The sequence below is a fragment of the Pseudopipra pipra genome, chromosome Z (assembly GCF_036250125.1).
Source record: "Pseudopipra pipra isolate bDixPip1 chromosome Z, bDixPip1.hap1, whole genome shotgun sequence".
Taxonomy (NCBI): Eukaryota; Metazoa; Chordata; class Aves; order Passeriformes; family Pipridae; genus Pseudopipra; species Pseudopipra pipra.
In genome coordinates this window covers 32,873,934-33,395,740 of record NC_087581.1, presented here as the reverse complement: position 1 = coordinate 33,395,740, position 521,807 = coordinate 32,873,934, and the positions used below count along the sequence as shown (strand labels likewise).

At 39.5% G+C, this 521,807-nt stretch overlaps 4 protein-coding genes, 2 long non-coding RNA genes, 1 other non-coding gene and 1 pseudogene across 15 annotated transcripts; 6 read left to right on the top strand and 2 right to left on the bottom strand.

Moving 5' to 3' along the window:
• Positions 1 to 22,868: 22,868 nt before the first annotated feature.
• On the top strand, positions 22,869 to 37,234 carry PLIN2 (perilipin 2). 2 transcript variants are annotated; one of them, XM_064641467.1, is made up of 9 exons: positions 22,869 to 22,981; positions 24,994 to 25,050; positions 25,131 to 25,326; positions 25,980 to 26,062; positions 26,583 to 26,868; positions 27,183 to 27,367; positions 28,118 to 28,252; positions 28,937 to 29,227; positions 35,980 to 37,234. In XM_064641467.1, the coding sequence occupies exons 2-9, from the start codon at positions 25,021 to 25,023 to the stop codon at positions 36,112 to 36,114; spliced, it is 1,341 nt and encodes a 446-aa protein (XP_064497537.1). In that variant the 5' UTR covers positions 22,869 to 22,981; positions 24,994 to 25,020; the 3' UTR covers positions 36,115 to 37,234. The 2 variants fall into 2 exon arrangements, with proteins under 2 accessions (XP_064497537.1, XP_064497538.1); XM_064641468.1 differs by lacking the exon at positions 22,869 to 22,981 and adding an exon at positions 23,204 to 23,335.
• Positions 37,235 to 37,431: 197 nt separating this feature from the next.
• HAUS6 (HAUS augmin like complex subunit 6) lies at positions 37,432 to 61,561 on the top strand. The gene is made up of 16 exons (XM_064641466.1): positions 37,432 to 37,600; positions 38,645 to 38,740; positions 39,472 to 39,544; positions 40,533 to 40,665; positions 41,229 to 41,376; positions 44,896 to 44,961; positions 45,081 to 45,132; positions 45,335 to 45,502; positions 46,065 to 46,246; positions 47,581 to 47,710; positions 48,241 to 48,334; positions 50,052 to 50,142; positions 53,513 to 53,576; positions 54,250 to 54,435; positions 54,871 to 55,006; positions 60,956 to 61,561. Exons 1-16 carry the CDS (start codon positions 37,506 to 37,508, stop codon positions 60,967 to 60,969), a joined length of 1,728 nt encoding a protein of 575 aa, XP_064497536.1. The 5' UTR covers positions 37,432 to 37,505; the 3' UTR covers positions 60,970 to 61,561.
• LOC135407904 (small Cajal body-specific RNA 8) lies at positions 52,378 to 52,508 on the top strand. Its single transcript, XR_010427072.1, has one exon. It is a non-coding gene; the product is annotated as a small Cajal body-specific RNA 8 (non-coding RNA).
• Positions 61,562 to 68,504: 6,943 nt separating the features above from the next.
• On the top strand, positions 68,505 to 71,707 carry LOC135406642 (uncharacterized). The gene is made up of 2 exons (XR_010426392.1): positions 68,505 to 69,493; positions 70,208 to 71,707. It is a non-coding gene; the product is annotated as an uncharacterized LOC135406642 (long non-coding RNA).
• A 1,609-nt stretch (positions 71,708 to 73,316) lies between these two features.
• On the top strand, positions 73,317 to 84,513 carry SAXO1 (stabilizer of axonemal microtubules 1; the record flags this gene model as incomplete). The annotated part of the gene is given in 6 exon segments (XM_064643161.1): positions 73,317 to 73,496; positions 79,556 to 79,607; positions 79,610 to 79,780; positions 83,693 to 83,961; positions 83,963 to 84,024; positions 84,026 to 84,513. Coding segments are annotated over 6 exon segments (837 nt in total), but the record flags the coding sequence as incomplete, so codon positions are not given.
• Positions 84,514 to 89,557: 5,044 nt separating this feature from the next.
• Positions 89,558 to 489,046, bottom strand: ADAMTSL1 (ADAMTS like 1). Of its 8 annotated transcripts, none has more exons than XM_064642564.1 (30): positions 488,462 to 488,669; positions 391,296 to 391,415; positions 271,893 to 272,020; positions 262,864 to 262,909; positions 250,925 to 251,161; positions 235,935 to 236,061; positions 230,499 to 230,573; positions 227,372 to 227,529; positions 210,054 to 210,165; positions 209,314 to 209,452; positions 203,651 to 203,701; positions 200,479 to 200,683; positions 199,114 to 199,261; positions 195,082 to 195,166; positions 184,472 to 184,773; positions 177,889 to 178,018; positions 158,840 to 159,050; positions 148,709 to 148,888; positions 147,052 to 147,205; positions 144,677 to 145,817; positions 137,947 to 138,074; positions 132,627 to 132,755; positions 127,543 to 127,722; positions 126,112 to 126,246; positions 111,614 to 111,814; positions 110,394 to 110,574; positions 107,069 to 107,276; positions 103,477 to 103,586; positions 102,410 to 102,630; positions 89,558 to 100,554 (listed from the first exon to the last, which is right to left on the bottom strand). In XM_064642564.1, exons 1-30 carry the CDS (start codon positions 488,540 to 488,542, stop codon positions 100,448 to 100,450), a joined length of 5,430 nt encoding a protein of 1,809 aa, XP_064498634.1. In that variant the 5' UTR covers positions 488,543 to 488,669; the 3' UTR covers positions 89,558 to 100,447. The 8 variants fall into 8 exon arrangements, with proteins under 8 accessions (XP_064498634.1, XP_064498636.1, XP_064498638.1 ...); XM_064642566.1 differs by having other exon boundaries at positions 89,558 to 95,010; XM_064642568.1 differs by lacking the exon at positions 203,651 to 203,701.
• LOC135407257 (sentrin-specific protease 5-like) lies at positions 411,881 to 413,005 on the top strand (annotated as a pseudogene).
• LOC135406783 (uncharacterized) lies at positions 461,264 to 466,057 on the bottom strand. The gene is made up of 3 exons (XR_010426474.1): positions 465,108 to 466,057; positions 464,827 to 464,986; positions 461,264 to 463,258 (listed from the first exon to the last, which is right to left on the bottom strand). It is a non-coding gene; the product is annotated as an uncharacterized LOC135406783 (long non-coding RNA).
• Positions 489,047 to 521,807: the final 32,761 nt, after the last annotated feature.

Genomic DNA, 521,807 nt, shown 5'->3' with positions numbered 1-521,807 from the left:
TTTAATTTATTTTCCAAGAAAACTCATTTCTTAGAAATGGGAAACCTCTTTTTCTTGAGCTACAACTTGCTCAGTTTATCAAAAGACCTGGATTGACTTGATTAAAATAAATAAGTACCTTCACAAACAGTGTGAAGGTACTTCACACAAGGTACTTTTAATTTAGAGAGAAGCAACAAAAAATAATGTCTGGAATATAATGTCATACAAACTGCACCTGGGCTGGGGCAACCCCCAGTATCAATATAGGCTGGGGGATGAAGTGATCAAGAGCAGTCCTGCCAAGGACTTGGGGATGCTGTTGGATGAGAAGCTGGATGTGAGCCAGCAATGTGAGCTCCCAGCCCAGAAAGCCAATTGTATCCTGGGCTTCATCAAAAGCAGCGTGGCCAACACATTGAGGGAGGTGATTCTGCCCCTCTGCACTGATCTAGTGAGACCCCACCTGGAGTGCTGCATCCAGCTCTGGGGTCCCCAGCACAGGAAGGACATTGACCCGTTGGAGCGAGTCCAGAGGATGCCACCAAGAGTATTAAGAGGGATGGAGCACCTCTCCTTTGAGTAAAGGCTGAGATAATTGAGATTGTTCAGCCTTGAAAATAGAAGGCTTTGGGATGACCTAATTATAACCTTTCAGTGCCTGACGGGAGCCTACAAGAAAAAAGGAAGAGACTACTTGCAAGAGCATGTAGTGACAGGACAAAGGGGAATGGCTTCAAACTGAAAGAGAGTAGATTTAGGTGAGATATTAGGGAGAAATGCTTTACTGTGTTCCAGTGAGACACTGGAATAGGTTTCCAGAGAAGCTCTGGATGTCCCATCCCTTGAAGTGTTCAAGGCCAGGTTGGATGGGGCTCTGAGCAACCTGCTCTAGTGGAAGATATCCTTGCCTATGGCAAGGGGCTTGGAACTATGTGATTTTTAAGGACCCTTGCAACCCAAGCCATTCTATGATTCTATGAAACTCAAATGTGAAAGAAGACATAGTTTCTTACTGTTTAACAATAACTGATAGAACCCACTGAAAACCAGTAGATATTTGATTTCTAGATGCTTTTCTGGGCAGCATTGTTTATTTATGTGTACTTTAAAGAAGGCAATATGAGCTAGTGATTTTTCTTGGCTTTAATATCTGTGATTAGCTCCAACTTTTAGCTATTTATTTTAAAAAACAGAGCTTACCCAACTAGCCTTTTCTTGGTCCTCTGAGGACTGACTGGAAATGCATAACGCTAAGCGAAACTAATTTGTTAGTTTATCTTTGCTTAACAGAAAAATAAAATGTAGAGGTGCAAAGCATTGTCAATATCAGTAGGTTGTTCCCTGTTGAATCTTAGAGATACTGCTGAAACTGGACATGCTCCTAAAAAACTGAACACAAGAGAAAAGGAATTGTAGGCAAGTAAACATAAACATTATCACTCTATTGCTATTTTCATTGAAAAATTAGAGAAGCAACAGTTATACTAGGGGAGTGCAAAATGCTTTCTGAGAAGGGAGCAGGGATGTGGCTGGAGACTACAGCTACTGTGAGGGTCTTTGAATATGAACCCAAGTGTCTGAGAGCTGCATGGCATCAGTAACTCTCACTGATGGGAGCATGTGGAAGTGTTTCTTCCTGAGGGTGAACCACAGGTGTCTGTTGCTTGACTGTAGCTTTCTAAATACTTTGTCCTCTGACTTTTCCCCTTCCCTAGGAATTTCTTCTCTGTTACCTCCTGTTGTCTAATCTCAGTGACAGCCACATGTCCTGGAGAAAACTTGCTATCAAGCAGTTCTAATACAAGGGTCCTTGGCTACACACTAGTGAAGGCTAGGTTTCATATATCTGCAGAGATAGATGTCATATATCAATCTGAGACTTGTTAACTCAGGTTGTGATTCCACAAACACTTCAAGCCAATAAGGGAGGCCTCCAACACACCCCAGTGCATAGTTCTTAGTTATCTTCTTAACCTTTTATGCTGACAAGACAGTTCATATTCAGGTGGAATGATTTAAGCCAAGCAATTAACATTTGGGGAGGGAAAAAAAACCCAGAAAATGCAAGTTTAGCTTTCTAGCAAAAGGAGGGCATCAGCAAGAGCAGTCCTTTCCCAAGCCACTCAGTTTGCTTAAGGAGTTCTTCAGAAAGTACCTCTCAAAAAGCGGTTGGATACTCATAGTAGTTTTAGTCACAGTGGAAGCAGATAAGTACTGTTTGAGGTGTGGGACAGCAGGTAGAGCTGCCTCATCCAGAAAGTTCAGGTGTCTATAAAAAAACTATTTACATTTGAAATAAGTGAATTTAGAAGTTAAGTGGACTTAGTACCTAAGTCCACACTTATGATTTTAATCCTAGAAGCACTTACCTGAGACCCACCCCTCAAGGTGAAAAATAATCACTCAGTGTAAATTAAGCAGTTTGGCCACATGTTGCAGAGCATATGTAAATACAACAAATGGGTGTGTATGTGTTTGACTTTGTTTTTTTCCTTTCACGGTTCCTTTTTCATTAATTAACTGCTTTATAAGGAAAATGGTGGGAAGTCAGATGTGAGAGTAGACTATGTGCAGAGTCTGGTTTGTATGTAGAAATAGAATATTTGATCCTGTTCAAGAGTCCTAGAGTACAGACGTGATTCTCTTTCAAGACTTAACGGGTAAACAGCTAGATGAATGCAGCCTAGCTGTTTTATTTTCTGAACTAATAGTGTTTTCATTTGAACACAAAAGACTGCAGCATTCCCAGAGGTCCCTCTGTTCAAGTTTTCTATCTGCTGCTTGAAAAAGCTGAAGGGAATGACTTTGTAACATATTTCTGGCATCAGATGAGTGAGGAATAAGGTAGGATATCTCCCTACCCAAGTTTTATGTCACTGGTTTAGGAGTGATTCAGTCTTTCATCTTTCCTAACTAAATAAACAGAGTTCTCTGCAGTTTGCCATGGGTGGTGGTTTCAGTCATGGCCTTAGAACTTTGTTTTCTCTTTGCTGCATGTATTTCTCTTTGCTCTCTTCAGAAGAGTAACTGCTTATTGTACTTTTTTCCTGAATCTTTGCTACAGTTTCCCACTTCTTTCCTGATTTTGTTACACACCACATAACTAAGAGGAAGCCTAGGTGTATGATGAGATCAGTGTTACTTGGTGGTAAAATGTGCAGATACGTTCCAAATGTGTGCTGTTCTTATTTATCTTTTCAGGAAACAGGAAAATCTAGTAGGCAGAACATATCACAAAGGCACAAGAAATACACATAACCACTCTGTTTCTACTTCTTCCCTTGGGCTTTTAAACTACCTTTAATAAATTCCTTAATCTCTCTATGCTAATCATAATATTGTATAAATAATATTTTCTGTAAAATTGTGAGATATCAGGATAAAAACACATTAAAAGTGCTAACTATATATGTATTTATATTACTATTGACTAACTAGAAAACTTAGTACTCAAATAAAAAATATTTCTCTGCTAAGAACAATGTTTTCAGACTTCATTTAGCTGTTACATAGGTTTATACATGAAACATTGCAAATGTCTCTAAAGATAATCTGAGATAATCCAAACACATACAAACAAGATGTTCCTTGAATTCTCTGAAAGCAAATGTTATTTTACAGACAAAAGAACTAATAGCAAGAATAAATGTATGGTTAGCAATGGATAAAAAACACTTTTATGAATTAGTTCCAAAACAGTTGCCTGATAAAGTAGTCAGCTTGATTATGTATTGCCCAAGCACAACTAGATGAAACTGAGAGCATGGAGTGATGTCACATGCTCTATGGTATTCTATGGATATATAATTTCTAAGGCACTTATTGCAGTACAGTGAAATTCATGTGTTCTTTTTAGAGGTTGTATGTCGAGAGCTCAAACTTTATATAAATCTTTATTTAAGTCTGATATTCTTTGGCACTTAAAAAACATAAAAGATGCATTAATTGTACATTAATTTGGGTCACTATCTGGTCTGTATTTCATCATGTTCCAACCTTGTGAGAGTCTGGATAACACTTCCTGAACATGGAAATGTGGTGGGATTCTTGAGGTGGACCTGTGCAGGGCCAAGAGTTGGACTTTAGGTTCCTTGGGGGTCCCCTCCAGGTCAGGATATTCTATGACTGTATGATTTTTCTAATTTTGAATGTATTTCAAATTATGGAGTGATTAATACTTGATAAAGAGCTTTATAGGCTGATAATTGGATACTCTTGTACAGCAGCAGAAGCTGTTCCTTTGGTGTTTTATATTACAAGCATATATGGAAAGTTTAATACATGTATGCTAATCTTAATCAGCTTCAGAATAGCTCTGTACTGTAGCTTGAAGTCTAAACTTGCTTATTCATATACTACAATACATACATTTCCAAAACAATAAGCTTTCCTATTTGCAAAACTGTAGGAATAGAAGGATTCCTTATAAAAAAGTGAAGGAATTTTACTGTGATTAGAATCTGGATCACTAAGTATTTTAATGAGAAACTAGTATTGTGTATTCCATACTTTCTTATATTTTCATTATGAGTTTACTGGTTTTCTTTTAAGCATGAAATTTTTCAGAACAATCTGTTTTTAAAGTGATGTTAATGACAATGCCTTCTAATAAAAATTTAGTTGGAGTAGCTATGATTTAGGTACAACAAGATTTCTTCTCAATTCTTAGCAAACTAAAAAGTTTTAATGGCTTTTTAAAAATATTTCTATTAGCACATATTAATCTGTCCTTTGGGGTCATCTTGTTCCTCTTATCTATGTAATGCTGATTTTCTGCTTGTCTTTGTTGTTGTTGTGATGGTGGGTTTTTTTGTTGTTTGGGGTTTTTTCCTGCTTTTATATAAATTCCCAAGGAAAGAAAATAGTGTTAGTTGCTGATATAATGAATATTAAGCCATCATCCTATTTAACAGAACAGCATATAAAACACTTTTTGAAGTATCTTTTGGCACGTTGTTTTAAATATTCTCTTATTATATAGCAGAGCAAAAGTGCTATTAATTGCTTTACCTCAAATTATCAGGGAAACATGGAGGGGTTATCTGCTTTAGCATACGTTCTGGGACGGAATTACCCTTACCTGGAGTTAATCACTAAACAAGCTAGATCACATTTCAGCTGCATTCCGGCCCTTCATAGAAAATATGTAACTAAGCCTAAATCTGCACATACTTGGTTACTTTGTATCTATAGCCAGAGGCAAATTAGAAGATGGAAGCTACTGCAGTACTAAAAGGTTTTCCCTACAGGTCTATTACCACTATTGAAGGTATTCTGTATAGGTTAGTAAAGATAAAGATCATTTGGATACTATATGTGTGAGAACAGCATTATTTTTTCAGAAAAAACAAACTATTTCAAACCTTCCTTAGTAATTTATGGTGCTTTGAGAGAATTTTTTTTTTAGCTTACAGATGGCAGTGTTTACAGGAATATTCAAGATGGATTACCTACAATAAAAATCTACTTTATGCAGCCTTAGGTACCTTCACATTGTTTTTCTCAGAATGTAGAAGAAAGGTGGTTTTCATTACATGCACTGGAGTAAATACAGAACTTGTGCATGTCTACAAAAAAAAAAAAAAGATCTGCAGCATGTCACTGACTTGGCCTGATTCTCTCAATGCTCCATGCTAGGCTCATGCTTAGTGAAAAAAGACACCTGCAAGTACCTAATGAATTAGTACATAGAGCTTTGAGTGGCATGGGTAAAGGACTTTGTTTTTATCTGGAAAATGCGTGTTTCACAAGAAACTAGTACAATACGGAACAAAGCTTCAGCAAACTAAGCATAACATAATGACCAGATCTTCACCAATGTAAGTTCATGTAGTTCATTCAAGTGCTGTCAATCTTTATACACTAAGGATCTTTCCCATTATTTAATGTACAAATGCAGCAGCACAGCCTGTTAGCTGTTCTTTGGAAATTACCATGCTAAACATTGATATAGCTCCAAGGATAGGAAAAATTCGTTAGCTGCTGAGTAATGAGGTAAAGTTGCTGGTGTTTCTTGGTTATTGCTACTATAAGTCCTACTTATAATGTTATTTTGATATAATTATGTTTATTACTTTGATACACCCTATTCAGTTCTGTCTTCAAATAGTGCTTGCATAGCAAACAGGTGTACAGGAAAATATTTTCCTTTCTGACCATTAGGTGGAGCTGAAAATCCCTCAAATGGGAAAGTTATTTAATTTCTTTCCATCGAGTTATCCCAGCTTCTATTTGGTTTTGCTATGCTTTCAATTTTCTCTGACAGAATGTGGCATTGTATAATCTACTCTCTGGAAATTTCAGACACTTGAGTCGGTGTTACTTAAAAAGTTGAAAATGTTTTTGAGAGTTCAGCAATCAACTTGTCATAATGAGGTCTTCTGTAATTATGGATGTTGTCAAGCTTTTAAGTTAAATAAATGTTTAAGCACTTTAATGGATTGTATCTTATGTATTCCTTGTATGTCTGAATTGCTGCACTAAAATACCTAGTGAGATAACCATATGGACCTTAATACCTTACTACCTACCTTTCTGATGTAGATTTTTTTAATTGTTAAAACAAGCTAAAACTTGATCTGGGAGGTCCTGATGCTTCAAAGCAGTTTGAATGTGTTGTGTCCCGCTGATGTGGCATTGACTTTGTTTAGGCAGTGTTACTGCACAGAGATACAGTTAAAATAGGAGGCTGTAACTTGAAGTGCAAATGTCTTAATTTTATTTGTAATTCACAGAACATGCAGCTGTCCTGAAGTGAAGGAAGAAGGGGATGACTTGTGGTTTACAGGATTTATTCTTCCATGAGATGAAGGACGAAGCGCAACAGATTCTAAATGTGTTATCAATAGTGTGATTTTTGTAGGAAAAAAAGGGAAAGTATTTCAAATTATAGCTACTCCTTCTGAAAGTTTGTAAATATGTTTGTGGCTATTATACATTGAATAAACTTCTGTTTAAGTTTTTATTTCATTCATATCCACTGAGACAATTTCAAGATTTCCTGAATGTTCCCCCCCACTTCCTTCATAGTATATATAGCCTTTTGTAAATGTTTTATAATTTTTTTTAGTGATGTGCACACTATTCATATGAAGGTATTTAAAATTGTGGTTAATTGTCTAAACTTTAATTTCTGTTGTGACACTTGCTTCTTTCCAAATCTGATGTAAAATGCAGAAGCCAGCATTCTTTTAATGTGTTTTTTCACAGGTTTTGTTTTAAATAGCATATAAACTCTAAGCCATAAAATATTGTTAACTTGGCTAGATGATGCATGCAAGGCAGAAGCATATCCTTCAGCTAGTTTTGTTGAGGTGTGGTGGTGGGAAACAGTTTTCCCCCCCTGAAGTCACAAAATGGTAAAACCCCAGGGGGTGATGACCCTTGAAGTTTTGAGGTTTTATCCAATGAGCACTTCTGCAAAATATAAACATATCACAAGCAAACAGAAGAGAAGGTTAGTTGTAGTTTGGTGGTAGAAGTGGTAGCCATGTTCTGAGGCCACGAGGAAAGGGGCTCGGAGCCCCTTGGGGCCTCTGGGGCCCCCCAGCCCCTGGCTGGGGGGGGGGCTGCAGGGACTTGGAACAGCGTAATGCTGGGCTAAGTACCTGTGGCTCAAAGCTAAAAAAGTTTTCTCCACCGTGAGTGAGCAGAGACAGAGCAGCAGCAGAAGCAGCGTCCAGAGACTGTGGCTAAGAGCCAAAAGATAAGAAAGCAACAGCATGCAGCCAAGGAAGACACCGAGTTGTCTGAGAGAGCAGAGAAAGAGAGAGAGAGAGAGCAGCAGAGAGAGAGGAAGTTGGGGTAAGAACTGAAACTAAAACCCCAAACTCCTTGGAGACCTCCGAGAAAGGAGGGAGATGGACTCCGTCTTGAGAGGAGTCGTGGAGTACAACATGCACCGAAGAGAAGAACTGAAAAGCTCAAGGCGTCCTGACGCTGGACTGGGACGGCCAGACGGAATGCAGAGGGGGTGACCTTGCCCCCCCCGCTGCTGCTGCTGCCAAGCCTAGCAGACTGAGACAGAGCACAGGAGCTCTGGTAGAACTCTTGAGGCAAAGGCTTTCAACTGAATGCTGCCCAAGATGTTCTGACTCAGGGGTGAACCCCCTGAGGAAGGGACTTTCACAAAGATGCCCCTGCACTTCGTGATATACCTGCGGTGAAGTGAGTTTTGTCCCTGCTACGCAGCCCACGGAGGAAGACCCTCGTTTGAAGATGGGTGGCCGAGGGGCTTGGATACCCCTTGTGTGTGCTGGCAGAGATCTGGCTGCTGCATGAGAAGAAGAGCGAAACAGATAAACCTGCTGCCTTAGAGACATTGCTGCTCTGAAGAAGGGATCTTTCCTTCTTCCCTCCTGGACTTTTATTTGGAGGGGAGAAGAGATTTGATCCATTGTAAATACTTTTATGTCATGGTAGAGAGAATTAAGATTGTATATAATGTATTGTAGTATTTATTTGTATAGTCATTGTAATATATTCCCTTTCCCTCATTTTGAGTCTCGTGTGGTTGTCTGGAAAACCCATCTCACATTGGGTTGAGATGTGAGAGGGGGCTTAGACTAGGGAATTGGATTTTGGGGCCCTCAAACCATGACATGAGGAGAAAACATTTTTTTAATGCAAAAAAAAAGTATTTCTGTCAAGTGACTCACTATTCTGTAGTTTTTGAGGGACAGAAATTATAAACCATCATTTGCTGTAGTAGGGCCTAATACTGTTTTCACTAAGAAGATAATTACAACCTCTAATGGTTGTCACTGTTTTGGAAACTGAATCAGAGAATATTTTCTCCCGAGTGAAACTGTCCTGGTTAGTTGTCGCAGCCCATTGAAGTCTCTTATTATCTATTAAAGAGTCTCTTCCTGCCCCTTATCAAGGTGACTAGTGTCCCCTAGTGTGTTTGAGGAGTCTTGAAAAGTCAGGAGGAATTTCATGTGGTTTAGGTTGACATTGCTTGACCTCTAAGAATGGGTTTTCACAATAGCCATGTGACTACAGTTGACCATCCTACAGTATTTCATAGGAATAACAATGGTTCTTAGAAGAAAACAAGTAAATAGGTACTCAGAGAAGGACATTTTTTTTTAGAATTAATATGGTATGTTAATGTTACTACTCAGCACATCTGTATAAATGCAACAGGAGTTAACTTTTCACTTCAACGACTATTTGTGTGCTGAACTGGGCAGCTGAACTTTTGTCATGCTACTATGGTTACAGGTTTCTTATACATCTTATGCACCATGTATGCTTACTTCTGAATAATTTCTTCTTGAGTAATTCCTTCATTACAGATAGTTTTTATGTTGATATATGTGGAATTGCACACCAGAACTCTTACTTTCGTATGAAACGTTGTTCAGACTCATGATAGTGATAGGTTTGATGCTGTGTATCTGTGTTGGGTTTTCATGGCCAGGTTTTGGTAGCAGAGGTCTGCAGGGGTGGCTCCTCTGACAAGCTGCTAGAAGCTTCTCCTGTCTCCAACAGAGCCACTGCAATCTGGCTCCAAGGTGGACCTGCCTCTGGCCAAGGCTGAGCCCATCAGCAGTGGTAGTAATCCCTCTGTGGTAACAAATTTAAGAAGGAAAAAAACCTTATTGTGCAGAAGTAATTGCAGCCAGAGAAGAGAGGAGTGAGAGAAACAGCCCTGCAGACACCACAGTCAGTGAAAAAGGAGAGAGAGGAGGTGCTCTAGGTGCCTGAGCTGAGATTCCCCTGCAGCCTGTTGTGAGGATCATGTGAAGCAGCTTGCAGTTGTTGTGCCTAATGAGTTACAAAAACTGAAGATTGAGAGCTCTGTGAAATTTGCCGCTCAACATAGTAAGGAATCTGAATAATTCAGTGTTCCCAAATATTTTTGCAAATATTTTGTTTTTCTGGGGTTCAGGATATTTGTTTGCATCCAATATTAAGATTAAAAGTTAAATTCTAAATTGCATAATGTCATAGTCATGGAAGTTATGAAAACTGTAACATCTGCTTTAAAACTACATTCCTCAGAGTATAGATTTCTACTTTCTTCCTACTCATTCAGATCACAGAATCACAGAATATGCTGAGTTGGAAGGCCCACAAGCATCATCAAGTCCAACTCCTGGCCCTTCACAGGATCATTTCCAACAGTCACACCATGTGCCTGAGAGTATCATCCAAATACTTGAACTCTGTCAAGCTTGGTGCTGTGACCATTTCCATGGGGAGCCTGTTCTAGTGCCCAACCACCCTGTGGATGAAGAACATCTTTCTAAAAGCCAACCTAAGCCTCCCCTGACACAACTTCAGGCCGTTCCCTCAGGTCCTGTCACTGATCACCACAGAGAAGAGATCAGTGCCTGCCCCTCCATTGCCCCTCATGAAGAAGTTGTTTTATGGCTGGCAATGACATCTCAAGGGTTTGAGAAATTAAAAGGCCACTTACATACAGAAAAGATTATCCGTAACTTGGTGAGACAAAATTTACAACCAACATTTACAGTAATTTGGTATTTTTTCAAAGTAGACATAGAACACTAATGCCGAAGCCTATTTTTATTTTTTAAATATTCAGCATAAGACAATGCTTTCATAAATAATGTGTTCTTTATTCAAGAATAGGGAACCTAAGTGTTTATCTATGAGAGGATACCAAGAATCTTTTTAGCAAAAAAATAAATGGGTTGCTCACATCTTACTGTGAATTTAGTAAATATATGTACAAAACTAAAATTGCTTAGCTGTGGTCAGCCTGAGATTGTGACATCCACTACCTAAACAATTTGGCAAGCAATGGTGGTACTTACAGGAACATTAAATAAGTATTAATGGAGGAAATACAAGTGAAGTTACAACAGTTAGCAGAATTAAGAGGCTATGAGAACCCCAGGCAGCTCTCCAGGCTATAAAGCTGCCTGGTGGAAACGGATCTGGGGGTGCTGGTCTACAGCGGCTGAACATGAGCCAACAGTGTGCCCAGGTGGCCAAGAAGGCCAAGCATCCTGGCTTGTATCAGAAATACTGTGGCCAGCAGGACTAGGGAAGGGATACCCCTGTCCTTAGCACTGGTGAGGCCACACCCTAAATCCTATCAGCTCTGGGCCCCTCACTCATTACAAGAAGGACACTGAGGTGCTGGAGCAGGTCCAGAGAAGGGCAGCAAGGCTGGTAAAGGGTCTGGAGCACAAGTTCTGTGAGGAGCAGCTGAGGGAGCTGGGATGTTTAGTCTGTACGTTGCACTTAGTGTCATGGTTTAGTTGACATGATGGTGTTCAGTCAAAGGTTGGACTCTGTGATCTTGGAGGTCTTTTCCAACCGTAATCATTCTATGATTCCACATCAAAAATCAAGAAAAGAAATTTATTAATTTTGAATTATATATGTGCTTTGATAAAAGTGTGAGAAATGCTAGGAAGATCAGAAAGAAAAATGCTGAAGAGCTGACTAAGCCAGAGTTGTTAAGAAGAAAGATTAGTAGGCTTAGGAATTGTATACTTAATAACAGTCCATAGGTCACATCTATTCATTTTTTATTCAAATACAGAACACACTGGAGTTTTCCTGGAAGCCAACAAACTCAAGCAATTTGTATAAGTTTGTAAGGGTTTTCTTTGAAAGAGGGATGTGAAAGTGAGCATGAAGGTTACATCATTCTACAAAAGCAAACACAAGATTGTGAGGCTATTTCACTTGAGGGAACAGAGTGCATCAAAAGTATTAAATTGTACGTACTTTCAAGGTTTATAATGGTGTCTGAGCTTATGAATACCAGTCATTTTACAGCACAATGTGTTATTTTTATGTTTTGATACAGATCTAAATGAACCATTATATGCCAATGACCTAAGAAACAAGAATCTTTTTCCTCAGAATAACTGACATAGGAGAGAGGCTTCCAAATCCTGAGAAATGAGTGCAATACCTGTTGGAATTTCTGGCTGCTCATTGAGGGATGTTAGACGGATCACTTGGAGTATAATCCAAAACTGAGTGACATTAGTAACAACTATTTAATGTATTCTTTAAATCTGAGAATTAGGACTGTCAGAAGCTTGTTTAATTAAAAAAAAAAAAAAGGTCTTCTGCTTCTAATTGAGTGCTTATATACTTTTCTAACTATTTGTACAAAATCATTCTGAATATCATTATTATTTAGTGTTATTACCATAATTCCCATGAGGAGCACCACATTTGGTGCTTTAACAACAGTATTGTGCTGGTTTTGGCTGGCATGGAGTTAACTTTCTTCACAGTGTCTTGTGTCAGGCTGTGTTTTGGATTTGTGCTGAACACAAGGTTGATAATATAGAGATGTTTTTGTCATTACTGAGCAGGGCTTAAGCAGAGCCAAGGCCTTTTCTGCTTTTCATGCTGCCACACTGGCCAGGGGGCTGGAGGTCCATGGGAGACTGGGAGGAGACGCAGCTGGGACAGGCAACCCAAGTAACCAAAGGGATATTCCAGAGCATATGATATCATGCTCAGTACATAAAATAAGGGGAAGAAGGAGGAAGGGGAGCAAGTTTGGAGTGATAGTGTTTGTCTTCCCAAGTCACCGTTACCTGTGATGGGGCCCTGCTCTCCTGGAGGTGGCTGAACACCTGCCCACCCATGGAAAGCAGTGAATCAATTCCTTGTTTTGCTTTGCTTGTTTCCACAGCTTTTGCTTTCCCTATTAAACTGTAATAATCTCAACCCACGAGTTTTCAAGCTTTTACTCTTCTGATTCTGTCTCCAGTCCACTGGTGGGGGAGTGAGTGAGCAGCTGCATGGGACTTGGTTGCTGCTGGCTGGGGTTAAACCACAGCAAGTGTATAATACATTTTGAGAAGATCCTTTGGCTTTGGAAAGTTAGTATTTTTAATTTAGAATGACATTTTACAGATGTCACTGTTAGTAGTTCCAAAATTTGAAAGTTCTTTTGAAAAAATAGCATGGAGATGTGGGGCTTCTTGCTTTGTTTTCCTTCATTGCAGCTGCTATAAGAAACATTATGTGCCTGTAAAGGAAGCTGTGATGTCCTTTTTCTGGCAGAAGCTCCATAGTTTTGCAGCTTGGTCAGAAAGAGCTTTCTGATAGACAACAGTGAAGGGATTTAGAAAAAAGTGAGGTACTGACATTAGTTATTTAGTGGAATACATTATTGTATTTCTGCTACCTGACTAGTTCTGCCCTTAATATTTGTGTAAATGTAGTTACTGATTGAAGGGCTGATCAAATTAAAAAAGGATCAGGGAGAAGATACCCTAATTTGGGAATCTGTTGTCTTTCCTTATTTTTTTTAATCAAGGGAGTTGATTTTGATACAAAAGACTAGTACAAAATAGAGTACAAAAAAAAAAGGAAAGAAAAAGAAACTAGGGGAAAGGTCAAAGATGAAGTTCTAGTAAATATACATAGCAGTCTGGCAATCTTTGTCTGACACATCCTACCATAATACAGAATAGAGAGGAAATAGGAACTGCTGACTTCACTCAGGAAGCTTGTTGTCTGCTGTCTCTCTCACTCTCTGACTCACTATTGTTCACATCCAGGAAAAGTGTTTCCACATGAGAAGACTTCAGAATTAGCTGAATAGTTCTGAGGAAACTAAAGGAAAAATCATGAGTTTTTAAGTGTAACAGAATAGGTTTTAACTTTACATGATATGTTATTTTTTTTTTATGGAAATTTAGGTAGAACAGAAATGCTGACTGAGAGAAAAACATACGTACAATAAAATCTGATTGTGACAAAAGTAAGAAAAGCTGAAGAAGCATTGACTTTTGTTAGGTGTCAGGAAGAGACTAGTGATATTTTGATAAGTAATGTTTATAGTAGGTTCCACTTGCTTAAGGTACTAAGGGGAGGTGCTTGCCTTATAGGGAGATACTTGCAGAAAACAGGTCTTCAGAAAGTAATCCATCTGGAATACTCATGTTGTTGGAGTAGGAAGGACATAGATATTCAAATGGCTCTGCATAAGCTTCGGACTCTGTGCTTGCTTCCTGGAATTTGGGAGAAAAGTCACTTGCAGAAGTCTCTTGCTATCCATTCCTATGTGATGCTACTAGCAATTTCATTAAATAATTGTTGCTGGATATCTGCCGTAATTGTTATTTGAAAGATCAGTCACAACCTTAATGCTACTTATTTACTAAGCAGCTAAATTGGAGTAAATTTATAAATCTATTGACCTAACCCCTTTAAGGAAGAGGCATACTATTACCTCTTTTCAGCTAGCATATGGTAACTTAGAGCATTCCCTTCTGTTTTCCTTTAGTATCATCCTTCTGCATGTAAGCTTAAGTATAGAAACCTTAAGTATCTGGCAGAAGAAGAAAAAAGCCAAAGAAGGCTGGAAGGAACAAGAAGCAGGTTTGGCAGAACATAAGAAGGGTTCTTAGGTCTTGAGTTACTTTTTTTCTCCTCCCAGCAGCTGTTGGTTACCGGAGGTATGAAATATACTTGTTTAAAGGGCCCTGAGACCACCCCTCCTCCTGGAGGTTTGGTTGGCTGTGCTCAGAGCCAATTCAGTACAGTTGAGGACTGTCCCCTCCCTCTGGTAAGCCTGGAGAGACCCCTTCAAGAGAGATCCAACCCGGACAACACCGCAGGAAGTCCTCAGCCTTCTGTGGGAACTGATCTAAGGTGCTGCTATAGTGCTTAGATGCCATCTGAGCTACAGCTACTATTACATCATGACTCTGCCTATGCCTGGGCATTGGCAATCCGGGCCCAGATCCTGACCCACAGGATGATCTTCCAGCCCTACCTTGGACCTTCCTCATCACTACAGGCCTGTCTGGTGATCAATCATTATCTTTAGAGGGCCTGATCCTACCTCTGAATTGCTGGCTTGTATTCCTGACTTCCTCTGGCCCTGTCTCATCACCTCAAAGTGATGGCCTTGGGCTCTGGGCAAGCTTTTGGGGTCTCCTTCAACTCCCAGCTCCCCTCCCTTAGGAAGTAACCAGCCTCTGACCTTTTAGAGCTCACAGCCCCAGCATCCAAACTTCTGTGAGGAGGGATGCAGTCATAGTACTGCTGTTTGCATACATTAGTGTGTGAGTTGACACAGGCAGGCAGCCAGACAACCACAAACTTGCAGCTATAGAACACAAAGAGTAAATTTATTTCCATTACCCTGTGAACTGGGGGATCACCAAAGTAATACCTGGGCAGAGGTATAACAATTGGAGATATACACATTCTTAAACTCAGTCCCTGCTAGGATCACTGTCCTGTTCTTCACACAGGTTTATAAAGAGTTATTCCCAGCTGCAAGGTCACTTGGGCAATTTACAATCCTCCTCGCTATTCTTTCACCTTTTAATCTATTCCTCCCAACAACTAATATATATACATGTGTAAAAGTTTGACATTTATTTTGGCATTTGAAGCAGTAATACTGAAATGTATCCTGTGAGAAAATTGTGCTTGTGAATGGGCCTGACAGAGTCAGCACAATAAAAAGTGACTATCCAGACCCAGGAAATTGTCTCTTTTCGTAGATCTGAGAGGGCGTTGACACCTCCCCTGGCACAGAGCAGTACATAGCTGGGAGTGTATTAGAGTAGCAATTTCTTCTCAATTTCCTTGTGTGATTTTGTCTTTGCATTTAATCTGCGGAGGCATCAGAGAAATATGAACTTAGTGGTTTCGTTGACTAAAATGCCTTTCAATTCCTCTTCAGTGAACTTTGTACAGGCTTCAGAATACTGTGTCATCATACCCTGAAACAAATGTGGTTTCTCCCCTCCATAACAAATGAGGGATTAATATCCCTTAATTGTGAACCTGATACAAGTGGATACATTTAGATGGGTAATTGCTGAGCTACCCAAGGTAATTCTGATGGTTCATGCCTGATGGACTCTTGCCCTGGTGGGCATATGGGAAAGAAGACTAGATTCTTTAAACCTTTGGAATATACTTAACAAAATATAGTGTAAGTGCTGAACTTCTTTCACTTTCAGAAATTCAACTAAGGCTAATAGTATCTGGAGATACTACTTTTTGTTCTTCTGCAAGTGCTTTTCTTCTCCTTCTGGACTCCATTTCGGTGGCTGTTACAGATTTGGACTACCATGGACTTACTGATGTCTGTACTCCTGTTGTTTTAAGTGGAAACAGGAGCAGGCAAAGAAAAACCTTCAGTGTCTGTCTGTTTTACTAGCTTTCCTTGAACTTGGGAGGATAAAACATTGAGAAACATCCTTCCACATCCTCATGTGAGTTGCTTGTTGTCCACCTTGAACCTGTCTAAACAAGCTGATCTTGCAAGAAGTAAATTAAAAAACTCTCCCAAGAAGTCATTTGCCAGTAAATCTAAGGACAAAGTAACTTCATGCAGCAAAAGGAAGACAAACAGCTTGGGAAAGTAACCTTTTCCACCTGAAATGGTGGAAAGTCTCTTAGCCTGCTCCTAAAAAAAAATATTCTTAAATTAGCCCTCTGAATGTACAATCAGTGGAGGTTTAGGTTTCACACAAGCTTACAGAATAAATACCAGGCTTCCTACACTATCCCACTGATACAAAACCTACGAACACTTTTCCTTCATCAGGATTTTTAGTTAGTTCAGATGAAGAATACTTTCTTACTCAGATTAAGAAAACTTTTCCCCCTCCTGTATTAAGACAAAGCTGTGAGTGCTAGATTAGATACAGATCATAAAGCCACAGAATCAGAGAATGGTTTGGGTTGGAAGGGGCCTTAAAGATCACCTAGTTTGAACCTCCATACCATGGGCAGACATCTTTTACTAGACTAGGTTGCTCAAAGCTCTATCCAACCTGGCCCTGAAGACCTCCAGGGACTGGGCATTCCCACCTTCTCTGGACAACCTGTTCTGGTGCCTCACCACCCTCAGAGTAAAGAATTTCTTCCTAATTTAGGAAGAATTACCGGGTTTCAGTATGAAGCCATTCCCCCTTGTCCTATCACTACATGCCTATGTAAAAAGTCTCCAGCTCTCTTATAGCCCCCTTTAGGTACTGGAAGGTGCTATAGCATCTCTCCAGAGCCTTCTCTTCTCCAGACTGAACAGCTCAAACTCTCCTCAGCCTTTCCTCATAGTAGAAGTGCTCCAGCCATCTGATCATCTTCATGGCCCTCCTCTGGATTAGCTTCAATAAGTCTGTGTTCTTTTTATGTTCAGGACCCCAGAGCTGGACACAGAACTTAAGGTGGAGTCTCACAAGACCAGAGTAGAGGGCCACTAGTCATGCCTCTTTTGATGCAGCCCAGGATGCTGTTTGCTCTCTGGGCAGTTCATGTCAATCTTCTCGTCCACCAACACCCCCAAGTCCTTCTAGGCAGGGTTACCCTCAATCCGTTCTTCTACCAGCCTGTACTTGTATTTGGGATTGCCCTGATCCAGGTGCAGGACCTTGCCCTCAGCCTTGTTGAACGTCATGAGGTTCACACAGGCCCATCTTTCAAGCCTGTCAAAGATGACATACCGTCCCTTCAGTGTGTCTACCACACCACTCAGCTTGGTGTCATCAGCAAACTTGCTGAGGGTGCACTTGATACCACTGCTCATCTTGAATTTGAATGTCTGACTTGGATATGCCTTTCAGATGCACTGAGTATGTGGAAACTCCAGTTAGAGCTGAGGAGAATTTCGCCCTTGTGTAAAGCCACGTTAGCTACCTGCCTGGACTTGCTAATTTGAAAGAAAATGCTACTACATTATAAAGCACAGTAAGATATTAATCTGAAACCAGTTATATTAGCATTATTGGTTTATTAAGTTGAATTTACTGCTGTTTCTGAGAACTGTGGGTGAGTGGCTCTGTTTCTGAACATGGGAAAAGCATTCAGAAGCAAACAAGCAATTAAACCTCACAGCATCCCTGTGAAGTATTTTTAGAAAAACTGTGGAGAAATGACATAAGTAATTCCAAATTCTGTAAGCTAGGGTAGGTCAACACAGATAAACTCCAGTTCCCCAGCCTTATGCTCCAGTCTGACTGGAAGACAAATATATGCAGTCTGGAAGCTGTGCATCATTGTCAATAGAACGGGATGCCTAGACTCTGCCTCTCATTGTAGCTGGTGAATTTGAAAGGAATGGCATGCTAACATAGCAGTAAAAGCTTCTGGATCACCAGTTTTGTGCTTAGCCAGTATGAATTCTAGGGCAGATCCTCTGCTTTATCAGTGGATTTTGAACCTCGATCTGCTGATTTTCATTCCCCTGTATCGCTGACCGGAATACATAATCTTGTGTACACGTGGAATAATTCTGGCATCTTATGCCTGCATTGCTCAGTACAGTTAAGAAATGATCTAATAGCCTGATTTAAAAGTAGTGTTTGATTTAGCAGGTTGGTGAACTCTGCACTGCAATAAAAGATGAGTCATTTTTATACACTGTGGGAAAGCAGCCAAGTGGAGTTTAACCAGAGTTCGTTAACACTTCATGCATTAGTTGCATATCAGTAGTACATATTCAAAGCAAGTATCTTGCCAAGAGGGCAATTTCCAGTGCTATCCATGGACTCTAAAATGCTTCTAAGGGAAAGAAATTTAGCCTTGTTCAAGAAAAAAAGCCACAAAGGTGGGCAACTTTCAGAAAACTCAGAGTATCAAGGAAGGACAAATGTGGAAGAGTAAGAGCAAGGCTGCCATGGAGGCCTTTTTGCATTCCAAAAGAAGAATGTCTTCCACGCTGTCAGACTTGAGGCTTGATTCTGTCTGCAAAGGCTTTTGCAGCAAGATCTTTCACAGCTAAGTCAGCATAGAACCCACGAAGTCAGTGATGTGAAAATGATTTCCAGTAGCTGTCTGTCTGGCCCTCTTCTCTCTTTTTGTATCAAGTAAAAGGAAATGTAAGTAGAGAAAGCTTGGACGTTTTGTAAGGCACACCTCTTAGATTTCTACGTAACATAAAAGAATAAACACACCTCAGGTAAGGAACTTTTTTGAACTTAATAAAGGAAACTCTCAGACTAACATGAAAAAGGAATAGTTAGTTGCTATTAAGTAGCTGGTTGCTAAAACATAAAAAAGAATATTGTTTAGGTGGAGAATTACATGAAGTGTCTTAGATTTTGTGGTGGGAAGGTCTTATATGACAGCTATATTTTACTAGCTATATTAATAGTTCGAGAAGTACTCCCTACTTCTAGAACAGGGCCTAGATATTTTTGTGCCGTGTTTGTGTTGTATCTACTGTAACAAAATCTTCACCCATAGCTGCATCTCCTGGGTGTTAATACAGTACAATTAAACAATTACAGGATCATGTTAGTATCAATACAATACTTGCTGTATAGCTTAACTGATGGTACCTAGATAATTGCCAAATACCTAGGATATTTTTCTTTCTGCTGGTATCTTATTATGAAGTAATTTGTCTTTTAAAATAGACTGTCTTATTGAAAACTTCTGACATGGCCTCATCTAGTGTGTTTGACTATGTAAAAAGTGAAAACTAAAGAGCTATATGTAGGCTGATAGAAGTTACATGTCACATGAGACGTGAAGGCCTGCTGTTATCTTTCTGAAGGTGCAGCATGTTACCATAACAACAAGTTGCTGCCTAGCCTTCTGAGTACATCTGGCAGGGTTATAGACAAACTGTAGCCAAATGAAAAATAATTCCTGTACAGTACATAGATATATGCCCCTTGATAGGGACTCTTTGCCCCATCAAGCATGAGTTGATTCTGTTCCCTCTTCTTCTTTCTTAATTAAACATGTCACATCTGTTGTAGGGGTGGGTTCATATTCATGACCTGGGCTATAGTACCTGACTGCCTCTATCTGATGGTACTGTTGCTTGCCTTTGCCTTTCTTCGTGGAGAACTAGCTTTGACCCAGTCAAAGTCTTTTGAGTCAAAAGTCAGGTTAACTCAGTTACAGTTGAAGAGCTTTGGACAGCTAACTAAAGATAAGTCACATTGCAAGATAACTACATTCCAGAGAAAACAGAGAAAACCTGCAGATCTTGCTGCTCAGAAACAAAGGGTGGGAGTGTTTTACTTTTGGGCAGAGCAGAATAAGGATGCTATTCTTTCTAAGTACAACTAGTGTGGACTTACAAAAGGAGGATCAGGCCTGAAAAATCTGATATCCTCTTCTGGAGAGGGGAAAACAAAGTGAGTCACAGCAGGGACACTATTGACGTGACTAACCAAGACCAATACAGTAGCATACAAAAGGCTTAATCCCAAAACCAAGGAGTGAGGTAAATAGACAGTTTAAGTGGATAAGAAGTTAGTTGCAAATCCAAAGACAAACTGGTGCAAGGTAGAATTACAAAGCCAAGAAATGGATTTCTGTGGGACTGGAAAGAAAAAGGAGCAGTGAGACAGCTAAGGGAAGACTGCCTTTGACGATTGTGTTTTTTCACAGATAACAGTGTCAGGGTGTTCAACACAAGTCTATTGATTCTCAGTTCAAGAGAATCACTTGGATCTCTCATGACAAAGCAATATCTATAAACAAGTAAATTCAATATTAGGTATCTTTAAGGTCAGATGCACTGGTGTAACCAATTGAATTGATTATTTATGTTATGAACCCCAAACCATCTATTCTTCACAGGTGAGAACACATTCTAAGGTTGGGGGTTCGATCCCTGTATGGGCCATTCACTCAAGAGCTGGACTCGATAGTATCTGGAGATACTATTGGTGGGTCCCTTCCAACTCAGGATATTCTGTGATTCTGTGATTCTTTTCCTTTGTGTCCCTGTGGCAATCCTGATTGCTGAGAACTACTTCAGTGGTAGTTTGCTGCTAAGACCTTGAAGCACAGAAGGCATGTCAGAGTTTTCCTGTGCTTCTACTCCCTACAGTCAGACTCGAACTGTGGCTGGAGGCGGTCCTTTAAAGCCTGCCAGCTTCCTAAGGCTGTGTCTAGACATATTTTGTTAGCAACTCCAGGTGGCCACCCTTCTGTGCTCTCTGTTTTGCAGGACAAAGGCATGGATAGTTTCTCATATGAGTTATGAGTTATGTCACCACTTAACTGCTTTGAATATTCATCTTAGAGACTGAGTAAAGACTCTGGTTAGCTATCTTGATGTACAAGCATGACTACTTTTTAGTAAAGTAGCTTTAATCTGTTGTGAGAGCTCTCACTGCCCCATTTTTGAGTTCCCAGGGTATCACTCCATCTACCAGCTGTGAGGCCAAGTGAAGATCCCTGTATCAGATCTGGGTAATACACTAGCACTCTGTCAGTCAGCCCTAGCTCAGCATATTAAACTATATCCATTCCTAAAGGAATAGTAGCAGACTACTCAGCACCCTACAGACTTACCGCTGCATTCCCCTTTGGCCTTTCTGTCACTTGTTGGGGAACAGCTGATAACCTGGTCTCAAGAGGTTCACAGCTGAAGTGAAAATACCTGTCTCCAGCTGGAACTGTTGGTCAGGCCTTGATGGCACTAACAGAGCTTACTGGCCCTGCCCAGCCTTCCCCAGACCCTCCCCCATCCTGCCACATCAGCTCTGCAGGACTGTCAGCCCCAGTGAGGCCACAGCAGAGTCATGCTCTGACTCCCCTCAGCCCTGCTGAGCCCTGGGGTTGTTGTCCCAGCAACTCCTCCATTTGGGTGTACTAAAGTTGTAAGAAAAGCTGAAGGACCCATATTCTATCTATCACTCCTTTGAGACCTCCGAGAAAGGAGGGAGATGGACTCCTGTTAAGGAGAGGAGTGTTGGACATGCAGCACTAGAGAGAGAGAAGAGCTGAAAAGCTCAAAAGCGTCGTGAAGCTGGACTGGGACGGAGAGGAATGCAGAGGAGGGTGAGCTTGGCCTTTCCCCCCCTCCTCGCCACTGCTGCCAAGGTGGCAGCCTGAAACAGAGCACAGGAGCTCTGGTAGAACTCTTGAGGCAAAGGCTTGCAACTGAATGCTTCGCTTGGAGTCAAAGGAGAGCCAAGAGGAGTGAAAGGAGACCCCCTTGTGTCTTGAAAGACCCTTGTTTGGAGACAACGGGCCAAGGGGCTTGGAGATCCCCTTGTGTGTATTGAAAAGAAATCCAGCTATCAGCTGCTGCATTGTGAAGAGGACAGATGACTGCTGCCTTAGAGACTTTGCTGCTCTGAAGAAGGGATCTGTCCTTCTTCCCTCCTGGACTTTTATTTGGAGGGGAGAAGAGATCTGATCCATTGTAAATACTTACGTCATGGTAGAGATAGTTGTGATCGTGTGTATAATGTATTATAATATTTATTTGTACAGTCATTGTAATATATTCCCTTTCCTCCATTCTGAGTCTTGTGTTTTGTCTGGAAAAAACCACACATCTTATACTAGGTTGAGATGGGGGAGGGGGCTTAGACTAGGGAATTAGATTTTGGGAATCTCAAACCATGACAGGGTTAATTTATTTTGTGGTTGTCATGGGTACACTGAGTGGTTTACACTTGAGAAGCCACATGACTGTGACTGAGAAACAAAGGGAGGTCTCAGAAGACAACAATGGAATCAAAGGAGTGGGGTGCCTGTAAATGTTTGGTGTGCATCCTAGCAGAAGTGTAATAAATCAGTTCAGAGAAGTGAAAATTTCTGTTTTATTCCAGTTATTCTGCTCTGCAAGAAGCTGTGCCAGGGAGGGTTTAGGCTGGATATTAGAAAAATGGTTGGGTACTGGAACAAGCTCTCCATGGAAGTGGTCACAGCACCAAGCCTGACAGAGTCCAAGATGCATTTAGACAATGCTGTCATGTTGTGACTCTTGGGGCTGTCTTGCGCAAGGCCAGGAGCTGGACTGGATGACCTTTGCGAGTCCCTTCCAGCTCAGCACATTCTGTGATTCCGTGACGTGTCCTTCTGCAAGCCCAGTCACACAGGACTCTCCTCTCTCGGACCCGGCAGCGCTGCCCTCCCGCTGACCGCCGCGGGGTCACGACGTGCGGGCCCCGCCCCGCGACGGCGGTGACGCGCGACGGCGGTAACGCCCCAGAAATAGCGGGGCGAGCCCGGGGTTCCCCAGTCGGCGGCAGCGGCGCCCGTGACCCTGACCCTGCCCGTGCTCCAGGCGGCGGCGGCTCCTCCTGCTTCCTCCTCCCGGGTGAGTACGGCAGCCCCGGTGCTCCGGCCTGGCTCTCGCCGGCCCCAAGAGCCCTCGGCGCCCGCCCGCCCCGCGGCGCTCACTCCGCAATATGGTGGAGCCTCGGGCGGAGCGGGCGGGGGCTGCGGCTCCGGGTGCGGCGCTCGCCATGGGGCCGCCCCTGCTGCCTCCGCCCTCGCGGGCCCCTCGCCCCGCGTCCCAGTGGGTTTCGGTAGGCTGGCAGAAGTTCTTTCGGGACCAGAAAGTCTCGAGATCCTCGAACGCCCCCGGGAGTGGCGTTGAAAAGCCTCGTCCCGGAAGCGGCCCGTGGTGGCACTTGGGAAACTGGGGCGCCTTCCTGCCTGGGGTAGAGCGGTGAGCCAGGACGGGCGCCGTGGCGGTTCTGCATGGCTGTCGTGCTGCTTGCTGGTCTTTCACTTCTTCCCATAGCGAGGGGAGAAAGTAGAAATTAAACTTGTGACGTAGCTCAGTGTGCTTTCCTGTTTAGAGTCTTTTGCTGTCTCTGAAATATGCTAGGACTTCGACTCCAGGCATCTTACTCACCTGCTCCATAGAAGCGGATCTGACTTTTGCCAGGGCTAAACCTCTTCAAGGGAAGATCCTAGTTATCTTCATCTTCTTTAAGAGCAGGAATAACTTCAGGGGCTAACTGTTATGGTTTAGTGACTAGTGTGTGGATGGATCTTGTGGGACACATTACAGATATTGAGTAATCCTTTAAGTAAGGGCCCTTCCTCATTCCCCATTCCATATTCTGTGCTGCTAGCCTCTTCTGTTATGCAGCATGCTTTGCACTTCATAGTGAAATTCAGTTGTACTCCAGGTAATCTGACTTGTAATGCTATGTGAGAAATAGAACATGTTTTTGGGGTATTTCAGTTCTTGATAAATGGAAGGAAAACTTCTCTGTTACTGCTGTAACCCTTGTCTGTTACCTCCTTGTGTGTTCCATGTACAGTGGTTAATCTCATTACAGGCATTACTGTATGGCACATATATGTTAATATGTGCAAATATGTCTGTAAAATATTAACAGCATGCCTTTGTCCTTGTTCCCCATTATGTAATGGGGAAAAGTTTTACTTTACCTCGGGGAATATTAACACACTCCTTTTGATGCTATCATATGTATGAGACAGAAAACTGCTGTTGGCTCTTTGACAAACCTAGCAGAAGGCCTCGTAAACCACAGTCCTTTTGAGAATGGCCTCTTAGTTTGCCTTTTTGTTGCCTTCATTTATACAGGTTCTTCTGGAACCTAAATGTCATGTGAAATTATCAATGCAAAAAGTGCTTCTTGCACATTTAGTTCACCCTACATGTGTATGATGTACACATGACAATGTGCTTCTGTGTTCTCTCATTATGTAGTACTGCAATACAACTTCTTTTATAGGGTTCATGTGGGGAAAGCTGTTAGTATTTTCTCCATGGGAATACCTGTTGGAATACAGGTTGAGTAATGTAGACTTGCTGAACAACCAATGTTTGCAGCCTATTTCAATGGGGGATGGGTAATATTTTAATCTAAATTAGCATGCTCTGTGTGTTATAGGAATGCTAACTTTTAAGCAAGCTGAACAAGTGTGAGCCCTAGGTGGGCTCCCTACAGAAGATGTAATCCGATTAAAGATGTTGCTGGTGGATTCTTCATCTGACTTGGACATCCTAAACTAGATTTTAGTGTCTTGTGTCCTGGCTCAACAGATAAACCCAGTTGTATCTTAATTCTTCTAGAAAAATAAAGGAATCCACCAGCTCGTAACTCTGGTTATTCAGCAATGAGCTGCTGTATCTCAAAGCCTGTCTTGTGTATGTGCCATGCTTGTGTTGCCTAGACCAAGTTTTGGATTTCTAAATTGTTACAATAAAATCTAATTCCTGTATGCAAGAAGTGAACATTCTGATCCTGTTAAATGGAGTGGATCACAAGAAGGTTGTTGGTTTCAAAGTTTGGTGCTTAGATGAAGTGGATATGAGAACACCATGTCTTGAATATGCTTCTTTCACAGACTGTGTAAGGTTCAAGACCTGAAAAAATGGCATTGGCAGCAATTGATCCACAGCAGGTATGTCTGAGTTATTCCCATATTTTTTTTGTCTAGATCAGAAAAATAGGAGTCAGCTAACCCCTTTCTCTTTTAAACAGAATATTGTATTGAGGGTTGTCAACCTTCCTTTGGTGAGCTCCACCTATGATATGGTCTCTACAGCTTACATCACCACTAAGGATAACCATCCTTATTTGAAGTCAGTATGTGAGGTAGCAGAGAAAGGAGTGAAGACAATTACATCGGTAGCTGTGACAAGTGCTATGCCTATCATCCAGAAGCTGGAACCGCAAAGTAAGGCAAAGATGAAGCTGTTGATAACTTCAGTTCAGCTGATTGTTTTATATATCCAGATGCACTTATAGTTTAACATGGTCATGCAGGTCTGGAGTGCTGTCTCGGGTAGCTGACTAAACCTGTTGCCTGGCCTAAGTAACTGATTATAGATGGGTATGACTTAAAAAAAAATAGTGCAGAGTGAAAGCAGATTCCATCTTTTATAGTACTGAACTGATTGACTCCTTTTGATATGCAGGATGATTAAGTAATCTCTTGCTCAACACCTTTCTTGCCTTTCACCTGGTTTCAAATGCTGCTGTTTCACTTCCTCACACTGAGGACTGGTTACTTTGGAAACTGTGTCACAAGGCTGTCCTAACCCGGAGCCTGGTTTCATGATATGGCAATGGGCAAGGTGTTTCAGCTTTTTCTATAGTTGCTTGTAAATTATCGAATGGATTTTCTCTGCCTACAAGTGATTTTTTTTTTTCCTGGCACTGTAAATCTGCCTTGTTCTTGGGCTTCGTTGCCTCAAATCTCACTGAAGGGGGAAGGAAACTACTTTTAAGAGTGTTGCATGAGTTCTGTTTCAAGAGGAATTTTCAATTTGAATTATTTATACCGGGGGGAAAAACTATTAAAGCCAACTCTTGTAATTTCTTTTATAGTTGTAGTTGCCAACAACTATGCATGTATAGGTCTAGACAAAATTGAAGAGAGGCTGCCTATACTGAATCAACCCACTGATAAGGTAAGTTCTTTCCATGTAAATATGCTAAGGTGAAGAACCATACACCCTTCTTTTTTTTATCGCTGAAAACCAGGGAGACAGATTTCAAAAAGCCATGCCTGAACCACAGCTTTAAAGCAATGAAGAAGTCCCAGGTGTAGCTGTCGAACTGTTTGATGCCTTTGTGAGGCCATTAAGCATTTTTTACTTTAAATTTTTCCATCGTTTGACACCTCTGTCTATAGATGCAGTTCACTGGCGGGTGTAATTTTTTTACACTCAAGTCTTTGTCTCTTTCCTGCTCAGTGTGAATAAAATAGTGATTGGATTACAATCCCTGAAGTGTTTTGAGCTGAAGGCTGCATGACAATCATATCTTGTTGTGTCTTGTACATATGTTTTCAGGACATATGTTTTCAGGGCAGAATTTTTCCTAGATAACCTATACTTTTACAAACTTTAACATAAATTTATTATTTCCTGGATTATGTAGCTCTCACCAATAAATATTTTTAGTGAATCAATGTATTTCCTACGGCAGGTTGTTGCCAATGCCAAGGATGTAGTTGTTGGAGCCAGAGAAGCTGTAACAACCACTGTGACTGGTGCCAAGGAAACTGTTGCTCACACAATCACTGGAGTTGTGGGCAAGACTAAAGAAGCAATGCAAGACAGCTTAGAAATGACTAAGTCAGTTGTCAATGGGAGCATTAACGCTGTCCTGAGAAGTCGTGTGGTGCAAATGGTGAGCAGTGGAGTGGACAGTGCTCTCACTAAATCAGAGACCCTTGTAGACCAGTATTTCCCACTTACAGAAGCAGAACTAGGTAAGACCAATTGAAGCTTTGATTTTGTTGGAATGCTTGTATTAGCGAGAAGGAAGCAATCATCCATTTATTGCTTATTTATAGTGGGGAGGGAGCATGTGCTTCCTAAGCTGCCTTTTGCCTTGCTGGGTGTAATGACATCTTCACAGGGGAAACATAATGAAAGTAAGGATTTCCATGTAAGATGATCTACCTTGTTGCTAAGGGACTACTCAGCAACTTCAGTATTCAGCTGTTACTAGGCAGATAAAATTGTCTCAGACCTCTTTAAGTTTTCCTCCAGTGATCAGTTTGCTTCCTTTCAACATACGTAGAGAAAGAAGCTGCAAACGTTGAAGGTTTTGAAGTTGGAGTTCAAAAGCCAAGCTACTATGTTAGATTAGGATCCCTGTCTTCAAAACTCCGCACACGTGCCTACCAACAAGCCTTAAACAAAGTTAAAGATGCTAAACAGAAAAGCCAGGAGACAATCTCTCAGCTCCACCACACTGTTAGTCTGGTAAGTTTTGAGCTTTCACTTGAGGTATGAAAAGCAAATTTTGGGATAGCTTTAGAGTGAAGAAAACAGCCAAAAGACCAATAGGAAGACTGGAATCACTGCCTCACACTAAATGCATTTTCTAAATACAAAGCATTTGCCATTAAGAGATTTTCATCACCATTCAGGAGATGTCCTAAATCAGGCTGAGCTGCGATTGTGCAGCTGCTTGTAACTGTAAGCTCTGCAGAAATAAAAGTGACATATTTAAAATTGTATTCATGTTTTGTAGTTCTGGGTTTGACACTTGATTCAGTGACAAAAGTGTTTCGCAATTTAGACACACTTCAGTTCTTTAGGTCCTTTATGTTAACAAAATGTCAGATTCCTTTGGGGCTTGCTGCTCTTGCTGGTTCTGTCTCTGGGTATTTCTGGGTACTTCAGTAGTCTTATCCTAACAATGTACCTTTATGTACAGCACAGACTGCGCATAAAGAGTCATGGCCACCTGCACACTTTCAGTTCCTTCTGTAGGATGCCAGTGGGGGACGCAGAAATGGTTGAGGCAGAGGGGAACACTACATAACGTCTCAAAACTGCTCCCAGTGTTCAATTCTTTGAAGACAAGAAACACATTCTTATACTCCGAAAGTCCTTTATACTGAACTTCTGACATATTTAAAAAGAAGATTACAAAACAGTCAAGGTAGGGTAGCCTTAAAGGAACTGCTTGGACTCTTTGCTCTACCTCCTTATTTGGCTGTCTTTCAGATCGAGTATGCCAGAAAGAACGTGAATAGTGCCAATAAGAAACTTCTTGGTGCTCAGGAAAAGCTTTATCAATCCTGGGTAGAATGGAAGAAAAATACAGGCCAAAATGACGGTGGTGAACTGCGTAGTGCTGAGGTAAAGAGATGTAAATGTACACTAGAGATAAATGGATTGTATACTGTGAAGGTAATGGAAAACTAACAGTCCCTGAAGTGTGCATCAGAGAAGCTTATGTGCAAACATGAAATCGGGATGCTGAAGCTCAGGGCAGTTGACTAGTGAAAAGTAGGGGACCCAAGTTCTTAAATGAGCCTACTTCCTGCAAACCTTCGAGGGCTCATTCTCCTCTCATGAGAATGCTCATCCTGTTTGGTATGTGAACCTGTGTTGGGATGTCCATATGTAAATTAGCTAGAACTCACTTATCTGATGTGTCCAGACCAGAAATAACAATTTGTCAGCATAAAGCAGTCTTAGGCACAGGCTCGGGTAGTCCTACATGTAGCTTTAAACAGTGGTTCATTGATTAGAATATACTTACCTGCTGTGACTTGTTATCCGGAGCTGAAACAAGAGTTTGCTTGTCTGTCACTAGGCAGAAGCCATCAGTGTTTCTGTTCACAAAGTACTTGAGTGCTGAAGAGATATCAAGTACTTTTAAGTCTCTGACTCTTCAGACTTAAGGCCCATTTTATTATCTGCTATAGCTTTATTTCACTTATATCCCCTTTACTTTGCTTCTTCATGTATCTTGAGCAACATAAAGTTGCTACAGTCATAAAACGACACTAAATATGCTGTTATACTTTTTCTTTCTAGTACATTGAGTCAAGAACTCTAGCTATTGCACAGAGCCTCACTCAGCAACTTCAGACCACTTGCCTCACACTGGTCTCAAGCCTACAGGGGCTGCCGCAGAATGTGCAGGATCAGGTTTACAGTGTTGGGTCAATGGCAGGTGATGTCTACCAGAGCTTTCGGTCTGCATCCTCCTTCCAAGAATTATCAGACAGCTTTCTTACAGCTAGTAAAGGACAGCTGAAGAAAATGAAGGAGTCTCTGGATGATGTGATGGATTATCTTGTTAACAACACGCCTCTCAACTTGCTGGTAGGTCCCTTTTACCCACAATTGCCTGGCATTCAGCATGCTGAGAGCAAAGGTGAAGGGGAGAAAAATTCCAGCCAGAAAGACAAACAGCCTGAACACACTACTGAATAAACTGCATAGCATGCATGTACTCTGCTGACTGACAAAACGAGTGGCCTTACCAAGTGTAGCTGTCAAAAAAGCCTTGGTGAAAAATCCATAAATATAGGAGGAGGGGAATCTACAGAGACAGGACACACTTACATATAAGCTGTGTGTTGTCCTGTGTAGTTAAGCCACTCTAAAAACTCGAACTATCTCAAGTGCCTAAGTATTGTCAGCTTACAGTTGTCAAGATGCCTTGTTTGTCTGTTGAGAAACCTCACTATGCTTATCTGTGGTATTAATACCAATGAAACCTACCCTAGCTAAAAGCTTTTGTTTTGTTTCTTGATCTCTACCAGAAGGCTATAAAAGCCTTAATACTATGAAATGCATTTAAAAGCCCTGCAGTCTAGGTACGCTTTCAGTCTATGTTTGCTGCAAATCACACTTTTGATAATTATGGATCTGTCTCAGACTCTATATTCCTACACAATTCATGACAAAAGTTCTGTGAGCGCAGGATGCCAAAGCTGAAAGTGGGGTTTCTGAACGGGTCAGCTGGAGTTAAATGCTGTGACAGTGTTAACATTAATATAAACTTACTATTGTTTAACACAGTAACTTGATCACAGAATCATAGAATATGTCAACCTGGAAGGGACCCATAAGCATCATCAAGTCCAACTTCCTGCTTCTCGTAGGATTACCTAAAACTAAACCATATGATTAAGAGTGTCGTCCAGATGCTCCTTGAATGTTTCCTTGGGGACCCTGCTCCAGTGATGGACCAAATAATTATCAATACATTTTTTTTCATATGCAGTATAAAGGTATTCATTCATGCTGTTTGTAACCAGATGCCTGCTGTTGTCTGTGTGTGTTTTTTATAGGCATCCTTTTGTAATTCATGTTGTATGTTAGTAATAAATGCTTTAGTAGCCAATGTCTGTCTCCATTTCAGTGGTGTTTTAAAACAGAGTAACTTGCTCTTCTGTGACTCCTTCAAACCAGGTCTAGCAGAAAGCAAGCTTGATATGCAAATGAGATAGATGTGCATTGAAAATGTGTTTGTGTATCTATAGATAGATAAGATATTGCTGCAGCATTTCCTTCCTTCTTTAGAGTCTGTGTGCATCCCTCCACTGAATCTTAGCTTTACTGCTGCTTTTTTTGGTCCTTGCTGTTGTCCACCTTTAATGATGACCTAAGCTGTGAGCTACTGGATGTTTTAATATGGAAAAAAGAAGGATATGCACAAAAGAACCCTCTCCTCCCTTCACAGTAGGTGTTTGGTGTGCATGAAACTGCTGGCTGTCTGTTGGCTCCCTATAAACAGTGTATACTTCTCAGCTGCAACACCAGTTTCAACTTGTTTAACTTTATCTAACCTCCTTTGAACTTGAGTGACAAATGTACACTCAGCTACTTGGGTACAGTTTTTCCTCAGTAAATACTGTGAATCCCTCCACTGGAAAAGAATTACTGTCACTAGGAAATAAGCTTTCTTGGTTTGGGGCTGTCCAGGTAAGTTGTATCTGTGTTCCTAGTGCATACCTTGTACAACTTTTGAGTTGCAATCATTTAGAGTAGCAATACTGGCCACCATTTTCAAAGAGGTCACCAAATAGTGTGAAGCAAATGGAGTTCAAAGGAAGCTTATCACATAGTGGCACATTGCTTCATGGAACAATACCTCTGTCTGGCACAATGTGGGCACTAAAGCAAATTACCTGTTATCTAGCCATCTACTGTGAGAGGGATTGCTTAGCTGTTAAGTCTGGTTTGGCCTAGAAGTGTGAGGAAGACTTTTTAAGCACAATATTAAACAAATTGTAACAACATAATTAAAGAAGTGTTATCTATAATCCTCCCTGCTTTAAATATTTACTTTATGTAGGGGAGTTGTTTAGCATAAAATTAACATGAGAGGATGAGATAAAGATACTCTTTTCCAATTAGTGCCTGAGTTAAGACTTCTGGAGTGCTTTCACCAATTAACTTCTTTTAAAGTTTACTTTAACTATTGCATGAACCAGCCAGAGACTATCCTTCTTTATCTCCATTTATAATAAAATTTTAGAGTGCATCCACTGATGTAGATGTGTTCAGAAACAGAATGGAACTAATTTGGTCTGGGAGCAGCTGGCTGTTTAAAGAAGGGAATTCCCATTCTTCTATACATTTTAAAATCTAATTGCTCTGGGACTTCATCTTGAGCTGATCAATCAAATAAAATACCAAAACTTTTCACTGTTTTTTTTTAAGGATTGAGAAATAAACAGCATCATCTGCTATTAGTGAATAAGCACTACATCTCTGTTCTGCCTTAAGTTGTGCTACTGGTTCGTACCCTTACATGGCTGTCCAGCTTTACTAAGCCTCAGCAAGCAGATGAAATAGAAAGCAAGGGAAACTGATACCAGCGTAGACCTTCAAAGCACTTCTCCCTCACCGTGTGCTATTGGGTTGCTTCTGTGTAAAGTTCATTGACTTCTGACAGCTGACCTACAACTGGTGGCTGCAAACAGCAGTGCCTGGTTAAATGCTGGGCTTATAGCCTGTTAGTCTAAAATGCTATATGTAGGTTCCTGTGCTATGCTATTGTGATAAGTGGTAGTTTTGTTGGATGCTGCCCAGCCACTGAGTGCTTTATCCGCCCCCCATCCCCCAAATAGAATTAGGAACCCTTTCCTAGTGGAAGAAAGGACTGACTAACAGCAAATAAGTATATTCCTGATTCATTATATAGAATAAAGTTCTCTGGATTGAGATTATTATACTCTGCTAATACAGACAGCACTGAATGTTTAAACTGAATTGCAGCTGGAGCTTGCATGGGTATCTTCTTGTAGATAATTTAGCACAGCATATCCCCACGCTCTAGTCTTACTGCAGCTGTACAGACAGAACTTATTTTTCTCTAGTGCAGCAAGAGAGAGCAACTATTAAAATGCCCACTGGAGGCAAAAATGATGCAGACACCTTCCAAAGTCATCTTTCTCTTTTTGCCACTGTTGTTTTTGACTGAAGCTGAGGTGCTTCCTTTCAAATAAAGGAGGGAAACCAGAGCAGAGTTTGCTCATGAATTTTCCTGCCATCCTACCTGTTTCTCTCTAATTGCATGTATCAAACAATTCAGGTCCACTGCACAGAAACTTGCTTGCTCTTAGTCCAAAATCACTTTTGAGGATATAGCTTGGGCTAGAAAGCTGTGAAGTTTCTCTAAGTTGTGAATTTACCTTCTAAAAAAGGTAAGACCATATGCGTTGAAAATGATAGGAAATAAGTTCAACTCTTTGCAGCAAGGCAGATAAACTAGATGAAATGGAACCATGTCAAAGGCTGATAGCCATACAGAGCCTGGGAAGATAAAGGTTAAAATAGTAACATAATTACCTAGGCTATTTAGTGTTTATTTAGAATTCGGATACTGTTTCTCTTTAAGAGATCAGTCACAAATTGTTCCTGCTAGTTGACACTTCCTCCTTTCAGGTGCAGTCGACAGAGAACTATTATTCTATCGTTGCAAATAGTCCTTTTCTACAAAAGCTCTAAATGTAAGCATTTGTAAATAGCACCATATGGTACGCAGGTTTGGCAAACGTCATATTTATAGCATTGGCCAAAGCCAAATTACAAGATTTGTATAAGAACTGGAGTTGAAGCTGGTTTGCCTCAAACTAAAGAAAGGTGGAAAACTTTTGAAATGTCATCTATTTTTCAAGATTAATTTTTTTGCATTAGTATTTTCCAGAATTCAAGTTAGAATAATATTTTATAGCTAGTAAGATAGGTGAAAGGGTTTGGGAACAACTGGTGAATTATTTTTTGTTATTTAAAAAAAAGCATAACTACCAAGGAAAAACTTATTTAAACCATCTAATTAAAAAGAGGAAACAGAACTAAACATTTTTAAGCATGATCTGTTAGTAATTTGCATGATCAGAAAGTTTTACATGCCACAGCTTGCTGGAGGTATTGCACAGTGTTTTGTTAAATTTATTTGTGTTCATATTAAGGTGGCAATTTCACTTCTTTTGGATAATACAGTCTCTGATGACTAAAAATAGGCGCTTTGTTTTGAAAATGCACAAAATGAGAGCGATCTGTGGCTCAGTTCTGAAAACATATTTAGCAAGAAAAAATTGATCAAAGTTGTTAGTATTGATGTTACTGTTTGTATATGAAGACAGCAAAACACTGAAGTATGTTCTGTACTATTCCATGTAAGGTTTTTGCAAGTTGTTCACTTTTCTGTGTAAATGATTTAACTGCATCTTATGGAGAAATAGCATGAAGAAGGGTTGTGTCTTATGCTTCTTGCAAGAATTGATAGGAAGTTGAAACAAAGCAGTAAGTCAACTGTGAAAAGTGGTATGGAAGTGAAGGTCCTTTACCTAAGTAATCCCGTAATGCCAAGAGCTTTGCATTGATTTAGTTAGACTGGTGCAGATGTTAGAATGTGCAATTCTAATACAATTTAGCATGTTCAAAACTGAGACATCCACTCTGTTTTACTCTGATGCTGACATACACTTCAATATGAAATTCTTTCATAGCTATGAAAATCTTACTCTTACATTAAAGGAGTCAGGTGCTTTTACTGCTTGCATTAAGAAGATGAGGAAAGCACAAACTTAAATTTCAGTGATTGTTCTGTTATCAGTGAGAACAACGTGGATATGAGTAAAAGCCTCTTAAATGTAGGATATAGTAAAAATTTTCACTGGTCAGACACAGTTACTGAACATGGTTATGTGTCCTGCTCAGTGTAAATAAAGAATAAACCAACTCATTTAAACAATTCCTTTGGGCACATTTTTAAATGGTTTTGTGTATGGACTACTTAGCCTTAGTCTTGTTAAGATACCCTGATTTATACTACAGTATGGAATATAGGGTCATGTACTGATAGTGAGAAAACTTGTTGATTTCTCTAAGTTCAGTAATTAGAGTTTTAGGCAAATTGCCGTAAGCAGAAAGATGCAAGATAATTGTTTCTGGTAGAAAGATGTGTTTCCCTCATTCTTAGTGCCTTTTGATTTTGATTTTTTTGAGACAAAAATTACAGATCTCATTTTGATCAAGCTTAGGTTGTCAACAGTAGTGCCTGAAAAGTCACACACTGCTTAAGTTCTTCTAAAACTCAGTTTTAATTAATAATTAATATTTCTAAGTCCCTGGTGCCCTATGACTACCAACTCTGTAAGAAACTGAGTGATTCACATGCAGCAATCCTGTGCTGTGTACAGCCTGGTAGCTGAAACAGTAATCCCCTTATAATTTGATATATTCTCTGCCCTTCTGACATGTCTTCAAAGCAGGCACAGCATAGCTTTTTTCTTGCCTACTGTCTTTCATAAAAGTAAGTCATAAGGTGTTTTGCAGTTAGGGAATGGATTAAAACTGTTTCTCCAGTCAGCACTGAGATTAAGTTACAGAAATGCATAGAAACCTCTGCAAATTGTTGCTGCTTTGAACATGCAGAACCGAAGTCCTTTCAGCATGCAACAGTTGTTATTTGCTGATACTGTATCTGGCTCCAAGTATGTCTCATCACCAACATTAAAACTAACTACTAATCAAACTACAGATGTAAGCATTTTTCACTTGGTGTAAAAAATTTACAGTTATGAGTAAATTGCTTAATTATATCCCATTTTTCAGAAGTGCCTAAGTAATCTAAGTCCTACTAAAGGGACTTAAGGGTTGGGACTTAAGCTCCTAAGTGTCTTAGCCAACATTTTTAGAAGTCTGTAACATCCATGTATCCACTAACGTCTCTAGCAATTCCTGAAACCTGGCGCTGCTTAACAGTACAGAATACTACACATGTAGTTAAAACAGAGACAAAAGTGAGATTGCAGTTCCAGGTATTTGTTTCCTCAGGAAAGGTTTAATTCAGTAGGCAGGCAGGGCAGTACAGAGCAATCCGTATCAATCTCCTCAGGGCAGATTACTTAATATAGTCCATTGCCTTTATGGAAAGAAGAAAGGCAAAGTAATTTTAAAAACCTCCTTTCTTAATTTTCCAGTCACCACTTTTACCAGTTTCACCAAATTCAGTCCACTGAGTTCATTTCTGTTACATCTCTAATGTGAGGGTCAAAACCACACAGGTACCCCCAAAATACCAGGCAGTGGAAGGATTTAGGAGAATTTATTTTCAGAATCAAGAACACTTAACATATCAGCACAAAACTGCACCAGGCCTAGGAAAAGAAGATATGCCTGCTGTTCTCGGGGCTTTTATCGTCCCAGGCCCTCCCGACCTTCAAACATGTCCGTAAGAACTTATCTTTTCTCATGCTAGGGAGAGCTTCTCTGGCATGCAGGAAGAGAAAATATCTAAAACTGTCTCTGGCCAAAGAGGAAAGCTTTCTTAAGTGAAAATCCCTAATCTCCTCACAGTAAAATCTTCCGGAAGGGCCTTCTACACTTATATCTACTATAAAATCCTGTCTTCTAAGCAACTGATCTGTATCTTGCATAGTATTTGGTCTGTCTTAATGCTATGTGTTTCATATGTGACTGAGCATATTTCACTCTGTATTCAGTATGTTGCGTCTGATTTCTAGAGATGCTATGTATCTTTGTGTCATGACTTCAGAGAGGAGTACTGCACAAATTTGTTTAGTTAAATTGATTGAAATTTCATTCTGACACAGGTTCCAGATTTCACTATTACAGACCTGTCTTCAGAGTCAGATGATATCCCAGACATTTTGGATTTGGATGAAGAGGATCAACAAGACTTTTCACGCACAAATGGCCCTTACACTACAGGGCAAAGAGCTGAATAGAGAAGGATAAAAATCTATTTTGATACAATGTACCTTTGCCATGTTTAATTTAGATTTCTCCTTTTTGAAGGTGAACCTGCCTAGTTTAGGGATTATGGGGATATTTTTTTAAAAATCACTGCCGTTTCATTTAGCTGCATCAAAAATCTGGGGTTTTTTCTACATAAGGAATGCACACTACATTAATTCATTAGCATAGGTGTCAAGCTCCCATTCTATAAGCCAGGTATAGCCTAACCAGTGTACCCAACTGATCTGATCTTTGTTAATGATTTGTTCTCCTGCTGATAGCGGCCATGAGAACACCCCAGTGCTTTGCATAAAGGGCTGCCAACAAAAGGAGTTGATGAGGATTTGCCCACAAAATTTCCCCTTTCAGTCTACGTGAAAAGCAGTTCTGTATCTACCTCTTTGCTGCTGGAAGGGGTAAGAGACTTTGTCTATCTCAAATTTTCTCAAGTTCTTTTTGTTAGGCTCTGCACCTACAGAGCTTAGAAGCTTAGAGCTTTCCTTTGGCAAGAGTGCTTTATGCACAGAAGGACTCCCTTTCTTTCCACATACCTTCTGTGTGCAAATATTTTGGCCATTGTGATGCTATCAGTTGTGGCGCCTAAGACTAGAAGAGGGTAAATGCTTAAAAATTAAAGTTTTCCAGGAATAAGGGTAGCAGTTAGAAAAGGTAAGAGACTGTAAGAAGTGAGGGAAAATGGAGGACGAAGAGATACAGATGTTGGACAAAAGAAAATTGAAAAGAAAAAAAGAGGGAATTGAACGTGAGGATACTTCTGGTAACAGTGTGGGGACTTTTTCTGTTTAAATAAAATGTCGGTTATTTTTTGAGGAATGATGAGGCCGCGTTTGCTCGCACACAGTAAGTTCTGTAGGAGTAGGGGAGAGTGAGAACGGGGCTGGAGGCGGGCTTGTTAACATTTGTTTTTAAGGACCAGACCGAGCTGCTCCGGCTGCGATGCAGCCCGTCGGGAGCCGTGTCACGGCGCTGATCCGTCCAGCGCCGCCCGCACCGCGTCGCCCTACTGCGCGGCACCCTGGGAGACTCTGCTTGTGAGCACTTGCAAGTCTGGTCACTGAAATGCCTTGAAATAAAAGTTTGAACCGCTCAGCTCGCTTGCCGGTGTGGTTGTTTTTTTTTTTTTTTTCAGTTTGTTTGTTTGTTCCGTGTTAAATTTCGCCGTCCGATCACAAACCCATTTCAACGGGAAGGGCCCGCTGGCGGTTTCCTCGGCGCCCGGACTGCACCTCCCGTGAGGCAGCGCGGCCGCCCTGCCTCGCTTTGGGAGAGCGGTCTCGCGAGGGCGGGGGTGCGGGGCTGTTTTTGGCGGGCTGCGGCGCGAGGCGCGGGCGCCCGCGCGGTCCGAGCGCCCGGGGCAGCCATGGCCCACGTCTGGGAGAAGGATCACCTCTGGCTCTACTTGCTGGCCCTCGGCTTCGACCCGAACAAATGCCCCGAGGACGTGAACGTGGGACGGTCAGTGCGAGGGAGAGGCGGGGGGGGGCGGTGGCTCTTCCACCCGGGAGCGGTCGGCTGGAGCGGGGCGGGGGCGTTTCGCCCTAGCCACCGAAGGTCCCGATGCCCCTGGCAATATGTAGCGCAGGGTAAAAACCCGTAGTGCCACCGCGGTCCGTGTTACCTCTGTCCGAAAAATGAACCCCAGGAATGACAAGAGCTGCTGCCCCGCACAGTCCCGTAGGGAAGGCGAGGCGAGCGGCTCCCTCCCTAGCGCGTGTTTTCAAAACTGGCCTTGAAAGATAACGCTCTCACCGGAATTATTTCATAGAATAATAGCACGTCAAGGAGTTGGAAGATCACCCCCTCGCTCACGGACAGGGGGACACCTCCCAGTAGACCAGGTTGTTCAAGGCCTTGAACACCGCCGGGGATGGGGCTTCCACAGCCTCCCTGGGCCACCTGCTCTGGTGCCTCACCACCCACACAATAAAGAATTTCTTTTTAATATTGTACCTAAATTTCCTCTCTTTCAAGTTTTACCCGTTACTCCCTGTCCTGCTACTGCAGTTCCTTATGAAGAGTCCCTCTCTGGCTTCCCCGTAGGACCACTCCAGATACTGGAAGGTTGCTGTGAGATCTCCACAGAACCTCCTCTTCTCTAGGCTGAACAGCCCAACTCTCTCTGCCTTCATAGGGGAAGTGCTCCAGTTCCCTTATCAACTTCATGGCCCTAGTCTGGACTTGTTCCAACAGTTCCGTGTCCTTCTTATGTTGGGGGCAGCAAAATTGACTTCAGTACTGCAGGTGGAGTCTCAGAAGAGCAAAGGAGGAGAATCACCTCCTTCGACTTGCTGGCCATGCTTTTGATGCAGCCCTGGGTTTTACCTGTGTTAAATAGGCTGGACGATGTATACTTTTACACACAAATAACAAAGTATTCAATGTATAATTTGTAATGCTTTAATATAACCTAATGTTTTGTAATCCTTAGTGGTCAGTAAAAATGCTCTATTAATTTGTCACCGTAACTACTTCTGATAGGGCTGTTTATTTGTGTATTAGGCACATGTTTGATAAACCAAACCCCAAAGCGTTTGCTGTCGTTGCCCTCTTCTTGTTTACTAAGCTGGATAAGGACCGTGCACAAGAAACTTTTCGGTAAGTGTTTGGCTTGTGAGGTTATTTACTGCTCTGCCCTTAATTAAGAATATGTTTATACACTTGCTGGAGGGAGGGAAGTGGTCACTTGGGGAATACTGTGGAAGAAGAGCATACAGTCAGAATATTTGTTTCCTTTTCATCGCTACTCTGTATCACAACTTCGGAATAATTAAAGTTGTGTCTGATAGTATCTGTAACTTGGTGACAAAGTTTATAACTTTGATATAAACTTAATAGCTGCAAAGTAATCTATCTTTTCCATTCATATTGCTGACCAAACAAAGAGTAACATTTCCCATTTATGGATTGCTGCCAGGATCTTCAGCATGGCAAGAACCCTATGTTTATTAAATGGTTTTCCTCTTATAGCTGAGCTGTTTTAGCTTATGCATCTGAAGACATGGCAGGAGGAAGACTAGTGATATGAAAACGGTCAGTTATGACCCCTTTTTTGTTCTTCCCTTATCCTAAGTTAGAAAGAGCTGCAGACTAATCTGTCTCTGAAAGAGTCTGTAGTTAACTTATGGAAAGAAAACATTGTCATTTAACAAACTTTTAGCTATTCTTGGTCTAGGATATATGTCCCTCATTTGCTGGCTCCTCCAATAGGCATAAAAAGAAATCTTTGTCTTAGTCTTGTTTTTATAATGGTTAATTAAGTATCTGGATATTTGAACATGTTTTGAATTTTTTTTTCTTTTTTTCACTCGTCCTTTTTAAATGGAAAGGAATTATGTGTTGGGAGCGGAAGCCAATCTTCAATTTAGGAAGCAGTGCTGTAACTGGCTAGGAGAAATTTCAGTAAGTATCATGAAGAGTGGAAGTTGATGCTGTGCTGGTTTCTGTGACCTCATTTTTTTTGAGAAAACTCCTTTAAATCAGAGTTTTAAATAAGGATTTTTATCAAAGAATTCAGTTTTACCTTGTGTGTTCTTTCACATAGTTTATTTTGGACTTCTTTGAAGAAAAGACTGTGGCATTGTGGAATTTAGATGACAGGGACCTAATCTTAGGTCTTAAAACTTCTGTGGCTTGCTTCTGGGCAATGGTATTTAATTAAACATAAGTCTAGAGAGTTCCTTAGCTCTGGGTGAGAATGACTTCCTTCAGCTTGAGAGGTGTTTGTTTAAGTTGCCTGGGAATGTGTTTATTGTTGTGAAAGCTGTTTCACATGCATGAAAAACTTCAATATTAGTCTTTCCTTGTATATAAGAAAAGGGACTAAAATTTAAGGCAAGCTTTTTAAAAAGATAAATCAAAACTGATTGCTTCAGGTATCATTGGTTATTATGTTACCTTCTTATGCTGCCTTTGTTTTAATAATTGTTCTAGAAATTACATCTTTATATACTGCAAAACTTGTGATTTTTTAGTACTAATGGACAAAGTGTAAGCCAGCAATGCAGTATCTTTGAATATGGTAAAACTGCATTAATTAATTACTTGAGTGGAAAATATGAAAGAAAACTTTAATGTGTTTTCAAAGATAGGGATTACCAATTAGGAAGGCACCGATTTCTCACATTTATCCAACACTAATTTCAGTCTTTGCATTGAAGCTGTCTTGTGTACAGAATTAGGGGTGGTGGTAGGAATATTGAAAAAGGCTTTGTTCTCTTCTGCTGACTAGAGAAAGTGTCAGCTGTGGTAGCAAAGTCGTTTAGCTTTGCATCAGGCTTGCTAGCAAGTAGTCTGTAGTGTTTTAGTACTCAGCTATGTGTTTGATAGCTGTTGTTTATGCTTTATTTCTTAGATTACATCTGTGTTTAAAACAATTTAACTTTTCTAGCATCCGGGGAAAAGCCGTCTTCCAAAGATTACACCTTCATCACTGCTTTCTCCTACTGGTCCTAAATTTGTTCGCTTAGTCTACTGGTTTGCAAGATATGTAATGATTGAGGACATGAAAAAGTTCTCTGTAGGTAAGTTGTAGTGAAAGAATAAAAATGCTTTGTTTGTTGTGTTTGTACATCTGTCAGTCTTTAATGTGTGACAAGAGCTGTAAGTAGTTCTGAGTTGGCTGCTCAGTTCAGTCTTTCACAGCGTCCTGTGCCCTTGTGTAGAGCTACTGCTGATAGAACAGTGCTGATTGTTTTGCTCTCTGTTGCTTTATGGGTCTTGTTCCAAGGCTCATCTATGCAATGCTCTACACCACTGGCTACACAAGCAATGATTTGGTCCAAAAGTATTGGCTCGCTATACCATATTCTTCCTCAGAACTTGATGAATTCTGAAGCATCAGACCTGTCTATTCTAGGCATCTTGTATTGTTTTGATAACCTAAAGAAAAAAGAAAGAGAATGAAGGAATGAAGATATATACAACAGAAAAAAAAAGGCAAAAAAGGCAGTACATTGCATGCTCTATTTCAGTCCAGGTAAAACGAGCATCTTGATTTGTTCATTTCAGTTCAAACTAGGTAGATTAAGAAGCTATCCATTTGCTAAAAGTGAAAGATGTCATCCAAACATGAACTTCTGTTTAGGCACTTGCATACCTTTTGCTGAAGCTGTAACATTGAGACCTGAGGACATGGACATTGCAAAAGCAAGACATAGAGTTGGATACAATAAACTGCTGCAAATTCTTCAAAAGGAAGACATTGTTATTCAAGAATATGGGAAAAAAGCACAGTAAGTAATGCATTTAAAGAAATTTAGTATTTTCATAAAAGCTGACTTAATGCGTGTGTGTTTTTGAAGGGATTTGAGGAGGCTATATCTGCTTTACCTCATGAGTTCTCCCATATTTTCCCCCTTTACATCTTTTAATTGACAGCTCTACTGTTTGTAGATCTTTTGTGAAGTATAGTAGTCTAAAGAAATTAGTTCTTCATTTAGGAGATAATGTATTTTGGAAGATATGATCAGTAGGGCATTAAAATGATCAGGGAATTCTGCATGTATAGCACACTATGATTTCTTAACTTTTGAAGGGTCATGTCTTTAAAATATAACTATCTCAGGATGAAACATTTGGCTTTGCTTAGTCATTGTGAGACATATTTTGTTTACAGGAACCTTAATTATTTCACCAAAAGTATGCTATTTATTACTCTTTTTTTATGGAAGACCTGGAACTTTCTGTGCAGTCACAGAGTTATGTATCAATGGAATTTAAAGGATCGGTGTGGGATAGTTTGTGACTGGAGCACTGTCATGGACAGTTGTGAGCTGTTCAGTAAATGGCAGCAAAGGACAATGAGTTGCACTATAGGTAAAAGAGCAGTGACAGTGCACGTAGCATAGCTCCACACAAGAGGACTAATCATGTTTCATGGCTTTGGATCAAGATCTGAGGGTTTAGCATCCAGGCAGACCTCATGGTGGGTATCAGCTGGCCTTGATTCTTACAGAGGACTTCAGCTTACCCTGGTATTTGCTGGGAAAGCATTTCAGTGATGCATTAGCAATGTGGGAAGTGGGAGTGCCTAGAGAATGACTTTGGAATGCAATCACAGTGTTCCATATAGGATTGGTGCTCTTTTGAACTCACTGCATATAAGTAAGAGAAACTTCTCTGGAGACATTACAGGACTTTTATGGTCACTGTAGCTAAGACTGTAGAACTTAAGATCCTAAGGAAAGTGAGGAAGTTGAGTGGAAAACTAATAACAATGGATTTATAATTTGAGTGAATTTCCACTAGCCCAGGGAACTGCTAGAAGACATCTTGTGGAAAGCAGAAAGGCTCAAGAGTGATATTTTCAGAGATCCTTGATGAAGCTTATGCGTGGTCCATCACCTTAAGTAGAAAAAGAAGCAGATGTAACAAGGAACCAACCAGATTAGGGCAGTGAGCCTGTGATAGACTTCAGAAACCAGAGTAGCAGGATATGGAATATAGAAAAGGGAACTGACTCCCAGACACGAATACAGAAGTATTTCTCAGGTGTGCAGTGAGGTACCTATGAGAGCCAATGTTCACCTAAAGCTTCAAGAACCTGATAAAAGCCTGAAAAAAGAATCATGTAGGTATGTTATTAGGAAGTGGAAGTATATGGTGGATTTAGATCTGCCTCTGAACGAAATGATAAGTTAAAAGTTTTACAGGCTAAAATACTGTGTGCTTTGCCTCGGTGTGCATGGCTAAAGTCAGTAGCCCAGTCTCTATTCCAAGAAGCAATGGTGAAAGAAGCAACGAAACACTGATAGAAGAAGAGGGTGCAGCGAAGGTTTCACTGCTACCTGATGGAATCATCCAAGCATGCAGGGATACTTACCTGGCATAATTTCAGAACAGCTAAAGGGGTGAGCCCAAAGGGTGATAGTGCCTCAAAGTTGTAACTGGTGTAGCTGTCCATGAGTGGAGTTCTTCTGTGGCTAATACTGTGTCTTCCTAAGGGATATAGATGACAAGATTGAATGCAAACTGGCCAAACTTGCAGAATGTGCCAAACTGTGAGGAAAGGAGATACATTGCAGTGAGGAGGCATTACATAGAGAGACTTTGCTGCGTTTGTAGACCTGCACAACAAAAATTGTGTGAGATTTAACAGAGGCTAGTGTGACCTCCTGCACCTGGGATGAAGTAGTTCCCAACAGCAGCACAGGCTTGTGGATGATTGTCTGGGAAGTAGCTCTGCTAAGAACTGGAGGTGAGAGTAGTGTGGGGCCATAAGCTGAGCATGAGTCAGCAGAGTGCCCTGGTTAGCCAAGGAGATCAGCAGCGTGCTATGCTGTATGGAAAAGAGCACTGGTTACGACGTGGTGAGCAATTGTATTGTGCATCACTTGTTTTTCTTGTTTTATTCCTCTCTCTCTTTCTGCTTTACATCTCTGTTATTACAATATTTTACTTTATTTCAGTTATTAAACTGTTCTTAGCTCACAAGTTTTACCATTTTTCAGATGCTCCCTATCCTGCTGTAACTGGGGAAGTGGGGAGGGAGTGAGCAGCTGTGTGATACTTAGTTGCTGGCTGGGGTTGGCAATTCTATCGCCACACCTGGAATACTATGTTGAGTTTCGATTGCCCGATTGAGGGGAGAGTGAAAGACGGGAGAGATACTAGCAGAGGACCACAGTGTTTAGAGGGTTGGTGAACTTGACACACGAGTAAAAGCTGCAGAAGCTTGGTTTGTTTAGCCTGAAAAAAGCAATGCTCAGGGAGATTAATCACAATTTCAGTATCTAAAAAGTAGTTGTAAAGAAGATGGAGGTACTCTCTTAACAAGGATGTATGGTGACAGGACAAGGCAGCAGGCACAAAGTACATAGGGAAAACTCCATCTGGATTAAAAAAAAGTCTCATATGAGAACAATTAAACACTGAAAAAGGTTGCCCAGAGAAATGGAATCTCCATTCTTGGAAATATTCAAGACTGGGCTTGAAAAGCCCATGAGTAACATAACTAAAGGCTCTGCTTTCAATGGAAGGGTCAGCAATACAATTTCCAGAGGTCAAAGTCTCATGAACTTGTCTGATTTCTATAATTTTGTATCTCCTGCGACCTTGCTTGGGAAACATTACTGCTATTGCATAATGATATCCGTCAAAAATACAGTTCTTTATAGTTTTTTTCATTCTTGACAAGGGATCACAACTCTGAAGATCCTTGCAAATTCGGCATGATTAGGCACCCAGTGTTTCTGAAAATCAGACCACTGTTTTTACATGCTTAAAAAGTCAATAAAAGTGCTTCAGCAAAAGAACTTAAGTGGTCCAGCTGCTTGTACTCCCATATTCTGTTCTCTGGTCTTGAAACTGAGGTATGTGGTACAATTGATGAATATGTTTGGAGGTTTATGTTGATAATGTACATTTCTAGTAACTTCATTATAGTTGTTGGGTCTAATAGAAACCATTCTATTGAGACAGCTTGATTGCTTAATTTATATATATCTTAGTCGCTTTCCTGACACTAATTCTACATGAAGTCATGGTAAGGAAGTTTTATTAACTTTTTTTTTTTTTTTTACATTATTCCACAACTATCTCAGTATGCAGATTTTGAAAGAATGAGCAAGATTAGTGTCATGGTTTGAGTCTGGTGTGTTTTGTCTGGAAAAACCCGTCTCACATTAGGTTGAGATGTGGGAGGGGGATGGAGCTAGGGAATTGGATTTTGGGACTATCTCAAACCATGACAATTAGTTAGTGGCTGCAAGTAATTCTGATAAACCTGTGGTAATTGTTAACTTTTTTCCTAGGGTTTTAGTTAAAGAAATAGAAGAGACAGAGTCTGAATATGCAGTTATGCAGATACAGTCTTTGAGGTAAATGTTTTTCCTTGTAAGTTAGGATATATAAAATTGTTTAGTTGCTCAGTTTTATGAAATAGGAACTGTAATTTCATTATGGTCCACTTGAACTTTTGTTTTGCATGTGCATATAGGATGAAACAAAATGACCAAAACAAAAGTGACACAGTTGAGAGAACTGAAAAGGTGAGGATTTTGTTTCTGCTGTGACAGTGTATTGTATTTCTTCTAATGTTTCTGCAACACCTGCTCTCAGATACTTTTATTTCCCCTTGTCTACCTCTGAGTATGCTGGCCCCTTCATCTGCCTTTACACTGTTTTGATACTCTGTCATTATAGATATTATGGCAAACATTTTAACATAGCCTTTTTGTGTTGCCCATTAAGGTCCGCAGTATGTGGACACTTATAATGGAAATGCTTACATCTCTGAAAAAGGATAAGGAAGTTGTGGATTCTATACTTGAAAATTGTGCGCATCAGTGTATTTTAGATGGAACTGATGTTGTTTTGAGAATTCCAGGGTTGCTGGCTCACAGAATTGAAAATGATGAAGTAAGTAGTTTTTGTTCTTCTTGCTAAATTTCTAGTCCCCAGGGGTGCAATTAGATACCTTAAAAAATAAATACTTCATGGATTATAAGAGATGATTGCTAAAGGATGCGTAAAATATGTAGTCTGTATGCAAAAACTTGTTAGGATTATAATGCTCTTTTGTATTTGTTATGTTTAACCCATTAACTTTTTTGGTTCAGTAGCTACATTGATAAGTAGTACTTGACTTGGTTAGTACTTGACTTTTTTGTTGTTTAGACATTAAAACTAGGTTGACTGGTTTAACTATTGCTTTAACTTTTGCTTTTGTTTCCAGTGTGTAGTTTATGGTATTGTTCAGTTACGTCATTGGTGTTGCTTGTATCACAGCTTTTGGGATAGTGGTTAAACGGAATACCTCATTGGTTGAAGTTTCCTTGGTTCATATTGGTTTAATCTAGAATGCATTATTTGACAAATGAAACAATCAGGAACTGAATCAATCTGCTCTTACTACAGAAGACATAACTTTCTGATATTGGTACTGTTCATTAATTTTTTTTCTTGCTTACTAAACTTCAAGAGTTTTACAGAAAATGTATATGAAGATGGAAAATTGAAGTTCTTAACAGTCATGCACGTGTTAAATGAAACCTTGAGGATGTTGAGAAATGAACACTGTCAGTCTGAATTAAAAGAACTTCACGGGATTGAGAACATGGTTAAATCTTGCAATAAATTATTACAGAATTTGAACACAAAGAGGTAATTGTTGGCAAATTTTTTCTGGTCCCGTGTTCTTAAATCTTAGGATCATGTCTAACTGCCATGGAGACTTTTCTAGAAAAATGTACCGAGTCATTTGATTGAGTCATTTTCCTTTGCCTCTGGGAAATTAACGTTTGTCTTGACTATTTATGTAAGTTTTAATTGAGACTCTTCTCTAAGTAACTTCAGCTTTCTGTCTTGGCTTCATTAATATTCTAGACTTTGTTCCTGGGAACCTCATTTGCTAGCTGATCTGATTTTTACTTTTTTTTTCTTGTTATGTTAATAGGTTCTGAGATTTTTAAAACTTCTACTTAAACCTAGCTTAGGGAAGTTTAAAGAGTATATCTCATTTGTGTATGTATTTAAATATAGTTCTTCTAATTCTGGTGCAAAAACATAAGGATACCTAGCAGCCAGTTTTTTAGTTGTTGTGCTAGTTTAAAGGTAAACTGGCAGTAGAAATGAACTCAACTCAAAAGAGATTATAAGTCAGAGTTACAATTTAATAACAATAATACAATAAATACAATTATACGGACAAACAATTGGTTTTAACCTACAAAACCCAGATGTATAACCCAGCACTCTGGGGCATGAACAGAATAGTGTTTGTTGGCCCCTGTGCTGAGCCCCACCTGGTCGCCCTGAGTCCAAAGTAAGAGGGGAGGAAAACCTGTTGGTGAGAGTGCTGGTTGCAGTCTGGTCAAGGGTGGTGGTTGCAGTCCGGTCGAGGTTCTGATCCTCCTCTGGATCCAATGAGTAGGGCCCAGAAGTCCCACAACCCCAAGATGATATACACTCAGGTTCGAGTGGGAATGCCCAGTACCTCCCCCAGGGCAAGGAGTTCCACAGTGGGTGATTGTGAGTCGTGAGGTATTTTTGGAATCCTTGATGTCCCATTAGCAGACTTGACCCTTCATGCTGGGTGTGGAGGTGCTAATGAGTCCCTGGAGGGGAGTCATTTGTGTGAGGATAGGAATATCCTCCTATCTCACAGGCTTCTTAACACCCAGCTTATAGCCTGAGGGGTCAGGTGTGCTCTGGGCAGCTGCTGCAAATGTTCTATTGTTAACAGTTCCTGGGAAATGACGCAGAGGGTATAGAATACACAGTTTGGGTTACACCTAAACAGTAATGAACTGCTCTTGGCTGCTCTAACTAGGACAGTTGTGAATTTCAGTTAGTTCTTAGTACAGGGACAAATGCATGAATAAGTTCATACATATGACAGGTTTTGCAGAATAAGGAGAACACATAATACATCTTTATGCAGAATTGTTATCTCCACAAACAGATGTGTTACCATTTTCCATGCTTATATGTTACAGGCTAGAAAGAGAGCATCAACATTGTGTGTCAGTGTGTGAATCTATTTTTAGAAAAGAGGAAGACTGGGAAATGAAGTGGAAAACATTTCTTGGCCATCATCCTTTTAATTCAATCTTTAAAGAGGATCTAGTAAGTAGTGTTCAGTTTATCTGATTCTGGGGAAGAGAAGGTGAGGGAGGATGTAGATCTACACTTAAGCTTTATATGTGAGGCTGGGGGCATTACATAGTGCAGAATAGCTGATTATGCTTTATGAAGTCTTTCTAAAAGAGAATACATTTGACTTTATGACAGCTGTGTCTTCACTTGAGATGGGGGAATGGAACCATCTTGTCAAGATAGTAAATCAGTGTAAGAGTGAAGTGATTGGTTTTGGTTTTGTCTCTGTTCATCCCCCTGTGGAAGTTGAGCATTTGTGTGCTCTCAGTCCGAGTTCTGTTTTTCCCTTCTAGAGTGGTGTGCTTGATGAACAAACAAAAATTTCCATTCTGACACTCAAAGGTTATACCATTGCCTGGCTACCCAGCAGAGAGAGAAGCTTCATGTTGAGTCTGAGAGCTGATTTGCATAAAAGCTGTTGTAAATAACTATCTGTTAATTGCTGTTGATAAGCAGATTTTTTCAGCCTCCTTGTGTAACCTTTTCCTTCATTTTGAAAGGAACCTAGTTCAACAGCTTCACCACCCCAGTCTCCTAGTCTTCCAGAAGAAGATAAAGACAGTGACCTTCATCAATATCTAGCATCAATTTCAGGTGAGTGACCAGGAGAAGCTTCTTTTTCTTCTCCCCCACTGCCACAATTGTTAAAAGTTACTTGGACTCAAAAAGGCTCCCTGCCTGTGTTTGCAGATATTCTATAGTAGTCTGTGGTAATCTGGTTCTGAATGACTCTTTGTCACAATTTTTCAGCCTTGTCTTGTCTGGGAGATCCTCTGAAGTTTGGCAAAAACCCAGTGCTGAGCTGTTTGATATTTTGTTGTTCTTGTACTAATGATGTTGAGACAGATTTATGTGTACAAAGGTTCATGGGTTCTAGAAAATACATTCAGTAAAGATATTGGGTTGAAGGAGTAGTAAGAAAGAAAGAAAGAAGATAAAACTTCCCCACTGGTCACATAGGAAAAGAAACAGAAGGTGTCCTTGCAGGTAAGTATCTTTCCCTAGTACGTTCTGAAATAATTCCATAGTAACTGTGCCATTTGATTAGGACCTTATTTGATGCTTCCAGTCTTTAGTTTACCAGTGTTGATCAAAGCTCACTTTGATCATGGTTGTTGTACATGCTAATCAGCTGATAGGCTGATTATATTTTACTGGGTAATGCTTATTGACAAAATGCTGATGTCCCTAGTGGAGTTAGAAGTTACAAAGCAAGGGGGAAGACTGCTTGAGTCGTGTCACTTGCAGTCTCTCTTAGGAAAAATGGCATAGCAGAGGCATATTGGAATTTCAAGATGCAAAACAATAGCAAGAAGATCCTTTTGGTTACAAAGATGAAAGTGCTTCTCCAGCAGTCTGAGGATATGTGGGTAAGGCTAGAAGCTGCAAAGCAAAGGCCACAGATCTGCAAATGGAAGGAAGGTAGTTTGCCTTAAAAATTTTAAAGATTGTGCAATGATGCTGTGAGCTGGTAATATCCAAAAGCTTGAAACAGACTGTGTCTGTGACATTCTCTCTACTCTGTGTTTAAGATGCTCAATTGGAGAATCCAGCCAATTAAGAAAACTTAACTTTCTGCCTGTTGATATAGTAAGCTCTAAAAATTAACCTCACCTAACAACCTGAAGTGAGCTTGGATTTTGGATGTGTTGTTGAGGTGAATGCAACAGGAAATGCCATTTGTCTTTGCAGAAGCTGAAATTTAGGGTTAGTAGAGAACTAGTGAGATTAAGCTTCAGCTTTTCATTAAAGATGTGCCAAAATTAGTATTTATTATTCTAGAAGGTCCTTAGCTGAGGTATGTGTACCTCTGATAATGTGCAAAACATTTACTTATAGTGTGCTTTGCCTTGCTTAAACTGAGACAGCTAAAGGGATGAGAGATATTTATTAATTAATGCAGTTGGGGTAAACATGAGTGGAATTGTGCTTTGTGTAGTTGATGTGCCACACAACTGATGCATTTGTGGAGAGGTGAGGCTAATAATGAAGTGGCTGGGAGTGTAGTTTGGAAGAAGGTGGAATGTGTGATTGATAATGTAGGGCAGCAGATAGTACCATTCTTCTTGAACATGTGTTCAGGAACAACACAAAGAGCTGGCTACTAGTGGCATCTGTGGCTACAGGTGGTACCTGAGCAAAAGGAATGATAACATTGTCCTGCTTACATATTAATTTATTTTTCTTGAAGAGTTTCATAAAGTCCATTCTGTGAGTAGTCTACAGAAGTGGTATGAGTCAGTCATGTCACCTGGAAAGCCTGCACAAAGAAAATGGAAGCAATAATAAAACTTTCTACTTGGTTTTCTAGGTATTTTTGACTCTCTTAATAAAGAACGTTGTGAGAAAGATGAGGGAGCTTTGGAAACTATGATGGATAAGTCATCATCACCACCAAAATGGTATGTTTAATGAGAAAATGATAAAAAAGCAATGGGAAAAAAAAAAGAAATTTATTTGCTGGACTTGAATATTTTGTATGTCTTGAACCTTAGTGGAATATTTCATAGCCCATTTCTTACATGTCACCACGACCTAATTTAGCAAGATAGGCCTAAAGTAACTGCTGCTTTCTCTGGCTGGTGACTGATTGATCAACTAGTTGCTGCTGAATAGGATGCGTAGCAGCCAAGTTGCAAGGTTTTTATCTCACTTTTTAAATATATTGTTCCAAGCTTTAAGAGGTGGGTGGAGAGAACAGAAAATTTCGTTTCTTAGGCTAAACCTCCTCAACAAGACTTTTTTTATGACTCTTCTTGAGAGTTACAATTACGTTGTTCTGTAACTACTCTTACTATATTACCAGTGAAGGATAGAACACAGAACAATGATATTCTAAAATTTTTTGCCCGTTTGTCATTTGCTTAGTCCAGGAATGTTTCATGACCTTTTGAATAATTCTGTATTTCATAATATGAATCCTACAGATACTTGAAAGTTTCCTACTAGGAGAGAAAGGGAGTGTCGTGGGTTGAGGTGGCTGGGTTTTTGGTAGTGTGGGGGGGCTACATAGGGTGGCTTCAGTTAGAAGCTGCTAGAAGTTTTCCCCCCAGTGAAGCCAATGATAGCTGGCTACAGGAGGGACTTCCTGCTGTTGGCCAAGGGAGAGCCAATAATTATGCTTCTGTGATAACATATTTAAGAACAAGTTTGTTGCACAGAAGAATTCCAGCCAGGGGAGAGCTGACTGAAGCTCCTAGGTGGCCCTGCCACCTCCCCCGCTGTGGGGCTGGGGGGGTGGGCAGCGGCAGCCCGGCCTGGGCCTCTCAGCACCTAGCCCAGAGCAAGCAGTGGCACCCCAGCCGAGCCGCCCGTGCTACTCTCGGCAGTGCCGGCCGAGCTGAGCAGCAGCCCCTGTGGAGGGGTGGATGGGGCCGGGGCAGCGCACTGTGGTGCAGCCGAGCCCATGCTGGAGCAGATGGATGCATGGAAGAAGGCTGTTACCCCCCATGGAAGGCCCAGGATGGAGCGGAGTCCTTCAAGAGACTTGTGGCCCTTGAAGAGGAAAATCTACACCACAGCAGGTTATTCCCGGGTAGGACTCATGGTCCTGTGGGGAATCCACATCGGTACAGCTCAGCCTATGAAGGACTGCATCCTATGAAGGACCATTGGGGTGCAGAGGCCCCTGTGCACCCCATGGAGAAGTGACTCTCGGGATGGTAGATATGGAAGAACTACTGCCTGAGGAGTGGACGCACCTTGGAGAGGTCCATCAGAGACTGTTACCCGTGGGAGGAACCCCACGGAGTAGGGGAACAACTCAGTGCTGTGGCCCCCCATGTAACCTGTGATGAGGACCATGGTGAAGCAGGCTGTTCCTCTGCAGCCCATGGAAGAGTTACCTATGAGACAGCAGATTTGGAAGAACTGTTGCCTGAGGGGTGGACTTGTCCCCCTGCACTGTGGTGGGGGGAGGACGGAGAACATGGAAGGAAGGAGGGGTGGGTGGAAAGTGTGTTTAAGACTGTTTTATATCTCGCTCTTTAGATCTTATCCTGTTAGTAATAAATTTAGTATTAACCCCACCTTGAGTCTATTTTGCCTGTGTGGCCTCTCCCAGCTCAGAGCGACTTCAGTGGATGCCTAGAATCTGGCCAAGGTCAACCCACGACAGGAGTTAGCAAAGGAAGGTTGTCCTTTATTGGACATATGATTCTTAGACATGAGCAGAAGTAGTTGCATATAAGTCTCAGAGATTGTCAAAGTAGTTAACAACTAAATTCTGGATTTCTTTCAGTGACTTCATATGGCATAGATTTTTGTCGTCTTCTGATTCTACAGACAGGTAACAGCAAATGTTAAGATTTTAAGGTGTGCTTTTCCTAACAAGTGAGGACTGCATTTTTGAGAGCTATGAAATTAGCACTAAACTCCCTAGAAGTGTTAAGGCTGAAGTCTTTGGTAGCCAGGGGATTGTTGAATATCAACAAGTTTGTATAGGAACAGACCTGTGCATGCTGGAAGTGATTCAGACAAAGAATACAATATCTAGGAGAAAGAATGATGTCAAGTGTGCAGAAGACTTTTCACTTATCTTTGATTGCAGAATGCCGAAAACTTGTTTACAAAAGTATCGCAAAATCCCTCTTTTTCTGTATAGCAATCAAGGGCAAAGTTTATTAATTTATTAATTTTGGGAGGCTGATACACAAGTAGGGCTAAATCTGCCCTAATTGTCACATTGTTCTCCCTATAGTAAAATTGCTTTCTGATGACCGGGACGAATTGAGGGAAATCGTAACGGACAGATACGGAGCATACAATATGTAACAGCCTTTTAAGATGCCAGGCACCCACTGAAGCCGCTCTCTCACTCTCCCCTCTGCAACCAGACAGAGGAGAGAGAAAAAAAAACAGCTAAGGATTCGTAAGTTGAGATAAAAGCTGGGAGAGGTCAGTTACTGATTACCTTCATGGGCAAAACAGACTCAAAGTGAGGATAGTACTTAAAATTAGTACTCACAGTCCTTGATGGATCTCTCCAACGTGAGTCCATCCCTTGGGCAGCACTTCTTCCCAAACTGCTGTCCCATGGATCACGCCTCCCTGGGGTGCAGTGCTTCATGGATGAGCTGTACCAATGTGGGTCCCCCACAGGGGCCACAAGTCCTACCCGTGTAAAACCTGCTCCAGCGTGGGCTTCCCTCTCCACAGACTGCAGGTCTCTGGCAGGACCCTGCTCCATCCTGGGCTTCCCACAGGGTCACAGCCTCCTTCATGCATCCACCTGCTCCAGCATGGGCTTCTCCATGGGCTTCAGGTGGGTCTCTGCACCCCAGTGGCTCTCCATGGGCTGCAGGGGCACAGCTGCTCCACCATGGTCTGCACCATGGGCCACGGGGGCCTCTGCACCATGGGCCACAGGGGCCTCAGCTCTAGTGCCTGGAGCACCTCCTGCCCCTCCTTCTGCACTGACCTTGGTGTCCACCTTGTTATTCCCATGTTCTCACTCTGCTCTTCCCTGTCTGGAATTCCTCCTGTGCAACAATCTTCTGTTCTTAAATATGTTATCACAGAGGCGTTACTATCATTCCTGATTGTCTTGGCCTTGGCCAGCGGCAGGAAGCCCATCCTGGAGGCGTCTGTCATTGGCTCCACCGGACAGGGGAAGGTTCTAGCAGCTTCTAACAGAAGCCACCCCTGTAGCACCCCCTGCTACCAAAACCCAGCAACAGAAACCCACTACAGCATTCCACAAGTTTTATTTGTCTCTAAAATTGCTGGTGTGAGTTTTTTCTTTTTTTACACTCTCTTTCTCTCCCCTTCAAGGATCTCTTCAGTGCTGTTGAAGCTGTTGGAAGCACCTGAAAACGAGGACCTGTTGATCAAAAATGTAATTTTCTATCTGTCAAATAAGTTAAACTTAGGACATGTACTTTTTATATTGATCAAAGCCTAGACTTTGTGGGAGAGGGTTGTGGAATTTTGGGGGTTTTTTTTACTGCGGTTGTGTGTTTGGTTGGCTTGGTTTTGTGTGTTCTTTGGTTTTGTTTTGTTTTTTTTAGCAGTATTCTTAACCATCTGAGTCAGTCCTGTAAAACCGTAAATAGGGCAGGAGGAAAGAGATGCGCTGTACCTGACTTCCAGGGTAACATACAGTGTGTGACTGATTCCCTGCTTGCTGAAACAGTCTTTTTGGTGTGAGCTGTGGTCAGACTTCGTTTCTTTAAGTGTGTGTAAACTTGAGGGTTAAAAAGTGCTGTAAAATCAAGTTGCATGTACAGCTGTCCATTGCACAATTGTTCACTGTACTGTGTTGGAGGTAGTTGCAAATGAGTTGCAAATCGTCTGTGTTGTGTATAACAACCTGTCCTGGTCACTACTTATGTCCTCCCTCAAATACAGTTGTAAAAATATTTTGTCTTTAGTTAGAATTCAAGACTGAAATATTTTTATTGACTGAACATTTGGGCCATTGCTTTTTGGAATTCATACAGCAATTTGTTCATGCTAATATTCTAGTACTTGAGTTTACAACTGCTAATAATTCCTGAATCTTCCTCTAGAATTTGCATACGGAAACTTGTGGGGGAAATAAAAAACCTGTGCCTCCGCAAATCCTAAAAAATGGAAAGGAAGAGTTCCTCATTTCAGAAATGCAAGAGAATTCAGGTCAAGATGTTACCCTGCCAAAGACTTCTGTGGAAAAAGAAGACCTTCTTGAGAAAGCCAGAGATGAACTGGCAGAAGAGGTTAGGAAGTAATTGTTTTGTTTTTAAATAAATGGTCATAAATGGAAAATAAATTGCATTTTTCACTAAAAGTTTTCACTAGTTACATTTCATCTGCTAAAATGTTTTACTTACGTAAATATAGCTCTAGTCTTCATGCTTATGCCGGTCTTGACTAATGTCTTAAATATATTCTGAGCCCACTTTCTTATTTGAAAGACAGATTCATAGATGATGAGAGAACTTAAGAGTTGAATTCTGATTTCAGTCCCCTCTTTTCATTTTGTGGGACACTATGGTCATTATGAACCTAAATAATAAATTATAGAAAAGTTGAGATATTTCAAATTCTCCAGATGATTTGGAGAGTGGGATTTATTTTGAACCATACCTGATAGAAATAAAGAGGTTTCAGTTTTACTTTCTCAGAATTTACCCTTCTCTAACATCCTACAGATTGCAAAGACTGTGATGTCTGAGTCACCTGACAGTGATGAAGAAAAAGGAATGTCATTAGATGATCTCATTAGCTCACTGCGTTTTAACCCATTTATAACAAGGAAAGAAATTCCGCGAACTCCAGAAAATCTGCGTAAGTTTGAAACTGTTTTTATAAGGCTCCTTGATTAGAAACATGATTAGTTTGTTGACATATTGCACAAGAAGAAAAAGTGAATTATTTCAGTAAAGCTGCAAGTTACCTGAATGGTTCACTCTGTAACACAATGTAGTAGGCCTAATAAGATATGAATACTGTGAATTCAATTCAAGAGATTTTGTTTTCCTCTGTAGAATCTTATTTACAGTCAGAAAACAAGTCCCAGGTTAAGTTCTCCGGAATCTAGTCCTCAAGAGCAGGTGAGAATAAGTCATGGTTTTGAATCTTCAGATTCAAATACATCTGGAATACAAGAGACTGAGAGAACTGAAGCACAGGAACTAGATTATACTGCTTCTGTAGAAGATCTGAAGCAGGTTTTGCAAAATGAAGTGAAACTGGCTACATGGGAGTATTGGATGAGACACTTCCAGAATATGATAGCATGGATCTCAGCTTGTCTCCAGGCTTAGAGTCTGATTTTGATATCAGTGCAAATGTAACAAGTAATTCAGAAAATAATGAGGATATTGAAAAATCAGACCTACCCCTACAGTCCCTGTCCAACTCACATAAAGCACTAAAAAGACTGCATCTGAAAGAGAAGAAGATAATGGAGGTGAGTCTGAAAGCGGTAGATCAGTCCTGCACCAGAAGAAAGAAAGAAACATGAATTTTGCAGTCCTGTAGTAGTATTCTCCTTGAATGAAGAATTTATTAAGACACTATTGCCGAAATCTAATGAAAGAAAATACTCCCTGTCATGTTTGCTGATACCCTCTGAACAACTGGAGGAAACGGCATCAATGCCACATGAAAGCCTGCTAATGGTTTTCTGTGGCTAGGTTTGTTTGGTAGCAGTGGAAGGCTACAGGGGTGGCTTCTGTTAGAAGCTGCTAGAACCTTCCCCTGTCCGGTGGAGCCAATGACAGACGCCTCCAGGATGGGCTTCCTGCCGCTGGCCAAGGCCAAGACAATCAGGAATGATAGTAACACCTCTGTGATAACATATTTAAGAACAGAAGATTGTTGCACAGGAGGAATTCCAGACAGGGAAGAGCTGAGTGAGAACATGGGAATAACAAGGTGGACACCAAGGTCAGAGCAGAAGGAGGGGCAGGAGGTGCTCCAGGCACTAGAGCTGAGGCCCCTGTGGCCCATGGTGCAGACCATGGTGGAGCAGCTGTGCCCCTGCAGCCCATGGAGAGCCACTGGGGTGCAGAGACCCACCTGAAGCCCATGGAGAAGCCCATGCTGGAGCAGGTGGATGCATGAAGGAGGCTGTGACCCTGTGGGAAGCCCAGGATGGAGCAGGGTCCTGCCAGAGACCTGCAGTCTGTGGAGAGGGAAGCCCACGCTGGAGCAGGTTTTACACGGGTAGGACTTGTGGCCCCTGTGGGGGACCCACATTGGTACAGCTCATCCATGAAGCACTGCACCCCAGGGAGGCATGATCCATGGGACAGCAGTTTGGGAAGAAGTGCTGCCCAAGGGATGGACTCACGTTGGAGAGATCCATCAAGGACTGTCTCCCATGGGAGGGACACCATGGGAGCAGGGGAAGGACTCCTCTCCCTGAGCAGCGGCAGAAACAGCAACTTAGCGGGAACCCCCATTCCTGTCCTCCTGCACTGCTGGGGGGGAGAAGGGAGAACATGGAAGGAAGGAGGGGTGGGGGGAAAGGTGTTTTTTAAGATTGTTTTATTTCTCACTCTTTTGCTCTTATCCTGTGAGTACTAATTTTAAGTACTATCCTCACTTTGAGTCTGTTTTGCCCATGAAGGTAATCAGTAACTGACCTCTCCCAGCTTTTATCTCAACTTACGAATCCTTAGTTGTTTTTTTTTTCTCTCTCCTCTGTCTGGTTGCAGAGGGGAGAGTGAGAGAGTGGCTTTAGTGGGTACGTTGCAGGGTCAACTCGCTACAACCTACTACATAAATTGAATAGTAAGTGTCCATGTTATCACCAAGATTTCGTCTGTTCTGTCACTAGTTATACTACCATGAATAGTTGAACCCTGCTATGGAAGGAGGTAGATTATTTGTGTGCTTATTCCTCGTGGAAGATGAGACATAAAAGCAAAGTAAACATGCTACCTTTAGTTCTTTCAACATCTTGAACATATGAGGAGAAATGCTCATCAGACTTTATGAGGTAATCTGCAGCTATTGAAGAAAAAGCCTTAGGGTGCATTAGCAATGGAGTAATCTGAAGTTAGATTTTGAGAATTCACAAAGTTAGTTGTAAGTTGTGTATTTACTCTGAACAAATATGGCTGTTTAGAAATGTGTTGTAGGTTGTTGAAACTTTTGTGAATTCATTAAGATGTTAGTAGTCTGAACTATGCTGCATTCCAGCCTACCTCTCTCCTTATCCTATTTCCAACAGAAGTGTCAAGTCTGTTTAACCAGTAGTGCAGTGTTTAGTTACATGTGAGGTCAATTTTTGAAATGCATTAATAAAAATGAAATAGTAATAGTGATACAAAAGACTTCCATGAAAACAGATGGTGTGCAGAAATGTGATAAGAAAGGCCAGGGCCCCCATGGAATTGAGTTTAGCAAGAGATAACAACGGCTACAAGTACCTCAGCAGCAAAAGGAAGATTAAGGGAAATGTGAGGCTGCTGCTCAATCAGATGCGTAACCTCATGGTGGAAGACAAAGAGAAGGTGGAATTACTGACTGCCTTCTTTGCCTCAGTCTTTACTGCTGAGGCCAGCCCTCAGTAAACCCAGATGCTGGAGGTAAGAGAAGGCTGGAGAAGGGAAGACTTCCCCTTGGTTGCAGAGGGCTGGGTTAGAGATTGGTGAGGCAGATTTAACACCATAAATCCACAGGGCCTGATGGGAGGATGCTGAGGGAGCTGGCAGATGTTGTTGCTAAACCACTCTCCATTATCTTTGAAGAATCATGGAGAACAGGAGAGGTGCCTGATGACTGGAGAAAAGCCAACATTACTTCCCATTCAAAAAGGGCAAAAAGGAGGACCCGGGAAACTACTGGCCAGTCAGCCTCACCTCAGTCCCCAGAAAGGTGATGGAACAGATCATTCTGGAGGTCATCACCAAGCAAGTAGAAGAAAAGATAGTCACGGAGAGTAGTCAGGATGGATTCAAGGGAAAATCCTGGTTGACCAATCTGATAGCCTTCTGTGATGGCATGGCAGGACAGGTTGATAATGGGAGAGCAGTGGATGTTGTCTACTGTTAAGGAAACTTCTCGATCTGACCATTCATGCACACTCCCAATGCCAGAGACTTTCACTGTTGGGACTGAAGCCCCTTCACAGCAGGTGGCTCAGTGAGCCCACGGGTGCTGCACTTGACTCCCCCCCCCCCCCCCCCCCTCTCACACAGTCAGACCAGGTTTCCTTACAGGTTTGGCCCTGTGTTTCCCTTAGCAGCATCTCAGATGTCTCATTCCCTAAAGTCATTTATTCCCAGCATAGTAACAGAAACAGCTCAAGCTGGGTACCTCCAAGGAGGACCCCCAATAAAGGAACACCTTGGACTTTTATACCCTCACAGTGTCCCTGCATGTGAGTTTGCACATGAGGATTCGGCTTCTGTCCCTGTGTCCATCCACCTTGCTGTGTCACCAGTCTTCATGTCTTTTATTATCCAAAAGGTCAGCAATTTCCAGCTCCTGCTGTGTCTCTCAGTGTCTGTTCTCCTGGCTGGCTGTCACCTATGCTCATGGCCTTTTTTATCCTGAAGTTCAGCAGTTCATGACCTCTTGTCACAGATTCGCATGCAGAGCTCAATCTGCAGCTCTGCGGTTTGCTAGTCCAGCTACCTGGACCATATGTATTCCTCAGCACTACCTCGACTTCTGCAAGGCTTTTGACATTGTCTCCCATAACATCCTTGTAGGTAAGCTAAGGAAATGTGGATTAGATGAATGGGCAGGGAGATGGATGAATAACTGGCTGAATGGCAAAGCTCAAAGGGTTGTGATCAGCAGAGCAGAATCCAGCTGGAGCCCTATAGCCAGTGGTGTTCCCCAGATACTGGGGAAGTTGATGCTGGGTCCAGTCTTATTCAACTTATTTATCAATGACTTTCATGAAGGGATGGAATGGACCCTCAGCAAGTTTTCAGATGATAGAAAGCTGAGGGGAGTTTTGACCTGCCCCTGAAGGTGAGAGTAACTAAAGTTTGTAGATATATATGTAGGGTTTATTTAGAACAATTCAGTTGCAATGGAAAGCAGGTATGTAGCAGTTCTGGTTATTATCTATAGTAGTAGGGCAATATGAAAGCACTTAGAAAATGTGTAAGAGAAAAGGAAAGGAAGGAAGAGAAAGAAAGGATAAGAGTAGAAAGATTCATAATTACCACTTATGGATCTACGATGAGACTTGATTGTTGCACTGTTGGTCGAAGTCACGGTCTTGATCCATGAAGGGTGGGGGAAAAAGCCCATGAAACACAAAGTCCTATGGGTTAGTATACATTCAGACTAGGTGGGAACGCCTGGTACCTCTTCTGGGGTGGGGGGGTGGTTTCAGTCCTCTGGTGGAGTCTTCAGAAATGAGTCTGGGGGTGCTTTGGGGGTCTTTGATGGTTTATGGCCCCTTCTAAGACATGACAGCTGCCTCTCACATCAGTGTGGTTAAGCCAGTTATGCCCCATCAGACCTTCCCTGAGGGGAGGTGGGAGGGGGAAGTTCTACAGCTGAGCAGAGTTGGGTAAGGTATAATAATTACCATGATAGAAGGCACCATCCAACCTTGCAGGGTTTGCCTCTTACTGGCCTCAAAGCCCGGCTTCAGCATAGCACCTCGGCGCCTCCACAGTTGTTTTAAGTCATTAACCATTAATAGTCCAGTCTCTCACACTTACACCTGAAGGCTGTGCTGCCATTCAGTGAGACCTTGATAGGCTGGAGAGTCAGGCAGAGAGAAACCTAATGAGGTTCGAGGCCAAGTGTACGGTCCTTCACCTGGGGAGGAATAGCCCCAAGTACCAGTGCAGCTGGGGACTGACCAGTCCCAGAGCAGCTCTGCAGAGAAGGACCTGCGAGTCTTTGTGGATGACAAGTTGACTGTGAGCCAGCAGTGAGCCCTTACAGCCAGGAGGGCCAATGGTGTCCTGAGGTGCATTGGGAAGAGTGTGGCCAGCAGGCTGAGGGAGGTGATCCTCCTCCTCTACTCGGCCCTGGTGAGGCCCCATCTGGAGTGCTGTGTCCAGTTCTGGGCTTCTCGGTACCAGAGAGACATGGAGGTACTGTAGAGGGTCCAGTGGAGGGCCACAATGATGATCAGGGGTCTGGAACATCTCTCTGATGAGGAGACACTGTGGGAGCTGGGCCTGTTTAGTCTGGAGAAGAGAAGACTGAGAGGGAATCTCATCAATACGTACAAATCTCTCAAAGGTGGATGTTAAGAAGATGGTGCCAGGCTCATTTCAGTGGTGCCTGGTGACAGGACATGGAGCAGTGGCCATAAACTAAAACACAAGAAGTTCCACAGTAACATGAGGAAGAATTTGTTTACACTGAGGGTGGCAGAGCACTGGAACAGGCTGCCCAGGGAGGCTGTGGAGTCTCCCTCTTTGGAGACATTCAAAACCCACCTGGATGTGTTCCTGTGTCACCTGCTCTAGGTGATCCTGCCTTGGCAATGATGTTGGACTAGATGATCTCTGGAGGTCCCTTCCAACCCTAACAATCATGTGATGATGTGATTTAATGGAGTACTAGAAATTTAACACAAGCTAGTCTCAAGGAGTAGGGTGATTTATACTTTGTGCAAAGGCTTGCTGCAGTTTAGCTGTAACTTAAGATTTGGCTGTATTGATAGCAACTGATTGATAGCAACCAAAATTAAAGTACTGTTTCAAATATGTCTTTTTAATATATCCAGAACACTTTCAGAGCAGTATATCTGTCTAGTAATTAAATATTACAGAGTGCAAACTAATATGCTTTGTCTTTCAGATAAGAAGAGTTGAATAAGAAGCTGGGCACAAAGGAACCATCATCAGGATACAATTTGTAAAGCAGAAGCATAACTATAGTAGCACAATTATGGTTCACTTGACCAAGTATCCTCTCCAGTCATTGCCTGGATGGGGAAGTTGCACTGCTTTCTTTTTTGTGGAGACTGTATTCCAGCCTCCTTGTTTAAGACTGTCAGTTGCCTACTCTGGTTCTGCTAGTTTCATGTCATCCATGGTGACATTGGGTATACCCACACCTTTTTACGGAACTGTTTTTTCTTTTTTAAGCATATTAAAAATAGCAGATACTAAGTGGCAAAATCCTAGAAAATTGAAAAATGAAATCTCAGATGAGAAATAGTGAATTCTGTGGGTTTCTATTTTGCTCCTAATGCACACCCCATAGCCTCCCAGCCCTCAAAACCAACAACTTCAAATTTAACTTGATGCTCTACATTCTATTGCATTCGTTTCTCTTCCTGAGAGTTCTGGTCTATATTGCCACGAATTCTGCCTATTCTCTTCTTCTAAACTTCCACTGGAGTGTTTATTTCTTAAGGTGTATTGCTGAATAAATACTTTACACTAATGTTACAAAAATTTATGACTTGTGGTAATGTTAATGCAATTTTATTTTAACATCATCATGGCCAGGCTTCGTGAACGAAGATTTGGGAAGGGCTTTACCCACATTTGTTACAAGCGCACTGGTGGCTAAAAAGGCCAATACGAGATAGACAAGTCCAGTTGCAAAAGGCACAGCAGAAAGACTCCTTAGGTGGAATATTCTGCAAGACGTGATTCTTTCTGTGTTACTTTAACAACTCACATATATATATATATATATTACATTGTGATGTGAGTAACTGATAATAGAGTAATGAGGTGATGAGGTGAGAATGTAAAAGCAGAGGTTCAAGCAAGTAAACTTCTTATTGTAGAAGTACTGACAATGTTTAGCGCTTGGAAGCATTGTTAAATAAAGTTGTTTTTCTTTTCCAATATGTCTTTCTTCCCAGGCAGTTGCATTAGGTTTTACGAAGAATGTCCACCTGTATTTACCATCTTCCTTATAAGGCAGAAGTTGACAAGCTTTATGAAAAGACATATAGGTGGTTGAGGAAGCTATTATGTGTATAATGTGGCTGTGTACATGTTAACAGATAAGAGGGAAGTGCTGCTTAATAGCCTATTGACATGTTGATCATGGTCAGACAGTGAATTTGCTGGTATGCAGATCTGACAATTGGCAGGTGGGGGTCAGTCTCTTCTCCCAGGTAACAAGTGACAGGATGAGAGGAAATGGCTTCAGGTTGCACCAGGGAAGGTTTAGGTATTAGGAAAAAATTCTTCATGGTAAGGGCTGTAAAGTATTGGGACAGGCTTCCCAGGGAAGTGGTGAGGTCACTATCCCTGAAAGAGTTCAAAAAGTGTAAGAATATGGCACTCGAGTACATGGTTTAATGGTGGACATAGTATTGGTGCGAGGTTGTTTGTTGGACTTGATGCTGTTAAAGGTCTTTTCCAACGTTAATGATTCTGTGATACTATTATGACCTTAGCTGTTGGCTGTCTGGAACAGGCCCAGCTGTGTTTTGTGCAGACCTAGGCTTTAGAGCTTGGTGCTGGTGACTTCACAAATGTTGCCCAGGTGGCTAGATGAGTTAGTAGCATAGCTACATGTAAGGATGTGGATAATACCTTGATTATGGCCTGTCTTATGAAAAATCAAACTGTAATTTGGGTTGCTACTACATTGACAATTCAGGGTTAAAAAGTGACAGCTAAGAATTTGAGTTTCCTGTGGACAACTGACCTTCACATTCCAAGTTTTATGTATGAAAGCAGAATCTTTACTCCTTGCAGCTAAGTGCAACACTCTGGTCTTTGTGTTATAAGTAGTAGCTCACCTGTTCGCTAGTTTGTGTTGGATACTTAGGTAATTTTTGGTTAGGCTTATATCAGAAGGCCATCATAATTGGATTGAAATTCTGGATTAAATTCTCTTGTAGAGCAATGATCTACTGATTAGCAAGGGAGAGTTGAGAACATCAAGGTGTTACTAGCAGCCACAAATACAACTCTGTATGTATTTCTGTGACTTCTTTAAACCTGGGTGTTTGCTGAAGATGAATACAGTGTTCCTAATGTACAGTGTTAAATGTCTTAAGATACTTGTCATGAAATACCATTCAGGAGTTCTTGCCCATTAAGCATTGGGAAGCTAAGTTTCTCATGAACCTCCTAATCAAAAGACTCTTCCATTTAACTTCCTAATAGTATGTAATTTGGGCTTCTGAAGTTAGGTGCACTGAATTATCATTAGCTGAAAGACACAGTGCAAGTACCTTGCTTTCCTCTCCAGAGGACAATATGCCATAATTTTGTGCAGCACTGCAGAGCAATCAGTGTTTCACAGTTCAGGTTTGCCCATCCTTGCCAGGTAAATTCCAAATGGACAGGTTTATGAACTTGTATACTCCTTGGTCTCTTTTTTTACCTTGGAAGATTCTACTAATGTTTTCTTGCCAAAGCTTATAAGCATTGCTCATAAAGGTTTGATGAAGTATCTGGAATATCTTTCCAGATATTTATTATATCATGAGCAACATGATAGGCTGTTGGGCCTGTTCAGCCTCAAGAAGAGAAAACTGAGACAGGACCTCATCAATGTGTTCAAGCTCCTGAAGAGAAGGTGTCAGGAGGGTGGAGCCAGGCTCTTTTCAGTGGTGCTGAGCAACAGAACAATGATGGCAACGGACAGAAACTGGTGCACAGGAAGTTCCACCTGAACAAATGGAAGAACTTTATTGTGTGGGTGATCATGCACTGGAGCAGATGGTCCAGAGATGATATGGAATCTCCCTCACTGGTGATGATTCACGAACCGTCTGAATGTGATTCTGTGCCCTGTGCTCTAGGATGACCCTGCTTGAGCAGGGAGGTTGGACCAGATGTCCCACTGTGGTCCCTTCCAACCTGACTCATTCTGTGATTCTGTGATAGTGTTAAGTACTACGATGTTTGGTAGTACTGTATCCCATAATCTGTAGTTATGAAAAAACATAGATTGTGCTACAATTACATACAATTACAGCACATAACTTTGCAATCTGTGCTGCGTATCTGCTGTCTGTGCTGAACATATATCAGTCTATTTTTATTGAGAAGTAAACCTAAAAGGACATATTTGAAAGTCTCTAGTTCGCTGAGCATTGAAAAATGCAAGTACAGTCCAGTCAGTGGATTTCTGCACGTAATGGGAGAGAATCAGGAGGGTAAATCTAGAAAACTAGTGGGTTGAGGCCCATACTGGCCACTGTGAAGAAAATCAGCTCTACCCCTGGCAAGACCAGCACATCATGAAACCTTTTTTTCTTTTTTTTTAGTGGAGACCGGGAGAAGATGGAATGAGTAGGGACTTGAAGTATGAGTGCTCAGATTGAGTTCAGCCAGAATCCTTTAGCAAGGATTTATATTAATGGCTTGATAGTTCTGGTTCAGTCTTCTGTGCTGCATCATTTGGAAAAACTTTGACAGAAATTACTGTATGGGTAGCTATGGCAGAACATTGCATGAGAGCTCTGTCTTAACCCCTGCAATGCTTAACATGAGCCCCCTTAAGTGGGGCACTATTTGGAGGTAGCTCTGGTAATACTTACCTACACTCCAGTGTGTGTGAAGCTGTTCACCTGTGTCTGATGGATTGTTTATGGGGAATTCTGTGTTTAATTGGCAAAAAGCACAGTTGCAGAGAGTGAGTATCTTTGTCTCTATTCTGGGCATTTTATCACTTCTAAATAATATACCACATTTGATAGTGTTTTTCTGTGGCATCAGTAGTGGTTCCTGATTCATTTACATGTAGGCAATCATCCCAAAAAGTGAATTTAATCCATAATCAGTCTATCTCTTACAACTGCATGCATTTTAATACTTTGCACTTAGAACTACCAGTCAGGAAAAGCTGCAGGAGAGTTTCTCATGTTTATCATAAAGTACTGCAGGAGCCAGGGACATAATAATTTCATTTATGTTTGGACATTATTAGTTGTTTAAAGAGTTCATTTACAGAGTATTTTTTTCTTTTAAAATAGTTGAGTAATGACACAAGTAGAAGCAGTCCTTGTTCCAAGAGGCTTTCAGACTAAACAATATTGAGCCAAGAAGCCTAATTAGAGGCGAGAAAGATGAATGTTTTTAGTCAAATAGGATAGGTGGTGTGTATGATCTAGCTGCTGTAAGAGAATATGTGTATGAAGAGAAATGAAGAATAGGACACAACTAGCACCTGTTGCAAATCCAGAAAATTACAAGTAAGGTAGCCTGTGTGCTGCTAATGTCATTCTTTGGCATACAGGAGAAAATAGGATGTGTATGCAGGAATGGTGCTGCACAGATCACCAAAGACCATGAAATAAATTGTGAGAAATGTCAGATTCTCCTGTGCTTGGAACAGGTTTACTGTAGCTATCCTGTTTTCCTCTTATGCAGTGCTTATGTTGCATTCCATACTGTCCTACAGGGAGGAAGTTGTTTGCCTGTAAGGCAGTTCATAGCAATTGAAAGATCAACAATTCTTGACAGTAATTGTTATGAAAGGTGCTTGATCTGAATTTTGTAGTACATGTCATCTTGGAGAAAGGTTCTTTCAATATGGGATTCACCAGTGTTGTTTGTATTCCTAGCAGACAAGTTTTTGATACCCAGTGGTGTTTTCTTTGAATTTTTGGATGGTTCTTTCATTTCATGTCATTGGGGCTAAAATTTTTGCCAGTGGCTGTTTACCCTTTTAAAAGTTCGGATATTTTATTTTTTTTATATTAAATGGTTGGGAGCATAGACTCTCATGCAAAACTTTGTCGATCACATAAAAAGGGAATTTTCTTAGTGGGAGTGGTGTAAAAAAAAAGTCCGAACAGACTGAATATGTATTTAATTACACAATTCTGCGTAGTTAGACATCTATGGAAAAAATACTGGTGCTTTTAACAAGCCATTTTTAGCAAATTTTTTTCAATGCTAAATTTTTGCACCTAACACTTTGTTATGCCAATTTTAGACACTTGGGTGCATCTTTTCACTGATAAAGATAGTGTTTATGTTACTGAGTCATGTTATGTCCTAGTACAAGGGAAGCTTTGCATTTTACTTATGGCAATTTTTGCTTAGAAAGTGAGTTGGCTACTGGAATGTGACTTTCCAATTTTTATGTTTTAATAAAGTGGATCTGTTTACAGTTTTGTATTCTGCTCCTCTCCATCCTAATATCCTAAAGTCCCTTTCTGAAGATGTTTTAAAATGGTTTTTGCTACTGCCTGTTGTAGTTCTTAGGAATTTTTTTTGGTGATAGAGTGGAATAAAACACTGTTGTGGTTTAAACCCTGCCAGCAACTAAGTACCACACAACTACTTGCTCACACCCCTACACACTTGCTTGGGTGAAGAGGATTGGAAGAGGATTGGAACTGTAAAAGTGAGAAAACTCATGAGTTAAGAACAGAGTAACAATTGAAATTAAATAAAATAGTAATAGTGGATTGTACTGAAAATAACAGAGACATAAAAATAAAATGAAAGACAATTGATGCAAATGAAAGCACTTGCTCACCACTAACTGACTGATGCACTGCCTGCCCCCAAGCAGCAGCCCCTGGCCAACCTTCCCCCAACTCTTCATGCTGAGCATGACACGATATGGTCTGGGATATCTCTTGGGTCAGTTGGTGTCAGCTGTCCTGGCTGTGTTCCCTCCCAACTCCTTGTGAACCCCCACCCCACTCACTGGTGGGGTACTGTGAGAAGAAAAGACCTTGATGCTGTGTTAGCACTGCTGAGCAGTGATGCAAATATCCCTGAGTTATCAACACTATTTCCAGCACAAATTCAAAACATGGCCTCATTTTTTTCGCATTCATCTGGAAAAAATTAACTGTCCAAGTCTCAAGCCTCTATCCCAGCACAGACACTTAGATGTTGAGTGGCTGCAGTGACAACTAGTTTCAGCGAGAGTTACTAAGATGATTTTGCCCCAGAACTGGTTTAAGAACTTGAAAGAATGTCTGTCAGAATGGGACCCATCTTCAAAGTACAGCTGTAAATGAAGTGCATTACTATGGAAAGCACTGAAATGTCAGTACCTTGACTCAGGAGAGTGAAAATAAGATGTCAAACTGTGGAAGTCTCCTGAGATGGGGTGCCCTACACAGCACTTGAGGGATCCCTTTTCTTTTCAGTTTGTGATGTTGTTTTCACTGTGTGGAGTGTTAGTTTTCACAGAGACCTAATGTTGCAAACTCAAGAAAAAGTGAACAAGACCTGAGTCAAATTTTTTCAGTAGATCTCAGTTTCTTTTATTAGTTTTAAGAAATTCTGACTTTAAGTGTAAGCCAGCTTTATATAAACTGGGTGATAATTCTTCTAGCATATTTTAAAGATGCTTAAGTGTTCATAATTTTTGCTGTATTAAAAATACTTTGTTCATGAACTGGCAAATGCATGTCTAAAAAGCGCTCTAGCCAAGGGTAAAGGTCAAAGTTAGATTCAATTCAAGTAAAATGGTTCTCAACCCTAACAGAAAACTTTGTTTATTCAAAAAGAAGGACCAAACTGATTCTACAAATAAATACATAATGCAAAGTCTGTGCTGAAGAACCTAAATCCTTTGATTTTGGTTCTGTCAATCCTGATAGTGACATGCAATTTCCTACCTCTTACTTTCACACTACCTATTACTAGTTCAATCCACCATTATTATGCATGAGTAGTGTAATGTAACATAATTAAATCCCTATTATGGACATTACAGTTTTCTAGCATTGCAAGAACAGAGGTCCTTTGCTTTTTCAAGAAATTTTTTTAACCCTTCCTTTCTGTTCCCTTTCCTTTTCATGCACTATTCATAGAAAATGTGATTTTTTTTTTTATTAAATGCTTTTCGTTGGGAAAATGTAGCATTTGGATTGATCTCACCTCCAAAGTGCAGGAAGATCATGGCATTACTGCATGAGGTCGTTACAATACTGTGTAAGTTGATGTAACTCCACTATGTGATATATCTCCAATGACTGTATGCCATTGACTCCAATATTGAGTCTATATAAACATTTAAATGGTTGTAGAGGGTGAGTGGGGAATCAAAAGCAAAGTTTAGAAGTATTCTCTAGATTTCTGTGGTATTCTTAAATGCAGCAATGTTTAATATATACTTCATATTGTCTACTCTCTTATATGGATCTGAATCATGGGTCATCTACCACCACCACCTGCGTCTCCTAGAACGCTTCCATCAACGCTGCCTCCGTACAATCCTAAACATCCACTGGTCAGATTATGTGACCAATACATCTGTTCTAGAACAAGCAGCAGTCACAAGTATTGAGGCCATGTTACTGAGAACACAGCTGCGTTGGGCAGGGCACGTCTCCAGGATGAAGGACCACCACCTCCCTAAGATCCTGCTCTATGGTGAACTTGCCACCGACTGCCGCCAACAGAGGAGCCCCGAAGAGGAGATACAAGGACTCCCTGAAACAACATCTCAGCCTCGGCCATATTGACCCACGTAACTGGTCTACTCTGGCCTCAAATCGGGAGGTCTGGAGACACACCATCTATAACGCTGCTGATGCTGCACACAGGATCACTCTCGAGGACAAAAGACAACACAGAAAGATTCATGCCCTGCAGAATATTCCACCTAAGGAGTCTTTCTGCTGTGCTTTTTGCAACCGGACGTACCTGTCTCGTATTGGCCTTTTTAGCCACCAGCACGCTTGTAACAAACGTGGGTAGAGCCCTCCTCAAATCTTGTCTTTAGTACAGCATAATTTATTTGGAAAAGGCATAAAACCAGCAAAATCACATGTAAATTCCCTGCTTAACTTCTGTTTTTGTATCAATACAAAAAAAAAGGAGAGTGAAAGGAATCAATATGTAGAATAAAGAAGTCACCATGGAGGATGGATTCTATCTGTACTTTTGTCAGGTTGTGATGTGGGAAGGGTTGTTTTGGATTACTTGTTACCCACATCTGTAGATGTGTAGACCTATCTTGTCACTAGACACTTTTCCCAGTCATAAGGAACCTCTCCTGGTCTTCACAACCTTTTAATGATTAAGAGAATTGCCTCAAAATGACGTGGACAAAATCCCTTGGTGCTTGTGGGTGCTCCGTGGACCTGAGCATGCCATTTATTTAAGCGTTTCCTAGCCTGTTCCTCCTCCACCAAGGGTAATGTTCCTTGACCCAGATTTTCCAACTGACCTCAGGGACCTGGGATTGCTGAAAGCTGGTCATACCAGTAAAGACCAGGGCTGAGACTGAGATTCAGAGGTCACACCCTCACTCTCCAATGTAATTGAAGTGCTTGGGAAGAAGGAACAGCCAGTTCTTGCAAATCAAAGCTGTCGATCTTGAAGAAAGATGCAAACCATTGGTGTGAGCCAAGAATAATTTCCTGGGGCTTGACAGCTGTGTTGGTTTTTATTTTAGGCAGATTTTCTGCAATAGGAGGAACAATCTCTGAAAGGTCAGGTGAGTAATCCTTACACAGCATTTGTCTCTGAGGCCTATCCCTGCTGCTTAGCAGGTTTAGATTTGGAAGTCAGTAATAATCAACAGTTATTATTTCTTGCAACCATTGTTCCGTCAGTGGGGAGTGCTAATGGAACTGACTAAAAATCCTGATTTTATTAAAGTCCTAGAGTTTAATGATCTGGTGGTATTTTCTCACAGTATTGCGTAAGTAAGAGGGTTAAATTAATATATATATATATATTTACACGTCATTTCAAAATAGAAATTTTGAAAAAATTTGCTGAGTAGAAGAATAGAAACATACTAAATTGTAATGCAGGTGGATTGAGAAGGAAGTTTTTGTAGTCTCAGATGTTCTGACGTAGCATAAACATGGTACTGTAGAAGCATAAAATGCCAAAACGTGGAATAGAATATTAAAACCTTAAACTATTAAAAAGTGAAAATTTGAGGATAGACGAACACTTTAAAAGCACACCTGCTTTTAAAGTCAAAGAAAAATAGTCTCATTAAGTTGTCAGAAAAGCAACTTATTTTCAAGGATTATTTCCATCAGTACCTTCTGATAAGCAGCTGTCAAAAATTACTGTTTCTTTCAGTGTTATGATGGTACAGATAGTTGCTCTTGGCAGAGTTTTGAAGATAGGTACTGGTATAGATGTTGTGGTTTCTGAAGTCAGATGTGATCAATCAATTTTTTTTGCTTTTCAGGCAGTGGTGAAGCTTATATTTGAGTGCACCATAAGGTCTGTATTTCCTATTCTCTAAGGAAAGGAGTGGCTGTACTGCATATGAATACTGTATTATTTTTTTCAGCCTTGTAAAGCATTCTGGAAATTATGCATCTGACATTTTTGTTGCTTGGTCTGTCAGAGGAATTTTCAGACCTGCACGTTTTATCCCTAGTAATGTTCAATGCTCTGTTGACTTATGGCAGCACTGCCTTCTGAGTAATCTTACTGCAAGCATGTTCATATAAATGTTTGAAATGGTGGCACTCTAAATAATAGTTTTTCATTTTAGTCAACTTCAGTTCATCAAAAGCTAGTTATGGTTGGATTAAATGGTTTAAGGGACTGCAAATTGCCATCATCTTTCTGCTGGATATTCCAGGCATCAAAACTAAAACCGCAGTGCATTTAAGATAATTTTCTCCTCTGTATTCCTTATCCTTACCTTGGATAAGTTGGCTGAAGAATTTCCTGCTCGTCATAGCAAATACTTGAAGTGGTAACTTGGGCATGTGAATCCTATATCTCCCCTTATAATTATCATGTGCTGGTTTCTCATGTCCCAGGATATATCACTTTATGAGGAACATTTCCCAGCTGCATATGCTTTGGGCAAAGAGTAGGCAAGTGTGAAGAGTAGCTGGTAGGAGAAATGAGTGGAGTGGCATCTGTTTATAACATAACTTGGGTTTGCCTATTCAGTAGCAAATTCTGCCTTTCCTGAGTTTACTGTTGTTTTTGTCTCTCCTATTTACAGTGCATACACATAGATGGCTTCTGAAGTGTATTTTATTGTTGTTGGATTGGTGTATTTTTCCAAGTAAAATAATAATTACTACTTAATGCTGAAGACATTTTATCCTTCTGACAGTCACTGTCCAGATTATTGCACATATGGTGAAGGGTCACTTCAAGAGGATTTATGAAGAGGATCCTTAATCCCTGTGAGATCACTAACCTGCTTGTTTCTCTCTAAGTAATTACTGTAGCAGTAATATCACATTGCCTTCCTGTGGGATAAAATTCAAAGATAAGGGGAACAATTGTATTTGTGATTGTTTAAAGTCCTAACTTTTCACCAGAAGATGGCAGCAGGCTGATGTTAGTCACAAATATTTCAACTGCTTACTGTTGGATAAACGTGGAGGTAGTGGGCTAAACACTTGGAACTGAATTTACCATCGTTTGCGGCGAGAAACCTGGCATTGCAAAGCATTGCATGTCAAGCTGTTTTGTGTGTTTGTATGTCTGGCTGGCTGCTGGCCTGCAAGTCCCCTGCAAGTCCTGGATGTTGTCCTTCAGTGATGTCCTTTCACCTGATATTTTTTCAAGAGCATTTGTTTTGGAAGAAAAATCAAAGCAGGTAGAGCTGTTGCTTAAAGAAGTTTGAATTATTACATATTGCATTTCAGTTCAAGAAAATGTTTTATTCTGTTCCTAGAATTAATTTTCTTGGCAATAAACATCAGTTAAACATGAATGCATGTTTTCTGTGACAGACAGCAAAAGTGGATAATGGACTGGAATTGATACTGGATGGTGCAGAAAGAATTCAAGTTTTCAATGAAAAGCCTATGTAAATATTGACAAAAAATGTGGAATTCAGCAGCTTTTGCAGATGTTTTGTGTTATCTTTAGTGGAAAATGAGCTGTGTTAGCCAGAGAAACAAAGATGTTTTTTACCCTCCAGCCAAAAATTAATCTTCACCATAGTATATGTTTAGCATGGTAAGAAGCCAAAATGTAGAGTTAGATACAATTATGAATTTTCTATTTTCAATACATTCAGATTTTGCAGAATAACTTCACCACTGGTAAAACCCTTCTTTTAAAGAATGTAAGGAGAGGAAAATACAGGTCTTTTTCTTTGATTAGAAGTAAAACACCAAATCCAGCCAGTGTGATCCATTGCACCATGGGTTGATAAAACTTAATGCCAAACTTTCATATTTCCCTGTGTACCTGAAGTTGAGTTCCTTTAATAAGTTTAATATGGACAGACGCATAAGAGGAGGTAATGCAGCCTAAGATCACTTGGTCTTGCCCAGACCCATATGTCAGCTAATAAGTTACAGATTGAGTCCAAGATGCCACAGTCTAAATATTCATGCTGTTGTCATTTATTCCTACATGTTGATTCCTAATCCACAATCAAAGCAGTTATATGGCTGCAGCTGTTTTTAATGACTTCTTTACAGCAGAACATGTTAATGCTGTGGAAAAACCCAAGCAAAAGTGAAAAATCCAATTCTCTGAAACTGTGGCTCTCAAATAAGTCTTCACCTGTGGAAAATCTGGCATTTGAAAATGGAACAATTAAAATTCCCATTAGTAGCGCATGCCAGCAATTTCAAAAGTTTGACAGATGCACATAGAAATAAGAAAGAACATAAAACTGTATGACCATTTTAACACAAAGGGCGGGGATCTTCGCTTCACCTGTGTAGGTACAATTCAGCTGACTCACAAGTTTTATGTAAAAAACACTGGTAATTTCTGGTAAAGGCAGCTGTAGTGGGAGAATTGGATAGGTTGGCTGCCAGTCCAGTCAACTGCTTTCCCAGTCCTCATTCTACTGTCCACCCACTCAAGAGGTATGGGAAGAGAGGTAGACATTGAAGACTGAGGCAAAAAAGTTGTTGAGTATCTCGGCTTTCTCTTCATCCACTGTTATCAGTTTACCAACATTGTTTATCAGTGGGGATACACCTTTTTTGACCTTTCTTTTCTGATTAACATACCTGTAGAAGCCCTTCTTGTGATTCTTTTCTTCCTTTGCCAGGTTTAGTTCCAGCTTCGCCTTGGCCTTCCTCACCCCATCCCTACACAATCAAACTTCATCTCTATACTCTTCTCAGGTTATCTGTCCTCATTTCCACTGTCTGAGCATTTGCTTATTTCCCTTTATTTTGACCAGCAGTTCCCTACTCAGCCATGCTGTCTCTTGCCTTCCTTGCCTGAATTCTTGCTCCTGGGAATTGCTAGCTCTTGCACTCTATGGAAGACTTCCTTAAAGATCTGCTGGCTCTGTTCCACTCTCTTGTCCCTGAGGGCAGTCTCACGAGGGAGAGACAAGATATTGACTATCTTCTAGAAGAGCTGAAAGTTCTTGCAGATGTCATCATTGGCCACACCTACCCACTGGGCTCTATAAAAAGAGTAAGAAGCCCTGCATTCCATTGAAGTATGTGGAGTGATACTCCCTGTATCCCTTCACTGTTCCCAAAGGCTCATTTAAGCCAAAAGAAGTGTACCAGAAGGCACAGATGGCATCTTAACTGCCAAGTATCAAAAATAGAGTAAGGACTTAGATAATGTATGTGTGAGAGTTGGGTAATGGAGAAAAGAAAAAATTATTGGTCTTCACAAGGGGAGCCTGACAAGAACAACAATGCAGTGGTACAGTGATGAGGGCTGTGTGAAGATGGCATGAAGGTCTGTCTGAAGCCACTTAATATAGTGGAGGCAAGCAGCATTTTCTTGCACTTCTAGAGTTTGAGACGTGATATAATCAGAGAATACATGGCCATAGAAGGACAACCAAGGTCTTGGCTTTTACTTACTTTCTGGATTGGAGAGGGTTCTGGGAAACCAGAAGAAATGTTGTCTAGGAGATATTGATGTTACTGGAGGAGTATTCTTTTGTTCTGCACTTGGTATGGTACTTTGTACACAGTAACGTGAGTGCCTGATTTCCAAGGAGGCCTGAATATGGTGATCTTGATGATTGGAAAGGAAGTGTGGACATTTCCTCAGGACAGTTGCTATAGATTGCTGGGCTGTTTCTTTTGTTCAGTTCTGTTGTTTCTTAGTCTTGATGTTTGAAAGTCCTCATATTTACAGTGTGCCCCTTTCCCTGATGAAATTTACTTCCTTGCTGCTGGCAGTGATGTTGCAAGCACTTGTCCACAGTAGGAGCTAATAAAAAATAGAAATCTGATCCTTTAATATGAATCTGACAGCTTCTCTTTCCCAAAACAGTTGCTGCTGCCTGATCTTGTTGTTTACTTCCTATTTTCTTCCTCAGTCTTGAGCAATATCACTTTTGCCTTTGCTGAACTGAATTAGAGATGCCAGGGGCTATTAAAAAAGTCTTAACAGCTAACACCACCCATTTGTCCTCATAGAATAATTTAGGTTGGAAAAGGCCTAAAATTATTAGGTCCAACCATTAACCTAACAAGCCCACCACTACACTAAGTCCCTCAATGCCACATCTACATGTCTTTTAAATATCTCCTGAATGGTGACCATGTCCTTGGGCAGCCTATTCCAATCTTTGATGATCCTTTCTCTGAAGAGATTTTTCCTAATAACCAACCTAAACCTCCCCCAGTGCAACTTGAGGCCATTTCCTCTCATTCTGTTGCTTGTGACTGGGAGATGAGATCAACCCCCCACCTGGCTACATCCTCCTTTCAGGTAGTTGTAGATAGCAATAAGGTCTTTCCAGAGCCCCCATCGTGTGCCTCCAGGCCAAACAACCCCAGCTCTCTCAGCCATTTTCATAGGACTTATGCTTCAGACTCTTCACCAGCTCTGTTTTCCTTCTCTGGATACGCTCCAGCACTTCAACGTCCTTCCTGTCATGAGGGGCCAAAACTGAACACAGGATTCAAGGTGCAACCTCACCAGTGCTGAGTAGATGTATTCATGCTTAATTAGACACTATTACCTGTGGTCTGTGTTTGGCCGAGCCACCTGTGAGAGTCTGTTCTTTTCCTGCCAAGTCATGAGAAAACAAGCACTGATAAAGGGGAACTTCGTCCTTGAAGGAAGCATCTTGAGTAAACTGAAATTAATTGGAGCCTGGCTATTGGCTGATGGCTCTTCAATGACAATTGAAGGAGAAAGTGAAGAGGAGGGTCTTGAAGTAAGCCCCTAGACTCATTAGGAAAGACACTCGATGTGCAGCATGCAGGCACGGGAGGGGTATCACTTACATAATGGAGGGAGGGACTGAAGGCCTCTAACTGGGCGGTGCTGGCCACACTTGCCCAGGTAGACATCACAGACTAACTGTATAAAAAGCAGACAGGTTTTTTTCTCAGGAGAGGCAGCATGCTTGACATTGGAGACCACGTTTTCCTCATAGGGATGCCTGCCAATGTGTTGAGCCTACTGACACCCTGAGAATGCAGAAGCTCATTATATTGAGAATCTTGAACATTCCGGGTTATTCACAAACTTGTGAATAACACCTGAGTGAGTCAGTGGTTGTCTTGGACTTGTTTCCTTTTCCTCTTTCTCGGTTTCTCATTTTGTTTGCTACTTCTTTGTAATAAACGCTGTTTTGTTGAACTTTGAGCAGTGTTGTTTCACCCCGGTAGTCTCCCTGTTACAGTAGAGGAGGTGATCCCTTCCCTAGTCCTGCTGTCCACACAATTTCTGCTGCAAGCCAGGATGCGATTGGCCTTCTTGGCCACGTGGGCACACTGTTGGGTCATGTTCAGCTACTGTCAACCAGCACCCCCAGTTTCTTTTCCTCTGGGCAGCTTTCCAGCCACTCTTCCCCCAGCCTGTAGCACTGCCTGGGGTGTTGTGACCTGTCGGGTCCCTAGAGGGCAGTCCTGGACTGCCTACTCTGAAGTAGCCAATGTTCAGGATACCTTGGGGAAAATTATGCCAAACGATCAATTAAAAAGCTTTATTTCTTGCAGGAATGATTTAAACCTTATGATAGATTGAATGGCCTGTAGCAGGAATGATTTAAACATTTGTAAACAGGTCGGGGGTTAAACTTTTTTGAAAACATGCAGCAACAGAGATCTTTTAACAGCCTGTAGCAGCAGCAATTTAAACTTTTGAGGAGAGAAAGAAAAAGATAGGGAAATAGAGGTAGAGAAGAAAGATCTGGGTTACCACCCAGGGTTCCAGCACTGTCACTAGTCTGGTTCCTCTGGATGGCAGGTAAACAGAGGGTGGGTGCACAGTCCCGCTATTTACAGACTAGTTTTTGCACATACACATTCTGTTATTCTCAAGCTTTTCAGAAGGATATTGGAGGGGCTCGTGGTTTCAACCCCCCTCCCCCCACAATTGTAATGCTGCATCAAACTTGTTTTTAGAGATAATTACCCAAGATAAGGAAGTTGGTCCCAGAAAAGGGCTATACTGCCTCCCAAGATGCTCTTTTCTAACCGCACCTTATCTAGCACCTTATCCAGTCAGCGTGGTAACATTCCTTTTCTCTTCTACTGGATGTCTGAGACCTTAACTCTGTGAGGTTTACGTTAAGGCTTTCAGGTTTTCAGTCTCTCTCATGACCAAAGGGCAGGAACTGGCATTTTGCCTTGTTGAACCTCATACCATGGGCCTGGGCCCATGGATCCAGCCTATCCAGATAACTTTTAGAATCTTCCTGCCCTCCAGCAGACCAATTTAGTGTCATCTGATCAACATTAGATCAACTCCCGTCCAACTTAGTGCCATCTGCAAATGGACAGAGGGTGCACTCGATTCCCTTGTCCAGGTCATCAGTAAAGACGTTAAACAGAACTGGTTCCAGTACTGAGCTCTGGGGATCACCCACTGGTGATGGGTCACCAGCTGGATGTAACTCCATTCACCACAATGCTGTGGGGTTGGCCATCCAGCCAGTTTTTTACCCAGCAAAGAATGCACCTGTCCAGGCCAGGGAGCAGTCAGTTATGCCAGGAGAATGCTGTGAAAGATGGTGTCAAAGGCTTTACTGAAGTCCGAGTAGACAGCATACAGAGCCTTTCTCTCATCCACTAACCAGGTCACCTTGTCATAGAAGGAGATGAGGTAGGTCAAGCAGGACCTGGGACCTGCCTTTCACAAACCCATGCTCGCTGGACTTGATCCTCTGGTTGTCTGCATTTGTGACATGCTGACACTCGAGAAGGTCTGCTCCATGACCTTCTCTGGCACCAAGGCCAGGCTAACAGGCCTAGTTCCCCAGGTCCTCCTTCCAGCCTTTCTTGTAGATGGGCATCACATTTGCTTACATCCGGTTCTACTGGGACTTCCTTAGTTAGCCAGGACCAGTGGTAAATAATGCAGAGTAGCTTGGTGAGGTCTTCTACCAGCTCCTGCAGTACCCATCCTGACATGGAACTCTGCCAACTTCTTTCCCTACCTATGCCTTTTTACTGTTGATTTAATCGCAAATGTGATTGATGAAGTTTGAAATGTCCAACTTACATTTGGGATGTCTCTGTTTCTGTGGAAGTTTTCAGAAACAATAGAAAAGATCAGCAGGTTTTAAAGAGCAGCCTGCACTTCTATAAATGCCTTCTATCTCCAGAATGAACCAAAGCAGCTAGACAGCTTTGTGTCTGCCTGTGACTAAACTGTGGGCTCATTGGTGTCCTCTTAAGGCAGGCAAGGAGGGGCAGTCAGTCACCATGTGGGGTTTGTCAAGGAGTTTAGAAACTTCCTGTTCAATTAGCAAAACTATTCTTGCTCAGACAAGGCTAATGATTTCCACAGTTAACTATTACCCCTGGATTTTGTACAACTTCTGAGAAAAATCTCAGACTTGTAAGAAACTAGAAAGACACTAAGACAGAAACTACTTATATTTACTTCTTCAGACCATGTACTCTACCAAATATATAAAACTTACCTCCCTTTGTAAGAGTTGAAAACACAGAGAATTAACAGTTAGTCATTGGATTGCAAGTTTTTCTGTCCTCTGGGAAACACTGCTAAGAAAACATACCCAGTGTGAAAGTGCTAAGGTGCAGTGGAAAAATGCCACCACCTGTTAGAGCGCTACTAAAAACTCTGGTTCTGTGTGGCTAAACATAGAGAAAATTAATTGACGGAGTGTATGAAAATAACTACAGGGACTGTGAGGCAAGGAAATACTGATTCATCACCAGCCTTCTCTAGTAACATTTCACTGAGTGTTGTGACTGCAAGACCCCTTGATAAGGTCTGGGAGTTGCAGACAGCACCACTTGTCATGGTGTGTTGGATATAGGTTACCATCGGTTTATCAGCAGATCAATCTCTCATCTGTAATCTCTGCTGCAGGTTCTATTGTACTGCAGTAGTCAGAGTGGAAAAAGGTATTCCCACTGTCAGAAAACACTTGATCACACTGCTGAAGAATTGTCTGCCTGTAATCTGTTACTTGCTTCTGGAACAGCCTTGACTGTTTCAAACGTAGGATTGTGCAGTAGTGGCTTGGGAAAGACCTTTTCCATTACTGAAGTTTCCCTGCTACTGAAAATGCTGAATGTCAGTTCTATTCCTGCTTGTCTTTTCTTGACTCCTCTTAAAAAACACAATGGCTTCAAATTACTGACAGAAGTATGCCAAGGGGCTGTAACGTGTGATACTTACATAAGCACCTCTTGATATTCTTGGTTATTTTTTTGCTTCTGCATTTCTGTTTTTACCCCTATACCTCATACATTGTCATGTGAATTCTCTTCCCTTTTGCTGTACACAGACTTTGAGAACCTTGTTTATTTGCTAAAATGCATAAGTAATACAGTATATTCAGAGGCTCAGACTCTTGCCCACTCAGATGCATCATTACTCCAGATGCAAAGTGCAATACTAATATTAGAATAGATCCTGTACTGACTGTTTCTCCTGACTGGCTGCCAGCGGTCTAAACAGATTCTGCACACAGGTGGAGAAGTACTCTGATGTAAGAGACTGAATTTGCTGGTGCCAGGCAGCAGACTCTCTGCCCTGTACCAAAGGATGTGGGCAGTGAAATAGGTTCAAGTTATTAAAGTTGGATGGTAATGCTGTTTTCTTCTCCATCTGTTTCTGCAATGTTTTGTTAGTATTAAGTAACACTACCCCAGTATTTTTAAATAGCTCTTTCAAAGCAGTGCTTGAGAAAAAGCTGACTGTCCGACCATGCTGATGTTGCTTTGCTCAACTGGTGTTTTGCTGTAAAACTGTTTTGATGTTATCTCCCCATCCTGGCCTGAACTGGTGTACAGTGTGTTGTCTGGGAGGCTACTGTTGCCTTCCTTGTATGTTTCCTGTACACACTAGATAGCCTGCTATAATTATTGGCCTTTAAAAGGAGTTATGTCTCGCGGCATAACTCCATGGTAGAACAGAGACAGTGTTATGTAGAGCCATCACCTTCACTAAGTGGAAAGAAGGGGGAATCTGACCTGCCTGGGGTTTTTGAGAACTGCCTCAGCTCCTTTTGCAGTGTGTGTGTTTCCAAATGCAAAAGGTTCATGTGTTTCACTAACTGCTTGTATCATATCCAGACTTTCTTATGTTGTGGAGAGAAGGGGAAGTATTAATTTCTTTGTGTGTCCAGAAAAAGGAACATAGTTTTTTTCCATAGCACAAAAGAAATAACTACATTATTCTTCACAAGAGAGGTTACATAGCTCATGAAGTGTTGCCAGAGAAACCTAAACCATCTGAAAACTTGTCAAGAGACATGAGAGTATGGATTTGACCTCCACTTACAAACATGACTCCTATGTCTTGAGTAGCTTCATGCCTCTCCTGTGTGATAAGACACATCTTCAGTGCCAAGATGCATATAAGAACTACTTAGAAAGGTATGTCTCCTTGCAGCTTCTTTCAGAACTTCACGGTTAAGTTCATTTTTGAAGAAGACAGATTAAAAGAAAGCATTAAGTTTTTATTCCTTCTCTATATGTATGTCAACAAGCTGTGAAGGAACCATACAGACAGACATTGATGGTCATACAGCAGCATTGGGAGCTCTCTGAATTCACTTCCTTTGCATATCTGACAGGCCTACAGGCATCCTATGTAGAGAAGGGCCATGGGAATTCCTGCAACTATATCCAGCAATATCACCTTTAGGATAGTCTGAATGTATTCCAGGGCTGATCCACACATGCAGAGGATCAGACACATCTAAAATATGTAAAATTTGCTAGGTCTGAGCAGTTCATGAAGCATGGGACCCTTTCTGTGTATGCTGCAGTTTTTCCAGGAATGTACAAGAGATGTACTGTGCTGGTTTAAAAGGTAAACCAGCAGGGGAAATGAACCCAACTCAAAAGAGAGAGTATAAGTCATAATAACAATTTAATAAAATAATACAATAAGTATGATTATACAGACAAACAATTGGTTTTAACCCACAGAACCCAAATATATAACCCAGCACCCTGGGGCATGAACAGAGTGGTGTTCTTTGGGCCCCCTGAGTCCAAAGTAAAAGGAGAGGGGAAAACCTATTGGTGAGAGTGCTGTTGCAGTCTGGTCAAGAGTGGTGATTGCAGTATGGTTGAGAGTGGTGGTTGCAGTCTGGTTGAGAGCGGTGATCTGCAGTCTTCCTTTGGATCCCACGAGTGGTTAAAAAAGTCCCAAGACCCCAAGGTTATATATCCTCCAGTTCAGGCAGGAATGCCCAGTACCTCTCTCAGGGTGGGGAGTTCCACAATGGGTGTGAGGAGAGGAGCATCCTCTTATGTCACAGGCCTCTTAACACCTAGTTTATACCCTGAGGAGTCAGGCTGCTCTGGGCAGAGGGTGTAAATGGTCTATTGATAACAGTGTCTGGGAAATGGCATGGAAGGCTATAGAACACAGAGTTTTGGGTTACACCCATCCAGTGATGAACTGGTCCCAGCTGTTCTAACTTGGACATGTACCCAGGAAATATGGACACATAATGCACTCAAGCTCTACTGCTGGTAAAACAGGCAAAGTGTGCATCAACCTATGCCCTTGTTTCTCCTACCTTGGTGTAGGAGGCTTGTCCTTGTGGGAGCTTATTTCCTTCTCCACCAGCAGAAATTCTCTTCTGCATGAGGAAGTTACAACAACCATGCTAGTTTAGGTAGTAAGTCATAAGTAGAAAGTTTAGAGGATTTTCCCTCCCCTCTGCACACCTTTCAGCTAGCTAACATGGGTAGGCAGATAGTTAGAATTTGTGTATTTCTTAAACTATTTTACTTATTTTATTTTATTTTTATAATCCTGTGCAAATGTAATAGCTTATGATTGGTGCTGACATTGAGATTTGTCCCAATGTACAGAGGCAATTTATTTTTTAAAATTCAAAATTATATAGGGAGTTAGGAAGTCAGGAAAGGTATGTGAATGCAGCATTAAAATTACCTGGCTGAAATGAGTCAAAGTCAGACTTTAGTGCAGCTGCATGTTTGCAACACCATAAACTGCAATTTTTACACTAAGCACACAGGAAATGCTCCTTATTTAGAATGACTTGATTTGTGAAGTCTATGACCCACAAGTGCAAAATACCCACATTTACACAATTTTGAACACCTAGTTCTGCATAGGCAATGTCAACAGATGGTATTCATTGGAATAGCTTCAGTGAAACCAATAAAAGAAGGCTGCTTAGTGCAAGTGAAGGATCTTTCTTTCTGTGTTTTGATATCCTTAACTTCTTTGTATCTGAAACAGATATATAACTTCGTCTTTTATAGGTGTTTAGGTCAGCACCTTAGTTGTAGCTCCAGAGGTCTAATAAAATGTATCACAGACACATTTAGTTATAATTTGCGGTATTTTTCAAAACACTGCAAATGGAAATCTTTGCCCAAACCCCCTCAAAAATCAAGCTGCATACTGAATGAATTTTCTTTTAAAGGCCCAGGTTCAACAAAACATACAGGCTTTCACTGTGCTATTCTCTAAGCGTTGGTTGCTAGGTTTTACTGATCCCTACTGTTGTGGTTTAACCTCAGCCATCAACCAAGCTCCATGCAGCCACTCACTCACTGCCCCACCAGTGGGATCATGGGGAGAACTGGAAGGGTAAAAGCTGGAAAACTCGTGGGTTGAGATAAGGACAATTTGATAGGTAAAGCTGAAGCTATGCACACGAGCAAAACAGAACAAGGAATTCGTTCACTGCTTCCTATGGGCAGGCAGACGTTCAGCCATTGCCCAGAAAGCAGAGCTCCATGACATGCAACTGTTACTTGGGAAGGCAAACACGATCAGTCCCGATATCCCCCCCTTCCTCCTTCTTCCTCTCATTTTACATACTGAGTATGATATTATATGGTCTGGAGTATCCCTTTGGTCAGTTTGGGTCACCTGTCCCAGTTGTGTCTCCTCCCAGCCTTCCATGTACCCCCAACTTCTTCGCCAGTGTGGCAGTGTGAAAAGCAGAAAAGGCCTAAAAAATACATCTTTGTATTACCAGTTTTGTGTTCAGCACAAATCTAAAACAGTGCCCCATACAAGACACTGGGAAGAAAATTAACTCTACCCCAGCTGAAACCAGCACACCTACTCAAGTGTGAAACTTTGAAACATTCTATTCAATTAATTATTGTAACTGAAATATTTGAACAGCATATATAATATTGCTGCATTGGTATTAAATTACCTTTCCTACTGTATAGTCATGTTCCTTCCGACTAAACACACCATATCCCAAATGACACTGTAGGTTTAAAATGATGCTATTGTATATCAGAGTTCATGTCAGATGATTTTGCAACTTAAGGTTTCAAAATTCTCATCTCCTCCAGGCTACACACATAGCTGTCTCTGTCTGTCTGCAGATATGTAATCTAATTTTAATTTAGTCTTGCTTGGGTATAGGTCTTGCCTAACCCTCCAACAACATATGGTTCATATCCTCCATTCCCTCCTGTACCCCCTAATGTTTTCAAGATTGTGCTACATGGGAGACTATTAATATCTGTGAGATAAGAATTAGAGTTACGATAAAACTGTAACATATTTTGAAGGAATAGTAGCACTGCTGGCTTACACAAAGTAAAATAAATTCATAATGCCTAAGACAGATGGACTTGCTTATCATATTCTGAATATTTTGCAAGAGCTGAGGTTATATCTAAAATGCGTAGACTGTTTTCCAGCAAAGATGGAACCTAAAAAGCTTTTTGGTAACTCTTGGTTGGCATCTGAAATGTGAGATCTCTGAACAAGCCTTTGCTTAGAGATGGGCTGAACCTCATAGGTTTTTCACTTTTTAATGCTTTATTAATGCTGCTGCTGCAATAACACATCTGTATATGTATATACTCATGGTTCATCCTGTTGGACCATTACTCCAGCAAAATGATGTGCCTGGACATGGGCACAAGGTCAGCATCTCACCGCTGCAGCGGTGTCTGGACATCTCCTTTTGCCCTAGAGAAACAAGAGCACCTGGGGCAAACTCTGTTTGGAATAGAGTGTTCAAATATGCTGATACCTAATTGCATCATTTACTCTATAATACTTCGAAATCTAGACTTCCTTCCTGTGCAAAGTTAGCTGGAAGCTTATTTGCCTCATGACCCTTAGTGTGGTTTGGAAGGAGGGAAAAAAATCCCAAACAACACAACCAACAAAAACCACCTTGGGTTAGCTCCAAGACTATTTAATTTCAACTTCCTACCAGTAACCATAATGCTCTCTAGGGGAAGTTGCTAGGAAGGGTAAAAAGTTGCTAGGAAGGGTAAAAAACCACAGTCTTGTGGCTACAGCACTGGTCAGACAGTTAGGCAGCTTTGTGACAGATTCCTAGTGTGACTGAGAGCAAATCTTTTTAAATTACAGGGCCCTCCTGTATTCACCAGAAAACCTGATGTATATCTTCCTCCTCTGGAAATAATGGACCTTTACACCACTACTCAGATATATTACAAGCACCCAAATGGTAAGCCAGCCAAGATGTGCCAACCTTTGGCCCACGTTAAAAAAATTACTGAGCCATTCATTAGCTCTTCTGTAATGAAAGAAGAATATAAGCCTTGGCTGTGCAAGAAATTAAAACCTATCACTCACGCTCTGGAGCTGACTTTCCTAGCAAAAAAAAATATATTTCTTGACTACTTTTCAGACCCATCATGCACCTCATTCACTCACAGTGATGCATGGCCTATTACAAAGACCCACCTGGTTACATCTTTGAGGGAACTGATGCTGATGGTCACAGTCTCTATATCACTACTCCCAAGAGTGAGTGCCTGTAAAGGAAACTTAAGTAAAAAGAGAGCGGACGCAGCCTTCTTGGAAACGGGTTCAAAGAGCAGGGCCTCAGTGAGCTACAAATGACAGTTTGATTTTTTTTTGTAACCTTCTTTCAAACCAATCACTGGGTTTGCATTTAGAGAGCTCTTAAAATAAACTTAATTCCCTGTCAGTGACTTTTTCTGGATCATTTGCATAAATGAAGAATACAAAATCGAGGGAAAAGACACATCGATCCTTGTTTCTCTGTATTTTTTTTTATTTTCCCCACCTAACATTTGGTCATTGATTGAAGGAGGTGTCCTGAGACACTAGTAGAGAGACTTCGTGGTAATATACATCATTATTGGTGTAATGGGGGTTCAGCCACATCCATAAAAACAGAGGCAGAACAGGTAAATTACATGCTCTGAAGTCACACTTAAAAGTCATTGCTGGATAAGTGTATCAGGGCTTAATTAAACACTGATACTTTTGGTCTGTGTTTGGCCCAGCCACCTGTGAGTTTCTATTTTTCCTGCCAAGTTATGAGAAAACAAGCACTGATAAACAGGAACTTTGTCCTTGAAATAAGTATCTTGCATAAACTCAAATTAATTGCTCTCTTCTGATTGATTAATTGCCTTTCAAGGGCACTTGAAAGGCAAAGCAAAGAAGAGGGAGATGAAGTAAAACCCCTAGACTTACTTAGAAAAGACCCCTGAGGTATAACACACATGTGCAAGGGGAATCCTGAGTTACTCACGCGTGTGCAGAAGAGATCCCACTTGCATAACCAGGGAGTGGGACTGAGGGCCTCTAGCGGGTCGGTGCTGGCCACACCAGCCCAGGTAGATGTCACTCAGTTAATTGTATAAAAGAAGTTAGCTCTTGTTGGAGGTTGGCAGCAAGCTTCACATCAAGGACAACGTTGCCTTTCGTGGGGATGCCTGCTATTTTGTGAGCCTGCTGACTCTCCGGGAATGCAGCTTCTGCTATGGGTAATTCTAGGTGTTCTGAGTCGGTAACATAACTTTATAAGCAACACCTGGGTAACTGGGGGAGTCGTACCAAGGGCTTATTTTCCTCCTCCTTCCTCTCTTTTGGGTTTGTTTGTTTTGTTGGTTACCTCTTGGTAATAAATATCAGTTTTTGCTGAGCTTTCAATGGTGTTATGGTTTCAGCTGCAGTATCCTCTGAACTGTCCCTGTTACAATAAGTCTGAGATTTCAGCCTTTTTCAGTACTCCCATCAAAGACACATACAAAAGCTACAATTGCTGGATAAATATTACTGAATATTGCATCTTCAATAATTGTGTCACTGTGTTGTCCAGAACTAAGCTATCAGATGGGAGGTTTTCCTGCCAAAGATACCACCCTAGGCTGACACCTTGCAAGGGAACCTTTTCAGTAAAAGCTCTTCACTGCAGGATGCTGGACAGTTACCAGAAATGTCAAAGGGTTGAAATTGTCATGTGTTGCTACAGTTCAGCCAGCAGCTAGAGTGATACTATCTTTTGGATAGGGCCAGTATTAAGCTTCTCACCAGAACTCTTAATTTCTCTGTCCAAAGTGCTTTCTGTAGGCTTTCAAGTGTTCCATTAGCTCTATGAAACTTTCCGACTTCTAAGAGCATTCCACTTTCCTAAATCCTCCTCTCCCTTACTCCTGGCAGCTCTCGCTGTTTTCTAAGTATCTAGTTAGAGTCCTAGCTAGAGCTATTGTGTGCTTGATGATTCTTTTGGGTCCCTTCCAACTCTATTTATATATGATTCTATGATTCTGTGAAAGACTTGTGTCTGACCACCAAAGCAGCATTTAAAGAGGAAGTGGAAGACAATTTCTATATAAATGTATTTTAAAACTTTGAAAAAGCCTTGAAACCTGTTGGGATAGAAATTTTCCATAGGTGCTTGCAAGTTAAAGCCAAACATATTCCATCTGAAAAAATGAATGCTTAACCCTGAGGGTGGGAAGCAACCGGAACAATACCCTAAAGGCACAGTGGGTCTGCTTCACTTAAAGTCCTTGAGTCAGCCCTAAAGGCCTTTTCTAAACATAGGCTCTAGTTCAATGAAAAGTTATGTGCTTGCAGCAGGAACAACTAGGCAAACCTCTACAGACTACATTATACAAAAGGACCAAACTGTGCAGTCATTGATGACTCTATACAGCCTTCAGAAATTCATGAATCTGTAAAACAGTCACTCACCCGTAGTAAGTAATTGAGCTAGAGTATGTTTGGCGCTTTTTTCTTTTTCAGCTCCTCCTCTTACCAGCCTTCTTGAACCTTCATTTCTTTAATATTGAACTTCAACAGGAAAATACTTTTTCTTTCCTGTCTCTTTTGATTCAATTACTTTCAGCTCTTTGATGTGACTGGCAGGGAATGCAGAGCAAGGAGAGTCTAGTGTGTAAATCCATCTTCATTACAGGTTTGTGGATCTTTTTTGCTGGGTGAAAATTAGATAGTCTTATCAATCTGGATAGCAATGCAATATTCTACTTAGCATTAGTAATTCTGGATTTTGAACATTAATAATGGGAAGCTTGATTTTCCTAACAGTGGACAGGTCACACCAGCATCAAGCAGACACAACGGTTTTAATCCAGCACTTTCACAGCATAAGACAGAGGCCTGGATTTTTTTTTTTCCTGACCTGTACCTATATGTGTTAAAAACTTAGGAAAACCAATATACGATAACACTAAAAATAAAGAGAGTTCACTTGGGTGATTAAAGGTGTGATTCCACAGAAATTAAAGCTGATTAAAGCTTGGGCTGCTGCAATTTCACTACGTTCTCCCCTCTTTTTGGTAACCTATGTTTCCCCTCTTTTTGGTAACCTTTTTGCTCTCTGACTGCATGATGGGCCAGATCAGAAGGCTTACCTTACTGCCACCTTACTGGCAACACTAAAACTAGTGTTTTAGTAAAGACCCATTTACTTAATTTTCCTGAACCAGTGCACCATACAGTTGAACAATTACAGACTTAGGTGAAGACATCAGTGAAGAGTCACATGGCTCACGTAGCCCAGATGTGACTTGACTGGCTGTGGTTGTTCATCTCCACTTCTCCACTTCCCAAGCATGTTTTTCAATGCCTTTTAACTTGGTGTTACCCTGAAGCAAAGCCTTTGTGTCCTGTCTGATCTCCCTTGGAAGAAGTGTTTGTTTAATCCTGTCTCTGTCAGTTTCCTATCCACATGGATGACAAGAAGGTGATGGATTCACCTTCTTGATGATTCACCAAAGGGAAACCATGCTTGACCAACCTGATTGCCTTCTATGATGAAACAACTACCCGGATGCATGAGGGGAGAGAAGTGGATACTGTCTATCTCAACTTCAGAATGGCATTCAACACTATGTCTCAGAATAACCTCAAAGCTAAACTCAGGAAGTGAGGCCTGGATGAGTGGACAGTGAGGTGGATTGAGAACTGGCTGAATAGCAGATCCCAGAGGGTCATCATAACAGTAGTACAGGGTCTAGCTGGAGGCCTCTCACTAGTGGTGCCCTCAAAGGTTTTACACTGGGCCCTGTATTGTTTAACTTCTTCATCAGTGACCTGGATGAAGGGGCAGATGCCATTTGAGCAAGTTCACTGATGACACAAAGCTCGGGGGAGTGGCCGATACCCCAGAGGGCTGTGCAGCCCTTGACAGGTTGGAGGGATGGGCAGAGACCTGTCTGAAATTCAACAAAGAGAAGTGCAGGGTCCTGAACCTGGGGAGGAATAACCCCAAGTACCGGTACAGGTTCGAGGCTGACATACTGGGAAGCAGCTCTGTGGAGAAGGACCTGGAGGTCCTTGTGAACAACAAGCTCTCCATGAGCCAGTAGTGTGTCCTGGTGGCCAAGGTGGCCAATTGTATCCTGGGATGCATTAGGAAGAGCACTGTCAGCAGGTCAAGGGAGGTGATCCTGCCCCTCTACTCATCCCCAGTGAGGCCACATCTGGAGTGCTGTGTCCAGTTCTGGGCTCCTCAGGACAAGGGAGATGTGGAGCTTCTGGAGCAGGTCCAGTGGAGGGTCCCAAAGGTGATTAAGGGACTGAAGCATTTCTCTTCTAAGGAAAGGTTGAGAGAGCTGGGCCTGTTCAGCCTTGAGAAGATAAGGCTGAGCTTCATCAATGTCTGTAAATATCTGAATGGAACGTGTCAAGAGGATGAAACCAGGCTCTTCTTGGTGATGTCAAGCAATAGAACAAGACACAATGGGAAGAAACTGATGTACAGAAAGTTCTACCTGAATATGAGGAAGAACTAACTTATTGTGGGAGTGACTGTGCACTGGAACAGATTACCCAGAGAGGTTGTGGAGTCTCCCTCACTGGAGATATTCAAGAACCATCTGGGTGTGATCTTCTGCCATGTGCTCTAAGATAACTCTGCTTGAAGAGGGAAGTTGGACAAGAAGACCCACTGTGGTCCCTTCTAACTTTAACCATTCTGTGATTCTGTGACCTTGCACTCATGATGCAGCACAAGAAAACACTTCTCAGTGAACAAATCAGTGGAGAGAGAGAAGTTAGCTGTAGTCAACATCCTACTTTTGAAGAATGGATAATGGCATTGTTGCCTAAAGATCGGGAGCAGAAAAAAATCCAGGCAAATTTAGTAGAGATAAGATACAGAACAGCTCTTTAATGAAGGCCTTCTGGCACAAGGAGTACGAAAAGGCACGTCCACCCCGTGTCCACAGGTTCCACAATTTATGGTCCAATCCGAGAACCACCCACTCCCAGGTCTGCCCCTCAGGCACACCTCCCCTGAAATTGAGTTGGAGGTCCTAAGACCCCTTTCTTCCTCTTCTTCATGGCATGTACTGTCTTTGGAGCTTCTCCAAGGTTCCAGGCTTGAAGGTTGCTTTGACTATGATGGTATCTTGTTGATCAGGCCTGGGGTGAAAATATTCTTAAACAGGAGGTGTTTAGTACAGTCTTTAGCCTAAACAAGCTTAAAGAATTTAGAAAATTTGATATGAAATGGGGGAATAGGGTTTGGTAAGCATTAACTACAATTCTAAAGTGTGACAGACTATACAGCTACATTAAAATCTACAAAAGCTAAAAATCCTAAAAATTCAAAGGCATCAGCATGAATACCTAAATATTGGCTGAAGTACAAAGGCTACAATCAAGAAGTTTCAAAAGCTAAAAGGAAAGGATGAAACAAAGGTGGCTTTGTCCTTGGCAGGGTTGAGAAAGGCATCCAGTGGAGTTGTACCTTGAAGCATGCAAAAAAAGAACAAGGAGGATTGTGCTAGAGCAATAACAGATGAAAAATGTTACTGTCAAAGCCAGTTACTACAGTGGTATTGACTACTGTGATCATTGCTGTGGTGGTTTGAGACCCTCAAAAATCCAATTTCCAAGTCCAAGCCCCCCTCCCACAACCTGTTTCAGTGTGAGAGGGTTTTCCAGATATAACACAACTCAGTAGGGGAGGGAAGGGAATTATATTACAGTTTATTACTTACACAAATAAACACTATAATACATTATATACACAATTCTAACTATCTCTCCTATGGTAAAGCAATATATTTACATTAGGTCAAATCTCTCCTTTCCCTCCAATAAAAGTTCAGAAGGGAAGAAGGAAAGATCCTTTCCACTTTCAGAGCAGCAGTGTCTCTCCTCTTCAAAGCAGCAGTCATAGCTGGAGTTGTTGTAGCTAGAAAATATCTTTTTCTCTCTCTCCATTACAATGCAAGGGGTCTCCTCTCACCCCTTGGCCCTTCAGCTCCAATAGAAGGTCTCGCCCGTGGACTGCCAGCAGGGACAAAACTCGCTTCACCACGGTCATATCACAGAATGAAAGACATCCCATGAAAGTCCCTTCCTCGATGGGTCAAGTTCCCTCAAGTCAGAATGTTTAGGGCAGCTCCCAGTTCAGTCTTTGCCCCAGGCGTTCTACTGGAGCTCCTTTGCTTTGTCTCAGCTGTCAACGTGGCAGCAGGGGGAGGCAAGGCCACTTCCCCCGCGTTCCATCCTGGTCCAGCTCTCAGGACGACTCCGAGTTCTCAGCTCTTCTCTCTCTCTCTCTAGCTGCTGCTGCATTTTGGGACTCCTTAAGAGTTTGGAAGCCCACCCCTCCTTTCTAGGAGGTCTCGGGGTTTTGGGAAAGTATTTCAGTCTTACCCCAAAACAGCTTCTGCTGAGTTTTCTCTGCTCTGTTGCCAGTTCTCCCTCCTTGCAGGACATCTCTGCGTCTCTCAGCTTGGTTCCATGCCATCTCTGCTGCTTGTTATCTCTTTTGGCTCTCAGCCACAGTTCTCTGTTTAGTGCTGCTCTGCTGCTGCTTTCAGTGTCTCTGGCTGCGACTCACAGCAAGGAAACTTCCCCCAGCTCTTAGCTACAGTACTTGGCCCAGTTTAACACTGTTCCAGGCTCCTGCAGCCCCCAGCCGGGGGCTGAGGGGCCTTGGCCCCCAGTGGAGCTCCTGGCCCCTCTCACCTCGTGGTCTCAGACCATAGCTGCCTCTCTTCTAGCTACGTCATCTTCTTCTTTCTTTTCCGGTCTGGTGCGATATGTTTTAATTTTGCAGGGGCGCTGATTGGGTCAACATCAAGAAACGCCACCCCCCTGGAGTTAACCACTTTCCAACTCCAGGGGAAAACCCTTTTTAACCCAGGACAATTGCCAATAAATGTCAGCTGTGCACAGGAACAGTTCCACGTATGTACACTGCACAGACTGTTTGGAGGGATAGCTTCTACCTGCATCCCTGAAAACATAGAAGAGGAGAACTAACCAACACTACTGAACTCCAGGGCAAAGCACAATCTATTTCACAAGTTTTAGGCACAAAAGCTGAATAAAGAAGATGTTTGAACTACATTTTAGAGGAGTAGCAGCTAATAGAAAGTTACAAATGTTTCCTTACCCAGGAGGAAGGCAACACTGCAGGTCCTGACGGTGAAAAGGCTGAGCAAAATTACTGAATTCCCCTATTCTCAGTGGGAAACAAAATGAGACAACTCTGAAAGAAACCAAGTTATCTGGAATAATAGGAGAGATAACTAATCCATTCAGTTTTGACTTGTATGATATCAGCCTTACAACCACCTGTACCTGCAAGGACTGCCAGCCCCAGTACCTTACATCTGCAGAAGGCAATCCATCTGGAGAAGCTTCGCAGTTTGCAATAGGTGAGAGGTCAAAAAAATCAGTATATTATATATTTATGGTCTAGAAATAGGAAAAAGCAGTAAATTTGTGAAAATTATACCACTACAAATTCTAAAAAGGGCTTCATCCAATACTGTAGACTACTAAGGAGAGCAAATTGTCAGCACCTAGAGTGTTTCCGAGCTACGGAGAAAGTGTTGAAAGATAAGCGGTATGCTTCAGCAAGGATTGAGGGTGTCATATCACAGAGGGAAGCAATATAGGTCTTGGGCATGGTATTCAGGAAGCAGAAGGCAGCTGAACTTAATATGTGAAAAACCAAACCTTTTCTTTGCAAGACAAAAAAAAGACCTTTCCTGGGGCACAGGTAGGATGTTCCAAAGGGATCCATATTATCTAAGTTGGAAAGAGGTGTGCAGAGAACTGCGGTCTGGCTTCACTGGGATGGGAAACTTCCATAATGAATTTTCTGAGCAGACTTTGCTTTTGGCTGATCCCACTAAAAATCCCTCTTCCCCCTAGTGTAGTAGTGTCTGTCTCTTTCCCACATTGGAAGCAGTAGTTTGATAAGTTGTGCTTTTGGGAGAAATACTGCTTTGGAGGAACCTGATTTTCCCTTCTCTATCTGACTGCACATCAGTCCCAGGAATGTTTTAGACTGCATTCAGCAGAGTAACTCTAATATTGGCAATGGTGTGTTCAGCTCTATGTTCCCTGTTTCCACCAGCTCACTAGTGCTGTGCTTGTCAATATGAACTGCCTCCAGAACAGTAAAAGGGCTCATGTTCACTTCCAAATGCCATCACACAGGCTCAGGCATACTACTTTGCTGGGCAAGCAGGTCCCTGCTCTGCTTTGCTCTCTGCTAAAAAAAAAAAAAAAAAGTGCCTGTTGGATCCTCCCTGCACAGCTGGATTTGATTTTCTGTGATTTGTATGTAGTGGGCTAACACTGAGATTTTTCTTTTTTGGTAATAAAATCATTAGGTTGTATGCTATTACTTGAAAACTGACTCGAACAGCATTTCAGAAGGCAAAGTGTTTTAACAAGCATCCACTAACCTTATTGGCTATTTATTTAAACCAATAATTTCTGCTTTAAAAAAAAAGCACTATGTTGAAAAGGCTGGAAGGAAGTTCCCATATAGCCCAAAAGCTCCTCAGCCCAAGCATTAAGCTGCCTTAAGAGAAGAATCCATCCTCCCTCCTTACTTGGAGAGCAAGCTGTTCACAGCCTGTCTGGTGTGATCCTTCTGGCTTGTTTTATGATTTTCTGCTTTCCCATTGACCCTTATAGTATTAAAGAGGGTAGCAGTAGTGAGTAGTTTCCCATGTGTATGTCATCCAAAGCGTGTGTGGGTAACTACACACTTACTATGGAATTGTTCGCATCCTGTAACCGCTTAAAGAAAGAGTATTTATATGTAATCAGAGGGCGACTCTCTGGTGTCCCTTTCCCTTTTAGCCACATACAATGGCATTCTTTTCTGTGTATCTATGCAAATATAAAACTTCTCTTTGCAAAGGGCTTATTAAAGGCTTAAACAACATTCCCTTTTTTCACTCCCCCAAGAGGTATGCTGTGTGTTAGCAAGATGGACAGAGAAGTGCAACACAATCAAGCAACAGACCCTTTGCTCATTGTTTTGGCTTAAACCCCCAAGTTATCAGAGTTTCAAAAACCCTATCCCTTTCTCAAGCTAGCGGAGATGTCTCTGTGGTCTTCCCTGGTTGCAGAGCATTTGCTCTGCTTGCAGAGAGGAGTCTCCTGCAAGAGAGGAGGGCCCTGTTAAACTGCAGAGTTTGTTGGTGCCATCCTGCCTGCTGTGCTGCAGCCTTCCTATAATCTCGAGGATTTAGCCAAAATTATCCTGGTATCCTGGGTATTTGAGTTTCTGGGTATTTGACAAGTGTGGAAGCACCCTGTAAGGCACCCTGCCTCTGGCGAAGGATGAGCATTTTGTGATATCAGGGTTGCTTTAGCTGTCTGCGTTTGAAGACGATGCTGCAGTAGCTACACCCACAATTCTGTTCAGAGGAATCTGGCCTTCAGAAACATGATGTCCGTCTTTCTCAAGAGCTGCTGCTCTTGCTGAAAGCAGCAGTCATTTTGAAGGGACTGTGGAAGAAGCATTGTAGGATGAAATCTCTCCTTGGAGAGAAATAATTTTAATATTTAAATTTAGTAATTAAATCAGCAGACATTTTTGAAGCTTTGTAAGCAAGTGAAGGAGCAATGAGTGGATCTAGGCTTTTGTCACTGGGACAGTGAGATGCCAAGGAGAAATGGATGTGACACAGTGCTGTATTGCTCCTTCCCGTCTGCCATAGTTCATGGACAATCAACACGTGCAATTCAGAGCAGCCTGAGGCAGCATAACTGTTATAGACTCAGAGAGGGGCACTGAAGACATTCCCATGCAGTCCTGTTTCTGTGTGCTAGAAGTGTGTTTAGGTCTCCCAACATGTGAACTCACCAGTCACAGTGCCAAAGGCAGGCACCGGTGTAAAGCTGGTATGCACGAAGGGCAAAGCATGTCCAATGGCCTTCCTGCACTACAAACAAAACAAAAAGCACTAGCAACATTCTCGTGAGAATGAATTACATCTGACTGGGGTTATAGCTCATCATATTTGCTGCAAATAGTTCAACTTTCACACTTATTACTTTATATTGTCAGCTACTTACCATGTCATTAACAGGGTATATACTTTGCCATCAGCATCTGTAGCAATAGTACTTACAAGATTGATTGTTTCATGTCTTTTTTTTCCAATTTTTTTATTGTTCAGAAGTAATTTTTTTGCTGCCATAACTTTGTATCTCCCCATGTAAAACCTTCTCTATATGAGCACAAGCTAGTGCCACGGTCCAAGGGGGGATGGGGCCGTGACACAAAATGGACTGGTCCAGAGACCAGGTAGAAGTGCAAATGGAATGCTTTATTGAGATGTGCAGGGGGGTTTGTGAGTTCAGGCGGGGAAAGGGCTAGAACACAGGGTGGAGCATGAGACAGACGAACGGGGGAACAAATCGGGGTAGGGACACAGGCAAAGGGGGAGGAACATGGGAGGAACCGGGGAAGGAAAGGGCGAATGGTAACTGCCTCTTCTCTGCAGCTTCTTCAGCCTGTCAGAGAGGGGAGAGGGGAAGCAGGGAGCAGGCAAACTCCTGGCAAGCCCGGGCATGGCCAGGCTGTGCACTGTGTAGTGTGGATACAATGAAACCATATAATAACAGTAAAGTCCATATAATAAAGTCCTGTCAATTGCTGTATGTCTTTCTCCACGCCCAGAACCGCTCCCATCCTGAATCTTGTTCCTTCACAAGCTAGTGTACAAACTCAGATCACTGAGGAACCACTGTTGTTGATTCTGTTTTAAATACATTTCATGAGATACTTTGTGGTCTGTTTTGTCAGTTCATTTTTATTTGAAAAAACTCTTCCAGACAGACCCTGCCATGACACTCTCTAATGCGAAGGCACTTGCATACTTTCAGCCTTGCTGCTTCAGTCACCCCGAAAGTGCACTGGATGTCTCAGTAGAGGCTGTTCCAGGTTTTGTAATCATTCTGACAAAAAAGAGGGGCTGGAGTCTGTGATTTCATGGACTTTCCAGTCTTGGTCTTCATCAGTGATCACTGAAGGAACGGTGATTTTGAGTACAGTATTTGCTTCTCAGAGGGACAGATGAAGAATAAAATGTATTGTTGTATTCATGTCTTCACATGTGAAGTTGAGAATAGGAACAAGTGAAAAAGCTGGTGAGAATAGAAATAAGTATTTCAATCAAAAGAGGAGGTGTTGATATGTTGCTTTACTGCTTATAAATCTGGACAAATAGCATGTTGGGTTGCATATTATTGAAATGCCTTAGTGAAAATTTTACATAAAAATTTATTAAAATTACTATGTACTTGACCAGATTTTCGATTTGATTTTGATTGACCGGAAGGGAGATGTTGGGTGGAGACAATGAAAAGCAGTGTAGGTGAAACTATGATTAACCAATATGCTTTTGGTGTGAGAAATGTATGAGATCAGTAGAGAAAGGAAGTCTGATTTTCCTCTCCCCCCTCAGTTTTGTGCAAACTCAAGTATTTGACAAGTTCTTCGGTTTAGTTTCCACAGAAGTGGAGAGTTAATGCATGACACTATTGATAAATATATATATACCTTTACAAAAGAGGATGAAGGGAATGGTTAAACTGATGATTCCCAAAATGTGGTCTGCAGCTGATATGCAGAGCCATAGTTAGCATTAGCAGTTTTGAGCTTCTCAACTGTATACACTGGTATGCTGTGACATTCAAAAAACAGTTTGAAAGCATTTGTTAAAAAATACGTAACTGAACAAATGAAGCCAATTCACTCAACTACTAGCTAAAATGATCAGTGAGTTGCTGAAAGTTGCCATTAAAAACTTTTGGTTTTTTACAGTCTTGAAAATCTGGAGAAGAGTAAGCTTTTGGTTCACCTTCTTCTACAGAGGTGTCAGCTTATGCCAATACAGAATAACCAAATTTATTAATGAATCGGTGTTTGAGCACCAAACAGATATCAAGGTGATCTTTAGCCTTTTATTTGATAAGGTAGTTTGCAAGAAGAAGAGTAACTTAAAAGTCAAAAAGCTTCAACTGCAGTCCATATGACTGCAGCCAGATAGCAGGAAGAAAATTTCCAGCTAAAGGTTACTTTGGAAATCTCTGCCTATGGCTTCTATTGTTTTAAGATCATGCATGCAGATGCAGATGCCTGGACTAGTTTAGTTGCCACATAACAGGGGTCAGGAGTAGGTCTTCTGTGGGGAAACTTTCAGTGCTATATTTTTCTGGTTTTTTCCAGAACTGTTTTTCTTTTGTGAGGAAAATTAGTAGGGAAAACAAAACTGGAAGCTTCCTTTGAAGGTTTTGAAGGCTTTTTGACTTGACTAGTAACTAAAGCCATATGCATAAAAGAGAATAATTATTCTATTGGAAACCTAAGCCAGCCTGCTGTTCATTTTACATCAGTGCCAGGTTCTATACTTGTTTTACTCAAAATGAATGATGAAATTCCCATTGCCTTCAGTACTGTTGCTTGGAAGTCTTAGGTCTGATCTTTGACTTGGTTGTCTGTTTGAGTTAGTGTATGTGTGAGGTGTTATTTACCTGCAGTTTAGGTATCTAAAAAAAATATATGCAGGAATATCACACAAGGGAAACTGTCAGTAAATCAGAGCAAAATCACTTTTCCCTTTTAGAAGAGATATATTGTTTGTTTGAAAAGGGCAAGAGCAAGAACCAGCTTAGTTTTCAAAACTCAATTTTGTCTTTGTTAAGAAAAAATGTTTTTGTTTTATCAACTTTTTTTCTTCTTTCCCCTTGTAATTCTGACCATTACTAGGATTTCTTCAATGTATACATCTGATGCTTTAGGCGCATCAGGTAGCTGGCAGCTCCATTACTGAAGGCAGCAGAAACCTGTAAGGAAAAATTGAATTCACAGGTGTTTCTTCAACCTGTGGGTTGCTGAGGAGAGTTATAAGATGTCTTGAAGCACTGCTGTATAGAAAAAAGGAGTATACTTTTATTGATATTCATGATCCTTGGACCAGCAGCAACAATGGCTTTATACTTCTGCAAAAGCAACAGAGGCAAGACATTAGTGAAAAAGAATAAAGCAAGGCAAATGAAGAATTAAAACATATCTCCAAGAAAGGGTGCAGAATCTTAATGGCTGGAGACCTTTAAAAATGAGTTAAGACATGCTCTTTCCCCAAGGCAGGCACTTTATGTGTACTTTGTGTAACAGATGTGTGCTGCTATTATAATATGGAATAAGGACAGAGAACTCCAACAGCTTTGCTAATTTGGCTTTTGTTTTTAAGGTAAAAAACCAACACATCAGACAGTAGTAGTTAAATAAGTAACCTGCATTACTTGTACAGGTTTGCTGTTCTGTTTTCTCTTTAGAGATTCCTAAAATATCCAGCAATCCTTATCTTACTGAAATGTTGCCAAGTCACGATTCAGAAGACAGACATGAAATTAAATCAACACAGTGGCCACTCCAGATCAGATCCTTCATGTTTATCCTGTGCACAGTTACACAGATACTATGGAACATGTGATCGCCTTAACATGTTTTGCTTTTAAACAAAAGAAAATACTTTCCCAAATACTTTGCTTTGTGTTAACTAATGTACCAGAAATTTCCATCACATTGTCATCATCATCATCATTGTTATTATTATGTTATTAAGGAATTGTCCTCCATTCCATGCATAACTACCATTTCACAAGTTAAAAACATCATCCCTTCCTCACGTCATAGTTTATAAAGCACTCTGTGCACAGTGAAGCAGATCCCCAACTATAAATGCAAGTGCTATTAAAACTAAGAGAAATACACTATTACTGTTGATTTTAGAGGAACAAAATTCTGGGGAGATATAAAAAAAATGGCAATATAGTTTTATCTGTACAATTATTACTATTGCACTTTTTATACAAGAAATCCTAATAAATATCAGAAAAGATACACATATATATACATAGAAAAGAATTATTCTTTTTTAAATAAGAAGTTACACTGATGCTTAACAACACTCTTGAAAACCCATTTGTACTAAGAGCATTCACTGCCAGCTGTGTTTTGAAATAAGCCAGTTTGAGACAGCTTAATGTCATGAACCTGGCACTGACCTCAAAAATGGACTCCCAGTTTTGCTGAAAAAGCCACATGTCATTAAAGTTGCAGCATGGCAGAATTTGAACAGCATTTCATTAGCATACCACAACACACTAGCACCACCAGGGGTTACAGGAGAGGCACCACCATTCTCTTTAATTTAGAGGTCTTGAACCAAAACTCAATATCCAGGTAGTTCTTTAAAGCTCCACAATTCTCAACCCACTATTTTGCAGATTTCCTCTAATTTTAGGGCCCTATTCCAAGAAGAGCAGACAATGCACAGGAACTTAAAGCATGGAGCATTATTCACAGCCTGCATGCAAAATCATGCTGTGGGTGTGATGTTTGAGTCCCACTTTTTAGATTGTATCTTCAGGGTGTTATACATGGACTTAAATATCTGTGGCTTTATAACACTTGTTTTGTTGTGAGAGGCAGTTGGAGAAGAGCAAGTTTGTTAAAAATTATTTGCATTACTCCTCTGGGGCTGATGCTAAATCCATTCTGTTTCTACTGACTGGGAACAGCCATGAGAAATCAGAATCAAGCTATTTTCTACTACATGTCCAAAAGGCTTGGCTGTCAGAAGAGGGAAATTTTGTGTGTTAGCAGGTTAGGAAAAACCACTTTTTCAAGTTCCTTTCCAAAAGCCCAGGACTGAAAACATCTGAACTCTGGGAACTGGTACTCCTCTCTTTTCTAAATAAGTCTTAGTAGGATGCAGTATGCAAAGTACCTCCCATTACCACAGACAGTTTCCATCTTTCCTGCCTGTGCTGACTAGGGAACAGTATTTGCAGGTTTGTACTACAGCCTGTCAAGGAGATCATACTTTCTCTCCTTTGTCTGGATAATAATTAACATCATCACCTCACCTCTGTGCTGAGGACAACCCTTCAATCCCCAATTCTCCCTCACAAACTCAAACTGGAAACATTTTCAGGTGTCTTTTAGATCCACTTATATTACAGACCATTGTTCAACTTCCCCAGACACCAGATCCTGGAAGATCACAAGGATGTCCCACTGAAATAATTTCCAGGCCTGATGTGAGAAGGAGAGAGTGGTTTAGAAATTTAAAAGAAGGGTTACAATCTTGGATGTAACAAATAAGTTTATAAAACAGAATCATATGCTTGTGTTCTCAAGGTAGTCTAAGACAGATGAAGTATCCGTATAATGCAGCTTAGTTTAGCCTTTTTTTTTTCTCCACCACACTATGACCTGTCAAACTGAGGGGATTGAGTGCATCCTCAGTCAGTTTGCAGATGACACCAAGTTAGGTGGGAGTGTTGGTCTGCTGGAGGGAAGGAAGACTCTGCAGAGGGGTCTTGACAGACTTGATTGGTGTCTGCATGACAACTGCATGAGGTTCAATAAAGCAAAGTGCTGGGTCCTGCCCTTGAGCCACAACAACCCAATGTAACAATGCTACAGGCTTGGGGAAGAGTGGCTTGAGAGATGTTCAGCAGAAAAGGACTTTGATAGGGCTGATCAGCAGCATGAACATGAGTCAGCAATGCCCAAGTGGCCAAGAAGGCCAATGACATCTTGGCCTGTATCAAGAATAGTGTGGCCAGCAGGACCATGGAAATGATTGTACTGCTGTACTTGCTGCTGGTGAGACTGCACCTTGAATCCTCTGTTCAGTTTTGGGCCCCTCACTACAGAAAAGACACTGAAGTGCTGGAGCGAGTCTACAAAAGGGCTACAAAACCAGTGAAAGGTCTAGAAAACACATCCTATAAGGAGCAGCTGAGGGAGCTGGGGTTGTTCAGCTGGGAGAAGAGGAGGCTTAAGGAGTATGTCATTACTCTCTATAATATTTGAAAGAAGGTTCTGGTGCGGTGGGGATTGGTGTCTTCTGTCATGTTCCAAATGAAAATATGAGAGGAAATGCCCTCAAGCTGTGCCAGGGGAGGTTCAGATTAGATATTAGAAAGAAAAAAAAATCACTGAAAGAGTGGCTAGGCATTAGATTAAGTTGCCCAGGGCGGTCGTGGAGTCACCATCTCTGTAAGTGCTCAAGAGGTGTCTGGATGTGGCACTTGGGGATATGGTTTAGGGATGATTATGGTGGTGTTGGGTTGATGGTTAGACCAGGTGATCCTGAAGGTTTCTACCAACCTTTGTGATTCTGTGATTCTGTAATGTGATGCTAGGTTTTCACTCTCGTCCTCTTCCTCGCCTGTCTCTTGGTGTATCCCCCAGACATGTACATGGATTATGGGGAAGCTCCACTCCTCTCACACCCATTTCTGGTGGCATTGGTCCTCTGACTCTTTATGGTCTACCTTCATGACCATGTTTTGCTGCATTCTGTCTCCCAGATTCATAAAAGAGAAAACTTTTCAAGACCCTTTACAACAATGATTTGGTAAAAGGTGTTCTTTTTTTTTTTTAAAGGGAAATAAATAAAATGAAAAAGATATTTCCATTCCAATTGTATTTTCTGCAAAAGCCCTTGCCTCAGTGAAGCAAAGCTGTGATCCCCTTGTTCCTCCATTTTCATTTTGTCTGTCTTCAAGATTTTCCACAAGTCCCACAGCAACGTGACTTAAACTGGGTGAGCTGGCAGAGTTTGAGCTGCTTCACTTTCTCACAGTACCTTGTAGTGTCTCTGCACTCCACTGCCAAAGGGGAAACAAAAAGAAGAAATGGTGATGAAACAAGGAAAGAAGGATTTCTTACCTGAGGACATTTCCCTGGGTGGCCAAGAGGAGGACCCTTGTGCTGGGAGCTCATGAACATGAGCTTGACTTGCTGCAAAGACGGACTGTGAACTGCAAGTAGCCAAAGGCTCAAAGGGGAATGTGTTGGGCAACCTTTGCTTTTGGAGCTTGGGCAGTGGGCTGCTGAGGCTGCTCCAACCCTGTATTTGTCATCTACCAGCATTTTAGAGAGGCTGTAGGAGTTTCCTAACAGTTGATGAACCAAATATGAAGTAGTAAATAAAACTGGAAACTTACTTTAACAGAGTAGCTCAGAGACACTTTGGCCTACCTCTTACATTTGAAGAGCCAGTGTGTGGAGTGTCACCTCAGCTTACCTGGTGTTGTGTTGTGCTTTTCACCCAGGTGTTGCAGAACACAGCCCAGTATGAAGATGTTAAGACACTTTTTGAACTCCCCTGGGGCTTAGGTCCTGGTAGCAGGACAGTTTTTGAGGCCCACAGCCTCCTGCTTTTTAGCTCCAGGCTGGAAAACTGTCCAATATCCCTGCAAGATGTTGGGTGGGTTGTTGCCTGAGGGAGTCCCACTTCCCATGCCAAGGATGGAAAAGGGAAACATCACAGGGCAGTTGTACGGCTCTCTCCAGTGATGTCTGTGCCAAATAACTTCACTGTTATTTACATGTGGGACATTTCTGTGTAGCAGAAAGAGGCTGGAGTGACAGCAAAGGTCTTGCTTGGTACCTGTAAGCTCCCTCATCCCTTTAACTTCCCTTAGGACCCCCCAAACTCATCATGAGTTTGAACCTATGTAGTCCACTTTGCCTCTACTTAGAGGGAGTGTCAGAGCTGGTGTGGACATAGGCAAGCACATTGATTCTGCTGCTGCATCTGCAATAATTGCACAGCAACTGGCTTGCAATTTAGAGGATGGGAGCATCATTTCCAAACAGATGCATCTGTTCTCTTTAGTTGGTTTGGTTTTTTTTGGTTTTTTTTTTTATATTAGTAACTTGGACTATAGCCATAAGTTTGGTTGTGATTCGTGTTTTTCTTTCTGTCTGTACCATTAACTGAAAGTTAATCATAGAATCACAGAATTGTTTGGGTTGGAAGGGAACTTTGAAGATCATCTAGTTCCAACTCCCCTGCCATAGGCAGGGACACCTTCCACTAGATCAGGTTGTTCAGAGCCCCATCCAACATGGCCTTGAACAATTCCAGGTATGGGGCATTCATAACTTCCCCGGGCAACCTGTACCAGTGCCTCACCACCTTTACAGTAAAGAGTTTCTTCCTAATATCTAATATCTAATCTAAACCTACTCTCTTTCAATTTGAACCCATTCCCTCTTGTCCTGTCACTACATGCTCTTGCAAATAGTCTTGCCCCATCTTTCCTGTAAGTTCCCTTTAGGTACTGGAAGGCTGAAGTTAGGACACCTCGAAACCTTCTCTCTTCCAGGCTGAACAACCCCAATTTTCTCAGCCTTTCCTCAAAGGAGAGGTGCTGCATCTGTCTGAACAACTTGGTGGCCCTCCTGTTGGCTTGCTCCAGAAGACTGTATGAATTATTTCTCACGCTATTAGCAAGGGGACACAATCCCAGCACTAATACCATTTCCAAAAAATCCCACAATGGGCAGCATTCCTCTCTGGGATGCTGAGTTTTGGACACTGGATTTTGCAGATGTTCAGGCTGGAGGATTCCCAGGATGCCCAGCTGCAAGGTCCAGTGCTGCATTTCTGAGAGACAACTCTGCCTTCTTTCCTACCCCTGCACTGCTCTGCATTCCCTCCTCTCAGCAAAGTACCGTTTTCACAGGGTGTGATGTTGCAGCGCTGCCAGTTCGATGGCCTTGGCCTCCAGGAGCAGCGATGCTCCATCACAGGCTTGTTGGTGCGGGTGTGCACACAGTCAACACGCCGGGACTGGAAGCCGTAGTTTCCACACGTAGCCGTGCAGATGGTCCACAGGCTGACCCTCCAGTGCACACCACAGACGTCAGTCCAGCAGTTCTGTGTGTTCAACGGCCTGTGACAGGAGGGAGGGAAGGATGGGACAACAGCAAGCATTGCATATCCCAAAGGTAATTCACTCAGAGCACTGCATGGATTAGGTCTTCAAAGGATTGAAGTGATATAACAGTTTTTAACTGCTCTCAAGGACCAGACCCTCAGTGGATGCACACTGGTATACTAATACTGGGTTAAATGACCATTTGAACTATTTGAGGATTTGGCTGAAATGTCCTCTCCATGAAGGGCCAAACTAGAGGTCTGCTGAAAGGTGCAATGAGTGGTGACCAGTGTGGTCCAGCAGCACTTTGTAACTTTTTATGGCTTTAGAGCCAGTTGAAACACAACCAGTTCTCTGAAACCTCTCTTTTCCTTTCAACACAGTCTCACAGAAGATGCAAAGGCAAACTTGGTTCATATCTACTTGTCACACAGATAATGAAAATGCATGACTAGGAACCAATGAGGCAATTATATTAATTTTCAGTCATGATCAGTCTTGACTGGCATACCTAAGGCTCAGATAAAGTCAATGTCTTTACCATGGTGACAGTGGAGTTTTCCTCAGTTGGAGTCTGTGTTTAAATAAGTGAGAAGAAGACTGGCAGCTTAAGGAGAGAGAGCACAGCCTTTCAGTCAGATTTGGCATGCACAGAACACTTTCCAGACCCACTGGTGTGGATCTCCTAGGAACAAATAAGTAAGCCTGGGCTTAAGCCTGATGAGGTTTGTAACACATAACTGCACAGATTGCAGATGACCTCTTTGTTACATAGGGGAAACCCATAAATTGTTGGTTAAGTTACTAGTCCATTCAATATCTCTGAAAAAGTTGTGGATTCATATATAAGAGATGTCCTACCTTGGTAAGGCACTGCATTGATCAGATGACACAGAAGTCCCATCTTTGGTCTGGCAAAATACCTGTCTGTGCTGTACAGCCAGTCGTGGTCCAATGCAAGGCCCATTACACTGTGAACAGGGAAGAATCACTTCAGGGAGGTAAAAGGCAGGGCCATGTTCCCATTTTATAAGACTACTAGTGAAATAAACTACACACTGCCATGCAGTGACTGTTGAGATTTCAAGCACTTTCTGCACCTCTGCAGGCTTTGAAGGCTGAGTGTGCAGTCATCTTCTGCTCTACGTCACTCTCTTCCAGCAGCACTAAAACTGCATTTCTACATCTGCTCTGTAGAGTCAATAGTTCTTCTCTTCAATAGTTCAATCTTACATACATCTGCTAGGGCAAATTAAATGCTCTTGTGTCATTAGCCGAGAGCCTATGATCTATACAGGAAATCTCAATATACTACTTTTACTGTGCATTTTGCAGCTTGTACTATCACAACTTATGGCCAAAAACCTAAGAATGCATTGAACCAAGAACATATTCCACTCCATTTAATAATTTTAAAGCATTGAAGGACAATAAACAAATGCAGCAAGCATGACAGACACACAGCAAATGTGCAAGCTTGTTCCAATACTGAGGCTATCCTAACCTATTCAAGCTTAACAATCACATGTTTCTGTTCAACTTTTATCCTCTCCTTCAATTAAAATGTAATTAGCTATAGGTATGAAGCATGTATTTGTGCCCTTTTAAAATTATATCAATTGTTAGGAAACTGTTTTTCTAAGTATCTGGAAATCATATTCAAGAACAAACTGAGGGTTGAAGAGTGGGATGTTAGTGTGAGGCAGGAATTTTCGCCAGGGGAGGGCTGCTGACTGATCCCTCTGCCACCTTCACCCCCTCATCAGTAGGAGCCCTGTTTCACATTACCACACACTCCTCAAAAAATACTCTCTTCTTCCTGCTATTTCTTCCCTCCCTGACAACTGGGAAGAGTCTCCAGCTGGTCCCAGTCAATGCTCTTGTTGGAAATACCATTCATTGGAGTGTGTGGAGCACTTCTGCGACATCTGCAGGGGCCAGCGGTCCTCATCACCATCAAGCCTGAGTCACTAGTTTAAAAACCGTATGGGATTACATAGTGGAGACCAAAATGCCAGTAACATTCAGTGAAGGAAAGGAATTAATTCTAGAGGTGAGGGTAGAGTAGGTAGTCTGTTTATTTTCTTTGTGAACTAGGAAAGTTGGTCACTACATCTGGGCAAGAGAGACCTGATACCTCACTAGACTACCAAGCAAGTCACTGAGCCAGTGATATGTTCCTAACTGTGTAACAGTCTTCTGGCTTGGAGACTGAGCAGTATTGAATCATGTGGAACTTGATTTTTTTTTTTTTAAGCTAGGTAGAAGAAATACTGTATGATAATGCACAGAGGTTAGGTCTAAGAAATTAATTCTGAATTACTTGATTGTCTCAGCTGAGTATGATGTCATGGGGAACAATACAGCCCACAATGCTCTACAAATATGGAAGAGGTAATTGTGTTTTTGCAAGGATAATCCAGTCCTTTCCTGGAATTCCACAGGGAGTGAAAATTTGCTGCTTTCACGTAAAATGTTAATTCCAAGCTTTATTTGTAAATGTAATACAATAACTCAATTATGTTTCAAGAGTTAAATGAAGTTGTTTTCAAGTAGTGAACGATAACATGTTCTAGTAACTGAAGACACTTTTTACTACCAACACAGCAAAAAAATTTGATGCAGCACAATCTCCAAAGAGAGAATTTGAAGATCAGCAAAGCCGCATGAAGTATTCTGAAAATGTTTCTCACCCTCCATTCTGCATTTCATCATAAACCAAATCAAAAAATCTCACACTTTTTGGCATTCTCAGGCAACATTAGCAACTTTGTAAAACTGTGTTACTGCAAAATCTTTCTGCCTCAAACCTCACAATCATCAATCCTGACTCCTGTCAGCCAAAGCTGAAACACACTCACTGGCTGGTAAGGGGACTTAAGACTTAGAGAAAGCTATTTCCCAGATATGTCACCTGTCAACTATAACAAGGAACTGCAGACCTTTCCACTGGGGATGATAGGGGCTTTGCAGTAAAAGTCCTGTTCACAAGCAGCATTTCTAGGGATCATGGGAAGTTACAGAAATCCAAGCAGGTAGTGCATCATATACAGAGTTGTAAGAGCTGAGCAAATTAGTTGCCTCCTCAAAAGTCTGCAAATTACAACCTGAAGACACCAGGTTGCAACATCACTTATTTTCTATTTCTTTGTCCTAATCCATACTGATGTCTTAAGCCCCTAATGGTTTTTTATTTTTCTAATACTTGTAAGCCATATAAGTTTTATAAGTAGATTTTAAAAGCAGCATCCCTTACATCCCTTTCCCTGTAGCACCCTTGTTTACACACTCCTTAACCCTCTTACTCCATTCTATGCTTCCTATATCACTCCTACCCCCGAATCCAATAGAAATGTTTAGTCTCTTGTCAAGGCAAGGCCTAGACTGTTTGCAGAACAGCATATCAGGGCCTGAACAACAAAATGAAGTCAAGAACTGGGTGACTATGTACCCTTTGTGCTCTGAAGAAGATGAAGATGGGATGAACAGGTGGTCCCAAAATACACCCCAGACCCATTTCAGGGGGTGGACCCGGGGGGGTCCAGAGTAAAGGCCACAGGGTGGACACATTTGGTATTGGATGGATGGTATTATAAAATGTAACATCTGGGGCACAGCGGGCGTGCCATGTAACATCTTTTGCCTTGGCATAATAAACTCCTTCCTTATCTCACCCCTAATTAACTGCTCCGGAGATTTTTTTGAAGCACCATAAATCCCATGGCAACAACACTATGAAGCTGTCCTTGGATTGCTGCCTAGCTGTCCTAGTTAGAGCAGCCAGGAGCAGTTCATCACTGTGTGGGTGTAACCCAAACTGTGTATTCTACACCCTCTATGTCATTTCCTAGGAACTGTTAACAACAGACCATTTGCAGCAGCTGCCCAGAGCACACCTGACCCCTCAGGCTATAGTTATGGGTGATGTTAACTCCCCTCCAGGGACTCATTAGCACCTCCACACCCAGCATGAAGGGTCATGTCTGCTAACGGGCCACCAAGGATTCCAAAAATATCTCACGACTCACAATCACCCACTGTGGAACTCCCCACGCTGGAGGAGGTACTGGGCATTCCCACTCGAACCTGAGTGTATATAATCTTGGAGTCTTGGGGCTTCTAGTACCACTCATTGGATCCAGAGGAGGATCAAAACCTCGACCGGACTGCAACCACCACTCTCGACCAGACTGCAACCACCACTCTCACCAACAGGTTTTCCTCCCCTTTTACTTTGGACTCAGGGGGACCAGGTGGGGCTCAGCACAGGGGCCAACAAACACTATTCTGTTCATGCCCCAGAGTGCTGGGTTATACATCTGGGTTTTGCGGTTAAAACCAATTGTTTGTCCACATAATTGTATTATTTTTCATTAAATTGTAACTGACTTATAATCTCTTTTGAGTTGAGTTCATTTCTCCTGCTGGTTTACCTTTAAACCAGCACACTTACCTGGCTCCAGGAGGAGGCTACCCACTCAGCACAGGGCTTCCTGTTACAGTTCTGTGTGTCCACAGGGCGCTTGGACACCTGGGCACAAGCCTCATTTGACATTGGGACAGAGCTCCCTTTTGCTGTCAGGCGCTGACAGGTCACTCGCCGCATTTGGATGCCTCCACCACAGCTCCGCGTGCAAAGAGACCATGATGTCACCATCCATCTGTGAGAGAAAGGCGAACAGGTCAGGGAGCAGGTAGGTGCCACCATCTGCAGGATCACTGGCATCATCAGGTCTTTATGTATTGGGCCAAAGACAGGCAACAATAGTTTGGTTCATTTAGGTGGCAATCCTCAAAGGTGCTGAGTGTCTCAGCCTCCCATAGTAGTCACTGAAAACTTCTCGAAAGATGAGAGCTGAGAAGAAATCAGAATTTTCATTAATTTATCTTTCTCAAGGCTCTTTGGGCCTCCAATTCATTTTCTAGCTCTTAAGGCTGTTGCTAGAGGCTTGGCACAGGGGTCAGGCATGGCTGCTCTTACACCACTGTACTGCAGACGCCTCAGTCAAAGGCTACAGCCACAATGCCAGCAAGGACTGGCCCAGTAGCACCCCTTAACAGGGAAAACTACCTCTGTAAAGTTGCTGGAGCAGCTCACAGGGCACTTTGAACTTGCTGCTGAGAGAGTAGCCAAAACCCTGCTGGGTCCTGCTAGTGCTTGCCTGCTCTGTTGTACCCCTGACAGGTAGGATAATCCAGAAAAGCCTAAAGATTGCTCAGGGATGGTCAGCCCAGGGGACAAAAGACACTGTTCTCCTTTCCTCTTTAGCTCAGACCATGCATTCGCCAGCTGAGGCTGAGGTTCTGAACCCTTGCATTTAAAAAAATCTAGTCTAACTAGCTAAAAGGCTGTAACAACAGAAAATAATAGTCCAATACATTTTGTTACTTTAAGGATCATTAAGTGAAACACTCATACAGTCAGGTTTGTGAAAGACTTAGGAACAGGAAGAATGTAACTGATTGCTAGTTTCCTGAACAGTTTTATGGTCAAATCAGAAGTTTGCTTCATTAAGTGTCTGGATCCTAGGCAGGATTTGTGTGGTTTTGGGAGTAAAATACTGCCTATCACATCCCTCACCAGAAGTGTTTATGATTACTTTACTAAATAGGCAATAGGCATTCTCCAGTCCCATGGAGAGGCATCTGTTTCTATTTCTCAGTCCTTTGCAGGTAATTAACACCCATGGTCACAGAAACAAGTATAAACAAACATACTCTCAACAAAAACACTGGTACTTTTTTCAAGCAGTTTGGTGAGGTTGAACCTGCAATTTTTGCACTGGTCATAAAGCTCTGCTCTGCATGTCAATCAACTTCTACTTCCAAGCTTACATCTCAGCAGTTTCTCAGGAGTTGAGGGAGGATTTTGGGTTGTGTTACAATTCGGGGAAGGTATAAAAAGACATAAACCATTCCCATGGAATTTACTGCCATCAAAAACTGCTGCTAATGAATGGGTTTCATATTTCATAAAATCTCTTTTGGTTTCCTTCTTATGACTCAGCTGGCAACTCAGAAAACATTTGCCTGCAAAGAAGGGTAGGAATATATTTTAAAAGGTAATTAAACAGAAATGTGCAATATACCCAAGACACAGAAAGAGTGGTGAATCTGGCCATTTCTCCTTGAGTAGCTTAGTACCTCTCCTTGCCTAAGCTTAGACTCTCTTTGTTTAATACAAGTCTCTAATCACTGTTGAATGAGGGTCTCTAATCACTGTTGAATGAGGGAAGTTGTACATTTCTCTTGAGATCCTGACATCTTGTAAGTGCTTGTATACTGAAACACACCATATCCACACTGGAAATAAGGGAGAGGAGGGAGTGAAAACACAGAAAAATATGGAAAAAAAATGTTTACACATCTCAGCTAAGGAGATACTGAATTGCAGAAGCATGACATTTTTAATAGGCAGGGGCCATAACACTATACCGACTCTTTGGATAGGCACTCAGGATGTATTCTTCTTTGCACCAAAGGTTGTCAAACAAGGAAAGGTTTTGTGTAGGGTAAAATCATTGAATCGTTTAGGTTGGAAATAACCTTAATATCATCAAGTCCAACCATTAAGCCAGCACTGCCAAGTCCACCATTAAACCATGCCCCTAAGCGCCACATTTACACAACTTTTAAATACCTCCAAGGATGATGATTCAACCACTTCCCTGGGCAGACTGTTTGAATGCTTGGCAACCCGCTTCCATGATGAAATTTTCCCTAATAGCCAATCTAAATCTCTCCTGGTGCAACTTGAGGTCTATTACTCTTGTTTTGTCATTTGTTAATTGGAAGAAGAGACCGACCCCCACCTCACTACAACCTCCTTTCAGGTAGTTGTAGAGAGCAATAAGGTCTCCCCTGAGCCTCCTTTTCTCCAGGGTAAACAATCCCATCTCCCTCAGGTGCTTCTCACAGGACTTGTGCTCCAGATGCTTCACTAGCTTCTCTGTCCTTCTTCTTTCTTGTAGTCAGGCGCCCAAAATTGAACACAGGATTTAAGGTGTGGCAGAGGAAGACCTAAGTTTAGCCAGAAGTCTTTAAAGCTGTTCTAGATCCTTTGTGTTTAACAGTAATGAAAAACAAGGGCAGAGAGTTACAATTCCAAGGTAACTACAAGCTACAAAACTCCAAAAAGAGGCAGAACTCACTCTGAGCACCCCTCATGCCAATTAGATCTGATGGGATGTTCCCATTTTACAAAAGGTATTTCCACTCTGCTAAGGAAATTCTATGCAAGTCCTGCCCATATCAATGTTCAGGCAACACAGGAACCAGAATTAAACCACAAAGTAGCTGCTAAACTGAGTTTCTTGTCTTTTACACTGTCTAACTAAACTGCTATGAAGCCATGTGTAACACAAAAAAGAAATGATCCCACAGTTCTTGGGTGACCAAATTCCTACGTGTATAGTGCTCAGAAAAGGCATGATAACTATATCCAACATAGAGTGAGGCTGGAATCACCCAAGACAGCTCAACCTGGAATCACCCAAGACAACTCAACCTGTGAACTTTACTAATAAAAAGTAAGCAATAGCCTCTACTTTATTTTCTAACACAATTACTGAAGGAATGAACTCTCTTTCTACCAGGTACTGTCAATGTTTTCCACAGATTTTGCTACAGACTCCCAGCTGTCTTGGTTAAGCACTCATAAATTCCCTTTTAGCAAAGACTACTCCAAACAGGCACCAGAGAGGCTGGTGGTTCTAAAAAGAACTCCTCAAGCACATCTTAAATGTATGTGTGACATTTCTAATATGAGACATACGAACCGTGAAGGGCAGTCTCTTCTGTTGCATGCAATGGGCTGCAGAGATGGCTTGGGTGTCTCTCTGCAGTACGATGTGTTGACTTCAGCCCCATCCAGCAAGCACCTCAACTGGGGCAGCTGCACCCCTTTGTGGCCACAGGAAGCCGAACAAGCTGTCAGTTTGTCCACTGACCACCAGTATTCTGCCAAAAAGTGTGGGAGAGACACGTTAACACTCAAAAACTGATGGCAGGAGTAAATCAGAAAAGAGAGAGTTGAAGACGTTCTCCAGGATGAAATATACGGACTCAGTGAAGGGAAGTTACTGACACCTACAAGGCACCTGATGTGAACCACTGACTGCCTTTGCTGTAACAAACCCACGTGTTGTTGCTTAGAAGCATTAGGCATAGAAAGTGCATAACATGGTAGACCAGTTAAGTGAAGCCAGATGACAGTGATGCAGCATGTTGCACCTATATTTTTAAAGGTGTGTGATTCAGTGAAGATGTGGTTAACTGCAGTTACTAGCAGTATCTATGAATCTATGATCTTAAAACAGTGTGTTTCTCACCAGATAGATTATACAGATCACCTATCCTGAAGATAAATGGGGGAGCTGCAACATGCTCAAAATTTTATGGCAAAATTGAAAGAAAAGTTAAATTCTTACTACCCATCACTAATAATTGGAGCAACGAAAGCTGCATATTCTGTTCCAATCCACCTGCATCACTTTGTTCTGTGGCTTTATCACCTTCATCTTATTTCTAGGATAACTATAACAATAACTGTTTCAGCATTTTTACAAGTGAAGGGTTTTCAAGAAGAGACTGTGAAACACTGACTTTAGCAGATTAACAGAGGGGCTTCAAGTTTTAGGGCTTTAAATTGTGATACCTCTGTCTTGAAACTTCTGGACAAGAAAATTGTCCAGACTCACCATAAGTATAGCTTAGTAAGGAATCAGTAAGGTGTGTTTTATGCTCAGCAGGCCAGAAATATCTGGTGTTGTTTTGGTGAAGTAAAACCAGTTTAAAAGACACTGTAAGGTACCTGGAAGTCCTGAAATAATAAATTATTATTATAAATAATAAATATATAAATAATAAAGCATCAAACCATCTTTTTCCTGATGTACATGGCAATGGCTTCAGAGAGAAGTTCAGGATAAGAAAGGCAGTGCAGAAAAGCCCATTGAAAGACCTTTCCAGGGTTGCAGGACTGAAACTGTAAAGTTACCTTGTATAGCCAGGGACATTTTTTGTGTGAGTGAGCCAGCTTCATTTTGAGCAAGGCAGCTGAATTCACCATCAGTGAAATCACTGACATTGAGTATCTGAAGAATCCGGCCTGCTGCCAGGAGATGATGTCGCAGACGGAGAGGTTCACTAGAGTAAAGCCAGGTGATATTTGGGGTTGGATGACCATCAACAGCACAACCTAAAAAACGGGGCCATGAAAGAAACCTATTGAGTACCTAATGAATATTGAACTTGCTACAGAATTACATGCTCTGAAGTGGTCAAAGTTAGGGGTAGTAGACAATTCCATCCCATTTTCTCCTCATAATGATATCTCATAGTGATAAATAGTAATTCTGTAATAATGAATACCTCCTCATCTGCTGGAAAAAAAAATAAATCCAAAAGGCAGTGAATCAGCAATATGAAAAATCTCAGATCAATTATTATTTATATTAGGCCTTCTAGGGTTCCCACTATTTTGGATCATCCTCATTTTGGTATTGAAGAAAGTGGGATAGGGAGGTAACACACCTGGCATAAACTCAAGGAGTATGCTTGAACATGCAATACAAACAGAACTTGGTCTCCAAAGTTTCTATTTAAACCACAGAGCCACTTTATTCTTCCTCTTTTTTTTTTTTTTTTTTTTTTTTTTTTTTTTTTATTTTGTTTTGTTTGTTTGTTTTGGTTGGTTGGTTGGTTGTTTCTGGGTTTTTTTGGTTGGTTGGTTGGGTTTTTTGTATTCAAAATCAGAAATTTTTGATACACAAAAGACTTGTTAAAAAACCAAAGAGCCTTTAGAGGTTTGTTGTTGTTTTGTCACAGCAATGGGCAATTCTCCAAGCAACAACCAACCAAAACCAGCAACTGAAAAACCTTGATGTTCTGAAGCATTGTGTAAAGTCCATGCATCATCAGCACAGCTGATGAGGATCAGGTTCACAGTGAGTTCTTTGCCTGTTGACCTGACAGGAGCATATCTACCAGACTATGTGGTCCTCATACCAGCTGCGCACTTTGCCAGCTTCATGACAAACTGCAGAAAATTTATGAGACTGGCATAACTTGGGAAAGGCAGCTAAGTTGCCTTACCTATTTCCTGGGGGGAAAAAAAGAAAAAAAAACTAGGTGATTTCCATGGTGCAACCCATCCACACCAATTGCAGGGGTGGGGAGCCAGAAACACCATGTGTAAAGGACAGCATGTATTACTTGGACTGCTTGTGGCTTAGGCTGGTCCTGCATTCCTGTGCCTGTCACTGACCCATGAAAGTCCTGTCTAAGTTTCTGTGAATGCAATCTATATTGATTGTTAGTTTGTTATACTGAGGCTTTATACTGTTTGCTTACATTAGCATTAGTATGTATGTGAATGAATGACTCTATTGTATACAAAATCCCTTCTGAAAGAAGTGTACTATATAAACGAATATAATATGAACAATCACACCAGCACTGTTCAAAAGGAATGGGATAAAAAAGGGAAGAGTACAAATTTAAAACACTAAGAATGGAAGATTGTTCTAAGAGTAAGGAATTATTCCATCAGCTGATTGTCATCTCCATGTAATTTGATTATTAGTTATCAATCATTGAGACAAATAAGGATGTGAATATGAAGTCTCCGTAACACCATTACACAACAAACAGACACTGCAATGTGCCATTTTTGTTACTGCTCTTCCTTTCATTCTTGTCTATCCACCTGAGGAGAATCTTAACTAACATACACTAAGCAAGTATTATTCCTACAAGAGAGATAAAATGACTTATAGTTGCTGCAATGAAAATTTTATTTAAATATACATTTCTTTCCTTAAGGATTGTCTGTATTTTAGTGAGGTGCCTGTCACTGCAAGAATAAAAATACTATAACCATTAATTTACCCAGGAAGGCTGAAGACTTTGATTTCCAACCATCATCAAGACCAAATCTTTGAGACTTGAGGAACAGGTTAGTTTGTTTAGGAACCCTTGCTATCCTTTCTTTGACTTTGGTCACACCTCTAAACTAACATTAGGGGATCGGGCTACCGTAGTCTTTATTTGTGTGCCTTCTGCATTAATCATACCTCCAATTACACTCTTCCTATGATAGAAGATGCTGCCTTGCCCATTTTTTTTATTTTCTTGCTTATAAAGCAGAAGATTTCACACAAGATGGAAAATCCAAGTGGTGACCCATGGCATGCACCAGCCATTGTCACAGTGAGAGGCAGATCCAGGCACTGGGGAGAAACCATCTGCCACTCAGGATTATAAATATTGGTGCTCTCACTGGTGCAGTGGCTACATGAGTCTTTGCTGTGTCTCCTCTTGCTGTCAAACTCTGCCTGCATCCACAGTGGAGAAGGGTGTGGGCTGGCTACAGCTGCCCTTTGGGGCTTGTTCACTCTGTGAAACCAGTGTTGCAGAGAGCAAGGGCTCCCCAGCAGAAGACTGACACACATAGTAGGCTCTGCAGTTGCAATGACCAAGTTGCACTGGAAAAGATCTAGTTAATGCAGATAAATGTTTAAAAATAAGGAAAAAAAGGAAAGAAGGCGGCCGAATGAGAGAGTGTAAACTGGTTATAGTGGTCTCATCTCTTGCCTTTTTTAATTTTTATTTATAGGGGTGAAGAGTCTGCTATTTGTTTTAATTTCCTTGGCAAGGTCTAATGCAGTTTTATCCTTGACAGTTATCTCTACCCAGTATTCATATCCTGGCTACAAAGACACAGCATTCTTTGCTGCTCAGTCCTTTTTCCTGTTTTTGTAAGCTCTCTATTTATTCCTGCTATGTTTCATTTTTTTTGTGTTTTTCCCACTCTTGTGCTCAAAAAATAACTCATGCAATTTCCAGGATACTCATTCTCAAGTAAATATGACATGAAAGATTTTAGTCTCATAAGTTTAAGGCTAAGTTAAAAACAATGGAAACCAAAGGAATATACAGGAAATGGAGAAACTTAACAATAAGTGACTCTATGGCTTTTGCCTACAGTATTTTAATTTTTTATAGTTACTTGTCTTTTAAGATAATTGTAGTGATTTCCACAGGTCAGCATATAGTCACGACAACTAACAAAGACACACTGTGAGTCAGTTTTACTGTCTGCATTTGCAAACAGCCTGCATAATGTAAATGAAGAAAGCAGAAAGGTCAGTTTGATGTTACACACAGAGGAACTGAAACTGACTTCAGCATGCAAATAGTCCTAGTTCATGCTGTTTTTCTTTTAAAAAATTAGTGTCAGGAAAACCTATACAATCTTCCTAGTACTGACTGTTTTACTTGCCTTATGTGTTATTTCTTTTTCCAAAATGTATATATAAAATGTTAGCTAAAGGAACAGCCAGTAGTTGATAATATGGGGGAAAACCCTCAGAAGCTACTCCTTAGATATGTTCTACATGAGTAATTATTACTTCACAATAAAACTTTACTAACACCTATCAATCACATTTCACAACTGCCATTTCCTATACATTTCCCACAGGTATGGATATATAAGTTGTGGGATAATGTTTTATGCGCAGGAAGGGAGAACTAGAGTACAATAAAGCACCATGTTCCATTAATATCCCCGTCTCATCTTCCAGAAATAATTTTAATACCATTTAATGCAGCTTAATAACAGTTTCTATTTCCCCCATCCCTGTGGACAGTGCTTTATCCTTTCAAAGCTCACTACCTGTCCCTATAATGCCTGAGAAGGAAAAACTGGCTTTGTTTCCAGATGGTACAGCTTTAGGTTATTGAAACTCTTGGGAAGACGAGCAGTGAACAAATTTTTGGGACTTTTTTGAGCAGTGAAAGCTCTAGCATGAGAGGGCCTTTCTCCTTCAGTCCTTCTTAAGCAGAGAAAGAAAATATTGCCTTCAGCCTTCTTTCCAAAGTGTAGTGGGACTCTCAATTCATTCAAAGCCAGGATGAGTCACTGATGTGCAAAAGCTGGGGATACAAACAAAAATCTAATAAAAATAACATCTTCTAGTAGGGAAAATATTAATATTTCAAGGATAACAAGGGGGTATTTGGAAAGGGAAAACCAATGTTTCACAACAGTGCTAACAATTTCTTGACAGGAAAGAATAAATACACACTGCAGATCAAATTCAGCCCCCCATTACAGCTTTGCAGCAGTTTCTGAATGACTGTAGCTGCAGAAAGACTCTGGGCTACCACACTAGTACTAGGAGAACAAAATACAAAGGGTGCATCACTTTTTCAATTGCAGACTTGAATGACAGAAAAAAAAAAAAGTGCAGAGGCTGTTGATTTTTGGATTCCTTTTTTTTGGCAGCCCAATACCTTAAATCAACAGAACTGTATGCAAAGTAATGGTAAAAATGTCAAGCAATTTTTTGCAAGTATTAAATACATTTCATAATGTAAATACAAAAAATACAGCATTGCCTCTAAGAGAGATATCTAATCTTAAAGTATAGATTATTTCTGGGCACTCATATTTATCTAGCAAGTAGCTCTCTAATTTACTATTGACTTGATGATTAGTCCCTGGCAATATTTCTAATCTTTATCTAAGATGGAATCTGAGTGAAGAATTCAGGTCAAGATCAGGTAGTTTCTATGAAATTTCTTTAAAGGAAACTGTCCTGCAGTCTGACCTCAACAAACTATTTAGCTTTCCAACTGCATCCCTGAAGCTGTTGTGCTGTGGGAAGTAAACTTATCTTTCCCATTCTCCCAGCACCTAATCAAGAGAAGTGAAGGTATGTTCAGTCTTAGGCCAAACCACGTGCCAGCAGTGCAGCTGGACATCAAACTCTTGCCTTAGCCTCAGGCCAACACTTTTATATTCGGAAGTTATTTCTTAAATAGGTAGAGGTAGGTCTGGGTAACATGGCCTGGTTGTAAACACACATTGTTGTATACAGTTGGAATCCATTGGTATTAATGTTCAACTATATGTTTGTAGTTCAGTTTTACACCCTTGCTATTCATTGGTGATCACTCTTTGCAAAACAGACAAATGTTTGTGCTGCACTGGTTCAAAATATTTTGAATTACCAAAAATAAGGCTGAATTTGACAAGAAGTAAGCATACTGATTAGTTAGGGACTGCATGTATCAGGACATCACAAAGCAGGACAGAAGTTCACAGAAAACTTCAGCTAGACCTACAAGCCAGAAAGCCTATGTGCCTGCCTCTGCAAGTCACAGACATATACCTATCCAAACATAAAAATGAGAGATGACAGATGATTGCCGACTACTATCTGAAATGCCTGGCAAAGATGGAAAGAAGAGGTTTTGGCAGCAGTATTGTTAATTACATTAAAACTGAAAATAAAGCAAGCTAAAAAAAATGATTCTGGGTTTCTGTGTATATTTTACTGAACTCTGACAGAAAAGTGTTGTAGACCGTAATACATGGTGTTAAAGCAATAACTTTAATGCAGCTACAGGACTCGAAATATGACACTATTTCCACTCTAGCTCTGCATTCAGGGAGGTAAAGTATATCTTCAAAACAGAAACCAGATTAAGAATTAAATGAAGAACAAAATGCTCAGAACAAAATGTAGATAAGCCACAGATCAATCTGAAAAGGTACAAGCTTGGTGCTTGTACTGCTGTGTTGTGACAGACACTGCGCTACTGTGTCCACACTATGCAGGTGAAATCACAGGCAGGGAGAAATACTTCCCCAATTTCCTGTCACACCTGATTTTCTCCTTAGATGACTGAAATGACAAATGCATGTTAAACTTAAGGAAGTTAAATTAAATTCCATCCTGTATCTAACATAAGGATGAAAATTTGACAGGATGTATTCAACTTTTAAAATACAATCAAACCAAATGAAGGTAGCTAAAATCCTGTCTGAAAGTCATGTGTGTAAAACCTGTTTTTGCTGAAGAGGCAAAACTAAGAGACGTCTTGATAAATTTGTCTCATGGGAAAAGACCTTTCAATATACTACAAAGCGCAAATTTAAAGAGACACTTAACTTGGGTTGTTATGCAAATTAGTTCTCAGTGCTTTCACACATTGAATGAAATAAAATTTATAAAAGGTAATGTGACCTGAAGAAAGAATTAATGTTAGCGTAAGTATAACCTTCACTTATAATTTTTTAATGGTGGTCAAATAACATGAATTTATGCTAGACAAGGAAAACAATGTATTTAGGAATCTTTGAAATGGGCCAATTCAGCTGATAACAATAGCATCTTTAAAAAAGAAGGCATTTAAATAACTATTTATGGCACCAAAGATGCAGTTGAAACTCACCATACTAAACATATGCCATAGTTTTTTACAGTTCTTAAAACACCTAAACCAATGCCACACATGTTGTTGTTATTAGATATTACTTACATAGCATTGTAAATATACATGGTATTCAACAAAAACTGAGTCAGGCTTGTTCCCTGCCCCACAGGGGTTGTAAAAAGTGCTCTTAAATACACAGCCACATGGTGGGCTCATTAAAATGCAGGGCAATTTTCAAGCTCTGGTAGTAATACTATTCGCTAAAAGTTTGTCTGGCAACAGAATCCTACACAGCAACAATCAAACTAATAAGGAGTGGGCTGAATACAATCAGCACTGACAAATCACAAAACCAAAGCCTACAGAGATGGATACAGCATGCTCAAATGACCACCAAAGCTAACTCTGATAGGTTTATTCAGTGCATGGTGAAGGCAGAAAAGGAGTAACCTTAACTGTAAACTTCTACTCCACCATTGCTACAGCGCCAGGTTAACGCTACAAGTACATTTATGGGAGAAAAATAACATTCAAACGAGGCACGTGGAGTAAGCAGTGAACAACACTACTATACAAGGACTTCAACAACAGACAGAGCAAGATCTGGCACATAAGACAATTACCAGGTTGCAAAGGTCAAGTGCTGCTCTAGGTTTTCTGTATTTTTTAAACCAATATAAACTTACTACATCCTGAAATAGCATCTCCTGTAACTTCCTGCAGCACTAGGAAAACAACAAATGCAGAGCAGAGGAGGCAGAGAGAAGACAAGTGTGGGAAAGCCAGTGCTGCTTGCTCCAGAGAGGCTGTAAACTTCTGCCCTATTAACAAAGTGCTGTAGTTGTTTGGGAGAGGTTTGAGGACCATTATGGAGGGAGAGGTTGCTTCAAAACTTGTAATGGATAAGTCTTTTAGTCAACAGATCAGAGATTCCACAGTTTGAAACTCCCTTAACACTTACTCTAGAACAAAGCTTAAGTTGTGCAAGAATTCAAAGGATCTTTTATGTGAAGGACCTGGCAGAATGACAGGTTTCCAGACTGGGACACCTCTGGTAAGTTTAATACCCCTTTTTATCCACCAAAATTTTCTTCAGTGGAGCTCTGCATCAGTTATATATATGTTAGAACAGAATCTAGGTCAGTGATCCTGGTAAAGCTTAGTAAATCCTTGGTAAAGTTTGAGGGCCACAACTCTTACAACAAACTCACAGTTCAATAGATATTGCCCCAGAGGCCAGTGATATTGTTTTATATGGAAATAGTTTAGACCACTGCTGCAGATCAGTGGTTTTCAGATCATTCATGGCACCAAGCAGCAGGCAGTAAAAAACCCCAAGGCAGCAGATTGCTTAGAGGATGTCACTCTTTTGACTTTGCTTTCAGAGACTGGCAGTGGCTGGACTAGTGTCTGATTGCCTGAAAAAAACCCCACTGTATCAGTGTAGTCAAAATGTTTGACCAAGTGGAGGCATCATCACCTACTTTTTAAACCAAAATGTACAAGTACACAGGACTTGCAAAAGAAAAGCCACACATTTCAGTGCAATGCTATGGTGTAGTCTGCTGCAGAAGGAAGATGCTGCAACACTGTAGGAACTTTATACAATATTTAGGATGTAATCAATGTGATAGCATCAGACTGGGGAATTAATTGCAATAATAATGGAATACTCTTGATATTAATTTTAATTCTAATGTTTACAGAAATGTCACATACCTACCTGGGAATTCTCATAAATATTGTGACAAGGCAGATTTTTCATAGAGAAAAAAATGGAAGGAAAAGAATAAAAAAATTAGAAGGACAGATGAGCCTATGAATGCACCTCGTACATTACTCTCATTGCACTGGAAGTACTGTTAATATAAAATAAAGTTGATAAAAATATTCTTTAGCATTAGAACTACTTTTCAAACATGATAGCAAATTTATAACAGAAAATAAGGAGAAAAAAAGACATTCTGCAAAATAACTTCTCAGATAGTCATGATTTTATCTGACTCCTACTGCACAGCTTGTGCAGCTGTCTTTTTCCTTAGGGGAGCATAGACATCTGTTTAACCATAATTACTAATGAGTTTTCTCTTTGATGACTCCGTGCAGATTGTAAATTATTTTGCATTTCTGCTTCCAATTTTAATGCAGCATTAATTCCCAAACTTATGAAAATTTAAAGCAGGCTTATGGTAGAGATGGTAAGGCAAAAGGGTGTAAAGGACAACTTCTTACATTTCAAGAAGAAGTACTTTTGTTCTTGAGAATATCAGCACACATTGCAAGAAATTTGTACTGGTGAGATCAGTTGTGTTCATCTGGGTCACTTATTGGTTTTCACACTGATTTTTTAACAAGTTTCAGTCTTATGAGCCAGACGTTATGGCTCAAAAGCAAGATATTTAGCAAGCAATTACAGCATTCTCTGGCTCTGCTGAAAGAGTTTGATCCTGACATCAGCCTACCTATAAATAGAGACTTTCTTCTCCTAAAGTAGTCAGGTGCACATTTGACTCACTATAATGCAACAGAGAACATTAAAAAACTTCTAGGTTAATTTTTCTGTTGAGTGTCACATCTAGATAATTCTTAAATCTAAAGGCAGGCAAATACTACTCACAGGTTTGAAGTGTTTCCCACTGAAATAATTAAAAAAGACTGACCCCTCCCTGAACTTTGGGCCTTGGCTCTAAATGCAGTTGGACTTGTCAGAATAAGTAATTTATTCAAACTCAGAAGGCTGGCCAGGTGGTTCCAAGCAAAGTGGCTACCATAATTATATTTTTCCATTCTGCTTTTGGGGGAATCTTCTGGGCATTCCAGTGTATCTACTAGAAAATGAGTGGGAAATACTACTGCCAGTAAAAGAAAAATGAGAGGGAAATACTGGTTTTGGTATTTCATCTTAGAAACAGCTGCATTGTAAATGTTGATGTCTGCAGAACAAAAATTTGTAGTCAGCTCTTCATTGTCACAGGTTTACTTGTTCTAAAAAACCAAGCAGGGAATTTTTCTTTCCCCTGCATCACTGTAAAAGAAGGATGTTGAACAAGGGAGGGGCAAGAGGTTTGCCTAAGGTAATTGACACACACAAAAGAACTAACTAGCAGGCCTGGATTCCAGACTGACGGCTGTCAGAAGACTGTGTGTGTGTGTGGGGTAAGTTGTTTTCTCCCTCTCCTCAGGAAATGGCAGTCACTTCTCTTCTGCCCTGACACAGGGAGAGGTGTGGGTGGAAAGGCTTTGGTTTTGGCCTGGTCACGTGGCTGTTTTCTGGCTTCATTTTCCTGCGCCCTGTTCTGCCCCCAGCCCAGACTTCATCGGAGAGGCCTGACCCACTTGCAGAGGAACTTCCTGGGGAGGAGGTCGCCCTCTCCCTCCTCCGCTCCTGTGTTGGAGGCAGTTGGTGATCATCGACAAAGGGGGGGAAATCCTGGCCACAGCCAGCTGCAGACAGCATGAGTTTCGTGGGAAGAGCCCCCTTTTCCCCCTTTTCTCCTTCCCCTTCTCGGTGTGGGAGAGGAAATCTCCATTTTCGGCTTCTCCTGCTCCAGGGCCTCACACAGCGACCGCCAGAGCCCAACAGCGCCCCCTGCCGGCCAACGCTGAGCAACTGCAGGCTCTGCTCCTCCAGTGACCCAACAGCGCCCCCTGCCGGCCGTGGTTAGAATCGCGCTAGAGGACAGAGAAGTATCGAACTGCTTCCTTTTCGAAGGGGGTTTTTGGGTACGGGATTATTGTTTGCTTGGTTTTGTGTTCTTTTGTTGTTCTGCCACTACACATCTATCCTTTAATAAAGGGCTGATATTTTTTCTTTCTCCATACTTCCTCAATTGGAGACTCTTAATTTTGCATTTTCAATTGCTTAGAGGGAGGAGTTTGGTCTTCCTCATAACTCATCCTCCTTAACAAAACACTTCAGTCTCATTAAACTGAGACATTCACATTCTGAAGCAGTAGTGAAATTGGCAGCTAGGCTGTTCTAATTCTGTTGTCATTGGCGAAAATGTATAAAACCAGAAAGAAATCTGCTCTCTAGGACTATCTTTGCTGTGCTGACAGTAAAATCATGTTCTGATTTGTGAAGTGAGTAAATCTGATATGGAAGTAATCAGAGAGAACTAGGGAGCAGCAATATTTCCTTTTTTTTACAACTGACTGTACTTTTCTGGTCATAAAAAAGTACACTTTATCATCTAACTTCACAGTAATTTTCAGTATCTCCTACAAATAAGGACTTTTTTCCCCCTAAATACACAAAACTGGATAGATGTAGCATAGCTTGGAAAAGTAAAAATTCAGAGTCCTAAGCTGGGGATGACAGCAGGTTCACAGTGAGCAAACTGGAGAATATGCAGTCCCAAGAAATGAAAGAGATGGGAACTAGACTTCAAATAATGGACTTTTCCCCATGGGTTTACTCACATTTTCAGATTCCTTAGAATGACATTCTCCTTCAACCTTCTTTACTTCACTCCGATATTTATAGGGAGTACTACATTTCTATATTCCTAGAATTATTCATTTCTGAACTTTATTGCCATGTTCCTGCAAGAATCCTCGCTTAAATTTATTTCATATATAGATGTCAAAGTCATTAAAGCTTCAACGTTCACTGTGTAACACAACAGTAACACATTCGGTATTCTTTAGTGCTAAGATAAAGAAACATTTTTATATCATATTTTGTTTCTTTTGCCAAGTCTGATGAAATCTCCAATAAAATCACAATATATTTGAGAACTTGTAGTGAATCCTCACCAGGATTTCTAAGATCCTCAGACTTCCTCACTGAAATGTATTCAAATACAAGAAACAACAAGCTTGAACCCAAACGAAAACAAGTATTCTTGATAGGCCTTTTCTGCAGGAGTGTTAGAAGTCAGGAACACCGGATCCTACAACACTGGTTATGCCAAAATTAACATTTACAAAGCTGAAGACCAATGGAAATGTGTCCAGAGAGCTGTGTAAAAAAAACTCAGTGATATCTGTAGCATAGATAAACTACTGAAAAGAGTAGCGAGCTCAGGATGTTCCTTTAATTCCAAAAGATAACACCACAAAGTAATCAGAATTGACAGAAGTCAAATGGTTGTGAATATCGCTAAAACCCCAGAATTCTTATCTGGTGACAAACAAAAGAATTCCTCTGTGAGGAAAAGAGTAGTGTTTCTTGTAATACTTTTGTTACCAACATTCAGGAAAACAAAACTGAAAAAGTCACAAAGTCAGAAACTTTAATAAGATTAAGATCTAATGTGAAAATCTTCCAAAACATAAATTGGCTTCACTTCAGAAATTTACTGTGTTTTATAGTATGTGTAATGTAAGTTTTATATAATGTGTAATGTAAAGTCTTCTTGTGTGTTTGCCATGAACCAAGAATCAGAAAGTGCACGACAGACCATGGCTCATCACTGATTGTCAGTTTGCGCTACTGTAAATCCCACAAATATTCCCAAGCTCTCCATGGCTATTCTAGCTTCTGCTTTGACAACAGTCCTGTCCTTCAGATGTGTGATCTGCAGATAACGCAGAATTGTCTGCTACTCAACCTGCCAATAAATGTGACGACTAAGGAAGACTGCAGTACTCTGTGCATACTTCTAACATTTGTGAAAGAGCATGGTAAGCAACAATCTGTGTAACCAGTATCTACATCATGCTCTCTAATTGCATGATGAGTTGAGCCTAGAAAGGTCAACCCTTTAGAAGCAAAAGAAGTACACAAGACAAAAATGTTCCAGTAAACTCATGCAAAAAAGGTATATTACATTAGATCTGAATGGGAGGGTTGCTGACTCCATTGGGCAGGGCACAGATATTTTAACAGATATTTTCCTCTACCTCTATAGCGAAGGCACACAAATGACTGCTGAATGACCCTTGACAATGAGAAGGAAGACCTGCAAACCAGATATTTGTGTTATGACCCTTTATCTTCGGCAACTTCCCTGAAATTTAAGTAAAAGAAATCCAGAGGTGATGACTCCAGAGACCAAGTTAATAATTTCAAATGGTTGAAATGATGGTGGAAGCATTGCACAGTTCCACTTTGCAAAAGACAGTGTATAGCATGTATGATAATCTGAAGTTCCAGTTCTCTCCTTTCAACTCAGGTTGTCAATTGTTGTTACATTTTATACAGCACTACTTTCCAAAAAAGTTCTCATTTGCAGCTTTAATCTTCTGTTGCTGTGCTAACGTTTTCTGTTTGCGTTTTTTCCCCCTAAGCATGAAACCAGTGTTTAGTGAACTTTTGATGCCCCTTTTAGTTAAACCCTTGCAAATTATTCATGAATTTATCCAGGTTTCTAACATAATTTTTCACCTTTGTTGTCTTTTAACTCTATTTAAATATAATGTTTATCTAACAAAGCTTACTTATCACTCCTTTTCTTCATGTTTCACTGTTCTTTTGCACATGTCCTGTTTTCCTTCTCAACAAATCCTCATATCTTTTGATTTCTAAATAGCACATCTAATTCAATGCCTTTTGAGTCCCAAGATACCAGTGTCTGTCAGCAGTAGCACAGACAAGGGACCTTATACATAATAATTTATATACCTCAAGTATATGTGGGACATCCAGAAAATGTAGAGCAAATGATGGAAAGAATCAATGGACAGCTTTCTAGTTGACTGGATAGCCCATTCCATGCTGATTTTTCACTAGAAAAAAAAATATCTTGGAAGGTCTTCCCAGGTTTTAATAATAACAGGCCTCAAATTCAGATCAGTAAAAACTCCAGTGATGTTGAAGGAACTGCCTCAAGAATGAAACTGGCTTGCTCTTTTGCTATTATAATTCATGGAGTTTCCTTGACCCTGAAGTGGAACAGCAGGGTACAAGGCAGCATGGCCAAATGAAATTGATCTGGAGGTACTTGTATACAGGCAGTGCAGAACACCCTTTGTGGTTCTATTACTGCTTTCAAACAATAAAAAAAGCTCTACAACTGCTAAAGACCTCTTTTTGGAAATCTGAGAGGAAATGGATGAAACAGGAGTATGACTCAGTCTTGCATCACTGAGTACAATAAAACTGTATTCAAAATGATTTATTTGATGCTAATAAATACCTTCAGATATTTCCTGAAGACTATTTCAGTGCAATTTTTGTACAAGCAGAAATGTAAACCAGAGCTGCACGCTAAAAGCCATTGCATATGTATGCAGAAGTCAGCATTTCGAAAAAGTAAACCATACAAAACTGAAAACATAAACAGAAAATCTCTACTGTGAAAACAAAATCTTAAAATTGCTACTAAATGTAAGGAAAGAATGCTTTGGAAAGTACACAGACCTATAAACACTCAGGACATCTACAGATCCCTTGCTAAAAGTTTCAGATCTCTACCTCTAAAAAGAGATATGATTATTCTGAAACTGTATGGTTTGACAAGTTTTCACCATATGCAGTAACAAGGTCATTAGAGAGGCTGTTTGGCTATGTGAGTGTGACAGTTACAAGAGGCTCAAGATCAGTGTGAGAAATTAAATCATGAAATAAACATACCCTGAACTTTAGAAAAGGATGAGATTCTCTCTGCAAACAAATCACACCCACAGATCTGAAAGGATTTACAGCATATAAGAGAACTTGCAGTGTAAACAGGATAAAACATATGGAAGGCAGAAAACGATGAAAAGAAGAAAAGCATTTCATTGGGAATGATTTCCTTATATGGCTTTGTGCAAACATTGGTTGTGTGATACAATAAAGAGGAATAAAATGACCAGATTGAAACAGAGAGCTTGCAAGATCAAAACATGTCGTGAGGGATAGGCAAAACTCTGGAAAAGGCTCTGAAGAAGAAGGATATACAACATGAGTAGCAGACATATGGAAAGATGACTACCTAAATGCAGAAGAAAAATTAAAACAGAACAACCAGTGTTTCTTCTTTTACATTAACTGGCGCACCAGTTTGCGACATCTTTGCACTGAATGAGATTCCCAGCCCCTCAGAGCAGGGACTGCTTCTTACGGGGTGCTACAATGGTGACCTTATTTAGCACGCAGCTTTGGACTAATACGCTTTGGGCTAATAGAAGGACATCATTTTTTTAAAATGAGTTTCTGAGTTCTAAGAAGTATTTGGCAGTGATTATGACTGAAAATGCACAGTCGGTCTGATGTCTTTTGTCCCAGTGCCCATGTCTGGATAACAGTATCCTTAACTGTAATGGATAACTAGATGCATAACTGTAATAAAAACTCTAAACCCTTTATAAACTAAAATAATCTGAAAGCACTTGACTTACCTATGAGAGCAGAGCTCCCTGGACTGACAGTCAGTTTTGTTCCTGAAGGAGAGGTCAGCACCAAATGAGTGCTGGGCCCAGCACTGGAAAGCACTGCTGTCAACTCTTCTAAATAAGGAAGAGGTCGTGGAGGCTCTGGTAACAGATTGGGAGACTGAAGTGACAAGCAACACTATAGCAGAAAACATCTTGGGGACAAGAAAAAAACCCCACCAACAACTATTGCTGCATTATTTGCTGCACTGCAACACAACCATTTCAGAGGGACAGATTTAGCAACTTTGGGCAACTACTGAAAGTGCTTTGTCTCATGTTAGGTAAGGCACTGGGGAAAGGATTAAAATAACATCTGGGTCAATATAACCACAAACTAAAATAAATTCTCTCTGAAGGCTACCACGACATTCTGGTTGACCCTTTTCATATATGGTATCAGGAGATACAGCAGCTTGGAAGAAAGAGCAAATTTATACAGCACAGAAGCCAAATCTAATGTTCATGGTAATTAGTGAAAAACTTTTCAGTGTCTGCTACAACCTGGATCAAGCCCTGATTAAATATGGTTATAACCCTGCCAAATCCTGTGTTATGCTTAGGCAGAGCTCCAAAGGATTAAGAGTTCAGAGCTCAAGACAACCTGTCTATGCTGAGAACTATAGGATTTAGTTCTTTACTGATCATGATGTTATTTTAAAAATTGACTGTAATGCCTATTATCCCAATTCTGTTTGTCATGAAAATGATGGGATATTTGATTTAAATAAATGGTGGCTTCATCCTCTTTCAATTAGATGATGGCACACGTTAGGCAAATTTTCTACCACTGATAGCATTGAGCACCAGAAGTACAGGTCATGGATGCTTGAACTGTTTTATTTCATCAGGGAGCTAAAAATGTCATTTGCTTACAAACACAGGCAGCTTGCATAACTCACAGTAATTTACCATCTTTAAAAGCTAAGCTGTTTATAATGATCAGAATTTACCAATCATGTGGGAGTTTTTATTTACAGGTTGAAACTCAGCTGGGTTTTTTTTCAGATTTTTTTTTTCTTTTTAGACAGATTCTAGAGTCAGTCTGGATTCGTAGGAGAAATATGTGAACTTTCATTTTAGTATTTTCTGTGAAACTGAGAAATCTCATTTTAAAACATATTCTGGAAGCTCATTCTAGTCCTGAAAGATGAGAACTGTAACAGATGCTCTAATGGTGTTGTACCAATTAGAGAGATTAGGGTTCAAAATTTGAGACTCCACTATCAAATGCACTCAAGTACTTAAAAAGTTGGGTTGGATCAGTCTGATTCTCTTCTTAGGACAGGGCTGCCTGCATGCCATTTCCTCTTTCCACAACGTCTGATTAGTTCTTCTGTCTGGATGTGCCAGTAGCCACATTACTATTGTTGGAAGTGTAAAATACCCTGGACTTACCAAGAACCAACAGCTGGGAGCTTTCAGTTACCTCCCCATGAAGATTGGCTGCCTTGCAGGAGTATAACCCCTGGTCTGACAGAGAAACATTTGGAATTATCAGCAACCCATCGTGCAGGTGGTGAGCAGAGAACAGCTTGATCTTGTTCTTAAACCAAGTAACTTTTGCTTCAGGAACACCTGGAAAAACATTGACAAAATTTAAGACAGGTAAGAATCACAAGGCAAAAAATACTTGCAAGGCAAATAGTGGGAGAACAGGAAGAGATAAGGAGTACTGAGAAGAGTAAAGAAAAGGGGGAAGGGACAATGAAGATTTCATATGGCCACAGTCCTTAAGAGCAGGGACTCAAAAAAAAGGAATTAAATAAATACAGAGACAGAAACAATTAATATGCTTCTTGTAGGCAGCTGCTCAGACAGTCTTAGTCCAGAAAGGCAGATTCCTCTGCACTTCATTAGCAGCAGAAGAGAAAGAGGTTAAAAGTAAGACCTCCTTAATGTTGAGGTATTGCTGTTAAGTTTAGGAAAGAGGTACTGTACCTACAAAATGTCCAGCAACTCTACAAAAACCATTTTTCTGACTTTTAGAAGTGTGTTCTTCCTCTGTCTTTAATATTTCCACACTAACAGGAGACTTGCAGCTAGAGATGCTCCTACAGTTTAGTTTAGGGAAGATAAGCAGTGTGTGTCAGTGGGCAGCAGTTTCATTTTCTTTTGAGCTTCCAACTTCAGTGACACACGGTTTCAAGACAGCAACAGGAGGCAGCCAGCACAGGGATGAACAAGAGCATTTCAATCAGTTTTGTTTGGGTAATGGGGAGGTGATAGAAGATAGAGAGCTGAGTGTTCGCTTTGCAGAAGCATCAAAGAGACTCAAAGTCTGAGAGGTGCTAGCTGGAAACAGAACTCATTTTGCTGCGCAGGCAAGACTTTAGGTAGGGAATAGTTACCCAAGTCTAGTCGTCTTCACCTTTCCCCTCCATCACTGTGCATGTATTCAGCACAAAAAGGCTAACTGGGATTTGTAGCAAGCAGAATTGTGCAAGCAATCAAGACAATTTTGCTAAGCCAGGGGCTTTCAAGGAAAAAAGCACAGCAGTACAAGAATCTAGCAGTGGTGACTAGTTTCCAGTGCCACAATATTCTTGTACTAGTGAACTGAACATCAAAATCTGGTATAGCCGATGAATAACACAGGCCCATAAAGCAAGGTAAGAAATAGAAAAATATAACATCCAGCATGTAAGTGAAATACAGAGGAAAGGAATGTTTAGGAGAGTTAAGGAAGCTTCAAACTGGAACACAGGGGGACAAGGATATAAAGGAAGGATGGTAATATATTTTAAGTCACTCTTCCAAACCTTTTCTGACTTAACCATCACCATGTACATGACATTTTGCAGAATGTCCTAAGAACTAGATTTCTAGTTCCTTCTTTCATTTCAAACTGTATTTTCAGTAATAGTTAGGGCTACACTGCTTGAAGTTCCGGTATTCAAATGAGTATCTGCAAAATTCAAGTGCTGAAATCAACAGAAGGCTTCCTAGTGATACTGATGTGAACCAAATTACTCCCACATCCCATTTGGAAGTGAAACTGCCCACAGTAGTCAAATCATCCACATTAGAAATGCTGCTGCCTTTCTGAAGCTTGGAGGAAATCCCTCAGTGGGAAATCACAGACATCTGCAAGGCTCCTGTGTGACTTTTGGGTGGGTTCCCTTCTGACAGTTTTGAAGAAGTCTGGGATTGACCACAATCACTCAACTATGGTTAAAAAATATAAGCTTTTGCGTCTATAGACAAAGCAGTGAAGTTATGTCAAGTGAAATAACATTAATTTTCAAGCCTGATTAAAACCACAACACTGTCTCTGTGGTATAACCAAAACAGAGTTTCATCTTGACATAATTCACATCACTTAAACTCTAATGGTGCCAATTAAACTCTAATGCATCCAGAACGATTTTGTTTTCCCTTGTCTTACAGTTAATATCTACAGATTTCAGCTCAGAACACAGATTTTGACAGTTCCTATACCTTTCTTAAGAAGTTAAAGGGCAATATGAAATGATTCCGTAGGCTCTGGTAGTGTTCTCTTCCATTACCTCTTGTTTTTAAGAAGCCTTCTCCAGGCTTACCAATACCTGTCAGCAGCAAGTATATATTTATGTTCCTTAACAGAAAAAGCAATTTTAGAACATATCATAACTGATCCTTAATATTTCTCTTATAAGTACTTATTCTACTGTCCTGCTGACTTTCAGTAAAGATATGTCCTCACAGGAGCCAAAATATCAAAATCCAATACACGTACAGTTCTGTACTACAGACTATACAGCACAGTGATAGAAACACCATTTATAATATTGGGATTAACCGTCACTAAATTCTGATTTAGAATAACTCTCATCTGTTGTGCTGGCTCAGGACATCCTGATATGACTAGAGGGAAAGTACTAGAAGGAAAAAGACTATAACTTTACAAGACTGTGAAGGGTTTTTTCATCTAGATAAATCTCCACATAATTTCTGGATATGCTAGTTTGCTTTTTATGTAAACTTTGTTTCCACATTCTGTTATCTTTTTTATTACCAGATGTTATTGCATTAACCATTGCACCTTAACTTACTATGATCTGCTGGCCATTTAATTGTTAATGTTTTCTGGGAAACTTTGGCAAACTACATACCCGTAAAGTTCACCTACTCTAAAGAAGTAGGATACAATACATTTGCTGACTGAAGCAACAGTGCATGTTACTCTTACCCTTAAAACTGATCGTTCTAAGTAGAATGATTAAAAATGTATTAAAAGATTGGATAATCACAATGCTGATGCTAAACCAAAATATTTGTGCTTACATAAGAGGGAAAATTCCTTTTATTGTCCTATTCTTTTACAACTTTTATGAGATGGTGTATTTTCCAGGCATAGGTGAGATAGCTGATAAAAATCAGTGTTCTTGGATCATTTGCTGAGGTAGCTTCTTTTAATTGCTGTTGAATTACTGACACTATTTCTATGAAACTGGGATTCTAGTGGCCATAAAATAGATCTGCCTTCATTACTCACTCTCTTATTCCCTGTGTAACATCACAGTTTGTGGTTTATGATTTTATAATAATTTCAACAGCATTAATCTCTGGGGTCAAACGCAGTTGATACTTTCTGTGGAGGCAGAAGCAGAAGATGGTTTTCTCACCCATGGAGAAAAATAGGATTTAAGCAGATTTCTTCTGCATCACAGAACATTCCAATATACAGCAATGCTACTAGCTGGCAAAAAGCCTTCTCCAAGGAGAGAATACAAATTCTGCTGTGACACTGCTAAAAATTTCCATTGTGGATGTATGTTGCCATAATAGGTAAGTTTCATAAAACTGCTAGAGATGATTTTCCTCTCAGAAAAAGCCTTGAATCTTTGCCCCCGACCATGTTCGGCTCCCCTCCTGTAGTTTTCTGATACTGTAAGTACTGTGGCACTTAGCCACATCCTATTCTTTATATGATACCTTTATACTGAAGGGAAATGGCTGCACTTCTTGAATCATCAATCACTGTCTGCATCTGTGGGTCCTCCCCATCTGCAGCTGAGAGAGCCCAGAAAGAGAAGTCCAGAATAATTTAAGTTCATATAACATTTAATCTCTATCACAAATGTCAGTGCAGGTGACCATGCAGGTGCGTGGGAGTAAAAAGAATGCTACTTTCATCTTCTTCCTTGCAAGTCACTGGCCACCAGTCTGATTGAAGACAGTGTCTAATGTTTATAATTGAGAGGACAAGAGAATAACTGAATTTACTCCTTCATGAACCACTAGGAAAAATGATACCGTACTTTTCTTTCCCTCAGCCCACTGAGAGTAATTAATAAATTGTGATTCCAGATTAGTGTTTTGCTATTGCAAACACAATATGCCCAGCTATGATGTATGTTTTGCTAAAGGACCCATGACCAAACAGTGAAACTTGAGACAAGTACTCTTTTTCAGGTAATAATTTGCATAGAAGTGTGGTTGGCAGCACTTGAAGAAGGAAAACTTACAACCATAAGTACTTAAAGCAAGCACAAAGTGTAAAAAAAGCAGGGTATTTGCATCATTGCAGTGCAGATGCTTACATAGAGTTATCTAAAGTAGCTTTGCTATGGGACAAGAAACTAAAGCAAGAGTCTAAGAGACTTCATACAAGTCTCCACCCCAGCTATTTATGTAACATTCAGCATGGCTTACTTTATGTTTTATAGGCTACTCCCTTCTGTCCCGTGCCTCGTCATAATATGCTTGAAAGTGTAATGAATCAATGGTCTGGCCCTGGGTCTTAAGAGATTTCCCTCTCTCCCTTCCCTCACCCATCCTCGCCATATCAACACCATTCCCACCAACAGCCAGAGGACTGGCACACGCAGGTAAGGTCAATCTATTTTGGTTACTATTGGAAAGAGACAAACTGCCTCTGTAAGGACATTCAGTCTCTGGCTGGAAAACATTTTGAGGGAGAATCCTGTTTCAGCAGAATTCCTCTTAATTCCTGCACTCTCAACATGAAAAAAAAAAAAAAAAAAAAAAGAGAAAAACCAGAAAAAAACAGTGTACTAACCTGTCTTTAATTTAAAATAGAAGTTTGGCAGGAAAAGAAGAAACTAAGTGGTGTGGTCTCTAAAAACCCCATCAGTGAGGAAATGAATCAGTCCAAGGTTGTATATTCTCAGCAAACATCCCCAGCATGTAGGAACGTGTATCAGTTTTCTCGTACCCACATCATACTGTGTATCTCCAACAATGATGCCTGTCATATTTTCTCAGCCCAATCTACTTAAGCCACTACACTCACCTTGTTTGGTACAGATGAAAGGAGGACAAGTTCTATGCTAAGAATTAATGGAAGCAATGAGACCTAGGAAAACCTGTAATTTTACCCAGCTGCAACTGGAGATATCAATTTAGCAAAGAATCCCACAGAAATTTATAGCCAAAGGCTATATTATTATTATTATTATTATTATTATTATTATTATTATTATTATTATTATTATTATTATTATTATATTATTCTGGGAAACATAATAATTTTTTACCTGCAACGTGGCAGTTAATGGTAACATTTGCTTTCTGGATTGTTTTCACCATGCTTCCAATATCAACAGTGACAGCAGGTAATTCAGTGTTGATCACAGTAGCTCTTGATGCCTTTATCAGTGGCTTTCCTGCATAAAAGAAGCACCACAGTTTATAAAACCAAGCACACTGGACTCATGGGACAGATGACCTGGAACACTCTGTGTGGAGGTACACACACCAGACATGTGAATAAGTGAAAACGCTGAATATGAGGTCAGCTGCTTTTTATAATACTTCAGTGTCACCAAATTCCATCTGTAAAGCTGTCTTGAAAAAAGAAAAAGCATACTTGGAGCATACGCAGAATACCATTAAAGCCATATGGACACATGAGAACCAGCTGAATCAATAAACCCCAGTGCAGCTGCAGCTGCAGCAAGATGCTTGCCTACTGCTGCAACCAAATATCACCCTTTACCAAAGACCAGACATAGGAGCCTGAGTGATGGCTACAGGCACATTAATAGTGGAGGAAGTTTAGAGCAACATGCAAGCTGTTTATACACATAGATCGTGGTTTCTTTAACCTACAGTGGAATCACTGGGATGGGGAAGACCAGGTGATCACTAGAAAGTTTTCTCATAATGTCTACTACAAGATGATGAGGGGTATAAACAGTATTAATGTATAACACTGTTATTACAGGCTTTAAGTAAAACAAAACGGGTTCTCTAATGGAAAGGAGTTTATCTCTAATAGTGATACTGCTTTGCCCACAACAAACTTTTCAAATTGTTTTCAGTGTGCTTCCAACATCGGTGGCAGAAAACAGATCAGAGGTACCCAAGTTTAGCTTTTAGAGAGAGAAGTGAATCAGCAAAGCTGACAAGAGCTAAATCAAGGCACTTCTCTGCCTCAGCCAAATCTCAGGATGTTGCAGGAGTGGCAGAACATGACAACATTGCTTTAAATGGTATAGGACCTGGGTGGTTTTGACACAATGTTATATCTTCAAATTTGTCATTTTCGAAAAATCTATAAATCCTTTTTTTCCAGTCCATTTTAAATAAATGGTCAGATACAAAATAGGTTCGGATATCACCATTTGCCTAAAAAAGCTGCAGTTTTAAGCTAGTGTCTATTACTGGCTTCATTTGTATGTTTATCTGGAGGTGACCAAGGAAGAAAAGATGGAAGTGAGAAAAAGAATTTGGTTACATTGACCTCATGGAGAGTCCTGAAAATTCAATTCAGTCCTAAATATAAATAGGTCCTTATAGCTGTATTTCCAGAGCTTTTAAAAGATGCCATTCACCTGGAATTCCTCTTGTGTCAGTTTGGGTATGTTTTTTGTATTCTATATTTTTTTATTTTAGTGATTTTAATGCCTAAGAATAGCTAAGGAAACTATTACATTTTATTTTTGAAGTATCTGCAGAAGTTTTGATACTCTAAGGCAAAGTCTAAAGTAAAGAAAGAAAAATTGCTCAGCTATCCATCAACCTTTTATATTCCTGATTGGTTTCCACAATGTCATCAAAAGATTAAAAATATTTTAGGTGTTCAACCCATAAATGAGTAGGAAACCACTAAAAAAAAAAGGAAGCATATCCCACTGTCTTTTTTTTCCATGCATGTGTAAAATGAATCAGAGAATTCTTCAATGAAATAAGCTTTCAGCCCCACTCCTGATCCCTCTAAAGATGATCTCATCTTTCCAGGTTTTTTTGGAGAAAATACTTCTGTTATGCCAAAAAGATTGTTACTTTGTTCCAAAAACTGTTCAGTATCTCACTTTGATATTTATGGTCTCATTTTATAGACTGTTCAGCTCTTTGCCTTGGATGTGAGATGAAAACATATATCAGTTCCTAAGAGGAGTTCAGCTTGAGTCTGGGATGTATGAATGTTAATTCACCTAAAAGGTTAAACTATGGCCTTGATAATTAATTATAATCAAAAAGCTAATAGCCTTCCTGTGCTACACGTATACCTAATGCTCCATTTATTTCTCATACAATCACACAAAATTGTCTCCACAAACTAAGTTGTACAAAGACTATGGCTTTTAAACTCACTGGAACTACGTGGACAGAATACCAGTTTTAACTGATGATTTTTTTAACCTGATGTTCAGCTTCATGGTGGTGCAACACAAGATATTTAATGTGGAGTTGCTCCTTCTAAAATATGATACTGTCTTAACAGCTGCACCTCCACCCTGCTGCCCAGGATTCAGCAAAGACATTCCTGATCTGCAGTAGTGTAAAAAGGATCAGTCTCTTTGGTTTTGCCTACAGGTAATATGTAGCTCTGATGGAGATCTTCCTTTTTCACTCTGGAACATTCAGCTGTTCTCCTCCTAAGGGACAGACAAGGTCTTTCCAGTTGATTTACTGATCATCTGAGCTCCACTGCTGGCCACTGCTGCATTCTTACATTTTCTTATTGCTTCTCTTAACTGAAATTTTCTCTGTGTTTGGTGTAAAAAAATTAACTTTAAAAATTAAAGCATACCAACAGCTTCCTCTAATTACACGTGGATACACTGGCAGCTGCTTGTGCACTGGAGGCTTCCAAATGTTTTCACATGCTGGAGCAGTGAAATGCAGAGGTCAAAAAATCAATAAGCTTTCTAGCACTCCTAATGTGTTTCCTTTAGCCTTGGTGATAAATAGGATCCTCCTTCTGTAAGACCTCTCTGCCCTGTGTCCTAGTTAGGACAGCTGAGACCAGTTTATCACTGGATGGGTGTAACCCAAAACTGTGTATTCCCTTGGCCTTCCATGCCATTTCCCAGAAACTGTTATCAATGAACCATTTACACCATCTGCACATAGATCCTGACTCGTCAGGTGTCATGGTTTGAGATAGCCCCAAAATCCAATTCCCTAGCTCCATCCCCCCCTCCCACATCTCGACCTAATGTGAGATGGGTTTTTCCAGACAAAACACGCCAGACTCAAAGTGTGGGAAAGGGAATATATTACAATGACTGTACAAATAAATACCATATCACATTATACACACGATCACAAACTATCTCTACCATGACATATAGTATTTACAGTGGATCAGGTCTCCTCTCCCCTCCAAATAAAAGTCCAGGAGGGAAAGAAGGACAGATCCCTTCCAGTCCTTAAGCAGCAGCATCTTCTAAGGCAGCAGGTTCTCCCCATCTCATGCATGCAGCAGCTGTGGCTGGCTTTCTGCCAGCACTCACGAGGGAGATATCCAAGCTTCTCTCTCGGCCCCATCGCCTCCAACCGAGGGGTCTTCCGTGGACTTCGTAACCCCAGACAAGGTCGTATCACCACGTCATATCACGAAGACACAGGGGGGTCTTCGTGACTGTCTGGTATCTCTTGCAGGGCTTCTGTGCCCTGTCTCTCAGGCTGCCACCGCGGCAGCAGTGCAAGGGGGGGAGCCAAGGTCAACTCCCCCCGCATTCCATCTGGCCGTCCCGGTCCAGCTCCGGGACGTCCCTTGAGTTTCTCAGCTCCTCTCTCTCTCTGGTGCTGCTGTACTCCAAGGCTCCTCCCCAGAACTCTGTCTCTCAGCTGTTGGCTCTCCTTTTCCCGGCTCTCCTTCCAGGAGTCCTTTCTCTGGTGCTGCATGTTGCTTCTGCTGCTCCTTCAGGTCCTTATCAGTCCTTATCTCTGCCACCGTTTCTCTGGTCAGTCCTGGCTGCTGCTCTGTGCCCATGGAGAAAAACATCTCCCGGCATAACTACAGGCACCTAGCCCAGCTTTATGCTGTTCCAGGTCCCTGCAGCCCCCCAGCCAGGGGCTGGGAGGTCCCAAAGGGCCCAAGGGGCTTAGAGCCCCTTCCTCGTGGCTCACAACATGGCCACCTCTCCTACAACAACCTAAAACTACAACTCATCTCTTCCGGTGCTTCTGGGATGTTGACATTTTTGCAGGAGCGCCCATTGGATAAAACTTCAAAACTTCTAGGGGTTTCCACCCCTTGGGGTCTACCACTTTTCTTAGCCTCTGGGGGAAAACAAAGTCCAAACCACTACATCAGGCTATAAACTAGGTGTTAAGAGGCCTGCGAGATAGGAGTTGCTCTTGTCCTCACACCCATTAAGGAACCCCCTGCCCAGAGGGAGGTACTGAGCATTCCTGCCTGAACTGGAGGATATATAATCTTGGAGTCTTGGGACCTTTTTAACCAGAGGAAGACTGCAAGCCACCGCTCTCAACCAGACTGCAAATCACTGCTCTCGACTGGACTGCAATCACCACTTTTCAACCAGACTGCAACCACCACTCTTCATCAGACTGCAACAGCACTCTCACCAACAGGTTTTTCCCTCTCCTTTTCCTTTGGACTCAGGGGGCCCAAAGAACACCACTCTGTTCATGCCCCAGGGTGCTGGGTTATACATTTGGGTTTTGTGGGTTAAAACCAATTGTTTGTCTGTAAAATCGTACTTATTGTATTATTTTATTAAATTGTTATTCTGACTTATAATCTCTCTTTTGAGTTGAGTTCATTTCCCCTGCTGGTTTACCTTTAAACCAGCACACCCTGTCACAGTCATTACCTGTTTGTTCTGTTCCTTTATCTTACTGGGCAGCTCTTAATTCATGTTTGCTTCTCCACCCTTCTGCTAGTCCTGGTGTGGTTGTGAGCCTGCTGGCATTGCCTGTCAATGGACCCTGAAGAAGCTGGATTCATGCACTACCACCCATTCCCCTTGGCTTTTATATGGATGAGTTTTCTTTAGAACTGGATTCTAAACTAACACAGGATATTTAGTCTACTTTAGAACACAACTGTTACTAGAAAAATGGAAATATGGAAATTAATTTTTTTGTGAACTTCTATTTGCTAGCAATTGAAATGGTGTCAGCCACGCTTGTGCTCGTATATGATAGAGGGCTTGATCCTGCAAGGAACTAGCTCTTCAGCTCTAGTAGTTTTCCAGATTGCTGAATGTACATCTGAGTAAGTCCTTCAATCAGATTGTTAGACTTGAAGAGATCAGTGGTAGCTTTAAAACGAAGCATATGAATTGGGAGGCTGGGACTGCATTGCCCATATAAGCTGCAAATAACCAGGATAAGCACTGTCTTAAGAGCACATGTCATGTGAGAAAAAGCATTGATTTCTTACAGAAATATATAAGCCTCACAAACTATCTATGAATGCTGGACTATGCCTCAGGGTTTTCCAGAGTTCACACCCTCTGTTTTCCCCAGCGTACCTCTGCTGACTCACGTTACACACTCAGCTTCATCAGCCACCTGTTGCACTACAAACAACTTTGGTCCGGAATCACACAAATAACATGGACCATCCTGCAATCATAAAGGTTGAACTATTACCTGCTAGAGTAACAGCAATGGAGACAGAGTCAGATCCCAAGGCATTGGATGCATTGCAAGCATAGAAACCCACATCAGCTTCCACAGGTGCTAGAATCTGCAAGGAGTCATCAGGCTGAAGGAGTATCCTGCAGTAAAACAGAATGAAAGATGCAACAGTCTCTTAGTTCATGTGAACATGAACACATTTACTGTGAATTTTTCAGTTGTAGGTAATTTTTTTATAGTTCAGGCCTTTAAGTGATATTTAAAAATCTATTAAGAAATTTAAAGTCTTACATTGAGACTGTAAGCTGTGATTACTTAAACTAAATTTTAGTCTCATCCTTGGTTCTTGTACTGCTGATATGCGTATTAGAGAAAGATTGCCAAGCAATTACGACATCTGCCCAGCGTGTGTAAAACTTCCTCCTCTGCTGTGCCACTTCTGTACAATACTGAATGAGTTCCCTAGTCTTGCTGTCTTCTAGTTCTGCAACACAGGAGTAGCAATATTAAAGAAAAACCAAATTATTGCAAGGGAAAAGTCAGGAAACCTGATGAAGCTATGCAGAAAGAAGTGAAGGGAACTACCAACTGTTTCTTCTGCCAGTAAGAGGAGCCTACCATAATCTCAGTGTACTGACTATGGGTAAATGGGATGAACATGGCCTTAGTGCTCCTATGAACTGCTTCTTTTCACAGTCCAGTTTTGCAGTGGTATAACTCATCAGGTCCTGTCTCAGCAAGAATTCAGTCCTCTTGTCAATGCTTACATACCCTTATTTTCAGCACAGTGAATTTCATGATTACTGTTCCTCTCTTAACTTCTTTTTTTTTTTTAGCTGAAACTGTTGATAAAATCTAATTATATTGTTCTCATCAGCACTTTCAGCAGCTGTTGCATGTAAACTCTTAGTTGAGGCTGTGATTGATAATGGCAAGAGTGAAAGTGGGGGTGGGAAATGCATGTAAAACACATGCAATAAAAGTCTGCTCACAGATCCTGGAACTGATGAGTTTTTTTACACTCCCATCCCCACAATGAAAACGGTTTTCTTATGCACCAAAAAGCAGCAGATACCTGATTTTGCACAATGCTGGGGGTGGTAGATCTCTAAAACAAACCATATTAGGGCCACCCATCAAAATCTATTACAGGAAAAATATCCAGAGTTAAAATAATTTTTTTTTCACCCTTTTGTGAGTAATAATAAAAAAAAATTATAAATAAAAGAGCTGCCCATTGTTAATCAAGTTTTGTAAATGCCTAGAAAAATGCATATTTGCAAAACAAACATTAATATTTTTTAAATTGCATCTATGCTTGCACAACCAAAAAACCACCATTGGTTGAAATAATTCCCTTCCCACTTCCATTGCCAAGGATCTTTTTCTTAACCTCTTAGCCATTGTCGTGGTTTGGACCTTGTTTTTCCCCAGAGGCTGAGAAAAGTGGTAGACCCCAAGGGGTGGAAACCCCTAGAAGTTTTGAAGTTTTATCCAATGGGCGCTCCTGCAGAAATGTAAACATATCACAACCAGACTGGAAGAGATGAGTTGTAGTTTTTGATTGTTGTAGGAGAGGTGGCCATGTTGTAGAGCCACGAGGAAGGGGCTCTAAGCCCCTTGGGCCCTCTGGGGCCTCCCAGCCCCTGGCTGGGGGGCTGCAGGGACCTGGAACAGCATAAAGCTGGGCTAGGTGCCTGTAGTTATGCTGGGAGATGTTTTCTCCATGGGCACAGAGCAGCAGCCGGGACTGACCAGAAAAACGGTGGCAGAGAGCCAGAGATAAGGACCTGAACTGAAGGAGCAGCAGAAGCAACATGCAGCACCAGAGAAAAGACTCCTGGAAAAGGAGAGAGAGAGAACCAGCAGCTGAGAGACAGAGTTTGGGGTAAGGCTGTACCAGACCCCCCAAAACTCCTTTGAGACCTCCTGGAAGGAGGAAGATGATGGACTCTTACTTGAAAGAGCCTTGGAGTGCTACAGCACTTACAGAGAGGAGCTGAGAAGCTCAAAGGCATCCTGAAGCTGGACCAGGACAGCCAAAGGAATGTGGAGGAGGGCTTCGCCCCCCCCGCTGCCTGGAGACAGAGCACGGAGCTCTGCAAACGGGAATTTGAATCCCCTGAGGAAGGGACTTTCACGAAGATGCCCCGGCATTTCGTGATATGCCTGTGGTGATGCGAGTCTTGTCCCTGCTGGCAGTCCACAGGTGAGGCCTTCGCTTGGACCAAAGGAGAGCCGAGGGGCTTGGAGACCCCCTTGTGTATGTTGAACAGAGATCCAGCTACCACAACCCAGTTACTGCTGCATGGAGGACAGAAGAGGAGCTGCTGCTTAAGGACTGGAAGGGATCTGTCCTTCTTTCCCTCCTGGACTTTTATTTGGAGGGGAGAAGAGATCTGATCCATTGTAAATACTATATGTCATGGTAGAGATAGTTATGATCGTGTGTATAATGTGATATGGTATTTATTTGTACAGTCGTTGTAATATATTCCCTTTCCCCCACTTTGAGTCTGGTGTGTTTTGTCTGGAAAAGCCCATCTCACATGAGGCTGAGATGTGGGAGGGGGTATGGAGCTAGGGAATTGGATTTCGGGACTATCTCAAACCATGACAGCCATAAACAGGGCTGATTTCTAGTTAGCCACTTCTAACAGTGACAAAAGCTAACAATTTTTCTACTTAGAAAACTAGTGTTAGCATGCATCAGTATCTCACATGTAAATTTTTTAGTTTAACACTGACTGGTTCAATCAGTACATGAAATCCATTAGAGTTGCAGAAGTTGTCCCAAATTATACAACTCTGTAACATTTAAAGGTCATGTACATTCTGCCTGTATGTGTGCAAATACAGTATTTAGGCTGATCTTCTAGTTCTACATCAAACTAATGCCTACAAGCCCCCTAAAAACATTTTAATAAATGTTTCTGTCATCTTCAAGTTGAGGAAAGAGCTTGCCTAACATTACATCTTGTAAAACACAATGTTGCATAACTGTTTGTTGTTATCACCTGTGCTGATGTCAATCTCTCTTTGTCAGCTTAAGTCACCTCAAGATCCAGCACAAATATTTTTAGAAATAGGAATATGCCAGTCAGATACTTGCCTTTTTAAAAAAAATAAATTCCAACACAGCTCCATCCTCCTATCTTTTAAACCTAAGTTTTAATGTACTTCTCCAGAAGCAAACTAATATCCTCTTCTTTTCAATAATTCTTTGTGTTATTTGTGTGTCACAATTTGGCATAGCTACTTTTCTTGGGAGCAGATCTTTTGTTATCCCTCTTTATATAGAATTATTTTGGCTGATTTCCCTATTTGCTCATAGATTGCTATTTTTGTTATGTATTGAGTTGCTTGTCAGTGGTGAAAAAAATACCAGCTGTAGCAATTCTTTCTGTCACCAGCATGTCTTCAGAATCTCATTTATGGACTTAAAATAATACAGCTTAATGTTTAATCAGTTTCATCTCAGTTGCTCCATACTGCATTGTCTCCAAGACAAAAATGTATTTTACAGGAAATGTATCAGTGACTAATTCAGATAGCAACTCACAAACACCTAACTCTGTATCACCTACTATTTACATTCTGCTTCTTGTCCACAGCATACTTGGAAGGCTTACTAAACCATGCATAAATTCTGCAAAGATTTTTCACTTTTAAAACTGATTCCTAAGGAAGTAAATCTGAATATTCTTCAAAGTACAATGTTTTCCATCATATACAGAGTCCATAGACTCTTGGTACATATACTATGAGGCTCTGAAATGGCACTCAGAACCCACGCTATTGCTAACTTGACATTTTAACCCTAGGAGAGCGTACGGACACTCATGTTAAATATGCACTCAGGCTGAATATGCAGACACGAGTCAGGAATCTTTTACTGAAACTGAAGATATTTTCAAGTGCTGCAGCTTTTTGTATCATATGTTTTCATTCCACTGAGTAACTGAAAAACAACATTTTTTGGGGGCCTGTGATAAATTTTTTTTTGATAGTACCGAGACCAAACCTAAAGAAATTAATTTTTGCAAGTGTAGTTACACAGTAGGAGTCGTACTTTTAAATGGATGAAACAGCAGATGGAATGGGGCAGTGGGAACAGAGCCATACCTTGATTATCATTACTGGACATCGCTGATCTAGACAAAATCCATGGCCACAATGCAATAAAGTGTGTGCCTTTATCTCAGTGTTTTGTATGTACAATATAGATACCTATCACCCAACCTAAAACAACCAGCCTACACTCTAAAAAATCACAACACAAACCAAGTACTTCTGGAACTTCAGTATATTTAGTAGGGCATGATCTGAGAAACTTCAGCACTACCCTCTGGCCCTCCTCAACAAAAGTGTCTCTCTTTGACACTGGTATGGGAAAGTCCACATACATTAGTTTTCTTATCCCCATTAAGATAGAGGTGGGCTGGTAAATTGGTTACTCTTCTCCATTCAGTGGCTGACAAAGTACGAAGAAGACAAACTGCAGAGCTGAAAGACAGCTTAGGCACCAAACACCATTGCATGCACATGGCCTTGCAGTTTACAGCAGCACACTGTGAGACTGCTTAAACTGCAGCTTTCATTGACACAGCTGACTGGCTGACAGCAAGAGCAATCTCAGCCAAAATGAGAATACTGCTGTTAAAAAACCCAGCAAAAAATCCACAGCCCAACTTTTTTATGTACCATGATTTCTAAACTTCTGTTACCTCCAAACTTACAGGTGCTGAGTACATCTAAAACTCAGAGCACAGTCATTTCGTCTCCACTCACCAACCTGAGGAACCATAAATGATGAGTACAGAAGGAAGTTCATAAAGTGGAAACTGCCTCAACATTTAAAGAAGAGTTGTCAACGAATAATGCTACTTACTGGCAAAGAAATTATATTTTTCTGAGTCTTTCTGATAGAAATTTTGAGCACACACAAAATGGCCTAACAATTCAGAAACAGAACACAGCATTTAATGCTATTTCAGCCAAACTGAATGGAAAAAAATGGTTGAAAAGGAATTGTAAAACTACATATAAAAAAATTTGAACTAAAACTTGAGAAATAATAAGACTGTTTTATTTCAGCTAAATGAATCTACCTCTTGCAACACGATCACAGTTTATATGGTATGAAATAAACTTGCCATTTTCTCTTCAGTGTAGTGTCCAGCATCAAGCACATGTGGACTTTATGTAACCTGCCTTCCCTTTCATGCATACCACAGAAGTCACAGTCATTTCAAGTAGAGAAAACAAAAATCCCTTAATGTCACAATTCCAATGGGATATAACTACTGGCAGTAAAAATTGAAGCTTTTTTTTCGGGGTGGCATAAAGATATTTTCACAGGAATATGACCATGTGAAGGGATGTTATGGGTTCAAGTCTTGATTATGAGTGCATATGATTTCCACCAGAGATACATTCTTGTTCTTAGTGACCTCTCCCCCTTTCAAAAGTTACCGTTTTTTGGTGTGCAAAATCTAATATACTTACTAGCCTTCAGACAGAGAGGCAAGAATCAGGAAATTCAGATTATTAGAGAAAACAATTATTTTTGGAGTAATTCAGTTGTCATAGTAAAAAAGTGACTACATGCAGATGTCTTAGCTGAGGTCAGTATCTTGTGCAGAAAGAGTGGCTACGAGATCCCTGGACAGCTTCGTTGTACCATGTTGGTCAATATTACTGTCTGTTACACTCTCTGCCTGTTCTTACATATCACTTTCTCACAGAACAGAACCAAAATATAAAATTCCAAGTATACACATAAGAAAAATTTGTTATCAACACAGTTAGGCATATGACAAGCACTGAAAATAATGTCTTATTGTGTGCCCTTGCACACAAATGAATAATGTGGAGTGATAGGAAAGCAAAGGGTACCTGAAAGAAAAACAGTATACTTTCTGTGGTACACAGATAAAAGTGTTCTGTTACTCAAGTTCTCTGGCTACACCTGAGTCCAGAACTCTGGAGTTTAAACAGATGAGGATTCACCCATGCACATCAGAAGATTAAGGCTAAAAGATCAGCGTGTTGAGACGACAGCAGAGCTGGAAACAGCCATGAAGTATGGTTCCACAGTTTGCACACTCCATCAGAACATGCCAGTGGTGATGGTAATGCCCCTTGAGGTCTATCCTGGGGCAGTTTTATGCATGGATGTATGTTTGGAAGCCAGAGGCCTTACTTCCTCTGTCTTCTGCTACCACAACCATGGCAGACAGACCCTGTTGGAGCACTGTGAGAAATGCAATTTTTATCTCCAACACAGGATACTAGTAATAAGCAACAACTAATCTTTGTATCTTTCATATTCAACAAATATCTTTCATATTGGTATTACATATGAATACCAATCTTCATAGCAAAAATCTCTACCTTTAGATGGGAAAATAAAACAAGGCTCCCGGTCTCCAGACACTGCAGGGCTCTGTTCACTGCATGAGGCACTTACCTGTTTTAGTACTTTACAATTCCTTCTCTTTGTTTACTCAGTCAGAAGTTCCTGTTTGTCACACCAGTCTGACCCAGTATCCAAACCTTCCTGAAGAGTTACAGTGCCCTGTTTACCACTTTGCATGCATTTGCCCTTCTTTCTGCTATGAAGTCAGACTACAGCAAAATTTGGTTTTGTCCATGGGACTGACAGGCAGTAAAACATGGAAACCTAACAGTCAAAATATCAATTATTTTCTTAAAAATTAAATAATGGGTTTTGTTTTACCTATCATTGTATTTCACCTCGTCTCCGTTCTTAGCCCAGCTGATGGTGGGCTTTGGATTTCCCACTGCTTCACAGTGAAGCAGCACGCTGAGTGTGCCACTTGCCAGAACCACCGTCTGTCCCAGGTGGGTAACAACCTCTGAAGCAGAAAGCTGTTGTGCTGCTGAAATCTTCCGGAGAATGGCAGGCTTTTGATGAGGTCTGTGCAAGCCATTAGCCAGGTCTACAGAAGTGGGAAGAAACATTTCAGCAGATGATGTCCTCAGGGAACTGGTAAATCCAGAAACTTGTCTGTGGAAAGGGTACTCCACTGAGACTGAGTCAAGTTTTCGCATTGATGCTTTGAGGACAAATTCCTGGTGCTCCAAGTGGCTCTTAAAAACCTCTTGAGCCAGCTGCACAACAAGCTGCTCAGTGTACATATCTTTAAGCTCCTCTGGCTGTTGAGACAAATTCCTTATGATATCATCCAAGCGTTTCTGCTCTGTAATCATAGTAAATGGCAGGCTATGGTCCCGGTTCTGGTCCTCTTCTGAGGATGCATTTCTCTCCATGGACTCCTGGGCTTCCCAGGACTCCAGACTTTCCCCTGGCCAGCCCCTCTGCTGTAGCAGCCTTGAGACAATACTGTCATACCATCTGCTGGGGTTAGCAAGGTGCCCTTGCTTTTCAGCATTGCTACTATTGAAGAAAATCCCATTGAGATGTTTCTCTTCTGTTCTCAAGGCTTCATTTAAACTGGCCTTTCTCATGGCCTCTTCCTCCCTAATACCAGTTGGCTGCCCAGCAATTATCTTCTTGTTGCTTCCAATTAGTTTAATTATGAAATTCTCCCGGGCTGGCCCTGCTGTGCAGGTGTATGTCCCAGAGTCTGAAGGCTTCAAGCGATGGATTTTCATGTACCCATAGGGTGCAACGGTGACGTGAGCTGAGCTGATGAGCCTCTTGTCATCCTTCTCCCAAGTAATCATTGATTTTCTGAACCTCCTTACAGGGCATCGGAGAACAACAGAAGTTTTGGGCAGCAGGTAGGCATACCCACCCACAATAAAATGTAGTTTCTTCTGCTTCCTTGTCTGGATGTAAACTTTCTTTACAGCCATAATATGGGGGCTTTGATTATGAGCTGGCCTGTTGTGCCCTGAAATATCATTAATATTATTAGTATGTGATACCATTAAACAAAACAAGCAGTTTACATTGCTGCTGGCAGCATTTGACCCATTAAACAGCAATGGGAAAAACTGGCCACTAGCTGCTGGACATTAGATTAGAACAATCAAAATAAGAGGAATAACAAGGCACACTTTAGGAACACAAAAGTAGCCCTGCCCAGAGTATATACAGAAATCAAAGAGCCAGGGACAGAAGCTTTATGGGAGAGAGAAAACTTGAGTGGAAATGTAGTTCTTGTTGTTAAAGTACTTAAATGAAGACTGTTGCTTAAAAACTGCACTGAATAGACAAGTGTTTACCATCCAAACCTTCAAAGGCAACATGATCTTACAGCTCACAATGGTAAGGAAGATTGAAAGTCTTGCTGCCTCAAGGAGTAATGGTGAACAGAACAAAACTCTCTGGACCAGGCTTAAAAACATGGTAAATGTTTTTAAAGTGCACTTGTTCAGTGTGTCCTTCCAGGTACCAGATCCCTACATAAGAGATCTTTATTGTGAAGCACTAAATAAATCTGCATAGTATATTTTTAGTAAATACCACGCAACATTTGGTCCAAGCATTGGCTCTAAATGTCTGATCTTCTTTCCTCCCTACATACGTAACATTTAGCAGTTTCAGAGTCAAGATGAAACTAAACTAACTTTCACATATCCAGATGGCTTACTGCAAACTAGGGAAGAGCATACAGGGGGGCTACTGGTCTTGTGAAGGGCAGCAACAAATTCACAAAATACCAACATAAAATACATTCAACTTGTGTTGCATGGTTCGTTAGAAACCCCAGGTCATAGAGGGTTCTTAGTGACATAATGAAATAATATGTTTTTAAATGATCTACAGCAAAATCCCTCACCAGCCACTTTCCTTCCAGCTGTTCTAGCAGAGTTTATTTGCACCTGCCCTCAGAATGCTGTGCTGTATCTCTGAGGCTCTACAGTCCAGCTGTGAGATTTAGATCTAGATTTGGGTCAGAATTTTGAGTCAGTTCTGCCAGAAACTGGTAGTTCCTTTCCAGCACATTTACTCACATCCAGCTCTAATAGAATCTGTAGCTCTCCTCCATTGGTTTGCCTTGTTCATAGACAGAAAAACCCACTCTGGAAGACTAACACTAGTGCAAAAGAAGGTTATAGAGCAGGTAATAGCATGGGTTTCTTAGTGAAGGACTGACACTGCCAAACATCTTTTCTACTTACTTGCACAGGGGCCTAGTGCACAGGGCCTGATCAAGGATGACAATGGCAAAGGCAGGCAGAGTGAGGAATTGATGATAACAAATCCCCCGGATTTCAGTGTCTTTCTGCAAATGGCATTTCGACTCTGTGTGCCTTCTCCACAGCTCACTGAACACTAGGAACAGGATGAGAAACATTAGGAAAAAGGAAAAGAGTGCTCCTTGTCACACACAGCCCCCTCATCTCCCATATCCACATTGCATACTCATACCATAGTACAGAACAGCTACAGTTTTCAAAATGCTGCAGTAGAATAAAACAGAGCAGCACCTGATCATGCAGCTAAAAACAGTGCAGACACAGTAGGGAGATGAAATATCAGCTATTTTCTGTCCTGTAAGGCCTTGAATCTTCACATGCTTCCTTTAGCAATTTTTTCTGTCAGATGATGTCCCTTGTTTTAATGGTACTATGCTACAGATCAAAGCTAGTCTTTGCACTTTGTTTCTACCTGTCTCTGTCTGCTGGCTGGAAAAACATCTTTTTGTACCCAAGTGCAGGCTCACTGAGTTGCAGTTCACAGTTGCATTCTCATCTGCTAAAATCTGGCCTAAGCTTAATCTTTGAGCTTTGCTGTTGCAAATCTGTTAGAAATAATAAAGAGATGAGCGTTTCAGTAACCAATTAATTATCTCGGCCCAGTAGTTACAACGTGGCTTACACAGAGAAGTATAAACCCTCTAATACCAGACCATGGTACTTGATGCACAGGTGGGCATTGTTCAATGGACTTCATCATGGCTATTATATTTCATATTTATGTATACAGCATCAAAGAAAGTGAAAATGCAGCAGTGCCTTTGCACCGAGACCCAGGCAGCAGCCTGTAAAACGGGTTGGAAAATGGGTAGACCCCTGTAATTACCATCTTCACTGTCAGAATGGCTATACCTCTCCTAGCAGAAGACTTTAGGAAAACATTCAGTAATTTGAGTAAAAGGTCAAGAGAGATCACCATAAGAAGAGAGCAGGTGGGACACCTCTATGAGGTGTCTGGCATTTCTCTTACAGTTAGGACAATTTCCACTCTCTTCCATGAAAGAGAACTAGACGAGTGGTGGCAGAGACTGCAAGATGTGGAATGATTTTCGTGCTTGCTGGCATTATAAAGTCAAATTATATTTTTAGTTATACTGTCATAAATATAAAGGGAAATATTTTTAAACCATACAGGGCCTGAAAGGGAGCCTGGGGAAGTGCAAGAGACTTCAGTAAAGCGAGTTTGTTTTGCCATTCTTAAACTGAAGGCTTTGGGAACAAAAAGCATTTAGCCTGGGATAATAAAGATTACTCTTCACTGATGCCTTGGATGAACATAAGCATAGGCATCGACAGAGACAGGGATTTATTGTGTTGAGCATGGCTTTTTTTCCCACCAGAAGGGAGGTCTTAATAGCGTGGTTGGATAGCTAAAGCACATCTAAAGCACATCTGTGGAGGCAATCACCACAGAGGATCATGGAGCTAGTGATTACAACCCCAACAAGGACAGATTACAGGACAAAAATGGGCATAACACGCTTTGTGCCATCTGACCTCATTTGGCTCCTCTATCCCAAATTACTTAGGAACTTCACCTCCAAGAATTGTACAATACTCACGCATATGAATAGCATACCTGTGTCCAGTCAGAGAGCAGCCACTCATTGGGACAATCCTCATTTTTGCAGGCTTGTTGGGTAACTGTCCTTGGCATGGAGCAGAAGGTTTCTGGCAGCATTAATAAGCTCCCATCTGCCAAGCGCTGCTTACAAAGTGTATCTCGCTTCTGGACACCACCGCCGCATGTCTGTGAACACTGCAAGAAAAGAATGAGCCACTTTACATCACACTTGCAGCATGGCAACTTGTAGCAAAAATTACTTTTGAATTTGGGTAAAAATCAACACTTGGTTTTGGCCAAATAGAAAACATAAAACAAAAATCCGAGAGGCATCAAAGTATACTGCTTTAAAAATGTCAAAAATATTTTGGAAAGTGGAAGCAGCTTATTTTACTAATATTTAGAAAAACTGCTTTAGTATTTCTGAAATGTTCTATTCTGTACAAAAGACATGGAAACAATGGGTCAGCATTGCAGTATAGAGGTGGAAAATTTGTCCTTTCCTGTAACCATCAACTGGAAAATGAGACATTTGCATGTGATGTGAGGATCTACACGCTAATATCTCCATCTGAGCTCTGACTGTAATACTCAGAGTGTCAGAGAGTGGAAAAGTCTCACCCAGAAGTAGATGAATAAGCTGGGATGATTAATATCCAGAGAATACACCTCTTCTCTCTCTTTAATATAAATATACCTCTCTGTGTCCATTTTCTACTCAAGCAGGGCAGGAAATTTTTATTAAGTAAATTTAGTAGCTTTCCTGATTGTTTTTTGCAAAGTTTGTTGCTCAGTCCTTTTTCCTGAGGATCTCTTTCCTGAGGCTGTTAACAGGCTCCCAGTTCTGCTCAGTCCAGCCAGCTCAACTTTTTTTCTCCCTTCTCCTAGAAAAAGAAAGGGGGAGCTTGCACTACTGCACTACACTAACATGACTAGGAGTTGCTTATAGCTTGCAATATGGCAATTATGCATGACAAGCAGACAACCACATGAAGAAGTATTAAAACTTAAACAGTTTAAAAGGAGTGTTTTAGAAAATCTTGCAGTCAGAAAGACACTTCTCTCTTATATAGAGAGCTGCATGAACTTCAGTCTAGCCTTAATACCCAGGGGCAGCCAATAGAGGCAGAAAGCCTAAGTCTTACTAGTGTAAGTCTTTTAGCTTCCTCACTTACGGTGTTGACATGCCATAGAGCTCAATGCCCTGTAGCTGCAAGAGTCACTAAATCAGCTGTGTCAGAGCTCTCCTGCCAGCCAGACCTGCTGAGGTAGATGCAGCCCTCCAGGTCACAGGTGCCAGGAGTGCCTGATGCCTCTTCATGAGGCTGGGGCAGACGAACAGTTATTTTGCAGAAGGTGTGCTGTGGTTGAAGAGCTGTGTCACCAGGTGAAGGAGCTACAAGAGAAAGTGAACAGGCTTTGTAGTATTGGAGCAAATGAGCAAGAGAGAGACTGATTACATTCAGAGATGCTACAGCCTCAAGACTCTGGGGAGTCTTGGACCTCATTTGTAGTGGAGAAGCAGATGGACTTAGAACCCTACAGGGTAATTAGTCAACGGAATGTTAGTCATGGGTCTGTTAAAGGTGAAGGCTGGAAGCTGGTCACTGCATGTATCAGGAGGAAGGTTCCTCCTCCTTCCCAAAATTTGAAAGGTAGGATGTGTGCCTTCTAGAACAGGTATGATGTTCTGGCACAAGAAGGCCAGACAACTGATTAGGTGGGCAAAGGTCCTTCTGGGATAGAGGGGCCTCCTAAAGCAACATCACCTGCACCCCACATCACGACCTCCTCTGTTAAGAGGAAAAGAAGGATAGTTGTAATAGCAGACTCCCTACTAAGGGGAACAGAGGGCCTGATATGCAGATCAGACCCAACTCACAGGGAAGTCTACTGTCTCCAAGAGGCTCAGGCAAGGGACATTACTGGAAAACTCTCCAGGTCCAGTAAGGCCCTCTAATTACTGTCAGCTATTGGTTGTTCAAACTGGCAGTGATGAAATAACAAAGAGAAGCCTGAGCGCAGGTCCCTGGGAAAATTGGTAGAGGGATCAGGAGCACTGGCAGTGATTTCTTAGACCCTTCCAATAACAAGGAATAATATTGATAGGAATAGACAGATCCATCAGGTCAACGAGTGCCTCTGAGGTTGATGAGATTGGAAAAATTTTGGATTTGTTGCCCATGGGATGATCTACTCAACACCTGGTCTACTGACACCTGATAGGATGCTCCTATCTCGGAGGGGAAACAGAGTTCTAGCTCAGGAGCCAGAGAGGCTTGTAGACAGAGCTTTAACCTAGCTTGGAGGGGGAAGGGGACAAAACCAGGCTCACCAGAGATGAGCGATGGCATGCTGTGCCAAAACTTCAGAAAAGGAGCACTTAGGGAATCCCTCAATCTGCCTCACAAGGTGTTGGCTACAATGTACCACACCTGAAATGTTTCTCCACTAACACACGCAGAAAAAGGAACAAACAAGAGGAGCTCGAAGCTTTGGCCCAGTCCCAGAAATTTGACATCATTGGCATAAGTGAAACCTGGTGGGATGAGACCTGTGACTAGAGTGCCCTTCTGGATGATTACAGACTCTTCAGGAGGGATAGGCAGGGCAGAAGAGGTGGAGGGGTGGCACTGTATGTAATAGAAGGGTTAGAATGTATGGGAGCTCACAGTTGGGAATGGCACGGTTGAGAGCCTCTGGGTAAGAATCAAGGGGTGTGGTGGAAAAAAAAAAAAAGGTAACGCCCAAGGGGGTGGTGTTTCTTGGTGTTGACCCAATCAGCGCCCCTGCAAAATTAAAACATATCACACCAGACTGGAAAAGAAGGATAATGACCTAGTTGGAGGAGAAGTGGCCATGTTTTAGGCCATGAGGGGAGAAGAGCCAGGAGCCCTGCTGGGGGCTAGGCCCCCCAGCCCCCGGCTGGGGGCTGCAGGAACTTGGAACAGTGTTAAACTGGGCCAAGTACTGTAGCTAAGAGCTGGGGGAAGTTTCCTTGCTGTGAGTGGGCAGCCAGAGATACTGAAAGCTGCGGTGGAGCAGCAGTGAATGGAGAACTGTGGCTGAGAGCCAAAAAGATAATAAGCAGCAAAGACAGCATTGCAGCCAAGCTGAGAGACACTTAGATGTCTGACGGAGAGAGAGAGAGAGAGGACTAAGCTCAACAGAGACAGTTTTGGGGGTAAGACTGAATTAAATCTCCCCAAAACCCCTTTGAGACCCCTCCTGGGAGGAGGGGGTGGACTTCTACCTGATGAGAGTCCTAAAATGCAGCATGCAGCAGAGAGAGAGAAGAGCTGAGAGCTCGGAGACGTCCTGAGAGCTGGACCAGGATGGAATGCAGAGGAGGTGGCTTTGCCCCTCCGCTGCTGCCACATTGGCAGTTGAGACAGAGCAGAGGAGCTCTGGTAGGACGATTGGGGCAAAGACTGAACTGAGAGCTGCCCTAAACGTTCTGACTCAGGAGGAGTTTGAATCCCCTGAGGAAGGGACTTTAATGGGATGTCTTACACCCCATGACATGATTGAGTTTTGTCCCTGCTTTTGCAAGCCCACGGGAGAGAGACCTTCACTTGGAGCTGAAGGGCTGAGAGAGGTGAAAGGAGACCCCTTGTATTGTAATGGAGGGAGAAATCTTCCAGCTATGACAATCCAGCTATGACAATCCAGCTACGACTGCTGGATTGAAGAGGAGAGACACTGCTGCCCTGAAAGTGGAAAGGATCCTTCCTTCTTCCCATCTGGACTTTTATTATAGGGAAAAGAGATTTGATCTAATGTAAATATTGCTTTACCATAGGAGAGATAGTTAGGATTATGTATATAATGTATTATAATATTTATTTATGTAATAACTGTAATATAATTCCCTTCCCCCCATATTGAGTCTTGTGTTGTGTCTGGAAAACCCCTCTCACACTGGGGTGAGTTGTGGGAGGGGGGCTTGGACTTGGAAATTGGATTTTCGAGGGTCTCAAACCACCACAAGGGGCAAACAAATAATGTGGATATCATCATGGAAGTCTGCTGTATACCCAGCCAGGACAGCGATGCCAATGAATTATTATTTGAGAAACTAAGGGAGACTACCAAGTCAATTCCCCCTCCCCTTATGAGGGACTTCAACTTGCCTGAAATCAACTGGGAACATCACACAGCTGGTATAAACCTGGCCAGAAGATTCCTAAAGAACCTGAACGACAACTTTATGGAACAGGTCCTAAGGGAGCCAACATGGAAAGATGCCCTCCTTGATCTGCTGCCTGTCAACAGAGTGGATCTTGTGAGCAAAGTGGAGACTGGCAGCTGTCTTGGTCACAGCAACCACAAAGTGATGGAGTTTAAAATCTCCATTGCCAGGAGGAAAAGTGCCAGCAAAACCTCAGCTCTGGACATGAGGAGAGCAGACTTCGGGCTGCTCAAGGAATTAGTAAGTAAGGTCCCATGGAAAAATGTTTTTGAAGGTGTTAGGGTCCATGAATGCTGGTCACTTTTCAAACCACCTCCTAAGGGCACATGGACAGCAATTCCTAAATGTTAGAAATCAAGCAGGTGAGGCAGAAGGACAGCTTGGCTGAACAGGAATCTTCTCTTGGAGTTAAGGCAAAAAGGGAAGGTGTATGCCCAGTGGAAGCAAGGTCAAGTGACATGGGAAGAATTCAGAGATGCTGCTTGTGGCCAAAGCCCAACTGGAGTTGCAGCTGGCCAGAAATGTAGGGGACAATAAACAGTTTTTTCAAATACATTAAATGTCAAGAGGCAGTATAGAAATATCATCCGCCTGTTACAGGATGAGGATGGTCATCTCACAAACAGGATCAGAGACAAGGCAGAGGTGTTTAATGATTTCTTTGCCTCTGTCTTCAACGTGGATGATGGACAAGGGTGTCTCAGTGCCCTGAACTGGAGGACCACGACTGTGAGAATGATCAACTAGTGCACCCTGAAACTGTGCAGGATCTGCTGCTCCAGCTGGATCCCTAGAAATCTACAGGGCCTGATGGGATTCATCCTAGAACCCTCAAAGAGCTGCTGATGTGTCATAGGTTTTAAAAGAAATGTTGGAATTTTTTCCAAATATTGATCTCCCTCCCCCTCATCTGCTTTTTCTCAAGGGGGGGGGAGGGGGAAGGTGCAGGGCCACGTGCAAAGCAGCACAGGAGTGAGGGGAGGTTGGTCTTTTTTAACCAGCCAGCGCCACTCCTCAGAAGCCCCTTTGTCTGAAGGGCTGGCTGTCCACCAACAGACAGAGCAATAGCCATCCTCGGTTTTTTTGGCTGTCCCCTCCCCCCCCACTTTGCCCGGGGAATTAGGACGTTGTTTTGTTTCTTTTGAAAGTTCTGGTTGCACCATTGTTGTTTATTTGGGCTTGTTAATAAAGAGTTGTTATTTTCCTTTTCTACACCTTTCACCTGAAGCCTCCTAATCTCAAAGTTGTAATAATGTGGAGGGAGGGAGGAGGGTGGCTCTTCTTTTTCTGGCCCCCACACCCTCCTTAACGGACATTTGTGTCTTGCTAAACTAAGACATGTTGTCATCACAGAATCTCTCTCGATGATTTTTGACCGGTCTTGGGAATCTGGAGAGGTCTCAGCTGATTGGAAGCTGGAGAATGTTGTTCAAGATTTTCAAGAAGGGCAGGGAGGAGGACCCCAGAAACTACAGGCCTGTCAGTCTCACTTCAGTGCCTGGTAAAGTCATGGAGAAAATTATTTGGGGAAGTATTGAAAAGCAACTGAAAGACAACACAGTCATTGGTCACAGCCAGCACAGCCTCATGAGAGGAAAGTCCTACTTATCCAATCTGACTTCCTTCTATGACAAGGTAACCCACCTAGCTGATCAAGGGAAGACAGTTGATGTAATCTTTTTGGATTTCAGTAAAGCTTTCTACACTGTCTCTCACAGAATCCTTCTGGACAAAATGTCCAGCAAACAGTTGGATAAACACATCATGCAGTGGGTGAGCAATTGGCTCATGGGTTGAGCACAGAGGGTAATAGTGAATGGGGTGACATCAGCCTGGTGACCTGTCACTAGTGGGGTTCTACAGGGCTCCATCTTGGGCCCTGTGCTCTTCAAACATCTTCATAAATGACTTGGATGCAGAACTGGACATCATCAGCCAGTTTGCAGATGACACAAAACTGGGAGGAGCTGTTGACTCCCTCGAAGGCAGGGAGGCCCTGCAGAGAAACCTCAACAAATCAGAGGAGTGGGCAATCACCAACCATATGAAGTTAAATAAGGGAAAGTGTGGGATCCTGCACCTGGGATGGGGGAACCCCAGATGTTTGTACAGACTGGTTGATGAGATGCTTGAAGGCAGTGCTGTGGAAAGGGATCTGGGGGTCCTGGTTGATGGCAAGTTGAATATGAGTCAGCAGTGCCCTGGCAGCCAGGAGGGCCAACTGTGTCTTGGGGGGCACCAGGCAAAGCATGGCAAGCTGGTCGAGGGAGGGGATTGTCCCGCTCTGCTCTGCACTGGAGTGGCCTCACCTTGAATATTGTGTGCAGTTTTGGGCACCTCAATATAGGAAAGATATTAACTTTTTAGAGAGTGTCCAAAGGAGGACAAGGAAGATATTGAAGGATCTTGAGGGGAAGCCATATGAGGAGTGGCTGAGGTCACTTGGTCTGTTCAGCCCAGAGGAGACTGAGGTGCAACCTCATTGCAGTCACAACTTCCTCCTGAGGGGAAGAGGAAGGGCAGGCACTGATCTCTTCTCTGTGATGACCAGTGACAGGATCCAAGGGAATGGCCTGAAGTTGTGTCAGGGCAGGTTTAGGTTGGATATTAGGAAAAGGTTCTTCACCCAGAGGGTGGTGGGGAATTGAACAGGCTCTCCAGGAAAGTGGTCACAGCACCAAGCCTGACAGAGTTCAAGAAGCATTTGGATGTGGCTCTTGGGGATGGTCCTATGCAGGGCTAAGGGTTGGACTCGATGATCCTTGTGGGTCTCTTCCAACTCAGCATATTCTGTGATTCTGTGATTTAGGATACACATTTTCCTTGAAAGACAGAAGCTCCTTGCTCCAGAAGCACACTACTGAAAATGAGATAAATGTTCTAATGGATTTCATTAAAAAACAGAACTGTTTTAAAACAAATAGTCTGGAATCCGTAAAGAGATGTTTTAAAAATTGTTTGGAATGTTACAACACTGATAATCATCATGTATTTATCTGCCAGGAACACTGGGGCTTCAAATAACATTTAATTCAGACAGTCCTTTCTTACAAGCATAAAAGGCCATAGAAAACACTACTTACAGTTTAAATATTTTGATTCGTTTGTTTGCATGAAACTAGTGTGAGGGAGTGCTCTGAAAAGCACAATGAACTCCACAGATGAAACCAAAGAAATGGCTTGAAAGTAGGCTGCGTGGAGAACAGATGTCACCCTTTCATGTCGATGAAGCTTTAAAGAACCTCCCCTAGGGCAATGAAGGCATCTTGATGCAGGGCCCTTCATCTCCCTGTTAGGGGGTACCCTCATAGGACCCTGGGGAGATGGGATGTTGTGCATTCCTTAATGCAAGGAAAGAAATCCTGCAGGGTTTCTTCTGCTGGAGGGTTGCACAGCAGCTCTGCTGCATGACTGGAGCTCACCTCCAGAAGATGTCTCAGCCACTCACATCCTGTTCGAATGTTTTTTTTCTCTCACACATCTCAGAAGCCAACAGCTGCAATAATCCCTAAGTGCAATGCACAGTCCTGATGGTGCAGGTTTTCACATGGACGTCACCCATGGGAAACCTGCGTGAGACTGAGCTGCAAGGCTTGGCTTTCCTACAGGGTGGGAGTAACTGTACAGATGTTGGTGATGCAAAGAAAGAAAAGAGATGTCCTTAAAAACTGCGAGAATGGAAATTGATTTTGATGGATTTGAGGGGTTTTTTCTTGCTGTACTCACTAAACAGAGGCAGAAGAAAGTAGATAGAGAAGCACATCTTTGTGCTGTTTTCCTCCGTTGAAAGGTAAGCACAAGAAAGATTCAGTGCTGAGGTAGCAAACAGCTATGTTCACAGCTGGCCAGCCTGAAAAGTCTGTGGAAGTAAGGCAGAAGAGCTACAACATGACCTTTGTTATGCTGCAGCAATGAGTTACAGCACAGGTTCTCTCTCAGCCCACAGAAGACAGCTGATTAATATAGTTGTTAAATACTTTATACTTAATCAAGTTTCCCCTCACTAAGATCTGCTACACCTTTCAAAAAGACAGCATTTGAGAGCCCTTGAGCAGTCACAAAAATGACTTTAAACAGGCAAAAATATGCCTGTTTACACTGTTGAGGAAAATATTCAAATCTTGACAAAATCTGTCTGGAGATAGCTCTAGCAGAAACAATTTTGATAATGTTCTAGAGTGGCCTATAGTTAATGGTCACTTAGCAGAAAGTCAATTTTTCAGCATGCTATAACATATATCTCTTCTGACTGTTCAAATAAACTTACAGAGAATTGCCTTCTGTAAGGACTGTGGCAATTACAGGATTTTAACAAGCAGAGTTGCACCTTCTAGCATATCCTAATTTTGAAATGCTTGACTTGATTATGTTATTATGAGATGCACCAGAAGAATACTATTTGCTATTTGCAAATATAGCATTTATGTATGACTATAGCCTAGAACTTTTCAAAAGTACAGGTGTGTGTGAATATCAGTAGACAAATTAAAGCATGAACTATGACTGAATTGCTTTAAACACAGGACTAAAGCCATAGGATAGTTATCTAGCATTGCCAGAACATCAGACTAACATAAATTTTTGTTACTGGCTTGCTTGCCCAAACCCAGAGCTGTTCCAGCTTCATGGACTTACCAGCTTCTTTAGGTGAGTACACTAACATCTCCCTGGTTGTTAAGTGAAGACCAGATTTTACAGACAGACACTGGGTAGGCATATGTCAAGCCTTCATAAGATGGGATAAAGCCTTCCATCTCTCAGAAATGAAGATTCAAACAGGCCTTTTGCTTGCACCTACACCACACTGCTAAGTTTTCCTTTAGCGTTGACAACAGTGCAGCAGTTGTAGAAAGCAGTCCTTTCTTTCTATGCAGCATTATAACCATATAAAAAAGCATCTTTAAGTCTTTTGAATTACACAAGTATTTTCATTTTCAACAAAATGGCAGAAAATTAACTAATTTCAGATTGCTTTCTAAAGACTAAAAGCTTTGTACAGACCCATTGTGTAGACAGCAATTTTCATCATTAGTGTAATAAGGCATCTATCTCCCAAAGAGAAGTGTTTAATACACATTTGTGACTCCAAAGAATGAGGAGTGTTTCTTTTCCTAAACTAAATTAATTATTTGAGAATATACAGAATACTCAAACTGCTTTACAGATTCTTTTATCCTTGATCCTTCTAGTTTAGTATTCCTAGAAACCTTGACATTGCTAACCCAAATCTGCTCACTGCAGCTGACCAACATATTCCAGATATTTTTGTTTGGAATCCATAGCCAGCTGTTAAGATTTTCCAACAACCTTGCATTAAAAATAGCTATAGTCATTATTTACCTCTGAAAACGTTCATGTATTTTTTAAGAGCAAAAAGCATACTTCGCAGTTTCTAATGGCTCACCAGAATGATTTATGATTCCTCTTGACGGGATAAAGCAAAATCATAGAATCATAGAATGGTTTGGGTCAGAAGGGACCTTAATGATCATCTAGTTCAACCCCAGCCCATCCCACACACAACCCCACCACTATGTGCAGGGATAGCTTCCACTAGCTAACCAGGCCAGGTTGGATGTAGCTTTGAGCAACCTGGCCTGGAACACTTCTGGGAAGGGGGCAGCCACATCTCCTCCAGGCAAACTGTTCCAGTGCCTCACCACCTCACACTGAAGAATTTCATCCTAATTTCTAAACTAAATCTACCCTCTTTCAGTTTTATCCATTACCCTTTGTCCTATGACCACATGTCCATGTCAAAAGTCCCTCTTCAGAGCTTTTTTGCAGGCATCCTTCATGTACTGTAAGACTGCTATAACGTCTTCCTGAAGCCTTCCCTACTCCAGGTCTCCAGCCCATCTTCACAGGAGAGATGCTCCAACCCCCTGATCACTGATATGTGTGTAATGACTACTTTTAGCAGTCACAAAACGAGATTATACATACATTCTTACCTCTTGCCATTCTGTAGGATACCAGGAGGGCGGGCAGTCAAAGCGATTACAGCCTTGCACAAGGGATGGCTTAGGTTTAGAGCACAGTTCATCTGCCAAAATCACAGTCTCATTAGTCTCTCTTGATAGGAGATGAGAACAGAAGACATCTCGTGTCTGTAAACCAACCCCACAGGTAAGACTGCAGGTGCTCCATTTCCCAATCTCCCACCTGTGAAGGGGTCAGGAGAGAGAACCTTAAGCACAGAATAAAATCACCTTAATTTTTCTCTTATTACAGTGACAGATGGAGTAAAGAAAGAGTAAAAGAAAGGCAATTTTTCTTCTCTGATCACTGTCACTCTTGTAGCTGGAGGATGAGGCTAAGGTGAATACTCACAGTTCTGCATTTTCAGCTCCTGTCAAAAGCTCTTGGACTCCAGGTCTCTGGGATTCCTGCAATATCACAGGAACAGTGTTGTGTCCTACCTTAAGAGGTTTTAGTGTGCAGGAGCCTAGCCAATTTTTTCAAGACAGAATGGATTAATTAGCAAAAAATAAAAGAAGATATTAACAAAGGTTTAATTAAAGAGATGCAAAAGTGAAATGCTGAGCATGAATTTCTTCCAGAAGACCCAGTTGTGGCATTCCCGATGGACTTTTCCATGCTGTGGAGATAGGACGCACTAAGGCCTTGAGAGATGCAATGGGAGGGCAGGGTATGATCTTCAACCCCTGGATGATCACTCTGTCACTGAACTAGCTCTGCACTAGTTACATAAATTCTGCATCAACAGGATTATTGATAACTGAATTTCAGTGTTCATCGCGCTAAAATCAGATTTCTGCTGTTTGAGCTGTACTCAATACAAGCCCTAATTCTGTCAACCAAACATAGAAAATTGCTAAAATATTAGATCTTCCACTCACGTGCTCTAATAGAAAGCACTTCAGGGATATGCAGAAATGTATACACAAAAACGTCATATATTCAGAAGGAGAATATAAGAAAATAGTCTTCCCATCAGCTTCATGCAAAACTCTACACTGATCTGGACATATTCCCACATTCAAAATGAAAGTATGAAAGCCAGATAGTGCTACTTTTCTAATTCTGAAGAAAGTCTAATTAATTTCTTTCCAGCTTGAACATTATTGAAACTGATTGCTGAGGGAATAAATTAAAAATTCAGGAAAAGGAAGTCTCAGAGAATTAGTCTTTGAAGAAAGCAAATCCAGGCAGGAGGTTAAAGAGAGTGACTGTGAAGGAGGATACCCTCCGGTTCCGCATAGGATGGAGGCAGATAATGAAAGAAAGTTAAGATAGATGTCAGTAGAATGAAGGAGAGGAAAACGAGTCTGATGGTCTGAGATCTGCCATTAATGGAAATAGCTCAGCACATTTAAAACACATCACATTAGCAAACACATCACTTAAATAATCATTCAAGATTGTGCCATCCTACAATCACAGAACAATTCTAACCTCTATTTATTTTATAAAATTATTTTGAGCATTTGTTTCCTCCCTCTCAGTAACAGCCTTAACAAATTGAAATAGCTAGCATGTAAGAAGTACTTTTTCCTCCCTAGATGATATGCTGAGGGATCAAAGGCACATTGCTCCCCTTCCACGCTCCATCTGCTGGTGACATTCTCTGATTTTATAACAGGACAGAATACATCCCGAGCATCATGGTAAACTCTAACGATGCTGTAGTTTGCTTTTATACAACAGTCTTGGTTCTGTTAGTAGCAATGACAAAAATCTGTTTAACCTTTTCTAACAACAAATGCATCTTGCACACTGAGTTAGAAGTTACCATGGTCACTTTCCAGGCCATAATACACTGAAGGACAGTAATCCTGATACCTGTACTGGGAGCTATTTATCAGTGGACTAGGAGTGACATATGGCAGCCAGTTAAGGTCAGCTGGAGTATGTTCTCCACATGAATGATCTGGGGGGAGATGTCTTCCCAGATTTTCCCATGAAATTGTCAGTCAGAATTAATGTGACTATCATCTACCCTTCAGTTTTGGCACAATCTAAAATAAGATATTTGAGTAGGTGCTGAAAAGAAGGCATTTTCTTATTTCACAATTTATTTTTATACATGGTTAGTTGCCAAAGTTTTTTTATTCAAGTGCTGGCAATAGCTGTTGCCTCCAGCAATTCATTGTTTGTTATTGGTATAAGTGCAAAATGTTTTTGTTGGCAGTTCATATCTCAGTGGCTAGCAAGCCACATAAACCCTTTGGACATCTTGGCTTCTGCAGAAGAGGTTATCTGTTTCCTCTTCTAGAAAGAAAAGCCGTGTTTCAGTAAAGAGAAAGGATTTGCCTTTCCAGTGTCTGAAATTTCTGAATGCTTCAGGTTGCATCCGTCGCCCTACCTGTAACATCGGTTTGTTCACAATTCTTTCCAGCTGCTTCAAACAGGACATTCCTTAGAGGTGCTCAAGAACCATGAGGTCAAATTCCCTCTTACCCTTGTACTTTCGTAGTCCCAAGTGACTTTTATGGGCTTTCATAGATACAAAGTAAAGAATGTAGAGCAGCGTAGAGATGTGCTAAGTGGAGTATGGATGCGCAAGTAACCAAACCCATAAATTATACATATGATTGGCAGAATTTCAAAGTCCTAAAAAGCACAGAGAAAATCAGTGATAATTTTACAGAATCACAGGGCTCTAGGATTATTTTGTAACAGCTAAAGGTGCTTGCAACAATTTGAACTAGTATTAGCCTACAAAATTTACCATTTAGTTTCTAGACTACTTGTACTTTTGGAGATAGTACTTTTTTTAAGTACTTCTTTTCTGAGGTAACAGAGTTTTACCTTTACTGTAGAGCGTTGTGATGCTAACTGAAATAATTCCAGTCTTATTTAATGTGGTACTTATCTGTGCATTCCTCTGTCTATTTTTATTTCTGTTTTGGCTATACTGAACTGGCTCTTTCAGTGCATATGGAACACAAAAAGAATACCCTGCACATATGTGTCAATACGAGAATTAAAATTCAAGTAGGAAATAATCCTAAATTTTAAAGGTGAATGCAGTAGTTACAGAATTAAGATAAAGGAACCTTGTGCAAGTGGAACTGGTATTTTTGTAAAGTGACTGTGGCTGTTGTTAAGGTACAGACTTAGGAAAAGTCTGCATACTGCCTAATTTATAGACAAGATGAAAATCATTGGTTTGGTACTTCTTGTATTGCTTCCCAAAGACTGGTGAAATGATTGCATAGTTCTGATTCAAAACACACTTTTTATCCCATCTTCTTTTTCCTTCACTACTGCCCAAGGCTGTACTAAGAAGTAGGAACAGAGAAACAGTGGTTTTTAAATCTTATAGTAGGACTTTGGCTCATCTATACTCATAAATCATTGGCTTGTCCTGACCCTAGGTCTGTCAGTTCTTCAGTTGTCCATCTCTGTCTCCTATGTATCTAAGCAGTGGTTATGTATTTAAGCACCAACCAGATTTTTAAAATATTTCAACTACTGTACTTAATGTAAAAAATATTTCAAAAGCTTTTCATTCTCTGCAGGATATACATATATAACTCTGCTGATATACATAAAATACATGGAATACTTGAACCGATAGAACAAAACCTAAATTAATTCAAAAACACAGAGAATTTAGAGATGGCTAACAAAGAGGAATGTAACGGGAAAGAGGTAATTCATAGGGCTGGATATGTTGAAATTAATATGCGTATATTAGTGATACATGTATTAGAATACACGCATATGCACATTTTCTAAATGATGAAAACAAGTTGCCACTGGAAATATACAGGGACCAGAGGATGGGCCAAAAATACAACTTCTTTCAACTATCATCAAACTTTCAAAATCAAAACTGATCACAGAAACCTTTAACTTTCCAAATGAATGGTTTCCTTCTTCCAGCAGGATGCTTTAGTAGTTTTTTTAGTGTTGGTCAACTATGAAGACCTACAATGCTTATGAAGACAGGCACACTAAGTAGTGTACTTGATCTAACTGCTCAAGGCAATGGTTTTCCTTTAGGTTTTCTTACACACAATGCTAAGGGTGTAGTCTAAAGTAAAGATAAAAATTCATTAGAAAGCCAACCAACTGGAGCACTTGCAAAAATTTCTTACATTTCTAGGAACTAGAAACTAAAAGTGAATTAGTAACGGACAGATTTTATGAACAGAAAAACATGAGTTAGGAAGTTCATCAGTCAGTTCATATTATGAATTAGACTAAAAATCTGTAATATAAAATTACTTTTATGAATTATAAGTCCAATTTCTAAAGGACCAATGAGAAACTGAAATTTTCTGGAACATTCTCATTAAATAAATTAGGCCTATCTAAGTAATGCTTATGCATATGCTAAACTCCAGGTAAACAAGCAGTTTCCACAATCAATCATCATCAGTGTGCTTTAAAAGGTAAATATTTGCAGCTCCCTTGAATAAAAGAAAGAGAACAACTGTGAAGCTCCAATTGCCAAAAAAGGCTCAATAATCTGAAAATCCTGATTACTATCACAGAATAATTATTCCATATTATTAATGTAAGTCTAAAACATTAGAGATTCTCTCAAAAAACAGCTTAATCATGTTATTTCTAATTATCTCGACATAGTTAACAAAAATCTTCCTTGTGATGCCCAAATTAAACTTGCACATTGGTGTTCAGGTTCAGGCTGTTTGAAAGGAAAAGAAAAAAACTTCTAACACATAACTTAAACATGAAATTCTTAAGAGTTCTATAAATTTAATTTTAATCAGAAATAATTTTTCTTCTTTCTTGTAAAAAAAAAATAAATTATCAATATCATACTGTGCACCAGCAGTTCAGGTGAAGAACTGGAGGATGAAGTGAGCAGGACCTTCTTCCTGGCTCTGTGCTGAATGCCAGATGTGAATGAGACCAGAACTGGTGAAACATGGGCTAGCCTGTGACAAATATCTAGTCTAGACTGAGCCACTATGCAGATGACAGCTTTGGATTAGGCCCTATATGCAAAGAATATACATTAAACCCCAAATCATTCTAAGGTGTCAGGTGTTGTAAGAATTTTTTCTAGGGATATACGATTTAATCCTGACAGACTCCCTTCAAGCACTGCCAAGAAAATTGAATACTGCACAGGAAAAGTAAACATCATTCTACAAAAAGACCTTCCAAACTAGTTCTAAAAAAATGAAATTATTGTCATTTTTATGTGGTTAAACCATGTGACAGTGATAGAAAAGAACTCTTCTTATTTCTAAAATAAACACTCATCAATGTGGAGAAAGGTTTGCCTGGAAACATCTTACTTAGCATCTGACAGCTGCCTGCATAAAGACATTTCTCAGTGCACAAGGGCTGTGAGGCAGCTGGGTATATGCACATACAAGAGACTGAGTAAATCACATATTATGTCAATACTGGCTTTCTCTTATCCTCTGCCAATCTGTGTAACCTCCAGTGGACCCTGAAGACTGAGAAGTCTGCTCAGAGCCCATATATCTCCTCCCTTCTTTTCCCATTATAAACCTGGAGCAGTGTTTGTGGTAAAGCTTCCTGTTTCATAGGTCTGAAACTCTTTCTTTAGGCTCATTTTGCAGATATATCTTCTGTTGAGTAAGCATTCTCACTGTCATGTCTTAAATACCCTGTCAAAATGTGATCTTAAACTCTGAACAGCAGAAAGAGTCACTGTCCGTCCTGTTTAGGTAGCACACTTTCTTGGAGTGAAGCTACAGGATTAAGATGAGAACTCCTGAGTCAGTTCTTGACTTTATAATCAAAGAATTCTCAAGAAAGGGACTCAAAAGCTAAGAATTTAAGTACAAGTAATTTTTTCACCCAGATGTTAAAACACTCACAGTAAAATCAGACTGCTCCTTTGAAATGAAGCGTGAGAGCCAACACCTCAACCCTGGTGTTTAAACAGGGATCTGAGTTCTGTAGGAAGTGATCTCCCTACTGTTATGGTTCAGTCTGTATTAGAGAGAACATTACAAATACACATACAGTACACATACAGCTCAGAAGAAAAGTGAAATTTAAGTAAACTCTGAAAAAGTTAATACTCAATTAAAAAAAGAAAAGAAAAGGCAAAGTACTTCTAAATCATCACTGGCAACTACACAAAACCAATTCATGCTTAGTGTTATTTGGTGCCAGCCTGACAAAATCTGTTGTTCAGTATCACCACTGTGACAAGGGAGCTGAACAGGCAGGAAAGGTTTCAGAGGACTGTTGTGCAAAAGGGACAGTGAGGTGCTTTCTCCAAAAAGCATCTTCCTTACAAGTGAAGGAAGTCCATTAAAGATATGCAGACAACACACATAAGCAGATCAAAGGTTTAATCAAAGTGCTCTGGGAGCTGAAAGAACTAGTCTGCATTCATTCTGTAAACCCACCAATATCAACTAATATTGCAGCTCATTACAGTTGAACATGGCAGGCAGCCAGTATTTATATAACAGAGCCAAAGAGATGAACATAGAGAAGGAACTCAGAAGTCAGAGAAGTACAGAGGGTAAATGGAATATGCAGAAACTCTACAAACGACAATTTTGGTTGCTGGAGTAACCTTCTGACAAGCTCCAAGCAACATGCATATTGTTCCACACTTTAAAAAATTCTTGCTGTCCCTTGAGTTGAAGGCGCAGAACATTAATTATTCAAGCAGGACAGAAAAGAGAGTTTATGTTTTTCTGCCAACAAAACAGTGGGAGGTTGTCCAGTGGGTCTTCAGGGAACTACTACAGATACAGAATGCATGAACCACAGAGGAATGTGAAAAGACAGCTTCAGGTAAGTGAACAGGGTTGACAGAGAATTGGTTTGAGGGATTAGCAGACATACTGGCTACTGAAAAATGCTTCACACGACTTCTACTCTGTATGACAACTGCAGCACTGAGATATGTGATAGCAAAGGCTGTCTTTAATATAGCTACACAGATCAGATTACATTTGATAAAATAAATGAGTGTCAGTTTAGATTTGGGCTCATGCTTAAAGCAGAAACTTTTTAAATGGAGGTTCTTAAATATTTTATGTGAGATACAATGAAAATAGGTCCTTTATAGCTTCTTTCAAAAATTGAACAGTTAAGGATCAGAGTAAATTAGTGTAAAGATGGAAAGCTGTAAAGCTGGTTAAGAAACAGAAGAGGGATGTTTCAGGAATAGAACAGAAACTGCACAAGTTGTACTTGTAATAGCAGACAGCAAAAGCTGAATGAGGAATCCATGGAGGAACACCCATCTTGGGAACTACAGCAGGGTGGGTTAATGTTCCTTGCCCTCAATCTACATTGAAGCAATGCAGAAACACAAGAACTGCCAATTTATGAAATAATGTGTGCACCTCAGTCTACATGGTTCTTGTGCAAAGTAGAGGAACAATGTCCCAGTTTCTGCTCAAATAGAGTTAATTTCTTCTCAACTGCTGATTGGATTCAGTGTGAGAATAATGTTAACACATTGATGTTTTGGTTGCTGCTAAATAGTGTTTATCCTAACTTAAGGACTTTTTTCAAATGTCTTGTGCTCTGCCTGTGAGGAGGTTCAGAAAAAATGTGTGAGGAAGCATAGCTGGGACAGGTGACCTGAAATGGCCAAAGGGATATTTGACACCATAAAATGTCATGTCCAGTATATAAAATGGGGAAGTTACCCGGAAGGTGGGCTGACTGGGGTGCAGGGATGGGATCTGGCATCGGTCAGAAGCTGGTGAGCAATTGTATCGTGCATCACTTGTTCTTCCTTGATTTTTTTCCCCTTTTATTCTAATTATTACTATATTCTATTTATGATTTGATATCTGTTCTTATCTCAACCTACAAATTTTACTTTTGATTCTCCTCTCCCTTCCACTGAGGTGTGGGGGGGGGGGGAGTGAGAGGCTTCATGGTGTTTAGCTGCAAGCTGGGTTTAAACCATGACAGACAGTTTAACACCCTGCTGCCCACAACAGCTGCTTTCTTTTGAAGACTCCCTGGCTCTTTTCACACTGGTGCTTTCCATGCTGGGCTGTCTTATAAGCCAACACCTTTTTTTTAGACCTGCCTTTATGCCATATGGAAAATGTAAGAAGAACAGTTATTCCTGAAGGAGAAATCAACAAGCTTACAGACACCAAAAGACAAAAAAAGAAAAAGCTCAGCAGGTGAGAAAGATGTGCAGTCAGCTGATAATTTTTAATTTGAAACTTCTTTTAAAATTAAGCTTTTTAAAAATGAGATAGTTGAAAATGGATGTAGACGGCACAGAAATAAAATACAAAAAGCCTGACTTTACAAGCTGTAAGATCAATATTCATGAACATGAGATTCTGTCCCACAGAGTAACAAGACCCTCTTAAAATCTACAGAAGTCTTTGCTGAAATGACAAGGGTGGGGAAGAAGTAAAGGAGATGTCACCAGATTCAATGGACAAAGCATGCAGGTTCATGAATGAAACTGTGTTCAGAAAACAGTAGGCTTCAGCATTCAGAGTGGGCTTCAGTAGTTCCCTAGCAAGTACAAGTTTTATGAGCAGTACTGCCAGAAAAACAGCAGATAACATGGGCGTCTTGCTTACCTGGCAGGCATCGTATTTTCAATACGATGAACTGTTCCTGAACTATTTCACCAGTGCAGAAGACACAAACACACTTCACTCAAATTCAGGAATATATGGTTTTTCTCTAGTTTTTAAGTGGGGGAGGGCAGAACAGTAGAACTTAGGTATATATCTATATATATGGTACTGTGATTGAACTCAGGAAACTCACCATATCTGCTTATGTTCTCTTACATTCTGCTTTGAATTTCCTTTCAATGCCCTTCTTGCAACATTATTCTGGGTTACATAAAAATTCTGGTATCCAGCTTTTCTTTTCACCAAATATGCCTTTTGGGCTTTTTGGTGTTTTGCCTTCTTTAAAGAGACTGAACTATTAGTAATTAATGACTCAAACATTAGACTACCTGCAGTGACTGCTCCAGTGCTGTAAGAGACTGGACTATTGGTGCTCATGGCTCCATCAGCAGTGTGCTTTGTTGGTGTGTGCTTTGCTAACAATGCGCAGAGTGGCCACCCAGGCCAGGTGCGGAAGGTGTGCACATCTGACACCTCAGGCTACAAGCTGGGTGTTAAACAAGATAAGCAAGAGGCAAATCCTGCAAGGTGGGGCAGTGTTTCTTTTTCCTTACACAGATGACTCAGCTGGGATAACTCCCAGGAACATTCACACCAGTGTGGAAGATATTGCAGAAACCTGGTTGTTAGAGAGAGGACACATTAAAGATTCTATACCGCTGGTCTCACGCTAAAGCAAGAAAACTATTAGAAGGTCACTGATCAGTGTGTTTGTGAAACTGCTTTGTCTAAGAAACTGCAAGGCTGCATTGTCTGCTGTGAAGCTGTATTGTTTAAGAAACTGCATACGTGATAGAAAAATTAGAGCAACAGGATGGGAAAGGTAGAGAAAGTAGCAAATAGTAAATAAAGTAACTATAGCCATGAGAAAGAGGCAGCATTTGCGCAAATATAACTTAGGTAATTAGGAGCCAATGATGAGCTTGTATTTGGAATATTAATGAGCCTAATTATTAACCTTTATAAGCATGGAGCTTACAGCAATAAAGTTGGATTAGTCATGATCAATACTGTGATCGTGTGATACTTTCCCGTCGTCCACAACACACCAGCCTGAAGGTATTCATCTCTTGTTGATGAGCCATAATGGGCCACAATGGACTCAGCCACACTGACCTGAGACACAGCTGCATCATCTTAGCAGGTGTCAAAGACTCCTGAAGCATCCTGTGACTCACAGTATTACATCATCCAGTGTAAAACTCCTCGACCCAGGGGAGGTACCACAGGTGTTCCCACCTGAACCTGAGCATATATAACACTGAGTTTCAGGGCTTCCCTCACCACCAGGGCTTCCACCACCACCTTAATGGATCTGGACTGTGACCACCACTTTGACCAACGCACATCAAAATTGCAGCAACCAAGTGTCATCACTGGATCCAACAGGTGTCTTGCAGGTCCTTCCAGTCACCTGGGGGATCTGCAGCCTCTCTCCGGCTGCCTGTACCAGCACTGCAGCCTCACTCCAGTGCCATGCAAGTGCCTGCCGGTATCAAATCCCAGCTAGCCACTGTTTCCTGCCAACACTGACTCTCCAACTGTTCTTGCCAGCTTTTCCAGGCATGGAGGAGGGAAGCTATATGGAAGGGTGGCCCATTTTGTCTCTGTCCTGTGGCCATGTGTGTTTTTCCCGGGTGGGGGAGAGCAGCCACCATCTCGGTTTGGTCTGGTGAGCCGGACTTGGGAAGTTTCTCCTCATCAGTTGATTTAACCCAGTTCTATCAGTATTGTTATTGGCATTTCTTCTTGGTAACGAGTTATTTTTTCACTTACATTGGGGTGTATTTGTTCTCTCTCTCTGTACTGGAGAAACCAGGGGTATTGAATTCGAGGCAGGAGACTTCTGTCTAAGATCTCCACCCCTCTAAATTGTCTCAAACTGAGACAAACAAACTGTTAAGAAGGCAGTGTTTAACAGTATTTTGTTCTAGGGGCATATCCAGATCCTGTATTTTATACTGAATTTTATATTTATATTTTATATTTATATTAATGGATGGGATGCCATCCAAAGGGAACTGGAAAAGATCAAGAAGTGGGCCCATGAGAATCTCATGTGGTTTAACAAGACCAAGTGCAAGGTGCTGCACCTGGGTCAGGGCAAACCCTGCTATCAATACAGGCTGCGAGATGAACAAATCTAGAGCAGCTCTGCTGAAAAGGACTTGGGGGTGCTGGTGAATGAGAAGCTCGACCTGAGCCAGCAATGTGAGCTCCCAGCCCAGAATGCCAATTACATCCTGGCCTGCATCAAAAGCAACATGGCCAGTGAGTTGATGGAGGTAATTCTGTCCCTCAGCTCTGGTCTGGTGAGACCCCACCTGCAGTGCTGCATCCAGCTCTGGGGTCTCCAGCACAGGAAGGACATTGATCTGTTGGAGCGAGTCCAGAGGAAGCCACCAAGCTGATTAGAGGGACGGAGCACTTCTGCTATGAGGAAGGGCTGAGAGAACTGGGATTGTTCAACCTGCAAAAGAGAAGGCTTCAGGGTGACCTAATTGCAGCCTTCCAGTATCTGAAAGGAGCCAACAACCATTTATAGTTTATTTCGTATGTTAATGCTGCAGTGCAAAAGTTAATCCTGTTCATTATGCTACAAAATATTTGACTTCACATTTGGCACCAGAGGAAAGACATGTTCTATATTGTTGCTGTTGTGAAAGCTTTCTTGGGGGAATGAAACCCTGCTGTTTAGGCAGTAAATTAATAGCCAAGAAAATTGAGAATAAATTTAGAGAAAAAAAATGAGGAGTAGAAGCTAACATATGAAATGCTGAAGTGAGAGAATATTTGTTTTAAGTACTGAAAAATATCAACTGGCAATGAATCTTAAGTTCTGTTTTGCACAGGCATTTGTAAAGAGAAGGGTGGAAATAAGTGGACTGTATTAACATCACTAAACCCAGAAAATTAACTGTGCCAGGAAAAAAAGAAGAGAAATTGTTCTCTGCAGAGGGACTCAGTAAGTTCCCAGTCTTAGTTCAAGCTAATACTAATCACAAACCAAGCTATAAAAAAACTGTGGTATGGCACAGTGAGATTGTTTCAACACAAGGGTGTACTAACTTGGAGCAATCTGTGACCTGGACATCTGTGTAAAGGAAAATAATCTATCTAAGTATACAGTATTCTGAATAAGAAACATGATCTACCACTCGTTGAAGGAAAAAGGAAATACGGTATAAGTTATATTAAAATATTAATTTGCAATTGCACTGTAATATTTTATGAACATAGTAGTTGGTGCAGAATATAACCCAAAACAAAGGAAAATGTCTATTAATGACATCATATCTAACAGAGGAATCATCACATTATTTAAAAAAGAAACATGGCTGGGGAGGACCTCTGAAGTTTTAAACTAGAAGAGCTGGAGGCAGGCTGTGATGGAGACTCCAGAGCTACTCCTCTGATCCTTGCAACTTGCAAGTTACTTTCCTTCACATTTCAATGTGACACACATAGCTGAAAGGTGTCTTCTTGGTGATTTCACTGTAGCTGCTGTTGAGTAAGGGATACTGAGGAGCATGCACCTACTACTCCACCACAGGCAATACAATCAGTGAGAAAGGGGAAGGGTGGGCTGTCAGACACATCTTGGACAATCTCTTAACAACTGAAAAGGGCACAAAGCAGAAGATTATATTAGAGAAAAGGGGAGAGAAGATAAATGGTTTTAGGCCACAGATTAATATGTTTTAAGGCCAGGGTGCTATTACAGTAGTGGAGTGTAGGCAATCAGGTAATGCAGACACAGCACAACACAGCCGCCTAAGGAGGGCAGCCTGTTTAGATGTCCTTGTACAGGCCTGTCTTTAGCATAGTAAACCTAGGCAATAAATGAGATTATGATTTGGTGACTCCTGTTTAAGCTGTTTCTAAACCTAAAGGCTTCAAATAGGGGTGAATCTGCCCTGTCTGGCAGCATATTCTTTCTGATGTCTGATTCTGCAACCTATTCCACCACTGGCTCAAGCTGTGGACTGTGATCCCAGGAGGCTCTGTGGGCTACCTTAAAAGGCTCTCAAATGCACTTCAGTTAAAAACAGACTTAAATGAAACCCACTTAAAAAATATGCCAGTGGTTTGTAAGACTCTGAAAAAAAAAACAAACTGCAACACAACAAGAACTGGTATCCCCTGCCAGTAAGGCTGTACTGCAGTACCTGTAGACATGCAAATCTTTTAACCTTTTTTCTGAATTAGATAGAGATGCTCTAATATTTCACTCCACCAATGCAAACCACATCTGCATCGACACTCTTCCAATAGAGGTCACCTTTAATGGATGAGAGAAAGCTCTGGCCCTTCCACACAGTTTGAATTAATTTCAGATTGTTCATGGAAGCATGTCTTACACTAAGTCTGACCTATCACCAACCTAATGCCTCATGTCTCCAAATGCACTGAAAAACATGTTGATATTTTTCTCCTTTATAGTTTTACTTTATTTGGGAAGTGAAATAGAGCAAAACAGATGGACAATAATGCATTCACCAAATAAATGTTAAAATAATAACAGGTGATTTATCACAAAACCACAAAACAAGCAGACACAGAAAAGATAAAAAAGTAAGAACAGAAAAAGAAGACACTGTCTAATGAGCTAAACCCCAGACTAACTCAGGCTATCTTTAATCTTTGGTCAGGTATCAGGACTGCTTAGATGGTTTTCTATCATTTCTTGCTAACAGCAGAGGCTTGAAGGAGTAAAGGGAGAATGTTGGGGTGAAATTGTGCTATTCCTAGAACCATCTGCTTTTTCTATTTTTTTTTTCCCCTCCTCATTCTGTGGTATTCAGCTGTTCTTTGTTGTAGAGGAACACAAGTTCAGTTTTGAAAGTATTCAAGAACAAAGTTGTAGAAATTGCCTGGAATTTCCTCCACTTTCAGCCATCTGGCTTTCGCTGCTTTGCTTATCTCTCCACTACTCCATACATGTTTCCCAAATCTTTTCAACACACATTGACCAAGCTATTGAGCAGTTATAATGAATGACACAGTTACAACATTCTCTTTCAGCCCTTTGGTAGAGTTTGTTGGCTCACCGTGAGGAGCTCATGCTATTGCTGTTATAACCAAGAGCAATCATATCTGATTAGATGATGACTGCCTCTGTAATTTGGGTTGTGGAGGCTGAGGAAAAAGACACATTTGGGCTGCAAATCACTTTGTTGTTGAAAACAGCAAAGCCAACTTTGAAACAGGGTTCTTCCAATTGTTTGGGGTTTTTTTAATATTTTTTTTAGTAATTTAGAACACAAACACAGCAATTAGCAAAACTGAGTGATCTTCCCTTTTGTTTTTTTTTGCTTAGAGAAGAAACTTCTAGACATTGAACAGCTATTCAGAGTTTACTTCTGAGAAGTAAATACTTGTGCTCTGCTCAAGTATTGCTATGTAATTCTGGAAGTGATACAGCTTGATTTACACAAACTAAGTAACTGAATGACTGAATTACAATGCTCATAGTCTTCAGTCCTCTCTTTCCTGTAGAAAGCAGTTTGGGTCTCCCAGTACATCAAAACAAGCTGTATCCTTTTTATAGAAGAATTAAACAAAAGCATACCAAGTTAATGATAACAAATTTTACTCTGTACCTATTGTGTTGAAAGTCAGTTATCAGCTCCCAATTCAGTGATCAGTTCTGCAGTGCCCTATTTCTCAGTGCAGTGCATACCAGGAAATTTTGTTATACTGTTTTCCAGAAGAAAAGGCACTGGACTCTTTTTCTGCTATTGTTCTTGAAGCAATAAGCAAAAAACTCTCAACAAAATCTGAAACCACAGAAGACTCAGTTGAGATTTGAATATGGATGAAATCTTCCAATTTTTGTGTACAACTCTTCCGAATTCTTATTCTTTCCTCTGTAAAAATTTTTGCTGACTCCATACACCTGTGAATATCTAAAGATAGATTTCTGTGGTTTAGTTTTTCTGTCTCTCTTCCATGTACCCAGAATAGTAATATGGTAAGATATTAAGCCAGAATTTCAATGGAAATTATAAAGTGCTCTCAGCTGCTGTGCAAGCACCATCACCTTTCAGTGTTTTCATAAATCTGAACTATTGCCAGTATATTCCAGCTTTTAGCACATTTTGATCCAAGAGAGACCAGAGCAATTAGGAATTGAAAAGGATGATGATATCACAGACTAATTTCAAGATAAAGTACTAAGTGAGTAATGAAGTCTTCTAGTTTATCCCCAGTAGGGAGCAAAATGAACAGTAACAGTGCAGATCCCTTTAGTATCATTCTTCTAAAGGGTGCAAAGAATGATTAAACAAAACCAGGATGAAGTTACTCTTTGCTGACTATTTCTACAGTATTTGTCTTGGGGTGCATGCCTTCTGATGCCTCCAGAAAGGCTGCTGAGATCCTCTGGTTCAATGCTTTTGTTTATCTGCATTAAAACATTTTTTTTTATCTATATTTGTTTATCTATATTAAAACAATTGTTCATTAATTATTATTCTATATTAAAACAATTGTTTATGGCTTACATGACTAATTTTTTGAGAGGCTACAGAAAATGTCACATATAAACAAAAATGTCTGTAGCAGAAGCAGCATTAAGCTTTGAAGTTCTAATATTTAAATGTTCTCCCTCTTAAGCTAAACAAGATCTTGAACTGTATTAAATTCTAGACATAAGCATTTAATTCTAAGCATGCTGGGCTGTTTATGTTCAAGAAATGCCACTGGAATAATTTCTATAAATATATCAGGACAGAATTATTGGTCTCTTGAGCAAGAATTCTCAGCTTTTTCTTCATGCTGTGGACAACAGTTCCTTGTCTACCAAGACATTCATCACCATGTCAGTTGCCTTTTCCTGAGACTGCCTCCTCTACCCACAACAACTGTATGCTCCAACAGTCACTTACAGATCAAGAACATTCTAAGAAAGTGTTTTTTTTATATTTTTAGTTTCTGCTTATGCACTTTAGCAGCTGGAAAACAGAGAGAAGAGCCAACACTATGAGACTAGCCAGCTCTCCCTATAAGTCATCAGCAAGAGCTCTGGAAAGTATCAATGGTTCGCAGATTTTGGAAACTCCTATAAAGAGATCTAAGTTCACAGTCACAGTGTATCACAATTTTTTAGACTTCATAGTGAGTAGAAACGCCTTCATCAGCATTCATAAGGACAGGATTTTAGTCTAAATTCCCATCAGACACTTGGACCAAGATTTCTTGAACTAGAAAGCCCCAAAGCCTTTTTTTTTTAGGTATTAAGGCTGTGTTAATTAATGATTATAAAGAAAAAATCTGTATACACTCATACTATTGATTTACTAAGGTCATAGGTTTGATCCCTGTATGGGCCAATAATGTAAGAGTTGATCCTTGTCAGTTGCTTCCAACTCAGAATATTCTGTGAAACCTATTTAATATACTGTATTAATACAGTGTTACTAGCAGCCATAGCACTTCAGAAGCTTGCAGAAAATAAGGGAGTTATCCTGTCACAGCATGCCTGGGAGACACATAAAAAATCTTCAGGCCTCCTTGCTCTTAGCAGAGGAGCCATTTTTCAGAATACATGCTGTTAATCCTGTGCCATTTAAATCTCTGCAGACAGGTGATTTCCTCCAGACTGAGGGGGCTTGAGGAGAGGAGTTGTATATACAGGGAATAGAGTCATTTCCCCTTTTCTCAATTGCAGCCCTAGGGATGGTTCTTAGCGAACCTTCGACTAAGGTTCTTAGTCTTCCCCGTCTGCATCAGTCTCCTTTCATCTCTGCTTCACAGGCTGATTCTCACCTACAGCATGATCATCTTGTAATCCATGGAGTGAAATACCTGCCCAAGGTTGCTTTAAATTAGCTCCACTCTGGTAGGAAGGTTACCACAGTGCTATGAATTACCACACAGATGAATTCAAGAAGTATTCACACACTCAGATTACTTTTATAAGTAATTGTCATGGGTTTACTTGTTCTAAAAAACCAAACGGGAATTTTCTTTCCTCTGCTGCAATGTCGGGGAGGGATGTTTAATGTGGAGGACAGTTTTTTTGCCTTGGGTGATTGACCCACACAAAGGAGCTGGCTGGCAGAACTACATTCCAGCCTGACGGCCCTCTCTAAGGCTAGGGTGTGTGTAGGGGGGGCTGGGGGGATGAGTTTTTCTCCCCTCCTCTCCTTGGAAAGGAGTATTTCACTTTTTGCCTTAACAGGGGCAAGGGGTGTGTTGGAAAAGCTCTGAGGCCGTTTTGCTCTCGACCTGGTCATCTGGCTGTTCTCTGGCCTTGGCTTGCCTACGGTCTGCTCTGTCCCCAGCCGGACCTGCTCAGATTCCATCGGAGAGTTTGTGCTCAGCAAGGAAAGGGGGGAGTCCCAACCACAGCCAGCCACAGACATCGTGAGTTTCATGGGAAAGAAACTGCCCTCCTTTCCCCCTTTTCCCCTTCCCCTCCCCGGTGGAGGGGGAAATCTCCATTTTCGGCTTCTCCTGCTCCAGGGCCTCACACAGCGACCGCCAGAGCCCAACAGCGCCCCCTGCCGGCCAACGCTGAGCAACTGCAGGCTCTGCTCCTCCAGTGATCCAACAGCGCCCCCTGCCGGCCGTGGTTAGAATGGCGCTAGAGGACAGAGAAGTATCGAACTGCTTCCTTTTTTTTTGAAGGGGACTTTTGGGTACAGGATTATTGTTTAGTTGTTTTTGTGTTCCTTTGTGCTTCTGCCAATATCCATATGTTCTTTAATAAAGGGTTGTTATTTCTTCCTTTTTCCATACTTCCTTGATTGGAGCCCCTTAATTTCAGATTTACAATTGCTGAGAGAGAGGATTTTGGTCTACCTCATAACTCATCCTCTTTAGCAAAACACTTCAGTCTCTTTAAACTGAAACAGCAACTCACATAAATACTACATAAGTGTGTTTCATTTTTTCTTAACCACCGAGTATTTATTTTCTATGCCAGAATCATTGGCTGATCAATCTTCTACCATTCACTCTCAGCTCCAGTGACACTGCTACCTATCCATTACCACAAGAGTTCCACCTACAAAGTTATTTTTAAACATTTATATAATATTTGTGTGTTATTTCCAGCAATAAAGACAATTTAACAAAGTCAGTGTTGCACTATCCTCATAAGGAATTCATGTAATGCTTTGGTGAAAAGTGTCAGCCTATTTGGCTCTGCTTGTCACAGACTCAAAAACCTGATCATCCAACCAAACTTATTTCTGACCTTGTTCTTCTTTTGTTCTGGACGTATTTGATGCCATCTTTGATTTTTAATGTGAACCTTTTTTGCCTACCAAAAATCCGGTATTGTTCATAAAGACATACCTCTGTGTAGCCTGCTGTATTATAAAGCATACATACACCTACTCATATACACTCCAAACAATATCTACCACCTGGATACCTGAGTGTTTTAAATAGTCCAAAATTATACACCAATGTATTTCAAATCTGCTGCAGCACTACGAGAGTGTAAATACACCTGTGTACAGCTGGGAAAAAAGACAACATGTATACAGTACATCTTGAAGACTTGACAGGCCCCATTTAAACAAACCTCAAGAACCTCATGACACCTATTTTCTATTGTAGAGGACACAGATGTGAACTTCTGCAAACAAAGATCTAGTATTTTTAGGGTCATAATTGTGGAAGCTGCCTGAGGCTAGGGAGGAACAGGTTCTACAAAATCTGTTCTGAGAGAGGAGGTTGGAAAAGTCTCCTTAAACTTGACAAAACTCTGGGTATTAGGCAATCCACAAACTGCTTGAAGAACTCGAATATGCAAGCAAGTCTGAAGTTTGAAGTTACTGCTGCTTTGTACTTCCTGGTCAATATGACTGTAAGCACCCTGCAGTCTAAGAAAGAGCATGCTTGAGGCACTGTGTGCCTCCAGATTGAAAGACCATAGAGTGTGGGGGCACAACTTAAAATTCCTTTTTTTTGTACTGCTAATGTTATTTAAAAGGCTCTGGGCAACATACTAGACTATACGATCATTCCCACATGTGTATTTATTTTGCTTTTGCCATGGATTCCTCAAAATCCATTAAGTGATGTCCAGACCAAAGAACCCTGGCCCTGTGATAATGACAGTGACATGGTTGCATAGATCTGCTAAATCATACAAGCAGCAGAGTTTTACTTACTCACATCACCTCCACTCACTTCATGTCAGCAAAGAGAAGCCCCAGGGCAGCAACACGGATCTGCTGAGCTCAGACAGCTGAGTCTGTGGTAGTGCAACCTGGGGAGCCATCTCAGGCTCTCATCTGCATGTTTTACTCCTGCACTTCAGGAGTCACTTCAGTAAAGCCCAGATCTAAGCATCCCTGTCCCGAGAGGTCTCAGATTCATGGGGAACTTAAAGATCGGTTTCTCAATTTCATCAATGATCACGTCTCTCTTAAATCTGGAAAAAAATCCATGTGCCTGCCGATACCACATAAGAAGCCTACCTTGGGGGGCAGGGGTCCACACTACAGGCTTTCAGCAGCTGTGGAGGACGGCGGCTGGTTACACACAGTGTCTCATCCGCAGTCTCCCTGGTTTGTTTGTTCAGACAGGTCACCACAGCCTCCTGGACACCTGCACACAACAAAGCATGGTCACAGCCAGCTCTCCACACCTGCAGGGGCAGCCGAGGACAGAGGTCGGTCCAATAGGGCCAGCAGGGCTGCAGTGTGTGGGGAAAGTGATCCTCACACCCAGCGTTGGCAGCTCTTGGGCTGCAGCCCCAGCTGTAGACTTGTTACTGCTTTCAGTGTCTCTGAAAGGTTTCTCAATTGCAGTTGAAAATTCCATGAGTTCATTCACTTACCTCCTCTGGACAGAAAATTGTCTAGTGCTCTCTACTGACTCATTTTTTCCCTAAGAGTGCAATGAGGCACTTTATTTGTCAGTACAAGTAGGCTAAAGTGTGAAGATGGCCTTGGCTTCACTATGCTATATTTTAGGCAACAGTATGACTGCTTTAAGTGCAAAAGTAAAGTAAAACATGGCCAGACAATTCAGCAGTTCTCAGTTATTTTTCTTCATCCACGGACCTGCACCTAAACCTAAAGACGCAAACCCGCAGGATGTATCTGAGAGCTAGGAAAGAAAAAAGGTAGCTGTTGGGACTAAGAGAGAAACTGGAAGATTTGGTGATTACATTTTAACTCAGGAATTCCTTGGTAATTCCAAATTCCTTATGTACTCTTCAGCATACTAGTTACTCTGTTTCACTTTTCCTATGAGTAAGAATATTACAGGGTTTCTTTTAATCACAAGGTTAGAAAGCTAGAAAATCAGGGATTGCAACATAGCATGCCATAGGGAAGAGGTCTTGGTGAGAGAGGATCTACTTCCCCCCGGGGAAAGCGGGATCTGTGGGGATCTAATCCAGAGGGGTTCAAACAAAGTGAAGGTATGCTTTTTATATTCATTCCTGTTTCCTGAGTTAGGAAAATATTAGCTGAACTCATAACAATTACTTTATCTTTTCAAACCTAACAATTAGTTTTCCAAAACATCTCACAATTTTTTTAAGACACACAAAAAAAAGAGTGCTGTAAGAGCTTGAACAGCTCCAAGAGCAGTGTCACAGAGCTGACAATACCTTTTGCTGTTTCTAATGCCAGCACACATGTCATTAGGTAAACAATGATATCATATTATTCAACAGAACCAAAGTGCTGCAGCTGGTCATAGTTCCTATGCTCCTGAAATTACTCATGGATTCATTCCCTTAATCTCAGTACAGGCTGAGGTCCACAGAAAAGTGGCACACTAACCAATTTTTTTGGCTCCTGTGTGTGTAAACCTATTCAGCTCATGTCTCTGACAAAGGTTAGGCAGTGTCTCCACTGCATCTGAGGTACTAAAGAAAAGAAAGAAATTTGATATTTTGGACATGGACATCAACATCAAAATTACCAAAGTCCCTGTAGTCAACCAATACTGTTGTGAGTTTTCTTCCTTACAAGGTTACCCCATATTTTCAAGCCATTTTTCTGTTCCAGTCATCACCCAAAAGACTTGAGAAAAATTGTAAAAAGGATAAGCTATTAAAATAACACAGCAAATGGCAGTGATTTATTTGTAGGAAAAGATATAAATGAAATTTATATATATGAACAAGATGTTTGCTACTCTGTCACGTTCATTATCTTTCCATCTCAAACATTTTTCTGTGAGTATGTTATAATATTGTGCAAACAGAGGCATATGGATTCTCCAGAACGGACTTGTCCTGGCTGTAAGAACAGAGGTGATTCTCTACCTGATGGGAAACGGCACCGTGTCCAAATTACTGGTCTCTATTTTGCATGGAATATTTGTGCAGGCCTGACAGCAAGACTAATCTGATGAAACCAGGAGAGAAGGATGTAGCACTAAGTCTGATGAGAAACTTGTTTGAACATGTCTTAGGATGGCTCTTTGTGGTCTCTTTGTAAACACGTGTTTCTTCTTCCCAACACCCCCCACAGCAACTGTTATCTCCCATGCAGGAATGTCCTGAGAAAGGTGTCCTGAGGTGTCCCATTGGTCCTTGTTAACCCTTTCCTGTGATTGGGTGTTCCTGTAAACCCCTTGAGACTTCTAATTGGTTAACCTGTGATTCTCCCTAACCCTATAAATGTGACATCCCCAACAATAAACGCTCTCTCTTGCCTCCTCCCCACGCCCGGTGTGCTGTCTCTGTGCCTGCCATGGGGCCACGTGGGTGGTGGGGGGAGGGGGGAGCACCTCTCCCCTCCAGGCTCGGGGCCTGAAAAACCCTGTCGCTGGAGTCCCCTTTCCCTATCCCTCAAGACGTCGGGATGGTTCTTCAGATGGAAATGGAACTACAACTGGGCTCTCCCACGTCGAGGGTGGGGAAAGGGATCCAGAACTGGTGCCACCGTGTGAAGAAACGAATTTACTGAACTCTTCTATGAAGATAGGTGATTCCTAAGGCGCAGGTGCGACATCTGTGTTCCCCGACGCCCCGAAGTCTTCCCCAATCCCCCTCAATCCACCGTAATTGGTGCCACGTGGTGAAGGCCAAGATTGGTTGAACTCTTCTGTGAAGATATAACCAATCCTAACGCACAAACGGGAGTAGTTTGTGCTCAACGGTGGACCGGAGTCTAAGCGTCAAGGTATTAGCAGACGGCATCACCACAAGAGAGCAGCCTGTTTTGAATACCTCAACCTTCCTGAGGACATTCAGGTAAGGAGCAGACCCGGCATATTCCCTTATAAGCAGACTTCGGCATACTCCCTAAACCTCTCCCCCTGTAAACCTGTAACTACAAGAAGCGTGCATGCCTCTTTAAGAGAGAAAAAGAAAGCTTAAAGAACATATTTAATTCCATCCGCAAGTCATCTAATAAGACTGCTTGCTAACCTGAAAGATAGTTACCACGCCAGTATGGCGAAAAAAGGGTTAAAGCTGCTAGAAACAGCTCCGCAGCAATCCCCCTGCGCGGCTCCCGGCCCCGGGCCGGCCCCGCCGCGCCGCGGCTCTGGGGAAGCCCCGACATCAGCCGGCCCCGCTCCCGCCGCTCCAGCTCCCACCGGCCGAGCCGCCCGGGGCGCACCCCGCCCCGCAACAGACCGGACCGGACACCCGCGGTACCGCCGCCCCGCCGAGACCCCGGCGCTGCTGGCGGCCCCCGCCGATCCCGTCGATCCCGCCTGCGCCCTGCTCCTGCCGCACACAGCACCCCCACGTCCCACCATGTGGCCGAGGCAGCAGCCGCCGCCGCAGCCCCTCTGGACACCAGGACTGCCTCCGAGAAACAGAAGAAAACAACCATTTGGACTCTAATGAAACTAAAATTAACAGCAATAAGTAGTTTGTTTGGTTCAGCAGTAAATTGGAAGTTTGTGTAAGTGAAAAACTTGTTTATGAATACATCAATAAAAACATTTTTAAATTCTGTTTTATAGGGACACCCTCAGACACTAAGAGAATGGGGTAAATTTAAAATCCATATATCAATAAAGACATATTCATCTTTAAGGAATAAAAAAGGGTGGGATGTAGCACTAAGTCTGATGAGAAACTTGTTTGAACATGTCTTAGGATGGCTCTTTGTGGTCTCTTTGTAAACACGTGTTTCTTCTTCCCAACACCCCCCACAGCAACTGTTATCTCCCATGCAGGAATGTCCTGAGAAAGGTGTCCTGAGGTGTCCCATTGGTCCTTGTTAACCCTTTCCTGTGATTGGGTGTTCCTGTAAACCCCTTGAGACTTCTAATTGGTTAACCTGTGATTCTCCCTAACCCTATAAATGTGACATCCCCAACAATAAACGCTCTCTCTTGCCTCCTCCCCACGCCCGGTGTGCTGTCTCTGTGCCTGCCATGGGGCCACGTGGGTGGTGGGGGGAGGGGGGAGCACCTCTCCCCTCCAGGCTCGGGGCCTGAAAAACCCTGTCCCTGAAGTCCCCTTTCCCTGTCCCTCAAGACGTCGGAATGGTTCTTCAGATGGAGAAGGAACCACAACTGGGCTCCCCCACGTCGAGGGTGGGGAAAGGGATCCAGAGAAGGACTGCTGATCCAGAGGTATGGAAACCATGAAAGTGCTTTTCTAATTTCTGTGGAAAGAAACCACCCAGTCCTGACACATGCCAGTAACATTATTCTGTTTGCTAGGTATACAGCTCACTCATCTTCCGTATTTTCTTCTCACACCAAAATTTTGTTAACTGAGTGTAGTTCCACATCTTCAATTTCTCCTCCCTGAAGCATGTCACTAACAAGGTTTTGATAAATTATTATCAATTACCTTAACAATTTTCCATTGTCTGTTTCAATGCTGACTACTGAAAAGTGACTGAATGTGACTGAATTCAACATTTTCTCTCTTTCTTAGGCTGATGGTTTTGTTTTTCAAATTCATATAGCCGAACTCTGATACTACTGCTCTTCACTTTGCAGTATTCAACCAGCCCTAAACCTCCCGGTAAGTTTATTCCCCATGCTTATATCTGTCATTTAAGTAATCTCTGATTGTAATTCCAATAATTTTTGTCTATACTACAAGGATTCTACTCCACTCCTTAAAATTTCCTTTTACCTTTGAAAGGTACTGGTAGGACCAGTAAACTTGCCTGACAGCATAGGCATGAAAGAAAAAGGTTCTTGTGTGAATGTGGTGGCTAAACTATGTATTGACAGTTTTTGGCTCAAACAGCTTGTGCCAGGAACTGGAGTGAAAAAAAATAAAAAAATCTGGTTTACTCCAGTAGCAAAAAATCTGCTCAGAATCACTTTCTTCAGCTTCCTCTTGAATCTCACACTGAGTGTGACTCAGTATATTGATAACAACTGTCCCTCTATTCGAACAGGTCAATGTAGCAAATGGTTACAAGCTTGAAACAAACACTGAGAGAATATAAAAACCTTTGATTATACATTAGAAGTTCCACAGTATTATCTCCATAGAGATATTTAAAAAGGTAAATGAACTTCAGGAAGTTTATTTGCCAAGTAACTGAATTTGAGACATTATTTACTGCACAATATTATCAGAACAAAAAGCTGTCTCTTTAAAATCGTTTTCCCTGAAAAAAAGAAATCAGTTGTCAATAGGAAATCACAGTAAAAAAGTGTGTAATCTAGGCAGTTTCTCTTTCAAAATACCATCAAATGAGAATATCTATGTGTATATCTACCAGAATAGAATAACTGTTACATGACATTTGATGACAGCTCTAGGAAATGAAGCCACTAACAGCAGACTAAATGACTAACTCATTCCCTCGGTTTGCTGCTCCTAGGAGGTGAAAGGTTAGTTCTGCACCTATCGTATTTCATCTCCCTGACTCCAAAAGCAATAAAATTAATTTGACCAGTTTTTGCACCTATGGTTACAAAAATACCTGACTTAGCATGTGTTAATCTGGAAAGTTTGGAGTTGATGTTAGACAAAAAGAAATCTTGGATGAAAATTTTTGCTGACAATTGGAAGAGAGTAAATTTATTAAATTTATTAAGAAAAATGTTTCTCTCAAATCAGTGTCTGTGAGTTACATGTTTTCTGTGTAAGAAACAAAGCAAAAGTGTCAATGGTCTGACAGCTCTCTGTGAACTGCTGTAAACATTGACTACCATTAACAAACTAAAAGTAAGCATAGAAAACGTTTGCAATATTTTCTACTAATTGTGTTTTTCAAGACTGTAACTGATTCCCAGTGAATCTGTACAGATCACGCTTTTAGCCTTTAATAAAACACTGACTTGTTTTCAGTTCTACAGTATATATTCTGTATTTATGTATAGTACACCTTTCTCAAATAGCCCAAAACTTGTAATGTAAAAAGATAGCAGATGGAAAAATTTAGGTTAAACTTAAAAAAATATTGGAGTGAACATATTTCTCAGAATTAGAGAGATAAAATCATGGGAAAAAAAGGATATCAGAGAAGCGTGTGTTAATATAGTCTATAACATGTGGAACCTGAGACCTTGATTGATTTTGAGAAACTCCAAGTGTCAAGCCTGCTAGTTTCAGACTATCATACCATTAGTGCCTTTTTTGCCATATTTTCCTTTGCACTGTGATTTGAACTGATGTCACTTAGTGATAGGACTTAGGGGACAGCTGAGCCCTTAAAATATCAACAATTTCTTTCATCTGCTATAGGAGGACAATTTATTTCCATATGTTTGTACTCACACAGAAGAACTCAAGAGATAAAAAATAAAAATGACATTTGATTGTTAGACTGCATCACCAGACCCCTTTAACATTCAGCTTTTCTGGGTGAATGCCTTTTGAGAGATCAGCTGACAAAGGAAACATTGATCATTCTTGGTGACAGTCTCAGTCCAAAAGGGCCCAAAAGTCCTGAGCTGAAATATGTTGTGTGTATGGGTTTTTTTACAGTTTTTATCCATGCCTTTTCAAATATGGTTGAACTTGATGATCCTAAAGTCTTTTTTCCAACCTTGATGTTTCTATGATTCTAAATTGCCATAGCAAAGCACCGTGTCCATGGGTATTAATTGCAAAGCACACACTTAAAGAGGGAAAGCAAATCCAGCATGGAAACATTTTGCACCTACCTCCTCCACAGGACTCTGAACACTCTGTAAAGCCTTCATATTCCCAGTCATAGAGCTCATCAAACTCCTGCAAGCTGCCATACAAAAACTCAGTCTCCTCTGAGGTGTATTCAGTTGCCTCCCCACCGCAGGGACCACTGTAACAGGCTCTCTGAGACACGGGTTTGGGACCTTCACATTCATCAATGGGCAAGTCAGCCACAGACTGAGAGAAAGAGAGGAGCACTTGACATTTCACAAGCCGCACCTGGCTGCCTACTCCACAGGTGACACTACAGGTGGACCAAGCCTCAGGAATAAACCTGTGAGAGGAAGAGAGTAAGGCAAGTTATGTCCACATACATCCAGGGAACCAAACGCAGTACAGCTCTGTCCAGGCGAAATTTTGTTCAATGAGGAAAAAAATGCTTCACTGCATCAGAGGGATATTATAAAATACACATAGAAGCTATGACATGCTGTTGACAACTCAGTGGCGGGTCTCCTTATATCCAAGAAAGACAAAACCCTTTGAGCACCTGCTTTGATCCTAAAACATCTCAGTGCAAGGCATCCAGCAATCTCCCAAGGTGCATCATGATTCAACTAGCTACCTTTTGCAAGTATTCAACCTAGATCATCTTTAGTTGTTATCATAATTTTTTCACTAGTAAGTACTGAACAGGCTGCTGTTGTCAGGTAATTGTGGTATTACATGGAAAATAATTTCAATTATTGTTCCTGTATCACAGTAACTCTTTTGAAGTCTTAATTTGAAGCTAGTAAAAGCTAAAGAATTCATAAATTCTTTAGCTGCTTTTTGTTTGTTTGTCTGTTTTATTTCCCTAGGACACTTAATTTTCCTCTCATTCCACTCCTATTGTGGATTTCTTTGGCTTGTCTCACTGATTAGTAACCCTTACATGCTCCAAAGTTTTGCTTCTGAAAGTCTCTATATACTTTAGTATAATCACCCTGCAGCTGTCATTACAATAAACAGACAGACTGAATTCCATTTTTTGTTGTTTTCTTCAATAATGGAATAATTTCTTTTTCTGTGTTGTCACTGCTTTTTCAATGTCAGTGCTGAAAATTGACCTAGCATTTTGCTCAAAGTTATATCAAACATGAGATTCACATTCAACTCTATATCACATCGTTACTACCTTGTTGCAGTAATGCAACATGATGTGTTTTGCTAAGATCATGTTGAACTCTGCTGATTCCTAAATCTATCTGGAAAATGTAGTTTCTGGGCACTCCACAACCTGCATTTATTCTTAGATACCTGATGTTAGTGGTATGAGAGCACTAAAATAATGAATACAGGGTAATTCAGATAGCTTTATCTGACTGTCTTGCCTTTTCCATCGGCCATTCTTCCAAACTTTCTGACATGGGCAAATTCTAAGACAGTGGTTGTAGTCATACTTTAAGGGCTAGAATAGAAAAGCAAATAGTTGAATCTGGCACTGATTCTCACCAAACCTTACAGGAACAATCTCTGTTGATAATGCTTTCCCTTTAGCTAGCTCCTGCAAATTCAGTAAGTTGTTTTCTTCACCAATATTTTTTAGTGCTAATCTAATGAACCAAAAGCTTTTTGTGCTAGGGTCTACTGTCTGACAGAAAACATACGCATTAGCTGAATTTATCAAATAAATCACAGGGGATGTATTTTCAATTGAAACCTGGCTATCACTGACAGTATTCCTCTCCCTTTGGGCTTTATTTCAGTAAACCACACCAGACTTTGACAGGTTTGCCTACAGCTGAAGGGAATATACATCTGTCTCTTCTATGATCTGGGCTACTTGTGGCTATAGGAAACTCATTTCTCACCTTGGGATCCCACAAACAGCTTGACAGGAAGAAAATTTAGTTTTGTGATCAGCATCTTTGGAAGTAATTTTACACACTTCTCTTTTTAATTCACTGCCTTTCTTTAATTGACAAAAGGACTTACCCTTCACTCTGAAGTTAAAAAAAAATCCCAAACCTAAAACGGTACTTGGTGCTTTCCCAGCACACATATACCAGGATCCCTGACTGGAACAGCACAGTCTGCTTCAGTAGAGAGTGTGCATCTATCTCTTTACCCACTTTTTGTGCGTCTTTAGAACACCTTGTTTCAACCCTGACATTCACTCCTAGAACTATACACAGGAAGCAATAGAAAGGAAAGAAATAAACTGTAGATATTATTGTAACTTTTAAAATTATTTTTCATGCTGCTACAAAGACTGCAAATTTTTTTTCACAAGCAAAGCCTTTGAGAAACTGATGACACAAAGTGATTCCAGTTTTCTCCTCTTGAGACATTTTCAGTCTTATTTCAAAGATGAAACAAGAAAGGATTTTGAAAGGATTATATTCTTTAACACTATAGGTGGGCCACTCATCTTGCTTTCTCTAAAACTGTGCAACTGCTCTCTGATGTGGAAAATCTCCTGTCAGAGATTAAATGGCTCATGCCAGCCACTGTGACAGATATTTTGACTAGTTAAAATACATAGCTTCTCAACCGGACCAACACCAACTAAGAGGTAGAAATTCTAATCAAGATACAAAAAAAAAAAAAAAAAAAAAAAAGCCCCTGATTTTCATCAGTCTTCATCAGAAGCTGTCTTCCTTATATTTTTGAACGTTGTGAATCGTTGTCTAACTGTGCTTTGTTGAAGACCTGCTGTATTCCAAACAAGGAGGGAGGATACTTTGCAAGGTATTAAAATTACTCATTTAGAAAACCAGAGATACCTCAAATACTCAGAATATTTACACGACACATATCACACATACAAACAAAGGAACAAAAAGGAGAGGACACAAAAGGAAAGTAAGAACATTGCTAAAAGTAGTCTGGATCCTTGTTGAAATGAGGCTTGATCTATAAATGTCACACGTTGTATTATTTCACCCTAGTCAGCAACTCATAACGAAAACGCGAACACCTTCAGGAAATATTTTATTCAGCTATCTGGGCTCAATTTCTACATTTCAAGTAATAATTTCGGAAACATAATTTCATTCTAATATAACTGTTGGCTGTTAAAGACAGAATTGTTAAAATCAAGAGAGTTAAAAGCAGAAAAAAAGAGGGGAAACTCAAGAAAACCACACAAAAAAAATCTCCATTACATTAGAAATGGAATATTTATGTAATGCAAATGAATAATATAAATATACAATGTTTCTGAATTTTCCATCGTCCCAAAACCAGGAAATTACAAAAGCTTTCAAATATCTTTGTGTTGTCATTAATGATAAACGTTGCCAAATGGTGAGCACAAACCACAAAAAGTATGTGAATAAGAAAGGGACAGTTCCATGGATTTAGTTATTTGTTCCACATATAGCTCATCATCCACTGCACAGCACTGTGCATTTCTGTATGCTAACCCCTACTTGGAAAATGGAAGTAGTGGAACAAATCTAATGAGAAGTAGTTTTTTAGAAAATGGGAAATGATGGAGGTTTTTCATTTGTCATTACATACTGTTTAATTAAATCCCACTGTAATAATCGTCCCTATAATAATACCCCTAGTAAATTAGACAAAGGCAATAACTCATTGTAGTAATGTAACAGTAGTAGTTAGTTGTCAGGCAGAATCCAACTGTGTTAACAGCTGTACAAATGAAAAATAAAAAGGTGTCTCTTTCCTCAGAGACATATTGAGTATTTCCTATCTCTTGCCATACATCACAGTGTTGCTATTGAATCAAAGATCATCATGTTGCCATTGAATCAAAGATCATCTTCTTTTATTACTCAGAGCAGAAATGGCAACATGCTTCTCCCATAAAGAAAAAATACAGAAGCAAGTGCGTTCTGAGAGCTCTGATGAATATTTTAAAGAGGAATCTGTTGCTCCTGTCTTAGAGAGATCAGTGCGAGGTAGAGAAGTGAAAGCTAGGACGAGGGAAAATCATGACCTTGCTTGGTTATGACTGACTTGACCATGTCTGCTGTTACGCAACTGCTGGAACACTGACTACATTACGGCACACAGACGTGGAATGGCTGAATGGCCCCTCTGCCTGTCACCCCCTGCCTACATGGGCATCTCCATGGGTGGCAGTGCTCTCAACCTGGAGAAGGTAGAGAGTTGGAATAGAAGGTGGAAAACTCTCTAAAGAAAATTGGTTGTGAAAAATTGGTGAAAAATTGGGTGTGAAAAATGCCTGTACTTGTTTCTTTGGCCTGTGGGCATTCTACTGAGATGGACCAGCAACCTATTCCCATGATATGAACCCCCTTGAAAAATAGTGAGTTCTGGATTTAAAAGAGGCATTCTATATATTTCAGTGGTTTCTTGTTAGCTGTTGAGGTTTCAGAATCTATACAAGATTGTGTTCAGCTGAAGGGAGAGTGGCACCATTTGTCATATGCACATTAGCCTCTGATGGGCTGCATAATGTATTCTAGAAATATGAAGAAAGGAAATGTAATGACACTGATATCAGTGGACTTCTGCAGGTGTTGTGTTGAGCTGGTTTTGGCTCATTGCTTTTCTAGTATGCTACAATCACTGTATATTTTAAGGAAATTTTAATATGATAGCAAAACCAACTTACTATGTTTGTATGTAAAGCATTCCATAGAAAAATATGGAGACTGTGAAACACACAACAGTCCAGCCTTCAGGCTGCACATCCAACAGACCTGCAAGTATAAATGAATAAAAGCTGTCTACAGAATTTCACCCACACAAGAACACTGGGTAGATACTGCTTGCCCAGCTCAATTTTGCAAGGACTATTCACACTTTTATAAACTATTATTCATGTTCACATGAATGCCCCTTTCAGATAACACTGTGTCTAGTGTTAAAAAAACCTTTACATTATATAATTGGAATTTATTTTACAGTATTTATTTAAAAATCCAGATTTTGCAGACTAAAATGTGCTACGCAATTATCACTTGTATACAGACTCAGCAAAAGTAATGTCAACATTTAAGCTGAGAACAGCAATGAGAATGGCAGTACATAGTCTCAAGACAATGATATTTTTTCCTTCAAATTCTGGGCACAGCTAAGGACTGGTGTATATTCCCCTCAATATAGCAACATATGTTCCTACAATGCGTGTTATGAAGAAAAAGAAGTGTCTGCAGACTGATGTGGTTTGACCCATGGTGAAAAATAGCTCATTTTCTTCACTGCTACATAATTACATATTGCCATAATTTTTGTTGTTTAATGGTTTTTTGCTTGGCTTTTTTTTTTTAACTTGCCTTTTTTTTTTTTTTTAATCCATCTTTGGGTAAATCCATGGCTTAGATAAAGTCTGAGGTTTAGAGAGATGCACAAACCAGTAAGACTGAGTGTTCCAGGGCACAGACACTCATCTATTAAGGTATCTAAAATCAGATATTAATGGTGAAATAAAATGTTCAGTGCCTTCTTCAAAGGCTTCAGAACTTTCTGTGATAGAACCAGGAACTGAGCTCAGACTTCCAGACTCCTTATCTTGAGCTGAAATGCAAACCTGTCCTTTTCTTCCAGGAGAGGCCACCTTTCCACAGATTTTAAGGTGTGGGTAACACCACAGGATGCTCTCATACAGCAATGGATATCTGCTGGTGCCATTGTTAGAAGTGAAACGGAGGTCATGACCATTTATCAACAAAATCTCAGGGCTGTGTAAGAGTAACGGCACTGGAGCCAGCTGCATAGGTCCAATTCCAGTCAGAGTGACTACATTCTGTTCTCTACAGTTTCTCTTAAGTTTAGTTTGAATACGATCTTTTCCTTCAGCTTTGTGTCTAATTATTCTGTGCTGCTGGTCCCCTTCGTTTACTCTGCCTTTCTGCTCAGGGAAGATAACTGCTTCTGTCCTGTATATTTATTACACATAAATCCCAAGTAGTTGTGACTGTATCTATAGGTCCTTGAATGAGTAGATCGAAAGCATTATCTAATGTGAGGCTGCTGCATTGCTGATCTTCCCTTTGACCAACCATATATACAGTTTAATGTTTTGCCATTAGATCTTAATATGAAGAAGTTTCCCTAAACTTTCTTCTTCCTCTTCACTGCATGACTCTGAACTGGACAAGCCTAGTAGTTGTCAAAGCTTTATGTTCTCACTACCTTTTTTTTGGTAATCCAACAATCATAACATGCTTTAAAGTAAAGCCTTAGTAGGAAGTTTTGAACTTATGACCTCTGAATCGTGTACAAAGATCATGACGGAAGCTGTTCAACAAAGAAAATCAAAATAAAATAGCTTATGTGTCTTTGGAAACATAAATACCTACTGCAAAGTTAAAAAGAGATATTGGGTGTCCCTGCCACACTGCCCTCTCTGTCCACATCTAGTTCCCTGAGGGCCTTTTCACTCCCACAGATGCATGTCAGGAATTTCTCTTTTTGTCACTGAACTGGCCCCATCACTATGATGGTGCCATCTGGCATCCAGATACTATTGCTTGCTCTCTACCTTGTCCTCCCCCACCTCCTTTTTTTTTTATGGCCAGCACAAGGGTTATTTATGGCACTATGTTAAAAGCTGGATATGGTGTTAATATACAAAAGCATTTTTCAAGTGTTAGAGGCAGAAATCTTTAAAGAAACCCTCCACCACTGATCCAAGGCCTCCTGAATGGTCACTTCAGAGAGAGACAGCAACAGGACGAAAACATGTACAACAACACAGGACAGCAAGGCCTTCTCACCTTAAACCTTTGTCATGACATAGATTACAACACTTTCTTACCAAGATAGAGTATTTCATAGTAGTTCTGTCAGCAATCAATATTTAATTGATCCCATCTAGGGGTGCAGTAGGTCAGACAACACAAACATAACTATTCCCTCTAGTCTTCAAGTGGCTGAACTGGTTGTGATTAATTCTCTGAGCAGCAGAACCAATGAAGAACTATTTAACATAGATTTATATTTGAAGTGCCCAAATGGATTCTCTGCTATGTGTTAAGGACTGAAACTCCTTTAAAAACCTTTCTTTCAACTGGGGAATTGTAGGGTGTCAGTCTTCTACTCAGTCATTTAGTTCAGTGACATATGTGGAAAATAGTATGACCGAATTTCCTGGAGAGTATCAACCAAGTTTGACAAAGGAGTAAAATTCTCTGTGGTAACTTTATACTTACGTCAAAATCAGTTAACAGGAATAAATTCAGATATTACTGAGAGAAGAGGAAGGCAACTGACAGATAGACATATACAGACAAAATTCAACTGTAAAACTTGCTTGATTTAGAAATTCCTGAAGACATAAATAATGGAAGGCACTATGCACAGATGGAATAAAACTGAGACATCTGGTGCTTTAGCAGCACACATCAGAGAATTATCACAAATTACAGGTGAAAGGATAGTATAAAAGAAATACTGTAGCTTTATAAATCACGGTATATTTCATAACAAAAATCATGTTCAATAGAAAGTCATAAAAGTCAGAAGACAGTAATACAGAGATTCACAAATATGAGGACTTAATGCATAGAAGAAATACGTTGAAAATTTTCAGTTTTAGTTCTTAAACTTCTAATTAAATATAAACATGAAGCAGGACAACAGAGTTGCTTATTGATGAGGTTTATTTTCTCTGCCTGAGGAATGATAAGGAAGAAAGGGTCATAGTAGTAGGAGAAGAACGGTCTACTGGCTACAAATAATGATCCTGTCTGTAGATGAGAATGGGGGCACTCAGCGACCTGGTGGCATAAGAAAGCTTTGGAACAGCCTCAGATAAAGTGTGGAAAAGAATGAATCCTGGCTGATGTCTGCTCAAGTGGGGTCACAAAATTGGTTATTATTGCACCAATGCAGAGTGAACAGGAAAATTACATAAGCATAGCTTCTCTGAAGAAACTTCCATTACTGCAACTTCAAGTAAACACACTAATGAACACAATTCTGCCTCTTCAGCACCTGGCTTACCATACCACCAGAGGCCATCTGCTGTTCCCTCTCCCCTACAGCTTTACCCATCCCCTCCATGCTGCCCCTCCTCTACCCATCGTTCCCTCTCTGCTGAGTGAAAGAGTGTAGGCTCATCCTGGCTGCCCAGCTCTACTCCTTTCTCAAACACTGCTCAGTCAGCTCTGCTAGACTGGATCAAAGGAAAGAAATGGCTTTCTTAGAGGAGGGGAAACCAATAATGAAAATTCTTTTCTATAACCCCAGTATGTTTTCTGAAATATTTACAGCAAACACACTGCAACATGCTCAAGTGTAAGACAATAAGAAGTTGAGAGTTGCATTTTTGTTAGTCAAATCTACAGTCAGCAAAATAGCTGGCCCCATCACACAGTCTTACACCAGCTAGTGCTTGATCCAACACTAAAAAACTCTTAGCTGTTCCAACCCTCAAACTACCATATACCTACATCACGGACTGATCATTTATCGGCCAAAATATGTGGGTGGTAGTCTGATATCTCTCAGATTGGTGGGCCATGGAGTATTATAGTTTGTCTCTGCATAGCTGCAGGAGCACAGACCAAAAGGTACACTATCATAGAATACACCTTGTTCTTCACCTAGTTGGTGTGTCTGAAATCCCTACATAGTTAAATGAGAAGTGATGCCATAAAGCTGGCACTGAAGTTGATATTTGCTTCTATCTTGGTGTGTTCTGAATGTTTTGTCTCCTTTTTAATATTGTTACACACAGTTTTTCAATCTAATAACCAGGATCTAAAATGTATAACTGTTTAAAGTTAGACATTAATGAAAAAAAAATATTAATAGTGAGGCATTGAAACCAATTTTAAGTGGAAGTTCACTGGTGAAGATCGCTGTAACAGATTAGATATTCTAGCTGTTAGAGTATAGATATTCTGGCTGTTACAGTATACAGGTGGGGATTGCATGGATAATTCTTTCAGCTTAAATTTTTAAAGTATTTATTTGGTTTTCTGTCTCATGCCTTATCACTAAAAACCATTCCAAACTAAACACAAGGCATCTCTGAGCTTTGGGAAAGTTTGCGTAAAGACCCTGACTTTGTGCCCTTTTTCATGTTAGTCAACACATATAAAAATCTGTACTTGAATTTCATTTATGTCAAGATTTCTCATTAGCCTAAAATAAAGATTAGAAATGCTCCTAGAGTTGTGCCTTGCAGAGAGAAAACAAATGTACAAAATGTCACCCTATGGCAGACTGAATCTAGTCTGGATTGTGCCCCACTGCATGGATACGTTGATGTTCCACTGGTACCACTGAAGTCTTGCATTAGATGGGGTAAAAAAGATTAGGGTGTTTTTGTGGGACTGGGCATGTACTGCAGCGTAGCAGTGACCTATAAAATGAGGAGGTGTCATAGCTGCACTTGAAAACAATTTTAAGTTCTTAAATCCCTTTATCTTTAGGTCTCTCAAGGTCTGTTTTAATATCACAAGTAATATACCCATAAAGTTTTCCAGAATACTTTATTAAAATACACATTATGATAAACAAAAGCCTCTTCATTTTTCCCTGCAGATTATACCTATTTTCTACAAATACCTTCTTGTTAATATTTAAAGCTACATATACTCAAATATATATATGTCACTCTTTTTCTACAGTGCAATCAACCTTGTTCACAAAATCTATAAAAAAATTTCTTAGTGTAACAAATTATTCCAGATATGACCACATAACAGCACATCAGTATGAATTCTAATTCATGTATGTTCTAAAGGTTTATTTACAGTTTGGTAAATGTACATTTTGCTAAGTGATTTAGAATAGTCACAAGAAAATCACAAGCAAATAAACTGCACTTTACAAATTAAAAATTAGCATATTCACAAATACCAAAGTTTCTAGGCTTTGACACTGAATGAATCAACATATAAAATCTATGGAACTCTGGAAAGAGTTAAACATCTCATTATACTATATGTGATAGCCGTTACTAATATATATATAAAGACATATTAATGTGTATATTTGTATGTTTATATGTGTGTATAAATGCATGTAGATACATATATTTGTCTATATGCATGTATGCATGCATACATACAGCAGCTGGATATTTTTTCTTTTGAGGGACTTATTATGTATGTCTCTAGCTCTCTTTCAGTGTTCCAGTTTGAAATTACTTAAATGCAGATTAACCATGCCAAAACCGCGTAACAGTTATATATACGACTGTTATATATATATACACACACATATATATATATAACTATTATATTGCATAAACCCCAATGTTTGTTAGTCTAATACACAGCTGCAACTGCAATAAAAAATGGCATGTGCTCAGACACGAGGAACTGGATATTTATTAAAGCTGTGAACAGAGGCTGTAATTACAGCATGCGTTTATCACAGTTTCAGAAAAAAAAAAATTCAAAACATAATCGTCACAGTTTATTTTTAATTTCTGAGCCTCATTGCTAGAGGTTTGTGTGGTACACACCACAAGTTTCTAGTTTATTTTCTGCTAAAATTAATTATTTTCTTTTTTTTTTCCTGTTACCATGCCTTTGTCTGGGGGAAGAGGCAAGAGGTAATTATCACTAGCTGCTTTGTTTTACCTCTTACTTCATGGGGTGAAGCCCTATCCAACCTGGCCTACCTGAACACCTTCAGGGAGGGAGCATCCACAACTTCTCTGGATCACATAATGAGAATCTGCTGTAAGCAAATTTTTAAGACTTACGATGGTTCTTCAGATACAGCTGTTCCTTCCTCCAGCTCTTGAGCCTGCTTATACCATGGCAACTTTGCTTCCACAGGAAGTTTCTCTATGAAGCAAGCACAAGCACATGAAAATAGGAAGCATGCAGTAACACTACTATGTGTGACAGTCTCCCTGCTCTCACCAACCTTGCATATGATGCACGTGTGACTTCACACACGTGGAGGCTGAGCAGAAAGAAGAAAGAGAGAAATGAGAGCAGAAGAAAGAAACTCTTCCATTACCTGGACTATAATGCTTACAAGACTATATGGCCAGATATTTCAGTGTTACAGGAAGAAGGGCTATGGTGTCCTAAAGCCAGAAAGGCAAATTAAGTCACCTTTCAGACTTTACAACTGGACTGTAAAAGTAGGCACTTTGGAAAGTACTTTTTGGAGGGAGTCTTGCAAGTGTAATAGGTCTCCATTATACTGCAAAGGCAAAATGTGTAACATCCGTGTGTCTACCTTTAAATTTTGGAACTTCAGAAGACATCTTAAGCTTGGGTTTGGTAGATTACAAAAAGCAAGAAAACCCTGGTTGGATGAGTGATGCCACAGAAAAACCTTAATAAAATGGCCCATCTATGCTTTTCAACTTTATCAGTTCATCAGCTATGTGGATTTAAAAAAATGTGCTTGATACTTTTTCTGTCATTTCTGATGGAAAACAGGGGGGCTGCTTTTCTTGTTGTCCAGGATGTGTGCACAATGTAACGAGCTGGCCTGATGTGGGGAGTGCAGGGTCATGTTGCTTTGCAAGCCCAATTCCACTTTCATGCAATGTTAAAGTGGAGTAATTGAGCTGAAGGCAGTGGAGCTGTTTTAGCTCTACAAGGATATAAAGCAACATCAAATTGGCACTGTAATTTGAGAAAGAGCTCTGCATTTCAACAAAACATGGTCTTGGATTAGGGGAAAAGCACAAACAAAAGGCAGTGAGACAGATCACTGAGCAGGACCAAATCTATTTATCACTCACAAATCACCTGAGCCTTTTGGGTTTATATAATGATGGATTTATACTCACCAACAGAAGCAGGTTAATGTCATTCAGAATAGTTAGGAATTTTCTGTGACTCCCTTGTGCATAACAATGAACATTTCACATGTACACATGAAATTTTCCACCTCTCAGTTGTATCATAGAGGAATGACAACTTACAACTTGACTTTACAGCTACTGGAACTTTAGTCATGCAAATTTCCTTGGAGCAAGTTATTAACTGAGATAAAAAGGGACAGTAACAGAGTTATTATGCCTCTATCTTAGAAACAGCATGACAAGCTCTTACTCTAACATATTTATTAGAGTCATTTCAGGATGAATATTTGCCAGCACAGCTCTTAGTTTAATCTGTATTTTACCACATTTGTCATATAAAATATGTCGGAGATATTTCTATTTATATGTTCTGCAGTTTGTTTTATGGGTTTTGGAAAACCAAATCTCACTTCTGTGCTTTTTTGCTTCGATGCAAGTGCTTTTAAAAAGCAGAAGCTCTTGTGTTCTGTTGCGTGTTATGTGACTTTTTAAATAACTTTATTTTAGAGATGTAGTTAATTATCATCTGCACTGTAAAATTTGTTAAGAGGATTAGAAATATTGATGTTGTACAGTATGCTTTGACAGAAAAATGAACAAAAAGCACTTCTAGGAAAAGCTAAGGAGGAATTTTTACCTTTGGAAATTAAAGTAAAATCTCTTTTTTCATAAAACACTATCAGTAAAAACACTTAAATCCTATATTATACAGAAAGTTGTATTAGATGAATACACTTTCCCTATTAAAACTGAAAATCATTACTTAATCCAGTGATATCCTGTTTTTCCCCATTATTGGTGCAAGATAAAGTGCCTTAGTGTTTGAATAAACTAAAATGAAATAAATTATATGAACTATATATCTTTAATGTCTTTTCATCCCAATGTGTAAAAAGAAGAGAGACGTCCATATTTTTTGCCTTGCTACTTCAGTCAGGAAGACTGTTTTCTGCTTTGTGTTAATGCAGCTGCAGAAGGCAAAAGCAGGCTAATTATTAAAACAGTCAATAGACAAGAGGCACTTTGCTGTCTCTACTGCTCTAAATTTTTAACTCTAGATGTGTGAAATAAAAAGGACAAACCTCCAGTATATAAACAGAATAATTTGCATTGGAAGACACCTCTGGATACTGTGTGGTCCAACTCTTCTGAAAGTACTATTCAGCCTTCATGTTACAGTTACATGGGTATTCAAACATTACCACTTGCATTACCACAGGGAGAACTGCGACAGTGTTGCAGAACAAAGATGAAGAGGAAAGCTAAACCAAGGCAAGCCAGTATGCTTCGCAAGGGACTTTCCATCCCATGTGAAAAAATGGAAGAAAGAAATAACTGCCTACAACCATAAATTAATGATGCATGTGCTGCAAAGGGCAGCACAGAGTTTGCCCTGGGTAAAGATGCCATGCTCTTGTAAGGGTGGACTTCCAGCAAACAGCAATTTACTTTATTCCCAGACAAGTCCCATTGGAAGATACTTCTTGAGAGACGCAGGCAAGCAAAGCTTTCCTAGCTAGTCTTGCACCCTTCTCAGGTTCCCTATGCAGAAGTCAGTAGTGGGTGGTTTCCAACATATGATTTTTTTTGTCTTACTGCATTTTGCTTAGACTGTACGATACAGGCTGACCAGATCTTGCATTACCTGTGTTCTGAACACCATAAATCTATAAAGCCCCATAAAGCAGCTAACTGGACGAGCTGAAAGTCCCTGATCCTCTGTATGATGCTCAGAGTCATGCTAACACATGGGCCTTTTTTGCTTTGGTTTTTTTTTACATCTTGGAAGGCGGATGGAGTGAGCTCATGTTGGTCAGTAAAATACAGTGCAAACATACCCATTGCCATACCCATAGGGTCCCCAGAGATCCTATGTCTGGGTTTCACCACTCTGGTGGCTGGCAGACACAGTGGATTCTTATGGTCCAGATAAACTGGAATCTTGAAACTTGGCAAGTGTGCCCATCATTAGCCACCAAGTGCAGAAATTAAAACTCCAAATTTCACTGTTCCATCTTGGAATAGTATGAGGTCACAGGTCAATCTTATTTCACGGGGCTTCATAAAAGGTGCTCTTAATATGTTTCAGGATAGCAATTCTTTTTTTTTTTTTTCCAGGAATTGTTTTCTTCTTATGGTAAAGTTCAAGTCTCCAATTTAGGAAAATTAAGTTCACCTGCATCACTGTAGCCCAAAATTTTCCATACATTAGTCAGCATACACACACAGAGGTGGTAACGATAGAGCTGTATACATGCGTAATCCCATGCAATGGTCAAATACATTCATCTGCTGCACCTAGTCACTGCCATTAATCCAACCACGTCTCCAGGACTCTTTATAATATTCCCATCCCATAAGAACCTCCAAACAACTGCAGAAATATTTTCTTCTTCTTTCATCAAACGCGAGGGACTTACCTCAGTATTACTATCTGTCTGAGGCCCAAGTAAAAAAAATATTTCTATACAGATTGTGCATACTCCTTGTTATAAAATGTTTCAAACCTAGCAGTCTGACAAATTTTACAGCCTAGCTAGTAAGAGGGACCTTGTGAGGAGATATACAATGCTTGCTTCTGGCCTATTTCAAGCTCCAAGTTATGAACAGCCACTTTGGTAATTATGGTCACATTTATAAGGCATTACAGGCATTATTTATATATTCAATTTATTTTAAAATACAGGGCAAATTTAGCTCAGACACAAACAGTGAAGTCACACCTGCTCACAATAGGGTCAAAATTATACTGCTCGGTCTGCTGAACCACAAATTAACAATGAAAAGCCCAAAGCTTTTAAGAACGAGCAATAGGTCAGTACTCACTCAAGTTGCTAGCAGGCACAGGAACAGGCAGGTGCAAAACATAACTCAGTGCAGGTAGAAACAGTGATGCCAGCAACAACACAAAACTGTTGAAAATTGAAGAGCTCTGAAAAATTTATGAGAACCCTTCTGTCTCATTACCTCTGGGTTTGTAGCAAGGAGTGGATACAATGCATTCCTCTTTTATGTGTGGCTTTGTTTTAGATCTACAGCCTCCTGTATGCATTCCTCTGTGATCAAGGCAAAGGACTACACGGTATCTGAGTCCTTGTCCACAGGTCACAGTGCACTGGGTTAAAAAAAAAAAAGGTGTATGTGATACATCATAGGAGTGAAAGGGGAATATGCAACAGAACTATGTGTACATCAGAGAGCAAGAAACATGCTGCAGAAACACCCAAGCTTGAACATAAAGTATTCACAATATTTGGTAGTTATGGATGTGGTATAAAAGTGACAGAAATTTTTGCCTTTTTGCTCTGAACATTTACTTGATTTGGACATTTTGCCATTGGATTTCTCTTGCAGTGCCACTCCTGCAATGTTGCCTATGTGGCTTGTGGCTATCTGTCCCATATTAGATATGCTCAGTAACACCCTGTCAATTTCATCTGGAGCCACTCTGCTTTGCTTGGACAAAGTATTGGGGCTTACAGATTAACAGGGTGACACTCAGGTTTTTTGGAACAAGGTACTAACCAGAATGGAAAACTCTTGCACTTTCTTCTCACAGATACTTTCTTAAGCGTCACTTGTTTTTGCAATGGTTTATCAATTTTTTCCCTCTGTACAGATTGTTTCAGAATTGGTTGCACTTGAGGGGATCAAAACTACTAACCAGTGGGGAGGGCTATGGATACCACCAATATTTCTTTGCTCTTAGATAGCAGCTTCCATGTAGAAATCAGCCAACACTTTGCAATCAGTCAAGAACACCTCATCGGTATGTGAGCTTAGCTTCTAAACACATATACTTGTTGAGAAACTACAATGAAGATACGTCTTCATGTACAAAGTACCTTATTACTTTTGTAGAAGAACATTTCAAAGACGTTTACTTTCATACGGGAGGAAAGCCAAATCAGGAACAGAAAAGTGCAAGTGTCAAACTGCAGACTAATTTACAGCTTTACTTATTTCTGGAAATTTCTCAGCAATTAATGAATTTCAATTTATGTCCCAATGTTGTAATAAAGATATACCACTACATGATTACTGGGGTTTTTTTGTGCATTTCATTTTTATACCCAGTCTATTATTAGCAGAAGGTCACAAATTAACATTAAAGAGCTGATTTATTTTCCCATCATTCTTCTTAATCTTAATACACTTTTCCAGAGTGTTTACTTGGCAGTTAGTTAGACAAACAGCATAATTTAAAACAAAGGTGTTGGTCATAAGGAAAGAAAGCACTGAATGTTCCTACTTCCACAAATTCACTAAACTATAATTTCAGATATGTTCCTAGTGTGGTAAATACAAAACCAACAAAGCTAAATTGATTACCGGAGACCATTCCTGAGCAAGCCACTTTGGGCAGTCAAATATATTGCAAGGCTGGACAACAGGCATCTTTGGAGTATACATGCATTTCCATTCTTCCACAGGGCTGATATGCCCCTGAATGTCTTCTTCCACACATGAGATGCTACGGCTTTGAATGCCTCCTCCACAGGATGAGGAACAGGCAGTCCAGGGTGTACTTTCCCATCTGAGAAAACAGAGAGGCATCGAGAAAAGTAACTGTTGCTGTTCCCACCCCCAACTGTACCCCAAAAATGCACAAATTGCTATCTGTAAGTGTACTTTCTTTTCTGATTAATGTCAGTAAAAATTAATCATATCTATTTTCATAAGTGTCCATAGCAGCAAAGAATGCTCATGGCTGGTGTCTTTAAGTCACAGACAAGTAATATGGAACAGTCTCTCTCCCACTAACCCAATTACTACTACCACAGAAAATCTAAATACTTTTAACCTAATTTCTTTTTTTGTTACTTGATGGAGTTAAATTATCTTAACAATTTGTCATATTCTGAGGAATCTTTGTCACAAATCACTGGAAATTCAGTGTGCTCCAAGGCTGATGTCTCCTTTGCAAGAAAATAAAGGGAAACAACAGTGTTTTTTTCCAGGGAAGCAACTCAGCAGAGGAAAAAAGAAAAAAAATGGAGGAAATTACTGAAAAGATCTAACTATACTGATAAGATATATGTCCTCTGATGCATAAACCAGAAGGACCTTGTTTCCTTGCAATTAAGGCAGTGAGAGGAACCGAGAAACCATCTTTTTTTTTGTCTACAGGTGCCACCTGAGAGTGTAATGACAAACCCAAAGAACAACATATATGTTCTGAAAGGCTATGCATACCTATGAGAATAATTGGGGTTTTTTTTAGTGATACATATACCATAAGGTATGTATTCCTTTATATATGTACATGTCTGTCCACATAATATAGTCTGGTATTGCCTCTCTTATATTCAAGCCATTGCCACAGATTTCCTGTGAGACCATTCTCATGATCCAGTATGGCTATTCCTATATAATCCTGTGCATGCCTGATGGTACAGAAGTATGTATGTTCTACCTACTTGGAAACATTTCACAAAATCATTTTTTTTCCGCAAAGGCAAGTGTCCTTTTGATAAGGATATTACAAATACTGTTTGAAGCAATTATTTTGGTCATAAGATTCCATTTTTTGACTTCAAAGAATAGTTTTTGTGGAAAACACCAAGCCTACTTTCTGCTTCAGGCAAGAAGTAAAAAAAAGTGAAAGGTGAGGATTTTTTTTTTCTCCCTCTTAAAACAAAGGAAATATTTTTGTTAAGTAACAATTACAGAATCCCCAAGATTGTCAAGCAATATGAAAAATGTTTATATTTCTCTCTGATTTTTCATCATATCAACCATATTCTTATCTTTTCCAGTACACCTAGCACTATCTACACTTGGCTACTGGCTGAAAGTACCATAAAACTCATGGTGAAATGGTTTATACTAATAATCATTTATGAATGTTACGACCACTGATTAACACTAAGACTTACCAATAGGAGCGGTGAAACCGTTTTTACACCATGCCACAGTCATCATTTTGTGCTGATCATGTTACATATTTAAAGGATTTAAAGGAGAGCAATAAGGCTGGGAGAGTGGATGTAAAGGGACGGTTATGGGATGAAATCATAATCCAGAACAGCTTTTGATCATTTTCAGGGAAGGATGTTGTTTTGTTTTTTCTGTCAGTATTGCTGAAAGCCAAATACTGCAGGGCATTTTGATCCTTCATTTTTGGATTTTCTTCAGCAGTAAAAATGCCTCTGTCTAGCTGCCAGCTCAGAATGCTTTTTACCTAAATACAATCCCTACACTATTAAGTACTGCTGAATCATCCCCTGATATAAAATTATTCTCTGTCCTTTATCAGTGTTCAAGCCCTTTGTACACAATTGAAATAAACTTTGTTTAATTTAAAGCTAGAGTGTTAAAGCCTCCATATTCCTTACAAGTGGGTTTAACTTCTGAGGCATGGCAGTATGCACGTGGGTGGTTTTTTTTAAATAAAGAACATAGAAAAGTGTTTCCCAGAAAACAGGAATCAGATGCAGAGATATATTTCATAAGTGTATCACAAATATCTGGAGATACTGACTATGTGTACATAACAATAAGCACTTAGCTAGGAAGAGAAAAGCCTAATCCTAATGGCACGAATAACTGATAAATGATGTGAACATAAATGGCTGTCACAACACTTGTCTAGTAAGTTGCTCTGCACTGCACTGCATTTGCACAGTGATGCTGAAAGCTCTCTGTATTAGGCCATGACACTGTTTGAGGGAGGTCTTTTCCTCACCAGGATGAGACTAGCAGTTTCCTACAGGGTTCTTTCTGTGATTTCATAATCCATGACACAATAAATCAATGAAGAAGGAAACAGTACAATACTATTGCACGTCCAGATGGTATTTCAAAACCTAAAGGTTATTATCATTCAACTATCAAACATTTTTATCATCAGGAGTCTTATTCACAGTTTTAAGAATAATTACTCATCTGATTATTTCCACGAGAATCTTAAATTTTACATTAAAGACATTTAAATTATGATATAATTAATAATAAAAATCATATCTTGATTTGTACCTGTGATTACTTATTTCTTAGAGAGGCCAATGAATTAGTGACCCCAGGGAAGGCATTAGCATGGGTTTGTAGGATCAGAACACAACACTGATACTGTCAAACCTCAGAATCTGACAATTTATAAGCATTCAAGAAGCAGCACTATGGGGGGGAAGAGAGGGAAAGTCCTTTGGTTAATTACAAAGCAACAGGTTATAGTCCTGTTCAGAGAGAAGTAAAGGAAAAAAAGGAAAAGTGCAAGAGAAAAGCGGAGGTAGGGGCTGAGGAAAGAGAGAAAGAAAGGGACCACATACTTAGTAAGTCTGCATTTCTGCTTCAGCTAGAATACAATTTCAGTTAGGCATTGACAGAATTTATTACTACAGGTTAGCACTTGAACATCTCTAGGTTAATCTGTAGGAATTCAGAGCAAAAGAAAAGCAGCATCTTTTAACTTAGTTTGAGAGCACAGCAGAATTACAGAGAAGAGAAAAAGAAGAAGAAAATGTATTTGTTAAGCCTAGAATCGATTGACTGTTTTACGTACCGAGGAAGGGGATGGTAGAGGTCATAGGGCATGATCTGCTTGTATCCATCACTGTTAGGAACAATAATGCCAACCCTCTGAGTAGAAGGTACACATAATAAAATAAACACTAAATGATTACGTTATACAACTTTTTGTATTACAATATTGTATTACCTTTTACAACTTTTTGTATTACAGTATTACAAACCAGCCAAACAAGATATTTTATCTAAGCTGTCATTTAAAACAAAACTTATGCTGCCATCCTATTGTTTCTGAGTTGTTCAAAAAATGATTACTACTTCATTGTTATAAATATATTACTGTTTGACAAAGAAGCAATCCATTGCCACAAGTGATCCAAATATTATTTAAATTTATTGTGTTGTTACCTAGCATAAAAATGTTTCTATGCTTAATACTTATGCTTAATAAGGGAACTTATCTGTGCTTTCAAGAGCTCTAGATTAAATCCCTTTTAAAACTATTATATGGTTGTTTCTGCCCTTCACATAAAACTTCTGCTTTAATAGGAGCCAAGATTAGAAATTTGGGGAATCACTGTGCAAGAATTCAAATCTGCCATTCTTGTTTCCTCATCTTAAATTAGACCAGATCTGCCTCTTTGTTTGCTTTTTTTTTTTCTGGAAGAAATGAGGAGCTTGAGAGAAGATTAACATGTCAGACTGGGTTTTTTGTTTCTTTGTTTTTTGTGTTGTTGTGACTGATTGGCTTGCTTTGCTGTAGTGTTATTGGTATGATATCTAAATAATATAACATTTAAAGGTTATAAAAAGCAATAGTGTAGATCAAAATTAGCAATCATCTGAAACATTATCATGCCAGTTACGCATGAGATGGATGTGACTTGTCTTGTTGGCAACTACAGGGTCTGACTGAATTACTAGCCTGGAATTTCATATTTTATCCGCACTTTTTGTAAATTCTGACTCAAAATAATTCTAACCATTATTCTCCCAATTTAGGCATATCTATTAACATCAAACAGATGATCTCAGAGCACTTCAATCATCATCATTTTCATCAAAGCCACCTGGGGATTTGGATAGGGCAGGTGGGTGGAACCATTGAAGAGTGAATACCAATTGCATTGAAATAAAAAGTGTGTCCCTACCCAAGTTATCGAGAGATGAAACTGGATGGCAAGAAAAAAGATGGGTTTTGGGAGTCCTTTGCAGTTGAGAGGTGCTGGTATGCTGCTATGAATTTCTGTAAGGGGGAAGGAGCAAAGAAGGGGAAAGGGAGAAAGTATTCTCCATCCTCAACACAGTTCACTAAAATATGCTGTAAGCATTTAAAGAAGTTTTGTCAGGCTAAGGCTGAAGGGGTCTCTTCTCCTCTCAGTCAATAGGGGGTTTATGTGCATAACTTGTCCTGGACAGAAGAATCGATCCCATTGTGTTTTCACAGCAAGGAGTCAGCACCAGGTCAGTGCACTGGAATTTTCCAGCTGAAGAACAAGAAGGAGCTAGAGACCTGGAAATGTGTGATGGGGACTAGATAGTTCCTTCTAAGAGCAGCAGCCTCTGCAGTCAAAGGAACGCTCTGCACGAGTGCGCATATTTGCATCTTCGGAGAGCTGCTTGTCCCCACAAAAATCCCAAAAGCTAGAAGAGGTAGTTCTGGCACTGGGAAACTTTGGAAAAGACAAATGCGTCATTTAGATAATGGTCAGGAAAGAAGTCTTTTCAAACTTAGCTTCATGGGTAAATGCTTGAAGAATTTAAGAGGAATTGCATATTTTAAGAAGATGGAAAGGAACTTTTTCTGAGATTTTTTTTGTCCATGCTTTTGGAAATCTGCTGTTTTCCTGACTCTTTCAGCAGTGCTGTGAAGTTCCACTCTGAAGCCTTTGCACTTTCCAGCTTATCAGCTTGCTGAAAAGCAGTTGGAAAAAAACATTTATGTACCAAGTTCAAAATGAAATAATTACACTATAAAAGCATCTACTGTCTAAGAAAGAAACAGATTTCAAAATATTTCTCACTCATTGCAGTGAAAAATTCTTTCTAACAAACATGATCTGTATGCATAATCCAGGTCTACATGTTTTAGACTGCATAATTCCCAAGACCATTCAGATGGAAATAACCATACGACATCGAAACACTGTTATGAATATGAAATAACATGTTAAAACCTCTAGATTAATATTTTCATTGGAAAGGTTTGACCCTCAAAGAATTCTGCATACATAAACCGCACTTCTGTAAACAGTATTGAGCTCCACAGAATTAGTGACACTATCCTTGTGCATGTGAGGGCCTGCCTTTAAAAGCTCTCATTCTGTAACTGCAAGACAGTGATTCACAGCAATGTAATCACAAGACCCCCACAATAATACACAATAGCTTAATTTATGACTTTTCAAAAAAACTGGCTTAAAGATACGACAGAAGAACAGGTGGTCATTGTATCGTTAATGACAACTGCATCTTTTCTAGCTAGTCTTGTGTGGGGTTTTTGTATGTGTTCCAGAAAAAAACCTCAAGACTAAGTGAACACATTAAAAAAAATCTTAGAGATTACTTTAGTGAATCGTTACTTTTTGACTGGACAAAGTGATCTAAATTCCATGAATCTACCATCATACTCCTATAAAAAAGATGGAAGAGATCTACTTTATGGGCTTTGTTTGCTGTATGTTACTGAGCCAATGCAAAGCAGATGGTGTGCTAAATGAACAGAGGAAATTACAATTCCTTCGCTGAAATATATGCAAGTAGCTAACAGGACTCATTCACAAAATACTTAGAGCTTTGGCAGGAGCAGAAGTACAAAGCAAATTATTTTGTTGAGCTGTTGTGTCTCATATCTCAAATCTCCCATGCCTTTCAGACCAAAAAGTCCTGTCATATAGCATGCAGATTGCTTTGTTTTCCTCCTGAGTGCTGGTAGCCTCAGCACAGTTGCCCTTCAAGGGTCATGTATGGCTGGAGCAGGAGCTGCACATGCCAGAGGTGGGAGTGCTGCAACCAAGTCTGCCACCTCTGCAAGCATTCTGCTTTCCCCTGGAATGACTGTCTGCAGCTGCATTTCTTGAAAGTCATGTTTGATGTCCTCTTCCCCAATTGCTTCTTTTTCTCCTTCAGCTACCCCCATTAGCACAGGTGACAAGTGTGAATGCCTTTCTCCTGTACCTCCCTAATGACTCCCTCTCTCTGACAAGGTGCCAGCCCTTCCCACCTCCCCCTCCTGCATCCTGGCAAATCTCAGGTTGGACACCTGTTGAGCCAAGTAGGGGAATGGGTACTAGAACTGGGAGAGGAGCCAGCAGAGAGAAAGGACATCTACCCCCAAGATGCCTCAGAGTGGTGTGACCTCGCATGAGGACGATGTGCCGAGGACAGGAGTGGGTAGGGGCACCTGCTGCTGGTTTGCTGGTGTCCTGCACCCTGCTGTGCCAGTGCCCAGCCTCTGCAGGATGCTCACACGCCTTTGGCTCACAGCCTTCACTTCTGCTGAGGTCTCTGTCTTCCTGGGGGTGTACTACTCATAGGGCTACGGCTGCACGGCTGCCCGTGCTCCCAGGTGACTGGAGCTATTACACCTCTTTCCAGATGGGGACTCACACAGCCCAGACTTAAGCCTTCACTGAATTCTGTCAGACTTGAGAGTAAATGATCTGCATGGCAGGGAGTGTGCCATCTAAGCAATGGTCTGGATTATGTTAAAGATATTATTAGTAATGAGCACATAATAATAAAAAGTTGAAGTAGCTTAAGTTGGCTGTGGACAGCTAATTCATTAAGTGAAAGGAACCACTGGGAAGACATGAAAAAGTTCGCCATAGAAGTAAACAGCTTAGCATCTGAGCCAGCATATTCATGAGAGCTATGATTATCATTGGACAGACGACAGGCTTGTGAAAAAGATTCCTGACACTAAGGTGGGTGATACTGTACTTAGGTGCTCTCTGAAGATGCCACACTGTGGCATTATCTCCCTGTGCTACAAGAACACTTTCTGTGTTGAGAAACAGTTACTGAGGTCCTCAAAGAGATGGTATCCCTTAACGCTTCCCATGTGTTATTCTGTAAAACTACTACTATTTCCCTTCAGAGCTGGGTAGGTGACATCTACAGTAACACCACAGGTACAGGCAACATTGGTTTCTGAATGCCTATTTTTCAGTGAGTATAATTCCCAGTTGCAATACCAATATGAGTTACATATCTGGAGCACCATGCTTAGTCCTGATATATAGGTAGTATTCTGATCATTTTATTCACATTTATCAATGTGAATCTTGAAGAACTACCACATACTTTGTATTTATATATTCTTTCATATGGTCTTAGTACTTTACAGATTGGTAAAAGCCAATGTCCCTACCTAAACATTTAAGTGGATACTTAAAAAAACCCTACTTAATGAAAAGGACTGCTGAGAAAGCTGTCCTTTGGTGTCAGCCTCCAGAAAAACCTCTCGCTTTAAACAGCACATCTTTTCAGTACAATAGTATCTTCCCTTTATAAAAAAATGACTTGTTCAAGGTGCAGAGATTTCAAGTTCTAAGCAACACATGGTTTAATTATCATTGCAATAGACTGCTAAAAACTGATCTCTTCACAGTGCCTGAAATAGGTGTTATCATTTGCAATTTGGCATTCTGTGAGGATGTTTCCAAAAAGCCAATTCCTCTCTGTTACAGCGTGTACCCTGGGATGGCACAGCTGTACTTCTAAATGACTCTCTGTTCCCTCAAGGTCTTTATATCAACAACTTTGCCTTGGTATGTCTTATATAAAACAAAAATTGCTTTCTGACATCTGCCAGTTGTTATTTTTCTTCTCTCTTTCCTCCCATGCACTGTGCAGTCATCTGTCTTACCATTTGAGAATATGTCAATTAAAATCATTGGGAAAAGTATGAAAAATATCCATAAATTCCAAAAGGCAAATTACATATTCGGCACAGAACTGTATTTTTTTAAAAAAGCAGCTTAGAATTAAAAAGTAAGTAAATAAATAAAGCAACTACATAAAATTACTTTCTCATTTGTACTGTGACAGGTAAATCTAACCATCTTAAGAACCACCTGGATGCAATCCTGTGTAATGTGCTCTAGGATGATCCTGCTTGAACAGGGAGATCAGACCAGATGACCCACTGTGATCCCTTCCAACTTTACCCACTCTGTGACTCTGTGGGGTAGCAGGGAGGAGACTTTTGTGCAGGGCAAAAGAATATTGATAATTAGAAAAAATTTACTTATTACATTCTTACAAGCTGCCATAACTGCAACTAAGCTTTTTATTAAGGAGGATGTTTAAAAAAAAACACATAAAAATAATTCCTCTAATTGTGATGACAGTAATTTTCCAACAACATTTTTACTGAAGAAGAGTTTTTCCCATCTTACTAACACTTAAGAGACATGCTGGTCATGGGGATGGAATCATGGACCATTTGTTTTCTTGTACTTTGTAATGATTAATGAGGCAAAATGCATTTTGAAGGGAAGAAACAACCATTTCAAATCAGTCCTTGCAATGGTGAAGGTGCTAAACAGAGGTGTTCTTCTACACAGTGCATTTTCAGATGAGAAAGAGGTTGCATTATATAGGATAAATGACATTGTGTGCAATAGCAACAGAATATTTTCCTACTTTTACTCCTTTAGACCTCAGCCTCTTTTAAAATTCAAGCTGACTGACCTTGCAGGACAAGGATCCAGATTACACTCCTGAAGTTTTGGCTTTGGCTTGATATTTTCAGGAAAATAGTGGCAGTATTGATCTGCCACTACCCGGCTGCTTCTCAGATCAAAACACTCAGCAGATGTCAGTTGATAACCTGCAATACACAGTGGAATAAATAATATGAGATATGGTGCTCTTCCTGTCTCTCTCTGAAATGCATCCAAGTTCTGATTTGGTAAAAAGCAAACTAATTTCAGCTTGCTTCAGTGCTTTCGCACACAACAGCTGTTGATTTACAGACCAGATTGAAAACAGCAATGTAAATCACACATAGTAGGAAACAAAAAGATAACCAGTATGGTCAAACAAAAATTCCGAAGCCTAGAACAAAAAAAGCAAAATCAAAGGCTGAGGTTTCTTGATCATCAACAGTTGTGCCCTCAGTTTCAATATAGACAGGGAACAAATGGAGACATCTTGTGATTCCAAAGCAGGCCCAAATCCCATCAGCCCTTATGTTTGACAGCTGTAGCATTAAATGCAGATGTGGATATCAAGATGTACTTTATGTATGGAGTGTGCACAATGCTAAAAAACTACAACCTACTACCATGTTGCTAAATCACTCCCTTAATTTAGTTGTAACTATTTTCATTTTCAGATTTTGCCCATTTTAAAGATCCAAAACCAAGGGCAGCAACTGGGACAGGCCCTGTATGCAAATGACTTTTTGGATTACAGTGGTAATTCATTACCTCCTCCACAGGATGCCGAACAAGGAAAAAAATCAGTTTCCCTCCATCGGTGAATGATAGGCTGATAGAAGATGAACTGAACTGAACTGTCAGCAGCACCAGCATAACGAATCTGAAAAAGAGGTAACATCAAAGAGTGAAACTGATGTAAATGCTGGGAAGAAGTATTCTGCCACATGCATCTTGCAGGTATGAGACATCTTGCAGCTACATGAAATACCAGATATACTTTGCAATAGGAAAATGAAATACACAAAACGAATCACAGATTGGTAGCAAAATCTTTATTGGAAAACACAGTCAAATAAATTTCTGGGCATAATCAATGACTATTATTGAGACCATGTTCTGAAAGAGCGAGTGCAAATGCATGGTTAGCGCTCCTGAATAATTTTACAGAGACAGAGGATATGGAATGATCTTTACTTCATCAGAAAATTACCTACCATTATCTGCTGTCCCTGACACATGGACTCGGATTTTAGATCTCTAATATTTCCCAAAAAACATTTGAAGACTAGGTATAATATATTGACAGTACAGAGTAAAAAATGGGAGGCTGTGCTGTGAGACACAAAAATAATACAAAAATTTTAATTCTAGACTTTTTTTTCCTGAAGTGAAGGTTTTTTCATTTTCTTTGTGGTATTTTCATTATTATAAGTCCATCCTGCTTACTTTATTTTCCTTGTAAAAATGCTTCTTTCAGTCATAGGTGTGGACTCTCGGCTGGAGCTAAGAGCACATTTGGAAAGACATCTTCAGAACCTACAAGTACTGCCAACTTTTAAGCCACCTGAGCTTAAGAGCTAGTATGCCTCTGGTACTAGGTGTGCTGAATGGATTTCCTACATAAACAAGAGTTTGTAGTGCCAGGAGTGCAATAAGACCTTCACACTGCTAAAGTAGCACCTCTTGCACCTGGCCCAGTAAAAAATCCTTCCTATTTGGTATCTATACAGTTATGAGGATTTCAAAATCTCTGCAGGATTTCACTTGTCCTTTTATCTAAGGCTCTGCATGAACAGCTGACAAGGGAAGAACAAAAAACCTCTCCTAGCTGGTTATTTGTCACAGAACATAGTGTCTCAGTGTTGCTTGAGCATCTCTGCATCAGTGGCACGATGCTATCACAGTAGAGAAAACTGCCAATCACAACTAAAAAAGATGGACCCAAGACAGTACCAGTACTCTTAGGTGCAATCTTCCTTGTTCTTTTTATCAGACAGTTTAAAGTATTTTGCTGCCGCCTCCTTTTTTTTTCTCTCTCATGTTTTGAACAAGTTTCTCAGTTTTGGAAACACCATTTTTCAAACTGACTTTCCTTTTCTCTCTTTCCAAACACCAAGAGACACTGCCAAAGAGTGGTCTGTGAAACAGAAGCAAAAATATGACACATTGAGATGAACTGTGAAATTTGGGTTTGTTTTGTTTTCCCTGTAGATGGACAGAAACATGATTACAAATCAAAGTATATCTTGAAGAGCAGGAGGAGGGCAAAAATGTTTATGGGTGTTAAGAGGTCTGGTCCACTGAGACTAAGGCTGCCCTTTTCTAATTAAGCAGTGATGTAAATTCCCAAAAGGAAAAAAAAAGCAGCTGTAGCAATACTACTGCTTCAGCAAATGGAAGGCCTTTTGCACAGATTAATATTATTTGAGTCTGTGTGTCAGAAATAGGATATCTAATTCCTTGTGAGAGGACGCTGCTTTAACTATGCACTTCAGATGGGTCTTTCTCAGCTCATGAAGCCTGAAGCACTCCCTAGAAAATTCTTCTGTTGTGCTGGAAGCCATTCACGGAGGTCTCTGATGTGAACGTGCAGAAGAGGCATTCACTGGGGAGAATTCTGCTTTCACTCTGTTTTCTAAGGATCACCAGTGATTCCTAAACTCAGAAGATCTACTCAGCAGTACAGTCTGCAGTGAATCATCAAGCACAAACCAAGAGCTCACACAGAGCCTACTATAGAAGGAAGAAAAAAGACTCTGCATTAAAAAAAAATCAGGAAGAAAGAAGAGTTCCTCTCTCTGCAGACTATTCCTGCATGTCTGCAGTTATCTGTCTGTTCTGACACAGAGAAAAGACAGATATACATCTTCTCCAGCCTAACGTGGGAGTCACTCATAGAGCCATGATAACAACATAGATGGGAAAGTATCACAGTGAACCCCAGCCATAAGCAAAAATGATACAAAATAAGCATATGAAAGAAGCAGACACAGTATTGTTTTGGTTTTTTCTAAGGAGTACTATAAGCAGAAGAGGAACAATATATGGTGTTTCAACACAGCAAAACATTATTTTTGATTTTGTTTGACAGTTTGTTAAAGCTAAGATCTTTATACAGGAGAAAACATCAGTGACTGCTTGAGCCCTGCAAAACTCACAGTGAGACTTAATAGCTAAATGCTGTAAGAAATGTCCTGATTTGGCTGTACAGGGCCAAATCCCACACATTGAAATACTCAGCTAGTATGAGGAATTTTTTTTTACCCTTGCAGTATTAGAAACATCCTGCTAGTGAGAAAAGTTGAAGCTTCAAAAAGAGAGGTCATCACTTAAAAATCTTTAGTTAGCCTTTTAACTAAGTTAGTTTCGCATCCTTAGGTTACTGAGCTAGAAAAAATGGCAACTGATTGTTGTATTCCCAAATAAAATCCTATCTAAATTTATTAATAGCAGAAGGCAGAAGTACTCAGATCTTGCAGAGCACTCAGTCCTGCATTTGTGTATTGCACCAACAGATCATCCTTGACTTCCTCTAGGTTTCAAGGGAATTTGGAGCATTCCTAACAAGACAGCAGCCCTTGTCAATTAATGAGAGCGAAGAGGTCACATAAGTCATGTAAGTCAGTCATATAACGAGCAGGTTAAATCTAGAGACCTCAGAATACCCACTGTCTAGCCTACAGTCACTCTGTAGTGAGATATTCTTTTTCTTGTAGAAAGACCTTGGAAGAAAAGAATCATCACTTTTACACTGTTTTTTAAATTGATTTTGTAAATGACTGTCTGGGATGGTGCAACAGAGGTACAAGCTGTTGCCCAGGTGAAGTTCAGAGTTGATAAACTTTGGTTTGAGGGATATCCACAGAAAGCTGCACAAAAACAAGATAAAAATTTGAACACAAAACACGTGTAATCTTTTAGAGTTATTTTGATTGTTCTAATCTGTCCTGTGAACAACAGACTGCAAGATCTGACCTCGCCTTTGCATTTTGTAGTTTTTCCTACAAACTGCAGGGGAGGAGGAAAGACACCATTTCTCTCTTTTGTGTGTTTGTGTGTGTGTCTCAAACTAGGGACACAGAAAGGGAATTATTATTTCATACCACAGATTCATAGAATCATTAATGTTGAAAAGACCTCTAAGATCATGGAGTCCAACCTTTGACCAAAAACCACCATGTCAATTAGACCATGCATTAAGTGCAACATCCAGTCGTTTCTGGAACCCTTCTAGGAATGGTGTCTCCACTACTACCTTGGGCAGCCCATCCCAATGCTTAACTACCCTTTCAGTGAAGTTCTTCCTTATGTCCTTATGTCCTCGGACATAAGGCCTGAACCTCCCCAGTGCACCTTGAGGCCATTTCCTTGTGTCCTGTCACGGGTTACGTAGAAGAAGAGGCTGATTCCCACCTCACTACAACCTCCTTTCAGATAGTTGTAGAGAGTGACAAGGTCTCTCCTGAACCTCCTCTTCTCCAGACTAAACAACATCAGCTGGTCCTCATATGACCTACTCTCTAGACCCTTCACCAGCTTTGTTGCCCTTCTCTGGACACACTTCAGCCACTTTTGTCTTACACAATTTTATCTGGTATACTATGATCCATGCCACCATGCCTACTATAAAAGTTCTAATGGATTTTTCCACATTACTATTACAAATGCTTTCTGCAAATTCCAAATCCCAAATCATCAGGTTAATATTAATGAGAAACTAAATACTGAAGTCTTCCAAGTAGCATACAAAGAAACTGGAATGAGGGTGTGGAGAACTAACCTTGTCCAGCATATGTAATTTTTTGTCTTTCATGTCAGTAAAAAAAAGTTCATTTGTTTACCTAGAGTGCTTCAATACTGCTGTTCATATCTAGTGATACTTTACACTGAAAAAGAAACAGGATGTACAAGAGATTTGTTGCTATTAATAGTTTGTTCATGAAGCAGAAATAGGAACCAGACACTGTCACAGGAAAATAGCTTTACAAGCTTGTTTAAAATAACATAAGAAGTGCAAGAAATGTAAATACTGAGAGATGTGAAAGCTTTCAAGCATATGGTCTAAGACAGGAACACATCACAACTCCTGAGTTTGCCCTTGGAATGCTGAAAGGAGTTCTGCCTTTGATCTCTGGGGAAACGTCTACTGTCCACTTCCGCATTCTTGTCCCCATCCTGTGTTGTATCAGGTTGGGTTGTCTTTCTTACATCTTATCTGTTGCTTCCCAATTTAGCTTCTCAATCAATGAGAGAAATCACTGTGAAATTACATTATCACTGATTTACATACTTTACAAAGCATCTCTGAATTGAACTTGCTCACCATGTCCCAATATTGGATTAAACACTGTTCCTTTAGGTGATGAGGATGTTAAAAAGCCTTTAGATTAATTCTGTCACAAAGCCAAAATAAAAAGTCCAAAATTTTATCAAATTCCATTATTCTCCCCAAAGGAAGAACAAAAGAGAAAATCAGTGCAATGGATTGGCTAGGATAGCTGGCAGCAATGGAGCCTGCATTATTAGCTATAACAGCTAATAATCTGTACAGAATTCACTATTAAATGCAACAAATGTAGAAGTTTCTCAAAGGAGAAGACAAAAGTCAGTCCACCAAAGGCAACCCAAATACACCAAAATCAGACCTGCTGCATCTCTGCTGTGGATACCACCCATAACATCCCAGTCATCTAGGGAAAGACCATTTCAACACCATCAACATGCTCCCAGAGTAAGAGAGCTCACCTTTGAGCAAGCCACCTTAATCCTCAGTGGAGAATATTTATTAATCTTAATTTAATAATTAGAATACTTAAGAAATCAATGTAAAAAAGAGGATCCTATTGTGACTGATACTGTATAAAAATAAAATTAACAAATTAAAAAGGTAATGTTTGCCACACACACACAAATTGTCAAAATGATGAAAAATGAACAAGGTTGGCACCAAGCCTTCTTAGTACTTAAAACTGACAGATTATTGAGAGATACACTTACAGAACTTGAAAAAAGTTACAGAAAAAGAAAAGGAAAAATGACAAATAATTTGTCAGAGGAATAGAAAATGACATGTCTAAGAAAATGTCTCTATTGCCTAAAAACCTGACAGTACATTTCAAATTAGCAGTATTTTAAAGTAGTAGGTAAGAATAATGGTAACATACCTTCAGATCCAAATAGCATCCATGTAGAGGTTTCAAATCATGTACTCTTCGAAGAGCACAGGAATGCAAAGAGACTGACCCCAACCTCAATACAACCTCCTTTCAGGTAATTGTAGAGAGCAAGTTCACTCTTTCACAACATATGTATTTATATACAATAAAATTATCTGTTTATATTATATAAATATTAAATAATTGTATTATATTTTATTAAACTATGCATCTATTTATAGGGCATTGATACTTGAAAAATATACATTTATATATTTAAATACTAGTCGCAAACTACATATTTATGTTTATTTTAAAAAACTGTGACTATGCAACAACACTGGAACCAGAAAAAGGGCAGAGAAGGGAAGTAAGGACAACACTTTTATGGATCATTGACAAAAAGTAAACACTAAATAGAGTAAAGAAGGACATAGAACTGCTGGAGTGAGTTCAGAGGAGAGGCATGAAGATGACCAGAGGGCTGGAGCACCTCTCTTATGAGGAATGGCCGAGAATGTTGGGGTAGTTCAGCTTGCAGAAGAGAAGGCTCAGATTAGACTTTACAGCAGCCACCCAGTACCTAAAAGGGGCTAGAAGTGAGCTGGAGAGGGGCTTTTGACAAGTGCATGTAGGGATAGGATGCAGAGTAATGCCTTTAAACTGAAAGAGGGTAGATTTAGTTCAGATATTAGGATGAAATTCTTAGGGTGAGGGTGGTGAGAGACTGCAAAATGTTGCTCAGAGAAGTTGTGGGTGCTCTGTTCTTGGAAGTGTTCAAGGCCAGGTTGGATGGGGCTTTGAGCAACCTAGTGGAAGGTGTCCCTGCCCATGAAAGGGGGATTGGAACTAGATGATCTTTGATTTTTCTTCTATGGTTGTATGAAGATGCTAGGAAAGAGGCAAGTGTTAATGATGACAGAGATGTCAAATATGGAAGTAATGGAGAAAGGAGGCAAACAGTAGTAATAATTTCATGTTTCTCAGAGTGGGAAAACCAGAAGGGATCAGTGGAAATATTGCACCAAGGGTTTAAAAATTAGATGTATTCTTCATTTTACTCAGAGTATAGTTCAATGCAGTAACCATCCCACGACCTAAATGTTACCTAAAGGGCAAATGGAATATATTGATTAGGAGAATGATCATGTTCTAGTAATTGAAATAGCTCATAGTGAACAGAAATAAAAGGTGGATATGAAATAGAATTGTACCTTGTTTTCAAAGAGGCTATTTCGTGATTTTTCACAAATTTCACAACATTTGCCAAAATAGGAGAAGAAGGGCAGAATTTTCCTGAACTTATCACAAGATCTAGTCAAGATAAATAATTATTACATCTCTTTTCAGGCTGGTCGTTACTTAAGCTTGACCTAGAAATCATTACAACAATTGTATATTTTTTGGATATCATGAAATCAGAATGGGTGATTTTTCTGACTATTACTAAGAAGTATTGAATGCAAACATAGGTTGATAAAAGCCAGTGATAGAGATCATGTTACAGACATGCTTCTGGCTAAATCCAATCTGCACTCTGCAAACATGACCTCAGGAAGACACATATCTCAAGAAGTAGTATTGCTATACAATGAAGGGACGATATTCCATTGGTCTCTTCTAGATGAAGCGAACTGTTTCAGTCAGCTGACCTTGATAACATAAAAGTGGAATCAACTAAACATGAACTATTACTATATCTGTCCACTCAGCTTTAATTTTATCTCATCTACTTCGAGGAGCACCATCTGACAGTGCTTCCAAGATTCGTCACCACTTTCTGCCTGACCTGAAGCCTTCTCCCAAATATGAGGCATAATCTCTTCTGGAAACTTCACCAGTATCAGAATTAAATTACACTGAAGACCCTTACTGTCTTTACTCCCAGCGCTCATATGGTAATATTTCAAATATCCAACAATATGTGAAGCATAAGCAATAACTCCTTGCTGCTAGAGCAGATTTGCATGTTTTGGCCTCTGCCCTAAAGCAAATATTGAAATAATTTCTTATTTCATGCCACCAAGTAAATCACTATGTGCTGCTTGTTTAAAGTGATATTTAATCCAATCTTGGCCATAGCCCGACGAGGCCCATCAACCTCTCTGCCAGCTGGCTGCCTGTACACACATTATCTCCTCATGCCCTTCCAAGTCCCTGAAGTCTTGACTAAGCTCAACTTTATTTTCTTCTGTTAACCTGGACTCTAATCAAATTCATTTCTCTCATCAGCAGTTTCTGCCAGTGCTAGATTGCAGCTGAGGTAAGAGTTGTATGGCTTGCTCTAGTACTCTGTGTAATTCAGCATCCTGTTTTGAGATGTATTTCATGACTTTTTGGACAATTGGTGGCTAAAATCCTAATCTCAGCAGCAACTCTGCTCAAGTGAACCTAGTCCATACCATTTCTAAATCAGCAAGCAGTACCCCCAGCCACCAGAACAAAAAAAGAGCCAGTCAGTCTTTTCTAGCAGCAGCCCTTAGACAGGGCTCATCAGCCCTAGCACTACAAAAAGATGTCAATACAAATGCAATTCTAATCCAAAAATCTGTAAGAGCCTCCAGACAAACATTTACATGATCCAACTCTATATATCCCTGATGCAAAAGGCTTAGTCTGTGCAGACACTATGAATGAACATTCATCTTGATACCAGGGATTTAAAATCAATATAAACATAGTCTAGTCTAGTTTTAGGCCTACAGTGGTCTCTCCTCCAAACTAATCCCAAGCCTTAGACAACACCCTTTACTAGACCTTGTTTTACACCCACTGGTCTTTGCTGGCTCACACCTCAGCCACAGGTTTAGGGCCCTAGCTATCCAAAAATCACCAGTGAAACAGACTGTAACAGACTGTACTTTACCAGCCCCAAACCTTCCCTGGAAGTTCCTACTGATGGTTTCAGTAAGCCTATAACTCATGGAGTTCATATTTACAGTGCTGATTGCTTTAAACATTCAACCAGTTGTGAACGTTTGCATTATATTGTCATCTGTAGACCCCATCTGACAGTATTACTTCATCCTGCTCAAACGATTGCAGATTCTCTATTTTGTGTCTGAAGTGTACAGTATCAAGAGAGGAGATATTTTAGCACAGACAGATGAATAAATCTGACACTGGTGATGCAGCAGCTAAGTGGCAGCTCTGCCAATAAAGGACATGTCCCCCTGTGTGGTATTACTACTGTGATCTCTAGATCACAGAAACAGAAAGATTTCCAAACAAAACTAACCTTCATTTGATCAGGATTGTATCAAACATGACACATTCTTCTTACAGAAAAAAGGCATTCACATAAATCAGAATTTTGTGCTGAAAACATCAAAACAGGAAAATCTTCAGAATTTAGGAAAAATAGTTCAAGTACAATTTAAGTTTACTGGCATGTTTTCCAGGTCTTCTACCTGTCAAAAATTTGTAATTCTCAAACTATCAATATAAGAAATAAGAACTAGAAAAACTCTAAAATTTTGTGAAACATTTTTTTTTTTAAGACAGCTGCTATACTGAATCATTTTTACCATTGTCTTGGTTTGAGACAATTTGGAGGGGTGGAGATCTTAGACAGAAGTCTCCTGCCTCAGATTCAATATCTCTGGTCCCTCCAATACAGAGAGAGAGAACAGATACACCCCAATGTAAGTGAAGAAATAACTCGTTACCAAGAAGAAATGCCAGTAGTAATACTGATACAACTGGGTTAAATCAACTGATAAAGCAGAGCTTAGTCCGGCTCACCAGACCAAACCGAGATGGTGGCTGCTCTCCCCCACCTGGAAAAAACACACATGGCCACAGGACAGAGACAAAATAGGCCACCCTTCCATATAGCTTACCTCCCCCATGCCTGGAAAAGCTGGCAAGAACAGTTGGAGAGTCAGTGTTGGCAGGAAACAGTGGCTAGCTAGGATTTGATACCGGCAGGCACTTGCATGGCACTGGAGTGAGGCTGCAGTGCGGGTACAGGCAGCCGGAGAGGGGCTGCAGATCCCCCAGGTGACTGGAAGGACCTGCAAGACACCTGTTGGATCCAGTGATGACACTTGGTTGCTGCAATTTTGATGTGCATTGGTCAAAGTGGTGGTCACAGTCCAGATCCATTAAGGTGGTGGTGGAAGCCCTGGTGGTGAGGGAAGCCCTGAAACTCAGTGTTATATATGCTCAGGTTCAGGTGGGAACACCTGTGGTACCTCCCCTGGGTCGAGGAGTTTTACACTGGATGATGTAATACTGTGAGTCACAGGATGCTTCAGGAGTCTTTGACACCTGCTAAGATGATGCAGCTGTGTCTCAGGTCAGTGTGGCTGAGTCCATTGTGGCCCATTATGGTTCATCAACAAGAGATGAATACCTTCAGGCTGGTGTGAATGTTCCTGGGAGTTATCCCAGCTGAGTCATCTGTGTAAGGAAAAAGAAACACTGCCCCACCTTGCAGGGTTTGCCTCTTGCTTATCTTGTTTAACACCCAGCTTGTAGCCTGAGGTGTCAGATGTGCAGGCTGGCAGTGATGACAATAATGAAAGAGGTACCAGACTAATTAAAAAGGACTTCAAGGCCCTGGATCGATTAGTTAATGGGACAGGAGCACAGGTGGTGTTTGCCTCAGTTCCTGCAGTAGCAGGGATGAATGAGGAGAGGAGTAGGAAAACTCATCTTATCAATAGATGGCTAAAGGATTGGTGCTGCCGGTAGAATTCTGGGTTTTTCGACCATGGGGCAAATTCTACGGTACCAAGCCTGCCAGAGTCAGATGGGCTTCATCTGTCTAGCAAGGGCAAAAGGACTCTAGCCCATAAGTTGTTGGGGCTGATCAGGAGGGCTTTAAACTAGGTTTGAAGGGGGAAGGGATTGAAACCAAGCTTTCCAGAGATGAGTCTGATGGTGGAAAGCCAGAGTTAGAAGTGAAATCAGCAGCCCAGCTCATGTACACCAATGCACACAGCATGGGTAACAAACGAGGAGCTGGAAGCCATCGTGCAGCAGGAAAGCTGTGCTGTAGTTGCCATCACAGAAAAGTGGTGGGATGACTTCCATGACTGAAGTGCTGCCTCGGGTGGCTATAAGCTCTTCAGAAGGGATAGTTGAGGTAAGAGTAGTGGAGGCGTGGTTCTCTATGTTAGAGAGCCTCTTGACTGTAGAACTTGAGGTCAGTAATGATAAGGTTGAGTGTCTGTGGATCAAAATCAGGGGGAAGGCCAACAAGGTGACATCCTGGTGGGAGTCTGTTACAGACCACCCAACCCGGATGATGAGGGTGATGAATTATTCTACAAGCAGCTGGTGGATGTCCCAAAATCACCAGCCCTTGTCCTTGTGGGCAACCTTAAGCTGCTGGATGTCTGCTGGAAACTAACAGAGAAGAGGCAGTCCAGGAGATTCCTAGAGTGGAATTTCCTGCTCCAGCTGGTAAGCAAGCCTAGCAGGGGTGGGGCCCTGCTAGATCTGCTGTTCACAAACAGAGAGGGGCTGGTGGGAGATGTGGTGGTCAGAGGCTGTCTGGGGCACAGTGACCATGAAACAATAGAGTTTTCAATGCTCAGGGACACAAAGAGGGCCCTCAATAAAACCTCTACTCTGGACTTCCAGAGGGCAGATTTCAGCCTACTCAGAAGACTGGTTCAGAGGGTACTTTGGGAAACAAGCCTTGAAAACAAAGGGGGCCTGGAGGGATGGACATGCTTCAAGAAGGAGGTTATGAAGGCGCAGCAGCAGGCTGTCCCAGTCTGCTGAGAGGCGAGCTGGCAGGGAAGATGACTGGGCTGGCTGGACAGGGAGATTTTGAAGGAAACTGGGGGGAAAAAGAGAGCTTACTGGCTATGGAAAAAAGGGCTGGCTACTCATGAAGAGTTTGGGAACATAGCTAGGTCATGTAGAAAAAAAATTAAGAGAGACAAAGGCACAATTTAGCCACTTCTGTTAGGGATAACAAGAAGTGCTTCTACAAATACATCAATAGCAAAAGGAGGGGCAAGGAAAACCTCCACTCTTTGTTGGACATGGAGGGAAACATAGTCACCAAAGATGAGGAAAAGGCTGAGGTATTTAACACCTTCTTTGCCTCAGTTTTCAACAGTAAGACAGGTTGTCCTCAGGACAACTGGACTCTGGAGCTGGTAGACAGAGATAAGAAGCCGAATAGCCCCCCTGTAATCCAGGAGGGAACAGTTAGCAACTTGCTGAGCCACTTGGATCCTCACAGATCTATGGGACCAGATGGGATCCATCCCAAGGTGATGAAGTAGCTGGTAGAAGAGCTTGCCAAGCCACTCTCCATCATTTACCAGCAGTCCTGGCTCACTGGGGAGGTCCCAGATGATTGGAAGTTGGCGAATGTCACATCCATCCACAAAAAGGGTTAGAAGGAGGACCCAGGAAACCACAGGCCTGTCAGCCTGACCTCAGTGCCTGGCAAGGTTATGCAGCAGATCATCCTAAGTGCAATCACACAACACCTACAGGATGGACAAGGGATCAGAACCAGCCAGCAAGGCTTTAGGAAGGACAGGTCCTGTCTGACCAACCTGATCTCCTTTTATGATCAGGTGATCCACCTGGTGGATGAGGGGAAGGCTGTGGATGTGGTCTATCTGGACTTCAGCAAAGCCTTTGACACTGTCTCCCACAGCATTCTCCTGGAAAAGCTGGCAGCCGACGGCTTGGACAGAGGCACTCTGTGCTGGGTTAGGAGCTGGCTGGAGGGCCGGGCCCAGAGGATGGTGGTGAATGGAGCTGCATCCAGTTGGCAGCCGGTCACTAGCGGTGTCCCCCAGGGATCAGTGTTGGGCCCAGTTCTGTTTAATATCTTTACTGATGATCAGATGAGGGGATCGACTGTACCATTAGCAGATTTGCAGGCTCCCTCCCAAGCTGGGGGGGAGTGTTGATATCCTGGAAGGCAGGAGGGCTCTGCAGAGGGACCTGGACAAGCTGGAGAGATGATCTGATTCCAATGGGACAAGGTTCAACAAGGCCAAGTGCCAGGTCCTGCACTTTGGCCACAACAACCCCCTGCAGCGCTACAGGCTGGGCACAGAGTGGCTGGAGAGCAGCCAGGCAGAAAGGGACCTGGGAGTTTGGATTGACAGGAAGCTGAACATGAGCCAGCAGTGTGCCCAGGTGGCCAATGGCATCTTGGCCTGGATCAGGAACAGTGTGGCCAGCAGGACCAGGGAAGTGATTTTTCTCCTGTACTCAGTGCTGGTAAGGCCACACCTGGAGTACTGTGTCCAGTTTTGGGCTCCTCAGTTCAGGAAGGATATTGAGGTGCTGGAGCAGGTCCAGAGAAGAGCAACAAGGCTGGTGAAGGGACTCGAGCACAAGTCCTATGAGGAGAGGCTGAGGGAGCTGGGGTTGTTCAGCCTGGAGAAGAGGAGGCTCAGGGGAGACCTCATCACTCCCTACAACTACCTGAAAGGAGGTTGTAGCCAGGTGGGCATTGGTCCCTTCTCCCAGGCAACCAGCAGTAGGACAAGAGGGCACAGTCTTAAGCTCTGCCAGGAGAGGTTTAGGTTGAATATTAGGAAGAAATTTTTTACAGAGAGAGTAATCAGGCATTGGAATGGGCTGCCCAGGGAGGTGGTGGATTCTCCATCCCTGGAGGTTTTTAAGATGAGATGGGATGTGGCACTTAGCGCTATGGTCTAGTAACCACAGTGGTGTTGGCTCAAGGGTTGGACTTGATGATCTCAGAGGTCTTTTCCAACTCAGCTGACTCTATGATTCTATGCTCCTTCGGCACCTGGCCTGGGTGGCCACTCTGCACATTGTTAGCAAAGCACACATCAGCAAAGCACATTGCTGATGGAGCCATGAGCACCAGTAGTCCAGTCTCTGACAGCACTGGGGAGGTCACTGTAGGTGGTCTAATGTCATTAAACACTAGCAGTTCAATCTCTTTAAAGAAGGCAAAACATCAAAAAGCCAAAAAGACATATTTGGTGAAAAGGTGGATACCAGAATTTTTGTGCAGCCCAGGACAACCATTTACATATCTTGTGAAGAGACTGCCAATAGTTTAGCACATGAGGAATGTACCACTGACTATTACAAAGTAAAGAAACCCAAAGCAAAGAAATCCAGTAGTTATACAATTCAGCTACTCCAGGAACAGCATGAAGTTTCTTCTTGCAATTTTAAAGCACTCCATGTCACCAATAAAGAAACTTAAATGTCAACTCCTACACTGAGTTTCTACCCGAATTATATTCAGGTGTCTAACTTGACCTCCCTCAATAAGAGCATTCAGGGTCAAATGAAAAGGATTACAACAGTAATTCTGGAGACAGTGACCCTAAAAATAGAGTTCTGCTACATCTACAAATTCACTTAGACCTGTTTGCATAAAAATCTGCCTTGGCCCAGGAAAGTAAATCTTGACACCCACAGAGATCCCACATTGTAAGGAAAACTTGATAATACCACAGAGAAATCTTTAATTTTTTTTTTTTAAAGACAAGTACTTTAACTTCACATGCTGAAGGCACAATAGTCATGAATATACAAGGTATGGACAACAGTTGCCAAGTCTGTCATAACTGAGAGGTATGCATGCATTTTGGTACTCCTGCATCAGCCTTACTTGTATGTACATGTTTACATCTGACAAAATAGAAAAAAAAAATACCCAGAAGGAAAAAAACATGTAGAAAAATAATTTAATAATATAGAATAATACCCTTGTTGCATGAAGTAATATCTAAAGTACCTTCTATAGATGTTGATTGAAAAACTGTGATTCAACTGAAAAGAATCCAAGACAAACTTTAATGGTAGTCTCAGAAAAAATGCTACAATTGCAAACCATTTGGGGGTTTTTTTTGGTGCATTCTTCTATATCCACTAAAACCAACAGATATGCTAATAAATTAACACCTACTGAGTCATGTTACTCCGACTTTCAAAGGTGCAAAGACATAGCAGAACTAATAAAATTGTTTTATCTCAATTCAGCAGTGGCTGTTGTGCCCATGACTAGCCAGCTTGTCCACTCATACTGGTCCAGATAGTCATCATGTAAGTAGGGTACTCTGATTTAACCAGCACTTCTCACCTTGCTTTGATAGAAAACGAAATGCAAGCACTAAGGGATAAAGGTATTTTACCTATCATAAAAGATAATAGTGGAAATATGAGGAAAACAGTATAACCCTCTCGTCTTGGTTTAATGACAAGATATTCAGGAGGTGAGACCTCTAATGAGATGAACCCTCCTTCTTTTATTATTTCCCTCCCCCAAAAATAAAAAAGGTAAAAAATTACAAAGAGTCTGAATGAAGAAGGAAAAATTAGAATTTTACTAAAAAGGGAAAGAAACTTGAAACCCCAATAATAGCAGAAAATATTATCTAGCTACCCCTCTCCCCCCTAGGGTAAAACAAAACTTGGAAGGATATTTCATCCAAAAAAATTTTATGCTGCTGAGGTGCTTGGTGTGGGTTCCATTGTAGCAACCACATGAGCGTGTTGGTGATGGGGCTGGGGATGACCCAGCATGGTCCTGGAGCCTGGCGGGAGCTGAGTGGGCTTGGACCTTGGGGTAGTGGCACTTTGTGCAGGTGAGAGAGAGAAACAGTTGCAGCTGAGATGGTAGTGACTCTGGAGAAGAGAATTCCCAGGTTGGTGGCGGCAGCTCCCAGGCTACTGAGAAATAGCTCCAGAAGTGCTTCAAGAAAACAGTGCTATGGTGGTTCCACTGAGTCTGAGCTTGGTTGGACAGTGAAGGAATGGCTCCAGCAAAGAATTTGAGCATCTGCGGTCCTTCAGTGGGCAAAACCCGGGTACACAGAGAGCAGTTCTGGTCCATGCCCGTCTTTTATGTCCTGTCTCCTGAGTTCCTGGGATGGAAAGGGATCCACCTTCCTGGCAGGTCTTGAGACCCCTGGGGACAGTCTGCCCCTGATCCAGCTCGGACAGGGCAATCCTCACACTCCAAAATTACGTAGTAGTATGGAAATATTTGTAACTGAAAAATCCTTCCCATCTAACTAAAACTACAACAGTGCCTGTTACCATTTCAGGGCCATTGGTCTATATGTTTGTCCTAGTTAGAACAGCTGGTACCAGTTCATCACTGTATGGGTGTAACCCAAAACTGTGTATTCTATAGCCTTCCATGCCATTTCCCAGAAACTGTTATCAACAGACCATTTACACCCTCTGCCCAGAGCAGCCTGACTCCTCAGGCTATAAACTGGGTGTTAAGATGCCTGCGAGATAGGAGGGTGCATCCCTGTCCTCACACCCTTTGTGGAACTCCTCACCCTGAGGGAAGTACTGGGCATTCCTGCCTGAACTAGAGGATATATAATCTTGTGGTCTTGGAACTTTTTTAACCACTCATGGGATCCAAAGGAAAACTGCAGACCACCACTCTCTACTGGACTGCAAGCACCACTTTTCAACCAGACTGCAACCACCACTCTAGACTGGACTGCAATCACCACTCTTGACCAGACTGCAACAGCACTCTCACCAACAGGTTTTCCCCTCTCCTTTTCCTTTGGACTCAGGGGGGCACAAAGAACACCACTCTGTTCATAACCCAGGGTGCTGGGTTATACATTTGGGTTTAGTGGGTTAAAAACAATTGTTTGTCTGTTTAATCATACTTATTGTATAATTTTATTAAATTGTTATTCTGACTTATAGTCTCTCTTTTGAGTTGAGTTCATTTCCCCTGCTGGTTTACCTTTAAACCAGCACAATGATGAGCTCTTTCAAAAAGGTATGTTCTAACAAACCAGGCTGTCAGAAATTCATAGACAACAGAAATAATGTAAAGTGAGAAATGCTATTTCCATTGCACTGATGTTCATCATCTCTGTATCATCTGTAAAACAGGTAAAGGTGTTTCAGATATCTTGAACTGATCAGTATCTATTTTCGTAAGGCATTTTCATTCTGATCTTCAAAGAGTAAGGAACATATTCCTTAGGTCAAGCTTCTCCTTGTGAACCAGTTCTGAAAATTTCAAATTGCTTTTTCTCCTGCTGACATACCACAATGAGCAGGGGACAGTCTACAGGGCTGTGCTACTTCCCAAGCTAACCCATTCCAGCCTGGCCCAGCTTAACCCAACACAATCACTTAAGACATTTTCCAGTTCATTGTTCAAACCTCTAGCTGCCATCAGCTCAAGATTAAAGCAAATGTCATCTACCTCTGAAGCCCATGGTGAAAAATTTATGTAGTCCTGGACATGATACAGGTTTTACAGTTTTACAGCTGCAACTCTTCGAGTTGCTTGGACCTACTGGAAAAGGATTCATTTTACTGTAACTCCCAAATGTTCATTTTTGTATGTGTGTTTTCCCACAGAACGTGCGCATTGCTTCCAGCAATGTGTTTTATATTACCTGGAAGAATAGAAATGCTCTAATGGGAGGAAACAATTTTATTCTTATTGCCAGTCAACAAAAAGCAGAACTTCAAAATGACGCCATGACTCCTCAAGCAAAGTCATCCCATTTATTTTGGAGCTTGGGGACCTCACTCTTCACTCTCTTATAGTCTTCTGTGCAATTACACTAAACCCTACAACTGAGGGCCAAAGATACACACAAAGATTCTTTTTGCCTATCACAGACAAAGCAAGCTGCTTGTCATTGATTTATACCTACCTCAGTAGTGCATATAGAAAGGAATCTGTCTTTTCCTGTAATGAGTTCATCTTTTCTTTTTAGGGCACACATTGGGCATGCCTTTCTTGACATAAATTCAGTCTCTCTCCTGGGGGGTGTCCAGTGAGGCTTTCATCACATATATAACTATAAAGAATTTCATGTAGAGTTCAGGAGCTAGCCTGGACAAGGCTTTGTGATAAACATCTACTGGAAAATTAAGACATAGAAAAATATCTTTCATCTTCCTAACGCATCTTACCTTACTTCATGTTGCTCTAAGATGTCAGTGACCAATAATCCTCACCTTGATAGTGAAGTCTGCAGTGAGAGGCCCAGATATTCTTAAGATCTCCTTGTCAGGAAACTTCTGGAAGTCAATGCTAGAATTTTCTACAAGAAAGGAGCCTGTGGTGCTGAGGCTGTTTTCACTCTTCAAACCTTGGAGAGTCTTGGTTTCCAAATCTGAAAAATAGAAACAAATTAAAGGGAAACTAGGGCATTGCAATTTGAAGCAAGAGCAAGTGAGAGCAGAAAAAGAAAACCAACGCAAAAGAGTGGTGGTTCAGATTTGCCTTCTAAATCAGTAATAATGCAACTACTTTTTTTTTTCCCCCATAGTTAATTCACATTCCCATACTTTTCTTTTTTCTCTTCAATCTTCTTTTGGTCTTTCTTCAACCCTTAGATTTTTAGATTGAATTCCCCTCCTCACCTGTAGCTCATGTTTTTACTCTCTTCCAGATATATTAATCCATTCCTAGTTAGGCATATTTGCTGTTGTTTAGCTCACTCTCAGTAAGTCATGCTCCTATGTGAAGCATGACTCAGACCTTGGCCCATGAGTGCTGTTAAGTTGCTGTACCCTCTTGCAGTTCAAAGGTGGGTCAATAACCACATGTTGTTGTGGTAGATAATTAATGGAAAGCAGAATGCTCAGGAAAGAAAGATCAGTATGACAGCAACCCCACCTCCTCTCCAGAAGTAGCCTGATCTATTGCAGTGGACTAGAAAGGGAAAGTGAGTCCTGAATCCTCCTGAGCTCTCCCTCTGGCTCTGTGAATTCACAGCTCCCAAAAAGCAGGCATTAATTCAGATACTGTTTGGTAGCGGTTACTTCTGATGGTCATAATAAAAATATTAGTAATTTATTAAACAGAAATCAACAGTCAGAAAGTAGATTCTGTCTCATCACCTAATTAGCCTTTCCACCAACTCCAGATTATGCTTTACAGCATGTTTACCAGTAAAACCGTTTCTCAGTTATTTAAAAGTGACAGTGCATTTCATTATGAAGGATTGCAAAGCTGCAAATCTTTCACATGTATTTACAAAATTATGCACAAAATCTTCTCCAACAGAGAGAGGCAGTCAAAGCAAAATCTGAGTTAGATGTTGGCATACTATTCATCTGTGATGGAGACATATTTTCAAAGAAAACAAATGGGAGATATGTTTTTATTGGTGTATATTTTGGTTTTTATTTGTGTATATTAACTTTTTTTCTTTAGGGAAGAAAGATAATTGCACTAATTAGACTGCTTTTCATGGCGGGTCAAGGGAATTAATTAATGAAGGAAGTTGCTGAGACAGTACTAAAAATTTGCCCTGTATCAATGAATTCCTTGGTTTTCAGTGAGATTAATCTCTTCCTTTGTGATGGCCACTTGGCCATCTATTTATTTCTGGACAAGGCTGCATGCAGGAATAAAGATGGTTTAAAGACTTGTGTATATATATCAGCCACCTGTTGACTTCTCCCACAACCAAAGTTCACAGGGCAAGAGACTCCCCCTCCCTGAGCAACTTATGGTAGCTCATACATATATAAAACCCTTTGATAGGTGAAGAGAAAGATTCATGGAGACATCTGAAACAAGAAAGGGATATATTTGGACTTATTCATGTTTACACAGTGTAGTTAATCTAAATCTTAACCAGGCAAACCTCTCTGATTCAAATCTTTTTGTCTTGAAATGTGATATGGTCTGAGTGAAGACAGCTTTAGATCAATCTCTCCAACTAAAATCTCATTTCTCTCTAAGCTGTCTTATAGCTTAATTTCACTGAAACGATAATAAATATATGATTTTTTTTCTACCTTGGAAGAGAGCATTTATACTGGAAAAGAATATAGGAGAGAAAGAAAGACTGCAAATCATGTACTGGGAAAGTAGTAACAGTCATTACAGGAGCAGCTCAGAAATACTTGAAGGTCCACTTAAAACTGAAGCACAGGCAGCATTTGAAGTTTTAAAAAAACAAAATATATTTTTTCTTGGTTTATAATCTATAATTTGCTGGTCTTTATTCACAGCTTTAAATTGGAAAACCATTAAAGCATATTCACTGCTTTCTCAACACAAGTAGGAAGCTACAGAACAGGACTGATAAACCACTCCTTATTTTGCCACTCATATCTTTGGGCAAAAGAAGTCTGAAGAGTGGAATGATTTGCTGTTTCACACCGTGCTGACACTAATGTTTGTATCCACACTGACAAGCCTGGAGGACTCTAACTGGCCCATGCTGCAGGAAAATTCTAATGACTTTTGGACTATCTTACAATAATTTGTGCTACTGAGAGGTCATGCAGTACAGTTTGGTTGTTTTCTGACAGCATATACTAACACTTTAGTATACATTTGCTGCTGAAAAAGAGAGCAGCTTCTGAGCAGCTATTGCACTGGAAGGTAAGACAGAGGGATGCAAGGAGCTTCTATTCATGAAATAAATGGATTTGCTTTCAGCTCTCACAGAGTGTTCTCAAATCCTGAGACTCCTCCCAGAGAAGAGGCATATAAAGCTGCTAGGATACACAGATGAAGCAGGGAAGCATTACAGACACAAAGTGATGGGCTAGCAGCACTCCAGTGGTCTTAACTGCTTGGAGCAATACCACTGTTAAGGAGCATGGTTTGACTTGTGCATGCTGTTTCAGATCTTCAAACAGTGATTTTGTGTGTGTGTGCATGTGTGTATGCATACACGCAAGTATGTGTGTAATACTGCATGTGTATATCAAGGGGATTGAGAGAGACTATCATAACAGAAACATGTTAAAGTCATAAGCAGCTTGATGGCTAAGCTCAGCTGTGGGGAAGCTTATACTTTACTGTCCTCAGTATTTCTTCACTCAGCAGTATATATTTTATTAAACTAAAGCACTTGACAGCAAGAGAGCCAGCCAAAGGATAAGCCAACAGAAAAATTATAGAGGGGCAAAGAATTCCGCAATGTTGGCCAAAGTCAGCTCTGAAAAGAGTGTGTACCCCTGATGTAACCGGGTCTGAGAAGAACTTCTGAGGGTAGGACTCATCTGTGTGTTGAAATCAGCAATCTGAGAGAAGGAAACCAGACATCACAGTGTAAACAGAGCACTGCAGGTTACCAATGATCTCTTAAACAAATGTACACTATCTTATTCTACTTACATAAATGATCGGGTCCTTTCAGCACAAGGCGAACTTGCCTGCTTCCATAGGGAATAGCAACCACTGTATCATCTACTGTGGGAAGGCAAAAATGCATGGAGTAAATAAGCAAAGAAAGTCCCATCTGTTTTCAAAGAAGCAATGAAATAAGTGCTTACGAGGAAGTGAAAAGAAAAGCCTTAGGACCAATAACTCTAAGAATTATGATTAAAAATCTGAAAAAAAAAAGAACTTGTTAAATGTGGTAAGAACCTTCTGTTAAGAACCCAAACTTGTTGATTTTATTGATTTTCAACTACTTCACAACTATTTATGGATTTGAACAATAACTAATAACTTTGTATTTCATCATGACTCCACTTAAACTTTTTCAAGTATTTCAAATTGATATTTGTGGCAGAATCTTGCACCTATGAAGCCCTGTGGAGCTTTGCCTATGGGATTTAAACCAACATGTGAATTAGCATGTAGGTCACATGCACCTGTAGAAGTTAGGTCAGCATTTCTAAAGAGTCAGCAACCTCAGTAATGTCCTCAATGGAGACAGGAAGGAAAGGTGTGGAAAGATGATATAAAATGTTATACCTGGGTCATGAAGTGGGGTGCCCAGAGAATGCTGACCCAGACTAACCAGCATGCTTCATTTACCTTTCCCTGTCCTTTCTGCCTCCTTCCCATATAACTAGCAGCTGGGAAAGAAAAAGTATGTATGCCTAACAGGATTTTTGGTGGAGGGTGAGAAGGTGGTAGACCTGAGAGAAACAAAGTCTCTTTCACTGTCTATTCACTAGAACTACTCACACTTGCTCCATGAAATGCTTACTAGCAGGAGCTAAGCTCTGCTCTCAAAGCAATGTGTTGCTTTGTCAGGTTAGGCTAACTCAGACAATAAAAGCATTTCATCTTTCATTCAAACATATGAGCTGGGGCCTTACCTTTCTGACCAGACCAAAAGGGGATAACCGTTGAAACCTGGCTAAATCAGGATTCTTGCTTACCAGCAAAATAGTTATTAATGTTGTCATTTTATTTCAAAAAATGAGGAGAATCAACACAGAGAGGAAGCACTACCCGAAACAGGAACTTTTGAACAATACACTCATTCATCCAAACCTATTATATCTCAGAACTGTGAATTTGAACCCTCTCATATTTTAAATTGTGTAATGCATCGTAAGAATTCCTGACACTCTTATATTGGAGAGCTTTATGGTATGAAATATTCATACTGCTGTGGCCTCTTAATATCCCAAAGGGAGGGGGCAAATATAATCAGTCACTCTGAGTGCCACAAGAATTTTATGGACATAAAGCCTGTTCAAGGTCTCAGGCCATGTTCCATGTTCAAGATCTGATAGAACCATGTTCCACTTTTCAAGATCTGATCTGATATGTTTCCTCAAACAATCCAAGAATTTCAATGTCTTCTACATCTTTTGTAACACTAGGACTAAACTCTACTCAACACATATTCTGCTCATACACATCTATGATATTGATTAGCAAAGGCAGAAATCTTTAATCTCGATGCAGAATTCAAATTTTCTATTTGAAAAGATAAATATTCAAGTTCTAAAAAATTCACTAAATATTTATATTCTAGTACTGATTTTATTGGTACCATTCTGGCACTCATATTCAAGATAACCAGTAGAATAAACACATTTTATCCATTTTGGGGAACAAAATACATGAGTATTGTAAAGTAAGATACACAGGTATCCCCAGAAATGCCAAGACAGTGGAAATAATTCAAAAATTTATTTAAAAGGCCAGAACATGAAAAACTTACAAATACTTCACAGTGCTATAGAAGCACCGGGCCTCAGGGAGAAAAAGGCAAGTTCCCACCCTCTCCAGGGTCTTTAGTATCCTCTCTGTTTCTCCCCTGCCTTCCCAAGGCCTCTGTATATTTCTGCTAGGGTTATCTATCTCCAGCATAGCAGAGAGAGATAACACAGCTCTCTCTGCAAACCCATCTGGACCGCAGAAGGGAATAAAAAAAAATCCAACCCTCTTGGGAAGGCATTTTGCAAGACTTCCTAAGTGAAAACAAGTTTCTAGCTTTCCCATTACGAATTCTTCTGAAAGCACAACTATTACTACAGTATGACATATCATTTTGTTGTATATAAATATATATATATAACATTTATTGGAATGAGTCTGGGAAAACCATTATGTCAATTTAAAAAAAAAAAAAAAAATAATGGCCTTTTTACAAGTACAGTTCCATGCCACTGTGATATTTGACTGTCTCTCGGTTACAAGCTCTGTGCTGGAGAGTTAACAACTCACTGATATGTCACCGAAAAACTGGACAGATCATATGAGCTTATGTTTTCAGCATGGCTCTTCTGCCCCAGGATATTGCTAGGACTATATTTCACCTGATCCTGCAGTTGATCTCCATTTGAAATCCTAGTGAAATGCAAAGCTCAGTGAGATTTATGCTTATCACTGTGCTTCTTGCTTTCACAAATCAGAAAGAGTGGGAACTGAAGGACAATTTCCTGCAGGGAACAATGATAAGAAGGAGACATTTCGTGTGAAGAGACATGTGAAAGTAAGCATGGTAATATTTAGTCACAGCTCCCTCTAACAATAAGCAAAGAGGCAGATTGTGGAGCAGCTGTGTGGAACACTTGGAGGAAAACACAAAGTGCATTAACAGGTGGTTGGTTTTCTCCAGAGACCAGGCACAGAGAAGCAAGGGAGAGTCCCAGATAACTGAAAGGACAGTGGTTCAGGGCTGTGAAGAATGTCCAAGGATTTAGGCAGAAGTTAAATGTCATGTGCATACATCAGATTCCCATGAGAGATCAGTTTCTTGTAGTTTTGGATTTTTAGTTTGGATTTTGTCCAAGTGGTCTCTCAGTTCTCAGGATGAAAAATGGAGTTCTTTCTATTTCCTCATTACTATTGATATTTAACGGAAATCTGGAACCGAATCTGTTTTTAGCAACTATGGCAAGACTAATTATGTAAGTATCCAGACTACCTCAGTGTAACAATTTCTACAATTCTCTTTTAAAAGTAATCTACTCCATAGTAGACATCAACCCCTCTTTAGAGAAATACTCTAAATATAATATTGCACAAGGTTACTGGCAAATTTCACTCACAACTTATAGGATCAACTCTCTAGCTTCTTAAGGAATACAAAGAAGCCTGCTTAAACATAGTTTATCTCCATAGGAAGGACATACACTCTTTCCCAAAGAAGATATTATTAAAAAAAAGGAGAAAGATGCAGAGTTAGAGAGACTGAACCACCAGCCTTAGTAGGGAAATAAATATTTCTGAAATGAAGGTTTTTGTAGCTTTTTGATTATTATTCTTAAAAAAGTATACACACAGGTGCTTTCTTTTTCATAAAAATGTAGGTGAGAATTCAAGGCCACGTTACCTCCTGCCCTGCTATGTTTCTGTTTCTGAGGCCACTGAGAGATGTATACTAGCCCTATAAATAGTGAGGGAGCTGTTTCTGTAGCAAGTGTTTATAGTGACAAATAAGCAAGAGGCTGACACAAAGTGCTAATGGTGTCAGGGAGGATAAATGCAGAAAATTAACATTTTTAACATTTTTGGTTTTTAACATTTAAAATCTCAAATTTTCACAACATTTCCATACAACATTTAGAAGCAAACCTCAGAAAGAATTCATATTAATTCACACATTCAAAGGTGATCCTTAACTGTGTCTTTAGAATTGTAAAAATCCGATTTAAAAGAAGACTTTCTTTTGATACATTCAAAATTCATAGTGTTGCATAACAACATGTATGTTTACAGCAGGGAATGGAATAATGCCCCATGGTTTATGCAGAGTACATACAAAATCTATGATCATCTACTTCAGCTCTGAATAACAATTATTTGTGGCAAACGTGTCTGAAAAATCCATTCTCTAATATTTTTTTCACATTTGCCTCATTCTAAGACTATGCTCTCTGCCACTGCTCTACTACCTACATAACATTCTTTATGTTTAATAGCAAACCACTGGGACCAGGGACTCTTATTTTTTTCAACATTTTAGTACTGTGCATAATATATTAGTGCCTTTATCCTCAGAAAAGGAGAAATGAGCACCTTTTTGCCCAAAGCAACTGCAAACCAATGAATTTCTCCTATAGGAAGAGACATTTGCCAAAAAAGTTAACAAACGTTATGATGTCTCAAGTAGGCTGGAGATTTCCAAATCTGTTCCTGCACATTGCAGAAGCAGGTAGCAATGAGGTGAAATGCCATTTCTAAATCTTTGTGAATTATTTCCTTTGCCCTCTAGTGTGCAATTCTGCTTCAGCAATAGAACTGTTACGAGGATTATACAAAATCCTTCCTTCCTTCCTTCCTTCCCTTTTTTTTTCTCCTACTCTCTCCCTCTTAGTTAGCAAACACAGAGCCAGAGGTGCACTGTGCTAACTACTGCTCTGTGTACTGTGCTCCAAGTGAAGCAGTTATTCTTTCACAGAGAGAAGCTTTTGTAAAATGTACCTCTCACTGCTCCTCACAGAAGCTGAATGTTCTATATAGGAATATACACACGCTGTCTTCGGCAGATATTACACTGCTATTTGAATCTTTGAGGTCATGTGCTATTCAGCACTGGGAAAAGTGCTCCAGAATGGTAGAGCTGGTCTGATTGAACTCTGGCTGGGAGTAGCTTTGCATGCTAGCACATGTGTGCCTACACAGGCATGAAAATACATTTACATTTTAATCCTTCCTGCAAACTGACCAAACATGCCCTATCTGTCATCCCAAAGCTTTTACAGCTCCACCTATGGTGCTGTAACAAGGCTGAAAAGCATGTCTGGGATCTAGGATAAACTAATCCTGTCACTGGGGCACACTAATGCTACTTTACCACTCTGGGTTGAAGCTGGCTCAGCGTGCAGGACAGGCCATGTTTGTCTGTAGGCCTCTCTCACATCCATGTAGGCACTTTCTGACAACTTAGGTTCCTCAGTCCAGCACAGAACTGAGTCACCATGCTCAACATGCAGGCACACAGGCTGTGAGCATAGGTCTTGGAGAGAGCACTGTGCCAGGCTGGCACCACCAAGCCCTTGGGGTTATTCTCTGCTGTGTAGCAGCATAAATCACTCTGTTCAGAGCAGTGTGGACTAAGTCCTATGTGATAGCCAGCTATCACAGCCAGAGAGGCTCTTCTAGTTCTCCTGTTCGTCCCAAGCAACTAGCTAGCTGAGATGGGGAATATACTGGTGACACCTTTCCACACCCACCCCCACAACGAGACCAGTAGTCCAAGCAAGACTGCTTTAACCCAAGAGGCAAGAACCTGTAGAGACAACCAGACTGACCATGATCATTCAGATGCCTGAGAAAGAGTGGGGTGAAATCTAGCTTGCAAGAAATGAGTACATCTCTAAGAGGGAAGATGGCACTTTACCAGAAGGAACAGCTTACGTTTATTTGCTGAGAGCTGGGACTTATACTGGCCTCGAACCAGCCGGCAGGTGGACCCATCTCCATTGCAGACCCCACAATTATCTTCCTTGACAGTGCTTCCCAGCTGGTGGTCACAGCCAACAATCTGGCAAGAAAGGAAGATGTGCATTTCAATGTGAGCACCTACCAACTGACTGCTCGATCCATCTCTGCAACTAGTTACCACTAAATTTCTTTCTCAGCAACTCTAGAGGGCCACAAAGTACCTTAGCAATGAAAGAGACTAAGGAAATCTGGCTGGAAGTTAGCACTAAGGTCAGGCATGAGGTAGTGAACAGGTTAGTGCTCAATGGCTTTTCCAGTCCAGAGGAAGAAAAGAGTATTGTTGGAGGTTGCTATTTCAGGGCATTGTGAACATTTATTGGTCAGAGTCCTATCAGAAATTTCATTTCTTAAGAGTTTCACAAAGAAAAATGCCTGAAACAGATAAAAAGACAGATAGTAAGCAGACAGATAGATAAAAGTAAAGAGCAATGTAGATCAATTGTAACATGGCTCAGTGAAATTTTACCTGCTATGCAGCTGGGAAAACCATGTGGTTTTAATTATGTTTGACAATAATCCCATTCCACACTGTCAATGCCTGTGTTCAGACACTATAAAAGATCTGATAAAGAAGGAGTGAATGATTGCAGCAAAAGAACTGAGAGTCAGAAATGCAGTTACCTGCTCTGAAATTGGTTTTATGCCTATATTTGAATTGTTCGGTTCAAAATTTTAGAAGTTGTATACATAAGCTAGGTTTCTCAGTTTGCGAAACCCCCTATAATTCCCAGGAGAATAAAATATAAATTTATAATTAAGTACATTTAAAATTACCTAATGGAATGCAAATTTATTTAACACAGTGTTAATCTAGGCCTACTGCTGGCACTTTGGAGTTCTGCATCCAAGTTATGAATTTTGCACATAAATAATTGAAATCCTAAAAATTACGAAAGTCCTTACAGAGTGTTATAACTATCTTTATAAGTACTAGAAAATGAAAAGCCTTCTAGCATTCTGGCATGCAGAGTAAGCAATAAAAAAAAAATTGTATATAACTTCTTATGAGTTTGTGCTAAGGCTCTTAGCCAAACAGAGAGTATATATAAACACAAGGAATCTTACATAAAGTTCTTGTTTCAGCTTTGAATTTCCCTGCATCACTGAGTTTCAGTTAAATCAGACAGCTGGGTCCTTGAAAATTATAACAGAAAATTATAAGAGCACTTATCAGCAAGATTCAAAAAGCTGTATATGTAACTTGCCCACTTAAACATTCAGACTAATATTATTTATGCAAATCTGAGTGTGCAGAATTACAGATCTCTGCGAGGGTAAGAAGTACTTTTCATTTTGACATGATCTCTTCATTTGCCTATGAAAATGCAGACTTTGATTAATAACCAGTATTTACTTTTAGCAATTCAATTTCCATTTCTAACGTCATCACTTTAGCAGTGGCACAATAACTGTTTCTTTGGTCATATCTGTCACACTGAGAGTATAATTAATTTAATTTAAATTATTACAGATTTAGTTCAGGCTATCTGAAAGCTGTCATCAGATTTCTTCAACTGATCTTCCAGATCAGAACTGGGTCAAGCCTTCTATACTTACGAATTATATTATGATGTCTCCAAGAGAATTATTTGAGGTCCAATGGAGTAAAAGCCACACGTAAATGATACATTTCCTTGAAAACCTAGTCATACCAAGACTGTAAGATACATTTTAACACATCAGAAACACCAAGAGAAATAATGGTTAGAAAGCTGAAGCAAAGTTAAGCTTGTCTTGACTATCTTGACTGTGACTACTCCATAGAGAACTTCCAAGTACAGATATATAAACTGTAACCATGATATCATGTAAGATTTAAGTCTACTGTTTTTCTGAAGAAGAATATCCCTAAAGGAGCTGAATGTAGGCTGCTATGCTTTAATTTCCAAGAATACCTCTGTGTAGACAAGATGGTAAAATGAATAACTTGCATGATCTGAAAACTGTATGACACAATGCCTACAAATCAGATTAATTTCCTTGTAATGCATTAGAGATTGCTAGCACTCACAGTGAGAAGGGTCCTGCTGGGGAACCCAGAAAACAGAAGAAAGGTTAGAATTCCCTTTCAATATCTGCTCCTAATATATTTTATACTCAATAGTTTATAAACTTCAATTTAGAGTATTACACAAATCTTTATCCCTTTGTCTATTTTGAATAGAATATATGAACTGCTTGGATGTGAAATTAACTGAATCTTAAAACCAGGTATGAGTTAACCAATTTTAAAAAACAACATTAACTACTTAAAGGCATTTTTGACTTATGAATCTCACATGTTGCCATGAGCTGTACCCTGATTGAAGTTAATTCACAAATTGAGCAATCTGGAGCTAGGTCACAACTTGTAGAGGAAACTACCAGGAAAATCTCAGGTGTGAAAGGAAGTTATACTGAAGTTTGATTCTTTTTTTGAGCTGGATTGCCATTACCAGTGTATAGCATAAAAATATTTTTTCTGCTGAAATGCTGTATTTCAAATGGAAGTATGAGCAAAGTGGAACTATGGAGACCTCCGTGAATACAAACTCTTCTGTGGTATATACAATATGTATATTAACCTTCCTGTAATTGGTAGTGTCTCAGATAATTTAATGCTATTAAAATTCTTGATGACCCTAAATTAATTTCCTATTTCTCCCCAAGGTTTCTGCAGAGCTTTTTGTTTACTCTGTTATATTATCTGTCTCAATAGACACACAGAGCTCTGGGAATATGTATAAAATTTTCACTAAAAACCCTTATGAGTGATTAACTAATGCCTGAAATAAAAAACATTCCCAAGTTCACTGCTTTTTTCTTTTCTTTTTTCTCCCATCACTACCTAGGGAAATCTTTCTTCCATCTATTAAACATAATTATATGCAGTTAAAAGGTTGCTAGTGTTTGCAATAGAGTCATTGATGCTTTAAAATGAAAAACACTGCTCCATATCTGTTATGTCACTTTTTAGTAGCTCTTACATGAAAATATTATATAAGCTGGACTCTTATGAAAGCAAAAGATACGAAAAGGAAATATTAAAGTGCTTCTCAAAAAAATACACAGTTCATGAGAATAATAACTTTTGTCTCTCTGAGCACAAGAAACATAGGTTTGGCTGAGTGGACATGAGAATAAGTCATTTCCATAACATTATTTTCACACTCCATCAAGGCTGCAGACAACTCACTGAAAAAGATTATGGAATGGGTGAAAATATGTCACTACTCCCTCAGAAGTCTGCAGAGAGTTAGCAAGGAACAGGAAGGCAGAATTGTTTGTTTTAGCATCCACCCATAACATGAACAAAACACAAAGGGGAAGTTTTAAAATGGCTGTTATCAGAGATGCCAAAGACGCAACAGTAGGAGAGGCCAGCAAACAGGAAAAGTAGATTCACTTGGGCTGCAGAGCCTGAAAAGCTTGCCAAGACACTGACCTACAGGCATACTCATCCAACTAGAGGTGGCTGAGGACCTTGTCACAAAAATAAGCACTATGGAAGGTACTGCTTGATCAGCTTGGTAGGCAAAGGAGACAATAAGGATATTGCACCTCTAATATACAGCTCAGAATAATGGTTTGATGGACACAGTTTGAAACAAAATGCTGGCATATTTGAATCAGAGGTCTGGGGAATATTTCACTCTCTGAAAAGCTTCGAAATGTCAACTCTTTGTCTTGGTTAGAAACTGGACCCAATATTGAAATCCTTAAGTTTCTGTGGGATCGAAACTTTCTTTTCCAATGCATTCTAGTCCTCATCGTAATACACCCTGGGAGATTTAGACAGATGAAGTCTTTTTTAATCCATAAAGGTCTGAGAAGGAAGCCCCCACCAGGAATGAAAATGGATTACTGAAACAAATTATGCTTGGAAATGTTCTGACGTAAGCAGTTTTCATACTCATTTCTATTATATTTTAAGCTTCCTCCCCTTGAAGCAGGGTAACGAAGCACAGACTTTCCACACTGAAATTTTCTGAGTTTCAAATTACTGAAGTGTGGTCAGAGGCTTGAACTGCAGATTGTTACCACACAAAATATCAGAAGCAGCTCTGTTCAGTTCCCTGACAATCAAATCCAAACTGCATTAAAATCAAGAACATGTACTTATAAATTTGATAAGCTTTGGATGAATTCTTGCACATTTTTAAAGGTGCTTCTATGAAGCTCATTGCTATTGTGGTGAAATGCCCTTAAAGCAGTAAAGGCAGATTATGCAGAGCTCTGGAGGTCTCTCAGTATATGAAGATGTCAGCCATGTAGTATTAGAGTAAGGAAATCACAGGTGAGCATCAACTCCCTGCCCAGCTCTTCTTTACCAACCCTAAAGTGAGCTGATTTTTATTCTCCTTATGGGTTTAGCTTGAAAAGTCCAGCAACAAAAAGCCAGAATAATAACACCTAATCCCTAGCTGGCTGAGCCTGTATTGTTTTCTGGCATAAGATACCAGAGTTCTGCTCAGAGGTAAAGATTCCATATTACATTTTAGGCTGAAGTCTCATACTTCATGCTGAGTTTGATTCTCCTTCCCCTCCTCTCCCCTGCCGTTTTACTCCACTGACAGCCTCTGGCTGGAGAAACAGAAAAAAAGATACGCATTAGCATGACTGATACACTTTAGCAAAATAAGTTTTACAGGCACTGCAAGAAAATAGATGATCATCAAGTTAGAAGATGAATTGCTTGTGTATAGTTTAAAGGCATTAGGCTGAAACTCCCACAGCAGAGTTGGAACTTGCTCACTGAGTGCGTGCACGAGTTTTATGCATGCGTTCCCCCTGTGGACTTGATCTCTGGCTCAGTTTAGCAATCTTTCCAGAAATAAAACTGGACCAGCAATGACAGGTTCTGTTCCAGCCTTGCTAGCCTGGAAATGTCCTGAAGTAAGAAGTTTTCATAATAATTTCTATTCAGTATTAAGAAACCCTGGGCAGGAAATAATGTAATAAAGCAAGCTTGCAAATCTATCCAGTTATAAATAAATTTTTCTGTTTACCAAAGGGCATTTCTGCAGTTCAAACACAAGAAGTTCTGAGAATCCGAGGAAAACAAAGTTGCCCTTCACATAGATACTAATGTGGGGCTCAATCTGGGACTTGTGTTGATTGTTACTGCTCAGCTGAGGAAAGTTCTGGATCAGATCCATCATTTCTACTGGGTTCAAAATCCCATTTTACAATCAGGACGAAGAGCTGCTCTACTCTTTAAATTATTGTGGAGAGAACAAGCTTGAACATATATAGCAAAATGGATCTGGGCTGGTGTCTGTGACACAGGGATTTGCAGCCCCTGACAAAGTGGTATCTGCCCTTCAGACCACCAACACCGTAAGATGGCAGTTTGCAGCCCCAGCATTTTTCTGGCACAGCCTGCTAACATTATCCTGTGACAGGCAGTCTTGCACAGCACCAAGGCACTGTGCAGGATTCCCAGAGGTTCCCAGGAATTTAGTTGCAACTACACCACAATCCAACTACAAATGAATATCATAAGATGATTTTCACAATGGCAAGGCAACTTGTAACTGTGGTGGTAACAGCAGGCCCAGTGATATGCAATCTATGTACTTGTTTGGCACTTGAGCCAAACATACCTGCAACTGTTCAGGCAGTGTAAACAAACTTCAATTACTGATCAGTAGCCAAATCGTTAAATACAATCACTGATGTGACATCTTTAAGATACACCTTCCGATATGTGGAACGTGACTGGGCAGCTCAGTGATTTGTTGCTGCTTGTTGCCTTACCTATCACTGTTCCACTGGAACCAATTTGCATATCCTGCTTTATATGTGTCCCATCAGCAGAGCATTCTCAGCTAGCCAGAGCTCTCTGCTATTACTATTTTTAAACCAAGATCAAGACTCTTGCATGCATTACTGAAATGCTTGTTTTTCTCCAAAAGGATCATACCTATTGTCTGAACAGCTTTGCATTTCCATGGGAAAGATTTGTCAACTTTTGAAGAAGATTAAAATACTACACCAGAAGGTGACTGCAAAGGCCATTATAAGACAAAATTCATCAAGGCAGCTTTCCCTCAGCAATGTGCTTGTAACAGCTTCCTTGTAGCAATGTGCTTGAGAAACCAAGAGTAAATTCAATGAAGTCTGCGCTCTGGACTTATTGTTGTCTCCTAGACCATGAAACACTGACTTGTAAAGGCATTTAATTGGCACTTGTGACACATTATATTTGACTGTGATCCTTTGTCAGCTTGGTGACTTCATGAGACATTTGAAATTGTTACTCAGATCTCTCTTCTGTTGAGTGTACAGGCTTCTTTTGTTGGCAGGAGTCTGTCCTCTGTTGGCTGGATCAACAGGGATCCAGCTGCAGCGCTTTGTGTGCACCAGCACAGACTTTCTGGTGCTTCAGGCAATCACATAATCTGTGTTACCCAGGAACAGACATCACTCACAGTTCAAATACTTGAGAGAGGCTACATGTCCCCAAGTCACTGATGAAACCACTTAGTCTATGTGGTATTCCAGCCTGCTGCTCAGTGTGTAAGAGGACTGCATGTAGGGTCTATGAGACATCTCATGTCTATGGGATGACAAAGGAAACTAGCTAAAATATGCCTGCAGCCTCCCTGTCCTGGGTCTTCACAGTAACTGGAACTCTCGCCAACATCTTTAGTGAGAAGCACACATCTGTTTTGCTGGGGACTCTTGAAATTGCCCAGCCAGTGAAGACACCTTGCCGTCTTCATACAGCACTAAACCCTCTGCACCACTCTACACAACTTTTAGCTTTTAGCTGTGCTAAGGAAATATATGGACAGGGATAACTTCCTAGTAACTCTAGGAGAACCCTCAGAAGTCTCCAAGCTGCTCTTTTGAAGTTCTTATTTTTGCTAAGCCTCCAAATTACAATGTTCCTCCCTCCCTCCCTGCCACCCCAGCAAAGGGAGGTGCTCTAAGTACTGCTGGTCAAAGATAAACGCACAGTAGAAAGAGCTGGTCTGCTTGAGATTACCAGCACGTATTGTTTCTGCTAGAACAAAGTATCTCTGCAGTGGTGCCAATCTCTGTTGGACCATGGAGTGGAAAACTGATAGCTCAGGGCAGGGGAGTAGAGTTCTAATAATGCAAATGAAGATTCTTTCACAAACACACACAGAAACATTTACTTGCTGCTCACTGCCACAGAATGTTGTTATCTGGCATGATGATAGCAATTTAAACATTAATATTACTCTTTTGAATCATTAGGTTCTCCATCCCACTCCTGTCAGTGTGCTGGAAGGATGTCATGCGGGGGGAAAAGCACCTTGTTTCGTCTCAGAAAAAACAATACTCATCAACAAGAAAACAAAACTAAGATTTGCTCTCAACAGAACATGAGGTAGATGAGGATAGAGTGTAATAGACAAAACATTCAAACAGCAGTTCAGCTGTTCAGCCTGGCACAGTTCAAAAGCACCTGACCATAAGAAATTAAGAATTCAGTATTTTCTGAAGTGTTATTTCCACAGAAGACATCTATGTTTCTGTGGACTATTTAAAAAAAAAGAACAAAAAAGAGAAAAAAATGAATTTTGAGCATCTAGGCCTAGGAGCTTGATGCAGATATCATAAACTTAAAAACCTTTATAATTCTAACATCAAAAGGTCTGTCTAAACTGAAAGACAACTTAGAAGTGATCCTTAGAAGATCCTTCTATAATGCCTTCTAGGTGTCTGAGGAAAAATGGACTCTTAAATTGCCTCCTCTTGCCTAAATAATACACTTATTATTACAATTTCTGCATTTTTCTTCTGGTGTTTCTACAGCTCAGAAAAAAAAACAAACTCAAGTGAACAGCTACAAACAGGAGCCAGAAATAGCTGAACTACATGAAACAGAAATCACAGCACTAAGTAAATACCTATACTTTTTTCCCCAAATGCTTTCCTTTTTTTTTTTTTTAACCTGACTGCTGTCATACTCTTGGCATAAAAAAAGATTATTACTGGAAGCTGTCAAGGGGGATTGAATGCCTTTAAAAATGAATACAGGTTGGTGGAAACACAAATGATGCCTGTTTGGAGAGAATTAATGGAACAAAGACCATTCATTTCTATACTTCGTCATCAAACAGGCAAATGATAGGCACTTTCTGTCCTCTTGTGTGAATGTAAGACAGCAATACAGGTAATACAGGTAAAAATTTCCTTCTGTAAGTTACTGTCTCAGAGTTTTCACAGTTAGACAACATGTCAATGTGGAGAAAAAAAGGCATCTTGTAAAAAGCAGAACATGATCCCCAGTGTTACTACTACTAAGTATAAAGAGAACAGTCTCTAGTATCAGAGCAATGAACGTTGCAGGGCCATTTTCTTCCAGGGCTTCACACAGGGTGGGACAAACTCCTGGCCTTCTCCTTTCTCAAAACTGGAGTTGACTTGAAAGGTCTGAGGAAGGCATGAAAAGAAATCAGATCCCAAGCTAAGGAATGACTAGAAGCAGTCACGGGCCCAGGTGCAAATTCCTGCAGCTATGCCCTAAGTGCATCCCATTTGGATAGCTGAGGTCTAAGGCAGTTTCATGAGTCTTCAAGAAGTTGCTGAGGTGACCACCTAACCTTATTTTACCTGCCTCAAGCAGGTTTACTATGCTAATGAGCAATATCCACATACCAAACACATGGTGTTAAGTGACAGTGTTATCCTGATCAGCTCTGATTTTGGGTTGAGCTGGAAACTGGAAAGGATGCATGCAGCAACACTTCACATATGGAAAGGAGAAATTCTCCTTCTTTAAGTCATGATACTAAGGAAATATAGCACAGTCTATTTAAAGTAGAGCAGATTTTTTTTACTCTTCTGACATTATGCACCAGTCTGTGTAGCCTGTGTCTCTGATGAAAAAAATTAGAAGCACACATACACATATCTAGCCATTTAAGTACTGGTGTAAATAGAATCAGAGAATAGAATTATGGAATAATTTGGTTTGGAAGGAACCTTTAAAGGTCATTTAGTTCAACCCCACTGCCACGGGCAGGACAGAGAATCAAGAAAAGACTCCAAGATCATCAAGTCCAACTTTTGACCAACTAGAGGAAACTAAAGAAACTAATCTTGTTAGCTGTCTTGAACTAACTGTGCAGCTTAGCTTAAAAAAGTGTTAGGAATCAACAAATCAGAAATTTTTAATCTACCTCCAGTAGTATTTGAAAGTAGATCTGTAAAAAACTGTTTAATACTGTCATAAATAGTATAAGATAACCATTTCTGCAATGTAGCTCTCTGTAACCAACAACCTGTAAAATTAAAATAATGTAATGGAGAATGATGGGCAGTTTTGTGAGAAGAAACAAAAGGCTGTTTTCAATCCTAAACAGCATTTCTGTAGTAACAAACTTACTTAACAGCATTCTTACAAATTACCAGCTTTTTAATCATTGGATCTAATCCTGGACTTAGACCTATAACATGATTCCTTCTGTTATTCCACCATATATATGAAATAATTTTATGGTCTTTAATAAAAACAACACCAATAATAGTAATGACACTTATGCAATTAGGATTAGATCTGTTTTTTCAAACCATGAGTATTCAGTTATATTTTCTCTCCTCTGTCCGGTTACAGACGGGAGTGACAGAATGCCTTTGGTGGCTGCCTGCAACCAGCCAGGGTCAACCCACCACACTGCAACTTTGTAACCCAAAGTGCGGTATGCAGAATAGCCTCAAAAACCCAGAAAAGGATTTAATTTAATTGATTTTGGAAACAGGGAAAATTAAACTAGAAATTTGAAGTTTTAAACGTTGTGCTCTGCATACCTATTAATTCTATCCACAAAGACATTTCCCAATGTGGAACATTAAAGCACTGTTTCTCTTTAGGTGCATTCTATTAACTTCAGGATGGTGGTTCAGGCTAATTATAATATATCAGTGGACCATACTATAACCTGAGGTAAGCTCAAAACAAGACCCAAAAATCACATCTGAGAAGTAATCTGTATTTCTTCTAAAATAGGAGGAAGTGGAAGGGACCCAAATAACACAGATAACCATATAGAAAGGAATTTAAAATACTTAGGAGGAACAAGACAACTGGAAGGAAGTAAAAGACATTACATACAAAGCTTTTTTTGAAAAATTCCATTGTTCAGTCTGTGTCACTATGGATTTAAGAGTAAAACTACAGAAAGAAAAAAAATAATACTTAGAAGTTAATTCCCATTAATTTTTTAGGTGTTTAACACAAAGAACAAAGGCAAGATATTAACCATCTCTTCATGGAAGAGAAATTTATGTTTATATACTATGGAGAGAGGCAAGATGCATGCAGCTTGCATGATTCCTGAACTATCACAGTCATATGTACTGCCCTATGCCATGAAGTATATTTGAATAAGCTACTGCATAACTTCTCCAGTATGCTAGCTCTGTAAATAAAAGTTAAACATCTTTTTAAGAATCTCTAACCATACTCTTTGTTGAATCAAAGATCCAGGGATACAGCTTATTCTACTCACAAAATTGCTTTGCTTGCCCTGCTTACAATCAGAAGTCTCTTCTGACTTTAACAGGTGGCTAGTACGCAAAACAAAGTCTTCAGCTCAAAAAGTAATAATTAAACAAAAACTCATAAATATGTCACTAAGGTACTGGTAATTCTAAACCTTCAAACAATTTCCAAATACTGCACCTCTTTAACAAATGTGTACTTACCAATGACAGTGAAAACCATCACCTTTAAATCAGGAGTGAGCACCAAGGCACACAGAAGGCAATACAACTAACCCTTCACTTCTGCCATTAATAGCCTGAAGAACAGCTTGTGAGCACACAACAGGCCATGGGCTGACCCAAATCTTGCACACTAAGAACTATATCCCTGTGGTTAGTTAAGAAAATTGACACTGTTGTTTGAACTCCTGGGAAAAATGCTCTATGTCTACGTAAGCATACACTGATCTTAACTCTTACTAATTCTTGTATTCATTCATTCATTCATGGCTAGGCTTTGCGAACGAAGATTTGGGAAGGGCTCTACCCACATTCGCTACAAGCACAGTGGTGGCTAAAGAGGCCAATAGGAAATAGATACAGACAAGTCCGGTTGCAACTAATTCTTGTATAGACTGTAACTGTAACAAAATTATATGTTTCATAAAATGCTCTATCTGAACAACATTCAATTCCTTCTTTGTTGCCATAACACTTGGATCAATGTAAGCCAGTAGGATGGTAAACTTAAAGATGCTTTCAGTAGTTTTACTCTGAGCAATTCAGAAAATATATCTCTTTATCTCCAACATAGAGCAATTACTGCAAAGAACCTTTTGTCATAGAATAATAGAATATGCTGAGTTGGAAGAGACCCACAAGGATCATCAGGTCCAACTGCTGGCCTTGTGCAGGGCACCCCAAGAGTCATACCATGTGTCTTAGAGCATTGTTCAAAAGCATCTTAAACTTTGTCAGACTTGGTGCTGTGGCCACTTTCCTGGGGAGCCTGTTCAAATGCTCAGCCACACCCTGGGTGAAAAACGTTTTCTTGATATCCAACCGAAACGTCCCTGACTCAGCTTCATGCTGTTTCCTTGTTTTCTGTCACTGGTCACCACAGAGAAGAGATCAGTGCCTGTGTGGTGGGTTCACCTTGGCTGAACACCGGGTGGCCACCCAGCTGCTCTATCCCTTCCCCTTCCCAGCCGGACAGGGGAGAGACTAAGGTAGGAAAAGAAAACAACACAAAGGGTGGGTTGCGATAAGGCAGTTTATATTTATGCAAAAAAGAAAGCAAAAGCAGTGTGTGTGAGCACAAAGCAGAAGCTCGCAGTTAATCTCTACTTCCCATCAGCAGCGATGGTTGGCCACTTCTCTGAGAAGTAGGGCTCCAGCACGGCAGGCAGCCATCAGAGACAGTGAGTGCCTCCGGTCCTGCTCCTTGCCTCAGCTTTTATATCTGGGTTGTCGTCATATGGTATGGAATATCCCCTTGGTCAGTGTGGGTCAGCTGGCCTACTTGTGTCCCCTCCCACTGAAGAAGGAATGTTACAGTGCTGTACTCAGCAACAGCCAAAACATGGGTGTGTTATTGACACTCCTCTAGCTGCCAATGCAGAGCACAGCACTGTGAGCGCTACTACGGGGAAATAAATTCCGGCTCAGCCAGACCCATCGCAGCCTGCCCCTCTGCTTCCCCTCACAAGGAACTTGTAGACTGCAGTGAGGTCTCCCCTCAGTCTTCTCTTCTCCAGGCTAAACACACCAAGTGACCTCAGCCACTCCTCATATGGCTTCCCCTCAAGGCCCTTCACCTTTGTTGCTCTCCTTCAGACACTCTAAGAGCATAATATCTTTCCTATACTGTGGCACCCAAAACTGCACACAATATTCAAGGTGAGGCCAACCCAGTGCAGAGCAGAGCGGAACAATCCCCTCCCTCAGCTGGCTGGCGATGCTTTGCCTGATGCCCCCCAGGACACGGTTGGCCCTCCTGGCTGCCAGGGCACTGCTGACTCATATTCAACTTCCCATCAACCAGGACCCCCAGGTCTCTTTCCACAGCACTGCTTTCCACCCTCTCATTCCCCACCCTGCACGTACATCCTGGGTTGCACCGTCTCAGGTGCAGAATCTGGCACTTGCCCTTAAAACTTAAACTACAGAAGAAACATACTTCACTTTTTAATCTTCAGATCTTTACACCAATATACACCCTAGGAGATTTCATTTTTTGCAGTTGTGACAAACCGTGCCTTCATATTATTACAATTGTCTGCTGCACTGCCCCAAATGTTGCTGAACTCCCAGGATCATATGAACTCTCACAAACTACTTAGATATGTGATTGTTATGTTTACAGTCTGTCAACATTCTTAGGTAAGTAGTAGCTTGCAGCTACTATTGCAAATGAATAATTTCTAACATAATATTTTTTCTTCTCTGAAGTTCACATGCATTCACCATGCTTATAGAAGTAAGTTTATTCAAACAAATGTTACAAATGAAGAATTCTCCACTTGTTCTTCCATAACACTGGAGTTTCCCATTCTTTTAAAAGAACTTTTATAGAAGGCCATGGAAGACCATTGCTTTTAAGGAGGGTTCACCATTTATTATGGCAAATTCCATACAGTTTACCTTTATGGACTGCTTATGTAGCATTAGCTATTGTGATTATTGATAGTAAAGCAGTTGCTGTCCTAAAGCATATAGGTAGGGCAAATCTAGTTACGGACTTTCTAATGCAGTACCTCTGCTGTCACGAAGAGATGGCTGGTAAACAGGGACACACTGAGATAAGAATGCTTCAAATTGCTTTAAATTTAACATGCACCAAAATACAAAATTTTTCACTGTGATGAATACAGCATAAGCATTTTTATTTTAATTTTTTGGGTCATCCTAAAAAATGATGCAGTAATTGTAAATATATGGCAAAAGTTCATAAAGAAATTGAATGTTGAAGAATATGGAAAATACATAGTTGTGTTAATGCATTAAAATTATTCTACCACTTCATGGTATATAATGAAAGGGTTGGTTTAAGTTAAATTCTTCAGGGACACTAGTGCTAATTTTTCTGTTCTCCAGCCACAGAGACAATTAAGAAATAACATTAGTTATAATAGTGCAGCTAACTTCAACCTTCCAAGAAGTAAGAATTGTCATGGGAAATCAAATGAGTTTGTTTCAGTAGTGGATAATTATGAACTCTAAGGGAAGGTTTTCTTGAAAAAAGTACGCTTTGTATTTGAATCAAAACAGAAATCAGCCTGACAGAGGCTGAATTCTCTGTTTCTAATTTCTAGGCCATTATATGCAAAAAACTTTGAATCTTTTTTTCCATCCAGATTCCTGTGCTTCCGGTTAAGTTTTTAAAATATTTAAAAGCTCAAAATAAGACTGAAATTTGTCTGTCTCATTAGGCAATCTAGAATTTTGAGAAATGTGCACTCAGCTGACATCAAGAGGTCTAGGTGATTGCCTTTTTTAGATCACAAATGAGATTAGCCTAGTAACTGCTTACTCTGTTTCATTTACTGCAGGACTGCTTCTGGCTCAGAATAGAAAATCAGAGAGAAAAGAAACAGGAAGAAAAGCTTCTAGAGGAACGTGAAGTGGCTCAAAATTCACTAGAAAGCCAACAACACATCAAGTCTACACAGATTTGAAAAAGACTGGGCACTGAACCATGAATTCACAGTCAACTGTTTTTGAGATTTAGGTGTGTTCAGTAATTAACAGAGATGGCATGAAAGTCCTCCCCTGCATCAGCCTGTAGCATACATATAGTTCAGAAGACTAAAGTCTGATGTAGGTAGGTTCAAAACAGTAGCAATATATCAATAAAAGCACAAACATAATATAAAAGCAAATTAAGACGTGAATAAATTGGTCGAATGACCAATAGATTTCCATGCACTGTGAAGTGATGGGTGAGAAAGTCCCCATCTCCCACTTTTAACAAACGGGGATGCTGAGGTGCAAGGAGATGTAGCAGCTTGCTTAATCTTACAGGAGTGGCAGTTTTTCTACTTTAGTATCCCATCTACTGCCATGTAGTTTGTGACTCACAGGGAGCAATAATCTTCAAAGATAATGTAACTTGATAGACTTGAAAAACTTTGGTGTATCCAGATTAAAAGCTACATCATTATTTTCTTTTGGTGCTTCAAATGAGATCTTCTACTGCAGCTAACTATACAGTAGAGTTCAAAAACTGATAACATAATCCTTTAAAAGAACCCTAAGGAAACAACACAGAGTGTGAAAATAACGTTTGGAATTGTACACCTCGACCAAAAAAAGGGTACAAGAAATCAGTTTAAGAGAATGGAAACAGATGATTAAAATCGAGTCCCTAAAATGACATAAATATGGAGGACAGGGAGTGAGTCATGTGAGAGAGATCTGAGGAAAGTAGTCAGGTGTTAGGGTAGGGTTTCTCTCCTTACTTGGCACAAGCCACTGATGCACATGTCCAGGGATTCAGTGTAGCACCGGGTCCCATCCAGAACCTTTGGTGCCAGCTCCACAACCAGAGCCATTCCTCTGGCCTGGCACTTCAGTGAGCATGGGTTGTCAGGGTCATTAGAGACAGGAAGCCACTCATAAAACTGTCCCTGATATTTGACGTCGTTGTGAGCAGAGCACTGCTGAGCGCGGAAATCACCTGCTTCTGGTGGACAATCCTGCAGAAAAGAGAGAAGAGAAGATCAGCAGGTCTATTCAGGACAACCACTTCCAGTATCATGCAGCACACTGGGCTCCACAGCTGCTAGATATAGAGAGTTTCTGTTTAGACAAAGAAGAGTGATTGAAATAGTTACATCTACACATAATTCAACTGGATAATTGCACTTTTCTTTCTTCTTTCTGCAAAAGTATTGAAGGAACATCAAGACCATGTGTCAACGGGAAATAACAAGTGCACTGTACGTGCACTGTACCACAGCCCTGCCGTTAAGCAAAAGAGGGTCACAATGCTCTTGCCAGATCTCACTCCACTTGTGCACATATGTGGAGAAGTGTGTGTGTACAGCCACTCTCTTCTAGCCAGATTTTCCTCTTTGTTTGTAGACAAAGAAAAAAGAACTACACAATGTATCTGTTTCTTTATCTAAGCTCTCCTCACTAGCCTTTTTTTTTTTGCTTCAGTGACTTAAATCACCTGGTACAAAAACCAAGAAAAATTTGAACGTATTTGCATTCCTTTAACCTAAGATTTTACTAACTCACATAATTAGGGACTTAATATTATTTTACTGAGAAAATCTTAGGAAAGTCCCTTTTTTAATCCTCTGGAAGATTTGTAAGACATAACCCTAATCCTGAACCCAGTATACCTGATATAAAAATCAAAGACCATTGATACTACTTAAAGTCCCTTGTAACTGAGAATGCGAGGCTCTCCTTACCCCCATATACTTTCTTGCTACCATTTAACACTGAAAAACACAAGACAGCTTCAAAATCATGAGTCTTTAGGCCAAATAAACATGAGTTCCTTTTATTTCCTTTCCAGCGTTTGATTCTTGAAGAATAATATTTCAAGTTTTCCTGTGCAAGCAACCTTACAGGCTAGAAATTCACTGAGTTTTTTAGAAATAACCTGAATTTCTCACATAATTACAGGAATATAGGAACTAAGCTTCAGGAAAAACTCATGAGAGCTGAGGCAAAACCAGAGAAAATGTTGGTAATATGACTGTTTCAGATTATTAAGGTCCCATAGTCCTCTACCTTACTGCTGTAAGAAAATCTGGTCCTCGATGATATCTGGTAAAATACCAGATAAAATGAACACTTGTTACACCCTGTACTTGAGAACTACAACATGTTGATTATAGTCTTGGTAGGAAAGGATTTTGATGTATACACAACCACATAACTAGACGATATCCTTATAAGATGTCTGTATTTTCTGTTCGCCCTCAAACCATTTCATCCTATTAGAGCATCATTAATGACAACCTTATTCGCAGACTTCTTATCTTCCCAGCTAGGGAAGTCTTATTACTGTTGATGAAAAATACATCTTCTTAGGTTTAAATGATCACCTAAGTTTCTTACACCTTCATTTTCTAACACTTTTCTGCACATTTTAAAAAGGGCAGATTGTTACAGCTTTCAATACGAAAGACATGGAAGCTGCATGTCACTTTCTGACATTAAAGGATTGTTTTTTAGTATTAAGATCTAAAATAAAACTTCTCTTAAAAAACAAGTCTCCACTAAAAGGATGTCAGCACAAACTTGGCTAGAAATTCGTCATTTTAAAGCCCTTGGCTTAACAAGTTTAGCCATTCTGGCCTCTCATTCACTGTTGCAATGTGGTTATGGCCATTTTCTTTCAATGTTGAATAATCTTGGATCACACCACTCCAAACATTTCTTGTTGTGGTCTCTCCACACATACAAGCCATGGCCTTAGTCAGAGATCATCTAAATTGCTTTGTACTAAGTGAGCAAATTTTCAATTAATTGACTTTGTATTTGAGTCTAATTCAGCCCAAAAGTGAAGGGTTAAAGCCCAGTCAAAAGTTTTGCTATCTAAGTTGTTGTAGCTTTAGTTAAATGGGAAGGATTTTTAGTGAATTTTTTCATACTACCACATAATTTGGAATGTGGGGGACTGGTCCCTGTCTGAGCTGGACTGGGGAAGACTGTCCCAAGCATCTTGGAAAGGTGGGTCGCCCAAGTGAAGCATCCTGGGAACTTGGGAGACAGGAGACAAAAAGTCAGGTGTGCAATGGCTCACTCTCTTTGTACCTGGTTTTTGCTCACTGGAGCACCATGGACTCTTGGAGCCTTTGTCCGGGGACCACCCTGCCTGAGCTGTGGTGTTTTCTGCCTCAGCTGCAGCTGTATTTCGCATCACACCAAGGTCACCCTGCCCCAGCTGAGCTGTCCTGGTGCAACTAGCCACCGCCGACAACTCAGGGATTCCCCTCTCAGGAGCTGCACAAAAATCTGCCACCGCATGGCCCGAAACCACTGGGTCCAAGCAGCACATCTGGTCAGCCCTGCCCCACAATTGTCACTCCATATACTTTGCTACGTTGGAACCTACGTCATCACCTTGGCTGCATAAAATTTTCTTTTCTATGAAATATCCTTCCAGGTTTTGGTTTAACTTAGAGAGGAGGAAGTTAACTAGGTAATATTTTCTGCTATTGTTATTTATTTGTTTCTTTCAGTTTTTAGTAAAAAAATTACAAAAATTGTTATTTTTCCTTCTTCACTCAGACTCCTTGTAATTTGTACCTTGTCTCTACTGGGGCAGAAGGAAATTTATAAAAAAAAAGAGAGTTCATCTCATTAGAGGTCTCACCTCCTGAACATATTGTCATTAAACCAAGACTATTTAAGGCAATAGTCTTCCTGTTACAAGAGGTTCACTGGATTAAGATATAAGAGAAAAAAGGATTTTGGGTTAAATCTAGCTCCAGAAAAATACATATCAAAGAGCAAACACACAGAGCTCATTCTTCCTTTTTGAAAGTGGAGGTTGAAAGTTCAAGCTTGTAACTGGTATTTTACTGCTCGAAGACTTACACAGCAGAAAGTTTTTCTATTAATATATTATGGATGATCAAAGAAAAAGTAAAATGTTTGAAGTATTTCAATTTGATTTTAAAATCTTGAGAAAAACTGAGAGGCAATCAGGGCCTTTTTGTGATCTGGGCAAGCTTTTGATATAGGACAAAGTTTGGACAGTGAAGGGAGCAGACAAATATATGCAAAATTCATTATTTCTCTACAGCTGGTTAATTAGAGAAAAAGTGGTCTTTATGTTCTGCCCTTACACAGAGTGTGAACAACAATACAGTTACAGTTTGACCTGAGATCTGGTTTAGCTCTATTTTCAAACAAAGAGCAGAGATGAACACTGTGGCCTTATTTCCTGCCACAAAGTCTTCTGGTGCATACTCTTCTCTGAATTTGTCTGTCTGTAAATGAGTACAATCAGGTCTATTTTTTGGCAAAGGCTTGTTGTGGAGATTCAAGACAACTCTTTTGTTTGGTTTAAGCTTGGCTCTACCTTTGGAACTTTCTGGCTTGGAACAGCTTTATTTTTACAAAGAGAGAAAGGCCCACTAAAGCACACAACACAGAGTTTATAATCCTGCTTTGTATAGTACTCAATACTATGTTATGTTGGATTTTACTTTTAAGTCAAAGAAATAAAAAATGTACAGTCAACATAAAAGCTTTCAGGACACGGCAAGTGACCAGGACAGATGTCAAATACCTCCAGTCTTTGACACTGTAATCAAAATAAAACAACGAACTTTTGTTTAAGAAAGTTTTCGTGTGAAACTGGAAGCAATTCAAAGAATACATGCAAGCAGTCAGAAACATAGATATGTATACTTGGCATGCAGATGTGAAAAAGGGTTACAGCCTGGCACACTACTTTTCTGTAGCTGAAATCCTGAATCCTAAATGTACCTGAAGGCCTTGGAGATCTCTTCCTCAGGAAGGATCTTTCAACCTAGTTAAGAAAGCACATCTTGCATGTACACACATAACCTGTACAATATTTTTTTAATACCAAAATAGACAGTTTTAAGAAAATTAGTGGTCTGAATATTATCCTCTACATCTGCCAGCAAGCACTGCTTCACTAGTCTGAGAGAAGTTGCATGCTCCTTCAGCTAAGGGCCAGATTCTGGAAGCTATGTAACAGTGTGCAGCTTGTCTGTCTGCACAACAGATTGACAGACACTTTGAGACAGCCAGAAGTCATGGGCTAAGTCAGTGTAGCAGTGAACCCAAGGTAACACATCTATGCATTAATTACATAGTTCTGTGAGGTATTTTGCTAATGACATCTGCATGCCTGTGTTTGGCTCGGAGCATGTGGCAGCCCTGATATCTGGCCACAAAAGCTCTACAGTCCTGCTTCAGGTTACTACAGTTTTGGTGCTATATTCACATCCTACCGGTTTTGTTTTCTTTTGGAAATTATCTGTGGGCCCTTGCAGATACAAGGAACTGCTACCATTGCACTCCCTGGAAGAATCAGAAAGAACTAATAAACTTGAAAGTCTTATCTAAGTCCATTTATCTTCAAGCTTCCTATTCATTAAGACTTTTTAGGGAAGAAAAATTCCAGTGAATAGGAAACAACTTTTCCTCCTTTAAGTCTGGGGGTCCTACATGGCTCTTTCATGACCTTTAGCTTATGAATGCTCATGAGATACTGCTGAAACACTGAGCCTGTGATGGATACCGATAATCTCCATTCATCCTGTCAGATCAAGATTTCCTCTACTGCAATGAAAATATGTATCATTTTAAAGGTGATCAAAAACCCCTTTGATGTATGAAACATTTTAAAATAAACACAGGAGTTTCATCCTCATCTCTTAGGCACCTAATGCTGGCACCAAGCCATATTATTATGGATTCATTTTCTTCTTCCTCACATCAATTTTTTTTTTAACTCGACCTCCTATTTTATCCTATATTTAAATCATAAATTCCATGGAGTTTTGCCATGTTGGAATTCCATTCAAAACAATTTGTATTAATCAACAATCCAGTGGAAAAGATAAGATGAATCCCAGATGTCCCTTGAGGGTGATAGGTAGATCAGATTTCATGGGACAAAAGAGGGTCAGGCTTTTTAAAGTTTACTTAGTGAGTGAAATGTAGAAGATTGTTGTCTAAGCTGGGATACGTGGAAAAAGTTGAGGAACTTTAAAACAGTTTACAATATATGTGCTTGTATATTTCCAGAGGCCAAGAATGATTTACTATACCTGGAGTATTTCCTCTGAGCAAAAAATGACTAATAACTGGACGCTGTGCAGCATCTGACAGAACAGCTTATTGAACCAGTTCCATGGAGTACTCATGGTGTTTCAGCTACTCTGATTTCTCTACCGAGAAAGAAAGCCTGAGGTCCTCAAGTAGAGACTTGTCTAAGACTAAATAAGAACTTTAGATGAAAGCACAGACACTTAGGAGATCTAGGGACTTAACAGAACCTTCATGAGAACCTTCATTGAGTGCCCTGCTTGAATTAAGTTTCTTGCAGTCAGACTTTCCAACAGTTTAGTCTCATGAACTGAGAAATAGCTTAGGATCATACTTATCTGCTTAGATTGAACAGGGCTTATACTATAGCTTTCTCTGACAACCCCAAGATATTGCAGTATCTGACGGAGAGAAGCATAAGAAAAATAATAGGAATAAACGGGAAATACAAGAAAATGTTCAACTCTGTGTCAAATAAACAGAGTGGAGATAAGGGCTAAAATAGTCAGCAAAGTATAAATGCAAATTTCCATTAACATCTCTCATTAGAAATATTTATAAAATACATTTTTCACCAAAAAAGCATCTTTTTTAAAAGTTTGTTCCCATTTTGGCAAATAATTCAATATGCAGCTTTTCATGTAATTTTAATCTTTTTTTTGTTGTTCATCCCTTTTAAATATTAAAGTGAAGTGTTTAAATTAGAGTAACTTTTATTTCAGTTTGAAAAACTTCCAAATATTTCAGTCAGAAAGTAATACTAGTACATAATATTAGAGCATACTTTCCTAAAGACATCGAGGGTGCCGTATTATCAGATGAAAATCAGCTGTTCAAATTAAAAAAAAATTATTAGAAATACCAAATTTAAGTCTATGAATTACCTAGAGTCTTGAATAGTCACAAAATGTCACTGTAATGAAAGGAATTCAGTTTGTTTGGTCTACAAAGGTTCTTTACAAATTAACACTAAATGGCAGCAATGGTTGGGGTATTATTGGGCTTTGTTTGGGGTTTTTTGTTTTGGTTTTTGGTTTTGTTTCGGGTCTTGGAGTTTCTTCTATTTTTCAATAGTCAGAGATCCACAATTCTGCTTCCTGAGAAGATAGCAAATCCAGAAGTCCAAGCTTCTATCATTTGCAAGATACTACAAGGACTTATTTCCAAGTATGAAGAAATAATTTCTAGATGACACACAGAGGTTTTAAAATGCATCCAATCAGAAATAAGACGGTAGTTATTAAAATCCAGCAGTTTGGAGAACAGACTGTAGTCAAAATAAATGATCTGACGAAATTCCACTTAAAAAGTGAACTGACATTAAGTAAATCACGTGTTAGTATGGAGATATGTGTAGTGCCTATAATTTTTTTAATTATTGTTTTACCGCAAAATGTGAACTGGGAGGTTTGATTGCAAAAGACTTCACATGGCATTTCTAGTCACCACTGGGTAGAAAAATTAAATCCTGCTAATCATTCTTGTGCTCTGAAAAAATCTACTTGGTGATGATGCTTCTCATACACATAAGCCAATGCTTCTGAGACTTATGCACTTATATGGAAGTTAAGGTTTGACACTTTACAACAGGCTGGGATTTAGTGCGTGGAAAGAAGATAGTGTTATTTTGTGGAAAGTAAGATGAGCAATATCAGTGCTGCTGTATACAAAATGCAGCATGAGCTGATAAAAAACAGAGATGGAAGTAGATTGTCTTAATGCAAGCCAAAAAATGGGGGATGTCATTACAGTCGGTACTTCAGCCAAGTGAAGAAAGTGAGGTATATATAAAAAGAGTTGCAGGTGGTGTTTACAAGTGTTAGTTCTGTGATTTATGGGGTCTACCATCTATAGATTTTATCCTAGGCTTAATGGAACTGCTCTAAACCTTGTTGAAAGCACTAGTAATGTTCTGCAGCTTCACTGTCAGTCTCATGCCTCTTTTTTTTTTTTTTTTTTTTGAGTCTGATTCAGAAAGCAGTGCAGTGAAAAGAAAAATACCAGGGAAAATAAAAATGTTTTCAATCACAATAAGGAGTTTCATAATTGAGGGGAATGAAGAGAGAAGGCATGCAGACAATACATAGTCCAACAAACACCTTTCAGAGATATTTTCATGTAAATGGAGGGAAAAGAAAGAAAAACATAGCATAGGGACAGAAGGACTGAAAATGAGAAATGACAAATGAGATGACATGACAGCCTGGTACAGTATCTGAAAAGAACCTAGCAACTAAGAATGCACCTAGAAGAAGGAACAAAGAGTGTGCTAGATCGGGAAAAAAAAAGAAAAAAGAAAAAGAATGAGTATAAAATTCCTACTCAGAGTTTGGAAATATTTTTATTTTGCTTAATGTTTAGTATAATAACCCAAACAGATTCAAAAACATGTTTTCATTACATTCAGACCAGTTGTCTAAAGAAAAACAAATGACCCTCTCTCTCCCTCCCACAGCTATATTCTAAAATGGCTGGGAACATGCTTCAAGTAAGTATGAATAGTAAGAAGAAAAAACCAGATGAATTCGAGCCTAAATCATCTTCAGATTCTCTCATTCCTTTTTTTACTATTTACACATTTGGCTTCATACCCAAAATCTTTCCAATTGCTGATCATCAACAGGCAATGCAAGTGGTAAACATACTGGCCTGGATTTGTTCATTTAAGAACTGCTCAGAAGCCTTACAGACAACAGTATCAATCTCTCTTATAGACTATATTGTGCAAAATGGTTCAGCACCCCTAGAATAATTAATATAGATCACTGGAAAAACACGCATGCCACTCTTTCCCCTTGCCTCTCTTTATCTCATTTTTTCCCTTCTGTAGTTTAATTTCAGGATGAATTAAAACCAGCTGTAGCAAAATCTTGTAAATGATAGTGCCTATAAAATGTGTTCATTGCCAGATTCCAAGAAGTATTCTTCTCATTCTCCAATTTTCACATTTGAAATAGTTTGCTTCTAGTATATGTGACTACCCATCCTTTCCTGCAAGAGCACAATTATAAAAGTCAGTAATGACAGTGTTTCTGTTAGTTCACAGAAAGACAGCTCGCAAAAAATAAAAAGACTTGTTATTTTATGAACAATAACATAATTCCTCAAGTTAGGTACAAGCTAATGGTAATGGAAACTTGTATTTCAGGACTCACTGATTTTCACAAGAATCAAAGAAATTTTACAGGAATTTTCAATGATGCATGACAGCTAGCTTCACTTGCAGGGGCGGAATGGGGGATTTGCTCTCATTTTCCTTTTAAGCAAAGAATGTCATCTAACAGATGGAAATGTAGGTCTTGAGCCTGGAATTTCCATCCTCTGGATTTTCAGAGTCTTTGTGGATGAAATCTTAGCAGGCAAAACCTGAGTTAACAAAAATATACACAATATTGTGGGCCTTTTCTAGTGCAGAATTCCACAACAAGCCATTGTGTTAATGAATTGTTTCCAAGATGCACCTTGTGTGTATGTATCCTTGGATTTTGGAGACAAAATAGTAAACTTCGTTGAAGACAAAGCGTATAATTTTTTATTTTTTTTTTTACTATTCTGAAAGAGACAAACAGTATTTCAGGGTCACAGCTAAACAACTCAGTAACAGAAGGGATTTTAGAAGAGAGATGCAAGTCTGGGGTTCTCAAACTGCTTTGGATTTATACTGGTGCAGCACAAGGCATTTCTAAGTTCCCAGCCTCAGACACATGTGGCTGTGGACTACCATGGCTGTACCACAAGTTCCGATGCTGATCATGGTCCCAATGTCCTTCCAGTGCCTGATATTCTGAATACTGGTGGACAGTGCCCAGGATTAGGAAAGACTATAAACAGAAGGGCATAACATCTGAATCAAAGAAATACTCAACATACATTAAAAGTAGAAAATACTGTCCTCCCAAAATCAAATGTCTGCAAAATGAATGCAGCAGCCAAGTACTTTCTTTGTGACATAAAGCTGTATTTGGAATGCCTAGTCAAAGCACAATGCAGTCAGAAGCTTGACAATAGTTTGACTTATTTCTAGTTTTGTAAGTTTACAAAAAGAAAGCAAATGAACACTCCCTTAATCCTTTTATTAAGGACAAGAGCAATGTAGCACAAGTCATTCTTTAACCTCTCCCAAAAATGGTTTGAAATCATAAATGCAGTCCTGGGTTTTCATATTTCAGTGGCAAAACTGTCACTGATTTCAGCAGAATAAAGATGAAAGTTTGAAAGTTTCATTTTTGATTATTTGGTATAAAATAATTAAGTTAGTTCTGCAGCTGCATGCCTCACTACTATGTTGGAAATTCTGGAACCAGTATTGCCAAATACAAGGTATGCAAAGGAATTGCCTGACAAAACTATGCAAGGTTTTATTTTGAAAGAAAACTGTTCAGGTGCGCATTTGCAGAGCAGAACCTAAGCTAAAAATAACATTAAAAAAAATATTCCTTATCTTAGAAAGTTAAACTCCATGATTCCAAAACAGAGGTTGCAACCTAGTTAAAATCCCAGCCTCTCATCAAGGTGACTCAGGAACAGTTAGTGGCAGCAGAGCAGGATGCTAGTTTGTCTCACTGTTCTGAACATACACAGGGCAGGTCAGATACAGAAAGAGACTGTCACAATGTGCATGAACACACAACTAAAACAAAACTAATGGGTTTAACTGTAGTCCAATTAGCCCTTAACAGTATAACTTTTTTTTCTTCATGTCATATCACAGAGCTACAGCATGCAGCTTGACTAGCACAAATCAACCTCCCATTCCCTACACAGTTGAGGTGTATCTTAAGTTCCTCAGATGAAATTTGGATTGCTAATCTGCCAGAAGACCTATCTATTAACTACTGTAGGTTTTGTCAGGGAAGCTGAAGGTTAGACTGAAAAGACATTTCAGGAACCCAAAGGATACACTCAGAACAAATTTCAGAGGACTCAGAGAGTCACAGAATATTCTGAGTTGGAAGAGACTCACAAGGATTATCAAAGTCCAACTCCTAAAGAACTGACAGAAATCTTACTGCGTGGGAGACTGCAACTCAGATAGAAGCAGTTTCTTTAATTACGAACTGTGGTCTATTGAAAAAAAGATGAGCTAAATATGAGTGAACATATTATTTAACTTAAACTCTTAAGCTTTCTTAAACAAAGTTCCTATTGAAAGGCTTCTGAATATGTCCCTATCAGGCATGAGAAAGCTTGGCCCAATGTATGTTTGATTTCATTTTCCATCTTTACCGGTAAAACTGACATTTCTCCACATAACTTGAGACCCTTTACTGTTCTTGGCACCCTATAAAACTTTCCATATGAAAATCTTTATTTCTATTTTCACCAGTGAAAACATACTTTCACTTTGTTGAGACAGAAGTTGAAGCTTCTTATTTTATTGTTTTGAAAACTTCATTGGCTATATGTAAAACAAAACAAGCAAGAGCCTTTGAAAATGCCAAAACATTGGTACAGTCCATGTAAAACTGTTTTTCTAAGACATGCAACAGAATTACAATGCTGTAAGGGCACAAGTGAACAGAAACATACAAAATCATAGAATCACATATCTCCTACTAACTTGTTAATTCTTAACAGCTTAATCCTGCAGTGTAACAGACTACCCAAGTGAACCAGATGGTTATCAAAGTAATACGGGGAACGCAAGTCGTCTTGGTTCTGGCAGGGAGGTTGTAAATAGCAACTCTGAAGTTCCATTGACATTTTATTTGTGAGGGCTGTGACTGCAATCCCTTCCAAATAGTTTTAGCATCAGGTCATAATCTCTCTACTTTTCAAGAAACTGACTGTGGTTCTGTGGTATAAAGGCAATTTAGATAACTAAAATATTCTCACTATCACTTGACCAAATTATTTGCCGTAACATGAATGCGATTGTGTCCTAGTTAGAACAGCTGGGCCCAGTTCATCACTGGATAGGTGTAACCCAAAACTGTGTATTCTATAGCCTTCCATGCCATTTCCCAGAAACTGTTATCAATGAACCATTTACACCATCTGCACATAGAGCCTGACTCCTCAGGCTATAAACTAGGTGCTAAGAGGCCTGCGAGATAGGAGGTTGCTTTTGTCCTCACAACCATTAAGGAACCCCCTGCCATTAAGGAACACCCTGGGAGGTACTGAGCATTCCTGCCTGAACTGGAGGATATATAATCTTGGAGTCTTGGGACTTTTTTAACCACTTGTGGGATCCAGAGGAAGACTGCAGATCACCAGTCTCAACCAGACTGCAGATCACTGCTCTTGACTGGACTGCAATCACCACTTTTGACCAGACTGCAACCATCACTCTCGACTGGACTGCAACCACTACTCTTGACCAGACTGCAACAGCACTCTCACCAACAGGTTTTCCCCTCTCCTTTTCCTTTGGACTCAGGGGACCCAAAGAACACCACTCTGTTCATGCCCCAGGGTGCTGGGTTATATATTTGGGCTTTGTGGGTTAAAACCAATTGTTTGTCTGTATAATCATACTTACTGTATTATTTTATTAAATTGTTATTCTGATTTATAATCTCTCTTTTGAGTTGAGTTCATTTCCCCTGCTGGTTTACCTTTAAACTAGCACAGATTGTCATATGGGATGATTTGTATCATATCAAATCTATACTTCACTTACCACATTGCTGCATGTCCTGTACCGGATGTTTCGTCCTTCACAGGTCCTGTGTCCAAAAATTAAAAACAAACCCAAACCCATTAACAGCTGAATATAAAAAGCAAACACATAATATTTACCATGTCAGTATCTTTCCCATACATATCTCTAATCACCTATATAATGGCCAGTCTTCGCAAGCGAAGATTTGGGAAAGGTCATAAACCCTTCGAGCCTGCGCAGTGGATTTTTTAGGTGAGACACAGCGTGCGCTGAACTGAGCCCACCCTTTAATCCTGAGGTTCATCTGCCGGGGCCGAGCAAAGCTTGGACAGTGGCAGTGAGGTCCCCAGGACGTAGGTTTGTTTAGAGTGACCTTCTCTTAGCTGGATTGCCTTACAAGGCTGACGAGCTCCAACTGCCCGGGGGGCCGGGAATTGAACCCAGGTCGCAGCGGTGAGAGTCCTGCACTCTAACCACTATTATTATTATTATATCTAATCACCTACTCCCCCACCAACTCTCTTCCTCAAAGTAAAGGGCCCTCTGCCCCTACTGAGGCATGAATTCTACAGCTCCCTAGTTTCCTACCTTTGGTTTAAAAATTACTTTCTAGAACATATCATCAGCTTACAAATAATGTCTTGTGTCTCCCTGCAATTCATAATGATTTCACAAGGGCACAGCTCTGCACCTACCTGGGCACAGACCTTAGCACTGACACAGTCTGAGCAGACAGGCTTTATCTGCCAGGGAACAACTGGGCACTGCGAGGAAGGAACTATGCCTGCAGTGGTGTGAGATTATAGAATTATCACCTCTCTCTAGACCAGGTTGCTCAGAGCCCAATCCAACCTGGCCTCGAACACTTCCAGGGATGGGCATCTACAGCTTCTCCTGACAACCTGTTCCAGTGCCTCACCACCCTTACAGTAAAAAAATTTCTTCATAATATCTAATCTGAACCTACTCTCAGGCTAGTATGACAGCACTTCTACAGAACTTGATGTAAAAGGAGAAAGAGAGCATAAAACTTCCCCTCAATTCACTAGCCCCTCACTACTCCCAGAACCCAGCTGTAGAACAGCATCCAAAGAGCAGTTGGGCCAAGCAAGGTCAAGGAGAGCACATACCCTGATGTGCTCTCCATGGCTCTCCCCCTCTTCTCCCACAGCAGACTCATACCAGCCCTGATGCTGGCTGGACTCCCAAAAGAGAGGTCAACAGCCAGATTACCTTTTTAGCACTCGCAGCTTGTATTCTGAATATTTGACCTTAGGTGAAGTTTCACGTGTTTTATTAGTTCAGACAGCATACTCTGTGGAGGTCCTCAGTACAAATGAGAATGCAGGGTTTGGCTTTTAAAATTTATTCTTCAAAAGAACAGAATTCCTAACAGTTTTTATTTCTTAATTTCACAACTTTTCCCCCCACACTTACCCCTCTTTCTTTTTTTTTGGCCAGGACTTAACAAGTACACATTCTTTCAAATGCCTGCCAAGTCTGAACTTTTAAATCCAAACCATTTCAAACTATCCAATGAAAAGGGCATTCTTCCCCCACCCCTTTTTTTTTTTAAACAGGAAACTTTTTCCATACTGAGTTAACTCTAAAATAAACAGAATAGGTTTCCTTTAATCTATTGAAGTCATCCTTTCTGTTTCTGTTATCCACAGATCCACAAGACTTAATTGTGAAATTCCTCCAGTAGTCATTCACACCTATGTCAATACAAAGTCAGGGCAAACCACAATTTTGCAAATGTACCACAGTGGTCTACATGACACAGGAGAAGACAAAAAAGTAAATAAACCTCTCAAATTTTTAGAAGAAATCTGAGCAGAAAGATAACATATTCTGTTGTGTAGCATTTGGCATATTAAAAAAAAGCTATTAAAACATAATAGAAATATAATTAATTCAAGGAAATTCTGATCATTGCAAGTATGCACAGAAGTGAAAAGTGTGCACAGATTAGCACTGGAAAAAATTACTTTTGGCAGTACAATAATAAAAATTTTATTCACAATAAGCTGTAAACTAAAAACAACAACAACCACCAAACACCCAACTGACACCCCGTGCCCACCACCACTATCTCAGTTATTCCTAAGCAATAAAGACAAGTTTCTAAAGGTATTGTGAAAACCTGTTTATATGCCATTCAATAGAAGTACTTTGCTTATATATATATAAAAAAGTATATTATACAGTGTGCAGGCAGTCCTAGTGCAGGCTTTGTATACCATACTGAATAACTTGTTTGTCAAGCTTGACACATGCTCCACCTGTCTCTCAGAAAAGCCACAAAACCTGTAAGACAGTAGTTTGCTTCACACAGACCTGCTGTTACCTCAATTTCAATTACCGTAATTTATTAACCTTAAACCATTGAACTGACAGGGAAATTTAAACTTCCTATTAGTTGTCCCTCAGTTTCTTCTTCTTTTCATGGTTTCTTTGTATCATCTGTTTTGAAATGAAAAACTTATTTTTCACTTATTCTTTACCTTAGAGAAAAGAATAGGTACTATCATTAGACCTATGCCAAAAAACTATTCAGGTATTTTCTTCCCTTTTTGCTCCTTCGGCTAATGGCGAAGGATGTTCAGATAAAATGTGAGATTCTGGATGCAGCTAGTGCTGTGATGATTCATGAGCACTAGGAACCACTCCTGCAAAATTCCCCTTGTCCCTCTGCAAGACCAAACTTTGGAGTTTGGTTATTTAAGTTCATTAGTTTCCCAGTTATCACCATCAACCAAAGCAGGCTTTCAGCTTGAGATGATATATTTTCACAATAGATTTGCAGAGTAGTTTGCATTTCAGATCTATGCTGATTCAGGACAGTATTCCAGATTCTCTTAAGTGTAAGAATCATGGGATTTGCATGCATATCTTACCATGGATGCTTTCCAGAATTCCAAAGCACTGAGGATCTAACATACAATGAAAGACCATGGCAGATCAGTGAGACCATGTTGTGAGATACAGTCACCATAGATCCTCTTACCTCTGCAGGGTATAAATCAGAACTCATATCAACAAGGCATATACATTGCCTGTAGGAAGACTCAGAAGTCAACCAAAATGCCAAGTTTGTCTTGGGAACAGCAAGAAGGACTTCTAGCTTTCTCTGTTATCTACACTCAGGGGGATTTTTCAGCAGAAAAAGGTAGCTGAGGATTTGGCTCGACAGTGAATTATTATCAAGTGAATATAAAAGAAAAGCAAGCTGTTGGGAATCATGTTTCATTCCTTAAACTTAGTCACTTGTTTCGAGTAAAGTTTCTGAAAGAGATTAACAACGTTTAAGATATTTAAATATTCACTTCTCTTAATGTAAACAATCCAAAACCCTGGTATTTATTTCTCCAGGCTCCAGTTTGTAAAGAGACTTAGTTCAAGTCCCTCCCCCCAAAGGTCTTAAGTAGATGTGTATTTGTGCTCAAAAAGAGTTAGAAGCACTGCAACAATCCATGCCAATAAGAATAGCAACCCCATGTCAAAATTGTCTTTATCTGTAATTACCAAAGATGACGAAAGAGATTTGCAGAGGAGGACCTCATCAACTCCTTATATTCTCAGCAGTCGTCAAAGTTTGAAATGCCTTCCTTAGAGAGACAAGTCTCCACACAAACAAGCAACTATGAGCCATGGGTGGGTTATTTTTGTCCATATGAATTTTGATGCAACTGTTCACTACAGTGTTTTGGAAGCTGATGTAATGTTAAACAGTCTTCACTCCTTTATTCTCACACCCCTTGATAACCACATCTCTGGGACAGATTCTGGGTTTTGCACTGTACTTATGAGAAAAGTACGCTGTGGGCCTGTCTTTTCCTATAAGATCCTGGGCAGCCTGTGACAGCCCTCCCCTTCCCCTGGTGCTAGCAGATATGAGGACAGGCTACACACACAGAGTAACACCATATTGCATCTCTCTTTTCTCAGCCTGTTGGTCTTACCTGTTTCTAAAATGTACAGCATTATGACCCCCTGTCATCCTCAATGCAATTTCTGTGTTTGTCCCTCTCTGAGGAAAAGTGAGTCTCTTATTCTTTTATAGCCCTTTTCCCATAAAGGAAGTGCGAGGGAAGGCCATGAACACCAAATTGTTATGAACAAGGAAGATGCATCAGGACTGCATTGACTTTAAGGAGTTCACTTTTTGAAACTATCTGATTGGGTCTGCAAACCTCACATCCAAATCATTCCACTGTCCAAATCATTCAGTCAGTTGAAAAGATGTGTAAAGATTCTTCCATATCCTTTTTTCACCTTGCCTGCCATGGAGGATTGTTGAGAAGCACTGGTATGTTTTGCCATGCATCGTAGCATTGCAACTGTAAAAATATTTCATTCTCTCTGTTTAGAAGACTGTCTCTTACAAGCTCCTGTGTGTTGCTGAAATGGGAAATACCAGAGGAGTTACATGAACAGTGAACTTTGAGACAAGGAAAGATGTCATGGCTACACAAGCCAACTTTCCCTGCCAAATTGTGTTACAGATCTTATGAATATTCTTTCTTTGGGAGTAAAAAAAAAATAAACAATCAGGAGACAAAATACCAACTTCAGTCACTATATGCAGGAAGCTGGTGAGGGTACTGATCTAGGGCCACAAAATGCAAACTTTTACCATAAATAATGTTTTTCACAATCTTACTATTAGGCAAGCAATAATTCTGATGTAAATATTGTTATTATACTTAGCTTCAATGGTACCATGTGAACCTCATGAGGCTCAACAAGGCCAAATGCAAGATTCTGCTTCAAACAGACTGAGTGATGAATTGACCAAGAGCAGAGAAGGACTTGGGGATACTGGTGGATGAAAAATTGAATATGAGCTGACAATGTGCACTTGCAGTCCAGAAAGTCAATTTTATCCTGAGCCACATAAAGAGAAGTGTGGCCACCCGGTCAAGGGAGATGATTTTCTCCCTCCACTCTCATGGGATCCCATCTCGACTATTGTGTTCAACTCTGGTCACCAGTACAAGACAGACACTGACCAGATCCAGGGAAGGGTCACAAAAATAATTAGTGGGCTGGAACACTTCTCCTATAAAGAAAGACTGAGAATGTTGGGGTTGCAAATGGTTCATAAGGCAAAAAAGTCCTCTTTAACTAACTTAATTTCCTTATATAACAAGGTTAGCCATCTAGTTGACCAGTAGATGTATTTTTCTGCAATTTAGCAAATACAGTTTGTCACAGTATCCTTGTGGTACATTTTTATTTCCAATTTATTCTTTGCCTTATTCTGAGTCACTGATTGTTATTTTCTAAGCAACAGCTGGCATTAAATGACACTTCCTAAACTTAGAAAAATATGACTGCCTAGTCAAATTAAAATAACAAAAATCCAATTTAAGAAAAATAAAGGAAAATAAAGAGAAAAAGTTGACAGAGTCTTACTTTACTAGAAAGTGATGGTGAATTTGGAAGATGATAGGAAAAAGAATCATAACTGTCTTCTTGTGAAGCCTAGACACAGCAAAATCCTATCTCTATTACTGCAGTACTTGTCAATATGTAAAGTGAAATTCCAGAAAACACTAAATATTTTTAGGACCAGGATGGGTGAACTTAGCATAAGAGATTTTATAATTTCTTTTACAATTTGAAAATGTACCCTGATGCGGGAAAATGAAATAAATGCACATGAATTTCAGATATCTAATTCAGGCATTTATTATTACTCTGCTTGAGTTCATTTGAATCAACACGACACTTAATACCTAGATGGAAGGTATATGAGTTATTATCAATCATTATGCTGTATGACAAACTCCAGTGGTGCAACAGACAGACTGGAACAAACAATAGTTGGATTTTGAGCAAGAGGCAAAGTCCATATTGCAGCATCTCTCTACTGGTTCTGCCTATGTGTTTCCATAATCTTGGTAGACAAAATATACAACAGCTAATAAAACTGGCCTCTCTGTAGAAGCTCAACAGTTGGTAGTTTTGTCCTCAAGAAAAATAGGAGTGGTTTGTGGTTCTCCTCTCTACAGGTTTTGATCAGCAGTGCTGTATGGCAGCTCATGATGGAGAAGAGATAGATGAGGAGCTTCTCTTTCTGAGCTTTGTATCCAATAAAAAAAAAAAAAAGATAGGAAAACAGAAAGGCAAAATACTGTAGAATGATAAAATGGTAAAAATAATTATCTCTTCACACAATTTATAATTAGTCTGGGAGTTCACTTTTAAATGAGTTGAGGCAAAACCCAGTAACATTTAAAGGGGGTTCTGACCTTTTGTGTAAATTACAATATTATCAGAAGTGATAAAGAGGTAACGCATATAAAGAGCATGACAAGTGTCATCCTTTGAGGTTTAACTACAAATTAACAATCTTTTATTTTCCTGGGGCGTATTCTGTCCCTGGAGTGACCCAGTACTGCTTTCTGTCAGCATGGGATACCAGGACATACAACTGACTTGGGCTGGCAACTCCCATCTGCTTATGTGACTGGCATATTTTTTATATCACTATCATTATGTCCTTAGCATAATCAGAACCAGTTGTTCTAATGAAATGTACTGTTGAACAGCCCTACCCTGAAATTTTTGCCATTTAAAACACTAGAAAACAGAATTTCTCAATAACACTTTCCATTCTTCCATTACAGCTGTGAAGGTCTAACACAAAACATGTTCCCAAAACAAACAACACCAGCACTAACATAACTTTGGCAAAAAAAAGCTGGAAAGAAGACTGGTTTCCTTTACTTCACTATATTTATACAAACATACTTAAGAATGGGCAATTAGTCTTTGCATTTCTTCAAAGCAGATGCACTGGGCTCTCCCTATTCATGAGATGCTCTGAAAGTCACCTCATACAGAACTAGAAGATATAAGGCAATTATGAATGTTCCTTCCAGGATGAGAAATATTTAAGATTACTTTTTTTCTAAAACATCTTATTGTGCTGCCTGTTTTCATTTGCCAGAAGTATCTAGTATCTGCCTTCATGCTGCAGTGAAATTATACAAAACAAATACATGAGACAAACTGTATGATGAAGAAATTGTCCCACAGGGGTGGACATTTTGTTCTAGCCTTGCCAGGTTTGAAGTACTCGTGCACGGGCTTATTTGCAAACCTTGGACGAGTTTCTTTCCCCTCTCTGTCTTTTTCTTAGCAACTTAAAATCCTTGCTTACCAGAAAAGTTCATCATTTAAACCTTTTACTTAATTAAAAATTGCACATTTCATACAGTGTTAATTACAGGTCAAGTGTAACCACTTATGATTTATTGCTATTGTCTACCAAAAGCCAAATTAGCCCCCTGCACCTAACTAACTCCCTGCATTCTGTCCTGTAAACAGTGGGTTTCCATGTCTGAACGGGCCATAGTTAGCAGTCAGTTTCTTGAGGTAGAAAGATTGCTTGTGTCCTAATGGGACAGTAGTAAGGTATTGTACGAAAAACAATTCTGTGTGATTTATGAGTTTATTCCCTGTTTCACTGGTGCAGCTTCAGTCCCAAACAGCACAAGATTTAGAGGCCAGGAGGAGTGCTTTATACTCACATACTACTGAGGACTACAACTGCTACTGCTGCTGCTTGGAATCCAAGACCTGCCCTCTAGAAACTATGGAGACAGTTCTCAGTGAGGGAGCAGAGGTATAGTCAGAGAGCCCTTGTGTTGTGCAGATTCTCCAGATCTCTTGATATGCCTGGGTTCATGTTTACATGAAAGTAACATCTTGAAGGTCACTTATTTTTTTAAATATGGAAAAGTATATAATGTGATTAGAATTAAGCTCTTGTCTCTGCAATTTCAGAATTAGAATTACAATTAGAATGCAGAATTACAATTTGCTATGAAACTAACAAGAAATAAGAATTTGCCTCCCACTTTTTTTTTTTTTTTAATCCATAGGAATGGAATAAGAAAGTACTGGTTTTCCACTCATTTCAGTAGGTGCCTTTGCCCGTCTTTTCTTCCAGCAGACTTTTTCACATGGTCAACTCAATAAATGCTGGTACTAGGAGACCAAACTGTCCACAGATAAAGTTAAAATACACAATATTCAATATTCTGATGCTATAGTTCAATGCCTTGCACTGTTTCCTGTCTTCACTAAACAACATCATGCATTAAAATATTAGACACAGGAAACGACTTGGACTGTATGGCCACCCTTTGTTGTATTAACACCAGTTTTGTAAGCACATGAATGAAAATACAAAAGAAAGATATGGAAAATTGTATTACATTTTTTATACTACAATATAGAACATATCAGAGATGGCAAGAAGCCATAAATTTTGGGTCTGGAGTTTTCTGTCATATCCTTTATCAGAAATCTGTTAATATTTATCACATATACCATGTTTACTGCAGGTAAATTTTTTCCTAAAGTAGACAGAAAAAATATTTGCTAGAAATATTTTGCAGGTAAAATTTACATATACTGTAGAGTGGAAAAGACATCAAATAACTACTTCGTGTTTGGTTGCAAGCTAGTAACTGGGGAGGAATAAAATCCCAGATGCCTGACTTGGTACCCAGACTTTACCTTTGTACCAGGCCATTTTACTTCTGCTTGTTGGAAGGGCTTTGCTGGTATGGAAGACTTTCTACCTGGAATTGAATATATAAGACATGCTCTGCACGCTTGTCACTCTTTCTTATGCAGCTCAGGATGCCACATTTGACCAACACAATGCTTTTATAGTCAGCGTGGCTGAGACAATGGGCTACTAAACCTAGTAAATTATCTGTTTCTGATACAAGTGCAGAAGTCTTACCACTTAAATGGTGAAACTGCAAGGAAGTTTCAATTTCAGCAGCTGGCAGCCTTGCAAGCTGTCCAGGCCACTTTTTTATCTCTTGCTACATTTTAAAGGGTGTTGCCTTACCAAGCATGCTAGCTGCTTGCCTGAATTAAAAGACACCAGAATTCTTTGACACCAAGTTGGAAATTTCAATGTAGTTCAAGAACTCTACTGATTACTTCTGTGGTCTGATACATACAAGTAGGTTGAATTTTCCCATCAATAAAATAAAAATCATTCAGCCGCTTACTTGCTGCTCAGGCAGCGTCTCAGTGAATACGAAGCCCCTCCTCCACAAGTGCGTGAACATTCACTCCATGAGCCCCAGGCATCCCACAGTGAGCCTCGATCTTCCTCTGAGCGAGCTGTTCTGGAGCTCTGAGGAGAGGGAGAAGGAAAAAGAATCAGGAAAGAACATTTAAAGGTTAAAAACATACTGCTGTTAGTTTAAGGTTTTTGGTTGTTTTTTTTTTTTTTTAACTAGATATCATCCTAGTTATTGAAAGCACTGAATAAATTGAATAAACCTGTTCTTCTCTGACATGCCTACTAATTGGTAGCCAGTTCTTTAGTCATGATTGGTGTATGAATTCACTTTCATCTTTTGAATATCCTACTTTGTCTCAGTTTTTAAGCTAGTGCAGACCATTTTAAAGGAGCACTTTGGACAACAGTGAGACAACAAAGGATTTTTTTCTCATTAAAAGAAAGAGTTGGAGTATTATAGACATCAGAAATTTTGCTCCAAAATTGTGCTGCTGTGTTAGAAACTATGAAAAGGCATATTGAAAGATGCCTTCCAAGATGGTCTTAATTAAAACATGAAACACAATGAAGTAAATCAACATGATACAAAGGCATTCAACATAATCACTTTCACGCACTCACCATAAGGAATTGGAACTATCTACTTTCTCTCTGCCTGAAGATGTCCTATAAAACTTGCTGGACTAAGGTTTCCCTAACTGTTTTATCCCTAGTATTTGAGAGCTTAAAAAAGAAAGCGCACGTTAACTGAAGAGCTGGAGTTAACCAGTGTCAGGCACAGACCCAGGCAGTGCTACTGTTAATATCGGTGGTTGTGCACAAAGAACCGTATAAAGAAGCAGCACTGATGGATTCAGAAATACTCAGCTCTTTGAGGGTTAAGTCATAAATGTACAGCAATACCTGCCTCAAGTAAAGGTATTCAGCATTTCATTTTCATTCATGCAAATGCACCTCAAAAACACAGATTCATATGGATTCAAATGATTTAACCATTTAGATAGATATTGTTCCTCTCGGTCAATGTGGTTTTGCTGAAAGAAACTGAATAACCTCACACAGGTGCGTGTGAAATGTCTGTTTCTGATGGAGACCAGGCAGTATTCTCCTTCAAAGCTTGATTTGTGCTTTGGGATGGTACTAGTGAATAGCATTTCTAATTGTATTTGAAATAAATAAGAAGGCAAAACAACTACACAAGGGAGATTTAAATGGCTCACCTATAAGAGAGAAACATCAGCATGCATCACAGCTAGCCCATGTTACATGAATCAACTTAAGCTTTCATAGAACCATAGAATATGCTGAGTTGGAAGAGAACCATCAGGATCACTGAGTCCAACTCCTGGCCCTGTGCAGGACAGTCCAAGAGTCACACCATGTGCCTGAAAGTATCATTCAAATGCTTTGTGAACTCAGACAGGCTTGGAACTGCGACCACTTCCCTGGAGAACCCATTCCAGTGTTCAACCAACCTCTGCATGAAAAACATTTTCCTGATATCCAACTCAAACCTCCCCTGACTCAGCTTCATGTGGTTTCCTTGAGTCCTGTCACTGGTCACCACAGAGAAGAGACCAGTGCCTGTCCCTCTGCTTCCTTTCATGAGATAGCTGTAGACCACAATGAGGTCTCCCCTCAGTCTTGTCTCCAGGCTGAGCAAACCAGGTGATCTCAGATGTACCTCAAACGGCTTCCCCTCAAGGCCCTTCACCATCTTTGTTGCCCTCCTTTGGACACACTCTAATTGCTTAGTATCTTTCCTGTATTGCGGTGTCCAAAACTGCACACAATACTCAAGGTGAGGCCTCACCAGTGCAGAGCAGAGTAGGACAATCCCCTCCAGCTGGCGATGTTTTGCCTGATGCCCACTAGGACAGGACTGGCCCTCCTGGCCAGGGCACTGCTGACTCATATTCAACCTGCCATGGACCAGAGCCTCTTGGCTGATGGCAACCTAATGGATTATTTGAGACACAGCGATAGCTCAACACTGAAATAATTTTACCGTCAGTGAAGCTATGTAGAAGTTTGGTAATGAAATACAGCAAAATATACTGGTCTTGAATATTGTTATTTGTAAGCAGAAACAGAACATTAATTTAGTCTGTGAGAGATGATACCAGATTTGTCTAATGTGTGTAAAAAAATTATTTGACATTCTCATTTTATCTTGCTTTTATTAAAACGCAAGAAGTTTTGATTTCAACACAAGAATTGCAAGGGTAAATGTAAAAACTAAAGTTACATAAGTCATCAAATTCCAACTATAGGCAGATGTGAACCAGTCTCTAGATCTCATGAACATTTACACATGAGATAGGAGAAGACACAATAATTTACTAAGGTTATTTCACCTGACTGTTTTGTGAAGGGTAGTTTTTATAAAATGCAAATGTGTGTTTGCACTTTTAGTCTCTTAAAGAGAAAATACATGTCTGTGCTTCAAACTGCAGATGGGTGCATGTCCTGATCATTCACCACCAGTTGAAAGTCCAAAGACGTAATTAAAAAGGTTGCAAGGTAAAGTTCATGTGAACCAATTACTCTTATCTCACCATAAATTATAAGCATCAGCATAGCTAGACAGTCAAAGGGTTCAAATTTTTCTGTCATAAACTGTAATCTCACCCAGAGGAGATCCATGAGCCTGTTACTTGCATTCCAAGATTTGTTATAAGACCTATATATTCCCAGAAAACATGTGATCTCCAACTGGAACAGGCTCCAAGTTTTCTTTCAACAAGTGAAATAAACGTAATTCATTTCAACTCCATCCGCATTTAATGTTAAAGAAAGTAGAGTCGTTTTGCCTCCTGTGAACTACATGGTTAAGGCTGAGCTTGAAATTCTAGTAATGCCTGACAAGTCATTTTTCATCTGAAGACCACTGTCCATTACAGGTCTATTCCAGCTTCAAAGGATATATAGAAATTACTAAGAATTTCCTGTTAAGCACAGACTTTTTCAAAAGTAGCTTATAAGGGTAGTTAGTAATTTCTACCCACTTTCAGCAAAATGAACTGAACTTAAATTCTTATATTAAAGCGACAGTTAAGAGTTCTACAATGCAAGAACTCCTACAGTATTCCTTTGAAGTTCCAAAGTTCCTGTCATAACAAGTAAACAGAAGCAAAAAGAAAGGGAGAAAAAAAGTAAAGGGGGGTACATGCCCCTGAAGCTGCAAGGAGTAAAGCTGCTACCACTTAAAGCCTTTAAGTCTTACTTTAAGTAACATCCCCCTCTTAGAAAAGTCCTTTACCTCTGACAGAGGTAGCCCAGACTGGTGCTTCTCAAAATGCCAGTATGTGCTGAAGATGTAAAATGCAGTCATCAAGATTCATTATGCCCTGCTGCTGGTACCAGAAGACCTGCCTTATCCCTTCCATCCATTCTAGGGTGGGTCTCAGCCCGAGCTTCCCAGGAAACACCCACTGTTTTGTCCACAGAAAACTCAGGATATCCTGACATCAAAAGCATCAAGTCAGAAATGTCACCTGCAATCAATGACCTACATAAAACAAATCTGCTAATACTAATACTAATCAAAACCAGCTCTTTCTTAGTACCTTATTATCTTAATACACACTTAATCTGATAGTGATTTTGCAGCTACCACCCAACCCCTCAGCTAAAGTGGGAATGGGCAGCAGAACTCCCAAAGAATAGCCTAATGAGAAAGAGGACGAACACTTTGTGCTATTGGACCAGAAAGCAAAAAGGATCATGTGTCAAAAATGAAATCACTGGAAACAGGGTACTCAGGTGAAGACACTTAAGAAGTAAAAAAAAAAAGTCTTTAAACTACAAATCGAATAAAGGACTTCTTATAATACTGTAGTGGGTTGACCCTGGCCAAATACCAGGTACCCACTAAAGCCGCTCTTCTCACTCTCTCTCTGCAACTGAAGAGAGAAGAGAGAAAAAAAAACCAGCTAGGAATTCATGAGTAGAGATAAGAGCTGGGAGAGGTCAGTGACTGATTAGCTTCATGGGCAAAAAAAGACCCAAAGCAGGGATACTACTTATATTTATTACTAACAGGATGAGAGCCAAAGAGTGAAAAATAAAAGTCTTAAAAACACCTTCCCCCCACCTCTCCTTCCTTTCATGTTCTCCCTCCTCCTCCCCAGCAGTGCAGGAGGACAGAGAATGGGGGTTACAGTCAGTTGTTGTTTCTGCCGATGCTCAGGGAGAGAAGTCCTTCCCTTGCTCCTGTGTAGTCCCTTCCACAGGAGACAGTCCTTGATGGACCTTTCCAATGTGAGTCCATCCCTCGGGCAGCAGTTCTTCCCAAACTGCTGTCCCGTGGGTGACTCCTCCATGGGGTGCAGTGCTTCATGGATGAGCTGTACCAATGTGGGTCCCCCACAGGGGTCACAAGTCCTACCCGGGAAAAACCTGCTTCAGCGTGGGCTTCCCTCTCCATGGGCCGCAGGTCTCTGGCAGGACCCTGCTCCATCCTGGGTCTCCCAAGGGTCACAGCCTCTTTCATGCATCCACCTGCTCCAGCATGGGCTCCTCCATGGGCTGCAGGTGGGTCTCTGCACCCCGATGGTCCTTCATGGGCTGCAGGGGCACAGCTGCTCCACCATGGTCTGCACCATGGGCCACAGGGGCCACAGCTCCGGTGCCTGGAGCACCTCCTGCCCCTCCATCTGCACCAACCTTAGTGTCTACATTGTTATTCCCATGTTCTCACTCCACTCTTCCCTGACTGGAATTTCTTCTGCAGAACAATCTTTTGTTCTTAAATATGTTATGATAGAGGCATTACTACTACCACCACTACTACTACTAATTGGCTCGGCCTTGGCCAGTGGCAGGAAGCCCATCCTGGAGCTGTCTGGCATCGGCTCCACAGGACAGGGGAAGCTTCTAGCAGCTTCTAACAGAAGCCACCCCTGTAGTCCCCCCCCGCTACCAAAACCCAGCCACAGAAACCCACTACAAATACAAACAAAAGTAACCTGACATAATCAAGTAAGACTAAAAGAGTATCCAATTTGACTCTTTAAAAAAATCCAGGTTTGGTGTCTAACAGTAATTTCCAAATTTATTAAAGAGTTGTCAGGCATTCATGTTATATTAAGAGGTCTTTCCTACCCTTTCCACTAACACACAGTACAGAGAAATAACTTAAACTATTTGGAATAGTATGTGAAACACACAAGTGTCACACATCCTTAAATCACAACAGCTACATGGGGATCCAGGAGTCACATTCCTGATAAGAACTACATTTCTTCTAAAACCATGTGTGTGCACATGCATGTGGGTGCACAGAGCCAGACACATGAAGATCAGCACCACTTCTGTTCATGTCCTAAGGTCTATAAAAGAAGTTCAGCCTTAGGAAAATATATCTTAGTCACATACTGAAATTGAATTTAAAATTTTGTTTGTAACAGTGCTATCCCTACAGAATCCAACTATTTGTCAGTGTGACATAGAAAAGAGTGTGTATAAATGCAGATCATGTTTTTTAACTTCTCCTCTGGTTCTGAGGCATCCAGTCTTCCTCCTCAGTAAAATGTTGAGTGTAATGCTCAGTAAAAAGCACCCAGTGTGTTCCACAGATTATATAGCAATATAGATAGTGAAAAATGCACTTAAACTCTTGTTGGACATAAGACACTGATACAGAATTTAAGCCAGTTATTTCTCAGATAATATGAACTGCTGAGTTTGGTTAAGAAATTTATATCATCTGGTTCTTATCATATCCCCACTGTTTCAGGGTATGATGAGCTGTCAGTGACAATATGCAAAGCTCTTCTGAGGCCACTGCCTAAACTTGTCTTTCACTACTGTGAAAATCATGTTAGGTACAGAAAACTAGTATTTTTTCCTACATAGATCTTTCTGCCGTCCTTTTTCGATAAGTCCAAGTGCACCCCTTGTGGTGGTTTCACAGCTCCCAAAAAATCCAATTTCCAAGCTTCCCCACAATTTGCCTCAAGGTGAAAGAGAAGTTCTCGGACAGGCACAACTCAGCATGGGGAATTATACCAAAATTTATTACTAACAGAATAAAAACTATAGAAACTAAAAAGCAAATAAATACACAGCATTAATACAATTTCTACCACCCTTGGGGTCCTCCCACATCAATCCAGGAGAAGAACCCTCCAGGACGATAGCTAAAGTCTCTCTCTCATTGGGGTAACAGGGAAGGGGTCTTCTTCACCCCTATCAGCTGTTTGGCCTCTGTTGAAGTCTCCTCCTGAGCTGCAAGGGAACACTTGCTTCATCAGGTCTTCATCACGATTTACACAGAGTCAGCTTTTGAGTCCTTTCCCCCTGGTTTGTGAAGGTTCCTCCCAGGGAGTAAGATTCAGGGACTTCTCCACTTCCTCCCCAGGTTGCAGGGTTTCTGGGTTTTTGCTCAGTCTTTATACCCCAAACAGTTTTCGCCAAAGTCCTTACCCAGAAACAGCCTGTTTGGTTTGGCTTCTCTCTATCTCAGCTGCAGCACCAGCTGGACTTGCCAAGTATCAGGGGGGGCATTCTCCCGCATTCCTCGTCCTTCAGTTTCGGCTGCCCTCGTCCAAACCTGATGCAGGGCACCTCCAAGCCCCTCAGCCTGTCTCCGTGTTTCAGTCTCAGCTCCAGGTCGCCTCCTGCCCTGCCATTGTGGAGGAGGTGGCAGCGAGACTGCTTGAAGTTTTCTCTCTCCTCTGCCTGGAATTCTTCCAGCTCTGCTTCACAATTGTTGCTCCCTCCACTTGCAATGGGGGAAACGGCAAGGAAACCGCCCCGGCCCTGGCCAAAAGAAGGCTGTGGAGGGCTGGGGCCCCCCAGGTTCGGAGGCCCCCCCGGCCACCCCTCGTGGCTCCGATTCTCTCTGTCAACAACTTCCTTTCTGGCTGTTGTAATATGCTAATTTCGCAGGGGCAAAACACAGCTCCGACTGGCCCCGCATCGGAAACTCACCTGGGACCAACCGCTTCCAGCCCTGGGGGGGGGGGGGGGGGGGGGGGCGAGTGAAACCACCACACCCCTACATGAATTCTTGCCAAGCCACACATTCTCCTTTTTTGAGTAATGCTGGACGATCCTTTGATATTAGTTTGTCACTGAGGTTAAATATATATTTCACACAGTATTAAAATGCTATCTGTAGTGAACCAGGAAGAAATGCTCTCAGCACTTACCTAGATGTGTAACAGCAGGAGACAAGGCCAGTGACCTCACCTCTTTATATAAAAAAAAATACTTAAAAGCTTCAACCCATGTAAATATCTGGTTTGTAAAATTTCATTTGCATAATGTTGTGTATCTTTGTTGCATTCTATCCAAGGAAACAGCCAGATTACAGCTCAGATGGGGAACTGCTTGGAAATCTCTGGCTTTTGAAGAAAGGCAGGTCAGAACAAATTCACAGCTAGTTGAATTAGTATTAGTAATTACTGTCAATCAAAATGTTAACATGTAAGATATTTCTAACTAGCTGTTGAAACTTTTCCAGAGTGAATATCTTGTAAACATTGTAAGCAAAATATTCTGACACATCCAGTTTTCAGTGCCCCAAAAAAAAAATGTTTCATGTATGTAGACAAACAGTTGCACACCATTTTAAATGGTATTGTATGACCAAGTACATCTACTCTTCCAGAATAACTCTATGTTATGGCCACAAGCCAGGGGAGGGAGCTATAGCAATGAATATTCATACCATATTATGTCATTTGAGGGGACTACTCTGCCCACCCAGCATGGGAAGTTGGAGAGAGGGGTTTTGCTGCAAGCTGGAACTGCTCCAGGGTCTCAGTCACTGCTGGCAACCGCTTCTTTGCCGCTGGAACAGTAGCAAAGCTGGGATCTGTCGCATTGCCATCAGAAACCATTTCTATTGCAGGGAATAGCAGCAGAAGCCAGGAGCCACTGACTTGTGCTGGGATCAAAGCAGGCCGGGGATCATCCCCACCCCAGCCACCGCAGTTCACTGACGTTTGGATCCTCTGGTGCCGCTGACAGGGTGAGAGCTCCTGCATCCACATTGCCATCGAGCTGGCATCTCAGCAGAGAAGCCCCTGGCTTGAATGAACTAGCTCTCCAGGTATTTTTTCCATTGTGTTCTGCCTGGTCCAGTGTGGAAGCCCCTGCTATTTTCTTTCTTGTTTTGTCCTGGGGGTTGGAAGGAGGAAGAAACTAGAAGCGTTTCTCTCTCTGTGTTGTTGATTTGAACCCTTCTGCTGGTATTGTTGTTTTGCTACTACTTTCCTTGTTACAAAACTGTTATTTTTTCACTTATAACCTACTCACATATTTTGTCTCTCTGTATTGGGGAAGGGGGGCAAATGAAAGGGGAGTGAGTTCATTTTATTGCGGTTCATGCCCCAATTTTTGTCTTTAAACCAAGACACAGTACCATACTGAAGAAAGGGTCCAGAGACAAGGTACAAGGTACAAGGTACAAGAGGAATACTTTATTGAGGTGTCCAGAGGTTTTATGGGTTTAGGCAGGGAAGGGGCTAGAACACAGGGTGGAGCATGAGACAGACAAACGGGGGAACAAATCGGGGTAGGGACACAGGCAAAGGGAGAGGAACGTGGGAGGAACATGGGAAGGAAAGGGCAAATGGTAACTGTCTCCTCTCTGCAGCTTCTTCAGCCTGTCAGAGAGGGAACAGGGAGGCAGGGAGCAGGCAAACTCGTGACAAGCCCAGGCGTGCCCAGGCTGTGCACTGTGTAGTGTGGGTACAATGTGATATACATATCTGAAACCACATAATAACGTTAAAGTCCATATAATAACTGTAAGGTCCATATAATAAAGTCCTGTCAAATGCTGTATGTTTTTCTCCACGCTTGGAACCTCTCCCATCCTGAGTCTTGTTCCTTCACAGTAAATAGCTTGTCTTCCCCTTGTCCTGTCTGTATCCCATGTACATGCAATAAAAGGACTTCTGCCACCAGACCAGCCACCCAACCAGCCTCCAGAAGGACCACACAAAACAGAAAAACCTGCCTACTTGACATACTTACCAAATTAATGGAAGTTCTGCTCTCACAGAAGTTAAAAGATGAAGAGAGACATGAGAGCTGTTTACCACATCTGAGATGCTGAGTGCAACTGCTGCCATGATTAAACGCAGGCTGTTCCACATGGCCAAATCAAAAGGATGCCTACAGAACTGTTCAAAATACTGCTAAAACACCATATTCTCAGGCAAACAATGTGGAAGGAAAAGCAGCTGCAATGAGCATCAGACATCTTGAGGTGAACCCTTGTACATTGTCTCCCCTGCTCCCTGGAGGGCAGCAGCTCCCTTCTATTGGGTATGCAACTGTATGCTGAACAGGATCAGCCCACTGCCCCAGGCTTCCACAGTCTCGGAATTAACTTGGGAATTTTTGCCTCCTTTTCACTTGCAAGAAAAAGCAATAGGCCTCTGACTGGTTCAAGAGAGTATTTCCCATGGAAAAACCCCTGGCACAGGAACCCTTGATTTGAGTGTCTCCACACATCAAGGAGGGCACTGGCACGGGAGCACACACACGTGAGTGTGTACATTCTGTACTCTGGGTAATCACTTTATGCTCAGACTTTGGTAGTAAAGAGGCCAGGATTTATTTTTTCAGTCTCTGAAAAAGGAATAAACAAAAAAGTCCAAATCTCCTTCTGGGTAGTTTTTAATTTACTCTTTCTTTTTGCCCTAAATCATCCATTACTTAAAAGAAACAGGGGAAAACACCTTGATGGGGATAGAAGAGGAAATCTCACCAAGATCCTCTTGCAGTTTTCCAATGCTTAATCTGCTCCTGTAAACACAAACAAAGGAAAGAGCAATAGGTGGATGATTTTTCTTTACCCTGAAGGAAAACACCTGATATACAGCTAGCTCGGTTCCCAGGGACATAAGTAAAATTTGCTGTTAGTCCTTTTCAGTGTTGCATTCCTTTTCATCTTCTCTTATTCTTAACAACTCAGTCTTGCAAGACAGGCTCATTACTAAGGTAAAAGAAAAGAGAAAAAATGTAGCATCTTTTTCTTTTGCACATGAAAGCAAAGGTTCATGGATAAATAACCTCTCCTCTCCTCCTAACCATAACCATGACCTCATATGGCTAATGCACAAGTAATAGGACAAAGTGTCACACTGAACTCTGTCATCTTGAAAACACAGTGTCAGTAGTCTGTGTTGTACAGACTGCACCCTCTGACATCAACATCTCCACACACCAAGTGGTCTCTGAAGGATAAGAACACTGCCAGTGCTGTCCTCATGGTCCCAAAGAATTCCTACTGCCCTGAAGCAAACCATATAGCTTGTGCTGTATATATGCAGCCTCTTAAAACTTACAATAGAGAGTACACTGCTTCTCACCTGCAACAACACAGGGAAGAATCAACAAACAGTCATCTCAGGACATTAGGAGCTAAGCAGCCATTCCTAAACCTGGACTGGAAGTTGTATCCCAGGAGAAATGTGCCAAACGTGAGCTCATTTTTTCTCCTAGAAGGGCAGCAGCCAGCTGGAGGGACAGGAAAGGGGGGTTGCTGGCAGACGATGGAGCTGACACCATATCACTTCAATGTCGTGCATGCTGAGTTCCCTATAACAGATCAGTCTTATCTCTCACTCCAGTTACCCATATGAAAATACACACCAGGAGAGCCATCTGAATACAAGAGCTTTTTTTTTTGCTCTCACAGGCTCAAGTTACCCTGTTGTATTTAAATCCTGCTGTGTTGATGTAAACACCAGGCATCGGTGATCCAATACAGAGCAGGTCCAAGCTGGCTCAGCCTCAGACTTGTTGCTTAATTGACTCAGAAGGGTTTTTTTCAAGGCTAGCACTGGTTCAGATGCACAATGGGTGAAATCACTTCAGAATTCGGAACCTACGCAATAGCATGGGTTCAAAAGTGCATATTGCACTCAAGGACTTCGGGTTTGTGTTCCATGTAGCAAAAACTGCAGGCAGAGAAAGTCCTACAACGCTCACAGAAAGGAGATGAGAGAAAAGTAAAATTGTTATCTCTGACAAGGCCTGTTGCATGCCAAGTGTTTTCTCAGTAGTAAGAAATGAAAGGTGTGTGCTGGCTGGGCACTGTGCATCAGCTTTAAGTTAAAAATGGCTAACATATGTCTGACACTGCAAGCTCCACTGCCTCCCCCAAAGAGGCAGGGTACTACACTGAAGAAATTTATATTAACCATTTTCCTTTGCTTTCGTAAACTGACCTTAAGCTTCAGATATTTACCCAGCCTAACCCTCTGTACAGGTCACAATGTTCAACAGTGAGTTCCCTAATGTACACCAAACCCCATGTGGTCTGGCTTTAGAAAACTCTAATTCTGAAAATCTGAGCTAGAAGACATTGTTGCATCAGCATAGATTTTAATGGGTTCCCCAGCCCTATGATGGCTCACACTCATCTGGAGCAGATCAGAGCATTAAGGCAAGGTGCCATAGGTTGCAACAGGAAGATGATACTCTGGTCAAGAGGCATTTCAGACAAGGGAGAAGAACTTTCCAAAGAGTTGTGTAATTTCAGGTAACATCCGCAATTATGAGGTTTATTCAAAACAAATGAAACCTCCTATTCTTCTGATGGTCTGCCAACTCCCTCAGTTACCTCATGGCGATGTGTGTGTATTTATTTTATCAACAAGGGACCGTATAAAGGGTTGAAACATTAAGCCTTGCTGGAGGCAGGAAAACTGAAATGGAAATATTTATGTAAAAAATAGGGGGTAAAGAGAGAGAGCAAGGGAAGAGGGAAAGAGAGAAAGGCAGGGGGGGAGGAAGGGGAAAAGGAGGAGGGAGGGAGGGAGGGAGGAAGGAAACCATTGAGCAAGCTCAAGATTCCTTATCATAACCAAAAATAAAGAGAAGAGAGAAGAGAAAAAAAGCTCATTAGACCCTAGGAAGTAGCTATAAATCTCAGAGTTTATCTAACGTATTTATTTCTCCCTTTCTCACCAATAAATTGATCTCAAATTAATAAATACATTTCTTTAAAGGAGTATACACTTGGTTGTTGAGAATTTGCAGTCCCAAGGTGAAGGAGTGTTTTAAAAGTACCAGATTTTTTTTTTCTCCATTAGTTTAAATTAAACTGAAGTGTTTAGGAAGGACAAAAATTGCTGCTACTCTCATGCTGCTCTCTATCACATATGATGAAAATATTTATGTTTCCTTGCTCTCACCAAATAAAAGAAATTACACATCCACACTTTGAACCAGGATGCTACATAGAAAGGATATGCATTCCTCTCTAAGTCAGTCTTCAGCTCTGGTAAGGGGATAACACCCTCCCTCTTGACAGGTGCTCACGAGCACTGATGGGTGGGTGAGCCATCAGAGAATGACAAGATTGCTAAAGTTTGGATTGGCAGAATCTTACAATTAAAACTTAGGCAGCTAAAGTTTTTAGTTTCAGAGATTTCTATTGAAGCACTTGCCTCTCCAGTTCAGCTAATTCAGACCTTCTGTATTTTAAACATGGCTGGACCTTTAAGGAACATATTTGCCATACCACAGTAACGTGAGAATCTTCTCTCCTATATAAAAGTTACAGGAACTATGAAAATGTCATATCCAAAAAATATTTACAATAAGAAGAGGCAGCCCTGGGCTTGTTAACAGCAGTTATGTTTGCCCTAAACAACTTAAATACAAGATTTCAATAAAACAGTAAGCAAATAAATAAATAAATAAATAAATAAATCACCAATCTTATGCCAGCACCAAAACAGTAGACCTTATTGCTTCCTTTATTTCCTTTCATATCTGGGTCTATTGATACAGTGCAGAACCTGAACAATACACTGGCAAACTTCAAACAACGACTAAGATTATATCCAAAAAAGCTGGAAGGGGAAATTTGACACCCGCACATTATATTCATATGGAAACAAAATGAGTTATATTTATTTTATGGGACAGTTTGAATTTATTATAAGTTGCATATAAATTCCTGTCTCATTTCTTGAGCACTGTTGGACTTTATTTCAGGATATCTTACATTTTCACACACCCCCTTTTCTCTACCCTGATACCTTTCTGCTGAGCTTGCTCTATGGAAGTCCTCGAAAGGCAGAAATCTAAAGGGTTGAAGCTTTGGAAGACATTTCATAAAGGCAGTGAAGACTGAAGTGAAAACCATGTGAAAATTAATGTACAGTAGAATCAATGAACAAGAAGAAGGACTGCCCCTTAAAGGCAGTGACCAAATAATCCACAGGCAGCAAAACTGTTAGGGTTTCTACATATGCTTGCTTTGCAAGAAAATTAAATCTACCAAATACACTGCTTTCCTTACCCTTCCAATTTCACTGCAACTTTAGCTACTTTCATAAAAAATATGGAAAAGTTTCATTCTTGCAGCAAAAAGAAGTCAAATGAAATGTGAAATGAAATTCTAAACAGGGTATTAGAAGAGAGTAAAAGAAAAAAAATTGGAAATGCATCTAGAGTTAGTAATATCTGATATGGTAATGTCTCACTGCCAGTCAAGCAGAGAAGATCCCAGCCCACAGTAGCCTGCAATGTGCACACTAAGATTCAGACTGTAACAAACCCAAAATACCCAGCAAAGGTGTTCTGTTGAAATTAAGATAAATTGGCCACTCAGAGGTTTCACAAGATGATCTTCATGACCAATATTTTTAGAGGTGTTTAGTTGCTCCTGTGCATAATGTCTAAATACTACAAGTAAAAGCTCAAAATAAAATCAGTTATTAGATGAAAATACTTCAGTACAAAGTCTAAACAGATGGAATTCAGCACAGTTGCATTGCAGAGGCAAATCAGTTTATGCAGATGAGAACCTTGCTCTTAAATCTCAGCTAATATTGTGCTTATGAACTATTATATTTTTATTATGAGTTAGTAGTCTGAGAATGGTGTGTGCCATTTCCAAAAAGGACAAAATCTTTAAAGGCTCATGACACTATACAACTGTAAGGAAACCTTCAAAAGACAAAGATAAGGTACTGCATAAAATCTTGATAGACAAATGAAACCTTTAAGAATAACCTTTAAAACCATGATACCAACCTTTAAATCTTTCTAATATCTATAACACCCAATAGAGGACCCTCTTCCTTTGTCCCTTTTGCCAAAGGAAAAATTTGAGCCAATTAGAAAAATAGCTCTGAACATGTAGTATGCAAGACAGAAAAACTCAGATCGATGATGAAATGTTTTACATTCCCTGAGATAGAAGGATATCTAAATGATCAGATTGTACTAAGCTTTGACTATTATTGGTCTGTGTTCAACACTAGACAGGGTTAAGGACCTAGAGAAGATTTTCTCACTCCATGAAATTGTACAGCTTTTGCTTACTTGCCCCATTTTGCCTGAACATGCCTGTAAGAGTCAGAAAATGTTATAAGACCTTGAATATGCAAAGCTGGGCAGCCATCTGTTAAGACAAGCCTACTGTTCATAAGCTGATATGAGAAGACAGAGAAGCCAACAGCAAAACCTAGGCTAATTCCTGTACATGAGTTAGAATTAGTCAAGGTTCATACCACAGTACCATATTCTGATGACATTAAACATTTCCTGTCAATTTTTGATTAGTTGTTGTCCACCAGATGAGAAGACTTATTTAATAACTGTCCTTGGTTTGAGCTGGGACAAGTAATTTCTTTTTCCTTTTCCTGCTCCCCATCATGATACCATAGGATCTGGTGGTTGGTGTGTTCTCACTGTTTTTTTCACTACCTTCAGCTTTCAGATTGTGTATATAGGAATGATCTTACTATTCTTCTTTCCTTCCTCATACAAGAGAACACAAACTGCAATTTCCCATTTTTCCCCCGTATAATTGTTTCCCATACAGTTCTGAGTTTTACTACAAGCTGAAGAAAATATCTAAAATAGCAATAAAAACAATGCTGCTGCCTGCAGATCTTACAATACAACATTGTAACAGAAACCATGAGGTTGTATTTGGATGGCTAACAACATAGTTATAAGGGATTGAGTTTTTATTTGCTTCAGTGAAAATTCAGTCATGTGGAGATTGACAGTCCTCTCCTTAAGAATTATTTGTCTGGTCATGTGGCCCAGTCAGGTTTGACATTAACTTATGAAACTTCTGAGCATTGAAGTTTGTCCTGCTGACAGATCCATGAACAGAGATGACCATATACCAATCCTCAGTCTCTCCACAGTGTTTAGTTTCATACCTTTTTTTATTATTCTTTCACTGGCCTATGAATCTATCAAAGTCATTAAAAGAACACATTAAACTTAATGACACCGGTGAAGCAAACCAGTAGCTCAATGGCCTACATCAAGTACTGACTTAAAAACTATTCACTAAAATCCAAAACCATTCACGGAAATCTAAAAAAAAAAAATTCCAACACACAGCCTTAGTTCATCTCACACAAGTCTCTGCACTTGGTAGAAAAAGAGTAAATGAATTATATACTTCAAAAAAACCCAAAAAAACTGAAGGAAGAGGTCAATAAAATAGGTCCAAACACAGAATTCTAGAGTAATACAGGAAGAAATTCTGATCATACATACTTAGTAGCATCTAGTCCTTCATATAAGAAATTGTTTTGGTTTATAGACATGACAAATTTGAAGTACAGCAGCACTGGTCACAAACCACAGTGGTGAGAAATTATGGACTTTGTAGCATGAATAAATCTCAGTGAATAAATCTCAGCTTTGTATTTCAGTGCATCCTTACCCAGCTGATGTGATTAAATGCCAGTCTGTACATATGCATGATTATGCATGAAAATATACGTGTGTACTTTGGACCTCATACTGGAAAAAAACCTCTCAATAGAATTGTAGAAATGAGGAGCAGACTACAACAGTAGGTAGACCTATCCACATATGAAAGGAAAAACTGTGAAGCTTTGTACAGTCAGATGTAAACAAGAAACATTATATTCCTTTCACTGGCTAATTGTGCTTGTAGTCATCCAAGACAGACCTAGATAGATAATATGGAAGTGTAATGTCAAAGAACCTGGAAGAAATGGACTATTGTATTTGACTATTTTCCACGTATAAACTAGCACAGCAAAAGAAAGAAATCCAGCAGAAAGACACATGCACTTTATTACAGTTACTAGTGTTACTTCTGTAAGTATCATAACAGCAACAAAGAGAGCTAAAAAAAACTGCTGAAAAGATGCAAATAACAAATGCAAGTGTGATTAAATGCCCTTCTGACATCACATGATTTAACTTAAAGTTCGGTAGAACTATGGCTGGTTATGGTTTTGGTCACATTTCCTTTGAGTTAGACAACTGTGACTTCCTTGTGTTAAGCTTTTATTTATAAACTAATAGAAAGGAAAATCTTTTGAACAGAATGCCTGCTTTTGTTTGTTGCTCTTAAAAGTGGTGGGCTAATATTTCCTTAGCTTGCAAAAGTTCACAAAGCAATAAGCAAAATTCTCCACATACCTGGTCTTTCTCTGGAAAGACAGAAACTTCATGAGAAACTTCAAAGCTACTTTCAGTCTGATACTACTTTTTCAAAACAGGCATCATAGTGTTATGGTTCAGATTCTCAAAATGCCATGGAAGTACCTAACCCACATTTATGCCAGGGAAACTGGATGTCTGAGTATGGTGCAAGTTCTAGTGCAGTTAATAACATAAACTACTGACCCTCACTGACCTTGCTCAAGCACCACTCTACTGAAAATGAATACAATTTCTTCTGCAGAAGGTTAAGAACCCAGATGGAGTAGTGAGCTACACTCCCTACTACACCACTCCAGGCAGCTGCTGGTGCGAGAAACAGGAGAGGTTATTGATGTTGCTGCCCACGGATTTGTCACAGCTTGTGAGGCTGCTAAAGCTTGATTGCCTTAGCATCACATATGCATGGGCTGTGCATGTGCCCAGGCTATGCAACCTCCTTCCTCAGGCAAGGATGCTGAACAAAGACTTTAGCTGCTACCTTGCTCTACAGTGTCTCAATGAAAATTTAGGAATTGTGAAAATTTATCACAATGAAAATTGTGATAAATTGTTGCAGGGCCAATCCTGTAAGCATTTACTGCACAGCCTTATTACAACTGTGAACCTCTGCTGATGTAACTAGAGTGCTACATAACTAGAAGCTGCTGGTGTTGGTTATTGTGAGCAAGAAGGGGGTTTTATTGAGATTCAAGGTGATACACATCAATCCAAATGCTGACTGTCAGATTTCAAACTTGACAAAAACTAATATCTAGGATGCTAATATCCAGGTCACAGGCCTGATCCAATGCCTTCTTTTTTCTCAAAAACATCTATGACCTTTCTGCCCTGCCTTCTGTGAACTCATGCTGCAATAAACTACAGTAGGAACAAGTATACCAAGGTATCCTACAGTTTATCTCTAGCCAAGCTGTAAGTCAAATACTTGCATGTTTACCTAATCTCCTGCTGAAAGCAAATGAGAGATTTTCCTGACTATGTAAGAGAAAAAGAATGGTCTGATTCAAAAAAGAAAAGTTAAGCTTGCTTCACATCACTATTCTTAAGGCACAAAGAGATTTGGTGGGAGATGGTGGCAAATCTCTTGAGGCAGGGTAAGTCATACAAACACAAACTAGTATAGTGTGGAATATAATGCAACAGAATGGACTATTTATTTTTGTGAATCGGGGGCTGAGAACTTAATTCACAAGCAGCAAAGTGATGTACAAATATTATGAGTATGAGCTTAACATAGGGTGAAATCCTACAGTCTTTACACAGTCTTATTGAGTCATATCTCCTGTTGATCCTGCAAGTTAGTCCTGCAAGATTGGCTCATAACATATTACAGTCATCAGGTTATAAATGTCTCATTTTCATAAACAAAAGAGAATTTATGCTGACTTAATGTCGTTTTGTGTGAATTCAGTATTTTAAATGGAAAATATTCTCACTCATGGCTAGGCTTCGCGGACGAAGATTTGGGAAGGCTCTATCCACATTTGTTACAGAAATGGAAAATATACCTTTAAACAAAATAAGACTTTTATATCAGTCCAGATAGCACTATTATTTCTAGTGATCAATTACTATTTAGTGATTCTATACCAAAAAACTTGTTTGGTTTTTTCAATAATACAATAATTTTTAATAAGCATTTTGAATAGGATTATCCTATTGTTTAGGTTCCCAGGTGGCTACTACAATTCATGTTAAGATTAGTTTACAATGAATTGTTTTATACATATATATAAGAAGATGCAAGCTGCTATAAAGTTCATATATTTCTTAACAGTTATTTGCTACTTGAACAACTACACTCAGTCAAATTTTCAGAAAAAGGCAACATATGTATTCCAAGATGACTGTGGCATCAAGACTGTGCATAATTATATCCTTACTGCAGATTTCCTGATTGCAAACATACCACTCATAAAAATGAGTCAAAATGGAACATAGAATGTCAATCAAACAGCATAGCTACAGCACTCAGCTGTAGAGCATCCTATCAGGATAAACAGGAGAAGTATGCAAGCAAATAATACAGTAATGATCAAGTTTACTGCCCCAAAGTATACCAGGTATCGCATAACGTATCTTTCAAAAGTTTGTTATGCCAGGGAAACTGGATGTCTGAGTATGGTGCAAGTTCTAGTGCAGTTAATAACATAAACTATTGACCCTCACTGACCTTGCTCAAGCACCACTCTACTGAAAATGAATACAATTTCTTCTGCAGAAGGTTAAGAACCCAGATGGAGCAGTGAGCTACACTCCTTACTACACTCTGTAACGACTTAACAGCACTAATGAGAGCTCATTTAAGCTGGCTTCAGGAAAAGGTTCAGCACATGCTGTATCTGTTTCTTCTGCATGTGCAAAACTGAAAAATACTTTTTTCTCCCCCCCCTTTTTTTCCCAGAAAAAAATTCCAGAAACATTACAGCGTGATACAGTCTGACTCAAAGAGGCGAGAAACAGCTCCTCTCTAAACCCCAAGCAGTTAAATCACCATCCACAGGTCATTGCTCTCGAAGTTTAGAAAAGTGATGCCAATATGAACTTCTCAATTCTATCTGCAGCAAGCCACAGTATTGCGGCTCCAAGTCTGCAGTATTTTAGAGAGAGTAAGATTTACATGACTAGTTCAAAACAAACTCTTTCCAACTGCAATCTTAGGAGATTAAAAACATACCCACCCGCATATATACACACAGATACAATATTAGCTACAGGCAGTACATATTTGCAGGAAACAAAGAGCATTTACCAGGATAAGGGAGGCTAGAAGCAGCGTGCCAGCGGTTGTCCAGCGGCAGCACTCCATTGTCGGATCCGTGCCGGACTCGGGTCGGACACGCGCAAACTGCAGAGCGCTCGGCTGCCTGCTGTCACACCCAGCGCTGGTGCAAACCTTCAGCCCTCCTTCTCCGCCTCCATCAGCCCCACTCGCATTTCCTGACCCAGGCGTCGGTGGGTGACTTGGGGTAAGCTGCGGGGAAGCGCTTTCTGAGCCGGCGATCAGCCAATCGCCCTCCTGCTATTCAGACATGCAGCACAACAAAGCCAAGGGGTCTGGGGAACGCGTAACAGCTCAAGACAGAGGAGAAGGAAAAAGAGAGGAGGAGGAGGAGAAGGAGGAGGAGGAGGAGGAGGAAAAGGAAAAGGAGGAGGAGGAGAAGGAGAGAGGTAGCATGGCACAGCTGAACGGAGTGCTCTCCTTTCAGCTCCTGGAGTTCCGCTTTACCACTTGCCGTGAGCTGTTCACGCTTATTGCTAGGTCAGTAGCTCTCCTCCTGAGCATGCATTGTTGCAGACAGGAGGAAAACATAATCTGTGTCGATACATAATGTATGCCTTAAAAGGCAACAACCGGAAAATGCTGAAATCTTTCAGGGAGAATGCACATTTTACTAAAGCCTTGTATTTACAGAAAAGTGCTCTCTTTTACAACATAATACACCAACAGTAAAGAGGTCTGACTCTGCCCTAAAACTGTAAAGCAGGAATGTTTTTAATAGGACTGAGTGACAGTCTTTATGTCACTACCTTCTTGGGGAAAACTTAAAACCTAACCTATTCTGCATTAGAAGGAAAGTGAGCTTATTGGAGGAAGAACTTTGCACAGAAAGGCAAAGATTCACACACCTCATAAAAGATGGGAACTCTGCTTTTTAAATATTAAGATAGAAGTTGCAAGTAACCCTAACCCTGTTCAAAATTAATTTAGTTTGCAGGCAATGCCCCTGTCCCACTGTCTTTTTTTTTTTTTTCCCTTGTCTGTTTCTTTTATTTTCTGAAGCACTAGATCCAAGAACTTTCTAAATGCACTAGGCATTCTCACACATGAGGCTGAGCTGGATGCTGAGTCTGAAAAGTGACTGAAATCAGAAGCTAACAGAGGAAAGATGAACTCTGCCAAAGGCCAGGCCTGTGCACAGAAAAGAAGAAGGAGCAAGGGTAGAGCACAGACCATTTAAGAGAACTGCACATAAGCAAAAATTAAAACCAGCCTGGAGGAAAAGCTGGACGAACAGATAGAGAGTGATACAGAGTTTTTTCCGTTTGCGAAACGGAAGGAACTAAGGGGAAAAAATAAAGAGTAACAGATGTTGAGAAGTCAGATAGGAGGACAGAAGAAGTCTGGCCTGGCATAATAGGAACTGGAACATAAATGGTGAAGACACCTGAAGGCCAAAATAGAAAAGAGATAAACTAAATGGAGATGGGCTTTAGGAAATGAGGCTGAAGCAAGGCATTTCAAACAAGAAATGAAAGTAATTAGGAACAGTGGGAGAAACAGATTTCAGCTTGCACTGCCCAACAGTAGTTTGGTTGGGTACCTTTGGACTTGTCAGGCAAGGAAACAGGGCCAGAAAGACTGAAGAGGCTCAGTAAGAAGGGGTTATGATGGAAAACGCACTAGCTGGACTGAACATAGCAGGAATGAGAAAAGGTCTAAAATGGGTTTTAAGAGTCCTTTCCCACCAGGGAGTCTGCTTATATTGCCCTTGAAAACTCAGGAAACTAAACATAAAAATCTGCTGGAAGTCTAGTGTACCTTTTATAAATAATATCATTACTCCACCCTCACCCCCAACACAAAGCTCCCATGTCCTTTGCTTCACCAGCAGTGTCAGCACACAACTGAGAATTGCACAAAAGGATTTTTTCCATACATTTCCTCACCACTCTTGTATGTTTTCCACCTTACTCCGTTCCTTTTCTACAAGAAGACTAACATCACTGGAGAAGTATTTACAGGTAGTTACTGGAATTCCTGTACATGAAATTCTCAAGGCACACTTTCTAAGGTAAACAGCAAGGTTTTTAATATTAAATACATGAATTATGGCTGCCTTTTTAATAAGAATCAAATTGCTGCAATTATGATTACATGACTTACAATGGATGGAACAACTGAGAAAGACACTTTCGTAACTATGTGCTTGGGTTTTTTTGTTGTGGTTTGTGTTTTTTTTTTTCTCTTAGTTCACTTTTAAACTGGAGATGTTGCACTAACACTATGTATCCCATTTCTGAATGCCTCATTTTGGGCACTTCTTGTTCGACTTTGGAAAATACAGATTTTTTTAAAAGGAAGTTTTGGATATTCTTGTTATCCGTACAGAAGCCTCAATAGACAACTATATCATCAAAGCTGGATTAAGTGATTTATATTTGGATTCCATGTATTCTGCCACTGTTCTCATCATGGACCTCCACTGCAGCTGATGGGAATTTTGCATGGAGAATGATGGCAAGAGAAGAAAGTTCAAGGTCAAGACCTTTGGCAGCAGAAAAACGTAAACCAAAATCTCACCAAAATACCTAAAAGTTTATAGATTCTTGCAGTGTTTTTTACGACAATTTAACACACCTTTTTTCTTTGGAAGGTTGTGGCAATTTTGTGGGTGATCCAAACATCTTGAACTGACATGCTTGAGAACCTAAATTACAACAGCAAAATAGGGAAATTCTGCAACAGGAGATGCAAAATTGCTTCCTCCTGTTTTGACAGAGAATTTCAGGTAAGACAAACAAGCACTTATCTATCATTTTTCTAACATCCTTTCTCTCTTAAGCTTATTCCTTTCCCAGGGTACCACTTCCATACCCTTAATAGGCCTCCTCAACTTTTGGACATGCTCCTTATGGGCAGACTAAAGTGGATTCCAGTTTTTAGAATCATCCTAGTGCCTGTCTTTGAGTGGATTCTCACATGACTCTGGGCCACTCATACTCTTTTTCTGGAAAGTGAGTCTATACCTTCCAAATTTTTTTTTTCATGCAAGACAGTTTCCCCTGTTGTGCTACTTTTGAAGTCTACTTTCAGAAGCTTGTACAAGAATTCTTATTTACCTCCAGTCCTTGAACTTCAGAACTTTTCCACTACCTTACAGAATGTCCAGATTTGCAGTGAACTTCAATCAAGTAGGAGACCTGTTGTGTGCTCACAGGTCTTGCAAATCCATGAACAGTTTTATATTCGGTGGTGGGTTTAAATCACAGGCCCAGCTTCAGATGTTAAGTCAACATGTTTCTTTTCCAAAAAAGTTTCTAGGGTCACTGTTTGCAAAAAATAACCAGAAAACACGATCTTTAAGGGTCACATACTGACAGCAGATGCAAACAGGTTGTATATAATTATTGGAAGTCTCATCAAGCTATCAAGCCTATGATTTTAAAAATATTACGCAGCAACACTTGGGGCTGATGATAACGTGTTTGAATACTGCAGGAACAGAGTGTATATTTTTGTAAACCACTCAATCTGGAAGTTTGCATGACTGATAAATTACTTTACTGATGAAAACAAACCCAAATCAAACAAAAAAACCCTAATAGGCTTTTTAGCCTCTCCAAAGAGGCTAATGCAATATGCATTAGCTTTTGTCTTGTCTAATTTTTCCTTGTATGGCAGTAGAGCGTAGGTAATTCTTTATATCACTTTTAGCTTTTGTAAAGCAAATGGGATTAAATTACACTTCCATTTTCTTCTATTCAAAACTCACATTCTACAGTCAGGCGTAGACCATCATGAGCAAACCTAAAATAAATCATGTTAAACTGCCAAAGTATCATGAAGGAAAGGATATGCAAGTTTTAAGAATCTTACAAAGAAACGAGCTAAAAAAATAAGACTAGGAAATACATTTTGGATCAGGATTTGGAAAACCCCTAGGGTGGTGGAGGTAGGATTTGGGTTTGTCCAATTTGCAGCACTCAGCTCTGTGTCTGGATTCAGCTTTCAAAAGTTTCCACAAGATGAGGCACAGAGGAAGGAGAGGAGTTGGATTCAAAGTTTTTGGGTTTTAGCCCATCTCTTGTGCTAGCTGTTAATGAAAATGCATGGACAGCACAAAGCATACTTTGAAATGTTGAGCCAGCAAGATATTTAAGCATTGGAGTAATCCTTCTTTCTTTTGAAAGAGAGTTTTGAATATCAAAACAATAGTGAAGATGCCATGTGGATGGAACACCCACTCAGCCACAAAGTGTTTCTGCATGCAAGGGACACAGAGTACCTGCCCCCCAGGTGGCCAAATTAATAAAGATTAGCAATGCAGACAAACAGCAAGGATTACAGCACAAAACCCCTAATGATACATTTAAATGCTGGAATTGTTCTTGTGACAATCAGAGAGATGGAGAAGATATGAGGGTCAGTGTTGAGGAAAAAAAATCTTCAGTTTAGGGCACAAAGCATACTTAAAAAACACAGAAAGATAAAGAATATGTCATAAATCATGAGAGTAAATGGTAGGATTTTGAAAAAGCACAGGGCTCAAATAGCTGCAACATATGCACAGAAGTGGAAAAAGGTGAAATATTTGAAACATATGTTTTTTGTTTATGTTTCTTGCAAATATTTGAGAAAAGTGAACAACGTCTACCTGTATACAATTGTATATTGAATGAATGAATGCACTATTATGTTGTAACAAAAACGTATTTATAAGCAACCAGTAAAATACTAGAAGAAATTATAATGTCAATAACTAGGAGGCTATTGTGTTCCATATTAAATTTCTGAGCTCTGCAGCTCACTATGCAAAGAGCAGCAGTTTCTACTTGATGGATTAAACAGTTGCAAAATGGCAGAAATACAGGAAGCAGTGAAACAAGACAGTATTCTCCTTTCAAGCTAGGCAGAAAATGTTCTCACTGTCAGAGAAGCAGGTGAAAAAATGAACTAATTTTTATTTCCTGTATTTACAACTGGTGGGATTTAGTGACCTTCTAGTTTGAATTCCTGACAGTTGGCCACTCAAAATTTAAATCCATATATGGACTGAATCTTCACAGAAAAAGCTTTTTTTCAAAACATCGAAAGAATGATTGTGTATGGTAAATTTATCTGAGTAGCTTGCACTGAGCCAGGCATGTGATTATATGATATAATCTTAAGGAGCCTAATACTTCTCTCATTCATGAAAGAAATCGGGAATAATGGAAATGAACTCAGCAGGGTCTTTTACAAACTAAAACAGGTGAATATTGAAGCAAAATCCTTTTTTAAATTATATTTAATCTGCATAATAATTTCTTTTATCATGTAATGTGTGCTCATATAATCTGAATTTCAAAAATAAAAGCCTTTCATGTGGTAATCAAAGATAAAGACAATCATGGCACTAAGTATGACATTCCCTCGAAGAAAGATGTGATTTTCCAGTCAAATCAATTGCTGCAGTAGACACAAATTCCTGAGCAATGGAAGCAGTATTCACAAATAAATATCACCAGTTTTAATGAGGGAAAACTCATTCATAACAGAACTCAGTCATACAAGAACTTAGGATCTGCCTCTAAACTCCATGCATGGTCTGTTTTGATCAAACTAGTCAATATATACTATCAAAATGTATTAAAGGACATATTGAGACAAGAGCAAATAATGCTGCATGGGTGAGCAAACAGGATGTGTGGCTGGAGTTACTCAAAGTCAGAAGCCAAATGATCTGGTTTTGTAGCACTTCTGATTTACAGTAACTTTGCCATCAAATAAGGGAACAATTGTTCTTTAACTGAATTTCAGACTAGATTATTTAGAACCATAATTTATTCACATACTCAATGTTCCAAAGCCTGCTGTGCCAACATTTTTTAATAGAAAAAGCACATAAGATTGAGTCCCGCATCCTACTTTAATTCTGAGCTTTAACCTCAGAGGCAATTTAGCAGATGAATTCTCTGAAAATCTACTCTTTCCAAGTATCTTATTGCATCATGCTCATTTTAATACTGAAGCACAAAATAATTATGAGAAATGTAAGAGAATTAAAGGGCTTCCTTTATCTGTACAAGAGAAGCTCAAAGTCCCATCATCTTTGTTTGTCACAAATTCTCTAAGACTTTTTTACAGTGTTTTTTTAGCTGCTTCACTTGACAGTCTATAACAGACTGGCCTTTATTTTTGCAACATCCATTATGTTGCCTAAAGTCATAACTATAACAAAAATATCTTCATATATTTTTTAAAAAACACTCCTAGAGCCATCATTGCTGTTTGTCTGCAACCGGGTGATGTTTGTTATATTTAAGCATTTTATCCACTGTATTGTATTTCATGTATTTCATGCATACTTATTTCCCAAAGCTCCTTCTTCATGATACACCACATAATCCCTTCTACATTTGACTTATAAAGACTTTTTGAAGCTGTCTAAATGTAGTTTGGCTTTATCATCTTTCTTTTATTTGAGTCCTGATTTATAAAACTTACTTTCATATATCTTTGACATTAACAGTTCTTCTGACCACTTAGCTTTGTCATTTTATTTGCTTGCACTACAGCATTGGAGTTGATATGAAATATTTTTGTCCTGGACTATGTCTTTGTTCAGTGAAAAAGTATAAGAGGACTACTGGCTTAAAGTCATTCTGAAAAAAAGCTTTTGATATAATAAGAAAGAACTATATCTAAATCATAGAATCACAGTCATAGAATCAGCCGGGTTGGAAAGGAACTGTGAGATCATGAAGTTCAACCCTAGATGCACTACGGCCGTGGTTACTAGACCATGGCACTAAGTGCCACATCCAGTCGTCTTAAAAGCCTTCAGGGATGGAGAATCCACCACCTCCCTGGGCAGCCCATTCCAATGCCTGATTACTCTCTCCGTAAAGAATTTCTTCCTAATATCCAACCTAAACCTCCCCTGGCAGAGCTTAAGACCATGCCCTCTTATCTTACTGATAGCTGCCTGGGAGAAGAGACCGATGGCCACCTGGCTACAACCTCCTTTCAGGTAGTTGTAGAGAGTGAAAGACTGTGGAGGAGATTACCTAAGCAATCCTAATTGCTTAGTGTGGTTTTATATTATTATTATATGTTTTATATTTATTATTATTATTATTATATATTATTATTTATATGTTAAGATCTACACTTCCCTGCTATGTGTTACTCCTGCCTTCTCCCTGTCCCTCTCCTGTCTTTGACCACATGTGTATTGTCAACACAAGGGTATCGTCAACTTGTCAACAGAAGTGTATTGACTTGTTCTGTCAAAGATAAAGCAGAAAAACCATGTTTGTATTGTGGGTCTGCATTGTATCTTCTCTATGAATTGTAATGAGGGTTTGGTCTGTTTTGCTGGTAATAATTTAACATTTATGAACACAGATCTTCACTACACGGAGCAAGAAAATGACATCACTGAATCATAGAATACCGGCAGCTTGTGAGTAACTTCCTGTGATGCCATCAACAGTTGAAAAGCTAAGAAGTTGGTAAAGCTTGAAGAAACTAGAAACAAAATAAAAGCTTTCATACTGACACAGCTACATAGGACTATATGCTTAAAAGTGTATATTGTAATATATATTTCCTTATCTGTATGAAATACATCATAGGCTCAACTTTCTAAAATCTACATGGAGCTGGACATTCAGAAATACATATGCTGTCTAAAAACCTCTATTGGGTGTGCAGAGGAAAACTGCTCAGAAATGCTGTGCAACGGCAATCGGTAAGCTTAGAAATTTAGTTTTGTTGTATCACTGAGCAGGAGAGGCTATAACACTGGGAGTTTTATGTGTCTTTAATACATTTCCTCAGTGCCATCTATATTAATTGGCTTTACACTGTCCAATAGAGCTTTGTTTCCATTAATTGACAGGCAGTCTTTTCTTAGAGTCTTTAAAATGCAAGGTGAGAAGTGAGCTGTACACCATTAATCTTACTGTCCCACTAATATTCATAGTAGGAGCAGCCCTTCCAAAGAAACATCCACCTGAAGGACAAAGATGCCTGGTGAATATAATGCACATTTTAGGATCCCTGTGCTGTATGTCTAACTAACTACAAAATTAGCCAGTTCTTCAGTGTAAGTGGCATTAAACAGAGGTTTTGCAATTTATAGGTATGTCTATCTACTAACACAGTTACCACCGTGTGATTTTAATTTCCACATTCAGTTGTGAAAATATGAGATATGGACAAGTGAGATGCATGGTATAGACAATCAGATGAAAATTCTCTACTGTGTTGATATCCTTGTCAATGATGACCAAGCCATTCTGCCTAGTTGGCTCAGTGGTAAATACAGAAATTTCTTTTAAGCAGATGTCATGGGATATGTGTTTGAAGTAATACGTAAGGCTACTTTAATAAAACAGCAACTTTGGTAGTCAGGAAAGTAAAATCTACCATTCTTCCCTCTATAGTGATTTGTGTGGGATGGGATAAAATAAAATTAATTAATTTTATGGGTGTATAACATCAAGATATAATTTTGAGCCTTTTTCTCTCATCCTGTTGAAGAGGCACCCAGAGGTCCCTTAGGAAATATCATCATCATCATCATCATCATCATCATCATGGCCAGGCTTCATGAATGAAGATTTGGGAAGGGCTCTACCCACGTTTGTTACAAGTGCGTTGGTGGCTAAAAAGGCCAATGCAAGATAGACACGTCTGGTTGCAAAAGGCACAGCAGAAAGACTCCTTAGGTGGAATATTCTGCAAGACACGATTCTTTCTGCATTGTCTTTACTCCTCGAGAGTGATCCTGCGTGCTTTCTCAAAGCACGTTATAGATGGTGTGTCTCCAGGCCTCCCAATTGGAGGCCAGAGTAGACCAGTTATGTTGATCAGTATGGCCAAGACTGAGATGTTGTTTCAGGGAGTCCTTGTATCTTTTCTTCGGGGCTCCTCTCTTGCGGCAGCCGGTGGCAAGTTCACCATAGAGCAAGATCTTAGGGAGGTGGTGGTCCTTCATCCTTGAGACGTGCCCTGCCCAGCGCAGCTGCATTCTCAGTAAAATGGCCTCAATACTTGTGACTGCTGCTTGTTCTAGAACAGATGTATTGGTCACATAATCTGACCAGTGGATGTTTAGGATTGTGCGGAGACAGCGTTGATGGAAGCGTTCTAGGAGACGCAGGTGGTGGCGGTAGATGACCCACGATTCGGATCCATATAAGAGAGTAGACAGCACAATGGCTCTGTAAACACTGATCTTGGTACTTTTCTTCAGGTGTTTATTTCTCCAAACTCTGTTATGGAGTTTTCCAAAAGCACTATATGCCTTTGCTAACCTGTTGTCTATCTCTCCGTCAATCTTACCATCTGAGGAGATGAGGCTACCCAGGTAATTAAACTGCTGGACTGATTTGAGCTCTGACTGGCCAATGGTGATATGGGGATGGTGGAAGACTTCCTGAGGTGCAGGTTGATAGAGAACTTCAGTCTTCTTTAAGCTGACTTCCAGCCCAAAAAGCTCAGCAGCATCTGCAAAGCAGGATGTTAAATGCTGCAGAGGAGCTGCAGAGCTCCTTCTGTGTGGGCAACAAGGGCGGCATCATCAGCATAAAGCAGCTCCCAGACAAGATAATTTAAGGTTTTAGTATGGGCCTTCAATCGTCTAACGTTGAATAGGCTTCCATCAGTACGATATTGAATGTAGATACCATATTCTTCATCGAGGTCTGCTGTGGCCCTTTGGAGCATCATGTTGAAAAAGACTGTGAATAGGGTTGGTGCAGGAACAGAGCCTTGTTTCACACCATTAGTTACTAGAAAGGGCTCAGAAAGTGCATCACCATATCTGACTTGGCCGTGCTGATTCTCATGGAGTGAGATGATCATTTTGAGGAACTTGGGGGGACATCCTAAACGTTCCAAAATCTGCCACAGACCTTTTCTGCTCACATTATCGAGAGCCTTGGTGAGATCAACAAAGGTTACATAGAGACCTTTGTTCTGTTCCCTGCACTTCTCTTGCAGTTGTCTGAGAACAAATACCATGTCTGTGTCCTGTTGGCTCTGAAACCACACTGACTTTCAGGTAGAATTTCTTCTGCCATAGCAGGTATTAGTCTGTTCAAAAGTATTCTTGCCAGGATTTTGCCAGCAATGGAGAGCAGAGTCAGAGGAAATCTAAGGATCTGATAAAACACTAGTTACATTACTGGTTTGAATTTTATCAGCTTTGGCTTTATTTCCCTCTTCTGAAATATGAATATAGCAGTAGCTCCACCACTTAAGTTGTGAGAGACAGAGCTAAGTTCAGGCTCCCTATGCATTTTAATGTTTTAAAAAGAGCTAAAAAGGAACTCTTTACCACGTAATGAAAAATAGCAACTCACTCTGGCCTGACAGACTAATGATTCCAGTAAGAATGGACTGGGTGTTGTTCAGGGCAGAGTCAAACTCTGCAGCTGCGTTTCAATACTTGAGGAACGAGACATGATTTTCCAGCTATATTTTTCTTCCGCTCATTGTATGTTTTCTTTTATTCTTCTGGGAAACACTGAGTATGAATGTTTTACTGTGGCATCATCATGTAACATGTGGATTGTACTGCCACTGTTCACAAAACACTGGGCCGGACTCTACAGACACAGAACTTGCCATTTCCCCAGTTTATTTACTCCTGCACTCCACATGAAAAAATCTTACATGTTGTTCAAGGCTATTGACAGAAGGGGAAGCAGTTTAAGCAAAGATTCATGAGGAAGAAATAATTATGAGTTTAATTAAACAGAATATATTTGGATACCTGGTAATATTATGCACAAAGTTTTAACACTTTTATTTCCCATCTCTTAAAATTTCTTTCTGTTTCTTTTACAATGAGTGTTTTTCAAGCAGTGGTTCTCACTGTATCAGTGGTTCAGGAACATGGACAGTTGATTGCACTTCAGAGGATCATTTTTTGATCCTTAGTAAAAACAAAACATACGACTAAGTCAAGGATAATCAACTGAAAACAACAGTTCCAGTAATTGTGACTGACCTGTTCTTGATCTCACTGACTTCATGAAGACAACACAGGAGGTAGAGCAGTTCAGAGAGGATTCAGTTGCATCTACTTGGCAACCAGAAAAAAAATGCACTTGTAATACATAGCACCAGATTTTCCACCATTAGACACACAGTTACTGACTTCTACATCACAAGATTTTTGAAGTGCCTTGTGTAACTAAAAATTCTTAAAACACATAAATACATGCTCTGTCAATATGTGTGTGTGTGTCATCACTGGCTGTGATTTGTCCTGCTCCTATCATTCCTGTCTATCATGACCGGAGCAACTAATACAGTTTTGGGAACATAATAAGCCATATTTCCCAAAAAGGTTCTAAGCTATATTCCCGCAAAACGTTATAAGCCAAAGATATAAGGCACTTATGTAGTAAATAACACGTGTTTGTGCCTGCCCCAGAGTATATTCAAGTATATTCAAGCTTCAGCAAAAAGTGGATTTCTTAAGAGGTGGCCCGTGTTTGCACAGTTTGTTCTTCACATTGACCTGACCTGTCTGCCTAAAAGCCTGTATAAGAGATACTGAGCTCTTCTAAAAACCCACCGAATAGCATTAGCACTGAACATGACGTTACATATTTTCTATATGACTGCTAAGCATTAGAAAGAATGTCTAATTTTTAAAATACAGCTTCAGAGCTTGGAGAGGATGTAAGGGAGAAAACTAAAGGACCAGTCACAAATGAACCCCCAAAGAGGAGGGGACTCACCCCTTCAAAGAGGAGAAACCCCAGGCGTGTTGGCAATCAAGGTCCACCAGCATGCTGAAATGTCCCCTTGGTATCCCATGAAAGGCCAGAGTTGTAACAGAGTGAAAATGAGATCTCCTCCAGATTAGAGAGCAGAGAGACAACAGGCAGTAGAAAAAAGTACTGGCACCATTAAGAATGTGAAAATAGCTGTATTCATTTAATTTTACTCATCTGGGCTACTCCCAGCTGTTTGAAATGAGTAGCAAGCTGCTGTGCTATTGTAGGTGGTTAGGGCACTCCGTAAGGTTAGCACATTTGTTTCCCCAGGTGAAAACAGCAGAAGTCCTTACAACATGGACAGTAAAACTGTTTGTAAAGGGTTCCTTAATGACCTCTCTTCTCCCATCCTTGGCCCTGCTCAAAGAATTCAAGAATCCAGAGGAGGTGGTGAAATACCCTGGAAATGTCACATGGCCCTTCCTCTGAGAGAGTAGCAAAAATAACAGCTGGGAGCATGAAATTTTCAATGGCAATCTTCAGTGCTCAGAGTAGCCTGCTTTTCACATGGCTGTTGCTTTCTAAGCAGCACTGAGCAACAGAAATATCACATGGTCCTCTGGTATTTATTAACATGCGTCTCATGAGTGTATAGGAGAGATATTAAAAATCTCATTATTGAGCCAAATAATGCTAATCAATGCTGTAATATGCAGTGGGCCAGATGAACCAAAATGAAGTCAATAGGCATAGGGACCCAACACAGAGATTTTGTCCTAGTCGTAGAATGACAGAATGATAGAATCATAGAATTGTTCGGATTGGAAGGGGACCTTAAAGATCATCTAGTTCCTACCCCCATGCCATGGGTAGGGACAAGTTCAACCTGACCAGGTTTCTCAAAGCCCCATCCAACCCGGACTTGAGCACTTCCAGGAATGGGGGATCCACAACTGTTCCCTGGGCAACCTGTTCCAGTGCCCTCACAGTAAATATTTTTTTCCTAATATCTAATCTAAATCTGAACCCACTCTCCCTTGCCCTGTTACTACATGCTCTTGTAAAAAGTCTTGCTCCATCTTTCTTCTAAGTTCTCTTCAGGTACTGGAAGGCCACAATTAGGTCACGCTGAAGCAGACTTTACCCTTTTATGACCATTCAAAAGAAATGTCTAGATGAGACTCTGTGTATTAGTTTTTCCTTCTATATAGTTCCACAGATTTTCTCACTGATCTTCTGGAAAAAAAAAAAAAAGAAAAAGTAAAAAATGTATCTATTTATCATTAGATGGCTTTTCTCATGACTACTTTTCTTACGCCTCTCACTGTGTCTCAAGTTATTGAGATTTTGTAATTATTTTTTTTCAAATACAGCAGAGTTAAAGGGTTTGAGAACAGAATAGAGTGGCAGCTGAGGGAGAGTGTGGAGAGAAAAAAAAGGAGACAGTAAGGCATGACTGGACCCACTGACCTTTCACAGCCCCTTGCCCCCTAACTGACCCAGGCTGGTTCTCCTCCTTTTGCCTTTCAGAAACCACTCAGCTGATTCTCTCTCATGAGGCAGTCAAATTTTGCTGATCTAAAAGTCATTCTGCCTTTATTCATGAGGGATGGGGGTAGGGAAGACAAGGTTTTGCTTCTGAGAAGTCTGGACCTAGCTCTGGAAATAGCCATAAAATTTATAAAACACCAGTACAACGCCTGCATTCCTGCATATTTGAAAGAGAAGGAAAACCATGTGAAATGCAAGGGATTTGACTCCCCAGGCCCTCCATATGTGGAATTTCCATCCACATCAGCTGGAGTTCAGTATATGAAAGGCTCACAGAAGCAAATACAAAAGGGTATATAAAACTGGTAGATTTTTTTTCATGTGAAACCTGCAGCATTTAGCTTACTTCACAGAACAGAGAGAGCTACCCTGAAGGCTTCTGGAAATGTGATTCAACTTTAATCAAAATAGTGGCCAGAGAACTAGGAAATTTAAATATATCAGCTGCCCAATCCAACATCCATTTTTTCTACCTCCACCACATAAAAATTCCTCCCAAGGAAGAGAAGAATGTAAAGTGCTTTTTTGAAGATGGTAGAGATTTCCACGATACCACAATTTATTAAGCAAGGAAAACAAAGTTTTTTCAGAAAGTAATACAATATGTGGTGGAAGCTGTAAAAGACATTGTCAAATTTAGAAAGCCTAAACTTGTGAATTTAAAGCACAGTTGGGTAATATTGTCCAAAACAGTTCCAGCACTCTAGCAGCAATGGACACAAAATTTATTTACTTATAGGAAAATGAAAAATTTCTTTCAGCAAACCTCTACACAATTTTACAAGATCAGAACTTGACGCACAACATATGCCAGGGAAAAAATAGTGGCAAACCAATAAAATAAATATATTGCTTTTGATTTATTGTGACAGTTTTAAGGCTCAAAGAAATGCATATTAAGGGCTAGCACAGAAAAACAGTAGCTGAACTATCAGTTCTTTGAATTAGTGTCGCTATGTTTTCAGTAGTATTTGGAAGTCTAAGAGCAGGCACTGTGAGGTTTCACATATTATATGCAACTACTAAGTCCAAGACAACAAATCTAAATATCATTCAGCATAACATAAGATCAAATAAAATCCTATTATAAAGGACACTACAATGTTGAAGTAAGGAGAAATGCATATATTGATATATAGATATTTATCAGTAAGAAAACACAGGAGTATATCAATTAAATATATATTCATCAGAAATGTTGTGCACAGTCACTCCAGTAACAGCCAGCTGACTCTTTGGTTCTGCCAGCTTATCCCACAGACCAGTCAGCAGCTTGGACTCCTAAAATTTTGCATTGGACAAAGTTCTGCCATCTAGACCTGAGAACTGAAGATCATAGGTTTGTTAAAGCCTGATTTGCAGGGCAGTCCTGCCATATGCACTGGCCCTACATAGGGACTTCTCACTTGCCTCAGAGTGACCCACAGGCTTCTGCCTGTGTACCAGCTACCCTAGCAGACCAAGATAACAAAAAAATATAGGTAAAAAAGGTAATTCTGAACAGCAGTAAACTCAGACATGGTGCTGAGGGAAAAGACTATTGTCTAGCAATTTTGGTAAATTGTTCTCCAGTGATTTACTATTTAGTGCATGCCACTTATTTCATTGTGACACATCATTTCTAATATGACTGTTACATGCAAGACATACTGTAATATTTGGGAAATTAATCTCTTAATTTGAATAAGTGAATCCCTACATTTTTTGCCCACACATGGTGCTGTAAAATCATAAATATAAACCAGCACCCACTCTGCTCTTACATACAGCTTTAAAAGATTATGATAGATTAAGTGTCATGAATATTTCTCAGTTTATGTCTGCTTTTAAGTGCCTTTTATCATTTGAAATACAGAAGTGCTTGTCTTTTGAGGAAAATGAGTATGGTTTTCTCTGACATAATATGACCAGCTTATGTCTGTCACAGGGGAAAACATTACATCTATCTGTCCAAGTGATCCATTCACATTCACAGGTCTAACCTCCTCTAAGGTGTGTTACAAAGCCAGATAATTTTTCTGCATGCTGTGTTTTATGTTTGGTCCCATGATTCAGCTCACAGATGTGAAAAGATAAGTATCTTATATGCACATATGCTCATCAATTCAGGGTTTTTTTTCACATTTATATAGTGAAAGTAATTTCAGTCATTAATTTGAGATCCTATTTTCTCTTGAAAATACTATAATAGAGTCTGATGGGCTTTCTTCCATGCTAGTCCCATCTACTTTAGTAATTGTTGTCTATCCTGACATCAAGTTGCACTGATATGAATGTCAAAAACCATTGAGATACAGGATATTGAGAAATCATATTAGAGCATGGTATTGTGTATCCAATCATCTACCTACAGGAAGAAAAAGAAGTAAATATTGTCCTAAAAAAAGACTTTTATCACTTCTTTTTGAAGAAATTAATTTAATATAATTTCTCTGCATTCAAATGTTATTATTCCTTCCATTTTTGTGTTCCCTGTAGCAATCAATACTACCCAATTCTGTAGCAGTTAAAATGTTTGTTTTAAAATGTCAGTCTTATGTACCCAAACACTTTTTAAAAAGATATGTTCATTCACTGCATATTTAAAAATAACTCAGCTGTATAGGAAAAAAAAAAATTAAATGAGAATACTATACCTGAGAAATAGAGTAGGTTTGTGCTCATGTATTATAAGTGCATAGCCTCCACACCCCCAAATTCTGAAAAGCAACTCGCAGAGAAGCATTGTGTGATTCTGAACTTCACTTAAACATAGAATCATAAAACCACAGAATCAACTGGGTTGGAAAAGACCTCCGAGATCATCAAGTCCAACCCTTGATCCAACATTGCTGTGGTTACTAGACCATGGCACTAAGTGCTACATCCAGTCTCTTCTTAAAAACCTTCAGGGATGGAGAATCCACCACCTCCCTGGACAGCCCATTCCAATGCCTGATTACACTCTGTAAAAAATTTCTTCCTTGATCTTACTGAAAACTTCTGAATTTCTTCTGAATTTGCCCAAAATTTCTGAAACAGCTAGGGTGATGCAGATTTCTTGTTACACTATATTTCTCACCAAATCTGGAAGAAAAAGTTAGAAAAAAACCCCTGTGTACTCAGAGGAGACTCAAATGTTACATATAGTGTAAGGGAGATTTATAAAACAGGGCCAAAAGGATTAGTCCCTTGTCAGCAAGGGGATCCACAGGTTTTAGTAAAATTACAAAATTTTAACTAAATTTATCTGGAAGAGAAGACAATCACAGAATCATTTCAGTTGTAAAAGACATTTAAGATCATAGAGACCAACTGTTAACCCAGCACTGCCAATTCCACCACTAAACCATGTTCCTAAGCAGCACATCTACATGTCATTTAAATACCTTAAGGGATAGTGACTTAACTGCTTCCATGAGAAGCCTGTTCCAATGCCTGACCTCCATCTCAGTGAAGAAACTTCTCCCAATATCCAACCTAAACCTCCCCTGACACACCTTAGGGCTGTTTCCGCTTGTGCTATTGCTTTTTACTTGGGAGAAGAGATCGACTGCCACTTCACTACAACCTTCTGTCAGGTAGTTGCAGAGAGCAGTGAGGTCCCTCCCTTGAGCCTCCTATTCTCCAGGCTAAACAACCCCAGCTGCTCCTTAAAAGACTTGTGCTCCAGACTAGCTCCACTGCCCTTCTCTGAACATGTTCCAGCATCTTTCTTGTTATGAGGGGCCAAAAACTGAACCCAGGATTTAAGGTACAGCCTCACCAGCACCAAGTACAGGGGGACGATCACTAACCTGGTCCTGCTGGCCACACTATTTCTGATATAGGCCAGGATGCCACTGGCCTTCTTGTCTGCCTGCGCGCACTGGTGTGCTGGCTCATGTTCAGCCAGATGTTGACCAACAGCCCCAGGTCTTTACTGCCGGCAACCTTACAGACACTCTTCCCCAATAAGATGCTATCAGAATGCCCTAAACTCTGAGTTACAACAATTTAATTTTACTAAACTGCACAGTATGGTAGCAGGGAACTGTGGAAATATGAAAGTCACAAAAGAGATGATGACTGTACAGGTATGTAATAATTATACAGATAGAAAATACAGTGGTGCATTGAGTGGCTTCAGAAATCCCAAATGTCACTTCACAGGCTGTGAAGCCTTTTCCTGTGGAGCTAGTCTTTCCACAGGAAAGCTAACTGGTAAGTTGCCTGCCTGGGCAATGCTTTGCTACCTCTCTTCTGTAGCTTTTCCCCTTGTCCCCACCCCTACATATTTTGTCACTGCAGCTCTGTCACAACTTTTCTGCTTAAACAAACTGATTTCCCAATGCATCTGCATACTGTGACAGAATGGCTTAAATTCCTGCCAGCTTTCCTGAGCTACCCGGCTATACAGAGCTCCTTTCTATGGGAACCCAGCTTGCTTCCGAAGTGTGGCCAGATCTGCTCCCTTTGAGTGCTCCCTTCACTTTCCTCACCCATAGAGGGATCCACTTCTTCATGTCTGCTGTAACCAAAACCACATCACATCCTGGCACATCTTCAGCTATGTTCCTGGGCACCAAATTCTGGTCACCGTGACAGGTTTACCTTGCCTACAGTCTGCGACCTGCAGACTTCCTCAGGTTAATTAAAAAAGATTTTGCCGAGTTCCTTATCCCAACCAAGAGGATCTGCAGCATATTCCCATGACCAGGTCCCCTTTACTGTGCCTGGAGATCTTTCAGAGCTATTTTCAGGCTGCTTCTGAAGAGGATAGTTTTCTCCTGGAAGTCAGGCTTGCATACACAGTGCTGTCTTTTTATTTTGTTTTTGTTGGTTTACTGACTGTGGCTCCTTTTGTAACTGCTTTCTGCTTTTAATAAATGTTATTTTAAGAAAGCTCTTCAGTTGTGGATTATCACTGTCATTAAGCTGGAGGAAGTGGAAATATAGGGCTCTTGACACTAACACGAACCTGTTAAGAAGATACTGATTATACAGGGAGACTAAAATCCAGATTTTACTGGGAAAATCACTGGTTATTCAGAGGCAGCTAAAGCAGGGCAAATAATAGATATGTACAGAAAGAGAGTGACAGAGAGCTGGAAAAAGGAAGCAAAGCCCTGCATTCTTCTGACATCACACCAACACACCTCATCAAATGACAGATCAGCATGTGAAGAAAGGTGAACTAAAATTACCCCAAAAGAATCAAGACAGTCCAAATTGAAAATCTTTTGTCTTTTTATATCACCTATAATCTTGCCTTGACATCCTGACTGCCCTTCTCCAAATGACAGGAAATGCATCTCCAGGCTTGGGGGCTGCTAAAGAAAAGGATCAGACTAAAAAGGAGGCTAAGACAGACACATATCACTGACTTCAGTTGTTATGTAAAAGCTTTCCTTTCTTTGATATTGTCTTGCTTCTCCAGAACAAAACCAGATATATGAATTCCTGTTTAAATTAAGCAGAAAGTAATTTATCTCTGCAAAGGAATAAAAATACCATGAGAATTGGGCATGTGGCCAGATTTTTTCCACAGTACAAAACCCCAGTGGGTCTTCAGGACATCAGTGAAAAACCCTGGAAAAATTGGTAAAAGTGGGTTCCAGGAAGAACTTGGGCGCTGATACAGCTAGCCACCACGAAATAAGAGAGAGTTCATGTATAAGGATCTTACAAGTACGACATGCTAAAGTCTGGCACAAATGCTGGATGGTTCATTAACCCTTATACCATACAAGCAATAGTGTAAGCAGTATCAGATAGCATAACCTATCCTTCAGCTTTCTTCCCATAAAATGCTTCCTGTATTTTCTCAATGGAAACATTAAAACTAGTAACAATAAAAAAAACCAGAACCCACTCATTTTTGGCAAATCACTTTATTTTCTGTAAAGCAGATCGTAATATGAAACTACTCAAGACTACTGAAGTCTGCTGGGCCTTCTTTCCCCTTCCATATGGGCAAGATTTAAAAATATTTAAGGGTCAAAATATTTCTCCAATACAAAACCTACTTATTTCAAACTGGGGCTTATATGTACATTTTATCTATAAGAATACTATATAATATTATTTATTTCCTGTGTTTTATTTTATGTAAGGAGTAGTCTTACCCGAGTTACTGAAATGAGAGACTGCAGTGTGTAAGGAAATTAGATGCTATATTTGAGCAGCCAAATCACTAATTGTGTAAAACAACATATATGTTACAGGGACATTTCCCTTCAGTAGAGAAAGACAGAGATTTACAAAGTAATTATTTATCTGCCAGTAGTATTTTCCCTTTCTGAGAAGTGTGATACACAGAAAACTAGCCATGGATACATGTTACATGTAACACAGTTGCTGCTCCTTTCAGTTTACACTGATTAGTTTTTGGGACAATATCTTTTTTTTCCTTTGTAATATCAGGAAATCATTGTAGTCTTTAAGTTACTCACTAATAACTGTGATAAAATTACTTTTAACTGTGACTAATTTATAAATCAAAAGTCAAAACAGATCTTTGTGTTAAATTAAAAAAAATGCATAAACACATAGGATCTTTGAGAAGTTGTGTCTTGGTTAGGCTATAAGAACTAAACACCACTTACAGTATGTTAGAGAATCTAGCAGAGTTACAAACTATAAGCTGCTGTTTATTATTTGCATTTTTCTTCTAAAACAGTACAGACCTCTTGAGGGTATTTTTCCTGAAAGTATGATTAATCATGCAGAATATCAAGTCATCAGTCCATTTGCAATACAATAATGCATGTGTGTGCATGTGCATTTGTTCACGTCTTTACCTTCAAAATATGATTGTCAATTTTTTTTTTTAAAAAGTCTGTTTAGACACAGTATTTTTTTTACAGATTTGTTCCTGTAGGAACATATTAAAAGATGATCTGGGTCAGAACAAAGGTCTTCTTCACTACCCTGCCTCCAAACATGGCCAATAACTGATGTCTAGGAAAGAAGATAAATACAGGAACAAATGCATGTGTATGTGTAAATGTTCTTTACCCAAGCATGCCATGAGTATAATCAGCACTCATAATCAATACTGATTATGAATATTTCAACTTTTCATCAATAATTTAACTCTCCTTGTTGTCTTCAGCAACACAGAATTAAAACACGCTAAAAATATATTCAAGTGGACACTTTTCCAGACCAGATCTGAGATAAAAAACAGACAGCTTAGTGGATGACTCAAATTTAGGACTTTTGAAGAGACATCAAAAAGTAAATTATTTTCCAGTTTGAAAACATCTACTATAGACATGACCAACTAATTTATTTTGGTTGCAAATTAGAATTTCCTGGTATTTTGCATCTGATATTCTGCTCTCTACTTCTACTTCTTTATATTTTTTATTTATTCCTTCAGATGTTACAACCCAGAAGGCTTCTCAAAGTGTCTATGCAAATGCCAATAATATTTACAAATGCAAAAATTGAATTAAAACCAAAATAACTTGCACAATTTATACTAGACGTTAAATGTTTGAGAGTGTTGTCCCATTTTATTATAGTTCCTATGGGTGTGGTTTATGAAAGAAACCCAATTTTATTTCTCAGCATAAAGCAAAGATTTGAAAGCTTCCAATCACTATATATCATTACTCAGTTCTTAAGTGACAGCTGTAAACCTGTTTGTCTAAGGGCTGAGCTATAGCTGTTTTAGGGGAAAACTAGTAGACTGTGTTTTAAGTGGCCTGAGCCTCAAACAACATAACTATAAAAGAAAACTTCAAGACCAGACTATCAGCTGATGTAAATCAGCCTACAAATGGACACAGGATTGATTACACCATCTGAACATTGGCTCGTGTTCCTGATACTTAATTGCTGTCTGCTCCAAAATACAAAGTTATATATGAAGCAGGCTTGTTAGGAGACAAAGCACAGCATTTTTATTAACCAAAAGAGGTTTAGATTAGATATTAGGAAAAGGTTCTTCACCCCAAGACTGGTTGGGCACTGGAACAGACTCCCCAGGGAAGTGATTGCAGCACCAAGCCTAGCAGAGTTCAAGAAGCATTTAGACAAGGTAGTACATGAACAAAAATCAGTGGTAACCCCTCCACTGGAAGGTCAGGAGACTCATGCTGGCTGAGTGGTGTGTGATAGTGCTAATAATTAATCTGTGATCATATCTCCAACCATCAGAAAACTAAGAACCGAACAATCTTGAAATGGAGCACAGGAGTGGGTCGTCTTTGCCTTGTTATGTTCTTTGACTTTTCTCCAAATATGAAAAGATATTTTTCAAAAGGATCATTAGAAACATAGATCAAGTTTAATATTACATAAAATAGAACACGCAGACTCGTATAAGCAGTGTGAAAGGCACTAATCCTCTAGTCTGAAAAAAAGGGTAGCATTCCTTATTTTTCAAACAATGTATTACATCAAACCATATAACCTCTCCGTTAAATTTTCTTCAGTTTTTTTTTTACAAATAGTAATAAATATGACCATCTTATTTTGTGAGAAGTTAAAATATTTGTCTATCAGTGCAGGAATCCTTAGCAGCAGAATGAGATAAACTTGAATTTTCACACAGAACACAAAGAATCCATTAGAAGAATCCATTAGAAGAATCCATGGGGCAAGATGAAACAGTAGACATGTAAAGGAACTGAAGGTGTAGTTATTTAGGACTGGGAGAAGAGCAGAGGCAATGAAACCAGCACTGTCTGCTGGAATGGTACTTCTGCCTGATGTTTTCCAGCTGTTCTGTGGATCTTTTTTCATTAGATATCACCTGTTCATTTGCCAATAATTACATGGGATGGGACTGACATCTCCAGTAATTTTTCCAACCCTTGGTTCCAAACATGCACTAACTATATGTTTTGAATATCCAAGGTCAGCAAAATAAAGCATTTAGCCAGTACCCACACTGCCTGACCTTAAGAAAGCATTCAACCATAAAATGTATCCTGTAAGAACTGGAAAGATTATTTCTCTTGAATTAGATATAGCTTTGACTACAAGTTTTCAGTTATTCCTGACTTCCTTTTATTTTTATTTATTTTTTAAATCATTTAAAATATACGTGTGTTGCTTACTTGTTTTAGGAAAATGAAAAATTAGGAAACAAAAGAAACGTTTGTTGTTACCTGTTGTAACAGCAATAAAGGCATAATTCTTTACACGTCCCTGCGTATTTGATTTGAAATGTGATTGCATTTATTTGAAACATGTGAACAAAGTCCCATTATGACCAGGATCCTTTAAGAGCTTTCCAAAATACAAAAAGGCTGGTGGGTATGGTCTGGATGCATATGTGAGTGTAGGTATTTAATATCACCTTTACATGCGAATCTATGCACACTATGCAGTTTTGAACAACCTACTGCTGAAGAAGAATTTTGTGCTTTTTGGCAAATGTCCTTTTCCTTCTACATCAAGGTATCTGTCTTAATAGACATAATAGACATAAACTGTTAAAAGACAGTTAATATTATGTCTTAATAGACATAAAACTGCTCTTTTTAAAATGCAGGATGCTTACTCCTCTGTTCCATTCTCCACAGTCAAACTGAACCTACCATGTGCTAAGCACTAAACTGTCATGAACTCCCAGCAGGCAGAGACGCTCACTCAACGTCACAAGGACTGAGCTCAGCATAAATTCACTGGCTTACCACACCAGCCCTGAAATGACAGAAAAACTGTACCTCCCAAATGTGACAGCAGTGTGATTGATTTTATGCTGGCAAAGGTGTGCCCACATGGAACTCAAAATACACTAATATTATATATAGCTTGCATAAATAAATACACTAATAATATATAGCTTGCATGTGTGAGGAATAACATTGATCTCTAACTCCCGTGGGAAGTGGAAGATTGTATTTTACACACATGGACTGTTGCTGTAGCATTTCCTTCGGTGCCAGATGCTAATATGTTTGCCTTATAGAATGCCTAAAAGGTAACATCTGAAAGCTTTAAACACTAAAAAATTACATTTAATTGAAAGGTTAGACATAAATACTACAGCTATACTTCCTTTACCTATACCCAAATAGTGTGCTACCACTGCCTCAGCAAAACCGATTTCTTTAGCTATTTCAAAGCGTGTGTTTATGGTATCTCTCACCTCTCTGCCATACTAGGATGATCGTATGTTCTCTGATCAGAAGCATTGATCATTTTAGGAAATTCAATCCAAATTCTTGCACATTTCTACTCCAAGCCTACAGCAAATGTCACAGATGTGTTAGGGAGACAGTTCTATTAAAGATGATTTATAAAATGGAGAGTGACTACACAAAGAAACGTATGCCACAGAATTCAGAGAAACATTAATCTTCACAGCTTTAGCCATTGGTATCTTAGTCTCGACTGCTCACAGTCTGAATGTTTCCTCTTCAGTGCAGCAAGGTGTCAAAGGTCAGATCCTTGGCTGGGGTAAGTCAGTAGTAAGTTCCACGAACTTATCCATAACAAATTATGCCAGTTAATACTGCTGACAGTGTGTCTTACTGTCATTTGATTGACATAGAAAATTAAGTAGACGGTTTCCTCAGCATAAAAATAATACTACCGTAGAAGCATTTTTGGGTAGAACAAAGGATAGCAGGCAGTACTTCATTTTTTGTGTGTGACTCTCTGAAGGCAAATTTTGGCTCTAACCAGACTGATTTTCTGTTTACAAAGTCTGAAACTCAAACCCACCAGAACACATAGCCCTAGCTAAACTTATATTTTCTAATATTAACATTCAGTCAGCTCTTTGTACCTTAGACAAGCATACAGAAGAACCACGGAGAGTGTATTCAGCATTACAACACTTCTGTTTTCCTTTTTTTTTTTCTAATATAGTTTATAAAACAAGTATAATGGGAAGCTTTCTTTTAGCAAAGAAGCTGATCAAGTGTTCCATTTAATAACATGATGCAAAAAATGCTTTCTTCAAACAAGGCCCCTGTTCCTTTTCTGACCAAATGGAATTCTGTCAGCTCTTTTGTTTGTATATGTTTGTACCTGTATTGAATCAAACGGAATAATGTAATTACAGTACATTGAGGTAAACTTTTGGTTCACTAATACCTGAAGAGCCAAACATCTTACCTGCTATCTTCTTCCAGCTTTACCATCTGTTATTTCCCAGAAACCACTCCCACAATTACCACAGTGTTTTAAATTCAATTTCTTTGCCTCCACAGAAGGCAGTTAAGGAAACAAAGGTTACTAAGAGCCTGAGATATGTGAATCAGCATCCATATTTTCATCCTCATATGATGCATTGTGGGTACAGTTAGTGTCAGAGCACGTAGATGCATTTGCTTGCTGAACTTTATGTTGCAGAGTCACAAAAAATGTGAAATCATAAAAATACAGAAGAAAGATCTAACTCTAGGTACAGGGTCCATCTACTGGTATTAAGCCTGAAAGTATTAGCTTTCTTCCAAATACACAGTTGTCTGGCAGAGTGTTGTAACAGAGTTAGCTGGTTATGTGGTGGTGCTGAAGTCTTAAAAGCAATAGTCTAATCAGAATAAAAATATTCAAGAGCTAATAAAGCTCTCTGTAACAAATGAACTACAGGATAGTTGAACAACTCTTGTTCTGTGCAGCTGAAGTTGGCTGCATCCAAGTGTGCTAACCTAGCACATCAAACACTGGACTCTCAGACTTGTGCCTTGACACTAGCTCTGTCATGTTGGAGCAACTGAGTTTTCTTGTTCACAAGATCTCGGCACAGCTGAATAAAATGAGGTTACTGAGCTAGTAATCCTACAAAGAGAGGCCTGAGCACAGAAATCAAAGCGACATGCTGAGCCAGTAACATTGCAGAAGTCTGGGCGTCACTCAAAACCAGGCAGCTTCAGCAGACAAGGTAGTGATCCCACTACAACAAACACATACAGAGACACACACATGCCCACCCCCCACCCTCCAAGAAAAAAAAAGGAAAAAAAATACAGAAGAGCTCTGATAGCATTTCACTGAGCTCCTTTTTGAGATGGGAACCTGTATAGCTCTCTGGTTGTTGACACCAAAACAGCATACCAGTGCAAAAACAGTTCCCATGTTTATATGACCTGTCCCTTGACATCAAGCTACTAAAAATACAGAGGCTCTGATGAGCCAGTGAGGGAAAGGGGTTGCAACGTCTGCCTAGTTAGTAATTACTTAGCCAAAACTTTGTAAAGAGCCTGTGCCCTGGTGTCAAACCCACCAGACAGAGATATTGGCTCAGGAACATTCAAACTTGGACACTGACAGACAAACAAGAAGGCATTTCTGAGCCAAGAATTTAAAAGGGATTTATGCCTTAGCTTTATCCCAGCAAGGTAGCTGTACTTAGAGAATAACACAAAAAGCCTGTATCTTGGCATCAGCCCAGCAATTGAGAACTGCTAAGTCAATGAGCTCAGAGAGGCCATTATTTGTCCATTCAGGAATGCTCAGCAGCATCAATGTGAACAAAACAGGGAGACCAAAGCTCTCCATCCACATTCTAAGACTGGGGATAGCATAGCATTTTAAAAATGCTCCTTTATCTTTACTGACTACTGAAAAAAAGATTAATGAAGGTTCAAGGTGAAAGTATCTCAGGTTAGAACAGAAGAAGCAGCAGGTGCTTGGTTTCAGGTTTACCCAAACTTCAGAGCCTTTTACTAGTGAAGGGAACGCGACTATTTCATTGAAATTTTGTTCAGGCTGGAAATCTTCTAATTTTTGTGGGAACTTTTTCTTCTCATATTCCCACCTAACTCCAGCTCCTTCTTCTCTCCAGGATAAGACAACAGAACCTCTCATTAACTTAAATCAGTTGGGGAGAGAATGATTTTGTCAATTTTCTATATTTGTTCACAAAAGCATAGTAAATTCCTGACAGAAATGAGGGTGGTGAATGCATAAGTAAATCAGAAATGTTCCCCTGTTCCATTCCCTCCTTCTGCACATATCACACATATCACATAGCAAGCATACACATACGTACATGTACACACACATTTAGGTTTTCCTGCCTCTTCTTCATGCTATACTACAAACCCTATCCTAACACACAATCCAATGCAGTGTACAACAGCACCTTACACAGAGTAATATTTTTGACCTCCCCTTCTCTGCTTTATTTAACAAACTCTGCAAATCCTGAAATACTCAATTATTTTCTGACTACCATGTAATCTGTACATTCACTGAAGCAACTTCTACACAGAATTTCACTAGGTTTGGAATCCAAGAAAATAGGTATTGTGGTTAAATTCTGACTGGCAGAAATGAAGATCAGTTTGTCTATAAAGTAAAAAAATTATATGACTAGTATACAGCTGCTGTTTTCCCTTAACTTCTACTGTTTCAACTTTAAAACAGACCATGACATATTCTTATTTGAAGAATGTGGATTTGTAACTAAAGCCATAATTCAAAGACTTTTTTCATATATTTGTTTGACATTTCAGTAACACCATTGTTTGACATTTCAATAACACCAATTTAGTGTAAACAAAATAAGTAAAAAAATAAAGTTTGGGAATCATTAGTGCCATTGAGAACATAACTTAAAGTGAGTTGGTACTCTTCATTCTCATGGTGCTACCTGACTCAGTGTCTGGTTTTAAAAATGGGTTAAATAAGTAGTAATAATGATACATTATATATTTTGATCACCTCAAGACTGCATTTTCTGTGCTCCCAAATTGTAGCAGAGGGAACTATTATTTAGTAGCAACCAATCCTAGATTAATTAAGCCCATGTCTAAGAAAACATATAGTGTTTTAAAAAGAGAATGTGTTTTTATACTCCAGACCCACCAGTAGGGACACTTCTTCAGATTTAACTGATAGTACACCAGGTATCGCTCCATCAAGGTTCCTGGGAACAACTGCAGTTCTACACTTTTCTAAGAGAAATAAGACCCCTTTACAGAATTTATTGCAATTTTTTTTTGTACACACTGAAAGACTGACATACTTCAGAAATATATGTACTTTTTCAAAGTAAGTCTGAAGGAGAGTAATTTGGTGAATGCTTTCTTTAGTCAAATCAGCACACAGTAATTACACACTCATCTGTTTAACATTTAGTCATCCCAAAGTTCTGCACTGTCCCTCCAGTACAGCTAAGAAAAATGATCTCTGTGAAAAATTTTATGGTATATTTACCATGCTGATAATAAATTCCAGTGCGTCCTGTCAAAATTTATAAGAAGATGAAGTCACAGAAAGTAGGTAGCAGCAATACTGAAATAATGATTTTTTATTTTTTCAAGCAAAGACACATACAAGATATCCAAGTATGTAGGATTAGTGATTATTTTTTCAAACTGATATTGCAGTCATTTATTCTGTGTTCATTCTTATTAGTCCCTGCACTGTCATCAGACTGATTCAGGTCCACTATGTCCATATGATGCTGAGTTTCATATAGGTATCAGTTCTCCCCAGACTAGGAAGCAGGTAGATTTCCTCATTTAGAACTGGGCACTATATTAGTGCTCTGTTATTTTATGCGAGTACACGATTTGTAACTCATCTGACAATACAAATGCCTTTATTTCAGCATGGGGGTATGTATTTCTATGGGAGAGAGGGAGATGTGGGGGGACTAAAAGAAAATGTTAAGGTCAAAAGTAAGCAAAGTGGCAGACACTCCCAAATCACTAAGACAAAAGCCCTGCCACTGTTTTCTTAGGGCTCGTCTGTCATGTCATGTGTTGCTAGTTAGCAGCTCTGATTGTGGCAAGCATCAGAAAAAGCAGAATGTCAGCCAAGTTCTGCTTAGTGGTAAAGTCAAAATAAGAACCAAAATGGTTTTGTTTGTTTGTTTGTTTTAAATGTAATTAATACTTTTCTGCTTACTTCAAGAACTGGAGCTCGTGATTAAAGAAGTTATACTTCCATAAAAAGACTGACTAGATTAATTCTCATTACAGTAATTTCTTAGAAATTCATCTTTGCTTCTGAGGTATCCTGAGGTGCTTCAGTAAAGAAACTGTTATATGGATAGAATGGTATTATGTCTCTCTTTCTTTTATTATAAGAAAAATTAAGCAAAGTGGTGGTGGCATAGGGGGATCCCAAACCACTTCAATTCTGTCATGGTCCTGCATCTCCTTGGCTTTAGTATGGAATGGCAGCAAACCAATGACCAGGGCGGTGGATCCAGGCTCAGTGGGGTGGCGAAGGCAGGCACTCGGCAGCCGTGGCGTGGGGTCTCTCTGCAGTCCCGAGCATCCACAGCCCCAGGAAGAGAGAAGTAAGGACCCAGAGGCCCCTGTTCCAGTTTCCAGCACAGCTTTTTTAGTGCTGTTCCCTGTGCTGGCTGAGGTGGGGGTGGCCCCCTTCAGATGACATAATAGCATGAATATTCATCACAGAAGTTCCCTATAATTTTGTAATGATAGCACTTATGCAGCACCTATTAGTTTTATTAAGACAACTAGGAGTCTGATTTTGGGGTTAGAGAACTGAATGACTTAATACTGTTAAAACTTTAGCAGAGGAAACATCATGTTCTTTATATAGCAGAAGAGCAAACTCTCCAAGTGAGCTTAAATGCCTCTAAAAATTTCATCTGCTATTATCTGCAATCTTTATAATGCATGAAATGCACTATTAGAAACTTGTGTGGTAAAAAAATTGTATCTAAGTTGAAAACATGACAAGCATGTAGTATAAGATTAACAATTACAAACACATAGAATAGATGCAGAAATGTACTGTGCTTTACAAATACAGCCCAGCATGAAAGTTACTCAAAATACCACTTCAAAACACCAACTGAAATTGCAATCCAAACAAATATGAAAACCAATTCCTGTGGTACTTATTAAAAAATCAGTTTCAATAACCTCACTCAATCAATGAAATTGTGCCTTTGCTCTCACAGCATGATACTGTTCTTGCATAGTAGGAACCACAGAACAGTATGTGTGCTGTGTTACACTATAAGGTACTTCCTCCTGTATATTGGTTCAAATACTCCTTTCCAATCATCGCTACCAAGTCAGTGTCACACACTGATTTTTTTAAGAGATCCTACGTTATCTATAACAAAACAAAAAGGCAAGTAAAAAAAAAAAGTCCTTTTTTATGTCCTCTGACATAAATGAAGGGTCATATGCTCTGCGAATTCATTTTGCATCCATTCAAATCAGTGAAACAGTTGTCATCCATTGCAATACTGCAAGGGCTTTACATGTGCTTTAGCTTCTCTCAATTTTATACATATTCTGATTAATTTTTTTCCCTCTGTGAGTGGAAACAGAGTCAGGTTTGCATTCATAAATGAGCCGCCTTCTCCTGCAGAAAAATAACACAGAACCAGCTGCCTAATATGTTTGTGTTGACTTTAAAAAATAAACCACAAGTAGACAAATGTTGAACCTGTTTCAATCAAGGGACAGTGGAGCTGTCCAGGGGTAAGTAAAGATAGAATAATTCAGAATTTGGGTGTGAATTTTTGGTGCAGATCTCATTCTAGACCCACACTGAAGCTGAAATTTAGATTTGCAAATTGATACTAATCTTGAAAAGAAGGGAGCAGTGTTGGGGGGCAAGGAGGAGGGTAAAGAAGGCAGAGCATGCTCTGTGCTCTGTGTAGCAATGGATTTGGCAAATAGAATGCTAATACCTCACAGTTCAGGGCAACTGTTTTCTTTATTTATACTTTAAGCATTCACATGCCTCTGATCACTGGCCCTTCTTTACATCTACGATAATCCAGAAAATATTCCCAGATGGCAACAGATCCTGTGGCTTTTAAAAGTAGCACTGATCAGCTCTTGAGTCTTGACAGCAAACAGAGTTTCTGTTGTGCAACCCCTGGTACAACACAAGTGTAGGGAGTGCGATTCCATGCACAGGCAGTTGCACATGTTATGACTAAAATAAACCTACATTATACTTCTGGCTTGGGGAACTGGTCAAGCAATAAATTCTCATCCACTGTTTTCTCTACACTTATTTCAGCCTAAGCTCACATGAAAAATAGAATGTCTATATGCTTGGAATTTCCTGTACAAAATGAAATGCAAAGGTAATATTCTGAAATATATTATCCATGTATAAGCTCAGGCATGGTAGCTCTAGAAATCTTTACATGTGAAGCCATCAGCAACCACTCAGCAAAAAGGAAAATGTGCAGTGCACCGTCAGCTGACAGGAGAGCATCAGGAGAACACAAGACATAGGTATCACACTCCTTACACATCAGCAACAGTGAAATGTGTGATAAGAAGAGATAACCACTCATCTTCCCTTAAAAACTTCCTCTGCTCTTTTTGTTACCTCTCCCCTCATATTCCCGCCCAGAATCACAAGGCTTGTCCCCTTGATCCCTTAGGCACATCCCTACACCACAACTCTGGTGTACAACTTTTGAAGAAAGAAAGAGTATGATACTTGCTACAGCTGTCTCAGTTCTAAGAATTCACTTTGGAAAACAGTAACAATGAGACCAAGTCACAACAGTGTGCCAACTTAGGCAAGCCTATAGTTTGACATATTTCTTACCCTAAAAACTCTTTTTCTGCTACTGTCAAAAATTAAGAAAGCTAACTCATTCTTTTCTCTCCTGTAAAGCATGGCTCTTTTCAAATGCAGAATAAAACTGAGACTCTTCATTAGCCCCTCAGGAGAAAGTTAATTTTGGTACAGCATGATGTGTATTACCTACATATAGACTATGTATTTCAAGAACAATATATTTAACTTTTTAATGCAAAAAAGACATTTAGGCTTTAACAGAGACTAAACTGATCTGTGGCATTTCAGTAGACGTTGGAGCAGTTTCTGAAGCTCTGCTTCTTGACTAAAATTTCCATTGAGTAACCAGGACATTAGGAGAGAATCTTCCATGAGAAAAATTTGATCCAAAATGTAAGTGAAGTTTTAAAGACATGGATTTTTTTATCATTAAAATACTTTACAGGGTAATCACTGTCTATTTAGGAGTGATTTCTGCATCTGCAGATCAGGCTGAAAGTTCATGAACGTTCAGTCTTCCTAACTACTCTAACAAAACCAGACAGAATTTCAACTTCCAGGCCCAGGTACATTTAATATGCTGTCATCCAAATGCCTTGAAATTATCTCTGTGTCTGATTTCCTTTAAAAAGCAATGCTGCATTCACAGGTCTATTTAAAAGTGAAATTCTTTGATATTGCCACATGTGATAAACTCTTCCTCAACATCCCACAGCCTTTTATGGTCATGTCATGGCACTTTTCAGTAGAAAGGAAAGTGGTTGATGGCATGGCATTCTCCTGGAGAAACCCTTGACCTTGCACCTAGCAATCTCCTTTAACTCTTGTCCTGCAATACCTGAACTTGTTGACTTCCCAAACATTGCAATGCTTACTGTACTGAACACATAGCTCATTAGGGTTTGACATATACCAAGAGGTGTAATTTTTCATCAGCTGGCCAAAACATGGGGAAGGGAAGTGAAAATCTCCAGCGTTAATGAGATACAAGTCAGCCAAAAAAAAGCTGTTATGAACCCCCAGTCCATCAAGTTAAGACCACAAGTTTTACCAAACTTAGAGTAGGTGTGGAATGGAAATGTTGCAAGCTTTCTAAGTTGGATGGTATTTTTTTGCTTCTGATCTCATGTATCAATGAATTTACTGTTCTGTATGATTTTATAATTTGTGAATAGTATGGTTAGTTGATCACTGGGAATAATGATAAATAATGAAACAAATTACAGTATTCAGAAAGAATTCATTTTGCTTTCAAGAACAGATTGCATACAGAAATGTAGTTAAACTTGGTCTTTTGATCCTCCCTTTGGCCCTACTTGATCTGTAATACTTCTTTGTTCACTCTGAAACTGCTGTGTCTTTGGACCAAAACAGCTCCTACTTTAGAAAACAACATGTAAAATATTTCACAAAATTCTGGAGCCAAGATTAACTCCGGTTCCAAAAGATAAGTGGAAAAAATAAAGCACTAGAAGATTCTTTTGTTTCTCCCTGAAATGCATATATTTCAAAGCAAGAGGGAAAACATAATTACTTAAGTGAGGACTGGTCATGGATGAAAGAACCAACCCTACTTGATATCAGAGTTTTGAGATGTAACAGGACTAGTACCACAGACCTTAATAGGATATGTATATATGCTAATAAGTGTTGAGAAATGTAATGAATTTGTAACAGGAATGCAGAGAATGAAAATGAATACTCATGTAATGCAAACATACAAGCTGTAGCAAAGATTCCTTGGTGTGCACTTTGGCTAAATGATTACCAATGTACCTGGTGTGCCAAATAAAGAATGCCTGACTTCTAAAACTCACAAATTGAGTCTTAGAGGTTTCTTTTAAGTGCCCATTTTAGGCAACATGCTCACCTGAAAATGCAAATATCTCCTAAAATTTGCCTAAGTCAACAAAAAATCATCCTACATAAACAAAGAGCTTATTTTTCTACATTATTATGTTTTTATTAAGGTAGGACCCGTGTGTATCAGTCAAATAAAACCTGCCTGAATAAAAAAAAAAACCACAAAAAACTGTATAAACAACATACTAAAGGAGAACCCCTACATTTTTTTTTGTTGATCTGGATGTATCACAAAAGTATGAGATCAGATGGCAAAGTAATACCAAACCACAACTCCATGAAATATGCAAGCAGCAAAGGGCCAGTGTTACTATGGAAAGCAGCACAAGATACTAGTTGCAATTCCCAAACAAGAAATAATGAGGTTCATCATGCTGATTACAATACAGATTTTCAAGGTAATATATTATGTGTAGTCATGAAGTCGTAATATATTATGTGTAGTCATGAACTCTTCTTTTTTACCACTGTTTCGCATAGGATAAAGCCAGATAAAGGGCATTTTAAACCTCTGTGTTTGGTCAGGGAAGATTACTCCCAGTATAAACATAAGTAAAAACCTACAATTTTTTAATTAATTTTTCATTAATTTTTTCACAAATAGTGTCACATAAATTAGTATAGATCATTCTGGGAGAGAGACTGCAGGACACACATATCTAACAAAGTTTTCATCATTCCACACATGATCCAGAGTCAAGCAGCCCAAAACTGTGAAATTCATCCTTAGTTTTCCTGACACTGTGCCAAGAGTTCCATGTTTCAGCAGTTCAGGAGAACTTTACTTTCCATTCAATGGAAGAGCACCAGCTCAAGTGATAATGGCTGCACAAATAACCAATAACAAGATTTTATAGGGGCACTGGCAGTGGCTGTAGTACTTCTACGCCAGATCTTCCATCTTTCCTTACTCTCTTCCTTATTCAATGATATAAACCTGAGCCATGCAGAGAAATACAATGTAAACATCAAAGTAAAAAATAAAACAGAACCTAAGGATCTGACTCATTATTTTAAAATTCTCATTAGGCACTGGAACCTGGTCAAGGCTTTTGAGAGTCTTGACTCTATGTTTAGCCTTCAGTAGAAGTCAAGACTAAACAGAAAAGTTATGCATAGCATAGTAGCAACTGCACACTCAAAAACAGGAGAAGAAAAGAAAAAAGAATCTGAAAATGCAATTTCTTTCAATATGATGCTGTTGTGTTGTGCTGTATCCCAGAAACTGGACACTTGGCCAAAATGTGTCTTTACAGCTCAGACAATAGCAGCAGCAAATAAACTCCTCATAAAATGTTTGCTTACATTCATCTTGCTGGTTATTGCACAAATTTGTTACCCCATGGTTATTCAAACTCCCTGACTTTAACAAAACTAAAGGATACTGTCATAAATTTTGACTGTGTCTTTGTACCTCTCTCTTGAACTGACAAAAATTGGTGGGTTTGGTCTTTTTTTTTTTTTGACAACTCAGGTTTCCTGCTCATGCATAGCCTGTCAATCCTCATCAACCTTTTAATGTTCTTCCTGTATTAAAAGGAGATACTTCATCTCATTGTAGTCCACATTTCCCAGAGATTTTACCAGAAGCTCTTCAGGTGGACCTGCTGTGCTTGGCTAAACTTGGCTTTTGTAAGTAATGGCAAGTGCATTTAATGAAGTATAATTGGCAAGTCTAGATTAAAAGCACATCCTCTGGCCATAATGAGGAATATTAAATATGCATAATAAGAAAAGGCTATAAAGTGATCGAATGGGCAGATCTAAAGCATCTGCTTGATAAAATAGTAAATGTACATTTTTCAGCTTTATGCTTTATTTCATCCTTTATTAAATAATTATCACAGTGATTTAAAATAAAACCCAAATGAGGCCCACAAAAGAAAAGATCATTGTTTACAATGATCTTTAGTATTAGTTACATGAAAACAATTGACAGGGGCTTAGCTCATCTCTCTCTCATGCTTGGTGTTGCCAAATAGTTGTTTGAATGTCCAGTTTTGGCTCAGAGGAGAAACATGGTAGAGGCATACCTAGTCTGCAGTTACTGACTTTTACTGCACGTAAAAGAACTGTGTAAAAGAAAAAGAAACTATATAAGAAAAGATCATTTTTACTCAGGGAGAAGATTTCTTTAAGTCCTCTCGTAGGAGAGCAGCTAGGAAAGATTTTGTGGAAAAGAATACAAAGGCAACAAGACTTCTAGAGTTATGCATTAACCTTCCTCTGCATAACATCATTAATGTTCATCCATACTTGGAAGCAAGTAGGCAGAGGGGTTTCTCAATTTCATGAAGAAACACAGGCCAAATCTGCTTGTCATCATGCTCTTGGTTTTCTAACTTTTAACTGTGGGACCAGCACAAATGCTTGTTAACAACACTTTAAAATTGCACAGTATCACCAGAACTTTGCAGCATAGTACTCCAGTTCAAGGAAGACCATACATGGCTTCAACACATGTGTTTAGCTCTTGATCTAGCTGAGGTATTGCAAAAAACTCTTTTAACACAGGTCTTTACCTAAATACCAGCACCACTGTGTCAAATTCAAGGGTAGAAGTCTGGTATGGCTACTGGCACCACTGCTGCTTGAGAGGCATTTCTGCTGTGTTGGAGTGTGGCCCTTTTGGGTAAAAATATATTCATTAACAGCTATCATATTATATTATATAATGTCATACAGTATCAATATCATATTGCATTGTATTGTGTTATTAGTACATAGTACTGTACTAATATATAGGACTACATATAATATAGTAATATAATTACTGCATATGATTATATTGACAGAATTTATATACGAGGAAATATTTGTCAAAATGAAAATTCACTCTTCCTTGCTGAGGAAGTGACACTGATAAATGTCAGTTTTGCCAATACCTGAAGCATTTTCTCATTGGTTATCTGGTAAACTTTAGCATCTTCCCAAATAACGAAACAGCTGGTACATACAAAGCATAAATGCTTTGAGCCAAGTTGCCATGTAACATCCATCACAGCTTATTATTCCATATAAAATAAAAGCTACGCTCAGTTCCATCAACTGGATGGTGTTTTCCTACTGCTGCACATGTCTACAATCCAAGCTTTCATCTCTACCTCTTTTCCTCTCCCTTTCATAATGTTAAGGGAGAAAACCTTGGGGGAAAATGAAGAGCTGAAATTCAAACAGATACACTGAAAATGACAAAAATATTCTCTGGGAGTAATCAGTCAGGATTATATATTTCCCTAGTTTGCCAAGGGAGGTTGAAGCCAAACTGGCTCCTGTTGGCTTACAACTTACAATTAATGCTTACTCATTTATCATTGCTCAGGCAAGGATCTAGGTGAAGAAAGTATCATTTCAAGTAATGTAATTGGGGGCAGGGGAGAGAGCAAATTAAGAATAGTGAGAGAAGAATGGTTCTTAAATGTAATAAAAGAGAATTGGAGTGGAATAAGATTCTGAAAGATGCATTCATGCTGAGCCCTCCAAAGCAGTTTGTAGTTCCAACCTGTTGTTTGCTCAGTATGCCAAATTGAAAGACTATTTGAGGAACTACAAACTGCAGTCTTTGTTTTGTATTTTGAATATTATTCTCTGTGCTTTTTTCTGTCTTATACTGCTAATTATTTATTCCCCAATTAAATTAAACAGTCTTGCTTTTACGCTTTTTTTTTTTTCTTTCTTCATTGACAGCAAGATCCCTTCTGAATAAGGAGAAAACAAGCAGGAGGTTATTCATGGCTGTACTTACTTTTTCATAAAACAAATTTATAATTTCAGTATCATATTAACTCCTGTAGTGTTAAGAAGAACTATTGGAAACAATGAATGTTAAGAACTACCAAAATTCAAAGTATAATGCTGATTTATTCACTTCTGTCTTTGGCTTAATGTTTGGCTTCATATTTAGTAGCTAACAGATCTTCAGATCATGTCATGTTTCCTCAGGACTTCTTCCCCATGACTTTTTTGATAACCTGTTCCCTGAAATTATTTGAAAGCTTCACTTTGGGTTTTTTTTTGCCACATTTGGATTTGATTACCTGAAATCCTGCATTAAAGAAATCCTAATGTCTTTAACACCTACAGGTTGGGTCGAAAAGTAATTGAGAGCAGCCCTGCAGAGAACGATTTGAGGATGATGATGAAAATATCAACATGAGCTGGCAACATGTGCTTGCAGACCAGAAAGCCAACTGCACCCCAGGCTGCATCAAAAACAGCATGGCCAGCAGGTCAAGGGAGGTGATTCTCTCCCTCTACTTTGCTTTTGTGAGACCTCATCTGGAGTACTGTGTTCAGTACTGGTGCCCCGAACATAAGAAGGACCGCAGGGAGGTAAGGCAAGGTTCTGCCCTCTCCAGGGCTTTTTGTCTTCTCTTCTCTGTCCTTCCTGCCTTCTCTTGGCTGCTGGGGCCCCATACATGTTTGTGAAGGTCATCTCCAGCAGAGCAGAGAGAGAGAACACAGCTCTCTCTCTGCAACTCCTATGACTGCAGAAGGGAAAAAAAAATCTAACCCTTTTGAGAAGGCATTTGCAGTTTTCCTAAGCAAAAAGAGCTCTACCTTTCTGTTACAAATTCTTCTGAAATCTCAACTATCCCTACAAGTGGTGACATTGCAAATTCTCATTAAAAATTAACAGAATAGAAGTGAATTTTTTAATTTACTCAAGGCAATCATTTTATTGACTTTAGACAAAATTAAATTATTGTGTGTCTGAATCAGTGAAGAACAGATAGTGGTCATACACGGATGCACATGCAAAAGATAGCACAGTGTGTGTAAACATATAATATATTAACTTCTGGGTTGCTCTAGAGGAATTGTTCCTCATATCCAGCTAAATTCAGTTACAGCAGCTGCCAAACACTTTCAAATCTCCCAGCTCAATTCCAACACAGAAGAAATTCCACAGTACTTGCAAATCAGATTTCACATCAATATTTTGGCTGCTTGCCAATGTCTTATAAGAAATATAATTAGAAGCGAGACTACTGCAATTTGATGCTACTATACACTCTCCTGTCTAGGCAACTAATATAACAAAAGTGTTATAAGATATGAAATATTTAATCTTATTTTCATTTCAGTTCAACTGGTGAATTGCTGAAGGCTCCAGGCAATACTGTGGCTACTGATGCTCAACTGCTTTAGTACAAAGCCATATGATTTACTACTATTTAGCAACATGTTTTGAATAGCTAATGAACTCAAATGTCCTGTAAAGGAAGCTGGTTTAGTCACAAGCCTGTTATGCAGAACAGAGGCTCTGCATTTCCTTCTTCCTCCACCTATCTGTGTTGTGAGGCCCTACAGTTGCCAATTCAAAATGTGTCTGTAATAAGATTTTAATTCTATTTCCCATGAAAGCTGTAACTGATAATAAAGAATTTTATGGCATTGTTAAAATTGCAAGGGACCTCTGGAAATCATCTTGTCCAATTTTCCTGTTCAAGCAGGGTCACCTAGAGCTGGCTCCTCAAGGGATAGAGACTCACACTCTCTCTCAGCAACTTGTGCCAGTGCTCGGTCACTCTGACACTGAAAAAGTACTTCCCGGATGCTTAGACGGAGACTCCTTTGTTTCAGCTTGTGCCCACTGCCTCTGCTGCTCTCAATGAGCACCACAGTTCTATTCTCTTCATATTCTCTCTTCAGGTATTATATACATTGACAAGATCCCCCTGAGCCCGTTTTTCTTCAGGCTGAGCAATCCCAGCTCTCTCAGCCATTCTTCACAGGAATCATAGAATCATTGAATCATTTAGGTTGGAAAAGACCGTTAAGGTAACTCAGTCCAACCATTAACCTAACACGGACAAATCCATCACTAAACCACATCCCTATGTGCCACATCTGCATGGCATTCAAAAACCTCCTGTGTAATGACTCAGCCATTTCCCAGGGCAGCCTGTTCCAATGCTTCACAACCCTCTCAGTGAAGAAATTTTGCTAATATCCAACCTAAACCTCTGCTGGCACAACTTGAAGCCATTTTCTCTTTTCCTGTCACTTGTTACATGGGAGGAAAGACTGACATGCCCCTCACTACAACCTCCTGTCAGGTAGTTTTCGAAAGCGATAAGGCCTTGTGCTCCAGACCCTGTACCAGCTTCACTGCCCTTCTCTGGAAGGGCTGGACATGCTCCAGCAACTCAGTGTCTGTCTTGTTGTGAGGGGCCCAGAACTGAATACAGAATTCGAGGTGAGGCCTCACCAGTGCTGAGTACCGGGGGACAGTCACTGCCCTGGTCCTGCTGGCCACAGTATTTCTGATAGAGGCCAAAATGCCATTGGCCTTCTTGGCCACCTGGGCACACTGTCAGCTCATATTCAGCCAGCAGTCAAACAGCATCCCCAGGTTCTTCTCTGCCAGGCAGTTTCCCAGGCACTCTGCCCCAAGCCTGTATGAACCTCATACAATGAGAGATGCATTGTGCTCCTCATGCTTTATGTTACATATTATCTAGATCATACATATAGAAAGGTGTATTAGCACTTGACATATTTTGGTAGCTGGAGTCTATTGACTTTTACTATGAGACACACAGATACAGCCCAATACTCTTATTAACTACTCCTAATAATAGACGCAATTTGAGAAAACACACAGTAGCTGCTGTGATTTAACTATGCTTTTTGTCCTGCTATGGCACTGGCAAAATTATTTCACATGCAATCATGTGATGCCAATTTTATGCCCAATAGGACACAGAGAAACTGCTCAGAGACAAAGTTTTTAGTCTATAAGCAGGAGGTATCTTTATTGCAGCGCCGGGAAGCAGCCAGGTCTCCCTGGACAAACTGCTTCCCCATAGTACTTCACACCTGGACTTTTATACAGTTTTTGCCAAGCAATTATATTATCATACATGAATATTTATAATATTGCAATATACATTTTTAATATTCATGACAGGTGGAATTTAGGCGGAGTTAGGGGTGCGGTATTCAATTTGGAGAGAATCTGGGGGGGTCATTCCTGTTCTTCAGCCTTTCATCAAGTTCTAGCCCTAGAAGGTGTTGATATGCTTGTATCATTGCCCAGATTACCTGTGTCCTTGTGATTATAGAGTTTAGTTTGCACCATAGGCACACATTCAGAAGGGTCAACAGGAACACATGTGTAAAGATCCAGTTCTAAGTAGAATTGAGTATATCTCACTGTGTGTACTTGTTGGTAGCTTGTTAACCTGGCATTGCTACTTACCAAGGGCTTACCAAGGAGTGTAGGAATGTTACAGCCCTTTGATAATGCAGCTCCTGTCTTCTATCCCTGTATTTCTACAGGCAAGGAGAGGCCTTTGCTCTTTCATATTAAAATATGAAAAAGAAGTATTTACTTTGCATGTTTGCTTGTATATTTCAGGAACGTACAAATGTCTTTATGGCAACATTGCACATATTTTAATAGATATTAAATAATTCTGGGGAACTTGCAGAAATAGTTGCTCTGCTGTAAGTGATAGCACCCCATCCTCCCATCAAGAGATGTATCTCCCTTGCTTGCAAGGAAAATTGTAAGCACACAATAAGGAGGGAATGGAACTCAATAGCTCTATGTTTCCACTAACACAGCTGAGATGTCTAACTGATTAGCTGCAAGAACTGGGTACCTGACTGATGCCTTAAGCCCCTAATTTTTTTTTTTATTTTTCTAATATTTGTAAGACTTGTAAGTTTTATAAGTAGTGGAAGTAGATTTTAAAAGCAGCAACCTCCCCCCCTTTTGTCCCTTCTTCCTTTCCCTTTCTCTAGCACCCTTGTTTATACATTCCTTAACCCTCTTACCCCATTCTATCCTCCCTATATCACTCATAGCCCCAAATCCAATAGAAATGTTTAGTCTTTTGTCAAGGCAAGGCCTAGATTGTTGGCAGAACAGCATATCAGGGCCTAAACCACAGAATACGGTCAAGAATTAGGTAACTATGTACCCTTTGTGTTCTGATGATGGTGAAGATGGGATGAATGGGGGGTCCCAAAATACACCCCAGACTCATTTTAAGGGGGCGGACCAGAGTAAAGGCCACAGGGTGGACACATCTGGGATTGGATGGATGGTATTATAAAATGTAACATCTCAGGCATGGCCGGGGCACGCGTCCTGTAACATCTTAGCCTTGGCAAATAAACCCTTTCTTATCTCACCCCTAATTAACTGCTCTGGAGAATTTTTCAGCACCAAAATACAGCGGCAACATGACATTGGTTCACAACTGCATTACAGTTAGTGCGCTGTCTATTATTTCACTTATGTTAGAACTTATCTCTGTTGAAGTTAAATAAATACAGTTTTCTTGCTTCACATCTAAAGCTGGTGATAGTCATTCTTGCATTAGAAGATTTTTAAGTGGTTTTTATTTTCAATCATTCAGTGTCCAATGCAGTACAAAAAATCACATTACCAAATTATTTCTGTGTTTGCTTAGCATTTGACAACACTGTTATGAGAAAAAAATAAAAGTAAATGATGTAACTCTATATACACAGAAAATGAACAAATGGCAGCTATGAATTACAGAGCTGTAATATAATATCAGGATTCTGATACCTCCATAACCCACAAAAATAATGTTCCAACCATTTATGCAGACACTGGCATGTTGACACGAAATTCCTGATTTACAACTCAATGACTTGTATTTTATTCAGAGCATGAAATGGACCATCCAGGATTTATTATGCTCAACTGAAGCTACAATTTTCTTGTCCTTATCTCAATTACTTTGCTTTTCCAAATAATGAATTTGTAAAAAGTATGTTTACATCTCACCTGTTATGAGATAAATTTGGTTAATGTCCAGATACTTCTCATGTATTTACCTTTCCAGAAGCCAAATTAGATGGGTGAAAAGGATATTTTTCAGTTTCACAATTACAAAGCCCTCCTGAGTCCTGAAGCCAAATTATTTAACTGTGTCATAAACTTGGCAATGGGGAATAAAGCATGGCTTAGAGTGTGAGCATCGCTAGAAACTGTGCTTATTGTGCTGATTTTTAAACTAATATCACCACTACTCAGACAGCCCTGTGTTGTTGCTGTCAGCCGACAATGAATTCTGAACTTCTCTCTTGAAGCCAAATTCAATCCAGGGATAAACATTCTAAGAAGGATTAAACTGGAGGCGTACCAAGACCATTCTTGAAACCAAGCCTGTTGAACGATGCCATTCTACTCTACTTTCTCATCCTTAATCTATTTTTATGCTCTTCATGATAATTCAAGCTCACCCTATTCAGATTTAAATATTAACAGGTCTCTTCATGACGTGTGATCTGGTTTTATACCTGTCCTTGTATGGTAACAGAAGGGGCAGCAAGGAGGGAGCATATGAGAAAGTAAATTTTCTTCCGTCTCTCCCTTTGTGTTGCTCTTCTGTGTGTTTATATTGTTTTCTTCAGTAGCAGGAAATGCTAGAAATCTCCCATTTCATGCTAGCCAATGGTTCTTCCTTCAGGGCTGACCTCAGATTAGCAGTGACATGCTGTATATTCAGCATAGTAGAATTTACTCAATAGAGAAACAAATCGTAATATTTAATAAAAGATGAAAAACTAAGCTCACATTCTGTTTACAAAGTGGCAGGAATCTCCAATTTTTAGGTAATAACTGGAAGTTCATGATTTGGAAGGTGAAGAAACTAAAGACTTGAATGAATTTGGAAGCAAGAAAGATCATAGAAATTGCAGTGTTCTGGATTGTGGAGTGCCAGTACTCATAATAATTCAGATTTCAGATGAAAAGATGGAAATAATTGCAAAAAATGACAAAAACTGTTTTGCAAAGTTTTCTTTTTAATTTACTGTATATTCGGTGCTACTCACCTTCGTAAAAATTTATTGAAAAGTTCTTGGGGCCTGCTCAGCCATCCAGAACACCTGAGGAACTGTTGGAAAGCAAGTCTTTCCCCTGAGTGTGTGCTCTACAAGACGAGGAAACACTGAACAGATGAAGTATGGAAAGGAAACTATTTTGATGGTGGCAATTATTAATGATGCCTGTGACTCTGTCAGGCATTCAAATACTGCTACGATGGGCAGTAAGTGGTTTAGAACAGCAAAAGTGTGAGGGGGGCATATTGGGCTGCTCTTGGGACCTCTCAGGAAGGGTTCATGGATTAGAAATTAAGAACAATCGGAATAGAAGAGAAAACAAAACTTTGGAGTCTTAGGAAAAGGAGACTTACTTCAAAGATACAGCAATATTTTCCAAAGAGCTTGTCCAGATCATATTTCCCTTCAAAATTTTCATAATAACTATCAGTCCTAAATTTACTGCATACCTACAGGAGCAAGAATCCCATTCTCTCCTCTCCTTCATGTTCTCACTATTACAGTCTGCCCTTTTCTCAATTACCCAGGGAACAGTAAAACACAAAAGATGGAAAACAAGGTGAAGAAAATCAAGAGCTCGGAGAAATGGTACCAGATTCAAGCCATACAAATGGTACCACATTCAAGCCATTTGTTTTACCCTATAACCTACAGTATAAGAGAAGAATATACCAAAGAAACAATTGAGTTAAGACATCCTGGATTTCTTCCTCCACTGATGTTGTGAAACATTTTTGGCACCTTATACTGTATGCTTGGGTTGAACTTGGCTATTAAAATATGGAGTTAGGAAATTTAAGTTGCTATGAAATTAAATGGCAAAGTGAGTTGCATGACTAAAATGCACAGGCTATATAATTGCGAATAACCCTAAAACTAAACACATACTCTATTAATCTCATCTCTTCTGTAATAGTAGGGGTACTTTACCAAAAAGTCCCTCACAGAGTGAGCAATTACTTCTTAAGCAATAAATACTCTCACTGGAGATTGCTGCTTCAGCCCTAGAGCTAACAAAGAAAACAGCTTTTGTTAAAAAAAAAAAAAAGGCCGCATTAATTTGTAGTTGTTTCCTTTAATCATTAACTCCAGAGTAACTTCTAGTTGCTAGTTTACCACGATGTCTTGGTTGCAATAAATCTTATAATTTTTTCTTGATTTCTACCTTGATATGGATGTCAGTTCCATTACACAAAACACCTAGCTGAGTACAAACCCATTGTTGTCAGTCTTAAGGCTCTAATACTCTAGCCTCAGTTTAGGCTTCTTGGTCTCATAAACAAATTATATGATATATGCTAATTTGAGCTGAATTGCATTTTACTTAATTTTTTGTCATGGTTTGAGATAGTCCCGAAATCCAATTCCCTAGCTCCATTCCCCCCTCCCACATCTCAACCTAATGTGAGATGGGCTTTTCCAGACAAAACACACACCAGACTCAAAGTGGGGGAAAGGGAATATATTACAATGACTGTACAAATAAATATAACATCACATTATACACACGATCACAACTATCTCTACCATGACATATGTATTTACAATGGACCAGATCTCTTCTCCCCTCCAAATAAAAGTCCAGGAGGGAAAGAAGGACAGATCCCTTCCAGTCCTTAAGCAGCAGCTCTTCTAATGCAGCAGGTTCTGTCTGTCTTCTCCACATGCAGCAGTTGATAGCTGGCTTTCTGCCAGCACTCAACGAGGGAGGTATCAAATTCCCTCGGCCCCATCGTCTCAACCGAGGGGGTCTTCCGTGGGCTTCGTAACCCCAGACAAGGTCGTATCACCACGTCATATCACGAAGACACAGGGGGGTCTTCGTGACTGTCTGGTATCTCTTGCAGGAGACTCAGCTCCTTGCTTGCAGGGCCTTTGTACCCTGTCTCTCAGGCTGCCACCATGGCAGCAGTGCAAGGGGGGGGGAGAACCAAGGTCAACTCCCCCCGCATTCCATCTGGCCGTCCTGGTCCAGCTCCAGGACGTCTTTTGAGCTTCTCAGCTTCTCTCTATCTGTGCTGTAGCACTCCAAGGCTCTTTCAAGTAAGAGTCCATCATCTTCCTCCTTCCAGGAGGTCTCAAAGGAGTTTTGGGGGATCTGGTACAGTCTCTTACCCCAAACTCTGTCTCTCTGCTGCTCTCTTCTTCTCCTCCCTTTCCAGGAGTCTTCTCTCCGGTGCTGCATGTTGTTTCTGCTGCTTCTTCAGTTCAGGTCTTATCTCTGGCTCTCTGCCACCGTTTCTCTGGTCAGTCCCAGCTGCTGTTCTGTGCCCATGGAGAAAACATTCTCCCGGCATAACTACAGGCACCTAGCCCAGCTTTATGCTGTTCCAGGTCCCTGCAGCCCCCCAGCCAGGGGCTGGGAGGGGGCCAGAGGCCCCAAGGGGCACAGAGCCCCTACCTCGTGGCTCACAACATGGCCACCTCTTCTACAACAACCCAAAAACTACAACTCTTCTCTTCCGGTCTGGTTGTGAGATGTTTACATTTCTGCAGGAGCGCCCATTGGGCAGAACTTCAAAACTTCCAGAGGTTTCCACCCCTTGGGGTCTACTACTTTTCTTAGTCTCTGGGGGAAAACAAGGTCCAAACCACGACACTTTTTCAAATAGCTTATTCCAAAATCAAATTCCTAAATAACAAAGATGCACAGGCTAGTAGAGTTCTTTATACAAAATGTTACATCTCTAGTTCTTAAACAGTTTGAGATATAAAGCCATATTAATACTATTTTGAGTTTCTTTATACAAAGCACAACACTGAATGCTTCATGGAAGGACTGTGTCACAAAATTATGTTTTATTGCGATTCACTTAGCTGTTACTTGATTCCCAAGTCTTCAAAAGAGCATTTACTTATATTATTCTGTGGTAAATTATCAAGACAATCCTTAAGGCTGTTAACTTCTAAAAGAGTTATTCTAAGCCTTTCAGTTTCTTAGTTAAAATTACAAAGAACAGAGTAAAAAGCATATGAAAATTAGGGCATGGAAGACTGTTGGTAACCAACTGCACATTAAACTTTGAAGAACAACATATAGAATTATTTTTTGTAAATCTAGTTTATGAAGAACATAGCATATACAGGAGGGATATCCTTTACACATTTGATATATTCTTATGCAGAAAAGGACTGATCATTTTTCATCACTATTCAAAAAGAATTGCATTTTTCAAATTCTTGACACCACCAGCTTCCATTCTCTAGCAGATTCTCATCTTTTCTCCTTCAGCTAGGTGGAAGCACAGAGGATTCCTTGTTATTATGTTAGACATAGATCATTTATAGGAGTAACATGGGTGTATGTACACTTACAGCACAAGGCTGAGAAGCCTGACATTGGAATTCTGTTCCCTCTTCATCTCCTTGCAACTTTTGGTAAATCACTTATTTCACTTTGTCATAGTATTCACCTTTATGTAAAGTCAGCAGTACCACAGCACTCCTCTTGAACAGGGCATTGCAAAGCATCAAATCCTTTGTCAGTCAATACCACAGAAATGTCAGTGAAGAAAACTTTCATGAAGCATTTGGCCAAACTTGCTACAGAAGGAATACGCAGAGGTAGTTTAAAAACAACCCAGAAAGGCTATATCTGACTGAACATTACAATTAATTGAATTAAAACACAAAAAAGGACTCAATTACTTGAGTTCACATATGAAACCTAGTAAAACAAAAATGTAGCAAAAATGTAGCTTATTTTGACTTACGATTTGCATTTTTCAAATGAAAATTGAAAAATTCTCAATTGAAAGAACTTAGAACCAACCTTCAGGAGATTCAAAAGGAAAAGCCAAACCCCTCATACAACCTCATTTAGTACAGACATCTATGGTATTAACAAATGTAAAGGGGTTTGGAAGAAGGCCTCATAGCGACCAGCTGACAGAGACAGGTAGCTCTGCATGCATGATTATGCATCAACAGCACAGTAAAAACAAACTAGAATATGTTTTTTGAGATACATTTATTTATTTACTTTCTCAACATAGCTTTGCAGCAATGTTGAGATATATCACTACCCACTGTTATTAATTTCTGAATTCAGGCAGAATGCTGTGGAGAAGTTTATCAAGATTATTTTCAAAATTTACTTTCTTTACTTTCTGTTTTGCCATTGAGTCATTATCAGGAAATAAATATTTTCAAAATAAATTATATGAGTATGCAGAACCTTGCATAACAATTGACAGCACGCAGCTCTTGAAATGACCCTCTTTTCCCTAAATAACAGAAGTATTTTAATTAGAATTTTGCATTCTTAACAAACAGCAAATCATCTGTTTTAAAATTGTAAAAGGTTTCTATTGCTTTCTATATTTACAGTCCAGCAGGAACTGAGTTTGGTAGCTCACAGAGTAAGTGTGCATGTAACAGCTCTACATAATCAAAGTTACTGGAAAGAAAACATTTAGATGTCTTTTAAGGTATCTCTTAGTTAATTTTCTAGCTACTGAAGGAATAAAATTATGTTCCTTCTGATTGTTTCTGGTAACAAGTGTTTTGTAATTTACTGAGACAGCCTTTGGGCAAAGGCAGAAAAGCATACAGCATCACTGAAGTACTATCAGGGTTCTGCCCAACATCTATGCTACAGATCTCACCAGATTTGGTGTATTTTGCTCCTACTATTGTTCCAATAAGAAAGTCAGTGCAAGCAATTTAAACTTGGTTGGTTTATCGAATATGCATTGCTATTATGAAGCATACAAAAAGAATTGTGAAACCTTAAAAATGCTGTTTTTCCTCACATTTCTTTAACTCACTTGGATAAATCCCATCACCAGTGTGCAAATGCACGTGCTCCCTTTCTTGAGTTTTTGCGAATATCTCACAAAAACTAAATAAAATTATGCAACTGCTATTCTCACGCAGCACATCACATAACCTAAGAAATGGTACACTGAATTAATCTCTTTCTTTAGTAATATTTAGAAAATCTCTCCAAAATGTATCTGCTTACTTAAGCAATTTGGCTTTTCAATATTCTGCTATTTAGAAACAGATGTTTTATCTGTCTTTAAATGACAACTTCCCTAGAATAATGTTCAGACACTAATAGTCTCAGTAATATTTATGGACTACCTTTTTTTTAGTTTTGCAAAAATCTGTTTAAAAGTTCTTCAGAACTTCCACTAAGACAAAACTTTGAGTTTTTCTCCTGTGTGACTGATAATGCCTGATTTACTCCCAGTGGAATGTGCAAAACAGCCCCTATGCCCATAAACACAAATAGGAATTACATTTCATTATAAAATATTTTTTATTTAATTTTTCAGTAAATAGAACTTTACTGAATATAAAAAAGAGCTCAAATAATAAATGCATTAATAAATCACGCTCTTTGCAACAAACAAATGCAGTTCCATATTTACATGCAGGGCAAGGCAAACTTCCTACTATCAGTAAAGCCTTTGGGCAACCATTTGACTCGTACATAGCACAGAATTTACAGTAATGTGTTTCGAAAATGTTTAACAAGTTTTCAGTACCACAGTGAAATACAACACAAAGGCATTTATTTATCGTCTAGAGATAGAGCAATTAAACTTTCTAGTCCAAACACAGTATTTAGTGCCTGTATATAAAAATATAACTGTGTAATATCATAAAAATTATTATTCCTCCTTGTTACAATATACATAAATGGAAAAAAGTTATAATTTCATTGTGATGCTACAGTAGTATAGCACAGACAATGGTCCAGGCCTAAAAGAAAGCCACAATGTTTAAGAGAGATCAGTATAGTCCTTCGGATGCTGGTCTTGGAACAGGCAACATTTATTTTTGTTGGCAAACTTCACACAAGAAGTCACATTATTCCAAAAAAACCCTGCTGACTGCACATGAAATTTAAGAATTAGTATTATCTGGGTAACTTCACTTGATGATATAATGCCTCTGTTTGAAAAATCTTCCCCCTATATTTTATGTGGTTTGCACAGATCTGTTACAGAAACTTTCCTGGCTGGCAGAAATTACCTGCAAATAATTAGAAATCCCTTTTAATCTTTCTCCATTACTTTAAAAATATTCCACTTACTAAACATCTAGTTTCCATTTTTAAGATAACTTTTCCAGAGTTTCTTGGTATTAATGTGAAAGAAATAGGAATACAGATAAATGGTCAAAATCCCCATCTCTGCTATATCAAACTAGTCACTTAGTCTCTCACTATTGGACAAAACCTTGACCATGGTTTCCCTTGCACTAATTTTACATCAGTTTTTTGACAGTTTACTTCACAGTTCAATCCCGCATGAGTAAAATCACACTCAGGGCTTATGTCGGTACATTGCTGCTTACTTCAGAATGTATTTTGAGTAGGAGATGCATATTATTTTCTGTTCATTATAAGGATGTGCTCACTAATGTAATTTGAATAAAAGATTGTTATTATTACGGCTTATAAATTCCAGGATTTAAATACTCATAAGTATTCCATGATAACATTTAAACTAAAAACTCTGTTAAAGTTTCTGTCTCAGGTTTTAGTTTTTATGATATGTATTTCACAGACTTGTCCACTGTAGAAATAAATTCAAACAAGACTGAAAATGATATCTTGACACATAGATCAGGTAACTGGCAAAGTTACTGAATTTCATCTCTTCAAGCACAGGCACTAAACCACTTGGTGCTTTTTCTAAAGGAATGCTTTATTGGAATTGTCCCACATTTTTCTTCATTCCTTTGAATTAAAATTGTCCTGTGATCCTAGATGATCTGTTGTCCCCTCTTAGCTAGTTTCCTTTCCTAGCTTCCTCCTACACTTTTTCCTCCTGCAATACCTACATCTCTGCAGGCCAGCATTACTAACCCTACCACTTAAAAAACAGGATAAAGAGAAACATCAAGAAAGGAGAATCAATGTGTGTTGATTTAAAGTGAACTGGAAAAGAGTTCAGTATGAATGTCACCAAATTCAGGGCTGGGTGGAGGGCTGGGGGAAGGATGAAAATTATGTGCTTAGTGTCTTGTCCTACTTCAAAATGTAAAGCAGCAGTGCAGTTATGAGAAGAGAATATTTTCTGAAGTCAAGTATGATTACATCTGCTGCATGAGGACCATACTGATATCAGCAAGATGGAAGAAATGGATCTGAAATCAAGTGCATATGTGGATAGAAACTGCTGCTGGAAAGATGGGCACTAAGCATAACAAACAGCACCACAACCTTGAGACTGAGGACATTAGTTACTCCTCTTAAACCATCCAGACTTTTAGATTATAAAGTATTTATAGAACACAAAACGAAGTGCTCCTTGGAGGAATACTCCAGCCTCTTTCTGTGCTAAATTAGTGCTAAGGAATCTTAACCCCATTTTCTGCACTGAAGCATTGCAGAAGTTGAAAGTGCCTCCACTTTGAATAGCGTGACACTTCAGTTTTTGTAATGTTGATTCAGGTGACAAGCAACAGAGGCTCAAATCCCTTTGAATTTCCCAGTTATAAAAGATAAAAAAACCCTGGACTTTACTCAGCTCCTTATAAGATGGCCATAGGCACTCTTTAGGAATGGGACATAAAAACTGTGTCTTCAATTTATTGGAGTTTCTCCTAGCAGCCTGTTATAGAGGCAAGATTGAAGACATATCCTTTAGTCATTGTATGTGCTTAGCAATAGATACTCCAAGCATGTTAATTTTAAGCCTTTAGCCTAGGGGGATGCCTATCTGTTTGGTTGGTAAAGTCATAATTTTGGATCCCAGATCTTTCATGTAGAGGATAGCCAGTGCAGCTCTGCAATTTAAGGTTCTGTTAAAGGCAAGATAGTCCTTTGTTGTATTTGGTTTATAGTTTCTCTCTCTCTTTTGGGTATCTGCAGAATCATCTCACATAAGATGAGGTGAGAATGCTTTAAGTACATAGTGATAAATCTTCACATAGTTAATTTAAGTGTTAATGTTCAGGGTCCTGCACAATACCCAAACAGTTAGAGACTTCCTCTAGAAAAGAACCAGGTTGATGTACAGTGCTGGAGAAGATGCTTGTATGCTTCACATCTCAAAAAGCACAGTTGAGGAAACTATCAACATAATTCTGATTTTTCTTCATGAGAATGCCAATTGCAAAAAGCAACAGGCCTATTCCTCTGAACTTCTGTTGTTGTGTTATTTGTTTATAAAAAAACCCCTTTATCTTTCCTTATTTTTCAGCCTGGGAGGTGTAACTGGACTTTGATTCTGTCAGTTCTCATTCTGCTGTATTCCACCACCACAGCACCAAGTTTCAGTTCAGGAAGTGCTACAGTTTATTATCCACACTTACCACTTGAACACTTAAGTTCTGGTGATAGCTGCTTCAATAGTTTGTTGAATTACTTTGACAAAATTCTGGGGAAGACGCAGCTATAGCTTTTAATAACTCCATTAACTTCCCTGGTTTGCAAAGCTGGGAAGTAGCATCCAAAAGAACCATAAGTTTAAGCAATGTCTCTGCCAGTTGCAAAAGAGTTCCACAAGTCACACAGACCATGTGAAAATAGAATGAGGTAAATATATAGTTGGATTGCATAATAAAAGAGTAAAGAAAAGAGGAAATTATCTTTCAGTGGAGTTTCCTCATTTTGTTTGTGGTAAAAATTCAGCTTATTTCAAGTTCTGGAAAAAGTTTAGAGAGCCTGAGTTCTGAAAGAAGCCCAACTCAAATTTTAAGAGCCTTGTCTATAATCTTATTCATTGAGATGGTGTCTATACATCTTACGATGCTTTGAAGCTGACTGGCTGTACACTGAAATAGGTTTGTACACAGGTACAACTGAATGAAGATGAAAATTGTACTCCCATCTTTAAATAATCATATACAGTAAGTATTGTAACACTCCCAGAGATTTTCTATCAGCATCTATAATATATCAAATTTTAATCACGATTCCTAGTTTTGAAACTGGCTACCAATCTAATTAATTGTTCACAGTCCTACTTATCATGCCCCATTCCATCACTCAATGTTTCCCTTTACCTAAACCCATTAGAGTTAACAAGCTAACAGAGCACTGGGAAAACAGCCAACCCTTATCCCCATAGCGTGCTATGATGTTATTTAGCTTGTTTCATTTGACTACCATTTCCTACATAGAATGGGCAGCTAGATGATCCTGTTTTATGCACCCTTTCCCAATAAATCAAATGTAACACAGTCCTCCTAAGCTTACTGCCATACATATAATGTGTGGGTTTCAGATGAACACAAGGAACCAGATTTGCCTGATACTTGCATGCACTACATCAAGACAAGGAAGAATTCCAAAGGAGAGACTGGACACAGAATACTCTGTAAAGGTAATGCACCCCTGGGCTTTCTCTCCTAATACAGTCAATGAACACTGCCAATCATTCACTTTGATAACTGCAGAAGTCTTGGCTTAGGGAAGACCATGTTACCCCCCCCCCTCTCTCTCTCTCTCTCTCTCTCTCTGTTTCTGGTCAGGGTGCTCTCTTGAATGAAGAAAAAATGAATTTCCAATGGTGCCAAGACATGAATAGAGGTATTGTTCTCACAGGGGCCTGAATACCTCTGAAATTTATCAGTGAATTAACTTGTCATTTTTTTCTGCTTCCTCCTTAAAGTGTTTTGAAATGACTAATACATTACCAAGAAGCGGCCTCTTGCATCTCATGCAGACTAATTCCCCAGGGCTCCCATTATGTCGGCAACCTAAAATGATCCGTTAACAGAGCACATTAGAAGCAGTGAGGAGGTGAATAAAGCACTAAGAGAAGGGAAAGCAGTGTTCTGTGTCTTGCCTCCCTCCTCTTTTAGTAGCATGTCGAACACAATTATGCTTCTGTCATCTGCACCTACAAGACAGGATTTTGGTTATGATATCTTGTCTGGCATGTAGCTGCTGTTGACAGGCCCCACTGACCCTGTTCAAAGCAGTCTGACTCTAAAGATGACAGGACCCTGGCCTAGATGCAAGAATGAAACTTCCTAGGCAAAAAAAGACTTTACCAAGGGAAGTGGATAAAATGTTAAGAGAGAGGCAGATCACCTTATGTTCTGGCTGTTTCTCAATGAGCAGTTGCAAGAGACTTGACTTGGCACATTGCACATGAACTGCCTAGAAAACATCTGCTGCCCATGGACCAGGGCATGCCTCGAGGGACCAGGATGGACTGCCTTGTGCTATCCACACTCTCCTACCCAGATAAGCAGCTCTGTAAAACCCATACAAGATGCCAGGCAACTGACAGACCTTCTCAGGAGCATGAGTAAATTTAACACTAAAGCTGCAAACATGATTTATATTACTCAGGCACCGTGGAAGAAGAGATACTAAGGTAACAGAGAGCCATCATTATTCAAAGAAAATTGTCCATCTCTTTCAGTCTTTCTCAGCTTTTAGGCAGAAGAAAAGACTGAGAAAATGCATCAAAATTTTAAAATGCTTCTGTGCCTTATGAAAAAAAATAGATTACTACATCTACACTGAAACAATGCTATCTGCATAATATTATTTCCCCAGTGCCCTGCTACAGTTACCATTGTTTTTTTAAATTATGAAAATCATTAATTCAGATGAGCTAGAGAACTCCAGTGCCTTCAGAAAATTATTTTCAGTCTTGAACATGTGGTTTAGGGTTGGAGAGCAAATTTGGTTTCTAAGCAGAAACCCCTCTGGATTAAAAGACCGAGATTTTGCAAGTGACACACTTAAACATGGAAAACCCTTGCTTTTAAAATTCCCTGATGTTTCCCTTGCTTTCACCAATACCATATGCATTTCTAATAAGAGGTTGCAGTACAGCAGTACAAGTTTTATTGACTCACTTTACAAACTTGCACATTTGAGACCTCTAAAGATCAATAACAGTGAAGAGCTGCTTTCCAGAAGATGCACTTGAAACTTGTTCTGCCAGTTTACGGCATACCATAAAATCAGGAAAAGCAAAGTCCTGAAGGAATCCCTCAGATCTAGAACTACCCACAAGGTGATGAAAACACACCTGAGGTAAGGCTTTAATGAGAGCTACATTCAAAATTCTTACAGGTCACCCCAGATCAACACGCAAAAGATTCAGGAGCAGCTGGAACATCAGATATCATAAAGTTCACTTTGGATGGGAACAGAAGCACGTGCTAAGCTAATGTTTCAAGTTCATCAGAGTTAGACAGCTCTCCCTAGAGAAACTATCGACAGTAACTCATGGCAGTTAATCAGCCACATAAAGCAGTGGGTCAGTTTTTCTTTGGCAGGTTTCTTACACAAGAGTAAAAAATACAAAAAATAAATATTACAGAGAGACACACGATGGCACAGGACAAGTTCAAAAAGTTCACAAGAACTCCCAAGTGACAAATCATGAGCTGACTGCGCAGGTTATCCCAAAGAAGCAACAATCAAACCTTTATGCACTGCTATCACCTATTCTTTACAATACATATTATACAGGAAAATAATTCAGGCACAAATAAGAAGGAGTGAGATTTTCTTGCATATTCCTTTGTTTCCAATATTGAATTTAATGTTACTCAATAGACTTGAAATACAAGAATTCCAAGCCTTTCTAACAGACCCTTAAATAATATTTTAATATGCAAATGTTGCAATTTTAAAAGTAATTTTAGTTAACTCAATCTACATATTACTATAATTGCAAGGGTAAATCTCATATTGCAATTTAAAGGAAGAAAATATTTCTGGATCATTTTGAAATATTGTAATACCTTTGACCATGGGAACCTGACATCCTTAGCATTCTCTTAAGAAAAAATAATAAATATTAATACAATTAGAGCACTCAGGAAGAGTGATTAACATGCCTCATCACAGATTCAGTAGCCAAACACGTATAACTGAATTGCAAACTCTATGTGAAGGGCAAAGACTCACTAGAAGTCTCATTATCCTGTGTCTTTGAAACTACCCTGTAAAGAAGCATGGAAAACCTGAAAGCCAGGAAAACACACGAGCCAAGTCTTGGAAGGCAGAGGACAAAGCTTACAGTCACTTAAAGGAAGCTGGAAACTAGAGAAGGAAACTGAAAAATAAAGATGGAGAAGGTTAGTAGGATGGCTAAAATTAGAGAGCTCCTAAAAAATTAGGAAAGAGGTAAGAATCTGTATTCATCATACAGAGGAGGCCAAGGTGGTCCAGTGTGGTTGCTATGAAAATATTACAGTAGTTTGGAAGATACTGATGACTGACATTGTGGTGGGGGAGTTATAAAAAGTGGTAATCCCCGAGGAGGGTGGTGTCTCTCTTGAGGTTGACCCAATCAGTGCTCCTGCAAAATAAACATATCACAAGCAGACTGGAAAAGAAGGTGATGTTGTAGTTGTTGTTGGAGAGGTGGCCATGTTCTGAGGCCACGAGGAGAAGGGGCCCGGAGCCCCACTGGGGGCTGGGCCCCCTCCCCAGCCCCCGGCTGGGGGGCTACAAGGACTTGGAACAGCGTTAGACTGGGCTAAGTATCTGTAGCTGAGAAGCTGGGAGATTTTTCTCCACCGTGAGCAGCAACAAGAAATACTGAAAAGCAGCAGCAGAAACAGCAGTGAACAGAGGCTATGGCTGAAAGCCAAGAGATAAGAACTGAAGAAACAGCAAAGCTGGCATTGCAGCCAAGGAGGAGAGACACAGAGAAATGTCTGATGGAGACAGAGCAGGACTAAGCTCTACAGAGAGAAGTAATTGGGTAAGAACTAAAATAAACTCCCCAAACTCCTTGGAGACCCCTCCTAGAGAGGAGGGGTGGTGGACTCCCACTTGATGGAAGTCCTAAAAAGCAGCATGCACTGGAGGGAGAGGGGCTGAGAAGCTCAGGCGTCCTGGAAAGCTAGACCGGGATGGCCAGAAAGAATGCAGAGGAGGGCTTCACCCCCCACACTGCTCTGAGACAGAGCACAGGAGCTCTGCAAGGGAATTTGAATCCCCTGAGGATAGGGACCGTCACGAAGACCCCTGCACTTCATGATATGATGTGGTGAAGTGACCTTTGTCCCGGCGAACACAGCCCACAGAAGAGAAAGACCCTCACTTGGAGTCGAAGGGCTGAGAGGGGCTTGGAGCCCCTTCTCGTGTGTAATGAAAAGAGATTGAGCTACAGCTGCTACATGGAGGAAGAGAGACTACTGCCCTAGAGAGACTGCTGCTCTGAGAGTGGAAAGGATCTTTCCTTTTTCCTTCTGGACTTTTATCGAAGGGAGAAGAGATTGATCCATTGTAAATACTGATTTATCATAGGAGAGATAGTTAAGATTACGTATGTGATGTATTGTAATATTTATCTGTATAGTCATTGTAATATAATTCCCTTTCCCCCCATATTGAGTCTCATGTTTGTGTCTGGAAAACCCATCTCACACTGCTCTGAGTTGTGGGAGGAGGGCTTGTACTCGAGAATTGGATTTTGGGGCTCTCAAACCACGACAGACATCAAAAGATCTTTTTGTTTACAAACAAAACTAATCTTCATTATGGAGAGGTGTATTTACCGTCTTTCTCCCTGGCTACATGAATGAGCACATGTAGACTATTTGATGAATAAAACATCTGACGACCTATAGAAGCTTTTCTCTAATACAACTGACCATAGAGTAAGTGCCATCAGGCACTAAAGACTGGTGGATTGCAAACATGGAGGGACTATCTGATAAAAAAAGCATATATGTTTTCAGGCATCCTTTTTCCTTATGTACAAAACCAGTAACACAGTTCTGATACTAAGAGAAGGAAGAAAAAGTGGGACAACATTTTAAATATTCACTGCATGTAAGGCCTTCAAAACAGATGTCAAGAGGACAAAAATTACTTAATGAAGTTGAAAACTCATGTTATCTTTGTTCCAGATTCTATGGTTAAAAAGAATTTTTTATTTTAAAATACCAACTCAGCTATAGGAATACTAAGAAAATTTCAGAGTAAATCAGTAAATCAAACAATTTGCTGAAATAGGCAGTGTAAAAAACTGACTAGAGAAGTGTTATAAACTTCCTCCAAAAGGAAGGTAACTGATTCAACTAAGCCCTTTAGCTCTTTGAAACAGAATTTCCCTAGTAAAAGTAAATATAGCAGTAAATTCTTTATCTTACTGTCTGTCAATTCAAGGCGCTTTTTTCTCCTTTGAGAATAAGCAAATGATATGTGAACCATTAATCAAAGTGAGATCTGTATGTTCAAAGCAGACTGTCTTATACAGTTTTAACTCTTCACTGTAAAATAACATTATGCTGAAATAGCATCATTATTTTTTTTCCTGATCTCAACATTCTTAACTTATTATCTTAACATTTTCAAAGTGCTATTAGCATTAACAGCAATATGTATCCCAAACCAAGTAATTTACAAGTTTCATAGCTTAGGTCATAGGTACAGAAAAAGCATTAAGCTTAGAATATACCAGCCAGTCCCTTGCTCAGAAGGAAATGCAGAATGAATAATGACTTTTTATACATATATGTAAAATTTTTGACAATACCTTCCAGCTCACTTAGACAATTCGTAATGGTTCCTCGCTAAAGATTAAGTGGGCTAAAGTTACTAAGAATTAGGGCTATGCATTACCACATTTCTTTGTACGTTTAAAGGAGTTATTGGTAGGCAAATTGCATCCCAGCTCTGTCTCTCTCTCTCTCTGGTTGCTGCCTTTTTTCTATTTTTATTCACTGCTATTTTGATAGCAGTCCTAGTCACAGACCAATCTTCATCCATTTTTCTTCTTTTAAATTATTCACTGCTGATAAAAGGGTAGAATTGGTGACCTTGCTGTCTTGATAACAGAAGTCTCTACTCTCCAATGGTGAAACATAAATTGCATATAACAGTTTTTATCAACATACCATTCTTTTTTTTGACCCCTTCAGTAGTCTTTGCTTCTGTGTCTACTGAGTGTCTCAGTAAGTTTTCATTTATCATGGTAGTTTATTACAAGAGTACATGGTATATACATGAATATCTAGATACTGTACATGAATATTTTCTACTTGTTAGAATAAGAAAGGCACTGGTAATGAAATAAATTAAACTAGACCCAAATGATAGGAAATATCCAAGAGTGCTGCTGCTACACAGATTTTTTTGCCAGAGTTCATTAAGATCAACTAAGTCAGATAATGAACTGTGACAGTCTCTGGTATTACCTAAGTGTGTCACCCTTAGTAGACTGAGAAAAGTCTAATCCCTTTTATTCAACATAGGAATATGTAAGGAAAAAAAACCCTCAACCAACAAACATAACCCAAAAAACAAACAGCCATTACATAAGCATTCAAAAGAGAAACAGAAGTAAATTATTCTGACTGATGTAATATATAAATATCTAAATTATTTGCTCAATTCCTAAGATAACCAGATTTGAGACAATTGTGAGAGATTTAATTTCTTTGTCCAGGAATCAATTTGCTGAAGTGAAATAGTTTCACAGTATTACAAGAAACAGTGTTGACTGATTGTAATTGCAGACATTCCTTCTGCTGTAGCTGTTTGAATATCTCAGTCTTGAAAAATCAAGATTACTTTAGGAAACATATTTGGAGTTAAAATAAAGTAGGCTACTTGTGCTGGATATGTAGTGAGCTACACAAGACCAGAATATATCTATCTGTTCTGAATTGCTTTCATTTAACAGAAAAGTCTCATTGCAGTCTGACTGACAATTTATTTCAAGCAGAGCAGAAAGCCCGAAGAGAAAATTAACAGACTCTGTTGTTCTCACCTGACCTCAAATATTTTCTGTCTGTCACATGAGAAGATGACTTAGCTTTTGGGAGATTTAGAGCATGGGGGATGAGAGTTAGGAGTCTGGTCTCACATGACCAGTTTTGATGTTGGCCAAGTCCTGCCTTTCCTGATCCATCATTGTTGACATGTGCACTTTATTAGGGAAAAATTGTATGCAAATTAGCATCAAAATCTTGAAAGAACCAATAATTTAATATATTAAGAAATATTAATGTAACATATTAAGAAATACCCAGCACTGTTTAGCTTTCATTTTCCACTATGGTGTACAGTCACTTGCTAGAGCTAGAATGTTAAAGATAAGTAAGTAGCTTGGCTTTACTTGATTTATGACAGCTTCTAAATATTATTTAAACAGCATTTCACATTTAATAAGAAACATATTCTAATTCCTTATAACACAAAAAGAATAAAAAGATAAAAGATCTTAAGCAGAACAGCAGAATCTCTTAACCTACACACAGCATGGTAAACAATGAGTTGAAAATAGGTAGAGCTGAGAGAGGAAAAAACTGAAGAGTATTTTAGCAGTGAAGTAAACCCACAACAAATGACTTTAGGAGACGAGCTAGGTGGACAAGCAAAGCATTACAGTTTTAAATATATGATATTTGGCTTCATATCCCAAGTAAGAGAACTGGCATGCATTCAAAAAGACTCGTCTGGCATGCCTGTGCCTCCGAGAGGGACCACACTGCCTGATGGAAACAACCACAAAAGCCTCAGTGAGAGCACAGCTTTCCAAAGGCAACAAGAAAGCAACCAGACTAGCAATTAGACCATGCCAGTGCTTGGCCTTGGCAAAGAGAAGGCAGGCATCTGAAATGTATCATCTGTCCACTGGAGAGATGGGCTCAGTGACCAGCAGATGGTACAAAGTAAAGGAGCCATCAGGGAACTGAGAGGAAGCATTTGAGCATGGATAACCTCTTCCCCTAGCACCAATATAACAAACATGACAGAGGGTTTGCACATACCTCTACATCTTGAAAATAGTATTTTTACAGTGTTCATTGAAAGCTAAGACAGCTGTGCAAAACATTGCTGCTTATGAAACGTAAAACACAATATGGATTTTTGTCTGTTCAGTCTGCATCCTGAAAGCTATTTTGTCACACATGTAATCCTCTTGTCATGTCATTGTTTGCCAAACAACTCACATTTTAAGCATTTTCCCTTGTGCCATCTGATAAACTGCGCTGCCTTTCTTTGCTGCAGATACCTCTGGAGCCTACAGATACTGTGGGTTCCATAAACATCCGTTTTAAAATACTGCTTTCCCCATTTCGGTGTGAAGTTTCTTACTCTTCTGTTGGCTTGCTGTTTTAATCCAGTAATTTAAGAAAATAAAATTAACAACTGCTTGTGAAACAAAGAGTTAAGAAGAACCAAGAGCTTCTATATCTTAACTTTGCTGGAAACTGAAAATTATCCAAACTTAACTGGTCTGCTTTTACTTATTTTTCCATATCAAAGTACATAGGAATGTCAATTTCTTGGATAGTATAGAAATTAGACTGCCATATTAGCAGGTTTGAGTTTAAATAACAAAGTAATTTTTTCTAGCTTCTGTGTTTCAGAAGATGTTCTAAAATAGATGATGTATAGCACAGTCTTATCAAGCCTAAAGTAAAACACATCACCGCCAGCAACAAGAAACTTCTCTTAAATTCAATTACAGAGTTTTCCTAGAATGTTCTCATAGAAAAAAATTATGAACTATGGTCTGGATAAGTGGACAGTGAGGTGAACTGAAAACTACTAAATTGGTGAGGGTTGTGATCAGCACCACCAAGTCCAGTGGGGGGGCAGTATGCAGAGCAGTACCCCAGGGGTGAATACTGGGGCCAACAATATTCATTGTGTTCCTGTATGATCTAGATGGTAAGCCAGAGTGCACACTCAGCAACTTTACATGTGATACAGACTTGGGAGAAGTGGTAGACAGATAGATTTGTTGCCATCCAGAAAGACCTGAGAGGCTGAAGTGACAGGACAACCGAAACTTCTAAAAGTTTAACAAAACATAAGTGGTAAGCCATTCTCATGTTGAGGAATAAGGACAAGCACCAGCACACACTTGAGGCTGACTGGCTGGAGAGTGCCTTGTCAGAAAATATTCTGGGGATTTGAACTGTTCATGAACAATCAAAGTGCTCCAGTGGAAAGAATCCAAACAGCCTCCTGGGCTGCATTAGGAAGTGCATTGCCAGAGGCCAAGTGAAGCAATCCTTCGCCTCAGCACTGGTGAGACCCATCTGGCTACTGTGTCAGCACTGGGCTTCCCAGTACAGGAGAAACACAGACATAATGGACAGCACAACTGGGCAAAGGGCCCTGAAGATGATGAAGGGCCTGGACCATCTGTCATAAAAGGAGAGGGTGAAACTGCAGGGAGTCTTTGACCTCAAGAAGAGAAGGCTCAAAGGGGCTTCACCAGTGTTTGCTAATATCATACAGGGAAGAGGACAGAGGAAATTCCATGTAAATGCAGGGGCAAAAAAACCCCCAAACATTTCTACCATGCATGTGATCAAACATTGGCACAAGTTGCCCAGGGAGATGGTGAAGTCTCTCTCCTTGAAGATACTGAGGTGCCTACCAGATTCAGCCACTGTGTGGCTTTTTCCCTGTGTGAACAAGTTGTAGACCCATCAATAAACATAGTGCTGACATTTTTTCTGAGTGATGCTGAATGAAATAATTGTGCAACGCTTATTTGCTACTACCTCCAACTTTTCTGGATATCACCAGTTACCACCAGGGCATCCACCATCTAGATGCATCCAGGTACAGAGCTGTTAACAGAGGTTCAATGTAGTTTTCATCTTTCATTAAATAAGCATGGAATTCTGGTGAATATGACATATCTTGTCTCATGATGACTACTGCAGAATGAGGCATTCTCAATCTTTTCTAGAAAAAGCTGAAACATCATTGGGAACAGGGCTGCAAGAGAAAGTTGCAGTATATTCCACAGGTAGGCAAATAAACTCTATGAAGACTCTATGCAAGCTGTACAGTTTATTTATTTGTTGTTGTCCTATAGCAGTATTATTTATATACATATTTCCAGTCTGTACTCTACTGGGCAAATTTTTAACCACGTGATATCTTTGTGAACAACCCTTATTTTAAACTATATGCTTACTATCTGATTTTTCCACTTCATCCTTCACAGTGTCATCCTTTCTTCCCCATATGCCATTAGTTTCTTCAAAGATGGATCTTTTGTTGGCTTCAGAAGATGAACAGAACTCGAACACACATCTTCATGCTAAAGTTTTCCTGATTTCACTATTTTTTTATTTCAAGTCACTACTTAAGATGCCTTGAACTTAAGATGCCCTGAAGAAACTCAATTATCAGTTAGTAAATCCAGACTCTTTGAGCAGAAAACTAAAAATGAGCCCAACCCAAAATGCTGAATATCTGGTCAGACACTAGTCACCTCTGAAGCTGCCAAGAAATCGCTCTTCCCTCTGGCCACAGTTATTGGCTGGTAAGACTACCACCTTCTTTACTCTCCAGCCGGCCGTATGCAGCAGTTTGACAAGCATACCTGTAGTACAGAATGCCTTCAGAGGCTTTGTTTCCTTTAGGTGGAAGTTCCATGTCATCACTGCAAAACTTTGTTGGAGAGATGAAACACAAGAGCAGAAGACTGGAGCTGTACGGTTATCAGACTGGGCCTCAGTACCTTATTAAATCATGTCTTGGTACAAACACACAATTTTTCCTTTTTAAAACTGACATAGAATGTGGATGTCAGTGAAATTCTGAGTTAATCACATTAACGGTTATTTAAGTTCAGAGTGGCAAGACATATTTAATTTAGTTAGAGAATTCCAAGTCAGATGTAAGCTGGAAAACCTATATGTAATGTGTGATTCGCTATCAGTTTTAGAATCAGGGCCAGGATTTCCTGAATGGGTAGTAATGCAGAAGACAGTAAGAATGCTCTGATGATCAACTCTTACATATGAGTACAACAGCATTCCCTTTTCAGAGAGGTGGTAAATTCAAAACCAAAAATGGCTCTGTAGAACAAAACCTGACTCACCCTGGGGAATGATAAAACTCTATGAGGTACTGTTAGTTATGGATTGTGATTAATGTAAAGAATATCCAAATAGGGAAAATATGTGCCTTTCTGAGCGTTAGCAGATAAATAGGAAACAAAAAATATGTGCTGCTTCTCCAAAAACATATACAATACCAAACCTTCATATTATATTCCTGTACTATAGTTTATCTCACCTGACTAATTCTGTTAGTTAGAGGTTTATGCATTTACTTAAATGACTCTTGGAGATCTGCAAAACAAAATAACAATTTGTCCATGCTATTTTTTAAGAAATAGATATTGTCATATTACTTCTGACAAAATTCTTCAGTATATTTTTCTCACACAATTTAACATAAATACTTAATGCACATGAGAGATAATATCTTTTTTAGTAAACTGAAGATTTTTTAAGACAGTTACAACCACTCCAATCAGTCACTCCCCCACAAGCTGACACATATTTTCATGGAGCTGATTATGCCTAAGTTTTAGTTATTGATGAAAAAAGTTTTCTTTCATGGCCTGTTTAATCATTTGTTTTAAGGTGAATTTAGATTGGTGATTCCAATTTCAAATACCTCCTCTATCATTATATACAGGTAATTTTGGATTTCTAGTGTGAGCACATACCTTTCATCATGTTATACCAGAGCTCTATTTTGCCTTTTTTTTGGTATGCTGAATATCTTCATCACTCCCATGACCCTGTGGCACAGCTGAAAGCAAGAATGATTTTCCTCACTCTGAGCTAGCCAGATGTTATGTATCAGATCCAAATGTTTACATGACTGTACTTCATACTATCTTTTTTTTTTACTCAGTGATGACCTTGTAGAGACCCTAAATTAGCATAAGTGCAGCAGCATGTGTGTGGGTCTATGCATGTGTGCATGCAAAAGAGAGACTGCACACAAAGAATATGAAAGAGCACCCCTTAGTGTCCAGTTCGAGCAGTCACACCAAAACCATTAAAAAACCAGAAACATTAAAAAGTTATCAAATTCAAAGCCTCTGAAAACAGACTTCCTTTAAAATCAATGACAGAATAGAAAAATAGTAGAAAAGCACAAACATTTCCACTACCCATACTAGATCTACATAAGACACAAAGAATACTGCTGTTGTCCATAAAACGTTAAGAAAACATAATTAGACTATATAAAGGCCAGTAGTGTAAAAAATGTAAAAGATTCAGAAAGGAGATCGATGATGGTGAAGTTTCTTCTCTTAGGATTTAGGCTAGCATCAAAGAAAACTTCTTTCAGAGAAGCTCCACCCATTTGTGAACTACTCAAAGGGGATGGTAGAAAAACCAAATCTTAGCAGCATGAACATCAGTTTTACGTATGTTCTTGAGTCAGTCAGCAGAATTCTTCAGCATCTTTAGGCCAGTGAAGTAAAATATGCAGTAGGAAATGGAAACAGAACTAGGAGGAAATGAAGGGGCTTGAGTAAGTGTTGTGAAGCCTAAAAAGTTGTTCTGATTTTTCCATCATGCCACTCAGATTGGTCTCAGTCTGAAGAGCAGCGAGTTGTTGTCACCCAAACATGACAAGTAACCTACAGATGCACATGAAAGCGTCTGTCTCTTTGTCCAAGCTCAACAAAATGCATCAGCTAAGAAGAGCAACAGAGGGACTGGAAGAACACATCAGGGAGAGAATACATCATCCCATTAAACACTTTCCCATATGATTATGTCCAGGAGGCACGCTTGGTGTCTTGCTATGTAGGAAATGGTTTTGCAAGTTTTCAATTCTAAGAGCTAATATTTGTTCTACTGTAGCTTTCAGCTAAAATGGAGGCAGAAAAAACAACAGATAATAATAACAACCAAGCTCAGAAACAGTCCCTCTTGGTTGATAGTTCTTGTACTTATTGTTTTATTGTTTGGCATTTTTTCATACAAAATACAACATTCAATATTCTTGGAAGTAACAAATTGAGACCAGGGAAAATTACATTCTCTTACTACACTTACAATTTCCCCTATTATTTGTCTTGATCACCTGTGACTTCTGAAAAACATTATTTTTGCTTAACACCAGCTAGCACAATGCAGTTCTGCAATGTGCATTGCCTTTGGAAGTTAATGCAATACCATCCTATAGCATTCTGAGTTTCAATATGCCTCAAAATATAATTGCTGAGATTGCTAAACAACAGAACTAACCCTTTTCATCAAATTCTGTAAGGCCTTATTCATCAAAAAGGTTATTTCTTGATAAAATGCTAATGATTAGGCTTTATTTCCTAAAAATATTTATCTAATTTAGGATGCAAAATCAAATACACAGACAAATCGACATAAAAAAATTTCAATTCTGAGAAGAAATGGGGTCAAATTTAATATCTTGTATTTCTGGGAACTACGTGGTACACGTGATCCTTCACTCCCATCTCCTTCAAACTGTATGTCTTGAAATGTAAGCTCAAACAAATAAATCAACAATCTTGCAGTCATACAAATCAGCTTTTATTTATTTCTTTCAAAATTTAAACTTGACAAATAAAATATATGAAATGAAGGATGAAACTGCCAAAATGACCAAAACTAATTAAGCTAACAGGTGCAATTTACTCCATGGACCGCGATTTTTTGTTCCTGGTCTAGATAAAAACCCAGATAATTTACTCTCAAACTCAAAATGAGATACTGAGAAACGAAAGACATACTCAACCAGGAGGTACGTAGCAGCTCTGCTTTAAAAGCAATGCTCTACTGTAATTTTTTTTTTCATCCTAAAGGCTACTAATCTTGTAACTGGTCTCTAGGTAGGTTGAAGAACTTTCATTAAAAATTTATCATGAGAGCTATTATATAGTCTCATACAGGTATATATTGTGATCAGTTCTGAACCTAATTGATATGATATGGGATATGGGCTCTAAACTTCAAGTTCAGCAAATTATCTCAATAATTCAATCAGAAATGCAAATATGATTTGTCTCTCCATAATCTTCAACTCAGTGATATGGTTAATTGCATTTTTGATGGAAAAAGGTTGTGTTGTGTCTCCAGCTATTACAGAGTGCTGCTGTAGAAAATCTTTTTATTTCCAAGCGTTCAGTTAGATGTTGATGCTCAGAGAAAGAGATTACAATCTGAAAAATATGCAGAATTATTTTTCCTATTTCAAGGCAGCAGAAGATCCTTCTAGATTTAAAGATTCTTTTAATGAGAATCAAAGTATTTGACTCTCAATAGTGTTCACAAACTTTACTAATGCTAGACTTTGTCAAACATGTTTTGACCTGTTGATCTTCCCCCCCCTGCTTGACAAACTATTAAATAAACAGAAAATTTCCTAAAACTTCAGATTAAACCTTTCTATTATTTTGTTCCTTAAAAAATTACTCACTTTGATTTGATGTAGAAAAACCAGAGAAAATGTGATGAAAGTTGTAATCACCAAATAGCTGAAAGACCTTCCCACATTTCCTATGAACACTAAGGAGTAGGAGCTCAAGTTATAGCAAATAGCTAAAGGTCCTCAAGGAACCATCATAACTTGTACCTGTACACAAAGGTTTTCAAAGATGGATATAAGGTTATATATGTAAAGTATAAATCTATTTATTTATTTATTTATAAAGTTATACCTGTAAACCTGTATCATGTGACCAGATTTTCAGATGGGATGACTATTCATTATCCTCCTATGTCTTCACTTTGCTCTTGTGTGGGTTTTTTTTAATCTTTCATGGACAAAACTTTCAATCTATTTGTTATCCTTTCATTTGAAACCGGAAATAATTATGAACATGCCTTGCTGCCTCACAATTCAGGCAGGCAACATTTCTAAAATGAGACAGCTCAACATACCTTATCCATTAATTCTTCAGTAGTTAAATGACTTATACTCTAGATATAAAGACCTATAAATGCAGTATACTTCCACCTATGCATCTTTTTTTTAACTGAAAATGTACAGAACAGTAAATTTTGTCTGCTGGAACCCTTTGAGCCCTCCGTAATCTTATTTAATTAGTCTAAAAAAAGAAAAAACAAAGTGTGAAATATAGTGTAATAGTTAATTTAGAAGCTTCAGTTACCAGTATTTCTAGATATTAACATCTGGCTAGTACTAGTGTAATGAACAAGTGCTATAGAAGGAAGAAAAACAGTACATTTAAAATGTTTATTTCTCAAAATTAGAGAATAGTAGGAAAACAGAATTATATACATAGTATGAAATTGGAAGCACAGCTGAAGAAAAAGAATACTGATGAAAGAACGCTGAAAACTGAACTAGATAATACAAGTTTGACCTTATCACATGCAGGATGTCTAACAGTATGTTCATACTCTTGGGCAGACAAAATTTACAGAGTATCTCTTAACAGAAGTTGCACCCTCGAATTTGATTCTTTCAGATTCTGCTGCTAAGATTTTGTCATGTGAAACTTGGATTTAGTGTAAAACATTTGGATTCTTATCTATTTTGAAGCAATATTCTCATTTTTCAGCCAGTTCTACCATAAAATCTTCAGTGAAAGTCTTCCAATAGGACTGGTGTATACTGACCAGCAGAAATTTCAAGTTAAAGATAACCCCCCTTTTCCTCTAAGAAATCGAGTTTCTCAATCTTGCAGACTGTACTGTATCCTCTTTCCCACTCCAGTGCCTGAAAATTTTGGCAAGTAAATTATAAATGCTTACTTTACAAGAACTAAATTCATAAAGCAAACAAAAAATTTCCTTCTTTCATATGATCAAGATTCAGTTAGAAGGGCATGATAAAAGATACAGAAAATTGAGCAACTGTAAATCCTAGAGTTTCATTATAGAACATAAAATGTACTAAAAGTGGACTTTTGACTTTCCACAGGAAAAGTGATGTAATGTTCTAACTACCTTAAAAATTACAGGGTTTGAGCATAAGCTTATTGCAGTTAGCTAGCAGAATCCTATTCACAGCAGTCTTTGGATCAAGATAAAAGATAACATAATTTTCTAATCCTCAGATTATTTCCAAGGCACCTTCTAGGTAAAAGATTTCCTTGAAGCAGACTTATGGATAAAAAATGTATCCTCATTGAAATTCTTCCTGTTAAAACATAGACATTTCAGTCATAGGAGCACAACTCAGAAAAGTGTTTGTTTTACTGATAATATGTAAAATCATTATCTACTTATAAGAAGTTACATGTTATTTCTCACTGAACCTCTCTTAAGTATTATAACTTCCAAACACGGAGAAGCTAAAAACTAATTTGAGTACTATGAATTGCTTGACAGTGGTCTACTTTTTAGTTAAACCATGGCACAAATTCAAAATTTATTCTGTAGCATATAAATTTACCTGGCATGTGATTTCTGCTGTTCTTAGATTGCTAAAATGGAATCAAATTTTAAGTCATCTGCAGAAACATTTTATAATACCATATTAGTATTCTAGAAGGAAACAAATACATTATAAAGAAACACGGATCACTTGGTATGTAAAAACTGCTGGTTTCCAAAACCTAGAGATTACACTACATAATGAGGAGGAGGGTATTTCAGGGCCTGAAATAAATGTTGAACAGATGATAAACTAAGAAAATATCATGAAGATGTGACATTAATATGGAGATATGACAAGAAATTAACAGTGTCAAACGTACACTGAACAATAACTTGTGCTATAAGGAAATAAATAACTACTCTAAAACAAAGGAAGAATTTTGTAATTTATGATTACCCATAACTACTTTGAATTTAAATCTGTATTGTGTCAGTTCACCACACTGCATTCTAATGTGCGTGTGTGTTTCTTCACATCTGCTCTTGCATATTACAGACTCTGGATACTTCATCTGCACTTAAAAGGTAATTTCCACAGTTTTACCAGTGGTACCTTATTCTGCTTAAACCAGTGTTATGGGACCCTCTAGTGGAGGACCTTGTGATATGCATCGGTATAGCTAAGAATTTACCAGAGTATAAATTCTTCTGGCATAATTTCTCAGCACACAAATTCATGAAGAAAAGATCATAAATAGCTGAATTTTTAAAAAATATTTCCTCAGGCTTTCAAAAACCAGACGAGGGGAGGGGAAGGGAGGGAGAGAAACCTAATGTGGTTCAATAAGGGCAAGTGTACAGTCCTGCACCTGGGGAGGAATAATCTCAAGTACCAGTACAGGCTGGGGGTTAGTTACTAGAGAGCAGTTCTGCAGAGAAGGACTTGGGAATTTTGATGGATGACAAGTTGACCACGAGCCAGCAGTGAGCCCTTGCAGCCAGGAGGGACAATGGTATCTTGGAGTGCATCAGAAGAGTGTCATCAGCAGGCTGAGGGAGGGGATCTCTCCCTCTACCTAGCCCTCGTGAGGCCACATCTGGAGTGCTGTGCTCAGTTCTGGGCTTTTTAGTACAAGAAAGACAAGGTTGTTACTGGAGAGGGCTCAGTGGAGGGCCACAAAGATGATCAGGGGTCTACAGCAACCCTCTTACAATGAGAGACTGAGGGAGCTTGGCCTGTTTAGTCTGGAAAAGAGAAGACTGAGAGAGGATCTCATTAATGCATATAAATATCTGAAAGACAGGTATCAAGAGGGTGGTGCTGGACTCTTTTCAGTGGTACCCAACAACAGGATGAGGAGCAATGGCCATAAACTAAACATGAGGAAAAACTTCTTTACAGTGAGGCAGAGCACTGTAACAGGTTGCCCAGGGAGGTCAAAGACTCTCCCTCTCTGGAGACATTCAAAACCCATCTGGATGTGATCCTGTTTAACCTGCTCTAAGTGATCCTGTCTTGACAGTGGATTTGGATAGGATGATCTCCAGAGGTCCCTTCCAACCCATCAATATTTCAGTGCCCGCCGGCACTGTCTGCCGCCTGCCCCTGCCACCTCCTGCCACTCCACTACGAGCTGGAGCTGTGGCCATGGGTGCAGCCAGGCCAAGTTTCAGTGCTTCCCCAGAGGGGAGTTATCACAAATGAGTAATTTGTGAAAGGAAAAAGAAACACTAACCTGCCTTGAAGGATTTGCGTCTTTCCTTGTCTTGTTTAACATCCAGCTCGTAGCCCGAGGTGATGGGTACGCACACCCTCAGCACCCGGGCAGCCACTCTGCACATTGTTAGTGAAGCATCCTGATGATTGATTGAACCATTAGGCCTAACTCACAGTCCAATTCCCTGACATCCAGAAGGCATATTCAGGTGGGGAGTGGGCTTCAGTGATGTTAAAAAAGTTTAAGCCATTAACCATTTCAGTCTCTCATAAAGAAACATACATATAACATATTATTTGCTTTACAGCGTTTGTTAAAAATTAAAGGTGGATGCAGTGACAGCATTTGACATTCCATGTTGTTGAAGTACAGCACCATCACTTTTGTTCCAGACAAGTCACACACATCCTTCAGCCAACATCAGAATAAACGCACAAAAACTTGAAATCCATATATGCTATGCGAGCTGCCACAGAGCTGCCAGGGAACTGACTTAGTGCTACAAAGCCCAAATGGCTTTGACCATTGCAGAGTATTCAAACAATGAGGGCTACATTATTTTGGTATACTCTTCCCATTTCCCCATCCTATTTTTTGCATAACATTCAATCCTTGGCATACAAGGAGCATCAGCCCATTTGCCTAACATGACCTATCCAAAAATAAACTGCAGATGACTGATTTTCTCTAGTAATTTCAGCAGATGGTAAAAAAAGATTCATATTGAATAGCATGAACTTTCTAAAATTGAGCACAGCAGCAGTTGACTCCAAAAAGACTTAAGGAGTTCCCTTCTTTAGTTACAGTGACAAAAATTTCCAGAGCTAGTATCTGACAGTATTAGAAGCAAAATGCTTGCACAATTTTACACTGAAACCAGATCTTTAAACAAAAAACATCATTAATGACACAAAACCCTTTCCTTCTGCTTTTCCTTGACAGCCTCTTTTCTCTAGAATGTATTTTTTGTCAGTCTTTTCTGATTTCGTTCTATCCGTGGACAGTGACAGCACAAGTGACACTGGGTCTCCAATGACTGTGGGGATCACCTGCACAAATGATTGTGTGATTTATATGTTTTTTGAATCTCAGATGCTTGTGTTTTTGTTTCTGTGCATTACTCTTTCCTCAAGACAGTGACCTTATTTACAACAAATTGCAATCCAGAAAAGAAACAAACAGGCAGTAAGAATTGCTGACATTGATGTCACTACTTTGTATTAACTTGTGGGCTCATATTGTCTTCTCCTGCCTTCCCAACACATGAGACCTCCCACTCATCACTAGGTGCTCTATTAAAAAAAACCAAACAATCAAACCACAAACAAACAAAACCAAAACACATAACCATCACCACTTCAATTATATGCTTCCTGTGTCATGAATTCTCACAAATGAGCAGTACTAGCTGAATTAGCTCCAAAACTTTTAAGAATAGCAATAGGTGCAAAAGCTATATGGGAAGAATCATAGGTCAGATATTTTGGATCAAGGATTCTTAATATCTCTGTTTCTTAAAATCTAAAAGCCAGTCAATAATTTTGACTTTGTTTCTTTTACTGCCTAACCAAAACAACATGAAGCAGCTCTTTTCTATGCTATTCACTACTGTGAAAAAATATTTTTTTTTATTTTTATAATGTAATCTTGATTTTTGTGCAGCATCAGTACTTTTGCAGTGGAGTTGCAGGAAAAATGCACTAGATGGCTCTATGGTGACATTTGTCTGCGGTAGAGTACCAATAACATCTTCAGAGTATATGTAATATCTTCATTCCATGCAAACATAACCAGAACATCCATTTTAAAATGCTGGATAAATACCTTTACCTTTTATTGTCTTAGGTTTAATACTAAGAGCAGGACTGAGAGTGTGTTGAAAAAATGGCAGATAATAGTATTGAAATTTAGTACCTTGACTATGAAACAAAATCAAAATAAACCTCAGTCAAGATAGGACAGAATGGATATCTAGGAAAGGTTGTAATCATATTTTAGGATGTGATTCTTGACTTATTCCTTGGGTGCTACAAACCTGTAAGGGAATTGAATCTGAATTATGTACTATACTAAATGAGAACGATTCCTTATTTGTGTACAACCAGCAAATGGCTAATCAATTTTCCTTAAAGTTACAGGCAGGTTTTTTTGAATCTTCATGCTCTTTCTCAGCCTTTCATATGAAGTTGAGCCTCTTAAAGCAGGAAGTGCTCCAGTCTTAACAAAAGCTTTTGGCCTAACAGGGGGTTTAGAATTCATTCAGCTTTTCATTTGGGAGTGAGGAATGAGAGAACTTTGGAGCTGTGTTTCTGCTGGTTTAAGCGCTTGTTGCAATGCAGGAGGGACAAATGCAGCCTGACATACATCTCATGCCTTGCAGAGCTGCTGCAGGATGGGGATGAGACAGATTCTTAGGTGGTCTTGGAGGAATTGAGAGAGGGTGATCTCTAAGCTGCAGGCAAGAGTGAGAGCTGCTGGTGACACAGCAAGTGATCGTATAATGGGGCAAATGGAGGGCAAAGAGCCCTCTCCCAGTCAGATCATGACTTATAAATTTATATTTCACTGGAAGTTTCAACTGAGTAAAAAGATTAGTTTGAGAAGTAAATGTTTCTAAGAAATCTTTGACTTTTTTACAGAGATGAAAACATTATACAGAAAGCTGCTCCATCTTTTTAAAAAAAATCCTATCTAACCTGTTCATTACTTTTTTCAAGTTTTACAGAGAAACCTAGTCATCAGGGCAAAAAGGTAGCAAATAGCAATACATAATATTTAGTAATTTTCACTTAATCAGTATTCAACTAATGAAAGCACAATAAAAAAAATCAGAAAGACTGTTCGCATTTGAGATAACTACCAGTAATATAAATGTCACCCAGAATCTGACTCTACTGTCATTTTTGTAATAGCAAGTGATGCAGAAGTGTCATTTACTCACTAGTTTATGATTACTGAAAGAGAAGTCAGAGCTTTTTCCTAAGTCCTCCTTGTATAAAAGCATTATCCAAACTAAAAAAAAATGAACTAAACCATAGTATTACAATATTTCATATTATTCCAAACCACTATAGAAAGCACATGGAATATTAAAAAAAAAAAATTAAAGTACTTTAAGAATCAATTAAAAGAATCAGTACCTGCACAAAATTTCCAAGGTTTTATAGTACTTATATTACAACATAAATAAACCTAATAGAAAAAATATTATTTTAATGTTTACATATAAAATCATACTTCTATTTCAGAAAAAGTCTCCGGGTATAATGTGGCCAATATGTATGCTTTCACTTGGCTTTCTCTGCAATTTTTCAATGAAAATTTAGAAACTGCCACATAAATGAAGCCTGTTTTCTCTCTCTTTCTGTATTTCAAACCATCAATAGTTCATTAAGTCCTGTAAAACTGGGCTAGCCAAAATGGGGGAATCACAACATTGGAAAAAACTATAAGATGTCTTTCAAATTTGAAGTTCATGTACCCTTCCCTTTATGTTCTTATGAGCACACAGTCTGAGGCTTGCTTAAGATACTGTAAGCATCAGTCAAATGTACTTTCCACTGGCGGGCAGTAACAGATTTCTTTACATGTTCTCTACCGTGCAGCCTGAGCGCCACTGTTTTCAGGGTGATGCTTTATTCCAGTCACAGAGAGCACAGCAGAAATTTCCTATATAATATGTATTTACTTAATTCTGACTATACTGTCCTGCTCTAATCACATCATACTCCATTCCAACAAATCTGTGTCCCGCAAGAGTGCTTTTTCTTCTTTTTTTCTGACAATGAAAAAGTGAGCAGAAGTAGTGGTGAAATAAGGAGAAAAAGGAGGCCAGTAAAATGCACCGCTACTGAAAGCAAACCTTTCATTAAACTCACTGAAGGATTTGTCTGAGATGGTACTGAAGTGACACAGAAAAAGGGCTTTTTAGCTCACTGTCAAATAGCTGGATAATGCTTCCCTGACTCAATAAGAGTACATTTGAATTTGTATGATTCACTTTAATCAGTGCAGCACTTGAGAAATAGGAAAAAGCAAGGGGATATAATGAGTTAATTACTTTTTCTCCCTCTTTCATTAATGTTAAGTTTTCTCAGATACACTTTTCAGATCTTTACAGAGACACAGAACTGCCACTAGCTCACTATCATTAAGCTTTTATTTTGAAACTAAAAATAAGAATGAATTTCAGCTTTCCTATTATATTTGCTAATTCAGCTACTACACTGGATTTCTGAAACCATTGATTGAGTCATTCCACCTAATGCTACTACGAGATACTCAGGGCAGTGTATATGTCCCATTAATTTTACTCTCTTGGAGGACTAAAATCATTAAAATGCCAGGAGAGATGACAAACAGCAGTCTCTGAATGGGAAAAGGATCTATGTGGAAGTGTTACTTTCCCACAGACCCAGAAAACATCATATTCAGCTCCTACCACCACTACAACTAACAGGATCCCTCACACTGATTTAATTCAGTTAAACTAAACTAGCTCTACAATTTCTCACATGGAAAAAATGATGTTGCTAATGGCTGAGTCAGGCAATTGCTGGGGCATGTCTGAATCTAGCCACAAGGTTAGGGAGCAGATTATCATGAATGTGATCACATGGCACCCACAGGACAGCCAAGGAGAATCAGATCCAGACAGCATGGATTTAGGAGGGGCAGATCCTCCCTGACAAACCTGATCTCCTTTTACGACCAGGTGAGCCGCCTAGTGGGGTGAGGGGAAGGCTGTGGGTATAGTCTACCAGAACTTCAGCAAAGCCTTTGACACCGCCTCCCATACCATATTGCTGGAAAAGCTGGCAGGCCACGGCTTGGCTTGGCCAGATGCACTCTATGCTGGGCTAAGAACTGCCCCAGAGAATGGTGATGAACGGTGCTGCATCCAGCTGACATCTGGTCAGTACTGGTATTCCCCAGGGATCAGTGTTGTGCCCAGTCCTGTTTAATATCTTTACAGATGATCTGGATGAGGGGATTGAGTCTACCATTAGGAAATTTGCAGATGACACCAAGCTGGGGGAGAGTGCCAATCTGCTGGAGGGTAGGAGGGCTCTGCAGAGGGACCTGACTAGGCTGGATCAGTGGGCTGAATCCAACAGCATGAGATTCAACAAGGCCAAGTGCCAGGTCCTGCACTTTGGCCACAACAACCCCATGCAGCGCTACAGGCTGGGGACAGAGTGGCTGGAGAGCAGCCAGGCAGAAAGGGACCTGGGGGTACTGACTGACAGCAGCTGAACATGAGCCAGCAGTGTGCCCAGGTGGCTAAGAAGGCCAATGGCATCCTGGTCTTTATCAGGAATAGTGTGGCCAGCAGGACCAGGGAAGTGATTCTTCCCCTGTACTCGGCACCTCGAGTACTGTGTCCAGTTCTGGGCCCCTCAATTTAGGAAGGATGTTGAGGTGCTGGAGCAGGTTCAGAGAAGGGAAACGAGGCTGGTGAACGATCTGGAGCACAAGTCCTATGAGAAGCAGCTGAGGAAGTTGGGGGTGTTTAGCCCGGAGAGGAGAAGGCTCAGGAGAGATCTCTCTACAATACCTGAAAGGAGGTTGTAGCAAGGTATCAGTCTCTGTCCTGGGCTACACGAAGACTCTGGTATCCACCTTTTCTATTCTCTTTTCTCCAAATATGCCTACTAATTTAAACTGCAGGGAGGGACTTAAGATAAGGGTGGTAGTCTATTATCCTAGAAGAAGAATGTATCCACCAGTGTGAAAAGACTGAAAGGCTAATGACTCAGAAGGCTTGCACATCCGACACCTCACGCTACGGGGTTGGCTATTGTTTCTTTGTCCTTACACAAATGACTCACCTGTGATAACTCTCCTCGGGAGATATCAGGACAATTTACTCACATGGCCTGAAGATATTAATCTCTGCTGATGGACATAATGGATCCACCTGTGTTTAGAAGGTGTCAAAGACTCTTGAAATGTCCTGTGATCCAGTATTAATCATCCAGTGAAGAACTCCCCACCCCAAGGGAGGTACCAGAGGCATTCTCGACTGCCCTGAGCCCAATAAAAGACCACACTCAGACTTCATTAGGGAGATCAAGGGCCTCCTTCTCTCACTCCACAGGACTTCTACCACCTGGTACTTCTATCACCACTGGTCGGATCCAGAGGAGAACCAGAACTTCAACAGGACTGTGACTGCCACTTCAACAAAACTGAGATTGTTACTTCAACAGAACTGCAACCATCATCTGGACCAACAGGTTTCCTTTCCTTTTATTTTGGACCCGGGGGGCCACATGATGCTTAGCACAGGGGTTGACAAACACCATTGCATTCTTGTCCCAGGGTGCTGGGTTATACATCTGTCTTTGGAGGTTAAAACCAGTTTTTCTCTGTATCATTGTATTTATTGTAAGCTTTTTAGTAAATTGTAACTCTGACCTCTAATCTCTCAAGTTCGGTTCATTTCTCCTGCCAGTTTACTTTTAAACCAGCACATTCTCCCAGGCAACTAGCAATAGGACAAGAGGGCACAGCCTTAAGCTGCACCAGGGGAGGTTTAGGTTGGACATTAGAAAGAAGTTTTTCACAGAAAGAGTGACTGGACATTATAATGGGCTGCCCAGGGAGATGATGGAGTCACCATCCCTGGAGGTGTTTAAGAAGAGACTGGATATGGCACTTAGTGCCATAGTCTAGTTGTATTAGGTCATAGGTTGGACTCGATGATCTCACAGGTCTCTTCCAACCTAGTTGATTCTGTGATTCATTTTCTTTCATAATTACTATGAGTGCAGAATACTCTATGAAGTCATAGAGGAGAGTCAACTGACAGGAGCAAGCTGGAACTCATGTCAGGAAAAAATGTATTCCCATTGTTTTGACAGATGCAGCAGAGAAGAAGGAAAAATTACATAAGAAGATAAAAAGGAAATATCTGGGGAGCAGAAGAGGACTGTTGGGGAGATAGTTTTCTGTACAATATTTTGTAGCTTTTCCATAGATCTTTTTCATATTTTGTCTGCCAGGAAAGAATAGTAGTTTTAAAAAGTCCCCTTAAACACTTTTTCTGTCTCTTTGTTTCACTGCTACTTGAGAAGAAAATACTGCAGTTCTGCACTTGGTAACACAAAAATATATGAAACGGCCCTGTGATGTCTGTGGGACTCAGGTAACACAGAAAACCTGTGAGTGAATGCTGTGTGGAGAAACAAGCATCAGCCGAGCAAAACTGTGGGAACTAACCACTCTTTGAACAAGGCTGTAGGCAGTTAGACCACAGAGCCTTACCTCATACTAAGGGTTGCTTGGCAGGTGACCTGAACAGGTCTTGGGGAGGTCTGAATTATCGAATTCTGTCCAGATCAATCACAAACATGATCTACAGATGTGATAGTGAGACTCTGCTCACTATACAAGAAAGGCAATCCAAATTGCCCCACTTCCTCTATCAAGGAACTCAGAAGGGATTTTTGGGAAGATTCCTGCAGCATTTATCAAGTGCTGAATTCCTCCTCTGATGTTCAACACTTTCTAAAAATACCAGGTAGGTAAGGAAATAAAGTTCTTATCTCTGCTTCTGGTATCTGAAGCTGTAGAGTTTTCCAAATGACCAGCTGTTACCCTGATAGGAATGGAGCAATCAAAGCAAAAGAGAAATAAATTCCCAAGCAACTCTTTAGAAGGAGAAAGGTAAAAGCTTTGGGCCAGCAGAATGGAAAAATAAGCAGTAAGGTGTTAATTCTCTCTCATTTGTGAGACGGTTTAGTGAAAATACCTGAAAGATCACGCAGGCACTCTGCTAATAATATGTGGAAGGTGCCAAGACAGGAGCAGAGTCATGTTATAACAACACCATATTCTGCCTAACAGCAACAGGAGAAGGATTCTATCCTAAATTTCTTTTATTGTCATAAATTAAATCTGGAGTTATTACAACGACTAATGAAAACTTACAGAAGCTCCCTGGGGCATTTTGAGGCCAGTCCTGTTCCTAGTTGGTGTCAAAAGCCTACTGATGTTCTAACCAGAAGAGAACACGTCTGTAGCATTTCAATACACACTTCTCATAGAAGCACGGAGAACAGCAAGTAAATGTAGCTGACAAATGCTTCCCTCTCCTTTTCCATCTTCTGCAAACAGATAGCAGCATATGCTGTAAATGTTATGAAAGAAGTGGAAAAATCAAGGCAGGCAAGTGTTAATAGGGCTACCTAGAGAGAACTGGCACTAAAAATTGATAGATGCCACCAGATTTCCATGAATTTAAGAGAATTGCATATGCTGAAGGATGAGGTCAGATTTCACGCTGAGTACAGTTCCCAGTTCCCATCACTTCTGATAGGAAATAAAATTCTCTTTACCATTCAACATCCATACTGTATTTTGCAGCACCAAATAAAATCATCATGCTCTGTGCAAATCTTACTTCTTGGGGTAACAGTAATCTATGCTGCTCTCAGCAGAAAGTGAAAAACCTAGAAGAAAAGTACAAAACCCAAGAGCAAGTCTTGAATAACAATGAGGGAATATTCAAATGAACACCTGTAGCATTGGGAGTGAGACCTAATAATAAAGCAGGATGCGACACCATATAATTTATATTCCCCATTTCAGCACGTCATCACCATGACACAGGATGTCTAAAGTTCCAGTGCATTCAGCTTTACTTAGAATGGTGACACAGCCACAAATGCAGGGAACTGCTGATAGATGGGGAATGCAATTTAAGCATTTCTCACACATATATGTACAATCTCAGTCATGAGAAAAATCTATTTGTTAAAAAACCAAAATCTCACTCCTGACTATGCCAAGGGACAGATTTAATGGGAGAAGAGGGAGGGAAAAATGTTTTGGAAGTTTTTCAACATTTACTCAGTGTCTGAAGACAGAAGAAGAGGGCAGAAAAGATAGAGAAGAAGAAAAAAAAGGCTTCCTTTCAGAGGAAGAAATACCTAATGACATACTATGCTGTCAAAGCAAGATGAAGCCAACTTGTAGGTGCTGTATGCTTGGATTAATCATACAACAGGTAACCTGCAACTGCAGAAACTGAGCTATTTCCTTCCAGTAGCTCTAGGGCCTGACTTGTCAGAAGCATATGCTGATGTTGCTAATGCTCAAAGCTAATGTATATTAACTGCAGTCATTTTCGTGCCAAATCCCTTTACACTTCATGGTCTTTCTCCTTTGTCATGAAGAAATCACTGCAAATGTAAGCAATTACATCTGACAAAATCTTGTAGATAAATTGCAATAAGTACGGTATGATTCTGTTCTTCACTACTCAAAGAACACAAGAAATTTTCTTTCTATTAACCATTGACATTACCTCAATTTCTATTGCTTTAGTCTCCAGAACAGAATAATAAAAGTGGCCTATAGGCTGGTATTTCTTGATTCAATCTAGTGCTATGTGATAAAAAGCAGCAAAAAAATTCACCTGTTGGGAAAACAATTAGCATACAATCAGCATACATCTTTTAGCAGAAAACTAATCCCTCCTCTTAAGGAAGAAGTATCTGTAATCTTTTTGTTTTCCTTTAAAGGTAATTCTAAGATAACTTCACAGTAACGCAACTTGTAAAGTCTTATCAGTTTATCAAACTTGTCAAACAACTGGCCAATGGCCTTTCACTGGAGAGGTATGAATAACTCTTACATACTACACTTTATGAGAGCAAGCCTCTTTTCCTGGTACTGGTGTTGGCACTTTTCTGATGCTGTAATAACATCCCAGGCAAGACAAGAGTCTGCCCAGCACATCTGTTCCTTGTCTCAGGAGAGCCCTGTGCTGGCCAGGGACAGCTCAGGACATCAGCTGCCAGTGAAGCATGGACAGTAGATCTCAGCAATCTACGCTTAGGTCAGTGCTGCCATTGCAGAGTTCATGCCCAACAGTCAAGTAGTATTCCTACAGTTGTCAGCCAGGACAGAGTAAATTTCACCCAGGGAAAATAAGATTTTTTTTAGAAAAGAGGTATCACAACCAAACACTGTTACAAATAACTCAGTGAATGGGAAAGAAGGCAAGGCTACCACAATACCTACTTTACAACTTCCTTCATTGTGAATAAAATAAAGGCAAAAGAGAAAATATAGGATTGATTCAAGTCAGAAAAGGGTTAACTGCATTTCATTTCTCCATGCAAGAATCAACAACAATAGTGGCAAGCGATGAAGCTAAAACAAGGTCAAACAAGTGGGGTTAAGCAATGTGCTACCGGCCGGAGCCAGTCATACTCAAGAGTGTTCATTTCTAACCTAGCAATTACTGAGCATAACTGAAAGAACTGTCAGCTTGCAGCTTTTACACAGTGTCATGACTGCTATTAATACTGTACTTCAGATAATTTAGTTGTCAGGACGTGACAAGAGTATTCAGGCAAAAATGTAGTAAAAGATTTATCAAGGTATATTACTGACGGTAATCAGTAGTTTCACTTGCAAATGGATTTCTCTTATAGATCTCAACCCTTCTCCCACCACTAGATGTTTATGAGTCCATGGGCTAAGGAGTGCTGTATTTGTTTCAAAGGAGAGCTCACACCGCCTCTGCCAATAGCCATATTAATACAGACAGGCTTTGAAAATTACGCTCTGCAACCACTATTAGCAGTAATGATGATGGACCTCGAAAGGCAGGACAGATGAGCAGCATGACCAGTACCACGTGGTGGAAAAGAAAGAATTCCTCTCTCTGGTATTCAGAAAGCACCAGTCATCTAAATGTCTGGCTAGAAGTAAAACATCAGCCACAAACACAGTTCATACCATGACTGTCCACTGCAAAGACAGACACCTCATGCATTAGGCCTAGCAGAGAGTTTGGTCAGGAAGGCAAAGAACCACAGGGATGAATAAAGGGAACTAAAACAGACTCAAACATTTAATGCTGTCATTTAAGATTCACATTCAAATGAAGTCATTATTTACTAACCCTAGCAGTCATCTGCCATTGAAGGAGCTCTTCCATAATATCTGTAACACCATGAAATATTCATCTAATCTGACAGCTGTAAATACTGAGGTCCCTAAATGGAGAGTCTAACTATACTTTTACCTTAATTCTGTTGAGAATTGCAGTTTCAACAAAACCCCATATTATGCTTTGCTGTCTTTACAGCTTTTGCCTTGATGAGGTGGAAGATAAAATAAGTCTTCTACCTGTGGTGGTTTGAAAAACCTTTTCTCTGAAGCAGTAATGGTTTGCCCCACTGATAATACTGGACCAATCAATAGTCCATGTGCGCCCTACGGAAATTACATACCCACAGAAATGGAAGAGAAGGTGGTGAAGATAGTTTTTAGAAGAGAGGTAGCCATGATCTGAGCCATGAGGAGGCAGGGGGCCAGTGAGCCCCTCTGGGGGCCAAGGGCCCCCAGCCCCCAGCTGAGGCTACGGGAGACCCAGTATAGTGTCAAAGCTGGACTGGGTCCCATAATCAAGAGCTGGAAGAGTTTCCTTATTGTCAGAAGCAGCAGAAGACATTGAAAGCGGCAGTGGAGCAGTCCTGAACAGAGACAAGGGTGGCTAAAAGCCAAAAGATAGCCAGTAGCAGTGAGATAATGTGAAGCCGGCTGAAAGACGCAGAGATGTTCCTGCAGGAGGGAGAGCTGGCAACAAAACAGAGGAAAACTCAACAGAGCTGGTTTGGGGTAAGACCGTATTACTTTCCCAAAAACCCAGAGACTTCCTGAAGAGGGGTGGCTTCCAAACCTTTAGAGAGTCCCGAAATGCAGCAGCAGCTAGAGAGAGAGAAAAAGGAGTTGAAAAACACGGGAGTTGTCCGGAGAGCTGAGCCAGGATGGAATGCGGAGGAGGTGGCCGTGCCCTCTGCTGCTGCTGCTGCTGCTTCTATCATGCTACCGAGCTGAGACAGAGCAGAAGAGCTTTGGTAAGACTGAACTGAAAGCTGCCTTCAGTGTTCTAACCCAAGAGGAGTGAAGATCTACAAGGAAATCCCCCGAAGGCTCGGGCTCGGGGTTGGAATTTCCACAAAGTAAGAACCAAAATCCTGACTGCCATATGTAAATCTGCTGCCTCAGAAAAATGAAGGACACTAACCAGTGCCACAGAAAACTGAAGTGAAGGAACTGTGGCCTGAGAAGTGACAGAAAGACTTTTCTCTTTTCTTCTTGGACTTTTATTGAAGAAAAGGAGAAATTTAATTTAATGTAAATATATATGTGAGTGTAAATAAACCTTTGTAAATATTTTCCCCTTCCCCCAATAACTAATGGTTGTGTTTTGTCTGAAAACTCTCCACATGAGGTGAAAAAGATATCAAGTCCATACCATCACTAAGCCCTCTCACAGGGGCAAACTGTGGGAGGGGAGCTTGAACTTAAAAAATAGATTCCTGGGAGTTTCAAACCACCACAACACCTCAGCAGAGGATGGATACTTCCCGCCTAGCCTGCAGTACTGGGACAAGAGGAGACAAGTGTTTGTCCTTTTTCTGGCTGCACACAGGTGAGCAGAAAGGCAGTCAGCTCTCTTTCATGCATGAACACATCACCCATGCTGAACTATTAAATGCTATTCAATTTGTTAAGTGCTTATTAAAGTTGCAGTCATATGAATACCTGCATTGTGCACATCCACAACAGAAATAATTCCCAGTACACTTTATTTATGTTCTAAACCTCTTAACATTGTCATCTGCTTCTTCAGTTTTCTAAAGGAATACAGACTACCAGAAGACATGCTGCTCCTCAGAGATCTTAATTCCAGATCAAGGAGAACCCTATTAATTCTATTTGTAGTTGATTGCACCTTGGTTTCAAGTATCCTTTCATTTCTTTGTGAGACTCTCGAAAATGAATGAGGGCCCTCTTCCCACGGTAGTGGTAGTTCATACTAGCACTATCCTATGTGATTTCTCTGATGACTACTTCAGGTCAATCTGTAGAGTTTCCTTTAATAAGGAAAATATTTGGGTTTTTTCTGCTACATATGTTTTTCCTCAGAAAATCAACTTGGAAACAGGAAAATTCAAAACACTTGGGGTAAACAATAATTTTTTATTGTTTACTGTCTACTACTGTTCTTAAAATTTTCTGCTACTGTTCTTAAAATTTTCTCTCACTGCCCTCTACAGGGTTTGCTGCAGAATAAACTTGAATGCACTGCAAAGCAGAGACACCTGCAGCTGTTCTGAGATTAAAAGGAAAAGACCTCTCTTTGCTCAAAAATATTCTTTTTCTTGAAAGCTGATTCAATTCAGGAGCTGACAAAAATGAGAGAATACAGCATGTACATAGAAGCCTCTTTAGTGTGGAATTTTTGCCTCTAGTCATACCTTTCAATACATTTCTCCCCAGTGCAAAGTCTTTGTCAGAACACCTGACATCCAGTTATACCTGGAAACCTTTTCAGTGTTCAAATTTTTCATTATCATCCAAGCAACAGTTAGTTGATATTTCAAAAGGCTGTTCAATATCAAGAATTAAAAAGATTTCACTATAACAAAACCTCAACATTGAGGTTGCTGTGCAGAGCAGACACAGCTACAAAACATAAAAAAAGAATGGTAATTTCATTTCAGATGTCTGTATCAGCCTATTCCTTATCTATCTAAGCTTACATGCTGAATGTACATTTCTTTTCATTCTTCCAAATCTACTCGCCCTATTGCATGCCTGCCCAAAAATACAAGCAAGTAAAAATATTTTTAATTTCTCTAGTATGAAGGTATCAGAATACTATAATTCAGGGCACTGAAGATCTAGTTAATAGATTCAGTTACCATTTTTCCCCACAAATTTGAGCTATTTCCAGCACTCCAGAGTATCAGTACAGAATCATTTAAGTAAATTACTTTAACTTTTCCTCTATCAAGATCTTTGTTCTGTATTGAATCATGCACTCTGGATAATGAACAGTCCCTTTTTCTTATGAACAGTATTTTAAAATTAAGCAACTTAGTAAAAACATACATTTTGGCTATTTGACTAGCAAATGACTATTTGCATTGCTTATTCAGCACGGAAACTATTTCACAATATTGCGTCTAGTGGCTTTGTAAAGCCAATTAGTGCCTAAAAAGTTTTTCATTCTTTTTACTGGAAAGAGCTTCACTTACATGTGAGGTAGACAGATGTTATTCCTTGTAAAAACCAGACTACATGCAAAGAAAAAGGGAGAAAGCCTTTTACATGTTTCTTTCCATTTTATAGGAATTTTAATCTACTTTAAAATGCACTGAAAAGCACTGGGAGGCCATATGATCCTTTAGTTCTGTCAAATGGTCTGTTTCAGCTTCAGACCTAGCCACGGTGTTTGCTGTTTGAAGCCTTTGAAGTATCTACAAATTGGACTTACAGTGCCCTCAGCAACTCAAGGGAGGAACCAGTGGTTTGAAGGAGAAAAAAATCCTCTGCTTGCAGCCAAGTTTTGACTTATCTGTCAGCTTTGGTCCAATCCAAAGCTACTTCAAAAGGCTTCAAAGTGCAGACACAGTGGCTGGGCCTGAAGTTCACTTTGCAGATTTTAGGATCCAGGACTCAATAACATTTTCAAAAATTAAATTGTAAACGGATTAAAATTAAGTCATATAATTGAATACATACTCCAACTCAATTTCTATCACTTTGCAATCTACTGATAAAATGTACTCTAGGAGAGGTAGACATTTGACAACAAACATTTTTTTAATTTTGGTACAGTTTAATTTTATAACCTCTGTTCTATCTGTGAAATAACATGAAAGGTTATTAGAAGATAACTGTCTACTTCAGGTGCTGAGTAAAGCCGGCCTTGTGCCCCACTACTGAGCTCAAGGTGAGTCACTGCTTTCTCATATTGTTACACACAGATCCTCAACGTATTTAAAACGTATGTTCAGATTTATGAATACTTTGGCTCATTACTCCTTTCATTTCTCAAGCTTTTTTCAGGCTTTTTAATTTGCCAGAATATACAACAGTGTTTTAAAACACTAATGCATTAAAATATACTAATTTAAGTAAGTCTAAAAAAATGTGGAATTCCATGGTCTTCCTGCTAAACACAGAGTAATTATTAATGCTACACATTTTACCAGGAGTTCTTTTTTTGGGAGAGGAGAACAAGCATGGGAAGAGGGTGTTTTGGGGAAGGCTACTTTGGATGGCCATTAAATCTCCATTCTGCCTTGTCAACAGCAAGAATGGGAACTCTTGTTGTCATATCCCAACAAGGTAATGTAGCCTGCTGGTCAATGGAGAAGATTCTCTCTCTGTGTCTTCCTTTTTGAACTTGCTCCTAGAATCACAGATTTGTTTAGGCTGGAAAAGACTTCTGGGATGATCAAGGCCTTAACACCACCAAATCCTCCTACATTAAGCAAAGAAATATTTCCTTGTTCAGGAAAAGGGAAACTGATTCTGCATTAAAATATCTCTGTAAAATGTGGGAATGTCAGGTAGTATTTCTCTGTTACTGGTACCATATACTTTCTGTCCAAGGTGAAACTACTTCAAGAAGAGAGATGAAAAACTCAGTCTGGGATAGGAGAAATTAGTCAGTCTTCTGAAATGCAGGAGCAAATAGATGTTTCGGGTAAGTGGATTCAGGAAAGGAACTCCCCGTTTGCATCCACTGTTTTTGTGATCTTTCAGAGACTGACTACCCTGCAGATTGGCAAGGAGATACAACAGCTTTTAGCTCTGTCATTCAGCACAGAAGCTGTCTAGCTGTGGAAAAACATGAAAGTGTGTGCTGGCTTCTCTGCTTTAAAATATCTGTTGGTTTTGTTGATATTACACCCAATATTATTGATATTGTTGATATTTTGTTGATATTTTATTGATATACACCCCTTGCTGCTGGCACCTACTCTCTGGGTTTTGTCCACTTTGGCTGCAATGAAGGGAAGCAGTAAAATCTACTCCAGATTACTTTTTTTACAGCGAGGTAGCAGAATGTGGATGATTCTTGCAAAACTTCCTGAAAAGCTGAAAGGTGCTTGCTCTCGAGGACAGAAGTGTTTTTCTCAGTTCACATCACAAAGGCTTTTGTCATAGGCATATAAATTATTCAGAGTCGTCTTATTTATTATTATCCAAGTCTGGAAATATCCGATAAAGAAGGGAAACAGCCAAAGGATGGCTGCCTTTGTGCTGACATGCCTCTCTTCAAGGAAGGAGTACTGTAATATAAAAGCATCCAGTTCAATTCACATGGTATAGTCTAAATTTGTAACATATGAGACATATAAAAGACATAATGCATTTCAAAAGAGCTGGGCAAGCACGCTCATGCAGTGCAAAAGGAAAAGTTTATTTATTTAGAACATGCTGGGAATCCTGAGTAGTGATCATCAATCAAATACTTGGCATCAACATTTGTGGTTAAATGGATTAATGCAACTGTCTAATTAGATGAAGCACTGTAGAATTCCCTTCAGATATACAATTGTTAATTAGGCAGAGTACTGTCATTTAATGTTCCCCACACAGCTACTTCTGTTACACCAAACATTTCCACTGACAAATGGCAATGCTTAATACCACTTGGAAATTCAATGAAAGAGCTTAGGGCAGGAAACAGAAGTAAATGCTTCAAATAGCTGAGAAATAATTTGGGTAAGCAGGACATAATCACTCTTATATGGCTGTCTCCAACTGAATGAGTGAAAACAGTTCAGAATTCTTTAAAGTCCACTTGTGAACACATGATCTCTTTCCTGTGCCTTTTTCTTTTTTCCTGCAGGTTCATCTCTAGTGTTTTTATCAACATTTTACTAAAACAGTCAATACACCAACAGGCTGAGCAATTTCCATATTGCACTGAGTCTGGTTGGGATGGAGTTAACTTCCTTCACAGCAGCTTGCATGGTGCTGTGCTTCGCATTTGTGGATAAAGCAGTGTTGATAACACACCAACGTTTTTGCTGTGGCTGAGCAATGCTTGCACAGCATGAAGGGTTTCTCTCCAAACGCCTGCATCCCCAAAGGCCAGTCTTGGTGAGGGTCAAAGGTGGGGAGGAAACAGGGCTAGAACTGACCTAAACCGACCAAAGGGGTATTCTGAGTTTCTTTTCTGTATTTGAGATGGAAAAATAAACAGTTTTTAAAAAGCATAAAACATATATTAACAAATGAAATTGTTTTGTCCAGATAATTTCTCAAAAGTTTTAAAGGCTCAGGCTGAAGAAATAGTCACTCTTTCCCATTGCTTTCTGAAGCCAGACACGTGGGGGCTATCCCTCCAGAAGAGATTAATTGGCTTTCCTAATGATCTTGCTACTCAAAAGCTGAGAATGAAGAAACTGTAACTGTCTGAATTTTTGTATTATATTTGTAAAAAAGGTAAGTGTGGAGAGAAATGGAAAAAAATCGATTATGCATATAAGGTAAAAAACAGAAACTCAATAAATCCTGAACAGTAGACATTGATCTAAATTTTAGAAATCTTTTCAGCTAGAAATCAGAACTACCTCTTCTGAATATGTACTCTCAAAAAAACTTGTCATCAAACTAATTTCAAATTTAAAGACTCTTCTAATCAGAAGAAGTCTTATTTTATGTTAACTTTTGTATTCACAATCAAAAGGTAAGGAATGGAGAAAAGCAAATATTCGGTGTCTGAATCCTTCAGCAACTACTACAGGAAGAGTTTAAGTGAAAATATCAGCTATAGGTACATTTGGAGGCAAAGGAACAAAAGAGGTTATACTTCCTTTTTTCATTTCTTCTCTCCTACCAAAAGAAATATCTTCTCTCAGGTACAGAACAACTTTTCTAAATTGTGCTTCTTTAGACAGATAAGGATATTTTAAGAAAAATCCAGCAAGTATTGCCTCTGAGTTTTCTAAGGTTGAAATCAAAAGTATTTCTGAATAGCACACTATTCTCATGGGAATGAAAAGTTTGACCAAGATAAAGAAGTATGCAAATGAAGAAGAAATAACATGGTCTGATATACAAGTTATAATTGTAGCTTTAAATAACAAAAGGAGAAGATAAGTCTGTATTTTCCAACAGCCAGCATCTCATTATCTTGGCCCTACACCCACCTGCTTTTAAAACATTTTGCAAAGTACCTACACAAGAATTAAGGGGGAAAGGAATGGGAAAAGAAAAAAACAGAAAAGGAGAATCTTCAGGGTACAAGAGTCATTTAAGTATGCCTCAACTTGTTTCAGGCTCTGAATCAAAGTACAACATTTTGAAGGATAGCCATGAATAAGTTATTTTATCTGAAGTATCAGTTTAAAATTGTTTCACATCCTGCAACTTGTAATGACTTTTAGTTTGCATATCCCATGACTTTTAAAGCTGACTTTTATTTCCTGCTGGTAAAGCATACCAAACAGTAGGCAGAAATACCATTGCCCTACAGCTAATAGAAGTCAGATTATGTTCTAATTAAGCAGTAAGGATGATGACTCATTATATGATCCACAGTATTCATAAATGATGCAATCAAATGTGGATAAGGTTTACAGAGCAAGATGTATGTAGATAATTCATATCTACAGCAGGTTACCAGAAACAAGAACTCTGTGATTTACCAAATGGCTTTGCAGTCTTTACAGTATGGTTAGAACTCTTCTCACTAGCCTTTGGAAATGCAGTAAGATCTTTTTTATAATCACTTCTTAACTTTCATTAGCTTTTGTTGACTACCAAGATAATGCTTCTTTGCTGGAAATCCTTCTAGTTAATTATCCTTTTAAGACAACATGCTTTGCTTTACAGCTAAATTTCAGCTGTGTTTTGTTGAAGTTCAAGGGAGAATAAAATTACAGAGTGAAACAAGGACATGGCACAGAAGCATTAAAAAGTCCTTTATCCCATGCACAAAATTCAGAAGAGACTTGAAGTGGAAGACTATTTCATTTTACTTCCAGTAGGTTTCTCAAATTCAATTCAATCCACAATGAAATTCTAAGATGGACTGAAGAACACAGGACTTGTTTTCAAAATACAGCCACTATTCATTTATAGGAAACAAGATGTAGAAATGATAAATTAAAAGCAGACTCATCCTGTATAGTGAAATTCACAAATAGCTTCATTTAATGTAAAATTAAACTGAAGTCTATCCATGCTTAGAATTAAAAGTGAAAATTTGGGGAGTTTTGTATCAGAATAAAAAAAAAATTAAATGTAGTTGTTAACACAAGTATGCTTTTCAATATGGTGCTGAAAAGTCCAGAGAAAGAGAAAAAAACCCAGTACTTGTTCTGCTGGTGGGAATACCACTGCTTTCTTTATCTCATATTATCTTGAAACATTCTATTTGACCTTGGGGATATGGAGATACAAAACTTCCTTAAGATTTTTGGCAGAAGACAGGTCAGAGGATACAAATAAAGAAGCATCTGAGAAAACAAATCCTAACGACACTGAAACAAGCACACTTTTTGACAGATGATAGTGCAGTAGTTTGAGAAGTAACGGGGAGAGCATTTGAAGGAGTTCATGACCACTGCAATTAACAAATACATGTTTTCTTTTCACAAGCCTGAAACACAGGCAGTAGATGAAAAACAGCAGTAGATAACTGTTAGCATCCTAAATCATAAAACACACAGGGTATAGCCAGCCCTTATATAATATATAAAAATATATGTTTATATTTATAATTACATTTATGTGTTATTAAGTGTTACAGAGATCATGTTAGACTTCAGGCTCCTTTAATGGCTCAGAACAGCAGCTGGAAAACAGAAGTTCTATTCTCAGTTCTGTTTGAACCAAAAGTGTCTTTTAACTCACTGCATCAGTATTTCTCTTTCTGATGTACTTTGGATTGTCGGCTTCCCAAGGCAAGGACTGTCTCTGATTTCTGTGCATGTAAACAGTTCCTAGTACAAAGCAGTTTCACGCTCAGCTGAAGGGTTTAGGGTTATGTTGTGTATTTACAGGTGTATGTGTAACCAAAAACTTAGTTCAGTTTCTAATAAGTCTCATTAGTTTTACAAAATTGCAAGTCCTCCTAATTTCCAATAGTTGTTGACTACTTCGTTGGTGCACTCCAAATCTTGGTTAGGAATTTTGAAGGGGCAAACCACCAGATCCCTTTTTGAGTTCTCCCTGAAAACAGGAGTTTAACAACTGCCTCTCTTTCTCCAGAAATTCAGACACTATCTGCAGCTGGGTATAAATCTCAAATATTCTACCTTGTCCGGAGAAAAAGTTGGCAAGACAAAAGTCCAGTCTCAGGTAAATGTTACAGAATTGTGGGTTAGCATTAGCAGCTATAACAAATACAAAATCATGTTCACTGTGTTGAAACGTCTGGGAACTGTTTCAGGTAATACCTGTGTTCAAGTCACCCTTGATTAAAAATCAAGTAAACACCACACTAAATATTTTTTTATCATAAGGAGACAAAATTTCCTATAAAGACTTAAACAGGAAGGCCTTACAATTACCACAACTTTTTTTTTGCTGTTAACTCATCACTCCGTCACTGAAAGTTTAGAAGCCAGAGACTTTGTTACATGGAGTAGGAGCCATGTACTCTGTGATACAGTGTTTCTACACCTGTGGCTTTGGAATAAAAATACAATCTCAAAACACTAGGTTACTTTGTAGCGGAAGTGCTGTTTTTTTCATGAGTAGCATAAAGGACAAGCCCTAAAAGATTAAGGCTTTAAAAAAAAAATCATGAGATTTGGCAGCACTGTGAAACCAATATCATGTTATTGCTTTTGCACTTTTTCCCCCTTTCCTCACAGACTTACTCAGGTTTGGATATTTAGTGAGCCAGAAGAAATGGTCCAACTACAGATTATTGTGTAGAACATCTACTGGCAGAGGCAAGTGAACTCCCTTTTCCCTGACCTTCTGGGAGGGCTGAAGGAAGCAGCTTCTATAAAAAATAGTCAGAAGGATTCTATTCCATGAATTCTCTTTCCAAATACAAGAAAGCTGTCTCAGTCTGATGAATCATTCAGGAAAAGAGAGAATAGAAAGGTGCCATTTTTCAGCAACATACTATAGGGGACTTGCACACAAGTATTGTACCATTCACAAATCTAATGCCAAATCTCATTAACAAAGAGTTAGGGATGTGAAGTCAGTCAGAAGACTTTTTACTAATCCTGCTACTAATAGTACTGTTATTAACACTACTGCATAAGCCAAACCAAGAGAATATTATGAGAAGTAATCATCTGTGGTCTAAAGTGAGAAGAAAAAACAGCATCCAGAACCTCAAGTAGATCTGACTTAGTCTTTGAGGATCTTGGCACAGAGGACTCACTGCAAAGGCATGCTTATCTCATGAAACTAAGTACATCCTTCTTAAAAGCCAAAAAAATGGGATATGGTTTGAAATTCATGACAGAAAATTCACATACAAAAGAAAAGTAAGCTAGCTTGAAAAAGTTCTTCAGGAATAACCAGCAGCTATGCTAGTTACAAATGGCATGTGGTGGCAAATGATACTGGTTGCATATAATGTTCTCCAATCTCAGAAATTCACTACAAGCCTAACCACCCATTGCTATAGTGTCTGTGAGGTTTTTTAGGCAAACTACATTAAAAATTGCTCTGTCTCAGAATCACTTGATATGTAGAGAACACAGTTTTACTCAGAGTAACCAGAGGGATGCATTTAAACAATATGTACTAACATATGCAATATTATTTAACTTATGCCAGTCTCGGGAACAAAATTTGAAAAAATTAGTTTTATTTCACATATCATATACGAAGTCCTCAAAGAAGTATGAGGCTTCTTGATCTCATATGCAACAGAGTTGACTTCAGCCCAGGTATCCAGCTGATCATTCAGGGAAAAATAACTTAGATACTAGAATCAGTTTCTACTCCTGTCCCTGAATTCTGTGAATTCAATAACTGAGGATCGAATGCAGAGAAGTATCAGGGCTTGAATCATCGAGGCTTTCTGACAATTACCAAACCCAAGTCATATTCAATTTTTTTTCCATCCCAGCCATATCAGTTCTATACACTGCTTCTAGATATAAATGTTAGAGTCTCTCTCCACAATTAAGCAATTAACCATGCACAATTATATTACAGTTATATGAACAGATAGACTTGACCTTATAAGAAAGTCCAGTATCTCAGACACAAAAATTGAACAGACTAGCATTGGTCTGCAATAATTTTGAAGTGTCTGGCAGTAATCAAATTCTACAAAAATTATTTAGGTCACATGATAAATTTTTAGTACATGTCTCAAGAAAGAATTCAGCCTGACATTCAACCAGCCATTTCATAGAAAGTCTATACCATCTTTTTTTCTCCATTCATTCATTGTTTTGGATTATTCATTTATTCATTTTTTATGGATAAATCTTTATACCAAAACATTCAAAATCTTCTTTGTCCCTATAAAACCTGCAAATTATTTACTGCTATATAAAATTTGAAAATATAAAATACATCAAACTTGCAATGTTCCTGAGAGTATTTTATTTGCACATGCCATTTTATTTCTTCATCATATAAATTAATGCAGTAATCAAGACTCTTCCCAACTCAATAGAAAACTGAGTAGGTCAGCTGATAGTTCATCAGCTATGTATTTGTGAATAGCATAAGCTCATAATTATGAATGGGCTCCAGATAAAGCCTACAACAACACTTGCAAAAATATTATGAAGAAATGTTCTATACTGGGAAAAAAGAAAACAAGGCTGAAGCAAAGCCAGAAGGACAAGATAACCTATCAAAATAGAATCAATATTAAAAAATAAATCAAAGAAAGATAAGAGAAGGGAAAAGACAGTAATATTCTTTAAAGTTTTCAAATTCAAATTATGCAGTAAAAAGGGGAAGAAAATGTGGCCAAAACCAGTAAATGAACTTTTAGAAATTACAACTGAATTCTGAACTTTTTCAGTAATAAGGTTGTTGGTTGCTTTTTCAGATAAATTACATCCAGAAAAACTCGAAGAAATTAATCTGAAGGACAAAAGTAGGAATTGAGGGGTTCCTTATGAACAGCAATCAGTGATTCAGATACCCAGAATGTTAATGACTGGAAAACAAGGGAAAACAAGGTTAAGAGTCTGAGCAAATGCACCCTGAGGGAAGAAGACAGTCAGATAATTCCAGTTAACAAAAAAAGAATGTGCTTTTAAGAAACATTGATTTATCTCCACAATATTCCTGGAAGAAACATTATCTTATCTCAAAAAAAATAAACAAAAACACAAACAAACAAAACCAACCAAATGAACAAAAAACCCCAACCAAACACCAAACACAAACCAAAACCAACCAACCAACCAACCACCATGAAAAAAACCTCTGTGAAACACTTTCTACACTCAACCTGGAGCTTTTATTCCATTTATTCCATTATGCCATTTCAGCCAATGCAGAATTCTTTTTTTCTCTATCATTGTTAAGTTTCGCTGTAAGAGACCCCTTGCAAGAACAGCTCCTGTTAATTGCTCTATGATATTCATTGAAAATGGGTATTTGTAAAAGTTGCAAAGCAGAAATCTTTGAATGGTTCATAGCAATTAAACCTAATATTTATTATAGAATCATATAATACCCCAAGTGGGAAGGCAACCCACAAGGATCACCAAGTCCAACTCAGCCCTGCACAGGACCATCCCCAGGAGTCACACCATGTGCCCGAGAGTGTTGTCCAAACACTTCTTCAACTCTGTCAAGCTTGGTGCTGTGACCACTTCCCTGGGGAGCCTGTTCCAGTGCCCAACCACCCTCTAGGGGAGGCATGTTTTCATAACATTTAACCTACACCCCCCCCGACACAAACTCATGCTGTTCCACTTCCCCTCATGAGAAGCTGTAAGACTATTTCATCTGTTTCATCTCTGTACTTTTATTCCTAAGCACAAATTTAAGTAATCAGAATTTACTTCTACACCCACAGTGTACATCAATGGCACCAACAGATGCTACAATCCCATGTAATTTTGTTAATGAGAAATTTGGTATATTGTGTCTTTATAGAATAAGGATAATATTCAAACTACTACTGTTTTACTGTGCAGATTCCAGCTGATTACATCAAGCTAAATCAAATGGACCTTTTGGAAGAGTAGATGGAAAAATAATAGTCAAAACAAGTACAGATAAATAATTAAAAGTTGAACAAGGTGATTAAGATGCTTATGGGGAAGATGATATTTCTAGATGTCATCCAAGATTGCAAAAGGGTTTTCCAATCCCATGATCCAAAGAAAATACTCTTTCTTGAGGAAAGAACTTAGATGGTGGAAGAAAAAGGTTCAGTGAGCATCCAGTACTCTAGGTGAAACAGCAGTGAGCTATTTGGGATAAAAGCTGGGATGAAACCTGGCAGCTATGCTCAGTCATGGTATATGATGATACTCCTGGGTTAAGATGCAAATGCATTACTTTTAATTACTTTCTCCTCCCCTTACCAAGCACATGTAGGCAGAAAAAAATAAAAAGTTTAAGACATTTCATACTACCTAGTCTTGAATGTCTTGTACAAGTAAAACATAAATCAGCTTGTCCAAGAGTACTCAAAGACTGCAAAAGCAAATGTAGGAGGAAAAAATGTATCTAGTTATCTTTACTGAAGGAGGGGAAAAAAGGTCTAACTCTGCAAAATACCTTTGCTTTAGGTAATATCACGGTCCCGTTCCTAGCGTTACAACACTATTCTGGCACTGTGTTATTTTACAAGAGTTAAGCAGATAATTTCTATGCAGATGTTAATGGTCTTTTTCAAGTATTACAAATTGATAGATGATGCAGAATATAAAGGTTCTGGGACAAGCTACTTTCATCTGATAAACAAAAGGAATGTCTAAATCTCAAGTCAGTTCACCCATTCCTCTTATCTACAAGCAATTGTTCTGGAAAATCTGTTCCTAAATGAAGGGCCACAGTACAGCTGGGTGGACAATATACTTAATGGCAGATGTTATCTCACCAATTGGCTCCAACAAAATCACTGTTCTGTCAGGCTCAGAAAACAGAGAATTGCCTACTAGTGAGGAGCTACCATGGGACAGAGTCCTCTTGTCCTTTTTGCAAAGAATGAAATAGACAGAAAGAAAACAAGGAAAACTGCCACTAACATTTTTGATATGGTCATTCCATACATGTTCATATACTGTGTGTTGATTTTGGATGGATGCCACGAGCCCCCCAGAGCCACTCCATCACTCATCCTCCTCAACTGGACAGGGGAGAGAAAATATAATGAGGCGCTCATGGGTTTGAGATAAGGAACAGGAAGAGATGACTCGGCAATTGCTGTCACAGGCAAAACAGACTCGACTTGGGGCAATTAATTTATTACCAATCAAATCAGAGTAGGGTAATGAGAAATTAAATCTTAAACTACCTTTCCTCCACCCCTGCCTTCTTTACAGGCTCAACTTTAATCCTGATTTTCTCTATCTCGTACCCCCAAGTGGTTCAGGGGAATGAGGAAAGGGGGTTCAGTCAGTTCATCATATTGTCTCTGCCATTCCTTCCACAGGAGGGCTTCTCACACTCTTCCCCTGCTCTAGCCTGGGGTCCTTCCATGGGAAATAGTCCTTCATGAACTGCACAGACATGAGTCTTTCCATAGGCTCCAGCTCTTCACGAACCACTCCAGTGTGGGTCCTTTCCAAAGTGTGCAGTCCTTCAGGAACAGGCTACTCCAGCACAGCTCCTCCATGGGGTCACCAGTCCTGCCAGAAATCATGCTCCAGTGTGGGCTACTCTCTCCATGGAGCCACAGGTCCTGCCATGAGCCTGCTCCAGTGTGGGCTTCTCAAAGGGTCACAGCCTCCTTCAGGTATCCACCTGTTCTGGCGTGGGGTCCTCCATAGGTTACAGCTGGTTATCTGTTCCACCAGAGACCTCCATGGACTGCAGGAGCACAGCTGCCTCATTATGGTCTTTGCCACAGACTGAAGGGGAACCTCTGCTCTGGTGCCTGGAGCACCTCTTCCCCCTCCTTCTGCACTGACTGGTGTCTGCAGGGCTGCTTCTTTCATATTCTCACTCCTCTGGCTGCCATTGTTGTTGCCCAGTTGTTTTTTTCCCTCCCTCTTAAATCAGTTACCACAGAAGTGCTGCCACCATTGCTGAAGGGCTTGGTCTTGGTCCATCTTGGAGCCAACTGGCACTGACTAAGTCAGACATGGGGGAAGTTTCTGGCAGCTTCTCCCAGAAGCCAACCCTGCAGCCCTCTCCCCCCACATTGCCATGCTCACCCAATACCACTGGATATCTAGAACACATCCCACCTTTTTCTTCACTTACCCGCAAGTATTCTAGTCAATAAAAGCAGGTGGATCTACGAAGTTGCATTCTGCAATTTCTTCACAAAAACACATTCAGGGAGTAATTCTCATTTCCACAGGCCAAGGGCACAATCACACAAGCACATGCGTGTTTCCGAAGATTGAGGTTTCAAGTTCCACCACGACTCCTTTATCTGGGTTGCCTTCTGAACTGCAGATTGTGAATGTAATAGCATCCTCCACTGGCTTTTAAATTCATTACTGAATGGTCATGCATGAGCATGTTCTCAGTCCTTTATCACCAGCCTCATTATTAGGCACATTTATGCTGTATTCACTGCTCCTTTTCCGGGTATTCCTCCAGGTCATTGACCACCTTTTGGAATTTCATAATTCGTGCTTCAGTTCCACATAAATCAGCCAGAAAAATATCAGGGAATTTCCTGTATCTGTTGTTTAAGCTGTTTAAAAGTAGTTAGGTAAAACATTTGACAGTATGCTAAAGTACTAAAAAATTTAATTTCCTGCTGAGGAAGTGGGAGTGATAAGGTAATCTAATGCAGCATCTCCCTGCCCAATATCCATAGTTTCTTGATCATTAATGCTTTAAGAAAGGGATTTGTTAAGGCAGCTGCTTCTCAGCACTGCTTGATATTTTTTTTTTTTTTTTTTTTTTTTTTTACATTTAGACTGTTAATTTCTCAGTTTGATGGCACATTTTTAAAACACTTGTATTAACAGCAGTTTTTTTTTTTACTGCATCCATCTTCCATAATCTCCATTATTATGCAGTTATATGTCTCTGAAGCGCTCAGCTCCTCTGCAGCTCAGAGGACAATTCACACCATATATCATTTCACACAGTCAATTAACTGCAAAATTCCATTTCTCAAGAGAAAAGTAAAGGGAAAAAAATTCCTGAAGTGAGATTTTCACTTGTAGCGGGTTTGTAAGCCTCCCTGAGAGGGAAATGGAATTAGGATAGGTTCCTGTTGTATATTTTACCCAAAAGGTATCCCATACCCTGTTACGTCAGCTCAGATATAAGAGAGGGAGGAGGAAACAGTTTTGCTCTTCTCTTCGGGGTAGCTGTGCGGTGGTGGACAGGCTGCTTCTTCTTCTTCAGGAAAATGCCTTTCATGGAGAACTAGTCTTTATTGTTAGCTTTCCCTGTGTGTATAGTGCTTATAGTTCCTTTTTTTCCTCCTCTGTGTAAATATAAAACTGCTTTTCTTGGTAAATCCCGGGTTTTTAAGTTTTCTTTTTCGTCTCCCCTTTTCCCTCTGGGGGTGGGGGAGATCTGCGTAGCCTTGGTGGACATCCGGCATTCAGCCAAAGTAAACTATCCCAGGATATCATTCTTTCTAAATGTGCAACAGCAACCAGCACACAGTAAATCCAGCATCTGGGAGTCAGACTTATTTGCACAGACTGTATTCATAAATGCATATTTTTATATAAATGAACAAAAAACTCCAAATATGATAAAATATGATAAAATTATAGTTGAAAACAAAACCAGTATTATATATTGTTTTTAAAAGGTACCCAATATTAAATGGACTTTTAATTTTATAGTTTTGAAATTTTGTAAAAAATTAGTTTTTTTCTTTTAAAGATTACTCTAAATTTTTTCAATAGCAGTTCTGCAAACTTTAAACTTGTTTTTCCATTGAATCATTAATGTTAAATATCTTCCATCTTTTTTTGTATAACGCTATTCATTAGAAAAATGACTGCTGATAAAATTGTAGAGACTATGTCTTTTAGACAATGGAAACTGTTTTGTATATTCTGATAAGATCTGTTAAACACTGCAGATGGCAATTGATAAGTAGTATTGTTTAAGAAACTATGCACTTGAATTGATGCTTCAATTGTTAATTTTGTATTTATTCACTTTTATACAATTAATAAAATCATCTGAAAATTTATTGTAATAAAGTCTGTGAACCTGAAAAATTATCGTAATAAAGACTGTGAGCTACCTGAAACAGCTTGATTTTATTGTATTGTTTGTCCTGCAGATGACACATGTGGAAAATCAACCATAGTTACTCAGAACCGGATCAACAGAATCTTATAATATGATATTAGAGGTTGAAATAAGTCTTTAGGATTTTTACCTGTTTTCTGGTATCTGCTCCTTCCATTAAGCCAAGCATTTCCACAGTAAGGAAAGAATTTTTGTGCTGGACTGATATATACTATTGGTCACTTAGTCCTCATCACAAGACCCTCCCTCAGATCTAGGACAGTCACTAGTTTAAGGCACACAAGTCAGAAGGCAGAAAGCCATCCATCATGCATTCCACAACATTCAGAAGTTTAAAAACACATTAAAAAAATAATCTAGTGGGGCAGTCTTAGCAGATTTCTTTTGTAAGATAAATGTAAAACACAACATAAGCAAAGTAGGAAGTAATGTTTCTACCCTAGAAAGGAAGTTTCAGAATAACTTTGCACATAAAGCAGCAGAAAAATCAACTTAAACAGAATTTTGCTGAGTCCTGAGAGGTTTATAAATGAATTACAGGATGATGTTTCCTGCTCTAGTAGGTATGTTCCATTCATATACTTATTTTTGTCTTTCCTCTGTTATCTTCATGCACTAAATTTGAAGATAGTTTGCTCAAAAGAAAGTGAAAGGTGCTTTTGGCATGTAAATCTCTCACAGAAGATTATACTCAAATACCCTTTACTTTATACAGAGTTTTCAGAGATGAACTACATGATCAGCATTTAGAAAATAAAATTTAGCACAGAAATTATTACAAACAACAGATGTTGAAACTGGCAAGACTTTGTTAACACAGATCTCACTTTATTTATATCCCACAGAACTAAATGGTCAGTTCAGAAGGAAAAGAGAAAAAATAGTAGAAAAAAGAGACTCCAAGCATATCCAGAGGAAAAAAAAGGATATAATAATTTGAAAATTTTAAGGACTTGGGGGAGGGGGAGAAGAAATGATTGATAAAGAGGCTATTACTAATAAAATTCAGGAGGGTTTTCATAGCTTATTCATTTCAACATGCTTTTAACTGATATCAGTGTAAATAAAATAAAGAAAACATGCTAAAGTGATTTTTCTTCCATTCTATATGCCAAGACTGACACAAAGGATGCAGTAAAAAATAATTTGGGTAACGTTATTTAGCACAGTTTCTCATGGACATTTAAGCACACAGATACTGAAGGAAACTAAATGATTGAGCTATATCTGCATATCATAACAGTGGGAAATTTCAGCATTATGTTGAAATGTGAACATGGTAAAATACAACAGCAAACATATTTGTTAACACAATTAAAATAGGGTTTTTTGGAAAAAAAAAGAAAATGTTTGTATAAGTCAGTGAAAGTATACTGCTGTACTGTAAAGTCATAATTTTTGTTAAAGTAGCAATTGAAATTAAAATGCAGCTGTGTTTTCTGAAGTTCAAAAAAGCGTATATGTACTAAGATTAGCAGACTATAATTTCTGAATCAAAGGGACAGAACAAATATCTGCCTTAAACACAACATTTTGCCTTCATAGTTTTTCTTTTTTTCTCTCTTCACTGCTTGTTTTCAAGCAATTTCATTAAAGCAGACCACTAATTCATCATTTTTCTTTATCTGTCATGGGGCAGGAATACATAAATAGGAACTTCCCAAAAAATGTAGGATTATAATCCTTGGGATATTCTTTAAACTAGGAATTTCCTGAACCTTAAGTTTTTGTCTAAATCCATTGTATTTTAAATTATTTTGCCCAAGTTCTTGAATTATTTTCAATTTTTTTTTTTCAGAAGAAGAAGGAAATTCAACATAACTTAGAAACTGAGAAACACCTCAGTGGCTTCCTTTGAATAATTTTGTTAGTGTAATCTCAGCTATTGTCTTTGCAAAAGACAGAAAATGATAAAAATATAAATCCCCCTCTGGCTTCTAGTAAATTACCCCCTGAAGCAAATGATGGTAGAGCTACCAGCACTGGATTTTAGTGCTTATATTGAAGTGAAACATACAATATTGCAAACAATTGCTTACAACTGCCTTACAAGCAGGTACTGTATTTTCTCATTAAGCGTATTTGCTGTAGTAACTGGTTAAAAGAAAACAAAAACTCTTTTGAGCTCTCCAAATTTTGTTGAGAATTGAAAGATATTACTACAGCATCATTACCAACAGCTTTTAATGCACAGGCCCAGAAAGCTATTAAACCCTGCTTGTTGACTGTGCCCATTTTCTCGCTTGAACTATAAAACACTTATCTGTCACCCTTGGAAATGCACCTCTTCTCTCAAGTGGTTATGGAGTTACGGGGTTATTATTTTTCATTATCAGAAGTGAATCAACCTTTTTGGGATGCTCTCAGCTACCAACAAAAATAGTCATACATTATCTTATTTTGAAGAGTGAAGGCACGTTGTTTAGACAGTAACTTAAAAATATGGATCAGCAGCCTACATTTTCCCAGAAAGCATCAAATCAACTCATGTCATCATCAGGGGAAAACAGAAAGTTTAAAGACTTTACAAACGATAATCAAGACATTAGCTGCCCAACTTTCGCTGAGGTTCTGTGTGCATACAGATTTTGAAAAGTTGCAAACTTTTTTCTCGCCTTATGTAAGAAAAGCCTACAGTACGTAAATCACCAGACTTCTAAAAAGAACCAAAGTGGGAGATTTATTGGGAGACTGATTGGGGAACTATGATAAAATCGGCTGCTTTCTCAGTGTCGCATTTGTTAGAAAAACAGTTTTGCAGCAGGTTTTCTCATTAGATATATCAGTATTTCAGTGGAAATTAAAGGAAATAAAAGATTGGTCCTATGGATTTAGAAATACAGTTTGGAATTTTTTTTTTAGGGTGACATTTTTATGTAGTTAAAAAATCTCACTCTGTTACTTCCCATAAATTAATAAGCAGAATGAATGACCTATCACAACAATTCATATTTCTGCAATAATTTTTTATTAAGTATTTTGGAATAATAGAGAATTCCTACCGCATCTTCTGTTTTGTGGTTATTCAGCAAATCAGATAGGAAATCGTCATGAAGACTTTCTCTCCGAATCAACGTAAATTCACGTAGGAAAACTGTTCCTTGATTTTGATCTCCAAAAACCTAGAAGGAAAACACGCTATTAGGAAATGCACAGTTTTAATTCTGTCATACACATAATCATAATATCCAGATAAATATGACTGGAAGGTTAAAATGTCCATTAATGGTCCTTTGTCTTCCATTACTACACTCATTCTAGCCAGACAGCACTGCCATCAATGAGAACACTGATATGCATTTAAAGAATGTCAGTACATTAATGAATAACTGCCATTTACATGAGATTTTTTTGTGAAAGAAGCTTCTACAGTGTTATTTACAGCTATGGTCTATAAGGCAGTTAATGTTTAAAAACTCTTTTGTGAAATGAATTAGCATTTAAATTGCATTTCTACTTTATAGAACAGATCATGTTTGTCTAGAACTGTTACTGATCTGTCATAAGAAGTTAGAGCTTAAAACTTCTAAGGGACAGAAAAAATTATAAGTATTTTGGCTGGCAAACTTCCATATGCACATAAATTCAAAGTAACTTAAATTAACTTTATACCTATTGTTTTTAGGAATATATATATAAGCTACTCGAGAAAGAGGTTATTTCTTCAGTAACTGACTAACCAATGACTTCCAAAGTACAATCCTAGGTACAATTATGACATTTTTATAGGTTTTGAAAATAAATAATTAAAGCAAATCCACATTATTCTTTATGCTCCTCCATCCCTTTTTTCTTTGGCTATTCAAGTCAAAGAATTTTTTTTCAGGTATAAAGTAAATCAGAAGTGTTGGAAACCATTGAAATAATGGGGAGGGGTTTTTTACATATTAATGGAACATGTTGAAACACTGTTGTTTCATTTGACTGACTCTAAAGAAATCCACTACAAGAGAAATCCATAAAGGTTGTTATCAACCAGAAATAGAGACTGTATTATCTCTGGAAATCTAGTAGATTTTTCAGCTTTCAGGACTCTACAACGTATTTTAAAGATCATTCAGATTGAGAGAATAGTATGTTTTACCAAAATAATGAAGTAAAAATATTTTGTACTTTAATATTTGACAACAGCAACCAAAACACTAGTGTGAATTAGGCAAATGCAATAACTATAAATAATTTATTTATATGAGATACTGATTTATCTTCTCATAAAGATATATGAGATACTCAGGCACGGTAGTAGTGGAGTTTTGAGTTTCTGGTTCTTTTTCTGTTTCTACATCTCAGGGACAAGATACTATAATCAGGAATGGAAGATACAGCATTTCCTCATGTTATTTAAGATAAGCACAGTACTTATAAATGGACTGTCATTACTCACAAGAGCTGCAGTAACTAAATATTTTCTAAGAAGGAAGTCCATGCTCTGCTGTTTTTATTATGACTATTTCTTCTATTCCTTGTTCTGTATAGCTAATTATGCTGTACCTACTTATCCTAGCTGAGAAGTCGAAGAAGAGCTTGGAAGTAACATGATGTGTATTGTCCAGAGGGAGGATGAAGTACAGGTTTGCCTTTCCATTCCCTTAAAGTGAGTTGGTACTGTTGTTTGGGAGGAGGCAATCCTCTCTGACAGCTGGGAACTGAGATCAGAGCTGCTGTAAAGCTAGTGCAGCTAAAACAGACTCACAAGAAGATAAGCTAATAAAGTTTCACAGGGGGATGGAAATATCTTTATATGAAGTGGGTAATGGGAAGAATTAAGTCCCTAAATCCAAACTTTATGCACATTAATATAAGAGACCTTTTCTTTGACATAAGATTCTTGCCTCTAAGTAGTAAAATACAGGGCACCTGTATTTGGTTGCTCTGAGATCTTCTACTGTAAATTTTTAGTTAAATTAAAAAAACCCCAAAACACAAAAACAAACGAACAAACAAAAACCCCAGCAAATACTTTACATAACAGGAACAGTTTTACAAGAGTAGGGTTTTAAAATTTTTACTTAGCTTCCTGCCTTATGGATAACATTGGGAGATACACGCACTGATATTACTGTTATATTATTGAGTCACAGCAATGAAGAATCTTCAGGGGTGTACAAGAAAGAAATATGCACATGTCCCAAATAAAAAGAAGCCCTGAGACTGACACACTTCTTTTTTTGGACAAATCATTATCTTACAAATAAAAATTGTTCTGAAATAGCTCATATCATAAAAATGCTTCAACTCAAGATTGGCCAAAAATGCAAGTTAAAGTTATTTCAAGAAAGGAAATCTGTACTTTTATTCTACTTTCACGTAATATTCTCTACTTTAATTTGAAACACGATCAGCAAATTCAATGATAAAATTATAGAGTCATAAATTGTTTAGGTTGGAAAAGACCTTTAAGATCATCCAGTCCAACTTTTAACCTAGCATTGCCAAATCCACCACAAAACCAAGACCCTAAGTGCAACATCTACATGCCTTTCAAATACCTCCAGAGATGGTGACTGAACCAGGTCCCTGGACAGCCTGCTCCAATGCTTGTCAACCCTCTCCGTGATGAAATTTTTCCTAATATCCAAGCTAAACCTTCCCTGGCACAACTTCAGGCCATTTCCTCTTATCCCATTGCTTGCTGTCTGTGAGACTGACCCTCACCTCACTTCAACCTCTTGTCACATAGTTGTAGAGACCAATAATCTCCTCCCTGAGGCTCATTTTCTCCAGGGTAAACAACCCCAGCTACCCTAATCCGCTCCTCACAGGACTTGTTCCCCAGACCCTTCACCAGCTCCGTTGCCCTTCTCTGGACATGCTTCAGCACCTCTATGTCTTTCTTGTCATGAAGGACACAAAACTGAACACAGGATAGGTGGTGAGATCTCATCAGTGTTGAGGACATGGACGATCCCTTCCCTAGTCCAGCTGGCCACACTATTTCTGATACAAGCCAGGATGCCATTGGCCTTCCTGGTCACCTGAGCACACTGCTGGCTCATGTTCAGCTGCTATCAACCAACACCCCTAGGTTCTTTTTCTCTGGGCAGCTTTCCAGTCATTCTTCCCCCACACTGTAGCGCTGCCTGTGGTTTTTGAGATCCAAGGGCATGATCGGCACTTCGCTTTGTTGAACCCTACACCATTGGCCTTGGCCCATCAATCCAGCCTGTCCAGATCCCAGTGCTTCTAATTTCAGAAGTCAAATTATAAATAGTGTAAACAGTCACTTCCTCACCAATGATCTAACTTCCCACTTTTCTTATTTTGTTCCTACACAAATATAGTCAGATTTTGCCAATTCTTTTCCTTGTAAGAGCAGTCAGTATTCTATTATTACAATTTCTATCTAGTTCTCAAAATAAATGAAATCTACTGATAAAGAATGTATATGGAGTAACAAAAATCTCAGTAAAGTATTGCTAACCCTTAAAACTTAACGGTTTACCATATCAACATTAATGCTTTGATTACTCCTAATTACATAGGAGGGAAAAAGATGACAGAGGCACTATTCAGAAAGAAGAGACAGAGCAATGTAGTCTAAAAAAGACACCAGGATACTGAGGATAAAAGAAGATGAGAAATAAAAAAGCAGAAAAGCAGTACTGAAAGAATGACTTATTTTTCTTTTAATTTAGCGAATTTTAACAACAAAGTTATTTAGAAAAGAAAACTGAAAAGCATGCAGTCATCTAAAAGAGGTTATTTTCCTCTTGATTTATATCATACACTTTTCTGCTTTGAGTAGTAGTTCCCCCTGGATTCACCTTAATTTATACATTTTCTGATAGAACTTAGTCCTAGTGGAATATGGCCATCCTTACTGAGAGAACTGGAATAAATCCATTAAAGATGAGTGTCAGTAAACTGGAATAACATCCTGAAAGACTGTTATCCATTTTTCAAGTTTCCTTAAATTTTTGGCTACATACATATGACAACTTAATTCCCTCAGGAAACCTGTTTTCATCATAACACAGCCACTCTATCTCTGATCTGTCTTCCTCCAGTTCATGATGAGACAAACTTAGAAAACAATCTTCAAAAATAAGACCATGTAGCCCTTCTTAAGCAGTGAGCAAACCACAGAAACGGAAACTAGCCTGGCAGAAATCTGACCTGAAGCAGCAGCAACCACGCACAGCAATATGTGGCTTTCCAAGGACCTGCAAACAGCACTGTAAATGTGGTTTCACTAGTGCACATGAAGATCAACAGCATAGCACTGAAGTCTGTCAGCACAAGGAACTTAGCTGGGTATTCACATGCTCAACTGGCATTGCAAAGGAGCCTTTTATGAAATTGATATGAGGCAAAATTCCAGCAAATACTTAAAAAATAATGTTTTTCTCATTTTAGTGCAGTTTCTATCTCTCTTAAAACAATGCAAATCATTAGTTGTTTCATTAGATCCAGTGGTGCGAGTCCATGTGGCAGAAACCTTTGAAGAACCAGGCTGACAAATACAGAACTAGAAAATAGAAGACCTAACCCAAACCAGAGGGTGAAAGGATGAATCCCAGTCAACAAAGCCTAAGTTTTCTTGCACTTGGTTACTGTGCCACTGGGGAAGCAGTTTCATTACTTTTGCTGTGATCAGCAATAAAGTAAACTAATAATAATTCTTTGTTAGCAAGGTGTAATAGTGGTATTTTGCTGAATTCTTGAGGCACAGAAGTGAAAACACAGGCCAGGAATCTGATGCAAACAATCATGGCATCTGCAATACCACCTTTCTCAGTGCAGAGGAAGAGGAATTTCAAAGTATCTCACAAAGCAGAAATATCAAATGTGGCCTCAGGTATTTATAATTAACTATTTATGCACATCCCAGAGTTGCTTCAAGGTGACAGTTGCTCAGCTGAACCTTTTTTATTTTGGATATCCAAAGCCCAAAGTACACAGAAAATTATCACTAACATCAAAACCTGAGGCAAAAAAAGTACTAGTTTATTAAAAAATGCTTCTTCTGACAAAATTATTTCAAAAAATCAGGTTCTTTAACTTCACTTTTTTTTCCCCAAGAGGCCTAGAGTGTTTTGACAATGATAAGAAGGATTGCTTCATCTAACTAGTAGTATTCTCAGGCACGAATCTCTTGATTTTCATGACAGAAACAAATTAGAACAGAAGGTATGTGACAGAATGTACGGTATTAAATATCAGAAAAGTAGCAGTGACATTTACAGTGAGGGATGAGGAATGCCAGGTTTTAACAAACCAAGTTATTACACAATGACTTTTTTTGGACTAAACTCCACTCTAACTATCAGAGCAACTTATGCATGTATTTCAACTCTGAATTATTCTCAACAAAACTTAACAACAACATTCCACTTTATTGCCTGCATGCCTCCAAGAGTGCCACACTTTCATATGGGTGACAAGAGCTTTGCTACATCCTTCAGCCCTGCCAATCATGTAAGAAGGAAAAGCATCCCAGAAGACTCACAGGTGCATCCAAGCAGCTTCTGTCCAATGAACTTGACTCATACCACTGGTGCCTCAAGAAAATGTTTGACAAAATCTCATAGGGAGTTCTGAAATAAGAAAATTATTACTGTTACCTTTAATGTGCCATGGTTTTGTGCTGCAATGTTGATTCAAATTTTCTTCTCCTTTATTCTCCAAAATGGAATCAGAAGAAGGGTGGGTAGAGAGGGTTACAAGTCCAATACCAGGTCCCAAATTCAGAAGCAATTATAGTCTGTCTCAAAATCTAAATTATGAAAGCTGTTTGTCTTTAACAAAGTCTATGCAAGGATTTAAAGTATGCAGAGACATTACAGCCCGATCCTGCCACTGTTAATCACTCTGAAAATTTTTCATTCCTCCATGGAGAACCAGAAAACTGTGCACAATCTAAAATCTATTCTGCATGTTGCCTTCTCAGAATTTCTTGGGTATGATCACACTGTGTTTTTAATATAAATACATTCAGAAGGAGATACTACCCTATTTAATTAAGGACATCATTCTCCAAATGATTCTCCAAATTATTCTCTGTCATGTTATGTTTCCTTATTACATGTTTCGGAAATGTTCAATATTTTCCAAATGAATTTTCTGGGTCCCCATGGGGAAATATGCAGATCCAGGTAATCAGAAAGACTGTGTCAATGCATTTGTAATACAGCTGATAATTTGAAGTGTTTACTGTCATGAAGCCAACTCTTGCTTTAAACCAAAGACTAGAAAAATCCATGTGAGAGACAAGATAGACTCCAAAGTAAAAAATCTGATTTTAGGCAGAGGTAGTAATAGCTGTATCTTAGATTTCTCTTTTACCATTTCTATCTCACAGACTGAACTCCAAAGCTGTGAAGATGACTGTTTTCCCCATGAGAACTCCCTTTCTCTAAAATGTATATCTCTTCATATTCAGTTCAAACAAATGGTTTTATTGCCAAAACAAAGACAAAACAATAAAGCTTTTATTTTCTCTTTCGTTTTTATGAGGTAAGACAAGATGATTTGTTTCATTTCTAGGCCACTGTTATAAAATGAAAGGAAACTGTGGGCTATTATAATAAATCTGCCAGTGATTATAGTATTAAGCTCCCAGTGACTCCACAGGCCATCGACAAATGTGCTCATGTGAGTGTAGATAGCTTTCACATGAGCCTCTCCATTACTGGCATTCTGGAAAATCTACCAGAGTCACCATACAGAAAATATTTAACGCCATGTGGGAAAGCAGGAGAAAACTCAGGTGATTGTATACACAACACTCATACAGTGAGTAGAGAGCCTGTAAGAAAGTAGTCAGATTCTCGAAAGGTTAACTGTGTTCAATTCTTCACCTTCAATTCTGACAGAAGTTCAGCATCTCTGCTGAAGGTAGAAGAGACTGTCCCAGGCATAAGCTAACTGTTATCAGCATATTACTTTCTATCTTTCCTACAAGTACAGATTGAAGGATTGAAGGGAAGAGCTCTTTGTTCATGCAGAATTTTTTTTTGAAGGTAACCTTTAGAGGTTAGCTTCCCAGCTTTTCTTTGTATGGATAGGTAATGGCTCATTCTTGCCTTACAGCCCTTAGATTTCATGTCTTTGATTCTTAGTTTGCTAAGTGTCTTTTAGATGGAAGAAAGGGTTGTCTAGACTTACAAATTAAATCAATTCTAAGTCAACATTTTTCACTGGTGCAATATCTTCTTCTGACAGCTAAAAATAGGATTGCATGTCCCAGGAAGGATAAGTTATATGACAGAAACAAACCAACCACCAAAAAATCTTTACTCATGAGGAAAACATATTTTTCCTGAGACCAGAATATCAACAGTATTGCTTTCCAATTCCAGTCTTTCCAAACAGTGATGAAATTATTGTTTCTGAATTAACAGCCAGTCTCTTAGGAAACTGGCTAATGACTGTAGTGGTTTTGTAGGTTTAGAATTTTTAAAGAGAGAAGGAGGCTCTTGTTTGGCTTCTCTGAAGGTACTCACTCTGTGACTTAAAGTACAAACTCAAATAGCAATGTAATTCCCAAGGGAATGTTTTATTCAACAGTGAAATGTTCCCACCAGAAATCTTTTTGCTAGTTTTGAAATATATTTAATCTTTTTTTCTTTCCTCCCCGCCTTTCCACAGAGACTGAATTAATGAACTACCTTAATGGTAATGTCCTGACTTCTTTTAAAGCTTTGTGAAGGAAATGTGGTTTTGTCCTAATTATTTTGAGTTCTTAAACAGGCACAATAGCAGAGTCTGGTTAATGTATTCGCTGAAGGAATTATTTAAGGTCCATTTCAGTTTCTCGTTGTAAACAAACAAAAGAAACAAAAAGTGATTTGCACTCAAGAATTACAGCATGAAGTGTCCCCAAACAAAACCACCAGCTACTAACATCTTGGACAGATATTAGCAATCATGGGATAAATTTGTAAAGCATGCACACGCCTACACTTGACCCACAGTGTACCAACAAGAGAGGAAGCCAATATGGTCCTATTAAATGGAGTGGTAAAAATGTAGAATGCACAAAAAGACAGCAATTATCCTGCTGCCAAGCAACGATAGCCAAAAAAAAAAAAAAAAAAGGTGGGAGAGGGGAAGTCAAGAAAGAATAAAAAAAAAGAAAAGAAGGAGAGCTTGGGAAGGTTTGGGAAGGTTTGGGAAATGAAGGTTTGGGAAGGGAAGGCTAGGGAAGAGAAGGTTTGGGAAAGGAAGGTTTGGGAAGGGACGGCCCTGGAAGGGAAGGTCTGGGAAGGTTAGGCTAGGTTAGGTTAGGGAAGGGGAGGGGAGAAGGGGTTAGTGGAGGAAGAGAGGGGAGGGGAGGAGAGGGTGGAGGGAGAGGGAGAGGGAGAGGGAGAGGGAGAGGGAGAGGGAGAGGGAGAGGGAGAGGGAGAGGGAGAGGGAGAGGGAGAGGGAAAGGCAGAGGGAAAGGCAGAGGGAAAGGAAGAGGGAGAGGGAGACGGAGAGGAAAAGGAAAAGGAAAAGGAAAAGGAAAAGGAAAAGGAAAAGGAAAAGGAAAAGGAAAAGGAAAAGGAAAAGGAAAAGGAAAAGGAAAAGGAAAAGGAAAAGGAAAAGGAAAAGGAAAAGGAAAAGGAAAAGGAAAAGGAAAAGGAAAAGGAAAAGGAAAAGGAGAGAGGAAAAGGAGAGAGGAAAAGGAGAGAGGAAGGGAGGCAGTGAAAGACATACCGAGGTAGGACAAGGAGAGGAGATGAAAAAAAGGGAAAAAAGAAAAAAGAAAAAAGAGAAAAAAGGGGAAAAAGGGGAAAAAAGAGGAAAAAGGTAAAGCAGACTGTGGAGATAATAAATCCTTTAAAATCCTGCTGATCAGAACCTTCTATATGGCTGTAGTTAACACAAAATGCACTGAGGTTCATGAACAAGAGCTGCAATTGCACTTCAGAACACTATCTATTTTCTCATTTACTGAATACACAAAAGACACTTACATGGGTATGGCTTCTGTTTTTCATGAAAGTTATTTTTAAAAAAAGAACATAAAAACTACTGTGATTTGACCAAGAGTGTGTCCAAAGTCAAGACAGATTTTCTTTCCAAAACATGCCAAACAAATACTGTTGTTCAAAATACTTGAAAGCAGACACACAAATTTCTATGACACAAAATCAAAGAAAACCAGATGATAAGGTCTGAAGAACTCATTTTCTACCACTTCTTTCACTGCCTCACCATCAACAGCTATGGAATGGATAACTTAAATGTAATTATTCAGAAGATGCATCAGTTTTTAAATTGTCAGAATAAGTATGGGCCATGTGAGAAAATGGAGTGACTAACAGCTTCAGAAATCATTCTGAAAGCTTCAGTATGTTCATTTATCAATACACATTGTCACTACCTGCAGTATTTTCCAAAAGGCTAGAATAAATAACAAACTATATCAAATTGCATGAACAAATAATCATCTGGGATGAGCAAGATCAGTTATTCATAAATGTTATATAATCAGCAGTACCTGATTTCAAATTATTATTAGCATGAAAGTAAGCATAAAATATTACTTACCATTGTTTTGCAACATATATCACAATTAGCTATACTTATTTCTCTTGGTATTTTTGGGCAAGTTACCAAAAGTTCTACTAATACAACTTCCCGATAGCAAGGAAATAACAAATGACAAATATGCATCCAGAAAAATAATTAAATTGACAATCTAATTTAAATCTAGAGACTGAATAATTTTAAAAACTCATTATTGTTCTTCGTCTTTGAATCACATTGCTCAGAGTTTTGTTTTTTTTTTTTCTTCATCTACAGAATACTCTAGGCTTCTTTGAATTTTTCTGAGTTTTAAAAGGAGAAGCTGGCAAGTTCTCCAGAATCACTTCATCACACTTTCTGAGCACTCCAAGCACTATATTTTCCTCACAAAATTAAAATTTCACAGTTATAGTCATCACATTTTCTTCAGTACTTGAATCTTGGGCATTTTTGACCCAAGACTAATGAACATCAAAGAACTTTTAAGCACAGGAGTCAAATTACTCATTCATCTTCTTTCTTTATTGTTAAATTTTATTTTGTTATAGAATAATGAGCTCTGTAGAAAATTGATTGAGCTGACATTATGGACTTTGTCTCAAATCCTACCAACACAGAGTTAAGTACTGACAGTGTAAATTCTTGTTTTTTTTTTTTTATCTCTCTCATATTAATGAAAAACTAAGGCAATTATCCAACATAGTTCTTCAAAAGGTGGGGTTCTATATGTAAATCATACTTTCTGATTGCTGTCTTGTCATATGGTTGTACCTCTGACCATCTCTACTTTATTGGGAACTAGAATCTCAGGAATGATCTGGCTGATGGTTATTCATTACATTTATACTATTATCTGCTAATCAAATCATACAATATTTATAGCAAGACAGATACTTCAAATAGCCAACACAGACATTAGAAAATAGTAGTAAAAGTATATTTATGACCTGCCACTCAATCAGATAGGTTTTTGTTACCTCATTTCTTTACAATAAAGCACTGTAAATTCCATTCAGTCCAGGTAAGTATGTTTTTTCTTGGTTGAATAGCTAAACTACCATTGTTTCCATCAATACAATGGTTGGTTTTGGTTGTACTTTATTATCAGATTCATCAGCTTTTGTGACAATACTGAAATAGAAGCCAGTGTTTTCTTATGCTTGTGATACACTAAGTCATCCACTAAGAAAATTACGAGCATGAGATTTTTTGTATGTCTTTCTACTGTGATTTTCCTTGTAATAGATGATTTGATTCATAGACTATGAGGAAGATTTTTCTTCACATTGCATTTTAGTTTAAAAATACATTTCATGAGATTTGTGATGCTTTCTGGCAATGGTAAGACTGGTTTTAACAACTTTAGAGTCCTTTTAATTCTGAATACTATGTGGATGTAGGAGTTTTAGGATTTATTTTGTTTTCCTTAGGATGGGGGGAAAAAAAAAGCTGTGGCTTTACATGATTAGAGGTTTCCGTTTCTATCCCTCTGTATTTAGACCCTCTATCATGTATTATCTATGAAGTCAGTTAGGTTAGACTCTTGCAAACAGAATTTCTAACTTTTCTCAGCTCTCTATACTTACTCTAAATAAGGATCTGAATGTTTTCTGGAGATAGTGATAGCAGGGCTGGGTATTTGACACAAACTAGCAAGTAACAGATCAGATATACAGCTGTAGTAAATTAGCAAAGCTTCATTGAAGCTATTGCTTTATACCCTCAGAAGAATTATACCTGCTTTAACAAAAATACTTTTTTTTGAAATCACAGCAGGACTTTCTAATTATTTATTCAGCATTCCATACATCGTTCTGGCTGTACTGTTTAGCAGGTTACTACGTCTCTAATTTACTTTTCAGAATATTTTGTTGTCTGAGTATAGTGGCCAGTGACACAGCAGCTGCCCAACACTAAGAGCTGGTGCATCCAGCCAGACAACACGTTCCTCACATTGCTTCCAGCCCATGCTAAATCCCACTGCCTCTGCCAAGCATAATTAAGATCCCCTTCACTCCCTGTATTACAGGGTGTCTTCCTAACTGCACATACAGCAGAGCACCCCTTTTACATGGTGGTGTGTTCCTACAGTCAATAGAGAATTTGCTAGAATTAGAAAGTCCTGCTGTGATTTCATATACCTTTTGTGGGCAAACTTATTTGAAACTTCTTTAGTGTTAGATTCTCCTCTTAGTCTCACCAGATGATGTTTCACAGCATTTTCAGAGTTTTACAGTATTGAAGGCCAGAGGCCACATCCATTATCAGCTATACATTTCAGATGTAATTCCTGCATTAAGCCATGTGATCTGTATTACTCATAAATAACTTTTGGATGAGGAAAAATATGTAATTTAGAAGAAGTACCCCATCTCAAATGCATCTTATGACTTGATGATTAGGCGGCATGAAATAACATCCTGTACTAGCATAAGTTCATTATACAAAAGAGAGTTATTATACCTGAATTCCATCAAAAATGCTTTTCAGTGCAGTTTGTCATATCTTTCTGTTTAAAACATAGTATAGCTTAACTAAAAAAGCAATCATGGTAGAGATAAGACAAAGAAATACCAGCTATAGAAAGTTTAACATCCAGCAGCTACGACAACTGCTAGATTACTGCCTGTATTTAAGGCTGAGGCATAGATAGAGGCAGAATCCAGCAACCAAGAGAGTCTGCACAGAGGTAGACAGAGCAGAAAACCAAGTAGACTCTCAGTAAGCTCTCAAATGCCTGCCATGATACTGCTCTGAGGGCCTGCTTGCCTTCAAGAACTTGAAATAGACTCTTTCTCAGCATGAGGTTACTGCCATTGGAATGGCATCCATGTAGAACAGGGAAATTCATCCTGCCTGTTCAGGGTCTGATTAGTAACCCATGAAAACAAAGAAGGGGAAAAAAAAAAAAGAAAAAAAAGAAAGACCATTATATAAAGAAGAAAAAGAGTAATATAATAAAAACCCCTCCAAACTAATATAATAAAAAAAGAGTAAAACTGTAAAAAAAACCCCAAACAACCAAAGCCTGAACACCAAGAAGATAATTCAGCAGTTTTAATCTGCAGATTTTACAGTTGCATTATCTAAATAAGGAAACAGAAACTAGATTGACTTTATTCAGAAATAAATTTTTTAATATAATATCTTCTTTGAAGAATGCAATAAAGTATTGAAATCCTGATCATGATCAAGAAGGTCTGGAAGACTCCATCACAAAGTATAGAATTGAACAAAGCTCCTGGATTTTCAAATTTGAGTTTTAAACTGGAAGAATGTAATCTATTCACAGGTGGAGTACATTCTTTTCCACGTTTGTTTATTTACATTTAACTGTGGACCTCCTGAAGGTAGCTATTAATGTGACACAACCAACAGTATACAAAACATGACATTCCTTCCTGTCTAGAAGCCCAGACCTGGGCCACTATAAGGTATAAAGGACAGATTCTGTCTCTCAGATCTCTAGTAGAGTACACTGAGTCACAGCATATTCAAAGGAAGATTGGAAAGAAAAACAAGGTGCTGTTTCAACACCTCTGAAACAGTCACCATGATAAAAAGACCAAAAAATGTCATTAAATGTCACATGCTTTACACCACCAAATTTACTCATGCCAAGCCATCGTGATCCTGGAAGACAGCTATGGTCTCCAAGAAATAATGTAAGAATATATTTTTTGTTCACAATAATTAAAATAATTTGAAACTAACTTTCGACTCTGTTGATATGTATCACTTGCCCTGATACCTTTGACAGCAAAGCAAACACTCTAAACTGAACTTACTTTTTTTCTATTGTCTCACATCTCAAGAATGGAAACAGGACAGTGTTATCTAGTTCCCACAAGACAGTTTCTTACATCCTTCCCATAGCCTTCAAGTCTAGGGAGAAAATACTGCCCACAAAAAACCAAAATCCTCCCCAAAGGAGTACCTCCTGTAGTGATTGCATTCACAGACACATCTTGATGAAGGACTTTAAATTTCATGTGAATAATTTCTGAGATAAAAAGTTTCGTGCTTCTAAGTTTACACTCCAGGAAAAGGCAGCCAATTTTATGAATGAGAACAAAAAATTTTGTAAAAGCTAATACACTCTAAATCTTAGAGTAGCCAATCTCTATGCATTACAGCTGCCAAAGAGCTCTCACTACTTCCTTAGTCTAATGCCACTATCATCCATCTCCTTGGCACTCTGGTAACACACATCAGCAAGGAACGAAGGAAAAGTGAACTCTCACACAATGGTAGTTGAAATGATGGATGAGAAGGCATGGATAAACAATTCTCCCTGTAGTTGAGAAGCTTAGCCGCCTTCTTGGTCTCGGAGTCCAAATCCATAAGAATCCAGAAAATACAATGAACTCAAATGAAGTTACCAAAAATATCTACAAAATTATCAGTATAGTTCTAGAATTCTTTCAAACACATGGATAAATAGAAGGTATATACCCACAGAAATAGTATTTACTTTATGACATAGGTTCCATATACTGAAAGAAAAGGAAAAAGGGGAAAAGGAAGGCAGTAAGAGGGAGTAAACATAGTATTATTATAGAATACTGTTACAAATAGATTTGTAAAAGAAGAACATCACACTGAATTAAACTTAACCAGGTACTTCAGTGGTAGCAAATTAATATAAGGCAGTGCTAATAAATTTTATTCACTCTCTTGATGACTAGGAAAAAGAAGTCATTTAAAAGTAATCCACCAAACCATTTTTCCCATTTGGCTTGAATGCTACACACAACATTATTTATTTAAAAATGTATCTCTTTATGGTCTGTTGATTTCCCAGATTGAAATCTTCTTTTTTTACATGTTTATGGCTGCTTCTTTGTCAATAAACTTAAAAGAAACAAAGCCATCTGGCATGAAGTACACACAGCTGCCTCCCACCCAAAATGGTGCTATGCTAAAAATAATTGGTATTCTGCGCAAATGCTTACAAAAAAACAGCAGAAAAACCATGGAGTAGGCAAAGAAATTACAACAGACCACTTGTTAAGGTCAAAATCAGTTCCAGTTTTCACTCATCTGATGATTTAATAAAAGGACTTTTTTCCCCCCTTAATGAGACTCAGTGCAAAACTTCATTCATATGAAAGTTACTGGCTGGCTCAAAATATATTCCCTAAAATAAATTCTTCCAATTTGAATTTATATCCTCACAATCCTGTTTATTCTTCTCCTATTAGTATTCAGAGTGTTGCTTTATTTTTCTTTAGAGTTAATTAAGAAATGTCTTAAACTTCCAGTGTCCATGTATGAGCCTTTGATTGCTTTTTCCAAGTAAGTTCAACTTCTTTTTAACCATCTGTTAACAATCTTTAACAATCTCTAAATAGTGATTGGTCAAATCTTGAATTCGGCCTTGTTCCTCAATACCTTGTTCCTCAGACAAAATCACCAAGTATGAGACTCTGGGGTCACTGCGAACAAGAAAAAACTTGATGACATTCTGTGAATAGATCTACTTATGGATGATCTGCAAGCAGACAACTAAACAGATTTAACAAATCATTTGCTGCCCAAAACTTGCTCAGCAATGACAGTTTCTAAAATATTATTAAGCAGCTTGTAGAAAATGAACACAAGAATCATCTTCATATTTGATTCACTGGTGACTCAGACTAAGGATTAAAGACAGCTCATTTGTTTAAATAATTCTCTGAATCGCAGATGAAGATGTTTTAATGAGTATAATTTTTCATTTTTAACTACCACAAAACAAAGCCAACTTTGTTCTTATGATTAGAACTGTAAATTATGAGGAGTTTGGGTTTTAGACTAAAACTTCTCCAATATAAATTTAAGTAGAGGAGTGGTCACGGTAAGTAATTAAAAGCTGTCTATTCAGTACATAAATACATCTACCCAAGCAGAAAATGATATTGAAATTACCTTAGGTTTCAAGTGCCTTCTTCTTTGTTAATTCTATGCATTATTTATTGCCTTCTATTACATACATTAGGTATTGGGATATTTCTTACTTCTCAAATTTGTTCGTATTTTGTGCAACACAACACATACGCTTCTATTGACATATGCTTCTGTCTCATTTGAGTGTATGTTGTGTTAAAGATGAAAACTGATTCCATTCCAGTAGGAAATCGGGAATTGAAAATATGATTCTTGTCTTGACACATGAAGTTATGTCTTACTCTCCTATTTTAATATCAAGTGGGGGTTATTCTGAAACAGCTTTTCAGTGTGAGTACTGGTAGTGTAAAAGAAAAAAAAAAGTAGTTTAAAAAAATGGAACCTAAAAATCAACCTGGAAAAAATGAGGGAGTTGTACAAAGGAAATTCCTCTTAGTTCTATTTTCATATGTAAGAAAATTGACTCACACAGTAGAAAAAAAAGTTATTTATCTTTCAACACCTATTTTGGGGCACATACTCCTCTGATAAACGTACCTCAGCATGCAAGTCACATTTATTTGAGAAAAAAGGGCAAAACACTCTCTCTTTCACTAAGCAGGAGGCCTTGAAATTGACTTACTTCAGACGTACTTTTTCGTCTTCATGTAACAGTTTTAATCAGATACACAAACAAGACACAATTTACTGTTTATTATATATTACTTTATTATTTATTTTGAAGTACTCAACTCAGAAAACATTTTGTCAACATTAGAAAAGAATTATCTAAGGATAAATAATAATAATAAAAATAAATCTTGGCATGCTTCAGACATCTTATCCAGCACAGGAATATTAAAAGTAATTCCTTATAATCCCTAAAATGTGTTTCTATGAAGAATTTCTATCCCAACTATAGAAGGAATTTATAGGATATCATGAACCAAGGAAATCATCACTTGACTCCCCTCAGACAATTGTAAGTCCTCTCTACCACATTTATTTTCTCACCTATTACACAATCTCAGCCATCTGTGAGTGCTCTTCCAGGACTTAGCAGGACTAAAGAGGGCTCCCTTACTATAACTTTAATTTTACAAAATGGGAAATGTGATCATTTGAGTATATTCATAATATTGAAATAATGCAAGAAGCAGGTGTTTTCCAACAAGAACTCAGTTCCCAGTCGTACTGTTCCATTAAACAGATTTCCCTGCTTCTCTCTTGCCTGCCAGTGACACAGTTCCAGAGCTGCTATATTTATTCATGTGATAGCAGGAAAAGTTTTAAAGATTGTTCAACTCTTTAATGTTTAGTTCTCAAGAAAATGGACCACTTCAGTTTTATTTAAATAATTTTAATCTGTATTACTGTTGCACTTCTATAATTTAAACATAATATGTGACTAAAAAGGGAGCAACTAATGGTCATTGGTTTGATGAACTTTTTATGGGGTTGTAAATTGCTTCAGAAAAATAAATGTGTGCCTCCACCTACAAAAAGCTTCATATTTCTAAAACCAAAACCATAAATGTTTTTGAAGTTGCTCAGATATTTAGTTTCTTGGTTTTCCCATCAGTTTTATTTATCCCAGGAGAGAAAAGTGCTAAAACACCATTAAGACAGACCAACTGCTCTTACAGTCATCCCAGAGAGAGAAGAGCAGGAAATACTACCAGTTTTACACAAAAATTTCAAGTAATTCTTAGTTAAATTTTGCAGATTCTTGTGCAGATTCTAAATCCTCAAGAGATTTAAGCAAACTAAGAGTTCTTATCTTCCAGGATTTTCTCTCTATCCATATAAACATTCCTAGCCAGGGCTCATTGAATGAGGACCATGCAGCTTTTCATAACATTAACTTCCTAGATAAAATACACATAGAGGCTGCATTAATTTAATCTTCAGTACTATTTTAATTTTCTTTTAGAAATAGGCCTATGTGATTAACTCCTGTCTAAGACTATCTAGAAGATAGTCTTATGCTATGAACGTGGTTGAACAAAAATAAACTGGAGCCAATATAAACTAAACCCACTTATTTCAAGGTATCATGTTTCATGTTTTGCTTCACTTGTAGCACATCTGAATTTTGAAAAAACAATTCTACGTATCCAGGGATTTCCTTTTCCTATTTAATTTGTAACTACAATTCTACCAAAACAAATTAGGAAATTAAGTCATGGAAGTAAGTTACTACCAGTTAAAAATCTGAAAATGTCCTGTTAAGTAGTCATTTTCAAAAGTAAGCTAGGTGGATAGATCTTTGTTTACTATACTTCAAAACAAATGAGCACAGATTATTAAGTGCATGCATCACTTTTAAAAGGCATAACATAGATGCAGTTGCTCTCATCTTTCAAATAAGAACATGATGGATTTTATGCCTTTCAGTACAATTTCAATTTTGAAAGCCTCTGTTTTCTTTTCACAGTCATGAACACCTTTGTGGAACAGCAAACTGCAAAGTTGGATTAAAATATTAAATACAGTTTTACTGACATGAAAAATCATCTGTGTAAAATAATTTATGCAAAACCAAGTAACTAGAACCAGGCTACCAATTATATGTAATCATCCTGCCTGTCTAACACTGCTAGACTACCAACTACCTTTCACTCTAGACAGTGCATTGATGCTAAAAAATGTTGAGAGACTCTTCTACAGGTTAAAAAACTTTTGCCCTGGAGAATTTCTTTGCTTCCTTATTAAGAGTTCATTATGTCAGATTAGCTGTAATTGAGGATCAATGCCACTCAGAGGTGCCTTGACTTTTCAACAGTTGAATACTATTTTATTGGCAGGAAATTAACAAGAGGGGTTTGCTGGCTGGCATTGAACAGCAAGCCACTGTTTACCAACTTTGTGTTTCTAACCACAAAGTAAAAGTATATTCTGGGGCCAGCCTGACAGATCACATCACAGGAGCAAGACAGCAAGACAAAAAGATGAAGCATTTGCTCACCAGTGCACATCAGTCCTTTTGAGAGCTGAAGTATAAAACATGGATGATAAGAAACAGAGACATGTAGTAATCTTTTATAAGAACAAAAAGGATGTCATCTGAGAAGAATGGGAATTCATCTTCAACGAACACTTTTCCTTAAGCACTCTGCATGAAGAGGGTTATCTCTTTAGGTAATGTACTAGCCTCGTAGCACAGAAGAAAAAACACAAAACAGAAAAGCACTGTCGCTAGAAGGACAACACATTCCAAAACAGCAAGGAGATGCTGTTGTAATCCATTCTCTTTCCCCTGAATTTCTGCCACAGGGACCTCAAACACTGGGTCTCTGAGGAGGAAGAGATGCCAACTGTGCTCTTCCTGAGCAGCCTTTAGCTGTTAATTCATTAAGTGTCAATGAAAGGTCGCCTGTTCGCCAGGTCGCCTGTTCACCACGTCCCCCGGGCTGGCTGTCTGCAGCAGTGGGTGGTGACTAATGAGATGATGTAACCCAAAGTGGCTGTCGGCAGTAGGTCACGGTTCATCTGCTTCCACTAAGGAATTACAGCTGTGCAATCTACAGCCTTTACTCAGGAGAATTAGCCACATGCGTGAAAGCATCCTGTAGCTGTTACTTCTATCTTCCCCAAAGCTACAGGAAAGGAGGGGATTAGAGAGAACCACAGTGGGTCACTGGTATGGCCAACATCTAACCTCAGTGAGAGAAGGTCCATTAAACAAAGTAATCACAAAGTATTAAGACATGCAGGTGAAAACTTAAGGAATATAAGTGCTGAAGCAAGCAAAATACGCTGTTCAAAGTCTCCAGTCTCCCTGATACCAATCCACTTTTTGAGCTGTGGTACACTGTAAAATGGAGCATAAAGCCTGCAAAAAGGGTAACATCAATCCTTCAGAAGAAAAGGCTAGTAATTCTGAGAAACAAGGTAACACAAAAGAAGTGGAAAATATGCCGGAAACATATTGTTAGGAAATTGCTGGTTGGCTCCCCTCATTTTTTAGGAAAGCTAGCAGATTTCCAATTTCAGCGTGTGCCCTTTGTCTCTCATTCTCATGACAGACATTCTAGTGAGGATCAAATGAAGGATTTTTCTCAAAAACAAAAATAAATTAAGGAAAAGTCAATTAAATTTGAAAGGAAAATACTTAAAAGTTTCTCCTATAAATGTGGTCTACCCTAGTATCAAAGATATCCCTACGTATGCACCAAGTGACCTTAAGTCATTAAATCCCTATGTGATCCAGTAGCTATCCAGGTAGCCATCCCCATCACTGCAGAAATGGATTTATTTGGAACAGTGAGTTGTCCAAAACAAAGAGGATCAACTAGCCATTCTAGCCATTTTCAGAACAAAGTGTCTGACTACTTCATCCAGGAGTGTTTGATGAGAAATTTTGGATTGTATTGAAGATGCTTCCTGAAAAGTGGTAGAAGTGCATTTACCGGTTTGTATGTTTCAGCGTGGTGACTAACATCCTGGGTGAAGGAACCCCACCCTTCCTTCCAGATATCCCCTAGAGGATTCCTCTGCAGAACTGAATAAACTGTGCCTTTCACAGTGTGTAAGGCAAAACACATAAGATATGCAACAATTTTAAAAGTTCTAGCAGATTAAGTTTAATGCAGTGAAAGCCTGCAGTGAAAAATTCCGAAGTGTGAGGAGGGGACAGGCTAGAAAGCTGCCTTCCTGTATTTCTGTTAACTCTCATGTTAACTTTATTGTCTGTCCAATGTGTAGTTGTGAGCACACAGTGTTACTAATGTTACTGTGTCTGTGTGTGCGTGTAGAAAAGTGACCAAAGTTTTTGCCAGGAGAAAAAAGAAAAAATGGACCGTTTGTGGAGAGAGAGGTGAAATCTAAAGAGATAATACAGGGAATTGCCTGATAATCTTAATTTTTCTGTTCTCTTCTCAATAGACCATATGCCAGAAAGACTGAGAAGTGGAAATTGATTCTTAGTCAATTTTTTTTAATGCAAATTGTTGCTGAAAACCAGAAAACACTCTATGAAAAAAAAAAGGAAACAAAAGGATATAAATGCTCTTTCACTCAAAGATATCTTGCTAGAAAAGATAACAGCGCCAATAACAAACTCTAAAATAGAACTGACTCTTAGTTTTAGGCTTGCATTGATTTGTTTAGGTTTATTATAGTTGGGGATTCAAAAGACAAATTCTACCTTACTCAGATTCTATGAAATATAAATATGCGTAATTTTGAAGGTATCTAAAATTGTCTTAAACTGCATCTGTTCTAGTCTCTGTGCTAAGCAGCAGAGATGTGTAGACCAGAAATGTTGCTGCTTTGCCAGGAAGCATCCCTGATCCCCTGGTATGCTCCTATAAGACCCTTATCCATGGAGCTGATACAAAATGAGGACAGGTCTAGCCAAATGGAAGTAGAGGGCTCCTTAGACATTTTTAATTCAAAATTACTAGATCACCCTTACTGTAAAAGGCTCTCCTCCTCTCGAGGAGCCTTCACCAGAAAGCACAGAACTAAAATCAGGAACTCAGAAGGGAGACAAAAGGGTCAGTCAAAAAACTTCCTGGGTGATTGATGAGTAGTTGGCAACATGGCTTTGTGGATTCCTAGATGAAGTTATGAAGAAATATGGCAGTTAAGTACCGCTCTGTGAAAAGGATATCATGGGAAGATTAAAAGAAGTCTTTAATGAAGATTTCTCCCATAGAAAACTTTTTATCACCAGGGAAATCATGAAGTATCAGGAAAAACATCCAAACTCCTCCACTTGCAATTTCCAGGTCTTCTATAATAAGCACATACTAGATATGGATGATCTGGCTACACTGGAAGGCCAGAACTGGCTGAATGACCAGATAATTAACATGTATGGTGAACTCATAATGGATGCAGTTCCTGAAAAGGTTCATTTCTTTAACAGTTTTTTTCATAAACAGCTCGTAACCAAAGGATATAATGCGGTAAAACGATGGACTAAAAAGGTGGACTTATTCAAAAAGACTCTCTTGTTAATTCCTATTCACCTGGAAGTCCACTGGTCCCTCATTACATCCCCAGTTGAATTATTTCATTTTATTATTCCCAAGGCATTAATTTTAAGTTTTGTTCAGAGAACATTCGAAAGTATTTGCTGACTGAAGCAAAGGAGAAGAATGGCCCCGAGTTCCTTCAGGGTTGGCAGACTGCTGTGACAAAGTGCATTCCACGACAAGAAAATAACAGTGACTGTGGGGTTTTTGTGCTCCAGTACTGCAAGTGCCTCACCTTAGACCAGCCTTTTCAGTTCTCCCAAGAAGATATGCCCTGAGTGAGAAAAAGGATCTACAAGGATCTGTGTAAACGCCAGCTAATAAGACTAATAAAATGTAACCAACCTAATTTCTCTGGCACTTCTGACAAATTGCAGCTGGTGTTTGTGTACTTGAATTTCTGAAAACTTCCAAGAATTTTGAGTGATTCTCAGCTGAGTGGTGTAGCCACTGTCGTTACCTCTATTTTTTGACAAGTTCTTTAACTGGCAGAACATAACAGAGCCGCCATAGAATATTCCTAATGTCAGTTTTGTTCTCTTATGATTCTTTCCTGTATTTAATATTTATTATCTCAGCATGCATATAGGCGAAGTATGAAACTAAACCCATAAAACTGTAGATTTAGTGCACCTTTGAGATGTAGCTAGAAATGACAAATACAAGTGAATTTGTCTAGAAACATAAAGATGCATGGTATGCTTTCTGATGCAATAATGCTTTGAATCAATAACAGATAATAGTTCATAGCGGTGGAATTTAGGTTATGAAACAACTTAAGTGCATTTCAGTTAGAAATTAAAAGTATAACTCCTGTGAGTAGCAAAAAACCCCTTTGCCAAAATGTTCTAGAAAGTTTCCTCAAAGTTTAGACCCCTATCAACATCATGCAGGCTTTCTCTTTAAGTTTTCACAGAAGAGAGATGAGTTCTGATGGGCAATATGTCCCATTTCCTTGACATGATAAAAAGTATTTCAATTAATATTGCAAGCTGTGCCAAATTTAATGTGGTTTATGAGACTATGCTATCATTTCAAAGAGATGAAAATATTCTAGAATACAAATAGATATTACACATGCATATAAGATGGTGGTATGGGCTGGACGTGACCTGACAATGTGCACTTGCAGCCCAGAAAGCCAATTGTATCCTGGGCTGCATCAAAAGCAGCGAGGCCAGCAGGTCGAGGGAGGTGATTCTGACCCTCTGCTCTGGTCTGGTGAGACCCCACCTGGAGTGCTGCACCCAGCTCTGGGGTCCCCAGCACAGGAAGGACATCGACCTGTTGGAGTGAGTCCAGAGGATGGCACCAAAGTGAGTAGAGGACTGGAGCACTTCTCCTACGAGGAAACGCTTAGGGAATGGTGATTGTTCAGCCTGGAAAAGAGATGGCTTCAGGGTCACCTAATTGCAGCCTTCCAGAAGCTGAAGGAAGCCTACAAGAAAGATGGAGAGAGACATTTTGCAAGGGCATGTAGCGACAGGATAAGGGGGAATGGCTTCAAACTGATTAGATAGTAGGAAAAAGGTGGTGAGGCACTGCAACAGGTTTCCCAGAGAATTTGTGGATGCCCCATCACTGGAGGTGTTTAAGACCAGGCTGGATGGAGCTCTGAGCAACCTGGTCTAGTGAAAGGTCTCCCTGTCCAAGTCAGGTGGGCTGAAACTAGATGATCTTTAAGGTCCCTTCCAATCCAAACTATTCTATGATTCTGTGAGGATGAAAAAAAAAACCAATCCATCTTCTGAAAACATTTTTTCGATTAAACTCCAGAAGGCTGATTTTTACAAAACTCTCTTCTGTGATATAAATAGAACAAAGTTATTACTACATCAGTCAGTACCATAAGCCACCTTCTTTCATGGTATGTAATTTTTTCCTGCAAAGGTAAAGCAAGCATCACATGGGACAATGGGCTAAATTAAACTCAATGAAAATAAAACATATAATTTTAAATCTGCAAATACCAGAAAATACCAAATTTCTTCCACCTCTTTCATAATGGCTCTTGATATTGTTAGGCCTTTATTTAAAAATTGGAATTTCAACATTTCCTTTTGTTGAGAACACAGGAAAAATAAATCAAAATAGTGGGAGAGAAACAAAAAGAAAAAATTCTGATATACTTTGATATTCCCAGCTAAAAATACAATTAAATTAATTATTTTAATTATTCATATGTCTTAATTTAGACAATCTATAACAATCTATACAATCAAAATACTCTATAGCCTTCATTCTTCCATAGTAATTTAAGTCACTGTCAGGCTACATGTCCCACATCGCCTCATACACTTCAGACACTTACTGATACTTGGTCCATCAAAGCCAAGTTGGATGGGCCATTCAGCTACCTGGTCTAGTGGGAGGTGTTCCTGCTCATGGTAGAGGGGTTTGAGCTTTTCTTTAAGGTCTCTTTCAATGCAAACTATTCTCTGATTTTATGAATTCTAAATTACAGAAGAAATCAGATATCAAAAGGTTGCATTACTCTAGGAACAAGTAGTGTCATACTGACTTAAAACCAGTAAGTTGTAAAGCTGTAATAATAACTGCACTAATAACTGCACAAGTCTGAACCTGAAATATCAACATAAGAGTCCAACAGATCAGAGTAACTTTTATGGGTTACTTTGCCCATATAGCTTTTTTGCCTCTGCTACATTACAAGATCAAAATTCCAGGGTCAAATGCCCACATTCATACTTGCTTTCTCCTTGATGCTCAGATAAAGGCTTCGTTACCCCTTCTACAAGACAGATTTGTATCTGACTTCATGGATGGGTCTGCAATTATCACTTACAAGCTTTTGCCCCAAATAATGGAGCAAATGTGGTGGAACAAATAACAGCATTATAATACATATATAATTACTACTCCATTATTCAAAATTAAATATTTGAACATAACATGTCTATATACAGTCTGTATTTCTGTTTAAATAAAAATTTCAAGAAAAAACCCTACTTTTCCTTTGTAAAAATTTGCTTATTTTGTGTCAAAACCACAATTTTATGAGAAATTTGCCCACATATATCTTAGAGTTTCTTACACTTCTTAGTGTCTGAGCTGAACAACTTCTTCCCTTACTGAACTGCTATTCACTTATAACTTTACCTTTTTTCCTGGTTCTGCATCAAGCAAGTGTAGTAAAATTGTACTGGTTTAGAGAAAGTAAAAATCAACAGAAAATTTGTTTCACAAGGTTAAAATCTAAGCAGTAAAAAAACTACTCATCTAATAGTCCTTTTTTCCTTTTCCCTTCCTTTTCCCTTTGCTTTTCTGATAATTCATCTGGCTTATCTGAAATTTCACAGTTTATGTTCTTTGAAGATAAAAACTTCCGTGCACCTGTATATCACTCTGTTATTAAAAGAGACATGATAGAAAACTTGTCTGGGTGAAGATTCACAGAAAATGTACAGACACTGATTTTTGCCTCAGCCTTTCCTTTTTGCAGTTACTACCTGGAACCCTGTTAAAAAGAATATATTTGTCATAGCATTAAAGTATTCTGTTTTCTTTTAAAAAAGTGTTATCTTATACAGCTTTTAACTTTTACAAACTAAACCACTTCTGTCAAAGTTCTTGCAAGGTTTTTGTTTTTTGTGCAACTGTTGTGCCAAGCAGGCAACATCTACAGATACATAATTAACACTGAGCAGGTTTCAAATGTATTTCTGACACAGTAGCTACCTGTAACCACTGTGCATCTGAGCATCACTGAGCATCTCCTATCACCAATCACCTCCTTTCCCTTCCCGTTTTCTCTAAAGCTGACCAACAGTGCCAGCTCCACCATCTGGGAAATGCCTGGGAAATACATACAGCTATGGAGGATTTCTCAAATTCTGGCTGGGAGGCAACATAAAAACCTTGTGATCTGAGGGAACCATCTGAGCAAAGCACAGACTGTGTCCAACATGGTCATTTGTGCTACTCAAATGCCTGCAAGTTCCTTGTTGCTCTAGGAACATTGAACAGGGCTCAAGAAACAGCACGTTTCCTACCGGCTGCTTCCTGCTACTGATGTGAAGTCTGCCAAAGTAGCTCGAACTGTTCCCCTCTCCACACCCTCTCCACACCTTGGTCATTAACCTTCCAGTTGCACTGACAACGACAACTCTCTGAAAAAGAATGACAAAATCTGAACTATCTTCTCATACAAAGGGAATGGCTTGCCAAGGATTTGATCTGTAACAAAAAATCAGCCCTTCTGAGTCTACCATTACTTCTAAGAGCCTTTTGTTTAGGAGCATATTAGCATTTTACACACTGCAATTGAGAGGAAAAAAAAAGCTGAATCCAAATCTCCAACAGTTTATTCAGTTTGCCCTTAATTCCACTACTCCTTTCTCCTCCGCACACCCACACACATTTTATGTCTTTATTACATCAGAGACTGCCATCTCAATTATGTAGTACAGTATAGTATAGTACATCTGGTGACTAGGTAATAAATCAGGACTATTTTTCTAAGTGTTTAAATAAAATTATTTTTTCGTCTGCTTCTTCCTAGGAACGACACCATCAGTCCAAATGGCTTGCTTGGCTTTGTGAGCTTTCCCACTAGCTCACCAGGCCTGGCACAAAAATTTCACAGCTGTGCCATATGCTTGACAGTGTAAACAATGAGCCCCTGGTTACGCAACGAAGTTTCATTTTGTGCTCCTCAAGTCTTCACTCACCGCATTCTATGAGGATGACAGAGAAATTTGGTGAACCAACCCTGCCTCCTTGTCTAGCAAAAGAGGTATTAGCGGACAATAAAACCAACCTTCACACTTAGAAATTCCTAACATCTTTTCAAAACAAGACTGGAACAAACTCCAAAGAATTAAGGCCTCAGGTTCCCCCTCCCCGCCCTACTCCTGTCCTACTCTAAGCCAGGCTTGTGAATTAAAAGCACAACAACCACTCATGTAGATTTATTCAAATAGTATTAATGCCAAGTGAAAGAAGAGATTTTACTTTCATACGAAACTGTCTTCACATACTCCTTAGGGTTAATGTTACTTTAAGTATGGTGATACTCTCTTCACTACCTCAGCTCAACACGTAAGCCCCTCAGCCCAAGTCACAACTGTTTGACATGCTGAACACAATCATGTGGGAAACTCAGCATTATATGACAAATCAAAACACAATAATACCTAGAAGAAGAGGAGTCATCAGAGGAGACTAGGCTGCCAGGTTCCTAATGATACTTTGTAAGGCTTCATGTAGAAGCAATCAGACTTGCCTAAACAAGTTCATATTCTGAAGATTATCTTCCAACTAAGGTGATTTAAAATCCTGAGAACTAAAGATACATTTTAGAAGTATGCAAAACCACATTTTCCACCCTGACCATTCATTCCTTTATTTGGTCAGAAGCCCAGATTACTAAGCAAGGAGTACCACCTCCCAATGCAGACTTTGCAAGTGACTGGACTAGGCTCACTGTTATGGTATTTTCTTCAAACCATCTCATTTCAGCTTCAGGTGCATTAAAAGTACATTAATTGAAGATAAGCAATTCAAGCTACAACAATGCATTATATAATTTCAGGTTCTCCTTTACATTGTTATACACATAAGAACGACTACATACATCATGCCAAAGCTTAACATGGTTCATGAAGTTGTCACTAGCATCCTAGTGTCACTAGGTAAGAGTAGAAATAGGATAGGCATCTGTCTCAGCTTGAGACAATTTGGAGGGATGAAGACTGTAGAGAAGCAAGATTCAGGATGGGAACAGTTCCAGGCATGGAGAAAAGCACAGAGCAATTGGCAGGACTTTCATATGGACTTTACTGTTATTATGTGGTTTCACTGTATTCATGCTACACAGTGCACAACTGCACATGCCCAGGCTTCCTCCTCCCCCTTTTGCCTGTGCCCTGTTCTGATTTGCTCCCCCACTTGTCTGTCTGATAGCCCACCTGATGTTCTGCCCCCTTTCCCTGGCGGGACGGTTAAGCATCGGGCACACGCCTGAATAAACAAGTCTGCTTGTCCTGTCCCCTCTTCCCTTCAGACCCGCAACAGAAGACCTCAACAGAAATCTCCTCCCTTGGATTCAATACCCCTGGTTTCTCCAATACAGAGAGAGAGAACAGATACACCCCAATGTAAGTGAAGAAATAACTCGTTACCAAGAAGAAATGCCAATAACAATACTGATAGAACTGGGTTAAATCAACTGATGAGGAGAAACTTCCCAAGTCCGGCTCACCAGACCAAACTGAGATGGTGGCTGTTCTCCCCCACCCGGGAAAAACACACATGGCCACAGGACAGAGACAAAATGGGCCACCCTTCCATGTGGTTTGTCTCCTCCATGCCTGGAAAACTTGGTAGGTGGCTGGAGAGTCAGTGTTGGCAGGAAACAGTGGCTAGCTGGGATTTGATACCGGCAGGCACTTGCATGGCACTGGAGTGAGGCTGCAGTGCTGGTACAGGCAGCCGGAGAGGGGCTGCAGATCCCCCAGGTGACTGGAAGGACCTGCAAGACACCTGTTGGATCCAGTGATGACACTTGGTTGCTGCAATTTTGATGTGCATTGGTCAAAGTGGTGGTCACAGTCCAGATCCATTAAGGTGGTGGTGGAAGCCCTGGTGGTGAGGGAAGCCCTGAAACTCAGTGTTATATATGCTCAGGTTCAGGTGGGAACACCTGTGGTACCTCCCCTGGGCCGAGGAGTTTTACACTGGATGATGTAATACTGTGAGTCACAGGATGCTTCAGGAGTCTTTGACACCTGCTAAGATGATGCAGCTGTCTCTCAGGTCAGTGTGGCTGAGTCCATTGTGGCCCATTATGGTTCATCAACAAGAGATGAATACCTTCAGGCTGGTGTGAATGTTCCTGGGAGTTATCCCAGCTGAGTCATCTGTGTAAGGAAAAAGAAACACTGCCCCACCTTGCAGGATTTGCCTCTTGCTTATCTTGTTTAACACCCAGCTTGTAGCCTGAGGTGTCAGATGTGCACACCTTCTGCACCTGGCCTGGGTGGCCACTCTGCGCATTGTTAGCAAAGCACACACCAACAAAGCACACTGCTGATGGAGCCATGAGCACCAACGGAGCCATGAGTCACTGCAGGTATGAGTCTAATGTTTGAGTCATTAATCATTAGCAGTTCAGTCTCTTTAAAAGCAAAACACTAAAAAAACAAAAAGGTGCATCTGGAGAAAAGAGAAAAAAAAAAGCTGTATACTAGAACTTTTGTGTAACCCAGGATAGTATCCTTCTCTGCACTTACAATCTTTAATAGGAACATAGATGTAGGCCTATGTTCATGATAGATTTAATATTTTACAAATTCAAGGTGATGGTATCAGAAATTTAGATCTGAATCTCTAATAACAGCAAAGTAATTAATGGCAGTTACTAATTCCTTTAATAATAGCAGAAAGCATTGTGTAGGAACAATGATTTTGCTTGTAATCATCTCACATCAGAATTATGAGCCATTCACCACCAGAAAAGACACTGCTAAAAAAATTAATTCTGTTAAAAATAACTCCCTCAAGATATGACTGCAATGGGGCTACCACAAAAATAAGAGCAGATTGAGTTCAAGCCTCTGGAAAACATTTTGTTTCTGTGTTCTGAAAACAGTAGCTAAGCAGCAGACAAGGACTATTTATTCGTCCTATCTTTGCAAGGCTGTGAAACACCTAATGCTAAATTTATGCCATCTAATCATCACTGTGCAGAGGATGCAGATTCTCTCCCCAAAAATACAGTAGTGCCAACTCTACAGCTCTCCCCATTAGCATAGTTTGTACTATAGTGAGATGGCAGTCTGTGATAAATAGCTATTCAACTGTTTTATCTGAGTAATAAATATACAAGAATGAGAGAAAGTTATATGATTATTCAGTTGAAAGCAGCTCAGCTCATTTGAACCTAAAACTATTACACTTTGGAATACACTCAGTTTTCAGAAGTCCCATCTATTCCTAAGTTTTGAGTGTAGCTGGATCAAATTATCATGTCCCCATTAAGTGATTAAACCAGTCCCTGACCATGCTGTTTCTATGTTTGTCTTCATTTTTAACTTCTGTGGCTCCAGAAGTATCCCCCTTCACCCCATTAAAGGTGATCACAGATTGAGAGTTGGCTGTTTTGCCTTTTTATACATACTACTTGGACCATGAGTAATGAGGGGCATTTCATTTAGGGGTGTTCCTAACAATGGGACCCTGTCCAATTGCCATGTGTCTGTTAGCTGAATGTTAAAGCAAGGTCAAGTAAAGTTAGGGAAGTCTCCTTGGAAAGTTATTTGTACCTGACGCTGTTTATTGCTAAAACATCCTTACGCAAAAATAGAAATATATTTAATACTGTGTTCTAGATTTTCAATACACATCTTCAAAGATGATGCACTGTCTTTGTTCTCCTCAATAATCGTTGCTAACTGCTCTGGTAACCCCTCTTTCATTCCAGCTTTAACAAGAAGAACAGCAAACAGAAGTATTACAACACCAAAAGAAATTTCCAGGACTTTATCAGTTTATGAGATTTCTCAAATTACCAGAAACAGTAAGGCCATTAATTTAAGATCAACTTAATCCTAGTACGTACAGGATTAAGGAATATTAAATTCTACTCAAAACACTCCTAAGGGGCAGACAAGAAAGTTGCAAAAAGAATGAGTTAATTAACACATGAAGCACTTGCAAAATCACACCACTGCTTTATGTTAGCCTGACAAAATAAGTTGGGGTGGAGGGGGGGAGAAAGAAAAAAGGCCCGTAAAATCTATCATGACAAAAACAATAGACAACTTGCTTTCCTGAATTTTCACTTACGATGGCTGTAGTTCACAAGTTCACAAGATGAATGGACAAAGCCAAAGTAAACACACTAAGCTAGACATGTGTTCTATATAATCAACTTATCTTAATTTTTGATACTCTTAACTTATATCCCTGAATTAGAAGCATTTAAACAATACATGTTACGACATTTTCAGCTCATAAACATTGCTATCTTGCATTCTTCATTTATATGCCTTTCAAAAATTAAGAGAAATAACCCAGAAAGCACACATAATTTGGTGGCAGAGTGGTTATCACAGTTTGAGGTCATCTGCAAACCTGACAAGTATGCCCTCCATCTCCTCCTCCTGATTACTGAGAGAGATGTGAAACAGAAGAGGTCCCATGGCAGACCCTGTTGAACGTGCCTTGATATCTGCCTCCGGAAAGTGTACAACCCTCTCAACATGACATCCAAACAGCATTTTACTCATCCACCAATCCAAGCTTTGTTGTCCTAAAATAAATCCAAGAACATCGTGGTAGACCATGTCCAAAGCTTTGCTACAGACAATGCAAATAACATCCAGTGTCCTCACATTATGCATAAATCCAGCCTTTTTATCCCTCATAAAAGGCAGTCAGGTGGATCTGGCAGACCATGTTGGAGAAGATTGAGGCAAAGGCGGCACTGAGTATCACTGTTTTCACTGTTTTATCCATGTCCCCTGAAAGCTCCTTCTAAGCTTATATTATTTAAAAAGAAAAACTAAGGAAGATCCACCAGTGGAAAAATGATCATTTCTTCTTTGCACAGAGAGAGGCTAAGGATGACAAAAGTAATGCAAATTTGAGAGATGGCATGGTATCTCTGAGGTGGCAGAAAGAAGCATTTCCTTGGAACCAGAGTGACTTTGTTACCACTGAACTCGCTGGAAGCAATTAAGACCTATAAGTACTGAAATAACTGAGAAATAACTGCTAATATAAATCTTCTGTTTGTTTCTGCTCTTACTGAACTATTTTGCAGTAAGTTTGTCTTTTTGTCCTTTTATAAAGGTGAATTTATTTGGTCTATTTTTAATTGCATTTTTAAGTTTAAAAAGCCTTTGGGGAATTCATTACAGGAGAAAATTTAAGTAAGTTCATTTCAAAGCTCTCACTGTATTCACATCTCATTATTGCCATTTAATTGTTTCTCCATTAGTTCTATTATTTCTCTCTTTTATAGAAGAAACAGACGTTTGTTACTTTATTAAATCAGGGAAAAAGACAGCTTCAGTCATTTCAGACAATACTTTCTCTGCACTGCATTTTATATAATGAAAATTATCTTCAATTATTATCTACCAAAGACATTTCAAAAACTTTTAGGTATGTATTCCTGGGCAAATATAAAAGCTTCAGGATCTTCTAATGCAGCTAAATTAATTTTCCATATGTGAAATGAAAATTATTTTCCAAAATAAGTTACACTTCAGTTTTAAAAAGCACTGCTGAGCTCAAACTGCATTTATGTCCTACACTTGAATTTACAGAAAACAGTGAGGAGTAATATTTACTTAGGCTTCTTGTTTTGCTTTATGTGTGCACATAAATATAATACTTCAACAACTATTATTAGAAAAAATAATTTCGGCTCTTTCATGAAACTGGAACATCTTTTTGTATGTGTCTATTAGAGAGAAAAAGTTTAGTTGAGGTTTCATGCCAACTTAATCTTTGGCATTTATTCTTCAACACACAGCAACATGATTTTCAATTAGCATTAGATCTAGGAAGGTTGTTTTTGTAATAGACCCACATGTTTGCCACGAAATAGGTTGAATCCACCAGCCTGTTTTACACCCACTATATGATAATCTCATGTAGCAAAATACCTCATTTTCTATGATCCCTTACTGAGAACATGCTTTAAACAAAAAACAAAAAAGTTATTTGAAAATACTTTGGGATCATAAAATATGAGGAAAAATAGTGTTCTCTGAGTTCACTGTATATCAGTATTATAGCAGTATAGTGTATTCTTGCTTAAATGCCAAGAGACTGCCTAAAGGAAAATAGTTGGATGCCTTCCAGGACTTCAAAACACAGCCAAGTAAGCTCTAGTGTGTATGTCATCACCTTAACATCAGCTTAAAATACCACTGAAATAATGCAAAACAATATAGCAGATAAGGCTTCGTGAATAACCAGAACTCCAGCAAAATCTGAAAAAAAAAAAAAAAGTTTCAATGTCTTTAAACAGAGTGAAAGCTGTTCAGGAGTCTCAAACAGTTTTGTTTTTTTTTTTTTGTGAACTACCATGTATCATTCTTTTTACTGAAAAACTGAAACTGAAAAAATAAAACCGGTTTCTTCACAATGCCACTGATTATATCAATCTAAATTTCTTTAAGTGCTTACATGTAGGAGGCATGTCCCAGGGGCAGGGGAGCCAAGGGACATGTGCAAGGACAGATGACCCCATTGGTTCTAAGGTCACATGGTTTTAGGGGATAAAAGGGAACGCGAGATTTGAATAAAGCCTCTTTGATTCCACCTTGTCGGAGAGCGGACAGCATTCTTTATCATATAAAGACCTCCACATGACACAAGGGGATTTTTCTCTTCTAAACTAGGTAACAGGGGGTTTTTAAAGAGAAAATCAGTTTATTCATTACTCACTGTTTTTAATTTTCATATCAACTAAAATACTTATGGTAATACCACATCATTTTTCCTGGAGAACTCACAAAACTGTTGGGGATGGTGGTGTCACCAAAGTGACAGGAGACCTCCACCAAATACAACGAGTAGGGAAATTTCTCTCTGGTCTATAATTTATAAATAAGTAAATATTCCCTTATCTCAAATTTTTTTTTATCAATTTACTATTTACAGGGTGATAACCTTATGTGTCTTTGAACTGCATGCCATTACATGGCATGCAAACCACAACCAAGAGACTGAGCTTGCTCCAGAAAATTTACAAACACATTAAAAAAAATCAGATCATTGCATCCCATGAGGCTGAGTTTGAATAACTCATGCCTTTTTTTTGTGGACTTGTCAAAAACAGAAAAAGAACTTTCTTGACACATTTCTACTTCTCCTCTGATTGGCATATTATGTTGTACTAGAGAATGCCAGACTGCAATTTACTAAAGTGAAAACTCAGACAAGGGAGATTATAGCATTATTAGCTTAAATTAACCTGAATATGGAATAAATTGAAGATCAGATATCTCCTTGAAGTTATTTCTGTAGTGTATGGGAATGGGTTTAGCTAAGCTAAAGCACAGATTCCTTGGTCTAAAAACACAGAAATGAGAGCAAGAAATATTATTGTACTTTATCTAAACAATAGAAAGATTCAGACCATAGCTCAGTAGGCTAGTTACTGCGCTGCTTCCCTTATTTAGCATAGTGCTTTGTCGCTTCAAACAAGCCATAGTTTGTAGCATCACAATCTAAGAAATGCCGAAATAATTGTTCATTAACAGACCACTATTTTATCTGTTTTAAGTTCAGCAAAGACAGGTCATAAGTACTGTCAGTTTGAATTATTTTGTGCAAGTACATAACTCTACATTAAGACATTCTGCTTGTTCAAAGAATGCTAAAATGCAGTTAAATAAATTATACTATATGACTTTGAAATTATGAGATCTCTATAAGAGAGTTGAGGCTGTTCAGCCTGGAGAAGAGAAGGCTTTAGAGAGACCTAATTGCAGCCTTCCAGGACCTAAAGGCAGCCTACAAGAAAGTTGAAGAGAGACTTGTTTACAAGGGCATGTAGTGACAGGGCAAGAGGAGATGGCTTCAAAATGAAAGAGAGTAGGTTTAGATTAGAAACTAGGGAGAAATTCTTCACTGCAAGGGTGCCAAGGTGCTGGAACAGGTTGCCCAGAGAAGCCAGGGATGTCCCATCTCTGGCAGTGTTGAAGGCCAGGTTGGATGGGGCTTTGAACAACCTGCTTTAAGTGAAAGGTGTCCCTGCCTGTGGTAAGGGGGTTGGAACTAGATGATCTTTAACACACCTTCCAAGCCAAACCAGCCCAGGAGCCTACGTTCAGCAGCTGTGAGAGTCTCAGTTTTTCAAAGGCAAGGCAAGATATACTGCAGTGTCTCCCAACATCATCCCTGAGTTGCAACTAACAACATATATTCTTTTAAGATAGTCTCATTCCAAAAAATTCAAAGTTGCAAAACTTTGTTTAACTGAAAGTTGGGGGGAAAAAAAATCAGTTTAGAAAGATTCTCCAGATTACTCTTTCCCCTAACTGGGTATTCTTTGGAAGAATACAAAACAATTTTCCCCTCAAATTAATATTTCTGAAAAGAAAAATTAAAAAATTACAGAATATTTCAACTTACATACAAAGCATTTTGACAGATTTGCTACCATATGAAGTTATGAAGTTTTACTTTTCAGCAAAAATCAAATTCTTACAAAATAAAAATTATTTTTCTACCTAACCTGACTGGATTTAGTTTAGAAATGATGAAAGAATGCAGACCAATGAATACATTCAGCTTCTTCTGTAACATTCCCTTTTGGGAAAAATCTTCCTTAATGTGAGAAAACTAACATTTACTCTTACAAGTTGTAAGAGTATCAAGATATCATTTTAAATGTACTAGGAAAGTTAGAAGCATGAGTTATATTTGTCAAAATATTTTAATCCTCAAAGGTTATAATTTATTTCACTTTATTCAATTTATTTCAATTGTTACATTTCTATGCATGTGTATGCATGTGTATTTAATGTGTTTAGTAAATGAAAATGCTATTCATTTCTAGAAACTCTATCATTTCTATCAAGTCTATTTTACAGCCATCCTCAATTACCCTGACAATGGTATCAAAGTGTCATTGTATTACCTGAAGAAAACACTCAGATTTTAAGCCTAGAAATCTGTCAGTTACATAAGATATAATTTTTAAATTCCCTGTTTGCCACAGATAAAACTCTATTATAGTTTTCACTGGCTCAGTAAAGTCAATTTAGAAGCTATAATAAATTTTAAACCAAAAAAAATTATACTGTATTGGATCAACATTTTTGTCCTGAATTGTGATCTAAAAGTCATCTGTGTTTTCAGATTTACACCACAGTGTAAGCTTAAGTTTATCACACTTCTGTGAAATACTTCAATATAAAAAAGTAATCACTGCAGTGATCAGCATCATATTCATCAACAGATTCCCAAGTTTCACTCTGCAACTTCTTGCATGGAATAAGCATTATCTCCCTGAGAGTGATACTGTTAAAAGACTGAACTATTGTTTCCATTATTATAAAGAACGTTGTTCTTCTTGCAGTGAATGATGTGCCTCTTAAACGATAACAGCTGCATTTATATGATGTTGAATGACTGTAAATGTGATTAAAACCTCAGAGTTTTTAAGGTATTCTGCATCAAACAAAAACACGACCCCCTAACAGAATTGAATTTACAGTTCAATTGTACATAAACCATTGTTCTCGCTTCTTGAATAATAAGAATTACTGGGGTATTTGGAAGTTTTAGAGCCATCAGAAATAAGTCACCAACTCCTGATGAACTTGGGAGTCCGGGCAATAAGACAAAACCTGGAATTGCTCCACGGTGGTAAGAAAATAAATGAGAATAAAAAGAAAAACATACAGAATAAAGGAACATAAAGGTTTTATTTATTTACAGGCAATGAAAGAAAGAGGTTCTCTTTCTTAAGAAAAAACCCTGAGTTTTTTTTCTTAAAAGCCAAGCATTTTCTTTGTGCCATTTTGTAGTGTGTACAGCCACAGGATTTAAGAGTTAGCCAATTCAGTCAAAACCTGCCATTCATGTAACTACCTCCACAACCACAATGACCACTGTGAGTATGCACTGATTATCCATCTCACTCTTGAACTCTCAAAAGCTCAAGAACAAATCCTATTGGTCAGTTTTAAAAATGGCTCAGCTGCAAAGCTAATAGAAGTTATGATTCAGTCCTAACTTCGACTGTCAACAGTCTTGTTCAGCTTCCCAGATATTCCAGCTTGTTGCCAAGACCATTTTGTAAATGAAGTATCTCTTTTGAAAATCACCATATGAATATGTCAACAGGTCATGAAATATTTTCATTACAAACCTTGAAGAAAATCTAAAGCAACAGTTAGAAAAATGTCTATTTCCTTACACATGAGTGTGAAATCTTTCTGGAAAACATTTATTTTGGCAATTCCCTATTCTGTTGGTGGCCCAAAAGTATCCTGACTAGTATCCTGGTGGGAGGCTGCACCAGCTACAGTGAGGAAGCTGAGGCAGATGAGCTAATGAATACAGGGATCACCCTAGAGCATGAATTTGCACTGGGCAAGTACCTAGGCAGCTGCAAGGTCAGAAAGAAATAGAAATTCACGTTACCTCAAATTAAAAGACTGCAAGTTTGTACACATTTATCCAAGGATGAAAAAGAGCCTTACAAAACCAACAAGACAGATGACTTTTTTTTCTCATGCTAATAGTGGGAATAAACATCAGCTCACTTACTGGAGTCAGAGATCCTTCAACCTCTACATAATCTTTTAAAAGTTCTTTAGTCAACTAAGATCCTTCAGTTACCCGTTAGACGTAGTTAGCATTCTTCTTTATTCTCCGTCTCCTACAGCGAACACAAATTTGTGATTTTTAAAGATGAAGAGAATGTTCAAGGCATAAATCATAGTCACTTTCTTGATGTGCAAACAGACTTTCCCAAATAGGAAATAGGTACATGTGTTTAGGGTAGATCATGTATGTTTGCATGATGGCAAGGAAGGGTATGTGTAGGGCACTCTATAATCTGTGAAAAAGAGGAAGAAAGGCATTGGAGCCCCACTACAAACTCTGAAGCCTCTCCACAGGAGATCTTCTCACAGTCATCAATATCTTGCTCTCACCCAACCTCCTATCTCAAAATTTCTAGAAAATCATCTATTCCTACATTCAGGAAGGTTTCCAGAGCCATCTACAACACAATTCAGGAGGAGTGCAGCAAAAAAAGAGTCTACTGGTTAAAAGATCCACCCTGACTTGTGCCAAAAGGAAAGCACCTACAGTACCTTATTATAGCTATGTTCTTCCAAGGAGAACTTAACCTCCACGAAACTGCGAGCATTTTACCCTAAAACTGAATTTTAATGTATGTGGATCTAGTCTTCTTGAACCTACTACATGCCTATATTTGAAACAGATATTTTTTCTTAGAAAAATGCAATAAATTCCAAAAACATTATTTGATCAAGGAAGAAATCTTTAGCAATAAAGCACACAGCTGAGTGTTGACACACTTGTTCTGCCAGACATTTTTTGCACACTCCATCCCAAAAGAGAAATACTTACCTCACTTGTGAATTTCGCATGTCAATTTGATTTCTGTAAAGTTTCCAAATTATTCAAATACACTATGAACTATAACAGTCTACTGTTATATGAAAATAAAAATCAATAATAATAATAAAGTTCTTAGTTTGAGTTCTTTATTTGTAATTTTTTTTACTTGCAACCCTTCTTAAGTAGCTTTGCAAATCCATACACATACAAAAATTTTAAAAAGCATACTTTGAAGGGGATCTTTGGACTTTGGGGGAATTTTATTTAAAGGCAAACATATAAATGCATGATTAACAAAACAATCTGGTAAACTGTGAAATACAATGACTCCTTCCCTTCTCTGTAACAGATCACAAAATGATTAAAGAATTTTATATTAAAATTGAGACAGAAAAGTAAGCTTTCCTTTTGGAGAGTTCCTGCAGCACTCAAGTGTCAAATTACAGAACTGCTGGCCAAGGTATGCAACCTACATTATAAACAGCCACTGTGCCAGTGGACTAGCAGATTACCATTATAACTCCCATCTAAAAAAAGGGTTCAAGCATGACAGACCAGTCAGATTGACTTCTCCCACCCACGGGATGATTGCAATCTGTCTTTAAAAAACAAAACAAAACAAAACAAAACAAAACAAACAAACAAACAAACAAAAAAGAAAAAAGTAAAGAAAAAGAAAAATGGGGAAAGATTACTTAATACGCACATAGATGAACACAATTTTGTTTGGGAGGCAACAGTGTGGCTTTTGTAAAGGAAATTCTGCTTCATTGACCTTTTGGAATTGCAGAAGGATAGCAATAACCATGTGAAAAAATTCTGACTTGGGTTTTCAACTGGCCTATGACAAGGTTCCACATGAAATGTTATGAAGAAATTCTACTGCAGTGGCATTGGAGAAGAGGTCATTTTAGCAACAGGGAGAGAGTTACAACAGAGGAAACAAATGATAGTACTGCGGTGTGATTTTCAGGATGGAAAAATAGCAAAAGCAGGATTGATGCTGGCTACACCTCTATATCACTTCCCTTTCAGTGATCTGGAGAGAAGCAACTATGAAATCTCCAAGCTGCAGGTCATACTGAGCTCTTTATAGGTAGTAAAATGCTGTGCCCATGGCAAAGAACTCCAGAAGGGATGTGGTAGGTGTAAGGCTGCAGTGAGGAGAAACAACAGAGAACCGTCATTTTAACTCAGGAACCAGCTCTCAGGGTCAACCTTGAAAGTTCTCTGAAAACATCAGCTCAGAGTGCAAGGGCACTTAAGAAGCCAAGAAAAGGTTTGGCTTCATCATGAAGGTCATTGAGGACAAGGTAAACTGTTTGTTCTTGTAACAAACATTGATGCACCCACATCCTGAGTGCTGCATGTCATTCCAGTCTTTGCATCTCAAAGGGAAGGTAGGAGAATTAGCGAACATAAAATGAAAACCAGCTAAAATGATCCAGGAGGTGGCCTGGCAGCCTTACAAGCAGAGATTTAAAGAGATGAGTAGTTCTTTGGTTTGGACAGAAAAAGGCTGAAGAGGGTTATGACAGAGGTGAAGGAACTCAAAGAACATTTGTCTCTTTTAGTGAGCTAACATATTGTCATCCTCAGCTTATGTCAGAAAAATCTGAATCACAAAGCAAAAACTTGCAGTGTCTTCATGCTACCTACTGGTACTTTCATTTTCAGATGTTTGAATCAGACAGGGCTACTTTTCATGAAGAAGCATCAAATCTAACCAAGAATTGAGAGGAGCTGCAGGATGTTCTCAATATCACTTATTTCACCTAAATGCACACGGAAACCTGCCCATAAAAGAGACTCAAACTCTTTCTTAAAACACCTAACTTACTTTTTGGGCATAAGGGCAACAACTGAAGCACTGTAAGAATTAAACCAACTCTGTTTAAAAGGAAACCTTTTTAACCTAAAAGGTTAATCTTAAGAATAGTAATATCGGAGGGGGGAGGAGGAGGGCAAACAAAACACTTGAAAAGTTCACATTAGTACTTAAAATCACACACACTTGCCAATGCACAGGTATTCTTTATGCATAACTTTACCAGATTAATGTAATGCATGCCACAAATGTGTTTCAGAGTGTTTCATGGATGAATCAGCAGGACGCTCTCCTGGGATACCAGGGCCAGAAGAAACCACCTCAGAAAGCCAAGCTAATTAGTAGCACGAGTATCAACTGTATGGGTGGAATCAGGGCAGGAACCATGCTTCAGCCTGTCTCAAGCCTTGGTGTAACTAAAGCCAGTTTCAAAGCTCACATACTCTTCTTCACTTGTATCAGAATAGCTGTGCCGCTGCTGTAAACAAAATAAAAATCTATCCGAAAAAAATTTTGCAAACACAATGGAGCATTATGGTGTTCATCCACTGGAAATAATTAGCATATTCTGAAAACCAGAAGGAAGGATTGCTAACACACTAATAGCAAATTAGGGCTCTACAACAACAAAACAAACAGCTGGAAGGACCTGCTAGCAATAGTGTCATAGTCTGCAATTAACCCTCATTGCTTCTGCTTTAGAATTTTTATTGAATAATGTAGAATTTTTTTCATTTTAAATCTGACTGCGTAAGGAGGTACACACCATAGCCTTTATATTCAGAAGGTGGATCTGTGTATTAAAAAAAAAATAATTTATTTTAGAAGTTAGATTTTTTTCTCAATGAAAAGCATATATAAGAGTTTACTCTCGACTGCTCTGTGTTCTCTGCAAAAGATTTCAAAAAGCTGAATACCTAGAAAATGATTCAAAGATAGCTCACGTCTGAGGATTCTAATATTCTTTTATCTTTTATTAGGATCTAAAAATTAGGTGAGAAAAGACACACACAAACTTCTTGCACCTTCTTCTTTGACATCACAATTATTGCTAGTGACTATGAAGGAATGGCATGTAACATAACACAAACTGAAATACACTGTATCTTAAAGATCTTTCAACATAATCCACCTGCATGCCATTTTTGTAAGACTTGTTAAATATTTAATAGGACTTTGGAGCAACATAATGTATAAAGTCAGATGTGTGTTAACTGCTTCTAGAGAACTGGGAGTATTTTATAAAAGGGAGAGTAACCAAAGGCAAGTGGACACAATGTGAAGGACTTACTTGAATATTACATTCAGGTGTGACTCATTTTGTCAGTCAAACAAATGCTAAAAATGAAAGTACAAATCACCCAACAACCCTGAACATCTTAATGGGATACAGACCCTGCCTGACTAACACTTATACCCTTGACATTTTGCTGATCCTTGTGCGAACAGTTTTTTAAATCCAAAAAGCCCCACCTTTGTGTCCAACAAATCCACAATGAGCCATCAGCGAGTTCAAATGATTTTCAGCAGATACTGGCAAGATGGATCCAGTCCACTCTGCTTAAGTGCAGGCATATACCGCTGATAGCATTCCAGAAGAGGGGTGCCTAATTATGCATTTCAGTAGAAATCCTTGAGAACAAAAAGAGGATCTGCAAAGATTTTTCTAATTAGGCTTTTTAATATAGTTTACAAATGGTTTCTAACTAAATTAGGACTATTGTCATACTATTGTTTCAGCCTCTGAAAATAACCTTTTCTGCTGAAAGGAAAATATATAGAATATCAAAAAGTTGTGCTTCAAACATTTCCTATAATTCTGTAATGAAAGCTTTAATGGCAATATTCCATAAAGGCAATAGGCAGACAGGTAATTCCTGAACTATATAGGTAACATCTTGGAAATACAATTAGGATCAGTAACTTATTGGACTACCAGTGAATACCTTGATAATTTCTCCAAAGATAATGCCTATAATGTCTCTAGTTCGGGTTCATTTAAGAACCTTTAGAAATACTTTAGCTGACTGTTAAGCTGATGACAAAATCTTGACTGATCTGCTTAAATCTCTGGAATGCCCTTTATTTCCCAAGAAGTTATCATTAGTCTGTTTCTCCACATTATGTCCTTGAAACATTTGTTCAACTGTATGATGCAAAAATGATCCTTTTGCCTGAAGACACATTACATGGAATAAATCCACTTACTCTGTGGTACAAGTAGAACAGTTCAGTGAAGTAAATTCATTGTCAAAATGTCACAAGCTGTTAAACCCTTTACTGCATGAAAAATTTGCCTTTATTCAAGCCCTGTGTTCATTTAACATAAAGGAAGTTCCTACAGCCAATATACCAGCATTTGTAAATCACCTTTTTTTTCCTTAGAAAAGAGACCAAAAAAATATGTCTTACCCAGCAATGTAGTTCTTAAATCTTGTGATTCAAAATATATCAAAGAGTAAGACTTCTATATAAGTATTATTATCCTTATTATCCTGAATTTTTCAAATAAATTAACCATAGTAATTTTATTGTTTGTGTAACAAACCCACAATGAGCCATCAGTGAGTTCAAATGATTTTCAGCAGATACTGGCAAGATGGATCCAGTCCACTCTTCTTAAGTTCAGGCATATACCACTTCAGTTCTTCTCCACCAAGACACCTGAAGAATTCAGGGAGCTGACATATTCCCTCAGCACTCAACTCACAGGAATCCATTACCAAGGATACTGAGGAACTTGTCTTTGTTTGCTCCCACTGCTTCTGAGTTCTTGTGGACTCTGAATGACTTTTTTAATTTATGAAGTTTTTAATTTACTTTAAATTAGCCTAAGGCTTCACCAGAATCTAAGTGCTTGTAAGTTATGGACAACTTCTCCCTCAAGCTGAGCATGTTTGGGGACAGGGAAAGTTCTGTTCCAGATTCTACAAATCCCAATATTTCCACCAAATATATGTCAGATGGAAAATAAGTAACTATAAAACCAGAATATAAAGTAGAAGAGAGATAGCAGTGATTTACAGGGAAAATCCCATTTAACTTTAGTAAAATGAGAAACACATAAGGAAGATGACAACGTAAAGAAATAAAATATTTAAAATGAAGGCAATGGAAGTGATCTGCACCGAACATGCAACCAGCACCTAGAAGGCTACATTTATAGCGTAATAAGATGTTAAAAGTATGCTAGGTGGCTTTTTTCCCTGGATTGTCAGCTGTCCCTTGCTAATGAATAGCTGAACTGTTTTGATGCCCCTTTTCTATGTCTGAAACATCTAAAAGAAAAAAAAAACAGAGAAAGCTAGGTTAGGCACACAAGAAAAAAAAGACAACTGGAAACACCAGATACAGAACCTTTTACTTTCCCCTATAGAAGAGAAGACTTTTAAAGCAGTGCTACTTTCTCCATGTCTTTCTCATGCCTTTTTCAATATTACCAGTCCACTGATTATCACCATATGTCAGTGCTGTATGCTTTTTCTTACTGTGTTTTTTGAACAGACTGGTCTTTGCTTTATAGCAAGGGTGTGCCTCTACTCTACTTTTTTCAACATCTTTTCCCATGCCTCACCCAATTCAGGTAGAAGGCGATCACTTCAGTTCATCACCTTTTACCATCTTTTGATCCCATATCCTCTCACATAATGAACTTCCATTTGCCTTTGAAGTCTTAAGGAAAAGCACATCAGCTGAATGCTGACTCCCCCTTGAAGAGTAATCATCCACCTTTCTCTCCTCACAGCAAGCTGACATTTTTATTTCCTTTCATGGAGATCCACATTTGCCACTACTCTCTATGTAACCCAGAGAAAGCTTTCCCCTTGCTCTTCCACTAGTATTTTAGAAACTAAGATCACTGCAAAACCACACTCAATAAACATTGCACACTTCTTATGTTGTAATAAAGACTATATCCATATTTCTATGTTTCCACGTAACTGTTCAATTTTGTGAAGTCCTTTGTAATACCAACGCCTTTATTTTAGCAGCCCTGAAATGATTCCTTTTAGAATTATTGGTTACTCTCACCCAGGATGACTATTTGCCTCCTTCTGATAGTTATTCCTTTCCTGAGTTGCTTACAAAGCTCCTTTTTTCATGGATTTCAGTATTATTTAGGGCACTTGAAGAAACCTTCAGGACTAAGCACTAAGTAAAGCATGAAGGCAAGACCATTGCTGTATGGAGCTGGCTGTCCAGCCCCAAGAGAAAAGGAAACAGATTTTTGTGCCTAATAGGACTTCTTTGTTCACCTTTTACAGCAGCACCAACTACATCTACTACATCTACTACAAGTCAAAAGAAGTAGGTCCTTACTCAGCATGTGAACACTTCATAAACAGATTGCTCAGCAGTGGCTGAGAAAAAGGTAGAGGTATTTTTTGGTTTTTACTTTTAAATCCTGTTTCTCTATATGTTTCCCAAGTCACTTCCCTGTTGATAGGAATAATCAGGTCTTCAAACTGATAGATTAACAACAGGTAGGCTAAAGTGGTGAAAAAAGCGAGGTTTAGTACCTTGAACAGCTCCAGGACTCAATTCCCTTTGAAATTCAAGGGATTAGTCAACAGATTTGCTGTCAAGAATGAAGGAAGAGCCTGAGCAAACATGTCTGTTTGCATGTTGAAAGCAGAGATCTCTGATTTCTGACACGTTAAAGCACTTAAGCAAATGTAACTTAAGTGAATTTATCAGTGGTATCAGAAATAGCAAAGGGGCTCGGAGAAGTATCCAGCTTGCTGTGTTTCCAGAGGGTTGATCCAACAGCATACACTTTCACTAGAGTCACAGAATGCACAAAACATTCCGGGCTTATTCTGAAAAAGTCTGAATTTTGCCAGGTGTATAACCTTCAAGTCCTAACAACCATGTTTCAAGTTTCACTTGAACCACGCTTTTCTCTGCATAAAAATGTATCCTGGTATGCCTTTACCTGCGCCATTCTCTTAAGACTTCCTATCAAATGCTGCACGACTAAACATTTTCTCTTGTGGAATCTCTACTTAGCAGCATCTATGAAAAACTTCTTATACTACTTGTCAGAAACCTTCTTTTCCAAAACATGATTGCAGTCAACTTGGAAGTTACAGAAAGAGTGTTACTAAAGAGAATCTAACAATTTTACCAATGCAATAATAATGGCAAACTAGATGAGATTACTGCCATGAAAGGCTGTGGATATCACACTCTAAAACTGTAATTTGTTGCCTCAGAATTCCCAATGAGTCACTTCTAGATATCAATGCACTTCATTTGTATTCCTGGGCCCAATTAATCCTTCAAGGCATCCTTTGGCTTTCAAAGAGTTTCACAGAAGATTAACGTAGACCAAACTCTCTGAGGAAAATGGAGAAATGATGTGATGAAACTCAAATATGTCATGTTCTCTTCTGAAAAGTAACTGGCCAATTACCAGACTATAGTTTAGGCAGTCATGGTTCTAAGAAAGTCACATCTCTGTCCAAGGGTGTTTGGAGAGCAAACCACCCAGCAGCCAGTTTTCTGACAAAACCTGACCCTATGGGGAAGCCACACTGGGAGAGTCTGTTCCTGAAGGACTGCACCATATGGGAAGGACCCATGCTGGTGCAGTTCTTGAAGAACTGCTGTATGAGAGAATGACCCATTTTGTAGAAGGTCATGAAGAACTGTATTCCATGAGAGAGAACCTGCACTGGAGAAGGAAAATAGCGTGACGAGGGAAAACTGGCAAAGACAAAGCATTATGAGCTAACCCCAACTCCCATTCCCCATCTCCCTGCACCACTTGGGAGGAGGATGTAGAAAAGGAAGGAGTGAAACTGAGTCTGGGAAGAAAGAAGGGGTGGAGGAAGGTGTTTTTATTTTTTTTCTTATTTCTCACTATCCTACTCTGTAGGTAATAAATTCATTTCCCCAAGTCAAATCTCTTTTGCCTGTGATGGTAATTCATCTCCCTGTCCTTATCTCAACCCACAAGTGTTTTGTCATAGTCTCTCCCCTGTCCTGTAAAGTAGGGGAGTGACAGAGAATCTTGGAGGGGACTTGGCAGCCAGCCAAGGTCAATCCATCACAATGATGTTCTTGTCTGCTGACACACATGAGACTAAAGTCAGATTTTACTTTACCAGACAGTTGTAGTTTAATGGATTCCATAATGTCATTTAGGTTTATTCTACTTCTTATTCTACTACTAATGAAAATACAATTTGTCCTCTAGTAAATAAATCACATTTATCACATTTATAGTTTAAGATGATAGTTAAATTTAATATAAATTCTTTCACTTTAACATTACTAAAAACCAAGAGACTAGCATGGAATTTCATTTTTCAGAGCAAGGAGCAGCAGCCATTTTGCAAACAGAAGATCAGAAAATACACAGTCATAAGAAAAGTTTAGCTCATCATTCATTTGTGCTTTGGGGACATCGATTAAAAGGGCTGATGTGTTGTTCAAGTAATTAGTGATGGCAAGTGTCCTGTCACTGGATACTAGGGAGTTGTATTGAAGTGATGTTAAAACGTAGTTCTCTGTTCAAATTCATACTCTGGTGACCAGTAACGAGCACACAGTATGTTCAATTCATCAAAGTGACTGCTTGTGCCTGTTCAGTATAATTAAGGTCTATAAACACTGTTCATCTTTCTTAATGCTAAAAAGGATGCAGGTATTGCCAACAAAGTTCCTTTACTATAATGGCAGTACAAAAATCAATTGTTTTTAAGTCCAGAGAGCGTAACCAAGTAAGCTGACATAATGAAAAATAGGTTCCACTATTTCAAACAGTGCTTATGCTTGAGTGCACTGGATCAAATGTGAGACTAACATTAAGTATATTGCTCAGTCTCCATTTAAAATGGTTTACAACAATACCATGGTGACCAATTAAAACAGAATGGGCTATGCAACCCCTTAAATTAAACAGGACTTTTATAAAATCTACATAGGAAATGAAAAACCAACCTTACATGCCCCAACAATTTGCAGTGGTGTTATATTGCCATTTTCTCATAGGGAGAAAAAAATCTATTTCAAAAAAATGTCAGAGAGGAGAGGAGAGATTGCAGAGGATGTTTGTTCATCACAATATTCTTTCTTCTTACCATTTGAAGGATACTTATTTTAACAGAATGCAAACTGATGGGAAGTGTCAAAAACTGAAAGACTGAAAAGGTACGTAATGTACATTACTATTTTAACAGCCTTTCCTTACTAGGTTCCAATATAAAAAAACAAGAAAAAATTTCTTAACTGCTTAACATGACTCAGGAAATTCAGTTCTGTGATCTACTACCCTTAGGGCAACTCCAGTGCTATATGTACACTCAAGCTGGTAACCATGGCAGAACAGTGATCCAGCCTAACAATTTACAATCTTAGTTATTTTAGACACCTCCATTTCAAATACCAGCTGCTTGTATGAATGCATTTTAAAGCACGAAAGCAGGTTCAAAATTCTGCTACTGCTAGTGCTGACATAAACCTCTATGAAGCTTGACATTCACAAACTAAAATCCTCAGTGTGCACAGAACACACTGACAGATCATGGTTTTAAATGAGTCAAAAGGCATTTAAAGATCTTTGACCCAATGAAACTGAGAAATAAGACTCAGACTAAAATCTCACAGTAGACATTGGAAACCTCTTTAAGAAGTTCAATAGACTTTAAGTCCATTACCAAGCAACCAGCAGCCAAGCAGAAAAAAATGTTATTTTTCTACTTTTAAATATCCAGCAAGATTAATAAAAAGGTGGGGAAAACAATCACAAGGATTTAGCAGTGCTTTCTCGTAGTGAATTAGCTTGCTTTATCATTTAGTAACTGAACAAATTTCCCAGCTTTTAGTTGTATATATTTCTTGCAATGTCCTAATTTTGCTTTCTTTTACTATATGTAACACTTCGTTTTGTGTTGGTTTGTTTTTTGGACAATAGGAGTTGAGCTTTAGGTTGGTTAACCTAATTCTATTGAAGTGGGCCCTTTCCCCCAGGTAATTCAAATTATAATATATAATAAATGATACCATAATTTAAATATTCACAACATATTTATACTAACATATTGTTTATAATATAATACATTGGAATTATATTTTAATATATTTATGTTAATATTAAATATATTTTGTATGTAGATTATAACATACTTTATGTAAGCAGGTTAAATTATAACTAGTTTCCAAACAAAACTGGTGTTACTATGTTCAACTAGCAACATCTTCACTGAGTAGCTGTTCCAGCTGCTGTCTCCTAATCACTTAAACAAGCAGCTTTTCCTGGTGTGTTTGGTGTAACTCAGCAAAACAAATTCAAAAGTGCAGGCCTCTTCACTGCCTTCACATTTTGTCTTTTTTTTTTCCAATTGCATATTCTAGAGCAAAGGGTTAGCATCAAAATCCCAGTGCATACTATTCATACTAAATGTTTAATTTAGTTCATTACTGCAGTAAAATTCAGCCACCCAACAACTACAATTTTTCATCACTCTTGCCCTGAGTATGCCCCTGAAATGTCCAGTAATGAGTTGAAGACCAGAGACCTTGAACGATCCACTCTCAAAGCAGTAGAGGTGACCCTTTGCTGAGGTGACAAGTGTTTATTGTCTTACCATGGCATGCAGCTGGTAGGGTTAACCTTTTCACTCTGTGGCCTAGAAGAGACCAGATGGCAACTAGGATGAGGCTGGGTTACAAAGGCTCCACATGACAAACTACTGTATAGCAGCCTGGCTTACTTAAAAACGATACACCACACGCGTGATGGAAAGGACTGATTATAAGCACATGATGGATGTTATTGATATATTTGAGGAGTGGTCTGAAAGGAATTATGCACAGTTTAGGAGAATAAAAATAGCAGGGTGGGTTTCTATATTTTTAGTTTCTGGCTGAGCAACTGACAGACTGGAAAATGTTCCCACCAATCAGGGCAAATAGTAAAGGGATAGGACCAGTCAAGACTATAAGACTATTAAGTCTAAAGGTCTGTTCAACTATTATTTTCTTAAGCACAAATTTTTTCATTTCTTGACATTTTCTTTATTTCTTTCCCTCTTTATTCTGAAGTCATAATTTTGATATAAACGAAGGTACCTAGATAGCAAAAACTAGAAATAATTTAAACTGTTTTACAGTGGTTGCTGTCTGTATTTTCCTTATACATCATGCATTCCTTTCTGCTCAGATACTGCAAAAATAAACTTTTAATTTATACTTTTCTTTATAATTTGTTTCTAGTTAGTATGCTGACAGGAACAATATCTGTAATTTCAAGATAAAGTCTTTTGCTCCCTAAAATATAGTATTCAACCACTATTGTTTCCACAGAGTCTGTTGCATATTTGGAAATCAATGAGTAGTTATGAGTGGTTATAAATAACTGATTATATCAGTTATGTATAGCATCCAGTATTTTTATTTTGATGGACCTTGTGGAAAGTTACAGCTAAAGTCCCAGGATGCTCCATTACCAACTCTGATTTCAAATTCAGAAGTAAATTTTTCCTGGTACTGGCTTCATATATCAATCTGGAAAGAATTTGCTTCTTTTTAAAGAAAACGTATAATTGATTTTAAAATTTTGCACAAAAAATACACTACACATTTCCCAGAACCTGACTACTTTTTGTTAAATTCACATTTAAGATTGTTAATGTCATAACAATTTGTAACGAAGTAATCACAGAAGAAAATTACTACTAATGCAGAGATGCAGAGAGCTGATGCCAGGAGATTAAAACTGCTGCTTTAGGTCTATTACCACTTTGAGCTCTACAAATTTATTTCACCTTTTAACTCTGCTAATCCTAAACATTCCCATGCTCAACCCAAAAAGTTCATATGTAGTTGCAGAAGCCTCTTGAGTTCTGACTACAGAACTTCAGCAGCAGATAGCTGTTCTTGCCAAAGACAAGCAATGAAGACCAATTTTCCACTACAGAACATTTTAGCTGTGCATAAACCTTCTCTGCAAAACTCTAGCTGTTTGAACTATCTTCTATGGAGACATCAGCTTAAAGCTCACTTCCTTGAACTTCAAATATTGGCAGGTATTAATTTTACCCAATAGTCCAGTGGACTGTTACTCTGGCTTATAAAATATACAAAGGTAACAGAATCATGAAGACAACTGTACCCAGTAAAAATCACACTTCCATTGACCCCTACCCTGTATGCAACATTGCATGTCCCTAGAGGAATGTAAACCCACAGCTTTTCCCTACAATATTGTCACAGATTTCAACAATTTGCACTGAAAGAAGCTCCTTGTCCAAAAATTACATTTCCAAAAGTTATTTTTAGATAGCCTTTACTAGACACTTTTTCCATTAGAATATCCAGTTGTCTTACTATCTACACAAAATTTTAGTGTTCACAACAGTTCGCAACAAGGAACTCCAATAGCTGTGTTACACAATGAGTGAAGAACAATGTTCTTTGGATTGCCTCGCCATAGACCAGATTTATCTGTTGCCCCCTTGTTCTTGTACTGGATGGAAAAAGGAGAAATCATTTTCTACATATCTTCTTTCTGTAACTGGTGGTCTTATAGATACAGATTTATGCTATTCATTCTTCATGGGAAGGAAGCCATACTTTTGATTACTCTTGTCATCTTTCCCTGAAGCTTTTTCAGTTGGTGGTTTTTTTCCGGGATTGGTTACATCAGTACTCTGCGTATCAATCAAAATAACATGCATCACAGTATTAATCACAGCAATAGTAATACTCTCTATTTTTGTCCCTATACTTTGCCTTATGGCAAAAATAACAGCACAGTTTGACTGTTACAAGGTATTACCATTTCCATAGAACCTCCTATTTCAATTATTATTCCTGGATTATGCTTTTTCACTTACAAAATTACAGACTCTGTGCTAAGATACCTTCTTTCTCCCATAAAATGTCACTTCACATTTACACATATTCAACTTCATTTGCCATTTTATTGCCCTGTCTTTCTGTTTAATACAGTGTTTTAATACAGTTCTTCGTATCTGCTCCTACTTGAAACAAACACTATAGTCAACATACATTCTTACCTAATGATACACACTTCTTTTCCAGAACACCAGTAAATCTGCTGGACTGCCTGCACCTGCAGAGTTGCAGAGTCCCTGAAAAACTGTATGGGTGAGATTGCTATACTCTGAAAACTTTATTTTGGGCCTTGTTTTATTTATTTTTCACCTGCCTCTTTAAGATCTGTTTTCTTTAACAGTCAAATAGTCAGCGGTAAGGGATCTTGTCAAATGACTTCTGGAAATGAGAGGATTATTTCTACTCAGCACTTGAGAGGCCACCCCTGCAGCCCCATGTGTTGTTTTGGGTTCTTCAACACAAAAGAGAGCTGGGATTGTTCAGCCTAGAGACTTATGGGTGGAGCCAGGCTTCTTTCAGTGGTGCTCATCTACAGGTCAAGAAGTGTGGTAACAAGCTAGGCCAGCTGCACCTGCTGTTCAGTTGATTAGGACCAAAAGGGAATGCCTTTGGCCTCGGGACTGATGTTTTGACAAAGAATGCTGTGTTCTCAAAGTAGAAAGCTACTTAAAAAGTATGCATGATACGTGACTGAAAACAGTCATAGGATGGGAGAATGAGTGTGTGGAGTCAAAACACTGGGTTTGCAAAAAATTCTGGGAATTCTAATCAACTCAATAGCAACACCAGATACTTTTTACCAAAAAAGGCTAATAAAGGGGAACATGGAGAGAGGTCTCTGGAGAAATCCCCAAATCGAATTCTGTGTGTGCAGTCTCATTCATCCATTTCTGATAAGAGGTAATAGGCACAAACAAACTACTCTTCTAGTAGCAGTAGCCTGGTGCTTTTATTTCTGGAGCTCAGTTATTAGATTCTATCCTCTGTGACTTGTGCATTTAAAAAAGAATAGGTTAAAGGAAAAGTTTGTCTTGTCTGCTGCGTACTTTAGCCACGTAGGCCTTTAAAGATGAAAGCCAAGGTTGTATTTTCCTCCTTTCTGTTTCTGTCATCAGTCTGGAGGGAGAGGCAGCATCCTTGGTGCTAATTTTCATCTGTGAAATGGGAGCTCCTATAGAACTGAAATTTGCTGCAGAGAAGTGATTTCCTAGCATATTGTTGAAACATTAGTTGAGCAAGTTAAACATGTAATAGTTCCTCCATGTTAATTTTATATGACCAGTGTCCTTTGAGGATAAATTCTTTTGAAATAAACAAGAATGGCTTAATTTACTGTAACACAGTTCTAGTATTCTCTATACCAACAGAAAACCGGGAGGGCAGAGAGTCTCATGCTGAAGCACTCTAAGGATGGACTAGTGCCACATTTTGTGTTTTGAGCTTCAAGGCTGGAAATTGAACCCAGGTCATTGAAACATCACCTTACATCCCCTTACCATCCTAGGAGATGAGCAGTGAAATTCAAATATCTCTGCATGCCCATAATCCCATTACAGTTTAGAAAAAAATCTTTTTGAAAAGCAGAAAAAAATTTGAGGTTTTCCTCAGCTTATTCTTAGAATATTTTCTATTTCTTGATTGGTAAGCATATCTAAACCACACATCTGGACTAAAAAAAAGAGCTTTGGGTATCTAAACCAAATGTGGAGGTAGCATAACTGTCTTGACTATTGCTCATTAAACATTTCCTGCTCTTGTGATTACTTCAAAATGTTTCTGCTGTGAATCCCCCTTTTAGAATAGAAAGTTATCCCCAGGTGAGTAACAATTCTGTTGACAACACTGATAAGTCAGGTTGTCTCTGGATACATGTTTCTATGCCCTTTGCTCATGTCCAGTTTCACCTGAATGTTGGGTTTGATTTTTGTAATGATCTTCTCCAAGGGCTCAAAGTTACTTTTAGAACAACTCTCTTTCAGTGGTTGCCATTTAAAGGTCATCCTTCATTCCCAGTTAACATTTACAGAGTTTGGAACAGGATTATACAGGTTTAAAATAGAAAGACAGTTTACTGTTGTACAGCAAATCCTCTAGTATAGAAACTGAAATAAAAGGAATTGGATCGGCAAGAAGGGACTTCCATATTTCAGAGAACAAAGACTAGAGAGATAGAATGGAATACTTTGAAGTAAACCAAAGATTGTATGCTTGTGGCATTAAAAAAAATTAGTATAAGAAGATTTAGGTGATAGTTGGAAACTGTGTACTTGTCTAGGATCCTGTGTTGCAAACAGCTATACTGCATTACCTGTCTACTGAGTTGTTATCGAGACTCATTCAGCTTCTCTACTAACAGAGACTGACTTACTCCAGCTTGCTTTCAGGAGTCAGAGATGTTTACACCTTGATTAAAACATACAAGTAAGAAATAGAGAACTGAGGATTATAAAGTCCTCCTAATGGTACAGCCAAACTCTTTTGCCTTTATTCATGTCCATTTTTTCCTCCCACAAGTAATCTCATCAATGGTACTATTCAGCCTGAATAAATAAAGCAAACCAGATTTTCAGAACGGCTTTTAATTAGGTGCTGGTCTTCGAAAATAAATTTCTGTGTAGCATTGTAATTCTGACTGCACTACTGGTTTGGAATTGATTGGAGTTGTACAGTCTTTGTGTCTTTCAGGTAGCTAAAACACAGCCCATGCAAATTACAAGCAATTTTTAAAGTAAATTTTTTAGAGCACTTTCTAGTGAAGGCTATTTTTGCAACAGTTTGCAGATGTTTGGTTCGGGCTTCCTTTAGAGAATTGTTCACTTAGTACTCTGAACTGATGCAAGGGAAACTTAGATCATTCTAAATTATTCCAAGTTTGTATACATAATGTGTAATAAAAGGAGAAAAGACAGATGTCAGTTGGCAAAATAAAAATGGCTTGTTTTCTAATCTATACTTTTAGGGGTCTATGGAGTTTGGTTTTAATTTTTATTTTTACTAGGGTATTTTAAAATGGAGGAGCATACTAGGGCTTTCTGAGGGTGGGCAATTAAATGTTATGTAATGAATTAAATTGGCTGTTAGCTGACCTCATGGATTTCTTTTGGGAAGGCATTAATATATGAAGTCGTTGCTTTTCAAAATATGTTGTCATGTTCTTTTAAGAGTTTTCTACAATTCTTAGGAACCACAGGCTCAAAATCAGTTTAACAAATTTTTTCTTCATTGTAAAATAGCTTGAGATGAAGAAATAATACTGCATCTGAAACCTGTTGGAGTTTTTAGCGAGAACTCCACTTTCTATCCAAATATGTGGATATAGAATGTTTGGTTGATATCACAGAATCACATAGTGAGGTTTGAAGGGTCCTCCAGAAAACGCCTCCTCCAATATCCCTGTGTTATCGTTTACTTTGGCTGAACACCAGGTATCTACTGGGCCTGTGCCCAGTCCCTCTGGAGGGAAGGTGAGGGGGGAAGGGGGGAAAAGAAGGGAAGAAAAACAAACTAAGGAATCGAAGCTGCTAAGAAAAGGTGTTTATATTTACAAAAAGAAGGAAGATGTTATAAACACTATATGTGCAGAGAAGAACTAAAAATAAAGATACTTCCCCACAACCAACGCTCTTCTCCCTTGAAGGAACTGCCCAACTGCTCCGCTCAGCTACCCAGAAGAGAAGGGGCCACTTGCTTTCTTCCCATCTATTTTATATCTGAGCTGACATAACATGGTATGGAATACCTTATTGGTAAAATACACATCAAATGACTTATCCTATTTCCATTTCCTTCTCAGGGAGAGTAATAAACCCATTACATCCTGTCACCTATAGCTGGTTGGTCAGGGACATGCCCAGATGGTTTTTGCATATCTCAGGCAAAGTGTCTTCACAATCTCTCCAGGCAGCCTTTTCCAGTTCTCAGTCACCCTCACAGTAAAGTGTCTCCTTACATTCAGAGGGACAAGTAGTATGACTGCTCACATGCACAGAAAGGGCAGATGGAAGTAGTCCATAAATGACAATTGTTCCCAGAGGGCAAATATTAGTGCCTTTGTACCGATCAGGAATCACTGAGTTAATTCACCTGATTTTCTTATGCTGAGTAAGAGCATTCATGTGAAAGTCTTCACTAGGGATGGATGAAAAACAATACTGTAAATCTTTCAGTTAGATTTTTATTGCACCAAAATTACTATTCCCCAAGAAATGGGTTGGGTTGTTTTGGTTTTTTAAATAAAAATTGTATAATACGTGGTAGCATAACACAATCACCAAACAAATCAATCCCAGTTATCTTCCAAAACTTCATCTGAAATTTCTTGAAAGTAACAAATTCACAAAGGGCTTGTAAGCCCATGGAGTACATTGAGATTGACTTGTGATGAGTTAAATTGTCTGCAATGAAACAAGTATTCACAGATCTGCCTCTTGTAAAGAATGTGGCAGCCAGTTCACTCTTCTCCTTTAGGAAAGTGAAGTTTTGTATCCAGCTGCACAGTCCCAAGAAAATGGAGATCAGTATAGTTATTTTCACTTTTTTCCTATGGTTTGCCAAGCATACAATGGAAAAGGGCATTTTTCCAGATGCTGACCATGAATATGGTGCTTGTATACAATATGTTTCTAATTTTATTTTTAAAAAGAAAAAGAAAAAAATTTTTTTTGGGAAAATTAAAACTATTTTATAATCAAAACAAAACAAACCTAAACAAACAAAACCGAGGAGATACTGTAACAGAAGTGGTTGGTCATTTTGCTCTATCTGTAATGCCTCATTTGACAGTTACATTGCAGAACATTTGCTTCTCCAAAGCATAAAACCAAAAGCTACAACAACAAAGTAAAAATTCCTCTCTCAGGCAGGTACAAGCATTACAAACCAATTCCTGTGCACAAAATAGCCAAAGGTATACTCTTTCAAAATCTTCCAACAAAAGTGACTTATTGAACATGTTTTGTCCCATCTTACAGTCACAGCAGCAATTTATCACTATCCCAAGTGCCCTTCTCCTCACGCATTTTCCTCTGTAGACGTAACTAAAACCACAGAAGCCCAGATTTCGAAACATTTCTACCCCTCACACGTGGCTTTCTTACCTTTTTCTTGCTCCCACTCTTTATTCATTTCACCTTACTCCTTGTAATTACTAGAAGCAAGGACAAAAGGAGTTGAGATTTCCTGAGCTCCTCCACTATTTCTCGCTACATGTACTTGGCTGCATGTCATTCGTTCTCCTGTCAACCATCAGAGAGAACACACAGAGAATGCCAGAGAGTATGGAGAGTATGTATGGAGAGTTTAGAAGTACTAGGATGGACATACCTCAAGCATAAGGAGATGAGGAATTGTTAAAGGACATCTTTATGTACATCACAGCTCCCAGTTACGGATACAAAGTTCTCAGTTAAAGTTACACAAAGGAAGAGGTAAGACGAAGGTGATGACACACTATGATGAATAAAGGCATCCATCTTTCCCAGAAGCTCCCTTTCAAATTGGGCTTTCTGACTCAGCTGGGAAAAAAAATCATAATTAATACGATGAACCAGTTCCCTGAAAAACTTTTCTACTACTTAGCTTTCAGACACCTCTGTTTCTGAAATGAAAAATTGTCTTTAGTTGCACTAAGGCTCATTATGCTAGGTATTTCAAGCTGTCCATACTTTTTGATTATTCTAAAAACTGAAGATGAAAGTCTCATACTTCAGATGACCTTATGTTACCATAAGTGCTTTTCTCTTTTGTTATTCCAAGTGCCTTCCAAACCAAAACTGTCAGCAGAGTATGACACCACAATCTAACAGACATTCTTCATACAAATAGTACTCCTTAGAAAAACCTGTAAAAGTAGGCACGTGTGCGCACACACACAAGGGATTGCTGCAAGGTTTTATGCTTGTGCCATTCCTATTTATGTCTGATATGACAAAGGTGGGTATATAAAAATGCTATGCACTGTTTTGAGAGCATATACTGCTAAGGTACTAGCAACACGTATTAGCAGATAACTTAAGACTTACTGAGAGCAATCTGTATCTTTGCCTGGACATGCAGAGTGGTCAGGCAGAATGAGGATGTACAGGCATCACCCACAAGAACACTTTGCAACTGCTGGCCAACTAAAAGTACAGATAGCTTCCAATGTGGGACTACAAACTGCACCACAGCATGTTCCTCACTTTGGAAAAAAAAAGTTACATTAGGATGACACAAGAAGAACATAATGAATACACCAGGAGCACTTACAGATAATTTCCAGTGGCTTCTGCCAGTTCCAAGAAAACAGAGTTAAAGTTATGTGCTCATATACATAACTCTTCATTTCCTCATCAAGCATTTGCTGAACTCATTATCCTGGGAAATCACATGGTATTAACCCATAGCCTTAAACATTTTCATTTATGCTACATTTTACTTAAATCTACAGTTATTAAGTGTAAAAAAAATATACATTTTCCATCAGAAATAAAACGCCTTTTCAGGGCAATTTTTTGCTCTGTAGGGAACCTAGGGTCAAGTAACAAAGGGAAAAACATCACTGGAACGGTGAGTACTTTATACTTACATTTGCTCAAGTGATCAGTTAAGCAATGTAAAATAAACTTGTTTCTTCTATGTTAAAACAAGTATTAGCATTGTTTGTTTTTCCCCTTTAAAATTATTGTACATTTTCAAATGCAGAAATTGCAACTTTTGGATAAATCAATTGAAATTCTTTGAACTATCAATGGAAAGAAGTGATATTTTTCAAACACTGATATTTTTCAAATGGGTTTTCATATGTAAAAGAACTTACAAAAATCAGTGTTTTAAGTCTGTCTTTCTGTATGTCAAAGAAGACATATGAAGATGGTAAAACAGAAGAAATTACTCAAAACAGAGAACATGTAAATGATGGACTATGAAATACTGCTGTGTATTAATCATACACTTATGTAGGAGTCACTTTATAGCCAAGCATGAACAAAACTCTCTGGTGATTTCCACTCTGTTTATATTGTCCAAAATTATCATGCCTATATAGTGATTGTTAGTGACAGACCTCTTTTTAAGAGTAGTGTATCACTTCATATACCACTTTGCTCTTGTTTAACTGCATCTAAAATATATTTTCATATCAATGGTAATTCTCTCCCCTCTTAGGGAATATAAATTCTTTGTCAGACTTTTTACATTTTTAATTTAGATAGTGCTAGCATTTCTAATGAAAATACTTATCTCATTCCTGAAAATTTCACTGTTTAACTGAAGCTGACGAGTGAGCAGACCATCTTGTTCTTTTCCTTATTTGGAGAAGAACACGCTCATCCAACCAGGGAAGCTGAATACTGTATTCCATAGTGAGACAAACACTTTGCCAACAAATACTTCTCTAGGTTCACCAAGAATTATATGCCCTCCGAGACATTAATTCCTCTCATTTCTCTGTGCTAGAGACAGTTCAAGCAGCAGTTCTAAAAACAAGATTCTCTCACTTTGCACTATACATTTTTGTTTACATTGACTTGCTACCATTCATATGAAGAAGAAATATGCTGTTCAAATGTTCATCCACTTATATTCCAGCCTGCCTCAAATTTACAGTGTTTTAACAGTTGTTTTCGATATACTTCAGGAAAAAAAATAGTTTACACATTTAGCCCAGCTTGAAAACACACAAATGTAGATTTCAGCAGGCATTTTGGAGGATTTATGACTAACTAGAGAAGAAAGAGGGACAAGGCTTCGACTGTCCATCTTAATTGCAGACAAATAAATACCTTCACACCCTATTTAATTTCTTTTTTCCTGAAAAATATGAGACCACTTGACCAATGTATTTCTTTGTTAGGATACCATAATATCAGATCATTGATTCCAACTTCTTAGCTACACTGAGGAGATGACAGAACTGCTCAGACTATATTGTAAATCAATGTGAAGACTTTAAGGAAACTAAGTGCCATCACAACAGATATCATTCCTCTGCTCACTGGTCTAAAGGCATGTGATTTAAAGTTTACTTAATTTCAGTTTTTAAAAATCCATTCCCTGACTTAGGTATACTTGTAAGCAGCACATAAGATAGTGAATAGGAATTGGCCTTTAGTGGGGTTATAGCAGTGGTGCAGAAAGAAATGGCAACAGCTGTTACCTATCTGGACCTGTGCAAAGCATTTGACACTGTCACACAAAACATCCTGGTTTCTAAAATAGACACGTATGGATTTGACGGATGGACCACTCATCATCATCATCATGGCTAGGCTTCGCGAATGAAGATTTGGGAAGGGCTCTACCCATGTTTGTTGCAAGCGCGTTGGTGGTTAAAAAGGCCAGTACGAGATAGACATGACCGGTTGCAAAAGGCACAGCAGAAAGACTCCTTAGATGGTAAATTCTGCAAGACACGAATCTTTCTGCGTTGTCTTTTCTCCTCAAGAGTGATCCTGTGTGCGTTCTCAAAGGCATCAGCAGTGTTATAAATAGTGTGTCTCCAGACCTCCCGATTGGAGGCCAGAGTAGACCAGTTATGGTGATCAATATGGCCAAGGCTGAGATGTTGTTTCAGGGAGTCCTTGTATCTTCTCTTCGGGGCTCCTCTCTTGCGGCAGCCGGTGGCAAGTTCACCATAAAGCAGGATCTTAGGGAGGCGGTGGTCCTTCATCCTTGAGACATGCCCTGCCCAACGCAGCTGTGTTCTCAGTAACATGGCCTCAATACTTGTGACTGCTGCTTGTTCTAGAACAGATGTATTGGTCACATAATCTGACCAGTGGATGTTTAGGATTGTACAGAGACAGCGTTGATGGAGGTGTTCTAGGAGGCGCAGGTGGTGGCGGTAGATGACCCATGATTCAGATCCATATAAGAGAGTAGACAGCACTATGGCTCTGTAAACACTGATCTTTGTACTTTTCTTCAAGTGTTTATTTCTCCAAACTCTTTTGTGGAGTCTTCCAAAAGCACTGTATGCCTTTGCTAACCTGTTGTCTCTCTCTCCGTCAATCTTACCATCCGAGGAGATGAGGCTACCCAGGTAATTAAACTGCTGGACTGATTTGAGCTCTGATTGGCCAATGGTGATATGGGGATGGTGGAAGACTTCCTGAGGTGCAGGTTGATAGAGAACTTCTGTCTTCTTTAAGCTGACTTCCAGCCCAAAGAGCTCAGCAGCGTCTGCAAAGCAGGATGTTAAACGCTGCAGAGCTACTTCTGTGTGGGCAACAAGGGCGGCGTCATCAGCATAAAGCAGCTCCCGGACAAGATGATTTAAGGTCTTGGTGTGGGCCTTCAGTTGCCTTAGGTTGAATAGGCTTCCATCAGTACATATCGAATGTAGATACCATCATGATCATCAAGGTCTGCCATGGCCCTTTGGAGCATCATGCTGAAAAAGACTGTGAATAGGGTTGGTGCAAGAACGCAGCCTTGTTTCACACCATTCTTTATTAGAAAGGACTCAGAAAGTGCATTGCCATATCTGACTTGGCCGTGCTGATCCTCATGAAGTGAGATGATCATTTTAAGGAACTTGGGGGGACATCCTAAACGTTCCAAAATCTGCTACAGACCTTTCCTGCTCACAGTATCGAAAGCCTTGGTGAGGTCGACAAAGGTTACATAGAGACCTTTGTTCTGTTCCCTGCACTTCTCTTGCAGTTGTCTGAGAACAAATACTATGTCTGTGGTACTCTGTTGGCTCTGAAACCACATCGGCTTTCGGGTAGAATTCCTTCTGCTATAGCGGGTATTTATTCTGTTCAAGAGTATTCTTGCCAGGATTTTGCCAGCAATGGAGAGCAGAGTAATACTACAGTAATTTGAGCAGTCTGATTTAATACCTTTCTTCTTGTACAAAGTGATGATGATTGCATCACGAAGGTCTGATGGTAGTTCACCTAGTTCCCAACAGCACACCACAAACTCCTGAAATTTAGCATAGAGTGCAAGGCCCCCATGTTTCCAGACTTCCGGTGGAATTCCATCAACCCCAGCTGCCTTGTGGATTTTCACCTGCTGTATGGCCTTGAGGGTTTCTCTTAAAGTGGGGGCAGTATCCAATTCGTATTTCACCGGTTGCTGTGTTATGGACTGAATTGCTGAGTCTTGTACTACACAGTTGGTACTGAAAAGAGTCTGAAAGTGTTCAGACCATTGATTCAGAATGGAGGTTTTGTCTGTTAGAAGCGTTTGCCCATCAGTGCTGAGTAGAGGGCTTTGTACCTGGTATGTAGGTCCGTATGCTGTTTTCAGGGCCTCATAGAATCCTTTGTGATCACCCGTATCTGCACATAATTGAGTTTTTTCAGCTAGACTGATCCACCACTTGTTCTGGATGTCACGGAGTTTCTGTTGGAGTTTGCTTGCATGACAGGATGGCAGTGCAAGGTGTGCTTGGTGGGCAGTTCTCTTCTTCCTCAACAAGTCCTGGATCTCTTGATTGTTTTCATCAAACCAGTCCTTGTTCTTTTTGAGGAAGAACCTTAAGGATTCTTCAGAGGATTGCAGGATGCAATGGATATGATGCCAAATTTTTTCAGGAGAGAAATCTGTAGAATCTGTGGAATGGTTTTTGAGGCTAGTTTGAAGGTTTGCCTGGAATCTGTCTCTTACTGTGGCTGATTGGAGATTGTTAACTTGGAGTCTTCTCCTTGGGATACTGCCCCTTTTAGGTTTGAATTTGAGATTGAAGTTGAGTTTACAGTGCACAAGCCAATGGTCTGTTTGGGATTCTGCGCTGGGCATCACGCAGGTATGGTGGACATCTCTCCATTCCACCAAGACATAGTCAATGAAGCGACAATGCTTAGATCTGGGGTGCATCCAGGTTGTCTTCAGACTATCTTTCTGCTTAAAGATAGTATTAATGATGGTGAGCTGTTGCTCCGCACAGAATTCTAGCAGAAGTCGACCATTATCGTTGCAGTTTCCAACACCATGCTTGCCTAATATTCCTTTCCATGCTTCACAATTCTTACCTACTCTGGCATTGAAATCACCAAGGATAATGATCTTATCGTCTGCAGGCACCTTTTGGGTAAGGCGGTGCAGGTCAGTGTAAAATTTATCTTTTTCAGCAGAGTTGGCTTGGAGAGCTGGGGCATATATACTAAAGAGGACAACATGTTGCTTGTTGTGTGGTGGAAGGCGTAGGGAGATAATGCGATCACAGTGACCTGCTGGCAGATTTTCGAGTTTAGGAACAATAGAGTTTTTGATCTTGAAGCTGACTCCTGAGAGATGTTTTTTGGTTCTGGGCTTACCTGACCAAAAGACTGTGTAACCAGCACCATGTTCTCTGAGGCTGCCTTCCTCATGAAGGCGAACTTCACTGAGAGCAGCAATGTCGATGTTGAGACGAGTCAGTTCATGGGCAATTAGGCCAGAACATCGCTCAGGACGTCCGCTATCCGCAGAATAGAGCATGGTTCTGATATTCCAACATGTTAGAGTTAGTTTAGGTACACCTTTGGAGGCAGGTGCATGCCTTTGTCTTTTGATCTTTGTGCGACCGCATTGGAAGAAGATGCCCGTTGGCCTGTGGTTAACCAACCGGATGAAAGTGGAGATGAGCTTTGTTTAGGCCACCTTTTCTAGGCCCCTCTCCGAGTGGAGCAAGCAGTGCTGTCCTTGAAAAGGTTGCTTGGTTGTTCAGGGTGCTGCCCCAAGAGACTGTCATCTCCGGTCAGTCTCAAATGACCAATATCCTGAACCGCCTGCATGCAGGGTTGGGTCTGCGGCTTCCAGTGCACCTTTCACCTGCCGTTTCGACCCTCACACGTCGCTACAGGACTTTTTGAATGTGGGTAAAGCCTTCAAGCCTGCGTAACGGATTTTTTAGGTGAGATGCAGTATGTGTGGAACTGGACCCACCCTTTAATCCTAAAGTTCATCTGTCAGGGCCAAGCGAGCTTGGACGGTGGCAGCGAGGTCCTCAGGACGTAGGTTTAATTAGAGTGACCTTCTCTTAGATGGATGGCCTTACAGGGCTAAGCGAGCTCCATCTGCCCAGGTTTGGGATTAGATTAGTCCTTCTCCTAGGATGACTGCCAGAAGGCTAACGAGCTCATCCTGCCCGAGAATGTATTGTATCTGGCCCTACGGTTTTGACCTGTCTGGCATGGGCGACCCTACTGAAGGCATGTACCATCGCCAACGTAGCTCGCAACCACATAGGGGTACACAGGTTTCATTCCTATTGGAACGATTTGGGCAAGTCTTTCATTTCCTACTTTACCCACCAGCGAGGCTCCCTCTCTTTCTCTCCTTTCACCTGCAGGGGCTACGGCGGGGGCTGACTGTGGCCGCACCCAGGGGCCGGGGTCCCCAGACCTCCGCACTGCGGTGCGGGGGCTGCCGGTGTCCCCAGACCTCCGCCGCACGTGGCGTGGGGGCTGTTGGTGTCCCTGGACCTCTGCCATATGCGGCGTGGGGGCTGCCGGGGTCCGGACCACTCAGTGGATATGGAACTGGTTGGATGGACACACTCAAAGAGTTGTGGTCAACAACATGATGTCCAAGTTGACAACAGTGAAAAGTGGTGTTCCTCAGGGGTCAGTACTGCGACCAGCACATTTTAACATCTTTGTTGGTGACATGGACAGTGGGATTGAACGCACTGTGAAGAAGTCTGCTGACAACACTAGGCTGTGTGATGAGGTTGACATGCTGAAGGGAAAGGACAGCACCCAGAGGGACACTTTGACAGGCTTGAGGCATGGATCTAAGAGAACCTCATGAAGTTCAGGAAGGCCAAGTGCAAGGTCGTGTAGCTGGGTTGGCACAATCCCAAGCATAAGTACAGGCCAGGTGGAAAACAAATCAAGAGCAGCAGAAGGACTTGGGTGAGTTTGTGGATGATAAACTCAACATGACCCAGAACCATGTCCTGGCAGCCCAGAAAGACAACCATATCCTGGACTGTAATAAAAGCAAAGTGACCAGCAGGTCATTCTCACCTTCTACTTTGCTCTACTCAGGTGGGGAAGACCCCACCTGGAGCACTGTGTCCAACTCTTGGGCTTTCAATACAAGGAATACATGTGTACTTGTTGGAACAAGTACAGAGAAGGGCCACTAAGTTGATCACAGGGCTGGAATATCTGTCCTATGAAGACAGTCTGGGAGAACTGGGGCTGTTCAGCCTGGAGAAGAGAAGACTTTGGGGAGACCTTATAGCACATTACAGCTTCTCAGTGCTGCCAAACACATCTTGTATTTAGGCTAGGAGGGAAAGAGGGGATGGCAGTTGTCTCCTGGTTTGAGTTCCCTTTTATTTTTGTCCTCAAGTTTGATAAAAAAGCAGCAGTGCCAAGCTGTTGTTTCTCCACAACTACAAACCTGGCTATCATGCTTAAGCTTTGGAAAATTCAGTGTAGTTGGCTTGGGATTACTTTTGACCACCACCTCAGAGGTAATTATACAACAAATATGCACCAGGCTCGTAAGATATTTCCCAGTTCATACAAACAAAATCCTGCAGTTAACATCATAGGTTAGCTACTGTTACATGCTGAAAAATCCCAAATTCTTACAGCACAAGGCGCTTTGTGAACATTTCTCATTTTCTAGGGTAACGTTCTCTGAGGGAAGTACTATATATGTACTGACGAATCAAGACAGTAAAGCTGCATTTAACCACCCAGTAAAACAGGTCAAAGCTCCAACTTCATCCAACAGATATGTACTTTTTTTATTACTTATGTTCCTTCATTACATGCTTTCCTTTTGTTAAGTATCATTTAGATCTACTAACACACATTTTTACTTCATGCAGACAATAAAGATCCAGTCAGCTGAATTAAGAGTTCAGAATTTCAGGACAGCAGACTAAAACCAACTTAACACATCTTTAACTGAAAAGAGACCCATGACCATAGAAGAATTTTCATATTGCAAGGAATTTATGGTAAAATCCAAAGGACATCACACACTCTGTGAAATTAATCAATTGCCCTACCCTACAGTTTAGAGATGTTTATTGCAATATCACAGATTCAGAGCACTGATGAGACCACATAACTTAGTTTTGGCATCTGTACTTCGAAACAGACATAGAAAATTTGATAATGATTCAGAGTAAATTGCAAAATTAACTAAGGAAACATTTTGCCTCATGACAAACACTTTCAGTAACCTAGTTTAGTAAGTGAAATAAACATGGATTGTTTAAATTCAATTATAAACGTCTACCTAAGCTTCAATAGTAGGATTCTCTCTGAATGGACAAACAAAGTCTGATACACATAAACAGAAGCCTAGCCACCGTGAACTGGAAATTACTAGAGGATATTCATTATTATTTTATAAATCTAGTTGAATTTTTTTTTTTACCTAAGTATGTAACATAATGAATAACTTTAAAAAATAAGTTTGAGATTATCACTTTTTATTAGTATAACTTCAAAATATTTAAAATTTGTTACCTTTTTATAAGTAGTTGACATTTCAAACCAAAAAGCTTTTATAAAATAGAACAATCACATTTGTTCTGAAAATTTTGAAGTGTGCTTAGAACTTGATCAAAACTTTATAGACACTGAGTTTTAGTTGTTTCAGGTTTGAGGAAACTGTACTGTCTCACAAGAAAAAATAAAAGCACTGTTCAAAAATTCCCAAACAATTATAACCACAACCACCCAAAATGAGAACACACAGTGCTTTCTGGTGATGAGCATCTGAAAAAGACATCCAGAAGCAAAGGTTCTGTTTTCTTTCCTGCAAGCCAGGCAGAAACAAGATTAAAGCATTAGCTCAGAAATGAGTCTCTTGGCTGAGCCACACCACTGAACTCTACAGAGCTTGCAATATGAAAGAAAATTCTCCTTAGACAGAAACATCTCAGCATACTCAAGCATGCTTCACACCAGTATTACCTCATGGCTGCACTCCAGAGCTAAAAGGTTTTGTCCATCAGAGCATACCTGTGAGTAAGTCTGCATGACAGGCTTCTGTAGTATTTTATCTAAATGTGTCAGAAATCTATTACAGTAGTCTGGCTTTATCTCTCACAATTGCTACAGAATTCATGAAGACAGAAGAGGAAGTGCTGATGAGAAGGAATTGCCTTGCATGACCTAAACTTTAAACAGCAAGAGGTAACTCTCTGCCTGGAGCTGTCCCTTCAGAAGATGAAAACACTGTTCCACGGATTAACAGTCAGTCATTCCAGCTTCAGTCTAGCTAACCAAGTTGGAATAACCAAAAAGTTTTCAGAAAGACTTAAATGCAGGCTCTAGATGTCCATCAGGCATTCTGTGGATTTTACCTGAATTTCATGCAGAATTCCCTCAACATTATCTTACCTTTTCTTCGACTTTTGTACATCCCACCTATGAAACGTAGCAGAGATCTGCCCACATATTTTACACATAGGAAGTTCTGTAACACTTCACACAAAAGTCAGAACCAGAAGCATCCTGTTCAATTTCCAGTGTAGGTAAACACAACGAACCAGATCTCAGTATTGGTCACCCCAAGTTCTCCAAAATTACTTTTCACGTCTCCAGAAGTGTTGATGTAAAATTACTGTTATATTCTTTTTTCAGTGGTGACCAGTGACAGGACGAGGGGCAACAGGCACAAACTGGAGCAAAGGAAGTTCCTTCTGAACATCAGGAAAAACTTTATTCTGCAAGGGCGACAGAGCACTGGAACAGGCCGCCCAAAGAGGTTGTGGAGTCTCCTCTGGAGATATTCAAAACCCACCTGGATGTGATTCTGTGCAACCTGCTCTAGGTGAACCTGCTTTAGCAGGAGTGTTGGACTAGATGATCTTCAGAGGCCCCTTCCAACCCCAACCATTCTGTAATTCTGTAATTAAAACTCTTAATGGACGAGATTGATATTTGCTTCACCATCGCTCAATCTTCTCATTTCTCAGGTTTCATCCATCCCTGCCAGTATTGTCCTATATCATTCCCACAAAACAACACTGCAGACAGAGCCAGCAAGAAGCCCTAAAGTAATCAATTTCAATGGGAGATCAAACTCAGTCAGCATTGGATCTGTGTAGGAGAACAATATAGCTCAACATAGCCTTTAATTCCTGTAAATGTCCCCTATTTTCTTTAAAAACCTCATGCAGAACAAACTCTAAATGATCAACACATTACTCAAAATAAATGGCCCTCTGCACCTCTGGTGGGATTGTCTGTTCCCAGTTTGCTCAAGAGACGTGTAAGCTGCTCTGTGCGTTCAAGTTTGGGGGGCGCTCCCTTTGCAGGCTGTTTTGGAGAGTGAGGCAGGGAAGTTGACCACAGATCAGCTAAAGCTTACAGAAATTATTTTAAGAGCTTCTAAAACATATTGGAAGCTTTTAAGGGAACTACACACTGAAGACAGACAACAGCCATCACCTATTCTGAAGAAACAAATGTACGTATACATACACATATTTTGCTTTTGCTTTAACCTCAACTAAAAATGCTGCTACCACCACTGCAGAGATTCTATGAATGTCAAACACACAGACATATTCAAAGAATATTAGTTAAATGCATAAGATAATTTGCCACCAAGGGATATGGAGATCCATTGGCACAGCGTACTAGAAGCCTTATAATAAAAAAAAAATATTGTTTACTTGTATTGCGTACATATTATGTCTTGGCTTTCATTATTTCCTAATGTCAGAAATCAAAACTCTGGGTTTGATGGATTGCTGTTTTCACCCATCTTTAGATTCTTATATCCTAGTCAGATGGCACCCTGACTGAAAATCTACTCTTTCTCAAATTGTGAAGGATTTTTTCAGAAAACATTCATGGGAAATGAAGCAAAGCTCTAATATTCAAGACAGCCTATTGCTGGTGTTCTCAAAAAGTCTGCTTCAGAACTACCTGAATGCTGCATTCACTTTTGTAGTCTCCTGGCTGGCAAGCAAGGAAGCCCACAGCTTAGTAGGCTAACTGCGGCCATTAATATTTCCGCTTTGTTCCTCAGCAGCTGCTGCAAGTAAACCTGAACAGGTGTTCATCCAAACAGTGTTTTTCATCTACTAGTTACACAAAGTGACACCTTAACAACACAGCCTGCCCCAGACCTCCGCACGTCTCTCCGCATGTCTCTAACATAGAGGCGTGCATTACAGGGATGGTGTGCATATACAGGGAGAATTACGGAAAAGTCAGAAAAACATACTATCAACTTACTGGCAGATGCTGTCACACATTATTTACTGTTGTATCATCAGAGCATAAAATGATTAGCTTAATTTTGTATCAGCATTTGAAAACGACAGCTTACTTACTTTCATCCTTAGTGCCCTCCCCATAAATGTTATTTTTAGATGGTATTGGTATTTACATTGGGTTTGACCGCCTGTACCTTGGTGGTAATTATTCAAAAATAAAACCAAAATATTTAAATTGTGATGGACTGTACTGCAGAGATGAAATATTTCAAAACAGAAATAACATTTTACAGTTGTAAGATACATTTTGGCTAATGTTCTCTTGAAAACTTTACAAAACCAAAAGGCCACTCTCTGTACTTAGTCTGCAAAAGTCTGTGCTCATAAACTAAGACTTAGCACAGACTATGTCTAGCCACAGTCTCACAAATCCAGAAATCTGTTCACACAAACATCAGAACTGTTGATGCATTGTTCACCTGTGACCTTGTGATAATTCCTTAAGATGTAGTCTTTAATTAGACTACGTGCTTATCCACAGATTCCTTGCCTCATTTACTACACTGACAAACAACTGCAGAAGCAACTTGGTCTGTAACTTGCCTCTACATTTACATGACAAAATGAGATCAGTGGTCTTAGAAGACTGTGGGCATTATCAGGGGAGCTATTATTTCTAAAATATCAACATTCAGATCTGCTAATATCCTTGATCAGAATATTTTAAACATTTTCCTCAAACTTTAAACCAACTTAAAGTAGAATATAGATAGAAAGAAAGTCACTGTCATCATGATTTAACACAATTTACCTTACTCTCATACTATTGTGGATAAGGCTATCACAAAAATGGTAGAGTAACCTTAGTAGGTGGATTACTGTCAATAAATATACAGAAGCACGCAAGTTCCCTCTCAAATGAAAAGAGCTGAATGTGATGAGAATAACTCTGGACAACAATAATAAACTGCCAAAATGTAGTCTTTCTAAATCACTATCTTGTGCTATAAAAAGAAGAGGACCTCACAGAGGAAAGATATTCCTAAGATAGGTAAAAGCTTCTGTCACGGTTAAGAACTGTTGTAAGATCAGCCTATGATCTCCAAAGGTGGTAATATAAGAATCAGACTGCAATTTGAATAATACTGTGAGAACACCAGACAGTGCCATGACTATTGTATTTGGGTTTTTTATCTTCTATCCTATGTTGCTGTTAGGCTTCTCTTACTGTTAGTTTAATTACAGTAGAATTGAAAGCTTATACTGCTTTTGCTATATTGACTGCTTTAAAGTCTGCAATGTTCATATTTGTATATGTTCCGTTCGAGCACCTGCCAGTTTAAAGGTAAACTGGCAGGGGAAATGAACCCAACTCAAAAGAGAGATTATAAGTCAGAATAACAATTTAATAAAATAATACAATAAGTACGATTATACAGACAAACAATTGGTTTTAACCCACAAAACCCAAATGTATAACCCAGCATCCTGGGGCATGAACAGAGTGGTGTTCTTTGGGCCCCCTGAGTTCAAAGTTAAAGGAGAGGGAAAAACCTGTGGGTGAGAGTGCTGTTGCAGTCTGTCAAGAGTGGTGATTGCAGTCTGGTTGAAAAGTGGTGGTTGCAGTCTGGTTGAGAGTAGTGGTCTGCAGTCTTCCTCTGGATTCCACGAGTGGTTAGAAAAGTCCCAAGACCCCAAGATTATATATCCTCCAGTTCAGGCAGGAATGCCTAGTACCTCCCTCAGGGTGGGGAGTTCCACAATGGGTGTGAGGACAGGAGCATCCTCTTATGTCACAGGCCTCTTAACACCCAGTTTATAGCCTGAGGAGTCAGGCTGCTCTGGGCAGATGGTGTAAATGGTCTATTGATAACAGTTTCTGTGAAATGGCATGGAAGGCTATAGAATACACAGTTTTGGGTTACACCCATACAGTGATGAACTGGTCCCAGCTGTTCTAACTAGGACAGAGAAGTTTAACAACATTTTGCAAACACCGTTTGGAATATCTGCGTCTCTTTGGCTACTGCATCTTGTGAAAGGGATGGTTTGGTGGGGAAATCCGTATAGGATTTCATGTCATTGTGAGATCAAATTTATCTACCTCATGCATCTAAAATACTTTGTCATCCAGTGTCATCTAGGAGTGTGTGAATGCTGAGTTTCACAGAAGAGTCCTGTGTTAGGACGGAAAGGGGGGTGAGAAGGTGGCTGCAGCACTGCAACAGCACTGGTTCTGTGGACCTTCCCATGGCACTCTGAGACATGACTTGCATCTTGCCTGCAGTCTTTGAGACAAAGTGGTCTCAAACCCCATCATTAGTGGGATGATTTGTTTAGATCGCTTAAATGGTTTGCTTAGATTGCTTCCTAGCTTTATTGTAATACAGCTGTTCTCTTGGTGTCCACATACACATACAGGCACATATACAGGAGTGCACCTAACCCAATACATGAGGATGCTTTTATCCATGGAGGCAAGAGGTACCTGCACTAGCACTCCATGAGGTAAAGATGATTGAGTGCAGTCTGGGGCAGACTGTGGCAGGATGACCTGTCCTCCGATAAGGCCTGGAATCTGTCCAGAGAGTACAAGCTCTCTGCGATGAACTACTGGCACTGCCAGGGTGCTGTCTGGTGTTGCATTCAGACACAGCCTGCTTCTGGTAAGCTCCTAACTGGCCTATAGATCTATAACTGGCAGTTAATCACTGTATGTTATAAAAGCTCAAGTTCCTCTCACACAGTCAAGATGCAGGAATTCCAAGATTTGGGTTTCCTGTGAGATTGTCATCGGACAGAGAGTCACACTTCATCGGCTCACAAAGCACAAACAAACAGGGTTTGTCAAGAAACATCTATGATGTCGGTTCAGGTCCTGCATATGGCCTTTTTAAAAGATCCACATACAATCCAAGGTGGAAAAACAACGTGATCCCTACTCACATAAGGGAAGGTTAATCTGCAGAATTGTTGAATGGTTTAGACTCTGCTTTGCAGAAACTGCAGGGAATCATCATGTCATCTAGACCTCTGGGACTGGACAATCCTGTTCATCTGTTCCAGCCCACAAACTATAAACACAAACTGTCCAGCTAAACAGTGGGATTGAAACCCCTGCAAGTCAAATGGAAAGAACTGTTTCAAGTTCTGCTGACCATCTCCATCATGGTCAGAGCTGTTGGCAAAGAACCCTGGATTTGCTACCCAGAGGGAAGAAAGCCTCTGTTACAAACTGTTAAAATTATGTTTAAACTATTTTTCTGTGTGTATTGTCTAATACCACTGATAAGTATGGATCGCGTTTAAAACCAAAATTTACATTTGATTTTAGTAAAAATGCATCCAATATTTTTCATGAAAGTGAGTGCTGGATTTGCACTATGGCTGAAATTTGGCAACAAGTTTAAATTCTCCACTGGATGATTCCTGAGAATGTCTCATTAGGTTTACAGAGATAACATCTATAAACTTACTTCATAGTTACCAACTGGACCTGGATAAAACAACTGTTTCTATTAGTGACATACATAATTAGTGTTTGTGTAATAGCTCATTATATGACCTAATGCTGTAGGTGTTGGTCATCCCTTTGGTATAATGCTAGGTATAAGTGGTAGAGATTGGATAAGATTGAGTTTTGTCCATCCCTAAAGGGGGGACTGATGCCTCAGAGCTTTTTGGATTTTTTAACTTTTGTAGATTTTAGAAGTAGTTGTGGAGTAAATGTAGATTTTAATGTAGCTGTATTATATCCCTTACCCTGAAGCATAATAGTTACACACACCCAACCTTATTACGCCATTTCATATCAATCCCTCTAAATTCCGTTAGCATGTTTAGTCTTCTTTTCAAGATAGAACTGTAGAAAAGCACTCTAGGCCTGGACCAGAAGGTATCACACAGACAGTGACCTTCAAGCCCAGAACTCTGGAGGAGCTCCAAGGACTATACATGCTGCAAAGAAGAAAAAGATGAGGAAGAAGGGGTCCCAAACGCCCCCAGACCCAATTCCCAAAGGGGCGTGTCAGGGGGCAGAACTGGGGGTGGACAGATCTGGGATTGGATGGACCTTATTATAAAATCATATAACCACTGTATGGACACGTATGCATTATGTGTATTCCCTGGGCCTGTAGGCTGATTAAAGGACCTACTCTCTTTATCTTATCTTGGCCTCTTTTTCTCTGCAGTCTCTCTTTAGGCAACACCACTGATCTGAATGGGACAAGGTGGGTGTAATATGAGGAAAAGTTAAGGAAATGCTGGATTAAGAAGAACTTTGGCATAATTCAGTGGAATAACTGATCAGTTCTTAAAGAAAAAATAAAAACCTGGGATTAGCCTGAAAAAAATATTTGCACTATGTAAATGATTCACAGTCCTATCTATATTGCCTTAAAGTGCTTAACCTAACCAAAAAGTTGTTTCATCTATGTTTCCAGAACTCATCGATTCTTAGTAAAAAATGTCTGCCTCTGAAAATAAAATTTTGACATCTTGCATATTTTTAATCTTTCTAATTTTTTTTATTTTTTTTTTAATTTAGTAAGCCTGTTCTGGTTTATCCAGTTGCTTGTGTGGGGTATTAACTGCAGTTTGTAAGGTAGGTTTTTACAGAACTCAGGTTAGATGTCAAATTCTATTTAGGTCTTCAAAAGAGTCATGCTTCTTCAGAGCTTGGATCCAATCCCTGAGAAAAGAACACTCTTACTTACGCTCTTAACTTGTGATTAAAGTGTGCACATGGGTGTCATAGATGTTCTACCAAAAAAAAAAAAAAGATCTTTACTTAATTCAACTTCTGCTTCCATTTTCAACAAATGACATATGCAGTAAAGGACAATTAGAATCTCTGTCAAAATGTTGCAACAAATGATTAATTACTGCAGGTAAGAAAACATAACATTATTACTTCTCTGTGTTAAAAGATTGCTGCATTCTTAACTTTCTGATTCCTGCTTGTACTGACTTGTTGCCGTTTCGCCAATGGAGATTACATGCTCTGTTGATAAGAACTGCAACACACAGTACACACCTTCCATGCCACAGAAGGCTAGGGTATGTGAACTGTTTTTCTACTATCAGCAATAACTACCAGTTGTGCTTCATATATTAAGAACTGTCAAAGAAGTACCAAATTAAAAAAAAACAAGGAGTAACACGAGTGTACTTGCAGTAGATTACACAAATAGTCCACTCACACTTTTCCTCACAGCTAACAGCTAGCAGAAAGTTGAGGACGTGGTTCTGATTTGAATAATGAATTTTTGTCAGCTTGTATTACCAGCCCTTTGTTTTCATTTTGCCAAAAAAAAAAACACTGTTGAGAACCTTATTCTTAAGTTCATTGCATCAATTCACCTCTTGTGAAAGCCATTTTATGTACAGAACTTATTGTAAGTGGAATACAACGATTTCCCAGATAACCTTTTGCAGTTCATGCTTTTTACTACGATCTTATGTGAACCATGCATTCTTCATCCTGTGTCAATGATTAAACCAAGTCATTTTTCTCTGCAATTTTTTCCATGGTGCTTTCTGTTGTCAGTTCTGTTACCTCCCTGAAAGAGTATTTATGCCAATTAGCCAAACAAATGGAAAGGCTGCTACATTGCTAGCCAAGACTCTCAATGGTACTTCAGCGGGCCCCGAAGTGTACTTTTTATAGTGTTTCTCCCACCGATGGACACGTTTGAAATCAATTTTCTGGAGTGATATAGTTACATTGCACAGATTTGCTCACCATATGGGCAGTCATACTTCTTGATGAAAAATGGTATACGCTAGCTATATAATCAAAAGGAAGCTATACGGATTCCAAGGGGTAAGGAAATTTTAGCATTTGATTTGACTGAACCACACATTCATCGCCCTCAGAGATATGTACTCTGCCAGTGTAAAGTTGCTTCTCCACATAAATCCATAAATAATTATTTAAACTGCATATGACCTGTCTCTGCCAATCTTCCTTCCCTTGTCCTCTAATTCCTGCCAGAGTTACCTGACTTGCTAATGAAGACAAAAATATATTCATACATCTGTCGTATCTACTGCCACATTTAAAGGCTCCTGATTACCTTCTAGTGCTTCCTCCCAGGTTTGAAATTTCTTAGACATGGTATACACATCATATTTTATGAACTGCTACTGTCCTTGGGATTTCCTTCCCTCTGGTATAAGTTCCTGCCACAGTCGGTAATCTTGTCACATGCATGCTCATTCATATACTTAGCCCATGGAATGTGGTTTCTATCAGAGAAAAATGCAATTATACAGCTATAACTATCTATGCTCTTGTTAGAGTAGGTAACAAGCTAGCTATTACTAACCTGGTGTAAGAAAGACATTGAGAAAATAAGGATAGTCTTCTCCTGCGGTCGAAAAATTAATATCACCATTAACACAGGTATCCATCTGTGTAAAGGGACTACTGAAATGGTCAGTCCCCTGAAGATAAGCTCAAAAAATTTCTTCTGCTTGAAGAGTGATCTTCTCGTACAGTGGAGAGAGAAAAGAAAGGGAAGAAAAGGAAGAAGTCATCCTAATATAACCATTTTTTTAATAAAAGTAATTTAAAATATCAATATTATCTTGACCAATAACTGCTTACCCACTGTTCAAGTCATAGCAAGTGGATTTGAAGAATGCAACATTTCACTTTTGCCCAGAGCAAAACAGTCAAAAGGCTAGGCTCTTCAGACAGACCTTAAAAATAATGGTTTTGATAATATAATTTTAACAGGTTAAAACATGACCTTAAGTACTAGTTAGCGAGAACTGATTACTATTCAGAATATAGACATAGCAATTTTTTTCTTTTTTAATGACTGAATCTGATTTGAGACTTCAAAGTCAATGTGAGAAAGAACCTTTCCCTTCTAAGGAATTAATACAACAGGTAAAATGTATTCATGATTACAGCTCATGCCACCTGTTAGCTCAAAAATTTCAGAATATTTTTTTTTCCTATCAGAAAAAAAACCCAAAACATGATCATTTGAAATTTAAACAGACCAGATTCAGATTGCTGTGATGCTTACAAAACAGTTGAGTGCCCTCTGCACCAGCCTGTGGCCTCACAAGCTGCCACCAGGTCACAGATTTAAAGTGGTTAATCGCAAAGATGCCAGAAGTTAACCTGCATGTGCTAAATTAGGAAGGCAGTATTCCTAAGCTTACCGTATACTGAAGAGAGCAAAATAGGCACTTTCAGAAAACAATTTCCACGTTCCATAAGGTGCGTAAACCCACATGCTTCTGACATAACAGGGAGCCTAGAAAATTCTTTCCCAGTTTGAGAATTAACCAAAATGAATGACCATTCCATCACGGCTTCCTTCTTTAGCAACAAAGAACCATACTATAAGACTTTGCAATAGCAGTTATCAGTGACAGCTTACAAATGAACAGGAGAAAGAGATTTCAAACTCCTCACTGTGCACATCTTTCTCATCCCTCTGGCTACTCTGTAATGGGTGCTCTTCTTTCTCTTACTATGAAACAAGAGAACCATTCCAGATGTGGAAAACTCTCAAAATAAAAGTATTGGTAAACCAAAGTTTTTAAATTTATATAAAATGTTTTTGACAAACAGATATTAGGTAAAAATTGAAAATATGATAGATAGGAACCTCTGGTTAACTCATTTTTTATGAAGAACATGTAAATAAAGATGCATTTTGTTTAACTGATAAGATCTTAGATTCCAAGTAATCTCTCATCCACTTATAATCAATGTTAGGCATTTATAGCAACTTTTTAATAAGAGTGGAAAATCCATTTGAACAAAGAAAATCTATCATGTAAGGACAATTAAGACTAAAATCCATACTGGCCTTACACAGAACATGATGTTAATGATTGCTTTAAGAAAATGTTTTTTTCCTGTGAAATGAAGAAAATCGTATCTGTGTTTATGTTATATATCATGAGTCATAAGACAGTATTGATTAAATTAATGACTTCTATTCCTTTTGAAATGTGTTTTCTTCTAAAAATGCATATGCACACACACACTTCCCGGGGCTTAACATAATCAGTACTTCATCTGTGTATCACTGAATGGTAACCAGAAGATTGATAAGAAAGCAAACCAAAGTAATGTCTTCAGTTATGTATTCATAATAAATAGAACAGTAAATATAAGATATGAATAATTGAAAAAAAAGCCTTTCTATGCCCTCTTGCCCAGCATCACATTTAGAGTCTCCAATTTTCCTATTATCTAGGCTCTACCTAAACTTTAAACATTTTACTGGCAAGAAATTAAAGTGTAGTATACATTAAGCATATATAAGTGCAGAGACAAGCAGTATATTTTTCTGTAAAATGAAAATACCCTTTCACTGAGGACTGGGAGTGGTAACACCCTTCCACTGACGTCAGTAAAAAGGGAAAGTTAAATCATTAACAGACGTTAAAAATCAATTTGGCTACTTCTGGCAGGTGAAGTCAGATATTTTATTATAAAAGTGATAAATCTTCTGGCTCTTTCTTTCAATAAATTGATTTTAGGAAATAAGGAGTGATAAGGGAATTTTATGAAGTATAAACAGTATATATTATAAATAATAACACATGGCCCTAGAGCAAATGCTCTTGTGATTGATCACAGCAGCCGAATTCCTCAAGTGGCTTACAGCATAGTCTTATTGGGATCATCTATTGTACGATCCATATGTTAACTAGATAACTGCCTAGTGTGGAAAATTTATAAAGTTAAGGCTAATGAAATTAGTCTTGTTTGCTGGATTTATTTCTCACTGCAGAGATGATGTAAATGGATAGCAGCACATCGCATGTCTTCAAGGGAGCTAACCCTACCTAATTCAGATATGCAACTCTCAGAAAGCAAAGAATAGCTCTAATTTCACCTTCAGAATGCAATGGGGAGAAATACAAGCCAGAAAGCACACTTTGTCTGCACCTGCTGTTTGTACCTGTATCAGCACAGTTCCCAGAAGTGAACACTGCCATGTTTCAGAGCACAGGGATGCAGTGGCTAACACCAGACAATACTGATTCAATGGCGCTCCAATGAGTGAAAAGTCTCAGCAAGAGTTACTGTTTTGGTGTCCCAAAACAGTTTGCGCAGCCCGTGTAATTCAAGCAATGATGCAAAAGCACAATACCAGATGCCCATGTGGAAATTTCAATAAAAAGCAAACTTACAAGATCCTCCCAGCTATCACAGCAGTTATTTCTACACAAACCTGTTATGGGAGCAACCTAGTTTCAACTCCCTGTGGCTAAGTCAGCACTTGTTTTCACTTTTCAACAGTGAGTTTATGGATCTTGACTGCTGACATTTGTTTTAGAGAGGAAAAGAAAACTGGTCCCTAACGTTCCCAAAGGCTGAAAAGCAAAACCAGGAATGCTCGTGAGAAAATTGAAAGCAGATTGCTGTATGGGCCCAACTGCCACGGATTTTGGAGCTAGTAGGCCCTGCTCTTACCAGGTGTTACTACAGAAACTACTCTAAACATAGCTTGCTACTAGCTCAGTAGTAGCTTACAGGTAATTAAGTCTGAAAAAACAGCAAGAAAGTGTTGGCTTGATATGCTAGCACAGAAAATGACAGTGACCTCCTTGTTAACCTTCCATCATTAGCAAGACTGCATATCATCACATAAGAAGAAACTGTTTATTCAAGTTGTTTGAGATGTCCACACATACCCCTATCTGGGAAGCATTACCTGTTTTCATACACAGAGTAGTGAATGAAATAAACTACTCCCGCAACAGACAATCTATGCTGCGTTAATGGACAAATTGTGAATTTTGGATGGAGGAAACAATATTTTTTTCCTTTTCATATTTTAGCACATTACTATTTTCCTTTATAAGCTTTCTAGTTGTGTTGGTGCCAAATATGTTATGAGGTAATATCTGCTCCAGACAAGTCTTCAATTCCAGTCATCTGTCAAAGAGAAAAGGCAAATAATGGTGCTGCTTCCATCCCTGATCCTTGAACAAATCTACCGTATCTTTATGCCCCCCCCCTACATTTGCTTGCACTGGAAAAGCAATGGAGGAGATCACATTGAAAAGTTTTCTATCCATCTTTGTCAAGACACAGACTTGAACACAAAACTGAAGATATTAAAATAGCTCTTCTTCACCATTTTATCTAAGCCAAAGACATTCCTCATCAAGCTATCTTACAGTTGACTGAACTCTCCACAAATACGTGGAAGGAATTTATATATGGTCAGTTGACATTACCCCTCTCTCAACTCTCCTTATGTTCAGATGGATAGTGACTTTCAACTGATGTCTGGCAATTTTTAACCATTATTCCTTCCTCCTGCCAACTCCAGTCACATATTTGCATTGTACAAATAAATTTTTTTTTCTATTTGGTGTTTAGAATCACAGAATCACAGAATCATGGAATCAATCACAGAATTACAGAATCAGAGAACAGTCTGGATTGGCCTCTTTGAGGTACTGTAAAGCTGCTATAAGGTCTCCACAGAGCCTTCTCTTCTGCCAGCTGAACAGCCACAACACTCTCATTCTGTTTTCACAGGACAAGTGCTCCAGCTCTCTGGCCATGTTTGTTGCCATCTCTCTAACAGGTCCATGTCTTTCTCATGCTGAGAGCCCCAAAGCTGGATACAGTATTCCACGTGGGGTCTCACAGCAGTGGAGTAGAAGGGGGAAAATCACCTCCCTTTACCTGCTGGCCACACTTTGTTTGATCCAGCCCAGGATACAACTGGCTTCCTGGGCTTGCAAGCACACATTGCCTGGTCACATGCAGTTTTTCAGCCATCAGCACTCCCAAGTTCTTCTCTACAGGGCTGTTCTCAATCCCTTCATTCCCCAGACAGCACTAAGTTCACATGAGGATCAGGAGGGCCTTTCATGTTCTTCAAAAGTAGTAATGCAGAGCACATGCAGATCAAATATAGGATGATATAGTATTACAAGAACTATCCTATCCACCGTTATTTTAGCAGTCCTATCCTTTTGGGAATATAGGAGATATGAAAATTAAATAACCTTCATACACCTGTTTATTGATTGTCTCTCTAATGTCTCAGAGAATAAAATATCAGAAGCACATATTGTAACTGCCACATTGATTAAAAGCACTGTTTACCACTTTTCATAGAAATCTGTATTTTCGTAGTCCATAAGTCTTCCATAGAAATGACTGCTGATCACCATATTATTAAATGACGTTAAAATGAGTATTCATAGAGCATTAGACAACTTTGACACTTAGAAATTATATTTCCCCCAGCTAGAGGCAAGAAACCAAAAGTTTTATCTAAAACTTACTAAGAAAAATGCTTATCCTCTTTTATAACCAAACTTTATTTTGAATATCCTTCAATATCAAGCTATTTTTCATAGACATAAAATGAGTAGTGCCATCTAAGTTTGCACATCATATATATATTTATAGAAAAAAGGATTCTTAAGACTCACTCTGCCTGTATCAGAATTTTTAAACACACACACATATATATAAGTATAAATATATATGTGTGTGTGTGTGTATGTATGCACATTCCTTTAAAGAGTGTTGTTAGGAGGAGTGTTCAGTTTGTCTTATTTTTTTTACTTGAAAAAGACATCTGTGCTAAAGTCTGAACCAGTAAGGTCACAAAACACGCAGTACATGAACGTACCCACCATACCATACATGGTGATTCTGGCATGTTGGCTCAGTCAACTCTGGTGGTTGCTCCCAGCTAACATTCCAATAAATAGAAAACCTTTTCACAAAAAATGAAACTAAGCATGCTTAAAGAACTACAGAAAAACTAACAAATGCAAATAATAAAATTCTTATGGTGGTTGTATTCACTCCAGATCTAATATAGCCTACTCTTCAAATTGTTCAGTACACTTTTAATTTCATGCAGCACAGTATCATCTAAAAACAGGATTCTGAAGCGCTGCAATCAAAAGTCTCGATCTCTTTGAATGAAGCAATGATTACTAAATACTGTTGTTTCCTTGCTTAGATGATCTAAACAGTGTTCCTAGACAATATAGAATGGTTTCCAAGAAGAAAAAACATGTGCAAACCTGCTTTTCTGCTTTCCCACCTACTTAAAATGGCATCACATACCTTACAGGGTCAAAATATGCATCTTTGGCTAATTGCCTGCATTCTGGAATGTGTACTTCATTAGTTTTATCTAATTTTTCCCCTTGTGGTTAAATTTGTCTCCTGCTGATACAGACCATCATACAGAATTCCTTATATGCTCACAAATTTAATATATGGGCAATCAGTGTGGGGGGTTTAGACACATGTGGCTTATGAACAGCTCTCTTGCTACCAGCTAATTCACAGGAGCAGCAGCAGACCTCCACTAACATGGGGACTACTACATAATTCAAACCTCCAGAGTATAAGAAATCCCAGGATACACTGGGCTCCCAGTCCCAGGACTGTCCCAGGACAGGGTCCTTGAGGAGTTGCATACTCACTCCCTTGCCTCTCAGGTCTGCTCACCAAGGTTTCTGGGATGTGTTTGTGGCTCATAACTACAAGATGAATTTACCAAATAACCATGAGCTAGTGAAGCTGCCACTGCCATTTCCCAGTTTAAATAATCTTATTGTAAAATAAAACTCTCTTGTACCATGTCAAAATGTCATACCTTCTGTAAGGGGTAGACAGTATTGGTTTTGAGCAACAATGTAATTGCTATGTAATAAAAAATAAGTAATCTTGGGTCAATATATGGGCATTATGCATAGCTAACTTTCAAATTTCAACAAAAGTCTCTGCCTAGCTACAGACTTTTTGGGAAATATTCTATCATGTCAATAAAGCATAAAGTGAGATTAAGATAATAAAAAAGGAGTTTGATTCCTAATTACAGAGTCCCATTTTCATTATATATAGCAATTGTCTACAAAAGCAGGTTAAGTTCTGACTAGTATTAATATAATTTTCATTTATTTTGCCTTGGATACAAAAAAAAGACCAAAACTAAACACAAAATGGACACTAGTCAAACCATACAGTTTTGCTTATAATTTCTGTCTCCTTTGGTTTCTTCTGTCCCTTTAGATTGTCTATGTTTATTGCTTACTTACATGCCATTCCATTATATCTCCTCATCTTTGCTCTTTTCATGTACAGGCATATATATATATGTTTCCCTTGCTATTGCTTGCTTGCTGGTGACTTTGACCCACAATGTGCTCCTCTTTTCTCTTCTAGTCATAGGACTTCAAACATACACAAGCCACCACCTTCTAATTTTTAGGTCTCCAGGACAGGACACTCTATTAAAAAAAAACCCTATTCTAAACTCCCGTGAAATTGCGCCAGTGCATGTGCAGGATTTGAGGTGAGGGTGGAGATGCTAAGAACATGAAAAAAACCCCAGCAGAGAAAATAATGTCAGCATTGCAGAGTTTGAGTTTTTATATCAACAGCACCCATGCATCATTGTGTTAAAGTACCACTAAATTAATACCTGGATAAATCAAGTATAAATGTGGTTCCCAGATCTTCAGTGATCATTAATTTATTTCAGGTTATGATTATTAATCCAGTTGTCTTTAGATATTTTGTATATTCTAGCTTCTTATATAGTAAGAAAATACTGAAATCCTTTAACAGGACTATGACAGTTCCTGATGAAGACAACAAAAATATTTTTTCAAATATAAATGCATGCACTGGTAATTTGCTTTGATTAGAAAACAAGAGCTTAATGGCAGATTCAAAAATTATTAATTTTCCATTAATACATTATCTGTCATGTTTCCTTCTACTGAACAAAATACAGTTATAGAGAACACATCTAATTATCCAAGCCATTCTAAATAAGCTGCAAAAGACTGATTAACAGAATTAATTATGGTGTGAAATTTTATGACCATACTAATCAAGACAGGCAATTTTGAGAGCCCCTGACAATGGGTAATAAAAAAGTTGAAAACAAATTATTTACCAAAATCAATTACCTGACATACAGAGGAGATCCACTTGGGGGTACTTCTTTTGGTAGGGCTATCAGAACAGGGCTGGATAGAATCACGTGGGTATGAATTTCACATAAGGGATCAGCTTCAGAAGACTCCATAGCTTGCTGACCACACACATACAACCAAACGTCTGGAAAGGACAGTTAGATACATATCTTTTGCACAAAGTACCTAAGGTCACAAACTGGTCCACTTTCTGTGGAAGGGAATAATGAACATATCATTAGCACCCCTATGACAAAAATTTTTTTAAATGGAACTTCCCATATGATCTTGAGAAAAGGACAGGCATGCTGATCCAAAAATCTGGCAAGTAGTTTATGAACGAGTAAAATGACACAACTAAGGATCAGGGAAGTAATTAAGTAAACAGCAACATTTGCACATGCAGCTCAACATCCTTGGAGCCATGGTAAATGTCCAGAGCTTCAGAGAAATGGGGGGGGGGAACAAGTGGAGGGAGAAATAAATAAGATGCATCAGGAGAGGATGTAAATAATTCTTATAAGATTCTGTAGATAAGTAGCCTGTTATACAGGGTTAAGAAGGAAAAAAATCCTCACTGGTTTTGTACAATTAATATCATCAAATCTTTGTATTAAACTTTGCTTTCAGCAAAACATAGAGTGTTACTGTAGGAAACAATGTGTATTTTTGCTGGTAGATTTGAAGAGGTAGAAAATGAAGAAGAGAGAGAAGCATGAGAAAAGCCATGTGTCTATACAAAGTGAAATGGTTACAGCAGTTCTGTGAAAGTAAGAGACTGCCAACATTAAACTAATTACTTTTCCCTTCCTTCCTTCCTTTTTTTTCCCCTTTTCCCCCCTTTCTTCATTTCTTCTCCTTCTTCCCTTTCTTTCTTTCTTATCAATTGTTAGCCAAGACACGTCCAAGCCTAAAAGCTGCATCAGAACAAATAAATATTTCAGTAAAGGCTTGGGGGAAAAAAAAGGACATACCTATCCAAAAAGATAAAGGAACAACATAAGGAATTATTTAAGTGTTTATCATATTGAAGTTCTGGTTACTTTCTCAGCTAATTGTTTCTGTCCATACTTTCCTCAAATCCCTTTTCTAATGTGCAATGTATTATTGCATATAACTATTCAAAACACTCCCCTGAGATTCCCATGCCTGCTTGTGAATGATGCTAGATGAATTCTTTAAGTGAAAATCCAGGGTTATCCTCTATTCTGTTCTTGTACAACTTTCTCTGAACAACTTTTCTCATTTTTAGAATTTTCTCTTTCTTGGAAATGAAACAGTATTTTCCAAAGTACTCTGATCTGGAGATGACCTTGCTAAATAAATCCCTGGTTTTGCAAGCATTTGTATCTGGTAGTACTATGGCAACATTCATGGCATAGACACCATATTTAAGGAAACTCTTCCAAAGCAGTATCTACACACTCCAATCAGGAAATGGCATAGAATGACTTTTATTTTGTTTGCTTTTTTTGATTCTTTGCTGTTTCAGTTTTCTAAAGTAGTTTACCACTGGAGTTAAGAATAATAAACATGTATTACCTAAATTCATTTACTGTTGTGATTTATGCAAACAAGCTTTCCAAAGGCAAATTTATTCTCTTTGACCACTTAATTAAGGACTTGCTGTGAAATTTGAAATTGTGTGTTTCCTAGTTTGGCTACATTGCACTTAATTATTTAAAAATACTTTCAAATTAATTCTGCCTTAATTTTGCCTGGAAAGGAACAGTTCCAAACACTTCACTGTTTAGGGCTCCACAGATGGTTTGCACCCCTTTATTTAAAAAAAAAAAAGAAAAACAACAAAACCCTGTCATAAGCATACCTCTTGTTGCACTCCTGAGAGACATGAAACAAGATGAAGTCATTTGAAGTTCTAATCCACATAATTTCATTCTTTCCCCATTGCTATAAGGGAGAATCCTTAGCATTTCTGAACATAATGATCTGTGATTTCTAAGAAACAAGTCATGCCAAGAGCATAAGGGCAAGGCTCAGCTCTTAAACAGTTAACAAAAAGAGCTCTAATTGAGTTCCTAACTTCAAAAGGTTCTTAAATCTCTCCTACTTTCACAACTTTGAATATTTAGTATCAAGTGAAGATGAGGAACACGAACAACATGTTAAACATGAAAAACAAAATTAAAAATCTGACAATTTTAGAATCCACCCTTTTGGACTAGAAGCACGCAAAACCATGCCTTAGCAATGACACAGGAGGTATATTCAGGTTGCCACATGACCATATACTCCTTCTGGTCATTCTAGTACACACTGAATATGATTGAAACTGTCTTGAATTTTAAAATACAGTGTAAGTTATTTGTCCTTTTTAGAAGTTCGACATCCCAATATACCCCCAAACTTCTAAGAAAACAGGATTCTTTAAATCCCTAGGCTTTAGATTTCAGATTAAGTGGGAAAACTTCTATCAGGTTGAACTAAGTTACGTGTTATCTTCATCTCATAGGACCCACTGAACCTTCCTAATTAGGACATTTTACAATGCGGTCTTTTATGTGGGCATTTTGGAATACTTAGAGAAAACAGAAGTAAAAACCCTTTTAAAACAAAATAAATATGAACAGCATGAAGTGCTTCCCATGTACTCCTCAGAAGTTTAAAAGAAAACAAAAATCCTCCTACTTCACTAAAATAGGATGTAATAGACAAAAGTAATTGCTGTAAACATTATTTTGGCCTTAGGATATTTGACATTCTGTGCTTTTTATGCTATCAAGGATCTATTCTCAATTCCAAGTTCATAATAGATGCCACTATTCAGAGAAAGACTTCCTACTGCAAGAATTGCAAATGTGCCAAAAACTTGTATTCGAGAAATGAAGCGCAGCTGTCAAGTCTATATCCCCACTGCCAATCTTAGTCACAATAAGGTTTCTGTATTACAGAGACAACCAGCTAGACACATACACAAATATGGAGAATTGTAGATGGAATTTTTCATGAAAGTGGTGTCTTCAGAAGAAAGGCTGCCTTGTCAGTGCTTTGGTTTCTGTCTTCTGTATTTCAGCTATGCTACAAAGGGTTGACAAAAGCATTAAAGCACAATAATAAAAGAGGAAGTTTTCTCCTAATTTTGTTTTAGAAATTGCTTTTGGACCATGATTTTACCCAGCATTACAGACAAATTTATCAGTAGCTGTAAACTTGGAAAAAGCTGGATATCATGACTAAAGCAGGGATAATGATGGCAAGAGCACCAAGAAGGATTCTGAAAGATACGTGCCCATGACTGCTTCTTTATACAATGCAGACTTGGGGGCGGAGACATATAATCTTATTATTACATGTAAGAAAAATGCTCCCAGCGGATGCTAAGTTGAATTTCAGAGCTGACATGTGCAAAAATCTAGCTTCAGCTATTTCAAACATCATTTTCAGGTGTTCATCCTGTAATCCGAAAACACTCAGCTAGCAAAAATGCAGCTAACAGAGATTCTGCCATTAAAGCCTGTGGTTTTCCCAGTTGTTACTCAAAGTGCAATATTTTCTGAGCTATTTTGTAAAGAACTAGGTTGTGTTGTGCCATGTACTTCCTAAAGAACACACAAATTTCTGATTTGAAACCATACAACAAATATAAAGGACACATAAGTTCTCATCTCTTTTACAAGTGAAAGAGCTGTATAAAGTGTGTAAAATATAAGGTACTTTAGAGACATTAGAAATTCAAGACCTCAGCTTGATCCTGTGGCAGGATCTATGAACAAAATATCACTTTCTGTGAGCAGAGTTGTATGGGGGCAGGACAAAAAGTCTGGAGGTAAAAGGTTTTTAAGAGGTTCTAGTTAACAGGTCCAAGTAAAATGCTAGTGAGATGCAGGTCCAACACCCTCCTTGCATTCGCACATTTCTCCACTCACCACTGTTTCATCATCATCATCATGGCCAGTCTTCGCGAACGAAGATTTGGGAAAGGTCTTTACCCTTCGAGCCTGCGCAGTGGATTTTTTAGGTGAGACACAGTGTGCGCTGAACTGAGCCCACCCTTTAATCCTAAGGTTCATCTGCCGGGGCCGAGCGAGCTCGGACAGTGGCAGTGAGGTCCTCAGGACACAGGTTTGTTTAGAGTGACCTTCTCTTAGATGGATGGCCTTACAGGGCTGACGAGCTCCATCTGCCCGGGGAAGTCCCCTGACCAGGAATCGAACCCAGGCCACGGCGGTGAGAGCACCGCATCCTAACCACTAGACCACCAGGGGGCCCCTCACCACTGTTTAACGGGTATGCAAAAGACAAGCAGCAATCTTTTTTCATGTTTTGCTGTTGAAAGTGTTTCCCCCTCTTGACACAGAAACAGACAACATACAGAATGCTGTCTTACTCATCCAACATACAGGTATGGACGATAATATTTTAAATGGGTTATCACAGTTTAATTTCATTAAACACACAAAAAATTCCACCTCTTTTCTTTGAGTTGTAAATACATGATTATTTATTTCCCTTATTGTCTTCCTCACTAATCTGCTTCCTGTTTTTTCTTCTCCACATTCAACCTGTTTTGGTACTTGCATCCTTTCCTAAGTGGTCCATATCAACCCTGTCTCCTTATTTCAAGATACAGCACTCAAAGAAGTGAACCTTCACATCCTACTCTACTGACCCAAAACACACAAAGAACGAGACTTTTCTGCAAGTGACTATCTCTTCTCATTCCCCATAAAGGATCAAACCATCAGCCAAATACAAAATTGAGCTTTCTCCTACTACGCAATAGGTAACTGTGTGCCCCACTCCATCCCAGTTATCAAACACACACACACATGCAAAACACTGACCTCTAGCCTTTCAAGAACAACGTTAAATAGAAAAGTTACTAATATAGTTATACATTACAAGAGGAATTTTCCCTTAAATTGGAAAATTATGGATCTCTTTGTTTCTGATATAGCAGCTAGTAAGTCTATTCTGTGACTTGACAGTGCAACAGCAGTATCAAAATTTTACTTGTCCACTTTTATTAGTCCATTTTTATTACATAGTTACCTTACTGCTATTCAAAATATTTTCTGTCTATTTTCAGTAACGTTGCAATAAGTATATTAATTTAAAACTTGATGCTGTCTTTGCAGCTAACTTTTAAATTTCGTTTAAAAATAAACAGACACCTCTGTGGTCCAGGAAATTTTTTTTTTGTAGGAAGAAAAATAAGAAATTGTTTTCATCTGCTCCTTCACAAATGCTTAGAGGAAGAAACACACAGATTATCAATAGCTTGGGATTTCTGGCCCCAGAGCTGGATGCAACGCTCCACGTGGGATCTCACCAGAGCAGAGGGGGAGAATCATCTCCCTTGACCTGCTAGTCATGCTGCTTTTCATGAAGCTGCAGATACAGCTGGCTTTCTGGGCTGTGAGAGCATGTTGCTGGGTCATACACAGTTCTTCATCCACCAGTATCCCTAAGTCCTTCTCCTCAGGCTGCTCTCAATCGATTCTCTGCCAAGCCTGTACCTATGGATGGGATTGTCCGAACTCAGATGCAGGACTTTGCACTCGATCTTGTTGAATTTCATGAGGTTCACACGGGCCCAGCTCTCAAGCCTGTCAAGATTCCTCTGGATGACATCCCTCCAGCATTTTGACCACACCATACAGCTTGGTGTCATTAGCACACTTGCTGAGGATACACTTAGTCCCATATCTGTGTCCCCAAAAAAGACATAAAATAATACTGATCCCAGTACTGACCCCCAAAGAACATCACACATCACTGGTCTCCACCTCGACAGTAAGTCTTTCACCACAACTCTGGAGCGTGTTCAGAGAAGGGCAATGAAGATGGTGAAGGGTCTAGAGAGTAATTCATATGAGGAGCAGCTGAGGGAGCTGGGGTTGTTTAGCCTACATATAAAGGCAGCTGAGGGGAGGCTTTACTGCTCTCAACAACTAGCTGAGAGGAGGTTGTAACAAGTTGGGGGGCGGTCTCTTCTCACAGGCAACTAGTAGGACAAGAGGACGCAGCCTCAAGCTGCTCCAGGGCGGTTCAGGTTGGACATCAGGAAGAATTTTTTCATGGAAAGGGTTGTCAAGGGTGGAGTCACCATCCCTGGAGGTGTTCAGGAAATGACATGGCACTTAGCACATGGTCTAGTTGCAAGGTGGTGATTGGTCAAAGGTTGGAGTCGATGACCTTGGAGGTCTTTTCCTACCTAAGTGATTCTATGATTCTACCAACGCAACCATCCAGCCAATTATTACCCACTGAGTGGTCCATCCATTAAACTAACGTCTCTCCAGTGTAGAGACAAGGATGTTGTGCACAACGGTATCAAATGCTTCGCAGCAATCTGAGGTGTCAGTCACTCTACTGTTATCCACCAGGCGGCCATGACTGCAAGACTTGCAATAAGAATGAAATATATAAACCTCAACTTTCAGCTGCATGATCACAGCAACATCTTCATAACAGAGTACTATAAGTATTTTGAAAATCATACTTCCGCAAAATTGCTTGCCCACACCTAACAGATGCCTTTTTTTTCTGTGAGAATGATTAAATACTTTCAGAGAGTAAAAGACAAAAAAATAAATGCAAAAAATAAACTTTTCCATCCCCTCTTTTTTAACAGGCAGCAGTTAACACCAAAACACTGGCATAAAGTACAAATTTAGGTGTTTTAACACATTTTTTAAATATACCTGTTTTCCTTCTAGTATTCAGTGTCAATACAATGTCAAGGGATATCAGGAATAGGATCAGCTACAGAGGAATACTCCTTTTAAAGCAAAACTAGTGCAGCCTTTACCGCACAGATTCTTTCCTTCATTGTTCTCATATAAATCTTTCAAATTATTTTCATGAACTCTTAGGTTTTCCACTATATTCTTACCTTGTCGGAGGTGCCACATGAATGGCACAGTTTATAGCTTAAATATTTTTCTTGGTAGTTAACCAGTTTGAAACCAGTAAATACTCATGACTGCACTCCAAAATTCAGAATTTTTTGTGTGATCTGACAGGAAAACATATAGTCTCCAAGACCAGGAAAGGGGCTGTTTTGCAACACAGAACATTTCAGGAATCCTGTTAAAATAGCAGTTATCCTTCCTTTTCATCAGCAACCAATTAATAGCACCAGCCAGGACTAGACATGTGGCAAGACTCTGGAATAACAGTTATTCTTTAGAGCTGAAAATAATTTTGATTTTGATGCTATATATCTCTTTTCCCAGACAACTGTTTGCAAATGACATACTGAAAAAAAAACCCCTGTTCTAGTACAAATTTCTTCAGAAAGTTGAATTTTAAGTTTAAGGAAATTAAGAGGAGATGATGATGATAATAATGCCCTGTTATGATTTCTTGAAAAATATTTCAGATTCAATGCAAAAATTTAATTTACACCAACATGTTTGAAGATGGTTCCATCTCCAAACAAGGACATGGTACAAGCCAATTTTAGCATTTTAAAACTGACCAGAAAGCCAGGTTCCTGTGTTACAGAAATTTGATCAGAAACATTTTACAGCTTAAAAAGAAATAAGATACAAAAAATAAAAACAGGCCCCCTACCCTTCAATAAATCTTATAAATCTGGACAGAAAATGAAGAGCCAAACACCAGTTACCCTCCACCAAAACCTTCTGAATAGCTTGCAGGTCTCACCTGTTAAACTAACTTGAGAATGGTCCACTTTCACCAGGTATGAAGAAATTATATTTCTGAGCTTGACAAAGCTTCTTGTTTTCTTGAGGGGTTGTTTTTTTGTGTGGTTTTTTTTTTTTGAATATAATTAAGGTTTTAGAAAAAAAACCACAATCATTTCTAAAAGCTCTAGAAGTAAGCTCTTCCTAAGAAGAATTTTCTTCCAATAAGTAGACATATATTTAAAAGTGTTCAACTATATCTTTAAAATCCTTTCCCAAAATTGTCTTTTAGCAACATGTCTAATAATTTTGTGGAGTTCATGCTCATATATGCACCTAGTGACATCATTTTCCCACTACCGGGGTGCATTCACTTTTATATTATCTACCTGAAATGTAAAGCACATCTCTTTTTATCTTGCTGTCCCCTGACTGCCAGAGGTCAGTCAGTCAAGAAAAGTGCAGAAAATACCTCCTGTGAGATAAATTCTGCTGTATTTCTTCCTCTGAACAGCAACAAAGCATCAAGTTTTCCTATTTTTTTCCCTTACTTGTCTTTTCTAGCAGATACAACATTCTTCACTGTGTGGCTGTTCTGTATGTAGTAGACTCCTCAGCTATTGTAGTAATAAGAATAAATTAGGTTTCCAAATTATATTAGAAGTTAATGGCAGCTGGGTAACCTCTATGTTCAACCACCTTGAAAAAGCCAGTCATCAAATAATAAATCCTTTCTACACGACAACTTCACTTGGATTTACCCCAGGCAAGTATGTTTAAAATTTGCCATTGAAGGTGTGTATGTTCTACAAACACACTGTTTTAAACAGCAGTACATCAGGAAAACTGAATAAATAAAACAATGTGAAGATAAAAGCATTTCTTGGTCTTTGATTCAAAATCCAAAACTATACAGTTCTTGTTTCACTATTTTCATTTACTCTTGAAACACCATTTGTCTGTTAAAAAAAAATCTTCCTTCCTTCGTTTCCACTTTCCTACCACAACGTATCTCAGCCAAGCCCATGGCAATAAGAAAGAGATGACCATCTCAGCTCAGTCATTTCTTTGAGACTTAGTGTAAGTTAGGATGAGTGGCTTCCCTCTATTTCCTCTAAAAAACCACTGAGACAAATAAAATAAAAGCAAATAAAAGATGCAGCCAGACAGGACTAGTGTTTGGCTGTTATATTACTTAGTAGTGTTATTCTTATACATAAAGTCTTTCCTTCATATCAATTCTCTATAGAATAAAAAAACCCACAAAACTGCAGCCCAAGGAGAAACTGATTTCTGCAGCCCACCTGACTTAGACAGAGAGCTACATTATTCTTCTAACTATGTCAAAATCCACAAGCAGGTCTTTCCATTCAATGCAATACATATGCCCACTTAATCTGCAAGTCAAAACAAAACTAAATGAAACAATTACAGGTAGTTTTCTATAAATCCACTCTTCCCTTATTAAATGCCTCATTGAAGAACAGGCATATATGGGGTCAGTTTAAAACAAAAAAAGTATTTGTACAGATGAAAAGTCTGGAAACACTTGGTTGAATCAAAAGTAACACTATTAAATAACACTCCACAAGCCATATCTGGGACTGATGTAATACAGTCATTATTTATGGCATCTAGCCATATAGGACTATGAACAAACTGAAGCCTGGATGCAAGAATAGGCTTTGTTTAATTCCTCTGATGGATATGACTGGCTGAGATGCGACAGTTCTGCTAGATCACCCACTCCATTCCCATACCAGTCCTGAACTGGTGTGTAAGCAGCACATCTAATACTGCTTTTGTCCACTGAGTAGAACAACATGCTGAAAGAACCAGCTTTCTGTAGTCCAGCAGAACTCATTACTACAATCTGATTTCCCCTGTATGTTCAATCCAAATTATGCAATTTCTCCTTTCTTTTCTTCTTCCATTTGTAGAAATGTAGCTGTATGTCAAACAACACCAGTGATCTATTCATCCCACAATTTATTCTAAGGTAACTACTGCAGCTGCAATTAATATATTTCCCAAAGGCCTTGCATTGCCTCTTTTCTTTCTATTTCTCCCCCTCTTGATAGCTTTCCTTGCACATACATGTTCAAGAATTATGCTGACTGCACATTTCTCTCAAAAGGCATACAAAATATATACCCTTAAGACTGAAGACTGAAAAGTGTCTAAAGAGTTTAATTAAATTTAATAGAGGTATCACTCAGATGCACATGGCATTATTCACCAAGTCTTGTAAATGACATGTTACATCACAGTTACATTGCTTTCTATAAGGGAAACATCTTGGTTGCAGCTGGGACACAATCACAGTTTTAGAATGCAAACTGGCTTAAGGTGCACAATGGCAACATGTACCTATGAACTTCAGCTGTTATGGGATGATTTAAAATATAGGACCAGAAGCATAAAAGGAATACTGTGGTTGCTAAATCCACCTAATGACTTGCTAGTCTGCTCACTATATGTCATCCCAACAGCAGACTTCATCATATTTCATAATCTTTTAGACCACAGGCAAGGCATACTTTATTATGCTTTATATGAAAAAAATTAAAAGAAGACACTGAAGAGTATGAGTATTTTTCATGTTAAGTGAAAGTCTAAGAAAAGTCTAAGGAAAACGTTCAATTTCTAACCAAGATTTTCAAAACTCCTAATACAAAACACGGGCCTATCTAATAGCCACACAAAATTCCTTAATCCTTGGGAAAAGCAAAATACTTTACATCCTCTGATGTTCCCATAAAGCCCTACTAAGTGTCACTTGGTGCACCCAGTGTGAACTTCTACACCAAGAACAGAGATGCATTTTAATGCATAAATTATGTTTCTATTAAGAGAAGCAATTTACAGGACCATAAAACTAGAAAGCGATACCAGAAATCTAATCCAGATTACCAAAAATTATACCTCCACTTTTTGCAGAATATGTTCATCCATCAATTCTGCCATTGCTCATTAATGATAGAGTATTCCATATCTGTACCTAACTGTATGGTAGCACCATCAACAGGAAATACTCACGAACAGGGCACTATGTTGAAGTCTGTGAAATCTGGCATTCAGCTCTAAATGAGAAATTAGATAAAATTTCAAATCAGATAGAACTTCTACAGAAGTAGAGTTTGATTCTCCCTTTTTCCTTCATCTTAAGCGGGTAAATGCTTTTATAGATGAGGAGTTTATTGGGGTCATATGAGAGAGAAACAGATTTCAGAGATCTTGTCAGAGACTGTACAGAATAATGCTAAAATATTCCCATTCCCTGTATTAATCTCTAGACCTGTTGTAGTTCTTTTTTCATCTGCAGTTGGAATTCACAAACCCTTCATTCACCATACCTTTGCACATGTCCAGATGAAAACATGACTGGTGTAGGATCCAGATGTAATATCAGTTTGCACCAGACAAAGTTAGATTATTCACAACAGGAGAAGAGGAAGTACCGCTTCTTTTCCTGACATATGCACATATTCACATGTGGCCTGTGAAAACATGTGAAAATGCTGACGGCTTAAATCTCTAGTGAGCTGCAGGCTACCAATGCTCAGAGACCTGTAACTTAAGCAAATTTATTCTCACTTTCACAATTTTAGCAATTGACATCTCTAGTGCAAGGCCCTTCTCTTGCTAAATATTTAACCCTTCTTCACAGTCACTAAGGGGGCTTAAGGTTTTCATAAAAGAAAGATCACTAGAGCTGCTTTAAACCACATTTTCCCTCATACACCTGAATTCTTAGAAATGGCTCTAGAATTTTGTATGAAACTTTCCTAAAAACATTTGATTGAAGTCAAGCATACTTAAGGTTGAAGTCAGCCCACCATGGTAAAAAGCTAGTCCAAAGTTCTCAGTTTATCAAAGTTGTAAGTAAAGAGCACCTCTGCAGAAAAGGTTTGGGCACGGTCAGAGCTGGCGGACACAAAGTTGACCATGAGCCAGCAATGTTCTCCTTCAGTAAAGAAGGTATGCTGGGCTGCATTAGACCAATGACTGCCAGCAGTTTGAGAGAGGTGATTCTTTGCACTGATGAGGGCATGCCTGGAGTCCAGTGTCCAGTTCTGGGCTCTCCAGCATTTGAAAGAGAGAGACATGTGAAAGAGAGTCTAACAAAGGGCCACAACAATTACGAGGGGACAGGATTGTCTGTTGTATGAGGACAGACTGGAGAAAAACAGGCTTGGGGAGATCTTGTTAATGTACATAAATACCTGAAAGGAAGGTGCAAACGCCAACACAGTAAGAGGCAGGGGTTGCAGCTTGCAACACAGGAAGTTGCCTCTGAACATCAGGACACTGCAAAGGTGAGCAAGCCCTGGCACAGATTTCCCTGAGAGTTAGTGGAGTCTCCCTCTCTCAAGACAGTTAAAGGCTGCCTGGACATGATCCTGGGCAACTGGCTCTATGGGACCCTATTTGACTGGGGGGGATTGTACAAGACATCTAGACATCTCTGCCAACCTCATCCAGTCTATGATTCTGTCACTCTAATTGGAAGGGGAGAAGAAGTCTTATTATTTCAAACAACAGGAACTTCAATATGTCAGATGATGATGTAAAAAAAAATACATAACTTTCTGTGGCTTCTTGCCTTCAGGTGACAATATAACCAAGAACCCATTTGATCTATTACAAAAATCAAAAGACATCTCCAATCATTAAAATAACAGAGGTTTATTTAAACATTCCACAACAAGATGAAACTACTTTTGAGTTTGCTCAAATTTAACATTACCAGCCATAATTACGTTCATCAATACAATTTCGATCACAACGCTTCCAAGATTTATTAAAAACACACTCTAAAATTATTATGATGGGTACAAACTGCTTTCAAGATTATTCTACGTGGAACAAGTAGGGGCATGGTGATATTTCAGTACTGGCTAATTGAACCCTATAAATTTATTACTTGTATTCTAATATTTTGTCCTCATCTTTCAGATGAGACTGTATTTTTTCTAGTCTCATCTGAAATGCTTCCAGACAAGCATTTTGACTTTCTAACTATAACATGGTCAGTTTTTCAAATGCAGGGAGTGTATTCATATTTTCAGTCCACCAGTGGTGGACTGGCTTTATTTTCAGCTTTATTAAGTAGAAGAGAAAGTTATAGTCTTCTCTGGACAGTGGAACAAAACTTAGTGGATTTTCACTTGGTAAGTATTTTGTTGGGAAAAGATAAGGGTAAGTGCTTAATATGATTAATATTATGTCACTACATGCAAGTATTTTAAAAAGATGTCTCTTCTCCATATGACAATTTCCTAATACATGAAATACCACCACTTCACTTCCTTCCACATTGTAATGTATATTGTGAATATAAAAAAGCAATGCTGTAACAAGCACACTATTAAATGCAAAATAGAACAGCATATAGAAAATATTAGGGTCAAAAAGTCTAAGAACAGAATGACAAGCATGAAAATTCAATTTATCAGTGGTCTACATTTGCTTACATCCCTTCCAGACCTAAACATGCTCATATCCAATCAGCCCATAAAACACATGAAAATGCCTGCACTTATCCATGAAGCTCATACATGAAGTTTAAAGCAGAGCTAAAATCCGAGTCTACTACAATAACTGTTACGTACAATGAAATAAAAAAAGCTAGTTTATTTGTTGGGGTATCTACTATCATCTCTTCCAGATTTTTTAAATTTGCAACTGCAAATTTAAAAAAAAATCCCTGTGAGAAGAATCACTCTAATAAGGGAAGTTCCAGTAAAACCCAATATATTGTTTTATAGACCTAAAGAAGGACAAAATTATAAAGAATGGTGATAGTCATCAAAAGTATGGAAAAAGAATAAGAGCAAATTGAAACTTGACAGAAACACTGAACTGAGTGTGCATTAGGAGTGTGACTGTGCATTAGGAGCACATGTCACCCCAAGCAAACTTGTACTTAATCCCAAAATACAGTCTGAAAACAGAGTTTTGACCTACAATTATTAGTAGATCCTATTTATTACTAATTAAGAAAACCAATTTTGCCTAGTTCTTGAAGGACTTTTAAAATATTAATAACAACAACATACAATTTGAAGACTCTGTTTATTTCCCCTTCCATTAAAAAAAAAAGGAAAAGGATTTAGTATGCTCCTTTGTCCCATACCTGGAGGAGTTCACAGCCAGGCTGGATGGGGCTTTGAGCAACCTGGGCTGGTGGAAGGTGGAGCTCATGGAAGGGGGGTTGGAACCAGATGATCTCTAAGCTCCCTTCCAACCCAAACCATTCTATGATTCTGTGACAATATGGTATGGAAGTATCATCCAAACCCTAAATTCATGGTCATACTTAGTACATAAGAAGAATAATTTTCTACCTTCATTTAATCTAAATTTTAGACTAATAAATGCAGTCTTACAGAATTACAGGTTATATATATGTGTCTGTGCATTTTTATATATATATATATCGTCTTTGTGGTACATGCACATACCTGTGACAGCTTAGTAAAGCATAACTTTAATCCTCACTTATTCCACTATCTTGCATTACAAATGCAAGAAAAACAACAGGAGGGCTTCCAGGCTGATTATATTCTTGACCATAGGAAATGCTGTCCATGAGGACAACTGCTTTTATGCACACTATCACTGTGTAAATTTGAGACTAGAGGCAGGAGCCAGTGCCAAGCTTCTATTTCAAGAGTAACACTGTCTCGATAACTGTAAAATGAAATTCATGTAAGTAAGTATCCAACATAAAAGACAAAGGAAACTAAAATGCTTGTCTGTTCCAGCTCCCAAGCCACTGAACTGCATCTCTCTCACTCCAGAATTTTCAAATGTAAGCCTGAATATTCTGTATTTGCATGTAAAAAGAAATAAGTATTTTAGTTCCCTACAAAGCAGAGCTGCTTGTAAAAAAGAGGGCAAACAAGTTCACAGGGCCAGAATAACCAACAACAGAGCAGCAGACTACCAGGGATCAGCTCAATCTCAGTTCTGGAAAAGAGTAGGTGTCAGGGTTAAAGGATGTGGCAGACAAGGTTTCCATTGCAGAATCTGTTATTATGATTCTAGTGGCCTTTATCAGGAACAGATACCAGATCGCATTAGACACTATGGGCCAGTCGGCATGCTCCTGAGGCACACCAGCGCTACCAAAGCCCTCTGCAACCTTTTGTCAACAATTTTTTCAGTGGCATAGTCCTGATCTGGTCCTGACCATCTCCGTTCAGGTGCAGGTTGGCATCACAGTTCATTCCTGATGGCACCCCACTGTGCTTTTCAATAATTTCCTTTCATGGAATTCAGAAGTTGGGCAATAACAGAAGACAGAGTAATCTAACATAAAAGTTTCTCTACCAAAACTACGAACCTTACGCAGATCACTAGGCTAACCTGCTCATGGATGTACAGTTACTATAGAGGTTCAAGGAAGGAGAAAACATATGTCAGGAGCGCAGAAGGAGACCAGAAATGCCTTATTCAGCAGCAGCCTATACAGAGAATGTTTCTAAGCTTATTTCAAGTGACCCTACATGTTTTTTAATTAAAATGTTGTTTGTTGTGTTTCTGAGTTAAGCTATTATAACCCTAACTACAAAAAGATCATAATTACTGAAAATGTGCTATTACTTATTTAAAACTCATCTTCAAAATTTAAGAACAAAACCAAATGTGAATGTTTAGAGTCATGTTCACACTTGCTTTTCTTTACGGCACAAAGCTAAAAGTGAGTTCATATATTGTCTCCTGGGAGGTGACCGGTGCATTCTCAGGGAGGCTATTTTTTAATTCTTTTTTTTTTTCTTGGCTAAAAGAAATAAAAACTTGGTAATAGCAAACTGATGACTAAGCAAAGCAAACTACCTGGAGAACATGTTAGAGGATGTAAATTACCCCCAAGGGAAACGCTCTGACACGGCCCCGATGAGCGCTCGACTTGCAGAACGAAACACCCGTATGAGAAACGCAGGCGGAGGCTCTCAAAGTTTCTCTGAATGTTGGAGAGTATTTCTCCCCTCCAAAGCAGGCTGAGAACCTCACGTCTGACTCTCGGCAAAGCTTAGCAGTATCGTAACTTTTATAATAATGATCCTCCCACCCCGCCTTCCAGAGATCTGCCAGACTCGCCTGAGGCAGGCTCTCGGTGATGTCCGCCCGGCAAACCCAGCACATAGCAGAGCCGCCCACCCGCCTCCGGTGCGGACAGGGGCTTTGGGCAAGGGGCTTTGGGCAGCCGCGCAGCTACCTGCCGGCCGAGGAGGAGCCCCGCCGCCGACCGCGACAGCGCTCCCCGAGCCCGGGGCCATTCCCGCAGCCACAGGTGCGGAGCTCTCGCCGCCCCACTGGAGCGGGGAAGCCCCGTCCCCGCGCTGGCCCACGGAGAGGCGGGCGGACGAGCCGCAGGCCACCTTACCTGGGCGATGGCGAGAAGCCCCAGGGCGAGGGCGAGGGCGAGCGGGGGGGCGGCCATGCCCCGGCGCTGCCCCGCGGCCATCCCGGTCCCGCGGCGCACGGCGCGGTGCTCGGGGTCGCCCGCTCCGGTGCGACGAGACTCGCCCGCCGCGGGCTGGCCCTGGGCCTGTGCTGCGGAGCGGGGTGCGCGGCGCCGCCGAGCCCCGCAGGGCAGGGAGGTGCGGGGGGCGCGGCCCCCCACTGCCGGGTGGCGGGGAGGGAGGCGGGAACCGCCGCTGCCGGTCCGCCCCCGAGGGTCCGCCGGGGCTCCGACGGAGCGGACAGCGGTGGACAGAAGGGTGAACACAGTCGCTGGAGCAGCGACGGGCTGCGTGGGGACCGGGCTCTGTGGCGAGGACGAAGCGCTGGGGCAGAGACGGGAGGTGCAGGCAGCGATGGGAGCACAGAGAGAGTGGGCGAGGACTCTGCGTTTGGGGGGCGGATGGCCGTGCGGGCAGCAGTGGGGCACACAGGCAGGCACAGGGCGTTGCCGCAGGGATGGGCATTCCAGGCTGAGGCAGACGGGGATGGAGCATGCAGCCTGGAATTCTTAAAGCAGGAATAGGGCACACTGACAAGGGTGGGACGCTGTGGCATGCACGAGGCAGGCAGGCATAGCCAGTCACGCAGGCATAGGGTGTGCAGATCCAGGGACGGGCTCCCTCCTGCCGTGGTGCTTTCTCTGACGTTGATTGCCTACTAAACCTAAGAGAATTTCCAGGAGACTAAGCTGAAATGCTGGTCTGCTGTGACGTTTGCTGCTCACATCTGGCTGGAGGTAAAGACTGCAGGTGCTTGGCCAGGGGAGCAAAGTCCCTTCATACAGCTCTCTCAGCTGCCTTCAAGCCTTCACTTGAAGTTGTTGGCTAGTACCTGCAACTCTAGCATCTGCTAATAGAACAGTCAAAATGCAAGCTGTGGCAATCAAACAAAAACATAGCCAAATTTGTGTTGGCCATTTGTGAAAGGTTCATGGCAGCTCCTATATATCTCCTGCAAAACCACAAGAAAATGTAATGTTATTACACATGTTCTTAAGGCTCTGCCATAAACCTATTCAAATGCTCCCATAGCATCTGGGCACATGTATTTACATATTAGGATTATCCCTGAAGAATGCACACCTTATTGAAAAGGATGAGGGAACCACAAATAAAAACTGTATTTGATGAAGCAACCTGTTCATGGACTAAAGACGGCCACATTTCTCTTCATCTTTTATGCTTTATGTCAGACATTGTTGACAAAGTCTTTGTCCTATGCAGACAAGGCATGTTGGGTTTACGGCTCAGATCTGCATGTGAAATCATAACAGCTCTTTCATGTTGAGATTTATGACCTATTTCATCTGCTAAGTTTTTTAAATCTTTTATTTATACAACAAACAGAAACTCTATGGTTAACATTTTAGAAATGCTCTTTCAAGTACAGCCACATAAAGCACAGTAGCTTAAATTGAAAAGTGTTTGATTATTCAAGCACACCTAGGAATAGTCTATGAATATGCATGACAGATGAACTTCTGGAATTTTGGTTTTCTTTCTATGGACATATGGTTAAGCAAAGATGTAAACATTGTGCAATTCTTGTTTTTATTAGCATGTAATTATAGAGGGTAAGACTCCTCTGGTATAGTGGTCTAAAATATGTCATAAATGCCACATGATCCAAGAAACAAAATTCGACTGAACAAAACATGATATCCAATTTGTCAGGAATGAGCTGTTTACAATTTCATGTTGCAAATTATGCTTATCTTTTAGGAAATGAGAAGGACATTTCCTGGCATTTGCAACTGAAGAGCCTGAGGATTGATGGTAGAATCAAGCTATATGTTAATTTGCAAGAAAAGTTTTATTGACAGTTGTTACTATTTACATTATGAATTCTGTGTTATTCACGTACAAAAGGTAAGATTTCTCTGTTCTCACACCAACTGTCTCCCTACAGGGGATTTTGCACTCCTTTAATGTTGAAAGTGCACCATTGTTGTGTAATAGTGATGTAACAGTTCTGTTTAGAACAGTAGTCATGCATTAATAAGTAGGGATGGTGGGGAAAAAGCTTTCTGAAAGTGTCTTCCTAATTAAGTGGACTTGAAGATATTTGACAATACTGTTTTTAACCAGAAAAAAAGCCTTAACAGTACTTACAGAAGTATGCTTCTTATTCTTTTGTGAGACTCACAACAGTATTGCTTGGCACAACATAGCAAATCCACACTGTCATCAGCTCAGGAGTCTGAGAAGACTTATAAAAATATAAGATCTTTTAAGATCTAAGAAAATATCAAGGCTTCATGTGTTGGAAGACAATGACTCTCCTTGTTCCAAAAAAAAAAAAAAATAGAGGCAAGTTAACAGCTTTGAAGTAATTTTTAGCATTAGCCAGAAGATAATATGCTTAGCAAGGAGATGTGTTGCTCCACATTTGGAATGCACGCAGGCTACACTCTTAGAAAATCTAACTTCTTCCTCACAGCAACATTGCTGTGATTTTTCTGTCTCTTTCTCTTTCCTATATAAATTGGTTATTTCCTGCTGAAATGGCAGTGCATTTTTAAACGCAGTCTTGGAGTGCTAAATTCAGATAGAACTTCTGAGCAGGCATAACACATCATAGGTTGATGTTAAATTTAACATTTCAAGCTGTAGACATTTTCCTGCGTTGTTCGCAGAATTACACAGGATGTTTGGCCAAAATTCTCCTCCGTGGTGCTGATGTGCCATTGCTCTTAGTACTTCTACAGAATTAATTCCAGAGACTTGGGTTTTCCAACAGCTCTGAAACTACAAAGAGGATGACGTTCCTGTTTGGATATTCAGATTCCACTTAGGTGCTTGCATTACTAGAGCTTGCGTCGGTGAGCAGCAGCTGACATACAGGAATGAAGGGCTTATCTACCTTGTGAGCAATCTGAAGACCCTCACATTCAGAATCTCTCAACCATCTAAGCAGGATCAAAGTATCACAACTTCCTACATATATGAAAGGACTATGTACTTATAACACATGCTGCTGCTCACTGATGCAAGTTCAGTATAGGTACTGAAGAGCACCAGGATTTTTCAAGGAATATTCAAGAAATGTAAGTGCAAGTTCTCCCTTCTTTTCCTCTGCTGCTTGCAACTGATACAATGGTTTTCAACTTGTTTGACAGTTTCTATTCCATTGGTAAATTTAGCTCAGGCAGAGTGTACATGAAGTACATCGTATAAGTAAGTATCTTCAGATTCCTTTTCTTCTTAATTTCTAACTACACATTACTCAAAATCAGTACTAACTAGGAAACTTGATTTTTCTTTGTAGTTAATATCTGGCATGACTTTGACTTGAACATTTGAAGTTAAATAAAGAGGAAGGAGAAGTGGAAGAAACAGTTTATGAAGAAAACACCAATGTTTCAAAAATTAAATTTGTAAGTAAGCAAAAAAATTCTCCTTAGATGAGATTCTCCTTAGAACATGACTTAGTAGTTTATTTCCACCCAAGATGTAAAGCTGAAGCTTTCAACCTCTAGAAATATGTCTTAAAAACAAAGATTAGAACAGTGAAGCAGAACAACTAAAACCTAATGTCTGTGCCCTTCCCTTCCCTTTCCAAACTTTCCCAAACCTTCCCTTCCCAAACTTTCCCTTCCCTTCCCAAACCTCTCCTCCCCTCCCTTTTTCTCCCCTCCACTCCCCTTCTCTTTTCCCTCCCCTCTTCCCTTTTGCCTTTCTCTCCCCTTTGCCACATACCATTTCCTAAAACAAGCCTTTTTGTTGCTATGTGTGTGCATTAATTGGAATTCACCTATTGAGTCCTTGGCAGGCAATGACCTTTTTACTCTGGCTGCTCTGCTTCTCACTGTGATCTGTCTTTGGATGCACTCAGCCAGCAAACACCTGATCATTCCAGAAGTGCCCTTTCAGGGTCTTCGGAATCAGGTCCCTTCAGAATCCAGTTCAGACTAACAGAATGTAGTGAAAAAGTAAAAAAAAAAAAGTCAGAAAGTATCAAGAATCAGCATAGGAAAAGAACAAGGAATTCATATTCAAATTTACACATTAAAACTACTCTATATAAAAAACAACATTATATCTGTACAGTAGTAGAAAGTTATCAGTGGGTTTATCTTTTTGTATTCAGAGTTTATTGGAAGCAGTTCAGAGATAGAGAAGCCAGACTGATTTAACTGATTGGATGAAGTGTTTAAGTGCTTAGAACACTTACTCTCTTGATTTTGGCTTGTTCAAACCTCAGAGTGTGACAGCATTTATTTTTCTTAACTTATAAAAATTGACATCACAAACTGTTAAGAAGTTAAACAACACAGCACAATTTCAATTTTTTTGCGGGGGGAGAGGGGGCAGCAATGTTTTGAATACTTGGTTGTCTCATGGAAGAAACCTGTAGTTTATGTAAGAGCTCCCAGCAGAGACGGCATCTAAAACACTTAACATTCCAAAGTATAATAACACATATAAACTCTGTTGGGTGAGGCTTTCTGGGTGAGGCTTAACTAGCTATACAAGATCTAGGATTAATAACAATAAAAAGTTGTTGAAATTATCATAGTATTTAAAGACCTTCCTTGAGATCTTAGCATCAATTGTTCCCCAAGGATATGGAGGAGATACTAAAAATACTAAGAAACATTTGTGGAAGAGGCAGACCTATGCAGAAATTATTTCTGATTCCCTTAACACCTTATGTGTAGCTTAGAAGTCTGTATACTTCCAGTCTAATCGGGAAACAGTTACATATAATGCTAAATTTAATTTCAGACTACATTTAGCATTATGATTTTTCAAGGATCTATGATTTTTTTTTGTTTGTGGGGATTTTTGGTTGGTTGGTTGGTTAGTTGATTGGTTTGGTTGGGTTTTTTTGGCTGGTAGTTTTTGGTTTTGTTTTTAAAATATTTCCTTTATCCAAACAAGGAAATCGCAGAAATGGAAGTCAACAGTGGTGCCAAAATATGTGGTCACATCTAACAGTAAAAAATGCAGCGGTTCAGAGCAGTTCCAGGCCTCCCTCCTCTAGCAGATCTCCATAATCATTTAGGGAAAGGCAATGACAAAAGCACACAAAACTTGAAACTCCCTTGACTTTTGAATGCAGTATGTGACAGACATATAAACCCAAACTGGTGGACAGAATCCAGACAGTCTCAAAGTTACTTGCTACTACGTTTTCACATTGGGGAGGGTAGATGCATCCCAGAAAACTTTTGCAACATCTCAGGGAAGGAAGCCTCTTCTGTTTCAGTTTAAAATCTGATAGGGTGAATCTTCTTCATCCTGAACCTGCCATCCTTGGTTGTCTCTCAAGTGCTGGACGAAGGGACAGGTAGTACCATAACTCTGTAATCTCCTTTCTCTTCCACAACTCTTTTCAAGAAATTTAATCATTCAGAAAAAGGGTATGGGAGCAGAATACAGACATCAGTGTCACTCTATCACTCCCCTCTACAACTGGACAGGGAAGAGAAAATACAGCAAAGGGTTCACAGGTGGAGATAAGGTCTGGGAGAGATCATTCAGCAAATACCATCAGACTCCACTTGGGGATATTAGTTGAATTTGTTACTAACAAAGTCGGATAATAAATCTTAAAAAACCTTCCCCCCACCTCTCTTCCCCCCCACAGCAGCACATGAACAGTCAGTTCATCACACCTTTTTTCTGCTGCTGCTCAGGGAGAGGAGTTCTTCCCCTGCTCCAGCATGGAATCCTTCCCATGGGAGACAGTTCTCCATGAACTACTCCAACGTGCATCTATCCCACAGGCAACAGTTCTCCACAGCTACTGCAACATGGGTCATTTTTCCACATTTAAAAATGTGGTGCAGTCCTTCAGGCACATATGTTATCACAGAGGCATTGCCACCATTTCTAACCGGCCCAACCATGGCCAGTGGCGGGTCCATCCTGGAGCTTGCTGGCATTGGTTCTTCCGGACATTCCTCTCCTGGAGGAAGCTTCTAGCAACTTCTCACGGAAGCCATCTGTGTAGCCCGACCCACCAAAAACCTGGGCACACAAATGCAATACAGCTCTAAATGACCATGTTTGATGTAGACTTCAGTATTTTAGCATGGTGCATTTACTCCCTACTGGAAGATGGAGGTACATGAGAAATGCTCTGTTGGTATTGGAGCTGTCAGCCAGTTACACATTCCAGTCCCACAAACCATTTTCTGTTGCCGTAGAATGGCACTTTCTAACATGGCTGAAGTATTTGTTTGCATATTTTGGTGATTTTTTTCCCTGTCATTAAAACATCATGCTATCACAGAACCAGGGCATTTTTTTTTTATACTTTTCTGTACTTAGAGCATACCTAAAAAACTTTTTCCTGAGGTCTGGTATTATTCCAAAACAAATGGATGCCCTGACAGTGTTCAAGGCCAGGCTGGATGGGGCTCAGAGCAACCTAGTCTAGTAAAAGGTGTCCCTGCCCATGGCAGGGTGGTTGGAACTAGATGATCTTTGAGGTTCCTTCCAACCTAAACCATTCTATGATTCCATGATTCTTATGAGTCTTACCTGAAAATAAAAAATAAGCAATCTTATTTGCCTTGTAAGGAATTTTTTAGTAGTATACGTTTTTGTACATGATGCTCTCACCTTTTGTGAGATTAATTGCAATAAAAATAGGCTTTCTCCTCTAAATTAGATTGTAATCCACAGTCTTCATCTTCAGTACTGTATTCTGCAGCACCAAACATGCCAATGGCTTCTATTAACTTGCTCCTTCGGCCGTATATTAGAGCAAAATCCAGTCTTTTGCGACATATAATCTGACAAATAGCTTTGCATCTACACAATGAAAATGCATGAAGTAAGCATCCAAGCCCTTTGAATTACAAAGACTGGATGAAAAAAGAAAATAATCCATGAGCAACTTCATACAATCGCTTAATTTGCACTGTTCAGATACTGGTAAAGGTAAGGTATTATGTGCACCACTGCCTTTTGGCAAAATTATTGAAAACCAAAATGTTTTACTGACATAAAACATTCAGTTTCAGCATTTCTTTTTTTATTTTATGCCAGCTTGCCCTCTCCCAATACTGAATTTATGTTCATGTATCAGTCTGAGGCATCGGGGGGCACACCATCCTCAATTCCTCAAGTTAAAAGATCACAAAAGCAATCCACTTTTATGAAAACTGGATCCATGACAACTACTGTCTCAGTTTAATGAGACAGGAATGTTTGCTGAGGAGAGCAGGGTAGGAGAAAAACCAAACTCCTCCGTCTGAATAATTACGACTTCAAAATTAAGAGGATTCAGTTGAAAAGGTGTGGAAAAGAAAATAACAGCTCTTTACTAAATATATATATATACACACACGCATATATATATGTATAACACACCAAGACAAGCAATAATCCCATAACCAAACTTCCACCGAAAACAGTTAAGTGCTTTTTGCCTTTTGGCGCAGGTATCACTGCCCCCAGCAGGGGGCGCCTCACGGGGCGGGGCTGCAGTGCCTGCCGCGGCCAGCAGGGGGCGCCAGGGGAGCCCGCGGGGCTGGGCCGGGGCCGCTGCTCTGGGAGCCCAAGGGAGCGACCCCCGGGTACGGCCCGGGCGGTCTGCGCCAGGCCCGGGGCTGTGGTGACTCAAGCACCGCAGGGAATCTCTCACCGGGAGGTGAACAGGAGCTCCTTTGGTCCTTGGCAGCTCCAAAGGGTGCCCAGGCAGTGGGCAGAGCAGGACATAAGGAGTCAGAGACGAACCGGGACCTCCCTCGGAGCTTGGAAAAAACAGTGTCCTGGCCTAAAAATGAGTTCGGAGCCCTTCTCTCTACACCACTACCTGACTTGGGGCAAAAGTAAAGTGAAGTCCCACTAGCAGAAAAAAAACTTACCTCCCCCACAGTCTCCCAAAGCCATTAGTTGGGAATGTGGACCATCAGCTAATCCTTTTGTGTGTGGCTCCACACTGGCCATCCCTTCAGGCCAGGGGGATCCAGTCAGCTAGCCCCCTTCCCCATCCAATTGCTCAACATTTTTCTTTCACAGTGGTAAAGGGAAAAAATTCAAAGCAGGATTTTTTTTTCTCTTAAGAAAGAAAACCTATGACAATTACTCATAAGCAGAAATATTCTCTCCTGCCAGAACAGTCTGACCAATTTTTGCTGAATTATATATGATCAGCAGTTGGGTGAAAACAAAATCAGTCCCAAAATCTTTGATGGGACTAGACTGTCTGTGTGGAAGGAAGGAAACAGTTGTATGGAAAATTTGCTAGCATTGAATATCTTCTTTTCACCTAACATAGGCAATGTATTCATAGTAAAAATATTTACATCCACCAGCGGCATGCGGAGATAACCAAACTAGGTTTCTCCTTACACCCAAGGTGCTCTTAAAGACAAAGCAACCTGAAAGGTTTAGCCAATCTTAACTATCTTCTTCTTTAGCACCAAGAAACATATATCAGTATTAATGTGTAATGGCAAAATAAAATCGGAATCCTGTTATTCCTTCATGTTTTGTACAAAACAGAAGCAGTAGCCTACAATAATTCACATTATGTCTTGACAGTATTGTTGGACAAAATCCTTCCTTTAAGTTTAAAAACGGCAAAAAATACCTGCAGGACAAGAAAAGTGTAGTGAGAAGTTTTTTTATTTCAGCGCGCTGGGTCTTCCAAGCCCACATGGGTCTGGAAGCACACCAACCGTTTGAAAATCGTGCCTTTTTTATCCTTTAGGTTACATAAGCTGTTACATCTTCAGTGATCACTGTTTTTTTACCTTAAAAAGTAATTTCTCTGACCCGGGAGGAGGTGTTACCTTTTCTCTTGATTGATTTGTGTCGTACCCCCCTGGACTTTGTACAGGGGGTCCTCCTGCACACAATAGGCTGCCGCATGGCAGAGAGTATACATCTTTATTTATGTATTTTCCCTATTCCCGGCCATGAAAGGTTCCCTGGCATCAGGTCCAGATAGGACCATCCACCTTACAACTTCTGCTGATGCCTAACGGTGCTGAGGAAAAAAAACTCCAAAGCAGTTAATTGAGGATGAGATAAGAAAAGGGTTTAATTTGTGCCTAGGTGTAGATGTTACAAGACGCGCGTGCCAGCCGTGCCTGAGATGTTACAATTTATAATACTGCCCGACCAATCCAAGTTTTGTCCATCCCGTTGCTTTTGCCCTGGTCTACCCCCTGGCCCACCCCCTGGGAATTGGGTCTGGGGGCTTTTGGGACCACTTCTTCGTCATCATCATCATCTTCAGAGTACAGAGGGTACACAGTCACCCAGTTCTTGAGTGTGTTCTGTTGTTCAGGCCAAGATATGAGTGTTCTCCAAACAGCATAGGCCTTGCCTTGACAAAAGTCTAAACATTTTCTACTGAATTCAGGGGTAGAATTGATATGGGGAGCATGGATTGGGGTAAGAGGGTTGAAGAATGTGTAAACTACTTGTGCTAAAGGGTGAGGAATATAATATAGCTACTTCTAAAATCTACTATGATTACATATAAAGCTTATAAAAATTAGCAAAATCAAAAAAACTAAAAGGGTCTTAAGACATCACATGGTATGCCTAAAAAGGCTCCTGGAACTAACAAAAAAAGAAAACCCCCACCCCCTTCTATCCTCCTACTAGATTAGTTTATTTATAATAAAACCAGGTTATTTATTTCTCATAGTATGAAGCAGAACATTAGGAAATTCAGGAGGTGCACATTGGACTTGCTGGAATAATGTGTGGGAAAAAAGTGTTCTCTCTTTTTTAGAGTAACAGCAATAGTTCCACACTAGTGATCTGGAGATGATTCTGTGAAGAAGAAGCTTTGAACCGGGCATCTGGTCAACAGCTTAGCCACAAAGCAAAGCTACCTCCCTTTTTACTGAGTAATATTCACTTATCTTGTATTTTGTTTCATGAACAAGTAATTGAAGTGTGAAGTATTTTATAACATCACAGTTTAAAAAATCTCATTCCTTTTCTTTTAAGACAGATGTTTCTTTTGGATTGCATTCTCCTTCCCGAGCTTATTCCCATTTAGGAAGAGTCAGCAAATATCAGATAGCACTAGGATATGCTATTGCTGCAGTTACATCAGCTTCCGTACAACATTGATGTAAAGGGGGAGAGAAAAGCCAACAACCGGTAGAACTGAATTGAAATGTGTTTCAGATGGAAAACAAATAAGAAAAATGACAAATGTTAACAGGTTAATTCCATGGCCCTTGAAGCATGTTGTTAATAGGCTAATAATGCTAAATTCTACATCATTTCTTTGGATCAGATGCAGTCTTCTGAAATACCATTTCTGAAGTCAGAGGAGTTCTATCTTACTGGTGGCGTCACAGACTGACAGGAAAGCCAGCAATACCCTTTTATCTGAGATGTAAAAAGTTGTGTCCAACTGTGATGAGTCCTAGATTGTGTTCAGTTCTTGGTCTATATCCATGTAAATCTCTTCTTCCCACATTTCATTCCATTTTACTCATTGTAAATCCCAGATAATATTTTTATTTAAAGATGTTCATTCCGTTTGTTGATACTCAGGAAACAAGTCTACAGCTCCATATCACCAAGAATTTTCCTTTTCACTTTCTCTTACAAAATTTTCAAAGCAGAACTCCTACAAAATTAAAAATTGCACAGTTTGAAATTTCAAAAATGAACATGCTATAGTCGCGAGGGGTCACTGAGGCAAAAAGATCATTAGAGTCATGGTGAGCTAGACATATTGCACTAGCACTGATGGACACAGTCTATCCAACACTGACACTCAGACCCACAGCCAAGCAGGTTGCTGAGTTCATCTAGCATGGCAGCTCCTGCATAAGCAGTTAAAAAACATGGAGCAGGAAAGATGAGCTTAGCAGTAGCTTTTCCTAGGACCTCTTAGATTTGTGCTTCAGAAACTCTGAAGACTAACTCCAGACCTGAAGAAAGTATACAGTGGACCAGACTTCCTCCTTGTCTGTTACAGGAGTACAGTCATGCAGGATAAGATCTTACAGTATGATGGAAGGTGAGAATTCACCTTCCCGTCCTACTTATGCCTTTTTGAAATAAAGTAGAAGATACCCATGCACAGCTGCTAAACAGTTGGCACTGATTTCAACGCTCTTCAGTCTGCCCCATAACTCACCAGGGAACCCTTAAGGGATTGTAGCTGCTCTCCAGGCTGCAGAGCTGACTGCTTTCATGAGCACTGCACAACTAGACTGCTAGCTGCATGTATAAATGCTTCACAAGCTTTTTTGCTTTCTTTACTGGGAGGGAGAAGATATTTCTAGAATATATATTCCTTTAAGATTCATAGTTTACAAACTATATTCTGCCCTAACAATAATTTCTAGGCACTTCAATTACATATTATTTTGAATTTTGCCTTATGCCTTAGAATTTCTCAAGGTATTTTTGATGTTAGCCAAATAGGGGCATCAGCAGTTACTCCAGAATTGCTCTGCAGGTGATTTTTGTTCATCCATGTGTAACAAAAAGAAGAGGAAAAGAGAAGGGCAGAACATGAGTAGTACACACTCCAATATAATTTTTGTCTACTACATACTATCAAACTATATTTTTTAATGAAGACAAAGAGCTGTTTGTAGTCAAATCTGATTACAGATGTATCATCTAGTATTAAAGTTTAACTAAATTTTGCATCTTTTAATAAAACCCTTCAGACTTCAGAAAAACCACTGCATCAAAAGTATATGGGAAGTTAAATGTTTATTAAAAAAACTAAAAAAAAAAAAAAAAGGAAAGAAAAGAGCCTCCAGTGTTTACAGTAAATATGGCACAAGTCACAGCTGACTACAGACTAAAATCATGCTTCCAATAACTCCCAGATTTTAGTGGTTTGCATTCACTTTCAGTGGACCCAGACTTAGGTGCTAGCATCTGCTGTATTCTCTATCAAAATATAAATCCAAATCACAAAGTTTGGGGCTTTATATATAAGCATTTTGAAGATTCTGTCCATTTTTCCGGCTTGTAATTAAGAAATGAGAGGAAGAATAACTAACTATAAAAAGACTTCACACACCACTAACAAAATTGTTGCCACTTTTCAGAGTTCTGTTTTGAGTCATTCCAAGCCTAATAGGATTCACACTACAAAAGCTGTTTCTACCACTGCTGAAGAGTCTCCAAAAAAATGCCAAGAAACCATTACACTAAGCAGTAGTAATGTGTTCCTCTTTCATTCCTTCCCAGGCCAAGATGAGAATACCTTGTGGGGCATCATGGGATCACCTGTACTAGATTTGCAGCTTGTGATACAGTGCATTCCACAAACACAGACATCTGAATAGAGTTTAAATAGCTGTTCTTAAGTGCATAGCTCTAACTTGTGCCAAGTACTTTGCCTACTGAAAAGAGTATTAAGAACAACACTGTGAAGCTCAACACTGTAAATAAGTCAAATGAAGAAGTGTTCTCACTTTCACTGAACTAAATGCTCAAAGATCTGACAGTGCAGAAAATCAGATTCTAAAAGTGGAAATACCCGATTTTGTTACATAAAATATTTAATGACCTGTATGCGTGTTTTGAATATAGCTTTACAGAAAACTTAAAAACTTCTTAAAACCTGTTCAAAATTTCAAGAATTAAAAAAAATATATTTCAAAGAAATCTATTCATTCTGATATATCACCTTCCTTTGAGATAGTATCTACACTAGCTATCTGCTCCTTTTTCATGCCTGTTTGGAGGACAGAAGCACAGAGAACAGTACAACTGGCATTGTACTGCCATTGCGAATTTCTTGAAGGAGAGTTAATCAGTTCTGCACTAGACATTAGAGAAGAGTTATCATCCTTGCATTCTACATGACATTCACTCTTTTGGGTAATAGGAGAAAGTGTTATCAAACATTAAAAAGCTGTTATATACTATAATGCTGGTTCCTACATAAGAGGGGTTTTGTTGGTTTGGTTTTGTTTTGTTTATGTAGTGGTGAACTGTTTTCTAACTTGAACTGTAGGGCAAAGCAGGGATACTGCCAGTGTTCAGTTTTACATAAGAAATACCTTTACATAAAAAATTACCACATGTGTAGATCACCCCCTTTGCCTTTAGAAATAACCTGTTGACTTCCAGAATGCCTCCATCAAACTGCCTTTGTTAAGCAAGAGTGAACTTGGACCTTATTTAGGGGAAGTAGGAACTCTGCCTTTTTTATGCAGTAAATAAAAACCCCACACTTTTAGTAACTCCACACATAGAGACCCCTACACACACCCCAATTCACCCTCTTGGATGTTAAGAGATGTTATATGTTAAATTTAGGGCATTTGAGGTAGTGAAACAGTAAGACAATAAATGGTGTTTTTCCTTTCCTGTGCTCCTATAAAACTTTGTATGTAAATACATTAGTAGGTAATGAAACAGGTTACCAAACCTTATTTGCAAAGTTCTGTTAGCTTTGCAAATAAAAATTGTTTCATAGAAAATTAATCCAGGGATTTTACACTTATTCACAAAAGGTAACATACACTTAAAACAAGCATTTCACACTTCTTTACAATTCACTTTACGAGAATTCCTGCACCTTAAGTGGGGAGATGGGAGCAGAGTCTGCTTAAAGGGTTAATATAAATAGATAAGGAGTCTTTGTGACTCTACTTGTTTGTGCAGCATTCCATACTTTCCTAAAAAAGGCTACGAATATTGCAAAAGGTGCATAACTTTTTTCTGAACTAATCCCTTCAGGCCTAAATGAAAATTAGTATTCAGACTGAGTGAATAAAAAAAGACGTGTTTAATTATATTGCCAAGCAATATTAACTTCAAAATACACTAAAAGACTACAGCCCATCAATCTAAATAAAAACCAATTTGAAAACCTCAGTAGTCTTTTTTTCTCTGGGCTTTATCAATTTTGGCTAATGTATTTCCCAGAATTCATATTTTTTACATGTAAGGGAACAAACAGCACTTTACATGTTTGGGCTGTATTGGGTATTACATATTCACCAATACTCATTTGAAATTCCCAGGAATTTAAATTTCTTACAGAAAAAAATCTTAAGAAGATTTTTCCAGTAGTAAAAAATGAGAATAAAGTGGAAAAATGCAGTCAATCCTGTTTATACCTGAAGTGTTTTCCCAATACCATGCAAACAAAAACCATAAGCTTTCAAACTATCACAGCAATAGTCAGTTTTAGCTAATTTTCATTTAAAGCTAGGTTTGTGGGGAAAGAAAAAACCCAAATGTTATATATATATATATATATATATATGGATAGCTAGATAGAGACAGGTAGATAGATACATAAAGAGAGAGAGAGAGAAATATAACAGTTACATTTTAATTTTTTTTTGTCATTTACTATTCATCAGTTTCATTCCAGAAAAGAAATACAGAAATATTTCTCCTCTGATTTAATACCAGGAAGCTAAATTATTCTAACATACTACTCTGACTTCAGACTCTTATTTCTGAAACATCAGAAGACTATGTTTGAATCTCTCCAGTATGGAATATATTAGCAATTCACAGCAAAACAACAGTAGGTTGTTCTTAAGACATTTTGGGACAGTTTTAAGAGAATAATGTCTATTATTAAAAAAACTTTTTATATGAACCACTTTCTTTGATAGTATTAGAAGAGATTAAGCAGGGACAGTGAGTGTACTGTTCTGAGGATGCTGGTGCATGTAGATCAGGTTTGGTTCCAGAACTGTAGGGTTCTGGAAGAACTGTAGAAGCAGACACTGCTTCTATTCATTCCTCTGTGGATGTGATATCTTTCAGTGCTGTTGAAGTATCATCTGTCATGAACAGTATTCAGTATTCTTGATTTAAATTTGGGTGTTCGTATTACAATGAGGAAAAACAACTCAACCCAATAAGTTCATAACTGTCTTTCAAAAATAAGCAGAAAAAGAGCAGGTAATAAGATATGCATTTGTTAATAGTGATTTGGCAATAATCAGATGCTGTAAAAAAAAATATATGAAAAATGCATTCATATGGACCAACCTCAAAATACCATTCTAGGCACTGTTTTTTCACTAGTAATGTTCACCATGCATTGCAAATCAAAGTATAAAGATGTCTGTTTCACAGATTGGGAAAGAAAGGCTCACAGAGATATGGTAACTTGTTTGTAAGCTGGAAACAAGCAAGTCAGATCTAATTAATTTTAAAAAATCACTTTCAAGCCACATTATATTTCAATTGGGATACACAACTTCCAAAGTATAAGTACATTTTCTTAGGTAAGTAATTCTTCTATAATAAACAGTCAAGTGAGACTGGAACTTCCTTCATCTAATGTGTACCTAAGTTTTCGGGACATTTGTCTGACACAAAAGACAAGAACCCAATGAAAACGAGCACCTGTGATACATAATGATCATTGAGATATGAATTATATCTGCCCTTTATAGTGTCATTGGTAGTAAGCAATTCATAGAGGTCAGAATGAAAAATTAACTTAATTGCCTAAATAGGTGATTGCCTGCTACACTCATACTGAGGTATGGGCTACAGGCAGGCTCACAGCTATTTTATGAGCTCTGTGACAAGAAAGATGTTCTTGTTATAGGAGACTGGGATTTTCTATTATATATAAGGCATTTACCCTACCTTCAATGAGATTATAAATTCACGTATACCAAACTGCTTGCATGGAGAAAGGTAGGTTTAGTTGTTTGCTTTTTCTAGTAAATAGTGAACATTTTCATGCCTAGCTTTCGGGCCACAGAATGTACCTTTTATGGGCAGTAAGTAGTATTTCCTTAATATCTTGAAAAGACTCACCATGAAGTTATATATATAATTTTACAGTTTCCTGTAAGAATTTTTGAATAACCATCTCTTTCCTGTATTTTTAAGCCCTGCAGTAGTACCCTTTCCATGTATTCTGTCTTCTGAGTAAGTGTTGCATTATAGATAAAAATTTCAGGCAGAACTGGACTAGCACAGAGGCTCTGATTGTGTTGAAAACATTCTTACCAACTCCAATTATTTTGTTCCACACTATATGGGTTTTCAATTTTGATAGGATGAAAACTACAGCAAAACTAGAACAAACTACTTAGTTTCTCTATAGTCATCATGGCTAGGCTTCACGAACGAAGATTTGGGTAGGGCTCTACCCACATTTGCTACAAGTGCACTGATGGCTAATGAGGCCAATACGAGATAGACACGTCCGATTGCAAAAGACACAGCAGAAGGACTCCTTAGGTGGTATATTCTGTGAGACACGGTTCTTTCTGCGTTGTCTTTTCTCCTCGAGTGTGATCCTGTGTGTGTTCTCAAAAGAAGCAGCAGCGTTATAGATGGTGTGTCTCCAGGCCTCCCGATTGGAGGCCAGAGTAGACCAGTGATGATGATTAATATGGCCAAGGCTGAGATGTTGTTTCAGGGAGACCTTGTATCTTCTCTTCGGGGCTCCTCTCATGCGGCAGCCAGTGGCAAGTTCACCATAAAGCACGATCTTGGAGAGGCAGTGGTCCTTCATCCTTGAGACATGTCCTGCCCAACGCAGCTGTGTTCTCAGCAACATGGCCTCAATACTTGTAACTGCTGCTCGTTCTAGAACAGATGTATTGGTCACATAATCTGACCAGTGGATGTTTAGGATTGTACAGAGGCAGCGTTGATGGAAGCGTTCTAGGAGACACAGGTGGTGGCAGTAGATGACCCATGATTCGGATCCATATAAAAGAGTAGACAGCACTATGGCTCTGTAAACACTGATCTTTGTACTTTTCTTCAGGTGTTTATTTCGCCAAACTCTTTTATGGAGTTTTCCAAAAGCACTATATGCCTTTGCTAACCTGTTGTCTCTCTCTCCGTCAATCTTACCATCTGAGGAGATGAGGCTTCCTAGGTAATTAAACTGCTGGACTGATTTGAGCTCTGATTCACCAGTGGTGATATGGGGATGATGGAAGACTTCCTGAGGTGCAGGTTGATAGAGAACTTCAGTCTTCTTTAAGCTGACTTCCAGCCTAAAAAGCTCAGCAGCGTCTGCAAAGCAGGATATTAAATGCTGTAGTTACAACAAAAGGGACCTAGATGACAACGCATTCACTTCAGGGCTCAGATATGTTTGTGGTGAACCTTACAGTACTGGTTTTTGTTTTGTAGCTGCTGTAGGATTAAGCAAGGTCTAAAGTCCTTTGAGTGTAAAGAAAGAAAATCTCTAGGAACAGTCTACTATTTTTTCTTATTCACAAAACATATTTTTATAGTATTTTGATATCCCAACTATAATAATAATAATATTTGTTGGATGCAATGAGGAGTGGCTTTCTTGCAAGTTAAATTTAGGGAGGGACAGGGAAGGTGATAAACTAGAGGTAGTAGAGACCTTTACAGGTATTGATAATTTGGAATGTTAAAATACTTGTTTGATATAAAAGTTGTCTGTCATTCAGCCTCAGAACTCTTCACATGTATTCAATATGCTTTACGTTTAAATTGGGTGTTGTATAAGATGTCTCAAACTAATGTTTCTCAGATGGTTTCCCAGAATTTACATTTTTTTTATGTAGTTGCCTTAATACTCATTATGTATTAATTATCTTTGGACAGATGTTGTTTTGGGTTCTGCTTAGTGATTGAAGAACACCCAATAAATGCATCTAAACCAAGGAATGAGATTCCTAGATCCACATACATACTGTGGTCACTTCCCAGCTGCTGGCAAGAGCAGCTTGTGAGTCATCCCCCTACTTGCCCTCATTTCCCTTACAAAGAAGACTGCAGGGGCAGGTAGAGGTGGGCTGTACAGTAAAGAGCATTCATACCTTACCAGTGAAAAGAAAAGACACATTAGAAGTGTGTGTGGAGTATTCAGGAGCCTCATAGAGGAGATGAGGAATAACAAAGCAAAACTTCCAAGCTGAAAGCAAATTTCTTTAAAAAAATATCCTGAGCATGAGCTGCAGAATGTGCCTGCACATTCCTTGCTTGTATATGCAATTTCAGAGAAATGTTGACAGTGAAATGTGACCATCTGCTAGACTGTGAAGTAGTTGACAACCTCAGCTGTAGCCATTTTCCACTTAGTATTATAAACATATCAAAAGATTTCAACTATTTCCTGTGCTTCATGGTACGGCCTCTCACACCCGAACCACTTTACATCATCATGCTAGAATGTCCTATGGGGAATATCCACTATTCAATGAGGAACAGTTTTATTTAAGCACAAATGCATGGAGCTTTTTTAGGAAGTGTCTCCCTGCCTTCATTTTACATTCAGATGTTCTTTAAAGCTGCTGTGCTTCATTTCCCTCGCATTTATAGTCTGATTTTCAAATGTACAGACACACCTGCTGTTCTTATTTTAAGAAGCTTGACTAGCCTAACATCTCTGATATTCAGGTAATTAATTCGCTATTGTTTCAATGCTGCTACTTTTTGTAAAAAAAAAATTAAAAAAAGTCAAGGAGTTGAGTAACTAGACATTCATGTTAAATGGTTGTAATATTTGGTAAAATAGATTCTCCATATGTTAAAAAGTAGTTTGGTGCCTTACTGTCCCAAATCAGAAAACATGGATAACATATCCTTTCAAAGTAAATAGTTCTGTTAGCACAAATGCAGGAAGCAAAATCCTCACATTTAAATAGATTTTATATTAAATTAGGAGATTAACAAAGGCAGCTGTAAGAAATATAGCAGGGAATATAAAAGCTTAAAAAATGAGAAAAATCAGATTGACTATAACCAAAATGAAACATCTGTAGGGCCAAAATTTCATATATATGTGCCTGCATAGTGAAACAATAGAATCAAAAAATCTGATAGGAAATTCTGAGAGGTGGAGTTATCAGGTTTTCACTGTTTGTGTTAACTCTTGTATAGAGTTTGTTAGCTTTTATTTCCTCACAGACTAATTCAGAAAGAATTACTATCTTACATATCATTGTTTCCCCAATCTGTATGTCTGATATGACCTCAAATAAAAAAAAAAAAAAAAAACCTACAGAAATGTAATTTTTAATATTTATTTGGATGCTATTGTTTTAGAAAATGAATGCACCAGTATTCCTGTTCCTTTTACAATAGCTATATAGCATACTTCTTAGAAAAGATTGCACTCTGAAACTGTAACAATAATTATGGCTTCCATTTTATCAGAATTTCAGAATGCCCTTTTTTATCCCTGTGCTGCCCATATAGTGAAAACTACAGAAACCACTGCAAAAACAGCCCAAAGTTGGATTAAAAGTGGGTTGAGTATACATAGTCATTCTGAGCACATCATAGATATTTCACCCCTCCTCTCCTGTGCCCGTTGTATATCCGGGGATATACAGAAAAGAATGGTTTTCCATTCTCCCCCAGAGGCTTGATTCCTAATGCTGCACAGGGAGGACAGAGCTGCATTCTCCCCTGCTCCCAGGGATGGAGCAGCAGTTTCCATGTTTTCTGCTGGAAGGTCCAGTGCACAGCAGGTGGGGACCCCACAGTATTCCCTCAGCCCTGTCAGGGATTTGAGCTGTTGGTACTGGAGCATTGCTAAATCAGGGATTGTGGATATTGCTGATCTGCAAAGTCTGTGAGCACAGTGGCTATAGCCAGATATGTTCCCCCTCTGGCGCAATTGTGTGGGTTGCAACTCAGCCCAAACTGAATTAACTTCTTTCCATCACCCCATTCTTAATAACACCATGCTATCAGAAATATTTTTTCTTTTTGTTAGACAGAATCCACTGCCACCATGGCCACAATAACTTCATTTGTTGTTGGGATGATGGGAGGGGGGAGGAAAGGGTGAGAAAGAACGAGAAGAGACCTGCATGCTTGATGTTGAAGAAAAGCCTGTTTGTGCTCAATACTTTGGAGAAATTGTTCAAGAACAGTTCATCCGTGTGAAAAACACAACCCCTACATGGCTGCCAAGTTCAGTAAGGCCTAGTAAGATCAGTTATGTAAGTGCCAATCCTAAAACTTGAAGCTGCCTGGAGGCAGTTTCAACTTCTACACCCCATTTTTTAATAAAGCTATAGAACATTTGAGAGAGATGTTACTTGCTTGTTTGGGCCAACTCCTTCCATTTTTTTCTGCTTGTTCCCAACTTAAAAAAAAAAAAAAAAAAAGTAGTGGAGATATATGGATATATGTGTCTCTGGCATGGTCCACAAAATCAACACCTAATTCAGAGAGCTGGGATACAAACACCATATAGCGTAAAGGGACCAACAGAGCCGGAACAGTTACTGGAAAATCATGTGTTTTCATATATTTTATGGCACCTTTAGTTAAACGTGGTGTATTTAACATGTTTTCATACTGCACTAGGGTTGTCTGATGGCCATTTCTTGATCCTGTCATACCCACATGTTCTCAGGCAGCCCTGTGACTGCCTGCCTGTGTCCTTTGGGCCAGGAAAAGTTCAGATATAAAAATACATATGTTTATCACCAACATATACATAAATATATATGTACTGAGGAGCCAGGAGGCTTCTGTGCCCACACTCAGTCCAGCAGCATGGGCACACAAGGCAACTGAGGCAGACCTCAGGCTTTGCTCAGTGCTACAAGACACTCTGTCTGCAAAAGTGGAACACAAGAGCAAAGCGCCGACTTCAGAACATGCATGAGGGGACAATAAGGAAAAGATACAAAGGTGTTCCAAAGAAAGACTGGGTGGACCAGAAGAAATGGCCAATGGGCCTATGAACCACAAACTGGATTTCAAGATCAGTATCATGCAGAAAGGGAGGGTGGTGGTGGGAAGCTCCCTTTCCCTGTAGTTGTGGCAGATCTTACAGCTACCTGTAACACCATTGTGGGATGGTGGTTGGTGCTATATATTTCTCCATATCTTTAGGCTAATGCTGCAAATAAGAGGTGGAGGACTGGGCATGCTGTCAGAAGACCCCAGCTTCAGAACACGCACTGCAGCCCTGTGCTCTCAGAGAACATCAGTGGGATGCTGCTGATAAAAGGGCAGCCAAGCCAGTTTTAGCAGACTGCAGGAACACACAGTAAGGAAGGATTTAGCATGCACAAACCACGATTATTTTCAAACATAGAGGAGTAGCAAGCAGCTAGGTGGTGACAAAAAGGCAGGTGGAGCTGTTCATTCTGAGATCTTCACTTACAGACCCACAAAGCAGAGAAAAAAAATGTTAGAATGAAGATTTCCAATTAGGAAAGCCAAATGGATTTTGCATTACTCCAAGTGTCTTATTGGCAAAGGGGAGCCACCACAGCCCCTAGGTGCAAACTGCTTTTCTGAACACACAGGCCAGTGAAAAACTGTCCCACTAGGGTAGAAGACGACCTCCCCGAAGGGACTTACTAGTTACTGCAGCAGAGGTGGAGAAGGCAGCAGTTTGTCCCACGGCTACCATGGAACATGTTGGACTGTGGGAGTGGACAGTGCAGAGGTTCAGAGCTGGATGCTACATAAAAGAATACAGATTTGTTACTTTAGGGCCAGAATCTGTACTTGAAGCTTATGAAACATTTGTTCAGGGTATGAATCAAATTTTTGGTCCTTTATCCTAGCTGTTTGAGCCTGCTGATTATGTTCAACTCCATCTTGAAGCTGTCAGGATGCATGACTCTTTATATCCTCCCACTGTTCGTTTACACAATTAATACAACAGAGTTTTTTAGATTGGGTCAGTACTCTTTTGCAAAGTGTGTTTTAATCAAACCTTTCCTTCTGGCTGCCATTATTGTGGAAGCCATAGGTGGCACAGTTTGTAGAACCCTGCAACCTGTCCCCTAATCCAAAATTATGGACTAAAAAGATGAACTATTTAATTGCTCTAAGGAACAGTGACAGTAAATTCTATTTTGATGCAAGTATTGCAGCAAATTCAGTCAGTTGTTTATGGATACAAAATTTTAGGGCTACACTTTGCTAGCACATAATGCCAAAAGCTATGATGGCTACTTCATTGTTAGTCAGCTTCTAAATGAAAAAAGGCATGTGCAATTAATCACCCAAGGTGGTAAACTCATACGCAAAAAAGTACCTAGCACGAATATACATTTCATATGTTCTTTCAATTTTTTATCTATGAAGCCAAGCAGTCTTCCTCAGTTTTTGAGGAAAATTTATTTCCCCCATTTTTTTTACAGCACTCCTGAAAATCAAAGATGTGGGCCCTCTTCCAGCACTGGAATATTATGGGGGGGAACAGCATAATGCTTCAAACTTGATGACACAAAACTAATCAGTAGATTATTGACTTGAAAAATGAACAGTTAGGAGTTACTGTTACAAGATGTAAAAATGCCTAGGGAGGCCTGCAGATCATGGAAGAGAGAGATTATAGAGATGACCCCTCACAGATTCTGAGAAAAGGACAGTAAAAAGGTAAAGGTTTATTGCTGTAGAGATTCCCAGCATTACACTGACCTCTACTTGCAAGTCTATGTACCTTAGCTCGGTGACACTCCTCCCTCCAAGCAGCTACTATCAGAGGAAAAAGAGGTATTCAACCCTTTCTATTCAATAGCATATGAATTTGGCCAAAACTGAAACCAGTCAGATCTGTCATGTGTTACAAAATGGTGATTGTCGAGTAGGATCCTGCCTTTTAGATGGCCATCCATTGATAGAGTGCCTACAACTTTTTGATTTAATGGGTGTGTTTCCGTGGCTGTATTGAATAATACCATGAAAATAACTGGAATGTTCTGTCAGGGCCCAGCTTTGGATACGTGTATTACACAACATAACAAAAAGATGGACCACCTTAAAATGAAGGGTTTTAACATCAGTTCTAAACATGTGTATGAGAGGGTCACTCTGAAAAAAATCAGACGTGGAAAACTTTCAGACAAACTGCTTACACTGCAGGTCCCAAGAAATGTGCTTTTTGGTAGCAGGAAAAAATGCCATTTTTATTACAGACCAGCCACTGACAGAAAAATGCATCAGTAGGATTTTTGTAGCCTCTATTCATTTTTTACACCCTGACAGGCTGCTTGGGAAGTTCAAAGTAAAGGTCTACTTCCCTCATGGGCTCTTTCTGTGCTTCCTGTGAGGGTAATAGGCAAGCTACTGATTCTCTTATGCCAGGCTTGTGCAGAAAGCTGCCATGCTGTCTGCATCCACATCCACAGCAGTGAAGAAGGAGTCCGTTTGAGTGCTTGGTATTCCCTAGAACTGAACAAGGCTTTGGAGAAGGGCTGTGAAATTTGTGGGGTAAAAGTCTTTTTAGGCTCCAGCAGAAGCAGGACGCTTCAGACTAGCCAATTTGATGTACAGATTTTTACAAAAAAGGCTAATATATTGTAGATTAAAGGCGGAAAGAAGATGTCATTTTGTGACCTGAACATATTAAGAAAAATCCTGCCAAATGTCAAACGCAACACCAATTTTAAATTCTGCATAAGGAAAATTGAGACAAAGATCCAACCTAGCCAACACCACCATTGTAAGAAAAACTGATGATTTGTAGGTTTATCTCTTCTCTCTGACTTATCATGTGTCCTCCTGTAAATGTACCAGTAAGGATGTGGACACTGCCAAAGAATGTGTGACCCTGAAGTGTAGCACTAACATTTTCACAGTGTGCTTCATCATGGTATACCCAGGCCTTGAACTTTGCAATCTCTTACATGCCCTGCAGTACTGCTGCCTTTATCATGACACAGACTCTGTGACATTTGTGAGTCATCTGGGGGACTGGATGCCATTGCTCAGGGACTATTTAGCTGTCTGCAGATGAGCACATTATGGAGTCTGTGTCATCAGACCCCAAATGGAATGGCTACTTGCAGTCTGGAGGCAAATGTTGTTTAAAGGTTAATGATATCACTCTATATGCAGCATACAGAGAAAATATAAATTTTGAGGCACTAGGGGTCTCATGCTAGACTTTATCATAAATCCAGCCAGTGATGATCTTAAGAAGAGAATCATAGTGTAATGCTCTATCATCAGAAATGAGAAGTGAGCAAGAGAACCTTTCAGAAGATGCAGAAGGTAGTCTATGACAAAGAGTACTTACCAATATTTTAAAAGCTTCCCCTTCAGTTTTTTACCATGGGTGTGTGCTGGAAGAACCCTTTTCTGCTACTCTGGCATGGTCTAGCAACTCTGAAAAAACTTATTTTGTAAAAAGTCTTTTGGAGAACACTAACCACTACCTCTCTGTTATGCCTGAGAATAATGTGGGGTCTGACTGTTGCTGGCAGGAAATGCTCTGTAAATATTCTTTTATCAAATTTGTTCAGGTCTCATCTGAAAGTCTTAGGGATAACCATTTGTTTCCCTCTAATAAAGTAACTAAGCTTATGATGAATGATGAACTCTGCTTGTGAGAGCAGAAACTGAGGAAACTTTTACTGAGTATGTACATCACAGGAATGTCAATGTCCAGGAAGTTTTTTTTACCAGAGTGAAAAAAGCTGCACACTCACTCTGAACAAAATATATGGTGTTATTTGCGAATCCCAGAGACAACCTCCAGGTTGTGTCCCTAGAGAGGTAGATGTATCCTCAAGGCCCTGTTCTTTCTAGAGGTGGTTGAAAAAGTTACATAGGTACCGCAAAGGTATCTGATTGCCAGTTGAAATGCTACTAGCCCTGAGGCTTTTAGGCTAGGAAATGGTGCTTTCCAGCCAGAGCAGCTGGCTCTTTACAGGTTGAAAATAAAAGACTGATGTTCAACATTAAATAGAGAGAACCTGGACTGACGTGTTGCTATCAATGCACACTTAGGAACAGGGTGTCCCACTGTCTCTCCCTCCTGGACCTGTCTATCAGTCCTTCCCCTGGCAGAGGAAAGCAATATTATGCACTATTTCTGGTGACCTGACAAAGGCCATTTCTGAAATTGACCAGAATACTTTAAAGAGGAGCATCGCATTAACACCCCAGGAGATACACTGAGTAACAAAAGTGTGTCCCTCATCTCCTGTTCCCTGCAAGGCTACCGTAGGCACTCTTCATCAAGTCTAGACATCACGATAGTCTCTTCTGAAGAGAAAACACTGTATAAGGCATTTCTACCTTGGGGTAAAACCTACAGTCTATCAGACCTCAAGCTGAAATCAGAAAGGAAGCTTTAGTTCAGTAGGATGGGTTGGTTCTGAATAGGTTGAATGGATGCAAAATGCTTTGTAGGAGGGTATCTTTTTATTATATAGCCATTTTGACATCATTGCATCAGTTTGGCATATCAAGTAGATAAAAAGTGCTATGGACTTACAATTTGCCTTTCTTCCCCATGCTCCCTAAAAGCAAGAAGCTTTTCTTAAACCTGCTGAAGAACCACCAAAATGCTTTTTCCTAAAATAAATAAATACATAGTAGTCATGACAAAGTGGCATGGTTTAAAGGTAAACCAGCAGGAGAAATGAATCCAACTCCAAAGAGATTATAATTCAGTTACAATTTAATAAAAATAATACCATAAATACAATTATATGAACAAACAATTGGTTTAAGTCACAAAACCCAGATGTATAACCCAGCACCCTGGAGCACGAACAGAGTGGTGTTTGTTGACCCCCATGCTGAGCCCCACGTGGTCCCCGTGAGTCCAGAGTAAAAGGAGAGGGAAAACCTGTTGGTGAGAGTGCTGGTCACAGTCTGGTCAAGGGTGGTGGTCGCAGTCTGGTTGAAAGTGGCGGTCACAGTCCAGTCGAGAGTGGTGGTTGCAGCCCAGTTGAGGTTCTGGTCCTCCTCTGGATCCAACAAATGGTACCAGAAGTCCCAAGACCCCAAGATTATATACCCTCAGGTTCAGGCAGGAATGCCCAGTACCTCCCCCAGGGCAGGGAGTTCCACAATGGGTGATTGTGAGTGGGTATGAGGACAGGAGCATCCTCCTATCTCACAGGCCTCTTAACGCCCAGCTTATAGCCTGAGGGGTCAGGTGTGCTCTGGGCAGCTGCTGCAAATGGTCTGTTGTTAACAGTTCCTGGGAAATGACATAGAGGGTGTAGAATACACAGTTTGGGTTACACCCACACAGTGATGAACTGGTCCCAGCTGTTCTAACTAGGACACATAGGCATACAATTAGTCAGAATAAGGATCAGGTCAGGTGTCTGCAGGGCACTACTGCTTATTTGTGCTGGTGTTGGTGGCAAGTTTTCTCAAATTAATTTCTCAAATACAGTGGTCCTGCCCAGACTGAAGGGAAACAGACAGAAGAGTCAAGCCCATTCAGATCCCAAACCTGGAGTTAAAAATATATTAACATGCTTGCAAAATTGTGTGTTGCCTCTGCCTGCATGATGCACCAAATCACACTTAGCTGTTCCCCTTTGCGGTTGTAAGGTGATAGAAAGGCTACAAAAAAGGAGAAGAAAACCTCCTGATAGTTTCCTGGAAAACCCCAGCACCTGGGGAGACATTCCTAGAAACTGATAAAAGGATTAAAACGAAGAAAGGAGTGATATGGAGATAACATGGCCTTTTTCACTAACATCCTGGCTGCCGGGAACTTGGGAAGTGGATCCTTGGGCCTGTTTCATCTGTCTATCACCCCAAAATTAGTTTATTGACTATAGCCACTCAAGCTGCCCAAGAAAAAGGTAGAAAAGGAGATAGACATAAGCAAAAATGGGGGAGAAATTCCATCAGCTCTGCAGAGGTAATTAGCAAGTTACTCTTTCTCTTTCTACTTCTTGGGACGTCTGGAAGGTGAGACCTATTTTATGCATGCTATTTACTTGCTTCTAAATAACTAGAGCTTACTTTTGCTTCATAGTATTTTTAGTTTTTGCTTTAAGTTTGTGAGTGGCTATTGCATTAGAGTTTCTGCTTAGGTTTTCTGGTATTAGTATTCTGTATAAGTTGTTTTACTTCTTTGTAAGTTGGTTTTGCTTTAGCATGTGTGCCTTTGCATTATTATGCTTTGTATATTATGCAAATATGCTTTGCATTATTATTATTATTATTACTACATAGTTTAAGTGTGTTTTTGGAGTTAGACCCTATTTCAGACACAGTGAATCCCATAAATTGTCACCAATTTGTATTAATAAACGCGTTATTTTGTGAACTGTTAGAGTGAGTCCGTTTTTAGGTGCTGACAGTCTCTTTGGCAGCGAAATAACTCATAGGAGAAACCTGCTGAGGGGTTTTTCTACTTCTATTAGGTGCAGTCCCTATATAGAAGGTGTCAAATGTCCTGTCCGTCTCAGCGAATCTGTTAAGTGAAGGGTCTCATTAGATGAGATGCTAGCAGACTATTTTGGACATTAAAAGGCTTTGATGTCCTGGGGGGCACACTGATAGACAAAAGAATAAATTAATACATGTTGGACAGAAAATTCTTCTTTTCTGCCTCTTTTAACGTAACACGGGTTTCAAGCAATGCTCTGACTGGGCCTACTCAACCCAGTGCCGATGGTTGTTGAGGGTCAGAGTCCAGCATGTTCATGTTGTCCTAATTTTTATTTCTGACTAAATCCGATGAAATTTTGTTTACCTGATGACAGCAACTTTCATTCCAGGCTGAAAAGTTCTCCACTGGAATTCCTAGTAAGTCTTGATAATTCCCCAAAGCCTTGCAAAACAGTTAGCAAGAAGAACAAATAAACTGTGAACTGCTGCTAGGCATGCGAAAGTTGGAGGTCTGAAAGCAAGGTTAGATGGCCTTCCAGGATACATTCGAGCCTATTATTTGTTGGAATGAAGCTGTTGGAAGTAGCGAGTAGAGAGAAGAAAGAGAAAGGGAAGAGAGACTTAGCTGTTTAAAGTATAAGTAGTAGAGTATAAGTAGTAGGGAGAAAGACCACAAAAACTGAAAAAAAAAGAAGACAACCCCCCCCAAAAAAAACCAAAAACCAAAAGGAGTTTAGTAATGTGCATGTGGTTAGCATGCTGGTTCCTGGGGTTTATGCCTTTATCTGCATCAAGCAGATTAATTAAAAAATTAAAGATTTAATTCAGTACAATTATCTTTTGCAGACGCTGATTTGAAAAAAACCACACAGCCTCATGAGACATAGGTAGGACAAAGACTGCTATGAGAGTCAACAAACACCAAACACTGGGGTTAAAGAAACCATGACCCAGTTTGCTTTTTCTTGTTCAGGCTTCCATCGTATTGTGGGGGAAAAACTAAACCAAACCAAAAGCAAAAAAAATCACCAAAAACCAAAGCCCGAAAACTCTCCTGGAAAGTCAGGTACTCACATAGGCCTCTTGCTTCATGGGGATTAATGATTCCCATTCAAAACTGTGTTACGTTCAGAGTTAGCAGGGAAACCTATATCCTTTGCTGGCATGAAAGGGTGGGTCTCTGACTTCAGCAGAGTTTGGCTTATTTATGCTAGTTGAGAACGTGGCCCTGAAATTATTAGTTGCATTGTAAGTACCTTTCTCTGTCAGAGCAGGATTATTCTGTCATTCAATGCATTTTGCAGTCTAATGTTAAACAAGAAATGTTAAGCATTCCATATGACAGGGTTTTCCCTGTGCCTCTTGGGATGCTAACTCATTAAGAACTTTTTCCAGTTGCTCAGCCTATGCTGATTTCTCTTTATTATCATCTGACTCCAGTACTCACAGCTCCATGGTACCACCCAAAGCAATTCTCCATCCTGTCTTTGTGCATAACTATCCTTTTTTCATAGCACTAACATGCATATCTGATTGTTCTGCAAAACGTTCAACATTTATTATTACAAGAGTTAAAAGTTAATTTAAGAAATAAGGAAAATGTCACCTTTGATCTTGTTTATGTGCTAGAAGGAATACAAAAATTCTCATTGAGCAGCTTGCCAGGAAAAAGTATATGAAGAAGTACAACATACCTCTGCCTCTATATGTAGGTGAACGGAGATTGCCAGATGCACTAGGAGCACTCTTTAAAGCAAAACCATAAAGAAAGCAAATGAAGAGCCTCCTACTTCATCTCTGGTGCTGGAAGTACACTCTGTACACTCCCTGACACTGTCGCTAAATGCCAGAGACTGAGCCCTGCTTGTTGAGATGGATTAAATGAGCAGAGACCTAAAAAAAGCCCAGCAATTCCTTGGCCCACTGTAAGACCACTTGCTTTGAATTTCCTAAGATTGTAAAGGTAACTGTGCTTAGGGGTTTGGGTTTTTTTCCTCATATATTTTAAACAGTAACTTACTATCCAAGAATAACCTCAGAGATCAATAAGGCTACTTTTGAAATAAAATAATATTGCAGTAAAGATGGCACACAAAATAGTCCCTGAGTCGTCCTTTTAGATTCTTGTTATTAGGCAGCTTAGTAAGAGTTTAGCCAGTATACATGCTTTCAGATCTTCCCAAATTGCAGAAGCTGGAGAAGCTGCTCAGCTCCCAAAACAGTAATTTTGTCATTCTTTTTCTATCTTACGCTGTTCTTGTAAGTAAATATTTATAACTTTTCAGGGTATTGGAAGTAGTTCCTTCTACTACAGCATGAAATAGGTTAACCTGAGGAGAAATTAATACCTATTATAAAGGCATGAAGGTCTCTATAAATTGGGAAGTCAGAGCATTGTGATTTTGGCTGCAGAGCCTGACCGGACTCGAGAAGCTAAACTGCTGGAGTCCAAGTGTAATTTTGGTGCCAAACATTTTTCTGCACACTGTTCCTGTGCAGCTCAGTTTTGTCAACATCCCTGTGACTTAAAAGGCACTGCTCCTCCTTGTCTCACATGTGGAAACTGTTCCCTGCTAATGAAGTCATACTGACTGAACATAGCACGCTCCAAATGAACACTGATCATAGGGCACGGGAGACATGCACAGAATGGCCCTGCCTTCCGCACCCCAGCACACACTATTTTACAGCCCATGGCTTTTTAGCAGAGTAAGAATGCAGAAGCATCACATGTTCCAGCTCTCAACTGAGAGGTGCTCCCAGCTTTACCTCTTGATGGTCATCACCTGCAGTACACTGTTGCAGAACAGAACTACGGTTTTGAGTCAGGGAATTAATTTTCTCTTTATGTCTAGATGCCGCAGAACAAATTATTTTTAAATACGGCTCCTCCTAGATGAGGGGTTTGTTTGCGCATTGCACAGCCTACAATATAAAGTCAGGAGAATATTCATTATTTTTAGTGCAAGTTACTTACTGTCACAGGGTACTTGTTTCATAAATTAGATAAATTGACCTCGAAGTCCATGACTGTTTTTGGTCTCTGGGCTTAATTTCATCAGAAAGCAAAACAAAGTTTATTGGAGTGTACTCTGCTATGATTAATGTACTTACCTCAGCGATATAATTAGTTTAGATCACAAAGAATTACCTCAGGTTCATTTCCATGAACAGTTCAGAAAGGTGTGGTACTTCAAGGACAATGGCACATTTCAACTCATTGGTATGATTGTCATATGTAAAGGAAACAACAAATCAGTAACAAATGGGGAGTGGAGCTGACACTCCAAACAACAAATGTCAGAGTTAATCAATTCCAAAAGGAGGAACACAACCTTCATAATAATAAATGAAAATGTGCAATCTACCAGTGCAGAAACTGTGTTGTCTTCACTGTCTACACAGTCCTGGTTTTGAAAACAACACCTCTTGGATTTTTTAATCCAAATGACACCTTTTTAACTATGTAGGAACATGACACCATTTTGTTAGTGAGATAAAGCTTCTAATTGAAAATGCATATTTGAAAAATATTTTTACTCCATAGTTTTAGATTTGCAGTGATTAGTTTAGTTGGTCTTACAAGGCAGTAGCAAGATGTTGAAGATTTCCAGCCCCTGAAGAGATATATTGGATCATTCCAAGACTAAATTCAAGACAGTGCCCAATAGTACAATCTCACAATGAATTCATGAAGGATAATCTCTTTAAAGTATCATGCTTATCCTCTGTTTCTATTGCATTAAAAAACCCCCACAGAATTAAAGGACTTTCAGTGTTTCAAACACAGTCAGCATAAAGCTTACTGTTTCAAAAGATATATGTCAGATATAAGATGAATATAAAAATTTAAGAATATATATAAAGTAAGAAGACCAAAACCAAATGCTAGAATGATCCAAGGAAGGAACACTCCCCACCAAACATCTGGACACTGCAAACTATGAGAAAGTTACTGCATCAGAATCCAGATTTTGCAGCTGTCTTATAATGAGCTGAACCAAATCCTTGGATGTGATCGTATCTGAGTTTTAAAGATGTTTGGATTTGGGCCTTAGTTTGTAGCTCTGGCTCAGTCACAAAAAATGCATGTTTCTGAGCAACTAAAATGATTGAGCTTTGTAAAAAACAAAACATTCTGAAATGTATGTTGAGATGCTTTACCATATTAGGGAACTGGATTAATTAATTTTAAGTTTTCTTGTTTAGAACTTATTTGCATATTCACTTAGGTAAAATTTTAACTGTGCGCACTCTAGTAGTCCCACCGAAAGTACATGCATTATGTGTCCTTATGGATGGACCTTTTGTATGACAAATAAGTACTGGACATTTAAGAGGCAACTAAATGCTTTTTATCAGTTTTTTTTGCATACAGTATTACGTTGGTTGGTAAGCACAAAGTACCACCTATTGAACTGCTCACTTCTTTGTTAGGATGGTTTCTCACATATCACTCAGAATTCTTAACATTTTTCAGGTCATTTAGAAATCTTGAAGATCTTTGGTATTCACCAGAATATTTTCTCTTGCAAGATAAGAAGCTTTTTTTTTTGAATAGAAATCTTAGTAAGTAGCACTTTTTTCTTTCCTTGCTTGCCACACACACATCAGTTCATTTGTACCACAGAGAAGTGAATTATCCTCTTCAAATGCTACCGCTTTAAAAGATATTTTAAGTATTTCATATATATAATGTGATATAGAAATAGATAAAAAGCACCTGACAGCAGTTTTTCAGAGAATAATTATTGTGATCCAGAAATATTTGAAGTCTGAGGCCTTCTATAATAAACATCGTACCTGTAGATGCATGCAGTATGTGGAGTAGACCCAAGTACCTAGCCAGGAAAAGCACTGTTTGAAAAGGTTAAGTTTTTGCCTCTAAACAGGGGCTTAGCATCTGCTGATATTAGTAGTTGCTGTTTCTCCCCCTCTTTCCTTCCCTGCCTCTCCACAAAACAAATCTGCCTGACTTAAGCATTCCCTCTTCTGTAAAGAAAAAAATAATCTGCCAAACCCCAGAGATCTGTCAAATACTTCTGGTGTCTGGAAGATGCTTGGTATTCTCCTGGGCTGCCCCATCCTCTTTCCTTAGGTACCGCTCACACTGTACAAGTGCCTCACCTCGTCCAAAACCTGTGTTTCAGAAGTAGCATGCCTGAAAAACTAGCAGAAATAGAATGAAACTACACCTTTTCCATTCCTCTACAGGGGTCGCAATTACACCTTCACTGAAGAGATTGATTGCAAAGACCAGTTAGCTACAGTTAAAAGCCCAGAGCACCTGTGTTTATTTATAGAGGTCTTCACCCAGAAGGCTAAAACAGCAGCATGATAATAAAACCACCTTTGAAATACAGATTCTTTTCTCTCAGTGGACAATTTGGGGATATAGAATTTCCTTTCATGCCAGATACTTTCTTGTCTTTTGTGACTTTTCAGAGACATGTATCAAACTGCACTCCTAACACCATGAAGATTGTCCATAACTGCCATTTAAAAAATAGAAGTCTCTTTAAAATAATTAGATGCAAGTTGCTGGAAATGCCCTTTTTTAGCGGTCTTTTTTTTTTTTTTTGGATACTCTAAAAAGCCTTTGGAAATCTTGTAAGTATTTTAAATTTCTATGACAGTAAGAAACGTACTTAAAGGATTTCTCATATATCCAGTTGCATCTATGTGTTAGAGCTTTTTAAATAAAACTGGAGATATTGCAAGAATTTCTTACAATAAAATTTGCTTTTTGACTCTACTGGTCAAGAGAGCTCCATGTAATAAGCCACGACCATAATTTAATTCCTGTTTTTACTCCTCTGTGTCTACTATCAGAGTAATTACACAAAGAGCAAGTTCTGACCAGCTATGCAAATTAGATCCTAAACACAGTGCTGCCTTCTCCACCTTTATATACATCCTTCCTCACCCATTTGTGAATCATATTTAAAGCCAGTACTAAGGAATTCTATGTGAACACAGACTTCTTCTTACATAGGCTGAAATTTTGGTGTGAGCCAAGGTGAGTAAATTAAATTGCAGTCCTGGGACTTAAGAAAGAGCAATGAACCAGCTACTTAGCTTCCAGATTTTCAGTCATTCAGCACAAGAGACTGGATGATATCCACACTGAAATGGAAATGAGACATTGCACTGAAGATTTAGTTAGATAACTGAAGTCCAGATCATCTGTAATTGTGATCAAAGTAAGAGGACAGCAGATATATGCACCAGGGATCATCTCTCATTGGCCCACTGAAGGTGTAGATAAAACAAATAGTTACTAGTAACTAGCCATTAAATCGCTCT

Coding starts and splice junctions, on each gene's coding strand:
- PLIN2 (XM_064641467.1), top strand. CDS start 25,021: ATGGCATTGGCAGCAATTGATCCACAGCAG. Junction 25,327..25,979: donor CCAGAAGCTGGAACCGCAAA/GTAAGGCAAAGA, acceptor TTTCTTTTATAG/TTGTAGTTGCCAACAACTAT. Junction 28,253..28,936: donor GTGAACTGCGTAGTGCTGAG/GTAAAGAGATGT, acceptor TTTTCTTTCTAG/TACATTGAGTCAAGAACTCT.
- ADAMTSL1 (XM_064642565.1), bottom strand. CDS start 488,542: ATGGCCGCGGGGCAGCGCCGGGGCATGGCCGCCCCCCCGCTCGCCCTC. Junction 199,262..200,478: donor TTGCTCAGGAATGGTCTCCG/GTAATCAATTTA, acceptor TTTTTAACCCAG/TGCACTGTGACCTGTGGACA. Junction 145,818..147,051: donor TGCACTAGGCCCCTGTGCAA/GTAAGTAGAAAA, acceptor ATGATATTTCAG/GGCACAACAGGCCAGCTCAT.
- HAUS6 (XM_064641466.1), top strand. CDS start 37,506: ATGGCCCACGTCTGGGAGAAGGATCACCTCTGGCTCTACTTGCTGGCC. Junction 37,601..38,644: donor GAGGACGTGAACGTGGGACG/GTCAGTGCGAGG, acceptor TTTGTGTATTAG/GCACATGTTTGATAAACCAA. Junction 50,143..53,512: donor TCATCATCACCACCAAAATG/GTATGTTTAATG, acceptor CTCCCCTTCAAG/GATCTCTTCAGTGCTGTTGA.